The sequence below is a fragment of the Cyprinus carpio genome, chromosome A10, assembly GCF_018340385.1.
Source record: "Cyprinus carpio isolate SPL01 chromosome A10, ASM1834038v1, whole genome shotgun sequence".
Lineage (NCBI taxonomy): Eukaryota > Metazoa > Chordata > Actinopteri > Cypriniformes > Cyprinidae > Cyprinus > Cyprinus carpio.
The window spans coordinates 13,232,379-13,702,219 of NC_056581.1; the positions used below are offsets into that span (position 1 = coordinate 13,232,379).

General features: G+C 37.2%; 16 protein-coding genes, 1 long non-coding RNA gene and 10 pseudogenes across 34 annotated transcripts; 13 read left to right on the top strand and 14 right to left on the bottom strand.

The window, feature by feature from the left end:
• Positions 1 to 4,139: 4,139 nt before the first annotated feature.
• Positions 4,140 to 6,122, bottom strand: LOC122146349 (annotated as a pseudogene).
• Positions 6,123 to 33,322: 27,200 nt separating this feature from the next.
• On the top strand, positions 33,323 to 70,118 carry LOC109053303 (annotated as a pseudogene).
• Positions 70,119 to 79,737: 9,619 nt separating this feature from the next.
• LOC122134557 lies at positions 79,738 to 142,152 on the top strand (annotated as a pseudogene).
• A 38,477-nt stretch (positions 142,153 to 180,629) lies between these two features.
• On the top strand, positions 180,630 to 190,840 carry LOC122146459 (annotated as a pseudogene).
• Positions 190,841 to 195,992: 5,152 nt separating this feature from the next.
• On the bottom strand, positions 195,993 to 241,493 carry LOC109097425 (serine/threonine-protein kinase DCLK1-like). 5 transcript variants are annotated; one of them, XM_042765268.1, is made up of 17 exons: positions 240,891 to 241,142; positions 238,718 to 239,095; positions 237,943 to 238,286; positions 224,174 to 224,273; positions 220,391 to 220,498; positions 209,676 to 209,770; positions 203,264 to 203,348; positions 201,302 to 201,477; positions 201,084 to 201,203; positions 200,177 to 200,323; positions 199,075 to 199,208; positions 198,820 to 198,898; positions 198,511 to 198,606; positions 197,915 to 197,995; positions 197,653 to 197,766; positions 197,320 to 197,393; positions 195,993 to 196,519 (listed from the first exon to the last, which is right to left on the bottom strand). In XM_042765268.1, exons 2-17 carry the CDS (start codon positions 239,073 to 239,075, stop codon positions 196,462 to 196,464), a joined length of 2,169 nt encoding a protein of 722 aa, XP_042621202.1. In that variant the 5' UTR covers positions 239,076 to 239,095; positions 240,891 to 241,142; the 3' UTR covers positions 195,993 to 196,461. The 5 variants fall into 5 exon arrangements, with proteins under 5 accessions (XP_042621202.1, XP_042621203.1, XP_042621204.1 ...); XM_042765269.1 differs by lacking the exons at positions 220,391 to 220,498; positions 224,174 to 224,273; positions 237,943 to 238,286; positions 238,718 to 239,095; positions 240,891 to 241,142 and adding an exon at positions 210,993 to 211,264; XM_042765270.1 differs by lacking the exons at positions 220,391 to 220,498; positions 224,174 to 224,273; positions 237,943 to 238,286; positions 238,718 to 239,095; positions 240,891 to 241,142 and adding an exon at positions 211,032 to 211,235.
• Positions 241,494 to 244,883: 3,390 nt separating this feature from the next.
• LOC109097424 (spartin-like) lies at positions 244,884 to 252,437 on the bottom strand. Of its 3 annotated transcripts, XM_019111065.2 has the most exons (8): positions 251,273 to 252,435; positions 248,980 to 249,174; positions 248,676 to 248,826; positions 248,049 to 248,243; positions 247,788 to 247,946; positions 247,536 to 247,626; positions 245,889 to 245,944; positions 245,457 to 245,591 (listed from the first exon to the last, which is right to left on the bottom strand). In XM_019111065.2, the coding sequence occupies exons 1-7, from the start codon at positions 251,981 to 251,983 to the stop codon at positions 245,899 to 245,901; spliced, it is 1,548 nt and encodes a 515-aa protein (XP_018966610.1). In that variant the 5' UTR covers positions 251,984 to 252,435; the 3' UTR covers positions 245,457 to 245,591; positions 245,889 to 245,898. The 3 variants fall into 3 exon arrangements, with proteins under 3 accessions (XP_018966607.1, XP_018966610.1, XP_018966609.1); XM_019111062.2 differs by lacking the exon at positions 245,889 to 245,944 and having other exon boundaries at positions 244,884 to 245,591; positions 251,273 to 252,437; XM_019111064.2 differs by lacking the exon at positions 245,457 to 245,591 and having other exon boundaries at positions 245,714 to 245,944; positions 251,273 to 252,434.
• Positions 252,438 to 260,329: 7,892 nt separating this feature from the next.
• On the top strand, positions 260,330 to 264,485 carry LOC109097510 (serine-rich and transmembrane domain-containing protein 1-like). Its single transcript, XM_019111160.2, has 2 exons — positions 260,330 to 261,168; positions 264,137 to 264,485. The coding sequence occupies exon 2, from the start codon at positions 264,156 to 264,158 to the stop codon at positions 264,483 to 264,485; it is 330 nt and encodes a 109-aa protein (XP_018966705.1). The 5' UTR covers positions 260,330 to 261,168; positions 264,137 to 264,155.
• A 1,072-nt stretch (positions 264,486 to 265,557) lies between these two features.
• LOC109097408 (regulatory factor X-associated protein-like) lies at positions 265,558 to 267,647 on the top strand. Its single transcript, XM_042765276.1, has 3 exons — positions 265,558 to 266,072; positions 266,187 to 266,297; positions 267,013 to 267,647. Exons 1-3 carry the CDS (start codon positions 265,701 to 265,703, stop codon positions 267,106 to 267,108), a joined length of 579 nt encoding a protein of 192 aa, XP_042621210.1. The 5' UTR covers positions 265,558 to 265,700; the 3' UTR covers positions 267,109 to 267,647.
• On the bottom strand, positions 267,587 to 275,512 carry LOC109097416 (mothers against decapentaplegic homolog 9-like). Of its 2 annotated transcripts, XM_042765274.1 has the most exons (7): positions 275,042 to 275,511; positions 273,059 to 273,641; positions 272,693 to 272,950; positions 272,456 to 272,566; positions 271,767 to 271,989; positions 269,530 to 269,788; positions 267,587 to 268,264 (listed from the first exon to the last, which is right to left on the bottom strand). In XM_042765274.1, exons 2-7 carry the CDS (start codon positions 273,471 to 273,473, stop codon positions 268,121 to 268,123), a joined length of 1,410 nt encoding a protein of 469 aa, XP_042621208.1. In that variant the 5' UTR covers positions 273,474 to 273,641; positions 275,042 to 275,511; the 3' UTR covers positions 267,587 to 268,120. The 2 variants fall into 2 exon arrangements, with proteins under 2 accessions (XP_042621208.1, XP_042621207.1); XM_042765273.1 differs by lacking the exons at positions 267,587 to 268,264; positions 269,530 to 269,788 and having other exon boundaries at positions 271,129 to 271,989; positions 272,456 to 272,563; positions 275,042 to 275,512.
• Positions 275,513 to 277,097: 1,585 nt separating this feature from the next.
• Positions 277,098 to 280,842, bottom strand: LOC109097417 (ALG5 dolichyl-phosphate beta-glucosyltransferase). The gene is given in 11 exon segments (XM_042765287.1): positions 277,098 to 277,502; positions 277,634 to 277,719; positions 277,911 to 278,062; positions 278,150 to 278,209; positions 278,386 to 278,473; positions 278,475 to 278,494; positions 278,672 to 278,764; positions 278,849 to 278,917; positions 279,216 to 279,262; positions 280,069 to 280,237; positions 280,559 to 280,842. Coding segments are annotated over 11 exon segments (987 nt in total). The 5' UTR covers positions 280,646 to 280,842; the 3' UTR covers positions 277,098 to 277,386.
• A 77-nt stretch (positions 280,843 to 280,919) lies between these two features.
• On the top strand, positions 280,920 to 283,466 carry LOC109097405 (exosome complex component RRP43-like). Its single transcript, XM_042765286.1, has 11 exons — positions 280,920 to 281,015; positions 281,138 to 281,174; positions 281,273 to 281,336; positions 281,432 to 281,505; positions 281,585 to 281,630; positions 281,721 to 281,826; positions 282,059 to 282,104; positions 282,269 to 282,365; positions 282,440 to 282,560; positions 282,749 to 282,855; positions 283,247 to 283,466. The coding sequence occupies exons 1-11, from the start codon at positions 280,999 to 281,001 to the stop codon at positions 283,363 to 283,365; spliced, it is 834 nt and encodes a 277-aa protein (XP_042621220.1). The 5' UTR covers positions 280,920 to 280,998; the 3' UTR covers positions 283,366 to 283,466.
• Positions 283,384 to 297,430, bottom strand: LOC109097414 (transcription factor SPT20 homolog). 8 transcript variants are annotated; one of them, XM_042765279.1, is made up of 24 exons: positions 297,368 to 297,429; positions 296,759 to 296,834; positions 296,565 to 296,600; positions 296,259 to 296,384; positions 295,943 to 296,069; positions 295,734 to 295,837; positions 295,028 to 295,144; positions 294,871 to 294,924; positions 293,589 to 293,728; positions 292,849 to 293,008; positions 292,395 to 292,451; positions 292,093 to 292,164; positions 291,796 to 291,965; positions 291,608 to 291,640; positions 291,413 to 291,530; positions 290,974 to 291,079; positions 290,266 to 290,403; positions 289,902 to 290,175; positions 289,674 to 289,822; positions 289,537 to 289,595; positions 289,329 to 289,445; positions 288,782 to 288,881; positions 288,349 to 288,437; positions 283,384 to 284,194 (listed from the first exon to the last, which is right to left on the bottom strand). In XM_042765279.1, exons 2-24 carry the CDS (start codon positions 296,759 to 296,761, stop codon positions 284,045 to 284,047), a joined length of 2,499 nt encoding a protein of 832 aa, XP_042621213.1. In that variant the 5' UTR covers positions 296,762 to 296,834; positions 297,368 to 297,429; the 3' UTR covers positions 283,384 to 284,044. The 8 variants fall into 8 exon arrangements, with proteins under 8 accessions (XP_042621213.1, XP_042621212.1, XP_042621216.1 ...); XM_042765278.1 differs by having other exon boundaries at positions 297,284 to 297,376; XM_042765282.1 differs by having other exon boundaries at positions 290,974 to 291,052; positions 296,759 to 297,430.
• A 2,129-nt stretch (positions 297,431 to 299,559) lies between these two features.
• On the bottom strand, positions 299,560 to 322,026 carry LOC122133904 (protein EURL homolog). Its single transcript, XM_042764566.1, has 4 exons — positions 321,903 to 322,026; positions 303,287 to 303,784; positions 302,351 to 302,413; positions 299,560 to 301,458 (listed from the first exon to the last, which is right to left on the bottom strand). Exons 1-4 carry the CDS (start codon positions 322,024 to 322,026, stop codon positions 301,292 to 301,294), a joined length of 852 nt encoding a protein of 283 aa, XP_042620500.1. The 3' UTR covers positions 299,560 to 301,291.
• A 711-nt stretch (positions 322,027 to 322,737) lies between these two features.
• On the bottom strand, positions 322,738 to 331,842 carry LOC109097230 (annotated as a pseudogene).
• Positions 331,843 to 333,358: 1,516 nt separating this feature from the next.
• LOC109097236 lies at positions 333,359 to 343,927 on the top strand (annotated as a pseudogene).
• Positions 343,928 to 343,982: 55 nt separating this feature from the next.
• Positions 343,983 to 355,605, bottom strand: LOC109097413 (nuclear envelope pore membrane protein POM 121-like). The gene is given in 14 exon segments (XM_042765288.1): positions 343,983 to 346,418; positions 346,519 to 346,620; positions 347,933 to 349,327; positions 350,862 to 351,251; positions 351,342 to 351,441; positions 351,526 to 351,650; positions 351,817 to 351,896; positions 352,218 to 352,309; positions 352,498 to 352,650; positions 352,652 to 352,676; positions 352,777 to 352,857; positions 353,010 to 353,174; positions 353,380 to 353,589; positions 354,983 to 355,605. Coding segments are annotated over 14 exon segments (3,567 nt in total). The 5' UTR covers positions 355,537 to 355,605; the 3' UTR covers positions 343,983 to 346,323.
• A 6,348-nt stretch (positions 355,606 to 361,953) lies between these two features.
• Positions 361,954 to 375,621, bottom strand: LOC109097411 (protein yippee-like 1). Of its 3 annotated transcripts, none has more exons than XM_042765290.1 (7): positions 375,110 to 375,621; positions 370,838 to 371,077; positions 369,181 to 369,247; positions 368,259 to 368,386; positions 365,045 to 365,088; positions 364,839 to 364,947; positions 361,954 to 363,175 (listed from the first exon to the last, which is right to left on the bottom strand). In XM_042765290.1, the coding sequence occupies exons 3-7, from the start codon at positions 369,209 to 369,211 to the stop codon at positions 363,086 to 363,088; spliced, it is 402 nt and encodes a 133-aa protein (XP_042621224.1). In that variant the 5' UTR covers positions 369,212 to 369,247; positions 370,838 to 371,077; positions 375,110 to 375,621; the 3' UTR covers positions 361,954 to 363,085. The 3 variants fall into 3 exon arrangements, with proteins under 3 accessions (XP_042621224.1, XP_042621223.1, XP_018966598.1); XM_042765289.1 differs by lacking the exon at positions 375,110 to 375,621 and adding an exon at positions 368,852 to 369,060 and having other exon boundaries at positions 370,838 to 370,912; XM_019111053.2 differs by lacking the exons at positions 368,259 to 368,386; positions 369,181 to 369,247.
• Positions 375,622 to 375,762: 141 nt separating this feature from the next.
• LOC109097400 (protein SMG8-like) lies at positions 375,763 to 379,306 on the bottom strand. The gene is made up of 4 exons (XM_019111038.2): positions 377,719 to 379,306; positions 377,441 to 377,586; positions 376,480 to 377,349; positions 375,763 to 376,356 (listed from the first exon to the last, which is right to left on the bottom strand). The coding sequence occupies exons 1-4, from the start codon at positions 379,241 to 379,243 to the stop codon at positions 376,144 to 376,146; spliced, it is 2,754 nt and encodes a 917-aa protein (XP_018966583.2). The 5' UTR covers positions 379,244 to 379,306; the 3' UTR covers positions 375,763 to 376,143.
• Positions 379,307 to 380,140: 834 nt separating this feature from the next.
• LOC109097227 (proline-rich protein 11-like) lies at positions 380,141 to 383,374 on the bottom strand. The gene is made up of 10 exons (XM_042765291.1): positions 383,237 to 383,374; positions 383,056 to 383,165; positions 382,228 to 382,369; positions 382,036 to 382,158; positions 381,735 to 381,944; positions 381,543 to 381,626; positions 381,352 to 381,464; positions 381,204 to 381,263; positions 381,004 to 381,100; positions 380,141 to 380,841 (listed from the first exon to the last, which is right to left on the bottom strand). Exons 1-10 carry the CDS (start codon positions 383,249 to 383,251, stop codon positions 380,800 to 380,802), a joined length of 996 nt encoding a protein of 331 aa, XP_042621225.1. The 5' UTR covers positions 383,252 to 383,374; the 3' UTR covers positions 380,141 to 380,799.
• A 3,565-nt stretch (positions 383,375 to 386,939) lies between these two features.
• On the top strand, positions 386,940 to 388,134 carry LOC122146350 (annotated as a pseudogene).
• A 991-nt stretch (positions 388,135 to 389,125) lies between these two features.
• LOC109097225 lies at positions 389,126 to 392,843 on the top strand (annotated as a pseudogene).
• Positions 392,844 to 398,796: 5,953 nt separating this feature from the next.
• On the top strand, positions 398,797 to 406,453 carry LOC122146461 (annotated as a pseudogene).
• Positions 406,454 to 407,568: 1,115 nt separating this feature from the next.
• Positions 407,569 to 409,267, bottom strand: LOC122146352 (annotated as a pseudogene).
• Positions 409,268 to 414,337: 5,070 nt separating this feature from the next.
• LOC109055283 (cell wall protein DAN4-like) lies at positions 414,338 to 429,510 on the top strand. Of its 2 annotated transcripts, none has more exons than XM_042765292.1 (32): positions 414,338 to 414,569; positions 416,307 to 416,404; positions 417,721 to 418,340; positions 418,446 to 418,518; positions 418,727 to 418,797; positions 419,102 to 419,220; positions 420,300 to 420,330; positions 420,429 to 420,466; positions 420,572 to 420,687; positions 420,973 to 421,084; positions 421,210 to 421,277; positions 421,419 to 421,460; positions 421,579 to 421,667; positions 421,786 to 421,826; positions 422,042 to 422,084; positions 422,165 to 422,193; positions 422,288 to 422,409; positions 422,490 to 422,616; positions 423,549 to 423,667; positions 424,432 to 424,651; positions 424,852 to 425,008; positions 425,448 to 425,618; positions 425,865 to 425,987; positions 426,084 to 426,129; positions 426,216 to 426,319; positions 426,422 to 426,543; positions 426,638 to 426,909; positions 427,038 to 427,137; positions 427,328 to 427,611; positions 428,301 to 428,402; positions 428,495 to 428,635; positions 428,763 to 429,510. In XM_042765292.1, the coding sequence occupies exons 1-32, from the start codon at positions 414,502 to 414,504 to the stop codon at positions 428,867 to 428,869; spliced, it is 3,975 nt and encodes a 1,324-aa protein (XP_042621226.1). In that variant the 5' UTR covers positions 414,338 to 414,501; the 3' UTR covers positions 428,870 to 429,510. The 2 variants fall into 2 exon arrangements, with proteins under 2 accessions (XP_042621226.1, XP_042621228.1); XM_042765294.1 differs by having other exon boundaries at positions 424,459 to 424,651.
• Positions 429,511 to 429,613: 103 nt separating this feature from the next.
• Positions 429,614 to 442,198, bottom strand: LOC109055286 (gamma-aminobutyric acid receptor subunit rho-3-like). The gene is made up of 9 exons (XM_042765295.1): positions 441,702 to 442,198; positions 440,233 to 440,345; positions 436,837 to 436,904; positions 436,172 to 436,395; positions 435,284 to 435,366; positions 434,047 to 434,184; positions 432,190 to 432,342; positions 431,382 to 431,575; positions 429,614 to 430,450 (listed from the first exon to the last, which is right to left on the bottom strand). Exons 1-9 carry the CDS (start codon positions 441,842 to 441,844, stop codon positions 430,148 to 430,150), a joined length of 1,419 nt encoding a protein of 472 aa, XP_042621229.1. The 5' UTR covers positions 441,845 to 442,198; the 3' UTR covers positions 429,614 to 430,147.
• Positions 442,199 to 449,883: 7,685 nt separating this feature from the next.
• LOC122146523 lies at positions 449,884 to 450,167 on the top strand. Its single transcript, XR_006161043.1, has 2 exons — positions 449,884 to 449,965; positions 450,105 to 450,167. It is a non-coding gene; the product is annotated as an uncharacterized LOC122146523 (long non-coding RNA).
• A 6,829-nt stretch (positions 450,168 to 456,996) lies between these two features.
• Positions 456,997 to 463,258, top strand: LOC122146524 (pleckstrin homology-like domain family B member 1). Its single transcript, XM_042765736.1, has 3 exons — positions 456,997 to 457,182; positions 461,894 to 462,005; positions 462,992 to 463,258. The coding sequence occupies exons 1-3, from the start codon at positions 457,165 to 457,167 to the stop codon at positions 463,192 to 463,194; spliced, it is 333 nt and encodes a 110-aa protein (XP_042621670.1). The 5' UTR covers positions 456,997 to 457,164; the 3' UTR covers positions 463,195 to 463,258.
• Positions 463,259 to 469,841: the final 6,583 nt, after the last annotated feature.

Consider the following 469,841-nt stretch of genomic DNA (forward strand, 5'->3'; position numbering starts at 1 on the left):
AGGTCACTTTTATAGAACTTAGATTCTGTGTAGATTATACAATGCATTTAACTTTTATCTTTGACCTTTGTTCAAACTTCAAACATTTGATAAATATAATTAGCATATTTTTCTAATTTTGTATCTAAAAATCATCTGAATGTTTCTGAATCCTGCTTTGAAGGTTGATACTAGTACACTACCCAGTTTGCTGACCCTAGCGTTTAAATTCTGGAACATTTCTGGTAACTCGGAGAGTGAAAAAAGGTTACACGGGTGTGCTGGCACCCCCTATGCAACGGACACACCACTGCGCGATTAGCACCGGCAGGCATCTCAGCAGGGTCTGGACATTGCACCGTATGCAGATCTCACACTTCCACTTCTCCCTCAACTGGTCCCTCCAATCCACCCCCAACAGGCCGGATGTCTGATGCTAATGAAAACACTTCTAAAAATACTACCCATTGCTTTGTCAGTGAGCTACAAAAGGTTAGCATAACCCCTGTTGTGACCCTTTGGCACCACACAGGGAAACTGTCCAGTCTGCCGGCACCCCATTGAGCTATGGCGGCTGGCCCCGAGCGAGAAAGACAGTCCAGGCCTTTGGCGGACTATGCCAGCGTTGTGTTTCCAACGACTAGGAGCTAATGTCAAGCTGTGGATCAACGCTGAAATGACCTAATGATGAGGATCTCGAATACGCTGTGGGTCACCAGCTGCTCCGTGCACATGCGTTTATCTATGGAACATCTATGCCAGCGAGTGTCGCAAAGCCCAAGTCGGTTTACAAGGCCTCACTGGTTCTTCATATTGACCTGGGTCGAACCTGCGGTTTTTCTTTACAACAGCAGAGGGACGGGTTGGAGTCCTTCCGTCAACAGAGTCTGGATTTTCGAGTCGGCGGTGTGCAGAGCCATCTTCGTGGTGGTGGGCGAGTTACCCACTTTTGATGCGTAGATTGGCTCCAACAGCGAAACAATATTGATATCTTCCACTACCACTTACGCCACATTTAGCAATGAAGATCGGCTGTTGGTTGCAAGGAAAACCTAGGCGATTTCTTCGTCACATCAGCCATTTTACTAGTTCAATGGGGGTATGATTGGAGTGGAAGACAAATACACTTTTCAAAGACACGCTGCAGGTACAGCTGATATCTGACGTGACCTTGATGCATGTCTCCACGGACCGCAACTCTCCTGTGGTCGCCCTGGTGTCTTCGGCAAGGCACTGAACTGGGTTTAACTCTCGATACAACGGGGTTTTCCCCGTTATGTGATGGCCAATGGAGTGCAGGAGGAGAATAATTGCTAGGTATAATAGCAAGCCAAAATAGTTTGCCGCATGCACATACCCTACCTTTACAACTACCAATAAATGAGGCCTTGAAAGGTAAAGAAACCATGTAATGTTAGGTATTACACACCCCAACTCGGTTGGTTTCAGGGGTGGCTTATACCAATCACAGTTTTTTTAGCATTTGTTCAATAGCCAGTTTTTAGTGAAGCTAAAATAGGTATAATCGGTATATTAAATTATTGTAAGTGTAATTAATTATTAATTGTTTTCGTATTATTATATTTGGCTAATTTATAAATACACAACTTTAAAATCATATAAAAGTTTATCTTTGATGTTACTAGCATGTAATTGGTTACGCTGTGTTTGATTTTCCCCCAGACAGTATAACTCACTGGGATAAGTGTCTGATGACGCAAAGCAATGGCCATTTCTATTATAGGTTCTAGCAAAGCTCCGCTTGTACACACACCATCCACACACAGAAGCTTAATTATTTAAGCGGAAAAACTAGGAAACAGTTTTGCTGATCGCAGGAAAAATAGTAAGCCGCTCTTTATCTGAGCGTTTGAAAAAAAAAAAGTGTGTACTATTCCCAAAACACTGGCAAGGCCTTATTTACCTTTCATCTGACATTCGCTTTGTAGGTTACATTAACAAGTTTCATGAGTTTCAGTTTCAGTCGTTTTCTAACCTCTGTAATTGTTGTTTTTAGCCATATACGGCTGGGATGTGAGTCATTTGAAATAGGGCTATTTTTGCATAGGCGTTCAGTCGACCTGCAAGGACCCAGGCTTTGGCATGTATTGTCATGTGCAGGAGGAAGGTCATTTCAAAATCTTACACTGGGCCCATTACAAAAACATCATCCACCACAGACGGCTTTACCCTGCCCCAGGCACGCCTCAGCAACAGTGGTCCCCCCCTTGCTCCGTGCATGGCTCTGGCCATTATGTCCTCACCAAGCAGCGCCTGTCATTGGCTTTCTCCTCCGTTCTGTGGTGAGGCTCTTAGCAATCTTGATCACAGTGGGTTCACCTTGTTGTCTACCTACCTCAGCTCGAAGAGACACAAATTAAACCACCAAAAAATGCAAAGGAAATGGTTTTGCAGTGGACACTCTTTGTATCTCTAATTTTGTATGTTTTTAATTGTTAGTTGTGGACAACCTAACTACCTATTATGCTTTAACTCTTTAAATTGTATGTACTGACCTCCTATGGGAATTTTCATAATGGGTCTTTACTACATGAACCCAGGAAGATCTGGATAATTAGTTAACGTACCGATTACCAGTAAAAACACTATTGTCATTTTAAAAAAAAAAAAAGAAGGTATATTTACAATATTTCGTCAAGTCTGCACAACAGTTTTCCATTTTGCCTGAGCTTGTAAAAATAAAAGTTATGGGGCAAAAGTAGTATATGTCTGTTCTGGTGTATTACAGGTCTTACTATGGTTATGCTAAGTATGTCATGTCACACTCATACTCCAATTGTCTAATATATATTATATATAACCATATAATGTCTATAAATAAACATTTAATGTTGTAATCTAAAGTGTCCATAGTAAAGTAACTTTGAATCCTTTAATTTCCTACATACTCTTTACAATTTTCTGTACACCTATATTGCCGTGTTTAAAGTATATTTACATATAAAAATTATATTTTGCTTTTCTAATTTCATGTTCGTTTCTTAATGTTGTGAAAGTTTTGCTCATTTCAGTCTCCTGTGAAATTCTGCTACCTCCTTTGATTAGATAGGCAATAACCGCAGGCCAAGAACATTTGGAATGGCTTTATTATGAAAAACAAACAATTAATATATCTAATTATTTTAGGCTACAGTGGCTCAGAAAATGAAGTTGTCAAGTCAATCTTCTTATAACCTTCTTGTAGATGGCCATGAATTTAGCTACAAAAAGCCTCCAGGTGGTTAGACTGCTTTGTTGCCCAGATGCATTCCTGTTTTTCATATTTATGCGGCCCATCTGAGCCACCTCAGCACGTCAAGTGTCCAGCACAGTTACTTGGCAACTCTGTCACCAGGCCCGTAAATACCATGCAAAGAAACAGTGTTAAGGCAGTGGACTCTTAATCAATTTTATTTAACCCTGAAAGTTTAATTATATTTCACAGAGATAAAGATTTCCTTATGCTGGAAATAAGCGCTGCGGTACCTTCATGATGACTTCTTGCGGGATACATTGTGTCCAGAATGTTCATACAATCGGCCCGGACCACTCCAAAAGTCTGCAAAAATACAAACAGACAGTTTTAGTGTACATCTATTTTTTTGTTTTTTTAAAAAAAAAAACAACCACTTAAATAAAAATTCAGGTTATTGATAACCAAATTATTCAAATCTATCATAAACGTAATGAGGATCCAAACCAAACGGGACATATAGTTTGAATCAAAGGTACAGTATTTTGCGAGGACTCTTTGAAACCCAAAATCAATGCACGTATTGCTTTTGTCTCCTCTTGTTTTTCTTCTCTAATGATGTTCTGACCTGAGGGCTCTGCTGGCTGACTATAGCAGTAACGGTCTCTCTGAGGTAAAAACTCCCAGTCCTGTCTCAGGAATGTCCTGGTTTGGAGAGCATTGATACCTGCAGAAAAGAGTCAGTTTCGAAAAAAAACAAGATTACATGACTGTAAAGTGTGGCATACACTTCAGGTGAGTTATGTTCATTCGGGACTTCATTTGTGGTTATCATTGGGACACTGAAAAGAACATTGAGCATGTATTTAACTCTCTGAGATCTTTTGTCTTTCTGAATTACTGTTGAACTCTGCCAGGCCTCACACAATCAGCAGGGGCTTTAACGCAGGTTACGGCCAGGGACTTGTCAGCCAGCAGTTCTGGACAGTTCATGAGGAAGCAGCAGACCATCCTTCCTGCACACGTCCTGACAGAACACTGCACACTGAGCGGACGAAGTTTGGGTTGTATTTCACACGTCCAAGCTAAAACAAACGTGGAACATTTAAAAAAACTTATGATGCCATTCGCTTCTTAGATTGACACCTCTTCTTTCTCAGGTTAGATTACGCTCCCTTTTAGAAAATATGTTAAATCTGAATTGATCCAACTAAAAAACTTACAGAGAAAAGCAGTAATATTGATTGGAATATTACAATTTTTAAGCCACATTAAACTACTTTTTTATTTTAAGATCTTGTGTCGACCACTTTGACCGCTTTTCTCACTTCTCTATCTCTGATGTGCACTGGTGCCCGCCCATAGCTGAATTTCTGGCAGCCATTACTCCAGTCTTCCTTGTCACATGCAAGTTCCTTCAGGAACAGCAATATCACTATGCATGATTTTGTCTCTGCTGAAGAAACATTTTTCCATATTTTTCAAGTTTGAAAACAGTTTGTACTGCTAAATCTTGTTTGTGGAGATCGTGATAGCCCCTTTTTGTTTTTCACGGATTATTTGGAATGTTAAAAAAGTTCAAAAGAATTGCATTTTTTGAAACAGATTTTTTTGTAACATTATCAAATGTCTTTAATGCCCTTTTTAAATAACATATGCCAATGCTTGCTGAATAATAGAAGAAAATGCTTCACCTCTTCCACAACTTGGTAGGGGAACTCCTCACAGCCAGGCATCTGCTCCTGATGGGGCCCCCAATCACTTTTGAGGTGGAGTTACAGCACCAGGCTCAATCGACAAGTGGTACATGTAAGCTTACTCCCTCGTACGGCGCAAGGCATGCTGGGAAGCTTTAGTGAGACCGGTCCACCTCTGTCAGCAGCACCACTGTAAAGACATCGGTTGATGATCATTGCCACTACTCTTATATTAGATATATAAGTTTCTGGATCATTAATATAAGATCATCAAATCCAGACGCAGCTCTTAGCTATTTAACATACAGATTAATGATCTAACCCAATGAAAGAGCAAACCCCCCTTTGAAACTCCCTTTGAGCACTGGACTGAATTATCTGCTGAGACTGAGCAAACAGTTTTGATCAGTTCCTGAATGACCACCACACACGGTCACTGTTCCCAGCATCACTGAGGGAAAACAGACCAGACATGAGGTTCTGCTAGTAAAGGCTTAAAGGCTCAACATACCCAGACTCGAGTAAACCTCTTCATTACCTTGGATTCACCTCTAGATGGTAGTTACTGGCAATTGTGTTGATTTCAAGCTTCTTTTTAGATGGAGTCTAACAAGAACACGAACAGTGATAGTTAATAAGTTATATCATTAGACGACAGTTTATAGCTTAATTAGTTAATAGTTTTCTTTTTCTTTCTGTAATACCGTGATGGACTGGTGTTCAATCCTGAGTTTCTCGGACCCGGGTCCGTACAGCTCTCTGAGCAAACACATGATCCGGGTTTTCTGACCAGCACCAGTCGGTCCATAAAACCAACAAGTGTGGAAAATCACCACACTGGACCTGTCAAATTTAACAGTGGGAGATCATTATACTATCTAATGACTAATTAAAGACAGCATAGCTGAATGAGTGAAGCGTATTTCAATCTAAATCACAGCCATTGCCAAACTAACGTTACTGTTGCTGCACTGGTAAACTTTAAATAACTTTTTAAAAAATTAAGTATTTTCTTCCATAAGAGAGCGCAATGATTTAAATTAAATGTAATTCATATCTAGTTGTTTACTGAGGTTGACATAAACACCACTAACAGCAGTTGGTCTATATAACGTTAGATTTTTTACTAGAGAAGTTCTGCTTTTTACCAGATTTTTGAGCTGGTTTGCTTGCTCCTTGTGGTAGTCGAGTTTAGCCAAGGACGATGGTCTGTATTTATCCACCCATAAACTCATTTTCCTCCCTGAGTGACGAGAATAGAATAATCGCGCCTCTGTGAAAATTTGACAATATTATGTTATCGTGAGCTGCCCGCTCCCGCGAAATATAAACCCGCGCACAGCGCCGTCAGAACTGTAACTACAGGAAGCGAAGAGGGACAAGTGATTTCGCGTTTGGTAAAAACTCAATTCATCGATGCGCTCCATCCAGTTCAGTGCTAAAAAAAAATAATCAATAGGGTACTATTTGTGCCACTTATCCATAACATCACTATCTATCTCTTTCTCTCTTTTACTTTGACAGACTCCCTATATACCCCTGATGGCATGTAAACAGTATTACAGTATTGTCAGAGAACAAACCTGATGTAACAGCAGTTCATTTCATTGAGGGGACCATCCCAGAGAAAGTGCTTCACTAACTTACAGTACGTTACCTGTCTGGATTGCTGAAGACTCAGGTAACAGTTTTTCTCTATACTCTTACATCACTAAACAGACATTTTCAAAAGGTTTTTTTTTTTTTTTTTTACACTTTTCTTTGTAAAGATATTTTGCTGACAGACTTTTGTTTATATCATGATTCTCAGTTTTTTTTTCCTTCAGAGAAAAATAGCTTCGTGATTGCATACGTTTCTGGAAAAATCTCAACAAATAAAGTTGTGGTCAAAATTTTACATCCACTGCAGCTTCTGCAAAATGTTATTTATTTTTACCAAAATAAGAGGGATCATGCAAAATGCATGTTATTTTTTATTTAGTGCTGATTTGAATAAGATATTTCACATTAAAGGCGTTTAGAGAAAATGAATAGTTGAATTTATAAATACTACTCCGTTCAAAAGTTTTACATACTGTACGCTTGATTCTTAATACTGTGTTGTTACCTGGATGATCCAACTGCCTTTTTCTTATTTTTTTTTTAGTGATAGTTGTTCATGAGTCCCTTGTTTGTCCTGAACAGTTAAACTGCCTGCTGTTCTTTCAGAAAATTCCTCCAGGTCCCCACACATTTCTTTTGGCATATTTGAACCCTTTCCAAAAATTACTGTATGATTTTGAGATCCATCTTTTAACAATGAACAACTATTACAAAAGGTTCAAATGCTCAATGAAAAAAATTATGTAAGTAACGCTAACTGATGCTCCATAAGGAAGCACAATGCATTAAGAGGCTGGAGGTGAAAACTTTTGAACAGAATGAAGCTGTGTACATTTTTCTTATTTTGCCTAAATATAATTTTTTTTGGTTTTTTCATTTAGTACTGCCTTTGAAAGCTACAGAAGATACTTACATGTTTACCAGAAGATAAAATAAGTTCCTTTTACTTTGATCTTCAAATTCAAAAAGTTTTCACCTCCAGGCTCTTAATGCATTGTGTTTCGTTCTGGAGCATCTGTGAGGATTTTAACCTTTTGTAATAGTTGCGTATCCTACCCTAACATATCTCTCAAAATAACATAATTAAACTTTAAACAAATAAATAACACTAATAACAATTACAAAATTAATCAATCCATAATTGTAATCGCAATTAGAAATTTAATTAATTGTGCACCCATAGTGTGTGACTCTTACCACTCAGATGGCAAGGAGTCATCCTCAGTACATGATAAAGTTCTTCATGAACTACCTCACTACAGAGAGATATTCATTGGTATACAAAGTGATGGCCAACTAAAGAGAAGATTGTTGAGGGACACACAGAGAAGCTCCCATGAAATATGAATACCTTTGTGGTGTCCAGCAGTTACATCATTACAGAGGAAAAGAAGGAGACACCAGTCATATCTTCTTTCTTTTTTTTTTATTTTCCATTTGATTGTTTGTATTTCTTGGAAAAAAGAGGTCTTTATTATGCAGATGATATATTAAAAAGTGTACCACTAGATGGCAGTAACAAGCTATATACACAGTAGATGCAAGTAGGAGGTCTATTACCTGAAAGCTATACTTTTCAAATGTTTTGGATAACTTTTTTTTAAAGGAATTAATGCGTATATTCAGCAAAGATGTATCAAATTGATCAAAGTAACAGTAATTACAGTAATTAAGCAAGTCATTTACAAAGTTTAGAGAAGATTACTATTTCAAATGAATGCTGTTCTTTTAAAACTTTCTATTTATCAAAGAAATCCTGAAAAAAAATGTCATAGTTTTCATAAAAAATATTATGCAGAACAACTGTTTTCAACATTAATAATATAAATATGTATATATATATATATATATATATATATAATATATATATATATATATATATATATATATATATATATATATATTATAGATATATATATATATATATATATATTTCCCACTGTTTTACTGTATTTTTGAAAGAGACATCTTAAAAGACATTTGAAAAATCTTCCCAGCCCCAAACCTTTGATCAGTGGTGTAAGATTATCTGCTGTCAGATTAAAAAAGGAAGCATGTATTGTTGTCTGTGTGGATAGATAATGCTGTTCAGGAGATTATAAGGCATTAAGTTATTATCAGTTTGGTGAGTGTGATCAGATGCCAGGTAGTCCTGGTTTTTTATCCTTTTCCCAGCACGCATTGCAAGAACATATTGTTATGAATTCTGAGAATGCACTATTGCTTTTTTTGCATCACTGTCATTCTGTTTTTTGTCATTGCAGCTCAGAGACACTTTGAAGCCTCAGAAGGTTTATTTATATCTCTGGGTTGTGAGTTCATGGCCCAGGGCTTGAACATGCCATGTGGCTTCATTGTGCCGGTCTTAAATGAAAAGCATGACAACTATATTAGTAGACTTTTACATTTTGAAAGTGAAAAAAAGTGAAAGTGAAAGTCACATACAGCCAAGTATGGTGACCCCATACTCAGAATTCGTGCTCTGCATTTAACCCATTCAAAGTGCACACAACACACACTCACACACACCGTGGACACACACCCGGAGCAGTTGGCAGCCATTATGCTGTGGTGCCCGGGGAGCAGTTGGGGGCTTTGGTGCCTTGCTCAAGAGCACCTCAGTCGTGGTAATGCCGGCCCGAGACTCAAACCCCACAACCTTAGGGTTAGGAGTCAAACTCTCTAACCATTAGGCCACAACTTCCCTTTTACAAGAGAATGCAAGTAGGTTTTTGCCCATTAGGGAGTAGTGGATGGCTGCATTTGGCATTGGTTCAGTATGTGGTTGCTAGGGTGTTCTTAAGTTAATCATTCTATATGTAATTAAAGCTGCACATTAATCAGGGGTTTGTTTAAATTCAATAATCTGTTTGGAATAAGCAAGCAATTTGCACTGACAGCAGTATTAAATATATATTTTTTATTACATAAATGATGGAAGGCTAACTGTTCATCTGCATTGTGATGTGTAAATATAACCTACACTGATGTGGTTTTTTTATACACCACAGTTATGAATAATATATTGCGTTCTTGGTTTATAAAATGCTGCATGAGCTTTATCTGCTCTCAGCGATGCCAAGGTGTTGTTAAAAGTGTGTCAGTCTGTCATTCTTCTTTTTCTATTTTAACTTTCTCTAACATTGTAAACCACATGGACATGGTCAGGGCCAGTTTTTCTCTGTGGGTATGTAATGTGGGCTGTCTCGTGGTCAGAGTAAAATCAATACTCTGCCGTATTGAGAATCAGAAAGCTGTGATGACTTTTAGTTTCCATTGGAATGCAGTAAAATGTTTTAGAGTTATTAAAGCACTCATTATATCTTTGAGAATCTTAGAATGGACTCTAATACATGTGTTTTGTTCCTCAACTCTGTTTTGAGTATTGTAATTCCTGATCAAAGCAATTCCAGAGGCAGTTTGACGTGCATTTAGTCATCTTTACTCTGTTGTAAAACATATTCTGTTAAAGTTTTGTGACCCATACATTTCTCCCCGCACCCCCACGAGAGGCTTTGATGCAGTTAGATGAACAGAGACCAAAAATGAAGACCAGAATGTTTTGGGGGGGCCACGGAGACCATAATTAACACTAGGAACATGCTTTCCACAACTGGACACTTCCAGCAAATGAACAAATAGCTTTATGCTGTGGCACTCATGTCTGTCCCAGGCTGCCTAGTGGTACTCTGTGTTGGTTCTCACATAGGGGCCTCTTTGACCAACTTCTGGGTCTTTAAAAAAACCTCCAATCTTTCCCCAGTAATTGGCGACAATTAAAAAAAAAAAGAACCCTATTTAATGCCTGGTGACGAAGCCGCTTCCTGTTCGTTTACAACCCCAGGTCTCCTGATTCCCAAACACACAGCTCCAGTGTGTGTGTTTGTGGTGGAGGGGTGGGGGGCTATTTTTACCCCTGTGAGGATGGGGGAGTGTGGAAAACACATAGAGTCATGGAATGTCTTCAGCTATGAATTACAGCGTGTCACTCGGAGACATGCACCGACAGACAGCCAGACAGACACGTTCATGCAGACACATTCTGTAGCAAAAGCATACACTGCAGTGCTTTCAGCATTCATTAGATGTTCATGTTGCTGCTGCAAAGCTCACTCAATCATAGAAGAGAAATCTTCCATAATTCATTAGCTAGATTTTAATAATAGAAAGAAACTAATTCAAACAATTTGCAACTGAGTTAAGAATGACCCTTTTTTATTATGAAGAAAAAACATTTATGAGGAATAATGAGGTGAAAAGTGCTTTTAGAGGAAGCTGCTAATGATCTGTGATGTTTTATGCATCGTATAGTTGATCTTTGTCATATAGCTGTCACTAATGATTATTTTGTAATCGAGTAATTGGTTGATTATTCTGACGATTAATCGAGTAATCTGATTTTTTTTGTGGTAATAAAAATAGACCTAAGCAAACAACAGACTTACTTGAAATACAAATGCAATGAGGCAATAATAATTAGTTCAAATAAAATATCACAAATAAAATATCATATGGCTTTATTGAACAACAGTAAATGTTCATAATGTAGTAAAAAAATCAATACAATCATAACTTTATGTATAATATCAAATGCCTGCAGAGAGCTCCAACAGCCTGATGATGTTTTTACACTTTACAGTGCGATCTAATCCTTGTTTAATACTGACTAAAACAACATTTTAAATAAAATGTCCACTTATTCTTTATTATTTGGCCAATTCTTTATGATTAAAAAAATGCTACAGCCACTGTCACTTCTTGAACAAGAACACGTGGACATCAAAACAAACTTTTCTTCTGAAGTCACGATTAACAGTTAGCATATTCAGAAAGGTAGGCCTAATGATGTATTCTCCTGCGTTGGTGTAGGTTTATAAATGATATAGCCTACTTTTAAATCTGATAGAATGCATCATTCCCAGATTAATGTTATAAGCAAATCAGACTCACAGCATATGCAAAGATGGAGTTTGAGACGGTCTGTGCATGTAAATGATAACTGTTTGTGTGGAGCAGCATTTACTGTGAACAGAGCCACTTCGAGATGCGCGTAACATTAACCTTCACGCATATAAATAAAGTGCATATTAAACCTGCAGCGCATATATTTATTTAATTGAATCACATACAAAATGCAATCAAGGATTTTTTTTTAATAAAAAATACTCATATTTTTATCAAGGAATTTTGACAGCCCTAATATGAATATTGGTATGAATATCATAGTCAAAGTAACACCATGGCATTCTCTCGTTCTGTATCATATATTAGATGATTTGATGCTTGCTGGTGGCCATCAGTTCTGATACCTAGTTGTGTATGTTTTTGAATGCACGGCAAGCATTCCAAATCTTATAGCACAAAAAACTAGTGCTAATTTAAAACATTTCAAGAACTATATGTTACAAGCTCATATTATAGCTATATTCTAAGATACTGTACTCTAGGCAGTTCCACTATATTTTCATCTCTTTACTGTATTCATTGAATGACACTTTTTAAGAAGTAAAACCAATTAAACCAGGACTTCCAGGTTGCCCGGATGTCTGTCTCCATAACATCAGAAACTCCCAGAAATGGTAAATCAATGTATAATTGAAGTATAAATTGCTTAGCACTGCATGATGTGTATAGATTCTATAAGTGGAAACTCCTAGTGTGAAAAGCATTGTATAAACATAATTACTGACACCAGTTCAGCATACATCAGCAGTCATGACAGCAGTAGTGGAATGTGTTGCCATGTGCGTAGACAACATCCCCAATTAATTTAGTATTGCATTAATTAAGGATAATTGTTTTAGAGAAAACCTGCGGTTACTTTTCCATGGTAAAATCCTCTAATTACTTATTGGTTGACAGAATGTGCCATGATCTGGCCCCCAGCTGGAACCTCTAAAATTACCACGTATAGATGCCAATAGTGCACACTTAGACTGCTTTTTTTAATGATACAAGCAAAAATCTCTTTCTATAGTTCTATAGGATTTTTTTTGTGAATATACACTACTGTACAAAATGTAATAGTTTTATTTAGCAAAGTCAGTTTAAATCAAAAGTGACAATAAATACATTTATAATTTTACAAAATATTTTTGTTAAATAAATGCTTCTCGTTTGAACTTTCTATTAAAGAATCCTGAAAAAAGTTTAATATTATATAATATTCTAAAAATTATATTATTAAATAATATTAAGCAGAACAATTGTTTTCAGCATGGATAATAATAAGGAATGTTTATTAAGCACTAAATCAGCATACTGGACTTATATCTGAAGGATCATGTGACACTAAAAAATTCAGCTTTGCCATCACAGGAATAAATTAATTTTCAAATATATTAAAACAGAAAACAGTTACTTTAAACTGTGACATTATTTCACAATATTACTGTTTTTACTGGGTTTTATCAAATAAATGCAGCTTTGGTGAGTGTAAGAGAGACTGCTTTTAAAAATATAAAACCCCCCAACTTTCAAGAAGAATTGTTTATTTTGTTCTAATTATGCTATTTTATTAAAACAGACATTTAAAGAAATATATTTTAAATAATATCTAAAATATTTCATCCACAGATGTTCTTTGTGACTGCAATCGTCCTAGGACCACAAGTCTTTAAGTGAGTCACTATGTTACCGACTGTCTCCGCTGCAACATGTGAGAGAACTTCGGTCTGTGAGGAGGGGCCTGTGACAGGGTGACCGTGTCTTTGGGGTTGCTGCATTGGTGACCTCACAGTCCCAGTGCAGTGTTAAGACGTGCACACTGTGTCCGATCCAAGCCGGACATTCCTCCAGAGTCAAGCAGGGACTTAAGAGACAGACAACCATTGTGTGATGTTTGAGGGTTTTTGAGAGGGTGGACAAGGGGGACTCATGGGTGACCGAGAGGGAAGAGCATGTTTTTGACACCCCACTTCAACCCAACACACACCCACCCTACAGAAATAGCTTCTGTACATGCTTGTGTCAATTGCCTTTAGTCTGTTACGAGTTCTGAAGACAAAAGTCGCATTCTTAATGAGGTTTTAAATACAGCTCTGTTTGGGGCAACATGACGTGTTTGTCCCAGAAATCGGTTGCACAACAAGCTATATCTAAGAAAAAGACTATTTAGCCTGAAAGGAGAGGAAGTGAGGTCATATCGCTGTCCCATTGCCAAGATCATTTCCACTATACGTGAGCTGGCACAGGGGAATCTTCAGTCTGTTGATGTGCATGCTTAAGTCAAGTGACCCTTATTGTGAAGTTTTAAAGTTTTGATTCTTGTTCACTGCTGTGTTTGTGCCATCCAGGACACTGGTGCAGAATCATTTCTCAACTGAAGGTCCAAACTGGACAGAATGAACAGGGAGCAGCCTGCCGTTTGGTTTCTTCTTGAGTAAAAGGGAGCGACTCTTATCTGACAAAGGTAGATGAGTTACTGTTCTTTCCTGCATTTAGCAATTTCCAGATTGTTGTAAGAATGTATTTTTGTCCTGTTTTCTATAAAATGTATCTAAAAGCAATCTTAAAGCAAGATAATTATGCCCCCCCCCATTTTTAATGTTTAAAGAATACAACTAAATAATATTAAAGAGGTTTTTTTGTTTGTTTATTTTTGAAAGAAGTCTATTATGGTCAACAAGGCAACATGTATCATTTATCTGATCACAAATACAGTAAACCACTTAAACTAAATAATATTGCAATTTAAATTTTCTATTTTATTTTACTCTAAAATGTAATTTATTCCTGTGTTGACAAAGTTGATTTTTTTGCAGCCATTATTCCAGTCTTCAGTGTCACATGATCCTTCAGAAATCCTTCTAATATGCTGATTTGGTGCTCAAGAAAGATTTCTTACTATTACCAATGTTGAAAACAGTTGTGCTGCAGTTTGTTGGAACTGTGATGCTTTTTTTCAGGATTCTTTGATGAATAGAAAGTTTTTTTTTTACAAGAACAGCATTTATTTGAAATATATTTTTTTGTAACATTATAAATGTCTTTGCTGTCACTTTTGATCAATTTAATGCATCCTTGTTAAATAAAAATATTTCAGATTCTTTATTACTTTTAAAAAAATTATACAGACACCAACTTTTTGCACAGTATTTTGTTTTCTGACAATTATAATGTACAATGTGTGTATAATTTGATATTATTTAAATAAAATGTAAATCATTTTCTTCTCAAGTAAATTTTTGTTTTAAGGAAAAAATAGACAAAAATATAACAATTAGGATTATGTTCTTGCAGGTGTAGTTGCTCGTTTCTAAGAGTGCTTCTGTTGTCATGTTTAATTTCGTGAGATTACTTGAGTCCGTTTCAACAAAGATCTCCTTGTAGTGATACAACATTTTAAAGCCGGAGTTTCAAAGGTGTTTCTAGCCCTCTTGAAACTAAAACAGTCCTAGACGTAATGAAATCAAGTGTGTACTGAATACTGATGGAATGAGATTTACAGAGCAAACAGCTATGCTGAAGTTTAAACGCATTTGTTTTATCAATCCAGCAGTGAGAGCCCATGCTCCTTTCTGACACAGGAAAAAAAATATCTCCCAGTCTAAAACAATATGACACCGATGTTTATTTGTTGTAGTTGGATTTGTGATACGTGTAAATGCAACTGTGACACTTTGAGGTTATGTGGAGAAAAAAAAGCCCCAACTACATGATTCAATCATGTTTACATCACCTGTGTCCTTGAATGACTCTTTCCCATGTTAGTCTTTTTGTTTGACTTTCATTAGGTGGTGCTAGATAAGATTTATGTTTGTTTGTGTGTGTGAATGGAAAATGTTAGGTGGAGTAAGTGTGCACATCCTCTGTCTTTGCCTCCATTAGACAATGTAACTTTGATTCATTTACTGTAGCCTTTGCATGCTTCCTTCTAAAAAGAGCAGTTTACTTTTTCACAGAGAGGAAATTGTCAGATCTAGTTTGTGATACTTAATGCTTTCTGGCTATCTTTTTCTGGTACAGTTAGTGGGTTGTACCCACAGTGGGTGTTTCTTAAAATTACTTTTAATTTAATTTAATAATTTCATTTCATTCCAATTTCAATTATATAATCATGAATTATGGCCACATTGTCAGTATGTATGAAAGGAGAAATGGTTTCAGAATTAATGTTTAATGATGTTTTAGTAGTTTTATTGTCATGTAATCTTTGGTTGGTAATGTTTCCCACAGACTTACACTCTATGTGTGGCAGCATTTCTTTTCATCACTCTCTGATAGATTGAAGCATTTTAGCAAGAGCCAGAGATCATGCATAATGCCTGACTTCACCCTCGTGATCCCTTGTGTTGTGACATTTCTTAACTTTGTGACTCTAGTCCCGGGCTGAGTCAGACCAGTCTCCTTTCTAGAATGAGAGCTCACGTGAGGGAAATAAGGTGACCCTGCTAAATCTAATGATGACGTTTACTCTGAATAATTTTTCTCGTTTAATTTCCTCTCATGGCCTCGCCTCTGGATCAGGTAGAGCAGGTCTGTGATGAGGATTCAGATTGTGTGGTGTCAGTGTTGTCAAACACAGCTGGGGATTAAGGGCGGATGAAGTACATTTCAGGAAACGTGACCGCTGTGATTGTCCTCAGATTGTTACAGCCCTCACGGTCGATTAAAGCCCCATCTGCCGAGTGCCAACCTGTCTCCATAAAACAGGACATGCACCTCACAACCTTGATTTCTTTATCTTGTCAGACTGTACAAAGTCAGTAAGAGTGTGAAAAGCAGTTCTATTATTTTCACACTACACAAAGGGGTTTGTTATTTTATATATTGTGCAAATGAAGATAGAAATAACTCTATACACAAAGGATTAGGGTTACAAATGGTGAAACCAAACCCGTGCATGCCTCATTTACAGGCCCAGTTGAGTATTATCTGTTCATTCCAGGTTCTGTGAGGGGTTGTAGGTGAAATTTGGGCTAGCGGTAAAACTGCTGCGGGGGACATCCATTCCCTGGAACTCAACGGATTTTGACTCAGACAGAGGTTGCAGAAATGGCCCCTGCTTAACCCTTAATCCAAGTTTACCGTCACTCTCACACACGTCTGAAGTCAGAGGTCACAAAACAGTGAGACATTTTGTAATGTAGTCAGTTGTTTTGTTTTTAATCACTCTTTAATACCTCAATTGTTTTTCCTAGAAAGCAATGAGATTTAATGAAGAGCAATTTGAGACGTTGCAGTAAACCTTTATGACTTATGACAAGAACTTGACTGTATTGTTTGTGTTGACATTGCAGATATTGCAACTTATTGCAGTGTTTGTCTACATGTATATGTGCATGTGTCTTTGTATCATTTTGTTTTGTTTAATACATACGTTGGAGTTTAAGGTCGTGGGAGCCAGGCTTCTCAGACTGAGTTTATTTTTTCTCTGCTACTGCTGATAAAATGCAGCTGTCCAAATGTGGCCCTTAGTGGTGAGCGAGCTGCAGAGGGTCAGACGCATCCAGCCTTGCACGCCGTCTAGCCATCTGCAGGCAAAACAGATAATGGGTCTGTCCTCCCCCAACCCTTGGGTCGAGAAAACAGCCGTATGTGACCTGATCATGGTGCGTTTCTGGACCAGCACACCTGCACAGCCACATTGTTTCTCCTGGGTTATGTAAACATGAGGGAAATTCTGCTAGAAGGAAACCTGTACGTTATCCAGGCTTGTGATGTAGTGAACTGCTCAGTTTGCTTTTCCTGGGATAAAGCTTTCTATCACCACAGAGATGCCTATACACAACAACACCGCATGATAAGCGTGTGGTCACAGTGAACATGCTTAAAGGGATACTTCACCCAAATTGCAAACTCGTTCCAAGCCTACAGTATATGATTTTATTTCTGAAGATACTTTAAAGCATGTCTCAGTTGGACTTTATTGAATTTCTCCAGTGTTGTTTAGGATCCCGTTGACTTTCATTTCAATGGATAAAAACATTCTACAGACATATTTTGTGTTCTGCAGAAGTCATACAGGTTTGGAACAACATGGAGGCTACAGAAATGTTGACAGTGTGACTAAAGGCTGAAATACACTACATACGCTTTGCCCAGATTTTTGCCTGAGTTTCAGAACTTACTCCCCAGCTTGAAATCTGCATTATTTTCTACACTTCTGAAACACCCAGATTTGAAAACGAGAGAATCATGACGTCACGATTCTCCTCGACATGCTCCATAACATGCGTCATCGATGTATGTAATCAGAGAGGTGTGTTCTCAACAACTCATGTCTGTCTGCTGCTGTTGGATAAAGATGCTGAATGTCAAACTCAGATGTTACTTTGTCAGTGTATGTATAAACTGGACCTCCAAAAACTTAGCATAGCCTTCCTAAAGATCAAAATGGTAGAAATGCATGGCTGAAGTTCATTTTTAATGATGTGCCTGAGCAACTGAAAATTTTCGATGGTTCTTCACATTTCACATTGGATGTTTTTTTGAATTATTTGGAAAAAAGTATCGAAACACACAACGTGGTGTAAAGGAGGGTGTGGATACAGTGAGATGAAGTTCACAGCAGTGGACTTATACTTCCATTTCTGCCTCTCGAAAGTCTGGCAGAGTTTGATCCTCATTCAAGTTCACATACTTGTGTTGAGTGTTTAGGGTCTAAAGATGGTATACAATGAAGGAAGTCACTTCTGCCTTTGTCTTGGATGGTGCCAGAGGTCTGAGCATGATCGTGCACATGTTCTCTATTTTTAAGTTTGGTCTAACTCAAATGATCTTGGAGTCGGTGTGGGAGTTATTCTAGAAAAATGTGATCTATTCTTTTGAAAAGAAACATTTGTTCAGTTGAAACCATACAGTCTCAACTAACACTTTCATGTATTGTTGAAGTTATTCTTGGTCAGACATGCAGGGCCAGCATTTCCTCTGGGTCCTTTCTTTTTTGAGAATATCACATGCAAGCCCGATATGTGGGTCATATCAGAAACCTATTATTTTTTTAGCTAGTCGAATGGCCTTCCTTCTATCCCAACTAGATCAGTTCATAGACACCCCTGAGACTAGCTAAGAATGGGGATCAGAAACAAACCAAAAATAAACATCCGCCTCCCTAAAAGTGTCAGTATTTTTAGAGCTAGAGGTTAACCCCTTGATTAAAGAAAGAACTGGAGCCTAGGAACAGGATGGGATTTTATCTTATGTGGCTTGTGCTTATTTGTGTTGTGAATTTCTTCGATGTATGATTTTTTTTCTTTGATACTTAACTTTACTACTCAGTACTGATTATGAATGATTCCCATATTTATGTATCATGGTATTCACATGATTCTTCAGGGTAAGTGCAGTGCATTTTTTTTATTATTATATTTAAAAATAAAATGTTTATATAATAATAATAATAATAATATATTATAAAATAATTATACATTTTATAAAATAAAATAATATAGTATAATATATAATATAAATAAAGTATATATTATAATATGCTTTTTTAACAAAAATCTGACTCTTGATCTCTTGCTTGCTAGGTTTTACTGGACTTAGGCTGTCTCTCCACTTTGTGCAGACATATTATAACTCTGACATCAAAGACTAAAATAGTGTCCATTGATTGCTGAGTGAGATCTCTGTCTACTGGCCCTCTTGTGTAATTGGAGTCTTTAATCAATAAGAAAGTACGAGATCAGCACTTGCTGGATTTCCAAACTGAAACAACCTCATCAGCACTCAGGATGAAAATTCCACCCGACCTCCCCAGAAACTCACACTTCCAGTTTAGCATTCCTGTGATACCTTTTCTGCTTCTTTAAACACTGGCTTACAGTCCATAAAGAGCCATGTTCTATTTTATGGACTGTAAGCCAGTGTAAAGCCAGCTATCAATGCTGGAATGTCGATGTTAGTTGATGATTCTTGTTGAGTCTTTAAAGGGTTAAGTTCTCTCGTTTCTCACGAGATAAAAAAGGTATTTTATTGCTATCTGTCTTAAATTAACTGCATTGCTGATGCCCTTTTGAACTTTGATGGTACATTTGTCATGTCTTTACTTTTTGAAGCAGTTATTGTAGCCGCACTCATGTTTTCAGTTCCTCTCTGGAGGTCAGAGATCACAGGTGAAGTTTATCTGTGGTCACTTTCTGTATATTGTCAGTGACTCATTTTTTTCTTCCCTAGGAGGGGATGATGATGAATTCAGACTCAGCAGGTAGGCAGACCTTTATCCTCATTCCCACTTCCAATCCTGTTTCTGGTCTTATTCCAGTTTGCTTTCCACAGATACTATTTCTGTTCCTATTCCGGTTCCTATTGTTATTCTTATTCCTAATTTCCTGCTCCTTTTAGATTTGATTTCCTATTCCTTTTACATTTTTTTGTTTCAGTTTGTTTTTTCTGTTCCAGTTATTTTTCTTGTTTCTACTCCTATTTCAATTTCCATTCCATCTCCACCTACATGTACTTTTTTTCACCTTGCTTGTTCCACGTTTGTTTCTCTTCCAATTAATGTTCTTGCTTTCATTTCTATTGCCATTTCCATTCTTGTTTCCTGTTTCCTCAAAAACATTTTTCTTTGTCGTTTCCATTCTAATTTCTGTTCCTGTTTGGTTTCCAGTCCTATTGATGTTTCCTGTTTCCATTAAAAAAAAAAAAATCCCTTTCTGTATAAGTTCCAATTCCCATCCCTACACTCGTAGAAGTACTTACTCATGTACTTACCCTTCACAAGCATCTATTTCCATGCATGACAGTAAAATTGGATTTCTGGGAGTGACTTCTCAGGTCTTTCCAGTATGTCAAAGCTCAGCTTTCCAAAATAATGACAGGCTGTTTTCACTTGCTGCCACACATGCTGTTTAAAAAACACACATTCACATTGAATCAACCACACCACAGAAACCACACAGAGAGGCCTTAAATGATCAGATGATAATGAATAGAAATGAGAGAGAAGTTTTAGATGCCTATTTTTTCATGGCTGTATCTCTCTTATCCATGAGTTTGTGGTTGCAGAAGGTTTTGTGATGTCCTGCTTAGCATTGTGAAAAAGTTTTTTTTATGCTTCTGTGGTGTCTGGAAACCTGAGCTTGAAAGTCTGGTGAAGGAAATGATAGTTCATAATGTTAGTTTTTTAAATGTGTCTGTGTTTTTGTTTAAAATATTTGAGGTTTTGTTAAAGATTATTTTTCAAGGTGGTTTGATAACCATGTAGAAGCATGTAAAACAACAATAGAAAATAGCATGCGGTTTTCATGTCAGCAAAATTATTGTAAAACCAATTGCCAATGTTTTTGTCTATTGTACAAAGAAACAATCCTCTTTATAGGTGGGGTTTTCATTGCTGTGATTGACAGTGTCAGGCATCAGACTTCTCAGACACTAGCCTGAGTGAATAAGTGTTTGACCAGCTTCACATTGTGTGTTTATAAAGGACTCAGGTTTACCTTGGACTCCCAGCAATACAGGGACATTATCAGGAGTTGCATCATGTTACTGTTATTGAGCAGCCTTGTTGAAGTGTGTGGATGTGTGTAATGGGCCCCTGGAGGCACCCATGGGGTCAGAAGTCATGCCACTCTAGGCCTTGAAATGCCCTCTCACATAACCCTGCTGGTGACATGCAGAACATGTGTTTTAAAGTGTGTTGAATGCCTCAGTGCTGCATATATTTGACAGTCGGTGTAAGTAGCTAGACTGTGTGTTTTTTTTTTGTGTGTGTGTGTGTGTCTATAGGTCACATGTCATTGTGTTTGTTTTGCGATGGATGATGTTTTAGCCACTATAATACTCTTAATCTTAACTTTGATAGCTGAACAGCTGCTGTTTGTGATCATGTCTATGTCTAACACTCCTGAGACATTTTAGAAGCATAATAGTGTTTTCCAAACCCATAGTGAGCTGCCTACTTGTATGGTTTCATGGCACACTACAGACTACTATTTAATATTCCCTTTAACTAGTACAGCTGCTGTATGTGTGTGTGTTGCATAGAAGGTCATTCTGTCTCAGAGACCAGCAGAGGCAGAAAACATGTTCTCTACTCCCTCCTCAGAGTTAAATTTAGCTCCTGCCTGCTGTAGTGTGGAGCAGATGCACCGCCTGTGTGTTGGAGGAAGAATCTGTGGGACATGAGAGAGATATTGATGTAAACGGCTTAGAAGAAAAAGAGAAGAGTGAGAATTTGTTCTGCCCTTAATGACTTTAGGTTAATGGTTACTGGACGTCAGGTGTTCTGACTGGTCTGTACTGTTCCTGCTTTGACCAAGAAGAACCAGCTGCTAAAAGATTTAAGGCGCCATTGAATTATCCATTATGCTACAATAAAGCAGAAAGACATTCAGATTTACAGGAATTTTGCAATGTTTAAGGATTGTTGTTAGACATGACACAGAGCAGAATGCCTAACCATGGTAAAATCCTTGCAGTGAATGGCCTTGAATGCCTCACACTGCCTACAAAAGTTTGTTTGCTGGTTAAATCAAGGCAAAATACTGTACTGTACTCAATATTCTATTTATGTATGTTTACATTGTTCATGTGTATGTTTTTATTTATTTAAAATATTTAAATAAATAAAATAACAGACATGAATGTTCAATACATTTAATATATTATATTTTAAAATATATTTTAAACTTTATGTATGTAGTCAAAAGTTTGGAATAATTATGATTTTTTCTGTGTTTTTAAAAAAGGGCTTTTTAAGCTTACCAAAGCTGCATTTATTTGATGAAAAATGCAATATTATTAAAAACAGTAATATTGTGATATAATATATCTGTTTTTGAAATGAAAATAAAAATTAACAAAATCCATTAATACAGGTTTCAGGTCACATGAACCCACAACTCCATTATTCAGTAACAAATGATCCTTCAGAAATCATTTATTTGTTTATTAAAAGGCTTAAGAATCAGTCTTTTCATGCAGTGTTCATCAAAATCTATAATCTCTCTATATATATTATAAAATGTATGAGATGATCTGGGATAAACAAAATCTAAATCAGCATGTAAGCTGCATGTTGTTGTCTCTTTGACTTGTGTCTTCTCTTCTTGTTCTGAGAGAAATCTGTGTTGACATGGTCAATAGGTCAACTGCTATTACGGATGTGACACACACCGTATATGTAATGGAACTTCCCACACTCTTTTTTTTTTTTATTTAACCCCCAACACATCTCACCCCGAGAATTAATATTCTGTAATGTATTATCTTTAGAGATGCTTAAGCGCTTACAGACCACATTGATCCCAAAATTTAAATTTCATCTGCACTAATCCAATCCCTATGTCCACTAAACCCCTCCCCCCATATTGTGTCCCTTGTATATGTGTGTATCATAGTAGTGCACATTCAATTCTGTCATTTCTTTCTTATTGAATGAGCGTTTTTGTGTCCACTTATCACAAGAGAGGGGGAATGTTTTTTCCAAGTGTCCACTAGCTTGTTTTCCATTGCCTTAGGACATAATGTCTTACCAAGCAGATTTGTGTGTGTGTGTGTGTGCGTGTGAGTCTGCATGATCTTTGGTGGGTGGTTGTTTGGTGACGTGTATCTGTTCATGCATGCTTGCACATTAATATTAATTACATTCTGCCTCTTTGTCAATGATCTCTTATTAAAATCCGACCAATCAAATCTCTAATGGCATTTTACAGTTAAATACTGTTACTAGGCTGAACTGTTCTTTATTATTAGTGAAAGCTGTGCTCACTTTCACTCCACACATATCTGGCATCCTCCAGGTCATGTTCTCAGGTTAATTCTTCACTGTTTGCTCTGCATCACGTATGTGTATGTGTCTGCATATGTGGAGCTTGAAAGCGATGGTGCATGCATAGCTGTTTGGTCTGCCTGGGTCAGGAGTGTGTGTGTGTGTGTGTGTGTGTGTATGTCAGCATGCAGCGGGTACAGTACAGTACAGGAAATGCAAACCCAGCACATGAGAAGCCCTATTTTCACAGCACTGATACTCAGCAAAGACCCAACATGAACCTGTGACTTTGTCATTCTTTGCCTTTCTCTGTATTTGATCATTTATTGAAGTATATTGAAACTATATTGGCCATATTTAGATTTTTTTAGAGACTCTGTATGTTCTAATTTTAACAACTTTCTTGCATAGTCATTATGGGAACCTTGGCAGGTTCTTTCTTGTTGTGAAAAAAAAACACTGAAAAAAATGACATTGTACACTCTTAAAAATGAAGGTTCCAAAAGGGTTTTTACTTCAAAAACACACACAAACAAAAATGCCAGCAAGAACCATTTTTGGTTCCCAAAAGAACTTTACAGTGAACAGTTTTTAAAAGTGTGGTGCATTTATTCATAGTGTGGTGAGCATTTTAATAATCTAAGGAGTTTATTTCTTTTTCTTTTCTTTTTTTTCCCTATAAAAATCTTTTGTTTAATGGAAAGGCAACTTGGAGGACCTGCATTTGTAAAAGTGTACAGATTTAGATCAACATGAGGGTGATTTAAATATTTTCAAAATGTTCACTTTTCCGTTTAGACCTGTCCCACTGAAGAGATGCAGAGAAGTCATTCCCATGAAGGAAATTATGACATGTTTACAATTCTATCAATTCAACCTGCGAAGTGTTTGGCCTCCCTAAATAATCCCAGAAACCTGATCAGAAATGCAGAGTCTATGAGAGGCATAATGGCTACTGTCATGCCCCATTTTCATTTTAAGGCATTTCATTCACTGAATTTCTTATCTTGACTGAAATGACAGACCAGTGAAACTGTATACACTTTTGTATTCAAGCTAGAGTCTATCATTTTAAAATACTTTTTCAACTTAGCATCAAAGACCTTTTTTTATTAAAATAAATATCTTTATATTGTTTTGCTAAGTAAAACAGAAGTGCTCCTAAAAGCATTTCAACAAAGATTTCACATTCACATGGATTCCCTCAAATAATCTGCAGAAATTAATGCTCTTAGGAATTTTCTCTATAAATGTCTCTGTCCTTAGAGGGAAATCTCTCTGTGTTTTTAGTAAATTCATAGATTATATACAGGCCCATAAAGCAAGTGCAGCAGATTTCTGCAAACTTGGAACATCTGTCATTCATATCCATCATTCTTTGTGATTGCATTTATTAAATATTTGAGCTAGGGATGCACCAAAATGAAAATTCTTGGCTGAAGCTGAAACTGAACAAAATTAAACACTTGGGGGGGGGGGGTTCACCATTGCATAAATTAAATAGCCAAAATGTGCTTTCTACTGTTATGTCTTGATGCTCAGCCTTGCTGAGCAGAAGAGACTTCTTTTAAAACATTACAAAATATTACCGATCCCAATTTGAATACTATATCTGTATGTTATATGTATGAACAGAGCTGTTGTAATTATTATTATCATTATTATTGTCTTTTTATTTTTTCAGAACAACAGTAAAATTACAAAACTAACATGTATAAATGTTGATGGAGTTCTTGCTTTTTCTCAACTTTTATTTTGGCGGAAATGTGCAGGAAGACGTCAATGCTTCTTTTTATTGACAACAGCAGATTTATAAATGAGTGTCATTACGAATACGTCGCACGTATCACATTGTCATATGCCTTGTAAAAAATCATAAAAATATGAGCAATTGACGAGTAAGACTGTTTCAGCGCAAATTTTGTGTGTGTATTAGAAAACATGACATTCTGCAGTTTATTTACTAATTGGTTAAGGTTATTTCGTGATTTATTTCTTCATGACAGTTTAAATGCTTCCACACTGCTGACATGTGTGCTGCATTATAAAGAGTGCACACCTCTCACTCTACGCAAGTTGCTATTTGATAGCGTCATTGTTCGGTACAATTTATTCGGTCTTTTCTCTTATTCGGCCGAACACTGGAAGAACTTTTTTTGCTATTTTTGGCCAAATAATTTCGGTTGCCGAACATTCGGTGCATCCCTAATTTAAGTTTTGATCATGTATTCAGCTATGGGTTTCAGAAATGTTGTTTGTGTGTGCATTTTAATGTTAAAGCTTATTTGTAGGGCATGTGTAAGCTTTTTAAAACATAAATCTGTGTAAACACCAAGGTGTTACAATGTTTAGGAGGGATGCACACACTCACAGAAAAAGACACATTCACTAGTGTCAGGGATTATGTGTGTCTGTGTACAGGACCTGACAGAACACAGAGGGATATTTCTAAACTCTCTGGCACTTCAGGCATGTGTTCTCCTTGGAAAACTCTTTGAGGCTAATGTGAGGACAGGCAGCGGACATACAACCATGCATGATGTAGCATTTTAATATGTATAAATATGAATGTAAAAAAGTGGAAAAGTGTGTATGTTGCTGCATACACACGGTAATGCTTGCACCAATTAGACCAAGTCCAATTAGACTCATCTTGTGTGGTATTTAGATCTGATTAAAAAAATAACGCTCAATAAAAAGTTGTGTGCAACGGCATATTTTGCAGGCAATAAAAAGGGAAAGCTCTTGGCTCAGCAGTTAAAAGCGCATCACATTTAAACCCACACATTGGTGTTTCAGTAAGATGCTATAAGAGTTTTTCTAGCGTAAAACTGTTGGATGTTTGTAATAACTGGAGAGAGTTTTGAGAGTCTCAGGGATTCCACTCCAGTAGGATGTCAATTTAGTTTGTTTCTAAACAAAGGTTGCATAATTAGCCTGCTGTGCAAGTGTTGAGCACATTTAATTGCCAGTTTAACTGCCAATTCAGCACTCTGAGCTTTGGCAGACAGCCTACTCTGTTCCTACAACAAACCACACACACAACCCTCAACCCTCAACCCTCCCATGGAATTATTGGCATCAGGGTGTGTTTTCCAGTCGACTGTGGCACTCGCTCTTGCCCACTTGGGTGGCACTGAGATTCCCGGCCCCCCACTCCTGGATGGTAATTTGAGGGGTTTCAAACTCCTTAGAGTACTTCAGTAAACAGATCTGGCAGCATTTGTTCTGGATGTTTTAGTTTAATTTGTGTTATTGTGTTTATTATTATTAATAATAATAATAATAATATTATGTTTAGTGTTTTACCATCATAACTCAAATTACCCTTTTTATACTTGTAATATAAAGGTTTTTATAATAGTTTTAAATATTTAGTTTATAATAAATATAATCTATTCATATATATAGGGCTGGGTATCAAGTTTGATGCTTTTTAGGCACAGACAAAATTGCCTTGATACAATCGAGTATCAAAAAATATCTTGTCATTTGGTACCAAATTTCGATACCACAGGGGTTAATATTTTTTACTTTACTTTTTTACTTTTTTTTTTTTTAATCAAGGAAAAACACTAGGTGTGTTCGACTTGATGTGGTGTTGCACAGATCGATCAGTGTTTGACATCAAAGTAGCGCAAGAGTGTTTAGAAAGCCCAGATATGTGGCTTACACGTGAGGCTGTAGTGTGACCCCCACAGATGTAAGGCTACGTTAACACTAATGCATTTTCATTTTAAAATGAAATCATTCCTCGTTCATACTGCCATTTTCACTGCTTTTCAGAAAAGATCTCTGTCCACACTACACGACTGAAAACCACCTTTGAGTGTTTATAATAACTTTCGATTGTGATCTAATGTGGGATATAATATTGTTGAAATATGTTATTTTGTAGCCTTTTATATCAGGCCAATCACTTCACCTACACACGCTACACCGCTTTATGTCTTGCCAGATATCTACAAGAGTTTACACTTACAGAACACTCACACACTCTTTTATCTGCCTTTTGCCCCTTGCTGAGTGTTTTGTAGTTGATGCTGCATTTGTGGTTGTGGTCTGTACTAGGCTGTCTGTCTATTTATAAACATCAGTAAATCCTCCTTAGAAATGCAGCCCTAGCTTAGAGGTCCTCTTTACCTCATAGCTTAGTAAATGCTTAAATGGGAGTCTGTAATATTCTCTAATGGATTGTGTATTGTGTGTAAGTATGCGTGTGTGTGTGTGTGTGTGTGTGTGTGTGTGTGTGTGTGTGTGTGTGTGTGTGTGTGTGTGTGTGTGTGTGTTTTGGACATAAATGAGCTCTTTGTAATGCATTGTACTGGGCTACATGCATCATTTGTGTAAGAGGATGCTGTGGGATGACTTGATCATGGAATACCACAGGCAGAGAAAAAAAAATGTCTGAATACCCATATATTATAAAAATGAGATAAATGTACCATATATATAGAAATAACTCATCTCTGATCTCTCTAGTCCATTCTGCATCTGTGAAATTAACCAATGAGATTTTTCAGTGGGCCTGAGGGGCTTATTTAGAGAAGGAGAGGGGGTTGTGATCCAGCAGGATGTTTTGTCCCTCTCAGCCTCGGGGGAAAGCAGTTGCTCTGGGTGGCCAACACAAACAGTGGGTTCAGCTGGGTAGTAGAAACTCTCACATACACATAAACACACTTCCACAGCGTCCATTAGCCATTGTTTGGCCCTAGTCCATTCCCTTAGCCCCAGTAATCCTCACCTCTATGATAATAATCTCGCACCATTATTAAGTACTTTAGGAACAACTCCAGGGATGAAAACAAAGTATTGGTGTGTTTATGTTGTGGAAGAGAGATCCGAAGATGGGACGTTGTGGGCAGGGCAGGACTCGACCGAGGCTCCAGATAGCTTCTGATCCATTTTACAGAGGGATTGGCTCTCTGTAAAATGGTAACCAATGCTGAAATGCTGCTGATGAGACTGATACCATTTGTGGCTCATTGCTCATTTGTCTCTTCATAGGATAACCATAAAAGAAGCTGATCTTTCCAATTCTAGGATGTAGAATTTGTGTTTAGCATAACAAAATTGTTAATAATGTTAATAATAGTTTAACATGTTGTTTGCAGTATAAGATGTCATTATAAATACAACAGCCCTGGTTTTCCATTATTATATTTTTGGCAGAAACATAATTAAAACTGAGTTGATGGAAAAAAATATTTCATATGCAAAGAAGGTGTTTACATAGAAATCCCAAAGGCACAGCCACAAAAAATGTGTTGTTCTTTCAGGGTCACAGAAAGGGTGGCAGATCTTTTTTTTTAATTTTTAATTTTTATTTTTTTATAAACTTTAGAAGACAAAGCCTTAATGGAAGAAAACAAAATGATAAACTTGTTAAACTACAGTATGTCAGAATCTTCATGATTTTCATCACCTTTCAGAAACTTGGATGAATCAGGCCCCAGATTAAATCATTCCCCACAGAAAAAGCAGCTACAAACCCACAAATAAGGTCAATGAAAACAGCACCATCTGGCAAAAAGCTTCTTCCTAATCCTGATGTCCCTCATAAACTGTGGTGAGAGGAATGAATCCAGAGCAACAGGGGGTCTACAGAAGTTCAGAAACAGCAGGGAAGAGTCAGTTGTAGGATATTGGGCATGTTTGGGATTAGGGGAAATTCTGGGGACAAATTTTGAGCTTGTTTTGTCCAAGAGATGTCTAAAAGATGTGATACGTGGTTGCAGAAGACAAAGGAAGAAGGAAATAGAATTGTATTTACTGTAAACTTGAAGGGGATTTCCTTCTAGATCATGTTTTGACAGAGATAAGCCTTGATGTGCAGAGAAGCCCCTATACTGAAAGTTAGATCAGTGACTACGTCCATCTGACCTTCCCGCCCTGCATTCCTCCGTCGTCACTGAACGACCACAACCCTGTAATTATTTACCCAAACTGAAATCCACACATACACACGCACAGCTTTCTCGTCAGCATTGTCAAAAGATACATTTTTTTTTGTTGGCAAAATCCAGTCATTTCAATAAGAATCCACAATTTCGTGGAGGGCAAAAGATTAGATCATGCAGATTTTGTTTAAGTTGGTCACACGGATTCGCCATGCTGACCAATAGAAAGATACTTGGTTTAAAAGTATCCTCTGTGTGAACTGCTTTATTAATTACTACACTATTGTCAATGGAAAATCCTGAAATTTGTGATTCTTATAAGGGGGTTAAATCTATTTTCCTTTATTTTTAATTTTTTCATTTTAAATATGATTTGCTGTTATGTTAATCTTTCAAACAAATTGGCTTCTACATTAAAAAAAATGATATTATGTGTTAAGTATGAGTATTCTGAAAGAAAAAAGGAGGGAAAAGGCCTTAGCCTTATCCAGATAAGGGTATAAAAACTGAGAGTTGTGCCGTTCTTAAGTCCCTGTTTCCCATTGATTCTGTGAACGTCTGTCTGTCCTAATTCTATCCCATTACACGCCTGCTCTCAATGGCATGTTTGCTCACAAAAACAGGTCTGCTGTTGTGATTGGCTGCTCTCCGTAAGGCATTTGGGGGTTGATGTGTCCTGATTTTTGTGGGACAAGTCAAGGACATATTTCTAGAACATTTTGCGATACGTTCTTGCAATCAAGATGATTTTAAGAAAGTAGTACAAGATGCCAAAGGCCAGTGACTCCCTCTGATGCTCACGGGTCTCTGATATGAATATTCATTAGGGTCTCCTGAGGGGCCCCGGTGACTCAATATGAATTCATTCTTTCACACAGATGAGCAGTTAGCTGTGTGATAACCACGCTAACATGGAGTGACATTTGGGGCCACGCATAGGTTACACATTCATACAACTTTGCTGTTGAATTTTTGCAGGCCATATAGAAGTACATAATTATTTTGTTCTTTTTGTTTTATTTTTTATTTAAATTTTCTGTACATCAAAACTTTATATTGCTCAACATTTTGCTATAAATTGTGACATTGTTTTCATGTTTTTCAAATTGATGAGGTCAAATTATCCTTCTTGTTTATGATTATGATTATGTTTATGAGCTTTTATTCATTTTCTTCATGGCCCCGTCCTTCTAAAGTGTGTAAAACATAAATCACCTCACTAGGATATATATAGAAATGTTAAGTTGAAGTGCGAGACCCTTTCAGCACCAGACTGGTAACAGCGCCACTGTTTACCTGATAGAGTTACTCCAGCATTTTATTTTGAGGTTTGAGTTGCAGTAACAATCTTTTCCTCACAGTTTATGTGTTGAGGAGGTTCAGGCTCTGTTACAGCACCGTATCCAGTTTAACTGCGACCAACCTAGGATGCAAGTGTGGATCGGACTGACTGCTTTAACCCTGTGTTCATGGCTTTCTCTTTCTATCCACACCTCACACCAGTCATGTCACCCCTTTAACCTACTGACATAAATCTCCAACACAAAACTTCCCTCTGAAACACCCCCCTCTGAGAGGGAGCTGAGCCAGTGTAATGCCTGACACCCACAGACACTGGAATGTGTGTGTGTGTGTGTGTGTGTGTGTGTGAGAGAGAGGGAGAATGTATATGTACACACTAAAGAAAGACAGGATTTCAGGTGCAAGTCACTTTTGCAAGTCACTTTCTCATGTTAATTGAAAGACACTATACCATTTTTTCTTTTTTTTATTCAGCAAGGATACATTAAACTGATCAAAATTTACATTTCTATTTCAAATAAATGGTGTTCTTTTGAACTTTCTATTCATCAAAGAATCCTAAAAACAATGTATCACGGCTTTCACAAAAATATTCAGCACAACTGTTTTCAACATTTATTATAATAAGAAAAGTTTCTTGAACACCAAATCAGCATATCAGGATCATGTGACACTGAAAACTGCTTGGCTGCTGAAAATTCAGCTTTGCTGACACAGGAAAAAATTCTATTTTAAAATGTATTACAATAAAAAAATAAGATATTTTAAATGTTTATTTTTTCCACAATATTTTACTGTTATTTTGACTAAATAAATGCAGCCTTGGTGTGCAAAAGATATTCATTTTTCACACATTTTTCATAAATATTAGGTAAGGGCAAAGTTGCCACTGTCACTTGTAACTGTTTAATTTGTTTCTCAAAAAAGTCTATAATAAGCTTTTTACTGACCATGTTTCCACAGTGACAACATGCCCCACTAAAGGTCAACATATGTTTCCTGGCCATTAATAGAGGAAATGTTCAATTTTATTTTCTATCCATCTATCCATCTATCTATCTATCTATCTATCTATCTATCTATCTATCTGTTGCCAAGTTATTTAAAAAATAGTACAGAAATGACCAACTACCCCCAATCTAATATGTATGTGTATATATGTATGCGTGTGTTACAAATCATGCAAATGTTATTTGTCATGTACCCAATTTCACGAGATCCCAATGTCAGTATTTCCTCTATCAAATTGGGAGAGAGAGAGAGAGAGAGAGAGAGAGAGAGAGAGAGCGCTTGGCTGTAGTGAGGCGAGGGTACCATGCGGCTCTGCATTGCATTAGTGCTGGGATTTTCACACAGCTGTTCTCGCAGTCATATTGCGCTGATTCGAGACGCGGGAAAACCTCAGGGAGCATGAGACCCATCCGAGTGGATTCTGCGTCCGATTCAGCCTCGTGTCGGAGCGAAATCTAAACAGCTTCGCTGTTCTCCTGCTGCAAGGTGACGCAGCGCCGCGTATCAGGTGGAGTGACGACAACTGCGGCACCAGAGCGAGTCCGACCGACCGAGCGGCGGATAACGGTCCTCTCAGAGGAAACCCGGGCGCGGCGCTGATATGTGTCACCGTTCACGATGACAGCGAGCCGAAAGTCCAGCAAACTGCAGCTTCGGCGGTCAATCAGCGAGCAGCTGCGCGACTCCACCTCGAAAGCCTGGGATTTACTCTGGAGAAACATACGAGAGAAGCGACTGGCAGGTCAGTGACAGGACACGAATCAACTTTTATAAATAAACAATGCATTGTATATTTAATGATAAACCTACTACCATGCGGGCCTCGGGAAGATCAAGTTTTTAGGTCATGGTCATATTTTGTCCTTGTGACTGAGATGGATTTTAATAAACTTGCATGTGATGAATGCTTGTGCGGTCTATAAATAATTAAAATCTACTTTGACATTGCGCTCCGCCGGGTCTGTTGTGCGCGTGAAGCCGCGGTTGCGCTGTAATGTCATTAGCTGATGCCTGCTGCCTCTCAACTCGATTAAATGCGCTGCATTCCTCCACAAAAACTAATCAGGACACTCGAACCACGTCACGTTTTTCCACCTATTTTAAATATTCTTCACACTCTCAAAAGTAGTATGTTGTGGCGTATTATGTTTTTTCAGTGCATTTCAGGAATTTAAATTTTTCTGTTTGTTCTCCCATCGTGATAGTATAGTACAGATGAATATGTTGGTAGTATAATACAGTTCTCAACAATTTTAACATTTGTATAGTAGCAGTAAATTATAGTTTTCATACATGCTCAAAAACTAATTCTGTCTCGTTTTACATGTTATTGCCCTCCAGAGTCTTTCATCAGATTTATCAATGCTGGAAATTTCAGTCTTTAAGATAGTTATTTTTTACCTGAGCTTTAAGTTAAACAGTGTTAAGAGAATAATGTTATAACAGTTTGTTCAGGATGTTGGTTAACACAGGTAAAAATGCTGAAAATATAGCAAAATACAGTATTTCAGAAAAAAAAGCTGAATTAAAACTGAACTTGAGATCCAGCAACCATGCAGTTTTGTTGTATTGAAAAGAGCAGCTTTGACACTTTGTTCCACATTAAAGAAGTCATCTGAGTTTTGAGCATCCTGAGGATAGCGATATTGAGATCTGAGACTGAGACTGAGTTTAACTCTTTGCAGGTTAAAAGCAAATTATTTATGAAAGATGTAATTGTTGGATTGTGAATGACATGAATGAGTGATTTCTTTTAAACACCTTTTTCTTTGCTTATAATAGTCATGCAGCATTTATAGGTAGCCTACCTTTTTTTTGGTGGGGGGGGGGGTGCATTTAAAATCCACTTGGTTCAAAAGTTTGAGGGGGCATGTGAATAGTATATTATAGTATTTTACTGACCTATATTGAGCTTGAGAATGTTTCTATGGATGCCATGGGGTATAATGTAATTCTAGTAGAATTGAGTCCATTATAACATGAATGGCAGGGCTTTGCTTACTCCTGTGTGGCTTTAAGTGAGGAAATGACAGGAAAAGTTCATTTAAAAGCAATCTGGACTCATTGAGTGCTGTACAGACACTCCTCTCTTTCCTTCAACCCACTAACCTCATTCTTCTCTTTTTAACCCAGGGATTAATTTCTGCTCCAGCACTCAGACCTTTTATCCTTTGGGTAAACATCGCATATAAAGATGTATATATTAAAATCACAGTGTTTTGTAGCTGTGTGGATTTTAGGGGATACTGAACTTGTCGACTCTCGTTACTGACAAAACATGTGGGATTACTTTAAGCAGTGTCTCCCCAATTTAGACCATGAACAACTCACCTCTGGTTGACCTGCGCTGGATTTAGCTCATAAGTGAATGCCCGTAATGACATGGGTTTGTTGTCATGGATCAAGTTCATGTTTAGGTAATTTTGGCACAGCCCTTATGTGGGTGGATGTCTTAGCTGGACTGAATTCTGTATTGGTTTATGCAGACTGAAGGTAGTCCTCAGCTGAACTGAGTGAATTATGAATTTGACTTTTTCAAAACTAATTGCATTCCATGACCACCAGATGGCAGTCATTGTCAGGTTCTCCTCATTAAGCTTCAACAGCATCTTTCTACACTTGTTCATGCATGTTTCATACATTAAAGGTGGGGAAACCTATACATTGCTAGCATACAACAGAAATGTGGCAGTTTTTTTATTTGATTTTTCACAGTTCAGTAGAAGTGTTTGGCCAAGTCTGGAATGTTGGTTTGTTCAAGCTCCACGTGATGCTGTGTTTCGTCTTCGTGTGGAGTTCACAAGAACAAGGTCTTTTCTGAGCCCTCAGCAATTTACAGAGCTCCTTAAAGATGGCCAACACCACTAATTTTCTATTCGTTTCAATAACAAGTTCTATCATGGCCAATCACCCAAGACCAACCAAATATGAGCCGTCCCGGTGGCCAAAAATCTTGGTTTCTTGACTTCAACCTTACTTTTGAGAACAGTTATCATGCTTACGACAACAATATATAGTGTTTCTTTCTGTTTGCTGTGCATATTATTCTAGACAATTTTGATTTGAAATATTTAGCAGATGTCACTGAGATCTCTGAGGATATTGCTGTTGTTTCTGACAGCTGTAAAATCTCTCTCCTTCCCACTGCAATTCACTTTTAAGATTTTTTTTATAGCATATGGTATGTTGGATGGTGTTTTTTTTCCCCAGGTGCAACATTCTTTTCTCTTTTTTTTTTGGCTGATACTTCCACATACAAATACATACCCAGACTGTACTTGAGAAACACACTCTAAAATCACTCTGAAGCAGGTTTTTGGCTGAAGTTCAGTTGGCTGCACAGTGCTTTCTATCCTCCCAACCCTATTGGCTTCTCTCGCAGTCACACGACCATTAAGTGGGTGATGCAGATGAAAGTGTGCTCTCCGATCAGAACTGACTTCATGCTTAGGTGTGTTTGGGTCTGTGTATTTGTCAGTGTTCAGTGAGTATATGACAAAAGGACCACACTTTATAGTATATTTCAGGGCGTGTTTGACTCTGTGTGTGAACATTAAGGGAGTGATACTGTAAGTTAGACGAAGTGCTTTTTAGTGCCTCTGTACCTGTGGACAGTTGATAAGATGGACACAATGCTGACTGACCTCTCAGATGAGTCCATGGACAGCGAGTGTTTGGGAAGCATGACTCCAGTGACTCAAGATATATACCTCAGACTGGACAGCCACCACAGGCGTTCTGGACTACGCCTAGCCCGTATCATTGCTAGGCAACAGCTGCTGAAGAAGATATCCCAAGGTATGAGAAGTGCTTTGGGTAACAGTTTGGACTAATCTTTCTTAGCCTCTACATTTTTATTTCTATATATATCAGCAGTGTATTGTAAATTTGTCTCAGATGTTTCTCTCTTAAAATTCATTAGGAGCAATAAAATGAGAAGAAGAATATAAAGTCATAAATTGAGTTGAAGAACATAGCCCAGATAGTTTAAATTTGGATAAATATGATAAAAATGTGAGTTCATATTGAAATCCGTGACACTTGATTGCAAACTTTCGTGTATTACCAAAACTGAGCACAGTTTGAGATGTTGTTGAGATTTCTGATTATGTTTTTTAGGAGAAAAATCTGTTTTAGAAAGTATCCCTTTGCTCTCCATTTATTGTCATTGCTGTCTTGTAAAAGAACTGAGATATTAAAGTGATTCCATATATAACGTTTTTGAAATGTCAGTGAACTTTATGATACCTTCAAGCTAGACATGATGCAGAGACATTATTAAGTGTTACAAAAGATGGGCCTGATTTATTTTTTGGTCTTGTTTGCGTAAATATGAAGCACTGTTTTTAGCTTTGACGTGCTAACAGTCTACAAGACCAAGTTAACTTGTGTTTTCTAGATGTAAAGAGTTTTTTGTTTCTGGCACTAGAGAACAGCCTGTCCAAATCCAAAGTATTATCCACAAGTCAACAGCATTATTAATGAATAACCCTTTAATACTTCAAGTTAGGGTTGAGCTTATAGACGATGCCATCAAATTGCAGGCATCAGGGAGCTGTTATTATGCCTGGCATTAAAACTGCTTTTGAATGCACGTACATGTTTGTCAGTGGTGCTCAGGATCTGCAAATCATTCACCATCATCCTCAGTCATTTCCCCTAACTCTGTTTATGTGTTAAGTTAAATTTTATGTACTGTAATGTAACAGTCAACCGTTAGCAATCGTTATTTGTATTCCGTTTGTTTTTCCGTGCCTTTCTAAATACAGATTCATGCTTTGGGCACACCCCATAACCCCCCACCTTCTATGTCAGTGTCCATCGCAATGTTTCACTGTACACATCGTCCAGTGTGTATATTGTAGACATTGCCCAACCCTACTTAAAGCATATGATAGCGAATCACATTTGTTGTTTCAAGAGATTAACGCCAGTGTGTTGCGTTCTTGGAGGTCTAGCTAGGTGGTTTGTTTTGGTTTGTCTGAAGAAGTATTACTGAGAGGCATAGATAAAAGTACAAATATGATTTGTTAAATATGTTTGTAATAATACTACTGATGTTTAGCTTTGCTTTGACAGTGAAATGCTTTAGAAATGCAGTGTGTGGCAGCTTTGGTTGGATCTGCTCATGCACACACACACACACACACACACACACACACACACACACACACACACACTTTCTCTCTCTTTCATGGCAGCAGGAATGTTTGGACTGCCTGCCGGTTATTCTGTCATTCGGCTCGTGGAGGTCTGGACGGCTGGAGATCTCTTGTGAAATTAAAGGCTTGTCCAGTCATGACTATGGCATTTGGACGCATATCATGCTGAAGGATATATTCACCTCTATCTGCGGAGACAAAATCATTCATTTAAAATGATATCCCACACTTAGTCGTGGTTTCAGGTGTGTGATAGTTAGGTTATTGGTTGTTAATTAATTCATTAATTTGACATTTATTTTATTTCTTAAATGGTGAGACCCAAAAGTGGAAATTCAGTTCTTAAGAGGTAGATTCTCTCTGACTTTGTCTTAAATCTTAACCTGACATTCTTCTACCTGACTGCAGGCTAAGTGTTAGCAGCTGTAAGAGTCGAGTCCAAGAATACCCCATTCCATCAAAAACTGGGCCTTGTGCCTGTCATCAGCAGCACTTTAATAAAGCAGGTCTGCAACTTTGAAATGGTTTGAGCTAAATGTGGACTGAAGGCAGTGCCATAATAAGATTGAAATATGAGCAACTTAATTGTGTGTCTTGCACTGCACTTTCTTCAGTGCATCATAAATATGTTTTTGGAGGGGTCTTTTGTCAGGTAGAGGTCAATTTCAATTCTCATTCTCAAGCTCTCTATTTGATTTGAATCAGATTTACAAGCTCTTGATTTGAATTCATTTGAATTTAAATCACAAGCTCTTGATATTATTCCACTTGACAAGCTTTCAATTTAATTTGATTCCACTTCACAAGCTCTCTATTTGATTTCAGTTCACATGCTGTCTATTTGATTTGAATCTGATTTGGTTCCGGTTCTCATTGACTCTATTCTTATTCATCAGCTCTCAATTTGATTTGATTTGGGTATATTTTAGTTAGAATGTTAAATTTGTTCTCTCTAATTATGCTATGGAATATACAGAGCAGTGTTTCAGTCATTAAAAGAACCAGCTCAAAAGAGGTCTTCATTTTTAATTAATCAAAAAGGACCAGCACGTAAGCATCATCTCTCGATCAGTGCATTGTCTTTTTGTATTCATACAGAGCTGGAACAACAATAGGAGTAAACTGACAGATTTGTCATTTTTCATTGAATTGTTCATTTAATTTGTGGTTTGCTGCTGTGACAGTTATGTACAAGCCTGTACTTTCATATTATTTTTGTATCGGAAAGAAAAATACTTTTCTCCGCCCACGTACAGCATACCAGATTCCTGACTGCACATAGGAAATCTGCCAAATACATATTCAAATTCTACATCTATTTATTATACCACAATAGATATTCACCTCATTTGTTGACACAGTAAAAAATACTAGCAGATAATTTTTTAGAGTAATATAGATATGTTTGAAATGGGTAAAGATCAGTGCCCTTATCTAACTCTTGTTTCAGGGCAGATTCCTGGATGCTGAATATGTACGTTTGTCATATCATGAGCTGCTGTGGCATGTGTGCGGTTGCTCAACAGCAGTCAGAGCGGTAGGGTTGGGCTTCAGTCGGCCAGTGATTCAGTTCAGCCAACAGTCATCTCCTGTCCATATTCATCAAAACAATGGCACACTAAAGGCGGGAGCTATTGGTGTTATTTTTTGGAATAGCATACAATGGTCGAGAGAATCGTGCTAGTTTGAACTAGATTTGAATGGAATTTCCTGAAGGTATTGCAATAAGTTGCAAGCCAGCATTTGTAGTAAAATGATCCAAAGAAGGAGAAGAAAGTCAGAGGAATGGGTTCCAGAGAGAATGGACCCATGCCATTATGACATCATTGGACTGTACAACATTATCACTGATAAATAGATTTTGAATGCTGAATGTTCTATTAATGCAAGTCAAAGGCGATTTTAAAACTTGAATCATACATTTCTTAAAGTGTGTATTTTATCATAAAGCAAAGTCCCTCCCTTTAGAGAAGCTACTGTGACCAATACAGAAGATGTCATAGTCTGAGACAGCGAAGATATGTTATTGCAAATATCATTGTTACTTGTTCATCATTGTGTCAGTGTTTTATTTGCAAGAACAACATAGTGACGAAACGTGGTCTGTTTGTCCTTTAAGGGCTACTGTATAAACATGGTGGCGACTTCCATGTAAGGGGACCCGTGGTGTTTGTAGATATAAATAGCTCATTCTAAGTTAATAAAAACATAAAGGCTCGTTAGGTCTTTATACACCTCTGAAAACATAGTTATATATTATATTGCATTTCTATCAATAGATGCTCCTAAATATTACACACTGCACCTTTAAAAGAGGTATGGTCATACATGTGAATCACAGAGAAGATTGTTTATTAAGGCTAGGATCAGTATAAGTATTACCCAAACTGTTTGAACTAACCCATGAGTATTATAATCTGACACATAACTTGTTCTTACTATTGGTTAAACAGAAACAACTGATAACAACATAATATTCCCCCTCCCCAAAAAATATTAAAAATAAATATCCCCCCAAAAATCCCATAATCTTACATTTAAGGAGGGACCCTAGCCATATCTAGAGACCAGAATATCATAGAGACATGAAAGCCTTAAAATTTTGACTTGGGTCAGTTAGCAACGCCCATTTCTTTGTAATTGCCTCGTAACGAAACAACACCCTAGTAACCACATAACACATATAATAAATACAGCATGGCATCTAGTAACGTGACACACATTTTGCATCGCTCACAATTTTTTCACAAATGCATAAAATCTATCAACTGAAAATTTAGCAGTTGTCCAATAAAAAGTAGCCTGCTGTTTAATAGATTGTTATTATTTCGGTTCTGACTGCTGATTCTCTCATGCCATATGATTCCTGCATTCCTCTGTCTGCCACTGCTGTCTTTACACACACAAAAAAAAACAGCCTCACACACACACACACACACACACACACACACACACACACACACACACACACACACACACACACACACACACACACACACAGCCTCACATGTGCAGCCTTGTCGTGTTCCCAGGAGGGAATGTGTGAGGACTCTGGGGAGTGTGCCCAGAGCCCTTTATCCCACACTTAACCCTCTGATCTCTCTCTCTCTCTCTCTCTCTCTCTCTGTCAGAGTGCATGTTGGGAGTGGGAAGGGTTTGTGTTTGAGAGCGGTTTGCTGTTGTGTGCTTTTTCTATTATTTTCTTTTTTCTGTATGTGTTTTTTCTTTTTAGTTGATTTTTATAGTTTATTGTGTGTAAAGATTAATATAGGGTTCAGTTTTAAGAAAAAAAAAAAAAGAAAAACCTTACAAAAGCCAAGAAATTTAACAAATACCCTAAAACACAGCACTGAGAAGTGAACACACAACCGCACAACACACACAGCAGTGAGAAGTGAACACACCCCCGGAGCAGTGGGCAGCTATATCCAGCGCCCAGGGAGCAACTGGGGGTTCAGTGCCACTTCAGCCATGAGTATTGACAGTGGAAGAGAGCGCTGTCGAACTCTCTAACCAATAGGCCACAGCTGCCCTTTTGTTGGATTTTGTTGGATTTGTCAGATCCCTATAAAGTGATGATGATTTTTACTCTGTGGAACAGACTAAAGGGAAAAAGGTAGAGATAGGGTTTTTATTCCCTGAAAAGGAAAAGTTTGTTGCTTCTGTAATGTGGGCACGTAAAACGTACAATCATACTGTGTTATCCCAACAGAAACGGTATAGACTTAAGAAGTACATAACGACTATAAGACAAGATAGAAAGAATGTGAATGAAAGAAGAATTCGAGGTAAAGCTAAATAGACATTATGGCTTTATGTATGTGTCTGTGTATCTTTTTTCTTCTTTCCTGCTTTTCTTTCTACTCTTTCTTTTTCATGGATTATCTTAAAATAGGTTCTCTAAATGTAAATGGTTTGAGGGATAGGAAAAAGCAGGCTTTAGTTTCAGAATACTTTAATATTAGGAATATTGCAGTAGGTTTTCTTCAAGAAACCCATAGTAATATGAGTAATTATTAATAATGATTTTTGTTGAAAGAAGAAAAAGTTTTAAGTCATGGCTCTAATGTTAGCAATCTAATTACTAGCGAGACTATTTAATTCAAATTTGAAAGCAAAAATTGTAACTAGATATGATATAGAACCTGGAAGATTATAGTAAGAGCTGAAATACATAAAACTAATAATCCAATTAATAATATGTATGCTCTTAATGGGGGAACAGAAAGGGTTCTTTTATTTGAGAAATTAGGTTGTGTTTTAAAAACTCTTAATTTAGGAGATGTAATTATAATGGCAGGAGACTGGAATTGCACTTTGAATTTTAACATTGATAGAAATGCTGAAGAACCTCACCATAAATCAGCATGTGTATTATCTAATATGGTTAAAATTTTTAATCTTGAAGATATTTGGAGAATAAAAACCCCATTGCTTAATACACTTGGGTAAAAGTTACAGATGGTAGAGTACATGCTGCTAGATTGGATCGTTTTTATATTTCTTGTGATTCAAGAAACAGAGCGGGTAATGTTAATATTATTCCAAATATCATTTCAGATCACAAAATGATAACAATGGACTTTGTCATTTTGAAAGAAAGTAAAAGGAATTTGAATTGGTATTTTAATAATAAACTTTTACAAGACAATGTTTTTTGTGAGAATTTTAAATTGTTTTGGGAAATATGGCGAATGCAAATAGGGAATTATTGTGATATTAAACAATGGTGGGACATTGGAAAAGTGCAAATTAGAGTTTTCTGTCAGCAATATTCATCATATTCAAAAAGGACATTAAAGATCAGGATACAGGACTTGGAGAAGGAGATTTCTGACATAGAGGAGGAAATGATGTGGCGAGGAATGTACTTCAATTTGAAACTGCCCTTTCAGAGAAAAAGCTTCAGTTAAACAATTTATTGTATGATAAAGTTAAAGGTGCCCTTGTTAGGGCACGATTTATCCAAAATAAAGACACTGATGGACCTACAATTTTTTTTTTCAATTTAGAATGAAAGACTAATCAAGGAAAATTGATGGTTGGTTTAAAAAAAGATGGTGTTGTTACCTATGATTTTTATGAAATGAGAAGAATTGCTGTTGATTTCTATTCTGATTTATATGCAGCTAATGTCACGGATTCTAAATGTAAAGATGAATTATTTTCATGTCTTAAAAAGTTGACGCCTGAACTATTGTTGTCAAAAGACCTGGTACTTCGGTGCCAAGTCGGTACTAAAAAAACGTAAATGTTACGGTACCAGTTTTTTTTAAGTACCGGTAGTACCAAGTACCCGGTCAACCCGGTTCTTGGTGCGCTATCCGAAAGGTGCGCAGATGCGCTCTCTTCATAAAAGCACTGAGATGAGGTGACCTCAAAAGGAGAAAGCACACAAAACTAACAAAAAACTTTAAAGACAGACACCCAGATCAAATTAAAGAGTTCAAGCAGGTAAGTTTCACAGTTTTTCCCATACATTGGGAAATATCAAAACTGACCGCGACAAACAGATTTTACAAAAGGCTTTGACTTCGTTGAATAAACATGAGCTCTGCACGTGTCAGTCTAAACCTGGTGCGGGTGTTTTTATAACACTGTATTTCTGAAGAAAACCGACTGTCTTCAGAAAATTATGGATGTCATCTTGCCTGTAATGCCTGAGCAGCATTTGTGAACGCAGGCTCAGCGCTTATTTGATTACAGCCGTTACCAGGGAAACCTCTCTCTCTTGCGCGCTCTACAAGCACTTCCTACTGGCAGAGAATGAATTTGCATATGCCGCTGTGGGAAACACCGCTTCTGTTATGAATACTATGAAATATTTTAATTTGAATGTCGGATTGAAATGAGGGCTGTTATTAGAGTAGTTAATCGTTAGCATAAGCGCGGCTAACGCTAATATAATGAGCATTAGAATTAAGTTTCTTTATTAACTATTTAATGCTCCTATAACTTTTATTAGGGTAAAAAAAAAACTGGTTGACATGATGATATTTACTATTTTTACACACCAGGTGCTTTTTAATGAATTGTGAATCTAAAATATACATGTTAGAGAATGTACAAATGGTTAACATTGTTTGTGTCATATCGGTCAGAAAAGCAGTTCTGGGTTTTTTTTAGCTAACTTAGTTGTTATTCTTATCTTTAAAGCCCGGGTCACACTAAGCCGACAATTGTCCATTTGCCATCGTCGGGCCGACGGTGAGCGACGGTCGGGCTAGTTTGTTTGGTGTGTTCCACTCGTTGGCTCTCGTCAGGCTCACATCGGCAGCAGTTTGCCCGATTCAACATGTTGAACCATTAGGCCATTGGCGAGAGTGAGAGCTCTGATTGGATGTTCAGTTTAGCGAACGAGTAAGTGCCGAGAATTAAAGCAAAAGTGATTAAAACAAACATGTGAATGAAGGCGGTACAGACAGAAGGCTGTTTAAATGTTACGTGATCTTTCCCAATCATTCTAATAAGCGAAAGTTTTCAAAACAACATGAGCTGCTTAAAATAATTAACGTTATCAACTTTACTGATATTCAAAATGATAAGCAAGCGCTGCTTTGTTTACATTTTGTATATCTGCATTTATCTCGTATATCTTCAACAACAACGTCGGCATTCATCGCACACTAGTTCTTTGAAGTCGGCTTGGTGTGTCCCGGCCTTAAAATTCAAAATTCCTTTAAAATTAAATATGTACACAGTTTGGATTAAATGAAAGTATAGTCAAATTTTTAATTGCATGTTTTTGTGTTTTGCTTTGGTACCGAAATTGGTACCAAGAACCATGGATTTTCACTGGTATTGGTACCCAATTTTCAAGAAGTTACAAAAGCTGTAAAAGATTTATCATCACAGAAAGCTCCTGGTCTTGATGGTTTTCCATCTGAATTTTAGAAACATTTTTCGAATGTGATTGGAAAAGATTATTTTGAAATGCTTTTAAGTTCAGTATACACTGGGTCTTTACCTAAGAGTTGTAACAGGGCAGTATTGTTTTTGTTACCGAAGAAAGGTGATTTGTATTGTTTGAAGAATTGGAGACCTGTTGCATTAATGTGTATGGATTATAAAATCTTTTCTAAATGTATTGCTGATAGATTAAATAATTATATGAGTGCATTAATCATCAAGGAACAATCATATTGTGTAAAGGGCCGATGTATTAAGGATAATCTATTTTTAATGAGAGATATAATAGATTATGCTATGTATAAGGATAATGATCTGGGATTAATATCTCTCAATCAAGTAAAAGCGTTTGACAGAGTTGAGCATGCTTATTTGTTTGATTTACTTAAAGCTTTTGGTTTTTGGAGAGGTTTTATCTCATGGGTTAATTTATTGTATAATGAAGCTGAATGTATGGTTAAAATAGATGGAGGTTTAAGTGTTCCTATTAAAGTAAAAAGAGGAATAAGGCAAGGATGCCCTCTTTCAGGGCAACTGTATAGCCTTGTAATTGAACCATTACTGTATAAATTGAGAGAACAGTTGACTGGTTTTCATATTGAGGGGTCAAATATTTCAAATAATGTGAAATTATCCGCTTATGCTGATGACGTAACTGTAATAATAAGGAACAGTGAAGATATTAAAGTAGTTTTAGAGAATCTTAAATGTTATGGAAGAGCATCATCAGCAAAAATAAACTGGACAAAAAGTGAAGCCTTATGCTGTGGTTTAGAGAGATCTAATGTCCCACAGCTGCCTAATAATGTTACTTTTATTACTTTTGGATTTTATTTTATCACTATAATAATTATATATTGTTTTATATAGTATTATAGAGGGAGAGAGAGAGGGAGATTTGTTCTAGCACTCAACCAAATTTTGTCAGTGTGTGGGAACAGGCAGTCCGACAGGTTGCATCTCCAGCTGCGGGTGTGTGTGCGTATGATAGATGGTGCCCTGAAGGTAGCAGCACATGTTCATTTTCTCACATGCTCACGGGTGAGGAGGGGGACGGGGGGCTGAAGACTGTACATACTCCAGCTGTTTAGAGGACTGGAGGGGAGGGCGGAAGAGGGACTGGCACATACAGTAAGCGTTACAGTCAGGAGCTGAAGTGTAGAGAAAGAGAAACATACAGCTGAAGTCAGTGGCAAAGAGGAGCGGCTCTGGAACGGGCTCTTCTAAAAGACGGATAAATCACACTGAATGTTTAATGGGGAAACTCCACTATGGTTTTAAGATCTTACCCATAACCACAGCTGTCTACCGATGCCTAGAGGTACTAGAATATATATCTTCAAATTATTTTGAAGCCAAAATGGCTCATTTTTGAACTTTTGATATGAAGCATGTCCTTTTGTCATTTTAAAAAGCTTAAAATTAAAGTTAAAAATATATATATTTTTCTTCTAACAGTCAGTCATACTAAACTAAGTTAAACATTTGTTTTGTTTTGCCTAGTTGTTTTTTTTTTTTAACTCCGTTTTACTGTTCATTTCTTTTTTGAAGAAATCATACTCTTATATGTCAGTTATGTTTTATGCTTTAAGCATTGACTTTGTCTCTAATGTTTCACCTAAAATCACTTGGGTTTTATCCCAAGAGCAAAATCTGATACTTAAGCAAAAGTATCCATTTGCTCACCATCTGAACTCATTGCTGCCTTGGAGAAAAAAGTGAGATGTTTAAGGGCTTCCTTTGTGATTTTTCTTTCTTATGACTAAGTTTGAGAATGGAGGACATGGTCCATACTGAAGGAATTTCAGGGTCATGTTTAGTTAAACAAGAAACTTCCTTATGTTCCCAGTGGATGGATGTTAAATAACTTTAGCATGTGTGGGAAAATGGCACTGGTCCATAAGTATTTGTGTGTGTGTGTGTGTGTGTGTGTGTGTGTGTGTGTGTGTGTGTGTGTGTGTGTGTGTGTGTGTGTGTATTAAATCTGCATGCACTGATGAGCAATACAGGAACTGTCTGGAGAAAACCCATGGGATAGGTGTGCGTGTGTGTGTGTGTGTGTGTGTGTGTGTGTGTGTGTGTGTGTGTGTGTGTGTGTGTGTGTGTGTGTGTGTGTGTGTGTGTGTGTGTGTGTTGTGGTAGAAATAGCCTAGATGAAGAGTAGACAGAGGCTGAATGTTTGTGGGATAGTGTGTATTACAAAGCTCAAAAAGGATCATAGTTTTACTGCCTTGGTGGTCTGAGGGTCGAGTTCACACTGTTTAAGACACACACTCATAGACACCAAAGCGTACTGTAGATACGCAAACACAACTAGCTGCTCATTGACACAATTATTAGTTTCCATAGAGCAGCAGCTTTAGTTTTATTTTTTTTTTTTTTTTTTCAATATCGTGAGTGTTTTTTAATATCATGAATGTATAATTGAGGAATTGTCTACATCACATAATGGAAGTAAAATGTGTTGTAATTTATGTTGACTGTAAACTAAATGGCACTAGAGCTATTGGTTTAACTCTGTCTGGTGTGGATTATGATTGAACATTTCTACTATGAATCCATGAAATGTTTGTTAGTGTGAGAGTAATGTAAGTGTTTTTCCATATAGGCAGTCTGGACTGATGTCTGTGCTGTGGAGGTATGGTATCTCAGAGCTCTTAAGAGCACAGCATGACTGTTCTGCTAACACATGGCCTAATGGGATTGCTGTCAAACATTTATGATTCAGATACAGCTTTGAATGTGCCGTAAACTCCCATTCATGATACCATAACAAAGCTGAACAGTATCACAAAGATTGAGATTGCACACTTACATACTCTGTATGGTCTTTATATTTGTGTTTGAGCATTTAGGTTAAGGCAAGACACTACAAGCATATCTTATCATCCTTCAGACCAGTGAAAAAAACGTCCAGAATAGGCATATATGATTTCAGTTACACAACATGTCTTTAAAGGCTGTTTTCACTTCTTTCCAGTGAATTTTGACGGAGGCGTTTGTTCATATTTGACTTGATATATAAAAATGTTTATTCCTTATCACGATAAATTGCACACTTCATATATATATTAAGTATATATATATATATTTATATATGTATCCCATATAAGGGGCCCATATAAGCACATATGAAAAATATCTGACTTTTATAGTATGTGTACAGTGCAACAGCAAAGAGCTTTTTTTTTTTAAAAAATTGTAATTTACCGAAACGACCACATGGAAAGGTGAAAAAAACTCAAAAAAAAAACAATCTGCTACTGCATAAATCTACTACAGCTTTTTTCATTCAGGTAACTAAACACAGCTTTAGACATGTCTTTCAAAAAATCGTGAATGGAAACAACGTTAGGAAACTCCAAAGGCACCAGATAAAGAGAACCAAGAGCAACTGATATATTAGGGGCCCACGTGTACTGCACGATATGTAACTGCAATATCTTTACTTTGATAGTATCCATCAAAACTTGTACTAGTGAGACTGGTTATCCAGTCAGCAAAAGAGTTTTTTCTGGCCAAAAAAAAAATGACAATACATTTACCTCTTCAGAGACAGGACACATGGACAGAGCTTGTGAAAAACGAAACAACTGGAAAAAAAAAAAAAACAACGAGCTCTGCTTTCTGCAATCTCTGATGTAATCTACTTAAGTTACAGATTGAATCCATTCACTTACTGGAACTTAATGAAAACAGGAGTACTTAAAATGATCATGACAAATCAAGAAGCATAATCGTGAATGTGTGTGGAAACAATAGAAATGTGCTTCAGGCGTTAAATCTTTGTGCCATGTGCATAGTAAAATACAGTATTTTCTGATTTATTCATCAAGAGCACTCATGTATTATTATAACGGTCTCACGTGTGTTTATATATATATTTATATATATATTTCCCCTGGCTGTTGACAGTATTTTCTGATTTATTGAGTGATAAGAAGAGACCAAAATCATATAATCATAAACAACTTATTCATCTGTGGTGTCTTGCCTTAAAATAGAAAATACATTGGTAAGAGCAATGGGTTTGAATCCTGCTTGCAACATTTCACCATCATTTTATTTATTTTATTGATTTGTTTACTTGAATGATTCTAAATACTCTTTAAAGGTTCTGTATGTAATATTGACAGCAAGCATGATTAGTTGCTTCATAGTTATCATCCCTGGTATGAAAGGGCCCTAAGGTTACATGTTTTACTTGATTGATTTTGTTAGTAATAATAATAATAATAATATATTATGGATTTTTGAAAATTACCTTTGATGCAGTGTGTAATGTAGCTGTATGTGAATGTAAACAGTCTGCAAAGTTGTAAAGTGCATCATGAATAAAGTTATTGTATCTCAAAAGAAAGAGTAGATTCTGAACCACTGATACAAGTCATTTGTAATTCCAAAACCATTTCCGTGAAGTTCACACGTCACAAGCTAACATATTTGCATAATGCCCACCTACATTCTGCATGGACGTCCCCTGAAAACTTGAACCCCCTCCTCAAATGCTGTAGCTCGTTCGTGTGGATAATGTAATGTCGAGAAGACGCTGTGCTCTGCGCTGTGAAAGTATATTTGGTTTATTTTCACTTCCAAAGGATGAGGCTGTGAGGAATCAGTGGTTAAAATGAATCTTTACTCTGATACCACAGCAGTATAATCTCAACCTTTTGCTGTGTTCCCGTCATTTCACTGATGACTGCTTCTCCAATCTCTGTGAGTTCAATGTGGAATTCGTAAACTGGTTTTCTATGAAAGATGAGTCACTGCCCAGTATGTTCTGAACAGTTTGCTCCTCAGAATCATAACCTTTAAGTGTGATTAATAATTGTTGCTTAAATGTTCTGTCGATTGTGCAAAATATGTAGTTTTGTGTGTTGTTTATACACTCAGTGCAGCTGAAGGTCTCCTGCTAACTCATGTTATAGTTCTATTAATCAGCTGTGGGCCTGCTATTGTCTAGAAATGTGTCGATTAATATAGAATATCTGTCGTTCTTATTACTTGGAGTCCTGATAAAGGATGGAGCAATATGTTAATTTACAAAGTTACAAACTGCAGTGTTTTCTCAGACATATACCATTATTGTTTGGGTCCTTACTACCAAGCTGTGTGTCCAGCTTTACTACCAAGATGTGGGCCCGGTTCACTAACATAAGTGTAAAGCAACTTTTCCCCAAAAATACAGTGGATCACTATCGTTATTATAATAGGATGTATTATTGATAAGACATAATCCAGTAATGGTGATGGGCATTCGGTTTCCAACATGCACTGTATGCAGTGGTCCAATCACAACATACTGGGTCATCTGACCAATCAGAGCAGAGTAGCCTCATGCAAAGTAGAGGTTTGGAAAGATAAATCTTCGAACAAATTGTTTGAGAGTCGTTGAGAAATAAGGTCAAATTAAATGCATTTTATAAGAAAATGAAAGAGTTTTTTGACCTTGCATGTATGTAAACCTGTTGTTGGGGACTCCCAAAACCAAATTATAAACCTTTCAAACAGGGGTTCTTTAATAACTTTTTAAATACAGGATTATGATCAGTAGAATGCTACTGTAGTTTTATTAAATTGTGAAACTGATATCAACTGCAGAATTATAGTAGTTACAAATGTCACATTGGTCACCGTGTTTAACAAAACCTTCTGCTTCCAGTTTCTACCTTTTCACTTTCAGCACAAGAAAACAACAGTGTTTTGCAGCATAGTTTCTCAGTTCCTCTAAAAAGAAAATGCACAGGAAATGTTCTCATTGTTTCCTCCGAGTCTCCCTTTTTGACTTTGACTTTAAAGCAGGAATTAAACCAGAACTAAAGGAGCAAGTGGAGGAAGAAGGAAAAAACTGAAGAATGGCTTTGTGGGCTGAGGTGACTTCTAAGGACACAGGACCTGTGTTCTTGTATAATCAGAGGTCTTGCCTGCTCAATCAAAACAAGAATGCCTTTGATTGTGCCTCGCGCCCCGTGGCATCCAGGCTCTGCGTGGCATCCGTGCCTGCTGCTCTCTCTCATGGCGCACTGCCTGTTGTCACGTCGAGGTGATCAGGAATGCATGCGTCACGAGGGGCTGCGTGTCCTGACTGCTGGGATTAGATGCCATAGTAGCGTAACACTATGCAGAGGCAATGGCTTTGTTTGTTTGTGTGTGATTTTTTTTTTTTTTTTATCAGCATCTCTCTTAGGTTGTTTTTGTTTTGTAGTGTCTGACTTTGGCTGACTCATGTTCTGCATGCTGCTTTGCTTTAGGTTGTGTTGAAGTTTATTGTTTTGGTGATCTTTCGTGCTGGTTCAGTCCTTTGGTTGTTGGTGGGGGACATTAGATATTAATGGAATGTGTTAATTAAACTCATGACTTCACAGCAGTTCTTTATTCCCATGCCTTGGACTCAGGCCTACCCAGAATCCCCTCTGAGCTTTAGAAGGTCCCAGAGTCTCTTTAATGTTCTGCAAAACAAGCCCAGTGGTTGGGCTTCATTTGACCACTTCATTAGAAGTCGTTGTTACTACTGATCTGAGAACAGTGCAAGCTTCTTTTTTTTTTTTTTTTTTGGTAATATTGAAAGCGAGCAAGAAGTTGAGGCTAACCAATAGTAAGTATTTATATAAAACGGTCATGTTTTTCGGGTTGTTCATCAGCATAGCAGTGGTAGGAAAAACTATGTACCTGAATGAGGGGAAACATTTCTTATCAGTGTTGAAAACAGTTGTGCTGCTTAATATAGTTTTTTTTTTTTTTTTTGTAACAATGTAAAAGTCTTTACTGTCACTTTTGATTATTCGTACAAAATATAAGCATTCATTTTTTGATGTCAGCTGAAAAGAAAATTAATTTTTGGAGACACAAGAAATTATATTTTGATTTAAGATGACATTTTCAATAGTGTTTGTTCAATGATTAATTGTTCTAAATATTACAAGGGATATGTATTAAACATTTTGACTTCATGTTGACTTGATATAATCTACATTAATCTATGCAATATGGGATCATCACGATTCACTTTTTTTTCCTAGTAGATGTTTAAGACCATCACAAATGCATATAAAAACTCATGTAATGTCAATGATATATGCACGCTAATGCCCATGATTACACACCATTACACTTTAATTTCCTCCATTGCTTACATGGACCTGTCGTTTGATAATTGACTCCTTGTGTTATCTTAAAGCCCAAAGCTTTATTTAACTCTGTCAATAAAACAAACAAACAAACCATTAAAACACAACAAACATCCACAGTGGCGACATGAGGGGCTTTTCCTGGCTGTCACAGCATGCTTGGCTGCCCCCACTGAGTGCTGTTTCTTGATAGCAGTGTTTGCACCGTAAAAAGGCCCAATCTTGTCTTTCTCTAATTGCTTCCATGTGTGAGTATTATTCTGAATGCTACACATGCTGAACTAGTTTTGAACCCACTGGTTTTTGGTGGTAAGGTAACATACAAGGGATCGTATGTGTAACTTTAATTAGAGATGCTTTAAATGGTCAAGATGCAATTTTTCTACACCTGTATTGTAAGTTGTTGAATAGTAGTTGTTGTGTTACTTTACGTGGGCATTCATATGTTAATGTCCTCAAAGTTGTGACGTCATAACTGTACTGATTTCTGAATGAGCTGTTTTACAAATGAGCTAACGTTTACGTAGTATTACCTGTTCAAAGAGCAAGAACAGTCTTATTTTCCATAATGTGTCCCATTGGTGCATACTTTAGGGGAGCAGAGGAATTGACATTTATATGACACATAAGTGTGCTGTGAAGGGAATTTGTGTCTTTCAGACTTGGACTGGGTGTTTGTCAGTGGTATTATTGTAAATCTGTAATTCATACCCCTCAGGGGGAGAGCTAATCACTGGGGATTGTGCTGTAGACCAAAGTGTGAGGAATTTCTGTCCTGCTGCCAGGAATGGGCCAAACTGACAATGTCAGATCGGAAACAAAAAGAATAAAAAACACCAGAAAGGGATTTAGGCATCAGCGTATTTTTCTCCTACAAATGTATTTGATAGCACATCCGCATGTTTCAAAAGAGATTTTGTGCCTAGTTTTTGTTTTCTTTGAATAAATCATGTGTGACATGGAAGCTAGCGGAATAGCTTCTGTCAGTTAATGTTGGTATTATCTGCCAGCTCTACTCAATAGCACACATAGACAACGTCTTTCATCATCTCAGCGGAATGAAGGAACACATAGAGAGAGAATTATGGGCTTTCCAGGGGCCTGTTTCAATTAGGAGGTTCAACCAACTCTTGAGTTGAAACCTGAACTCTGAGTTGACTTACCCTGAGATGGACAAAACTGAGTTTTCGGGTTCAGAACAGCTGAATTGCTGAACAGCTGAAAACTGAGTTTTCGAGTTCAGTCAACTCTGAGTAGGTTGACTCTGAGTTTAGCGTGTTCACCATGACTATGAAAAGCTATGATCAATGGAGCTCCGAGTTATGATTCACCTTGGCAACAGCACCATGGTGACCCAAATTTTATTTTTCTTATTTTGTAAATTATCTGCCAATGGGCTAAGAAAAATAATCTTGTTTCTATTTGCATTAAGATTATTTTTCTTGTTTTAAGTAAAATGCACTTAATTTAGCTTCCAAAATACTCACTAAGAACAGCATTTTTTGCAGACTGAATGAATAAATGAATGAAGCAAACATTGCACTTTAAAAAGGGGAAGGAGACCGAAAGAAACTCTGAGTTTACCGAAAAAAAAACCTGCTGCTGACCAGGTTAGGTTCAAGGAGTAAGTTACCCTGGTAACTAATTCTGAGTATAAATGACCTCTCTTTCAGAAACAAGCTTGACTTACCCTGCTTTCTCAGGTTTGACATGACCCTCCCTTTCAGAATCGGAAAAACCCAGAGTTTCCCTCATTTCAGGGTTAACATACTCACTTAACCTGTTTTCACTTAACCTCCTTTCTGAAACGGGGCCTTAGAGTTTCTTATTGACCCCTTAAAATATTTAATAGAAGTTGGAGCTATGGCTCCATGTAAGTTGTTGTGTTCTTTCATTTCTCCCTCTTCCAATAATTCCCTGTCTCTCTCCACTATATCTATAAATATATATATATATATTTTTAAGAAAATGTGAGTGTTTGCTCCTTGTCTCTAATGCTAGAATCTTGTAGGTGGTTGCCAAGTTGTTTCTATATGATTTCTAAGGTGTAATATGCGTTTTTTAAAGGGTTGCAATGCAGTCGGTAGAATATTCTGGGTGGTTGTTATGGTGTTAAGGGGTTTGCTCAAAAAGGAACAAAGAGACTGAAGGCAGGCCGAGAGACTGAGAGGATGAGTGCATCAGCCAGAGGGAGGTTGTTCTAGACTAGAGCGAGCGAGAGAGGACAGAAGGAAGGGACAGGGCAGAGGAGGAGCTGCCAGCTATCTGTGGCTGCTGTGGACACAACTGGACTATATGCTGACTGAACCAGATTTTGGACTTTTAAAGACCTTGGAGGAAAAAAAAGGGATGCTCAGATCTAAGGGACACACAATTTCTTCTGCATGATGAAGTGATGAGAACGACCAGTAAGTGTAAGAACCACAGTTAGACTTTTTCTTCACATTAGTTTGAGAGTGCTGTATGTATCAAGCCTTTTTTTTTTGTTCAGTGTTGTGTTCAGAGGGAGATTTCTGCAGTCTGTGAGTGGTTTTTGTTCAGCAAATGTGTAATTTAGCACAAGTATGTGGAGAAATCCTGTAAGAAAAGGATATAATTGTTGGATTGTGGTGAGGTCATTTCCTGACCCGTCTGCTTTTATGATGGCTTATTTGGAGAGACGCTTTGTTTTTACTTCCTTATTTCATCTCTTGTGGATCTTTCTCAATGAAATGTGGTGTAAATGAATCCAGACAAAACTGAAAAAGAGATCTAAAAACCCCACACTCAAAAAGGAATCCCATTCTTAATTTTCTTCACTTGTCTCAACTTTAATGTCATTAAATACATTATATTGCATATGTGCATTAATTACTTTGCAATACATGTTATTTATAATAACAGTAATAATCAGTATTAATGTATTTGCTGTTTTAGCTTTATTGAGGCCAATAGCTAGTTATAATAATATTTATGAATAAATATGAACGTGTGTGTGATCCGGTCGAAATTGATGAATAAACTGTTAAAGAATCATGTCATTGTTTGGTTTTCAGAAATTGAGGCAAAGGAGGCATGTGACGGCTGAGGGCGGCGGGATTCCCACAGTATGCCCAAACTTTATGAGGGTAAGAAATGAGATTCATATCTATAAACATACACTCATAAAACAAACAATCGCTCATTCATTCGCATCAACAAAAAATGTCTGAAGTGTTGTTTGCAGCTGTGAGGTTAAGTGATGGTAAAAAATCAGGAATGCAGTAGGATGAAAGAAAGAGAAACAGTTTGGCTGTTGCTTTGAGTTTGAAGATCATACCTATCCCATCCCACCTCAGCTGAACAGACAGAAGCCAAACAGTGATCACGAGCTGAATTATTTTAGATTTTCCGTTTCAGACATATGGAATAAAAAATGCAATTACACAGCTGTGTGCTCCATTTGTCAGCACATTTTTTTCCTCCCTCTCTTTATCTTTTCTGGTCATTTTAGGGCCGTGGTGAGCTATTTGTAAGCTAGAGTTTCTATCCAAAGGAAGAGGTCATGGGAAAAAAAAAGTCTTCATTATCACTGCCGGGAAAATACATGCCTTTGCCTCAGTCTTCCGCCCAGGCAGCATAGGGCTCGAGCGGATACTATTCTCTCTCTCTCTCTCTCTATTCATTCCCCTGACTCCTCCTTATTATACTTACGTCAATGAGTGATAAAATGTCAACAATTCTATATTTAATTCCGTGTAAATTCTGAGCTTGGCTCTCATGAGAAAATCATAAAATGGTAGAAGCTCTATTTGGCATTGTGAAGTCATTATGACATAAATAAAGAAATCCCAGATTCCAATGGGAAAACACCTTAGTACACATCTTTATCCATCTTTCCTCCTTTGTGCTAATTATTTGCATTTGTTTGATTGAGATCGAGGGAGTTGGGCGATAACTTCTGGTTCATTTTCGGAGCCAGTCTGCTGTGTATAATGTAAGCAGTGAAGGAGCGTCTGCCAGAGATTACGTTCGATTTATATGAATTACGCCACAGCTGCAGTGGATCTTTGTGAGCCTCTGAAGAACCTCCGCAGATGTCTGGACAGACGAACCCGAAGATTTTAATTGCTTATTAATCACTTTTCATTTTAATTCATGATTTTAATTTGCTTTATATGTCTCTGTATGAAAATAACATTAAATAACATGCACTTGATCCATGAGTGAACTTTCGTGATAACTCACTCTGAATATATGGGTTACATTACACCTTTTGAACAGGACAGAGAAGTGATCTGCTTTCTGTCTCTGCCTGCAGATTTCCAGTTTCCCATTGAAATATCTGCCGTCAAGAGGGACCATGACTTTCTCGACAAAGACCTTGTGGAGCCTCTTTGCCGGTAAGATTCCAAATATCTAGATTAAGATTATCTCAATAACTTGAGATTCTTTAGATTCAGAGTCTTGCATTCTACAGGATGGAACTTGATAACACCGTCTTTACTTAAAAACGACAGCTGTGAAAATCAGAGGCTTTTACTGTCAATCACTTGTACTCTGATGGCCATGTTGTGTTTTGTCCATTTATATTGCACAATACTGAATATGAAAACTTTAAGGACAACATGAAATATTTTTTTTCCGATTTACTTTTGTATTTAATTTTGCTTGTCCTAGTTCATTCAATTTATTTATTTTCTATTATTAATACGGCTATTTTTATGCAGTATTTATCTATATTCATAAAATCCATTAAGACTGTGTACACCCTTTTCTCCAAAAATCATTTTATAAGCAAATTTTATTTTATAAAATGATTTTATTAATTTTATTAATGGTTTTTATTAATTATGTGATTTACTTGAATGTATATACTGTATCTATATATATACAAAAAAAAAAAAAAAAAAAAAAAAAAAAAGCTTTTTTTTCTTCTTCTTTCTTTCATGAGCACAATGTGTTTCAGAAACTTCAGCAGTTCTTTTTTAAGACCAGTACACAACCACACCAAACCCGCAGTTGGCGACCCCGCTTCTGTAGCTGTCTGACCCATGTCCTCCATAAAGTCTGTCCCCCTCCCCGTCGCTTTGATCCCTATTGCAGCTCCCGTGGAGTCCGCTCTGATGTCCCTCTCAAAGGCCTGAGGGAGCATGGGGGGTTTGGGGCTGAAAGTGTAGGGCTACTAACAGATGGTTGTGTGCGTTTGTGTAAAACAAGGCTCGGGGTTTGAGGTGTTGAGGGTTTCCAGCAGGTTGTCTCCCTGTCTATGCCTCTAATGACAGCGTTAGTGAGGTCTGACAGCTTTACTGTCAGAGAATACACACACTGTTCTTAAAGACAGTGTCTTCTGGCATGATAATGGCGTTTCATTATCACACCACAGACATGATATTTATGCATATTTATGTGCCATCTGGGCCCTGGATGTTTAATTAGGGATCTTGATTGAAAGATTGTGTCGACAGACAGCTGATTAACCATGCTGATGTCATGACGGAACATTTTAAACGTGTCAAAAACAACAGGTCTGGTTTTATAGGTGAAATAATAGCTTGTTTGTGTCTGGAATGGATATAAAGCCTGAGGGGGTCTGCAGTCTCTTGTAAAGTAAAGAAGATGTGTGTGTGTGTAAAACAGGGGTGGAGAAAACCTCTTCAGGGGTGAAGATCAGTCAGATGAGAATGTTAAAGGGCACTATAGGGTAAGATCAAAGGGGAGGTGGACGAGAAGGTGGATTGCCCACTCTCTCGCGCTCTCTTTATCCTGGTGTTTTTTCCTTCTGCGGTCCAGTCAGAGTCTCATTCATTCATGGCCATGTCTTGAAAGAGATTAGAACCTACGACTGCCAAGCCATCCGTCACACTTTCCATCAGCCAATCGGCACACAGATAGTGAGAGTTTCTTGAAATCTATACCTGCACGAAGAGAGGCAAACAGAGGTTAGACGAATGTAGGATCTACAGTGGATTGTGTCTCTCTCTCTGTGGCTGTATGGTTTCTTTGTGGTGGAGATGAGAGTGACGGATGCATCAGTGACCGTGTCTTCTCTCTTCCAGTCGACTCAACACTCTGAACAAGTGTGCCTCCATGAAACTGGACGTGAGCCTTCCCAAGAAGAAAGTAAGTGGCTGTTTAATTAGTTCTTTTTTTTTCTTCCCTTCAGAACATTTCAATCTTAAAAGGGATTTGGGTGAATCTTATGAGAACTGTCTATATATAATATATATATAATATATATATATATATATAGACAGTTCTCATAAGATTCACCCAAATCCCTTTTAAGATTGAAATTAACAATGTAATCAATATTCTATTTATTAAAGCCACGTATGAATCTCATCAAGATAGTGTTTTTAAGCATTTTGCATTTATTCCAAAAGAATAACTCAAGGCAGTAACAATTTAAACAATATATTTTATTTGTGAACTTATGTTCAGCTATTCTTTTTAATAGTTAAATAGAATTTTTCGAATCATCAGTCATCAAAGCTCAGTAAATATTGGTGACAGACAGAGATTTACTTTAAATTTCACCAAGCTGATTACAGGGGATTTCAGAAGTAGGGGGACAGAAATGTCAATTTTATTTTTATTTTTTGGTTAATTGACAGGTTTTATTCATTTTTATTATTTTTTACCATCCCGTTGAATTTTTTTTTTTTTTACAATTTGACAACTGTATATATAAATATATATATACACATACACATACACACACACACGTATGCAATATATTTGTTTCAGGATTTTTTGATGGACTGAAAATTCAAAAGAACAGCATTTTTTGGAATTGAAATATTTTGTAACATTAGAAAAGGCTTTACTGTCATTTGCTTAATAAAAGTTTTTTTCTTTAAGTCTTACTGACCCCAAGCTTTTTAACAGTAATGTATATATGATTTTAAAATTCTGAAGATTTTAAACAGAAAAAGGTGTCATTACCATATTGCATTGTATTTTGAAAACATTTAATTGTTTCCACATTAATGAGGATTTTGGAGAGAATGTCCTTCATTGTCATGAAAATGATGTCACAATGCAAAAATTCTAATGGTGTCTTTATGCAAAATACATTTTCAAATTATGAAAACACATTTCTTCACGAGATTCACCTATTTAAATGCAAAATAATTCTATACAATTATAATGTTTTTACTATTACTGTAATGTCTCTGGTTTATAGTGCCTGTGAAATAAAAATCTGTCTGTAGGGTAATTTTGTCTCTCTGGGTTTTAAAATTGATTATTTGGCCTATGAACTGCTTATAACAAAGCAGATTATATAAAAAGTCAGTCACTGGAATTGATGTTGGCTTTCCACATAGAAGCGTCAGTATAATCTTCAGTTGAGACTCTCTTACTGTTTACTCAGGGGTTGTATTTCAGCCTAATTATGATTGTAAGCTGTGAATCTTATTCAGTACATCATTTCTGACGCTTCTGCTGACGTCTCAGGCATGTGAAAGGGGTCTTTGGGTGTTGCTGTCTTTAACACAACCAGCCGGTGATTTGATACCTATTATGTTCGAGGCCTCTTGTTTGGATGATATTTGAGAATTCCCCCAAACCAGTTTGTATGACATTTTTTAAATACCATGAGGCTCTTTTGACATCATCACACTTAAAACGTATGAGGTCTGTTATATTTTAAATAGGAAATGGGTTGTGAAGGTACACAGGTTCAGACACATACAATATTAGGAGAGCCCTTCACAGCTCTTTCCTGTGCTGTGTGAGCACATGTGCCTGGGCTTTACTAACTACAAAACAAATTGTTAATATCTCTACAAAGAAGCCTTAATGTATGGAGACAGATTAGTCTCAAATATAATTCATGCAAAAAACACGATTCACACATGCGTAGACAATTTCACATGCATGAAACCTAATTCACGTACACACACAAAAAAAAAATCACGTGCGTGAAAAAAAAATATATATTCACAAAAAGCAATTCATATGCGCAAAATAAAATTATATATTCATAAAATACATTTCACAAATGCAAAACACAATTCGTAGATATACAACTGTGCACAAACCCTTTGAATGTTTAAAATGTACGAGTGTCTGAATGTACAAATCGTAATTTACTACGAATCCACTCGGATTTGTGTGTGTGTGTTTTTGAGACTTTCCTGGCAGAGCTCTCTTCCCACGTGGGTCTGTCGTACTCTTTAGCCAATCAGATGCGAGCTTACCATTCAACCAATCATATCATAAGCCACTGAGAGTGCATTCAAGGAGCACGATTCTGTGCACCTTTTGCGCAATATGGATTAATTAGAACGGAAATTAAGCCTTTACATCAGTAATCCCATAGACAGTAAAAGAAATGGACACAGCGACCCAATTGGAACTCAATTGAGACAAGTGAAGCCCATTTTAGCGATTTTTAGAACTTCCGTTTCTGACGCAGACTCAAACTAAACTTGATGACGTCAGCAACCTGTCTGACAGATGTAAATCTTCTAGTAGCTGTGCGTGCAAACTGCCATCGTTAATCTTGCAGAGACGGCGAGCTTGAGCGGGGAGTAGGGATGGGCGATATGGGCTTAAAAATGTATCACGATAATTTCTGATATTTACTGCGATAACGATATCAATGACGATAATTTAGGGAATCCTGTTTTTTTTAGAGAAAAGTATTATCTTTCCTAGTTTTTACCCAAAATAGGGTTGTTGTGAGCAGTACACACGACTATTTATTTCATACTGGAAGCCGGAGGGCGCCCTTGCGCAGAAACTCCACATATGCACAGTAGAAGTAATGCTCCAGGAAATCACTGATATGGACAGAGGTATCCAGTGATCGCTGTAGCTGAATAAAACACAGATAGAGAAATATTGACTGAGGAAACCTGAAGACAATAAACACGCGATTGCACAAAATACATGGTCTGTGTTCTTCAAGCAATCTTGGGTATTTTCATAAGAATAAAGTATATTTATAATGCAATGGTAATCGACATAGCCTTTATCACTGTATATAATGCTATAAAATAGTATGATTTCTGCCTTATTCTGTGATACGAAACCACATCTGATCTCAAAAATAAGTTATTTGAAACCTGTTATGAAGTTAATATGGAGAAAAAGCACGTCAATATATAATATCTTTGTTGGACAACAGGTTTGTAACCGACTCATACACATGTAAAACTGTATTGCACACGTGCTACTGTAGTACATTTACTCAAGGCTCAGACCGATTTTTGTCGCACTGTACAGTGTTATCCAAACCTGTTCCAGATTGTAGGAGGAGCTGCTCAATTTCACGTCCGCATTCCTTCACATCACTCCACACAGTCGCACACAGAAATGTGTCATCAACTAGACTTTATCGTTATTATCGTGGGAAGACTAATTTTTATCGTGGGGAGAATTTTTACCGGTATATTGCAAACGATAAGATATCGCCCATCCCTAGCGGGGAGTTCTTTGGCGTGAGTGAGCAGAAGTATTCTGATTAATTATTTTGTATAGTATTTTAAAATGTAACGCCAGGGCTTCTATGGGCTTCTCTCTTGACGTCTGCCCGATTGCCTGCGAGCTTCTGAATGCACTCTCGGTGGCTTATGATATGATTGGTTGAATGGTAAGCTCGCATCTGACTTGGCTAAAGAGTACGACAGACCCACGTGGGAAGAGAGCTCTGCCAGGAAAGTCTCAAAAACACACACACACAAATCCGAGTGGATTCGTAGTAAATGACGATTTGTACATTCAGACACTCGTACATTTTAAACATTCAAAGGTTTTTGTGCACAGTTGTATATCTACGAATTGTGTTTTGCATTTGTAAAATGTATTTTATGAATATATAATTTTATTTTGCGCATGTGAATTGCTTTTTGTGAATATATTTTTTTTTTCACGCACGTGAATTTTTGTGTTTTTGTATACGGAATTAGGTTTCATACATGTGAAATTGTTTACGCATGTGTGAATCGTGTTTTTTTTGCGTGAATTATATTTGAGACTAATCTGTCTCCATATTAATATCCCATTGTTTCCATCATCAAGTTAAAGGCACAATATGTAAGAATTATTTATTAAAATATCCAAAAACCACTAGAACAGTGTTATATATCTTGCTGACATGTGTATGTACATTATCCCAAATGTTTCGAAGAAATGTTTAAATCCCAGAGAAATAAAGCAATTTTAACTAGATACACGGTCATTATTGTCATTGTGTCGCCTGCCAATGATGTCATAATCCCTCGATTTCCGCTTTTGTTTTTTAGAAAACATGGAAACAACAAAAACTCTTTAATATGTTGTGCGTTTTAAGATGACAACTCCCATGATTCCACACTCAGTCATGGTGTCATCAAACTACGCCTTTATCTCTTTGTTTATTTTGAATACACGCCCTCCAGCGGTGAAAATTACATATTGTTCCTTTAATCAAAAAAAAAAGCTGATTTTCATATTTATATATTTAGATTTAAATATAATAGAGAAGGATAGGTTATTTGTTTAAACAGTGTTCATATATAATTGTGTATTTAAAATATATTTCTTTAAATAGTGTATACACTTTTAATGCAATCATAAGGGAAATGAGTAATGCAATCATAAGGAACAAAAATCGGATGCATATTTGTATATTAACTGAAAAAAATTGTTTGCCATGGTGTTGCTAGGTGATTGCATACTGACCCTAGTGAAAACAAGGTACCCATCCCCAAATCTTAGTGATATTTCTCTATGGAAGCATTCACCCATTTTATCGTCCACTGAGTGAGAATTTTAAGTCAGTTTTAGTTATACTACTAAATAAGGACTATATTCTATATCTTTAGTATAGGAACACTGAAATACTCAAAAAACATGTCAAACTAATTGTATTCCTGTGCTTTTTTGGTGCATGCAGAGTGAGGACTCTGATGAGGAGGACCTGTTGGCCATCAGTAATAGATGGACGTTTGAGTGGAACAGTCGGCGCTGGTCACGTCTGCAAGACATCGATTACCTCCTGGGTAGAGCAGAGGAGCGGAGCCCCTCTGAGGTGGGTGAGGGTCTGCGGACCACTGTGAGCAGTGAGAGCATTCTGACAGACCTCAGCGAGCCAGAGATCTGCTCCCTGCACAGTGAAGACTCTTTGGCTGCCATGCCCAACTCTGCCTCGCTCACCCCACTGCACTTGCCCAGAGAGCTGCCTCATTACGGTTCACTTCCTGCCAAGAGCAGACGACGTGGACGCACACGCGCCAAGACTTCCCTGAGGAGGATGGAAACGCTGGGTCGGACGTGGGGGCCATCGATGGGTCGCTCTGAGCGGCGCTCTTTGGTTATTAGCGGCCCAGTTCTGCAAAGCGAGCCAGAGGCGCTAAAGACTCTACGATGTTTCAGATTTTTCAATGGCGGGCAACTAAATGCTGAAAACATGCCATCAGCTAACAACTGCCCAAATTCGCTGGCCAGCAGTGAGGCTAGCAGCCAATCTGAGACCAGCGGTAGTGCTGAAAGCACGCCAAACATGAAGGGAAGTGTATCAAAGTTGTATCCTCCTGGTAAACGTGCAGGCATCTACCTAGAAGACATCGATGTTCTCGCCGGCGCTCCCCAGAGGAGGAGACCGGTCGAACGGAGCCACAAAAATGAGTTCCGCTCCTATGACGAGCTATTGGTGCACATCCCAAAAGATCACAAACCTGGTACCTTCCCTAAAGCGCTGTCGATTGAGAGTCTGACGCCAGCCAGTAAGGAGCACGGAAACTGGAAGGTTCTGGATTCAGAGCCACAGCCATTCAAGTGCAGGAAAGTTGGTGGGAGGGAACTCCGGCCTGCGACACGCTGCTGCCTGCGAGGCAGCAGGATCAGTGTGTACGATAACGTACCTGGCTCACACCTGTACGCGAGCACGGGGGACTTATTGGACCTTGAGAAGGAGGACATATTCCCACATTTGGATGATATTCTGCAGCATGTGAATGGCCTGCAGCAGATCGTGGACCACTGGTCCAAAAAAGTCTTGCCGGAGAATGAAGGGGAGGGGGATGGTGGCAGGGGGCGGGAGCAAGAGATTATTGACAGCCAGTCTTCCAGTCAGATCACACTGGACTTTGAGGGGACTTCTGTAATGAAAGGGTTGACCACACCAAGTGACGGCAACAAGGATGGGCTTTCCTTAAATGAAACGGACACCTCCAGCACCAGAGAGAGGAGGGACTCAGGGGTGGGGGCTTCCCTGACACGACCACGGTGAGACTTCAGGATGGCTATACTGAGAGGCACTTATTAATGATAAGACTAAAATAAGACTTTCTTCCAAGAAATCACATATACATGTCTTTCTGCTAACTTGAATTTTTATACTTTAGAGAACATTAAATGATCTTTTCATAATTAGATTTACATGAATATATCATGTTGCTGTTGTATTTCTAGCCTTAGATGGCCCAGCTTCAGGATGTCAAACCTCCTCGGCCAATCAGGAATGTCGCTACAGATATCCAGCCAATCAGTGGGCCAGCTTAGCTTGCTGCAGAAGTTTTCTTTATTGCATCTCACTGCTATTATGGAGAAATACTCCATGTCCAACAAGCATGGGTGGACTTGGTGAGTTATCTAATATGTTGATTAGTGCTCAAGAAACATTTCTTTTATCAATGTTTGAAAACAGTGTTAGAAATGGTAATACTACATTTTTAGGATTATTTGATGAATAGAAGGTTTGAATGAACAGCATTTATTTGCAATAGAAATCTTTTCTAAAATTATAAATGTCTTTGTCACTTTGATCAATTTAATGCATCCTTGCTGAATAAAAGTATTGATGTTTTAAAAAAAATCATTCTGACCCTAGACTTTTGAACGGTATATACTGTTGAAGCAATAAGATGAATCAGTCATGGAAAGTCCCTGTGGGATGTGTTTGGGGGATTGGTATCTCCCCGGTTACGTGAGTTTTGTGTTAAAACTCCAGAGCTTGTGGAACAATCTCATCCTGCCATCTACATCACAGTTCTGCCTTCATTCACACTCCTCCTTGCATTATATATAGATTCTTATAGCAGATCCTACACACAGATAGACTTTATACACACTTACAGCCATAAACTGATCTCCTCTTCTCAGTACTGTGTGTATATGTTCTTAGGTCAGTGCCAAAATTTATGAAGAGAATGAAGGGACCAGACTACAAGGATAAGATGGTATTCGGTGTTCCTCTGATTGTCCATGTTCAGCGGTACGGTCACCCTCTGCCCATGAGCTTACAGCTAGCCCTGCGCTTTTTTTAAGGAGCCAGTGTTTGGGACCAGGTACACAGTTTCATTCACATTTGCAAGACTGATTATAAGGTTCAAAAATTGATGTCCAGCCACTGCTCCATTCCTAAAGACAGATAAGCCACACAAACCCTAATAGTGTTTGTTTTTCTTCCTGTAAGTTGATGTCTTAGTAATTCAGAATAAAATGTATTCGCTTCATTTTGTTTTAATGGTGCATTATTACTATTGCTCCATGTTTAGGGTTATGTTTTTGAACAAATGTTTGTGTTGCGGTTATGAATGATACCACAAACTGTGTGGCTTGTTAAGTCGAGGAGTGATCAGACGATTTTGGTCTGGCAGACAAAAAAATGAAAAAAGTTTATAAGCGCTTATAGAAAGAGGGACCCAAGCCATAGACCAGAACATCATAGAGACTTTGAGGTGGGATGTTTTGACTTGGTTCAGTAAAGCTCCGGTCATGTTAGCAAAATGTCGATAGTGTCCCGATGCATGATGCACCATGCATACAGAGGTCACTTTCAAATCAAACATAAAAATAAGCACACATGACCAACTTGAACACAAGTGAAATCTTCATGGGAAATGTTTTTGCCCTTGTAAAACTCTTAATTATGAGGCTTCCTATTGAGATGAATGGATTTCGCCAGCTAAATTTCACTGAGAAACAATGAATGAAACCACAACTTCAGCAGCCACCCAAAAAAATCCTAACAACCACTTAACAGTAACCAGGCTACCACCCACAACACCCTAGATTCACAAGCACCACTCACATTTTATGTAAAAAAAAAAAAAAAGACACTTTTCTCATTGTTTCAGGTGGGACTTTTCCGTAAATCCGGTGTAAAGTCTCGTATCCAGGCTCTGCGGCACATGTGTGAAACCTCCCCACAAAATGTGAACTACGAGGATCAGTCATCGTATGATGTGGCAGACCTGGTCAAACAGTTCTTCAGAGACTTGCCTGAGCCTCTCCTCACGAGCAAAATGGGCGAGACCTTCCTCCACATATACCAGTGTAAGAGCATTTCCTGTCTGTTACCCATATACTGTACTTCTTACAGTGCTTTCAAATCCCTAAAACACTCTATACAATTGTCTACCCAGATGTCCCTAAAGAACAACGCTTACAGGCGGTGCAGGCAGCTATCATGTTAATGGCTGATGAAAACCGTGAGGTCTTGCAGACGCTGCTGTGCTTCCTAAACGATGTCACTTCCTCTGTTGAGGAGAACCAGATGACCCCAATGAATCTGGCGGTGTGCCTCGCTCCTTCTCTCTTCCACCTCAACATCATGAAGAATGATAACCTGTCGCCTAGGTAACAGTTCCATTTTTGCACATTCCAAACATGTGCTCAACTTACAAAAGGCTTTCATTATTATATAAGAGCTATAGCAGGATATGTGTGCTTTGTCATTAAGTCTCCAGGGCCTTGAGGTGGCGTGAGAAGGCGTGAAGTGTTTTATTAACTCAACATACAGACAACTCCCCCATCATTGTGTTCACTCCCCCATTCATTACTAGACACAGAGCAGACACCTGGCCTGAGGGCCAGAGACGGGAGGAGGTGTGGAGAAAAGAGAGGGGTAGTTTAGATTAAACTTACTTAAGGCCCCGATATTCTCAAACGAAATCGAAGAACGAACTGATTTGACGTCATTTCGAACAAAATCAGGCCGAAACAAAGTTCGTTTTGGCAGTTCGAAAAAGCTGGCCAAAGCGAACTTTCTGGGGGAGTTCGTTTTAGCTCCTAAACACCTTTGAGCTACCCTTGGTCCGTGGCGGTTACACAATCGGTGGGTGTGTTCTGAAACTCCACCTTCTTTGACGTGAGATTTTTCTCATTCCATGGAAGTCAGGCGGCAGGAGAACATCTCCAAGTCACTAGCAACATAAATATACTGTGTCGAATAGCTGAGCTGCCACAAATATATCCTCACCTGTACAATCCCTCGCGGAGAGACTTTAAAGATTCAGAGAAAGCATTTAATTCCTAGAAAGAAATTGCAATGAAGCTTATGCAAAAAGCGACGTAGAGAAACATCAGATGCAAGTTTTCCAAAGCCACGAAAAGAATGAAAGGAAAGAGTAAAGATATAAGGTAGCAAGTACCAAATACATGTGTTTCAAATAAATGTTACACCATACTGCTGCTGCTGCTGTTCTTTCAGTAAGGTAAACAATAAATGAAATGCCACAGGAACATTAACCTTTGTTTTTATCAAATCATGACCACATAAAATTTAAAAAGGTGTAATAATTTTTCCAGTTTAATAAAATAAATGAACACTAATAAATAAAGTAGCTAACAGGCTTGTGTTATTGAGAGGACTCCAATTTTTTTCCACATCGTGCTAAAGTTCTCAGACTATGATCCATTCACACTTAAAGGACTGATTATAGAAATGGGAAGGTTCTTTTGAATTGCAAACTAGACTCTGAACTGCTGCTAATCAATATTTTTTTGTCTGTAATCTGACCATCGGTACCCATCTCACACCTAGATACACCATCATTGCATCGTTGTTGTGTTTAGGGCATACGCGCGAGCGTTGCGAGTCATGTTGACATTAATCTCCACCCCGCCTCCAGCAGTGCGGGGTTGTCTGAATGTTCAAAAACAGTATACCGTCGCTCAGCCTTTTTCGAACTTCTTTTTGCCCCCAAACAAAGAACGAAAACAAACTTTGCTTAAAGTATATCGGGGACTTTAGACTGGCCTGAAGGGGGTGGGGGCATCATGAAACTTATCAGATGTTTTGGATCTTCATATAAATGTATAAAATGCGCCATGATAGATGGTTTTCATTGGTTTCATTTTCGTTTATATGTTTGTAGCTACAAAATGTTTTTAAATATTATAGATCACATGGAAGCTCATGCATATGATGTCTTCTGTTGCATTCAGGTCTATTCAGAGGAAGTATGCCACTGGACGGCCAGACCAAAAGGACCTGAATGAGAACCTTGCGGCCACTCAGGGGCTCGCGCACATGATTGCTGAGTGCAATAACCTATTCGAGGTACAAGATGCATTTTCTGACATGCTTGCCGTGAGATATGTGTGCATTGAGAAATTGTGGTTGTTTTATAATCTCGTGTGCAGAACAAGTACAAAAAATTCACCTTATTATTGTAATAACTTAAGACTTGGAAAAAAGTTTTCGATTTCAAATCATTTAAAAAAAAGATTTCTATTTCAAATAAATGCTGTTCTTTTGAAAAAAAAAATCTTCATAACAACCCCCCCACAAAACATAAAATACAATATAACTGTATAATCATTAAGAAGTAATGTTTCTTGAGCACCAAATCAGTATTTTAGAATGATTTCTGAAGGTGACACTGAAGACTGAAGTAATGATGCTGAAAATTAAACTTCACCTTCACAGTAACAAAAAAAAATTAAAAATTAAAATAAATATAAAAAAAAAAAAAAACATAAATAATAAATAACAATACACAATATTACTGTTTTACTCTATTTTTCATCAAGTAAATGCAGCCTTGGTGAGTATGAGAGACTTTCAAAAACAAACAAACAAAAAATCTTACTGACTCCAAACATTTGAATAGTAGAATAAATATTCTGTTGGATCATTACTCAGTGTTAGAGGACAAGAGGAGACTTCTGTTGAAGTGTTTTTTTTTTATTTTTTTTTTTAATGTGGTTTGTGCAGATTCCTCAGGAAATGGTCTCTCTCAGTCCAGGAACTCTTACATGGAAGCTGAGCTGCTGGCGCCCTCTTTGGACGAGCTCTGTAAAAAACAGCCGCAACAGGACGAGGAAGAGGAAGAAGAGGAGGAAAGCACATGTCGCTCTTATCTGGAGAGCTTGATACAGAATCTGATGAAAGAGACCAAAGACAAGACCAAGGGATGGGTGACCAGATCAAATGTTGACAATACAGAGATATCATTCAAAAAGGTAATAATTCATGTATTCATTCATTCATTCATGTTATATGGAATATATGGTTTAAATATTTACTTTATAATAAAACCCACTATTAGTTTCATAAAAATAGAGTATGAATTGAAACATTTATTTATTTTTCATTTATTTAGAATAATTTTTATTATTAAATCCTCTTAACATCTTGATTTTACATTAGTAAATGGCTCATGAAAGTATAAACAAAACAAGTTTGGATAAATAATAATATTAATATATAAAAAATGTAAACGGAGACATGGTAGAGCATGGTCCCATTTATTGACAACCTAAGGTCGAATCTGGCTTGTGTCATTTCCCAACTCCAATTTCCTGTCTCCTCTGACTGTCCTATCCAATAAAAGACCAAAAGCCCATAAAATAAATAGAAGTCTGAGGGAAGTCTGATGTCTCTCACAGGTGGGAGACGGGACCCCGTTGAGACGCTGGCGTGTGTCTGTAGAGGTGGAGGCTCCTCCATCTGTGGTGCTAAACCGCATACTGCGAGAGCGCCACCTGTGGGACAGTAACCTGCTACAGTGGAAGGTTCTAGAAACTCTGGACAAGCAGACAGAGGTGTACCAGTATGAGCTGAACAGCATGGCCCCTCACCCCAACAGAGACTTTGTGGTACTCAGGCGAGTACACAACATGATCTGATACTGTGTATTGTTTACTGTTCAAGCCATGTGTCCTGGGTAGCCCATGTTTGAGGCCATTAGCAAATATCTAAATGAACTGATTACACCATTATGGCTGTAGCAAAAACATGTGCTGCATCTGTAACAAGGGCTTTTTGTGCGTCATTAAGTTCTTGTGATTCTCTGAACACCGAGGTCGTAAAAAGGTCCCACATACCCCTGCTGAACAGCTGGGCATTCATGGAATATTACTGAAAGACACTCACACTTCTCTGTGTTAGTTCAAGATAAAATGCTTTCAGCTAAGCAAATTAGACCACCCAGGTCATACCCAAAATATCACTGGAAGACTACAGCTTAACATCACTTGACAAATACGCAGCTGTGAGGTACAAACAGTAATATGATCGAAGGAAAACATTCAGCTGGAATATTGCATGTTATTTGATAATTAATCAAATTTGCACTTGGCAGACTGACACTTACATCTCTTGTGTCTGTGTAGGGGATGGCAGATGCACTATCAGTCTGTTTGCTGCGATTTATATTGGTGATGTTTTTCTTTTCTGTTTAGGACGTGGAGGACAGAAATGCCAAAAGGTGTATGTGTGCTGGTGTCGGTGTCGATCGATCATGAGGAAAGCCCACAGCTGGCCGGAGTGAGAGGAATAATTCTGGAATCACAGTATCTGCTTGAACCGTGTGGCTCTGGGAAGTCCAGACTCACACATATATGCAGAGCTGATTTGAAGTAAGTGCATTGAAAGCAATTCTTCAAGTATACACTACTGTTCAAAATGTTTGGGATCAGTAAGATTCTTTTTTTTTAAAGAAATAATAGTTTTACTCGGCAAGAATGCATTAAATCGATCAAAAGTGATACTAATAACTTGTATAATTGTTACAAAACATTATTACTTAAAATACATGCTGTTCTTTTAAACTTTGTTTATCAAAGAATCCTAAAAAAAAATATATCAGTTACCAAAAAAATTTATCAACGCTGATAAGAAATGTTTCGCGAGCAGCAAATCAGCATATTAGAATGATTTCTGAAGGATCACGTGACTAAAAACTGGAGTAATGATGCTGAAAATTCAGCTATGCTATTACAGTAATAAATTCCATTTTAAAATACATTAAAATAAAATAGTTATTTACCCCATTTTTGATGAAATAAATGCAGCCTTTGTGAGCATTATATATATTTGAGATTTTTCTTTTTAAGAAATTTGCAAAATTATTACAAAGCGTGTTTTTGCATGTCATTATGGGATATGCAATATAGATTGATGTGAAAAAAAATATATATTTTACAGTATTTTATTAAAATGCTACAACATAACTTAATGTTAAAAACGAAGGGGTCTGAATACTTTCTGAATCTACAGTTTATCATTTTATGTAAAATTTATATTTTTAGTATAACAGAAATGGTTATAATTGTCTTTAAATTGTTTGTTTTATTTGAACATAATTATTCCTCGGGTTGATTAGAATGTGCGTCCTCAAAGCATGTGTAATGAACACAGTACATAAGTCTTAATGGTTCACTAAATGCTGTATATTTGCTTGCTGTTCCAGAGGAAAGTCTCCAGAGTGGTACAACAAAGCTTTCGGCCATCTCTGTGCTAGCGAGGCGGCCCGCATCCGCAACTCCTTCCTGTCTCTGGATCCCGAGGCCCAGAGACCAAAATATGAACATGGCTACATGGAGTCAGGCATGAGGGAACTGGGATGTAGTTCAACATCAGGGCAGATGGTCACAAAAAATGAACTTTGGCGAGGAAAAGAGGGATTCAAGAGAGAAGAAAAGAGCAAATGGAACATTTTTTAATGTTTGTTTCTAGCCCCTAAACAACAACAAACTGCCATGCCCTGTTGGTTTAATAGACCGTGGATCATTGGGATTCATATTAGAGTGTTTTACCCCTTATAGGGAATTTGAGTTAGTCAGTTTATTTCATATAAATTTATGCAGCTGTTCAAAACTGCTACTTTTGAAATGGCTTTTGTTGTGTGTTTTGGGGCATATGATGAGGGATGAGAAAAGAAGGACAGAGAAAGTGTCAGAGACAGACTCCACCGTAGCTATGAAGCCATGCCTGTAAAAAGTCGTAACGCTGCTTCCTGTTGTCCAGCCTTCACCGCAGCAGACAGCTTTAACTAGCACCTTTAGAGCTTCGCTTACAACTAACAGATGTGAATGACAAGCCCCCTCACGCTAATCTAAAAACAGCAGGTCTGGTTTCATTTTATCAAGCACTTCAAGCTAAAGTACTGCATTCTCAAACCAAATATAGGTACGTTATTGTCTAAACATTATTTAAAACTCTGTATTTAGGTGTTTTATCCTCATTTGAATGAAGCTAGTGTTACAGTGACTGTATTTTTAAAATAAGGGTTGTACCCTGCTGACATATTGATGTGAAGTATTTACAAGTACATATTATTTCTAAAATCTGTTTTAAGAAATGTTTTATCATTACAATATTCATTGTCCCAGGTAAGCAATAATGTAATATCATGATAAATGGAACAGTATTGTGCTCTTTTAACAATGCAAAATGAATTAGTTAAAGATTAAAAATCACACAATATTGTAAATAATTTACAAAATGCCAATGATTGTTGCAAGTATGCATTATTCTAATTAATTATTATTACTGTCATTGTTATATGTGTTTCTGTCACACTTTACAATGTCTAGGACATGAATTCATTTCACTGCTTCTGAGAAGCATTGTCTGTTCTGGTCACAAAGCTGTACATTTACGTGTGTTTGTGTGTAAATGTGTAGATACAATTCAGGTTGTATATTTTGTACATAAATGAGGCTTATCGGCAGGTTTATCTGCTTTTATGCGCAGTTATTGTTTTGTTTTGTTTTTTCCCTCATGTCAGTATTTTTGCTTGAATTATCATTGCAAGCTGGTTAAATCAGCTAGTTTTTTCAGTGCTGTTTAGATGGAACAGTATATTTGGGTTCGACTTGAGCTCAGTGGCCGGAGAAGGCAAAATGTCTGTTTTTAAAACAGTAAACAGGGTGATTCAAGTTCCAGTCATTTGGAAATGCGGAAAATAAAAACTCAATGCCGTACTGTTTTACTGTATTTGTTGTGTGTGGGATGTAAATTGGTTTGTGGTCAATCTAAAAGTCATGTCCGGTTCACATAGAAATCGTTTTGAGTCTGGACCAAACACTGTTAAATCGGTAGCAAACGGTAAAAAAAAGTATCATAAATATAATTTCACCTCTTACCACCAGATGGCAGTATGGATGCACAATAGTGGAGTGGTATGGTCGACGTCGTCTAAGTACAGGTGCGTTTAGAGTAATACTAGCAAACAACTTGGATAGCAATTTAGAGGTCATAGAACTGTTAATTTGCTTCTAAACAGCATGGCCAGTAATTAGCAGTGATCGTGTTTTGTCTGCAGGACCCCAGCAAGTCCCAAGGGAACTATTGATCCACGCATACACGAAATTTGAATAACACGTCTTTATACGCAGAAGCACGGAAGGCAGAGGACACTCACTGCGGCCCATACATCATCATTAGGGAGCAAAACAGCAATGGCATGACTTTATTTCAAAAAAGGTCAGATTTCATAAGTAATGTCGACCATCCTTTCTGCTTCTCCTTTCTGAAAGAGTGATCTCAGATGGTGCTGTGTTTTTATTTATTTTATACATAATAATTCGTTCTGCCCTTTAATTTGATTGAACAGTGTTGATGTTTCACAGCCTGGAACGCTTTTGTGTGTGTATTTGTCTACAACATATCCTAGTATACAAGCAGTATGTTAAAATTAAAGAGAGCCCGAAAATGATGTAGGTCTACTTTTTTAACAACACCCGAATAAGTTATTTTCATGGTTTGTATGTCATAGCTCAAAGAAAACACACTTTAAAAAAAAAAAAAGGATATTAATATTTTTATTCAACAAAGATGCAATACATTGAGCAAACGTGACAGTAAAGGCTACTTTGATACAAAACATTGTCATTTTCAAATAAATGATCAAATAGAATTTACTCAAATAATCCTGAAAAAAAGTGCCACGGTTTCCACGAAAATATTCAAAAGCACAACTGTGTTGAGCACTGGTGATAATAATATGAAATATTTCTTTAGCAGCAAATCAGCACAGTAGAATGATTTCTGAAAAATCACGTGACACTGAGTAATGCTAAGAATTCAGCATTGCCATCACAGGAATACATTTTAAAATACACTAAAAACAGTTGCTTTAAATTGTAAAACTGTTTAACAATATTACTGTTTTACTGTGTTTTGATAAACTAAAGGCAGCCTTGGTGAGCATAAAAATAAATGATCTTACAGATCCCAAACTTTGAATGGGAGTGTTTTTCACAGGACAGAACTTTCTACTATTGTTGAGTAAATTTTTGATTAAATACATTATAAAATGTCCATTTAATTACAGCCTGTTTGTGCAAGTCTCAATTGTCATTTTTAATAATATCATAGATATATCAGCCATGACCCACACTGCTCTCTAGATGTCTGCATTGGCATCAGTCATTGAAAAACCCATATTAATCTATGACTGCTCTGCAGGCATGACACAGTGGATTTGTGCATCTAAAAAAACACAGACATGGAAATGGTGACAATATCATCATTTTCTGACACCACCATGCTGTCTGGGCTTGTTTTTTTAGTTGACGTCTGACTGAATCTTTCACTTTATTCCAAGTTTCAGTGCGGATACACACACAGCTTCAGAGGAAGCTTAATAGATTGAATTCCTAAGGTGATCGGCCCAAAAAAAAAAACACCTTTCTATAGCTCTGACAAAGCACAGCAATAAGGTCATTAATAATAAAAGATCAAATAGATGAATTATTGATGTTTGTGTATGTGTGTGTGAGAAGGAGAGAAAGAGAGACTATGGTTGTTTTTGCACTTTGGTCAGGATAAGGTCTGGTCTGGCCTTTCAACAAAGAAAAACCTATTCAAAACATTTCATAACCGATCTATAGCTTAAATCAGATGGATTGTTTAGACATAATTCTCCTGGGAACACAGAATTTAGCAATGCCACCAATTAGCAATGTGCAGCAAACAACCTTCAGCTATTTTCATACGCCTCTGCAAAGCAATGCAGGTTTTAACAAAAATTAAGCATCACTGTGTTTGGAGTAAAGAAAACTGCCATAAACTGCCTTTCTCCTCCTGTTTATTTCCCAGCCTCTTGTGCTTTAGAGTTGACAGAGTGTCAGTTTGGTGGCTGGGTGTGACCATAATGTTTATGTACATGCAGAGAGAGAGAAAGTCAGAATCAAAGAAAAAGAAAAACAACTACATTTTCGTACAGCGCCAGAGAGACAGACAAAAAAAAAAAAAGCGAAATACAGTTGCCTTGGCTACCATTTTGTTCATGTCACTGACTTCCTCTATCTCCTGGCCCCTCTAGCACTCTCCTCTGTTGTCTTTTTCTTCTTTTTATTTTGATTCTCCTTCCATTTCCCACACAATGCACAGGATGACAGGATTGCAGGGGAGCTCAACATCCAATTTTCTTTTCCCCTCACCAGTTGGATAAATGCACTGAATAATTGATTTTCTTGATCAGTCTATTGTTGTCATATTCCCCTTCCATCCTGACCCACACAACCTCTCTTGTTGTTTAGTTGTCCTTATTTACTATGATTTATTGTTTATATAGTTTATAGGATTTGCTTTGTTTTTTCAGTTGTTAGGGATATTCCACATAAAATGAAAATGAAAATTCTGTTATCATTTACTCATGTCGTTCCAAACCTGTATGAATACTTCTTGTCCATACAGTGGAACTCAATAGGAACTAAAAAATTTTGCCTACCAAAATTCTTCAAAATTATTTTTTTTATCTTCCACCAAAGAAAGTCATACAGGTCTGGAATGACACAAGGGTGAGTAAATGATGCCAGAATTTTCATCGCCATTTTGATTGGACTGTCGCTTTAATTTAATATTAAAGCTCAATCTGTAGGCTATTGTTTTTACAGTGAAAGAGAAGCAATAGAGTGCAACAGGGCCTATTCACTGGTTCTGAAAGTATTATTTCCATTAATTTTTCTCAAAGGGATTTTTAAAAAAGTCTTCATTATAGTGTTGTAAGCCTTGAAACAAACCGGCTGGCTATGAGGTGAGTCACAACATTGCAAACTCTGTCCTCAAGTTTGTGTTAGTTACTAATTTTTGTGTCTACTCAATGTTCAGTTATATCAGGTGTAAAACTCATATTTTCCATATAGCTTGTGTTGCTGGAAATTATCTAATTGAAAATGAACCAAAGCAGGAGTGTGAACCAATGAGATTCAGTTGTGGGCAGGCTATGCCAGCACAGTGTGCGAGGCATAAAAACTAAGCAACCAGAAAAATATCCTATCACATGACTGGATACATGGTTTTGATGTGGAGATTTTATTGAATTCAGGATTCACCTCATCTGGTGCCCTATGACTCATTGTCCTATCTCCTTTTCTCCATCTGATGCCTTCTCTTCAACAGACAACACACACATTTAGCTTTTCTGCGTATGTGTGAACACACTTTTCTCTCTCGCATAAAAACAGTCACGCTGTCTCTCGCACTGTGGCTGTGCTGTCAGTGATGCAAGTTGCATATTAAATCATTTTCTAGGAAATGTAAAGCCATTTGCTGATTGTAATACAAGCTTTAGAGCAGATGCACAGTTTAAATGATTTTTTAAATAAAAATAATTTTAAAAAGCTTTGCTTAATATAAAAATCCTGTTTATTTCTGGGCTGTGACAGTATGGAGATCTCATCTCATTGTTATTCCAAATGTATGTCATGCAAAGCTGTTTTTGGAATAATAGAAAATGCCTTCTTGGAAATCACTGTGTAGTTCTAGAAATGGTCCATCCGGTTTTAAGTACATCACAAGAATTTTTCATCTTATAACTGTTTTTTTTTTTTTTTTTTTTTTTTCTTTTTTCTGATGACTGCCACACGCTTTGCACATCCTGTGAATCACATCCACTCCAGGATGTGACCAATTACTTAGACCTCTCATCAGCAGAACCTTTTACACGGCTGGTCGAGCCTCATCTTTGAGTTTCTGTGACAGCAGGTACTTCACTTCACAGGGTTCACGTCGTACATTCTGTGTGGATGTATGTCACATGCACTGGCTTTACAGTCTCTGTGTGTGAGGATATATGCAGCTGTCATGACTACTCAGAGAAGATGTGCTTGTTATATTCCTCATACAAAATGACTGTGACATACAGTGATGGGATCCAAAGGTTGCTAAATGTTCTATATACATATTTTTGTAAAACCATAGATCAAAAGAGTGATTCATTTTTGAGTCTGGCATTGTCCATTTCTTAACAGCTGATAGAAACCACAAGACATGATTGCTGAAAATATTGCCAAAGACAATGATTCTCAGGTTGTTATACTGTAATCTCCATTGACACATAAGTCATATTTTACTGGGGCACAGCAATAATTCACTGGGGCCCGTGCTTCTGTAAAAAGGATCTAGCAATACCCCTGTTACAGTTTCTCCTGGTGAATTCTGGAAGAATATTGTAGATGTTCCATATAATAAAAGTAAATGAGGACTGCAGCTGTCAAGCTCTAAAATGACTAAAAAAAGTATTCTGTAAGTCATATGATAGCATTTTGTTAGGAACATATAAACATTTAGTCATTTAGAACTAATCTCCATCTCGGTACTAAAGAGAGAAACCAATGGGAATGAAATGCAGAAAATCACACAACAGATGCACAGACCTTTGTTTAGCACTCGTGTTGAGTCTTTGTGTGTTGAAACAAAGGTCTGTGCATCTTTGTGAGTAAGTGTGACAAAGTATCTACTGTATATGAGGCTTGTGCATACCACTGAGGGCCCAGATTGACGTAAACAGTGAGGATTGAGGTGCTCACAAGAAGAAAAAAGGTTTATAAATGGGCCAAATAATGTCTTAATACATTTTATATTAATATAAATATTAATTGTAGAGAATATAATGTAATATACAGTTTTATATGTCAATTGTAAGGTTTGAAACAGGTTTATAAATATCTTAATAAAATAGTATATATATTAATATAAGTATTAATTATAAGGGAGTAGAATATATATTTTATTCTTCTAGTAAAAATGCATTTTTGTTCATTCCAGGTTTTATAATATAATTAGTACTGTCAGCATATGATATGATAAACTTTTTTTGCCCCAATATCTTAAATTTTAAAGGCATATAATGGCAATTTATAGGCTACATCACACAGTTTTCATTCTAGGTTTATAATATAATATAATATAATTCTAAAAATGTTAGGGTTAGGGTTAACCCTAACCCTAACACACACACACACACACACACTCACTATATATATATATATATATATATATATATATATATATATATATATATATATATATATATATATATATATATATATATATATATATTATAGATGTGTATCATATATAGATGATAGAGGAACAGGTTTTTATGTTGACTTAATGTGAGTCAATGTGATGTCCTCAGAAATGAAGTGGTGTGTTTGTGTGTGTGTGTGTGTTTGTGGTAGATGTCACTTTAATCTAACATGCCTGTTCATTTCTCCTGCTAGTGTTGAGCATCTCACATATAGGGACAGGGTGAAATGGCAAAGTGACAGCACTACGTCCTCTCCCTTTCTACTCTTTCTTGTGTTGTTATTTTTGTGCTCCCCCCCCCTTATTTCTCTCCCCCTGTCTGTCTGCATCTCTCTCTCTCTCTCTCTCTCTCTCTCTCTCTCTCTCTCTCTCCTCTAGGAAAAGAACATCTCCTTGGTCACTGTGCATTTTCTCATCTGTTTTCTCTCAGTTTTCAGAGCTGAATGTGATGCTGACAGTCTGTTAGCACTGAAGAAAGCTGTTTCTGTTTGAAAGTTCTTTATGAACTTCCCTCCACCAAACCGGCAGATTCCATCTGCCGTAATGCAGCATACAAAACAAATATATGATGTACATCCGTGTCTGCACAAGCCAATTCATTTCCTATTCACATACGAAATGCAAACGTACAACGGCAGATGGGACCCTGCTGTTCACATGGTATATAACACCACACACACACACACAACTATAAGTTGTATTCCCACTTGGAATTGCTGACCCATGACCCATGAACATTTGTTCATGAAACCAAAACAAACGTATGTGATAGATAGATAAACAAGTAAGCAAAACATCATTTTGTGGCCTTACTGTAAAGTTTCCGCACTCATTTCGTAACAAACAAATAAGCCCAAGCACATAAAATGATTATCCCCACAATTATGCACATTAAATGTTAAAATTACTTCATTAAAAGTTTTTGATTAAGAATCATTAAGAATTTGCTTGTGAAATGCTGTTTATATTTGCTTAGTGGTTTATTTGATTTTTATTTGTTTATATTTTCTCCTACAGATTCTTAATTTTCTAAAACAATAGAAGTATGGTCAGGTTAAAAGCCCTTGATGTCTATTTCTTGTTTTTACAGTCTCTGGGCATATGCATAATATACTAGAATTTATTGAATTCTGGACCAAATTAAAAACAAGCACCGTAAGATGCCCTGATGATTCATTCTACTAAATTGCACAACAACTATATTATCAGTGCATTTGCATTGCCAAATGCAAGGAAAACAATATCACGGAGACTGGGGATGGGATATTTGACTATGGGGCCAATAAACAATCATCTAACAATCATATAGTTAATACTGCACTTTTTAGAAACAAAAACAAAAAAAAAAAAAAAAAACATGAAAAAAAATAAACACATAAAGAACCCCAAACAAACATTTAAGGTTCTTCCTGGAACCATCAATGCCAATAAAAGTGATTTTTAAGTGTACTTTCTGGTACATTGGTGAAAGTGTTCGCTAAAAACAAGTGTAAAAATTTGAATGTGTAAGTCATGGACTTGTGTTTTCCTGTTGTGCTCTGTTGTGAGTCCAGCTGAGATCAGACCTGTCTGTCAAACCCACGCGCTCTATGGGAACAGGGAGATGTGGGCGAGTGGTGAACGGTGCAGCTATTTTAAACGTAAAAGCTCCCTCCTCCTTTCTGAAGTGTTCTTTCATGCCTGATATGGACATAAAGGGGCTTTTCCTGTCTTGTGACAGAAGATGTAGAGCAGAATAGTGCTGTGTGTTTTTCCTCCACAGCAAAAAGCAGTTCCGCCTCTCTCTGCGTGCGTAGAGAGAGGTCTCAAAATTTTCCTCCACAGCAAAAAGCAGTTCCGCCTCTCTCTTTAGTCTTATCATTTACAACCCTAAAAATAAAACTCTCCTTATCAACCACATAAATCCAAAACATAAACTCCTTAATCAAAACAAAAAAAATCCAAATAACTTTTTTATTTTAATCAAAGTAAATCGTAAGGTTGGCATACTTAACAAACAAACAAAACATGAGTAATCTTTTATTAATTTGTTCCGCCTCTGCAATGACTTTCTTTTACAGCTGACTTCACAAATCTCTCTCACTTTTTAACCCCTCCTCTTCAAACCACCTGGCTCCATTCTCAATGTAATACCAACTATTCACAATCCAATCAATTCCTGATGAATAAAGTCTAGCCGTTTGTTTCAGAAATGCTTCAGAAAGGGTTGTAAACAGTGATTCATTTTAGCTTTAAGAGACATTTCTGGTTTAAACAATCCCTCCAAATGATGGCAGATGTTCTGGAGTGTCAAGGAAACCTGTTTGGAGTCATTATATTTGCCACTGTGTTTATTAAACTATTAAGTTAAATAAATTATACCACATTGCTTCTCCAAATAAATGTTTGAATAAAAATCATATTGATTCGTTTTTTTTTTTTTGTCTTAAACTGTCCTTTAGGGTGCATATATATATATATATATATATATATAGATATATATATATATATATATATATATATATATATATATATCCTCACTGTATACGTGTGTGTGGTGTGTGTCTTCTGCACCAGTGCATGTGAGTTTAGCAGGCTTCCAGTCTGGTGACAGGACGTAAAGCTCTGAATGCAGACTCAGCCTCCTGTCAGCCATTGTATTGGCTAAAGACTCTTCCTCACTATCCAGCTGCTGGTCCCTTCTGTTCCCCTCCTCCTCTGAGCAGAACCCATCCCCCTCTCCACCCCTCATCCTCTCCCTCACTCCATATATTCATCTCCTCATCACTAAAAAAGGAATTGTGCCTCTCTCTGAGATTCCTGGTAAAGAGAGATAGAAATCGAAATTAGGAAATTACTGTAAGATCAGCAAGAGAAAGTCAAATAAAACTTCACATTATACCTCTAAAACATCTTAAAATTCTTGATATACCCATGAATGGTCTTTATACATCTGCAAATCTGGTTTTTAAGTATTATTATAGAATTCTAAATGAGAATCTGTATGGAAAGTGAGCTCTAGTGAGGAATATCTCTTAGTTTTGAGGTCTCCTATAGCATGTTCCTTATATAAGGCTTTTTAAAGATCCATTCTATTTTGAGAGAACGGGATGCAAGCAGATGAGTGAGTGAGAGAGGAAGAGACAGAGAGGGAAAAGAGAAATAAAGAAAGAAGGAAAGGATAGGGGAGGGAGAGAAGGCTTGGAAAAAGCTCACTTTCATTCAGTCTGACTTTAAAGCTCTATTTAGGCTTGTGCCAAAATGTGGCAGTACTCGTGTCCTTCTGAGTGAAGGAGAGCTCACGTCCCCATTCACAGCTTTCTGCTGCAGTGCTAAAATTAAAACATCACAATAGCAAGGTTCTCTTCAATGGCAGGCACAGTGAAGGAAAACTGTGAGCCTTTGTGATTTGGCAGTCATGTGTTTTGGTGTACATGGGTTAAGGCCAGAGCTGATTCCTAGAGCAGGGTGGCGGATATAATGGAATTTAATGAAGACAAATATGATGTTCACAAATTGCACTTATTTTACAGAGAATATGAAGATCTCAGTCAAGTGTCAAAAGTCCAGTTGCACAGATGATTGGATTTGTAAAACATCTATTAAAAAATCTATTTATATAAATATATTTATCTATTTTTATTAATATATATTAAACACACACACACACACACACACACACACACACACATAAAAGATTATATGTAAATAATATATATTCTTATTTTTTATAATATATACAGTAGGCTACATATTTTTCAACAAAAGGCTTGTTCAGTGACAAACTTTTTTTTTCATTAACAGTTAGGTCTAGTTGTTTCATGGCAGCCAGTACTTTAATGTATAGGCCTACGTCAATATAGAATTTGGATTTCAGAAATAAACGTACCCTGAGAAATATTCATTCAAGTTATGTGAAAGAGTCTGAGAGATCGTCACATTATCATTACATCATTGGACTATGGCATTATTTACAATTGTTTAACAGTCCGAACTAATCCCGCTATAATTTTTTTTTATAGTCTACATTACATTAATCTAATTTGCCAATGTTGGGACACCTACTGAATGGGACGCACACACGTGCTCCTGCTTGGTTACCACCTTTTGATTGACAGTCGGGCAGCAGCACGCAGGCGTGGTGAGCGCTCCCGCAGACAGGGGGCGTCAATATGGCGTCCTGAGAAAGACAACACAGCCTGACACCGCACCGATCTTCGGCTGACATCGGGAGGAGAGAAGGACCGTTTCGCAAAACATAAGACGTGTTTTCGTCCTGTGCATCCCTCTGAACGGCCGCGAGCATCGGGTTTGGATGTGCACATCTCGGAGGGGGAGGACAACCTTGTGACACCCTGATCGAGAATTTTCCTTTTTCATCTGAATTTGATGCTGCTGCTCAGTGCTCGGTGATACAAAAGCAGGTGAGACCGAGCCGACCGCTCCTTTTTGGGATTCGGGTCGGATATGTCGAGCGAGAAACCCGGTTTTAGCACCGGGGTTCCGCCTCGCTCACGGACCGAGAAGCACCCACACCACCGCCGGGTTCGGGGCAGCAAGTCGTAACGGGCTCCGTTACCGGGGAAATGATGGTGTCTGGATCGGGCGCCGTGGTACTACCGGCCGGGGTGATAAACCCCTCGGTTCCGATCCGGAATATCAAGATGAAATTCGCCGTGCTCATTGGTTTGATCCAGGTCGGGGAGGTTAGCAACAGAGATATCGTGGAGACAGTTTTAAATCTGGTAAGCATCTGCATACATCGGACGCATGTTTTATTTAGCGCGCATGATGTCATATGAGAATTGAATTCTGATCAAATGCACTAAAGCCAGAAATATTTCCCGGAGGAATGTCACCCTGTATTTTGTTGAGATCCCAGTCAGATTCATTACTACCAGCTTCGCTTTAGGCTGGCAAAATATCGTACTCATACCGTCATAATTCATTTTCCCAGCGTACTATTACACAGTTGATCACTGCGTTTATTTGCAGTGTATCAACACGCCCGGCCTGCAACAATGACTCGCCAAATAAGGGAATGCATCTTTTCTTTTAGCGGAACATGCCACTGGATGCATAATTCTTGCCTAGACGACATACTAAACATAGGTCTTGTGTGATTAAACCCTATTTCCGATTATGGGTTCCGTTTTTTTGATATGTAAATATAACTGGTGGGTAGATGTTACGCGACGCAGCCATACATCTCATAGATGAACAGCAGTGTGGGTGTAATTAATATTCAGAGCTGGTTAACGTATCGCCTGTGATAGGCCCCGACTCTTTATTTTTAAGCTTTAATGGAATGCTGTTTGTGTTTGGGCACCTGTTATATCCCCATCTGTGTCAGTACATGTTAGATATGGCTGCTGTTTCTGCTCATGGAGGCCACAGGCTGGTGAGCGAGGTGGATTAAAGCGGGATTCAACTGAGTTCTTGTTATGAAACAGCTTAGAAAACGTATTAACACAGATTCGGTAATGTGCGCTGCGCGAGATGCTGGGAAGACCGTTGCTTTGAAGGAAGGAATGGAGAGTTTATTTATCAATAATCGATGTCCTTATCAATAATTACAACTGGCTGAGCCAGGTTCCCAGCAAGCACCGAAACGTTTTACACGTCACAGCGTTGCAGTCAGGGAACGTCGCAGTTTTAAAAAAGTCACAGAAACCACACCTCGAATAAAAAAAAAAATCAATACTAGTTCTTTATTATGAACACAAATCCAAAATGGAATGTTTAATGCCTACGTTTCAATGAGACGTCATAATTCCGTGAAAGTCTAACGGTTTTTTTTCTTCAGTTTACGAACTGGCTTGGTTAACGTGTGAAAATGGCAAATAATTCACCTAGCCTGGATAAATTGTGATTATTGATATTATTTCACCTTTGTGTATTGAAGAGGATGTTTGAATAGTTGGGGAAAAAAACGGTAAACGTAGTTTGAAAGGAGGACACTTTTACCTCAGGACAGAATATATCACGTCTAAAAAGTTTTGAAAATGCCCCATGAGAATAATGTCTTGAAGACATTTAGGTGTAGGTTACTTACAGTTAACATTTTATGACGCTATAGTATCAGGTCTTAAGGGGACTTGCTGGCAAACGTTCTAAACAATGTTTCTGTAACGTTGTCAAAACTTATTACGTTACGCATCTCTGCGTCTGTAAAAAAGTTATCGGCAACCAGCCCACGACGTAGCAAAACGTGTTTACATCGCTTGCTGGTAATTATGTGCACTTTACAGACCGTAAGCGTTCGATTTACGGTCACAATCTGTGTATACTGCAGCGATAAGGTCGCTTACTCTTTAATAGAAGACGTCGGTCATGGAGTTTCCATTGGATTGTTAAATTTAGAGCGCTGGGTGTTTAAAACATGGCAGCGGGGAGTCCGCTGAAGGGATGCTGCAGCAGTTGCTCTATGCCCAGGGATGCAGAGTTCCTGTAGCCGTGCATGTGGAAGCAGGTGGCGGAGGAGGAGGGTGGGGGTTGCTGCAGTGGTGATGTGCTCTGAAACCTCGAGCCAACGCGATAAACTGGAGAGAGTAGCGCAGCAGCACAGCGGAGAGGCGCTTGCATCTCTCCCTGCTAGAGCTGATGGCGGGTCACGTGACTCCATAGCGCTCGATAGGAAATACTAGCGCCAATTGTAGTGCATGGCGCGCTTTAGAGAATATGCATGCGGATGATGAGCGTTAAACAGGTCACTTACCATCTACTCAGCTTTTTTGTTGTTTTTGACATTTTTTTGACTCAATTTAGGCATAGAAATGGTCTTTTTTTTCATTTGGAGCCTTCGTGACATTGTCTAAATATCTAATCAATCACAATAGAACATTTACATGTTTTATGTTGAAATAGATGTTTAAAAATATCTCATATTATTTATTAGACCAGCTTTTCTATAACAAATTCTGACCTTTCAGTGTTAGCATTTTAGCATATTATTCTATTGATCAAATTTGAACCAAATATACATATATTTTAAGAAGATTTAACCCGTATATGTATGGTTCTGTATGATAGGGTACAAAGGGGCTAAAGGCCCTTTGGATGTACCTACTTTTATCGTGAAACACTTACACAACAAAATCACTACAGTACTTTCCTAAACATGGTGTACTGCAACAAATTGATCTGTATAAGTGGGGAGGAATAGATTGACTGTGATGATGGGCTTTGTGGACCACATATTGACTGCTTCAGTCACAACGGAGATTTATTTGTGAAATGTGCATAAATAGTTTCAGAAAACCATAGTGACTTAGATTATTGTTACTTCAAGTCGCCACAATCCATCAGTCAGTAATACTCTACAAACACAGAAATTCTATATTAATTTAATGTTGCAATAGTAACACTATTTGTATCAATTATGGTATTTTGGCAAACAAGTACTTTTGCTAGGGAGCATGCTGCTTGTATAGCATGTAACATTATGCACTAAAGAAAGATAGAAGCATTGCATAGTGTTTTGGCACAATGCCGATACACAACTGTAGGTGGGGTAGACCTCATGTATTATTCAGCTTTGTCTGAAACCACAGCTTGTGCCTGAGTACAGCCAACATCGATTGATGCGGAATGCCATTTAGCAGAGCAGATGTACCGATCACCTTAATTGGCGATTCCACAAAAGGTCTTGGGATAGGTCTCATTCCTTTCTTGACTGAGACTCGGAACAAGATTCACCTTTGGTTTGATTATTCTCCTTTTGAAAGCATTTGAAAAGTTTGCATATGACGGATTGTTTTTATAGGCCTCGTTCCTGGCAGTTTCTCGAGGCTGAGGCCTAATTGAAGTGTGCTAGATTCAAAAGCTAAAATTTTTTTCAGCATCTCTCTACGTGCTATTGAAATTCAGACCAGAGAACACATGTTGTGGAGCACCTGCTGTTAGACCCTGCATGTAATTAGACTCGTCCTCAACCTCGTGGCCTTACAGTGGTATGCCAGACATCCCCACCACCCAGCTTCAGAGCAAATGACACACGCAGGAGGTGTTGGAAAAGAGAGGGCTGGTCTTGATCTGGCAGAGAGATGAAAGAGTGTCCATTATGAGTGAAAAATACAGGTTCCAAAGTGGGGTTTCACAGTGATGCCACAGAAAGACCATTCTAAGTTTCCCAGAGAACCTTTTCAATGAACAGTTCCTAGGAGAACCATAAAAAAACTTTTTTTTTGCAGTGGAAAGGTTCCATGGACATTTAAGGTTCTTTGTGGAACCATAGATACCAATAAAGAACCTTCTTCATGAGGGGAGTTATAATGTGCTAGACAACATGCAAGCACGCAGACACACTTTAAAACACACATGCTCTAGATTATTATCAGTAGCCTAGCTACTAGATTTATTTTAAGACCCAATTTCTTACTGTAATCCTACCGCTGGTCTATTTTCAAAGCACTTCTGTTTATGTATATAGGGTCAGAGCGTCTTTTATTTAGCATGGATCACATGAAGACTTCCCTGACTGTATGCAGAGCTCACAGCTCCCTGTGGAACTGACATAGTTACTATTGTAGTCACAGCTGCAATCTTGCGGAGTTCACCCTCAGATAAATCAGGAAATGAGCTTCGTCTTTTTGCTTCTTGTACTGTATTACATTAATTCCAGTTTTCTTTACATGGTTACTGGAAATATGTAGGATGCAATTATAATATTAGTGGCAATTTTGGTGCACGACGAGGGAGTTACAATGTTGTTTATGATACAGTAATTTTATTTGCCTTTCTTTGATGCGTAGTCGTCCTTCACCTCCCGCCATTCAGTTTCTCCTGTGAGAGGCACACTGAGCCAATCTGCTCACTGTCTGTCGTTTTCTCCCCCTCTCCTTTTCTCTCTCTCTCTCCCCACGTAACACACACACATGCACAGACTGCCACAGAGGGCCTGACGTTTAGAATCCCATGCCATTAGCAAAGCATCATAGTTGCCATGGAAACGGCACCATGGGATTTTGCTGATTGCTTCCCACCATACCAACTGTTGTCATCTCCACACGGCCAACTGGATCAGTTTTGTGTTCTGGACAGGAGGATTTACACAGTAGTTTATTTGACACTAAAGCTACTGGCGTGTAAAAGTAGTACATATTTTAAACCAAGCAAATTAGAGTATAAAATTTTATCTTAAAATTGTGTCTTAATCAGTGTCAAGCATTTTGTCTGTCCACAATGAAAACAAAAAAACTTTGTGTAATGCGACACATTACCTACAGTACCAACCAACTGCAACATATTTTTTGTTTAATATACAGTTACACCTCTAAGTTTTGGGTTGCTAAGATTTTTTAGGTTTTTTTTTTTTTTTTTTTTTTTTTTTTATCATGCTTACCAAGACTCCATTTATTTGATCAGAAATATATAATATATTTAAGATGTAGTTTATTCATTCTGTGGCAAAGCTGAATTTTCGGCAGCCATTACTCCAGTCTTCATGACCTTTCGGAACTTATTCTAATATTGTGATTTGATTTTCAAGAAACATTTTGCATTATTATCAGTGTTGAAAACAGTGCTGTTTAATATTGTTGTGGAAACCGTAATACATTTTTCAGGATTCTTTGATGAATAGAAAGTTTAAAAGAGCAGCATGAATCTGAAGTAGAAATCGTTTGTAACATTATAAATGTCAATTTTGATCAATCAATCTTTGCTGAATAAAAGTATTCATTTCTTTTGAAAAAAAAAAAAAAAAAAATCCTAGTAGTGTATTAGTAGTAGGATTTTCCAAAGAGATTTTTTTTCCATTATCCAAAGAGATTTTATTGTGGGTGAGGCTACATCGTGCTATGCTATAATCACATTGTCACATCACGTCTATTCGGAAATGCATTGTAATATTGAAAGTTTTATAAATATATATATATATGTATATATATATATATATATATATATATATATATATATATATATATATATATATATATATATAATGCATAGGTTTTTAACCTTACATAATGCAGAATATTACGATGGTTGTAGCACTGCTTTGAGGTGTCTGTTTGTATCTTAAATACACATTAGGAGCATCTCTCTCTCTATCTGTCTGTCTTCTTCGCTCTCTTGTGGCTGAGCTGTTGTTGTCCATCCAAAGGGATCATCTCATTATTCACATCCACTCTGCAGGATCACCAAGGTCAGGAGCTGTGCGCAGTCAGCGCAAACAGTCCTTGTTGGCCACAGAGAGAACAGCTCTATATCGCTTATTCAGTTTCATTCAGGATGTAGCCATGCATAGAGTGGTATGATACAACACAGTGTAACACAAAGAGTACGCAAACCTTCCTTCCACAGGATCTGTAATCTCTAAGGTCAGAAGAGCACAAGGGAGCGTGAGATGGCACAGCGCAGGTAGCCTATAGGATCACTTTGTTTGTCTGCAGAACTAAACAACAATATAGAAGTGGATATAAAATCAGGCCCTCACAATCAGATAAGCTGCATCATAAATTAATTAATCGTTTACTGTACATTTATATTTCAGAGATCTAGCAGATGTGACAGTAGCTAATGAATATGTGAACAAAGCCATGGTAATCTTCTTTACCTCCTACTGTAAGACTGATCTCTTGCTTTAATGAAAGTGCTTGCATTAACCTGTGACAGTGCTGCGTCATCGTTCAATGCTGAAAGCTTTCAGAGAGCGGGAGATGTGTGCTCTCTGCCTCTGCTACAGTAGAGTTAAAGGCCTTGTGAAATGTAAATTTGTTTGTGGCTTTTAGGGCATGTTAGCTTTAAAATCATGTTTATGCTAGTATTCTCTGAAACACTGACAATTAAATATTGTTAAAGAGTTTTGTCCAATCAGACCCTCTCTGCAATGAGAATGTTCCTCCCCATTACTAGCAATTGGCAAATAGTTTTTTATATCGTCTGTGACATAACTAGAAGCTAATGCTGTAACAAAAAGATTTGTCCTTCAGTATGCCCAAACTTACTGTTTAAATGTAAATTGCTTGAGCTTGAGTTGTAACATCTGTCTTTGTGAAGACCCTTGAGACAGGAATTTCATTAAACCTGGTGGTTTAATTAGAGCCAAAGGCAGGGTGCAGCTCCTGGCATTCGTCATCATTGACTTCAATCATTAGTTATGTAGATGGGAGTGATCCATACTTTCAGTCTGACACAGAGAATGCTTTGTGAGCAATGTATAATGATAGATTGCATTCATAACAAGGTGCAAGGGCCACACTTTTCTTCAATAAAAGTGCTTTATGAATCGTATTCAGGCATACAATTCTTTACTTGACAGGTCTGTGAAGAATTGTATGCATGCAGTAAGTCAGATAATCAGTACTGTGAGTTTTGATGTAAACGCAATCAGTCCAAGTACAAGCAGGATTACAGCTTTTTATGACCAGTGTGCTAGACAGAAAATAATTTGAGTTTTCCTAAATAAATATCAGGGCTCAACATGTCTTAAGTATGCCTGGTAACCTCTAGGTAATGTTGTTAAATCCTGTTTGATTAAAAATTTGATATGTTTAAAGTGTATTCACAAAAAGTCTATGTTTATGTACACACACAAAGTCATGAAGTTGTCTGTAAGAACTGTGTAACATCACACAGTATGTGTCTGATTTGTTGGGAAGGACGAGGCTGAGCTCCGGCGGGTCTCACAGCTTGCTGTGTCCATATTTTATCATCAGGCAGATGGACATAAAGCAAGGACACAGGCATTGATTAAAATCATGTTACACTACATGAATATGCCTAATGTGCAGATTTACTACAATAGTTGTTACTTTGAGCTGTAGCGCTTTTATTGATTGTAGTTGAAGAGTATGTTCTATGTACTTCCCATGTTCCCATATATAATCATGAAGTAGTTTTCCCTCCTGTGACTGAGTGGTGCGTTTTTCCCTCATAAACTCACTACCGTCATGCTTATTTTGACATGTTTCCTGTTAAAGCAGTAGCCTGTTAGCTGCCCATGGTGAGCGCGACTGGGGGCTTTTAGCACTTCTGCTCTTCCTGTCCACACCATGGCCATTGGCCACTGATATTTGCATCCAACGTTTTCTCAAAAAGCTGAACTATTAGTGGTGTCAGAGCTCTGCACTGTAATGTTTTTGCCAAATGTATGCTTTTTCCAGATTTTGCTGTGCTTTGTTTTTTTTGTCTCTGTCCCATATTAATATGGAACAGATGGGATTTTATATTTTTTTGTCACATTGTGCCTGGATATTATGTTAAGGTTGGTTCACAAGTTTAAATCATCTTTCTAATTAAAGTCCACATCATAACTATAAATAGTTATTGTTATAGTTATCATAACGTGGCTTTGGGCTAGTCTCAGATCTCAGCTTCTTTTAGCGCATTTCATCAATCCCTTAACATCATTGCAGAAAATGCTAAAAATGTCAGCAGATTCCTCCTCGGTCTGGGCTAGATGCACAAACATCATCCTCGCTCCTTTCCCACGGTTTTCATCTTGACCTTTTGTTTGGATTTAAAACGGCTGCCATGTTCCACTTGATATGGTGGTACAGTAACTTGGGCAGTACCCCCTTTCATAAGAGCTTATGTTAGGAAAGAAGAGGGTTTAAGAAAAGAACTGTAGTGTATTTCTAGATCGGCCCAGTCTGTCATCTCCCTGCCAGTTTTGGAGCCAGTGTCCATTGTGACGTAGTTCCGGCAGTGCTTTATGAAGCTTCATTAGCGCGACTCTTATCTCTGCTAATGAGAGTCTCTGTAAATGTATTTTGAATGCTATTGCAGAGCTGTTTCAAAACAGATAAGTTGGTTTTGTCTATCGTCAAGCTTCTCTACACTGGGAACGCTTCTCTCCAGAATCCCTGATCTTTCTGGATGAGAGCCCAGAATCTGACACTGAAGTTATATTTTTGAGTCGGAGACAATCATAAATTTGCTTGCGTTTGACGGCAGCAGAATTCTAACCTTAGCGCAAGTGTAACATGTACCCTGTGGAGCATATTTCAACTGAATCATTCCACACTTTGTCACTGACAGCTGTCTGTTGGAAAATAAAGTTAGTTAAATGCTACACAGTCATTACTGTTATACTAAGATATATATATATACCATTATTCAGTTAATCTACATCTAAATGGGTAGTTATTTTGCCTGCCTTTACTGGTTTGATGGAAAGCAGTAAAGTGGAAAGTTTTTCTGTCTGTGAAAGTTATGTATGGCAATCTATATATTATAATTAAACTGTAAACTATAGAGCAGGAAAGGTGTTTCTTTATGTGGTTCCCCTGAACATGTCTTCAGGTCAGAACAGATTCAGAGGCCAGGAAAGAACAAATCTGTTTGAACCATTTTGTAGTTGAAGCATTTTTTGCTAAAGGCAATATAATGGGTTGTATACACGCTCTGTGTACCACTTGGAAGTTGGCGCCCAGTTTCTTCGTGAATAATCAGAATCTCCATGCATAATGCGGGGCACAAATACTTGAAATAAGCTTAAAAAAACAATCAAAATACAAGAAAATGAAAAAATGAATGGAATGATTCTGACTTCTGAGTAGAAAGTCTTTGTCATGCCATTTCTCTGAACATCTGATAACAAAGCTCCTGCTTCTGCTGAAATGATTGAAAAATACAAATGCTTATATTGTAGTGCGATCATTGCTGTAGCTGTTCACGTTTTCATTTTTGAATGAACTGCTGTTGTGCCGTGAATGAAACGTAACAGGGTATGGTCGTTTTGCACGTTGTTATTTTCCAGGTCGAAGAAACGGCAACGTCACCATCAAATCTCCAGATAAGTTGGATAAAACACTTTCTTGTCCCAGATTGTGAACAAAGTTGTCACTATTTAGCTCAGACATCCAGTTTTGGCAGGAATGTCATGTACATCCATGCATTACAAGCCTCTTAGAAGTTGTGATCAGCAGGTATGAGTTGGATAAGCTGTTCTGAATGAGACCAAATGAGACAATCTGAACTCAATATACACTTCATATAGCTGTAAACAACTCACTGCTGCTTTTACTTTATCAAAAAGTAAAAACAGTAGTATTGTGAAATATTCATACAATTTAATTGCAATTTCTTTAAAATGTAGTTTATTCCTGTGATGACGACAGCTGAATTGTCAGCATCATTACTCCAGTCTTCAGTGTCACATAATCCTTCAGAAATCATTCTAATTTGCTGATCTGCTCACGGAACATTTTTAATTATTATCAGTAATGAAAACAGTTGATCTGGTTAGTATTTTTTGTGGAAACCATGATACTTTTTTTCAAGATTCAGTAGAAAGTTGAAAAGAACAGGATTTATTTAATGTATATGTTTTCAAGTCAGTAAGTCTTCACTGCCACTTATGATCAATTTAATGCAATCTTTTTTAATCTTTAAAAAATGTATCATTATCATTTATCATGCTGGATTTTGCTTATATATGAAAGAAATTCTCTTTCAGCTATTGCTGTAAATTCTACACTCTAATTCTAACTTAATCATTGAATTCAATGAGTAATGGAATCTTTTTGAATGATTCACCAAAAGGACTGGATCAAAAAGTCATTTGTTCATCAATTAGACTACATTAGCTTGTGAATTAAACTACACTGGTCACACTTCATGGCACTGTGAGCATCTTGTGATTTTAATTATTGATATCAAGATTTTTCAAAATGAATCACAGTTAATCAGAAAATGTATATATTGTTACCCAGCCATAATCTCAGAGCTGTACAGCATCTAACAAACCACACCCTCCTTTTCAGACACCACACACCAAAACAACAAACGCCTTTTCCCCCTTTCCTCTAGGTTACACACATCTACGGTAACTGTCTTACTACATTAACACAAAGGCATTTGATGCAGATTGGCTTGTTTTTCTTTCTCTTGTGAGTGTTTGTGTGTGTGTGTTGTTTGTGTAGCACATCAATGCAGACACGTCTAGATGTCTATCTCCTCAGAAGCATTGCTAAAAGGTCATATTTCTTTAATTCTGTGCTTTTCAAAAAAGAGGTTCATTTCTCCATCAGCATGTTCCAGACAGCAGCGGATCTATTATAGAAAAGGGCAGTAAGGAAATAATATACTTTTAAGTCCTACTGTCAAACTGTTCAAGGAGAAGTGCTCGCGTTCATATGCATGTGTCTAGATGCTTTCGCTGCTGTAGAGTGATTTTTGTGTTTCTCACCTAACCAGGGGCACATTTACACAATAAATTACAAGCGTGTGTATAGGGAGATGCTATCAGATAGAGAAGCCAGGTGCTTTGATTCATTTTGTGTTCTTCACACGTATGTAGACGCTAGTATGTGTCTCTGTTTGTGAATGCGACCAGGGTTAGGGGCGGCTACATGCCTGCTGTGATCATGCACAAGCTCTGTTTTTCTGCTTCAAAGAGTTTAGCTGATTCTTGAGCCTGGGATGGACAAATGCAGACACACACACACAAAAACACACATACACTGCATATAGTGCAGACAGCTAGTTGCATTCTCCACCACGCTGCATATTATTTGGATTGGCCGATTTTTCATTCCACCTGTCCCAACCCCCCACCACATACACACACACACACACACACAGCACATCTTTCTTGTACTTGGTGAGAGTCATATGAAATTCATGTTGGCCTAGTTTTTTTGCCTGCCCGGTGCCTGCACCCGCTAAAAGCAGCATGGTATGCTATGTGGACAGAATTAAACACATTCTGTCCGATGATGTTTCACCCCCAGTTGGTCTCTGCAATTGGTAAAGACTGTTTAGGATGGATATCATGCCACAATAGCAAATTAATCTTTTGAATATCAGATCTTAATTGAATGTTTTGAATATCAGATCTTTTCAAGATTTTTAACGGCAACAATTTGCATACAGGATTTTTTGAATGGACTGTACTAAATTCTTGTATTACAATTGTGTTACTATGATGTGATAGTTGAAAAAAATGGAACAATCTTTATATTTTCAATTTATTGCTGCAAAAAAATTAACATATTTTTTTTTTTTTTTTTTTACATTACAGTTCTCATTGCACTTCAACCTGAAGTCAGTGGATTTTTTGAATAGGTTTTTGGTTAAATGCCTGAATTAAGGTCTATGGTAAACAAAAAATGTTTCATGTTACAACCTAAAATACATCAGTAATACCCAACTTGTGATTTTGTTTTTTACACTTTTAAACATCTTGAAATAAATGGTTGCTAGCAAGTGGCTGTGTGTTTATACTCACACTCTTGCAAACTTAAACTTTCCAACTTGTAGATTTTAAAGATTGAAAGATTTGTTGGAAGCTTAGTGATGGTGACCATAGTGTAGTTTGTTTGTAGCCTAACTTTAGTTTTTACATGTAAATTCATTAATCTTCACAATTCATAGAAGTTATGTTAATTTTTGACGATGAAGAAAACCTTTAAAAATAGCGGATTTCTTTTGGTCACAGAGTTTATTTTCTGTAATAATCCAAAGATCAGTGGAAAATCCCATTGGCTTTTTGTGGAGGGAACCAGTGATGCTAACTTCTGGTTTGGCCTACAAAAATACGTCATCCCTGCAGCACTCTATTGCCATGGTTTAGCAGTTTTACAGTGTGTATTTGTGGCTTTCTCTAGTTCATGCACCCATTTTTGGCCACATGCTGTGTTTCTTGTTTGGACCAACCCTCTAAATTCCCCTTCAGAGTTCATGCAAATGCCCCCTCACCACCACAAGGTCTCGCAGTGAGCTCCAGCTCAGTCTGGCCCGGTTAAAGCTTGCGCCGGTGAAGAGTCTGTCCTCCAACATGCCCTCTGGCGTATCCGGCACTCTGACTCACTCTGTCTGGCGTTAGACTGGAAAAGGGAGGGCAGTAGAGAGAGACACAGAAAGGGGAGGGTTCAGGAGAGAGAACAAGAGTGAGGAACAGAGGCAGCGGAGGAAAGGACAAGCTTTCAGACTCTTGTCTCCAGCACCACAGAGCCATTGTGCTGCATGCTGGGGGAATAAACAGCTCAAGAGGGTTATTTAGGACCCACATTATGTTGGTTATGGTGTGGAGAGCACAGGCCTGTCGGTTGGAAGGGAAAGATAAGCCGGACAAGAGGATTTGAGTCGGCTTTGTGGGCTGGAATGCTGATCTTTGACTCATTATCACTTGGTACATTTGAAGTGTCGTTACATTTGCTGGGGATACGTGGTCATGTTTTCACTCCATTGTATGGACGACTCACAAAAAAGTGGCTTTGTTGAGTCAGTTCCTAGCACAAGCTTTCTGCTGTATATTTTAAACTTCTGTTGCTTGAATGAGCACCTTCGCTCAATGTCTCGAGCACACAGGTGCTTAGCATCCATGATAACTCCATTATTAACCATGAGAACTGTAATAAATGAGAAAGAAATAATGCGTTATCATTTTTATGCTTTTGACATTAATGCAAGACTGATTTTTGGTTTGAATTATTCGCTGTCAACAGCAGTGAATTTCCTCTAATATTGTTTTATGCAGATTTTTGTCTGTCATGTTCCTTGATTTACCTCAATTTGATCTGCCCTCCTGTCTCCACTCCCTACAAACCAGCCTAGCATTTAATTCCACATCGATAAAGGGCAGAAAGTGTTGTTGCAGTGGTCTGGATTTTAATAGCAGCCCTGAATGCCCGCGGGTATCCGATCTAAAGTCATAGGTAAACTTATTACAGAAAAATGTTATGTTCAGCTTGTTTTCTTGTTCAGAAAATGCGTAGGGCTCACATTGAGCCCATATTGCAGATCTTCAAACTCTTCAGTCAGTGTGGCTCCCAAGAAGGACAATTTCTGGCAAACTCATTTGGCAGAAGTACAATCTCTCACTTTGTGTCTTTTACTGTTTAGTCTTTTGTTCCAAGATTAGTTTGTAAAACACAAAGATATGCCCGAAAATCTGGCCTAATGTGAAAAATGCAGGTGATGGATTTTTTTTTTTTTTTTTTTTTGTGGCTTTTTATTTTTAACATGCAGATTGGATTTCAGGTTCACTTAGATGCAATATTGTTGGCTAAAATTATTACATTAAAATTAAATGATTGTTAGCTAAAACGGAAATGATTAAAAACTGAAAACCGTAGACATTAGATGAAAAAATTTAACTTAAAAAGTGAAGTGACTTTGCAACTAACTAAAAATCACAATAACTAAAAAAAGCACAATTCTTTTAGTAAAAATTTATAAAAATTAAACCTCAAATATTAACCACTAGAACTATAATGAATGAGAAAGAAATAATGCATGATAATTTTTTATGCTTTTGACAATAATGCAAGACTGGTTTTCAGTCTGAATTATTCACTAATTAGAAATAGGAAAAAATAAATAAAACTAATGCAAATTATAAAAGCTGATTTTTATTTTTTTTTTTTGTAAGAAAATTTCTATAGCTTAAACTAAAATTAAAAAGAAAACTGAAATGATAAAAATAACAGCTGATTCAAATATAAATACACTATAATAGTACATAAATAATACTAAAATAATAACACTGTTTAGATGTCATTTTGCATGTCCAAACAAGACTTATTTATATGGTTGCCAAAGATGGTTAGTTAAACAGTGACGCATCAGTTTGTATACAGCCTAAATTTAAAACCATGTTTATCCCATGCCACTGGCCAGTGAAAAGTGAGAAACATTGGTTTAGAGACACAGATTTAACACTAAAAGTCTATTAAGTTATGTAATGCTATTGTATGTAATGGTATTTTTGAGTGGCATAAAACTGTTTCTAAACTGGCGGTTTGTGACCCAAAGACATTTCCTCTATGTTGTTGATGTTGATGCGAAAGGTCTGGAGTTTTTTGATGTATTATGGATGTTTAGTGTGCCGTTAAATATGCTGTCTACCCTGGCTAAGGTCAATAGGACAGAGTTCTTGCTTGAGCACTGCAGTGTTTGTGTATGTGAGAGAGGTTGAGAGCTTTTCAGTGCCCTCAAGTGTCCTTTTAAAGTTGTGGAAGGGCTGTTGTGTGGCAGTTACTGGTGTGTTTTTAATTGATGGTTAATGCAGTGAGCACAGTGTGAACCAGCTCACCTCATTAGTGGAAGCTAATGGCCTTTCTGTCATTAATTGACATTATATTGTTCTTTAATTTGTATTCAATATGACGCAATGCCATAAATGTATTTTCAAAGGCCACTCCTATGAATCATTCTTTCTTTACATGTGTCGGTTTGAATATACACATCATGTTTAGTTTTTTTTTCTTCTTCTTTTTTTTAATGTAGGCACTAAGCTCTGGTGAGAATAAGCTAGTTTCGCAAGAATCAAGTTTTGTTTACAGCAAAAGAAAACCAGCCTCCTTTGGGCTTATATTGAAAAGCTTCAACATTCTTCTTTACAAGTGCTCATTTTGTACTTCTCATTCGTGAGCTGTGTTTTGTTTTGCTCTCTCTTCTGTGCCTCCGGGTTTGTTGCTTCTCACTGGAGCTTACGCTATGCCTACATCATCCGCTGGAACACCACTCTCTTGTGAACACACGTACAATAGTTAGCAGAAACTAGAGATTATGGTTTGTAAAGTTTTAAACATTGTCATGTACTCCTGGGATGGCTTGAGGGTGAGCAAATCATAGGGTTATTTTAATTTTTTGGGTGAACTATCCCTTTAAGTAGATACATTGACATTTATGTTGAATTGAGTGAATCTGATGGTTTGGAATTCTGAATGGATTATGCCATGTGGAGTGCAGGATCCAGGGTTAGAGGTCAAGCTCTTGCCTCATTCAGCCTTAGCAGAGAGCTCAGTTCCAGCATGGTCTTGTGACGCTGGATTACTCCAGCTTACCCGGTTGTTGTTTTTCTCGGCAACACAAGTATGTATTGTTTGTGAGGCCATGTGCTCAAGGCACTGCGCTGGGGAACGGAAGTTAGAAGAAAATAAATAAAAGGTCAGGAAGGTAGAAGAGGCTTAAGCCGACCTTGACAAAATAAAGACAACGTGTGAGTTTTCAGTGCATTGAGGTGTGTAGTACTGATGTACTAGTGAAAACACGATTTAGAATACGCAGATTGATTTTCTTTTGTGTCTTTGTCTGCTGTAAGCACCAATGACAGATACGTTCCTACTGAATCCCTCACCTACATTTCACCGTTACATCTGAATGCATGATAATTGCTGGTGTGCCAGTGTGGATTACATGACTTTGAGGTGTTGAGAGATGATTGCGTGTGCTGTCAGCTGCATCCGAGTGTGGCAATATTTCAGTTCTTATTAGTATATTTGCACCTTGTTAAGAGTAAATGAAATTCTAGCAAAGCACTAGAGAAATGTGACCTCTGTGCTGGTAGAGTATATTTTCTTATTTTCGAAAAGCTGAAGAAGAATAAAACTAATCTGCTCATTCTGACACTGTTTCTACCATCATTATATGAGGCATAATTGTTAATAAATAAAAATTGTATCAATTACCTATTGATAATAAATCAGCATATTATACAATTCTGAGAGATCATGTGACACTGAAGACTGGAGTAATGATTCTTAAAATTCAGCTTTACATCACAGGAATAAATAAAATTTTAAAGTATATAAAAATATAAACGAAAACCATAATTGTAAATTGCAAAGATATTTCACAATATCACTGTTTATTTCGGTAGTTTTGGTTAAAAAATGCAGCCTTGATAAGCATAATAATACATATACAGTATATATTAGGGGTGTAATGATATTCAAACTGAACCGACAAACCGCAATACACCTCCCACGGTACGTACCGCAATACTGCGATTGGTTAAATCACTTTGAAAAGGAAGGTACCATTAAGGGCAACATGTACAAAGCAAATCTGTCATACAGGCTACATAAAATTATAATGAGACAACGTCCTGTAAAAGAATATGCAATGTTTCAGCTCGTTGTTACATTGTTGCATTGTGCATAATTCTACACATTCCCTTAGGTTTCGCGGAAAAATCACAGCTACCATTTATGCACTATAGCATGTAGGTTGAATCCAAACAGATTGTCAGAGCAGAACAGTCATTTTAAAACTGTGAGATGGAATTTCACAAACCGTGTGATTGATGGGATTGATTGGTACCACGTCTTCTCCCACTCTCTCAAAATGCAACAAATGAGCCACTCCATAATATCCATGTGAGTTTGAGTTTGCTTGTCTGCGAGCGAAAGCTGCATGCTGCAATACAAGACTAGCCTGTGTTTCTGACGGACAGTTGACAGAATTCTCATTGCTGTCATTTTAAAGTCTTTATGGCCCAAATTTTTGAAACATTCAAAGTACTCGCACACTCTCTGAGAGACGGTCTTCAATGCGCTCTCAGACAAAGCTCACACACACACAAATCAAAAAACCCGCAAACAACAAACTATACAAAAAACAAAAACTCAACAAAAAAACAAATGCATGAATAAAATCATTAAAAATTTATTTTAACATTTAATATAAGTAAGTTATCTTTTTATTGATTTTTTTTTTTTTTCAATAAAGGCTTAGGTTGGTTTTTTTTTGTTTGTTTTTTTAAACCTTTTGTAATGTAACATTAGTGAATAAAGAAATGCATACTCAGTATTTTTCACTTGCATTTTAGTGTAAATCAATTCCAGTCCTCGCGCCCCATTCAGATAATCAGCTCGTTAGAAGTGAGCTCCGTGCATGAACTGTGTTCCCATTGACATGGTCCCTACACAGTGTTCATTGCTCCCTACTCCCTGAGCAGGGGAAATCTGTTGAAGTTTACTTCACTTTGGAACATTCATTCACGGATTTGCACTGCGCAACATCTTCACACACGGACAAGTGTGACCACTGTAAATAAACTACAATTAAATTCACGTACCACACACTCAATGCATTTTGAATGGAAACATAGATGTTCGCTTCAGACTGGAATCAGGGCGGAATATCTGTGTGATGTCCACTTTGTAGGGCACTTATGTTCGAATACAACAAACGCCTGAAGCCATAAGAGAGAAAACATACAACATGGCAGAGCAGGGGGGTCGTGGAGGACTGGAATTGAGAACCTCTGGTGTAATCACTAACTATTTTTTTATATGTATTAGAGTTTCTTGACTAAAATATTAATCTCTAGTGTTTAGAAATAAATTGCTGGTGCAGTAGCAGAGATGCTTTATGGGCATGCAATTCAGTAGCATTTCCTCTTTCTCTGTCCTCCATAGTCATTTTTCAGAGTCAAATATTTACAAATGCTGTTTGGGTGTTGTTTATGTCCTCCTAATTTCTTTTTCCATGCAGTATGAAATTGTTTTGATATGCTTTTTAGTATGCCCTAAAAAATCTCCCTTTTGAAATGACAGGAAGCAGCATTACAAAGCTCTTGACTCATTTGAGCTAATGTACCTGTGCTTCAGCTTTTAATAGCATGATAGCCCCGCTCACCTGTTTCCATAGGAACCCAGAGATGACCTCCCGCTGTGCAATAACCTTCATTTACTGTGGTTTCTGAGGCTCTGATATGGTCAGCTTATACCACTGTAAAGCTCTCATACAAATATTACTGAAGTCTCAGGGTCAGGGCAGAAATGTTAGTATATGTGTGTATTCACATATTACGTGTGTGAGCTTGTGACACAACAACAAAAGGAAAAAGGTCCTTGATTTTCATTCCTACAGCTTTCCCACAGTTCCACAGTCATGGCTGTACTGATGTCAGTGTGTTTTCATTGATCCAGAGCTGTGTGGCCGTGCCCTTGAGGTGCTTCGGTTTAGCCAGTAGGGACTCATTCTGAGTCAGAATCAGAGTGGCTTTTGTCTTTTCAGCCATTATACAGCATGCAACACAGTCAAGCCAGACAATGTTCCTGCAAGTACCACAGTGCTACATTCAACACAATACCAGACTTCTAGACACCCATGATTGAATTAGATTAAACTACTAAACCTTTAAATAGAAAGAACTAGAAACTACGAACCAAATTAGGTAAAACAAGAACTGCTCACGCATAGTCCTCCTTCCAGACCTGTTTACAGGCCTCTGCCAATCAGCGAGCCACTTGTAAAGCAGTTTGGACTTTGCTTCTCTGCAGTACTTTTTATTAAGTGTTCCTTAATACCTGCTGTTAATGCTGGAAAATACTGCTTCAACTCAATTACCATAAAATCTAATTTGGCAAAAACAAAGAGCCTTTTAAAAATTGCTTTCTTTTTGGAATTGATTGTTTGTAGGCTTGATTGATCTGAGTTTCAGTTATTTGTGGCAGTTTTCACTCAAGGTGCATAAGCTCTGATCAATGAGGCCTAAAACCAGTCAGTTTCAAAAAGAAATACTAAACCTGTAGATGTGGTCATAATATAGCATAATGGGAGATTTATAAGCAAATATAAAAACACTATATTGCTGTGTGTATATATATAATAAAATTTTATTATATATATTTTGCAGAAATTCACTGTTTTTTTTCTCAAGAGATAGATAGTAAAGTATAACAAAAGGGTCCTGCGTATAAGCTTGAAACTACATGGAGTTCTTTTAAAGTGCCCCTATTATTGGATTTTTGAAAATTACCGCCTGTCATGCAGTGTGTAACACAGCTCTAAGTGAATGAAAACAGCCTGCAAAGTTTTTAAATCTGAAAGTTATTGTCTCTCTTAAGAAAGAGCTGACTCTGAATCATTGAAACGAGTCATTTTTTAAAACGAATCCAAGCAGTTCCATGTCATGACATGTCAACATGAACACATGTAGCATATTGCTTGCCCACCCCACTTGTGGTCTTTTCTCATTGGTCTTTTTTAAAAATGCAAATTCATTCTTTTGCCACTAGGTGCTGGCTGCTTTTAGAGTGGTAAAAATAGCGGTTTCCCCCAGTAACGCATGATGAAATAAAATGAGACCAATCGGACCAATCACCGCAGATTAGCATCACGCAAAGGAAGGGTTTGGAAAAATGAATCGTTGAGCGATTCGTTTGGGAGTCATTGAGCAAGTAAGGTAAAAATAAATGCATACTATAAGACAATGCAAGTGTTTTTTGACCTTGCATGCATGTCAACCTGTTTTTGGGGACTCCCAAAACCAAAATATCTTTCATTACCCATAATAGGGGCACTTTAATACAAAAGCATCCTTATGCTGTTATTGTGGGCTGCGTAATGTCTTTTGATGGATCTTGGTTGTGTTCCTCACCGTAGCAACTGCAGATGACACCTGCAGACTCTTTATTTTCACTCATAGATAGAAAGTGCACAAGCGTTACCGTTGCAATAAGTCTGATGAACAGTTGTCGTCTTGTTCTTTGTTGTCATAGATAGAAAGTGCACAGTTGAAAATGGTCCCTCCCACTGCTACAATCACTGCATGATGCCAGATGTGTTGAGATAATGTGTACCGGCTGGTAATAAACAGGCCATACCATCTGGAGGTGGTCGAGCTGTGTTCAAGCTAACAAAAACATGCCAGATTTTACAACCCATGCCCAGTTCACAAAGATTTTCAGTATAATTTCAGATTCATAATTGCTAGACGGCACTTCGGCAACTATTTTAGAACCTAGCTGTGGCATTCTTCTTCCAACTTCAGCAATAATTGCTTATTTATGAGTCACCCGTTCCTGGTGTTAAAGAAATTTGCATTTGTAGTTTGTGTGTGTGTAATGTGAACGGTAATGGACGCTTAATTCTGCAGATGGATCGCCACAGATGGAAAATTGTCAAACTTCTGCCACTCCATTCTCGTCATTGCCAAGTTCCTGTCACGCCATCCTCAGCTTGCTTTCCATGTCTGTGTGTGTGTGTGTGTGTGTGCTTGGTCACAAAAGTGTGTATTTGCTTACACATTTCAAATGGGTCTATACTTTATGAAATCCACTGATGTTGCTGTTTTTCGCCTTTTGTGAACCGAGCTCCTTCAGTTTTGAAGGTTTGGCTATTTTTAGAAAGTAATTGTTACAGCTTTCGGTCTTAGATGTTCCAACAACAGAGAACAGTACAGTTCTGTATCCCCGGGCGCAGGATTTGTAGCGTGCTGGACCGCCGTGTTTGTTCCAGCGTGTAGGTGTTTTTATCTCACACTTTCTCATTAGCCCTTAGCCATGACTCATTAGCATCCGATAGGATTCACTATTTTCACAGGCACATCTTTCCTGAGTGGGGCTCCATATATTGACACAGGACACTGTTGCATAAAGGGTTAGACACTCTCAGCTAATTCGGGGAGCCGAATGGGATGTACTTTAGCAGCCCACACTGTTGCATCCGTAATGACAGTTCTTCATTACTTTTGTCACACATGTAGGCTTGAAACTCTTTAGAAGCAGCGAAGGAATCCTCATTATAGTAGTCACAGTGTTTTTTGCTTTGAAACAAAAGTATTTTGTGCTCATAATTTTAAGTAGTTAAATTACAATAATTTTTTTCCTACTGGCAAGAAGATTCCTGACAAAAAGTAGCTGACTCCATTTGAAGCAGTTTAAAGGACAACAATTTATTTTAATGAGGTGACTTTCAGATTATATAGGTCATTTAAAGATAAAGTGTTTTTATTTTAATGTATTTTATTTTATCATTTTTTTTTCTTTTATTGTAGTTTATTTTATAATATTTTTTCATTTTTATTTTATTGGTATTTTATTTTATTTAAAGGTAAATTGTGCTTTTTATATTATTGTATTTTTATTTTCATAATGTTTCATTTTATTTCCTATTAATATTTATAATAAATAATAAAAATAATAAATAAATTACAATAAATATTTTAGGTAATAAAAGATTTTAGTTATGTGACTTTCAGAGTAGTAATTAATTTAAAGGTAAAGATTGTTTTTATTTTATTATTTAATTTCCTAATGTTTTATTTTAATATTGTTATTTCTTTTATAACATTTTTTATTGTACTGTTTTATAATAAATATTTTTAAGTGACTTTCAGATTTTTTAAAGATTTTAAATTATTTTTATTATTTTGACTTTTCTACTAATCCAGTTGATTATTAGACGGCTCTTAAAAATATTGCACTGTCTCTTTCTACATTCAGACAAGCCTTATTAACAGTTTGGGGGCGGCTCTTTCTGACTGTCTGACCAATGGCAGACATTTGGGACATTGTTATTGCTGAAATTGTGTTTGGCAATGCAAGATGGACAGAATGCACACACTTTACTGTTAAAAAATCATAGCACTATTTATCTTCCTCAAAAACACAAGTAAGGATCACAGAAAAAATCATTAAGCTTCTTTAACTGAAAAAAAAAATGCTTAAAGAAATATGAATTACAGTTAATATTTAATAGTAAATTTCTTTTAAAAGTGTTAACTTTAAGTGATAATTAATTTAAGAAGTGTTCATTTGACTATTCAGATTAAAGAAAAATGTATCAGACTCCCCTAGCCTACTTGAGTCAGCTCACTAGAGTCTTTATCTGACTATGGTTCATGCCAACACCCCTGCTTAACTGGACTGATTAATTATGTTTTTGAATTTCTGGGATCTGCTGTCACTGTTACATGCCAGAAATAAATGCAGAAGTACATTATGAGGTCTGTTAAAAGAACCTGTGAATCATTTCCAACTAGAATCTAGCTTAACTGTTAGTCCAGCGAAACATGGCCTCTTTTCTTCTGGTTGTGGGGAGTATTTCTGTCTCTGTGGAGATCAGGCAGGAAAGGTTCCATCTTAGTTCTCTGCTCTAGGACTGTGAGTGTGTGCTATAGTTGAGAGAAATACAGAGAAAGAGAAAATGAGGGGGAGGATTACAGAGATGTGTCGTAGAAGAGTTCTGCTGACGCTGAGAGAAGTCGATTGAAGCTCCATGTGTACTCTCAGACTCACACAGGAAACCGCAGCTCTAGGATGCATTTACATACTGATGACTGTGTGCAGCACGTGTGTGTGTGTGTGTGTTTAGCTCTTGTCTGGGGGGCGTCTGACTCTGAGTCTCATTTAATGTACCATGCCTTTAGTTCCTTTGTGTCTGATTCAGAGACTGATGGAGATTTTACACCAGTGATGGTCTCTCCTCTCTCACTCTCTCTCATGTTTACTCTTGCTAAATAATGGGCACTTGAATAGGGCAGAAAATAGTGCCTGAAAAAAATTAAATTAAATAATTATAATTATAAATTATAAATATATATATATATATACACACACACACACACACACACACACCCCCTAGAAATTCCTTAGGCGTACTATGATAAATATCTCTGAGGTATATTCCCATTCCATATTCACAATTTTGAGCACTCCGAGGGTGATTATGAACATGAAATTATCCAGCCATGGCTTCCTGTTTCACAGAAATATAAATAGGAGGGAAAACAAAGCCCAAATTCCCTTATTCATCCATTACAATGAGAAAAAAACCAAAGAATATATTTCTGATGTGCAGCAAAAACGATAATTGAGCTTCACAAATTGGAAAGTGACTTTAAGAAAAGGAGCTAGAGCAGTGGAAAAATTCCCATTTCCACCATCAGGCTGCAAATAATTAAAGAATTTCCAATCAACAGAAAATGTTACGAAACTGGCTGGAAGCAGGGATGTGTGTACTCATATCGTCCTAATGCCACGGTGAGGAGGAGAGTTTTGAGTGGCCAAAGGACTCTCCAAGGGACCACTGCTGGAGAATTGCAGGAAAATAGTTGAGTCTCGGGGTCCAGAAAAACCTTAAAACAATGATCAAACAGCACACCTACATCATCACATGTTGTTTGGTAGGGGTTTCAAGAAAATTCTCCTCGCTCATCCAAAAACAAAAACTCCAGCAATATTCAGTTAATCAGACACGACTGGAACTTCAAATGGGACTGGCTTCTATGGTCAGATGTGAAACAAAAAATGAGCTTTTTTAGCAGCAAACACAATGGGTTTGGTGAACACAGGGATAAAAAGTACCCCATGTGTACAATGAAATATACTGCTGTATTTTTGATGTTGTGGGCCTATATTTCTGCTGGAGGTCCTGGACATCTTGTTTAGATTCATGGCATCTTGGATTCTATCAAATACCAACAGATAAAACAAATCAATAAGTGACTTTGTTAGTAATCTTGTAAATGAGCCATGTTTGGATCTTCCAACCATACAAATAATCCAAACACAAACCTCAAAAACAACACAAAAATGGTTCACTGAGCACAAAACCAAGCTTCTGCTATGGCCATTCCAGTCCTCTGACCTGGAACCCTATAGAAAAGAATGATTGTGGGTGAACTGAAGAGAAAGATCAGCACCAACATGGAGCTGAGAATCTGGAGGGTCTGGAGTGATTCTGGATGAAGGAAATGCTCTCTGATCTCTTGTCAGGTGTTGTCTAACCTCATCAGGGCATTATAGGGAGAAAATTTAGAGCTGTTAAACTGGCAAATGTTTATAAAAAAGTATTGAATAAAAGGGTGCCGTTAATTGTGGCCAATGGTGTTAGAGAAAAACATTTATTTCATAATGATATTTCCCCCCATTTTAAATTCTTCTTATCCAATGAGAGTTTAGATTTTTGTGAATTTTAAATAAAAAGATCAAAAGGATTAACAATGCAGATAAATTTTCACAGACGTCTTTGATCATATTATACAAAGGGTGCTAATATTTTTGGCCATGACTGTAGATGTAGTGCGTGCGTGTGTGTGTGTATATATACTGTATATACACATAGATAAATAGAATGAAATCCAGGAAATAATTAGAATATATACTATATATATATGTTTGTGTGTATGTATAGTTAGATAGATAGATAGATGGATGGATGGATGGATGGATGGATGGATGGATTAAAGGGTTAGTTCAGCCAAAAATGGAAATGGAAAGCGCTTTCACGACGCTGCAGTGACGACCGCTGACGTACGACGCTGCTGACGTTGTTTTCTGGTGTTATTGGGCGCCACCTACAGAGAACACGTCAGCAGCGTCATACGTCAACAATCACAGCAGTCGTGTTACACAACAGACCCGGAAGAGAAGATAATTGATGAATAAAGTCGTCATTTTGGTTATGTTTGGAGCAAAATGTATTTTGCGTTGCTTTAATAAATTCTAACTAACTGGACCCTCTGATGTCACATGGACTACTTTGATGATGTTTTTATTACCTTTTTGGACGTGGACAGGTATACCGTACATACATTTTTCAATGGAGGAACAGAAAGCTCCTGGACTAAATCTAAAATATCTTAAACTGTGTTCGAAGATTTGAACGGAAGGTCTTACAGGTTTGGAACGACATGAGGGGTGAGTCATTAATGACATAAATTTTAATTTTTTTGCTGAACGAAGACCCTTCAAGTTAATGTGAAAGAATCTAAAAATTTTAAATAAATTGTTTATATTAGTCTTAAGGTGATATATATTATTCGTTTTTAACCTACATAGTTTTGGTGATTTAATTATTTCCCTACTACAAAGATTGGAACATAAAATAAATACTGTCGGTTTTAATATAGAACATTTTATGTGTTTTAAAACCAGTGTGATTTGATTGATTGATAACATGAGATAAGGAGTCCTTGATCTTTAATGGATTCCACCAATTGAGTGAATTTTTAATTTTTTCAAGTGTATTTGACCCTGATCCACGTTGTTAGTGTTCTGCTGACGTTTGGGTGTGTTGTATGTGGTGTGAGACCTTTTCTCTCCTTGTAATAAAGCTTCACTTTTGCTTGCAGAATAAACCCTCATTTAAATCCGAGGTCATTGGTTACGAAGTAGAAGCGAGCGTGCAGGGCGAGCGGAGACAATGGTCTATTCATTTGAACAAGCTCGAACAGGTCGTTAATGCAGCGCCGCGCAGCTACAAAAAACCGTACCTTCAGATGATACATAGAGACAAACACACAAAAACCATTTTTTTTGTGGTTGTTTTGTTTTTTTTTTTTTGGTTTTTTTTTTAACATGAGTTGGTTTTGCGGGATCGATTATGCCCAATACAATATTGTTATTGTATTGTTTTAATAGCCACAGTCACATCTCACAGCTGTTAAAGAAATGGTTAGTCTCCTTTCTGTCCTCATTTGGTGAAGTTTTCCTTTCTTTCCTTTTTTGGTGGCGGCATAAATTGGGTTTTTCCCCTACAAGTTTCTAGATGTGTTCATGCTCTGAAGTTTGGCACCTCATTTAAAGGGCTCTTTTCCACCCAAAAAATGAAAACTCTGTCTGTCTCTGTCATTTACTAACGTAACGCCAATGTCATTTTTCCAAACCAACACCCCCGGGGTGACTTTTTCTTTTTTTTAGCATTATGTTCAGACTTGCCTCTTTCCCATAGTGGGATTTTGGATGAATTATCCTTTTAAAAACAGCCTGGTGAGTTTACCTAAAAAGGCCAGAGCTCTGGGTAAGAGGGACACATCAATTTAATAATAACCTTTGTGATATTTTGTTGAGAGTGTTGTGTATGTGTGTTCATTATTCAGATGGTCTGAGATGGTAACGTTTTTGTTTTTCACTGCAGAGTGTTACAAGAATCTCAGGAGAGGAGTTTGAGAGTCTCGCAGTGCAGCAAGCAGAAAAGCCTAGTCACTGTGTATGGAGGGGGCAGAGGAAAGAGAGACCATTTATTTCAATTTGTTTGGCTACAAAGCATGGGATTTGGGCTTATGGTCCATTCTTAACCACATTAACTCTTTGAGACCTGTCTGGTAAAATGCCATTAACGCTAGTTTTCAGTGTCAACTGGACCTTTTAGCACTCATTCTAAATCGCTGATGTTGGTGCTCCAAAGAAACATTTCTTATATTATTAATTGTTAAATTAAAAAAAAACACGGTCTGTGCTAACTTACTATTTTTTGTGGAAATGGCAATTATTGAATGAATTATGAACATTCCATCTTCATTTACAAAACAGACAGCGAATTTCTTTCCAATACGTCCGCAGACCCTGTAGGGAGGAAGTAGGAGGCAAAAATAATGCCAGGCTGAATGTTGGAAAAAAAATATACTTTGGGGCTGATAGGTCTAGTCTGAATGTTTTTGATAGTTTGTCCTTAAACTGGCTTCGGGGTTTGAGGCTGGCACTTGCCTCTCCCAGAATGTTGCTAGTTAATGTGTGGTGAGTGTTATTAAGGCTTGCTGTGTATTACCCAAAATCACTTCCTTTTCCGTTTGACTGAGACCTACAGGTAATGTGGTACCTATGGTAGGATCCTTCATCTTGATCACTACTCAAACCAGTTACAGTTAAGTACTTTCCTCGACACATATGTAACATAGTGTAAGCATGTTTGAATGACGTTTTGGTTCTTGGTGTGCTTCTTTATGGAACAAATTTCGAGAAAAATTTTTTTTTGTTTTATGTAATTTTCTCACTTATGGATCCTCTGCAGTGAAGGGTGCCACAAATGAATAGTCCGCACAGCTATACAATACATCATAAGAATCTATATGTAATCAACTATGACTGTTTTGCAATAAATTATCATTAATGATTTTTAACTTTAAAAAACTGTAGGTATCTGTCCAAAATACCAGTCCCATAGTTTCAAAAAGTCCATCTCCTGTAAGCCCCTCCAGCTTCAGAATACAAGACGCCCTTTTTCATGAGAGAAAGAAATATTATAGAGGACTCGTATTTTCGTCCGAAACAATGTTTGAGTCATCTTAAATATTTTTTTGTTTTTATTACGAAAGATTTTTCGCTTCACAAGGTTGTTCCATTGATACCTGATTTCAATTTTGAATATTTTTGTGTTATTGTGATGTTTTTCTTCAGGCTTCTCAATCTGATAGATAAATCTGTTCAGATGAAGAAACAAAAACACCAAAATTTCTCAAAATCTGTTCAGATGAAGAAACAAACTCATCTACATTTTGGATGGCCGAGGGTGAGTCAACGGTCCAGCAAACATAAATGTTTGGGTGAACTAGAAACCTGTTATTAACTGGGTTGAAAGGTTTCATATACTTTTAAGTAACTGTACAACCCATGATACCCAGTCAGCTCGCTAGATTTCCCTGACTGCCCAGAGCCATTTAAGAGGTCTACTGCTCAGAGCATAGAGTCTGTGATGTTGCTTTGAGCTTTTAGACTTAGCACTGCCTTTATTTGTAGGATGGCTTTTAGTCTTAATTAATGCCCATCTGATCTCTTCCAGAAAGAGCGCCAGTCTTATCACAGAGGATAATAACCCGTCACTGGTCCGTAATAATGCTGTTATCCGACTTAGTGTTTGAATTCTTGTAGATGATGAGACCGCAAGGTCTCTGTTCCATCCATTCACCATCTATTCGGTCTTCCGCTGCCCTCAAGAGCTTCCGTTGTGGTCCTTTTCATTCGCAGTCGGGGGAAAGGGGTCTTTTTCCTTCCGCACACCCCCCCTTTTCTGGCCAGTGCTGGTGTCTGTCCGCATGGCAGGCTTGGTGCTTGGTGGCTTTGGGGGGGGAAAGTGCATTTAGACTTTAGTTGTCATCAGTCTCCTTTGTTTCCTCTCCTTGTTCTGCTTGTAATATTTGATTGCTGAAGCCACTTTGCATACTGCCTCGTAATCACATATCCTGATAGGAAACACCACATGTGCCTATTGTTTCCACCATCGCTGTAAAAGCATGGTTAAACCCAAAGAGTAGGTGGAGTAACGGTACCACTAGGAGGGGGAACAGGGCCCCGCCCTGAGAATAATGACTAGTAGTTCTGTCCCCGTTTTCGCCCCCAAACCCTCCCCCCCCAATCCATACACAATTTTGAACAGCACAGACATTATGACACTATTACAGCCAGGCGGTGAAATGCTTTGAAAAAGGGGGAAATATGGACTGTTCGCTCTCCAAGGTCCCCTGAACCGAAACAGGCTCTAGACTGCTGTCGGCACCTTGACAGGCTCCCATCTGGGACAAGTGTTGATTTTCATAGATTTCTCCGTTCTTTGAGAAAGCATGTTTCCCTCGGGGTTCAGATCAGTCAGTGAGAGGCTTGGGGCCTCTTTGCTCTTGCTTTTTACATCTCTAATAAGGATTAGGCAACTGGCTGTAGAAGTCTTTGAAGAGGTTGTTTACATCTTTACTTTATTTTTCACAATCTGTGAGTCCTGTGTTGATGGGTTGGTGGCCATGAGCAAACGCGCTTGAGAACACGCATTTTTTTTCCAGATAACTGGGGTAGTTATACGTGAAGTAAATAATAATGACTAACCACCTTCTAGGTTCATCAAATCATCATCATCACTGCATCTTGTCCTCATCCGTGGCCTGTCCTGCTATCGCTCGCCATCGCGGCATGCTTTCGTGCGATACCTGGACACCATGTCCCTTGTATCGGTCTTTCGTAGCCTAAGCGCACAAGGGCCCTCGCTGTACACTTGTCGGGTATCCTAGTGGTTGTTGCTAAGGGCAAGCATCACTCTTAGTGGTGCTGGTATGTTTTCTTCATATTATTATTGCTCAGAATAATTTTGTGAGGCAACATTAATGATTCGGAAAAACTAAACGAAGATAATCATAAATAGAATCTTAATACTGAGTTTGTTGATTTTATGGTATTTATTTTTTGTCCTGTAGGTATCATTTGCTCTTGTCAACACGCTCGTCTGAGTAACAGTAAGCCTTGTTTTGGTAATTACGTGGTCTTTTGGGGAATGGTTGAATTTTGAAATGTCTAAGTTTTATTTTACTTTTTTAAAGACAAACAAAACTTTCTCCTATATGAGCCCTAGGTAAACACATGAAGTTATGCAGGCTTTCAGATAAAGGTGTCCTGACCTTGTAATGTTGTTCTTTCTTCCTCAGTCTGGATCCTTTTAAAGAATACTCTATTATTATGTTTCTGGTTTTTTTTTTTTTTTCCTTAAACTCGGGCACAGTTATGCTACAGTGCTTTCATCATGATTTGTTTAAAAGCCAGTTAGATCACTGCATCTATGTTATCAAACAACGTTGAATAAAGGAGGCCGCAAACAAATTAGAAATGAAAGCCACATAGAAATATGAACGTGCATGGGATTTATAGCACCCATCAGTTCACACTGGTGGTGCTGTGTTACAGTGCATCACGGACGCCAATGACAAATCCCTCAAAAAGCTTTAGTGGAAACGGTGGCCGACCCCTACAGTCAGTGTAAATATGAAATTGCAAATTTCATAACAATATAATAGGGCTTAGGGATCAAATTCCCTTCACAAGGTGATCTTCAGTCCCCTGACACTCATCAGAGCCTGATGCACGCACCTTATCACTATTTATTACACCTGCCATACTTATAGAAGTCAATTAAATATGATCTAAATTGGCATTTTGAAACTGTAAGGCTTGAACACAGCAAAAAGTCCAGTGTTTGAGTTGAATCAGAGTTGATTTGAAACACTTTTTTGTTGATCACAAGTTTTAGTATGCTCCACTATATAGGTTAAAATTAACAGTTTCAAAATGTTTTCAACAGTTTACACTATGACAGAGTTCCTTCTTTTGAACTCTAAAAAGTGTTAAAATAATACTGAAAAGGAATACAGAAGAAAAACAACGAGTTACATGTTTTAATGTGTTGGTAAGAATTAGTTTAACTCCGTACAGTCCCAAAAGATTTACAAACCACTGTTAAATGAACCGAAAACATTGCAGCACAAAATTCATTTTCTCAACAGCTTTATGTTTGAATTCTCCCTTGCCGTGCAATTTGATGTTGAATTAAAAACATTACAACCAAAGGATTACATACAAACTTTCCATCTGCAACACAGTATGAGTCTTGAGTTCAAATGGCTTATAACATTTAAATCTCCTGACATTGATTATATACACCTACCCCACTTCATAGTACAAAGTTTTTCTGGGTAAAGCAGTTTGTTTACCAATAGATAAATGTGAGTAAACATCTTTTGACAAAGATAGTCCAAAAAGCCATTAATTGTCATACTGAGAATTACAGCCCTCAAGAAGATCATGCATTATTTAAAAAGTGAGTAGTTAGTGCAAACAATGAAAATACTTCAGTGTATTAAAGTGGTAAAAATATTTGTGGGTCAAGTTACTTACAATAAATTAAGACAGCCCATTTTGTGAGATTCCATGTTTGGAGCCAAGGGGATTGGCAGTTTTCAAATCATCAATAGTACTGTATTTTATATTTGGATTTGTAATGTCTCTTTGTTGTAAACAAAAGTTTGGTTTTAAAATAACTTCCAATCGCTAAAATCTAACAAGGTGTGCAGGCTCTGATCACAGTCTTTTTCAGTACCTTTTCCTTAAGAAAAAAAAACCTGCATATATGTTTGAAACTGATGCCTTATAACCTTGTTGAAAACAAATCATTTTGAAATTATATCCAGGATAGTAAAGCTATGTTTAACCCTTTTAAATGTAAATTGTACTGTTTACCTGCTGCTGGGTTGCTGTTTCTGCCAAATAACAACATATGCGAGCATTCGCCTCATCAGCTCATAATGCTCAGACTTTTAAGATAAAAGTTACTGTCTGTTTTAAGCAGCTGGCTCTCAAGTCTCTGACCCTAGGGTGACGCTCCTTCATTTTCCTCTCAATCAAGGTTGTACAAACTGAAACACACTGTTGGTCTGCAGAATGTTTAAAAGTATCACCAAGTGTCACTATCATAAGACACAATAGAATACAAAATGTGCCTTGAAAGTTCATTAAATGCCCCAAGGGAGCATTTATGCCTTCTCGAGGTGGATGTATCTTGTACAGTAGAAGCTGTCAATCATTGCCTTTTCCTGATGTCCAACGCAAGGAGGTATGTATGCCTGAATGCAGTTGTTGCTAAGGTGCTCCTCCAACAGCGCATGAACTAGGGTTGGATGAACACTGAGCATTAGACAACACACATAATGTGCAGTCGGCGAGAAAACAACATTATAAAAGTGACTGTTCAAACGATTGACTCATTGGCTGCCTGAAAATATGGGAATGCCTATGAAGACCTGATTTCAGTCTCCTTTCGTCTTTAAGCAACCCACAGCGACATTATTCAAATGGCCACTGCTGCCGTTATAAAGAATGATCGATGTTTTTTCAACGGCATCACAAATGCACTAATGTTTGGAGACTTTCTGGTGGTGGTGCAAGAGAGTGTATCGGTAACAGAATAGAATGCCGTTTTCCTGTTTATAGGACCTGGAGATAATTGTGGTCAAGTGTTCATTTCAAGAGTTTTAAATTGGCTGAAATATAATTTTCAGTTTCTTTCTTCACAGCCTGTCCTCTGGCTCAAGGATACAGGGACCAGTCTGTTTTCTTGTCTAATTGGAGATGACAGGCGGCAAGCGGCTGATTTGTTGCCTTCCATAAATTTCATTGCTTCTCCTTCAAACATTTGCAATGCTAAATATCAAGAGAGATTTTCCCTGCGTTGCCCTTCATGTTTTTATAAATGCTACAAGATGGGAAGTGTGGGTGTCGAGACACTCTGTTCTTGTGTTTGCGTGTGTTTGTGTGTGTGTTAAATATTTTGTACAATAAATATTAACTTGAGCCATGTAACATCTCATTTGTTCAAGTACATATCTAGTTAAAAAGCAACTTTATGGAAATCTAGATTATTGATTTATTTTTATTTTATTTAATTTTATTCATACAGAACTAATCAATTTAGCTTGGCTACTTTTTCAACAAGTGTATATAAAGTAAAAAAAAAAAAAAAATAAAATTCAGACGGTACTGGGAAAAAGGGAAAGCAAGATTTGTGTTTATTATTTTTAACTTTTATGTACTTTTTTTATTATTTATTTATTTTTCTTTCATCTTATGAATAATGGCTTCAATTGTTCAGAAATACTGCTGTTTGTGGTGAGAAATCTCAAAGCAGCCAAGGCCTTGTTACGATCAGAAATGACCAAATGAGCCTAAAATCGTAAGGCACATTGTTATAGCCAGTGCCTAACTCTCTATCCCGGCATTTCTTTTCCGTAGGACATATTCTTACCATGGAATTCATTTATTATTGTGTGCTGTGTAATTATTGTAGTTCCAAGCATTCCCCACCTCAGGTGTAACAATCTGTGAGGTTTAATTATAAGTCTTAACAACCCTGCAGTGTCCGTTTTGTATTCAGAGGGCATGCCTGGGTAATCATCATTAATTGTCACGAGGTTGGTCACATTATTTGCCTGCAGCAATGGTACACATGCTCAAGGACGCATTTATCTTTGTTTTCAATAAACATAGTTTAAGCATAGAAACCGAGATGGATCTTGTATTGCACTGTGAGAAATGTGCTGACAGTACTTGAGGACATGAGAGAATTAGCATTTACTGACCTTTACACGCGTGACATCCTAAACCTCCCTTATGAGAGAGAAAAATTGCCGTTTCCCTGCCTCAGAAACGTAAAACGAGTGATACTTCCTTCCTTTTAATGTGTACTCTCTTTACGCTCCACTCGCCATTATAGAGGACTCTCTGTTTTAACTAGCTCCTCTGTCCCGGATGTGCCCGCAGGGATGGAGTGAGACAGAAACGGAGTGTGTGCTTGAATCACAGTAATCAGCTTCCTGTCCACAACCCAACAGCGGGGATTTGGAAGCCGCGCTCCACATCTGAAGCCCCATGCACTCCACCGTACTGTACTCTCCACCTTCTCTAGCGGTCTGCACCTGCATGTTTTTTTCCAGCACGTAAACATGTTGGAGTCACCCGTGTTGCGTGGAGACACCATCATCCATCTCTGACTAGTTGAAGTGGCTAGAAACTTGTTCTAGCCCTTCACTGCGCACGTCACCATGGGTTACAGCAGCAGGCCTCTGAGCTAGGAGGGGGTGAAAGGGGGACGTGGGCTCGATGGCGGGTTAAGAAACTGGCAAGAGGTTGGTCTACAGGCCGTTGCGTCATTGTGCTAATTCCACCCGCTCTTTAGACACTCGTGATTTGATTATGGGTAGAAATGCAATAAAAAAGGGTTGCAAAAAAGGGATTGCACAACAAACAGGCAGATCGCTTTGCCACTTTACTTTTGTGAGTGTGTGTGTGTGAGAGGCCATATAGCAATAGAAACACAATATTATCCATGATAAATGTTTTGTGGTGTGTGTGTGTGTGTATTGAGGTGTGTGTATATATAAATATTTATATTGTTTATAAATGTATAATTTAAAAAATATAATAAAAAACGTTTTTAAAAAATGAAACTAATTGTAACTATTTATTTTTAGAAATAAAGGATTTAAGAACTGTTATTGTTTATTTTCATTTTATCTTTTCATTTTCATTTCAAAGCAGTATTATTGCAGCATCGCATAGTCTGCAACAATAAGCACTAATGGCTGTTAACAGTGACTCTGAATTTGGTCACTTGTATGTGAAGTTACACCACAAAAAAAAATCATTTACAACAGTGAATCTACAATTAGAGATGGTTATTTTTGTCCCATATTTAAGGGGAGTAATTTCTTCTCCGTATTATAAGTTATTGGTCTGTGCCATTGGTATGGCCTGCTCCACACCATGGGTTTGTGCCACATTGCCTTGCCAGTCATGTGTGAGTTTTACAGGTCATGTCTTAGTACATTGGGCAATGTTGACATAGTTCTTTTCAACACTTCTTTAGACCCTGCGTTCTGTTTCTATGCAGTTACGCTCCATGGACTTGTTCTTGTAAGGCAGGTGACCATCCTGTCCTGAAACACAACATATGTAATCCGCCTGTGAGTGTTGTGAGGGATGCCCCTACTTGGACTGAAAAGTCACCAGATTTCAGTGTACAAATTGCTCTGCTTGATAATCTGGGACTTCACAGGTGTGTCAACTGAAAATCACCAGTTGCAACTAAGCAAAAGATAAAAATACAAGCCCCTTTTTGACATGTTTGTGGATTGTGTTACTTTATATTTGAGCTACATGAAAATGTTTGAGGTTCCAAAAAAGAGATATATATTGTGTTTTCCAAATCATTTCCGTATACCTTCAAGGGGTTTTAGTAGTTTGTTCTTTTTACTATTACTATTAGCTGTTATTTTAAAAAGTTTCACTTTTAGTAATTTTAAATAACTTAGAATTTTTTTATATTCATTTGACCAGCTTAAGTATCAGGAATATTTACATTTTATTTTATTTTATTTTTTCTTTCAATTAACAAAAAGGAATATTTTAACAACCTGACTACATTAATTACAGCCTCCAATACTTCTATTTTGTAATTGTTCACCTCTCTAAGGAACTTGCCCAAGCCATAGTTTGAATTATCAAGATGCAAGGCAGCAGCAGCTTCCCGATCCAGAATCTTCCTACATCCCTCTTATAGTCCTCACAGCCCTCAAGATGCCTTTGATGTTTTACACATCTCAGGAGCTTGGTTTATTTTTGGAGCCCCTTTGATCCAGAGCTTGAAAGAGCTCACCAGCTCTAAAAAGCCCTTCTATATTGAAGGAGCTGTACTTAAAAACCAGCTTTTTTTATACCTTGTGTGGGGTGGTTTTCAGCGAGACAGGTGCCAACCGCTGCACTGATGTGATGTGGTTCTTGCTCTGCTGTGTCACCTGTGTGTGTTCCACTCCTTGTGTTTGCCTGCTGACACACTGACTAATCACCTCCAGGTGCCAGAGAAACAGCCCTCAGGACCAAAGGAGGGAAGAGAAGAAACTGGAAATTTAGTTTTTGGGAAAGGAAGAGTAAAAGAATTGGGACAACCAGATGTGAAAAGTAGAGTTGTGTGGGTGAGAGAGAGAAACTGCTCACTGCGTCTCAGATGCTACTCCACAGTGCAGGTAATTGGCAAAAACCTTATTTGCAGTAGTCTGCGCGAATGACGGAGATGGCCTTGCAATCCAGGGACCTTCTGCGGCAGCACCGGCTCCCCCACTGGTGATATTAGCAATTTATCGGTTTATTCGGTCCCGCCAAGAATCCACTGCACACATTGCACAGTTCACTAAGCATGCGACTACAGGTTTATAGCCGGGCTTGGGTAGCAAAGCATCATAGTTACGGGAGTAAGTCCTCATTGTTTAATTTTTGAGCTCTGCATATTTCGGTTCTGATTGTTGAGGCATGTGCAAACTTTCTTGATGTCTTGAAGGTTACATCTGCTTGATTGATATGCAACTGGCTAAATTCACACAGAATGTGTCCTAGGATGACAACCGGAGTTTCACCAGTCTGTCTCCTCTCAAATGAAACAGGCAGCCAAGTTCCATCCAAACTTGCTAATAATGTAAGTCTTGTTTAAAAAATGGATACGAATAGGATACTAAAAATTGAAAATGTTGGGGATTAGGTAGTTACAAACTGTGTGACTTTTTGGAACTCTTTTTTTTCCCCCTCATTTTGTCCTTCACCTAAAACTTTAACGCAGGTGATTTGTCCTTTACTCTATGACTCACATAACACCACAATAACCATATTTGCCTGCCATTTTGTCATAACCTGAGAGCTAGTTGACCACATAGCCTGGACCATAGGACTGCTTTAGAGAAAGAGAAAAACCCACACGAGCACACATTTATGTCTATCACGGAAAAACTCCTAGTGGTCCACTGACAGATTTTTTTAATGGCTGAGCTGCTATCTTAGAGAGAAGGATTGGTATGTTTATTTATATTGTCAATGCTGCCGTCTAGTATTTATTTTGAATGTTTTTGTTCTGCATCACAATTATAATGCTTGTGCTTTATTAAAATGGGGTTTGTGGGTAGTTTTTATGATGAGGGTTACTATGGTGCAATTAAAGGAATGACTGGAGCTTGGCGGTTTGGGGCCTTAATAAATGGCAATTTTTTATACAGCGCATCAAGGTACATTCTTTCTTCCTTTCTTTCTCATAAAACCTCCCTCTCTTTCTTCATCTCTTTCCTCTTTCTCTCCTCCTTATTTTTTTTCCACTAGGCCCCCATCCTCAGATAGAACAGCTTACCATAGTATAGAAGGTTATGAAGCTCAGTATGAGAGCCTTAATCTAGAATGCCAATTGTCCTCCTGCAAAATAGGGATACACACACACACATCACCCACCCACACAGCACACCACACACACACACACCCACACAGCAACCCACACACACACACAAACACACCCAACACACACACAACACATTCCTGTGGCTTGTCTGCAGGTCCTACGTATGCGCACACATCTACAAGCATTCTCACAGTCCACCTGAGATACAGTGCTTCATAAGTTTATCATACCCCTTGGAAATCTGAGATGTTCCAGCAATTTAATTTATTTTATTTTTAACTGCCCCGAGAAAGCTGCCTAATGGATTTTTAAGTTGTATCCACGGACAAGACGTTTTAAAGAGTGTCAGTACTGCTCTATGATCTTATATTTTTTGGTTGGGCCCGCCTCTCGACTATCAGTGATTATGGATAGTCACGATTATAGCTAGTCACCCCTCTTTCACCTTGAATAAAAATAAAAAAGGGTAATTTTTAATCTGACAATTCAGACTTTTTTTTTATTCTTGCAATTTGAGAAACAGTAGTGGGAGATATAAACTCAGAATTTTGACATTCTTTGCATTCTGAGGTTTAAATCTCCCAATTCTGACTTATTTTCTTCTCTGAATTCTGAGTTTCAAACATCCTTCAATTCTGTAATTTTTTTTTCATAACAGAATAACCAATGAGTACAATTACAATTTTTTGTCGACTCCTCATACTGTTGTTCTTGCTGAGAACTGTGATGTTATAAACTTGTAATTGCAATTTATCATCTCTATCATAGTTTATATGTGGACGAACTTAGCTGTAGCACATCACAAACGGGTAATGTCAAACTTTTTGACTGGACAAACATTGTGAATGTTTCCAATTCAAATAGTTCGCGTCATCACAGCAGAACTAGAATGCATTTGTAAGCCCTCTCGTCTATATGTACAGTAAATTGTGTTATGAGCTGTGGCAGTAACACCCTTCTCCCTCTATCTCCATGTTGATTTGTGTTTCAGTTATATCATGCCTGGCACGTGTTTGGGTCTCTGGCATGATTTGACAGGTGTGTTTATCATGCCTGGATGGCATATGACCTGTGGCTCTGTGTGTAATCCGGCCCCTGATTGGGGCCAGTAGCAAGCTTTGGCTGCCTGGGTGATGAAAGAGTGTTTGGGTTAGAATCCTGTCCTCTGTGTGCTCTCCCTCTTTCTCTTCGCTTCTCGTCTTCATCTTAGTGAGTCCATCCTCATACATTTCCTCTGTTTTCTGTTCAACATTTCGACTATTCATGTTCATGTTTCCCCTCTTCAAAACGATAAATAGCTAGGTTGTGTTTGGGGTTGAGCGTCGTAGCTATTGGAGCACATTCACGTTGAGAGCGAGAATTCTCCTTTTAAGATTTTCCCCAGCACTGGACAATACATCCACAGACAAGAAGTCAGTATGGTAGCTGAATAGAGAGTTACTGTAAAGTTATTTACGCTGTTATGTGAGATCTGTAATACATACTATTACTGCTTCCTTCAGGTTGTTCGAACACTATCAACAAACAATGCTATTAGAAGAAAAACTTGAGCTTTGACCGGTCTAGCAGTATTAAAAATATTACCAACACATTGTAAAATATCTTTTCTGTTTTTTTTTAATTTAAATACTGTCAATAATTATTTTTATTGTTTACTTTATACTCCCTCATTATAAAATATTCAAACCTAATATCAAATAAATAACAAAATCAATTCTTTACCTTATTAAAAATATATATGATTAATATGTACAAGATAATATAATAGTATAAATATAACATAAACCACCAACATTCCATAGCTATTTCATATGTATAATAGTAATTTTGGCCTCCATTAATTAACAAATTTAAAACAGTATTAGTACATTATAGATTTACAAAAATCTCTGAAAACAAGTTTGGGTACTTAAATCTGCGCAATCAAAATGTATGCATCAGTCCTCCAAATCTAAAAAACAACACACATTGCAATATAATGTTTTGTAGTACATAATAGCTGACGTGTTTACTTTTTAAAATCCTTTGAACTTGGTGTGATATCTAGTCCAGGCAATGTCCTTTATCGTCAGGTTTTGACCATGTTTTAATAAATAGACCTTCGATTATAAACAGATAATTGTGTGTTAATTTAAATAACTAGAAACACTTGAACTACATTGTATTGAAGTATGTCTAGCTAGAGAAGGAATGTGATGTGAGAGTTGAACTCGTATGATGTCACTCAACTGTGATGTCACCCTTTTTTTATTCAGAGAATGTTAGACCTGACACCTTTTTTGGTTTGTTGGAAATAAGACTGGGAAGAGTATTTGTACCCGTCTTTAACACCTGACATACAGAAAAAATATGTGCACTTGTATTCATGCTCGTGGGCCTGTGGCAGTGCGAATGTTGTCAGTAATTACTGTGGCGACGTGGTTCTTATTCTGCACACTTGAACTCAGAACAGCCCCACTGCAGCATGTAATGAACAGGTGTGCGTACTATACATGACCCACCTCTGGAGACTCCGAAGACCACTTACAGAGAGTGATGAGAGAGAGAATATCTACAAACAGCGTGTGTTTTAAGCATTGTGCAGAAAATATGCATTTCCTTCACTGTTGTCGATTATACATGAATTGATAGCTTTTGAGAGGCTTTTTCGTTTTTTTAATGATAAGGGCACAAAAAAATGACAACATCACAGGTTTCCAGGTTTCCTTAAAAAAGAAAAAACTTCTCTGTAGACGTCCGTTGGTTTAATGTTGGAGTATTTCTGAAGGCATGAAATGTAAAGCTTTCCATTTTGATAAGCACTGACATTTCATACTTCTGGCAAAATCCGTCATTTCCAATAGCAATCCCTACAATCGGCGACTTTGTGTGAGGGTGAAACTTTGCCTAATGCAGATTTCAAAACTGATTCAAGTTGCTCACTCGGATTCAGCGCATTGACCAACAGAAAGCTGCTTGGTTTGAAAGTGACTTCTGTATGAGAAGTCACTACACTACACATCACTACACTATTTACAATAAACAATGGACCTTTTTTGACTGTAAAATTTTGAATGCTTAATAAATCAAGCTGGATTTTTTCATAAATATTTGCTTGCAGGCTCATTATGCAGCGTTCTCTGTTACTGAATGCTGCCGTCTCACAAACACACATTTTCTATTAGTGATGCCTCTCTCTGTCTATCCTTTCTCAGTGATTTCCTTCTGTCCCATGCTGATGCATTACTGTTACTGGCTGCATTCAGCGATCAGGAAGGACTATTCTTTATCGCTCGTAATCTGATGAACGTTGAACGCAGCACGACCCGCGGCAGAAACATTGTGTTTGTTTCCTGCTTTCTAGGGCTTCTAGTGCTTCTTTTTAACACAAAAGCAGTGCAGTGGCAGGGCAAACACTCATAAAGCCTCAAAAAGCAAGAGTGTTAGAGAGTGAGTTAATTAACCTTGGATGTTGTGGGGCAAACACTCTACTTGCGTTTTGAGAGAAAGCGTGTGATGTCGAGCATAAAGTAAAGTTTCTTAAAACAAGTAAGTACAATGAAGGTCGGCACAGACATAAGGCTGTTTCTAATGTTATGTGGACTTACTCAAACGCATTCCAATAGGCAAATATTTCTGAACCACTGAGCCAAATTAAATGAATAAATAGTAGTAGACTATGATGATTAATCAAAAAACACACAAAAAAATACATTTTCCAAGGTTTTTTGAATGATGCAAATGCTCAGAGATCCTAAGTCTATTTAGTCCTGTCCAGCAGATTTTTCATCGTACACATCGGGACTGATGAGTCAGCCATGTGGCGACATTGATTTGACGCTGCGGCTAAACTTGGCAGTTTAAGCAAACTATGGGACGTGCAGGTCGGCGGACGCAAGGACTTGTATTTCACAGGGCAACTTTGAGGATCGATTAAATGACCAGCAGATGCAGTCATCCAGGACATTCGGCTGGCTCTGTGTCTTACACATACCTGGATCACAGCATTGTCGTGGTGGGCTGCTGCTGTTCTAAGGGTCGCTCACGCCCCGCCTATGCCTGTGTCTGACATCAGGCGGCGAGCTTGAATCGTCCTCGCGCCCAGGAGACCCTCCCAATCGGTAAGTGCGTGAGCGCCACCTCCTGACGGCTCGCGGTGTTGACCAGTCTGGCGTTTGGCAGGAGGGTTGCCCAAGGGACCAAATGTGAGAGCCTGGGAACGGTTGCACACAGAAATGTGCCCATCTCTCCATGTGTGACATGCCAAGTGCAGGTTGATCAGTGGGCTGGGCAGCTGTGGAAGACGTGTAAGAATGGATTTGCATCATTGGCATAGAAAGAAACAGTCAGTCTTACCTGAAGATATTGCATGGAGGACGCACTATCAGGCATGCAACTCAGAGTTTAGTGAATACAAACACACAGAGAAAGACGGTAAAATTAGGTTATGTATCACTAACCATGAATTGTGCTGGCTATCATGGGCGCCGTAGGTGTCCGTACATGGCAGTTAGTGATCCAGACACGATATACCCGCAAATAATAGAGCGCTTATCGTGCAGTTATCTTTCAGAAATGGGGTTAGTATAATCTTTGTGGTGCTTAACAATTTTGTCATTAAAAAAGTTGTTTTTGGAGAGGATTGATGACGTCTGTCCAAAACTGTGACGTTTAATTAGTTTTGACTGTCACGACATAGAGCTACTGTAGTAACTCTTGTAATACGATGTCAGCTTGTAGTGACCCAGTAGATTTCTTTTTCTTGATTAATTGATCGTGATCTTGCATTTGAATGACAACTGATATTTATTCCTTAAAATCCCCACGGTTGATCTTTTGGTCTCCTGTGTAACTAAATGTAACTATATTTGTAGCATGGCTGCCATCCAATAATCGCACTACACCTCTTTTAGCTCTAAGCCATTTACCTTTACAGTTTAAGTCATTTAGCTGACACTTCTTATGCCCCAGCCCCTTACAAATGAGGACCTATGGAATTTAGGCCAGAACTAAATTTCACACACAAGAGCAAATGATATATATCTATCTCAGTGTTACTTTTGAATATAGAACTAAAGTTCTGCATTCAGCCTCTGTTGATTTTAATCTGCAAAATTAAACCAATGAATGCCACTTTGGCACTCTTTAATGTGGTGTGCTAGATTACTTCTGGTGGAGTGCATATCACTCGTCAATCGCTTGCCTCTTACAGCGAAACATGGAATATCATTTGAAAGTAATGTTGAAAGGTACAGTACAACTTATTGAAATGTATCATGTCCGCAAACAATGTCACGTCCTGTAACAGTACTTTTTACCCTGCAGGAAAGAAAATACCATGTCTGTAAACTACAAAACATCACTATGTCTTAACCGAATGTGCTTTGTTTTTAAATGTCATTTTTCAATAAATCTGTCATGAAAACAAGTTTTTAATCAAGTTTTAAATGTTTCAACAACGGATTAGTGGTAGAAAATAGTTAGATAATTGAAAAAGTTTGATATAAATATAGTCCCTTTATTTTAGTTTTGGCTTTTGATTTAACCTGAAAACTGTTCATTTTTGTTTCTGTGTAGTTGTAAAAAATGTATTCAGTCCGTCCTCATCCATATGGGTATGTTTGCCGTCTAGCATCATTTTAAAAACCCTTAATCCTGTCTGAAGTCTGTCTGCGCAACACCCTGTAGTTCTTTGTTCTATTTGCCAGTTGAGTCAAAAAGTGGCCCTTGAAGCCACCCCACAGCAACCCATGCCTTCATGGACTTGTTAATTGCACCTCCTCCCATCTCTGATTTTTGCTATAAAGAAAAAAACGATTTGTCCTATGTCGCAGTGCAGACCCTCAAACACCCACGAAAAAAACCTGATGTACAATATAGAGTTTGGACCAAAACCAAATAAAGTCAGTGTTATGTCATATCAGTGCGCTGTACCCCTCATACTTGTTTCTCCCCCGGCCAGCCTCGTTTCTTCCTTCCCTCCTCCTCTGCAATTATGGATCTGAAAGCTCGTCTTCTTCGGTGGCGTGAAGTGTTTAATCTGCTACGCAGTCGTGATTCAGCCGGATGCGGCACAATGGGTGCAAATTAACCCCCAGGCAACAAGAACATAATTATCCCACTCTGCCTTGACACTAGTCAGCTGCTCGGGCCTTTGAAGCGCCTAGATTATTAGGGGGGCAGGCCCTGTCAATGGCGGCTGTCCCATCCACAGCTAATGCTTGCTAATGGCTAACCTCGACCGTACACTGGTGTCCTCCAACCTCGACCTAGTGTGCACAGGGTTGTGTATGATATGAGTTTTACTACAAACAGGTATCACACAGATTTCCGCATGGCCACACGGACATGATAGTTTTAATATAGTGTTTGTGTGTGTATGTATGTAATATATATATATATATATATATATATATAAAGAAGAAATAAGAGAAGGAAAGAAAGAGAAGGAGGGCGAGGGAGGAAAAAGGGAGGAAGGGAAAGGTTATATAATACTTAATATATATAATGCTTATTTTAAAATTGTTTTGGTGTTCTTTGTTTAGTTTACAGAATGTTTGCCTCTTAAACTATGTTTTTGTTGTTGGTTATTTTTATTTCTAATATAGTACTATGCCTATAAATAAATATTTTTAAATATTTTATTTGTATTTAATGTATGAATTATAAAAATAATCCGAAATAAAAGTCACGTTTTTGTTTTTCTTAAACATTTGTTTTCGGTTGGCAGTTTTACTGCGCTCTAAGCAAAATATTTTTAGTTTTTATGTTTTATTTTGCATTTTGTTATTTTTTTTTTATTGTTTAAGTTTAAGTTTAAGTTTTTGCTTTTGTTTCCTCTTTGTTAAATGTTATTTAATATTAATATATATATATATTATAATGCTTATTTTTTAAAGTTGTTTTTTGGTGTTCTTTGTTTAGATTTTATTACTCTCTTTTACAAATGTTGACTGGAAGGCCATTGTTAAATAATGCTCTGAGCCTATGACTCCTTTCCCATATGTCTTTTTCCCTCATTGTCATTCGTGACGCGTTCCTGCAGGAAGTGTAGTCCTCAAGACAGCCGTCCAGGTTGTTTGATTATTTAAAGCTGTCCTACTTCCACTGTAAAGAGGTCCTATCAGCATAGGCAGTCCTTGTTTACACACAAACTCTTCTTGTCGCATTTGCTCCCTCTCCTCTCCGATGATTTAGCAATGTTCAAAGTTTATGCATTCGGCATGCATCATGTAAATCACCCTTCCTCTGGGCATTTTTTTTTTTATCTCTGACGTTCTCAGTCCTGCGAGACTGAAATTTTACCTATCTCTTTTCCGCAGGGAGTGCGTTTTCTAGCTGGCTCTGTCACCGCGTTCAGTCATGCCTATCGCTCTCTCTCTCATCACGCTGTCCCAGCCTTCCCAAACAATAGATATCACACATTCGTCTCTCTATAAATTCTCTTCCACATTCCCAAAAGCCGTGTGGGACAACCTATTCAGGATTCCAAAAAAAAAAAAAAAAAAGGGGCCTTTGGGAGGATGTTAAATTTAACGCCTAACCCAGAGGAATCGATTAATGACCTTTGTGGCGCCACTGTGGATCAAGAGAGGCTCTGTCCCTGGTGGGATTGGGGCCATGGCAGTGAAGCTGCAATACTCGCAAGGTGCATTATAAAAAAAATAGCAAATGCCTTCCTGCGAGTGGCCAAGAGGGCAAGAGATGTAAGAACCAAAGCAGCTGCAACGCACCAAAGATGGTAATGGCCGCAGTAATCTTTCTAATATCTCAAGTGCACGCAATTGAAAAAACACAATGAGAAAAACTAGTCCGTAAAAAGGAGTGGTCCTCACGGGTGCTGCTCTTACTTAAGGATTCTCAGCAGGGCCACAGCGCAAGTACAAACGAACTCAGATAAGCCCTTTAGACTAGCGAAGATAGAGGTCACTATGATCTGTAAGGTTTACAACATCAGTATTTGTGCTTTTCCTACTTTAGTAATACTTGTTTTAATTTACGCCTCAGGCTGGAGCCCCCACTAGGAAAACTGGAGCTCAATATAAGAATATATATGGTGAGGGATTTACCAGTAAAGTTTCTGAGATAGGCAGTCCCCTCGGTTACCATACTGACAATAAAAATCTCCACATCTTATTAATCCTGATTGTTATTTCATAAAAAACTGGTCTTCATAAAGAGATAGTGTCCCCTAAAAATGAAAATGGCTGTCATTGATGTTACTGACCCTCCATGTTTTTGAAAAACGTCCCTCTGTCTATTTTTGACCATAAACTCAAAAGTTTGAATGAATTTTTCATGGTGGAACAAAAAAACAGTTTGAAAACCTTCTGCAAAATAATTTTCATGGGGTTTCTGTAGATGAACATAAAATTCCAGGTTTGGTAACGCCACTGAGGGATGAGGAAATGATTAGATTTTTGGATAGAACCTAGTCTTTTAACTGAAAGTAAATGTTTTCATTTTGAGTGATTAAGTAATTGAGCCTTATGTAAGAACCAGGATTATTATAGTAAACACTAAAATCTGAGACATAAAAAACTTGAAAATGAAATAGGAGCTGAAATAAAAGAATATATAAAAAAACTCATTTTCATTAGTGTAACTAAGATCAAAGTAAAACTTAACTATCTAGCGATCTATCTATCTATGCTAACTATCTATCTATCTATCTATCTATCTCGCTCTCTCTTCTCTCTATCTCTCTCTCTCTCTCGCTGTATATATATTATAGTATATATATATATAATATATATATCGATATATATATAAATATATATAGTAAAGATTCCCACACACGTTTGTTTGTGTGAATTGTGGGGGACATTCCATAGGCATAAGGGTTTTTATACTTTACAAACTGTATGTGCTATTGCCCTACACCAACCCTACCCTTACAGGAAACTTTGTGCATTTTTTAATTTCTCAAAAAAAAAAAAAAAAAAAAACTCCTTCTGCTATGGTTTATAAGCGTTTTGAAAAATGGGGACATGGGGTTATGTCCCTCATAACATCACCCCTCTCCTTGTAATACCTGTTGTCAGACCACTGTCAGTATACACAAAGCTGTGTCCTTGATATGTCCAAACACACACACACACATCACACACACATATGGGCAGTATTTCTCATTTGCATGATAGTGTAACTTGAATTTTAAAAGTAAATTTAAGTAACAATGACGTTATATATATACTGTACACATGTTTTGTGTACGGTATATATGTGTGTGTGGGTGTATATATATATATATTATATATATATATATAGATATATATATCTCATTTAGAAAATTATTTAAAAAAAGCACAACATAATATGTAAAACTAAGACTAATTCAAAATATTCTAAAAAAAATATAATAGTATCTCAGTGATCTAAAAAATCACTGAGTAAATTTAGATATGTCCTAAGTGAAATGTCAGAGGTAGTGTTTTCTCAGTAATGGTCACAGAATCCCGTTCCTTGCTCAGTCTAACGGCAGGAGACTGCAGTGTTTCCAGAGACTACACGACGCAGAACTTCAAATGCCAAACCCTGGAGGAGCCTGTGCCAGTTGCCGCCTTCGCCTCTTTTGGCTCAGGCCTTTGTGAGAGGATTGCTAGGCTAGCAAGTGCATAATTAAACTTGCTCAGTGGTCTATTGGAACAGGTTTCCTCACAGGTTTTCTGAGTGTACGGTGATAAAGTAAACTCCAGGAGTCATCAGGATGCAATACACTTACGTAACTGCCCATTACATTTTTTTTTTCTTGTCAAAGATTCTTAAATACTGCATCTGAAAATGTTCAGTTGTAAGTTTGGAATATTGAAAGTTAATAATGTAAATATTGAGATTTGATTGCTAAATGGTTGCATGCTGCAGTCTCATTATATGATATTCTGGTCCCTAGAAATGGCTTGGATCCCTCCAATGTAAATTTGACTGGGTTGAGTTATATGATGAATCTGAGTGACCTAATTTTGAGTGATTGTAATAGTGAGGCTTGCCTCATGCACTCGAGGGAACCTTGGTGCTGTTAGCTCTGGTGAACATCATTCACTGTCAGAAGAAAGCAGAGTGTGCTCAACAGCCTGGCCAACTGTGAAGTGAGGCTGTCCCTGCCAGTGCTGCGGGCAGTTTATGCCTCTCTTCCACAGACCGCAGTGCTAATTGCAGCGGTTGTGTTGGTGCTGGGTGTGAGCCGGGACAGTCCTGCCTCAAGAAAGCAGATGGCAGCAATATTGTTGGTAAGAACCACAAATCTCTCAAAAGCTTTCATAAGCAAGGCGAGAGTTAGAAGCTATGCTGAAATTAAGAGCTTCATGCATACGCCATCAATATATCAGAAACGTTCAGAAGTTTTTCAAAACAGTAGTACCATGCGTGCATTTTCCTGTTTTATTTCTTTATTTAACAGAACAATGCGCTTGGTTTGTCTATTCATATGATGAAATGCTTGTAACAGTGGTAAAAGTGAAAGAATGATGCAATCATGGAAGTTACATGGCCGATGAATGTCTTCTTACTAACCCCAAAAATATTGAACGTTAGTTTATATCCAAAGACATTTTTCTTCGTTGCCCACTATTTGATAAGTGCTTCAATTGGGTGACTTTTTTCAAGGTTATAGATCCTGGTCTTCTTCACAGTAGAGCAGTGTGTCCTTTATGTGAGATTATAAGGCTTTGTGTTAAGAATTAGTGGAGGACTGGTTGTGGGGCGGCCTATGTTTCTCCCGGATCTGGCTCCCTCTCGTCAGATTGCTCTGTGTTTGCGTCATATCCAGTGTCACGGTTAAACATTCTTGCACTAGCTCAAGACCCACATATCTTCTACAGCCAATTTCTCCAGTTGTACACAGTGGGCACTCTGTTCTTCAGTCTTGATCTGTACCTGCTCTCCTTTCTTGGCTGCCATGTCATATGTTTAGCATGGCAATCACATTCTCAAAATGGACTTGGACATCATGGTGGATTGTAGAATAGATGGTTGCCAGCCAACATTGATATGTTAGGCTTTGTAGCATAAGTTTATTTTCAGTCCCTCACAGTTGCCCCTTCTATATTTGTATTCGTCAGTGTGGTAATCACAGTGTCTAATTAAAGATTGGTGTCGGTAGTTTTTAATACAGTAATTTTTAAATCTTCCGATACACCAGGAGAAATGAGTACATTGAAATAGGAGGAGAATTAATTCTACCCGTGGCAGCTCACTACTTTAAGGTTTTGGCCTAATTTTGGCTAATGGATTCTGTATGGCGGCGATCGATGCTCGTGAACTGGCCCTGCTTTTTGCATGAATGCATGGGCAAGTATGCGATTAGTTCACTTTTAAGCGTTTCGTTCTTTGAATAATTTGTTCTCTACCACATAAAATACAAATGTTCCCCAAAAAGCATCCCTTCAAACCCCCCAACATGAAGAAAAATCAATCAACTGTTTAAGCACCAACCCAGAGATGTTCATCTGTCGCTGGCGTGTGGTTTACTACATTCATTGCGTTATCTGTTGAGTAATTTAGCACTTAAGAACAGCTCGGAGAAATAAAAAAAAAACTCGGTGCAAATCACACTATCCCCCTTTAATTATTGGGCTTGTGGCGTGTTTCATTTCGAGATGAATTAGCTGGCTTCCAAACACAACTGTATGTCTGGATAGTAATTGATTATTTGGAGTGGGTGGGAGTAGAGGAAGGGGGCCCTGTGGAAAAATAATTTGTTGCTAACTGCTTTAGTGCTGCACGGAGTGTAATCTCTGACATTCAGTTAGCATGTCATAATATTAGCATACAGCTAAAGCGGTTGTTATTCTCTGGGGGCTGAACATCAGCCTTTCCCTGTTAGCACATCGTTGACTGTACATCTTGGGATAAATATGAGACATCTAAAACATATTGTAATATATATTATGTTTTGCCTTTTGGTGTTTAAAAACTAGATAAAATATGTTTGTCCTAGTATTTGGTTAAAGAAATTTGTTTTCAATAAATATTTTTTTTTCCTGCATGAAAATGTCAAATATTTCAATTTGTCCATTGTTGTACAAAGTTGCCTTAAGTTAGGGGTGTCAAAACTCAATTCCTGGAGGGCCGGAGCCCTAGAGAGTTTTGATCATTTATTTTTTAACATTTAAAAAAAAAAAAAAAAAATTCAAGAGAAACTTATGTAATGATTAATGTCTCGGAGCATCTGCTGAACGACTTTCGAACATCAGGCAGGGAATGCATTGGCGCTGTATTGCAGATGAGCAAATGTTCTAAAAATTAAATTTCTAGATAAAATCGACACATCGGTCAGAGATGTGACCTGGTGTGTAGCGCATCTGGCTCAGATTGTTTCCCGATCCCATCCGCCATATCTGCCATGATTAACTTCAACAGATAAAGTCTGTTCCCACTGTAATAAAACATGAGCGAAGTGTTGAGGAGATTGTGAGCTACTGTGCTGGAGGCTGTACCGTGCTCTGTCTGATCTCTTTGTTACAGCTCCTGCATTCTGCTGTTGTTTAAAAATAGTGTTTGACACCACTGTCAGTGTTCAAGGGTCAGAAAGAAACTCTAGTATTATCCTTCGTCTTTTTGTGTTTGTGCAAGTCTGTTTTATCCCATAAGTGTCATGTGTAGGAAGTAAACAAGTCTATTCTTGTTATACTGCATCCTTGTGTGAAGTGTACTGATTATGTACAAAAATCTTAGTGTGTGTAGTTATCAGCATTTCACAAAGACTTTATGCTGGGCTGGCTAACGTTGTAAATTTTCCACATGCAAAAAACGTGTTTATTGTGCTTATCTTTTAGAAAACCATTTGCTTGAAAGCTTAGCTACGTTTTTTGGTTGTTCATTAAAACTACCCATGATCTCTCTGGGTTTTAAAGGCAATTATTGATGAGTAAACATCTCGTAATTAATCATCTATTCGCTAAAGGGCTCTGTGAGTGAAGAACCGTGACAGATCAATAGGATTGTCATTCCTGCTGTCCTTCTGTTTGCACTATATGGATTGTTAATAGTTTAATGGAATGATACCACGGAAACACCTGCGAACAAATCCTATCTCACAGATAGAAACCTAGTTACCATCAGAAGTGTCCAGTGAACATGTGAACTAAAGTTAACTAGCAAGATTCTGCTTCTCCATAACAGTTGTTGTCCTGAAGGAGAAAAAATGACCATAGAAGTTAGTTAATGCTAATGCTGACAAACCCTGCGGCACTGAGAATACAACATAATTAATGCATTAGGACACGTCTGAGCACAGTGATGCATGAAATCAAATTTGCATTGCTTGAAGCATTCACATACTTGCATAGAAAACTTCTTTAGGCTAGTATGTAGTGCATAAAAGCAGTAGTGGATCTCACAATGTGATCCTGATGGTTTGAATGAAATTGAAGAATGCTGCTTTTACTCGATAATGGTAAAGTCATGTTTAAGGTCCTCACGTGGATATTAGAAATAATCAGGGTGAGTGGCACAGGGAGATTACATGTGCTAAGGTTATCGACGGCCCAATTACAAAAGGTTCTAAAGTGCAAGAGCGTTCCCAATCTGACTGTATTGGATGAAGTGTGAAAATCAATAGTTCTGCCAGCACATTCTTAAGGAAGTTCTGCACCTCACCTTCTCACCGAAATGTAGTTTACAGGCATTTTAGCCTTTGTTTTCCAAATCACCTGCTTGTTTACTTGGAGGTTTGGGATTTGCATGGCCATGAGCTGGCCAATTTCATGCCTGTTGAACTCCAAGACTGATGCCATTGATTATTGCTTGCTGCAGAGCATGGAACAATCTCTGATTGGTTTGTCCATTCCTTTCCTCTCCAGTGTGTTGTTTGAGAGGTAGAGGGTACGTGAGTGTGTGAGGTCATTATGTTCTTTCTACCCCAGCATTAAATGACCCTTTCAAATCGCAATCATTGTTTGTCAGGCTGAGAGTGCTGCTCTCCACGGACACAACCTCAAAAACTGCTACTTTAAGAATTCTCTCTGTAAATTGCTATTATTATTATTTTATTTTTTTTGCTTTTCTTCCCACATTCACTGCACTCACAAGACCTTTCCCCAATTGCCTTTTCTGTTCAAATTCATTTATTCTCTAATTGCAATTTTGTGTCGCTGATGCTGTTTTTCCTGTTTATTACTAAAAGGCTGTTTTTAAGATGTCTATAAAATGCTCTATAAATAAACATGAACTATTGCCATCCATCCGTCCATTCATTTTAGTTCTTGTCTTTGAGTCAATATTGTATTCATCAATTAAGGCAATTTTACTCTGACTTAAATTACATTAAACACCTCAAAACTTACCTTTTTTTCCCTTATATTTTGGCAACAATATATTTTATAGAAATTTAGTTTAACCATGATCTCACTGTGATGTTTATTTTTAATTTTTCATTGCGGTTGATTGAAAATATATCGTTCGTCAATGAACATTTTTCCTCAGTAATTTCATTTGTGACTAACACTGGCTCTGTCTTTCTTTTCTCAGCTGGTGGGTGGAGAGTTTGACCTGGAGATGAACTTTATCATCCAGACGCGGAAAGCATTGCCTGCATGGTGGAGCTGCTGGAGCACTGTGATGTCACCTGCCAGGCGGAGATCTGGAGCATGTTCACAGCTATCCTGCGGAAGAGCGTTCGCAACCTACAGACCAGCACCGAGGTGCGGGCTCATCCAGCAGGTGCTGCAAAAGATGAGCTCCGTCGATGACATGATTGCAGGTGAGCTCTAAAGTAAAGCGTAGCGAGGTTTCAAGTGCGGGTTCCCAACATGGTGTGAAAAGTCAAATAAAAATAAATTGTAAATTCAAATAAACTGTAATCTTTGTTGTATCACATTCCCGTCCATATGTTCCAATCCTCTATGATTTGGCTCCGTTACATTTCGCAAAAATAGGTTTCACTGTCTCACTAAACCCCTCATTGTGCATTCTGTGTCCAATATTTCTGTGTAATTACAATCAGTGGACCATGGCTGTCGTTTATTGCAGGGGTAATGTGTAAAATTGGCTCTGTGAGCACATTTGGGAGAAAGCTTCTCTCTTACCGTTCTTTAGACAGATCCGCATGTTAGGAAATGCCGCTGCTAATCAGACTATTAGTTCTCGTACGCTTCCAGCTTCTGTCCATTTTTGACCAAATTTTGTGGCCTTTGAGTGAAAGGCGTATAACGGGGTTATTTGGAAAATCAAATTACAATGATATTATGCCACGGCAAACATCACTGCTGAGGGGTTGTTATTTTTCGTCGAAATTAGATTATTTCATGTCTTGCACAGCACTTAAAAGAGCTTCTAAATTCATAACGCAGATGTTTCACAAATTTCACCAGCAGACGGTTTTGACACCAAGCCATTACAGCCAATATGTGAATGAATAGACTTGTGTTTCTGATGATTAAAGGAGCCTCAGGAGAACATGCGGTAGATAATGTTCCAGCAGAAAGATAACGATTGGCTTCTTGCCCCAAGTTGACATCATCCTCATGAGTCGGCAATTCTGTGCACCGATAATGCTGAGTCATTTTGTTTTCTTCTTTCTGTCTTCCTCAGATCTCTTAGTGGACATGCTGGGGGTTTTGGCCAGCTATAGTATCACAGTCAAGGAACTGAAGTTGTTGTTCAGCATGCTGAGGGGCGACGGAGGCATGTGGGTGAGTTTTTTCTTGCACCACAGACTCCTGCCCCTTTTCCACTGACTGCATGCTGTTGCCGGGAGGGAAAATTTGGCTTCAAGGAGCTGCTAACGTTAAGAGGATGGGACTACTTTGAATGTTGAATACTTTGAAATATGTTTTGAAGCTCATATCTGCAGATCTTTATCTAGAGCCTCCAACAAGCCGAGCCAATGATCTCCTGTCCATCAGCCCTCCCCACAGACACCTCAGTTTGTGGTTTGCCGTGCATCGATTTCAACTGTGCTGCCGTGGTTGAGGCTGATGGACAGGTTATTGATTGGCTCAAGTAGTGGTTGGTTGGTTTGTTAGGTTGTTGATAATGGTTGCTATTAATAATAATTTATTTTTGACATTTTTGACTCATGAAAATATATATCTTTACCTCTGTTCTCAAAGTCTTCTCTCATTATAACCCATTTCCTTTCATCCCGCTCTCTCACTAATTACAATTTCCTCTCTTAATTGTTTCCTTCCTTCATGTGTCCTGTGCCTATAGCCAAGACACGCCATTAAGCTCCTATCAGTGCTGAATCAGATCCCTCAGCGGCACGGCCCTGACACGTTCTTTAACTTCCCAGGACGCAGTGCGGCGGTGAGAACCTCCCACACTTTTTTACAATAAAGCTTTCATATAATCATTCCAGACTTTATATTGGTGTGAGCATGAGAATAGTGTTCAGAAATATAGAATACCCCACCAACAACAATAATAATAATCACTTATCATATGCCATTTATATCTTAAAGAGACTATTCTACATTTTTTCTACACTTTGCCAGGTTATTATGAATTTGTTTGTTTGTGAGATTTTTTGCGAGAAGAAATTGTTCTGCAAAGGCCTTTTCTTTTCAGTTGATTTCATTCAAAAGTGACAGTAAAGATGTTTATAATGTTACAAGAGATTTATATTTCAAAATAAGTACTGTTCCTTTGAACTTACTATTTACCAAAGAATCCTGGAAAAAAAAAAAAACTATATTAAACAGCACACCTGATTTCAAACATTTATAATGATATAAATGATTCTTGAGCACCAAATCAGCATATTAGAATGATTTCTGAAGGATCAAGGGACACTGAAGGCTGGTGTAATGATGCTGAAAATTCAGCTTTGCTATCACATGAATAAATCACATTTTTAAAAATATTAAAATAGAAAACAGTTATTTTAAATTGTCATAATATTTCACTGTTTTTCTGTATTTTGATAAAAAAACACGATCTTGATTTTCAAAACATTTAAAGATTTTAGCAGCCTAGTGTATCTAAATTATATATTTATTCATACATTTAAATAGTAACAATTTTTACTGAATAATTCATGTTACAAATACAAGCTTCACATTTCTGCCCTCTACCCCCATAGCCATCCCACTGTAAGGGCATAAATGTTTTTGTACAAGCTAAGAGAGTTATTATCTCAAATTATCTGAACATATTGTCTGTGGTAATCAACGCTATGCTGCAAATGCTGTTAATAGAATGCAAATTGTGGTATAGGGCTTGGGCGCCGCGTTGCATTCTGGGACATGGCGGCCATGTTGATGGCGTCGTGAATGTAAACATACAGCAAGTCGAACGAGATGAAACAGAGTTGGGAGAAAGAAAAAATATGTTAAAATCGCGAAAAGGTTGTGGGATTTACAGGGATACGCTAAGTAGGGATGCCAGGGATCGGTATGTGGACAAAATCGGCACTATTAACGGTTTGGATCAATATGAAAATCCCAACAAAGAGCACCGACGACGAGTTGCTGCCGCACTTTCGCATTACAGATATCTTCGTCTACCTTGTTTGTTTTGTGAGCGCCTACACTTCAGAACAGTTCCGAAGCTACAAGTCATTGGAGTCTCATGTGCAGTTCACAAATGGATGGTTAAGGAGCTGCAGATCATAAAGCCGGCAAACAGTATACAGTAATCCGGACAAAGGTAAACTGCACTCCGCCTAGTTGCAAGTTTAGTAACCGTTAGTGCTAACAACCATTCACATGTACTTTTAACTAACTTATGTGTTTCAAAAGTTTAGTTAGTAGCTGTCAACCCTCCCGGTTTTTTTCCGGGGTTCTCATGTATTTGAGCTCTTTTCCCGCTGTCTTCCCGTTGTAGTATTTTCCTGTAAAATATCCCGTTAGTCTGGCCCTGTCCATCGGACCTGTCAGCAACCTTAGCGTGATATTGGCCTTTTTAAGATAACAGCGTGGTTGTTGTGAGAGCACGATTTTCACACCAATGTAAGCAAAGTCACGTTAGACATAGCTTCACAATCTCGCTTAGTTAATGCAGCAGTTTTGTAGTACGAATTTTTGCTGTCAGCAGAGGGACAGCAACAGAAAGATGAATGTAGAAATTTTCCGGTTGTTTGGATGAGTAGCCCAGGAAATTTCCCTTATTTTCAGTGTTTACTTAAGCTATATAAATTAATATTCAGATATTATACCTCACTTGGTCTCCGTGGTCGCGCCTCCAAGCAGGAAAGCAGTGGCAAGTTAATCCATTTTTTTTTCAAAGGGCGATTATGTGTTGCGCTATTACACCCCACAATACAGCAACGGTTTTTACCATGGTTGAAATAGATTTTTAATTAATCAAATTAAGACACACGGCTGAGAGGGAGTATGTCTAAACACTGCGCAGTATTCCGAGTAGCAGTAAAGGAGGCCATCAGCATGGCGGCCATGCCAATAATGACGTCACGACGCCCAAGCCCTATTAACCACTGCACCAAGGTCAGATTTGAACAAAGTGGTTAGTTTATTATATATGAGCTTGTTCTGCAAATGTTGTATTTGTGATTCTGCAAATGTGCAACTGCTAATTTGCTTGTGTTTTGCACCCCCCCACCCCCAGGCCATTGCTTTGCCGCCCATTGCTAAGTGGCCTTACCAGAATGGATTCACTCTCAACACTTGGTTCCGAATGGACCCACTCAATAATATCAATGTAGACAAGGATAAACCATACTTATACTGGTGAGTATAATGTGTGTGACGCATTAAGGAAGTGCAGAGGTAATGCTATGGCTTTTTTTTTTTCAAATATTCAAATATAAATGCCAGGACTGATTTCAGAGCAGAAGCTCTGAGCGACCTAGACCAACACCTGTGAGCCTCAAGCTTCTCCGCGTGGTGGAAACACGGGAGATCTGTGCATATGAAATATTATATTACCATTTCTGTTTGAAGTGGTAAGTGTCTCTACAGGGCTGGCCCACAAGAAGAGACTGCTAATTTAGGAGTTATGAGCCCTGCCCTATTTTCCAGTTACCAAGAAAAGCCTGCCGTACCAGAGGGCAAACTAGATAAATTCACAAAATTCCTAAATATCATAAAAGATTTTCTGAAGAACCTCTGGTTGTTTTTGAAAATAAACCAGTGTTGTAAATAGGAGATGCCTTGCAGATTAGCCTTGAGGATCCTTGTTAGTTTTGACCTTTAATTTAATGTCAGTGCTAAACTTTATTGCCATATTCTACACTTCTGTAGCATTGGTTTTGATGTTAGTCAGGTTTTCTTGCACAAAAACACTCGTAATCCCCTTCAAGATACCCTGAAGGACCTTCAGTACTTGTGGAGTGCAGTATCCATTATGCTCTCTGTCAAGAAAACAGATAGGATGATTGGTTGATTTACTGTGTTGAAGGTTGCAGACAAGTCCAGTAGAATGAGTTATTAGTATACATAGATGTAATTTAATTTAACACGCTCGTTTCCTGTAGCTCAACATGCAGATAACTGTGTCAAGGTCATGAGTTTGATTCCCAGGAAAGAGCGTACTGTAAATGTATGACTTGAATATATTTGCCTTAAGGACACACTGAATGATTACATGTAATAAGTCATATGCTTATAATAAAATTAATAACTGCACGGCTGTAGCAGCAGTTTTTCAAAAGGAATTAATTTGCATATACACACATAATTGTGTATGTACATGTATGTCATTTTTTATTAATGACCATTTTTGTTTTCCATGAATATCACAGGATGGCGGATCTTATAAGACTTAGTGATTTTTGTACTTATTATCATTATTATTATTACATTATCTGAATATATAATCAGAAGCAGTGCACCTCAGGTGATAATGTGGATTTTGAATGGTTTTACAACATCACCGTGGCAACGGCGTTATCACCAGGAAGTCTTTATGAATATTTACAACAAAAAATAAATAACATCCTCCTTGTTTGGTAAGCAGTTTTTCCACAGTAGGGAGGGAGGAGACACTGAAGGTACATATTACCACTTGAGAAGTCTGAGGGCCACTGACCTCGCGTAAATCTGCATGTAATCCTGTTTCCCATTTTTATGTTACCGTGATGAGTTCAGCATAGCATTATGTAGTCGTGTAGGAACAGAGCGAGAGAAGCAGCACTGCTTTGAGGCCCGACTGATAGCCAGTCACCTTATCGACAGCAGCCAGCGCTCCCAGCAATCTCTGCTGCCAATGACTCAGTCAGCCATATTCGTTTTCCCGCCAAGAATAAAGCCTGACATTTTTGGAGTTTTCACATCTGACTTATAAGAGTGCTATGAATTTTTATTTTTATTTTTCTCGGAAAATGTTGAAATCAGATTGTTCCGTAGCATGGCCTGAATAACAAAGTGCTTAAATTTGAGGCAGGGGAAATGTTGTAAATAGAATTTGAAAAGTCTGTGAAGTTATGATTAAAAATGTTAAAATATTGTTTCATATTGCCTTTTCTTACAATTTATTGTTTTGTAAAGCCGTTGTTTACATTTACAATACTTTTTTTTTTTTCAATAAAATCAGTGTTTTGTCAAGTCACCTTTATTTATATAGTGCTTTATACAATACTGATTGTGTCAAAGCAGCTTTACAGTGTCAAACAGGAAAATAGTTTGTCAATAATGCAAGATTACATTAACAATAGTCAATTTTTCAGTTAAAGTCAGTTTATTGATGATTCAGTCATGTCCTCATCCAGTTCAGCTCTCTTCCAATAGTGTCTGTGCAATCAAGCTGACAATATTGCCAGAAATTAAGTGTTCCCAACTAAGCAAACCAAAGGTGACGGTGGCAAAGAGCCAAAACTCCATCTGTGACTTTCTCTTTTGCCTGTCCCCCTAGTTTTTCGAACCAGCAAGGGATGGGCTACTCAGCGCACTTTGTGGGGAACTGTTTAATTGTGACATCACTGAAGTCGAAGGGGAAAGGCTTTCAACACTGTGTGAAGTATGACTTCCAGCCCAGGAAGGTGAGTTTTGACCTGTCTACACATAAGTAGATGTAGCTAGAGTTTAGTGGAGGGTTCCATAGTGTGAATATATGGTCTTTTCCTTTATTTTTTGAACTAACTTTGATTTTGAACTTCTGATCTAAATTTTGATGAGTATACGTAGGCCAGTAAACCTAGCAGCCACATAGCTATGCATATAAACACTTAAAAAGCCTTAAAAACCATAGCAATCTAGAAATTTAGCTATCTTTTCTTGGATAATTTTGGGTAATTGTGTAGTTTACCTGTGCATACCCATACATAATATGGAAATCCGCATTATTTAAATGCATGTTATTGATCTTTATTGCTAACTTTTCATCCTTGCAGAAGTTTAAAAGTTACATTTTTTATTATTTATTTACCTATTTTTATCAAAATGCCATAACTCGTTCTTCAAGTGAAATGACAGACTTCTCTCTGATGATATGGTAATATGATAAAATTGGTACTAGGGTGAAGAAAAGCATGAAATCAAAGTGTAACTACCTCAAATTGTAGCCTATATATAAGGCATTATAAGGAACAAAAAACAATATAATGGAAAAGGACTTTTTCTCTTAAATTGGTAATTCAATATAAATCTCTGAGAAGCGAATGAACAGGCTATCTGCACAGATAAGTGGATGAGCCATTAGAGGGCAGCAGCTGTGTTAACCACACCTGTCTTTCTCTTTCAGTCTTTATCTTTGCACAAATTTGATGTATCCACTGAGTCAGCATTACTTGAAGCCCTTCTGACTTGTTAGCTTGTGCACAAAAGAAACCAAGGGAACTCCAGTGGGATTTATTCCCATAACACCTCATTCCTTTTTTAGCACTCAGGAGGATCTGTCTATTTAGCACTGTCTCTCTTTCTGTGTTTTTTATATATTTTTTTCTCACTCAGAGTGGGCTGATACAACAACATCTGGTTTTTGATAACTTGGCTCCTTTTATTGTCCCGGTGGGATGGATTCGGCTCAGTCGCACGCGTTGTTAAACAACAAATGAAAATAAATTTGGCAAGGGATGTTTAAATATGATACCTCATCCTGTCTGCTCACAGAGAAGGATGACAAGGGAGGGTTGTGTGCCAATTAGAATGCAAGCTACACTCCTTCACCCAGACACACACACACACACTAGTGTGAGAAAATGTGTACTAGGTCTAACAATGAACTGCACAACTCACCTAATTAGTCAGCACTTTTGCTATTGAAACAGTGTGTGGTGGGACAAAAGGGCTGGGTTTTAATCAACCACTTTGTTAGTGACTCTTAGATTTATATTAAACATCCTAAGATATTAAAGAGAGAAAGAAAAGAGCCAAAACAGGGGATCAGGGAGGATCGGAGATGTGAACAAAAAGAAATTGAATTGAACTGAACAGAGCTAAAAGATCCATGCAGAACTTAAATGGTGTAATTGTTATTGGTCAATGGAGACCAATAGCTCAGAAGAAAATTTTGGAAATGGAGGACACTCACTAGGGCTGCGTTTCAAATAGTTTTTTGGGGAATTCCAAAGCCCCGTCTAGACGAAGATGACCCATTCTTGCATTTATGTAAAATCTTAACTGGCATTAAAAGCTATGAAATCTCGGTTACGGGATGGATTTTCAGTTTAGGAGATTTTGGCTTATCCTTTTTTTTCCCCCTGTCACCCCGGCTAATATCGCCTTACGCTTTAATAAGATGCTTCAAAGGTGGAGAGGATATTTGGGAAATTAGGTCTTTTGAGGAAGTTTGCACTAAATCTCCCAATTTCTGACAGGCCACACTAATTTCCAGAGCTCATCCATATGGACTCCACCCTACTAGAGTTCAGTTATTTGCTTGAATTGCGGATACATGGTTGACACTTTTACGTGATCCGTGTTGTCGTATTCCTCACTGGAGTGCTTTCAAACGTCAGGGCTCTGATCTTTAATTCATATGCCAAAACAGCTTTTAGCATTGCTGCCATCAAACAGAATGAGTCTGTTTCAGTAAATTTAGCTCTTGGTTTAGAAGCATGTAATGAGATCATGTTTTATGCGCTTGATCTAAAAATTGAACCATTTTAATTTTGGGGCCGGGTCATTTCCGCAGAATTTTCTTGGTCCAAAGCTTGAAAGATTGGTTCAGTATAATTTAAACCCTATATGTAGCATGCCATCAGTTACCACAAAAAATAAATTCCCTCGTTCCATTGCGTTAACAATAATGAAGTGGACATCAATGAGACAAGGCATTACACTGAGGGTTTTTCTTTTGTTAAAGTGCTTTGTATTTAATTTGCTTGTTTTTGCAAATAATTTGATTTTGTGGTAATTGATGCTGTCAAGTCAAGACTAGTGGATAATTTATTATCAATTTAAAACTAAATGCCGAATTTAGAAAATTTAATTTTTGGAAAAAATCACTTGGTTGCTTCAGGCAGGCAATAAGAACATAAACTAATAATAAATAAATAAAAATAAGAAGGAGCAGAAGGCCAATGAGTTGCTAGTTCAATGGAATTTCTCCCAATACTCCTGATAACCAATCCGAACCTAGTCACCTGCATAATTCTGTGGACGAAATGGTCTGTCTAAATTATAAAATACATGGTTTTGTGTATTTATGTGCATACAAAATGAAATGTTCCAAAACAAGAGTTTTTCATGATGCAGACTGATCCTTTCATCCATGAAATTCTGAGAAAAAAATGTCCAAATGACGTGATGTTATCTTAAATTTGCAAGACAAACTCATAACTACAAGAAATAAAGCTAGAATTGTGTGCTATAAATTTGCAATTTTGGGAAAAAATGGTCCCAAATTATAAGATGGTAACTCTAAATTGTGAGATAAACTCATAATTGCAAAAAAAAAGTCAGAATTGTGAGATTAAAACATAGTGTCTAAAATAATCAAGTCAGAATTGTGAGATTAAAATGTCGCAATTTTTTTTTCTATGGTAGAAATGGGTTTCCATAAACAACTTTTTGCTACTGCATCTTTAAGACTTTTACATATGCTTGGCTGAGTGAGCGGCGTGAATACTGAATGCCTGTTTCTACTTCCTGTCCTCTTCTACAGTGGTACATGATCAGCATAGTCCACATCTACAACCGTTGGAGGAATAGTGAGATCCGTTGCTATGTCAACGGCCAGCTGGTTTCCTACGGTGACATGGCATGGCACGTCAACACCAATGATGTAAGTGTTTGTGCTGCTAGCAGCTTTCCCAATCTTTCCTGTGCTTTAACATTCTCATTCTTTTTCATACACAGCCCCAGGAAGCACACGATCATCTCAGCATTGCCAAAATCAACTTTTTTTCTTCAACTTTGAAAAACATTGCACCTGTTGGGTCCAAATGATATGCAATTAGATAAGCACTTGTCTCTGTAGATCAAAAGGATATAGATTAGCCACAGTACATCTTTTTCCCTTAGGCGAACCTTTATAGTAATTGCGTATAAACTAGCTAAAACAATTCAGAACAAGATGACCAGAAGATAGCAAGTAAACAGCTCCAGAGGGCTTTTTCAGAAAACTCTCAAGCCGTAGAACTGATAAAAAGCTCCACTTTTGGTATCTTTCTTCTTGTTTTTTTTTTCTTTTCTTTCTTTATCTTGATGATCTCCTCTTCCTCTCTCCCTTCCTGCAGAGTTATGATAAATGTTTCCTGGGCTCTTCAGAGACTGCGGATGCTAACCGGGTGTTCTGTGGGCAGCTCGGAGCTGTCTACGTCTTCAGTGAGGCGCTGAACCCTGCACAGATCTTTGCCATTCATCAGCTCGGGCCTGGGTATAAGGTATAAACCCTGAGATCACTTTTGAGAGAGTCTGAATGGTCATTGGTTGTACAGGTTGGGTGCTGTGCAGCTGTGGGATATTCCTCCACCTTTGCTGCTCGATTGTTGAAGTACAGAGTTAGCATTTTGTGTTTGACTGAACACTCAGTGCTGAGAACATTCAGGTGGATTAGTTTCTGAAACACATAAAAACTCTCTTCCTAAACTCTACCTCACTGTTTGCCATCTACACAGACACTTACTCTCTACGGTAGTGTGCATATTAAAATTAAACCTCTTAAAGGGATTTGAATACACCACTTGAATGTGGCGTCTCAGATGAAGACGATGATTTAGTGTTGTTATTGTTAACTGCAACTAAAACTATTCAAATTGGTTTTGTTACCTGAAGTAAAGCTGAAATGAAATAAAACATGAATATTAGATGAAAAACTTGCTAGAAATGTTTGCCTTTGGCAATTAACTGAATATAAAAATAAGTTTGAAGTTGAAGCACCAAAATTACTAAAATTAAAACTTAAAAAAAAAAAAATGTTTTAAGCTAAATAGAAATATAAAAAAGGTCATAATAAAACTGACAGAAGCACATGACAAAATTACTTAAACTAAAAAATATATAAAAAATAATAGCTAATTAAAGATATTAATAAATTACTATTATAGTAAATGTAATAATACAAAAATAAAACTGGGATGATTCAGTAGAGTTTGGCATTTGCCCATATTGCTAAACTAATGATGTAATATGCTGCAAAAATTAATAAAAAAAAATAAAAAAAAATGATGGAGCTGTTATATACTGTTAACTGTCAGTATTGAATGCAGTATGAGGGTTAATATAAATGTTGTGCTTTGAATTTGTTCCCCTTCCTGGATGTTTTGTTTGACGCAGTGCATTCTGGGAATGCTTTATCTGCAAAGGATACATGCAATGCTATTTTCAGTGTGATTTCCATGCCTAGAAAAGTACTGGAAATCTGTCAAATTTTCAAAGGCCATGGAAACTTCATGAAAGTTTTTCTAGTTATGCTCATATTTTTATTTCTTTGAATAGAAATTACTCTTTGTGATTGTAATCTGTTGCCAAACCTTTAGAAAAGCTGTCAGGAGTATGAACTAGAGAGTGAATGTGTTTTAGCTTCCAGATGGACTGATAAAAAAACCGGTACACGCTGACTGTTGTGTTGTGTTTCAGCTCTCTGTGAGTAGTTGGAGTAAATGGAGATTGGGCGGGTCCGTATCTAAGGCTGAGACAACCCTTCCTGAAACATGGGCTATGCTGAAGTACTTTCTCATTACACCGGCTCTACATTTCCCTGACAGATCTGTTAATAATGCCTGATGTTCTTCCCTCTTCTCTCTTTCTCGTTCATTAACCAGACTCTCACCTCTCAGACAGGCCCGTCTCTCGGATCTGTACGCATGTGGGGCTGATTGCTGCTTTTCTGCTTCATGGGCTAAGTGTTTATGGCAAAGCAGCACTTAAAAAATCCCTTCTCAGTCCAAAAACTGGAAGAGGAAGGATAGATGGGTGATGTTAATCGCTGTCTTGTCTTTCTGGTTGACCAATTAATGGCTGGTTCAGAGAGGAGCGTTGAGGGGAAATCCAAGCCGTCAAGTTTGATTTTTCTCCCTTAACTAAAAAAAAAAAATCAGCCGCAGAATTTTTCTCTCCAGCCAAGCGCGAGACTCCCTTATTAAAGTTAAAGCTCTCAGGAAGCATGCGGACAGGGCAGCTTTTGTGTACTTGAGTCAGATGATGTTGTGGTACATTACAGCTAAATAGACAGATGATTAACCCCAACTCTCAGTGCTGATCTCTGTATTGTCTTTGCATCAGGCAAAGCACAGCTTGTTTAGGCTGCTGCTCTATAAGACTGGATGATATATCTAACATTCACAATGTATTTATCATGATTTTGCCGTTGATTTAAAATTAGGCAACATGATATATATCATAGTGGGTTTTTATTTGGTAAAGTTTGTGTATGAAAAACTGTATTTTATTTCTGTTTTAAATTTTCTCTAGATATTTTTAAATATTTATAATTTAGACATGCAGCCTTTTAGGATAGTCAGGTTGTTAACAAGATTGTGATTATGAGCCAAACAAGCTCTCTGTTTCTCTCTCTTTTGGCACAAAGAGTTAACCTCATCTGGATTATTGAGGGATTTTTTTATTATTAATCCATGTACCCACATGACTAAAAGTTCCTCTGCGCCTGATTGCAGCTCACTCCAGCTATAAAAGAAAAATAGAAGAAAGAAAGAGTGGATTATTCATGGGCTGTGTGTGTTTTGTCTGATGAGTCAGTGATGCTCTGATGAGACCTAATGTATGCAATGAATGTTTTTACATTATTGATATAAACTTGATGTGGATTTTTAATGTAATCATCATTTACAGGTCTTGTTAAGCCACTGCTTTATTTTTTACTAGTCACTAGTACAAGCTAACCTTGCATCAGCCGTTCCTCCTGCTGTCACCATATTGAAAACATGCAAATGCACCGAAGCTGCATTTATTTGATTAAAATATAGTAAAACATTATTGTTGTGAAATATTATTAGAATTTAATATAATATTTATAATTGTTTTCTATTTTAAAAATGTAATTTTTTGTTGGGATGCAAAGCTGATTTTTTTGTAGCATCATTAAACCAGTTTTCAGAAATCGTTCTAATATGCTGGCTTTGGAGCTTATAAATGTCTTTTTACTGTCACTTTTGGATCAATTTAAATGCATCCTTGTTTTAATTAAATTATTAAACGGTCCTGAACAGTAATATTAAAAGTATGCAGAATGTAGTTTGGCAGATGGTAGGAATTATTTGCTTGGGTCACACTTGAAATAAAAGATCACGTGTAGCGCAGCACATTGCCTTCGGGGATTTAGTGTAGAGTATTCTGAGTTTATATTGCATTTATACAGTATTGCACATTTCTGCAAATGTAGCAGGGAGCATTTAGCATTCATGCATACATAAAATGTACAGGTGCAAACATAGTACACATACTGAATGCAGACATAGTACACATATTGCATAATACAAAACTAGTATAAATAGAACGATAGCATGCCATGCAGAGTCATATGGAGCCAATTTTTACATGCCATGTGTTCGTAACTCATTTGTGTCCTTATCTGTCTGTTTGTCTGTGTAAGTCTGGGTGTCAGTGTAGGTTGGCTGCTGTGGTCCCTGTACCAGAACGGAAGTCCAGATGTCTGGTCAGCATGTGACAGCCAACAGCGCTGCTCGCCGCCTGGCTGTGCGTTGCCGTGGTAATTAGGCATGTGAGGTATGGGGCACTTGGCGTTGTCAAAAAGAGAGCCGTCTGGACCGGTGACTTTGTGTGTGTGTGTGTTTTATAAGTTATATAGATCACCAGAGTGCAGTGAAAGCTCTGCTTAATTCCAGTGCTGTTTGTCTCTGTCACTGCTGCTGGTGCAGCTGTCCCTCTCATGGGATTTGCGAGGAGCAAAAGAGAGAGAGACAGCAAGGGAAAAAGTGTGCTAGCTTCACAGCATGGGCTATGAGCCCATAGGCTGTGTCGAAGCAGTGACCCGTTTTCCCAGACAGCTGCTTGAGTTTGACCGGTGCTCCTGTGCCCTCTGTACAGAGAAGATGAATGCCACATGAATGTTGGCCGGAACCACTGGGCCAGATTACATATTTGTGCTCACTGCCGACTGACTGCATGACCATTGTTTAATGGTCTCTATCTCCTTTTGCATAGTGTTTGGTGATTCTCAGTTGGTCAATAATAGAGACGAATTATGTTGGTGGATTTGATGGTCATAAAACAACTAGCTAGTCATATAGTCAGTTTGAGTTGTCTATATACTCATTTTATACTGTTTGTTGTATAATGTGTTGTGTACATAGTTTTTGTACCTTTAGATACTGATTTGTTTTTTTTTTTAAATTTATCATTTTTTTTTTTTAGTTTTGATGAGGCTTTAATTATTAGTGTGGTAACAGTATGCTGTGCTTTAGATGGGCATTTATTGGATTTTATTATAGAGATTAAGATTGATTATTGATTATATATTTTCCCCATTTACAATGCCTTGGTCTCAACTTCAGCAAAGCAAGTTGTATTTGAGAAAAAACATAAGTATATTTTCATGAAACATTTATTTAATTGTTTGTTTGTAAAGTTTTATTACAAATTTTGTTGGCTATTTGACAAATTGGCTTTTTGGTCCTCTTTTGTAAGCTACTTTGGAATAAAAAAAAAACATGCTGCGGCAAAATGCATAAATGTAAATAGATATTGTTATTATTATCGTTGTATAGTTTATTTTAGTTTTATTATAATTTGGGATTATAGTTTTATTATTTTGTAAAGTTTATTAATATTTATTTACATATTTATATTTCATTACTTAATTTAGGTATATTTTAGTTATCATTATTGTTGTTTTACATTTGTATATCTATTTTTAGTTTTGATGCTTATTTTTAGTGTGCTGATTGCAATGCTGTGCTTTAGCTGTTAGATAAACCCTCTTGTGCTGTTCTTAAGAATGTTCATAAATTATAGAAGATAGGATATGTTCCTGTTTCGTGAGCTGAGTTAAACTTAAGCTAATTGTGTTTGTTGTGGTGTTATTTTGGTCTTGGGAGTGCGGGGGTGAGGCAGGTGTGTGCGTGAACAGAGTCTGGTAGATCAAGTTTTTGATGCTGCGCGGTTCAGTGCCAGTCAGTGTGTTGCTAAGTGGACACATTGGCAGCAGGCCTGAGAAAACTGCAGTGAAATCACAGTGCCAGTGCAACGGTTTATTTGCATCTTACCATTTTTAAAAACTGCTAAGTGTGTGTGACTATGTTTATGCTGCTCTCATTTCTAATGCGTCTGTCCTTTCTGCTCAGAAGTGCTGCTGTAGACTCATGGGATGTATTATGTCTTTTTGTATTTACTTAGTGTTTTATTTTATTGTAACACTGTTGACTAGCATACATAAGACTAGATATCAGCTATAATGGGGGTAAATGGTGTCATTTTCGTCGATGTTATCTATCTTTAAATTGGGCCAGCTCATTCCCATGACCCTACATAAGTAAAAACATAGGATTGGATGGATGTTTTGTATTGCATCCTACATTTTTCCTAAAATTCACATTGATGTTTACATTCTAAAATAACCCATGTATTTTGTCTAAAACAACACAAATGCAGGGTCTACACGGGGCATGTGTTAAAATACTGAGTAGAATTCTTGTCTGATCATACTCCATATTGGTAAGGGATACAAAATCTGTATATAATAGTAGATATATCTCTATACACAAAAGCAAATCAAATGGTAAGTTTAAAGTCCTGTCCATGCATGGTCAGGAATTCTGCATGATCTTAACGCAAGTCCCTCATCACTCACTCTCCCTCAGGCTTCTGAGTAGATCAGTAGTGGCACAAAGTGCTTTACATGAGAGAGTAGTTTTTTGCAGATACATGCACATTTACACACACATACACGCTCATACTAATGTTTACCACCATTAGTGAAATGGCATATTTCTGCAGGCCAGAGCTTCATTAACATAATGTACGCCTGGTGTGTCTGGGGCTGCTCTGCTCTGCGTCCTAGTTCTATTAATTACCGGCTTTGTTATTATTATTATTATTATTATTATTATTATCATATTATTAGTATCATTCCTCTGTGATGTGGCCCAGTCCCTGGTGCTTTCCACGATCCTGCAGAGTCTGCTGCCAAGAGAGACTGAAAATGTGAGGAGAAACTTCATTTTGACAGATTTGTTCTCTTCATTTATTTGGTGTTTTGGCTATGTCTTTACAGATGCACGCTGTTAAGTTCAAGTCGGAACGCGACAATCCACCTAGCTGCAACACCATAACAGTTCTGTAGGACATATGATGTAAGTTGGCCATCAGCATTGCCTTCACCCTACACAACGCTAACGCTAAACGACGCCAATCAGCTAGTGGCCTGGAGTCCTCGGCCCGACGAAAACCGCGTGCTATATGTTGCACTCGCCACAATGCCACGTCGATGTCTAGGCAGGTCGCTTTTTACTCTCCTCGAGGGCAACACACCATATCATGTTTATCTCTGCTGTATGATGATTCTTGAGTACTGGGTGGTGGGGGCGGGGTGAACGAAGCCAACATGGCTATGGGCAACTGAACCAAAATGTTTATGTAGAGAGAAATGCGTTTTTGGATTAATTAGTTGAAACATGTTCAATCACAAAGTGTGTCAATATTAGTTTACTATAAAGGTTTTTTTGGGGGGGGCGGGTTTCGGTGCTTTTTTTTGTTAAACTGTGAACACAAGTGTGTTTTGTGAAATATTAGAAAGAATCCTATTCTTCTTATAATCCCACATTTGCAGTTTTTTTTTTTGGTTTTCATTTACCCTACTTGATCTAAAAATCTAAAAATCCCAAGTTAATATCGTTATAGTAAGAGTGAGGACGTTGATGAAGTAGCATGGTTGTAAAAGAAAAATATAAGCACGATAAGTGTAGGGACTGAAGGCAACAGCGACGGCAATGCTTATATATCATCATAGCAACACACATGATTAGCGATAATTGTATAACGGTATTATATGATGGCATTATGACCTACTATGAAAGTCTCTTCTAAAGCAAGTGTGCATTTTTTTTTGTCGTGTGTGTATGCAGGATGTGAAGGCCCTCGTCACGCACGTTCCATCACAGCAGCCATCGGCGCCAGCTAATTGGAGTGAGATCCAAGTTCGCCGTCCCGCACTCAGTTCTTCACCACACACGCTTGGACTACACCTGCACAACACCAAATGACAGGCCCTGGGAGACGACCGTGGCTGTGAGTAATTGACCATACAGACTGCAGCACGAGCACTTACCACTTGAACTGATGTAGGGTTTGGCGATGTCGAGGAGTCTTACAGAACTTTGAGCGTTATCATATTCCATTTATATCTGGTAAAGAGGATATTCCTACCTTTTTTTTTCTACACTACATGATGTCTATCCAAGGGTTAATCTACAGAGACGACTACCAGGCAGAGGTAAGTTCTTTTTTTGTTTTAAAAGAAATTTTAGATTTTCTTCAGCAGTGAATACATTAAATTTGTCCAAAGGTAAACAGTAAGCTATTTATAATGGTACAACAAAGTTTCAATTTGAATGCTGTTCTTTTGGAACTTTCCTATTCATAAAGAATCCTGCAAAAGAAAATACATCACAGGTTCCCCACAAAAATTTTTAGCAGCACACAACGGTTCATTCAACATTGATATGAAGAAATAAATGTTTCCTGACACCAAATCAGCATATTTAGAATGATTGCGAAGGATCATGGGACACTGAAACGTAAGTAATGCTGCTGAAAAAGTCAGCTTTGCGTATCACAGGAAAGAAAAGAAAGTTTAAAATATATAAAAATAGAAAATGGTTATTTTAAATTTAAATAATATTTCACAATATTACTGTATACTGTATTTTTATCTAATAAATGCAACCTCGGTGAGCATAAGAGATTTCTTTCGAAAACATAAAAAAACTGCTCATTGAGCTTGCAGGCATGGCAGGGCGAGTAGAGTAGCGATCAGCAGTGAGCTGGCCAGGCATACTCAGGAGAGCAGAAAATCTGTGGGGATATCGATCCGTGGTAATGTTCCCCGCTGGGATTTACTGTCTGTGGGGGAGATGGGTGAGGTTCACCGCCCATCCGTCAGCTTATGGCAGGTTTAGAAATTGACAGAGACCCTGAGGAGTTCAATCGGGCATCGCACTGTCTCAACTGCGAATGTCATTTAGAAACTAAGATACAATTTGTGTTTGCTAGAATGACGATATTGCTTGCTAGGAAGGTGAAACCAATCATTGTAATGTTGTGTGTGTGAGTCGTTGAAAATGTGTGTGTACATTTTTGGTACGTAGGCCTCTAATCCTGCTCAATTTGGGGATAATAATTATCTTGCCCTTGAGGTGTCCTTAAACATTTGGCTACTATAAATGTGCATTCTTAAAAATAAAGGTTCTTTATTGGCATTGATGGTTTCCGTTGAAGAACCTTTAACATCCATGTAACCTTGATAAACAATTCTTGAGATTTTTAAAATGTTCTTTACTACTCTGAGAACAAATGTTTCTTTGAAGAAATGATTACTGAAAGTTTTCAGTGGGGAAGCAAAAATGTTTATTTTATGAAACCCTCATTTGGGGACCTTTATTTTGGTTTATTAAACCCTTACACATTGTATCCTGATCCCATTCTGACTCTCACAACGACATGCTACCACAACAATTTTTTTTTTACTTTTGTTTTTTTTTTTGTGCTTGCAGTGCCACTCTCCTTGCTTTGTCTAGTGAGTTGTTGAAGAGTTCAGTAGCCATGCAAGAGCCAATGTTGGGTGAAACGGCTTCCTGGTTATTGGCTATTTACTTACCACTGGAGAAGTAAGAGAGGAGTCATCCAGTATTATTTTTTTTTTTATTAATAAAAGTGCAGTTTAATCAGAATTATAAGTTGTCTTGGTCCAACTTGTGGCAGATTCACATGATCCAAGGTTGCAGACGATGACTATTTTATCATGTTTAAGCAATAATATCTTAATTGCAATAGCGTGAGATCAGCAGGAGCCATGGTTTAGTGGGTAACACACATGCTCTACTAGACCACCACTGAGCTGCAGCAGCTATGTTGCAGAGGGGGGGTGGGTAAGATGTAGGATAAGTGAATCCAGTCTCGCATAGTGGGCCCTATATCCGAAAACCGCAACATTTTTGTCCCCTATCTGCGTTTTCCTGTTAATAGAAATGGCAAGATGGCTCGCTCTATGCTGTGTCTCTTCTCGCACTTTCCTCTGGTCTGAACCCTTGTCCTCTCTCTCTCTCTCTCGCAAGGTTTATTAGTCTTCGTCGGGTTGCACATCACTAAGGGCCGTTGTGGAGTCATTTTCTCTGTCATTTTGCCAATTATCGAGATGGGTTGACCTCACGGGGTTCGGAGCTCTCTGACTGCATGCAGCTGATGTGATCACGGTCTTGTTTAAATTGCTTGCCATCTTGATCGAGACACCAGCTAATGTGAGCCTCGGCCCACACAAAACGCAAGAGGTCAAAGAAAACCTAAAAAACAGTATTTCAAGATATTGTAATTTAGTTATTTTACACTAGCTTTTCAAGGTGCTCTATATGTGCTCCCAGGAAAGTTATACGAGAATTTGCACACTGGTATTGATCTTTTCAATCAAGTCTCATTGTATTTTTGTCCATTGATTTCAGTAAGATACACTGAATTATATGTCAGTAGATAGTTGCCCCATGGAACCACCACGCAAAGGGCAACCTTTTATAAGAGGTTAAGGTGTTAATGAATTTCTAAACCCAGCAAGTCAGCTTACATTATGCATTATGCACTTGTTGTTTCGCATGATTCACAAAGCATATGCTTGCTCAGAATATGTTTATCCGTCCACATGTATAGGTGGTGTGAACTGTGGTAGGGGAGATGCATCTATACGAAATGTAGGCGCCCGATACGATAAACTGATAATTCACTTAAATACAAAGCCTATCATCCTGACTATGTTGGCCGATAAAGCTAAATCCCACATTTTTTACAGAAGGTTTGAGAGCCTGATTACCAAAAAAGTCTCAGCATTAAACCTTTCACCCTAAATCAAACTAAAACCTTACAAATAAAATAACATAATGGCGTCAATAATGGAAACAAGTGACTGAACACATTACTTTGCATGTACAAAAATAAATAAATACCTAAAATCGGTATCCAACATGTAACCCCCACTATAGGCGTGCGAACGGATCGGGGTGCCTCGAGGAGCCAGAACGATGTATTGTGTTGCAAGAGGACCATCATGTAAGTGACGATAGGCCCCCCCCCCAGAATATTGTCCCAAGATCATTAAATACTGTCATTATCAGAGGTTATTGGCATTTTCCAATTAATGTCGGCCTGTGATTTTCTGGCTATTATTATTACTCGCATCCTGTGAGGAAAAAATAAAAAACTTAGGCTATTAGCTTAGTCTACGCCTCACATGAAATTGTGTTAAAAAAAAAAATTACTTTTAAACAGGTTCTATTAATACCCTACAATGAATTATATGCCTAATAGCCTAATCAAATTGTTACACGTTCCAGTAACAGTTTATCAATGAGCAACGGAGCAGCGTTATGTTAGGCACCATTTTCCAAACACAACCCGTTGAACAACTAAATACGTCTGCTTCATCATTCTTTTCACTATGTTTGGGCCACAAGGAAAACACGAAACAAATACAGTAAAACCAGTTAGATATCACCACATATTGGAGATTCGTTGTGGATGCCTCTTCTCTTAACAAAGTGCGAAAACACGGCTAACAAAGTTGCTGGTACCTTAATTTCACCAGTACTATAATCTCATTATAATATGACAGACTTGCCCTGCACATGTTGCAAGTTCACTGGGGGGGGATTTGCCGTTCGAAGTGTTTCCAATGATATTTCACAAGCAATAAAAAACCATCATGGTGAACATTGCGCATCTAGAAGTGTTCCACGCGATGAAATAATGTATTATTTCTCAGCTCTAAGATATTGTCAAATTCGCTTAATCGGTTTTGATAATGAGAACAGAAAAATTGATATTTAGCAGCCGATATCGATATGGTGGCCGATATAGCATGCATCCCGAGAAGTGTTGTGGCCATAAGCTTTTGCATTCAAGGCACCTGATCCACAAATCCGGAGGGTGCAAATAAGTGCCAATTCCTCTGATCCTCTGCAACAAGCAGAGAGCGCTCAGTTATTAGATAATGACCTCCGGAAACATGGACCGCAGGAAGAAATGGGCGTCGGCTTTTGTTCCCTAACCCGTCCAACGCAGAGGAGTGAATATCCTGCAGTGACTACAGCCCTTTATGATAGATAGGAGAATTAAGAAACATCCAGAGGGAATGGAAACAATAGAGAGGATACAGTTATGGCTTGAAGTGCAGGAAGGCAGATATGTGAAATATTTACAGCTAGTGGAGAAAAAAAAACGCTCACAGCGATAGATCAGCTCTCTTTTCAGTCTGTGCGGCAGCAGATTTCACACTTTTCAGTGTTCTATCTGATGTGATGTGAAAAGGGAATTGTGAAAAAATAACACCTCGATAACACCCTTAGCAGACACATAGGTAGGTGAAACTTTGCTGACAGGCACTGGCTTACAATTTTCATAAGAAATGGTAAAAAGCCTACGTGGCAGGCATCTTGATCCATTGTGAGGGTCCTGGTTTTCTTGCTTTATCTTTGAAACTGCTTGCGTATAGAAGCGTGTAAATTGAGCTTAGGGGGGAATGTCCCCATGAGACGTGACCTGAAAGCTAGCAGGCTCGGAATCAAAACAAAATGGGAAAGGGGAATTAAACACAATGATAAAAAGTTGGTTTTCCAGCAGCAAGCTGCTCATTAAGCCTGTAGCCTAAGTAGCCAGTTGTCCATGTTGAGCAGATGTAAGCAACGGCTGTGTGTACCTGTGGGATAAAACTGTTCCGTTGTGGTGTGTGTGAGGGGTCAGCTTCAGGAGCGGACGATAAAGCTCTTTTATCACATAAAACACAGGGAAAATTTTCTTCACAGGAACATAATTGTGAGAAAAAAAGCGGAAGAAATCTAATAACTGTGCTTTTCATATTTATTTACTGACTCGTGAAAGGACTGTCAGTTGCTTCAGCCAAAGGAACAGTAGTGTATATATAATCGTAATTGCTCATAAGGTCTGAGGTGAGAGGAAGTTGTTTAAGCTACAGTAATTATTTTATTTGGCAAAGGGATTTGTGTTTATTTGCTCAAAAGTGACAGAAAGAGACATTCATAGTGTTTACAGTCACAGGTTTCGATTTGAGCCTAATTAAGTGGAAGGATTTCTGAAGGATCGGTGGATATCTAAGATATCAGTAGATATATCATATGAATATATTAAGACTTCTTAATGCAAAAATTTATATTGTGATATTTTCAAGATTATATTGTAAATATTGAAGATACAAGTTTCATTAAAAATGTTTGTTTATAACCAAAGTATGTTATTCTTAAGCATTACATAAAAAAGGCCCTCATCCTTCGCTCGGAAAATAGATCCTCGATGCCAATAACTACACGTGTCTACACCTATGATCGCGGCGCGGAATTCTACCGTAATTTCGTACCGTCGATGATCTACCAAGGATTTTGATCTGCTGTATTAACCAACTCCCGCTTTACAACGGGTAAACTTGAAGTGTCTAAGCGGCCTATGAGGTGTTACCAGTGACCCTGTACCCCGCCCCGCAGAGTCAGTGTAGCTGCTATGTTTAGTTTCGAGAGTTTGCCAAAAAATCACCCTTTTATAGGGTAGGTCGCGGAAGAGGTGAACACGCCGAATTAGAAGGGCCACAGGGTTGTATCCTCGGAAGATCGTAAGGGATGACATGGCGATGACGCGCTTACGCTATTTTGCATGGCGTTGACTCGGTAGTTGATTGGCCAATCAGAATCTGGGTTAGAACCCGTTTAAGGCCCATTTTAAATCATAGAATTCCACCTGTATGGGTGTTTTCCATTTCTCAGGTTCACGCTCCCTCCGACACCAAATACTCTTCGGTAGATGGTCAGTGGCAACCGCCACCATACGGCTTTTTTATCCGCGTGGGAATTAGACTTTGTCCATGCAAATATTGCACACCCTCAAGTACGCTTCTCTACTGGGCAAATGGCCCCCTGGAAATGTAATGCTATCGACCCCTACAGGGTACAGGTGGATCCTCAATTTAGGTATCTGTTTAAGAGTGACTGCAACCTCCACAGGACTCTGTTACGCTTTACGTCATATCAATACAGGGATAGTTACACACATTTGCTACAGGCGCGGTGGAGCAGAAGTGCTGACCTCGGTAGAATCCCCTGGATGGTGGATGATCCTCATGGTCATTATGGTTTTGGGCAAGCCAAACAAAAAAGTACTGGGGAGAATAGAACATGTTCTGGGAGGCGGCTGGAGCAGTTCATAAGTCCTCCAACACCGTACCGGTATGTTGTGGCAGGGTGGAGAAGTGTTCTATCGATAAGACAGCCCAGCAATGTATTAGGCATGAATGAAGTTTGAAACACTGCCCCTTCCTTTTGCCATCTTTCTCGTTCTTATTTAGTATCCTGGGCCCTTGTGTGCGTTGTTGCTCATCTTCTGAACTCCTAAATCCGGGTTTCCTCCTCAAGTTTACTTTCTCTCTGCCCTTGCTTCTTCAGTGTGTTTCCACTTTCCCATATTACTCATTCTCTTTCCACTTCTTTTTCTCATTCTCTTGTCTGTTGTAGGTTTTTTTCTCTTTCCTTCTCACTGTTTTCCCAAATTTTACATGCAAAATCCTGGCGGATCTTTCATCAGAAATGCTTTCAAGAATAAAATGGAGTCGTTTGCTGGCGTCAGCAACTTCTCTTTCATGGCTGATGAGTATTTTTGAAGTCGGCTTGCACTCTTATAACGTTAAGCCCCTAAACAGCTGATCAACTATGATTCTTGGCATTTTCCACTCAAATCATATTTGTTTAAGTGTACAAAGTGACATTTAAGTAAACAATGAATCTATTTAAAGGAAGCAGTATAATCGATGTGGCAGTAAATATACAGTCATGATATTGTGATGATGGTACAGCACATCATTAAATGTGTGTTGTCAATATACAAGCTACTTGACATAAGGGTGTGCCACTACAAATAGCCCGGATTAATTATTCTTGTGTTCTGGCTGATAGTGAATAAACAGTAGATATTACTAGAACTTTTTTCAGTGTCACATGATCCTTCAGGGAAATCATTCTAAATATGGCTGATACTGGTGCTCAAAATATTTTCAAATTATTTGATTATGCTTCCATTTGGAAATGTAGGTGTGCAGGCTGGTACTTTTTCAAGGGATTTTCCCAAATCAGAACATTTTCAATGGAATTTCTAATTGTAACAGAGGCTGTGAAGTCTTCAGAATCCTTTTAGTTCATTGCCATCGAAATGGCCCAATAAGATTCATTAAAAACTATATATAATCAACTTAAAAATAATTTTGTAAATGCTACAAATGAATGTATGCATCATTATAAATTAAAGAAATGAACTCTTATTCATTTTGAAATTACCAAGGATTGCAATGTGTTTAAAGATTAATATTTAGAGTGAGCATAAAAGGCGAGAGCAAAGAGTAATTTGTATTTCTTTTGATCTGGGTGGGTAAAAGCTGTGCATGTACTTCAGTTTTTAGATGTTGTCCATTATATTATATTATATAGTAGATGTACTGGCCCATTTAGACAAGCCTGTAGTTGCATTAGGTTCTTCCCTTCTCTGTGTACTTCAGATAACACTGAGACTTGTGGCTGATTATCTCTGTTAGATGCAGTTCCCGTCACCATGGCAACCCTGTTGCCCTTCCCATGATGTTGCATGGGTCTGTCGCATTGTAGAGTGAGTGTGTTTGTTTCTGTGCAGCGTAGCATTAATTTAGACTTGTTTTAATTTATGTTTAGTCTTAATTGGATTTTAAAACTCAAATGATTTAAATCTTTAAATTGACAAACTTTTGGCCAACAAATACAGTGATAATCTAATTCTAATAGCATTTCACTAAGCATTCATTGCATATCTGTAAGCACATTTTCACACAGAACAGTCAATGACAAATATTTTGTTATATTCTTAAGTATGCAGCAGATCTGTTATGTTTAACAGGCTCTGATTGATTGTCCCAACTGGCCGTGCTTTGACCTTTGGGATGCTGTAAAGTGGTCATCCTATTAAATATTATGGGACACACATATACGACCCTTCTCCAGATCTCAAGCAGAGCGCACAGTCTACAGCCGATCATCAGTTCTCTCACTGCGCCAAATCATTGCAGCTGGGAAAGGTCAAGGGATGTACCTGGCTACAAATAGACCTTGACCACGTTCACAGCGTACGAATGTGTGTAACTACACACAGGAGTGCTGAACTGCAGTGCAAGGACAACAGCGCCCACCCACCGGATGCGGGATGAACATGGCTTGAAATCGGGAGGAACTCTGACTTCTTCATTACATCCCACACATCACTGATTTCTGCTACCCACTTTGGCTTCCCTACAGAAGTGATTTCATTTTTCATGCAACTTTGTAACGGTCTGGCTCTGCCGTTCCATAACGAGAAGTGCTCGTGTTCTCTTTTGAGAAAGATAGTGCGAGAATTGAAAAGAGGAGGAAATCGGTGGTTGTGGTAGTTTGGAAATGGGATTGGCGGTGTTGTGTTTAGGGCATTTTTATATTCCCTTAAGCTGCCAAGTCTTAAGTGCTACTTTTGTTTTTCTGTGTGTTTTTGTTTGGTCGCTGTACTGAATTCTGTTCGAACCCATTGCAAGGAAACTGCAGCTTTGAGCTGAGCTTTTGCACCTTGTCCCTGAAAATGTTTTAATTTGATTCATTATAGATGAGATCATATGTTAATTTTCATGCCTGTTGGTTTTGTGAAATATTCAAAAAGAGTGATATATTTTACTAAAGTCGCCCCATATAAATGTTTTTATCCAACAAGGCTTAAACCGTGAATTAGGAATCAAAATGGCATAAGGTATTGTTAATTTTTCGGTTCAGTGATGATGATACATAGCGTATATTAAGAGCGGTCAATACATATAATAAAACACCATATACGCATGGTCCGGTTTATTAAGAGTTTAGATCCTGTTGCAAACCAATGTAATCGCGTGTACGTCACTGTGTTTTCTTACAGATGGTCCACAGGCTCCTCTCAGAAGGAGATGATATCATCATGTGCGGAGCGGTTCATGCTCCTTTTCTCACAACAGCGGCATTCTCAAAGGTGAGACCGTACAAAATTCATTATATTTTGTTTTTAATAATATTTTGTCATATTTTTATATATATAATATGTAAGTGTAATGTGTCATATACAGGAAACAGAAATATCCCTGACAGAATATGTTTAGAGTTAGACTTTATAATAAAACTATCTTTCAAACATGTGGGTAACATATTCCATGTCATTTATGCTCTGCCTTGTCCTGTGCATCAGCCTCTTTGTTCTTCAAAAACTGATTTTTTTGACATGTCCCTTTGCAATGATTCAGGCCGCCTGGGTTTTAAAATGCATTAGTTTCCCAAGCAGTGACTGCGAGAAGGACACTCTGTTTTGTTAAAATAACACCAATTTATTCCTAATTTTTCCGCTCAATTTGATCCAGTTTGAAAGGCAGTCAGTGCAGAAAATTTGTGTAATTTGCCTTTGTTTCAAAACACAATACAGATGGCGTGATGAGGCCAAAACCGGAGAGAATTGCATTATTGATCATCACTTGACACAAACAAGGTGTGTCACGTGTGTTCACGCTATCTCCTGTTTTGAGACGCAGATGTGGTTTGCCACGCAGAAAGTTTGGTTTGGTTTGTTTTTTGTTTGACATTTAGACCTCAAATAAAGAAACCATTTTTGTTTTGTTACTTTATTACTTCTAGCGCCTCTCCACATTTTCCCTCGCGTGTCCCCGTCGCAGTTTATGAGCTTTGTGAAGCGGCTTTGTAAGATTGCCCCAATCCATCAAGAAAGCCCTTCACTTACCCCAACAAAGACATTTGAGACTCACGCTGACAAATGGTAATGCAGGATACCAAGCAGCATCACATCAATGTTTCTAGTTCATTAAGAACCTTGAAAAAACCCAGACTTATTACGTATCAATTAAGTGTCCAATTATATAGAGTATCAAAGGATTTCTCAAGAAGTCAAATACATAGATGATTTTTCCCAGCCGATGTCCATAGCATGTAAGAAATACATTGCAAGACCTTTGATAAGGTTCCTTAAAAAACCTTAATCAAGGTCATCATACAAAAATATATAATAACTATATACTGGAAAAAAAAAAATTAAAAAAAAAATATAGATATATATTTTTGTCTGGCGTGGTTTCATGCCATTTTAGGTTAAATGGAACTGGAAAAAAAAGAAATGACACGACTGGGACAACCATTTAAAAGAAAAGTTTATTCAAAAGTTTAAAAATAAACTTGTGTAAAATTCTTAGATCTACAAAAAAAAATTAGGACCAAGTTAATAATGTGGGCCTGCATATATGTACTTTTTGTGTGCTTTCCTTTTGTCTTTTAGGGACCGGGGGGCCGTAAAGGAAGATGAGTAGCAGAGCTATATTGAAAACTAACTTCTAACCATGCATGAGGTAAAACGAAGCAAAGGGTCGTTGTGGGTCTAATTTTCTTTAGCCTTTCTTTAAACAAACCTTGTTACGATGATCTGTAGAAGAAAACAAGCTGCCCTTTATCTTTTCTGTAAGCCTGAAAATGGTCACACTTCGGGTCCGAAGAAGAGGCAGCAGATATTGCCAGTCCATCAGGAAGGGTAATATCATCCTGAACGCTGCATTAATGCTTCGATTGCAGTCCCATGAAAATTGCAGTGAAGCACCATCGTCTGAGACCCGTTTGACATTAAAACAACCACATGGATCCTGAAAAACTGCTAGTTAGGGCACGTTTATAGAACACCCACAACATTTTAAGGGGTATGTCTTGGGGGACTCGTTACCAGGCTACTGTTTTTTTGTTAACCCTCGTCTGTTTGGTCACTTTTTCTCTCCGGCATGATGAAACATCATGATGGTGTCCAGCTCTTGGTCCTGCTCATGGTGTGCTGAGCAACACCGCCTCCATGATACCTTCCTGCGACCAGAGCAAAAGAAATGGGGAATACGGTAGATGGCTGGCGGACCAAACGGCTTCTTGCATAGTCCGGTTAAGTACCTATCATGCATTTGTGCTTTCACAGCTGCACTCATCACATTCTCCTGACCTCGGCCTCACACCCCATATGTCAAGGGGTCCCTTTAGTGCTTGATTTGAACTGCCCTCCCTATGAATTCACAAAACCCTCTGGGTATCTTTATTATGACATTTTATTACTCTAAGCTGCTGGGCAATCGATTCCCAACTATGTAATCACAGATTGTTTCTCATGAATATTTTACACTAGTTTTGTTCCATATGTTTTTAGTCCATTCAAAAAACAACCCCACTATTAACCCATTTGTTTACCTCCTTTCATTCACATCTATATTTTTCAAACTGCACAGCATTTTAAAACAGGAGGATGCAAAATCTGCCCTTAATTCAATAATGATAACCAGCCTTTCCCACAATTTATGTTATCTCCGTTATTTACTTTTCAGAGTTTCACTACAAAGTCCTGGCGCCTGTCCAAAAAGAGAGAGTAATTACGAGTCCAAGCTCTTAAGTTTCTCGTGGCTACCTGTCCTGAACACATCCTGGGACACAAGCTGAGTATTAATGATGTCCCACAAACATTTGTGTAAAGACCTGTATATGAGGCATACAAAGTCCCTGATATGTGTCACGTGTGTTAAGAAACACAAGATAACGTAACGGGAATTGGGATTATTACCTAACTGTGCGGTTAGCTTGCGGTTAATAGTCATGTTAAGTCTTGTCTTCATTTCCAGGTCTTGAGCTAGTAAGTCTTCATACATTATACATGCTTATATATAGAAATAGTCCCCTTCAATTACAAACACAGCCGGAGAGTTTTAGGAGTTCACAAGTACCACATGGACAAAAGGACCGGCCAGATAGGTGTACCTGCCCTTATCAGGACGGGAAGAGAAACAAATTTAGAGCCTAATGTTACTGTTCTGTAGCTGACAGGACTTCGTGTTAAACGCGAAATGAGCAACCAACTGTGGAATATTTGTGCCTGACAGATTCATGTGTCCAGCAAGGCAGAGACACCATATGCTCCACAAAGAAAATACAATTTGGCTCTGTGGGCACATGTCGGCCCACTCCCGGTGACCTTCACGTCCGACACGGCACAGAAATTGGCTAGTAGTACACAATTATTACTTTGAAATGCTCAAGAACAAATTCAAATTAATGTGAATCTGGAAGTAGATAGACTTAAATCCGGCATAATATATATGAGACGAAATAATCTTCATTTTATTTACAAACTGTGACAACGAACGAGTCTATCTTTTTTTTTTTTTTTTCTTACATGTAATTAAGGTTATTCCATCATAATTCAGGACATCCCATCACTTTCCTGCGTTAAATATAAAAATCAGATTATATATCTATATATAAAAAAAAAAAATAACACTTGTTAATATCCTTACAAATAGAATAGATACACAAAAAATCTTGTTTAAGGATCCCATTTTGTTTATTTATGTTTATGAAACTAATAGTTAGGAATGTCCTTTATGTTAGACAATGCCCACATGAGAGAACTGTGTGTCATGAATTTGCGTATTTCATTTATCATATGGCATCTTCAGCCTTGTCGGTGAGTGGAACTTAAATGATGCTGATCATGTACCCCTCCCCTAACTGACGTGCTCGTGGAACACGAAAGGGCTGTAAGAGGGCCCCTTGACAGCTGTGTGTTGTAGTTGTGTGTGATGTGTGTGTGTGTGTGGTGTGTGCCCTTGAGGAGTGCCGGTGTCACTTCTAATCGGCATCAGTGTGCCAGTTGCATGCACCTCCTCATTGATCTTAAGGGTGGGAAGGCTGTGTGGGGTAAAATTTGAACCAGGTGAGTGAGGGTGATACCTGCCTTTGTCACATTGTCAATTTCACTGCAAACAACATGACACATGTGCCTCTTATCTCAATTTCCCCCTGTGCTCTGTGTGTGTGTTGTGTGTGTGTGTGTGGTCTGGTGTGCAGGAGGACCGAAGGTGGGAGATCATGCACACACACAGGCCTCTTCAACTGCTGCTCCGGAGAGCGACTAATGATGCACACCAGCACTGTGACCATCGCACCACCTACAACACGCTCCTACGAGGCTAACCACTTGGTCTGCAAAACGGTTCTAGGTTAAACACTTTCTATATTAACTGTCATTATAAAAGGTATTTCTAAAGGTCCTCCTCAGTATGTTTTGCTCTCTGTGACATGGCAGCTGTCACAAATGGAGAATCCATTGTAGAAATTCTCTATATTGTTATATGATTTTAACTACCATGATAAATTTTTACTAGAAGCACAAGTGTCCAATAACAAAGAATATTAATGTCTGTGTAAAACAAGGGGAAAATACACTTCAATGCATTTTAATCAATTCTATGGGTGCAATGTTGCAATCACTTATATCTAGAATACTAATATTTATTACCACAGTTTGTTTAAAACAATGAGCCAGCATGCAGTAATTTTACCAAGAGTAGAAAAGCTTTTTTAGGCATGACAAGTGTCTGAGCAGCTTTATGATAAATTTGTTTAATTAAATGATAATATCCAAGTTCTGGGCAATTTAGGAATATAGGTGTATTAAAATAGAATAATATTAAATAAGTTGTTTTCGCAAAAATATGATTAATTATTATTATTTATGTTCGATATATTTGTATACAATATTTAAGTCTTCCTTTGACAGCGTTTCTTTCTGACACCCTTATCTTCAATATATGTATAAGAATGATGAGAATGTGTATTTGAATGAACTGTTCCTGGTCTAATCAAACTGAATTTGTCCTAACGTATATCTTAACAGATCAGGTGTGCACTCAGGTGGTGCTAACATCCTCCCCCAGAGACCCGATTCACATGTGGCCAAAGATGTACCAAAACCCCCGTAATTCTCTGTTGCATTTCTAGTTATTTTATCATATCAATTTCAATAACACACATCAGATCATGTCCTGCTCATCATTCCTTTTTTTTCCCTTTCTCTCTCTCCTTTTTCGTTTTGATTTTCTAAGTGAGTCTGAAGGTTGTGGCTACGCTGCTTAAAAGTTCCCTCCCAGCGCTGAGGATGAGGCGTACGACGCCTCGTCCCACCTGGGTCCGACATGATCAAACTCGTCTGTACATAGCAAGAGAACATGCTGTAAGCCGCTTTTATGCACACTACTAAATCTGTGTGTTTAGGTTTTTGTTGTCTTAACGTAAATTCATGTTCTAGTCATATCAGTGTACAGTTTTTTTCATGTATAGCATTGAATTTAGCATTGACTATCAATGAGCAAACAATTCTATAACTTTTTACTGTTAACGTGAAAAGACACTTCCTCTCTTAGATCCCTCTCTGAGAAAACACCAAAAGACACATATACAAACAAACCTAGTATTTTATATATGTTTTTGTTGTTTAAACATACAAAAAAGAATTTTCAAAACGATGAATCACACACCATAACAAATCCCCTCTTACATACAAACATGCCCACAGAAACCCAGAGACATATGTCAGACATCTAACAATATTTTTACACAAAAAGCAGCTTATGCAAACATCAGAAGCATTAGCGTCTCCCTCTCATTGAAGATCTCCCTACCTATTAAATCAAATTAACTGTCATATTACTATTGCGAGGAAATGAAGATTTGGTAGTGGCACTCTCTCTGCATTGTTTCGTTTCATGGCTTCCTGCGGAGGCTAAGCCTGACGTCCCTGTTGACTTCAGGTTAGCCTTATTTGCTCATTAATAATGTTTAGTACATGAAGAGAGAGAGAGTTTGTATGTGTGTATCTGCAACACCTCTATCCTAAATAAGCCCATGGCGCCACCATGCATCCAGGCCGACTCAGTCATCTGCCTGCCATGGTTACAACTGCATAACCAAAATCACCATGCATATTTAAGCGAGTGGTGAAGTGGGACTGCTTTGTTTCTGTATGTCCATAACAAGCCCTGCATTCTGAAGTGAGTGCAGACGTTGGTCACTGGAATCTGAGATGACAAGAGGGAAGGGTATTTCCAGCAAGTTCCAGCAATCATAATCGCTCTCTCCTTACTACTTTGCTTAGCCCGTTGTCTTTATGTGGTTCTAGATGCGTTTCAGCTTTTGATTCTTTAAGTTTAGAATTCTGATTTAGTTCTGATTACAGTTGAAGTTGAAGGTTTCCAGGTTTCCCATTACATGGAACTAATTATTAACATGGGGTATTATTTGGGTCCCTGCGACTATAATATAGCTTAGGACTGTTTAAACGATTTATCAGAGCATAATTTGCATTATTCCACACACTATTAAAAAAAAGGTATACATATAAAATCATAGCATTTAATTTTGATGTATAAAAAAAAAAGATATGGATATGCTTGGATTTCTAAATGTTAAAACTGTTACATTTAACAGTGTTATTCAAAGCACTAGATGTTTTGGAAGATTAACTTCAATTGAGCATTAGATGACTCAAAGGTAATTTTAAATGTAAAAAATAGAGGAATATGAGTATGCACAATGTCAGTAGCTTGCGAAACCATAGTTTTTCCATTAGTGTACTATACCCTGTTAAAAAAACACGGTGGCCGTAAACTTTAGTGCCAGCGCTTTTACATCAGTTATACATTCTGCTTGAGTAAGTATTAGTCCATTCTATCTAAAGTTGCATCATGGGTCATTTGTAAGTGTTTAGGTGTCTGCTTGCAGTGTTCAGTGTGGCAGGACTGGATAGTTCTCTCTGGGCCTACATTAATCCAAGAAACCCGGAGGAGCCGAAGAATCACCCGAAATGCGTTACAACAATTCCGTATCCTGCTTTACCATGCCATCAAGTAATGAGTGGGGACCAGGACTTGGCCGCGTGTGGGTGGACACACTTTCCATTGCCCACGCATCCAAGTTACTAGAGCAAGGCCAATCTCCATGCCCTTTTCTTGATATATTAGTTTTCATTAAAATCAATATCTAATGGTTTTAATGTATTTCTTATGTCAGTTGTTTGAAAGATGTACCAAGTATATTTTACGTCTCCACTCCTATGGCCTTGTCTTTTGGTCATAACTAACAGGTAATTGTATTTGATTTTTAGTTCAACATGATTAAGTCGTTTTTTTTCCTAATTGGGGAATAAAGTGTTGCAGTGATCCATTTGTATCCATCTAATGGTGGAAGATCGAATAAAAATCTGCTTGGAAATAGTGACTAAACACGAAGGTAGACTTTACAACTACACTACCAACCTCTTTCAGGTGGGACCTATGAGAGCGCACAAAAGAAGTACCTGGCAAAGATTACCGGAGAGAGTCACCAACGACAAGAGGAGGAGACCATCAAGAAAGCGAAAGAAAAGGTTCTGTCAGCACCAATTTCCGGGACTTTCCGCCCAACCCCCAATGGTCAACGGAAAAAAACCTGGAGATCCGCGAGATTGATGACACATCCTCAGACGGCAAACAACACAGAGGTGAGCTGAGGCCCGACTATGGAGAAAACGCAGGACCGTCTCAGAAACATGCTGGCCGAGACCCAAAGGTCCAGGAGGGGGCGGAAGCCGACACGGACGGGCCGCAAGGGGTCGTGTGGAAGTCCATGACTTCATCGTGGACATCAAAGCTGAGAGAAGGTGGAGCTCTTACAGAGGTTAAATTAGACCGGAGTATGGATCTGTACCCAGAGGTTCTTGGGCGGAGACGGTGGCATGGAGAGAATGGTCCTTGGGTGGAAGTAGACTCGCTGTTTAACAGCGACTAATGTGCCAGCAGTTCACAAGCTCAATGGGAGTCTTGTCCCCGAAAGAGGAGGAAAAGCGTCGATGGTGGGTTTGACTGAGCCAGTGGGAACCTGACGGTCCTCTAATCACACTGGCAGATGAAAAGGACAGCGTTCCCCCAGCAACAATTGGCTTCCTGTTTCCCCAAGGTGTGCAAAATGAGCGAAGCTGCTTCCCTCACTGGCGTCGACGGAGCCCACCTGTTTCTGCCCCAGGCCTGAAACAGCCCCACGTTGGTCCAACAACTCCACACACTTCAAGCGGCCAGTGAACATACCATCAGCCTGCTGGCCGCCCCATGACTTCTTGGTTGTTCAGATCTGCGGTTCAAACCCCAAGTGGCCCCTAAACAGAAGATTGATGGGTTTAATAAGTTTGCAGAGCTCCTTGGCGGGACATCAGCACAGCTGGCATGAAGCCGTAGGCCCAGGCCTGCAGCCAGGACCAGCAGTTGTGGCTTGGAGAGGCAAGAGTTTGGTGAGGCCAGGGCAGGAAATGAAGCGGAGGGAGATGCAGCCAGCACCACTTCCGACACGGAGAGATCCGAGAGGTTAAAGGAACAAAGAAATGAAGAAGATTCAGACTTACAGCCACGCACGCAAGGTGCGAATCCACTCATTAATCTTTATTAGATTTTTTTTTATTTGTTGTTTTTGCCCACCGATGGTAAACTCTTGGAAAAGGTTTACTCACCCTCATGTTGTGCCACAACCTGTTATGACTTTCTTTATTTTCGTGAATACAAAAAGACATGTTAGGAATAATGTTCATGCTGCTGCTTTTCCAATGAGTTTCTAGTGAAGTCTGGACACCTTGATTAGCTGGATCAGGTGTGTTTAATTTGGGCTGGAGCTAAACTCCGCTGGAAGTGGCCCCTCTAGGAGCAGGATTGGACATCTTGCGAATATACATTGGACAAAATGAGATTTTGTAAATTTGTGACCAAGAAGAATATTTAGAAGGATTGTAAAAAAAAAAGGTAGTAACGAAAGAAGTTGCCAGTCTTTAAAAAATATCTCTTTTTTGTATTCCACCAAGGATAATACTGTTATATGGGTAAACTAAACCCTTTAAATAAGTTGCGTCTCAATCTGGGTAAACAACCAGAAAAAATTAAGGTTAGACAAATGAACTGCCATAATGGAACTAACAAGCCATATCAATAGGCCAATGGCTTGGATTGAAAATGATTGAATGGGTGCCTTTCCGTGTAGGCTCTTCATGGTCGTATTGTACGGAGTGGTCAGATGGAGAGGGACCTCCGTGTGGATCTGGGCTTCAGGGGTATGCCTGTATGACAGAGGGAACAGAAGCGCCGCAGTTCAGCCCTGGCCCCTCGAACTACCATGTTCCGTATCCCAGAATTCAAATGGTTCCACCCATGCATCAACGCCTTCTCACTGACCTGTTGTTTGCCCTGGAAAGTGATGTACACATGTGGAGGAGGTATAGAGAGTTTTTGGGCCTTCAGAAATGACCAGCTAAGCCATTTTCCTGGATGTGAACGTCTTGTGTTGTCCCTAAAAAACTTTCCTTGAAATCCTAACCATACTCCTTGCCCTGTCTGTAACATCTGATTTAGTTGATCCACGACTAACAACAAGATGTTATTTAAAGTCTAGTTCTCTGTAACCTCTTTTTGTGTTATTTGACAGTAAACTCTGAAAAAGATTAACGTTATATGCTTTTGCATGGTCTTTGCTTCACTACTGTCTTCTTTTTGTTCTTTTTCTCTCAGTCACTCTACAAAATCGGTCATGACTTCGTTAAACAGTACCGATGACCATTATATTTTGTCCCAACCACCATCCACCTCATTTCTCCAGATGGTGATACATCATTATAGCTGCTGCGGCGGGATCCTTCCCCTGCTCTCTGGCTGCCACCTCCCCATCTGTAAGTTGGCACCTGAGCGCCCCCTAGTGGTTATTCACATCAGTACAACATCCCTGAATTATAAAAACTACTTTTTTTAGTGGCCTGAGTTTTCTTGTTTGTTTGGAAGGGCTGTAATTGATTTAGAAAGAAAAAAAAAGTTGTTTCTAGTCACCCTGAATATCAAATGAAGGTTTGTATTTGTCCGCAAAATGGTTTGCTGAAACACAATACATTGTCTCATCTGATACTGAGTTCAAGAGTAAAGAGTGCTAAACCAGTCAGCATATTTTTTACCACCATAGAAACTCCTTGAGTGCTGGCTGACGTCAATGTCATCCTTTCAGCTTTTTTTACCCTGAGATATTTGAATATGAACACAATCCCTAATTTTTGCTGCTTGTTTTGTCCTGTTTTTTCTTGGGCATTTTTTCCCTGCCGAGCTACCCTTTTTATTCGGGCAAACATTCCTTAGAGCTGGGGTTTCCTGCTGAAATGGTCTCTCTGACTACTCAGCATTTTTTTTTCCTTTTATTCTTTGTTGTCTGTATTGCCTCTTCATTCCTTTTTCACCTTCCCGCGAATTCTCTTCTCGGTCTCTTTGTCTCTTTTTTTGTATCTTTTGCATGTACAGAGTTCACCGGTTAGTTCAAACCCTGTAAGTTTCAGTTTTAATTATATTCTTCCCTCTAACAGTTGCGTCTTGTTTTGTTTTTATGTTCCATTTTAATATCACTAATACTCACACCGTTCAGAATGTTATGAATCATTTTCAGATCCATTTCCACTTTTCTGTCTTTTTCCACTCAGCCTAAGGTACTGCCTTTCATTGCGATTTTGATCATAAAAGATTTATGAAATACTGGAATGCCGCAAGGTTAGGGGTTTAGCAACTCCAGTAATCTCATTTTTATGTTAAGCTGATCAATATTCCAGTCATGCTTGGGCGGGGTATAGAGGGTATTATAACTGCATCATCACATGCATTAGTTTTTCAGGTTTCTATAAACAAATATTCTATTTGCAGTCAGCCACGCATTCATTTACAGTCATCATAAAAGGGTCCAGTAAGTCATTACTCTGACTGATCCTATGATTTCCAAAAGCAGGCCCTTCCCATGTAAATAGTGGATGAAATAAGGATTTTAAATATATGTTTCAGAAGTACTATTTTTTTCTTCCTGTGTAGAAACTCCTTTTAATTAGTAAAACAACCTGAGTGCACCTTTAAATGTAGATTATGATGTATAAAAAAATGCAAACTTATTAGCATGATTCCTTTTATTATGATCAGTTAAAGTGGTCCTATCTGATAAAGCATCTTATCAGACCTTCTTCATCAGAGCAGCTGTTATTCCACTTGAAACCTTCAAAAGCGATACAGATACGGATATTAAATTGCATTTAAATACATTAGCACACAGGGCCATGGTGCTGGGATGATCCACCACAACCCCCCCCCGCCGTGTATATGTGTGGCATTTGATAAGCTCGTTAGTAAATGTCCACTTCATTTGTTTCCCCTCGGTGTTGGTTATAAGACACAAGGAGTATTCTTGCTTACAGAAAGGTACAAAAAGCAATTGATTTAATAGCCTGCCAGGAAAGCTCTAGCACAGTGCAGAGGTTGGGGTCCTATCTAAGAAGCTCCTGTACATACCCACAGTGCACCACTTGTCCTGACCTCCTTATTCCCGCCACATATTTTGTCATCCTAGCAACAAGCATGTGTCCCAGTTTGCAACATCAATTTTTTTATTTTCCTGTACGCAGCTGTGGGGTTGTTCAGATAGCATTTCAATCTCCTACTGCACCACTGTATTTTTCACAAAGAGGCTTTTTAGAGAAGTTAAAGCATATTTGCCCTCTGCGTGAAAGGCTCCACGACTTTTTAAAAGCACAGTGGGTATGTTACTTGTCACTTTTTTGCCTGACAAAAACGTTTTTTCCTTGGTAAACAAACAATTTAATGTATGTTGAACTCTTGCTATTGGAGGTTGCAAAATTGCGATGGGGTCCTGACCACTGCAAGATTAAGCGCACACATGCACTACCTGTTCACACTCAAATGGTTGTCACACTGGTTTGAACTTCCTTCTAGTGGGTGTGAGGTTTTCCAAGCCACCTTCCTCCCCCAACTAAATGTTTTCGAGAGGCATGTTTCATGTGAAGTTGCCTGGCATATTGATTTGCTGCTACTCACACATTTGTTTGTTTGTCAGCACCTTTTGTCAGCAGTATAATACTCTGTAGGTGTGAGCATTACTCTGGTTTTAGTTCTGTGTGTGTGGTGTTTGGCTTTTCGAAATTTTTCTAAACCTTCTGGACTTCGGTTTATGTGTATGTGTGTGGTGTCCCAGACGGAGCTTGAGAATGGGGAGCGGCGACCCAGGCATGTCGTCAGAAACGGCAGTCCCACATTTCTGAGCCGGCTGATGGCCATGGTGGATGTGCTCGTGTTCGCCAGTTCTCTCAATTTTTTTTAATTGAGGCTGAAAAGAACATGTCGTCTGGGGGACTAATGCGCCAGTGTCTACGATTAGGTATGTGTGATGTATTTTACCCATGTAACTATTTCAAATATTGAATTTTTTTTATATATACTGTATGCCTTGACTGTATAAAGTAGTTTAAGTGTAAGGTTTTTGTACCTTAAGGGTGAAGTACTGAATATATATATATATTATATATATATATATAGATATTATATATATATATATTATATATATATATAGATTTTTTTTTTTTTTTTTTTTTTTTTTGCAACAAAATAGAATGAATGCTGCTACAAAAAGTAGTTTAAAAGAATTTGATATATGAGGCCATCAAACAAACAGACCTGCATTGTTTACACTGATAGAAGGGTTCACTTATTTTTTCTCTCCATTAAGATGGGATAGGAAAAAGTATTTAGACATTAATAAAGAACACACTTCACCTTTACAGTGGTTTCAAACCATAAGGCAAAAGCCGTGATGTGCATCTCAGTATGTACATTACCGTTCAAAAGTTTTTTTTTTTTTTTTTTTATGCCGGCAATGATGCATTCAATTTTAGGAAAGACCCTTTACATGGTTACAAAAAAAAAAAAAAAAAATTCAAATAATTGTTATTCTTTTTGATTTTTTTTCTATTCTTAAAAGAATCATAAAAAAAAATGTATCATGGTTTCCAGAAACATTTTAGATAGTACAACTGTTTTCACCAAATCAGAGTATTAAAATGATTTCTGAGGGATCATGTGACACTGAAAACAGGTGTAATGGCTGCTGAAAAATTCGCTTTGCCATCACAGGAATACATCTTTTAAAATCATATATATATCTATATATTATCTATATATATATATATATATATATATATATATATATATATATATATATTATATATATATATATATAGTTTAAAGGTTATTTTAAATAATTTAAAAAATTATAATAATTGTTCACATATTGCTGTTTTTACTATATTTTGATCAAATAAATGCAGCTTTGGTGAGGCAGAAGGAGACGTCTTTTCAAAAACATTTTAAAAAAAACCATACTGACCCAAAATGTTTGAACGGTAGTGTAGTTATGTGCCTGTGGTGTTGTGCTGTGAATATCAAGGCAGACGTTCTAGTAAAACTCTTTGTCTCCTTTCAGTGTGTTGTGTAGCAGTGAGGAACTGGACTTTGGAATGCAGGCAGGGCGGCAGAGAGACAGAGGCAGCAAAACCTCACTGCCAATCAGCAAGACCCAGGAGAACCTACAGACTGCAGCGTCCGCCAGCAAAGTTAGACACTCAACACACCTGCACACAAATACAAGAGAACAAACACATCTGCGCATGCAAAAATGCAATCTATACAACAAACACATACTAAGGAGTTTCTGAAAACACATCAAAGGCACATGCACAAAAAAGCAATGCATTTTTGCTATAAAACTTCTTGTAATGCATATAGTACATAATAAAACCTGTGTGTGTGGTGTGTGTGTGTGTGTGTGTGTGTGTGTGTGCATTGTCTATGGTGTGTGTGCGTGCGTGTGTAATGATTCTCTCATCCTCCCTGCCACAGACCGTCATACAGAATGTCCCGCGTAACCTTTCTCCCATCAAAGACCCAGACAGACTGCTGCAGGACGTGGACATCAATCGTCTCCGAGCTGTCGTTTTCAGAGACGTGGTGAGACACTCACTTACCTGAGCTGAAACAAAACATGTATGTTAACATGAACAGTATGATTGTTAACCATACTGCGTGTTCAATAGGATGACAGTAAACAGGCTCAGTTCCTGGCTCTGGCTGTGGTCTACTTTATCTCTGTCCTTATGGTGTCTAAATATCGGGACATTCTGGAGCCCCAACGGAGATCGGCAGGTCCAGCAGCCTATCGGGGAGAAGCATCCGACAAGAGATTAATTCACCCACCAGCACAGGTGAACATAGCATCTGCAGTGTCATTGTGAGACTTTGATTGCACTCAGTAGACGTGTATCTTTAGTCATTGAACACTTAAACACCAACAAAGGCTAATAAGTGTTTAAACACCAATCAGACATCTTCCACTCAGACATTTGTTAACTGTCTCTGATTATCTCTGCTACTGTATATAGTCATCCAATTACTCCCCAGAGGGAGGATTTCATCAGTTTAAGTGTGCAACGCATTATTGCAAAGCTTTATCCGAGTGGCAATATTAAATTAATACTCGGGTGGAAAAGAACTTCTTGGCATAGGCTGCACAGGAAACATCTCTGAAATGCTTCTGAATCTCTGCTCTTATCTCTGAAACTCATTCTCACCAAGGTTTCATCTATTTGTTAAATAAAGTTAAAATAGTAATATTGTGGAATTATTCCTTTGATGACAAAGCTGAATTTTTTAAGCATCATTACTCAAGTCTTCAGTCTCACATGATCTTTCAGAAATCATTCTAATATGCTGATCTGGTGGTCAAGAAACATTTAATATAAATGTGAAAAACAGTTTTTGCTGCTCAATATTTTGTAGAAAACGCAATATACTAACTTTTAAGAAATTAAAATAAAAAAAAATAATACTTTTATTCAGCAAGGACTTATAAATACATTTATAATGTTACAAAATATTTCTGTCACATAAATGCTGTTCTTTTGAACTTTCTATTCATCAAAGAATCCTGAAAAAAAAAACACAGTTTCCACAAAAATATTAAGCAGCAAAAACATTGATAATAATAATAATAATAAATAATAATATTAATATTGAACACCAACAATAACTGATAATAACAAATCAGCATGTAAGAAAGATTTCTAAGGGATCATGCAACACTGAAGACTGGAGTAATGGCTGCTGAAAATTTTACTTATGAAATATATCGATAAATCATAAAACAGTTATTTTAAGGTGTAATAATATTTTACAATATTACTGGTTTTACTGTATTTCTGGTAAAATAAATGCAGGCTTGGTGAGCATAAGAAACTTCTTTTAAAAACATTAAAAAGTCTTCCTTCAAACTTTTGACCCCTATTGTATGTGTGTGCAAATTGCAGAAAACCCATCCTCCTTCACAGATGGTGTACGTGGAGAACGACAGGCCGCCAACCCTCTGGACGATCTTCCCCTGGAGGGCTCACTGCCTCACACTGACTCCGGCATCGGGGAGGAGCAAGTCACCAGTGCTTTCAATGGCTCTGAACTGGGCGCAGACTCCAGCGGATTGAGTGGGAACTCTGGAGGCCCGGATGCCATGAGCGAGTTGTTGTGCACACTTTCATCAGAGGTGAGGAAGTCCCGCGAGTCCCTGCTGGAGTCGCCTCCTGGCGTGGAGGTTCTGAAACCGGCCGCATCAATCTCCAGCATCAGCCAGGCCAACAAGGGAATCAATGTGAAGGAAATCCTGAAGAGTTTAGTGGCAGCACCAATGGAGGGGGGGGAGGCAGGGCCTGAACCCCAGCCGTACCACCCTGACCCTGCCCTGAAGAGAGAAGCTGCTGCTATGCTGCCCATGCAGTTCCACTCATTTGACAGGTGGGCAGCTCTAGGGTGAAGTGTCTAGCACATCAAAATAAGCCAAGATACATTATGCTTTTCTGTCATGTATATGTGCTGTTCTGTTTCAGACCAACCTTATTAACAGACAATATTATTCAAATAATCATTCAAATAATTAAAAGTATTAAACCCCAAGATCCATATCAAGGTTAAATATATGATATAATAATTTATAATATTATATAATTAATATTTTATACTTAAAATATAGACATAATTTTACTTAGGTTAACATTTAATAATGTAAACCTTTTAGTACAGACCCACAATGCACTGAGGTTAATAAACAATGATATGCCTTTCATTGTAATTAATAAAAAAAATCTATAAAATCTAAATCGAATATAATTTAATTCTACATATAATTTTTAATTAATTATATAAAGTTAAGTTGAGCAAAATGAAATATCTAATGCTGCATGCCTTTTGGAATAGCTTTTGCTTCAGGTGTGCGCTTTTTGGTGTCTTAAAATGCTTTAAAATGCTAAAATTACATTTTGGAACAGAATGACTGAACCAATAAATCATTCATGAATCAATGCGATTACACTTACATGTGGTACGTCAAGACTTTTTGAGAACAATTGAAATTAAAGAACACCTTAATTACGCATACGCAAGCACAAGGCCTTCCTTTTGTTTTAAATGCAGTCCATTTTTCTGTGTCTAGCTCCTCATTACTGCACAGGCGTCTGCAAAAATGCCACTAGCTCTGTGCAATAGTGTGCTCAGGGCTCAAGAGACTGACTGGCTTAGCGTGTAGGATCCACTGATACTCTACAATACAAACTAAAGCCTCTCTGAACATCAATCCTCTTTGTTCTTCCCATTAAGAAAACCTGATGAATAAATTATACATAAGATTATGCTGTTAATCATTCACAGGCTTCTTGAGTGTGTTAATAATTCAGTAGGACAGGTGAATATTTTATGTGCTCAAACAGAAACTGGTCTTTTAAATTGTAATCATTTTTCACAATAATTCTACTGTATTTTTACTGTATTTATTTTAAAAAATGCAGTCTTGGTAAGCTTAAAAAACTTTTTTCAAAAAAGTGTATTTACATATAATTTATTGTTAATATTAAGATTTCAAATATATATATTTAATTTAATATTTTTTTATTAAAAGGCTTTGTTTAGTTTGAATTAATTAAAGTATTTTGATATGAAGATGTGTATAGGGATTAATTATTGAATAAATTCAATATGTTGTTTGTTTTGTGTGTGTGTGTGTGTGTGTGTGTGTGTGTGTGTGTGTGTGTGTGTGTGTGTGTGTGTGTGTGTGTACATTCACAGGAGTGTGGTGGTGCCTGTTAAGAAGCCCCCTCCAGGAAGCCTGGCTGTGAACACAGTAGGAACTCCCACCACCAGTGGTGTGCCCTCTTCAGGAAGTACCCCCAATATCTTTGCTGCTGCCACGGCAACACCTAAAAGCATGATCAACACAACAGGCGAGTCGTCCTGAATATATCCATCATCTTACCATCCCATGAGCATATGCAGTTTGTTGGTCTATACACTATGTGCATTTGATTGGTGCATATCACTTTAATTTGGATGGAAAAAGCTTGTTTTTTTTTTTTTTCTATTTGGGGTTGTCATTGGCTTTCATAAGTTTAGACTCTTTTCTAGTCATAGTAACCGTTTTAGACATTTAAGCATGCTTTGTAGCACTATAAACAGTTCCTTGTCAACATTCATTGTGCTTAATCTGTTCTAATGTGTCTCATCCATTATATCTCACAGGTGCCACTGACTCTGCCTCTTCCTCATCCTCTTCTTCATCAAGTTTTGTGAATGGTGCCACAAGTAAAAACCTCCCAGCGGTGCAGACCGTTGCACCAATGCCTGAAGACACAGTGGAAAACATGAGGTACACACACACACATCTTTTAATCCTCCACCCCGTGCTTTTCCTCACTTTATCCAGTTATTCACATGCTTAAAACCTTAAATCATCCATTCTCACTTCCTGTGCTCATCCTCTTTTTTTTTTTGTCAGTCTTCTTCATTTGATTCCCATAATCCATTAGTTTCTCCACTTTACATCTGTCTCCTTTCTACACTTCCCGATCTGTATATCTTTGTAACCACAGCACGCACCACAGCCACAGATTCCCTCAGAAACACATACTGAGGTCTCTGTGCATTTTTAAAGATGCACTTTGAGGTACTGATAGTCTGAAGTGTATTTCCTGCAAAAACATGGGTACATCTGTTCTAATTTGAATGCAACAGAATTGATTTTCTTCATTTTTGTCTCTTTGCATGTACGACACGGAAGCTTTGGGGCTCAATCATCCTTTGATTTGGCACAGATCAACACACAGGGATTACGTCACACTTTAGACTAAGAGCTGCAATGAATGCCTGTACAGTCATTACTGTCTGTTTGTGCCCATTTGTATTGCAGTGCCTTTTGTGAAGTGGACCAGTGTCCACTGCGAACCAGGCTGACGCCTCCTGAACTCAAATCCTTTAGTTCGCTGACAGGATTCCAAACAGCACCCAGAGATGCAGGACAGTTTCTTAGGCAAGGAAGCTTGAACTGGCCCCCCTTACCCACTGCTACCAGCTTAACATTCTTTTCCCTTCTTTCTCTGTGTCTTTCTATTTTCATTCTCTCTTTTTCTGCCTCTTTTTTCCCGTCTTTCCTGGTGGCTGTGAGTTTTCAAGCTGGCCAGCTACACCACCACTGCTGCTTTGATTTGTAACGGTTCTGCTACATTTGATTCTGTCTCTATGTATATAGTCCAAACCAGGCATGATGCGATAAATGTCATTTTTTTGTCATTTCTTCACTTTATTTAATTTTTTTTCTGTTTTAGTTTTAGTCATTTTGGTGCTGCAACTTAAACTTATTTCAATTAGTTGCCAAGGCAATATTTCTATTTCTATTTTTTTTTAAGATTGTAATCTAATATTTGTATTTTATTTTATTTCAGCTTTATTTTAGTTTGCAAAAACATCTTTTTAAAAGTTTTAGTCGATGTGCTAAACATTTTGCCAGTCGCTGGTTTCTATTTCCATTGCATTATTCTGGGAAGCCCTGCCCGCTTTGAAATCTCATTGGTCCACTTCTTTGTATTTTTATGCTGCCTTCACATCATATTCATTTACTGTAATTACAAGATGACAAGAAGAGATTTTACTTTTGAGCCATTCACAGCCACAGACTAAATATGACTAAGGTTGACCTATATAAACTGAACTAAGAAAGAGCGCCGCAAAATAATGTCTGTAATAAAATGGCATATCAAGCACCTTAACTGATGAAGCTGTTGTCTTTGTTTTTAAATGACATGACAATTTCAACAAAGAAAGGAAAGATTTTTTACTAGCTACCTACTTAGTATGCAAATGTGATGTGAATGCAACATAGAGATCAAATATGCTATGTTTGGCTGTGATTTCCAGTATTTCTTTGCATCAGACCTGGTTAGGATTTAGTATCAGTGACATTAGCTAGTGCTTTTAACTGAAATTCTGCAAAATGCCTAACAAACACATTGATAGTCCACAAAAAGCATGCACCTTCCTAATCAACAGTTACATTTACCAAGAACTTGACAGAATCAACCCTGCTAGCTTACCGTTTCATTAGAGACATTGTCATTCTTCAATGTCAAGTCATTTCTTGTTTGCACCACATTGGATGTCCTCAGACTTGTATCACTGATTTCTTTTCCTCATGAAACCTTTCACACTTGCCCTTGTTTGGTGTCATTTGCATCCCTGGCGCTGAAGTTGTAGTCTTAGTGCAGGTTAACTCAGCTTGTAGCTAAGCGCAGTGGCACTTAAGGGTGATGTGTGCAATATAACAGGGTGATCGTTAAGCATTTGCTCTCTCTGCCTCCCTGTGGTTGAATTACTGTAGGTTGGCTTTAACCCAGCAGTAATGCCATAGACTTTGTCACGTACTAACCAGCTGGAATTGAAAGCAAGTGTAATTTTTGAACAGGTCTCTGTACTTTGGAACTAACTGGAATATTTCTGTCTATGTCTGTCTTTCATTTTCCACCCGTAGTATCACAACTAAATTGGAGCGTGCCTTAGAGAAAGTGGCCCCCTTGCTGAGGGGATTTGTGGATTTCGCCCCCTTCCTTTCGCGGACTCTGCTGGGCAGTCATGGGCAGGAGTTGCTCATAGAAGGTACAGGTGCTGTATAGTGCTCCTTTTCCTCTCTACCTGGTGTCTCTGTGGAGTCCCTCACTGTCTGCTGTGTGTGTGTCCACTGGCTGCCTCATACACACACAACTGTGCGAGTACATGGACCCAGAGCAGGTATGAGAATAACAGAACTGCTTTAGGATGAAAGGATGTTTAAAAAATTTAGATGTACTACACCTGAAGGAACTGATGGATTAATTGCAAGCTAAACATTAAGGAAGTGATTTATGGGACGCCAAAGGATGTCAAAAAAAAAACTGCTCAACAATAAGGATTTTCCTCCCTTTTAGGCCTAGTCATATATATACCTAGCTGATATATTTTCATTGGCCTCACAACACAGACAAATTCATTTTTGTAATAAAATATGCATAAATAATTGAAATGTAATAGATATAAGTGTAGTGGTGTACATGTTCTAATTATTTTTAATAATTCTAATTATTTTCACTGTCCTCACAACAAAAACAAATGCATTTTTGAATTAAAATATGTATAAGTAATGAAATTAAATTTCTAGTTAAATTAAATTAATTTGATTAAAAATACATTATCAGACAAAATATATTTTATGAAACTTTTTCTTTACCAGAAAGAAAATAAAAACTGTATAAAACAAATAATTTGCAGCAATAGCTGGTATGGCAAGTGACAGTTCCATCAAATGACCCAAAACTTGCTCACACTGGGCCAGATCTAGAGGAATCACTTTTGCTTCTTGTTCCACCACTGTCTTTTGTCTCCTTATATTTCCCTTCCTCTTTCTCCACCCTCTTTATTGAATCCTCTCCCTCCCATCCCTGTTGTCCTGTCAGGCTTTAATGTCTGTGCTCTCACCTTGTCTTGACCTCCGCATAGTTTAATGTTTGTCTGTTTTTGTTGTTTAATTAAAGCAGAACTGTGTGTACATTAAAAATAGATCAGATCTATCACTTTAAAGTTTTGAGCCAGTTACGTTAGGTAATTTTATGTAACACGCATGTACAGTGGGGTCCAAAAGTCTTACACTGAATATATGGGATTTCAAATGCGATATAAACTTGGAAATACACTTAAGGAAAGTTCATATTTAAGATTCTGAATCTGAACATTTTCACTATTGTTGTCAGTCTTTTGGAACCCACTGAGATTTATTTTCATTTCTCAGACATGCGCATGCTAAAATCTGTTTTCTGTCAATGTACTGCTACAGGCTTGGTTTGCATGAAGTCCAGCACATCGGTTGTGGAGCTTGTGATGCTCTTGTGCTCACAGGTGAGATTTCTTCCTTTATTCTCTAATAATTTATTTTGAATAATTCATTTTGACTTCATTTTGTCATTCACCAAGTTTCAGTATTTTCTATCAACGCACAACTTACATTTCAGGTTTCATAAACCCCAAATAAACTGCAATGAAACAGCTTTTAAACAGCTTAAAATCTTGGAAAAGGTCACAGTGCTGCAATGTGGCAACATTTCTTCAATATTTTTCAGCCTCTTTGTGCTTGACCTAAACAGGATCCAATTTCAGACCCACCCTACTTTACGCCAAGGCCAGTGTGGGTATCAGAAAGTATCACTGGATACTTCGGAACTAGACACTTTAGCTTACATTTATATTCATGCATATGGCAGACGCTTTTATCCAAAGCAAAATACATTCACATTTTATCAGTTCATGCATTCCATTGGAATCAAACCCAAGACCTTTGGTAGCACCATGCTCAACTGTTTGAGCTGCAGTAATGCTGCTTTAGCTTCCAGTAACGCCTCTAAACTTCACATTCAGAAAGTATTCCTGTTGTTTTTCACAGTCTTTTTGTAGAATTGATTAATCAACATTGTCTTAAATCATTTAGTGTTTAAAGGTGAAGAATTTTTACTTACCTATAAGACGCTCATTGAAAATCCTGTGCTCCTATGCTTTGCCATCAGTCCTCATGAGGGAAATGTACTTTTCTCACCACTAATCAAACATTTCAAAGCAGAATTATCATACATTTGGATCTGGGTGTCAGTATCTTATACTGGGAACCCCACTAAACCTCTTTGAACTCTTCTGAATGATTAAGATTTCAGACTACCGCATCTCAGCAGGCTTCCTCTGCCTTCAGAGTTGGAGTGAAGATTAGGAGCTTTGGGGTGTAGCAGTGGCCCATCCAGTGTTTGATGCCCTCTCATCCTCCTCTCCCCTCCTCCCTCTATTTCCCGTCATCGCTCCATCAGCACATATAATATTACTGAAGCTCCAGGCCCTCCATTAGTGGCTCAGGGGACGAAACCGTACCCTAAATATTGATTGGCAGGAAGCAGAAGGTAATGGGAGCTGCCTGTGATGTGTCCTTCTAGAAGCATCTGCAGTGGATGCTAAGTGCATTCTCCCTCTCTTTCTCAAAAATCACTCTCGGTTATGTGGCAAAGAGCCAATCAGAAAAGATCATCAGTGCATCTCTTCAGCAACCATATCAGGCGCCTTTACCATCCACACTAAAAATAGACAGAAAAATGTATTTATTATCAGAACAATATGCATGCAACAAAAACATTTTAGCATTTTACACTTCACAAATTCATCATTTCACTAATGCATTTATCTTCGGCACATTAAAATGTTTAAATTATGGCATTTATTAAGGTCCATAACGGTTGTTTTGTGTGCTTTCAGGAGTGGCAGAATTCCATACAAAAGAATGCAGGACTTGCATTCATCGAACTTATTAATGAGGGAAGGTACGTTGCATTCTCATTAAAGTTCCTTCTCGGCTGGCATTAAGTAAAATTTTTCAAAGTGATATTTCATACCAAATACAATGTACAGTTCCTGTTTTTTTTTTTGTGAGATCTGGTGCAATATATTGAAAGGAGGTTGCTCATTATGCAAAATTAAGTAGTAATTTCAAGTTAATGCTGCTAAAATGCAGACTGTTCTCTTTTACATATTTCACTGTGTTTTTGTTTCAGGCTTCTGTGTCATGCCATGAAGGATCACATTGTCCGTGTCGCCAATGAGGCTGAGTTCATCCTCACAGGCAGAGAGCAGAAGATGTCCACAAACATGCTGAGTTTGAGGTTGGTCAGTCTGTGTGGATCATTGTCATGTGTTCACGGTTTAATTGTTTATCATACATAAGGAATGATGTCAAGATCATTTGCTCTTTCTTTTCATAGTCAAACTGTGCCCAGTACGCAGCAGACAGGAGAGAAGAGGAAAAGATGTGTGATCATCTCATCAGTGCCGCCAAACACAGAGATCACGTGACGGCAAACCAGCTGAAACAGAAGATCCTCAACATTTTGACCAATAAGCATGGAGCATGGGGAACCATGTCACAGAGGTTACAATCTCACAGTTTATACTCAACCTTTGCTACTGGAATTCTGTTGCTAGTTTCCTGGCCATTCATCGCCTCTTCATTCTCCTCTTTCCACCTCAGTCAGCTGCCTGATTATTGGCGTTTGGACTACTGGGAGGATGACTTGCGCAGGAGGCGGAGATTCGTACGCAATGCCTATGGCTCCACCCACTTGGATGTTGCTCTCAAATCTCTAGAAGAATATGGTCAGCCACAACACATCCATACCACCTCAGTCTGATTTACAGTGCACAAATATGTCTCAGAGACATATTATATTAAAGTGATGTGTGTCCATACATAATACATATGCAAATACACATTATTTTTATCAGGAAAAATAAATAATAAAAATACGGTTTAATTTTTGCATGGACTATTTAGAGTAATTATTGTAAATATCTATATTTTTTTGTATGGGCAGGCTCTGAGGAAGAAGAGGGCATGAAGTCAAAGAAATCGTTCCGTAGTCATTCGGTGGTCAATCAGAACCCTGAGACGGACCTGATGCTGGAAGGAGATGATGATGCCATCAGTCTGCTGCAGGAGAAAGAGATTGACAACCTTGCAGGTATTCATCATCTTTACTGCACTCAGTAGGCTATTATTCTCGAGCAGCCTCCTCAGATCCCATTGTACGACTGCCATGGCACTATTAAACAAATTAGTCTTAAATGCCAGCCTGCACCAAGAGTGCCACTCTAGCCGCTCGTGTAGAAATCATTAGTGTGGTGGTTCTTTGATGTCTTGTTGATGCATGTGCTAATGTATGCAACTGTACTTTATTCCCAGTGGCTTTTCGTCCGAGGGTATTTATCTCAAGAGGCAAGTTTGGTCCTTCAGTAAACGAGTATGCTAATTAGCTTATTAGCCCAGAACGAGCTCCAGCCCTTGTGCCTTTTGATACAAATCTCAACTGAATCTGCACAAGAGTGTGATTATGAGCTTAAGTGCTACCTCTGATTTTGATATTGAATCTCTAAATCACTAAATTAACTAATTAACGCTTATCAAAGTAGCCACTTAATCATTATCCTAATGAGTCACTGACTGTATTTAACACATTTTGGCTATTTAATCAGTATTTAATTAAACTAATTGGCTTGTTATTTCCTCAGAATTTCGTTTTTTTCCAAAATACTTTCTTAGTCAAAGAGGTCTATGTTTGATCATCTCAGTGTCGTTTGAAATCTGATGCTTTTGATCATTTGTTCATGCTTTGTTTTCAAAAACCTGAGCTATAAATGCTATGTGACAAATCACTGAGCCTTGGTAAAGTAACATCCTGATAATAACAGCAATCAGCTAATGTCACCACTAAAAATTATCATTTTTAAGGATTGGTAATGGTGAAAGATGCTTTTTAGGACCAGACGAGGTAGATTTTAAATGTATTAAATGTTAGATTTTCAAAAAGATTATTTAATTCTCCAGTACTGGTCTTGAAATCCCAAGTTCACACAATCACTTGATTTGTTCACTAATCCAGGATTCAGGACTTTTATATGTTACGTTTCTCATTCTGTGGCATGGTTTCTTTCAGGTCCGGTGGTTTTGAGCACACCGGCCCAGCTCGTTGCTCCTGTGATCGTTGCTAGAGGAACGTTGTCAATCACCACAACAGAGATCTATTTCGAGGTGGACGAGGATGATCCAACTTTCAAAAAGACTGATTCAAAGGTGCTGTATGTGCAACTGATGTCACTCTATGAGTTATAGCCTTGGGGGAATTACTAAATATCATCCAGTCAGAATTTAGGATCATGCGTTTGCAATGCTATTGTCCCAGAGTTCAAAATGCAGAGAACTACCATTCCTCTGATTGTATTAAATGCTTTGTTTTTGTGTTTGTCAGGTGTTGGCGTATACTGAAGGTCTGCACGGGAAATGGATGTTCAGTGAGATCAGAGCAGTCTTTTCCAGACGCTACCTGCTCCAAAACACTGGATTAGAGGTCTTCATGGCCAACAGGAGTAAGATGCCAACACTCCAAACAACAATGTCAAAATGTTGTTTAATTTAAGGTTTTTAATTGCACTATTTTTATCATCATCTCCACAGCATCCGTCATGTTTAACTTTCCGGATCAGGCCACAGTAAAGAAGGTAGTGTACAGTTTACCCCGGGTCGGTGTTGGCACCAGCTATGGCCTCCCTCAGGCAAGGTAAGGTCTTTGGTGTTGGCTTTCTAATATTGAAACTGGTTCAGTCATATGAGATCAGTTTAGGAGTGGTTGTTATATGACTAAACATTTAACTGTTAATTAATACTAAATGTGTCATTAGCCAACGCTAATTGATTGTCTGTTATTTTGCTGTTCCTCCCATAGACGGATATCTCTGGCAACACCAAGGCAGCTCTTTAAGTCGTCTAATATGACTCAGAGATGGCAGCGGAGGGAGATTTCAAATTTCGAGTACCTCATGTTCCTCAACACAATTGCAGGTAAGATTCTTTTCTGCACAAAAATAACTTTCCTACTTTGCAACTAATAGTTTTATCACTAATCGGATTGTGATATGCAGTATGTAAGTAACATGCTCACACACAACATTGTCTGTTGATATTTGTTTGCAGGTAGGACCTATAATGATCTGAACCAATATCCTGTCTTCCCTTGGGTCCTGACTAACTATGAGTCCGAGGACCTGGATCTTACCTTGCCTGGGAATTTCCGGGATCTCTCAAAGGTATGCAACTCCTGAAAGTCTTTTTCCATAAATGTAATTAATACCTGATTATTTCTGCAGCCATTACTCCAGTCTTCAGTGTCACATGATCCTTCAAAAATCTTTCTGATATGCTGATTTGTTGCTCAAGAAACATTTATCATCAATGCACGGTTGTGCTGCTTTGTGTTTTTGTGGAAACTGTGATACATTTTTTTTCAGGATTCTTTGAGGAATAGAAAATAAATTAATTCTGAGGAATTCAAAACAACAGCATTTGTTTTGAAAAGATTTTTTTTTTTTACATGTAGATGACTTTACTGTTACTTTTAATCAAATTAAAGCATACTTTCTGAATATAATTTAAATATAATAATAATAATACTTAGCTTTCAGAGCCTTGAATCAAAAGTGAGCTATAGTTAAAAAAATTAATTTGTCCTTTGGTTAGTATAATAACTCAAATTATTTTAACTCCTTCCTGTTTGTAATGTAGCCAATCGGAGCCCTGAATCCAAAGCGAGCCGTGTTCTATGCCGAACGCTATGAGACATGGGAGGATGACGGAACTCCACCCCATCATTACACATCACTGTACTCCACTGCAGCATCCACTCTCTTCTGGCTTGTCAGGATAGTGAGTCTTCACTGAAGTCCATTTATATTCTATTAGAACTTAAAAATCTCAATCTTAACTCTCTTTTTATGAAAAGCTAATGAAAGTTGTTTTAATCTGATATTGTGTGCCACTTCCTCAATCCCACACAGGAACCCTTCACCATGGTTTTTCTTGAATTGTAATGACAACAAGTTCGACCATCCCGACCGGACATTTTCTGGCATTGCGCGCTCTTGGCGAAGTTGCCAGAGGGACACATCTGATGTTAGGGTGAGCGAAGTCTTGTGAGGTAAAACAATGCTGTGACTGATTTTATTTCTGTGCTGTGACGTCAGCGTGTTTGTTTGTATGACAGGAGTTGATCCCTGAGTTCTACTACCTCCCTGAAATGTTCGTGAACAGCAGCGGATATGACCTGGGGGTGAGAGAGGACAGGACAGCTGTGTGTGACGTGGAACTACCAGTCTGGGCCAAAAAACCAGAGGACTTTGTTCGCATCAACAGGATGGTGAGGGATGGAAAGATTGATTATGTGTGCATCTAAGCACCTTTGTTCGCTCCACATTATTGCGCAATTTCAGCTGCCATTAGGATTAATACTCCAATTCAGCCAGTGTGTCAAGAATCAAAATAAGACAAGGCCAGTTCCCTGAATGGAGCAGCTCTAGTTTGTAGAGAAAAGAAATAAACTTTGAACCTCACACAGTCTTTACATGGCTAGTAATTTCTTTTAGAAGCCCTGATTGGCCCTTGTATTAACCCTGTTGTCCTCTTCCTGTCTCAGGCGCTGGAGAGTGAATTTGTGTCCTGTCAGTTGCACCAGTGGATCGATCTCATCTTTGGCTACAAGCAGAGAGGACCGGAGGCCATTAGGGCTCTCAATGTTTTCCATTACCTGTCTTACGAGGGATCTTTGAACTTGGACACCATCACCGACCCCCAGCTCAGAGAGGTAAGACCCCTCGCCAGAGAGGTCAGTGAGTATTGATTCAAAGGAGGATATTGATCTAGGAACTTGTCCTACTTTTGTGAATCAAGTTAAAGTGTTTTTTGGATGGCTTTCTATTACACATTGTCCAGTATTGTTTTTTATGATACTGATTTTTTCAGTATATTTATTTATTGACATCTTTATATGTCTCAATAAAATATGCAGAATGAAATGCAGAACTGATTTTTATTTTATTTTAGAAAAACTAAAACAAAATGATGAATTAATATTTAATACTGTAGTAATAATCATCTCAAAATGCTTAATGTCAATACTAATCTTAAACGAATTAAATAATTAATCATAAATAATCTTGATGTGAAACATTTTATTTCATAATATTAAAATGCTTAATGTCAATAATTAAGATCAATTATTATTGTTATTAAGTATTATTGATAAAATACTTAATGTCTTAAAGGGATAGTTCACCTTCAGTTGCTGGTCCCCATTGACTTCCATAGTATGAAAAACAATTAAAAACAACTTACACAAATTAAATTAAAGTATTATATTATTGTAATCATTATTAAAATATATACATTTGATATGAATACATTTTCCTGTGAACACTATTGTTTCCTGTTTAACACACAACAGTGCAGTGCTTTTGTTATTTATCAGTAGACTTGATAATAGAACCAATAATAATAAAATCTTATTTGATAGTCTCAATCATTAGTGTTTATTGTCTCCTGTCAATATCTTTCTGTCCTCTGTCCAAAATGAGTGAACTATGATGCAGTGTTCCGCTTGTCTTTCCATGCCTGTAAATGTCTGTCAGATGTGAGGCAGCTCAGGGGTCTGTCAACTAAAAATGTAACGGCTTGTTTTGTCTCTTTGTCATCTCTTTAGTCCATGGAGGCTCAGATTCAGTCATTTGGACAGGCTCCATCACAGCTGCTAATAGAGCCTCACCCTCCACGCAGCTCCGCCATGCATCTGGTGAGACTTTATTATATCTCTTTTACTGTCTTTTTCAAGACACCTCTTTTTATTGTGATCTATATTACTTTTTTTTTTATCAGTTATCTATATTAGATCTCTTTTAAATAGATCAATATTGTCCCTTGTTATTTGATTTATTACATATTTTATCACGATTTTTCTTTATTACATTCATTTTATGTAGCTCAGTATTACACTTTATCCTCACTAGTTGCGATGGACCAAATTTTGTAATTTGTCTATCCTCATAAATGCAAAATGGTGCCACAAAGTGACAAAATGACAGGCCGGTAGTACATAAAATTTAGATTTAGATGTAATAGATGTGATTTATGACATCACGCCTGGTTCGGACACTGATTTACACCTACAGTAGCAAGGCTGTATAGGGTCGGGTGTTACACATATCATCCAACCTCCCCCTCCTGACAGTCCAAACCATCCCAAAACTGACCCTAAACTATATCCTTACCCAGAATCCTGCCCTGTGATTTTCACCTTGTTTGTTCCATTGTAATTTACCTTTCTAATTCCTTGTCCCTTCCTTTCTCCTTTCACCTCCCTTTTTTTTCCTCTTCGTCCTCCTCTTTCTCTCTTCTGCTCATTAGTGTTTCCTTCCGCAGAGTCCTCTGATGTTCAAGGACCAGATGCAGCAAGATGTAATCATGGTGCTCAAATTCCCCTCCAACTCTCCGGTCACGCACGTGGCGGCCAACACACTGCCTCACCTCAGCATTCCTGCTGCGGTCACGGTCACATGCAGCCGACTGTTCGCCGTCAACCGCTGGCACAACACAGTCGGTGAGCACGACCATTTGCAACTTTCTTAGACAACAGTTAAAGAAATCAGAGGTTTTCAAACCACCTTTTTTTAATGTTTGGTGCAAGTTTATTTACAATGTTAGCATTGTTTTGTTTAGGTCTCAGAGGTGCTCCAGGATATTCATTAGAACAGGCTCATCACCTTCCTATTGAGATGGACTCTCTGATTGGTGAGTTCTTCAAATCATGTGACCATGTAACTTGTCACGTCACTGGGGGCAGGCCTGAAATTCCTTCAGTTAAGGGATAGTTCACCCAAAAATGTCAATTCTGAGAGAATTTTCACTTTTGTGTGGATTATCCTTTAAAAAATGGATGAAACTTGTGTCTTCAGACATTCTCACCTGGTCTGTTTTCTTTCCCAGCCAATAACTCTGGCATTAGTAAAAGGCAGATCACAGATTTGGTGGATCAAAGCATTCAGATCAACACGCACTGCTTTGTGGTGACAGCTGACAACCGCTACATCCTGGCATGTGGTTTCTGGGACAAGAGTTTCCGTGTTTACTCCACTGAGACAGGTGCTTGTGTCTTTTGTGATTTTATGCCATTTATATGCCAGCTTGAACATATAAAACTACAAATAAAATGTGAAGTGTATGTTTCTAAAATGCACATGCGCTCATCTGCTCACTCTTCATTCAGGGAAACTCACTCAGATTGTGTTTGGTCACTGGGATGTGGTGACCTGTCTTGCGCGATCCGAGTCCTACATTGGAGGTGATTGCTACATTGTCTCTGGCTCACGAGATGCAACCCTTCTGCTGTGGTACTGGAGCGGACGACACCACATCATTGGAGACAATCCCAACAACAGTGAGCACATGACCTCCTTGCTGAATAGAAGTATTATTTTCTTAAAAATACATATTTTACTGACCCCAAACTTTTGAAAAGTAGTGTGAAAGATATCACATACGTAGGACATTTATTTAATTTATATTGATATCACACTGAGAGAAAAATGGTCTCTGAAATTCTTTGTGAATATATTAAATTAATTCCTTTATTTATTGCCTGCTTACCTAACTTCATCTCATTCCTAACATATCTTCTTTTTCATTTTTATTTTTGTGTGGTAATGCGTATTATGTAGAAAAAAATGATTGATTGAGATTTGTAGGATTCCAGAAGTCGACCTTTTGTTGTTTTGTAGGTGATTATCCAGCACCTAGAGCGGTTCTGACAGGCCATGACCATGAGGTGGTGTGTGTGTCAGTATGTGCTGAACTGGGACTTGTCATCAGTGGGGCCAAAGGTCAGTCTGAGAGGAAGCAATCTGAAAATTAGCATATCATAAATTAACTCTTTTCATACTAGTATTGGTTTCCATGAGAGCTTATAGAACTTATAGAAATAAAACCATTACAGTTAAGGAATTAAATATGTCTTAAAGATGTTTATTTTAAAAAATAGTGATTATTATTATTTTCTTATTTCTCCATTTTAAATTCTTGCTGTGTAATGACAGAATTGAGAGGTTCTTGCTGTTGTCTTGTTTTACAGAGGGGCCATGTTTGGTGCATACCATCACAGGAGATTTACTGCGGGCCCTGGAGGGCCCTGAGAACTGTCTCCAGCCTCGTCTGATCTCTGTGTCCAGTGAGGGTCACTGCATCATCTACTATGAGAGAGGACACTTCTGTAACTTCAGCATTAATGGCAAACTCCTGGCACAGATGGAGATCAATGACTCCACACGTGTAAGAGATATAGTAGAACAGAATTACACATTAACCCAAAATAGTCTCTATGTTTTATCTTATTTTGTTTTCCCCCAGGCCATACTGTTGAGCAGCGACGGTCAGAACTTGGTTACAGGAGGTGATAACGGTGTTGTTGAAGTCTGGCAGGCCTGTGATTTTAAGCAGCTGTATATTTACCCTGGCTGTGATGCAGGCATCAGGGCTATGGACTTATCCCATGACCAGAGGTGAGCACACCTGAGCTAAAAACCTAAAAATAATAATATAGTAAAATATAATAAAGTTGTTTTATTAAATAAAAATAATAGTTTAGTACATAATATATACAAGTAGGCAAGGGAGGCAGTGTCTCCTTAAAATATTGTAGTACAAATTAAAACAATACCACTATTACAAAATATAACATTAAAAAGTCTATAAATCACTCATTTTTCCGTGTGTCTCTCACCTCCCCTGAGCTCATTGAGTTTTAACAGACCACCAAAAGCCTGCAGTGAGTTTGGTGGGGGGTAATTGAGAATTGAGAATGAATGGGGGAAAGTCACGTGAGAGGAGGCAATGCCTCCATCGCGATATGATTGGATATGACTGGTTGTGTGTGTGTGGGTGTGTGTGTGTGTGTGTGTGTGTGTGTGGGCTGTATATATATATATATATATATATATATATATATATATCAATTCAATGTGTCCTTGATGAATTAAGGTATTATATTCTTTAAAAAAAAACTTATTGAGCCCAAACTTTTTAACAGCAGTAAGATATCACATACATAGGACATATTTTAATATTTATTTCACTTATATTTATATTAAACTGAAAGAAAAGTGTCTCTAAAATTACATATATAATTATATAATTACATTGTAATATATATTATATATATCAAGTACATTACTATATGTGATTACTATAGTAAGTCAAGTAAAAACAAATCTATTATTGTGTGTGATATATATATATATATAGTTCTACGGCATGTAAAAAAAATTTTTTTTTAATACACAGTAACTATATATATATATACACACACACACACACACACACACACACACACACACACACACACAGTCATATTACATATTACTAGTCATATACAGTACAATAAGTCATGTAAAAACAAGTTCATATAGAGGTATAAGTGCATATATAAGATACTATGGACATTTTCCATATGAATGTATTATTTTTTTCTATATATTTGCAGGACTTTGATCACTGGGATGGCATCGGGCAGCATTGTGGCGTTTAACATTGATTTCAATCGTTGGCACTACGAACATCAGAACAGATACTAAGACAGAACAAAGAGAGACAGACACAGGAGTAGAGAGAGGGACCTTGTTTAGGGCCTGCAGTTGAGGCAGTGAGAAAAGTGAAGTTCCTTTCCTGCTTGACAGATGATGGTGCCCCTCAAAGTTCAGGGTGGAGTTAAACCTGGAAGAAATCACAAGACATATCGCCAACGTTACTTAGACCCTTAGGGTTGTCCTTCACTCCCCACATACTATGATGAGTTGCCTAATGTCCTTTTGTCTGCGAAGATCATCGTATAAGATCGACGGCAGGACTGGATGGACTGTACTGCAGTTCCCAGCAGAAGAGGCTTAGAGATAAACCACTAACAAAACAGTTTCTGGGAGGGTTGTGGGAGGGAAGGAAGGGGTCTGGTGTGGGATTAAGATGCAGCGGTGAACTTAGTCTTTGTAAATACAAACTCCAATGGTGCAGTTCGTCACTATAGGGGGATAAAAATCATACTTCCCGCTCGCTCTCCATTATGGAAGATCCCATACTCCTTTAATTTATTAATGACTTGCTGTAAGATATTGTGTAGTTCCAACGAAATAATGATGATTTGGACAATTATAGATGAAGGCCTGCGGATTCACAGGGAGGAAGTGAACTGCTCAGACAGGAATCAAGCTTCTCTTTCCTCTTTGTACATTTGGTAATTGTTTTGTCAAATATGTAAATATTGTGATGGTTAGGAAAGCCAGGCATGTAAGCGGGCCATAAAAAAAGAGGAGAAAAAAAGCAACAAAAAAATAAAAAGAAACCCTCCTTCACTCACACATTTTTTTTCAGCGTATAAGTATTTTTTTTATTTGATTTTTTGTCTCCTACTACATAAAAAAGCACCATTAACATCCCATATTTTTTCAGCGTATAAGTATTTTTTTTATTTGATTTTTTGTCTCCTACTACATTTTAGGCCCATTCTCCATTGTATAATTTGTGCATTGATGTTTGTTGTATTTAAAGAATTAATATTTTAATCATATGTGATGATTACATTGTACAACCACAGCCACAGTAAGCAATATCCTTGTAGCCGAGAGTGACTGCAGAAATGCGGTTTAATACGTGGATTGAGATGTTTGAAATCCACACACACGAATACTGAGATATTTTTTTCCATCCCCCTCTTTAAAAAGTGTGAGAGAAAAGAGTGAGAAGGACATTTTTCAATCAACAACACTGATACTGAAATATAGTCGTTTTACTGCAGAGGTGTAATTACTAGTCAGCTGGAAGTTAAGACTGAGTTCAGAAATGAAAACATGAATAAATTATGCAAGTAATTTGTTGCTCTGCCTTTTCATTGGCCATTGGATGTGAATTATACATGAGACAGCAGTGCGCACACAAAGTGCAGGTCTGTCTGTGTAGGTGAGTGGTCAGTACTGTATATTTGATTTGATTTGTACATTTACTAAATAACTTTTGTTCATTTATTTTGCAAGGTGTATCTGATCATGATTGCATATTGTTTTAATTTATTTTATTTTATATCTGCATCATTTGTGGAGAGGAGAGGAATAGTTGATGGCAGGAAGTAGATAATGGATGATTTATTTAGATTCAGATGTAATTTTTAAATTCAGTCCCCACCTGCTGTTTCATGCATTTGCTGCAACTTGAATAAGCCAGAATCTCACTGGTGTCTCTTAAAATGTTTAAAATTCATGCCAATATATAGATCAATAACTGTAAAATAAAATTGTTTCCTTTTTGTCGTATTTACAATAAAACAAGCCAAAACATCTTTTTGAGGTACTCGTGTGTTGTTTTTTCTTTCTTTTTTTTTAACTAACTTAATTCTGAATGTCCTGAATTGAATGAGGTCAGTTAAGTAAGGGATAATGTCTGCTTCGCGTCGGGGTTTATTCTGCGAGAACAACCGCCTGGATGTGCATTATCCCGCTTATTACACGGCTACTTGCCACATAAGTAAATAATTAGACGCGAAATATTGATTTGAGTTGAAATATTTGAATGCAAAGCTTCTGTGAAGACAGCAGTTGCGAGCAAGCGGCAAATTCAAACTAAATGGACATTTAAGGGAAACGGTGCAGGCAAACCACGTATTACACAACATTTCACCACAAAGTAATTAATGCAATAAAAGAGTTAAGACGAAAGTGTTTTAAACCCTTAACAGTTTGTTAGTTCTCTTATAATCCATTACAGCGTACAAAACAATCGTAGCAAAATGGCAGCAGCTGCATTTGTATGAAACGGAAGCGTGTCCGCGATAACAGGATGACATTATTAAAACAACAATTGTACACCATTTTGAATCAAGTTTTAATATTTTATTAGCTAAACAAACGCAAAGCTTCCACCAAAAACAAAAAAAAATAGTTCAAGCAAGAGTACAGCGCCGACTGCTGTTACCCGGATGAGCCTGTGTTATCAGCTTTTACAGGTTGTTATCCAGTGATAACACACCTCAGAATGTTGCGACTGACCAATCAGAATCAAGTATTTCACAGAGCCGTGTAATGATGGAAGCGTTTGAAATCGAGAAGCTTCGAGGCTTTTATGCAGGCTTTGTTTTGATTTGGATTCAGAACATGAATCAAACCATAGGTCAAATTGTAAACGACTTTTTTGCGGCCTTGAAGGGCACTTCGGGAAGGGAACAACTGAATCCCTTGACGAAGGTCCCTGAGAGGCAGTGGGCGAATTTCAAATGGAAGTAAGCATCCCTATGCCCAAATCCCTTCGAAGAGCATAGCCTTTGAAGTGTGTTCTTTGAAGGGTGCAGGGCATTACTGTCTCATATAAGCGTTTGGAACTCCCTTGAAGAAGGGAATGACCTGACCAAATGTTACTTTGACAACGCTGAGTGTGCAAGCAGCATTCAGCACTCCATCAGTGTTGCAAATAAATATTTCTTATTATTATTAGCCTTTTAATTTATTCAAATATTGCCTAATTGTGTCTTATTTAGCCTACTAATAAACTTTTTCAAACTAAACTACATTACATACCGTCTTAAATAATTTCTATCAATGACGAAAAATGTGAAGTAGAAATCAACCCCAGCTTTGCTTTAAAAAGCATCGCGAGATCTCCTGACCGAAGATCACATGATCACAAACGGAAATCACTTCCGTGAAGTGACCATCGCATGCCCCCTCCAACAAACTACTTCAAGCAACCTTCATTAATGAATTGATTCAGTTGTTCACTTTCATTTGGAACTTCCCTACATATGATATCCCCTTGTTCAAGGGCGCAAAAAAGTCATTTGGTATTCACCCAGTATTAACATTAAGTGACATGGCTTCAGACGTACTTCGGCACCATTTAAGCCCGCTTGTGTCAAATAAGCCCACATCATGACTGATTCACAAAAATATTAAAATGTATTGATTTTAAAGAAGTAAAACATAAATATATTTATTCAGTGAGAGTGAAGTATTTAAATAAATTTTTTTTTACTAATGTTTGCTAGCGCTAATCACCTGTACCAATAACATTTAACACGAAAAGCATACGGTATGCAAAGCAGAATATTTACTGAACAAAGAATGCAACCTTTTGCAATAATTACTGTTTTGTTACTTTGGTTACTGAGCTGATTTCAGTGTTTTAAGTTTCTGTTTGTAGAGGTTCTCTACTTCCTTTTTCAGGTAAAAAGGGCCAGGACCCTCTAGGTTTGCCCTGCAAAGGATAAACCTTCCCTCAATATCTTCAATCAAATGATATAATGGTGCTTAACACTGTGTGATTTGTAGGCTTCTCCATAATAAGTAAGTTAAGGTAAAAGATTCGTAAGGTAAAAACACACAAAAACTGTTATTAAACACTTTCACTCTGAAAATGTATCAAAGTTTGTAATTAGAGGGATTCCTAATTGAAAACATTAAGTGGGCTTAAATGGTTTCACAGTGAATATTAAAACACATAAAATGAGCTTAAACACAGGGAGTAATGGTGAACAAAAAGACAATGTTTTCATTTAAAAATGTAAGATATGTTTACAAAAACATGCATGGAACTTAAATATAATGTGGACTATGCATCCTAGTCATTTTCATTGTACCCACATTAAGAAATGTTAATTTTTTCATTCAAGGTGAGCTTGTGTTGGCTATAGTTTGCATGTGTTTTGTGGTACTATAACATTTAAGCCCATCTTTAAAAAGTTAATTCATTAAAATAATATGCTCTACATAATTCATGGTGCATTTATTTGTAACTTGATATAAAATGAATTAAAAAACACTTTGTTGGTAGTCTGTCTTTCAGTAAGGCTAATGGTTTGTTTGACCTTGAGATTAGCTTTGTGTGCAAGCTAATAAAACTAATTTTTACATTTAAAGGAAAATTATATAAAATGATAAAGTACTATTTGTTCATAAACAAAAAAACAATACATTTACCTCTTATTAGACAGAATAGTGTGCTCACCAAAGAAATCTCTGAACACTGCAGAAATGTGTGGATTTCTGAAGGGTCCTGAAACACCAAAGTTTTGGGGTGTCTTTGTGTGAAATCCCCCGAGGAAGCATGCACATGGGTGGGGCTAACTCCTTGTAAGCCTAAAACAGATATTTCCTGAAAAGTTATATCTCTTTTCTGATTGGTTGATTGGAATGTTGTTCCAGGATAAATAAGGATGTTGATCCAGGAACATGTTGTACTTGGTGAAATCACGCTCACTCGCCTTCCACTCCTACACCTCCTTTGCCACCAAAATGCATATAACTTGCTAAGGATCCTTTTGTGTAGAGTATAAAATAGAATATTTGTGTTGTTTGAGCATATTTAACTCGCTGATTTTTTACACGCAGACAACACGTATTTAACGCATCATGAGAAAAGAATTATGAAAGCCTGGCTTGTATCACTGATTACTGTATTTGCTGGAACATTTTTATTGTTTAATTTTTATCAAATTATCGTGTTTTGTCTCTTATCAAACTAGTGCTGACTATTATGCTAATAGCTTTTAAAATGTTTGCCCTCCATTTTTTATTATTCATTGCCACAAGTCAACATAAACGATTTCAGTGTTGGCCGTTTCTTGGTATTAGTGATTTTTCCCTATGCTATAGTTTTCTATTGTTAGTTTTCTATTGTATTTGTCTCTGGGAGAATATACTGATTACTAGATTTTGAATGAACCTGTCGATTATTATTGAATAGCAGCTTGCCTGCGGTGAGGTGATCAATAAAATGATAGAGTGATAAAGCCTGGGTCAGTCAGCATCAGTAAACAACAAAATGGGGTTATAATATATTTTTTAATAAGATAATGTCTCAAATTATAATGTAAGAGCCACTCTGTATTCCATGCACTAATGAGAGAATACAATGACACAGTAAGCAGGGCTATGAGTTACTAGAACACCTCTTACTGAAACACTCAACCCTAATCTGACCTCCTGATACTAATTACACAGAGGTACCACTGAATCAATGTCCTGCATTAATGAAATGGAATTAATCAGACTGAACCGTTGGCATCTGTATTTTCAAGAGCTGACCCTGTATTAAGGAATGTTGCTTATGTCTTTCCCACAATGCATTTGTGCTTATGTTCCATATACCTAAAAACTGCAAAAATGGTAAAATGTCACTTACATTTTCTAGTTAAGATAAAGAAATATATTGTCAATATCAAAATAATTGAAATTATATTATTTACACTGATTACAAAAAAAGGTCCCCATCTCACGTATGAACAAGTTCTGTGCAACCACAATAGAAAGGAAATCCGCATACGTGTTTATCTCTGAAGAGGTATCAGCAATTCAAATAGTTTTCAGTCTGCTTAGAAACGTTTTGGGGAACACTGGGTACTAATTACCAGGAAACCATTTTTTCTAAATAACCTTACAGTTTCCTTCTGGAACATCTGAACAATTCCGGACCCATAAAAACATCACATTTCTAAGGTGCTTCAACAGAAAAAGACATTTTTGAACTTGAATAAAAAACAAAATGTATTTATTATGTATAAATAAAGTTATTATAATGACCATAAATAAACAAGAAACCCCCTTCTTGACGGTCATCATGTTCCCTGCACCGTTTTTATGTGATCAGATTACAAAATGGTTCAGTTCATCGGTCCACTCGGCCGCGTTCCGAATCCTCATAAACCCTTCTTCTCTTTTAGTGCCCTTTCCACTCGTTCCCTTCCCTTTCAATGTTAGAAAGGGGAGAAGAGGGAGTGAACAGTCTCTGTGGAGCAGGCGGAAAAGTCTTCAGACTCGGGCGTGGTGGTGGTGGTGGTGGTGGTGGTAGAGGGACATGGACTGGGGATGGGGGCTAGAGCAGGAAGTCCTCTGGGTGGTTGGGACAGGGGGTCGAGGTGCAGACCGGGGCACAGACTGGGAGTAAAGGCTGGGATGTGGAGGCTACAGGTTGGCTGGGTGGTCCAGGGAGCTGCGCTCACATTCTGGTGGCATCCTCGTCAGAGAATCTGCCTCTCCTTATCAAGAGCGGTGGTCTGATGGAGGAATATAGAATTTTAGTCATGTGACAGTACATGAGAGCAAAATAAAATACTCCTAATAAAGTCACTCCCTCCAAAATACATTTTGGGTGAACTATCCCTTTAAATTAAAATTATTTTTAGAAAAGTGTTTAAAAAGTTAAATTAAAATTAAAAAAAAGAAAAAATACACTTCATTTCAAAAGTTTGATGTCACAGATCAGAAGATCCTTCGGAAATCATTCTACAGTAGTATGCTGATTTGGTGCTTTAGATTTTTTTATTATTATTATCAATGTTGAAAACAGTTGCTTTTATAATTTTTTTTTAAAACCATTATGCATTTTTCAGTATTCATTTGCATCCTTGCTGAATAAAAGTATTTATTTCCAAACAAAAAATCTTTACTGACCCCAAACTTGTGATTTGTAGTGTACTTTTACTAATAAATATATTTGTTTCTTTATTAAAAATGAGTTTGTATTAAAAAAAAAAACATTGGGGACAACATAGCATAGCATTGGGGACTGCTGAGCATTTTATTTCTGCACAAGGTTGAAGCTCACGAGAAGCTGGTTAGAAGCAGGACAGTGACACAAGCAGCACACTGAGGGAAAAGCACATAAAAATATGCCAATTGCCATGATGCTGAAGCAAATCATGCTCATTCTCTCCACCTGGACTGAAAACTTCCACACACACAGGCTGAATGACCACAGCAGTCATCTTTGATCATGACATGAGCAGGTTTCAGTGCCTACACTGGGGTTCAACAAGACAGGGGCTGGCATGCTGCAGAGGACACATGGCGTTACCTTATCCAAAACATGCTCGGGTTCTGATAGAAATCCAACGACCCTGATCTCTGGATGGAAAAGTCATGGTCGAGCTAAGCGAAGAGAAATCAGTGAAGCTCAGTGGACAGCGCTCAGAAAACATTACGGATATACTCAAATCATCAGCTGTAAATCCATTTTAACTGTTAGTACAGAAAATCATTTCAAAGTATTGTAGTGTTTGAACTCTTTTGCCTCCCATAAAAGCTGTCCATCACACATGGTGTCTGGTACTCAATTCACTGGGTCTTTAATGTTTATTTAGCGTCTTGATTGTTAACTTCAGGCTTTGACAGTCAAGTGTGGGCTTACCGTCATCACAGACATTCCCGGGGTGTTGTTGCTGGGCTTGGGCCCAGTGTTAAAGTGCTTCTTGATCTTTCCCGCCACTGACAGCTGGTGCTCGTTTTCTGACAGACCGTCATTCTGAAACAGCCATTGAAACGAAGCCCATCAGCTACAATAGTTATTAAACAAGAAGACTAAAAAGTATTACGACTGAGTCAGTCCTATAATTTAGCAAATAAAGTCCTGTACACAGTATATTGTAATGGATGCGGGCTGAATTACTCACAGTGACCCAGGGATGTTCCAGCACCTGCAGCGCTGTGTATCTCTGATCCACTTCCACCTGCAGCATAGACACTATCAGCTCCTGAGGAGACAGACAGGACAGAGAGAGTTAGTGGCAAACCCTAATGACAATCATGACCTTGAATTGGTAAACACAATGACTTACAGTAAACAAAAAGTTAAAAATAAACACTAGTAATAAAAATTATTACTATTTTATAATAATAATAATAATAATAATAATAATAATAATAATAATAATAATAATATGTAGTTAAAACCAAAACTCAATATGATTTTAAACATTCTAAATTGTCTATAGTGATGCATTATTTTCTAGTCAGGAAATAATGCATCACTATAGACAAATTATGAAATAATCATATTATTAGTATAATCGTGTTATTTTGATTTTAAAATCACACATATTAATCATATTATTTTTATTTTAAAAAGCCCAAATATTATTTATTATCATACTATTTTGCTTTAAAAAAACATATTATCATATTTCTTTAAAAAAATTATCATATTGTTTTTTTTTTTTTTTTATTATCCCACATATTTATTATTTTAATCCACACATATTTCACTTACTTTGGCTGAGTCTGATACATTGTCCCAGTATGGAAGAGGGAATTCTAACTGTCCCAGCAGAATCTGGTCAAACAGAGCTTCTTGATCATCAGTGCTCCTGCAACAAAGAGTGCAACTTCAAATATATATCAACAGGGGGAGCTCGTTTCCTTGTGTTCATTGATAGTACCACAAATAGCCATGGGGTGGCGCAGTAACAGCTTACATAACCTTACAGCTTTGATTACATTACTCAAAGCTGCACTCCATACACACCTAGAATGTTTTTAAGAATGAATTTTCTTCATGTTTGACATATACACAACTTACCCCACGAAATGGAGGAAATCCACAGAGAAGAATATATGTGATGACTCCAGCGGCCCAGATATCTACCTTAAGGCCATACCTAACAGCAAACAAAAGGTGTTTTAGTATTGTTGGTCTTATTAGATTTTATCTTTAAACTCTACATAATATGATCATAACAATCACAACACTATGCTTAACATCACACGAGTCCATGAAGAAGAAAAAAAATTGAAATTGCACATTCCATTTGTGCAAACATGTTAAAATATTCACCCGGTCTCTGCGATAATCTCTGGTGCTACATATGTGGGTGTTCCACAGACAGTGTACAGAGGTCCGTCTACGACGGTGGCCAAGCCAAAGTCGCCCAGCTTCAGGGATTTGCTTCCATCTTGATGCTCATACACCTGTGAACCGAAGCCAAGAATAACATTAGACCAAAAACAACCATGTCTCTTCAAAGCAATCTATGAAAATGACATATCTGGATCTCAATTCCCAAGGTGAACATGTGCAGATCAGTGTCAAAAATATGCACTGGCTTCAAATAAATGGATATTTGTGCATTTAATGTCTTTAACCTAAAATCCATTGATGCTAAAAAGGAACAGGATCCTAAGCTTGGCAGGCTTTGTGTTCGGCGTTATATAATATGTAAAGTGATGTGTTTTGAAAAAGCCTCATTCTGCATTGCAAGGTGCATTTTACACGCATGCTTCCAGCCACAAGCGATTATCTTTGAGACGCGGAGAGAGCGAGCAAGCGCATATGTGAGCCAGTGCATGGTTCTTTCTAGCTCACTGGAGTGTGTTTGAGAAACAGATGGTTTTATTCACTGTAAGCGGGTCTCATTTTCAATTGTAAGACCTACAGCTTTTCTAGACAAATTCCCCAGTTCATAAACAGGGTTTCATAAACAACATTTCTGTCCTGTATCAGCAGAGGAAGGGGACATGTATAAGCCATTGATTCATAAAAGCAGCCTTGGAGAACAGTACAGTCTGTGAACTGGCAATGTGTGAGTCACATCTCAGTTCTTCCGCTGCAGAAGTGATATCACACGTATACACTCACTCAGTAGGTGGCTGGTCTAGACTCAGTCAAAGAGCTTGCAGATATCATCTCTCTTTCTCCAAACACATTTATATAGTCCCAGCCCACAAGACCTATGAGTTTCATCCGTTCCTTTCCTCTGCATGTACACACAGGAACACACGGCTGTGGAGGCTGGTGAACAAACAGTGCCACTGTAGGATGTGATAACTGTTGCGCTTGTACCTGTGACATGTGTTAGACATGTCAGGATGACTTTCTCAGAAGTACGTTTTTGAAAGGAAGGAAAGATGGAAAGAAGGATGGCGTGTTGATATCTTACCAAAAGGTTCTCTGGCTTGATGTCCATGTGGACGATGTTAAGGCTGTGTAAGTACTTGATAGCATTGGCCAGGTTGTACAGCATGCCGCTGGCATCCCGCTCAGTGTATCTGTTGGCAGAGGTGATGGCATCAAAAAGATCTCCTCCCTAAAAATAAGAATGAAGATGCAAATTACAAAAAATAGGACAGATTCAATATAATAAAGATACTGTACAAATGAAATAAACAGGTCTATTTAACAGTAAGAAATATAATTATCACCTTCACTGTATGAATTAAAAACATATATGCTTCAATTACAGAAGCTCTATTTAACAGTAGCATTCAATTTAGAAATATAATTATCGACTTCACTGTATGAATTAAAATACATTGATTCTTATTAAAGCTACTAAAGTTGTTCAACCAAGAACACTAAGTGATTCTCTCTCTTTTTTGTTGTTTATTGCTGTTTAACAGCAAGTATATTAGGCTGCTGTCACTTTATGACCTAATGCATGGATCCAGTTCTGACACTTATCTGAATTCTTTCCAAAGAAGGTGGTATTTGCATGTACACAAAATTCATCACAAGTTTTCTTGAGATCAAGTTGTTTGTATAAAGCAGGCAGAAAGTTCATGGTGGCCTGGTTTGCTGTTCACATGGCAGAAATCCCCTCAAAGAGTCGAGTAAGTGGAACAGCAGCTTAAAATAACGCTCATTTCAACAGAGCCAGCACAACTGCACAGGGAAGCCATTACACGGAGCCACCAAGAGCTAAAATTCATCCAGATCTCCACAAGACGTATAAAACCAGCTGTGACTGGATTTTCATGAATCTTTCTGTCTATCGATCTGCATTTGTTTTCACCTCAGGTATGAACGGGTGCATTAAAATGACAGCTTGCGTAAGCTGTAGTACACACCTTAACAAGCTCCATGACCAGGTAGAGTTCACTGTAAGTGTCCATTTCCTCAATCAGCAACACAATGTTTGGGTGTTTCACTCTTCTGAGGATAGCCACCTCATTCTGGATCATATGCTCCTGTGCAAGAGAAAAAGATTCAGAATAAAAATGTATTGTTCAGATTGTTATAAAAAAATAAGCATTTTATTGACAACATCATAATGCATCCATCTCACCTTTCCTCTGCATTTGCCCTTGTTGATGATCTTCAGAGCATACGCCCTGCCAGTCGAGTGCTCCACGCACTCGTGGACCACCGCAAAGTTCCCATCTCCGATCATTCGGCCCAATTTGTACCGATCTGAAATGGAGCTCGGGACTGTGGGTATCGGCGTCTCCTCCAAGGGCTCGGCTGCAGACGGTAAGGAAGAAAATTAAAGCAAGACTGAGTGGGCCTCATTCAGAATCTGTTTTTATGACTGAAATCTCTGTAGGCAGTGGAAAAATTTGATTCTCAACCAACATTCAGAATCTCTTTGAATGCAGCACAAAAAAACAAGACATTTGGTTTACACTTCATGGATTCTTTCATTAGTGCTTTACAGTCAGCTACAGTGTGTGCACTGAAGTGGAAATGATTGTATAACACAAATGAAGTTATACAATTTTTAAATGAAGCATTTGTGGATGACCTCCACTGCAGACACTCTTGAGATAAACATCTTGTTCAGCACTGAACAACTATAAAGGTTCTTTGATTAATAAAGTGCCTTCTCATTCATTAATTCAAAACCTCCCATATCTGCATAAAATCAGAGAGTCACAGAGCACTCTGTAAGAAAGTCTGAATGCAATTATAAAGCATGGATTTAGAAAAGGTCAAGTTACTTCCGTGTTGTTTTTATTAACTAAAACTATATATATATATATATAAAAATTCAGTAAGTCAGAATTCAGAAGTCAGAAAGAGCTTTATTGCCAAGTATGTTTGCACATACAAGGGATTTGTTTTGGTGACAGAGGCTTCCAGTACACAGAGACAACAACAACAAAAACAAAGATAATAAAAAATAAAGATATGTGAATAAAATACACACACACACACACACACACATATATATATATATATATATATATATATATATATATATATAAATAAACAAAAACGGACAAAAATTGTATGTACTGGTGTGCTATAGATAGAATAGAATAGAATAAGATGGAATAAGATGTGGGTGGTATCAAATAAATATAAGTGGTGTTGCACATTTTATTGCACAATGGGGAGAGCATTTAACTGTTCATGAAATAGATTGTCTGGGGGTTGAAACTTTTCTTGTGCTTGAATGTCCCGGTGTTCGGTGCTCTGTAGCACTGACCAGAAGGCAAAAGTTCAAAAAAGAAAATGGCTTGGATGTGAAGAGAATGATTTTCTGAGCCCTTTTCCTCACTCTGGATGTATATAGTTCTTGAAGGGTGAGCAGGGGAGCACCAATAATCCTTTCAGCAGTCTAAACTGTCAGATGTTAAGGCAACAGCTCTGTAGTCATTCAGTCCTGTGATTTTTGGTTTCCTTGGAATGGGAATGATGGTGGAGCGTTTGAAGCAGGCAGGGACTTCACACAGCTCCAGTGATCTGTTGAAGATCTGTGAAAAGATGTGGGCCAGCACAGGTTTTTAGACAGGCTGGTGAAACACCGTCTGGGCCTGGTGCTTTCCTTCAGTTTTGTTTCCTGAAGATCTGACACATATCATCTTCACTGATCCGAAGTGCAGGAGGGGAGGGGAGTTGATGGAGGTGTTAATGTTTGTGTAGAGAGATGGTTAAGAACGGGTGTGTGGTGAGAGACCGGGAGTTTCAAATCCTCAGTAAAACTCATTCAAGTTGTTGATTCACCTCAGTGTGGCGTGTCTTGTAGTTTGTAATTGAAATTGAAAATTGTAATTGAATAAAGATGAAAACATAAATATTAGATGAAAATTTTAAACTCAAAAAAAGGAAAATATAAACGTTGCCTTTGCATAATAAATACAAATAAATAAATAAATAAAATGACAAAAGGACATAAAATAATTAAACCAAAATTTTAATGAAAACTGAAAATAAAAAAGCTGATTCAAAATATTAAATAATACCATATGAAAACACTGTCTAAACCAGCCTGAAATGGTTTTAATGGTTTTGCTTGATTTCTTACCATCACTCACAGGCCCTTCCTCCTCATCCATACTGCAGACTTTGGTAGAGGTCAGAGACAGAGAGGAACCGCTGTTCTGGGATCCCTGTGAGGAAGAAAAGATCCAATTAAACCAGAAACTAACTACATAGCAGTACACGGCCAGTGTGTATGAAAAATATAACTCCAAAAACCACCGACAACCACCTAACTTCAAAAATACCGACACTGAGAAGCAGCTCACTGGGGTATTCTGTCTTTCCTGTGCTGGATATCCTCAAGCTGCCCCGTCTACTACTCCCACCAGGACGGTCGGCACGCTCGGGACACAATCCTCATTCTCACTTTTAAACACAGCACAGTGTTAGGACAAAGACAGTTATCGGTGTTTCTTTGCTGGTTGCCATAGCAGCAGCAAGTGTGAGCGAAGTTACTGGCTGTGCTGTAAATTGGTTTTCGCTCCCGGTTGCCGCCAGTCAGGGTGCAGGGACCCTTTCAGGTCCGCGCGGAGAGTAATTGGAATAATGTCTCCAGGAGCACTGCGCTCTCCCGACTGCTGGGAGAACTCAAATGGATTTGATTGGACTGTAGCAGCATGCGACAACGGCCCTGGATGCACCTCAGAGGGGCTGCTAATGGCGAGAACGAAGCGCAAATCTGCCGAGACGAACCAGTGGCTGGGTCATGGAGGGTCAGCACTCCTACACTCACTGTCTGATAATGGCAGTTTGAGTGGATGCATACGAGACGGCCAAGGTAGGGTTGTTTAAGTGTCATCAGAAACAGTTTTGACTCAAGAGTGTGTGTGTGTGTGTGTGTGTTTCTGCATCCTTTTTCTATTTCATTCAGATCACAGTTTGTCCTGGCGCTATCAAAACTCTTGTTACCATGGAAACTGTTGAAGTGTACTAATAATATTTTCCCTCTGCGAGACAGGAAGCAGCCGGAGACAAGCCCGTATAAGGCATCTTCCTGTTTCCTGGCTGAATGCTAGGTCAAATCACACCAAACAGGCTGAATTTCTGTGCTTTTTCTCAGGACCGGAAAGAAACAGTATAAACCATGCAGTAAGTATTTATTCTTTTGATTTTTTTTCCACTGATCAGTAGTACATCATGTTAAATCCATGTGTGCACATGAAAATGTAAGTACTCAGTTGCATAACAGTCTGTTATTCAGCATCTGTGCAATTATGATTCTGATGCAATTATGATTCTGAACGCAAATTTACCTCAATGATCCCTAAAGTAGTGTCGCAGGAACACTCTATCAAATCATTCTCTAGAAATAAAACAATTAACAGGCTCAGTATCAACAACAATGCCGCATTATTACATTTTAAGATAACTTGTGATTTTGTTGCAGACTAATTGCATAATGGCTTGAATGACTGATTTAATGCCTGAGATGATTTTATTTTGTGGAGATGGGGATGCCATGGGGAAATTTAATCCAAAGGCCAGACAGGATACCGCTGTTCTCATCAGGATCACTGTTACTCAGAGGTTTTGGGGAATAGCTGTAGAGATGCTAGACCATTTAGTTGCAACTCCATTAAGACCAATGTGAGAAAATCTCATAAGAGTCACTTCAGGACATTTGGTAATTACACCTATAATCTAATTCCATGACTGACTGCATTAATCTGTTTTGGAAACGCAGGGCTGTCATTAACACTAATGTTTGTGCAGTACAAAATAAACATCCGCAAAGTCTGGGAAAAATAAAATGTGATTAAAGGAGCTCTGAGCCAAACTGTCCCAAATAAACAGAAGAGGACCCAAAAGATTTAGTAAAGAACACCCAGTTGAGCTCGTACTAGATATAGGGACTTACTGTTTAATGTATCTTTAATTATACGTACATGCTGGAATCATTTCATGACATCCTTTTGGCAAATAAACATAATTCTAAAATAATGCATTCAAAATAATGACCAGACAATGACACAATCTTTTCTTTTTATACATTAAAACAACTAAAAATGATAGATTATGATACAAAACTAATACAAAAAAACAAAAATAACTACATGATTGACAGTGGCTTGAAAGCAAAGATATACAGGACAATATAACTGAGCAGAGTCCAAAAGGAAAAGGTGAAAAAAGCAAAACAATGAAAACCAATGGAACTGAAAACTACTGTGGAGACAAAGTATCATACAGAATACAAGTTGTCTATTTTTTGAATGAATATGAAGCTCACTCAGAAATGAAACACTCCACGCAACATGTCTGTAGCACGTTTTTCAAAATAGCTCTTTTTCTGTTCCACAAAAGAATAGGTTTGGAATGACATGAGGGTGAGTAAACTACGACAGATTTTTCATTTATGGGTGAACTATCCCTTTAAGAACATTAGAGCTTAAGAACATCATTATTTAGCTCATGTACAAGAAACAGATACACAAGTACATGCAAAAATCCAGCTTCCTTTTAAACATCCACGTGTGATGATATCATACTAGGAAAATGCTAATATTAATTTTTAAATCAATGTTCATGGAATGAATGAAAACATACATGCACACAAACACAATGTCATTTAAACAGAAAATATACAGGTGGGAAAACACCAAAGGAAAATGTGAAGAGCATGCAACCCAGCAGACAGTTTGAGGGACATCATTTAATGGAGATGATGAAGAATGTGTTTTTATGAAAATTTTAATTAAACTTGAGAAGAAATAACCACAGGATGTTGAACTGCCATGACAGGAAGAGAAATTACGTTGTCCATCAAAACAACAAAATAAGAGCAGATCTGCTACTTTAAATGCAACTAAGACTCAGGAATCAATCATGTGCATTATCAATTCAATCCTAAACAGCTCAGATAGAGACAGGTGTGATGCTGAACTCGATGGCCTCACTTTTCATGTTAGGCAACACACAAAACACTCATTCTACCTAGTTAACCATCCATCAAAACAACTGGAAAAAACTGCATTTAATCTCACAATTCTGATGATACGAATAAAATCGTGACCTCATTTACCTCGATTCATCCTTGTTTAGCCAGATTGAGAAGGATTAGCAGACTTGGAAACAAGTCCCGACACTCCTATTTCATGTGTTTTGACACGGATTAAAAATGTATTTGCCGCCATAGCATCAAATGCGTTTGTGTCCCATATTTCCCCCAGAGGAACAGAAATATTGTGGAAAGAAAGAGAGATGATGGAGGGGATATGCCTGAGGACACAGAGCCCCCCCCCCACACACACACTTATATATTCCCAGTATAGATCCAGCACTCTTGCGTGGCTCGCTTCTGAAAGTGGGTCATGTGTTGAATGCATTTCACAGCCCAGGCTCGAGCGGTAAAGCTAATTAATAATAAATCACTAGTAATGATCTGTGCTTAAATTGTTCTCTTGGAAGGAGTAAGGCCATTTAAAACTGCAGTATAAACTATCAGAGATGGTTCATAATGGGTAATCTTTGGAACGGATTTCTAGCAGAGTACTGCTGTAATCACATACAGTACATTAGCAATGTATTAATGCACACTGCCAACTAATTGACTAACCAAGCCACAGAGAAGCAATAACAATATTCAGAGACATTCAGAGATATAAATTCATAAGCCAGATAAAGAAGTGCCTGCTTCTTCGGAAACATTTGGAGAGAACATTCAGTTCTTTTGCATTTGTATCATATTTATGCAAATGTTTTTTCTCCTTCCTTCATTCACAGAACTCCACTGGGGAGTTTTCAAAGCCTGACCCACTTATGCAGGAGATGGTTGTGAAGACGTTGAGATGTGTCTCTGCTTTGGGCAGATTTGACTGTCCCAAATTCTCATTCTGCAACAGCAATGAGCTGAGAGCAAAGCCATCTGACAGAATCAAACTGCAGAGAGATCATCCAACATCAAGAGCTTAGGCTGCGGTGCAAGATAAGTGAAAGTATGACGAGAATCTGAGAGTCTTTGCTAGTGGGTGGAGGGCAAACACAAAGTGCTTGGCATCTCTGTCTCTCAGCCGGCACATTGACTGAATCGCATTTAGAATCATTAAAAGTCAGACTCTTCCTCAAGAGGAAGTTTAGCCACTTCTAATGCAATTTGGAACAATTATGACCCTTGGACCACAAAACCAGTCATATGGGTCAATTTCTCGAAACTGAGATTTATACATCATCTGAATGCTGAATAAATAAGCTTTCCATTGATGTATGGAATTTGTTAGAATAGGAAAATATTTGGCCAAGACACAACTATTTGGAAATCTGGAATCTGAGGGTGCAAAAAAAAAAAAAAATCTAAATACTGATAAAATCACCTTTTAAAGTTGTCTAAATTAATTTCTTAGCAATGCATATTACTAATCAAAAATTAGGTTTTGATATATTTACAGTAGGGAATTTACAAAATATCTTCATGGAACATGATCCTTACTTAATATCCTAATGATTTTTGGCATAAAAGAAAAATCAATAATTTTGCCCCATACAATGTTTTTTTTTTATGGCTATTGCTAAAAATATACCCCAGTGACTTAAGACTGGTTTTGTGGTCCAGGGTCACAATTTATGTCAATTACGTCATATAAACGCAAAAATGTTCAGTTGCAATGCTATTGAAGAAGTGCCATATTTGCAGTCAACCATTAATTTATTCTGTGAGTGAAATTATTCAGAGGGGTTACCAAAAAAAAAAAAAAAAATAGCTGGTCATGTGATCTTTACATGGTGGCCCCCATATGGCAAACCATGTAAAATCATTTTGATTATACTAATATCTTTTATCTTGGTGTCAGATATAATTGTAGTAATTAGTTCTTCTTTTAGGGGTTAACAATAATAAGAGTGCACTTTTAGGAGAAAGGCATTAACTAATAAAAAAGCAGTGAGAACATGTTGAGAGCATTAACTAGTTGTTTCACTATGAACCGATTTAAGGTAAGTAAAACTCCAGTTTGGCAGTGGCCAACAGTTTCTGATTAATCTAGTTTGGCTCAATATCAGCACGTGTTCTTGCTGGCTGTAAAACAGCACTGCAGCTGGATCTGATGTGTCCCAAAGGCTCAACATTTTGAACATTTGGAATGGAGTGCAATATCCTCAATGACTGAATGCTCTAGTGCATTTTAGTCACGCAGAACTAGTAAAGAGGAATAGACAAACACTCTGTTCTAAACACAGAGAGACTCTTGATTCTTAAGAGAAAGAGTCACTAGGGTTAAGGCTCATATTATAACCGGAGATAAACTTTGGACTGGGATGGAGAAGTTTCTACTGCATTAAACCTCTTTGCGTTAGTCTATCAACTGCAGGATTAGACTGATTGACTGGGTCAGATGCACACAAACTCCTCACAATCATACACAAACTTTCCTTAGAAACCAAATAGTAATGCGTTTCTTGGAAAAAAAATGTGAATAAATAAATATTTCCTGGTGAGTTGCATGCTCCTTCAACAGCATGTATTATGTCATTTTCTTTCTCCATGCTGCCTCAATCAGGGTCCAAAATTAGCATTCGCCAAACGCCATATGGGAGTAAAAATTGGTTTTGGTGAGTAAAAAAAACATTATTTGCTCATTTGCAGGTAATATTATTAGAAACTGTATAATATTGTGTAACAATAAATGATTTATATGTATAGACATATATAGTCATCCTCACTGATGTAAGTGATGTGAGCGATTCAATTTAAACGTATATGAACTGTCTATAAAAAAATAAAGTCATATCTTCAGATGACTTGTACTTCAGTGAAAAACCTTGGAAAAATCTAGAAGTCTTCAGAACTCAATGTGGTATATATCAACAAAAAAAAAAAGGCAAAAAAAAAAAATCTTGTTCACAAAACATGAAAAATACAGCTTCATGGCAGGTAAAGAAAGTTTTGGTATTTATTCTCTCAAATACTCGCCACTGGCAGATTAATGGCAAATGTTAATTCTGGACCTCGGTTTCAGTGTAACTTCAAGATTGCTGCTCTACTACAAGCAGAATTCATCATTTTCCATGACTGATGCTAGTGGACTTTCATGCTTAACTCTGATGATGAAACCTGAGAGACAGAATGTTTCCAAAAGTAATGGCCCAGACTAAGGATTGATTGTGGATCTTAGCGCCACTTTGAAGAAGTGGGAAGTTAAGCTGTGCTGTCAATGTTGGCCTTGTCCATTTCCTGAGAACATAGAAGGAGCGTGTTATATAGAGCCTGAGATGGTGGAGGAGGGCAAAAGAATGTCCTAAGTAGAGAAGGATCTGGACACTCAAATCAAACAATATACTGGATAAACTCCATAGTGTAGACACATAAAGGACACATTTTGACACAGTAGAACTGGGTTTAGATGATAGATTATATCAAATGCACCAGGTGGAGAAGATTATGTTTGGGCAGGTGGGCAGAGCTAGTGTAAAAACATGGCGTGTGTGTGTGCATTAGGGTGATTGTGAAGAGAAGGTCTTACCCTGCGTTTCTTCAAGCTCCCTGGGCTGGTGGGAGATGGACTGGGTGATTTTGCAGAATGGGGTGTGGACAGCTGACTGGCTAGGGTCCCATTCACTACAAAGAAAAAGTGGAAAAATGTTCACACACACACAAAAAAAGTGTACAAAGTTTGTGAATGAAGCTCAGCAAATATTTCAAGAGTCCCTAGGAGGCTGCCAGTGCTCTTATATTCAAAGAGTGAGCTTTTCAAAAGCCTGTCTGCAAGTAGGAAGAGAAGAAATCGCCCACACAGCTGCTCCTGCTTCCCACACTCACATCCCTAAACAAATCCTCTTCGGATAGAGCGCCACACACCCAGTGGCACAAATCCCTCCATTTCTACAACCTCACATCTTCCAAGGCCCATCAGTCATGGAAAGACTGCACTAAACACCACTGAGAAGATCTGAACTCTCTGAAGTGATTCATATTCACAGGCGACTGCCTCTTTTTGCTGATACAGATTAGGAATTATCCCTTGCCAGTTTTACACACTCTCATATGTTACCATCGCCAAAATGCTGATTTAAACAGAACAACAAAATTTAAATAAGAAGCAAAAATAAGTATATTTTTAACTGCATCATTTCCATTCTAATTCACTCTTGAAATGGAATAAAAGCAGCAGCTATTAGCTTAAGAATAAATGGAAAGGTCAAAGCTTGTAGTGAAGTTATAGAACAGAAATCAACCAATGTGTTCTATGACTGCAATGAGTTTTTAAATGCATAGAATGATTAAATATTAAATATGAACTGGGCCAAACTAATTATGTCAAAAGCTAACTGACAAAAGCTACTGTAAAAAATAATATAATATTAATAAGTTGTAACACTATTAGTACATTACAGACCCCCAAAGGTGCATACACACACACAATCATGTTTCTTGCTGTTAAAATGCTTAAGATTATATGAGGAATAACAGAAAAATTATTTTGGAGAACTGAATTTAATTACCACAATAATTTAATTGCAACCCATACTAGTTCATTCATTTTACACAGACTAGTGATCATTTCTAAACTATTTTATTTTGTAGCAGACAAACATGGGAATGTTTGAGACACAAAGCGTAAAAAAAAAAAAAAAAAAAAAAAAAACCAGTTAAAGACGTTTAAACAAACTGTGTTACAACACTCCTCGGTCTTTGCTATAAAGATTAAATAAATTTGAAATTATTAACCGACTGACTGATATATAAATACACTTCAAATAAAAATCCTTCTGGCGTCAATTCCAGCTGAATATACATCACTATTTAACTCCGTTATAAAAAATAAAAGCCAGCTTCCCACCATGTATCCGCAGAAGAGCAGCGAATCCGCCTCTCCTACCTTCGTATTGCAGCATCTTGAGACACAGTGCTATTCCAGGTGGCAGAAAGCAGCAGCACTCGCTGAGCGCGGATTCCAATGAATGGAGCAGCGGAGAGCAGAGCGGAGTACAGAGCGTGAGCCGCTGCTCGCCCATTGGCTCGCTGTCTGCCTGCGTAGCTGTGACGCGCGCCCGAGCAGTGCTGTACGGTAGTGGGAAGCGCGCGGGGCTGAGGTAATGGTGGAAACGCGCAGAATCTTCTCACCGACAGACCTTTAATGGCACTCGAACCTCGGCCAGATACAAACATAAACACTACCGTATTTTAACATGAGATAGTGATTTCTAAGGTCTCGCTCCTTTTGTGTAGTTAAAATATATTTTAAAAGACCATTTTACTTAGGCTATATAAATAATTAAAATGTGATCTCTAACGTTATTTGATCTCAGGTATTTATTTATTCATTAATTCGGTTAAGTATTATTTGTTCTCAGGTATTTATTTAATTATTTAGTTATTCATTTATTTGGTTTCTGAAAGCAGGTGAACATTAACCCTATAAAAAGCGCTTCTTAATAAAAGCAATTTGTCAGCATGAACCTTTGTGATCGATGTGGTGTTTACAGGAAACAGACAAAGATCAATTATAGCTTTTTAGATGTCAATACTTTTAGCGTTCAGTCTATTATTACTGAACATGATTAAATCTAAATCTAGAAGAAGAAGAACAAGAAACAGAAAGCTGAGGGATTCAGTTTGGGTGTTTGGGGTTCGCTAAGTTCTCTTTGAAATGATTGAGTGGTTTTGCAAGTGTTTACAGGTTTTGCTATACTTGTGAGGTTAAAATCTCGAACATTTTCCTCATAGCTACATAAAGTAAGCATGCCCAAAAACGACTTCCACTCGTCCAAATCATTTGTTTTAAATATCAAGAGGTTTGCTACATTTTTAGCTCCATATAAAAACCACTTAATCTATGAGATGCCTTCACTAAAATGAAACTAGTGTGTGTGTGTGTGTGTGTGTGTGTGTGTGTGTGTTTGTGTGTGTCAGACTAGGGGGATGAAGTACACTCATTAGCACCATCTGTGGTGCTTCATTAATTTGATGCAAGTGATGCTTCACAGACAGACTCATCACTGTTTTATTTTGGGGTTAGTTCTCAAACATGTTCTCAAAGTCCCCTTTTAGAAATGGCAAAAAACTACCTACTCAGACAAACATCCAAAATTTAACCCCCCCTTTTTTTGGGGGGTGGGGGGGTAGACTACAGAACATGTAAAGCAAGGACAGAATATTCAAAACTGGACTGGGAACCAGGGTCAGAAATAAACTTTTCCATTAAGGAGCAATATTTGCCCCCTGGAATTGGTTTTGAGGGGCATTTGTATTTTTGTAAGAGCAATCTTTATCATTACTTTTTTAAAAATGTATCTGTTGTCAAATACTTTAACCGGCTACTTTTATTAGTGATAATTTAATAGACTGTTACCATTCAACTTTATTTTTCAACATCAACAAAAGCCATTTTTACTGAGCAAAGGTGGAACATAAGATGCATCTGACATGGCTTTGATGTTTATTTACACCAACTGTTTAATGCTGCTCACGTACATGTATTTACACAAAAACTGCATAATGTAAATAAGTTATAAATTAGCAAAACGGGACCTCATTAAAGGCTAAACCTGCAATCTCATGACTAAATCATTATTGTTGATTATTGCTCTTGAAATTTTAATGATTATTAATGATGATTAATATAATGTTTTTATTTATTTATTTATTTTTACATTTCTTTGTGGGGGAAAAGCACATCACGGCTACAGACAAAACTAGCCAAGCACCGTTCATGTGAAAACTTCACATTGTTTTTGTGATGAGCATAAGAAGGTTTGAAAGCTCAAACATACATCTATTTTCATGACTGCAAGTAATTGAACATCACGTTCATAACCAAAGCAGAGGTTGAATGCATTCCCCACTCCCTTCATAAATACACAAACATAAATGACTGCAGCTATAGAGCATGTTACAGCACCACAGGAGACTACTGGTAAAAGGGCCATATTTTATGTATGGGATATGTGTTCAGCATGGTTTATAATACAAATATAAATTTAGACACTAAAAAGATAGAAATGACTCTGAGTTTGCTCTTGTGTAACATGCTCAGCTGTGGGAGGATGGATCCAGTGATGTGACCTCTCTCATCTCTCCTCCTCTCTTTCTGCTGTTTACTTCTCTCTTTTTCGCACCAGGTGCAATTTGGTCCGCTGTTTGCATATGACCCTTTGTCCATAATTCAAAATGAGGATATGATACAAAATGGACTGTGAAAGAGGCACAGTGTCCTCCCCTGATATACCCCTGTCCTGATCTAACACTCCCACTACAGCTGAGCAGAAATAACTCCTGTGTGAATATGAATGACTTATGATCCATCACAAAAGAGATGATTATGTTTTTAGGGCTGTTAATCGATCCAAGTTTTTGTAAATTAAATTCATTATATCTATCAATATGTGCAGAAAAAATGCCCCCAAAGACAATTAAAAGAGGAGAAAATCAATGAATAGATATTACAAAAAAACTTGGCTTTTTTGCCATCAATTATTACATTGCAAAGCAGAAAGATGTGTGTTTGCAAAAACAAATCCATGATTAAGATGATTTTACTTCAAATGAGTCCTCTATCTATAATATTGCTTTCTCCGGTGAAAATGTAATCTCGTATGAATCAGGAGTGAAATATGTATAGAACAAACTCCGTTTACAAGCAAAAGCAGTCTAAAACAGTCCTAAACAAATGTGACCCTGTCTGTGAAATCCAGGCTAAAATCTCAAAATCTAATTATGAGATAACAAGCAACAAAGTTTGATTTCAACTAATAATTTTACTATGATTTCAATCTTTGACATGGCCTAACTCAGTCAATATTAAAGATATAAAGGTTATATTTTCACAGAATATTCTATATCTTTATGAAGGATGATTTTATGTAGAAAACAGTAAATCTCAAAAACTTTTCACAGGCAGGGTCACAAATATGTTGCTGGATTTTGATGTGAGTCTTTTTCACTGAAGGAAGTATTATTATGGATTATGGACTCATATTTTGGCCAGAAGCAACAGTTTAAAGTTGAAATGCCTTGATGGATTTGTTTCCCACAGATAAACTGTTTTTCATGTCACAACAGATTAATGGATGAACTCATTTGAATTACTTGTGGATTGTTGTGATGTTTTTATCAGCTGTTTGCACCCATTCCCTGCAGAGAATCCACTTATCTGTTCAGATGAAGAAACAAACCCATCTATATCTTGGATGGCCTGAGAGGAGTGAATTTTCAGCAAATTTTCAATTTGAGGTGAATTATTCCTTTAAGTCAAAATGTTCGAATAACAAGAAATGATAGTGAAAATGTAAAAAGTAAAGTTGTAATTACAGGAATGAATTACATAAAGTATATAGAGTGCTTGGCAAAAAATAAAAACGAACACTTTATATGTTTACACATATTATGCAATACACTATATATAAATATACTTCTGCATTATTCAAAATATGGAGCATCTAGACTGTGGTTGTGCTTGTCCTCTGGGGTGCTCAGAGCTCCATTCTGAGAGCAGAGCAGCCTGCTTAGAGTACATTCAAGCAAGCACATCTGTTTCACAGTGAATATCATTTTTAATGAAATTTCTATTTACGGTGCATCTATGTGATATGCACGACAGGGTTTCAGAGAAGAGCCAGATAGAGTGGACCAGGATACAGTAATATCAGTCTCTGTGCAATAAGGGCTATGAAAAATTTATTCCATCACTGACAAATGAACACGACGTTTCATACCATTTTTATTGCAAAGAGTGATACACACAGATAAAGTAGATAAAGATTATTTTTATGTTATGGCCAATATTATACATCTATATTGTTTAGACTTTTTCTTTTTAAATAGCATTCCTATTGTGGGCTCTAATCTACTATTTACATGCTTCTGCTGAAATCAGGGTTCACAATATTATATACTCTTAAAAGTATTGGCATTGATCCTTTAGCACCTTTAGCATCCATGAACTTCCCATTGTTCAAAAGGTTATTTATTGTAGAAAAAGTAAAAATGTGAGGTTGGACTTTTTATCCATAGGGAATTGACAGGATTGGAAAGTGGGTGTTAGGCAGCATTTAATTAGAATACTAACTAAAGTGACTAGAAACAATCATTACTGACAACAGCCTCAAATGTTCCTGTAGCTCAAACAGTAGAGAATGGTGCTCAATTCCCAGGGAATGCATAAACTGATAAAATGTGTGCAATACTGAATGCAGTACAAGTCACTTTGGATTAAAAAATGCCAAAAGTATAAATAGTAACCAGTGTGCAGCTTCCACTCCGAGAAAAAAAAATCCATAGAGAAATAGAAAAGGTACTGGTAGGATTTTTTTTCTGTTAAGTTAACGTAAATTTCCTTTAACCATAAAACACCTATGAAAAATCAATGCACTATAATTCCTTTATAAAGACATAGTACGTTGGACCCTATTTTTATAAACTTTTGTTTTAGAGTTTAGCTAATATTTATTAAAAGAGTCAGGTCACCATTATTTACATAGCGCTTTATACCATACAGATTGTTTCAAATCAGCTTCACCGTATAAACAGAAAAATAACAATCAATGATGCAAACTTCATTAAATATGAGAAATCTAAATTCTGCACTAAAAGTAGCTCTAACAAGACAGCAGTGTCATTATTCAGCTCAAGTCACATCAGTGTTGGTTCGGTTCAGTTCAATAACTGTAAAGTTCATCAATTATGAAATGAGTTTAGATTCAGCTATAAGCAGCTCTACAGAAGACAGTGTTGTTATTCAGCTTGGGACAGTTCAGTATCAGTGTTGATGTTGCAAAAATCATCATGTTCAATTCAGCTATGAATCAGCTCTACAGAAAACAGTTGATCCATTTAGCTGAATTCAATTCCAGTTTTGTTCTCGTCCGATAGTGTTTGTGCAGTCAAATTGATAATATTACTGAATATTTAAAACTCATATCTTGGAACCAGGTGAAAGAAGTTAATACAATTTTGATTAAACATATAAAAATGATTAACTAACTGTTTTTCTGTGGAATAGCGTCCACAGATGAATCACACCCAATTAAGACCAGGAACATGCATTAACAAAATCCAGTTTTCCTGCAGTAGGGCACATGCTAATGGGTTAATGAGCTGTTTGTGGGTTTGTCAGTAACGAGCTGTGCGACTGGCCAGAAATTACACAGTAAGAATAATAACAAGGTCTCTGGGTTTGAGTGACAGGAGCAGCTCTGCACTTCGTGAGGACAGTGAGCCAGCGGTGTTTGGAGCTGATTAGAGATTACTCTCTGGATAAACTGCTCAGAGAAAAATTCGGTCGACTACAAGGCCAAGCTCATCCGTGCAAATTCAAAGGAAATTCGTGAGTCAAACATCCTAAGATTATAGATCAGAAATCCATTGGAAGGATGCCTTCACTAAATAGGACAGGCAGAGAAGGATGCAGATGCAGTCTGTAATGTGAACGGCATAGATGAGCAACATCTCCTCCGCCGGCCCACACAGCTGTTAATAAATATGACAGAGAGAGGGCTGGTTATGTCTGTCTCACTGTGTCTTCTTTTTGTTAAAGCAACTCGAAATGTGTTGTCAAGCTCAACACTTGATTGCGCCGCTCAAACTGTGAATAATCCGTAGGATGACATTGGCTTCGGTTTTTCGTTGTGTTAAAAAAACAAAAGGCTTCTCGTAACTGTACACAAACAGAACATCAGTGCCATTTGTGTAGAAATTCATCAGGTAAAGTGCGTTCATGTGTGTTTAAAGGTGTGCAGGCCACTCTCAACCAGAAATCAATGTGCTATACTTAGCCTGACAGGGTGTATTATATAAACAGCACTCATATAGCGAGTGGCTTCTCTAAAGTAAGCACAGACCTTTCTGCAAATCGCTAATCTGATTCATCCCAAGAAATATCTCACATTTGACCTACGCTGTCTGACAGATTACAAGACAGATGTCTGTTTATCAACCAGTCTGTTTGATCCTTTCAATGATGGGAATTTTTGGTTATATTGACTGTCAGCTTTTTCAGTAGATGTGAATAAAATGCCATTGACTACAACCCAGAAGAAGCAACAACTAAAACGCAATGCAACAGCTACAAAATTGCAATTGCAATCATATCTGTCCACTGGTTTGTGCATTGCTGAGAAAGTACAGGACGCCTCCGCTATGTATACATCTGCCCACGCCAGTGTGGGACTCCTAGTAGGAGAGCGAGAAATAAAGATGATACAAGGCATGTGTTTGTATGCTTTAGATTCTAGTGGAGGCTAAATTAAATAACTGAAAATTTAAGTAAGGCAGGGCAATTTCAAACTGTACAGAGCCACGGACCACAAACCCAGACTCTCAACCGACCCTGGGACCCCAAGAATAAAAAAGTTAAGTTTTTCTCATCCACACTTAATGATAATTTCCATTAAAAACATTAACTGACATTACTGCATGAAATAAAAAATAATGAATAATTATAAATTAAATTATTATATAAAAAATAGATCATTGCATAGAGAGATACCTAAAATGAATATTCATAATTTTCTCACCTTCATATCATTCCAAACCTGTATGATGTAATTTCTTCTGTGGAACATAAAAGAAGGTATTTTTGAAGAATGTTTGGTTCCAACTGTTTTTGTTCAATACAGTGAACAAAACAACACTGCCCACTGACTTTGGAAAAAAAAAAAATCTTTCAAAATGCTTCAAAATTTTTTTCTTTTGTGTTCCATAGAAGAAGGAAAAGAACGTTTGGACCCGACAAATGAAAACTTTTGGGGTAATATATCCCTTGAATCCTCAAGCTTGACATATAAAATAATAGTGTGATTTTATTTATTTTTTATTGCTCAATATGATATAGAATTGCAAATAGTCAGAGAATGTGGAGCTCAAGAAGGGAAACACACCTAATTTTATAGTAAACACATGCAGTTGCTGATATTTATCTAGCCAAAAAGTAAGATGAATTTGCTTGAAATGTAAATCAATGAGATCTTTATGTAAGGGATAATGTACATCCAGCCGGTTCTTCTCACAGAATAAACCCCGACAGGGTGATCAGGACAGGCCTTGATCAGCCTGAAGGGGTTTATTCTGCGAGACCAACCAGCTGGATGTACATTATCCCGCTTATTACACGGCTACTTGCCACATAAGTAAATAATTAGATGCTATATTGATTTGAGTTGAAATATTTGAACGCAAAGCTTCTGTGAAGACAGCAGTTGCGAGCAAGCGGCAAATTCAAACTAAATGGACATTTAAGGGAAACGGTGCAGGCAAACCACATATTACACAACATTTCACCACAAAATAATTAATGCAATAAAAGAGTTAAGACGAAAATGTTTTAAAACCTTACCAGTTTGTTAGTTCGCTTATAATCCATTACAGCGTACAAAACAATCGTAGCAAAACGGCAGCAGCTGGGTTTATATGAAACGAAAGCGAGTCCACGATAACAGGATGACATAATTAAACAATTGTACACCATTTTGAATCGAGTTTTAATATTTTATTAGCTAAACAAACAGAAAGCTTCCACCAAGAACAAAAATAGTTCAAGCAAGAGTACAGCGTCAACTGCTGTCACCCGGATGAGCCTGTGTTATCAGCTTTTACAGGTTGTTATCCAGTGATAACATACCTCGGAATGTCGCGACTGACCAATCAAAATCCACAGAGCCGTGTAATAAAATAGTATAACAGGCTATTGACATAAATGCATAAATATCAGTTGTCACTCTGTATCTCACAATAATATATCTTTGTAAAATTATATTTAAATGCGTAGTTTGATGAACAAAGCTTTATAGTTTTCATTGTGGGGGGCAAAACTTATAATGCAATGCAATACATTGATGACTGAGAGAACAAATGATGCATCATAATTGATACTCACATTTTAAATTCTAAAAATGATGTTTGGATAATCAAGTAAACCTCAGTTGCTTCAATCCAGTAAATGTCTGGCTTGAAATATTACTTAAAGTACAAAATGTATTATTACATTCACTTAATTCCATTTAAATACATTTACTTGTACCACAACCTAAAGGTGGACATTTTTAGAATCATACTAAAAGTTTTTTTTCTTGCTAAAAAGTATGAACTATCAATCAGAGGGCATGTTTTAGATTGTGTTTTTTCAGCAAAGTTTTGTTATTTATATTGATAATTTAGAGGCTTTAGTAATATCCATATTGAATATGTAGAGTAGGCTTTATAGGTTTAAGAACATTAACTAACACCGGCACATTATATAAAACTTAGACAATAGTTATAAGTGGGATTCAATCCTAATTAAATTAATCCTAAAACCAGACCGCGCAATGAAATCTTTGCAAACATGAATCAACCTGGCATATTCTCCCTCACCCTAGGGTTTCTTATAGGATTAAAGGGCTGAATGGTGAAAATGAATGACTGGGCACTCGAAAGCAAACGCGATTTTCTTGCTTTTTGGTTCACGTCTGCGAGTGTCTGCTGAGAACCAGCCACCTCACTAGAAGTGATGAACCGCACTCTCTGAGCCTGCTTCCGTTAAGCTTGCCAAACAGGAAGGGACGCCCATATATGGGCAACTCTATTGTCTCCAAGGCACAGTTCCCTTAGCAGGCGTCTCCATGACGACCGGATAGAACAATTTGAACTCTGGATTTAATCCAGACACCTACCATAATGCTTATGCCATTAGTTTTGCATATGGAGTACCATGTATGGAATATGAACATGGTAATAATGGCATATATCAAAGGCATCATAGTATTACCAATAAAACTGGTACAAAAGCAGAGTGCATAGTGCCTATAATTCAGATCACACACAACAGTATTCATTGCACAACAGTTGATGTGGATCTGCAAGACTGAGTCACACTACCCCCTCCATCTCTCTCTCTCTCTCTCTTTTTCTCTCTCTCATCACCCCATCTACCTACCTCCCCCATGCCTCAATATCTCGTATCTCTCGTCTTTGACTCCTCTCCATCAGGATGTGCCCTTGTGAATCAGACAGCTATATCTGAACGCAATTGCACCTAGAAGCGAGCAAACACACTCCGCTCCAAGGGTGCACAGGCACCGAGGGGTGCTTTATTACTCGGAGAGCTGTCACATATGCATGACTTCCTATTAGTTTGTTTATTATCTGATGTGAGACATTTATTAACTTTTTTTTTAACAAGTGTTCAATCGAGAGCAAAGGAAACTAATCAGAGAAGCATTTCCTGTTGCAAAACATGCATATACAAGCACATGTGAATGTTACCTGATGCAGAAGGAGACTTGCTGTGTCTGAAAAGGACGAGACTTCTAGGAGAGCTTCTGTTTAAAGACCCCATCTTCCCATAGGATGTTGATTTCATCACTCGGCACTCTGTCACACAGCAAAATCACATTAGAAAGATAGTGAGGTCTAAAAGTCCTGATGAAATTACTTCTATTTGGCAGTGGAAAAATGAATGCATTTCAGATTGTTTTAGAATTTGGTTTCATCCAAGCAAAGATGGACACACATAGCACACAGCATGGTAAACATGGAAGCTCAAATGAGATTTGTTTACGACATGCAATGCTCTCTATGCATGTATTTTTATGTGAATAAAAGTCTAAATTAAATCTTTTCATCATATAAAGTGAACTCATCTATTCACAAGGTTTGGAATATACTGATTCATATGGATTTATTTTACGATGCCTTTATGGCCTTTTTGGATCTATTAAGTTGTGGTTACCTGAACATTCAATAGAGGGACAGAACCTCTCAGGATTCATTAGTAAATGATGACAGAGTTTTAATTTTTGGGTAAACTATCCCCAGGAAGGAAGGAAGGAAGGAAGGTCTGGAATGACATGAGAATGAGTAAATGGTCCTGCCATTAAATATGGGTGCTCCATTAATGAATTTGACCATTTTGCATCAGTAGTAAATGTTAAATCGATAGCTGACTGCTTAATTTTCATTATTTCAAAAGCTTTTTCTACTGTATATCACACTACGAAATAACTGTCTAGTTCGACTGCCGTCTCAAATCCTTTTTAAATGTCCTATAAAAACTCAGACTCTGCCTGAAGATAATCCTTAAACTGAAGCGCTAAATTAATCCTCCTTTAAAAACAGTCAGCTTGTTGAAGCACATTTATGCAAGTGTGATCAAAAAGATGGCAGCGCTACAATTCGTGAGGAAAAGGCCTTAACCCTAAACAGAGTTCAGAGACTGAAGATTAAATTAGATTCTCTGCAGATTAAGTGCTGCTCATATTCTCGCATGCTCCGTGTTTGTATATCCCATTTTTGCTTTTGCTGCAATAACCCTGTGTACATAATGCATTGAGAGCGCAATGTGACACTGTGACACCAGGTAATGACAGTAAATGCCACAGTCTATTAAGCCAGGATTTCTGAAAGGGCAGGACACCACTCCACTCTGTTTCTATGGAGTTACATATAGAAAGAAAGTTTCCAGCACTTTACTCTCCAGTACTAAAAAATCCATTTCTTTTATAAGACACAGTCTAGTTTTAAAAAATATGCTTTCTTACAATTGTTAATAACAGCCTTACATAATCTTCATCAAACAACGATTTCATAACTTGTGAGTATTATGTATCAAATAAAAATTAACACGATATATCACTGCCAGTGTGTTGTTATGTGCTACCAATCTGCTCATATTAAATATGCGTCCTCCAGGGAAATCATTGTCGTCAAAGCCTGCCATTTTGGCTCCATCCATTTCGCCATTGGCATGCTTCATATGTTCCTCTCGGCTCTGATCAGAACTCATTAGAGTGGCACGTGTTCCTCTACTAGTGCCTGTGTAATTAAACCTCTACTCATGATTGACTGCACTCGCTCTAATTCAATGTGATAAACCATTCGACATTCAATAAATTTGTTCTGTACAGTGGAGCTGTAACTTGGTTACAGCCATTTATCTGTCAGATAGACAGTCCGATAGAGATGGATGGATGGATGGACAGAGAGATAGCTAGAGACACACACAGACAATAGACACACAGATAGATAGATATATAGACAGACAGAGAGAGAGAGAGAGCCAGAGAGAGACATACAGTGGGTAAAAAAAGAGAAAAGAACCCTTTAAAATAATCACATTTTGTTGCTTTGCAGACTGAAAAAGATGACGGATGCATTTTTGTTTCATCCAGCTGCAGTGAAAGATATAACACCAACATGTCAGAAAAAAAATGTAAAAAATAAACAACAATAATCAGCGAGGTGGAAAAAAGGATCACTGCCTTGTGTCAGTATTTTGTTGAAACACCTTTTGCTTTAATGACAGCCTTTAGTCTCTTGGGATATGTTTGTTTGCACATCTAGACTGCAATATTTGCCTACTCTTTTTTTTGCAGAACTGCTCAAGTTTAGTTCAATTTGATGGTGACCGTTTGTGGACTGCAGTCTTCAAGTCATTCCACAGATTTTCACTGGCTCTGACTTGGCCATGCAAGACATTCACCTTTTTCACCCCCATAATAGTATATTACCACCTCCATGCTTTGCTGTAGGAATGGTGTTATTTGGAAGGTGAGCTGTATTGGATTTCCGCCAGACATATCGTTTGGAGGTGAGGACGAATAATTCAATTTAAGTCTGCCTCAGAATCTTCAAGGTGGGTTTTGGCAAAGCTCAGTCATGACATCATGTGGCCTTTCTTGAGGAGTGGCTTTTTCTTGCAACCCTCCCATACAAGCCACATTTGTGGACAATTTGTGGTATTGTTGTCACACATGCACCACAATGACCACTTTGTCATAAATTTGTCATTAAACCAGTGTCATCCTGGCTTTTTCATCCAGTTTGGAACGACATCCTGATCCAGCGAGGGTCTGTGTTGTACCAAATACCTTCCACTTCTTAATAATAGACTTCACTGTTCTAGGCATTGATAAATCCCGGAGATCTTTTGACAGTGCCTTGCCACCCATAACTGATTGTTTGTTTCAGTTGCACTACCAAGGGCTGAAATGCTCCAGGAAAGCTCTGTTCATTCTGAACTAATCAAAATGAGCACAGCTGATCACAGTTTAAAGTCAAATGGCTTTGTGTTTCACTGAGAAGGTGATTAGTTACACCTGACTGAGTGTACAAGTCATTTTTAGGAGGGTGGTGTTCCTTTTTCCAACTCAGTGATTCTTTTTTTCTTTTATTTTTTTTCTGACATGTTGGCGTTTTATCTTTCACTTGGATGTTATAAGTTGCACCGAGTAAATACAGAACAATGGATGGATGGATGGATGGACGGATGGAGAGACAGAAGGAGAGAAAGCTACAGTGTTATCTGCATAAGTTCACCTGGTTACGAATAAAGTTAACCGTACCTTACCTTAAGTGTGTGCAAACACACAAGGAATTTGTTGTCAATAGTCAGAGAGAGAGAGAGAGAGAGACAGACAGACAGACAGAGAGAGAGATAGAGGGGGAGAGAGAGAGAGAGAGAGAGAGAAAGAGAGAGAGATAGATGTTTTGACAATAGAGAGAAGTCTCTTTTATTAAACAGCTCTTCCGGATACACTTTAGAAAACTGGGGCGCCTGCTCTTCACTGAGCTCACATCAGCACAGAGGAGGAGCCAAACAGCGAACAGCCTTTGTCTCTCCACAACATTAATGAAAGGAAACCAGACACAGAAGCATACAGACTGTCATTTCCTGACAAACAACAACACAACAGGAACAACATGGGGAGAAAAGACAAGGAGAGGCCAGAGGAGGAGAAGAGGTCTGTCCATCTAGGACAAGTGGCCAAAGGCAGAAACCCATTAGAGAAGTGGCTGGTGTAGGCGTTAAGGGGGGAATGAGCCTTTATTTTATATTCCACATTTGTGGGATGAAACTTTAATGGACTCATTCATAAGCTTCTTGTGAATTAATTTGTAACATGATGTTATTCATGCAAGACGGGACAAAGAGAACATTTCTGGGTAGGTGGAAGTTGCCATCCACATGGACATTCTGCTGATGAAATCATGACAAGTAGTGTTTTTCACTCAAATGAATACAAAGGCAACTACTGAAAGGCTCTTTACCGCTTTCATCCAACATAAAGTCATCCTGGTAACGGAACTTCTCCGGGCCACATGCGATGAAGATGTCCTCCTCTCCAAAGAAATCTTGAAGGCATATGACCTGCGATTGGAAAGAGAGAAAGTCATTAGCAGCATTAGATCCATTAGAGCATCTGAATGTCTCTTTAATAATGGATTTAGGATAGAAAACCTAATGATCAAAGAGCCCAAATTACAGCTCCAGCCTCTCTTCTTCAAAAAACCAATGAGATGGTTTGATTGTGATCACCACCCAGAAGGCTTTGAAGGCTTTACTGAGCCCATCGCTAATGTATTTTTAAGATGAATAACCACCAGCCATGTTATTGTTGATTGCCCCTAATCAAGAAGAAGTTAGATCTTCCAGCCAAGCATCATTTCCCATCAGCCCTGTGGCCATCTTTGGGGACGCTGCAATGACAATCTTTTTACACAGTTTGATTATTTCAAACAATGAATCAAGGGGACAACAAGTAAACAAATGCATATATAATCAGACTTGAGAAACAGCACAAAACACACACAGGGCTACAGAGGACCTTTTTAGAGAAGAACCAGGAAATTATTCCTGTTTTTTTTTTTTTTTTTTTTTTTTCAAAGTATGATTTCTAGCCCCCTAAAGCTTGAATGAAGAAAATACATGATTCTTCATTAGCCAGACAGACATTTTTTTGTAATGAAGGGAGAGGGTACAGAAACTTTAGATTTTTAGTTTCTTAATTTGATTTTATTCATGGGGGTTGGAAACTGACATTGAGATTGCACTTTTGTTTGCTATGGCATTACATTTATTAGTATAAAATTATATAAATGGAAATAATAATAGTTGGTTGCTAAGATGTTTAAAAAAGTTTGAGCACATTGCTAAGCAGTTTTTAAAGGGATACTCCATCCCAAAATGAAAATTTTATCATTAATAACTTACCCCCATGTTGTTCCAAACCCGTAAAAGCTCCATTCGTCTTTGGAACACAATTTAAGATATTTTGGATGAAAACCTGGAGGCTTGAGACTGTCCCATAGACAAGAGCATACACAGCATACGGTGATAATGAGAGACACAGAGGAGATCGTTGACAAAGGAATTATTGAATAAAGTCGTTATTTTTGTTTTCTTCGCTTACAAAACGTGTTCCTGTCACTTCATATAACCCTGATTGCACGTCTGATGGCAGATGGAGTATTCTGACGACAACTTTCATACCTTTTTTTCTGGACCTTGACACTGTTTATTTACATGGCAGTCTATGGGACAGTCACAAGCCTCCAGGTTTTCATCCAAAATATCTTAAATTGTGTTCCGAGGACAAAATGAGCTTTTACGGGTTTGGAACGACATGGGGGTAAGTGATTAATGACAAAATTTTCATTTTGGGGTGGAGTATCCCTTTAAGGTGTTCTGAATGTTTTAAGCATGTATCTTGTAGTTGCTACGGTGTTCTGAATGATTGCTAGGCAGTTTCTGTGTTCGGAGTGCTTTAGCACATTGTTAGGAGATGCTAACGTGTCCTGTTTCTAGGGGTTTATGTTTCTAGGCAGTTGCTAAGGTGTTCAGGGTGTTTTAGCACATAGCTAGGCAGTTGCTAAGGTGTTCTTAATGGTTTAAGCATGTTGCTAGGCAGTTGCTGTGTTCTGAGTGCTTTAGCACATTGCTGGGCAGTTGCTGAAGTGTTCTGAATAGTGAAAGCATGTTTCTAGGCAGATGCTAAGGTGTTTCTGATTGTTTTTTACCACATCGCTAGGTTTGCTAGTTGCTAAAGGGTTCTGCATTTTTAGAACATTTCTAGGAAGTTGCTAAGGTGTTCTAAATGCTTTAGCTTGTTGCTAGGCAGTTGCTGTTCTTGTGGTTACTAGGGCATTGCTAGGTGGATGCAGGAATGTTCTGGCTGTTTGAACACCAAAAAAGCCCTCAATACAATATACGCTGATCCCTAAATACGGCTCAGATCCCACTTTCAATGTAAATTAATCTATAGTACGTTTCCACAAATTATAAGTCTGATTTCTTGGTAATAGCATCAATTTATGGTATCTTCAGGCACAAACAACATTAGCTAACTGGCATGGCACAGATTACAACATGTGATGTACTAAGCAACAAGAAAAAGAAGAAGAGGAGGATAAAAAGGGTTTGTTTTGAGAACTAATTGCACCCAAAACAGCAGGAGCACCGGCCTTAAGGATGAAAATATTTCTGATGTTTCTCACCAAGCTCCAGTTAAAAAACATCAGAAAAACAGTTCCACGTAAGGGTGCAGTGCAGAAAAGACCACTAGGATGAAGGTGATGCACAAAAAGAGGCGAGAGAGAATCAGAAATTAGGAGCGATGGAAGCAGCAAAGAGTCAGACTCAGACTGACAGAGATAGCTGTCTCCCAGAGCAAAAAAAGTAGCTTTGATGTTGTGAAGAAATATAAAAACAAGTTTGGTTATATGCAAGACTGTGATCAGAAGTTCTCTGACTCTCTAAGTGGAACAGACAAAGTGATCAAGCTGGCACAATAAACTGCAGAGCTATCCAAAGATTAAATGCATATTACATGGATTATTTCTGAACAGCAGCTTTGATGGAGATGAGACCAATGCATGGCAAAGCGCTGATTATGCCACTTACATAATTATACAAAGAAGTTAAACGTTCAGTGAATATAAGGACAACACATTAAATTAAATCTTTTTAGTTGAATTTTTTTTACCTTCTATTTTCCCTGAAAGAACAGAGTAAACAATAAAAATGAGTCATTTATAGCTTAGATGGGCACAGACACCACAGAGGTGAGTGGACAGTAAGTTCCCGTTTTGCAATGCTACAATTGCGCCATCTAGAGGAAAATCTGTGGCAGCGCATGATATATTTGTCTTTTTGACAGCTGACATGGTTCATTTGTAGAGCAATTTAAATCATTAAATGTTTTATTATTCACTACGAATATGCGAGGCTTAGATTCATATCCACATCAATTTCCTTCCACTGATAAGACCATATAAATAGAATTAATTGAATATTTCCTTAAATGATAGAGGGCGATAATTAATGAAACCACTAGGTGACGCTGTTTACATGCACTAAGCCAAAACATAAGGAAAACAAGAGTGACAGTAAACTGGCAATTATTTATTTATTTATTTATTTATTAACATGCAATTCTAATTGAAATGCTGTGCCTAAAATTGTGGCAGTAATAAACCACACATACATACACTTTTCATCACTCTTTCTGTTTCTTTCACATAAAATCTAATTCAATTATAATAGTACAACTATAGAATTATAATAAATTCACAGGAACACAGGTTTAAAACAAAGAAATTTGAAGTCATGAAATAAATATTTAAAATGTAAGCGGGGCAGTTGTGTGTGTGTTCGTTTCTTCACTATTCACTGCTGTGTATGTGCAAACCTCAATGGGATAAATGCAGAGCACTTTTTTGGAACAAAAACTCAAAATGTTGATCTAATGTAATTTGCAACAATTAGCAAAATGCTACTGCAGACTTTCATACCCCAACATGTAAATCAAACAAAATTTTGCAATACTTCATTCTGCTTCTTTCCAAATGTGAGCACACAAATAAATGCGTTTGGGCAGGCAAATATTTTGAAGTCTGGAGGACTAAAGGGTCTCTTGATACAAATGAACTGTCTCATTGTATTACATTAAAACAAATGAAATCTCTCTTCAAGGCAGCATTTTGCTGCAGTATGGATGCTCCATCTTGTTCTCGCCCACAGCTCTGGTAATTCAGCAAGAAAAGAAAAAAAAACTGTGATATGCTATTTTTATTTCCTGCTTTCAGGGAAGTTTCATAGAGAAAATGAAGAAAAGTGAAAGTGAGAAAATGAGAAAGTGAGGCCAGTGGGGTTATATATAGCTGCACAGGTACACTATGTCGTCATCAAAAAAAAGAGGACAACATGAAGGACAAAAAATAAGGCTGATGTGAAATCAGCATTTCCATTCCACCTAATATTATTTTTACTTGAGAAAATGAGAAAGCTGATCCCAGACCAGACACCTTTGCTTTCACATGCATGATATGAGCCCAGGGTGCAACATGAAGAGCATCTCATGGGCTGAGCAAATGTGTTAACATCTCTGTGACAAAAACATACTCTTATGTGTATAATAACCCAGAACAAATGCAGAGAACCTCTTAACAGAGTAAAAATTGTGCCCCTCTGTTCTCAGTGAGGACAAGTACAGCATTTGTCCTGGTTCAGGAGGAAAGTGTTGGTTTCTGATAGCTGGCGTGAACCAGAGGAATTGGTACCAAACTCTGCACCTCTGTCTCTCTCGGTATTTGATCTCAGACTCTCTAGTGTCAAAAAAAAAAAAAAAAAAAACAATCCACCCATGTCACCCAACAATATAATGTGTACATTTACAATTTATTGTACTCTTATTTACAATACTATCAACAAATCTTGGTAATCTTTCTAATCTTGAAATTAACATGAAATTACTGCATTTACTATTGTCAAAAATGTGGAAAGGCTTTATTATTTTATATAATCCCTAAATGGGCATTTCTAAAAAGTAATTTTATATGCCATGCTAGTTGCATTTGGATCAAAAATATTTTCTTTAAAATAATGTTCACTGAAAGTGAGTGTTTTTGTTAATTGAAATGAAGTTGAAGTAAAATAAAATATAGATATTAAATTAAAAAAAAAATGAAATGTTGTTCTGGCAACTAATTGAAATAAAATTTTAAACTGCAAAAAAGTTTGAAATGACATCCTAAAATTACTAAAACAAAAATAAAATAGAATAAATAGAAAACTAAAAAAAATGACAAAATTACAAAAAACTTAAATTAAAATGAGAACTGAATACTGAAATTAAAATGAGAACTGAAAATCTAAATTCAAAATACAAATAAATACTACAATAGTATAAATAATATTAAATAATAAAACAAACTCCTCTGGTCCAGAATAAGAACAGGAATTTGTATTAAGAATGTTGACCTTAAAAACGGTTTATTAATCACCTGAACAGTAAAATTTCAAACTGAAATGTGTAAATGTTTATGAGAGCAGCACCACACAGTCATTGGTTGGACAAACCAGAAGCCCCGCCCCAAACTCATGCCATTGGTTGAGCCAGTGTTTCTGTGTCAGGGTTTTTACTTATCAGGGAACCTACAAATAGATTACTATCTGGATATTAAACTGGGAAAAGCAGAAACTATTAAACATGAAAACTAAACCAGGAAAAGTAGAAAGCATTAAACATGAAAAAAACACTGCAGCATTTGACAGACAGTCAAAGTGAGTGGCGCTGTCCTTGGTGCTGAGAGTCTAGCACTGCAACAGAGATATTTTTTATTATCGCCAATGAGAACACACCCACAAGATGTTTATGCCATGTGTTTGCTGACAAGAAAGAGAAACAAGCTATGTATCTCCAACGTTGAAAGAAATAACAAGTGCCTCAAAAGTAAGTACAGCCTTCGACACAAAAAACCAAAACAAAGGCAAAGGGGCCTTCTTCCTTTCTCACCGCACTCATTCAGGGTCATACTGCAAATCTTGAGTAACCAGGCTGGTGGTTAATCCAGTTAGTATCAGGTGATGGGACCTAGAATAGCTGTCCCTGTCAAGAGGGGAAGAGAGAAATACATTGCCATGACAAAGCTGAGATCATGACCTGCATCAATACCAGTTCATGCTTTCACACTCATCCTCATCCCACACATGTGTGCATGTGTAAAACACAGCAGGGAGTCTGTAGGGGTAGAAATGTAGAACATCAAGCTTATATACAGCCATCCTACACCCATATGTGTGTGTTCATGTGGGTGTATGTGTGTGTAAATGTGCGTAGAGGGAGTGAGGGAAGAAAATAAGGCCTAACAAAATCAGGCGGTATGACAGCATTATGATCGTGGGAGGCTCATGTCTCATCAAAACAGTTTGGTCCTTAAACAGAAGAAGCCCATCAGACAACAGATTGAATTATTGCCCACCTCCATCTGAGTGTTCCTCAAGCCTCCGCACAAAGTGTTCAAAATAACTGCTGTCTTCAGCTTGTTTTGCATTCGGATGAGGTGAGACACAAGATGAAATTTGACACCCTGACATTTCATAATGTCATATTTGAATCTGATGACATAGTGGGGTACATTAATGTTTGAACAATATCTTTTAGGTTCAGGAATTTCTTTCGCCTGAGGAACACAAAAGCAGATGATATAGGCACTTTTTCCACAAATGTGCAATGAAAATATTTAGTCACCTTTAATACTCCAAAAAGGACAAACAGATTCATAACAATAACAACTTAACAATATGGCACTTTAAGATGGACTGTGTTTAAGGTTTTTTTTTTAAAAAGAAATTCATACTTGATGCATACAAGGATCCATTAAATTGATCAAAAGTGACAGTAAACACATTTATAGTATTACAAAATGTCACAATTCTATTTCAAAACAAATACTGTTCTTTTGAACTTTCTATTCTTCAAAAAATAAAAAAAGGTTAATGGTTAATGTGTGTAATTTTCAGCTATTGAATGACTTAAGAAGCTGCACAGACATCTTTTAAGGTACTCCTGTGATGATTTTTGGTCGTTTTTGAAGAAAAAGCAACTTAAACATTTTACATAATATCACCCTTACTTTTCAGAGAAGAATGAAAATCATATCTTTGGAATGAGTAAATAATGACAGAATTCTCATATTTTATTGCACTGTTCCTTTAAGAGCACCAGGAGTCAAGGGAACTGAGCCCTATTAATGTCAGTGTCTGCTATAATGTGGAGCTTCTTCAGATGAATTAGCTGCCATCTTGATCTCCTAAATCAGGCCTGCTAAATGCCGAGCAGACTACAAGAGCAGTTACATAAGGCTGATTCTATGCCAGAAGTGGGTGGAGATTAGAAATCATTTTATTATAACAGAACTGCAGTGAGCGATAAAAATCACGTCCCTCAAGAAAAGACTGCAGTAAAAGACGTAGCTTCAGATGATCAGACTGTTTTCTCCATCTCGTTCACTCTCTCTTTGATGATAAGTCTCACCAGACATGCTTTCATTAGAAAGTTCAGTGTGGACTTTATTATTACAGCACACATTAAAAGAAAAGGGTATGATGATGATGACTGATTAATTAATTAAGAGTGTTTCTCAAAGAAATCATTTCTAAGAACATTCAAAGCAGCAACACTTATGCAGTGTGCAACACTTAAAGGAAATGAAAAGTGAAACAAAGATAACAAGATGAAATACGAAAAAAAAGAAACTGAAAACAAAAAACAGAATGAAAACAAAACAAAAACACTTAGTCACTTAGAGCAGTTTAAAAGTAAATTTGTGGTGCTTTAGTTAACAAGACAGATATAAATGCTCCTAATTTCTTTGCTTTCATTGTGTGTTGTTTTGGCAGCAGACACATATTAAAATGATTTGCATGGAAAGCTCATTTGCTGTGCACACACACAGTGCTTTTATGCCCAAACACAAGCTGTCGACACAAAAGATCACATACAAACACACACTCTTTCATGCACACACACACACACCTGGTAGGAGTGACTCAGCAAAAGCAGCAGACTAACTAAAATCTGATCTCCAGATACCTGCTGTCCGACACGCTACAGCTTACTCAGAATAAATGAGGATGGATGAGCTAATATACAAAGCAAAGGAAAAACTGCACTTTTTTGAGGGACATTCACTGCTGTTTATTTGCAAATGCTGTCTGTGTTGTGGTAGTGCCCAGTTCATGAAATGAATTATGCAAATCAGGCAACACAAACATGTTCATGCAATCTGTGTTGAAAGCAATGGCACAATTCTCAATCTTGTGAGTCCCGAGTGCAAGGTTAGCAGACAATGCAGCAGACTACCACTGGCGTACTTGACGGCAGTTCACACAGAACATGTTTCTGCATTCCACTGCTCTGGATTTCTATTTCTATGTAAACATGGGCTAGATGGACATGTTTGACCATTGTGCTCATGTCTGCAGTTTCCTGTGCATGATATGGTGTTCTAATACTCAGCACACTAAGGGGCCATTCACACAGAGTGTGTTTAAAAACATAAGAAACAGGGTAGTGGAATGAAAAAAAAAGTAAGGTCTAGAGATATGTTTCTTAAAGTTTAACTTTTTTAACTTGAGAGTCACATTTTTATACATTGCGTCATGCACAAGACACTGCAAATTATTACAGCACACGATAAAAGATATGGGTATGATAATGATGATGAATTAATTATGGGCATACGTGCATTTTTTAATCTAATCAGATCATAAACAAAAGAAAAATTGTGCACTCAATATAGAATATGCACAAACTTTTCTTCTAAAAGGAATTCTGTGCACTCCTACTTTTCTTTGTTGTTAAATGAGGCTTATTCACAAAACTTAATGCTGTTGGTCTACCACGATCTATAATGAGACTAATATACATAGAAAGGAGGCTGTTTGCTGAAAAGATTGACAATGACATTATTCGATCATGTAGAGTAAAACAAAATAATAACAAAAAGTCACCTAGAATCAAATTAAAAACAAAAACAAAACAGTCATCTAAAACAATTGAAACAAAAAAAATAACATCATCTACAGTTAACTAAAACAAAACAGTCATCTAGAAAAAACAAAAACAAAAGTCATCTAAAGTAAAACTTTGTGCAGTGTGCAGTTTGCCTCCTTAATTTTCATTAAATGCAATACATAAGAACATTACTGAAACCCAGATTAAGCTTCAATCTTAATTTAAATTGTTAATCCAGATTTGGATTTTAATATGGATTTAACTCGCTAGGAAACAAAGAAATTCTGCTGACCACAATATCTGGGGAGAGCAAGACCATATGCCAAAGGCAGAATATCTGGCCATTTCATTGGACAGGAGGGGAACGAGAGGTGAGGAGAGCTCAAGAGGGGGTAAATGGCCCAACAGACAATGGAAGGCTGTTAAGAGACTGAAAGACATGGCTAATTAAGCAGGGTGTGCATATGCAACGGGGCAGAAAATCAGTTATGTCCATACGACAAACTCCAGGAAGAGCAAACACATGAGTGATTGCCGATTACACGCCTGCTATGTCTCTGTCTCGGCCCAAAGCATATGCCAGAGGTCATTAAGAATCAGTTGCAGTATGCAAGACACGTCTGTCTGGTTATTTATGTGTGTGTGTGTGTGTGTTAACTATTAGAAGGCTGTGTTTGTGTAGCTTTAAGTCTTTTGTGTAAGTGTGTGTCTGTGTGTGTAAATATGGGCTTAACGGATAAGAAAAAGAGAGCCATGTCCGCGGCCTAAACCACTTATCATATGTCTACCTCTCCCTCAGACTAAACTCCCCACACACTCCTTCACACACTACTGCCCACAGTGATGTCACAAAGGCTCAGGCCGTTACCAAGCAACTGGATCACATCGTCATAGAAACTGTTGGGGGGGGGATGATCAGTTTCTTTGGAAGGAGAGGGAGCAACAAGCATGGATAAAATTAGCTCATGTCCAAAGTCCTGTCCTTTGTGAAGAAAGACAACCACAACTGTGATAGTTCATAGTACGCTGCATATTGAAAATGTGTCAGAAAGTCAGAGACAGACAGAAAGCTCCAAGCCAGGGACATTTGGAGGGTCTGTGCATGGTTGCAGATGAAGTTAAATGGGTTTTAAGACAGTTCTGACACATGTTAATTATGAATTTCAGCTGCATGCCCTCTTTGTTCCCATCTGTCAGGAATGTCCTTCAGCAGCATTGCACCACAAGCAAAAATGTGAGCCTGCACTCAGTAGTACCGGAAATTATTGGAGATCACACGGGGACTGGATCCAGGTCACTGGCCATCTGAGGGGAACTGAATCAGATGTGGCACAGAAAACTTTTCTAACTCTGAATTATCTATATGCGGAGCACCTGAATCAATCGATAAACTAGTGGTCAAGTGGTCAAGTGGTCAAAAGTCAAGCCAAAAGATCTGACCCCCAAATCTTTGTATGGTGCTGTTACAAATCTGTCTAGAAAACTTATTGTATGTATCTCTCTCACATGATAACTCTTTAGTGCCCCATCTATACAGAGCTGTAGTACATGTATCACAATGTTTTTTACACCTTAAAACCTTACACAATCCATATTTCACACCCTACAGTAATACTCCAGATAAATGTCTCACGATATGTAGGAAGATGGAATAAGAGCTTGATCTACTGTCTCTGACCTCATTATACAGGTTATCAGAAAGGTGCCATGAGACTCACGCAAAGACCCAAAAACCCAGATCTCTCTCGTGATCATAAGCATTTCAATTCATTCACATTTCATTTCCACACAGACACTGGCAACATGCATTCTAGTATCTGACATCTATTTTTAAAATCACGACAGGTGCTACAGACATCAGAGCTAGAGGCAGATGTTGGTTCCGTTACAGTGATTCCATCACTGAAGACATCAAGGCCTGTTGTCGGTTTATGGCTTTTTCGATACTTCCAAACTCTGCAACAACCATTTGGTTTCGAGGAGGAAATACGCAGGTTTTTGCACCAAAAACAACTGGCATTTGATCTGAAATTAAATCAACCTCACATAAACAAAAGCAACATACATCTCTACCAAGCCATATGAAACACAAGTAACTGACAGGATCTGTAGCTGAAAGAAACATACATTTGCACTTGGGAAAATCACGTTCATACTCCCATGTGAGTAATCAGATTGCAATCCATCTCCATAGTGCTTTGCATTTATAATTAGCTCTTTCTCTAACAGACAGACTCTGCACTCTGCTTTTTCTGAAATATGCCATGCAATGTGCAATACGCAATAAGCAGTCTCTGTTTAAATCAGATTTTACATTAGACTCAACCAAGGCAGGAGATAAACTGTAATTTTATTCACTGACTAAAAGGAGAAATCCATATTTTTCTTTCATAAGGCACAGACAGGTTCATTTACATGCATTAACGCAGCAGAAAAATGCGAAAACTTTTGGTCTATTGAATAATATGCAGTCTCAACTCTCTTCCTAAACTCTCACTCAGCAGATAAAATTGAATTTACATGGACTTTAAGTTATTTTTTGCACTTTGCAAAAACAGAGCAAGCCTAGTCAAAAATGGCTGTAATGACATAATACAAAAAGATGATTGTGTTATGTAAAAGATAATGTTATCTCATGACTCAACAACACTGAACTTAAATAAAAATTGCTTTAGAAATCCCATTAATCACCTACACAGTCAGATTTATTTTTGTAATACCTCAAACAAGTACAGCAACAATAACATTGGCAAAAGTTGCTTCCACACCTGGATCCTGCATTCAAACTGGACAATAAACAGGAAAATGTACTTTTATTGCTTTGTTAATTGTGCACCTGAACTCCTCAACCTCATATTTCATTTCAGCAACTTGTTCATCTTTTCTTCTCTAACCCCCATAGATTCTTCTATTATCTCCTTTTATTTCCTTTCTGTGTCTCTCCTTCCTGGTTTCTGTTGCTTTTGTTCATAATTGTTTCAGGACAAAATTGTGTGCTGTAAATGTGTCTGGCCAGGCTTGTTCATTATACAGCTCCCTCAGGCCCAATCGATCCCTGTTCTAAAATTAGCGCTACCCATAATGCTCTTACTTTATCTGGATGGTGAACAGGGCTTTTATGCCTTACTGTGTAATCTCTGATATCAGACCAACACAATGGGAGGAAGGCTTTTATGAATTACATTTCATTCAAAATACGTATATGTTGCTCAATACAGCTACTCTAAAAAGGCAGTAAGTCTTAGGCATGACTGCACATGATATGAAGTGCTCCGGTTTTCAACATTCAAGGGGATTTAGAGGGATTTTCACATAGAAAAGACCAAGTCTGAAGATCTGAAATACTGGCAAGAGCCACCAGCACAGAGATCAATGGAGAAAAGTAACAGATCTTTGCGCAGATTAATTAGAGTTTAATGAATTTCAGTCAATAGGCGTCTGCTTATTTGCACATTTTACCTTGCAGAGCAAAGACATATTGAAAGACAAGTATGTACAGTGACATTCAAAAGTCCACAATATAAATTCAAAACAGGGTTATTATTATAGTTTACTAAAACTAAAACCAAAAAAAATTTTTGTTACTTGAAACAGAATAAACTTTAACAGAAATGAAATTAAATATATATATATATATATATATATATATATATATATATATATATATATATATATATATATATATATATATATTCATTTCTTTATATATATATATATATATATATATATATATATATATATATATATATATATATATATATATATATATATATATATATATATAATTTTTTATATATATTTAACCAACATTTTTTGGTTTTAGTTTTAGTTTATATATATAATCTAGTTGCTAGTTTATGTACTAAAATAACTTAAAGTAAAAAAAAGAGAAAACTTTAAAATTAAAATGGAAACACAAAACAAAAAAATATTTGAAATATTAATAAAAAGTATAATAGTATCTCAATGAAATACTAAAATAACCCTGATTCAGAATAAAACCTGCAAATAAAGCATTTTAGGATTAAAAAAAAAATTTAAACAAAAAAATAATAATTTATGACGTAAAATGAATTAGAAATATTTAAGATTCTACCTTATTTTTAAGTTTCTGTTCAAATAAGCAAATTTGCAACATTAGCCATGTGACTTTTTAACAAAAGGTCGAATTTCCTTCCACTGAAGCACATGTTCTTTGGATCATTCTCAAATCTGTAGAAGTTCATGTAGTTTGAGTGCTGTGTTTTTTACTCCAAAAGGGGGAAAAATAAATACAAACATAAAACAAATGTAAAAAAAATAATAATTTTTAATTTAAATTTTTATCCTGATAATAAAATTTGCTAAGCACATAAAATTGGAGGGAAAAAAGCTTTCAAAAGTGAACTTTTGAACTGCACTGTACAGTAAGATGTGGAGGTTATTTACAATGTGTATGATCAAATATTTAGAATTTTGTTTATACATTCACGTACATCCAAGCACGTCATGCATGAGTGTGCCCTTCTGTCATTCTGCATGTGTGGGGCAGCACAGATGTTTCAGAACAGCACGAAAAGGTGGGAGGAATTTAAATGAGAGCAGAAGCCCGAGTTATTTCTGTATGCTCTGAGCAACCTGTTCTCTCATGTTGAGTGTGTGTGGGCAAAGACACAGATTCCCATTCATAAACTACACTAGATCTGCCATAAATCTGGCTGCAGGTTAGGGGGAGATTTCTGCTGTAGCATTTGAAATAATGAGGCTTCATTATTTATAATTCAAGGCTTGTGGACTGAATTCATTTCAGAGGATAAAAAAACAAGAGCAAAATTGTTTGGATGTTGAGCTCCTTATTTCTAGGATATTTTTTGAGTTTCTACAAGAGAAGAACAATTCAAAACACTTTTAGGTCTATAAAGTATTTGAGTCAACTGATTACAATAACAAAGGAAGAGGGAACTCAGCTGTTGATTAATGAATCATTTCTAACATTTCTATTTCACTACCAGTCAATTATCTGGGACTCCCAATGTGCAATTTCAGTAAGCTTTCAAGTTTTCCATGCTAGTTCAAAGGGTGAGCTTGCATAACAACAACTATTATGAAATTCATTAGTTGTCTGAGGTAAAATCACATGAATGAATCAACTTTACATAACAATCATGATACAACACAAAACAGATTCTCCTTTCAGACTATGAAATTGACTAAATTACTGCAGCAATATCAAGATTTCCATTAATAAACAAGCAATCTTACTTGCTTTCCCTCAAGGGTGTAGATCCTCTTGACAACACCAGAATCAAGCTTTATAGCATCTGTAATGTCAGTCAGAACTTGCTCATAGGAGTGGGCTGTCTTCTTGTTGAGCAGGATGCGAACTGCCTTCCGTGGCTTCACCCCACTGCGGATGATGGTGACCAGTTTGGGTCTGATGAAGTCTTTGCCCTCTTTGGACTGCGGTTCTGATTTCGAGCTGGCTAGAGACGTGGGGCACTTGCTGGAGCCCAAGGCCTTCACATTCACAGACCAGTTAGGGTTGACGTTACTGGAGTAGTCAAGCTTTTTAAAGGCTTCGGTGGAGCCACACACATAACTCTCACCTAAAATAATTGAGAGAACATAGTCACAGGATACGTCGAGTGATATTTTACAAATTTTCTATGAACATTATGAGAGCATGAGTTTAATTTTTAGGCAAAAGACCTGAGGCATTGTCGATTGTGCTGTCATCTCTGTTAAAATGCATTGATTTATGGTAAAGCCATGCAGACTTAAATGCTTATCGAGTGCCCTAATTTTGTATCCTTGCCGTCACATCTACTGCTCTGATTTTGAGAATCCAAATGCATTCAAGGCACCAAGATATGGAAACTTTGGGAAAAAAATGGAAACACAAAAATGTAAACTTGCGCTCATATCGCCTACACATTTTAGCCGCAATTTCTAGATTTTTTAGAAGCAGGCGGAACATCATAAAACATACTACCCTACCTAAACCCACCCCGAAAGGCAGCTTAAGACAACTTCTTACCTTCCATCAGCTGATCTACACTGGTGATTTTTTTGGAGCCATCGATTGTGTAGATGATTCTGACCCCTTGGGGCAGGTTGACGTTATCAGAGAGGGTTCGGGTGAGGTCGGCCAGCAAAGCGTCAAAGGTTCTTATCCGGTCCGATGAGATGGCATACACTATGCCGTTGAAGTACTTGTCACCATTGCGGTAAAAGCGCACTTTCTTCGCCTTCTTCTCTGAGCTCAGAGCTTTCAGGGTGCGTGTCCGGTACAGGCTGCAGTGGGCGCTGTGAGTGGGACTGAGGAGCCCATTTGCCCGTCCTGCGCTTCGGCTGTTGCGTTGCACTTTATCCCTCTCATCAAAGTGTTCCTCCATGTCGTCCAGTCAAATTAGGTCTAAAGTGTAAAAATTAAATATGGAAAAAATAAGTTACCAAACTGAGTTTGTTTTAAAGGGTTACTCCATCCCAAAATGAAAATGTCATTAATCACTTACCCCCATGTCGTTCCAAACCCATAAATGCTTCGTTCAGCTTTGGAACATAATTTAAGATATTTTGGATGAGAACAGGGAGGCTTGTGACTGTCCCATTGACTGCCAAGTAAATTACAGTGTCAGGGTCCAGAAAAGTGTGAAAGACATCCACAGAATAGTCCATCTGCCATCAGTGGTTCATCGGTAACGTTATGAAGCGACGAGAATACTTTTTGAACGTGAAGAAAACCAAAATAAAGACTTTATTCAACAATTTGAATCCTCTGTGTCTCTCCGCATTAAAGTAGCGCCATTTTGGAGAATATCCACTGAACGCAAACTGCGTATGCTATTCTGTGTCAGCCAAGACACAAGGATACGTTTTCTACGTGCATAAACGATTTGATTTGAACGAAAACAGCGCATCCGTGCAGTGTGGCTGACACAGAAGAGTGTATGCTGCTTGCGTTCAGTGGATATTCTCCAAGATGGCGCTACGTTGATGCGGAGAGACACAGAGGAGACAAATTGTTGAATAAAATCGTTATTTTTGTTTTCTTCACATACAAAAAGTATTCTCGTCGCTTCATAACTTTACGGTTGAATCACTGATGGCAGATGGACCATTCTGACGATGTCTTTCATACTTTTCTGGACCTTGACAGTGTAATTTACTTGGCAATCAATGGGACAGTCACAAGCCTCCCGGTTTTCATCCAAAATATCTTCAATTGTGTTCCGAAGACGAACAAAGTTAGGGGTGTATTCCATAGGGGGGGGGGGGGGTATTCCTTTAACCTTGCATGCTCTTTTAACCCTGTGACATGGGTGTCAATTAATGTCTGGTCTGAAAATAACCTTTTAAAGGTTATATGTTTCTTAGAGCTAATTAAATCATGCGACTGTCAGTCTGTTGTTGACAGTGTCACTTTGACATGGCAAACACTAACGTGTGACATTTGAAAATGTGCTCAAAAGTCTACAGTATTATGGTGTAGCGTACATTAATACGTTGACCAATAGTTATTTCTTGATTTCAGGATCAATGACCAATAAGGATGTAAAAAATATGGATGTTAAATGCCATGAGATTTTTGTATTCATATTGCTTTACATGTTTGAAAAATAATTTTTTTACCACTATTTTAGGTTAAAAACTCATAAAGTGGTTTAACTGTAAAGTAAAAAGTACGTTTTCCAAAAAATAAAAAATAAAAACATTTCTCAAAGATTTTTTAAAAACAAATTCATTATTAGTAATACCAAGAGGGTTTTTTCGACCAGAACACAAGCCCTTTCATAAAAGCTCAAAATATGTGAATATTTAAAAACATACACAGACACACACACAAAACTGAGTGACACTGATACAAATACTTATATTTTAAAAGAAATAATAATAAAACATTATGCCCAATTACTACATATTTCCCAACAATGACAGTTTGACTACGTCGCGCAAACACTATAGGAAAATTACTTTGATCCTTACAAAGAAAACTTGTTTCAGTTGAATTTCTTAGTGTATTTTCGAATAACTTTGATCCGGACAAAAATGAACGTCACGTCGCTGACCATAATGACATAACTAATAAGCCGAACTATCAAAATGAATTAGAATGAGCAAAACAATATTCAAAGACAGGTCCAAATATTTGCGAGCTTTCGGTTTGCTTAATTTCATATACAGAAAAGAAAAAAGACCTTTCTACTTGCCTTAAGGTGAAGATTTAGTGAATATTCAAGATTTCTTCTCTATAAACACGATTCAGATGTTGAGTTGTGCTGACAGGAGTCGTGATGTGAGCCCGGCACCTCCTTTGTTGTCCCGCAGAGGAGGCTGGCTGTCGGTCGGCAGCTGCTGCTCTCTCTCTCTCTCCTCCGTGTCTTGCAGTGATTTACATTCAGCCCCGCACAGCAGACCTGCCACAGCCATCCCTCCCTCTCTCTCCACACACACACACACACACACACACACCGCCTCGGTCCTCTACGGTGAGGCTGCTCCACAAAGTCTTTCTCGAAGCTCCCTCACGACTCAGAGGAACATGTGTTTGTATACGTGTTCAAACTCTCTTTGATCATAAAATAACATTAACGACATCAATTAGTTTTTAAAAATAATTATGTAGGTGTAGGCTATTCTAAAATTTGCCTACATAATTAGCCTATATAAAACACATCGTCTTAACCTTGACTCGTCAGCATGCAATTAAAATGATTTCATAACAGAACAAACATCTGATATGACAATATAGGCTATTTAATTAAAGAAATTACCGTGAAATGAAATAAGCTGAGGAAACCCACTGAGTCAAGTTGTTGTTGTTTTTTTTAAACTTATTTAAAAATATTCAGTGAATGTCATTGAAGTTCAGTCTATGTAATCAAAAAAAAAAAAAAAATTGAAAATTGAAAATTGAAAATTGAAAATGTTGAAAAAATCCCTTAAGTGCATTAATGTTTTAATCGAGGGAGTCGACTCCTTGCTGCATGGTGCTTTTTTGACTGACGCCTTAATCATTTTTGAATGTTGCTTCATCCTCTCCTGGCCTCTGTTTTAAACAGATAAAAAGATGATTTATGACATCCAATATTTTAACAAAGTATTTAAAAGTTACAGCAACCAAAAACAGACCATCCGTCTAAATTTTAATGCTAATTGCATTTTTATATATAGGACAATTATACCTGAATAACTGAATATTAAAGGGTTAGTTCACCAAGAAACGCGCGATATATCCAAACCTGTTTGATTTTGATTTGTTCTGCAGAGCACAAAAGAAAAAAAAAGTTAAAAATCCACTGCTGTTAAGAAGGAAAAATAAATTAGCAAAGGTTTGAAAAGACACGAGGGTGAGTAAATGATGACAGATTAAATCATTTTTGGGTGAACTATCGCTAAATTATTGCTCATTCTTGGATTGGTCTTGTTACTCACGATTTTAGTATAACAGGGAAATGAATAAGTATAGGCTACATGATGAGACAATTGCATTCTGGTCGCAATGTGGATTTACTTGTAATTAATGAATGCTCAACCCTGCATGTTTTTTTCCCCCCAAGTTTTTAAAAAAAATGTTTCAAGAAAAAAATAAGACCTGGGATTGATTTCTATGAACCAAAGTGGTGTCAGTTGACTATGTTCAGTGCATTTTCACATTTACGTTTTGTCTGGACCCAGTGCTGTCCTCCGGGCTCGAACCATCTGCTGCTTTCTGCCCATATCCAGTGTTGAGGACAGCTATAGTGACACATCATCATTGTTCAAACGCAACATTTTGGATATTATCTTTGGTTAAGTAGCTCAACTGCATGGTGCTATAAACACCACAGTGATAGGTTTGATTCTCACAATTTCAGCCTCTGTCTGAGAGCATCCTGAATAAAAAGAACAAAAAATGTATCTGAACAAATGGAGAAATAGTTCACTCAAAACTGTAAATTTGCTCATAGTTTATTCACCCTCAGGCCATTCAAGATGTAGGCGAGTTTGTTTCTTTATCAGAGAAGATTTGGGGAAAGCAATACATCACTTGTTCACCAGTGGATCCTCTGCAGTGAATGGATGCCATTAGAATGAGTCAAAACAGCTGATAAAAACATCACAATAATCCACAATTAATTGTTTGATGTTAAAAACTTCTTAATGATTAATTTGTTTCATACAAACAAGCTTTTTTCACTTAAAGACATTAACTGATGGACTGAATTCTTGTGGATTATATGGATTATTGTGATGTATTTATAAACTGTTTGGACTCTTATTTTGACGGCACCCATTCACTGCATCGTAAGTGATGTAATGCTGAATTTCTTCAAATCTGTTCAGATGAAGAAACTCATCTATATCTTGGATGGGAGTAAATTTTCATTTTGGAGTGAATTATTGCTTAAAGAAAAAGTACAAAGAATGTTCTTATGTACTGTATGATTATATGATAGGGATAAATAGAAGAATATTTGCCTGGGGTCATGAGTGACCCCAAACATTTTCACTCTTTAAATATTTTAATTATCATCCCATCCCTGTGGCATGGCTCACCCAAGTCTTTCTAGCTTCCTCATTTACAGATTACTTCTCACTGATTAACTTTTCTTTTTTTTTTTTCAGGCGGTCTCAGCAGATTGATTTTAATCTTGTCTTTGGCAGAAAACCATATTCATCTTTGCCAGGCTGTAATGAGAAACAATTGCACCATGCAACAATAACCGCTGAAAAGTAAATGTGTATGCAGGAACTGATGCATAAATTAAAACGTCACTTCTATGTTGCACAGACAGAGGGCGTGAGGTATATTTTGTATATTAAAAAAAAATAAAATAAAAAAACTGTTTTCTGAATGCCACACGTCTGTGACATTTAGAATTTTAGAAAGAATAATTATTTAAAATAATTACTTTTAATTTAGGGTACTGTATGCCACTATATTTTATATAATTTGTTGATTTAATTATATTTATATAATTAAGGTTTAAATTAAAATTTATAATTACAACTTTATTAAGAAGATTTGGAAGTTGGTTGCTTTTTTTTTTTTTGGCTGAATTGCTTTCCTCTGATATTTCATCATATGAGCGAATAGAAGCCAGTCGATCTGAAGAGTAAGACAGAAGTTACAGTGGTGCAGTGTACACAATCAAAATAACAGTATGGCTCATTCCCTCACAACTCCAAAGTATAAAAACGGCTTGACTGTGCCTGCCTCATATTTCATTCTGTATCAGCAGAAGACCCTTGATCATTAATTTGATCAGAACTGAAGAACAACCATCAATGGACAGATGCAATGAAGATGATGAAGAGAGAGTCAGCAGAGGAAACCATGAATGAAGTATGTGAAACTTTGGATATGTACTATGACCATAATTTTGAGTGGATGATACTTTTTTTTCACCACAAAGCATTTCAACTGAATTGTCCTGTTATTTTTCTAGCAGGTGCCCCCAAGTGTTTCTTTGTATCATTACAGACTGATTGCAGCAACACACTATAAAGGAGGCCTAAAAACACCATAAATTACAAAATATAAAGGCTGCGGTTATATTATGATAAGATACTATACTATAGCAACAACAATTATGTGTCATCTCATTTTAAAGCGAGCTGTGAGATCACCACGGAAGGTCTCAAGTCTCTCCCGAACAAAGCTTATTTGTTTCTCCAGCTGCTTCTTCAGCTCCAGCTGTCTCTCATATCTCGTCTTCCACTTGTTCTCTGAGCAGAGATTGAGATACAGCTTGGCTTTAATTAATGTACGAATTTGTGCTTTTTCTAACCAGATTATTAGTCCAATATTGGTAGGTCGATGTTTCTTGCATTCGATCATTTAGACCTCCATCTACACTGTGAAGTCTCTTCTCCAAATCTGCCAGTGTGCTTCTCAGGTCAGACAGAGTCCTGTAACATCTCCCTTAAAACGATTCACAAATTTGCTAAATAATAAATCTAACCAACGTGCAACTGCAATGGCTGCTTTTCATGACAGGAGTCAAGCCATCGCTTTAAGATGATTGGACTTGACCTCTCTCTCTTGCTCAACTTCTGCTTGCAGTTGGGATAACTCATAATTTCTGAGATCAGTTTCTCCCATCTTCAGTCTGAGTAATTAATGATAAAGACACTGAGAAAATATATTTTGAACGGGCCTTCACATTGGTTTAGGATGATTTGACAAATCTGTATAAAATCATGTTTAGGAGAAAGTATGCAAGAAGAATTTTCTTTATTACAACCATGGCAGTTGTAATTTAACAACAACAAAAAAAGTTAAGCTACAAATGGTTTTAATATGGTTTTTTGGTTTATGCTACTGAAGATTAACATAAGCCACAAGAATGTCAAAAACAGTAGGCTAATATAGTACAGTGATATTAATTCTTAGTTTAAATCCAAGTTCTCATCTGAATCTGAAGAAAGCTGAATGCAAATACAAATAAAGTCAATGATACTTCTGCAATAATCATTCAAACAAGGTCAAATAAAATGAAATAACCAGTTGTGCTTTCCTTCTATAAAAATAACCATCTGAATATCTTTAAGAAAATAAAAAACATCTTTAGGTAAGTGTAACATGGGTAGTACATTTTCCTAAAACATTACTTGTTTAAGTGCATCTTTCTGTAAACATTGCCCAGTATAGGCCTTTTGTGCTACAAGACTATACATGATAAAAAGTTAATTCATGATGGCTAATATTTCATTGTTTTTTCTCATCCTGCCCTTTCTTAGGTGGCTTTTCCTTCTCAGTTCCTTCTCTTTCTGAACCATCATTCACCATTGCTTTTGCAGTGTGCTTGCCTGTGGTCTTCAGTATACTCTTGACTCCCAGGTTGTCCACATTAAATGCTGTGATACCTACATTGACAGCAGACTGGACTGCAGTGTCTGCAGCTTGTCCTGCCTCGTCTCCATACCTGATCACAAACATGGAGATATTCTGAGCTAAATGACCCGACAGAAGTTCATGTTATGTTGTTGACTATTCGATTTTTGAGAATGTCAAACATCTTAAAATGAACAGAACAGTAAGCAGACGAAATGTTGCATTCACCTCAGTTTTAATTCACAAAACAATCTGACAGGATTGTTAATAAGAAAATAAGCACATTCTCAGCAACCACTGAATGGACAGTAATGGTCAGTAAATAAGGCACTGTGGGTAGGTTCGAATTTGGCAGAGTCATTAGTCAGAAAATGCAGTGTGTTTTTACCCGCCACCATTTATATGCTGCTAGGGGGGTCCAAGAGGCTTCCTAGACCCCTAAATCTGAAAAAGCAACAGGAAAGAGTAAATTAATCCATTTCCCAAAGCACTGAAGTTTGGATAGGTATATAGTAAGGGTGTAACAGAAGTCCCTGTTCAGTAAGTACCTCGGTTTTGGGATCACGGTTCAATACGAGTTCGGTACATCAGGAATTTTTTTTTTTTATTTCTTTTTGAACAGACAGTAATGCTACATGTAGCATGAGCAGTTGTTTTTGATTTTAATTAGATTGTATAATTTCAAGATTTAAAGCAAAAACAGAATTTTTGATTTGTAAAATTATTCTACATAAGACAGTGCCGATGGACTGAATGAAAATGACAGCAGGTGGCGCTTATGGAACAGCAGTGATGCAGTTTTTCCTTGGGCATTATATGGAGGTAAGAGGAAAATAAAATGCCATCAAAGTTTTTCTGGAGACGGTCAGTTCCTTTCAAATATACATTCATATAAACCCCCACACATTTGTCTTCCTGGATTTCAAGCATCACGAACGGTGAGCTTGATCTGCCTGGTACAGTACAGTACATTCTTCTCTTTACAGACCTCATAAATATTCCACACAAATTACATTTTGGGAAATGATGGCAAAGCAGTTTGTGTGCAATTCTGGAATAGAGATCAGTCAGTCGACCAGTGCATCTCTAGAACCCCAAACTTTTCCACACTGCTGATTTAAAACAAGCAGGCGGTTCTTAGAGCTCTTGCATGGCGTCTCTGGCTGCGTTTACACTTGGCATTAACATGCGACCTGTATCCGGATGTTGTCCACATACACTTGAAAAGACAAGTGTAAACGCACTTCTGATCGGAATGTTATCCGATCAGCGTGTCCTGGTCCAGAGGTAGTCGGGGACACATTGTGATCGGATCTCAGTGTAATGTAAATGCAAACCAGCCATCGTGTCTGCATTCGCAGGGGGACGTCATGCAAAACGCCGCCCCCTCTCTCGCGAACTGTCAGAAAAAAAGACAGAGAACACCCGTGTGGAGACTAGTGAGACTCCTACACTTATCTTTGCTTTGTAAAATGTCCCACGATTAAAAATGCTTTTCAAAAGAAAACCCACCACTTCAGGTTGACTTTGCACCGGGCCATTCTCTGAAGACTTATTTGAATATTGCGCAGGAAAGACAGATCCAATCGGTTATCCAGATAGAAAAGTCAGTTGATGTTGACAAGTGTAAACGCGCCATATTCTGATTGACTGATGATCCGATCTGCTTGATCACGGTGATCGCATGTTAATGCCAAGTGTAAACGCAGCCTCTGAACTTGTTCTGGATTTGAATTTTGATTCGGATAGTCTCCTCATCAACAAAACCCTTTACCGAAATTACAAAATAGACCCACTCTTAAACCAATACCTACTACTAACTTTACTCCTAGGACAAGTTACGCAAACAAACCATGATATCAGTTCCGTGACATTTCAGGACAAATACATGTACCGTTACACCCCAGTATATAGCAAAAAAAAAAAAAAAACTAGCAGTATTAGACTCTTGGGTGGGAAGAAGATTAAAAGGAAAGCAGAAGAGAAACTGTGAATCAGTGAATCCTGAAAAACCAATAAAAAAAAAAACACCTACTTGTGCCTCACAGTAGTCACCGTCTCTGAAGTTATACTTTTGCCAATGGTCTTTGCTGCTGTTTCCAGACTTGACCACAGAGTTGACAATCCTATAGAACACATTTTGCATCTAAACATGAACTAAAATACCATTTGTAAAGTTATAAAGGAGTATTAATGTCTTAAAGTTTGATATATTTCACTTAATTTAGCAGGACAAAAGTAAAATGGCACAAGCCTTTCAGAACATCCAAATGATTTATTTGTTTACCTTGTAAGCTGCTTCCTGCCACTAGCTTGGCTCCATCCATGTTGGAGCAGTTATCTTTACTTTTCTTGAGGGATTCTGGAATGAGTTTGCTACCATGTTTTTTTACGTGTGGAGCAAGTTCTTTCCCAACTCTATCAGCTACAGCAGCAACACCATCCACTGGTGATTAAAACAAAATGTATTATACATGTTGCAAAACAGGATAAAGAAAAGCTATAAATATTTCAGTATTTGATAAATCTAATTACACCATTGTTTTACCTAGATACTGGCTGACTTTCACAGCACCCCCAGTGGCCTGCCTAGCTGCATTAAGGCCTTTGGTGACCTTGGGGCTGACCTCTGCTGGGGTCTCCTCTGGAGTGATGTTTCCTCGTAGCTTAGATGCTCCTTTCTGGATGGCTTTACCGGTAGCTTCAGCTCCTCGCACAAGCCCCCGACTCAGCCAGGAGGTCCCTGAACAACCACAGTGAAAATATCACAATACCTTTAGTGCTTGTTTTCCCTTAGAGTGTATTAGAGTGGCCTCTAGTGGCTAATTATAAAAATGCATCAATAAGTGTTCAGTGCACTCTTAAATAAAGGTTCCAAAGAGGGTTTTTCACAATCATGCCATAGAAGAACCATTTTTGGTTCCCTAAAGAACCTCTCAGTGATCAGTTCTTAAAAGAACAATTTCTTTCCTAGAAGAATGTTAATTATATGAAGAACTTTTTTTTCAGTGGAAAGATTCAATGGATCTTCATGGAACCATAGATGCCAATATTTATTTTTAAGAGATCATGTCTTCTTAACTTCTACTTCAGTAGAAGAAACAAATACACTAGCTATCCAATGAGATTCCTATCAAAATGTCAGGTTACATAACTTTAATCTTAAAGTTCAGACCTGCTAGAATGTTCTGTGATATTTTTTCGCTCCACAGAGGAACAGTTTTTTCCTCCCCTCCTGGTGTTTGGGTTAGAGGTGTTTCTGAAGGAGGAACCTTCCCACTCAGGTTAATGTCTGTTCCTGCAGTGCCACCTTGATCTTCATCTACCTTAAAAGAAAATCCCTCAGTTATGAGTAATACGTAGCAAAAGTGAGCTACACAAAACCAAGTGCATAGATTCAGAGTTCAATAAAACTGTTGATTTTATCATTTTTTCAAATAATCATACATTTTAGCAAAATCAAATTTGAGATTGGGTACCTGGACCCTAAGCTGTGCCAGAGCGGACAGCTGTTCCTGGAACAGATCCCTGTCTGATGCAGGCAGCTCTGAGGACAGCACCACACCAACATAGGACCCCGGCACTGCTGAGCTGGTATTGGGAAATGTGAACACACCTTTGTTGCTAAGAAAGACCGGTGAATCTGGGTACAGTGGGTAGATCCATTCACAAACCTGCAAGCACAAAATTTTAATAAAAATTTAAAGACTTTTTTCCGGTACATGATTTTTACTTGCCTTTAAACTGTAATTAATTACTTTGGCGTAAAAACAATTCACTCAGAAATTGATAATAAATAAACAGTTACAAAGAAACAGCAAGTAACACACTGAATTAAACATGAAATTTCGAAGTAGAAAAAAAACACTGAAATAGTATTTTCTTGTAAATTGTACTCTTGTAATATTTGTTTTAATTGCAACTTTATTTTATTTTATTTTTTGAATAATGAATATTTACAAAATTTGTTCATGTGATTAATCATGGTTTTATTGTATTGACAGCAATAGATTTTAACAAGAAGGTTTTAGGATTTAAAACTTCATTAGAGATTAAACAATTAATATCAATAATTACAAGCATAGTTAAGAGAAATAAAAAATGCTGCAAATGTAATTTATATTTTCAAATAATTCATAACTTTTAGGCTATAATTCAATAAGAAAAATGTTAGCTAAATAAATGTATTGCAATTATTGCAATTTATATGTGGGAGACCATCATATTTTGGGGTTCTGAGCATCAAAAAGTTTGATGACCCCTGCTTTAAACTACAATAAAGATTAATGTGTTATTTGGATGTCATTGTGCATATGAGGGACAACTGGGGTCAAATAAGACTGCAATTATATTGCATATGTTTGTGCACGGTGTGATTATTCAGAAAGCCACCCTTTGTTCTGGATTGCTAAAGTGGGACAAAAGACCACTGTGGAAAGCAGTAAACGCGTGGACTCCACGTGTCCTAAATCAAGCCCCAGAGCCAATACTGCACTGAGCCGACGCTCAGCCATTCAATGAGATTTCTATTTGCTGAAACAGCATGCAGAGCCACTCTGTACAAAGAACCCTGGCATCACAGACTGTTTCTAGCACTGCACAGCCTAAACAGACCTAAAGCCTTTGATTGTAGCCTCCACACAGTCAGGTTGGACAGGCTTTTGTGGGTTTGACAGAAGAGGTGGAACTGTGAAACCACCTGTTTGACGTCTGAAAGTGAAACGGTTCTAATCCACGTCAGATTTGAGTGACACAAACAACCAACTGAAAGAAACACTTCCTGAGTTTAAAAGTCATCTTAAATACTACCTATCAAATGAGCCATACTAAATAATCCCAAGGCTTCTCTTAATAAATAACACAAGGTTTCTACTTCTCTCTTTGCTCTATAATGCTCAAGAAAGTGTATATTTGTATAACATGAGAAGCATGACTGTAATCGCAGTTATTTTGCTGTCAGCCATGAACTGATGTTCAACAACCAAACCCTACATAGACGTAATTCTTTTTAAAAACAAAAGAAAAAACACCCAGATTCATGTGATCATCACAAGACTTCTCTGGTGTGCAGTGTGAATCTATACAATTCTTGTCAAGGTGATGAATGGTTTGTTTAGCACAAATAAGGGTGTATATAATGCAATGCTATCAAAGTTTCAAACAAAAGACTTTCATAATATTATGAACTTAATTCATGCGCACACACCCAAAAAAAAAATAATAATAATAATTTTTAATATTTGTGTCTTTGGCACACTACACATCTATAAAATATTTATTTTGAATAAGGTTTCTTAAGACCTGTTAAATTAAGTTTTTCTTATCACATTTTTCGCAAAGTTCATTTTTAGCATACATTAATTCAAATTATTTTATGATAAACAAAAAAGTTCATATCTTTCACAATTTAGTATTTATATACTATTATAGTGCTTAATTTGAATGAGCTTTTATTTTGTTTTAATTTTAGTTCTAGTAATTTCGGTGTGCTTTCTTCTTTTTTTATTATTCCAATATTTATTTTTATTTCAGTGTCAGTACTTTTAGCGCTTCATCTTTAACCATTTACTTTTCACCCAAGACAACATCTCTAATTTTTGGTTTAAGGTCTTTATTTTTTTGTCTAATAGTCTATTCATATATCACTTCAACCTTATTTCAATTACCAAAAATGATTTAGATAGATTTAGTGAACAATAACAAAACTCGGGGGAGAATAACACAAGTATAGACATTAGTAATAAATAAAAATATTATCCAAACACTATTTACCTGTAGGTAGGCTGGGGCATAGCCGGCACTACCGTTCTGGCTGTTGTATATGATTATTCGTAGGAATCCTGGATAAGAAGGGGCGCTGACTTGACCCTCAGCAGAAACGAAGAACATCTGCACCCCACTGGGCAAGAACAAAATCTCCATGCCAAGCTCTCTGAGATTGACTGGGGCAAACGCCTGGCGCTGTGTCTGGTTTGGAGCAGCTTGAATTGGCCCGTTGTCTCCATGAGAGAGTGACAGATGCCCTTCAGTCGGTTGTGGAGTGTAGGCTGGTGGAAGTTCAGCAGGTACAGTGAAGCCCACCGTAGGGGAGGCAGGTTCAGCAGAGGCCCCCCCTGAAGCTGAGAGAGGTGTTCTGGTAGCTACTGGCTGGGGGTCCTGGAGGACAGGAAGGGTCGGATAAAGGCGCTGACTCGAGTTCGCTGTGGACTCCAGCACCTCTATACGATCAGTGATTGTGCTCAGAGTCTCGTTCATCCTCAGCTGCGTCTGTCGCGCGAAGTCCCAGTAGCGCCCGACGCAGCGCTCGCCGTAGGTGTTCACCTCTAGCCCGCCGAGAAGATGCTGTCTGGCCAGTTTGTACAGAAGCAGCGCTTGGTCCTTATTCCCCATCTCATCATACTGAAGCCCTGAGTTGAGAGACTGCAGCGCTTTCTCATAGTTCTCACGAATGGTGCGGATTTCAGACGGTTCTGAGGTCTCCATTACCGTGCCAGGAAGCGCAAATGTATAAACCTTCTAACGAAAAAGTTATTTGAAACTTACAAAAGGGGTGGCATCTTTGACAGCGTGCGCTTAAAATAGTAATGAAGAGATTTTTCCAATGAAGTCACTCGACGAAATTATGCAGTATTGTCATCAAGCAGGTTAAACGAGATTACGAAAAAAATTCTTTGAGCTTCTGGTCACTGACGCTCTACTGATGTTAAAAGTTGCACAAAGTCAACCCGAATAAACGGGCTATCTGTTCGTCTCCGTTCATACCCAAAACGATATAGCGCCTAAATCGGAGTTAAAGACTAACTTGAATATAGAGAGGGTGGTGTTGTCAAGCTGCACCGCAATGACGCTTACTAAGAGCGCGCGATGGACCACCTGTGCGGTTTTGATCGCTTATGTTTGCTGCCACTTAACATGGATTAAGCGTTACGAAATAATGTTCCCCTACATAAGCCGGTCGACAATATAAACAAGTTCTCTTTCGTAAAATGAGACGCAAGTCAAAGCGAACGGCAGAGGTCGTCGTGCACCATAAAACCAAATTAGTGTACTAGGCAGAAACAGATTTGTTTCGTTTATTGAAATTCAGTTGTTTACGTGATATTGCAAGTAGCATACAAGTAAAATACATGGTATACCAGAAAAAGAGACCTTAAAGGAAACAAAGTGGTACAAAACCATTCGTTTATTTCAGCCTTCAGACCAAAAGCACGTTGGATTTACAGAGAATCAAGTCACAATATTGTTGACTACTTTATAGTCTTAAGCACCCTATGATAAAAATCACGTTGAGAAGTTTAAAAGCCACATTTAAAAAGCAATCATTCAATTTACAACAGACTTAAGTGCTGCAGTTCATTTGTTGGCCAAGTCACCAAAACATCAAGAGAGAGGCAGAGACTCCACAATATCTGAAACACCAGATCAGGCATTAGGAAGAGGGTAAAATCCAAAACACCCACATTACAAATGCCTGCTTACTTTGAGCGCTTGTGTTTCTCTTGGATTGCCTGTTGGGGGCGCCCTGCAACCCCTAGATGGAGTTTATGAAGTTTATGAAGCTATAACCATAGAAGGCATCAGGTTTTCATGCTGCCAAAACCCCACACCATACAGCTCAATTTGTCTCACAAGTATTTACGGGGTTTATACCAAAACTACACTACTTAAAACAAAAACAAGAAAAACCCTAGTGCATTATACAGAAAGTAGAGAGAGAGAGAGAGAGGGAGAGAGAGAGAGAGAAAAGATGAGATTACATAGATATAAATTAAACTTAAACTACTGTAGTCCCACACATACTGTAGTTAAAATTGTTATATAGACAATGTCTTAACCCTCTGGTGCTCCTTAATTTGGGAGTAACACTTGTAATCTTCATGGTCAAAAAAGTGACCAGTCACCTAAAATGTAATTTTCGTCCCAGTAAAATCAATGAAATATATTTGCTCAATAATATTTTTTCATTTGTATTTTGAGATAATTCCATGGCACTAAATATGATCAATATCTGCCCACTGAAAATACACAATTGTTTTTATATTACTTTTCAATGAATGCAGAATTTCATGTTAAAATAGTCAATGGCTTTAAAATCAAATTTTTGAGTTTATTTTTGAGCAATTCCATGGTTTAGGCCAAAGATTCTTATATAGCGTTATATAAAAGGCCTATAATTTTTTTTTTTTGAAGCATCAGTTTTTGAATTATTACTAGTCAAACATGAACACAAAGCATTGTTACATAAAACATTTTAAAAAAGAATCAAATGAACAGAAATGTTTTCAAAATTACTAGAAGTATTTCAGTTTTCTGACTTGTTTTGGTTATAGCCATATCAAATCATTTGAGGGTGTAAAATTGTGTTTGTGAGTGTGTGTAACTGAGTTTGTGTGTGGTTTTAGAGTGTAACCCCTTTCTTGCAGTCCACTTTTTTACTGCATTGTAGTTGAATTGCTTTTATTTTAGACATTTGATGCATTACAGTCACTCCAGTTCATGGGTGTGTGTATAAGTATGTGAGTGGATGTATTGGTTTTGCACTCTCTTGCTGTTTTAGAGTTTCACCTTGTCATTGTGGTTTACTTTTTTCTGCATTGTGTCAGATTTGTAGATTATACACAAATTCTCAGAATTTGTGTTTGTCGATTTCCCATTCACTTCCTATGGTTGGCCATTTGACCGAAGACCACAAGTGTGACTTTTACAACCACTTAGCCTGCTCAAATCATGTCCTCAATTTTTGTGTTCACATTCCAAATGTGATAAGTCACCAAGTATCGTACCATTCCGATGAAGGTGTGATTTAAAAAAATTCAAAACAGAAAATTTCGGCCAAAAGTGACCGAAGAGCACCAGAGGGTTAAAGCTGTCATTTTTACATAAAACACAAATAAGTAAAAAAAAAAAAAAAAAAAAAGATAGACAGACAGATGCTGAGAATTACAAAGTTAGTGTAGTTGTATACTAATAGTTAAGACCAGAGCCGTCATTAGTGGGGTAAAAAGTAGTGACAATTATAGGGGCCCCCCACCGGCGATCTCAACCAACTGGCTGAAGCCAGCCTAAAAAGACGCACAGGTCAGTTGACAAGCCTGTACTGCGTATAGTCACGAAAGCTTATCATTTGCACATGTTTAAGCCTTGCCAATTTAAAGATTCAAGAGTTTAAAATGCATATAAAATTGTCAAAATACCCGTCTTGGAGAGTATCCACAAAAAAATGTCAGTTATGTCTTAAGTGAAAGTAAACAGTGGAGAAAGAAATCGGATGTGTATCATTATAATGTCTTTTAAAGTGACCGCACCTACTTTAGCTACTAGATGCTGTAATGTTAATCCAAGAAAATGAAAAAAATCACTCACTGCTCTTGACTGAATTACTTTGTAGTTTTAACAAGAATTAATCCACAGTCAAACCAAAAAATAGACACCAGATATAGTTTGATATATTTTATGGGTGCAGGACACTATAGCTATAGTTCATTTATGTAAGCGAGTATAGCAAAATAAAATAAACTGTGACATATTATACCCAAAAAATTCCTCATACAGTTGACTACCAGTAAAATTGATAAAAAAAATAAAAATTGGGACCAAAATTCTGACACTTTGACCTGACCATGTTTTGCTGAAGTGTTTCTTTAATTGCTAATGCAAACTTTTTACACCACAGACTGAACAAAATTAAGAATTGCTTGGTAATTGGCCAACAAAGTATCGATAGTGGTGTAAATATTGTCATACTTTACATCCATTACATACCTTTCTATCAAAGTTATCTGACATTATCAAGATTAATTTGTTCTGACACAGCTTAAGTCAGAGTTCTTGTCATATTTTATTACCATTTTCTAAACTATAGCAAATAAACTGTAATAATGTGAGAAATGTTGAAGGTGTCTGAATACATTTTGGTTTGACTATATATAATTTTTTACAGTGAAGACTGTGCAGTGCAATTTTACATGTTATTATTTGGTTTCTGTACCTGGACACCTACAAACTAGAAAAGAAAAAAAAATTAAACATTGTGTAAATAGCACAAATAAATAAACAGAACAAACATACAAATTAAACAATTTCAAACATGGCCCACTGGTACAACCTGCACTGGGGCCCTGCAAACCTCAGCTACAGCCCTGGTGGTGATTGATTCATTCTAAAATAAAAGAATTGTAAAAACAGTTTTAGCCGTAAACAAATAGTTTACACTTTACTTTTTATATTTACACACCCTCTCTTATAGACTTCATCTTTCAGCATACCTGAACCAAGATCTTGGACAGAATCATCTAGAAGCAGAAGCTCTGAAGGCAGCAAGAATGAGGGTGATTTAGTTGACTGGACAATGACTGGTTCAACCACGTGATCAAGTGTAGCACTCGATGTGCTGACGTCACAGGCCAACCCCTCTTCCCAGACCCATGAGGTTTTCCTGATGTCGGGAAAGAGGTGCGAAGCCACGGGAAGCCATTTAATCTGCTAAAAATTAGTCAATTTAAGGTTATTTCCAACTATGAACAACTACTTGAATCAAAGGCATTAGAAAAAAAGTTCGAACAAACCTTCATTAAACTCTTAACCCATTTAATCCCAAATTTTTCCCAGACATGAAAATAACCAAATGATGTGTCATTAGTAACCCTTTGAAATAATCAATCATTTAAAAAAAAAAAAATTGTTTTAGAAAAGTGTGTGCAAAATTGTGTTTTATGATTGGTCACAATTATGAATTTTTTTTTTTTTTTTTTTAAACAGTTGTTTTTATTTCACTCTGTTAGATCATGGTCTTAAACGTGTAAGAATTCATATTTTTTTAATGATGGATTTTCAAAGTTTGGCTCTGGGACAAATGTTCAACAGAAACCTATAGTCTACATAAAAAGGTAGGGTACATCAAAAGCAGTAAAATAAATGATGAAAGCATGGAGCTTTAACAGGAAAGTTTTAATGGTGCCCTATCACAAAAAGCAGAAATCTGTTTTAATAAAAACCAACCCCTGGGACATAAAAGTGCCCAAATTTGCAGAAACATCCATTTATATCTTAGTGTATATTTTAGGTGCTATAACGTTGTTGTTGACTAGGCTATATGTAATAACCCTTTAGTTTCTGCATCTCCCTTTATGGTCTTGCAGTGCAACAAATGGATTGTTAAGAAACATTCCAGGTAGTCTCTAGTTCACACAAACAGCATGTATGATAATTTTAAGAATTAAGAAAGATAGTAAGAAGTAGGCTATAGCAGCATATCACACTGCAGTACACAGTTGCCACTGCTTGACACTTCTTATCACCAACCCAGATTTAAAGCTGAGAAAGGCTGTGGATGTGCTGCTCATACTGAGAATGTTTAAGGATGTTAACACCAGCATGGGCTCTCATTTAAGTCTGAGTCCTGCGAAGACCGCTCTCAATATGTGATGTAGGACTCAGCAATTCACTGCATGGGCCTTGACCAGGGACTTCTTGAGAATTGAGATTCTCTGCAGGTCTCACACTACAAAGCCTCTATAAATCTAATTAAAGATCCCTGTACAATAAAAAACAGCAGGGCTGAATTCAATATCTCAAGCACAAGATCACATACAGTAGAAAGAACCCTGACATGTTTGTAGCACAAACAGAGAATTTATTGTAAATTTCAACACATATCGATCAAGAAAACTCCACATTTCATATACAAAGTAGTAACGGACTGAATGTCTATACAATCATTTGTGATTTACAGAGTATAAGAAGAAATATTCCTGTCTCTACATGGTCAAAACAGGCTTTGTCTGGAATTGACAAATTCCTCCTTACCCTCCCTGCAGTTGTTTTCTCTTTGTCTGGCAGAAAGAGAAATTTCAACAATAACAAGCCAGGGTAATCTGTGCTGCACAACAAGATTGAGACTGCTGATATCGAAATCAGGTGGTATGGGTATAAACAAATATCAGGACATGTTATAGCAAACTGCAGAGCTGTAAATTAAGTTTGTGCTTATATAGTTCAGGAGGATATAAACTTGAGGATTCTTCTCCCTCACAAGTAAACCCATGACATCAACACTAGAAAATTCAGAGAATGTAGTGAACACTCACGGTACTGACGTATGTTAGCCTATTTGGAGTTCTGACGTGTATTGGCCTAAGATCAGCATTTGTATAAGGAATCCCCCTGAAACATAGAAAGTGATTTATTTGATAACGTATAATGTACAGTATATGTATGTACATTGTCTAAAGTTTGGGATAAGGAGTTCTGTATGCTGTGTAAGGCAGATTGTACTTCGTCCTTGCCATTCTATTATCTTGATGTATTTCAGCAGACAATCTGCCAGCAGCTGAGCTATAGCGACACATTTCCAGTTCTCATATATGCTGAGAACTGTCGATGCTAGTTTATAGCTATGGCAAAATGGTGCCAAAAGTCTTCAGGACAGATATGATGGAGTTTCACATATTTCTGTAGCTCAGCTAGCAAAGCATGGCATTAGTTGCTTTGGTTAAAGTTATATGCATGCCTGTAAATGTTGTGAAAAAGAAACAAATGAGTGATTAAATATGCATTTATTTTGTAGGTCTAGAACTTCTAGGAGGAAAAGAAGACCCCATATTTATTTTTAATTGTTTTTATCTACATTTTCATCAAGTTTTCTGAACATGTATGTCTGTATGACACTTACATTAATTAAAATTAAATTAAATTAAATTAAATTAGAATGTATCTTTCTATAGCTATTTTAGTCATTCTGTATCCATCTTTTCATAAATGTTGAAATTTTAGACAAACGATTAAATATACATTGTTCTATTGAATGTTTTATAAGAAAATGACCATTTCAATTCATGTTTTAAATTAAAGGTACAATATATTAAATGAAATTGGAGCATATAATTAATGAATTAATCTATATATTTGTCCATACGTGTAATTTCCTGAACATCTATGTGTCTGTATGCCATTTAAATTCACTTTTATTAAGTTAGATTAAAATAGGATCATATCATCATTGCTACTTTTAGTCTTGTTTGTGTCCATGTCTTTGTCCATAAATGTTAAGAATTTAAGACAAATGATTACATACACTTATCAATTGAATGTTTTGTAAATCTACGACTTCTCTAAGAAAGATACCTTTTAAAGTTTTTAAATTAAATTAAATCAAAACTTATATTTAATATCTATTCCATACATTTCCTGAACATGTACACACCTGTTTTAAACTTCACTTACATTAGGTTTTAAAATTAAAGATATAAAATAAAGATAACATCCATAAATGATGAAAATATGAGCCAAATTATTAAATAATCATACTATAAATGTAAATATCCATGTCTATATGTCACAGTGTGAGTTGCTAGGCCACTAGAAGGTGATACTGTCTGAGCTGTCAGAGAAATACAGAGACTTGGATTACTATGCAAAGAGCATCATCTCAGCTGGGAAAAACTGGAAGACGGAAAATCGAAAGAGTGTGCTCTCCATGGACTCTTTCTCTGACATGCTCCACTGTGTAAACCTTCCCATAGTGCCTAGAGAATTTCACAGAATAATCCTGACTGACACACTGCTGTTGTCTGCCACAAAGCTTCTTCAAACATGACATTCTTGTCAAAAGCAGTAGAGCAGACTCGGGGTGAGCGAATGATTCATTATCAATGCAACCCATTCACCCTGAAGTCAGCACACAGTCTAATGAAAATGCTTCAGGCGGCCTTGACGTGATGCCGTGAGTCAACATTCGACCTACTTGTGCAATGGGAATAAATGCACCAAAGCTGGGCTGAATCGCCTGCATCAGGGGAATAAGAAACTTTCTCTGATTTTTACAGTTTTATGGATTAGAGGAAAAATCAGCCAAGGCACTGTTCTTATCAAAATCCAACAGCATTCACTCATGTGCCTCAGCGCCAGCATTAGCTGGAGCAATTAGAAAGACCCAAAGGACAGGAGCAGACACAGCAGGACTCAGGAAGGGTACCAACAGTCCCCAGTAGGCATCTAAGCTGACAGTGGAATGCTGCCAATATATGTCTAGAGGCAGAAATTGCCCTCTAACTCTCATCCTTGCACATTTTATAAGGAGAGTGAATACTTCAATGAATGTTAAAGAGGTATTTCAGCCAAAAATAAGCATTCGGTCATTATTTACTCACCCTCATGTTGTCCCAAACCCTCGTGTAGTATGACTTACTTTATTCTGCGGAACACAAAAGAAGATGTTTTATAAAATGGAAAAATGTTTTGTCCATACACTGTAAAAATGAATAATTTTCCATTCCATATATATATTTGTATCAATATCTTTGTCGATAAATGTATAAAATTTAAAACAAAAAGTTGAATATACATTTATCTACTGATTTTTGTTAAGTTGTAGATCTACAAAGAAAAAGATCTGCTTAATTCACTTAAATTAAGTTTCAAATTTAATTGGAAACTTACAATTATTGCAAATATTAATTATTGCTTTTAGTTGTTTTTTTATATCTATATTTGTCTGAGCATTTACATGTCTGTATAACACTTAAATTAACTTATAAGTTAGTTCAATTAAAGTAAATAAAATCAAATAGAAACCATTATTGCTTTGTCTTTTTGTATCCATACCTTTGTGGTTAAAAAATAAATGCTAAAAAATTTGAGACAAATAATTAAATATACATTTATATATTTAATGTTTTGTAAATCTGTATCTGTAAAAAGCCTCTTTTTGTCCATACACATAAACAATTAAAATGCCATAATAAGTTATATCTTATGTTGTTAAATTAATGTTTATTGTATTATATTAGTGCCATTTTTATAGTGTGTTACCATGATGGTGTTTTGTATTTGTGTTTATTACACTGTCCACCCTCTACATAGTTTTCTTACTTTAAATTTAAGTTTAAACCGTAAAACCAAAAATGATGCTACCAGGACCCTATTGACCAGCATGGACAAAAGTAGTTGAATGACAAGTTTGGAACGACCCAAGGGTGACTAAATGATGACAGTACATTATATGGGCCCAGCAATAGGTCTCATTCAGTGTTCATTACATCTGAGAGTAAAGCCACAAAGACAGCTACACGAGAGGCTCTCGGCTCATGATGCTGATGAGAGCCGTGATTAGTTCTGTCAGATATGAATGACTGAGCACAGCAGCATGGGAGAAGACAAGCAGACCCTGCCTGGACGAAGCCTGCCATAAAGAGTCTGAGCTGCTGAGCTGAGTAATAATCACTATAAGATAATCAAATCCCAATTACAGCAATTAAAGCAAGAATGATGGTCTCATCTTTTGTGTGTTATGTGAGGCATCCTTTTGGTTTTAATTGAAACATAAATCAGCTGCTAAAGAAAGTGAGAAGACGTCAGTAGAGATGAGGGGAGAATGAGAAAGTGAGAGAGATGATAGGAATGAAACAGAGAGGGAGGGGGAATTCAGAGTACAACAGCTGGACAGTCGATATTCAGCCCACTGTTGAGAAGCAGCTCTCCAGACTGAGCGCATTCAGAAACGCTGCTTCCTTCTCTGCTCTCAACACAAACATAAGTGGCATCTATTTCAGTGCGCGCTATAGCTTAAGGAATCCCACGAGGAATTCACTCCAGGACCCTGAGATGAGCGCGACGGATAGCTGTGTGATTTAGTGCTGACGTTTTTTGTTTAGTTTTTTTGCTTCGAAAAGGTCAGTATTTCTACTATAGTTACTCAGAAAAAAATATAAAAGCTGATGTTATTTTCAATTTGAATGTTAAAAAACTAAACTTTTCTTAAATATTCATGCTGACTTTAATGCACTTAATTGAAATTATCATTATGCTAAGTGATTTATAAAAGATGTATCTGCTTCTAGTGATATTGGACCATCATCAGGTATTCCAGTCAGTCTCAAATCTCTTTTTCTCCTCTCTCTGTATTTCGCCATCCCCCGCTCCCCGTGTTCATTGATATCCTCTGTGGAGCTTTATGTTTGAGTCATTTTCTTAATAGCCACATTCTCTTTCCCCAAGATTCTCTAAACGAAATCCATAAACAGAGATAAGAGCCGCACATCGTAATGACCCGCTGAACTTCTCCTGGAATTGCAGGCAAACCACAAGAGGGATGGAATGATTTATACTGCCGCAGGGATTCTCATCTCACTCGTAAATTGAAAAGCTGGTAGGGGGAACATTAAAGTCGACTGAGGAAATGTCCAGGAAAATAAGTGTGATTTCCAGTTTGTTGCTGTCTCCTAGCACGTCTCTGCAGACGAATGCGTCTCAGAAAAAAGGAAGTGGTCATAAATCACGACCCTTTATGAGACTCTAACCACAGGCTCTCAGGGCCCACTGTGGCTCAGACGGCTGTAGTCCCATACAATGAAGCTTAGGGATTGAAATACGCCAGCAAACAAACAAATAAAAAGTTTTGTGTTTTGAGGTGTACCGCAGACTAAAAATACTTCACTTTTCTTGTCCAACATCTGTGTACAATTTTTAGGATTCTTGAAAACAAATTCTGAACATCGTGAGAAACGTTACACTGATCTATTGCAGCTCCTAAAAAAAAAAACTTTTACAAAACCTACACACTTCAAAAATCACACTCTACCCAAAAATCAAAAATAATAAAATCATACATTTTTGTAAAAAGAATAAGAAATTCATACAGGTTTGGAACAACTTGAAAATCTGTTAATGATGACAGATTTATCGTTTTTGGGTGAACCATCCTTTAACTGCATTAGTTAACTTCATTTATTTATTTATTTTTTTGCATTTTTCCATCTTCAACATTTACTAATGCATTTTTAAATCAAAAATTGTTTTTGAACAAACAATGAACAATGTAATTTTATTAACTAATAAATACATTGCATTCATTGTACATTAGCTAATGTTAATTATGTCAACAAATGAGATCTTACTGTAAAGTGTTGCCATTATATTTAATAATTAAACTATATTTTTGATCCTCATTTTATGATAAAGCACAATGTATGTGAAAAAACACATAATAAAAAGGCACATATTGACCTGTAACCAGATGGTGAAGATGCAGCTCGTTTACACACTAATGCACCTACAGCACAAGCACACATGCTCTCTTATAAATTGAAATGAAAAGGATTCTCGAACAGCTGAGGTGACCTCCGCTAAATTGTGCTCGTCTCAGGGGAGCTAAATGTGAATCATGTAACGCTGCCTGCTATATGAGCTTGTAAATATGAAAAACTTTTCTGCTCAAAGCTGACTGCATGTTAGTCTTGTATAAGCTCAGCTTTTGAATGGCCACAAATAAACCAGCTTTGTAAAATCCACATTTTTGATACTGACAGCCTGTCAAACAAAGGATTTGGCATGTTGTTCTCTTTAAATTGGGAAACTCTGTGACTCGGGTACCTCTCAATCTATTATTCATGAGGCATGAGTATGCATGCTGTGTAAACAACTGACTGACCTTCTGTGTGCACCCCTGGGCCGGTGTGACCACCCCAAAGTCCTAATGGACCAGAGGTGGCCTATCAACAACCCGCACCAGCTTACGAGCCCACTGATATGCAGGTTGCCTGGATACAAAAAGCATAATTAAATGTGATTATCATCCTCTTCACATTCAATCTGAAGTATTTAAGTGTTCTGGTTGTTGTTGTGTTTTTCGAAACCATACAAATCCAACATTCATCAAAGACAGAGATCAGATAAGGAAACAGTCAGCTGTGTGTCAATGAACTCTGGTGGCTTGATGTTAAATATGACTGGCCTGTTAGATGAATAAAATTATGACAATATTCTCATCAGGATGATGCATTGATCAAGAAGTGGAAGGCAACAGCAAAGAAAACTTTGGAAAATGTCTTGAAAAAAGTCTTTATGAGCTGTAAGAAAGAATATTTTAATATCATTTATTTCATGATATTATTATATTTTAATATAGTATAATAATTTGTATGCTATAATATATAGGTATAATATGTTATTTAATTATAATATTAACTTATTATTATATTAAAAAAATAACTAGCTAAAAATAATTGTAATATTAATGTATTATGAATGTAATTTAATAAATTCATAATAAACTTAATGCATTTTAGTTATTTACTATTTATAATTTATTAAATATTTCATAAATTAAATAAGCATATTACAATTTGGCCTAAAAAAATGGAAATGGAATAACATTAATGTGTCCAATAATAATTTAAAATATCTTCTGAAGGATTCCTGCATGATCTCATAAGTTCCAATGCTTCTAATCCTAATATATTAAAATAATGTTTATATTATATATCATAATATATTGTTTAATATATTGTAATATAAATTTGTTTATATTTGAATATAATATTTACTTATAATAAAATACAATATAAATGATGGTTTGTTGTTTACAATTTATTAAATACTTCACAAAGTAAACATATTATGGATAGCTATACAGTAGGTCATTAGTGGGAATGTAACAACATTAATGTTAATATCCAATAATATTTTAAAAATATGATCTGTATGATCCAAATCATATGTTCACAAGAGCATAATCCCAAAGTTTAAAGTGAACAGTAATAAAAGTAATAATTGAATTTACAAAACAGCAAACTAATTGAAAAAAAAATGTGTCTGTAAATAATAATTTATCTGTTCTTTTCTATCCTATCTTCCCAACAGATTCCCAAATCTACCAGTTATGTCTGGGATGGATGGGCTGGTGGATGAGATAAATGGTACAGAAGTGGACAGCGAGAGTTTCCTGAGGTTCAGCCCTAAATCTCTTTCTACCGGGGCGGCCGCTGCCTCATACGGACGGACTGCGAATGTTTACATCTACGTCTCCATCTTCCTCAGCTTGCTGCTTTTCCTCCTTACCCTGCTGATCATTGCTCTCCACAGGCTGAAGAACATCATATCCTCTAGTTCTTCATATCCAGAATGCGGCAGTGAGGCCGGGAGCTCCTTCACTAACATGGAGATCTGCAGCATTTCCTCACAGAGATCAAGAGTGTCATCGCTGTCCTGACAGCAGAGAAAGACAGATTGATTACACATGTCTGAACGTTCTGATATTCTAGAAGATTAGAAATATTTTAGCAAGTAATCTGGTATCTAATTAAATATGTATCATCATTATCACTGTCATTTTCATTAACATTATTTAGAGTAAATAATTCCACAAACCTTGTGTTAACTTAAAATAAATAAACTTCAGAGGATGCTGTATTGAAATAGACTGTATTATCATGAAGGCTTTGTATGATTTCGGAAAAATATTAATGACTTGTGTATGTCAGTCACATTATGTATATAATGAACTGTAAATAGAAAAACTGTCATACTCTGTCATACTGGAAATTATATTTAACAATATGAATGACTACACTTTCATGACTTTTAGAACTATATGATATATTTAGATACTTGTCTTATCTACTTGATAGATACTATTCGCAAATGGACGAGAGAATACAATATAAGCAATACACAATAAACAATACAGCAATCTGAGATCCAACACAGATAAATAATGAGAAGTCAGGGGAGTGATACTTGAGAAGAAACAACAGCTGAAAGGTTTTAGTGATCTCAGCAGTTATGTGCTGGGTGAGATGGAGCATTGCTGATGTCTTTAGCACGTAGGCTATGTTGGTTGAACAGTAACTCACCTGTACGTGAGATCTGTACCTGTGGTTTTGAGGCTTTATCAACGATGCATTCTTCACTTTGTTAGGGAATCAGTATTGCCATACCACTCAGTGTCAATACTCTGAGTAAAAGGTATTGGCTATTTTTTGTTTTATCATCTGCATTTTAGTCTGATATCTAGTCATCTAATGCAATGGATTTTTCATATAGGCTATTTATAGTGTCTTCCACACGTGCTAATGCAGTTAGGACCATTGTATTCAGGTATTTGCATCGCTGCGTGGTACCGCTAGAGGGCGCTTCATCACACAGGCGCGTCTCTCTTTACACAACACACAACACCTTTTTTTTTTGTTGTTGTTGTTGACACAAGACCCCCACACATCACATACTCCCCCTTTTATACGCATATATCTCATATTTTTTTATATATTTATTTAAAAAAAAATGCCACATTTTAATGACAGTCATATTTAATCAGCTTAATACTAATTTATTCTGTGCCGAGTTCACTACAAAGGCACGTCTGGTCAGTACGTTTATAAAGATCGGATGACAGGTGAGAACTTGGGTTTTACTCTAAAAAGACAAAATGAGCGACAGCGTTCATCTTAGTTGGGCAGACACGGGTAAAGAGGGCCAAACCCCCGCACCTGCGGACAGCAGCACCACTCCGTCCGACCAGGAGAACTTCCCGTACGACACGGAAGACCCGGGCGAGGAGAGCGACGTACCGGAGGCGAGAGACGGCGCGGCCAGTCCGGAGGAGCTCAACGACGACGACACGTCCGGAGAGAGCGAGAACGTGCCCAAGACCTGCACCTATGACGGCTGCACGGAGACCACGACGCAGGTGGCCAAAGCCAGGAAACCCCTGGATGTAAAAAAAAACCGGAATAAAATGTACAAGGACAAGTATAAGAAAAAAAAAAACGACCAGGCCATGTCATCGGGAAAACTAGAAGTAAGGACGTGCTTATTTGGGATAAATAACAGCTTCAGTTGATGTATTAACTTTAGCCTTTATCCCAACTTCATAGGCTTATTTCAAACTGTTTTCTCTGTTCGTGATGTGAAGGAGGGTTCGGAGGAGAGGCCTGTATCTGTTACTAAGCAACGGCTGGGTACCACGGGAGACAGACCCACCAGACCGTCCCTCATTGAGCAGGTGCTGAACCAGAAGAGACTGGTAAGAGCATTGAAACACTTGGGGTTTTGCAATAGAGTAGTTTTAGTCATTTAGAGCAGTGTTATTTTAATATTATCTATATACTATTATAGTTTTTGTTACTATTCTAAATTGTTTTTATCTTTATAGTTTTAGATTTCATTTTTTTTAGTAATTTTATTATGTGCTTTTGTTACTTTTGATGTATTCTTAATATTATTTCAAATATTAATTTTTTATTTAATGTTTCGGTTTTAGTTTTTATTTCCACAGTCAATAATTTATTTTTCAACTTAAACTTGTTAGTTACCAATGCAACATTTTAATAATTACTAACAAATTACTAACATCATTTTTCATTGTTTTCATCTAATATTTGTTAATTTATTTCAATTAACATTTTTATAGTATTAGTTTTAGTTAACCATAATAACTAAAACAATAAATAAATAAAATTAACAAATGAATCTAACATTTAATTAAGCTATTTTTTTGAAGGTTCATTTTCATTTTATATATATCTCAAATCTAGTTTTTTTTTTTTAAATCTCTCCTATGTATTATTTGTATGCCAAATACTCTTTGTTGCATTGGGTTAGTGAATTTTATATCATTTTAACCTCATATGTATATTTTATATGTAATATAAATCCCATTAATATTTATATTAACCAAATATTATTTTTTAGCAGAGTGACTTACCATTAGCTGATGTTGTGTTATTTTTGGGTTTCAGTCTCTGCTGAGGAGTCCAGAAGTCATCATTTTCCTTCAGCAGCAGCAGCGTTTACTGACCACACAGAATCGAGCTCAAACACAGCACAACTACTGAAGACTGAAGAGGTTTACTCACCCTGTCAAGGATTTAATGCAGTCACATTTTCACAGACATTTTTAAATGGGCAGTATTCTATATTCATGTGGGAACTGTGAGTAATATGATCTGCAGCCATCCTCAGTGGTGTGGAGACTATTAACACTGCATTCTGAGATACTTGAAAAGGATCTAATCGATCTTAAGCACTGCTGTCATCATCAAGCTCTTTGAGATCATGAAACGAATTAGCAGCTAAATCTACTGTATATAGCAACAATACATTTGAATAGCCATCCATCCTGGTTTGGACACATGTAGTGTCATTTAGGAATTTTAAATTAATGAAAGAAAATATGAAACAGCAGCTGTTATCATAAAAAAATAATTTTAGTGATCTTAATCTAATCTGTAATAATGTCACCAGTGCAAGCTACAATTTAGTTTTTTTGCCACAACTTGACCGTGTAGCTGGAAGTAACAGCGTACACACAGAATTGTTCAATCAGCTTTATTATTTTAAACATGGAGTAAACTCAGAAAGTTTCTAAGAGCGATCAGCTGAAGTTTTATTGATCTTGTGAAAATTGATAACCTGCAGTTTTCAGATTTAAAAGCAGTAATACTTATGGATTGTTCAACTTTTTAATATTTGTGTTTGGATTAGAAAATAAACAGGCAAAAATAGAAGGAGGGGGGGTGTTGGATTACAAGATCAAGAAAGCTAACGCAAATGAAAAACAACATGAAATGTTATAGAAGGCATATATTAGCCAAAATATGACACAAATGAAAAATTTCCAGAACAAGTACCTTCCTATAATATATATATATTATTAAAAACAATGCAGCATTTATCTAACCACTGCTTATTTAACAGCATGATATTGTACATATTTCCTGGCTGATCCTATAGAAGTACCATAAAATCCACTGAAAAGATACTTTCACAAGAGAAAGAGCATTATGTGTCTTGGGGAGCGCTATAAATGTCTGTTGGAGAACTATATTCCTCTTGTTCTGTAATGCATTAGGACACAGAGGAAATAGGATTGTGTGGGGAGCCCATCTGGGTCAGAACTTTGTCTAGCCACTGCAGCGGCCCGTGCAGGTGGATCTCTATCCAGCAGGGGGTGCTGGTGACGTCCTGACGGTGGTATTCCGCTCCCCAGCCCTGGGAAGAGGACAGATTTCATTCTCAATAATTGGGCGTTTATACTACAACTAAAGCAGCAAACAGGTTTTAAAAACAAATCAACAACAATAATATAAAAATTTGCCCAGCAGCAACAAAAGGAATTGCAAAAAAAAAAACCTGCAAACTTTTTTCCCCAAAACTCTTCCATTTCATATTTTAACATAGAAATAATCACAATCAATTTGTTTTTTTTTTGTTTTTTTTTTGTCTATATACATACAAATCAAGCAGGGAAAATGTTATGTGTCATATCAAGACAGTAACCGGAGAACTCTAGAGCTATGGATCCGCAGTGTGTTTTTGGCAGAGCAAGATCCATAAAACGTAGTAAGCCAGAGATTAGAATAACTACGTATTATGTTTGCATAGCAACACATAGAAGATTTTCTATTTGGAAGTGCTAAGCCCCTCAAGAGCTGTTAGCTTGTGAATGACGTTGATGACCTTTCTGTATTACGATAATGCAAAACAGCACCTTTCACCCATACTGTTGGTTAAAAAGCTTGACAACTGAGTCTTATTTAAAATACTGCATATTATTATATTCATATTTAGATAAACTATAAAAGTAGATTTTTGCATTTTTAAAGAAAAAAGAAAGTAAGTTTTTTCTAGGCTTTGGTACTGAGAATCAGTTCTTAATCAGATCCGGTTCTATTTAAAAAATAAATAAATACTGGAACCAAACGGTTCTAGCACATGCATTCTGCATATTCACACGTTACCTTACTATAACTTACAAAATACTTATTGACATTGACATTGCTACTGAATAGTCTGCTGTCTGAATTAATGACTCTCATGAACCAGATCTTTTTAGTGATTAAAAAGCATACAGCACTACTTGAGTAGTCTGATTCCAGAACGAATAAACCTTATGAGCCAGTTCTTCTTAGTGAATCAAACGCATACAGCGCAACCAATGAAGGCTGATTCCTTAGTTAATGACTCTTATGAGCCAGTTCTTCTATGTGAATAAAAAGCATCCAGCACAACCAATGTAGACTGATTCTCTAAGGAAAACTCTAATGATTCGGTTATTTCAAGTGATTTAGAAGCATACCTTAAAATCAGTGTAGTTTTATTTCCAGTGTAGATTTAACTAGTGACTCTAATGAGTTGTTTTTTTTACTGGTGGTAGGCAGGGTGTTGCTATGCTGTTCCAGTTGGCTGCTAGGGTGTTAACATGACCTTTATTAGCTGCTCATGATGCACCACATATTCTATATAAACCTCTTTACCTTGACAAAGCTCATCCTGATGGTGCACATCTTGGTAAGTTCATACACCACCCCTCGAAGCCATGATTTACCGAACTGAGACAGCAGCTGGGCAAACAGCTGGTTGTTGAAGATCTTCAGGCTGCATCCACTCGGGATCTTGCAGACAGTGGTGGGATGGAAACCGTGCTGGTAGTTACAGTTCCGACTCTGTACGAAAATACTGCTGTCACTTAGACATTCTGCGTACACCTCCCCTCCGACGTAATACAAGTGCACAACCTAAAACAAAAGAGGAAAATGTTTTAAAACTGCACATATATCATTTTAAGTCATAAACGTAATTGGAATGTACTTTTAACTTACTTAATGCACATTCCTGGTCTTGTTACTTTTAAAAATTTATACAATTGTTTCAAATGTTCTTTTTCTAAAAGAGCTTTCTGGATCCACTGGCACCACTTAATCAATAGTCAAGAAGTTATTTTTGTTATTTATTTACAAGTCATTATTTTAGTAAAATTTCTATTGTATGATGTGAACAGTAACTTTGTTACACAACAGTAATACATTTCGTTTATTCTTATACATTTAATTTCCATAATAATACAATTTTCTTGAAAACAAAATCAGATTTAGGTGTGTAAATCGCCAACCTAGTATAATGAATTCACTATAGACAGACACCATAAGCATTTAAGCCACATTATTGTTAACTAAAATGAAAACTATTATAGCATTTTTGTTAATTAAAATAAAGTTGGAATAAAATAAAATATAAATATTAGATGAAAAACAAAAAAAAACAAAAATTTAAATGCTGCCTTGGCAACTAACTGAAATACATTTAAAGGTATACCAAAATTAAGATTTTGTCATTAATCACTTACCCCCATGTCGTTCCAAACCCGTAAAAGCTTCATTCGTCTTCGGAACACAATTTAAGATATTTTTGGATGAAAACCGGGAGGCTTGTGACTATTGCATTGACTGCCAAGTAAATTACACTGTCAAGGTCCAGAAAAGTATGAAAAGCAACGTCAGAATAGTCCATCTGCCATCAGTGATTGAACCGTAATGTTTATGAAGCGATGAGAATACTTTCTGTACATGAAGAAAACAAAAATAATGACTTTATTCAACAATTCCTCTCCTCTGTGTCTCTCCAAATCAGCGTAACACCATTTTGGCAATTCTGAGCAGTACACAGATGGCGTATGCTCTTCTGTATCAACTGCGCCACAAGGATACGTTTTTTACGTGTATTACAGTTTGGTTTGAAAGAAAAAAACGCATCAGCACCGCCTACGTTGATTTGGAGAGACATATCATTACGGTTGAATGACTGATGCAGATGGGGTCTATTCTGACGATGCTTTTCATACCTTCCTGTACCTTGACACTTTTATATATTTGGCAGTCTAGTCACACCAGTCTCAAGCCTCCCGATTTTCATCCAAAATATCTTAATTTGTGTTCCGAAGACGAACGTAGCTTTTACGGGTATTAAAAAAGAAGCACAAAAACAAAAATATACTGAAAATATAAAAATAAAATCGAATTGAAAATATTTATAAAAACTATAACAGTATATAAATAATGCTAATATAACAGGGTCCTCAAAAAGAATAAAAATAACATCTAACAATTTTATACATGTGTTAACCACAAGCACAAAGTTCACACATAAAACAGTATATCCACCTTTGAACTTGGTAAATCCCAGAAATCACTATCCCCAAACCCAGCATTCATGTTTTATCACGTGCCAAGCGGAAACCTTAATAATCTCCATTCTCCTGAAGCATCCTGATCTGGATTTTGTCGTTGTCCTTGGCGCTCTTCCCACCAGGATCTCTTACACAAGTCGATGGAACTCACACTGTGCCTGGCGTGTGTATGTGTGCATATTTCTCCCTGTAACTGCTGTAACCTATGGCAACACTAAATGTCTTTCCAACACTGACACAGGGATGCTCATCTAGTGCCCTGAGAAAAGCCAATATTTGGATAATGTGGAATCTATCTCTAAGTCTCGCTGGCTTTCTGAAGTGCCGTGTTGACTGGTGCCATAAAACACTGTCTAGCAAGTGGTGATTTTTATTTTTTATTACTTTCTCTTGGAATTGAATCAACTGATGGAAGTCATTATCAGCAGCTTGCTTTTCTCAGAACAACTGGGTTTCCTGTCTTTTTCTGATACAAAAACCTCTTCAAACACAAAAACAGAAAAAAAGGAATGTAAATCTTTAAACAAACCTTTGCCTATGTGTCTGCGAGTGTGTTCAATGGTGGAGTTTCGGTTGACGTTGGATAGTAATCCGAGGCAGAAGCGGTTCTTGTTGTTGGAGGGGTCCGTAAAGCCGTCCACGAGGATGCTCCTGGAAGAGGCATGGAACGTCTCACCCACCCTGTTGTTTAGTTCATAATACGCCACTGAACACCAGTATTCTGGTTCCTCATAACACACTGGCCTCAAGTCTAGAAAAAAAATATATATAATGTATCAAGTCAGGTGGATTTTGACTGGCTAAGTGTCAATGTTATATAAAACTGTTTAACATTTTTGTCACTACGTAATTATTGTTCATATGTATTTTATTTTTTATTCTAAAATAATTATTTTAGTACTATTTAGTATTTATATACCTTTTTTCCTAATCTTTCTATTTAGCTGCATTTTTTTAGTTATTCAATGTATTTTATTTATTTCATTTATTGGCCAAGTGAATATTTGTTTTACATTTTTAATTTAAATTATAATTTAATTTAAAGTTCAAGTTTTCATCTTTATTAGCATTTTTATTTCAGTTTTATTTCAATTAAAAAATATATTTTCAACACCTTTTTTGTTACAATAACAACATTGTAAATGAGGTGTGTTCACAGCTTCTGCACATTTCAATGTACATAAAGCACAGTAAGTATATTTAGTCGAGTGTCTCACCTCTGTGTGGGGCAGACAGAATGAGTTTATTGGCGTTGGAGGACTCTCCAGGTTTCACATCCTCAGATGGAGTGGTCTCCATCATACTGTAGGGTGGTGGAGGCGTCTCTGCTGTGAATGACCAAGATGATTGTATAAATGTATGCAATCCACTGGCACTATACTTAAATTAAGATCCAAAACACATCAAAATAAAATGCTTGAGAAATCACTGCTAATAGTGTCCATTTGTTGTACCTGTAATTTGGTAGGGGCTCCCAGGTTCGGCCGCACTGCTGGGGGAGTTGGGGTAGCTGTGCGCAGTCGGGGACTGGTTTAAAGAGCTGGAGGGAGATGAAGAGAATGAGCTACAGGGCATCACAGGGAAGGAGTCTGGGTAAGTGGCATTTTGGGGCATGAGAGGCTCGTTGTGTAGGGAAGCATTCCGGAACTTTGCCAACAAGCTGTGCTGGGGATTGAACTCACTGTGACGTGGCACAAGGACCGGAGGTAGAACTGTTTAGAGAAAAAAAAAAAAAGAAAAAAGTAAGAACAGTAACTTACAGATGCATAAAGCGATAATCAATATGAAAAAAGAAAAGTGGTTTGTGTATCGATTTCTACCTGGCGTCTCCACACGGCGGTAATGATATGGATTGATGCAGATCTCCTTTTGTTTAGAGCCGAAAGGAAACTCGCAGCAGTCCAGTGCTTTGAGCTCATGGTGGGACTGAAGATCCGGCCAGCGCCACACTCTGCAGTAGATAACATGCGGCAGACCTTTACGATGGGACACCTGGAGCCTTCCATCCAGGGATCGAGGGATGGTAACGCATTTACTGGGCTGGCCAGGAGAGCTCAGAGCCTTTTCCAGTTCCTCCATGGCCCCTTTCTTCTTCTTGAGCTTCTTTACGAGGGAATCCACAGCCTTTTCCGCCCACTTTTCCTCCTCGTCTCCTTGTTTCCAGCCCAGCAGCCTTTTCACAGCTGGACTGGTGAAGGAGAAGAGGGACGTGATGGATGTAGTGGAGTGCATCATGCAATGGGGAGACACCAGCGACCGGATTTTTCTCAAAGCTTGGGGCAGATCTGTTTTAAATCACTCCAACCCAGAAGCCTCCGTTTATTTCTCTACAGACAAGATACAGGTGGGTATAGAATAAACCCACTGACAGGGATTTTTCATCAGGCAGTCAGTCGTTTTTATCTGGTGAAACAAACAAAGAAGCATGTCAGAAATTATAACTATATTTGCATTAAATTAATTGTTATTCATTTCAAATTATTTAACATTTTTGAAAGTTGTTAAATTATTTAATTAGTTAGAACTGAATTAACATAAAAAAATTAATCTAAATCAGTACAAATGAAAAGTTAAAAAATATGGACATAATTATATAACTAGTTACATTGTGGTCAAATAAATCTTTTTAACATTACACAAATGAAAATTTTATTTTTATTGTTATTTATGTATTTAGTAAAAGAAAAATGTATACTTTTTGCATCATGGTTATGTGAATTAGCGACAAATTGTGCTCTGATGTCATGAAAAATAATGACAACATCTAAAATAATATTAAGCTAAATGGTTTTATTTTCTTTAAGCAAAATATAATTTCCTGCTTCTTTCTCATGATTTTGGGGTGAAATGTGACATGGATATTTTCTTGAGATTCGCCCTATTAGAGTGTAATTTATTGACGTAAAAACAACATTTCCCTATGCAGATCTCAAAATCTTATACTGGAGCCCAACATCATGCATCTGTGCATGCTGGGATGTATGAATTATTGCTGAGTTATTGTTGCTGTCAGCAGGTCCTACTGTGTTTCTCACTGGACCTCAGCTCACCTATTCGTCCTCTCCCTTTCTTGCCGAAGCTTTCTGATGCAGAATACGATCTGCTAAAAATCAATGCCGTTTGAGCATTTGAAACCAGAGATGCATGCTTCCATCTTTGAGCAGACTGGTCAAATAATAGCTTCTGAAAATATTACTGCATGCGATACTAGAGGTGTTAACACACCGCTAACTAAATCAAATAACCATAGGAGAAAAATGAGACCATATAGGACTAATAGCGATGCATGAAATCATGCTTTGGTTTCAAATAGGCACAGGCAGGCAGATCAGTTGAGGGTGAATTCATCTGCTCTGTTCTCAAAGGCAGTGTGTCCTTATGAAACTGGCGTCTGGAAGTCTGAGTGCTGAGATAGGCTTAATCACCTAACTCCCCCGCAAACGCGCATACGCATCCTTCCCATCAACCTCACTTTGTTTTTTTGCTTTAAGAAATGTTGTAATGTTACATTTAGCACTTATCTAAAAAACTATTTCAGGTGTAATAACTGTCACGACGTCTCTCTATAAAGCAGCTCCGTAAACAGCAAGTGGCATAACAAACAACGTCTTTATTTACGCAGCCTACCTTGTTAAAACGGTTCACATGCAAGAAGTTTTAACGTGAGAAAGAAAAAGTAAAGTGTGACAAAAAAAAAAAAAGTTAAAATACAGACACTTGTCATGACATGAATTGTGAAAAGTTAAAAATAGTATAAAAATAAATAATATCAAAAGTGCTATATAACACGTTTTATTCTTTACCTTAATGTGACGAGTCGAAAAACGATCCGCGTAGTCGGGTAATTCCGCGAAACAGCCGAACGCTGAATCTCGCGCCGACTGGAGGTGTACAGCGCGTGTGTTTGGATGGAGCGAGAGCAGCGGCGTCAGTCTGACTGGAGCCTCAGCGCCTTCGTGCGGAATTCATCCGCAGCTCCTGGAACTCTCCCAGCACGTCAGACACACTGGGATCATCCCATTCAAAGAGACTCACTCACAGGCCTATTGTTGAGAGGAAACAGGCCATTGTGGGCAGCAGCGTTTGACTTTTAATTTGTTTTCAGGGTCAGATGACAAGTGCGGACAGTTGTTTTCCCTTTCACAGGAAGTGATGCACCTTTAAGGCCAAGGTTGTAAAGTCAAAGTAATTTGTTTACATTTTCCTGACTTTTTTCAGCGGAAATTTCCCGAGCGCGAATTATTCGGTCAACGTTCCAAAGGAATTTCTGTAAGAATTTTGAAAGAAAAAATCGGTTGTGGTTCACGAGCGCCACGCAAACTGTACACGTTAGTTTGATGACTGCCAGTTTATCTTAAAAACACTTATAAATATATAATATATTAATATATAAAACGTTTTTATATATTAGTGATACGTAAATATATAACGAAAGTAATAAATAGTATTTATTACTTTTGTCAACGTACGACCAGATTCCGATCCCAAAGAAAACGCTGTTGCTATGGTTACCTTAAAGAAGCGCAACGAGCGCCTTCTCACTACCTTGTAGGATAACCTCAAATTTGCGGATACTGAAAGGTTGTTTGTGAACCCTGTTGAACCATAGGTTATATATACTTATGTTTTTAAAATAAGTACGTGTAAGACATCGCGCAATCTTTTGTTTCACCATCCTTTGAGGGGTCTTAATTAGGGGGTCTATCCCATATAACTCGTAACCTGCTAATTTCAACGCTAAATATGGGACGCTGGAATTAAAAGGTAGGCTATAATTATTTAATAATTTAGACTAAGTAAAAAACAAAAACAAACAGGTGTTCATAAAAAAAAAAAAAAAAAAAACATGCTCTATTCTCTGTGAACACATACCTGATATATTTTTAACACTTGAAAAATAGAAGCTTGCTAAAATTAAAATATAAATTCTCATAGTAAAAATTAGAAGTTTCAGATTGGCGGAGTGCCAAAGCGTTTATCGATAGCCCTACTTTTCGTGCGTTCCTCGGCGCGGAAGGATACACTTCGATTGTGTGCATACAGTGACTTGTCCAGTTAATGACGCAAGCCAGGATGGCGACAGAGAGTCTAGAAGTTTGACATTTTCACAGTTTACAACAACTGCAGGGGAACGTAACAATACTCCCGATAATGACAGCTCGCATATTTAGTGCTCCATTTGATCAAATGAGTTTGACAGGGGAAATTCGCTTCCAATAAAAGTGCACCGCAAAATGCTCCTCTTCAATCAAGGTGCACAGGATCATATGTGTTACTGACAATGCTCTTTATATTTAGGGCGGGGAAAATACAATGCATCAGTAGCTGCTTAAATCACTGATGTAAAAAAATTAACAATAAAAATGTGTCAGTGTAAATTATTGAAATATGCCCTCTTAAGAGTGGCTGACAAGATACAGGGGCTAAATAAGAACAAATGCCTTCCTGGTGGAGAGAAAGGGAGGGCAAACAGGATACTCTCTCCAGGGTGCAGAGCAACCCATTGAGTAAACCACATTAAAAAGCACTGAGTACATGCCAGACCATGGACCATTTCAGTCGGTCAACTGTGTTTAAACCTTATATGCCTGGGATGAGTGTGTTAAAAATGGATTTGAGGGCACTGATTTTAAACATTCAGTTAAATGCACACTACTTTCATTTCTTGTAAAATTGCAAATCAGGCCCAGAAATGATTCTTTGATGCTCTGCATAAAAATCTTTTTTTTTTTTTTTTTTAAAAAAAAAAAAAAAAAAATTAACAAAAAAAAAAAAAAAAAAAAAAAAAAACATTTATCATCATTTGTTTCTATTAAACAATTTCAAATTAGTTGCATATGCAGAAACGCAAACTGATTATACTTTTTTTTACATATATATATTTTATTTGGCTAAAAACCATCTGACCCTTTTTCAAACCAAAACTTAATACAGTATGGAAAACAAAAGATGGAAATGGCAATATTACATAAAAATAAAAAAAAACAACAAAACAAAACAAGGAAAAATCCCCTTATGTGGTCACAGTAATAATAAAATGCTAATGCTGTTCACCGACTGCGTTCACAGTGCACTCATTTGTGGCAATGGGCTGTAATAACCATTGGCCCCTGTTAGCTCACGAACAGCACACTAGCAGTAACAGCAGCTACTGAGTTTTTCTCTCGGACTCCAGCCTCCAGGCACCAGTGAGGTAACGCAGTCTGATTAAGACTAGATCCAGGCCCATCTGTAACCAACTCCAGAACGGCACCAACTTTGACCCTAAAATGTGCCATAAAACAAGTCTTCATTACCTCACAGAGGAAATCACCTTCATTTTTCTGACATATTCTAGTTTTAATTGCCTACATGCAATTTAAATGCAATTATATTTCAAATCTGACAGCACAAACCTTCAATCTCGGTCCAGTTAACAGCTACTTCTACTACAGGGATTTCCAAACACTGAGCAATGAAGAGAAGTTCCACATCAAAAGCCCTGCAAGGGTAAGAACATTTATTTTAATTAAAAGGTTACAATTAAAATGTAAACAATAATAATAATAAAATTAAAGAAATTAAAGATTCAATTTAAAAAGGTTAAAAATTAATTTAATCTAAAAAGTGCTTTTGGGAATTTGATGCTGTGTGCAAAAGTTGCAGAGATACTTTAATATAAAGCCTCCTTACCAGCGTTCCACATGCAGGCTGGAGAAAGTTTTCAAGGCAGCTTCACGAGTGAAGAGCTTAAAACCACATTGTGTGTCTTTAATCCCTCTCACACAGAAGAACCACACCAGGAAGTGGAATCCATACATCAGGAACGTTCGGAACAGAGACCGCTGTCACAAGAAGAATGAAAATGCAAAAGTATTGACAATTTTCTCCGTTATGCTCCAGTATTTAGATATTTTGAGAAACATTGTTACATGAGCCACTGATTCTTTTTCCAGGTGAGCTCTGGATCCACAGGAGATCACCATGTTATTCTGCATGGACACATGAGAAAAAGATTTTCAGAGGTCTCTTGGCAAGGAAAGGTCTGTTGGTAATCTGATAACCGTATCTCCTGGCTAAGCTTCAAACAGATATTTAATCCACATACCAACAAGAGATTGGCAATATGCTGCCTGTCTATTTTTATTTACAAAAAGTGGAGTCTCACAGGCTTCTCATCGATGCTCTCAAGACCTTCTTCAACATTTTCAATGTCAGCAAATTTAGTCGCTCCGTCTGCATCAGCCATAAGAATTACCCCTACACCACAGCTTACCCTTACCAAAGAAAAAATAAACACAATAAGAAACAACGTTCAACTATTTAAGTATCTAAGTGGGTGCAAAATAAGCCTTTTAGCTGAGATTGAGCACATATTTAAACTTCTTCAGGCATCAAACCATAAAACTGATTAACTACTGAGTTTGTAGAACTAGGCGTTTTTATATAGTTACCATTCTCACTGCACCGCCTTTTCCACGGTTCTTCACCAGTGTCAAAACTCTCACTTTTTGTGCTCCATACTTCTTTGTGTATTTCATGGCAACCTGAGGATACAAACATTTAATTTGAAAAAATGCACAGTAACTATTTTATTATTGTTATTTATAATTTATATATATGAAAAGTACCTCTGTAGTTTTGTCTTTGCTGCCATCATCTACCACAATAACTTCATAAGTGAATGTTGGATTCTCCTTCTGTAAAATCAACAAGAGGATTGATTTTATGTAATTTATTTTATGATTTTATGTCAAGAGGGTAGCACTGCCCTCTAGTGGTGAAACACTCGAACATACTCTTGAACAACTGGTCTGCAGAAAAGGATCCAAAAGAATTCATTTCTGGATTCCCAGGTGAACTCAGATATTATATATTTTGATATTATATTTGATATTTTGTAAGTACATATGTTACAGAAAAATCATAATCACAAATATTTTACTCAGAAAAACAGAACTTAACCATTGAGTCATTCAAAACAATGAGATACTGGACCTGTCTTTTCTCCAGGTATTCCATGGCTTCATCCATCATAACAGGCACTGTGATAGGACAGAGATATGCATTAACAATATAAATCCTCTTATTGCCAAGAGCAGATTAATTTTGAGCCATATGGATCCAGTGGGGATGCTAACCCAAAATTATATACATTGGTGGTCAAAAGTTTGGTATAATTAAGATTTTCTTATGCTCACCAAGGTTTCATTTATTTGATCAAAAATACAGTATTTTTAATGTTTAAAAATTTTTAAAATCTGTTTTCTATTTCAATATATTTTAAATGTAGTTAATTCCTGTGATGGCAAAGGTGAATCTTCAGCATCATTACTCCAGTCTTCAGTATCACATGATCCTTCAGAAATCATAACAGTTGTGCATCTTAAAAAATTAAAATTACCCCATGATTTTCTCACCCTCAAGCCATCCTAGGTGCATAAGACTTTCTTCTTTCAGACAGATACAATTGGAGTTATATTAAAAACAGTCCTGGCTCTTCCAAGCTTTATAATGGCAGTGAATGCTATTCAAGATTTTAAACTCAAAAAAGTTTGTCCATCCATCATAAAGAGAGTTAATAAAGGCCTTCAGCTTCAAAATCTCAACCAGCTTTCACTGCCATTATAAAGCTTAGAAGAGCCAGGACAGTTTTAAATATAACTCTGATATACATCTGAAAGAAAAAAAATCATATACACCTAGGATGGCTTGAGGGTGAGTAAATCATGGCGTCATTTTCATTTTTGGAACTATCCCTTTAAGAGACGTCTTTTAAAAACCTTAATTATTCCAAACTTTTGACCATCAGTGTATACATATTACTGCATATACCATCAAAACAACTCACATCTGAGTTCCTCGTTGTATGACGGAACAACCACGGACAGCTCCAGTGATGGAGGGTCCATCAGACTGGGAAAAGACTCCTCCTTGCCATCTGCAGTCAAGAAGTGTTTCTCCTTCTCATGACGAGTCTGATCTACCGTGTTAGCACTGACATGTAGTATGACAACAACCTGAAGACAAGAACAGGTGTGACACAAGGGAGTAACTTGTTCAACTGGACGAATTGGTGAAGCTCAACAAAAGTGTCACTATATATATATATATATATATATATATATATATATATATATATATATATATATATATATATATATATGCACAAAGTATTTTAAAAACACTTTTCATTCATTAAAATGCATTAAAAAATTGTTTTACAAAATAACAAAGCAAGAAGAGCCAACAAACTAGCCTCAAAAAAACTTCCCCAATAAAATATAAAGATGTATTAAAAACACATGACAATGCTAATGATAAAAATGATATAAATGTACCAATAGTAAGACGATCAGCGACAGGATCATCGAATACTGCAATAAGTCATTTAAAGGGAAATCCATCATCCATGTCCCAGTGAACATTGCACTTCAGTGAAGCTGTCACCAGTGTATAGCTAAACTACCCTACTGCAGCATAGAGAGCAGCCTTAAAACGAGCCTCTCGGCGACTTCGTAAGGCGGGACAAACATGAATGGGTGTCGTACTAAATTACGGAATAAATAGTTACATCTCCATTGTTTAACTTTCCTTCCAGTCACAGGGAAACACCTACGCGGAAGTCATCCCTACGAACCACATCATCACAGCGGCCGAAGAACACGCAGCGCCGCAGAGCGCCGGATGGGAAGCAGCACGAGCGCCCCACACTGGAGCGGAGGACGCGAGACTAGCGTCTTTACGTCACTGCAGTCTTCACGTGGTGCTTCAAAACATCATGGCGGCTGGTTTCAAGTGAGTGAGTTACCGCTACACAGCATGAATCACATGTGTAGATTGTTTCTGAATTGTTTCAGGATAGTGAGATAATGACTTTGCTGTTATATTTAATGTAAATAACGAGACGTTTTTTTTAGAACCGCAGAGCCTCTAGAATATCACAGGAGCTTTCTGGTGAGTTGATCGATATTTGTTTCCCGTCAGCTTCGATAAGTGTTATAACACTAATCTAATAATTCAGTTATTCGTTGTCTAAATCTAATATTCTACAGAAAGAAAACTGTCGTCCAGATGGAAGGGAATTGGGAGAGTTCAGACCCACAACCTTAAATATTAGTAAGTATGGGATGCATATTTTAAAAATTATCAGAATTTTCAGTGCTTTACAAATACAGAGATGTTATAAGCATAATTGGATGATTGTGTCCTAGGCTCTATATCTACAGCTGATGGATCAGCATTGGTGAAAATTGGAAACACCACAGTGATCTGTGGGATCAAAGCTGTGAGGATCATTTTTATTTTCCTGAAGATTATGATATGGCTGTGGATTATGAAGTTACAGCATTTTTTCTTTCTTTCAGGAATTGACTATGCCACCATCTGATGCTCCAAATAAAGGATATATAGGTACATGTAAATAAGAATCGAATATTTGACTATTGTTATACATTGGGGTGTTGAATGAAATATAACCCGAGTTCCTCTTTGCTCTCCAAGTCCCAAATGTAGATCTGCCTCCACTGTGCTCATCTAGATTCAGACCCGGTCCACCAGGAGAACAGGCTCAGGCTGCCAGCCAGTTTATCGCAGATGTCATTCAAAGGTACAACCACATTTCTCTGTGTGTTGAAGCAGTGGGTTTTTTTTTTTCCCATCAAAAAAAAAAAAAAAAAATATAATATATAAGATATATATATATATATATATATATATATATATATATATATATATTTATATAATTTTTTTTTTTTTCTTTTCAGAAATGTTAACAAGATTGCAAATAATGTTTACATGAAATTGCATGAAATTAAATGTTTATTTTGTCTGCTTTTTAGTTCAGATTTAATTAATATGGAGGAATTGTGCATTGAAAAATCTAAGGTAAGATATAGTAAATAAATTAATTCTAAATAATGTTATATATTCATGAAATATGATTTGGTATTATTATAAATACATATTAATAATAAGACTCTAAAATACACCTTATCATCAAATAGCTGTTTTCAAATCCTTTGCATTTCTTTTATCACTTGTTTTTCTAGCTTTGCTGGGTGCTGTACTGTGATATTATGTGTTTGGATTACGACGGGAACTTACTTGACGCATGTATGATCGTTCTGCTGGCAGCTTTAAGGAACGGTGAGTGCTTCTTCTGAATATAAAATTTTCTCCAGCTGTTATGATGAATAATAAAGACATTTCATATTTCTCAGCCCGACTCCCTGAAGCCACTATAAACAAAGAGACAGATTTAGCAGAAGTTGACATCCAGAAGAAGAGGCACTTGAAGATCAACCGGCATCCAGTTGGCTCATCATTTGCAGTATTTGATGAGTAATTGACAACTTATTTCTCTATTACACAAATGCAGTCTGGGTTGGTGTTAAAACACTTTTTAGTTTAGCACAAATCAATTTCTTGACATTAGGAAAGAGAACACTTGTCTCAAGATCAATGTAACATACTTTAGAAATGACAAGAATGAGTTCAGGCACAATCTTTTCCTTTTTCTCATGGAACAGCTCTATAATCATAGTCGACCCCACAGCGGAAGAAGAAAGCCTGTCAACAGCATTACTGACTGTAGTAACAGACGAGGAGGATCGACTCTGTGCCGTCCACAAACCAGGTGAACATTAAGACAATTGTGACATTGCAGTTGGGCTTTAAAATATGGATTTACAGTCAATTTTAGCATGGGGATATAGGGAAAATCTCACCTTGGATACTTATAATTTAATTTTACATGTCAGTAAAATTACAATGCTAATATTCATGTCTTTGTTTACATAAACTAATATTCATCTTTGCATATGGCTTTGCATTAAATCATTAAACTTTATGGTTTATTTTGCTTTAAATTATTCTTTTGTTGACAAAACTGTCTTTACAAACTTTAAAAATGGTGATTTTTTTTCTTTATGCATCCCTGAGCTTTTGCAGATTGAATTTTTGAGGTCTGCAGATTTGATTGAATATTTTTTTGTAGCTCTGGAATCAACTGTTCCATTTTGTTTTAGGTGGGACGTCGTTATCTGGTGAGAAACTGCAACACTGCATAAATCGAGCCATAACGAGAAACAAAGAAATCAGCAAACTGGTGGACAAAGTCATTGAGAGCATGAAGACGGCGAAATAAACACACGCAGTCATGACATTTTTATCTAAAAGATGTATTCACTGTCAATATATACTTTTTTTTATCACAATAAAACTGCCGACAAAGACCATTTACAAAAATTCTGCCTCAGTGTTCAGAAATGTCATCCACTCACATGGTTTAGATTTTTTTTCTTCATAAGAATATACATCATCTCTCCCTCAGTATAACAAAATGCCTTTTTAAAATGTGCCGTACAAAAACCGCACATGTAATTGCATGCTGGGACAAGGCGGCCTATCACTCTGACATCCAGCAGTAGAGAGAATGTCGTCTCGTAACGGTAAAGTTGAGCAACAGGTGATTGAGGCACATCTGTACGGCCCTTATTAGTGTGCGTAGGGTCCACCCTCTCAAGCCAAACAGGCTCTTGTTTAAAGGGCCATTTGGAAGGAGAATAAAGACAGCATGCTGTAGAGAACCATACAAGAATTGTCTCATTTAATATCTTGTATTTCTTTAAAAAATACGGTAATACTCTAAGGTCCCCTGCTCTAAAATCCTCGCAGTATATATTCATCTGTCCTGAGGTCAGGAGGGCAATTCCTGCACCCCTATGAACATAAAAAAACAACAACTTTAGTCCGGTCAAGCCACACTCAGTCCGTAAAATACTCCTGATCAAGCACAGTGCCGTTTGCTGACGTCCAGCCGGAGGTCATGATTTGGGGTGGGGCTGTGGCGTGCTGCGTTTCCTCTTACTTTTTGGCTGGTTGGCGGAATGTTGCCGTGGAAGCGCCGCCTGTGCCGCCGCCCCCACTGCCATACCCATTTGCTGCTGTTGCATTTGGTGCTGCAAGAATTGCAACTGTGTAAAAGGGAGAAGAAACGGATGATGAATATGTGAAGTTAAAAATGTCCCTAGAGTCTCCTCTCACAGTAGCTCTGCCTCAGAAGCATCTCTTCCATTTAGCCATGGAGATAAATGTTATGAATGTAAACAAACTGACACCTTCAGCTCTGATTGTTGGTTTTAGTGTATCCCACCCTCCATCGGTCCTTGCCATCAATTTATACAAATGTAGTCAATTGTGGGAAAACCAGTCAAACGTTTTCCAAATTTTGGCTATATGTTTCTCATTATTTAAAAAAACACTTGAATGTTTGAAAGAAATTATCTTTTTACTTTTATTCAACAAGGACATTTTAAATTGATCAAAAGTGACAGTGACAGGATACGTACAAGGTGCTTAAAGTGCTTGAAGTACTTGAATTTGACATTTTGAAATTAAAGTCCTGGAAATAGCATATTTATTTATGAAAAGGTACTTGAATTTTTAAAAGGCAGTATATATGAAATTAGAGTTAATTTGTTTTTAATAAAAACAATCTTAAAATTAAAAATAAAAATCAACTGAAACAAATACAAATACAAGATCTCGCGGTATTAAACATGACCGTGTTACTCACTGAGGTGAAAAACGGTCTCGCGATATCAGTAGAAAGTTGAGTTTGTGGTAAAATCTTGGACAGTGCTTGCATTATATTGTTCTGTCTTTTATTGCATTTTGTTGTTTGTTTGGGTTTCCAGTCAAGCGCATTTGGGAACGCATATAAAGTCTGACACGCTTTGTGTTGCACTGTTATCATCTCCATCTCAGCAGCTCAGTCTAACTCTTCCTCTGCATATGCTGTGAGTTTGGGTTGCTTAACGTTCATCTGCGAAAACAGTGTGCGTTATCTGAATAGATTTGTAACGTAAATCTTTTATAAACTTATGCCATTTCTAAATATGTGATTTGTTGTACAACGCGATTTCAGAACAAAAGTTTAAACCCTAGAGTTTGCAAGCCTGTTTTTCCACTTGAGTCTATTTTTATTAGCCTACTAAAAATATCAGTAGATTACCTGATTACCAAAATAATTGTTAGTTACAGCCCTAGATTAGTTAAAACATTTCAAGCAAGTTTTGCATTTTGTGATTAAAAAGCTAATAATTTCTTAAAAATAGTATTAAAATATTGTTTCATTCTAGTGTACTGTCAAACCCCTAGTGTCCATGTGTGATGTAGCTCATAACTTTCCAAGTGTATGCTACAGCTTTCATTCATCAGGTCAATCATATATACATGAAAACAAAACAAACAAATCAATCTGTTTGAATAAGGAAAGCGATAACTTTGCCATAGTATCATTTTAAATGTTAAAGTTGCCACAGTCATTGCATGCTTTGCATGTGCTGCATTTTAGTTGTACCTTTGTTTTTATTAGTTTATTTATTAGAATTTGAAAGATAATAACGGTTTGATAAGTGAGATCTCGGATTTTAGTCCTTGAAAACCAAAAAAGTATGGCTTGAAAAGTCCTTGAAATTTCATTTTGCTTTATCTGTACGAACCCTGCAGTAAAGACATGATGCAAAGGATTTCTGTTGTAAATGCTGTTCTTTTGAACTTCATAAATATTCGAAAGAAATACAGAAGTAGTAATGCTGAAAATTTAGCTTTACCATCACAGGAATAAATTACATTTTAAATATGTATTAAAATAGAAAACATTATTTTAAATTTGAATAACATTTCAAATAAATGCAGCCTTGGTGAGCATAAGTTACTTTTTTCAAAAACATCAACATCTTACCAACCCCAAACTTTTGTTTAAACTGTCTACATATGAATTTTGCTTTACTACTTTACTATTATTCTAAAATTTGGGATGCACTGATATTAAAATTCTGGTCAATAACCAATAATTATTTTATTGTTCTGGCCCAACAACAGGTATTTAATGACAGATATTAAAATTCAATACTATTTGATATAAATAAGTTAAAAAATAAAACACTATAAACTTAAATCATTTTAAATACTACATGTGAATTTAGGCATCATAAATTATAAGGGTTAGTATGAAAAAAGGATATTCATTTTGTTATTTGTTAAAGATTACATTTAACCGTGATACTAAATTATTAGTGTTTTTAAAGATGAACTTTGAGTGTTAGATCAAGCCAAAGGTAATCTAAATGTAAAAGGAGGGGAAATGAGCTGATAAATTAAATATACAATATAGAACGATACTGATAAATTATAATTTATCAATATCTACAATTTTCCAGACAATTTGGAAAATATCTCTAACTGGTGTTGTACATTGTATAGATCAGTATTACATGTATGTATTACATGTTTTCATCACCTCTCCCACTGGCTCTGACAATGGAAGAGTTTTGACTAAAGCAGAGCTACTGAAAGGAAACCACCATTCATTAACACTGCAGTGAAAACGGATGCAACACGCTGGACAGACATCAACACTGTTTGCAGAAGCTTGGTGAGGCTGAAAGAGGGAGGAATGGAAGACTTGGGGATAATCGATGAGAACAACAAACAGAGGAACAGGAAAGAATGAAGCAGGTGCGATAAAATTCAAATTAAAAAAGTGCAATGCAGCTGTTTGTCAGTTATCCTCTATTACACACACACACACTGCCATGCTCTCATTTGTTGTCAGTAAGACAGCAACTTCAACTCGCATCTCAGCTGGGACTAATGCAAGAGTTCGGCTGTTACTGGGGTCAGATGCAGGGCAGAGAGTGGCCCAATCAGTGTGAGCTGTGCATGATGACAGATAAAACAACGTGTCATGCTTTTAAATGAAATCTGATGAACTTCCTTAGAAATAAGACATTCCTGAAGGTCTGACAGTTTTAGTCTCAACTGGTATAAAACATGCTTCTCAAGCATCTATTAAGAGATAAGCTGATGGCACAAGCTTTTATGAAAATGTTGGTAAAAGCTTAGAAAAATGGTAACTCAAAACATGGCATAAGAACAATACGTAAACAACACGTAAAGCTGTACACGTTGGTCAGAAGTAGTCAGAAAAGAAGCTATTGATGTGATTCTTATGCACAACAGTGTTTAGCTGTTTAGTGTGGAACATTTCATCTAAAGAGTGAATGCATAGATGTCATATAACAGACTGATCCACACTGATCTTTCATCAGACCTTTGAATTTAAAATGTAAAACTTTGTACCAAATAACAGGTACAATTTAGGGCTATGAATCTGTTTAAAATTTTGGCTTCAGTAAAATTACTTCTTTTTTTTTTTTTTACCAAGAATGCATTAAATTGATCAAAAGTGACAGTAAATACATTTATAATGTTGTTATCATTTACAAAAATGTATTTCCGCAAAAATATTAAGCAGCACAAACTTTTTCAACACTGGAAAGTTTTCTTGAGCAGCAGATCAGCATATTAGAATGATTTCTGAAGGATCATGTGACACTGAGGACTGGAGTAATGATGCTGAAAATTCAGCTTTGCCATTACAGGAATAAACTACATTTTTAAAATATACATTTAAAATATATTCAAATAGAAAACAGTTATTTGAAGTTGTAATAATACTTCACAATATTATGTTTTTACTGTATTTTTGATCAAAGAAATGCCTTTGTGAACATTAGACTTCTTTCAAAAACTTTTAACAATATATACTGACCCCAAACATTTGTTAAAAAATAAATAAATAATAATTAAAATAGATATATGTTTTAAAATAGATTATTTTAGGTGATAATTATATATTACGAATCATGTTGGAATAGTGTGAACTGAAGAATCATGCCCAATAAGTCCAGAAAAGTGTATAAAACACTTTTGTATAAGTGTATAAACCGTTCAATTTATATGGATTTCTTTTTTTGATCTTTTTAAAAATATCTTGAAGAGTTTTGAGTGAACAGACATTCAATGGAGGGACAGAAATCTTTCAGATTTGATAAAAATATATATATATTCATTTGTGTTCTGAGGAAGATTTCCTAGATGTTTGGACCGGCATGAAAGTGAATAAATGATAAAAGAAATTTCCTTTTTGGCATGAAATAACCCTTCAAGAAAGTTGTGATGGTCTTCAAAGGTCAGTCAAAGGGGAATTAGTGTCTGAGAGGTCAAAGGTCAGTCTGATATACACGTCTATGGGTGGATGAGGTCAAAGTTGCTGCATTACTTGGATCTGTGGCTGGTGCTGTTGCTGGAGCCTCGGGGACGGTAGGCTGGGCCCGGACCCCTCCAGACCACAACCCAGCTGGGACAGCACTACCACAGACAGAGGGGTGGGGTGGAGGAGGAAGAGGAAGAGAAGGGGAGGGGAGGGGAGGGAGGTAACAGGAAATAAAAGGTAGAATGTAGCAGAAGGAAAAGTGGCATCCACCATCATGTTAATCAAATGACAAACTCAGATAATCAATTAAACAGGTCTACTTAACTTTGATTGATCTCTGTTGAGATTAGTATGGCACACTACAAAATCTGAATTCATTAGTATGTCTACTCGTTGTGTTAGTGTCTGTTAGAGATATCTGGACTAGAGATGTACTCGAATAACAGTGAGAGGAGTAGCAGAGAAATGAAACGCATGTGTCCAGTGCATGAGGCCGTACCTGCTGCCTGAGGAGACATGAATCCACCCACTCCGGTGAGATTGATGACTGCCGTCTGTTGTGTGGACAGACCCTGTTCTGCCGTCAGACCCGGATCAGCCTGATTCAAGCGGGACAACTGAATTACTTAAAGGGGTCATATGATGCGATTTCATGTTTTCCTTTGCCTTTGGAGTGTTAAAATCTGTTTGTGCATACAGAAGATCCGTAAAGTCGCAAAGATTAAAGTCTCAAACCCAAAGAGACAATCAATACAAAAGTGAACGCTCATCTGCACCTTCCTAAAACGCCTTGTGATACACACATTAAAGGGACAGGTCACCCAAAAATGAAAATTCTGTCATCATTTATATTAAAATATTTAGAAGATATTTTAAAGAATGTTGGTAACCGAACAGTTGACAGTAGCCATTGATGTCCATGGAAGAGAATTTTCATTTTTGGGTGAACTATATCTTTAACACTATTAGAGTTGATCCTCAGCCTCTGTAAATGACTAGAATCATGATGACGGTGTAAACTGCTGGCTACAGTGTGTCTGACTCACCGCGTCCCCCTGCTGCTGGGGGCTGGATGTGGCAGACTGACTGCTTTGCTGTTGAGGGGAGAACTGAGACAACTGCTGCTGCTGTAGAGAGTTAAAAATCAGTGGTCCCGTAGGGAGCTGAAAGAAAGGGAAATACAAATATAAATAGGAGGGAAAGAGAGAATCATCTCCACAAAAGCCAATGCTTCAACTACAAAACCTCTTTCACCTGAAGAAGGTTGAGCGGTCGTAGTCCCGGGCTGTTGTTCAGGCCAAAAGGCCCACCTGCTGGAACAACAATAGTGACTAACAACTTATAAAAGTCACTGATCTGACAAAACAGGGAGGAATTCACAGAGAGTTTACCTGCTGGAGCAGCAGGCTGCATGGCAGGAAGAGCTCCAGACATGAGACCACCAGAGGGCAATAGTCCACTCAGGGGTATACCAGATGCCAGAGTACCAGGACTACAACCCAGCATTGGGTTGGAACCACTCATCAGAGTCTGGGGACTGCTATAAGAAACCACAAACAGAAGTGAAAGTTTTTTCCTTTCATATCCCCCCAAAAAAAGTCACAAACATGGGTTCTTACCAGACCGAGCCAACCACGTTGATGAAGTTGAGCCCTGCGGGGTTTGTCATGACCTGTGAAGATGTGGTGCTGGACGTGGGCAGGGGAATAGTCATGACAGGCAGGGTCATCTGCTGTTGGGCGAAGGAAGTCAGCAGGGTGGGCTGCTGTGGAAGGGCAGGGTCCTGAGGGGTGGGCGTTACTGAAGGCGTGGCACTCTGAATGTCGGCAGGGTGTGGCGTAGAACATGGCGTGTTAGTGGGTGTGGGTGTGGAGGGCTTGGGAGTACCTGATCCTATGGAGTAAAATCAGAGGAAAAGGACAAAATAAAGATCTGGCTAGCAAGCGGTGACAGCTTTCTATTTTTGAATGGAGTGCTACTCACTCTGCATGGGCGAGAGAGCAGCAGGGGACAGCAGGCCAAGCTCCATGGAGTGTTTCCGGGACAGCGACTGATTCTTCGTGGGTGGAGGGGTCGGGCACTTGAGATGGCCGCTTGAGGCCTGTGTACTGTACAGGTTACCTAGACAACAGAAGGGAGTGTTTGATTGTACACTTTTTAAGTGGAGAGACACAAACATTTTAGATAGAAGAGAGGAAATGAGATTGAGACATGATGGAGGTCGGACCTGAACTACATTTATCTCAAAAACTGTTTTCAATGTTGATAATAATAAGAACCATTATTAATAACTGAGCACCAATAATAAATGATATAAAATGAACATTATATCAGGATATTAGAATGATTTCTGAAGGATAATGTGACACTGAAGAATGGTGTAATGACTGTTGACAATTCAGCTTCGCTATCACAGAAATAAATTACATTTGAAAATATATTCAAATAGAAAAGTCTATTTAAATTTTAATAATATTTCACAATATTACTGTTTTTACTATATTTTTGATCAAATAAATCCCTATATAACATACATATTTATGTGTGTGTGTACTGCATACTTATATATATATATATATATATATATATATATATATATATATATATATATATATATATATATATATATACAAACATGTTTTTTTATATGTATTCTGCTCTTCTCTTGTTAATACATTACGATCGTCTCACCTGAGGAGGCGCAGGCTGAGCCGGCTGGCAGTTTGATAGGAGGAGGTCTGTGTTTAACACCCTTTCCTAAAACTGAAGACTGGACAAGTGCTGAGAAACCATCAGCCTGCATCAACAACAACATCCATAAAAATGCACCAATCTTAGACCAAATCATGCCAGAATGTCATCACATTCATGTGGACAAGCAATTGTTTTGGTGCCCATTTTCTAAATCTGTCACATAAATCTCTAATCAAACACTTAGGATTTGTTTAGAAAGGCAGAAAAAGAGCAAATCTGCCTTGTGTCTATTTTTTGTAGCCTGATCTGCAAAATAAACACATCTGAAGTTTACAAACCTGATCCAAATCAATGAAAGATTAAAATCCTTTTTTTTTTAAATGTGTCTTCAGAGTCGGAACAGTCACATGTAACATCATATATCAAAGTGTCTCACCTCGTTTTCTCTGGAGGGGGAGAGCTGGCCTTGGGACCCTGCACTGCCTGAGTTGTGCAACATCTTCACCTGACACTTAACGTCCCGTTCATACACCTCCTTATACTGCGTCAGAAACCTGCGGCACAGGAATATTTTCATGACGGCTGAGCGCTACCAAGACCCAAAACAACAAATCACGGCTCCTGTACTTACCGATCAGCGTCTGTCTTTGAACCTAAGAGGAATCTACAAACCACAGAGAAAATTAAATACCGATCAGGCAAGTGCAACAACAATAACGTAAGCGTAACTAATAAAACATTACTGTCATCTTAGAATAGAGTGTAATAATGTGAATAAACGTGAAATAAGTAATTGTAAAATGAAATAGTAAAACGTACGGTGGGTGAATGAGGTGTAGATCTGTGACATCCTCCTCTGATCTGAAGTCTTTGGCGCTGTAGATTTTCCCATACACCTGCGGGTCCCCCATAGACTGGAAGATAGTGACTTTTGTTCTTTGAGGCTGACCTCCTACCTCACACTCAAAAATATATTCATCTCTCACGTCCTGTTCCAAGACAAAGACAGCATATCACACAGATAAAACAACAAAAACCTGTTTTTTTTTCTTACTAGCATATTATAGGGTCCATGTACAGTTTAGTGCCAATGTAAGATTTCCACAATTGTGTTACCTGTGCAGGCCAAACAGTGGGCTGAGTGTCATCTAGTTTGACAGAGCTCTCTGCCACTGCATATTTCTCCACCTGGAAGCACAAAGAAAAACTTTGTTTCACAGACTTGGATACAGGAAAAAAAGTCCAAACATCCCAGTTCAGAATACTGAACGTTTATTTATCTTAACAATACTTTTAAAGTCATATTTCATTTTTTTTTTTTTTTTTTTAAAGTTATTTCTGTTATAAATGGCTTTGGACCTACAGAAAACAGAGAGAGTCTACTTGTGCATTCATTAAACTGCATTACAGCAACTCACATCAATTTCTGATGGGACAGTCAGCTGAAAACTGCTCTGTTTCCACATGTCCACACACTGCAGGAAAAACAAGAGTCATTAAAACACAGAAAACAACCACAGTAGTCATACAAAAAAAGAAATGATAAAACACGTTAAATGAGAAATTTGATTAACACAGTACTGTTCAAAAGACCCTTATACTTAAGGCTACATTAATTGATAAAAAATACAGTCAAAAAAGCTATTTTATGAAATATTACAAAAAAAATAAAAACAATTAAAACTTACAATTACATCAAATTAATGTATCATTGCTGAATAAAAGTCATTTCTTTTAAAAACATATCTTCCTGATGCCAAACGTTTGAACAATGATGTACGTTTCACATTTTGCCATGTTTAAATCCATTTACCCAAAATCAGAACAGAACTTAAAATAGCTTTGCAAATTCTGTCTGCGTCTTTGACTCACATTTCCAGCTTTGGAGATCTTAAGGTCTATGGAAGGAGCAGGTTTCCTCTCTTTCCTCCTCTGCAGGTAGTCCAGGAGTTGGAGCTGTGGCAGTGCAGGGCAGTGGCTCATCATCTCCTGCTGTCTGTTGAGTGCTGCTTGAGAATGTCTCCTAAAACACCTGCAGAGAGGAGAAACATGACATCCATCAGCGTGGACTGCTGGATAACCGATAAATGTTGAATTTGATCACCTGCTTTTGAATTTCAGGATATCTCTGTATCAACACAACGTTTTGAAGCCTTTAACTTTGATAAACCACATGAAATGATCCTCTTATTTATCTTTTCACAGAACAGATGCTTGTCAGATTCTTGCACTCAACTTATACAGGCAAAATAACAGTTTTTGTTAGCTGCATACAGCGAAGACATAATGGGTGTTGGTCAAAACCACTCGCATTCCTTTAGTCTCAACAATACAATGAGAGATCAAAACAGCAGCGGCTTTTCAGTTCACAGATGGTGACTAACCACAGACACAATAAAAGATCTACACTGTGCACATCAACACAAGCTCTGTGGGTTTCAGCAATTCCTTGGGTGCAAAATGTTTGCAGTCACAAACAATCACACGACACACTGAGCAGCAGACGACAGGAACTCATCATAGACAGTCTGATTTAGTTTAAGGGCAACTGATGATCAAGCGTATGAAGCAAAACACATAATTCTCTGAAGCTAAAGAGTTAAATGTGTCACCGTTTCATGGATCGCGTGTTCATCTTCTGTTTGTTGTAGAGCAGACGGTTGGTGGTGCAGCTGACAGAGACGGAGGGGTCCAGACACAGAGGCTCTGCTGTGGCCAGAATCAACTGACTCTCCAGCTGAAGTTTATCATCCTGTAAAACACATGAGAACCACATGAGAAACCATGTATCCTCTATACTTCACACTGTGCTGTGAGTCTTTGTCAATCTACAGTACTCGTCAAAAGTTTGGAGTCAGTAATAGAACTAATATTTTACACTGCTAAGATGCATTAAACTGACTTATATTTCAAATAAATGCTGTTGTTTTGGAATTTGCATTCTTTGTATTCATTGATAAGAAGTTAAATTCCTTCCATGTGCTTTTGTCACTTTTATTCTTTTTTCAATTTTTTTTTATTTCCATTAATCTTTTATTTATTTTATTTCAGTTTTAGTAATTATAGTATTTTAACTTCAACTTAGCTGCCAAAGCAACATTTCAATTTTTTTATTTCTAAGTTTTCAAATTTCTGTTAATATTTATATATTATTTCAGTTTTATTTCAACTAACGAAAACAATTTAATATTAGTTTTAGTAAACAATAACAACACTGTTCTGAACTTGATATAATGCAGCATTTTCAACACTGATAATAATAACAAGCTATGAGAGAAAAAAAAAAACATGCACAGAAAAATCCAAATTAAACCCTGCGGCTCGTGACGATACGTTGATATGTAAAGACACAAAACGATCGGTCTGTGCAAGAAACTGAACAGTATTTATATCGTTTTGGGTTTTTTTTTTACCTCTGATTCATGCAATGTTTCTTGCACAGACCAATCGTTTCGTGTCTTTACATATCAATGTATCGTCACGAACCCCATTATATAATTTTGATACCACTGCCAATCATTTTATTCTCATAGATTCTGTGACCACTGACAAGCATTTTAGACTGAGAGACTGCAACGGCTGAAGTTAAAAAAATCATAATTTGTGTTCTACTGAAGAAACAAAGTCACCTACATCTTGGATGCCCTGGGGATCAGCAGATAAACAATCAGATGAACTATCGCTTTAAGCGGCAAATCAGCATATTTAGATTAGAATTATTTCGGAAGGCTCATGTGACACTGAAGACTGAAGTAATGGCTGCTGAAAAGTCATTTTAAATTGTAATAACATTTCACAGTATTGCTTGATGAACATAAGAGACTTCTGTTAAAAATGTTAAAATAACCTTACTGACCTCAAAGTTTTGAATGCTAACAGATAGAGTCCCCTCACCTGTGTCCACTTGTGGTGATCGCTTGTCATAGCATGAACGTCACAGATCAGGGTCTGCTGGGGCGAAGATAGGTGACTTAATAACAATACTATAGAAAAAAGGTCTCTCTAAATACAGAACAGAGACTGCTGGTCACAGATCAGGTCTGTTATTGACCTGCATAGTGGGTCTCAGCAGGATGTGCCGGCTCTGGTAGGTGGGCATCTTTGCATTTCCAGACTGTCGGTAGTCCCTGACCTCAGCTATGACACAGCCACAGTGGAATATGTTTACCTGACAGAACAGAAGCAGAAAAAAAAAATCTAGGCTGGTGGTTTATGCATCAGTTCGACAGAGTGCTTTAAATCTATGCTGGCTGGAGTTAAAGAAAAACATAGGTTTAATTAAACTCAAATCACATCTAGAATCAATATTATTTAAGTATTATTTATTTACTGTTATAGTGTTTATTAATATTTCGATTTAGCTTTTATACTTTAAAGTTAATTTTAGATATTTGTTATGTGCTTTTTTATATTTCTAATCAGCTTTATTTTATTTCCGTTTTAGTAATTTTAGTAATTCAACTTATTTTATTTTAGTCACTTGTCAAAGCAACATTTCTATTTTTCAGTTATTTTATATCAACTATATAAATGTTTGTTTTAGTTAAAAATAACACTGTTGTTCTGAGTATTATTTAGGACAGGCTGTTTATAGATATAAATACAAATAAATAAACTAAACGTAACATTTTTAAAATGTCATGGATAGCAGAAATCAGAAAAAGTGTAAAAAAAAATAATAATAATAATAATAAAAAAAAGAAGAGAGACTACATATTAAAAAAAAAATCAAAATTTTTGTTCAGTTACTCACTCACCTGTGATTTTTCCAGAAGGTCTACAAGGATGGGCGGCAGCTCCTCGGCATCCAGGTACTCCAGTAACTCGGTTTCTTCATAGCGAAGTCGGATTGTTTCTGAATCTATCAGTTGGGAGAAAAACATCAGTTCAAGAGCGAGTTTCTTAACATGCGATTTAAAAAAGCTCAGATGATTTAACCATAAAACTAATAAAACACAGGCAGTACCAGATCCATTTTTTCCTCTAAGCATAAGTGAGTATCCTTCATTCCCAGGGTACAGGTTGACCACCAGACATGAGACTGACTCCTGCGAGACCAGCTTCTCTAGTAGATTCACATTTCTCCTCAGTTTCTACAGAGAGAGGGCAGAAAGGATAATAAATATATATAATACAATAATAATAAAGCATGATTTGATAAAGTTATAAAATCCCACCCTACAGGTTTACTCACTCAATGTCTTGTTTCGTTACAACATATATAAAATTATGACAGTAAAGAACGCTACTTCATTTGTTGTGTAACAACGGGTGAAAATTACCTTCAGCTCTGGCTCTTTTTCACACTCTTCAATGTACAGTTCATAAAGTTTCTGATATAAGGATTTCCTTCCACTGGAGGATACGCGTCTCTTCGACGGTCGCTGACGAGCACTTTCAACAATGTACTAAACAAGAAATAACTATGTTATAGAACGGTAATGGAATACACACAGGGATTCTTCTGCACAGTGATTTCTACATTTACATTTAAAAATATAAAAGTGCATTATAATGGATACAAATAAACAACTCTGTGTTCAAACAAATATTAAGTATGCAATAAAATAATACTTTCAAACAAATACCTCAGCCCGATCCAATGCATATTCTAAGACTTGTTGCTGTGGAAGAAAGATAAATGAAAATGCATGAGATAATCTGTCATGCTGTCCAATCAGGTCATCGAAAATGTCAAATATTAATCAAATCAATCCTATAATGTTAAATAAAATCCAATCCTGCTACAAATGCATCCTTAAAACAAATCTGCAGTTCTTACCATTGTGGTTGCTGTGACAGGAGGCGATGTTGTGTTACACCAGCACTGTCACCTCCACAAACACACCATTCAAGCCCTGAGATCAGACAGAGACCGTTCAGAAACACACTCCCGGGTGCATTTCCCTGTCAGCTGACAGTTTCCATTCAGAACTCAACCCCAACGACAAGCGTATGCACGCGAATACTCGAAGTATGAGACATGAACTCAGCTCATTCAGACAGTTATGCATCTGTGTGTACATGCAGTCACAACATCTGCTAAACAAATGTGGGGAACTTCAACAGGATGGTGACAAAGTATGTGTTAAAGGACGCAATAGCGATAAATAGCAAGCGTTCATGAAATGCAAGGGAATATGAGCCCAGCAGAAGAACGCAAAACTTCAGCACTGCAGCTCCAGCAGACGACAGGCTGGCTAACCACAGCTAACAGCTCACTAAAGATGCACAACTCCACAAAACACGAGCAGCTGGCAGAGCGGGCAGAGCGGGGCAGTGGCGACAAACATCAGAACCGACTTGCCAATCGAGTTGCATCGCCACAGGCAGGAAATCCAAAGCAAGAAGCGGAATAAATGTTCCAGTGCCTTCAATGAAAAAAACTCACAGCAGCCATTTTAGTTCCAGTGTAACAACAAAATCCAAACTTCCGGTGTGCGCGCGTGCTGGAGGAGGAACCAAAGATGTGCAGCGCAGAGCCGCTCAAAAACAGCATTTCTGTTCGCGAAATATCGCACAAAACAAAACTCGAAAATTGTCACTATGCTAGCAAGAGTTTCCACCAAAATACCGTAGTCACTACAGATATTGTTACTACATTTAATCTGTGGCAACTTGGTTTTAGCCACCAACGTGATTAGAAAAAAAATAACATAAACCGTCTGTGGCTGATCAGTAATAAACAGAAAAAAAAGAAAAAAAAGAAAATATATATATATATATATATATATATATATATATATATATATATATATATATATATATATATATATATAATATATATATTTTACTGTAAAAAAAATTTAAATTTAGTAAAAATATGGTTAACTGCAGTGTCTATCTTAGAAATAAATCAACATTTAAATTACCTACAATAAACAATACGTTATAGTTAATATATATATATATATATATATATATATATATATATATATATATATATATTATATTATATATATATATATATATATATATATATATATATATATATATATATATATACACAGTACAGGTCAAAAGTTTGGAAACATAACTATTTTTAATGTTTTTGAAAGAAGTCTCTTCCGCTCATCAAGCCTGCATTTATTTGATCAAAAATACAGAAAAAAACAGTGCAGTTATATTGTGAAATATTAATTACAACAAAAATAATAGTTTTCTATTTGAATATACTTTAAAAAAAAATAATTTATTCCTGTGATGCAAAGCTGAATTTTCAGCATCATTACTCCAGCCTTCAGTGTCACATGTAACATCCAGTCTATCACATGATCATTTAGAAATCATTCTAATATTCTGATTTATTATGAGTGTTGGAAACAGTTCTGCTGTCTAATATATTTGATGAATAAAAGGTTAAAAAGAACTGCATTTATTCAAAATAAAAAAAAATGTCTAATAATATATATTCTAATAATATATTTTTCTTTACTATCACTTTTTATCAATTTAACACATCCTTGCTGAATAAAAGTATTGATTTTATTTAAAAAAAAAAGAAAGAAAAAAATTACTGACCCCAAATTACTGACCAGTAGTGTATATTGATATTACAAAATATTTATATTTTAAAAACATAGCTTCTTTTTTTTTTTTTTACTTTTTATTCATCAAAGTATCCTAAAAAAGTATCACATGTTCTGAAAAAATATTAAGCAGCAGAACTGTTTCCAACTTTGATAATGAATCATCTTATTAGAATGATTTTTAAAGGATCATGTGATAATGATCCTAATAATTCAGCTTTGCATCACAGAAATAAATGATAATTTAAAGTATAATAAATTTAAAAACAATTATTTTAAATTGTAATAATATATCACAATATTACATTTTTTTTCTGTATTTTTTGATCAAAATAAATGCAGGCTTGATGAGCAGAAGAAACTTCTTTCAAAAACATTAAAAATAGTAATGTTTCCAAACTTTTGACCTGTACTGTATATATATTTTACATGTGGTTATAATATTGACAGTATTTTCTGTGCATTGCTTCTAGTGGAAGTTACCAATAGAATATAAATAAGAATACAAATAAAAAATAGGAAGCATAAAGAAAAAAAAAAGAAAGAAAAAAAAAAACACGATTATCATTAGAGACTGAGAAGCAAGAGAAGATTTTAGTGGAGAATGAATAAAAAAGGGGCCTATAAATACAAAGGCAACCTCTTATGTTTTAGCTTAAACTGAATTGTTTTTTGCAGTGTATTTGTGTATATATTTTGTCTTTCAAATAATGACTACATGGTTGTGTCAAGCAAAATATTGGTATGTGATTTAGACTTGTATTGGTAGTAACACTTACGCATTACATGTACTTACTATTATAACAGTAAATTATGCATAATTACAACCAATCCTAAACCAAACCCTAACACTAACCGTAGCCTTATAATAAGTGCATAAATGTGTAATTAGTTACAATGTCACCTTAAATAAAAGGGTAACACTTTTATCTTTTCAGTTTTCCAGCAAACAATTTGTAAAACGCCCCCCCCCCCCCCTCCTCCCCCCAGTCCAAACTGTTTTTAAAATACAATCTAATCAGTGAACCAGTAAATGAAATGAAAAGAACCAAAGTTTTTAGGAAAAATATTTTTATTTATTCCCTAAAATGAAAATGTGCACATCAATTCAAATCTTCTAAACCGATGTGAAGATCCACTAACAAACAGTATTGCATAAACCACTTGAAAGTCACATAACACAGGCCACTGGAGAGAACAAAAAACTAACTCAATCTATGATAAGGGGGGATAATAAGACAAGCATTGCATAAACATGAGAGAAAAAGAATAAAACATCCAATAACACTAACATATTCAAGTTAACATTTAAACACATGGCCTACATATGCAACACACTCGAGACAAACATGAAACTCGTCCAACTCATGTAGTTCATTCAGTATTTCCACAGCAAACAAACATTTGGGCAGTGTGCTTCATTATTTAACCAACTCCAACCTCCTGTATGCCAAATCACAGAGTGAACCTTAAAAAAGATGAAAACATGAAAACATTTTTACAAAAAGCAAACACTTCAGACACATATTGCTTCTTTTCGACAATTTATCCATCACTACTCACAGAGACAGTTTGCGGACGTGACCTCTCAGAGCATAACCAAAATGACAGAATACATTCATACAAAATAAAATATCCTTAGAAACCCCAGAGGGGTCAGTCGAATATGTAGCTCTTATAAAGAGAATTCAAAATACCTAGCTAATTTCTTAAAACAACGTTGAAGTATGCATTTATTTTTTATTTTAAGATTCTAAAGATAATAGACTTCACCATGCACACATCAGGGCAGCAAGTGGACAGGATTCTCTGAGTGACCAGCAGGTGGCAACACAGTCTGATCTGAAATCAAGGCAGCAGAGTAAAGGCTCACTTTCCCCTGACTATTCTTTCAGTTTATGCATGGACCCTAAACACTATAATAGCACAAGAAAACAACCTCTAAAAACTACAGAAATTAAAACCAAAGGTTTAAAATATTTGTAACAAGCTAATAATTGCCATAAAATAAATACTGAAATAGTTGTTACCATGTGGTAACAAAGGCTTTGGTTGAGCATTTCTATCACTCCAATATTAATCCCAGCACCGAGTTAAGCCTAAATCAAAATTAGGCCTGTGCTTAACACTTGTGAAAGACCAAACTATACCAGCTGAAACTTCAATGTCCAAACTGCTATTTTCTTAATCATAACCCGTGAAATGTCGTGATGGGGGTGGGGAAAGCACCTATGAAATGTCAGAACACAGTTTTAAGAGTGAAATAACAAAAGACATGTAAACTTCCACTAAAGCATTTGTGCTGAACTTCAGAACAACAGGAGAAATGTGCCTTAGAGTAATGGGACAACTACAGTCATTAATGCAATGAGCAGAGGGAGGGAAAACTGTTAACTAAGCAACAGACACCACACCAAAACCAAAAACAAACACTGAACGTAACATGCAGGAGGAACACTGTCAGACCCATCCAAGTCTATTAAGCACCCTAAATGATCAAGTGTAAAGAGTAAACAGTGATATGAAGATGAACATATAATGAATGCAATAAAAAAAGAAAATAAAATTGTAAAGTTTTAAAAACACCTCATTCTGCATAGAAACACTTTGGACAGGTCTGCAAAAAGTCAATTCAGATGCCACCTTTTAGAGCGAGGTGACCTTAAACTCATTAGCACAGTGTTGTGCGTTTCCGGTCCGTTTGAGCTCTGAGCTTCCGTGAGAGTCTGCTTGGAGCTGCGCTTTCCTGTTTGGTCTTTGAGGGACTCTGTTGTACCGAGAAGCACTCATTCCACTGGGTTGTTGCCAGCTTTGACCCCCGCCCGCCCGATCTGGAGCCACGGCAGCTTGGCGCAGTTTTTAAAGAGCTGCTCGATGGCTATGTGCCGTACATGCAGCTCTGAAGAAAGAGAGTCCTTCTCCTGCGCAGCTACAGACAGCTCCTCAAACACATCTGAGACACAAACACAGAGCCTGTGCGTTAGTACACAAGAATAATGATAACCTACATAAGAACCGTGAGATATGCATAAGTAGAGCTCAACATGAGGATGGCCAGCTGGCCAAAGCATAGATCTGTTGCGCATTTTTATACCTCACATTATTTATAATGTACACATGCATTTTTTATACCTCACAAACTTGACATTTGGTTGTGAAATATCTTGTCAGATAGGTAAAATAATTTAACTGGCTGATATGGATCGAAGTTTTATCAAAGTGTCAAGACTTGTTGGCATCAGTAAGAATGAGATGAGAATCACACACCAAACAGTAATATGTATGCCATCATTTTCCAGAAAAAATGTTTTGATTAATTTATGGAATATCTTGTATAATATTACTGCAAATTATCTTTGTGAAGGAAAAAAAGACATAACATTTAATCCCATTCAATTAAATAATGTAAACTGATTTTTTTTTTGGTAAAATATAATAATATAATAAAAAAAAAATTAAATAATAAAATAGTATAATCTAAAAATTATTAAATGAATAAAAGTAAATAATAAAATGTATATATATATATAGAAATAATAAAATGTAAATATAAATAAATAATGAAACGTAAATAATTAAATGTAAAAATAAATATTAAAATGAGTTAAAAACTTTTTCATTCATGTGTTGGGGGTATTCTATATCTTTACTGAGATTAAAGTTATCTACCACATAATTTTTTATTTATTTATTTAAATAAAAAACAAAAAAAAAAAATTGTCCAATAATATTAAGTCCCTCTTTCCCCCAGAATGTGTCCTTTTAAAAATGAATATTACACCCAAAACTTAAATACAGCAATACCTTCCCTATCATCTGGTGAAAAGTTTGAAGATGAGACTCACTTTGTATCTGTAGCAGTAGCTGCTCGTTCAGCTGGTGAAGCTCCTCCACACTCATCCTCACCACTGAAAGAGAGAGACAAACAAACACTGCCATAAAGTGGGTATGAAAATCATTCTCTAGCCATCCTTTTCAATAAAGTGAAAACTGACAAACACATCTCCTTTCACAGCTGAAAGATGATGCCTTCATAACAGGCCTTGAGACCCTGATGACACATCTGTTTTTAACAGAAGACATTTCATTGGGTGAGATAAGGAGACAGACACTGAAGCACTGCGAGAGAAATCAAAGTCTAGATTGTAACCTCAACCCTTTATTGGTGCTTTGTGGAATATATTGACAGGAAAGATGCAGAGATACAAAGCACCAGATAAAACCCTAATGGTGAGGATATCGATTTTCATCCTTCTCTTTGTCTAAGATATTACTGTGGGAATTACACAGAGATAATACTAACAAAATCAAAGCAAATATCACCATTTAAAAGTTAGGGGTCAGTAAGATTTATTAAATGTTTTATAAAGAAAGACTCTTATGCTCACAAAGTTCTTCATTTTATTTCAAAAATACAGTAAAAAGCGTAACATTGTGAAATATTACTACAACTTAAAATAACTGCTTTTTATTTTAATTATTAAATGTAATTTATTCCTGTGATGCAAAGCTGAATTTTCAGCAGCCGTTACTCCAGTCACATGATGCTTGTGATCAGCGAAATGGATTTTTTTCAGGATTCTTAGTGAATAGAAATTTTTAAAAGAACAGAAATTATTTGAAATAAAAATCTTTTGCAACATTATAAATGTCTTTAGTGTCATGTTCAATCATTTTAATGCCTCCTTGCTGAATAAAAACATACATTTCTGAAAAGAATTAAATAAAAAATGATATTGACCCCATACTTTTGAATGCTAATGTATATCATGAATACTCACGCTCTTCTCGCCTGTGTCCCGTGTGTCTCCTTTGCTCTCGGTTCTGCTGTTCTTGTGGGTGGTGTCTCTCTCCAGCCCACAGTCCCTGGCGTGAGCCCTGCAGCAGGCCGAGACCAAGCTTCTCTGCAGAATGGCAGTCCAGCATGGTTTTCCCATACTCTGACTCCGCCATCGACACCTCCTCTGCCCATCGTGGGGCGTAACGGGGAACTTGGGCATCGGACTGGGGCACGAGCTTCCTGCCGCCCTGCTGAGTGTGACACAGATCTGTTTGGGCCCCCCAGCGCCCAGGTGTCTCAGCAGTTACGGAGTCTCTGTTCTGGGCGTACTGAACAATGCGGTTGATTCGCTGGCTCAGAGCCCGCTTCACGCCCTCATATGTGCTGTGGGAGGCCTTGGCGCGGGAGAGCTTCTGGTTGGCGATGAGATGGTACTTTTCAAAGCAGTCTCTATGCCCACGTAGAGATTTGGAGTGCAGCAGGGTGGCACTGGATACACCTGGTATAAAACACAAAGGAGTAGACGCTTTGATATTTGCAATTTACTGTTTGTTATGAGCCAAAAGTACAATCAAATGCAAGGTCAAAGGTCAAGTAGCAAATGGTCATGTTTTTTATTCTTTGTGATGTGACATTGCATATGAATGGTTTGTATTATAAAAACTGTGATTATTTATTTGTTTTGCAGCTGTGTGTGAGACCCAAAGACATAAATAATGGCTCAGTACAACCACAAAACTATGCAGATTCAACTGAGTGGCCTAAATAAATCTATCATCTAAAAGATTACATAAAACACATTCAATTTCCAAATCTCAAATTTATTTCAAGTGAAAGCTCTTAACAGCTTCTAGAATATGAAAAATGAGGAAAGCTCAGACACTGCTCAAATATTTAAAGAATCATGAGAAACAAATGAAAGCAAAGAAATAAGAGAAAGAATATTCATACTGTCGGTTAGGTGAGAGTGAGTGTGCTACATTTTACTTCATCCTTTAGGCAAGGAGAAATGAGGCCGGTAAAATTAATACACCTAAATATATTTCAGGATGTCTGTTATTAAGTAAAATGAGAAGGACACCGCTTAGCCCTAATGTGGGGCATGCTGAGGGGTTAGGTGAATTATAGAGTAATATGTGAAAGATCTACATCTTTAATAAAAAGGAACATAAATGAGAAAAATTCTATTTAATAATGCAGATTCCAATTATTACTTTGCTGTGCATTAGTCACATTTTCATAATCTAGCATAGTAAAAGGTTTAAAATTTCAGAATATTTCAATATAGTGAAATAATTGAACCTTTTATAAAATGTAATTTTTAACAATTCATATCTTTTCATCACTCTCACTATTAGTGGAACCCACTGACACAGCTTAAGCCTGACAAATCTGTCATTATATTCCACAGCTACAATTTTGAAAAAATGGTTTTATTGCAATATTTGAAGACTGATAATCAGCCAATTAATTTACATTTACATATTTTATATACTTTGTGGTTGAGTTCTGATTTTTTAGGACAGTATATAATATTGTGAAATATTATTACAATTTAAAACAACGGTTCTTGTTGATTTCAATATATTTTTAAAATGTAATTTGTTCTTGTGATGGTAAAGCAATATTTTCCACAACCATTACTCCAGTGTTACATGACCCTTTAGAAATCATTCTAATATGCTGATTTAGCGTTGTCATTATTATTAATGTCACAGTTGTGCTGCTTAATATTTTTTTTCTCTCAGGATTCTTTGAGGAGTAGAAAATTCAAAAGAACCGCATTTATTTTGAAACAATATTCTGTAATATTATCTTACTGACCCCAAACTTCTGAACGGTAGTGTACACACTGGCACCAATATTTTTAGACTTGGATAAATTTGCTTTGACAAAATAAATTTTACCTGCAATAAGTGATTATATGTATAAAATGTACTTTTAAATGCTAAAAATGGTCAAACATTTTATTCTTCAGTGGTATATCATGGGCAGTTTCTAAATATAGTCTATATAAATACAGAGTGACCCATCCGTAACCCCCTCTCCCCTACAAATTTAATCTGATCCAAAATCAGCTTCCTATCCTTAATTGGACCTTCAGCCAACAAGCTTTAAAAAGTTGCAACTATAAATCACACCATCTCTGAGGCAAATCAGCACATGAAAGCATCGTTTCCTGTCTTAGATCCTTGTTAAGCAGAGTAAAATCACATCTCTGCCTGTAACTCAAGTAGGCAAGAACAAATAAACCACCCAGGCACAGAATGAGTGCTGCGTGGGCGCCTGTGTGTGTTGGTTTTGTTTTAGGATGTGCCTTTTTATATGCCAGAGCTCCATTTTGTTCAGACATGTTTTGAGTTATAATCTAATCATGTCACACAGCAGCAGCAGAGCAGTCACTGTTGTGGGATAGAGAGAGAGATAGAGCTAGAGAGAGACAGAGATAGAAGACAGCGAGATAGAGGATAAGAGATAGCGATAAAGACAGAGACAGAGACAGAGACAGAGAGAGAGAGCACGCAGGAAAGAGAGAAGAGAGAGAGAGAGAGGAGAGAGAGAGAGAGAGAGAGGGAGAGAGAGAGAGAGGAGAGAGAGAAGAGAGAGAGAGAGAGATAAGATAGAGTAGGAGACGAGACGTGGGAGAGAGAGAGAGAGAGAGAGAGATACTTATTTGCTCTTGAAAGGAAAAACGCTGAAAATTCTGCCATGCCATATTTACAATTGAGTTTAAATTCAGTTGTTCCAACTTTATAACTAACTTTCTTCTTCACTGTGTTTTGCTGTTTTTACATTATTTTAACTTTGTGTAATTTATTTATTTTATTGTACACATTCAGGTGTATGCTGTGCCTCCAAGGTTTCTTATTTCATTTTCCTAATAACCATTCTATGTTTCTTAATTATTTGGTTTTTAGTTTTTTTATATTTTAACTTTGTGTAAGTTATTTGTTATTTTATTTAGGATTCCGGCCTATAGCATGGTGTATTTTTGTTTTGTTAATAAAAGTTCTATGTTTAATATAGTGAGTTTGTCCCCCCCCCCCCGCCTACGTGGTACTGTTTTTGTTGTTGTGCATTCAAGCAATTGACACTGAATTACCGCTAATTTTAATTAATTAAGTGAAAGTAAAATGCCCACCGGTATTCACAAGATAATTAAAAGTGAAGGAAAGCGATGGAAAAAAATAAAGAACTACCCCTCTCCCCAACACTCTATCATAATTTATCTTTAATTTAATAGACACATTAGAGCTGCTCCATTACAGCGGCTCAGTACTAAAACCACAAGACATATTCCTCTAACAATGCAGCGAACCCCTCATTATACATAAATCTTGTAACAGCGCTGAACATCTTTCTTAAATATAAGTCACGTTTTTTTCATCTCTGAAACATCCCTGCCGACTTCCAAAGCCACTCATAAAATGTAATTAACATCAACATTCAAAACATGTGCAAATTGTGCACACATTTGTAATGGGTTGCAGAATGATTTAGTTCTTAATCTAAATGTTCAAGTGTGCTAATGGAGCGAACAGCAATCAAGATCATGCAACAGAATTGCCTGCACACCTCTCTCTCCTCCTTAAAAAAAAAAAAATTAGACATTTTCTTCAAAATGTCTTAATATTCCATACAATGAAATTCAATAACGGTCAGTGTAGTTTTGGAGCTTACTGAATTTTACTGTATGTTGATTTACTGTACTGTGTTAAAAAAGAAATTCCACACAAGTTTAGAACGCCACTGAGGGTGAGTAAATGAAACGATTTTTCTTTTAAAGAACCACATCCGATATGAAGCAGCAATTAAACAGCGCTTAGTCGCACTGGTTGGGTTTTTTTTTTTCTTTTCAGATAGCTTCAAGGTTATTGTGAAATGAGAAGCCCTCCACCCACATACATCATAGCTTGTTTCCAGTAACGTCTGCCCACAATTTACACACTAAGTTCAAGACATCCTTGGTGTATCTGCTTTTTTCGTGGTAGCTTGCGCTGACTCACTGTGCTTTTCTTAACCAAAGCAGCTGATAGAAGGCAAAAGCCAAATTCATTCACCATCTGATAATAAACCAATTTCCTGCACTTTTACAGCAAAGTCTGAATAACAGGAAAGCACACTGTGAAATGTGTTGCACTTAAGAGTTTGGAGCATTTTAACTACACTTTTCTTCTTTTCTTTTGCAATGCCTCCCAGGAATAATCATCAGCCAATATGACCTCCGAAACTCAAATAACCGCTTCTGGATACCAAGAGCCAACAAACACAAAACCTGAAAAAAGTGTGTGACTGACACATAGAGAGATTTTAAATGCAACTTTCTCCCCTCACATTTCATTTTCTCTCTGTCATCATCAGAACCTGTGTTCCAAGGCTCCATAAAAAGTTTTTGAAAAAGTTTTCGTCCAAACCGAAATCTGTTGTCAGCTTGCAAATAACTGATTACCATTTCTAGCTCATGTCTGAAAGCAGAGGAAGCACTGTTCTGAATCAAACACTGCAGTGATGAAATACTCATATGGGGCTTATTGTGTAACACTCTGGCCTCAGCAACAAGTAAGTGGCCTCGGTAAGGACACAAGAACAGAGATTGAAATGAGAAAAGAAAAGAAGCCCTGTAATCCATGTTACTACTTGTGGTGAAAAACAGCACCACAGAGATTAGCGTCGATTTGCCAGGGGTGAAAGTGGGGGGTCGCTGTCATGGAAACGTAATCTTATCAAGTGCAATCTGTGTCATTTGACTTTTCATCATTCCATTAAATCATCATTCCACTCGCTGTTATTTCCCACTTTAGATAAACAGAAAATTCAATTACGTCATAAATAACCTTCAAGCAAATTGAGAGCATCTCATTGAGATGTACACCAAGTACACCATGATTTTAACGCACAATTTGTTCTTGTTCATTATTTCCAAGGATAATAATGTGTTCTCAATCTGATGGTCATATACTGAAAAATGTTTCAATTCTATAAATGAAATGATTCAGCTACTGAATCAGCCTGTTCTTCCTGTCTCATGCAGGTTAAAGGGCACATATTATGCAAGATGTAATATTGGTCTTGGGTGTCCTCAAAATGTGTCTGCGAAGTTTCAGCCCAAAATACCCAACAAATCCTCTTATTTAACACCTGAAAAATGTCATTTTTGGGGTCTGTCTAAAAAACAGCTATTCCGCAGTGTATGGCTTTAAAATGCAAATGAGCTGCCAACATATTCCCACACCGTCGCTTCATCAACCCGTGGACATAAAAAACATCCCGCGGGCAAGCAGTGTAAAAGTAGCCCCAATTCTGCAGGAAAACCGTGCACGCTTGGCAACCCCGGACAGCGTAGCCTATGTACTACTTTCGTCTGAGGGGCAGAAACTATAGCAATGCAGGGCTTTTGTCAATCAACCCCCATGACCCAGCCTATGCAATAGTGACGTCACACTGCGTGAGAATCAAACCGTGCAGGCCCAGTGAGAACTGACTTAGTGTTTAATGAGGATTAAAAAAATTAGGTAGTGGGTGGATTTTTAATCAGTGTAGGGGGGGGTTGTGGCTCACACACTTCCACACACATTTATGTCTAAACACCATGTAAAAGTTTGTGATTTTGCGATACTAGGTGCCCTTTAAATTAAAACAACTTGTGTGCTGATTTCTGCTTTGTGTCCTTCCTAGCAGTAAGGACCCTGGATCCTTTACACACGTCAGGTTTGTGGTTGATGTGGTATACTGGAATGGGGGCGTGGGGTAATAGATTGACCCGCTATTCCCCAAACCGGCACCTCATGTTTAAAACTGGATGCATGCTTCATACTCCACCCCACATCCAAATAGAAATATAGCTGGCTATATATCAACGCCACTTTCTACAGAATCAATCAACCACTAACTGACAAAAACAAAGTAAATAATATCCCTTGCTACAAACACTGAAATTACAATGTATTCCAATAGGGCCCTAAAACAAGTAGTTTTTAGCTAAACTTATATCAAATCATAAGTTTAATTTATTTGATTTTATTAGACCTGGCCTTAATGAATGGCTTTAAATTTTAAAAAACTTAACCAATGAATGGGAATCTAAAATTAATAATACCACACAAAGATTGATGTGGTGGAAAAAATAAAACCGAATTGGGTTGGCGGGGGGTGACTTTTTTAAGCATCCCAACACCAACACAAGTCCGGGCATTACAATATACCTCATTTCGGTTTCATTTAAGACAAAGAACACAAAGGTTTGTTTTCAATAGTGACCTTAACAGTGATAAATTCATTTATGAAAGCTAGCCCCACCATCAGGCAAACAAGAGCAGTGTAAAAACCTTCCTCTCCCATCGGGGCATATCCTAGAATAAACCTGCTGTGAGGGCCAACTGATGAAGATAATACAGCAGACTGAGACGCCTAATATTAGTCTAATGAGGATGAGTTTTCCCCTAATGCCTTCATGTTCAAAAGGAACAGAAATATTGCTTTGAAGCTCCCTCATTATTCTGGAGGCCTGGAGAAGCATTGTACTGAAATGGAAAGCTCGCTGGGCAAGGTTAGCACAGTCACCAAATCTTGCTCTCGATCCAGCCATCCAAATGCAATTCACTGATTATCAGAGAAGGCCTTCAACTGCAGGGCATCAAAAGATCACCTATTGTACGACATTACATCCATCAGTTCAGATAGTCAAAATATATAAATGAGAGCACCTGAAAAAAATAGTAACTCTCGAGCACATAAGTACACAGCAGTTGTTGTGCACACTGAGGGTTCAGCATTATATTCGTGCTGCACTCCAGTGGTCTATTCAGTTATCCACCATTCACCGGCCTGATGTAGTACGCAAGCGCACACTTCCACTGCTCCTTCGTAAGCGGATTGAGGAGATAGCTGTGTCTGCTGCGGGGAAACTGTTTAGTCCTTGCGTAATTGTCCGGCAGACAAGAAACCAGCCAGCCACAAGGTCTTTCATGGCCATTGGAAAGAACGAGGGGGCATAGTCTAACACAACAGTGTGAACAAATAAAACCAATAATGGAATGGCCTTGACAACACAAAAATGATACCTTAAATCAAACAGCTTGTTGAGGAGAGGCCTGTTGATTAATTGGGCTATATTATCCAACAACAGACCCAGTGAGAAAAACAAATCTCATTAACGGTGGAACCAGAGGCTATTAGAAATTTCTACATTTCTATATATCTGTACTAAGTAATATTTTATATTATTTTATCTGTATTCTATTATTTTATGTATTGTCAGATCTGCATCTGCCTGAGCCAAATCATCCTCTGTTAAACGTATGAGCCAAAATTAACCAAAATTTGGGGGCTGCAAGTAAATGCTGTCCTTTTAAACTTTCTATTCATGGAAACACTCCTGCAATAATAAGAAGAAATATTTCTTAAGCAACAAATCAGCATATTAAGAATGATATCTGAAGTATCGTGACACTTAAGACTGGAAAAATTATGCTGAAAATTCAGCTTTGCCATCACAATAAAAAAAAAAAAAAAAAAAAAAAAATTATTTTAAATTGTAATATTTCACAATAATACTAATATATATATATATATATATATATATATATATATATATTATATATATATATATATATATATATATATATATATATATATATTAAATCAAATAAATGCAGCCTTGATGAGAATAAGAGATTTTGAAAAAAATCTTACAGACCCCAGTCATTTAAATGCTAAATATAATGTAGAAACTTAAATTTTCTGTATAGCTGCTTTGTAACAATTTGCATCGTGAAAAGCGCTTTAACGAATAAACTTGAGCTGAATTGAAAGATAGTGTATGTATCAGACCATAAAAGCGTAATAACGGGTATTGTCTACCATTCACAGTAGAGCTTTTGCTAATTGTGTAATAAAACATAATATAACTAAAAACTAAAGCAAACACAAGGAACACAGATCATCATATCATGCAAAAACCTGTCACTGTAATTCAAAGCAAGCAACTGACATACAGAAGCCCTATAAAACATTTCCAAAGCTATTCCATCAAGCTCTAGACCGCATGAATCACAGGTGTTGTTTTAAAATAAGTAACTGGCTGCAGCAAAATCATTGCTTTACATAAGGGGGAAGAAAAAAAAATCCACAAAGAGGGATACCTTTTGAAACAACACACTACCCTTTTACAAGCCAATCCCGAAGTAAAAAAAAAAAAAAATTTCCCAAAAAATGTGCATTGTGGTTCGGCATTGAAGCATTCATTTTATTTTTCACAATTTCACTTGGCTTCTGTGAGGTGCTGGAGGACAGTTTTAACACTGCAATTGACTTCCTGTGTGTTCTCAACCTGCATGCACAGACAATGACAGTCGCTGTCAGTCTCCTTACGCTCTCGCTCTCTATCTCTCTCGTCGCACTCGGGAGAGAAACTGCTTTGAGGAAAACAGAAAAGCAGAACCACCCTGCATGGGCATATCAGCCAGTTGAGCCTGTCCAAAGAAATCTAGGAGGTGGCCGCAATGGACCTATGTTTGACTAAATTAAAATAAAAATATTTGGGTGTCGAATGAACGAGTTCTATATACTTTCAGTTACTTCCAAAGACACAATGTTTTTTGGAGGGAACGCAGGCTGTGGGCAATAGGTTTTTTTTTTTGAGCATTCAGTCTAAACATGCCACAGTCAGCCTAGTTCTTGTTTACCCCACGCCGACAAGGTTGGAGTGTATTTGTTAGTGGAAGAGAGAGTGTAAACTGCAGTGGCCAACAGCCAATCAGCAGAAAAAAAGACCTGTGAGCGAGCTTGTCAATGCCCCCCTCACAGGGCCACAAGTGCTGTTGTGCAACACTCCGGTGTTCAGGCTGAGGGCTGTGGTGACTCACTCGTGACAGAGGCTACTACAGCCAAGCCGCTGGTGGCCTGAGCGACATGTGGGCTGCATGGCCAGATCTCATGCAATTCTTCTGTTAAATATTCAAGTGTGGCAACCTTCTATCTCAGGCATGAATATTTCAGTGTGTCTAAATTCGTGAGCGGACCCAGCTCTTCACTGGGATTCATGGATGCTTTCTTCTCTAGCTCAAATCGCGACGCTTCATAAACTGAGGTAGGTGTCTCACAGACAAGCAGATAAAAAAAAAAAAAAGGCTTGCAAAAAAAAGACAGACACCTGGGGTGAATTATCCCTTATTTTTGAGACAGTCTGGATTGAAAAACCATTTGAACTGTGCGCTCGTCGAAAATTAGCTTTGGCTTTTTGAAGGTCAAGGTAGTAGAAGAATGCACAAAAAAAAAATAAACAGAATCAATAGAGGAAGGGACGGTACAGAAATAAAAAAAAAAAGATGTGATGTTTGTTTTTCAAGTGCCATGTGGACATCCTCAGGAGACAATGCTAGTATGCCTTACTGTGTTACACAATTCACAAGGCTTCCAGCAGACAAACACCTGACATTACAAAATGCAGAGGTCTTCATGCATGGTTTCTCAGTATGTAACAGACTCCATAGTCACGCTTTGACAACCTGACCTAGATTGCATTGGCCTTTGACCCAACACAACCACAAATTGAACACACAGGTCTTTACCTGGCAGGAAATAACAAACAATGCTAGGAAAAATAAAGCCACAGATAAAGAATGGACTCTGATATTAAAATTCTGTCTGATACCTATAAGATTATTTCATGTTACAATTGATAAACCAATAAGTGTCACTTCGAAATAAACTTAAATTCATTTGTTTTAAATTGAAAAAAAGTGAATTTAGTAATCACGACATAACGTTACAGTATGAAAAAATGTATATCAATACTATGATTCTGCCTAATATTTACATTAGGAGCTGTTTTATTCTAAATTATTCAAAGGGCCCCTAACAATGTTCATGGTAATGGGAAAACAAATAAGAGATGAGAGATGAGGAAAACTGGTATTTCAATGCTTTTGCCTTCACTTGAGAAACTTTGGAATTTGCTAAAAAAAAAAAAATTTACAAAAGTATCGAACTATAACTTTTCCTTCCATGTTATATTTTTTTTCCATCACCATATCTCCCTTAGCAGGATATGGTGAAACCTGGAATCCTTTTCTACAATTATACTATGGCCATAATATTCTAAATAAATGATAAAAAAAAAATGCAGAGCATGAAAAATAGATATTCATTTTGCTAAAGATTACATTTACAGTATTTTTCGATTTTCAGTGTTATTCAAGTATAAGTGTTTTTAAAAATAAACCTTTAAGTGTTTAGATGATGGAAATGTAATATATAATGCAAAACAAATAAGTCCAACATATTAAAAACATCCAATACTGACCTATAAGGGGGACCATAAAATTACATTGTATACACAAAAAACACCACACTAAACAGAATTGCATTTTTACCTTCCCCTTACCTTATAATGTCCAATTCTGCTCCCCAACCTCAGACTCCTCATCTACAATTGAAAACTCTTCCTTTTTCAGCAGCAAATCCTTCAAAAACTATGAAACCTGAAAAATCACATAAAATGACACTAACCCCACAGAAAATTCCAGACAAAGGCATGCGATTTCCAGAGAAAGAAAACTCTTTACTTCTGCCATGATGAGTATAACACCATTTGAAAAATACTAAGTGCTCTCTTTGCGGGACAGTTTTAGTGCAAAAAAATGACAGCCTACAGAGAACAAAAGAGCTCTTCAGTGAGGCCCCTCAAGGAAAATCTCTAGTCTACCTTAATAAGCTGAGCATTAATTAGATGCCAAAAGTGGCACTTCAAACGCTCCATGTTCATATTTTTGTGCAGCCCATGAAGCGGAGGAACAGAGCGCTTGCTAATACATGAATGAGGGGGATAATGGATGGGAGGAGGGGGAGGGAAAGGAAAGAGAAAGGAAAGAGGTATACTCGATTATAATTAAAAAATCTGAACCCAGAACTGGCAAGCTGGAGGAACCATTTAAACCATTACTTTTTACCTGAAAAAAAAATAAAGACAAAAAAAAAAAAAAAGACATATTTCTTACCCTCTGATGACTCAGTTCAAAGCACACATGGCAAAAGGGAAAGCGTTCCTGTGTCCGTGTCTAGTTTACAGATTGCTGCAGATGTTGTCATCATTCAGGTCCTATGTTCACAATAAGTGCTCCTCTTCCTCCATGGGTGTTTCTGCAACTGAAACAGAACAAACACAGTTATTCAATAAATTCTCTCACTGTGGTTTCTATTAATATTGATCCAATTAACTATTGGAACAAAAATCAATCGCTATCAACCAGATTCCCTTAACCCATGTTTTCAATCAGACCATTTTCACTTTTGTATTCAACGTGTGATTCAACATTAAGTTCTCAGGAAAAGATTAAACATAAGCAAGAAATGCAGAGTAGGGTTTTCCGTTCCATATAAAACATAATGCAATATCAAGAATAAGAGGAAAAAAAAAAAAAAAAAAACATGCACAGACACAATCAGATTAACAAGGGACAGAACTCAATTGGTGTTGTTTAGAAAGCTGCTGTTGCTTCTGCAATTGTATTATGCCAGTTTTACAACAGTCTCTTTAAATGGGTACCCACTTGGATTCCAGTGAAGCCAAAGGGTCCAGTGTTTACAAACGAATTTACCTTTGCTCAAGCCTTATATAAACCCTATTGAGTGGCTAAAATTCAGCTACATTCTGGAGATAAATCATGACTCCTCTGTCAATCATAAGCAAACCGCTATCTGCTATTGCACAAAACTAATTTCATTAGGTAAAACATTTTTGAAAAATTCAAAAGTAATAAATAAAATTTAAAATTGTGTGTTTGTGTGTGTATATGCAAATAAATGTAAGAGTATACCATTTTATAAAAGTAAATATAGACTAATATAAAAATATATTTGGAAAAGTTTCTAAAAAAAAATAAAAGTTCATTAAAATGTTTTCCCCTCACAATTCTGAAAATCTGAATTAAAATATAAAAACTCAAAATTGCACAGACAAGCATTCCAAACATTTACATATCACAATTCTGACTTATTTTTCAGAATTGCAAGTTTATTATATTTTTTTTAATTGCAAAGTTGTTGTGTTTTTTTCATAATTGCAAGAAATGTCAGAATTGTGAGATAAATCCACAACTAGCTTTTTTTAATTAATTTATTTTATTTGGTAGGGGAAACATTTTAGTAATATTTATTAAAATAAAATGTTTCGAGCAGAACATAATAAAAAAGATCATTTTAGACATTTCCACAACTTTTATTATTTAATTATCTCACATGACTTATCCCAAGCTTTTAAAATTCCCTGGTAGTTTTCCCTTGCTTTGTGTAACACTTGTAGAAACAAATGTATCTGCTCTTCCAAAATACTTCTTTCTCTTCTTTGTTTATTCCAACAGTTGTCCGAAAACTGTGTCAAGTTTTGGCTCATGTTGACCTCCATTTGATTATTTTAAACCACTTTAACAAACAACTTTGCACAATAACCTAAAGAACAAGACAGTGTGTCCTGTGTCCTCAAAACCTGCTAGTCAGCTAAAAAGTGATTCCTGACCACCACAATGTTGTCTAGGGTATCAGCATACTAGTCTATGAGACACAGCCAGTGTGATTATTTTACTTAATGTTAGGGGTTTGTGTGTGCATGTTGTCCTAAACTTTAAAAAACATTTGTGATAATAGTTGTTTGTATTCATGTCACTTGTTCAATTGCTGCAGGTAACCGCAACACATTACACATTAACTCTAAACTGACAAACAACATATAAGTTGGGACCAATGCCTAGATTTGACATTTAAACAATCAACAAAAAAGCTATCAAAATATTTCAGGTGGATTTTCATACCAGTTTAACATATAAAAGTAACTTTATTATTTGGTGAGAAAGAGCATCATACTCAGATTAAAGATAACCAAACAACAATAACAACAACCAAAGCTTGAGGTTTTCACTACTTAAAAAACACACATTTTGATTTATACATGTTGACCGAAAGCGTTATTAACACAATATTAGATACAAAAGACTTAAAATACCAGTTTTCAAGACCTATTTTGTGTTGAGATATAACGACCGGCCACCAGCTAAAAGAACAGTTTTACCCGTTATCTACTGTGGACCTATTTCTCATAATAATAAAAAAATCCCCTGAATCCCTCACTTCCTCGATAACAGACGACACCTAACAGACGTACGTGACGTTTATATTACCTTATTCGTTACGGTTGTCAGAAAGAAATTCGAGACATCCATAGAGAAACATAGGGAAATCGCTGACTTAGACTAAGCCATGCTGCTAGAGCGGCGGGTGTTGTTATTGAAGCGAACTGCAAGCAGCTACAAGTACAGCAGCGACAAAGAGCGCGATAACAGACGCCAGTCCAGCCACTCTAGTAATCCCGCCATGTTCGATCACGTGCTGTGTATTCGCGCCTATGATTGGTTCTGTGATTTTTTGCTCTCGCTGGCCACCAAAGCAGAGTGGACAGGCTAGTCATTACGCTCACTCGTGTAGAGAGGGTGGGTGAGGGTAACATTTTAGTATAATTCATTACTTTTATGAGGGGAGTACAGAGCCCCGCACATGGCATGGCAGGAAAAAATTGTAGGCTAAATCGTGTGCACGATTATTTCGTTTCCTCGATTTATAAATTGTGCGCACGATTTAGCAAACTGAGTGAACAAATTAGCAAATAGAGGGAACGTAAATAGTAATCGTGTGCCGATTAATAAATCGAAGGAACGAGCTAGTAAATCGTGCGCACGATTTATTTTTTCTTGAATGTCATGTGCGGGGCTCCGTAGGGGAGTTACATTTTTTGTGTCACATCTTTTGATATTATGTTAATTACCTCCCTCGAATTACTCAACATAGACCTATGTACAGCTTTTACTTGAGAGTGAGGTGGCTGCTCAATCAAGACAAAAAGAAGAAAAAACGCACAGAATTTCAAATATCTGACAATAGTGCTATTTAATCAGATATGTAAGAGTAGTGCGAGAAACGCCAAGTGGGAGCCGGAGCGAGGATTAGAAAGCTCAGTTGCCAGTTTTAGATCACTTTGTGCTCAGTTTTTCTTGCCCAGCTCCGATGCTTTAAACGTCTTTTTTGAACGGATTTTGTTTATGGTGGCCACAAATATACGAGCTATCTCGGAGTTTGGCTTAAAATATAACTTTCTCACTATTTAATAATTGTTCTTAGAACTTTAAAATATTTATTTTTCCACCATCCCAACCATTGCCCAAACCGATTTTCCTCGGTAGGGTCACGTTGTTATTCTAGTCGATTCTATTCATATTCTATTCTATTCTATTCGATTCTAGTCCTATTTTTAGTAATTTATATTTACCACATTATGTAGTTTTCTCGTTAATGGAAAGAACACGATCGTGTCGTCTTGAGCAGTTTGCGCACAACGTGAATTTCCAGACAGGAATTCTCGTCTCTCTCATCCCTCTCTCCTCTCTGCCTCGCTCTCGCTCCGTCTCAGTCTCCTCTCTCGGGCGATCGATCTCGTCTGCATCTCTCATCTCGTCTCCTTCGTCCACTGCCACATCCTTCAACGCGACTCGCTTCTTTGAACCGCTTTACGATTCTCCCGTCCTGCACCTTGCCGTCGAGTCTATCAGATGTTACTCATACCTTGATTAACGTGAAAAATGTGAACTAGAAACAGCGCTAACACGGTGCCTTTATGAGAATTCCGAATCAAAACCGCTGTTCGTCTGATAGCCCAGTTATTTTCACTCGATTCTACTTTGACATTGCTTTCATGATGTGCCAGTTTCCATGGCCTCGCATTTGGCACACAGCAATCTATGTCATAGTCATATACCAGACTGTCCTGTGGGTGAAAAGCTCATGCCAATAAATCCCTGCTGCATGCAGTCTCTTTCCCATGTGACCGAAAAGGAACCTGTTAATGGTATCATTCTGTGCAAATCATTTGAACAATACAACTAGTTCTAATTAGAGCCCTTTTAAAAGATAAAGATATAGAGATACTGTATTTTCATGTATCCACTTCCCACCCACCCCTCCCCTAATCTCATTTAATTAAGTAGCCATCAATACAAAATATGCCAGATCAATCATTCTATATTTGTCTGTTAGTCCATTTATTTGTATTTGTTTTTTCATGTAGTTCATTCATTCCAGATTTCCTTTTTTTCCATGTGACTTTTGGTGTAGACATAATGCTACATAGATGTTCCGCTGTTGTACAGAATCAGTTTCGGTTTTATACCAATAAAGGTAACCACTTCCTGCAGCCATAAACAGAGCTGGGGTGTGAGCACCACCTCTGGCCAGAAAGGAATACTGCAAAACAGTTACTGCTAGACTCACATGATTCAACGATACACTATCCGTATACTGTAATCTGGCAGACTGAACAGGATGCACGTTCAGTGTATGGTCTTGCAGAGTTTACAGAGTGACTATATCTTATTTTAAAAGGTCTTCGTCCTTTCATAATTATAGGCATGCTTTTATTAAAGGGAACCCTGGTGTGGTTATAAGGGGTGTGACAGCAGGAAGCTGATTGTGCAAATATGTGTAGCGTATATTATTATCATTTTTTTAACGAACCAACAAGAGGAGGAACCGCCCTATTAAAATAGGTGCGAAATTTGAAATAAAAGAGGACTTACTAACTGGTGAAGAACGTCTGTGACAAGATTGTTGAAGCTTAATGAATGCTGGGAGAAAGACGCAACTTTCACAACTCCCAACTTTGAAATTGGGAGAGTTTGTCTCCGAAAACGTAGGCTAGCTGTACTTCTGTCGTTCAACAGCCTAGTTTTCATTCTGTCAAAAATTAAATATGTTAAGAGCAGCACCTACATATCACCGACCTTGTAAGCTACATGTTATGCAATAAATCAGTTTTAAAAGGGATTAATCGTAGTTTGCAGTCAAAGTCGTCACGTCCAGCATATGAGGCTTATATAAAGCAAAGCGACCTTGAAGTTTCAAACTTAGTACAATCCAATGATGTTCAACAGAGACAATAACATTCTTCAGTCACTATTAGTGCTGAATCCACCAGGGTACACTCTAACAATTTTCAAAATGCATAAACTGCCAAGCCTATAGGACAACCGAATGTTCTATGGAGTTGCATTGAGTACATGCTGAGCATTTTTCCCCCTGATTGGAGGTGGCGTATAAAGTGTGGAATGGAGGGAGACAGGGATAGCATCAGTTGATTCCTCTTTGATCAATGTAATAGGACGCGTGAAAGAAAACAATGTCAGCTCATCAAGTCAGAGTCTGGATGGGGGCGACACATCGACATCCTCAAAGGAAAACAACCATTAATATAAGCAAGGACGTCAACGAGGTTCCGGATGATACTACACGCCGTGACAACAGGGGGGGATAACACACCCAGTATTCAAGAAGCTTGTTTTAAGCAGTTTGCTTGTTATACTTGAATTGGAATTCATTATTGCTGTTGTAACAGAGAAATAAATGACCCGTGGAATGCACTTGTAAGAGCAATGAAGTCTTTGTTTAAACCATTTTGATCTTTTTCTACATGCTTAAATCTTTGATGACATTTCTTTGGCCTTCTCAACTGAAAATTCTCAGTTACAGTTTAATGGCTACAGTTGGATCTTGTACAACAAACGGTAGCAGATTTAGATGAGGGGGGGAACAGGACTGTAGTTGAGTTATTTCCCTGTTCGCAGAGCTAGTCAAATGTAGGGTAACGTTTCATGACAATCAACTGAGTACAACTGTGAGTGTGTGTGTCATATGTCTGACACCAGCTTATAACTCAGTGACTCCATCTGCTTTCCACAAGCCTGGTCTGCTTATCTGCTGAGTAGATGTTTGTACAGTCCCCGTGTATTGCGCATGGTCGTGGGCCTGTGGCGTTGGCAGGCTTTAAAAATCATCAATTCACAGCCTGGTCATACAAGACCTACCATTGTGTGTTTTGTGTGAAGAAAAAAGTGAAGAGCTCCATATCATAGGCTCCACCAACTGCTGTCTTCTTATATAATTCAGGCTGGTGGACAGTGTTGTCACCACTTATGAACAGTAAGCATTGTCTGTTGAGTTTTGATTGGCCATGTGTGATAGGGTGATTCAAATTGAAGTTGTTCAGGCTTCCTGACCTTAAACCAAGTCGAGTTTCTTCGGAATATCTCATTTATACAAATACATTCAGTTAATTTCAAACAAAGGCCGCAATTTTAGGAGTTTTATGAAAAACGAAGATTAATTAAAGCTGAAACTAGCAAATCTGCAATATATCACAGCGGTTACATTAACAGTATTCAACATATTTTTTAGTATCAAAAATGCAACAACAGAGGACAGATCTTCATATACATGTGTGCACTTAATTTTCCATCAAATATAAAAGTGTGCAAATATGTGCCAAACACTATGGATAAATGAGCTGTATTTTTGTGTACAAAGGCAGCTTTATCAACTAATTAAAAAGTCAAAGTACACCTAAAAAATGTGTTGGCATTTGAAATTACTGAGCTGTGAGTTAAGTGTGCTAACTCACACATAAATGCATGGTTACCAATAGCCCACAAGTACAGAGATCTATTTTGAGGAGGAACTCCACATGAAGAGCACATCTACAACAACGACACTTGAGAGAATATATCAGTTATGCAAATATTCTAGCATTGAGGCCTGTCTGTTACTTACAGATGAGGATGGAAACAGATAAAGAAATCTATCCACCCTTGGGCATACGTTCGGCTTGGCGCAGCATGGTTTTAAACAGGCGTGAGGGGGGTGAAAAGATTAAGCTGTGTCATCACGGATGAGCCAAAGGTCCTGAGGCGGACATGCCGGGTGCACGAAGAATGGGGATACACAGTACCTGCACCCGCCACACACTTCGCGATACAAAGCCACCCACGAGCTGTTATCCATCACTAATGGCATGTATCCCATGGAACGCCAATGGCTTCAAAATCTATAAATGCCATCTCTATTGAGTGAACCATTTTAATACATAACGCATCAACAGCTTAAATTTGTCCGTTTTTCATCGTGTATTAAAATTAGGAAAAGCGCTTTGGTGAAGGTGCAACATTATGGTGCTGATAAGGTGCTTATTCTAATATCTACATAGAAGGTCTAAAACAATTTGGGGGTTTGCTTTTCATTGCATTAAATCACTCGGGGAACAAGAAGGACGAAGAAGCAAACGAGATAATCAAAGACGGACATCACCAACAGCACGGGCTAAAACATGGCATATGAATCCATGACACAGAAAGTGAAAGCTAATACAAAATCCAGGGATAACTACATGCTCTCGTCTACAAAATACGCATTGCGATCTAGTATATAGTATATATACATTATACATACATTCCTTTCCAATTACAAAATTAACTCCATTATTAAGGGGGAAAGTCCAACAAGTAGCCCAACACCCTGGAATGAAAATGTCAATCTTTCATAACCGAGGAATTACCGCAGTAAACACAATATTTTTTGTACATTAAGTCCCTCTTTTCCAGCGTCTGTCCGTTTTTTTACAATGTAGTAGTAGAAATTGCAAAAAAAGGAGGGAGGAAGTGTCTATGCGCATATTGGCAAAGGGTTGTTCCTGGAGTCCTGAGTTCAAAGCCGCAGTAGGACCCTCAACAAAGTGCCGATGGGATCACCAGGTACCATTGTGGCTGTCAATGTGTTTTTGTGGCTGGTGAGTTCAGCAACGCAGATACGACCACTTTCCTCCTCTGGAGTTTTGTTGGGGTGAGAGGGATTCGTGGACTCTTCCGGCTTCATGATTCCGAGGTGTAGTGGCAATGGTACGTTCTCCAGCGGGTTTTGGACGGAGACAGCGGGTGTTGCGCTGCGGCCATGGCACCACGACGTTTTTGAGGCAGGACGCGAGGTGATGTCATCTTTGTAGCCAACCTCGTGTCAAGGGTTACAGCCGGAGGTGAAGGCGGAGTGAATAAAGTCCATTCGCCTGTCCTTTGAGCGTATGGCGGGAGTCGGGAAGCAGCTCTGTCAGAGAAGCTCTTTGAGGCACCATGCTGCAAGTGGCGCGTTTGCTCAGCGGCAAGAGGTGACATGCCGGTGTCGAAGACACAGATCAGGGTTAACTGCTCCTCATGGGTCAAGAGACCCTCCTCCCAGAAGCATGTTAACTGTAGAGTGTCGAGGTTGAACGCCTTTCTGTGCTAGCGAGCGTATGGGTGGGCGGAGAGCATATAGCAGTCCGCTATGAGCTGTTGGCTTGCAATCCAGGGGGGGGGAAGCCGCGGCACACAAGTTTTTTTTTCACAAGGAGCCTTGAAGTGCTGGTGTGGCCTGGCAGGTGTCCGCAGCCACGTGAAAGGCGGAAGAGGACTGTGGAGGGGGGGCCATCAGAGGTCAGGTGCACGTTATAGCGCCGAGCTCCACCAGGATCCGTGCCACACGGTTAGCTGGGGCTCTCGTTGAGACGCCGAGGACGGGGATGTTGCATGCGCCGTGTCCGATGTCTGACCATCAACAGTCGGCACCGGCCTGCTTCACCAGGAGCTTCACTATTCCCAAATGGCCTTTCCAGGCAGCCAGGTGTAGCGCCGGGTCCAGGTCGTCTGTTACCTTTTTACATGGACGTCAGCTCAACCGACTCCGACTTAGCAAGACCCTCACCACATCTCCTGTCCGTGGTGGCAGGCGATATGCGTCGGCGTGCGTCCCTGCGTCCCTGAGCGGTCGATTTCGTTAATAAAAGCACAGCAGGTGAAGTTCTAGGGTAGTAAGCGGGTGATCAGGGATTCCAAAGGGAGTCGCTTCTGTAGCTGCTGCAAGTGCAGGAGGTGTGTATCTTGGTCCTCAGATCCTTGGCGTTTGACAGTTTTGTGCAAGTCTTGCGGCTCAGGGAGAGAATCTCAGTACACTCCCTGTCAGCCTGCTTTTGTCAGCGGCCAGGTGGAGGGGCGTGGCTCACGTGAATATGGGGCAAATTGTAGGGTTCTTTAGCAGTTAAGTCTAAGTACAGCAGAAAACTTTACTGAAAAAAAGGAAGGAGAGAAAAAGAAGAAGGATCCTCATGTGCCAGGCCTCACTGCGAAGTGGAGCAGGTTGCTGCCGCCCTCCAAGAGCAAATCAACATCTTGAGGCTGGAGGATCTTCATCAGCTGGCGATGTCCTCCGTGCGACATGGCTTCACAAAGTTTCTTCTTCTGTAACTCACTGGAGTCTGTTGTACATAAACACAGTGAACAACAATAAAAATTAGTGAAAAGAATTTTATGGCACACTGATTAGAATTTTACGATTGTCAGATTCAGCAAGTTTCCCCTCAACATATCTCTGATGATCAATAATATTTGTAAAACCAAATCCAAAATGGGTAACATAACGAAAAACAAAAACCAACTCAAAATAAAACAGAAAACTAAATAATAAAAAAACACTCAAACAAAAATCAAAGCACAACAAAAAAGAACAAAATGAATAAACCAAACAACTAAAAAAAAAGAAAATAACAAAATAAGCAAAAAAACAAACAGAAGCTAAACAAAAAGCAACAAGACAAATAACAAAAAATAAAATACCCTTATGCATATAGTACAAAAAAATAAAAAAATAAATACTGGCAAGATGCTACTGTGGTTTTCTCTTACCATTTTACAGCATTTTCTTTCTCAAAGGACAACGTAATCGAGCCTTGGGATGAGAAAGCTGAGTCGACAGAGGAGATGCCTGACAGTCTCTTGCTGGTGTTGTCTTTGCTCTCAAGGGGACTCTTCTTTGACATTGCTAAAACAACTGCGAGACAAGCCGGAGTCAATCTGAGACAGCAGCTCAGACAGGCTGTAATCTTTTCTCAGGTAACATGGCTGACTTCGGCCTCACTGGCTTCTGGTTGTTTGTCTGTATCTGAAGTAGAATAGATTGTTTGTAAGAGAACATTTAATCAACAATCACGATTAAGCAACCATGTTTTCATATTTTAGAAACAATGGAGGGAGCCAATAAATGAATAAATTCGCTGACCGTAGATGCAAACAGTTAATTCTAATATGTAACATTTTTGACAGATGAAGGGCAGTGTATTCTTCCTAAAATAAACTGTGGTTATACGCTGTCACAGAAAATGACAAAAGGGTTCTGTGTAAAATGCAATGCAGTTTTTGGTGGCATTCTCTCTTACTGATGAAAGACTGTCATCTTGGTAAAACATTTACACTATGTACTTAGACTAAAACAAACAAATAGCAAAGAGTTGCCTAATAACTGATGGACAGGAAGTCTAAACCTCATTGGAGGTCAATCTAAATGAATCATATGCCACATAACTTGCTGGAAACAGTGCTTTACGTGATACACAGTAGTGATATCGGAACAAGATTAGTTAAGAATCATGCATAGCTATACATCTGAAATTACCTGTTCACTGGAGGCGGGGGGGCAGGGCAAGGGGAACAGTCTGGTTCTGAAGAAATGGAAGCTCTGGACTCATCATGAGGTTTGGTGCACAGCTCCTCAACCTCTGACGTGATCTCTGCCGGAGCAAGTGATCAATGTTTCAATGAACAAAATTTATTTTTTTATTTTATTTATTTATTTATTTTTACGGAAGCTCTGGTATTTATAGAAATAGTTCCTGAAGTTACAAAACCTATTCAGTATTAAAATGCATTGAAGAACAGTAAAGGCTAATTGTGTCTTTGTTGGTCTGGTTGCCTGGCATATTCTGTCATATCACTGTTGCAGTGCAACTCTGGTTCCTGTGACTCAGCACATTCATTAATGGTGTGATCGAAGTGAGAGCCACTCACCTTGAAAACTGGGGTCGGGCTTCAGGGGAATGTGCCCAGCATTTCTGCATAAGGTACAGGAACCCTGAGCAGGGCCTGGGGACGACTGCGGGGAATGAGGCTGAGATCCGGACGAATGCCCTTCACTACCTTCACCATTATGTGCAGGATGTTATTCTCTCCTATGAAACCAACAGAGCAAAATAAATAACATTAGTTTATTTGCCACGCAACAAAAAATAAAAACTGAGTTTCCAAATTAAAACAGAGTGAAACACACAAAGTCATATTTTACCACCAAAATCAACAGAAAAAAAGGAAAATTTATTTATATTACTCTTCTTTTATTATTTTTTTTAATATTATGTTTGTTTTTTTGTAGTGCATTTCCCTTAAATCCTCATTTTTAACAGATCTGAAATGTTTTTCTTCTTTTATTATTTTTTTTAATATTATGTTTGGACCATGTTTTTTTTTTTTTTTAAGTAAAATGATCATAAATTAAATGCAATACAACAAATTCTACAGTGATGTGTAAGTACTGCACTTTATATTAAATTTAAATTATATACTGATTTTTTTATAACAATATATTAAACTATACTAGTAAACATGGAGGGAGCCTTAACTGAAATAATTTTTTTTTTTTTTTTTAAATAGAGTTTTGTTTCTTTATAATTGTTTTTTGGGAGTGGTATACGACATGGAAAAAAAAATCAACAAGATCCTGAAGATATTTTTTCATAAGACCAGGAAAAAAAAACTCTAAACTGCTTATTTCATATCCTTTGATTTCAACTTTCATTGTAAATCAGTATTTTATTTATGTTCCTTTTGGAAGGTTTGTTTGGTAGCCAACTGATTCCATTCACTGATTCCAAACACAACCATTTTGTCTGTCTTGACAAAAAACTATTTTTTCCATTCTTTCACACTGAATTCTTTTGGTTACTTAAAAAAAAAAAAAAAAAAAAAAAAAAAAAAAACAGATTTACCTGGAAATCACAACATGATAAACACAGAACCACTCCTTCACGGAGCCAGTTAGATTGAAATGAATGCCAAAAAAACGTTTACGGGATCTGATGCCGCCCATAGTGAAGATAAACAATAATAAGGTTTTCCAGACACACTTGTCTTACCTTGATATGGCTTCTTCTGAGTGAGGATTCCCCAGATAACAATGGAAAAACTGAAACAACACACATGTGTTAGTCAACACTGACTTAACCATTAAAGGTGGTTTTGACAAACAGAAGCTGATCTCATGTTTCAGTTACAATTTACACAATGACAGCAATCCAAAATGCCTGACCTGTACACATCGTGTTTAGTGTCAGAGATTCTGTCTTTTTCAATGATCCTTTCTGGAGGAAGGTAGGCGATGGTGCCACAAAACCCGTCACGGCTAATATCGTCGTTCCTGGCAAAGCCATTCCACCTTGCCAGACCAAAGTCAGAAATCTAAAATAAAGAACACAAAGTATTCAGCAAAGGTTAATTCTTTATATTTTAATGGTATCACTATTTAAAACCAGGTTAGGTTTTATGCAAGTGTTATTTATTTCCAGAAAATCATGTTCGATGTCACCTACAGTTAGGTGGGGAAGCCCTGATTTTTCTGTAAATGTGTGCACGCATATGTAGGCGTGTGTGTGCCAGCCCTTCATTAACACTGCCTTGCTTTAGCTTGCTCAGACTGGTCCAGGATGCGTGTTTACATCCAGCCTTTTCAATCCGACGATTCCCACCCATCCCTCGTGACACCTGCTTACTCATCTATGGGAAGGCTGGATATAAACGGGATAAAGCATGGGAAAGCTTTTCAACCCACAGGGAATTTTCTGGATAGGTATGTGGGGACTGAAAAGAAAATGAAAGGTGTGCCCTTCCCCCCATTACTTTTGAAATCCTTACGAATTTTCATGATCTGACACGGTCGTCAACACGAGATTAAGATTAAAATCCATCACGCTGACAGGATGTTTTTCTGAACATGAAACACATAATCTAGATAAATGTAGCTGTTTATTTTTTTTTTTTACAGTGAAATTGACTTTTAATTTGATCCAAACATCATAATCTTTCCTTTATGATAATTTAGAACAGAGTTTAAAAAAAAAATGCTAGGGGTTCACTAATTAAACTCTACTAATAATTTTTTTTTTTTTAAATGTAAAATTGAAATAAAACATTTTAAAATGAAACCATTGGGGGAAAAAAACGTTAAATAATAATACATATTTTATTTGTTTACCTGCAGTGAACCATGAACGTGAATTTGTTTTAAAAAAATCTCTTTATCAAAGGGTTTCAGCTTAACTCCTAATAAATAAATTAGTAAATAAACAAATAAATAAATCCATCCAAACAAACAAATAAATAAATAAATAAAAAATCAATACATTTAATGAATGAAATGAATTAAAGAACACAAAAGAAGGTCATCTGAACTGTTTTGGGAAAAAAAATATTTAAATATGGCGTTAAGTCATTTTTCTTTTTTTATGTGTTCCACAGAAAAAAGAAAGTTTGGATCAACAGGAGGGTTTGTAAATGTGTCTACTTTTGCATTATGTAGGTGTTTTATGTAATTGCTGGATGAAAGCAGTGCCGTTTACTCAGGTAGTGATGAATCACTTGTACTGAAGTTTTAATGTAATTAATCACCTGTGATTGATTCCTTGGAAGTTCTAAACCGTGAGCAATAAAGTCACCACCTTTTAATATAACAGTAAAAGAGTCAAGGCCTCATCATGACCAGACGTGGCTCGCTCTGGCTCACCTTGATGTGGTAGTGTGCGTCCAGCAGGATGTTGGCAGGTTTAAGGTCGAGATGAAGGAGGGGTGGGTTCATGCAGTGCAGGAAGTTCATCCCCACCGACGTCTCGTGGATGATACGGAAACGCAGCTCCCAGGGCAGTGGCTCCGAGGCCAGCAGAGTTTCCAGAGAGCCCGTCTCCATGTACTCCATCACTAGTCCCTGCGGATCGCTGCAGATGCCGTATACGGGGAGGATGTAGCGGAACTTAGCCGCCTCCATCTTTTTGGCCTCCTCTAAAAGTTCGGCACGTTCCCTAAACGACAAAAAAACTAATCAGTTAAAAAGTCACACCTGTCGTGGAATGCAAATGGCATTTATTCTGTAAGGAATGTGATAACATGGGAGGGATCCAGCTGGATTTTAGCTGGATAGCTAGCAACACACCCCATTAATTAATAAGAGCAATAAATCACAGAAAGACGCTTCTACACAAACAACAAGGGAAGGTACTAAAACCCGTTGGACCTGAGCACAAGCTGACTCATTCATATTGTCCGGAAGCATTTTATGAACAATAACACAATGTTTTTTAGCTATGGGCTAAATTTCCTTTATGAAATATAGACGGGGCATCTGAAGCAGCGTTCATGCACACACAAAACAGGTTTATGAGTTTTACAGTATATTTATCTGACTTCATCTTTTTAATTACATTCCAGTTTTTAAACACTGATAGATATGGGATTGTATGAATGGTTCTCTTGTACTTTGTTCTTACACAAATCCTTTTATTAGTAACTACTCAGACAGAAGTCAGACATGGAGGTCACATTTTTCAAAGGAGTTTACGATCTGTTTGCTTAGTTAACAGCACCAAGAAAAGGCCAAAAGATCTCTCAACCATGTAACACAAGAAATCAAGCAGAAATATTAAACAAAAAAACTTGCAATATTAAAAAGTCTGCGTGTAAAAGTGATTTTTATTACTCATATGATGTCAACGCTTAAGCCAAAGTGGCCACATTGTTCCCCAAATATTTTAGCATGCTCTAAATAAATAATTAAATATTTTCAAGAATATAAATAAAATGCATTTTAATATACTTTATGTTGATATTATCTACAGAAATAAAACTAGTTTTAATAAAGCTGAGGGAAAGCATAACTCTTAATAAATAATGTACATGTTAATAAAATATATTCAAAAAAAAAAAAAATTTGTTTTAGTATATTACTGTTCATGTAGAAAATCAATTAAAAATACAAAGGGAATGCAAAACTCCTAATTAATAAATAATAAAAAAAATCTAATTCCTAAAAGAGTGTGGTAAGAAACAGTGCAGCAATTTTCACAAGGATGGACAAGTGGGAGGGGGAAGATTAACAGGGAGTTCGGAGGTAAATGTAAAAAACGACCCATTCTACTACCCTGCACTATTCTGTTCTGCCACCCTTTTCAGCTCAACAAAAGCTGTTCTTTTCTTAAAAAAAAAAAAAGGACTGATCCAGTTCGACCGGTTCGGCAACTCTGCAAAAAAAAAAAAAAAAAAACGGAGGCCTGGTGGAGCACAGGAGGACAAAGCCTGCTTTTAAGCCTGTGCCCTGTTTAGATGGGGGAGGCAAATTAGAATTCTCGTACCTTCGGATCTTAGGTGCTGATAACCTCCCGTGGTGGTGAGGGTCACATGGAACAACATTCACTGGATTTCTATCAGATTCTTTTGTTTTTCCTCCTCAAGCTTGGTGACGCAAAGTGACATCTGCATGAAGAGTTCAAAAGGAAGTTCTGCAGGAGGACGTGCTAGATTACAGCTGTTTGTCACACTTGATGTGACCCTGATAACCACGCCTGATCAAATATTTCAGCATTAACGACCTGTTGACATATCCCTTTGTCAAAATAATTCCCATTACATATCAAAGTGCTACATATCAATAGCGCCTATTCTACATTATAGGGCCAGAGGAGTCCAAAAAGACACGCATAACAATACAATTAGCCTGGGATAATAATACATGCACCTGTATTCATCCTCATCCAAGGCTACTGAAACATTTACGGTCGAAGAAAATCATATATCACCTTAGATCATATATCATGTCATACTAGAGTGCAATTCATAATGTCTAAACTAAAGCAATTATCACAATAAGTAGTCTAAATATTGTGTTTTCATGCAGACGGTTTCAGAAAGAACCAGTTTTAAACTATATCTCACATAAATGTGTGCTTATTAATGGGTTGACTAGTGACTCAAGACCTCAGCATCATCCACAACTCTGGAACATAATAAGTCATTTTAAATAAATTTAACAGACTTTCAATATAAAGTGCAATGAGGAAGAACGGAAAAGGTAATATACGGTTATGCTCATGATTAAAATATGAGGGTGAATTTATATATACATACACACTCTACTATTCAAAAGTGTGTGGTCAGTTAGATTTTTCTTTTTTTCAATGATACATTAAATCATTTAAAAAGTGGCCAGACTTGAACATAAAAAAAAAATAAATAAATAAATAAAATGCTGTTCTTTCTATTCATCAGAGAATCCTGAGACAGTTTCAACATAATTATTAAGCAGCACAACTGTTTTCAACAATGTTAATAATAATTAATATTTCTTGAGCACTAAATCAGTATATTAATGATTTTTGAACGATCATGTGACACTGAAGCCTGGGGTATTGGCTGCTGAAAATTCAGCTTTGCCATCACAGGAAAAAATTAAATTTAAAATAGATTAAAATGAAAAACAGTTAGCCTATTTTAAATTGTAATAATATTTAACGATATTACTGTTTTTACTGTATTTTCATTAAATAAATGCAGCCTTAAGGAGCATAAGAGACTAAGTTTTTTATAGACTGTTAAATTTTTAAATCACAGTATCATTAAGTGGCCCATTCATTGCAAATACATAAATAAACTTTAATCATAATAAAAAATACATGAAATATTCAACATTTCTATCACCCTATATAAATATAACCAGTAGTAAAATGTTACGCGTGTGACTGCAACATCTGTGTGCATGCCAAACTTCTGGGTTATTTCTATATATGGAAGGTTACTGGGAAACAGGCTCACATACAGTCACTCCTTATCATGCCAAGACAGAGTTAAAGTGTAAAATGCTTTAGTGTAAATGCAAGTCTTTAGACAGATGTTGAGCCATATTCAAGGTGTCTTAATGTGTTCGTGTGTATATTTGGTGAGGCGGGGGTCATAATCATAGCTTGAGGCAGTATATTATTGCAGTTTCCTGACAACAACACGTTGAGGGGCAGCGTCTTTTCGCGTGCGAGCATAACAAATGTTAACATGAACCAAACCTTAGTCCCATGAACATTAACATACATACACACACCTAAAAAACATGCACGTGGACAAAAATGGTTATACTATAAATCAGTTTTGATTTAAAATAAATAATGGATTTTAAAATAAATCATGTATAAACAAACCAATGGATATCAGTTCATATCCAAACAAACTGATGTTAAAGCATATCTCCAGTATATGACATTCTCAAATTATGGATTTCATGTCACAAAAATACAATTCTCTTGCCCTTCATGTGACTGTGGTTAAGAAACACACAAACTTAGACACTTTAAACACACTTCAAAGAAGCCTGAAAATGTAAAATACTCAAAAAATGCACTTACTTGTCATCTGAATGAAGGCTAGGAGGGCACTTGATCGCCAACCATGTTTTCCACTGCATATGTCGTACTTTGTACACCTGTCCGAAGCCGCCGGAGCCAATCTTTTCCCAACTCCCAAACTCTGAAGCTTCAAAAGTTTTCAGAAGTCCCATAATCCCTGGGGAATTTTCTGGGACGTCCATTTTTCAAGTTGTTAAATAAGATCCTGTGCAATCTGGATTCTCGTTTTCACATAAAAAGGTTTTCCGTCAAAGACAAACAGGTTGTGAACGGTTCCTTGTTTTTTTTCCCCTGTCTGTATAGACGGCTTCAGTCTGGCCCTACCCCTCTGTTCAGGTAAGGGGTGGGAGGGGCCTAATGACATCATTTCCTGAGCCTGGAACACACAAAGTGGCATAGAGTCAATTGGCCAATCTAGTCCTATGACACATGTACCCGTTTATAAGCTAAAGGGCAATTGATGACACCCATCAAGCACTGTTTGTCCACTGTTTCAACTTCTCTGCATCTAATATAGTGCCAGAAGTTACAAACTTCTCAACTTTCTGCTCATAAAGCATGGGAACTGTATTTGACACGGTAATCCAAGCTTAAGGAATGCTGGTTATCACCCAACACCTTTATAACCTGAGATCACAAGAATGTTAAAATCGTCTCTTAACCCTCTAGAGAAATACACAAGTTCTCTAGGATTACTCAACAATGTCCTAGTTATGTGATACGGCTAAAATGAGTCGTGTGGAATGGAAAAAAACTCATCTAACCTATTCATAGACAAGTTTATATTAGCCAGAGGTTCAAGCATGCGTGAACTCAGTTTACATTAATCTACACATAATAGTTTAGCCGTAGCTTCAGGGTAACATAAACTCATTTTACATTGACCTGTTTGAGTTTGCTCCCACCAGACCTTCAAAATCACCTCGCACTACAATTAAACTACACTACACATTAAAGTGAGTCACATCGCCTACTTTTCAGATCCATTATGACTCCATGGATTATAAGGTAATTCATTTTACATAAATGTAACAAATTTCTCCCTTCAGGTTTTTAAAAGCCATGTAGGCGGTATTTCTGTGATTTTTAACAAATGGGAATATATTTTTAATATTTGACGTATAAAGTCATTTGTAAGGCCTCTAAATTATCAACATGATCAAAACTTTGCTGAAAAACCTGTTGCATGCAATCTACTACATGCTTTCTGTCATCTGATTAATAGTTCATACTTTTTAGTAAGTAAAATTATTTTTAGTACATAATTCTACACATATCCACCTTCTTTTTGCTGTGAGATCATTAATGAATTTTATAAAGGAATAAATTTTATATCATTAGTAGCTAATATTTCAAGATAAACATTTAGGAGACTAAACCAACCTAGGTTTCATTGTATAGCCATAAATAATTTTTTTAGAAAAATCTTATTAAAATGTAAAGTATCAGCAGACTTCTGAGAAATGTTTATTTGTACATATCTCAATCATAATTGTATTGCATTCTAATTAAAACTACAGAGCTTTGATCATAAAACTTGGCAACATCTGATAAATGCACTTAATTGCATGTTGTTGCTTAGCTTCGGCCTCTGAATAAAGTTGAGGTGTTTTTCCTTCTCAAGTATGAGCTTCATATTCTCACTGCATCGTAATGTATTAAATATTACACAAAACACATACGCAACTTGAAATGTGTTTGGCTCACCCTAGTGGACATTTATTAGTACTACACTTATCGTAAGAGGTCGAAAAACGATGGGAAAACTAACCAGGCATAGATAAAAAAAAAAAAAAAAAACGTGGGTAGTGCATTTGTACCATAAGAGTAAGATAAGTTGACTTGTTAAGGGTATTAGAGTTAGTTCTATGTACGTGTTTGAAGTTACGTGTGTTCAGCTTAGTGATCATTTATATCATGGCACTTTACATGAAAGCAGCAGAGATTCTTGAGAAAGTGGAGCTGAAAAAGGGTGCTGTGAAAACTCTGGTTTATGAGAGTAAATTTCAAGTAAGGGCTATTATATTTGTACCTCAGGCTTCTATAATTAAATCACATAGGGTGTAACTGGGTGTTTACATAACAAATACGGGGTAATTTAACAAAATGCCAGCTGAAGGTGCGTACAGTAAAATATTCAGTTTTACAAGTGATGTGTAACGTTACCTCGTTTTCTTCCCACGTGTCTGTCTCGTATTTCACCTGAAACTGTCTTCTTGGGAACCAAGTACACTACAGTCGTGGCCAAAAGTTTTGAGAATTACATAAATATTAGTTTTCAAAAAGTTTGCTGCTAAACTGCTTTTAGATCTTTGTTTCAGTTGTTTCTGTGATGTACTGAAACATAATTACAGGCACTTCATACGTTTCAAAGGCTTTTATCGACAATTACATGACATTTATGCAAAGAGTCAGTATTTGCAGTGTTGGCCTTTCTTTTTCAGGACCTCTGCAATTCGACTGGGCATGCTCTCAATCAACTTCTGGGCCAAATCCTGACTGATAGCAACCCATTCTTTCATAATAATTTCTTGGAGTTTGTCAGAATTAGTGGGTTTTTGTTTTGTCCACCCGCCTCTTGAGGATTGACCACAAGTTCTCAATGGGATTAAGATCTGGGGAGTTTCCAGGCCATGGACCCAAAATTTCAACATTCTGGTCCCCGAGCCACTTAGTTATAACTTTCGCCTTATGGCACGGTGCTCCATCGTGCTGGAAAATGCATTGTTCTTCACCAAACTGTTGTTGGGTTGTTGGAAGAAGTTGCTGTTGGAGGGTGTTTTGGTACTATTCTTTATTCATGGCTGTGTTTTTGGGCAGAATTGTGAGTGAGCCCACTCCCTTGGATGAGAAGCAACCCCACACATGAATGGTGTCAGGATGCTTTACTGTTGGCATGACACAGGACTGATGGTAGCGCTCACCTTTTCTTCTCTGGACAAGCCTTTTTCCAGATGCCCCAAACAATCGGAAAGGGGCTTCATCGGAGAATATGACTTTGCCCCAGTCCTCAGCAGTCCATTCACTATACTTTCTGCAGAAGTTCAATCTGTCCCTGATGTTTTTTTTTGGAGAGAAGTGGCTTCTTTGCTGCCCTTCTTGACACCAGGCCATCTTCCAAAAGTCTTCGCCTCACTGTGCGTGCAGATGCGCTCACACCTGCATGCTGCCATTCCTGAGCAAGCTCTGCACTGGTGGCACTCCGATCCCACAGCTGAATCCTCTTTAGGAGACAATCCTGGTGCTTGCTGGACTTTCTTGAACGCCCTGAAGCCTTCTTTACAAGAATTGAACCTCTTTCCTTGAAGTTCTTGATGAACCTATAAATTGTTGATTTAGGTGCAGTCTTAGTAGACACAATATCCTTGCCTGTGAAGCCATTTTTATGCACCGCACTGATGGCTGCACGCGTTTCTTTGCAGGTCACCATGGTTAACAATGGAAGAACAATGATTTCAAGCATCACCCTCCTTTTAACATGTCAAGTCTGCCATTCTAACCCAATCAGCCTGACATAATGATCTCCAGCCTTGTGCTCGTCAACATTCTCACGTGAGTTAACAAGATGATTACTGAAATGATCTCAGCAGGTCCTTTAATGACAGCAATGAAATGCAGTGGAAATGTTTTTTTTGGGATTAAGTTAATTTTCATAGCAAAGAAGGACTATGCAATTCATCTGATCACTCTTCATAACATTATGGAGTATATGCAAATTGCTGTTATAAAAACTTAAGCAGCAACTTTTCCAATTTCCAATATTTATGTAATTCTCAAAACTTTTGGCCACGACTGTAAGGTTCGATAAAACTGTGGATATGACGTCACGTTTATGATAGACTTCTCGTTCATTTCACCCTTAAAGGGGTCATATGATGCTTTTTTAAAGATCATTATTTTGTGTATGTGGTGTAACAGAATATGTTGACATGCTTTAATGTTAAAAAATACTGTACATTATTGTAGGTCCTCTAGGCCCCGCCTCTCTCAAACGTGTTGTTTTCTACAAAGTCCCCCCTTCTGACAAGCGCAGTCTGCTCTGATTGGACAACTGACCCAGTGCATTGTGATTGGCCGAACACTGCAAGCACTCGTCGGAAATGTAACGCACACCTTTCCATAATCGCAAGCTTCATCTTTCAAAATAAATGTAAAGACAGTTAATAATATCGTTCGTTTTACCATCAGTTCAAGCCGAAAGGGGAGTCGCGTGACAGACACAGTGATGATGCTCCACTGTGTGACCCCCTCTCTCTCTCTCTCTCTCTCTCTCTCTCTCTCTCTCACACACACACACACACACACACACACACACACACACACACACACACACACACACACGCCCGTGCACGCGCTAAACTCCTCATTTGAACAGTCAATAGCACTTACTTTAAAAACAAAACATACTTGCAGAAGCTGATTCAGAAGCGCCAGATTGTGTAGCAAAGTCTGAATTAACTGTTCTCCTAGGTTCATGAAACGGTCATCCATAAAATGCGTTGCTGTTCTGTTGTAAGTAATCTTAAAGCTTCCAAAATGCATCTACCTTCGGAAGGCCAAATAAAGTGTTTTTGCTTTCGCCTAGATATACACAGCATCTCACTGACATGGCTGCTTCAACACTAACTGCGGTTACTGAAACCACGCCTTCTTTCTTTGTGTGAACATTTGGGCGGCATTATGCAAATATTTCCACATAGTGATGTAGATACATGGGGGCGTGTTTGGATGAGGTGTTTTAGGGGGGTGTGGCAGAGTCTTAACTTTGATAAAGAATATCTCTGGATTTGAGACTTTAGTCTTTGCACCTTTACAGATCTTCTTCATGCACCAAGACCTTGTAACACTTCAAAGAGAAAGGAAAAATTTAAAGCGCATCATATGACCCCTTTAAGAAAACATTGTTTTTGTTTTTTCATCAGAATATCAAGCAGCTCTTTGCACTTGTGTGTGAGACACAGAAATAGGATTCATTTGGCTAAGGTAGACATCTCAGATTTAATCATCAAACCAAAAACCCCTGAATAGGGAACGAGATGCTGCGGTGACCTTCGAATAGACAAACATATGCTTCACTAACGTCACCGTATGGGAACACCTTCGGTGTGACGAATGTCTGAAGCCCTATACCATCTCGCCAATCCTATTGGCCAAATAGCGCTTGGCACCGCCCTACGCATGCGTACGCATCGTATACCCGGGCGCCGCGCGCTATTTTCGCTCAGATTTCATGAACTGAAGAGAAGAACGCTATCAGGTATGGAACGGCCGGGACCGCAGCATCTCGTTCCCTATTCAGGGAACTGTGGTTACATACGTAACCGAGATGTTCCCTTTCATAGGTCACTTCGATGCTGCGGTGACGTCACCGTATGGGAACCCTATACCATAACGCCTGACGTACCTGATAGCTGGGATCCAAGGAAGCATCTGCTCAAGCGGAGAGAACCCGGGAGCCAGGAGCCGTCCTTACATCCAGACTGTAAAACTTTATAAAAAGTGCTCGGTGAGGACCATCCTGCCGCAGCACAGATATCAGCCATAGAAGATCCACTGAGGGCCGCCTGAGAGGAAGCGACTGCTCTAGTGGAATGAGCTTTGACTCCTAGAGGCGAGGCGAGACCGCGCGCCTCATAGGCTAAAGATATTGCCTCCACCAACCAATGGGACATGCGTTGCTTTGTGACAGCATGGCCTCTATTCTTATGTCCAAAACAGACAAACAGCTGGTCGGACTCACGCCATGAGGCTGATCGATCGACATAAGTCTTAAGCGCTCTGACAGGGCAAAGACTTAGATCTTCTGATCCTATCCCAGCAGGGGGTAAAGCCTCCAGGACCGTCTGCTGAAAATGAAAGGGGTTCGAAGCGACTTTAGGGACATAATTAGGCCTCGGTCGCAGCAATACCTTCACAAAGCCTGGTGCAAAATCCATGCACGACGGCGAAACAGAAAGAGCCTGTAAATCCCCAACTCTCTTGAGGGAGGATAAGGCCATAAGAAGAACTGTCTTCAAGGTCAGGATTTTATCCGGTACGGTTTCCAAGGGCTCAAACGGATGTCCTGATAGACCTTGCAGTACAATAGATAAATCCCATGAGGGAACTCGCACAGGGCGGAAAGGCCTCAGCCGTCGCGCACCTTGTAAAAAGCGAGAGACCAGCGGATGACGGCCCACTGAAGCACCATCCATATATACGTGGTTAGCTGAAATGGCTGCCACATAAACTTTCAAAGTTGCTGGCGTTACACCATCAGAGAAAACGGTCTTGAAGGAACTCCAGTACTGAAGCCACTGGGCAGTAAACTGGGTCTATACTACGAAAACCACACCAGGTCGTAAACAGCTTCCATTTGAAAGCATATAAGCGTCTCGTAGATGCTGCTCTGGAATTCATAATAGTCTCGGAGGTTTCCGCAGAAAGACCGGGACATATTAACTCACTCCGCTCAGAGGCCACGCCCACAGTTTCCACAGATCTGGCCTCGGGTGCCAAATCATCCCTCGTGCTTGCGATAGTAAGTCCTGTCTGAGGGGAATCTCCCATGGAGAGCCCACTATTAGACTGACCAGTTCCGCAAACCACGGCTGTGTGGGCCACCACGGAGCCACCAGCAGCAGCTGCTCCACTCTGTCCAGCCGTATCCTGGACAACACCGCTGGAATTAAACGAATTGGAGGAAAAGCATACAAGCTGGTCCTGGGCCAATCGTGAGCTAACGCATCCAGGCCTAGGGGCGATGGAGGGCATAGGGAGAACCACAGCGGGCAATGCGTAGTCGTGCTCGACGCGAATAAGTCCACTCTCGCCTCTCCGAATATCTGCCATAAAAGGCTCACCGTCTGAGGGTGTAATCTCCATTCCCCCTGCTCCAGAGTCTGTCTGGATAGCAGATCCGCTCCGACGTTCAAACGTCCGGGGACATGAACTGCTCGGATCGATAGAAATCTGTTCCGAGACCAAAGAAGAATACTCCTCGCCAGCCTGCACAGGGGGCGAGAGCGTAACCCTCCTTGATGATTCAGGTATGACACAACCGCCATGTTGTCTGACCTGAGTAGTACATGACGGCCGGTCAGCAGATTTGAGAAATACTGGAGAGCTAGAAAGAAAACTGCCAGTGGTTCCAACCTGTTTATGTGCCAACCGCGTTGTGTCGCTGTCCACACTCCATGAGCTGGGCGCCCTTGACAAACAGCTCCCCAACCGGTCAAAGACGCGTCCGTCGTGACAGTCTCTCGGGAAGCACAAATCCCCAGCCGAACTCCGGCTAGAAGGAACTCGGTTGACATCCACTGTTTTATTGACATAACACACACTCCGTGTCACCGAAATCGTACGATGCGGAAAACAACGGGGTGAAATGTTCTGACTTTTCGTCCACCACTGAAAAGGGCGCATGTGAAGTAAGCCCAGACGAATTACAGGGGATGCCGCTGCCATCAGACCTAACAGCCTGAGACACAAACTCACCGTCACTGTGCGGCCTACTTTGAAGTGACGCACGCATGACGTGAGAGACTGAACGCGCGGGAGAGATAGTCTGGCTGTCATCGCGCGATAGTCCAAATCTATTCCCAGAAAGGTTATCCGTTGAGAGGGGATTAAAACACTCTTCTGGAAATTCGTGCATAAGCCCAGGCTTCTTAAATGATTCAGCACTAAATCTCGGTGAGAGAGTGCTTGAGTCTGTGATTGAGCTAGCACCAGCCAATCGTCCAAGTAATTCAACACACAAACGCCCTGGAGCCGCAACGGGGCCAGAGCTGCGTCCATGCATTTTGAAAAAGTTCGGGGAGCCAGGGCTAAGCCGAACGGAAGAACACGGTATTGATACGCTTTGCCCTCTAAAGAGAATCTGAGGAACTTCCTGTGTCTCTTGATGATCTGAATATGAAAATATGCATCCTTCAGATCGATCGTGACAAACCAAGTGTTTGGTTGAATCTGAGACAAAATGGACTTTACCGTTAACATCCTGAATTTGCTCGTCCTGAGTGCAAGATTCAAACGGCGTAGATCCAATATGGGTCGCAAACCGCCCCCTTTTTTTGGTACAACAAAATAGCGGCTGTAAAAAACTGACTCCATCTGAGAGGGGTGTACTTCTTCTATAGCCCCTTTCTTCAGCAGAGCTGTCATTTCTTGCCGCAGCACCGCGACTTCCTCTGGTTTCACAACCGTGGGAAGAATTCCGCGGAAAGGAGGCGGGCCTTTTCGAAACTGAATGGTGTATCCGAGACGAAATCGTGCGTAACACCCATTGCGAAATGCCGGGCAAGCGTTCCCACGCGGCCCGAAATAGCGTCAGTGGTTTCAAGGTTTCCGCCTTTTTCAGCGTTTTCATACGCGTTAACATGCCCGAATACGGAAAGCTCGCGGCGTCCGTAAGCCGGGGAAGCGCGTGCGTCAAATCCGCTGCATCTCGTTGTGTATAATCCTGAAGCGTGTCCACGGCAGGAATTAATCCAACAAGATGAACATCGGGCTCTGCCGCTAGCGAAAAAGCGGCGGCTGTATGAGCCGTCATAAACGGGCCGTCTTTGCCAGACCCTTGTAGCGTTCCTCGGATTCTGAAGGCTGAATCGCGCAGAGTGTCTGAGGAAACGCCTGACATGGTTACTCGATCCAATGCTGCTCGAAGCGCCTTTTGCGGCGAGACAGTCAATGTTAGAGCGTGGGGACTGCAGTGAGAGGGTTGGATGCGCAAAAACGGTCCAATAGCGCTCTCTAGCGGAGGGCACAGTCCCTGGCAAGCAGCGAGAATATCAGGAGCTGCTATTAGGAGCCCGAGAGCGAGAGGTATTAGCCGCCGAACTCAGGTCTAATCTTTTCCGCTGTCGCTGGCGAGCTGGTGGAAAAGCCTTAGGACCCCAGTCCTTACGAGGGGGGCGCCATAGGCGAAGGCTCTTCCCGTGAGGCAGCCCGTTGGCGGTTTGAAGAGGTTGAACGAGACCGCGCGGGCGCCTGCCGCCGTTCAGTCTCTCTGGGTCTGCGTGGAATCAGCTGGCGGAAAGCGGCTGATTGCTGTTTCGCTGCCCTAAATTTATCCACCACCGACGTAACTGCCTCTCCAAACAAACCGTCCTTAGAAATGGGCGCGTCCATGAGAAAAGATTTATCCTTTTCTTTGATATCGGTGAGATTCAGCCAAAGGTGGCGCTCGACCGTAATCAAACCAGCCACGGAACGGCCCACTGCCCGAGCAGTATGTTTGGTAGCGCGTAGCGCCAAATCCGTTGCCCGACGCAGCTCTTTCACAGCCTCGGGTGTGATGCCCTCCCCCTCGTCGAGATCCTTTAAAAGCTCCGCTTGGTAGGCCTGGAGGACCGCCATAGAGTGGAGCGATGCGGCCGCCTGGCCAGCAGCCATGTAAGATTTCCCGACGAGGCTAGACGTGACTCGACACGCCTTCGAAGGAAGGAGGGGGCGAGACTTCCATGCCGTGGCCGAATTAGGCGCCAGATGTTCGGCGAGAGTCTCCTCAACCGGAGGCATCGCTGTATAGCCACGGTTCGCCATATCTGAAATGGTGGCGAAATCCGCAGCCGCAGCGTTCGTGATGCGCGCCGAGTAGGGCTGCTTCCAGGACCTCGAAACCTCCTGGTGGAGGTCCGGGAAAAAAGGCAGGGGCCTACGGGGCTGCGCGGGAGCACGACTAGTCAAAAAAAACGGTCGTCCAGCTTAGATGAAGGTTGGGCCTCGGCCTTCTCAACCTCCCAGTCCAGTCCCAGCTTACCCACCGCACGAGAGACCACATCCAACAGCTCGCTGTAGGAGGGAGAGACGCGCTTCTCCTGTCCGCTAGGAGGGAGAGGGCTGTCCGTATCTGCCACGAAGTCCTCAGACTCCGAAGCCGCGGTGGATAAGACGTCGTCGTCGAACTGCCCACAACCGAAGGAGATAGCATCGTATGCCTCCGGGGTGGGCTGTAAACCCCCGTCCGAGAACACAACGGGTTCGACGAAGGTGGCATCCTGCACTCGGGTAGGGGAGAGCGAGCGATGTGGAGAAAACTCCAGCGCCGCGCTGTCGTCGTAAGTGAGGTCGCACATGTCTCCCCAAGCCATCGCCTCGTGCGGTGCCTCGGCAGCCGCAGAAGCGACACGGCGGGGGTTAGACGCGGGGGGCGACCTTGGAAAACACTTCTACCCGCGAGCGCAGTACTTTAAGTCGCAGGCCATCACAGTGGGGACAAGAGGAAAGGCCACTAAGCGCAGACTGCGCGTGATGTAATCCCAAACAGACTACGCACCTTTCGTGAGTATCTCCCTTAGTGATGAACCTGGTACACGGTTCCTTGCACTTTCGAAAGCTCATCGCGTCCGCGAAGAGGAGTTAACACTGCTCGAGAAAACCGCTATGAACGCAAGATGATTCCAGGGCACAGATGATTCTCTTTCCTGAAGGAAATGAAATCTGAGCGAAATAGCGCGCGGCGCCCGGGTATACGATGCGTACGCATGCGTAGGGCGGTGCCAAGCGCTATTTGGCCAATAGGATTGGCGAGATGGTATAGGGCTTCAGACATTCGTCACACCGACATTTGGCTAAGGTAGACATCTCAGATTTCACAACCACCTTTAAAACCCTGTAAACTTAGGATTCATTTGGCTAAGGTAGACATCTCAGATGTTATCCTCACCTGTAAAACCCTGTTTCCGGTGCGTCATAGATGTGTCGCTGTGTGTAACCCAGGTGCTGGTGTATGACCTCCTCATCGGTCACGGGGTGAAATGTGGGGGCACCTGGAAGACGATGATGTTGAAGCATCGCTCCAGACTACAAGCTGCCTTGGCAAGAATCAAAGTCAAGAGAAAAGTCAGTCGAAATCAAGACCTGCTGCCCTCCAGTTTCCAGCAGACTCAGGGTAATGTAAACATCAATTATTTGTATATATAACATATTAATGTAGTGGTTTTAATATCAGTGATAATTTATATACCGGTAGATAGATAAATATATATACACTGCCGTTCAAAAGTTTGGGATCAGTAAGATTTGTAATGTTTTTTTTTTGTTTGTTTTGTTTTGTTTTTTAATAAATGCTGTACATTTAAACTTTTTATTCATCAAATAATCTTGAAAAAAGTATCACAGTTTCTAAAAAATATTAAGCAGCACAACTGTTTTCAACATTGATAATAAATCAGCATATTAGAATGATTTCTGAAGGCTTATGTGACACTGAAGACTGCAGTAATGATGATGAAAATTCAGCTTTGCATCACAGGAATAAAATAGATTTTAAAATATATTAAAATAGAAAACCGTTATTTTAAATGGTAATAATATTTAAAAATATTACTGTTTTTTTGGTCAAATAAATGCAGCCTTGATGTGCAGAAGAGACTTATTTAAAACACATTAAAAGTCTTACTGATCCCAAACCTTTGAACAGCAGTGAATATATTAAGACCATTGTATATTCTGCTATTGGTAGATTCTGGAAAGGTTCATTTTTATGTTCTATCGCTTTGTGTGGGTGAACACTCTGAAAACAGCTCTTGATGATGTCATGGACTATTTCAAAAGAGAGGGATTTTCATATCAAGGAACAGCAAGCTGGTAAGTTGTCCTCTGCATGTCACGCAACATTTCGAGTAACTTCTCCAGCGTACAGCTTTAGAATGACATGAAGGAAAGTAGATGATGACTGAATGTTGCCTGAACAATTTCTTTAAAAGTGCACTTCCAGTGATAGATTTTTATTTTTATTTTTAACCAATTATTTCCAGTTTCTTCGTTTCAGGGTTGAGAATCTCGATTTTCTGTCTGGGAAGACATCTCTGTGTGATCTACCTCTCCTAGTTTTCAGTGCAAAAACAGACTTTCACAATCACTTCCTTTATAAAGCAGGACACATTATATTGCAGGACAAGGTAGAACATTATACTAGACCTAGGCCTACCTACAGTTTGCAAAACATGAAATGAGACAAATATCATGTTATCTTGCTTCCCGTTCATGTTCAATGTTTCTGTAGGCCAGCTGTCCACACCTCAGAGTTGGCAGCAATGTCACTGATGCTTGTGCAGCTCCAGGGAACAAAACCAGCCATCTAGCTGCCATAATGAAAAATAAAGGGTATTTGACTTAATATCTTATACTGAAGAATAAGGGTTTGGACATAATTATTAAATATGTATATATATGTGTGTGTGTGTGTATATATATATATATATATATACACACACACACACATATATATAATATATACATACATACTTTTAGTATATTTTAATTTATATGTTTTATTGAATTAAAATAATTGACTTAATGTGCAAAAGGAAGTTGTTTGTATTTGATCTTGATGCCAAACGTCTGTCCACCATGAGCACTCTTCTCCTTTGTACCGGGGTCACGTCATCAGCTGGCCAATCAGGATTTTCTGAAAGTAGATCCACAGAGCTCAAGAGCACAAGGAAGTCCAGCATATCCTGGGGACCCCTCCTGCAGTGAATTCTTTATTTAGAAATGTGTGAGTTTTCTATCATGCATTGAACGCCAGATAAGCAGAATTAAGATCCACAGCAAGTCCACTTTACATTTTTATTGGAAACCAGCATATCATTATCAGACCATTTAAGCAGACACAACACAATCCATGTGCCGCTTCATTCAGAACTCCATTCACGCTTTGAGGGTTAGTGGGAATGGTCATTTACACACAAACTAAGCATTCACTAACAGCAACGTCTGAAAAACATACAACTAGGTACAACTGCTCTCAAACATTCACAGCTTGAGATATCCAGCTCTCATCTCAACATACATCTCATTTTCTCAACAGTCTACACAACTCGCTTGTATTCGGTACGGCTTTCTAATAAACAGAAAGCCTGGGCTCATGCCTCCTTGCATCAGTCTGGGCATGAGGATACTACGAAAATGTGATTAATTACAAATCAAATGATCCTGTTAAGACCTAAGTGAGAAATGCCATGCAAGGGTGGACAGAGATGGCTACATCATTGTAAAAACATTTGCTGTCCCAAATTCAGGTTTTTCAGGTCAAAGCATATGAGGGAAGTAAAAACAAAAAACAAAAAAACATAAACCTCTAAAAATCTATGTAATTTTTGTGCTTCCATATTTGTGCATTGAAGTACGAATTAAATCCAGTGTTTTGTGGATATACAACATTGTATATTGACTGAAAACACATCATACACAGCTCTTTCACTTAACAGACCTGAGAACGTTAAGACTTAAAATCATCAGGTATCGGTGGTCTACATACTGCCTTGACTGCATTTCCCAACGGATGCTGATTCAGGAACGTTCTAAAGACATGCTGTTTCAATCGCAGCTTGAGTATTTGCTATATCTTGGTATTTTAAAACACATCACAAGCATGCACAAACCATAGAATTCCTACAAAGCCAGGAATGGTTCATACTAAAATTCAGTAATGGTTCACATGCACATTAAAAAGAGAAAGAAAGAAAGAAAAATGTAAAATAGCATTTAAGCCTCTCTAGGTTAAATCAAATCTGAATAAGCAAAATAATTTTTAAACCAACAGCAAAGCAAATGCCACATCCTCTATGCTCCTGAAATTCACACATTTTGGGGGCACTGTAGAGTTATTTTTTTGCACTTCTTTCAATTGATCACTTAGTCAAATGTTTATTTCCAAAGAATATTCAAACGCAAGTATGCACTTTTACAGAGACTGAAATTGGACTTTTTAGTCAGTAATCAAAAATAATTCAAAGTTGAGATCATATTCTTTTGAAATCATCTAAATGCTCTTAAGCATTATTATGAAAGAACAGGCATCCATGTCTCAGAGTACAAATCTGACATCTTCCATAATACGTAACCAGAAGCAAAACACACTAAGGCACACAGAGCAATGAATGGGTAAAAAATGAAATGAGAGCTACATCCAGTTCCTGACAGTCAAATACACACTGATGGCAGATGCAACGGCTATAAAATTGTGGTTCTGCCTACATGTTTGCACTAATTGCTGACTTTAATTATTCAGAGTATAATTAACAGTACATTGAATGAGGCAGACTGCAGGAAAACATCTCAGCTGGGACACAGATGCACGTTTAAAAATGGAGAGGTAGTAAAACGGGCATGGTGTGACGGAGAGGTGAGTGTGTCGCACTAAAAAACATCAGCTTTGGTTTTAGACAGACGTCCAACATATGATAAACGAATGCAGGAAAACAGACACATAAACGTTGCTTACAGAAAAAGCAATGTAAAATTTGATTGTTTATTATGTAGCTCACTCAGGCAAAAAAAAAAACTACAACAAAAAAAACCTTTTTGTAAATGAAACGGGTAAAATATTCACGTTTTGAAGGCTTAACAAAATTAAGATTCTGCGAAGCATGATGGAAAAGCATGACAAATCTAGACTTATTTGCAAGGGGAAAAAAAGGTGTATTCACTGGATCTAAAATAAAGAGCATCTGATAACTCAAACAAAAAGAGTCAAAAATAAGATTGTTGCTTTCAACAGGCCTGGACTGAATTCATCCGATTCTAGATTTGAAAGTCTCTTTTTCTTTCATGTATAATTCGCTCCTGTTCGCCATCCTTCCCCAAAACCAGACATCCTCATCAGACATTTACTGACTCCATTAGCGAGGTTGCGATGAGTCTCGGTGGGCGCAACCAACCGCAGAGATGGGGCTGCCTGGTACTCTAAAATCTACACCCCATGAGCCTTGATCCTACATGCCTGACCAGCCCTGACAGTCTGGAGGGTTGTAGAGATGAGATCTGACTGAGAGCCTTGTTGTGTTTGGACCAGCAGCAGTAGCAGCAGTGTCTGGGGCAGGTGAGACAGCCGGAGGAGTAGTTGCAGAGTCCAGACGACAATAATGAAAGGGTCAGGACTCACATCAGCCACATTACTTCTTCCTTGGGTGCTGTCTGCGCGCTTGTATTCGACGAACCCCAGAGGGCTTGGAACCCGTTCCAATAGAGAAGGTGGCTGCTGTAGTACCTAAAAAAGGATTAAAATATATATTTATATAAAGGGGAAAAATGGATATAACTATTATATAATATTATTTTTAAAAACCAGTAGTGACTGTGTATTTTACCAAACGGTGAAGCGCCCATTGCTCCAAATCCTGGGGTTCCAGGGCTGCCAAATGGCATTGACATTCCTGGAGATGCCTGGCCGAAAGCAGGAGTTGATGTTCCTAAGACAACCCAGAACAAACAAGGAGAATGTAAGATGACCGCTTTACTGGGTTTAGTGCAAATCGTTAAATAACTCATCCACTTACTGCTAACCTAGTCTAAATACAAGATACTAAGCACTTGCACACTGTGCTAATATGCTTTAATACTCTGAGTGAAACTGGTTGTGGAATCTTTTTCAGTAAAGTGTCATTTTGAATTATTTATGTACTATTGTAGTATTTAAGGTTTTGAATTAGCTTTTATTTTCACACTTCATTTTATTTTTAGTTTACATTTTATTAATTGTAATTAAATAAATAGTTTTCTATTAATAATTTCTATTTCTAATAATATTTCTATTTATTTTATTTTAGTAGCAGTAATTTATTTTTATTGCCATTCAGCATCTAAGGCAAAAACTGAACTGGAATAAACAAAAACAAACCATTTAATAATTTTAGTATTTAATTTACAAAAAAAAAAAAAAAAAAAAAAAAAAAACCCTGTGAAACTTTGTCTCAGCAACTAGCTGAAAATAAGTTAAAGTTTCTCATCGTATATTTATATTTCAGCTTATTTTTATAAATATAAAATAAATAAATGTTCATTTAATTTTAGAAATATAAAATACAGCCTGTTCTTAGTATGCCATTGAGGAAAATAACTATATATTTTAAAAAATAGATAAAAAAATAAAACTAAAAATAAAAATGATTAAAAAAAAAATAAAAACCAGGAGCACAAAAGGGAAGTTACTGCTAATTCTGAACAAAACCTACTAATACAGGTAAGTGCTGGGTGGAGCATCTGTGGGAAGAAAAGGAGTAAATATGCCACCCAATAATCAGGATCAAAAAGAACTGGCACAGGAACTACACGCTGGTTTTGTCATGGTGCATTCAAACAAAATACAAGCCGAACATAAATAACCATGTTACTTGATCACAAAACATCTATTATTATGTAGTTTATTAATGTAGTTTTATCCGTTTTTACTGTGTTTTGTATGCGTTTTGCTGCATAAAACTGTGAAGTCTGAATATTCTGATACCACTACTAAACTGTAATTGTTCACAAAATAATTGCCTCGATCCATATCCATCTATCTATCTATATATACATTTATCTATATAGATAACGGATAATATATATAATATGCACACACACACACACAAGTGCTTGATATAAACCAATATTGGTTATATAGTTGTTTTGTTTTTTTTAGGGTAAATACTGATATGTGAGAGAGCATATACATATATCATCAGCCACTACAATCTCTCAATGTCAAATACAACCTCCTGACCTTTCTCAATAAAAAAGACTTACCAAAAGCAAGCTTGTTATCTGCGTTGTTGGCTCCAAAGGAAAACCCTGGCGTTTGAGCTGCAGGTGTAGGGGTTCCAAACGGTGTTGCTGAGAGTGACGCCCCAAAGTTAAACCCTCCAGAGGCAGGAGGTGCCGGAGTACTCGGAGCAGGGTTCTGAGTGGCTGTAGACGCCCCTCCGAAAGTGAATGTAGGAGCTGGGGCAGGGAGAGGGGCCACAGTCTGTGTGGAGGTCCCAAAGACGGGAGCCGCAGAAGGGGTGGTGGTGTTACCGAAAGAGAAGCCAGCTCCACCAAACGTAGGCTGACTGTTAGTCCCAAACGCAGGCGCTGCTGTGCTGGCAGCGGCTCCAAACATAAATGGTGATGTGCCGCTACTTCCACTGCCAGCCCCAAATGGGAAAGGCTTTGGAGCAGCAGGGGTCTGCTGTGTGGATGCTGGGAAGGTTGATGATGCAGTGAAGGTTGAGCTCCCGAAAGTGGTTTGCGTTGTGGGTGTCTCTGAGGATGTGGTGGCACTGCTGGTCATGCCAAACATACCAAACGGAGTGGATGTGGAGTTTTGGTTTGCTGACACCTGGCCAAAACTGAATGTGTTTTGGGCCTGTGGGGCAGGTGCAGGCTTTGCTGCTCCGAATTGAAAAGCAGAGGAGGTGCTGCTAGCATTAGTGGTGTTGGTGTTCAGCGTAGGGGCAGCCGTTGTGGTTGATGTGGCTCCAAACTGGAATGTTGTGTTTGTGGCAGGAGTGGATGTGACTGCTGCAGTCCAGCTTCCAAAGAGAGACGGGGAAGGAGTTTGTGTAATTGGGGCGGCAGATGATGCGGACACCATCACTGGTTGGGTACTGGTTAGTCCACCAAATAGCATCCCACTGTTCTGTGAAACCGGAGCAGCAGGGGTTGATGTCGTTGGTGTGGCTGTCTGGCCGAAGGTATTAATGCCACTTCCTGTGCCAAATAAAGGCTTAAAGGTTGGCTGGGTGGGTTTGACCTCTGCTGTGGAAGCAGGAGTGGTGCTTGCTGCACCAAAAATGGGCTTAAACCCAGACGACAAGGGGTTGTTAATGCTATTGACTGACACGACCGTGGTCGTAAGTGCAGTGACTTTAGATTTAGGAGGCTCAGATGCAGAAGTGGCCACAGGTTTAATCAAACTGAACAGACTGCCTCCTCCGCCCAGGGATGGCATGCTTGATGGTGGTTGAAGAGGTTGGGCCAAGAACTGAGCAAAGGCAGAGGGCACAGAGGTGGCTGGCTTGGAGGCAGGTGTTGATATGGAGGATGGGGTAGAGAATGAAGGCTGCAGAGCGGTAGGGCCTGACTCAGATTTGACAACACCGCTGCTCAGGTTTGTGGTAGAAGCAGGTATAGAAAAACCAGACACAGACACTGCTGGAGCTGTACAGAGTGACAAAGACATACAAGGACATGTTAAAAGTGCATGGTCAAGTGTACAACAGTACCAAAAATACAATATCAATTAGGGGTGTCGCGATATACTGGTATTGACGATAACCGTGATATTCAAAGCAATAATTATCAATATCATGTTAATTTAGTGCGTGACGATATACCGCAATATTTAAAATGATCAGTTCTCTTATGATAACACCACATGTAAATACTCCAGCGCCAGTTCCTGGTTGAGTTCCCAGGTGGCAGTATTGTGCCTTAACGCTGACACCTGTCACTCAAGATGACTACGAGGAGAGCAGTGTTCAGCAGAGTAAGTTGACATTATTTTACTAGTCATAGAATGGGAAACGTTATATTAACCTGTTAACAGCGGTTTTCTGTGTTCATATATTTAAATAAAGGGTGATTATTTTAATAAGCACTGCATTTTCTTTACTCTTCTTATTTATTTGCAATCAATACGGCCTGTGCGTAGTAACACTATTTCTTTGTTCAAATCTATTAACAGTTACACGATTAAAACTGATCTGGAAAAACTGAGTAACCTCATTGCTACATTAAACTCTGTAAAATGTTAAGTTGGTCGCAGTGCCATGCATCTGCGGTCATTCTTCAATAAGGTTCATCAGTTAACGTTAGTTAATTACATTAGTTAACATATATAAATAACAAATAATAATGAACAATATTTCCACAGCATTTATTAATCATAGTTCATGTTGATTTCAGCATTTACTAATGCATTATTAAAATCACAAGTTGTGTTTGTAAACATTAATGCACTGTGAATAACATGAACAATGAATTAGTATTTTTATTAACATTAACAAAGATTAATAAATTGTGTAATAATGTATTGTTCATTGATGTCACAAATGACATCTTATTGTAAAGTGTTACCATTAATATTTATTCATCATACTGTTGAACTTGACAGTATTTTCTCTCTTATCAATTTAAAGGAGCATCAAAGAAGACGGAGAAAGCCAGAGTCTTGTGCCCTGCGTTTATCAGTATTCTTATGTTCGTTGGGTAAAAAAGAAAAACTCAATAAACAAAGTTAAAAAATAATTTTACTACCCCCCCCCCCCCAAGGTTTCAAAAGATATCACGATATATCGATATCGTGAATTCTTATGGCCACAATAATTGTGATATGAAAAATCTAATATCATAACAGCCCTAATATCAGTACTAAAAAAGCCTTTCTAGTATATATATTTTTTTAAATAATATATTATATTGTAAACAAATACTGTTCAAATGTTTGGGGTCATTAAGAATATTATTATTAGTAGTAGTTTTTTTTTTAAAAAAAACACTTAAGCAAAAATACATTAAAAGGATGATGGATGTGACATCAAATATGTTAATGTCATTTTTAACGTAAATAAAAAGAAAATATTTTTTAAATAAATAGGTATTCTTTTGAACTTTCCATTCAACAAACAAATCCAGAATAACAATAATAATCACCCCAAATATGTAAAAACTGTGTAAAATCTTTTTTACAAACCTGCAGTGGTAGTGCCCATTAGAGTGGGAACACTAAGAAGTGGATTATTCTTCATGTTTTTCAGGGACTCCAGCAGAGGGTTTGAGATGCTTGAAGATGGAGCAGTTGGGGCAGCTGTGGTGGTAGTGATAGAGGGGGCTGAGGTAAGGGTCAGGGGTGCAGTACTAGCAGCACTGGGCGCAGTGATGGTGAGGTCGATAGTTGGAGCAGGAGTTGTAGTAGTGGCTGGTGTAGTCTCGGGCACAGGTATGGAGAGAGAAATCAGATTGGGAGCAGAGCTCACAGCAGGTGCAGTCCCAGATGAAGAGGTTGGTGCTGGCGACGAGAACAGGGTTAAAGAGGGAGCCAGAGCTGGGGTGGGTTCAGAAGCAGGAGGAGGGATCTCTGGCTCTGGAAAAAAATAAAAGATATTACATACAATTAGCTGAATGAATTTCATTGTATTTATAGCCAATCCAGGTGAGAGTGAAGACAACATACCAGGCTCCTCCAGGACCTTCTGTATCTGGCTGAGAGCTGCTTTCTTCTCCATATCTAGATCTTTCACTGTGATAGTATAGCCAAGTTCAGGAGGTGGTGGCTGCAGACCCAATGTTACAGTGATGAACATTCATTATGCAAATGTCTGGTAGAAATGTGCATCAATAGCAGCTTCCTTACTTACCAAAGAAATCTGATCTCCTCGGTTTGTGGTGACCAGCTGGATTTTGCGCTTGCGTTTGCAACTGCTTCCTGCAGAGTCAGATGTCGATGTTGCAACAGGTGCCTCAGATTTTGGAGTAAGTTTAGCTGGTATAAACAAAAACTTAAAATTACATTTTTTGTAGCATTCCTGGTTCATCTTTAATTTGAACTTATACCACTAATCAATGCTATATTATGTAAAGTCGCACTGAACTAATAAATAAAAAATAAAAAAAACATTATAAGAACGAGCCAATACATGTTTCCTCACTTGTAGCAGGCGCCGGGTCAGTTGCCACCTTATCCATTTTCATAAAGGATGTAGAACCTGGTGAGGTAGCATCTTCTTCCCTACATCACACAAAATAGTTTGGGAACAGAGTAACATGAGAATGTCTTAAGCAGACCCTGTATAATCAAGAGTAATAATGTGCGCATCTGACCTTGATCAGACATTTTGCAGAGGTGTTTACATAGCACAACAGAATGAAACATCTTTAAACATACTTTCACAAAATAAACTATATTTAACTCAACCTGCTTTTTTTTTTTTTTTTACAGTGACAGTAAAAAAAAAAAAAAAAAACCCACAACAACATAAAATGCAGCCTTGATGAACACATACTTCTTTCCAACACCAGTGAATGGTAGAGAACATCTAAAGAGGGTTACCTTGCTTTCTTGGCAGCTCGCTCTGGAGTCTGACACCGAGATCCTCCTGGGCTTGTGAAAGGAGAAAGACTGAGACTGGATGCTGCTCTTCTCTGGAAATACAAAATTTAAGGACCTGAGTCAAAGAATACAAAACACAACTACAAAAAAAAAAAAAAATTAACTAATAATCAATATGTTCACTAGCTACCAATTTTAATAATTTATCATTGCATTCCCTAAGTTTCTAACACTATAAATCTTTATACCCTCCCTATAAGAAAACGGTTAAATGAAATACCTTTGGATAACCCTGTGAAGAGCTGTAGGAACTGCGAATAGGATTACGGACAGATCCAGGCACCCCACTGGGAACAGGAGCACCACTTACAGAGCTGATGGAGGAAGTGCGAGAGCGCTTCATTATGGACTCTTCGGTGAGAGAGGACACAAGCTATCCCCCTCTTTATACTGCCAGGTCTAAGGAGAACAGGACACATAATCAGAGATAATGTGATGAAACTCAACGTTTAACAGATGTAGAGGCAGATACTACTGTGGAAAGTGTATGATCTCCTACTTTGGCACAAGCTGAGATGGAGCTCCATTTGCAAGAAGTGGCTCAAAAGCTGACTGAGAACTTCCACTGCTGTCATGTCGCCTGATGAGAACAAGACAATTATTTGGTGAAATTACAAAAACCAACAGTAAATCTTCTAAATGTACATAATAAGGAAGATTACAACCTAACTAACTCAAAGAGGACAAGATTGTGTGATGACTTCATATGGTCACTTTTTGTCCATCACATACCTCCTTTTGCTCTTCTGCCCAGAGGAAGCACTCTTGTCCTCCTCATCAACCTCTCTCTTCCTGCTCTCTCTGAGCACACTCAGAACAGCCTCTCTGGAGCAGGGGTCTGCCTGAGCTCCAATACCTGGGGATTTGACCGCTCCAGGGGAGTTCAGGTGATTGAAGCTAGAAACAATGTAGTGTTTACATATGAGCAAAGCAAATTGATCTTGACAATGCAATTTAAAGCATGCTGCAACTGTGGCAGCTATAGACAAGGTTTTAGGAGAGAAATAACCCCAAACAGAAATTAATTAGACTACAGGCAAAAACAAAAGCTATTTTAATGCTAGTGCATTTAATCCACTTTACAGAATTTGAAGCGACTCACATTGATGATCGTGTGGAGTCTGGTCTGGCGATCTTCACTGTGACTGGACTCTGAACGGCAGGTGAATTGCGTTGGGTGAGAACATTCTTCTTACAGAATCCATCCCATTTTGCAGGTGGCATCACTCCGATGGGAGATGTTCCCGTCTGCTGAAGGGGGTAATGTCTTTGGGGGGTGATGGTGAACCGACTTGAAGTGCCCACAGGGTCCCTGATGACATTGAAACATCAACAGGTTAGTGCTTCAAAAGATCTTTGTCAAAAATATAAACACCCTAAAAAAAAAAAAAAATTAAACTTACCTTACTAATGATTTTATGTTTTTAAAAAAGGTTTTTATACTCACCATTTATTTGATGAAAAATTAAGCTTAAGTAGTAAAATATAACGTAAATGTAAATTTATAATTATTTTACAACATACTGATTTAGTGCTCAAAAAACGCTTATCAATGTTGAAAACACTTGATATGCTCAGTTATATTTATAATATTAATATTCAAATCAACGGTGATTTGAAAATGTATTTAAAAAAAATTACAATTCAAGAAATTAATACTTTTATTAAGTAAGGATGCAATAAAAGTCATCTGTTACAAAAGATGGCTATTTCAAATAAATGCTGTTCTTTTAAACTTCCTCACATAAAAAAATCCTGAATTTTTTAATTCCCACAAAAATATTAAGCATAATTTAATAAGAAAAGTTAATTGATCACCAAATCAATACATTAGAATGATTTCTGAAGAATCATGTGAAAATTCAGCTTTGCCACCACAGGGATAAATTCCATTTTTAAATATATTCAAATGGTAAAGGGTTGTTTTAAACTGCAATATTTTACCAATATTACTGTTCTTTTTTTTTTCTTTTTTTTTTTTTCAAAAGCAGCCTTGGTGAGCATAAGACACTGCTTTCAAAAAAAGAAATACAGAAACGGACCACCTTCTAAACAACTAATTTTTGTGTTTCTCTGAAGACAGTCAGTCATATAGGTTTAGAACAATATGAAACAATCTTGCCCAATTAATAATAATAATAATAAAAAAAGCTGAAAAGTAGACTGTACAGCATGGTGGTGACAAATTCCAAAATAACTTAAAATGGGGTTAAGTGTTAAATAGGATTACAAACATATTAAAATTCAAAACTTAAATAACAGTGTATATACTAATTATGAAAAAAGCATCACTTGAATACAGAAAATAACTCCACTGTGTTTCCAATTTCAAGTATTAGCCGGCATAAGACATTTACGATGCAAGCGCGACAACAAAGCTGTCAAAATGCAGTTTTGTGGTATGTGGAAAGCTTTATGCAACCCTACACGTGTGGAGTCAGGCGTCCAAACTGGTGTAGGAGGCGCAGTGCGCCTGACCAGCTCCAGGAACTCCCACATTTTCAAATCATGGAGGGAAAGCTGGGACAACGTACGTGTTAGAACACCCGAGAAAGCCAAACGTATACAAACACGATCCTGATAGACTTTAGATGTGTTATATTAGAGCGTAAACAGTAGAATCTCTGATGCATTCCTATCAAAAGACGTGAGCTTAAATAGAGAATGCAGGCACAAAGTGACAAGACACAGCATTTAGTGTTTACCCGAATGACAGTCTTCTGTTAGGAGTGTGCACGGCATGATTAGGTCTGGCGAGTCTCTCCCGGAGCTGATCTCTGGGGTGCATGAAAGCCCCCGAGCCTCCAGCGGGCCTCACCGCTGCGGAGGGGCTTTCTTCGGTCTTGGCGAGGTAACTTCCCATGAGTATATCCCGAGGGCTGAAGACCGACTCACTAAGCGTGTGGTCTCTTCTATAATACGAGCCCGCAAAGTGTCTATCGTTGGGTGACGCGAAGGAATTTCTAGCATCACTTTTACGTATCTTGTTTCTGCCGGCGGCCGGGACTCCGCTCAAAGTCCTGCCCGGTAACCAGCGCAACAGAGCCGACGGGACGCTCAGTCCACGGCGAGGATTGAGGCCTAGTCTCTCGAAGAGCTGCAACTCCTCCGCTTTGTGAAAATAAACGACACAAGACGCGACACAGATAAAAAGTATGTACAAATAAGCTGGTATGTAGCTCAACACGAGTAAAAGGAGGAATAAAGAGAACACCACAGCGGACAAAACGATTAGCCGCCGTTTATCTTCAGGAGACATGGCGGCACCGCGCCGCTGAGGGAAGATATCCCATAATTCCCCGCGTCCGCGCGCGTTGTTTACGTCGTCATGTTCGTGACTGCCATAGGGTGACTGCACGCGTGCATATTTGATTGATTGTAGTTCTCTAATTTTCACCAACAGGCTTTAGTTTACTTGCTTGGAAATCGTGTTAAGTGCACACCTTTTCTCCCCACAGAGAAGTTATTTGGAATAATTGGAGTATTTTAATCCATGGAAAATATTAATTTATTGACAAGTGGTATGACAGAGGTATTGTTTTTGTTTTGGATTTATTTAAAAATGATAGTACTATATTGGAGTAAAGAGAATTTATGACTTTGTTTAGTCTTCCTTTGACAGCTAGATCTTTTAATTATGTCATCAAAAGTTTGTTTCCAAGTTATGTGCATTTATTTAAAACATACCTTTGCTTTAATGAGATTTTAATGCCTAAACTTTTATTGGATGGATTTTGTCTTCTTGATAAAAAAATGTAACAGCAAATATATAAAGAGAGTTACATTATTTAGTATATACATTCCTTACATGTATTTTTTTCTGGATCAGTTTATTTGATAGTAGGCTATTCATGGCAAGAAAGCATGGATACTCCCTGAAATTTTTTGTATTTCTAATAAAATGAGAGGTACATTGATTCTGCATAATGTCTATCCAACCAACTCCCAAATTGCTTCTTTTTTGATCTCTCTAATTTGTATTTTGCAAAGTTGAGGAAGAAGCCTTACTCCATTGATTCTGACATTGCAAACAGGTTAAATCTCTTTGGGAAAACCAAAGTGTTTATTTGTCTTCTTTTATTAAATATAATTTAAAATTTTATGCAATGACCATGCTATCGATCTTGTTCATTTGTCTATTTTGCATTGTACATTTTTTTTAATCACAAAAACTAATTTCTCAAGATTTTACCTAGATTTGACGTCTTTCTTGCTGAGATTTCATTTATTGTTAAATCTCATAAATCCATTGATAACAGTAAGAATAACAAGTTTCTTAAGGCTTATGATGATATTTTGCTTACTGATTGAGGTGTTACTGTATTTTTTTTAATTCCCTTTATGTTATTGTATCTTAATGCAGTGCTGTTTGTTGTTGCTCTTTTTTTCTCTTGCAATAAAAAAAATATTAGATTGATTACAGTGTTTTACTGCACACTAGTGTTTTTCAGTTTATATTACATATTTACATATACAAATACTTCAAATACTCATTGTATTATAGTTTGTTTTTACTCACCATTTTCACCCCTGATAATGAGAATTACAATAATGATGCTGAAAATTCAGCTTTGCATCACAGGAATAAACTACATTTAAAATAATAATAATAATAATAATAATAATATATATATATATATATAAACAGTTATTTTAAATACTAATTATATTTCACAGTATTGGCCTACTGTTACTTTATTTTTTATCTTCTTTTAAAAACTACACACAGAGAGAGAGAGGGAGAGAGACCTCAGATGACAGACCTCTTCCAGACACCAGTACACTTGGATTTGACTTTCTTTACATTTGATCTGACCTTCTTTTGTGTGAATCGATGAATAAAAGCCCTTTTACTATATTTTACAGTTTTATGGCATTAAAAAAGAAAGTGTGACTGCAGAGTCACATACCGTTTCTTCCTTTGGTGGCTATAATTCAATGACAACTAGATGGCGCAAACCGATCAAAATACATGTAAGCCTACAAAGTCGTATACTTGGCTACATTTTACGTATACATTTATTCGTTTAGCAGACTCTTTAATCGAAAACGACTAATAAATACTCAAGCGAGTCACCTTAAGACAGCAATAACACGAGAAGATCTAGCAATACAAAGTTTTAAACATCGACCAGAATAGTACAAGCTAGAACAGTGAAAGTATAGAAAAAGATGAATAATGATGATGATGATGATGATAAAAAGTTGACACATGTTGGAAGCTTACACACATTGTCACTGTAAACTAAACCATTCAATTCAATGGGATAATGGGTTACAATAACAAATTTAGTTAAATATATAAACCAAACATTTCCTCAGACATTCACAGTTTAATGCATTAGGCCCAATGAATGGCACTTCAGACTGTGGTCAAATTCATCCCAGATAAACTGAATGAGTTGAGCTATAATGTGTGCTAACCACCTTGTGTTTGGCATGTTCTGTTCACCCCAAAATGTTATATTTTTGGACAAGTACCATAGAAATACAATGGTATTCTTTTATCCAGGAGTGTCATGTAAATATCATTGTATATAGTTATCTTCAGTAACATCACTGCACTATTTCACCTACTTTTTGAAAGAGTAGTAACATTAACTTTTCCACTTTAGATAATGCCTAATTAATGTTTATCTTTAACATGAGCACTATATGAGATTCTTAAACAACTTATACATGTGTACATAGTAACAAACCCAACACATTTCACAATCTAAACTCCAAATGTGTACGAAAATCCTGATTAGATTCTTTCAGCCTGGAAAGGTGATGCACCTGGCAGTGTCTTCATTTACTGTGGCCTTTCTCGACGCTTGGCACCTTGTTGCCATGGTAGATTAAAAAGTGCATGGGTAATGTCTGCGCCGCAGGTGGCCTGTTGTTGATATCAGCTTAGCATTTGGATAAGCAGCACAGTGGTATCCCAGCTGCTCCAACGTTTTAAAAGGGCAGGTGTGTTACTCAAAGCCTAAAAAAGCTCATGTCCATTCAGCATGCCTCAGCCGTTTGTTTTGGACAGTGTGTGTGTGGCTGTTTGCCAGGAGGAGGGTCTGAATCTATTGCTCTTAGTGCTTTCATCATGCATATATACACACACACACACAGATTGGCCAGGGTACATTCAGGCACCCCTCAATTCTCTTCACTGGCCTTATTCTGTTATGAGCTCAGTGCAGATGGTGCAGACCTTCTGTTTGTCTAATGGTTTTAACCTGGCCGGGCTCAGATTAATGTCCCAGCTTGAACCAGGAAGTACAGTGGACAATTATATCCTGAAAAACATTCCCCTTCTGCAAATCTGCATCAGACACACGAGCCTCCCCTCTTTAATCTCATTGTGAGGTGCTAGTTAATCAAATATGCTCATCTTCTTGATTCTTCTTTGTTCATACCTGAATCAGTTTGATGGTCAAAGAGCTTTTTACTATTTTTACGGAGAATCTAGTCAGCTAAAGAGAGAGAGAGAGAGCAAAGGAAACAGTTTTTCTTTTTTCTTGTAGCTAATTTCCTGCATCAGACCAGTTTGGCTTTGTTACTAACATCAGCCTTCTTCCGGGTCCCCTCCCAAGCATCTACCGCTGTGAGGGCAGAATAATTACCCCAAACAAGCCCCTTCCCCCCGGACCACAGCCTCTGGGTTTCCTGATTAGATGTACCCCACCTCATATGACTCTTGCCTTAGACAAGGAAACTCAAATGTTATTTGAGGTATACAGCGATACAGCATTTTCAGTGCTAAGTTAGTTTTAATGAGCAGGGAGCACAAATATTTTAGCTGTCTTTCAATAGTTGACTCTCTTGACCTTATTTATTATGTGATGAATGCATGAAATGGTTTGAACTGTTTAAAAGAGGGTGTTTTGGTCATAGTACTCGCTGTTTTGACCAAATATTGAGATAAATGGAACTTCTATTCCATTAAAATTCCACACAGCTCCTTATTGTGTTACAGTTCTTTTTGTTATGTTTCCGTAAATAGTCAATGAGATTCACAGGCAAATTCACTGGTGATCTTTTCATCTAAAGCAGAGAGGCTTGATAATATTGCAGCAGGAAACACTGAGCTGTGTTTGTACACAGGTCAGATATAACACACAGAGCATCACACACATGCACACGTGTTGGTTGTGCAGAGGCTCGTCGCCACAGACTGAGATGAGGGCAGTGGGTGAATAAACATGTATAATCTGAAATCTGTGCAGAGATTACAGTATCTCTAATCCACATACTCTTATTGGGAACATTTTCTCATATGCATCAACGTTAGAAGAGTGTTGAGGATGTATTTTTACATTTAAAATGCATGACTCTATGATTTGTATATATACAAATCTTTTTTTGAGTGCAACTTCATGCAACAAATAATGTCATTTAATCTTGACCCAGAGTATTGCTCTGTTTGGTGGTTTGCTTTGAGTTTGAATGTATATTTGGCTTTAGAGAGGAGCTGTGTCTCTCCCCATCTCTTTCTTTCTCTTTCTATCAAACAGACACTCACTCACTCTAGATATCGCATTTATTTTTAGAAACAGTGGGTTTGGCCAGCAAGAGGCTTAGTTTACATCATGTGGCTGAGGCAGGCAGCTTTGAGGAGAGGTTGAGAGAGGCAGAAAGAAAGACCTCCAGCCTATCCCACAATTAGCTATTGCTTTAAATCAACCCCACACCTCATTGCTCATTAATGTAAAAATACCACATTGTCTTGTCTCTGTTGCAAAAAAAGGAGTCAAAACCGTGATAAAATTGTAAAGTTGTTCTTCATGGTAGTATTTAGAAAATGTCATTTGTTTTAAATTATATATATATATATATATATATATATATAATTTAAAACAAATGACATTTTCTAACTCATTCATTTGTATGTATAGGCCTGTATATCCTGGAGTATAATGAATTATCTAACATCAGCTGACAGTTTAATTTGTATATTCATGACAATACGATGCATTTTTTTGATATGCAATGTTCTGGGAAAATTGCTTAATGTTTGAATAAATTTTTTTTGTTTAAATCTGCTTTTTGTGTCTTTTTAATGGAAAGCAGTCTCTTTCCGTATTGTGAAGCTTTTAATTGCTGTAATCAATGTTACAGGGTGTTAATTCCCATTGGGACCCTGAATAAAACAATGGATTCATAGTATTAGTGCTGCCTGGGGGAGAAAAACACAATGTTTGTCACTCACATGGCTGCTCCTAGTATCATGGTTATGAGAGGCTGCCCACCATCTGCTGCTGTAAACAATGTTTCCTGGCTCTGCCGCCCTCTCACACACTCACTGCATCCAGAGACAGCGTGCAAGGTTCAGCATAGACAGGCCTTAGGAAACATTTGAACTCTGCTCTCAAAATTCGTATCCTAAATATTCGCAGAAACCCATGATCTACTTAAGGCATAAATGTAAAAACAGTAATGAAAGATAACAGTGTTCCTTATTTAAATGCACACTACTGTTCAAAAATTTTTTTTTCATAAATGATGCACTAAATTGATCAGAAATGAGTTAAGACTTTTACATTGATACATTTTAAACTATTTAATTTGTTCCACAAAAATGTTTTTAACATGGATAATAATATGAAATTAATTTGCATATTAGAATGATTTCTGAAGGCTCATGAAGACTGGAGAAATGGCTGCTATTTCATAAAATATTGAGATTAAAAACAAAAAACAAAACACGTTTTAAATTTGAATAATACTTTGCAACATTATTGTTTTACTATATTTTTGATCAAATAAATGCAGCCTTTGTGAGCATAAGAGACTTCCTTCTAAAACATTAAAAATCTTACCAACCCCAAATGTTTGAACAGCGAATAATACACTCTTTAAAAGATCAATGGCAAAAGAACATTCATAAAACGAGAGCTTTATTGATATCAGATTAAAATATACTGATTCTAAATTATCTCACACGCACTTTTGTCCTTGAAATAAAAAGATTTCGAAATGTAAAACAAACAAACAAACAAACAAACAAATGTTGGAATCCCACAGAATGAGAAATACACAGATGTAAGATTGAGTGCTAAAACAATACGTGGTAACTGATCATAAATACATACTCAAAATAAGACATTACACCTAAATCGAAAATCAACTTGTTCTACACAAGACAATTCATCTGAACCAAATGACACACAATGATGCAACTAAAGGTCCGTTCACACCAAGAACGATATGTATAATGAAAACTATATTAGAGTCCACAGCAGCCATTGCTAATTTCTGTTTATTACAAGTAGCAAGCACTGCAGTTATGTTGTCTGTCACTTTAAATGCTCATGCTCATCAAAGTCAAGTGCTTTCTGATTGGCTGTCAATGTTTTTATTGTTTGTCAGCTGTAAAAAAAAAAAAAAAAAATAATAATAATAATTCTGAAAGTGATTCCAACAATATCGTTCCTCTGTGTCGTTACCATTACAGTTGTGGACTCGACTATTCTCATAGAATTACAATGATTTTTACAACTTTATATTTATTGTTACTGTTATTGTCCTTAGCGTGAACAGGCCTTAAAGGGATAGTTCACCCAAAAATGAAAATTTGATGTTTATCTGCTTACCCCCAGGGCATCCAAGATGTAGGTGATTTTGTTTCTTGAGTAAAACACAAAAGAAGATTTTTAACTCAAACCATTGCTGTCTGTCAGTCATATAATGGAAGTGGATGGGAATCACTGCTTTGAGAGTCAAAAAACATACACAAACAAAACCAAATTAAACCCTGCGGCTCGTGACGATACATTGATGTGTAACGACATGAAACGATCGGTGAACTATCCCTTTAAATCAGAAATCGAACTCAGTTTGGTCAGTGTAGGTAACGAAAGAGTCTTTGGTTGCGCCTAGGCTTTTTATTTACGAGCCCCATCTGGATTATCTTGTTCAACGGCCACATTTACTAGCTTTCAATCGCTTTCTTCCAGAAAAAAAAAACATGCTGAGAAAGTCTGGTTTATCACTTGATTTGTGATTTAATGGCAGGAACTAATAAGACCGAAGGAGACATAACGGATTGTGAGAACGCCTCAGTCCTCTTTCAAAGCTGACAGCTGCTTTTCTCAGCTGTGGCTGGGGCTAAAGACTTGGCTCTAGCTAATGTACGTGACCTGTGCCCTATAAATGGCATACGAATGCCTAATTCACTCCATATTCGCATTCAAAAGGAGATCACGATCTGGAGAGGAAGTGTACATTGCTACTTCCGCTATACAAGGTCAAAGTAAAACCACTGTGGTTGCTACGGTTTACCATAAACGTAATGTCCCAAAACAAACAGATCAAATAAACAGATCAATAAATACATGTATAAATATGCAAGTGAAAATGACAAAACTGGAGGAAATAAAGACACAAAAGAAAAGGGAAACAAATGGATGACGCTTCCATTTTTTTGTACGTTTTCACCTCAGATGAGCTAAATGGGTTCGTCCTTCACCCTTCATTACCATGGATCCAGCCATTAGTTAAACCTGAGTGTGGGATAAAACTGTGACCTTGGCCAACCCAGAGGAAAGCAAATGTCGTTTTGTGCCTTGATTTGCACACGCACATACACACACACACTTCCAATTCAATAGGAAAATACTCACACATTGTCTAGTTGGCACACATTCATTCATACACACACACAGGAAATGGGTAGCGCTGCTGCTATTAACCTTACACCCTCAAGGTTTAGAGGTGTGTGTCAGCTAGATAGATTTCCAGGGAGGACGTTACAGCCAGATAATGAAACTAATTATTCATATGCTGCATGTCTCTTTCCAGCGTTATGGGCCGTGAGGAGTTCAGGGTTTTCAGTCCCACCCATTGTCCTTGATCATGTGGGCCAGCTCGATGATGAATTTGCCCTCCTTGTATTTCTGACTGCTTTCGAAGGCATGCTCCTGAGGGAAAGAGGAAGAGGGAGGGAGAGAGAAAAAGAGAAACAGTCAAGAGAACGAGCTTGTGGTCACCTCAAAGTCAAGATCCACTGATCCAAAAATAATGGACAGCTGTTGGGAAGCTTTTCTGGATATGCCAATCAAATATACAACCTTTAAATAGCAGTATTAGAGGAGATGTTTCACTATTTATGGACTGTTAAACAAGTGCCAGCTTCTAAATCTATTCTGATATGCTACTGATTCTTTAAATACAAGCATCAGTGATGTCAATTAGCTCATTTATAAGTACAGTAACAATGTCTTGAACACACCTCATATAATGAATTAACATTCACTTTCATATATTTATTTGTGTGTGTGTGGCGGGGGGAGGGGGGGGGTTTGGGGGGTCAAGACTCATTAAAAGGCTGAAAAGACATAATGAAAAGTCATAATGCATTAATATTATTGTCATTTTAAAAAGTCAAACAGTTTTATTTTAAAATATTATTAATATCTAGTAAACCTTTCAAATGTCAGGGTAGTTTGTCCAAAATGCAGGAAGCTATTTTGTTGATATGACACAAAAAGTATAATAGAAAATGATATCTTAGAGTGTACCCTGCCTGTAGTCCTTCATGATTTGTGTCATATTTCTTAAAAATATTTTTTATGATACTGAATGATGAATTAAGGTTGTCATATATCAAAATGTAATGATTCATTTATGATTCAAAAACTCAGATTCAAAAACTCAGTACTTTTACAATAAAAAATAACAACAAAAATAAATAAACTGTATACATGAAAACACTAATCTGTATTTAAAGTGTTAGGAAAATATAACAATTATTATTTATATAATATAATATAATATTAGATTATTTTATTTTAATATTGTATTTTATAATAAACATTACTGTTCAAATGTTTGTGGTCAGAAAGATTTTTTTAATGTTTTTGAAACAAGTCTCGTATGTATTTATTTGAGCACAAATACTGAATATTATTACAGTAATATTACACAAACTGTTTATATTTTAATATACTTTAAAACGCAATTCATAACTGCATTTTTTTATAACATTTCTTATTAATATCAGTGCTGAAAACAGTGTTGCTTAATATTTTTGTGGAAAAAGGCTTTTTTTGATAAACAGAAAGTTGAAAAGCTGCTAATCTTTTGTAGCATTATAAATGGGCTTTTTTTGTTTTTATCTTTAAAAAAAAGTCTTACTGAGCCCACATTTTCAAACAATAATGTAAAAACTGCATTTTACCTGATGGTTTCTCCATCTGACTTTAAGTAGAGAGATTACTTAGGTTTTTCAAAAGTGACAAGATTTCAACATTTTCTGAAGTGCTTTTCACTTTTAACCAGTCTGTTACAACAAGAACATTCATACTGTTTGTTCTTGGAAAGCATAAGGTACTCAAAGGTTGTCAGCAGTAGATTAGTGACATGGGAAGCAGGTCATGAGTGTGTGGAAAAGCCACTTAAAGTATCTCTCTTGATGAGCTGTGTCTGAGTCTCTAGCACGTGAGATATGGATGAGTTATCTTGACTGGCTGAAAAAAGCTGTCAAAATGTAAGTGTGCATGTCCGGTATGAATGTTCATGGTTGTTTTTTGAGCTAAGTGGTCTTTAAGTGAGTGTGTGTGTCCAGTGTGATCCAGAACTTACGTATTTCCAGCCCAGAGTGGTTTTACAGTTCTCACAGTAGATGTCGGCCACCGCGTGAAGACCGGTCAGCAGTACCCTCTCCTCTGCCGGGCCGCAGCCCACATTCACCCTGATTGATGAAAAGATGATGTCAGAATTTAAAAAAGAAAACCATTCTGAATGGTTTCTTTTTGTGTTGCATGGCTAAGATAAACCAGAGGACTTACACTGAGTTGAAGAGGTAGGCCCTGCCTTGACTCCCTTGAAAAGACTGCAAAGGAAATAAAACAGGAAAGATTACATTTCAAAATTGCCCCAAAAAAACCCACATCTTAATAAACACTAAATTGGCTGACGTGTTTTCCATATTAATATCAGAGTAATTCAACCTCATTTACTTGTATTGTGACTGCACAATCAGATAATCTTTAGAAAACTCAATATCCCTTCACTGCTCTATTCATGACCTTGGCAGATAGGATTTCCCAGGCGTGATGTGAAACAGGGGCAGGGTCATAATTACGATGTTTGAAAGTGGTTTGGCCATATGGGCATGGATCAAAAGATTATTAGGGTGGTTTCATTTTGGCTGTGCTATACTGGATAGTGATGAAGGTGTATCTTAAGTCTAAATAACCAACAAGACCTGATTAAAACCTGGACAACGATGGGTAAACACCTGAAACATAATACATTAAACGTATGAACATAATGATAAACTCTTAGAGTATGTTAATTAATTTTCTGTGAATCAGTTCAAAGTGCCTGTTTCAATCAATCAGTTCAAAATGGATTAAATGATTCTTTCAGATTCAGATTGAACAATTCAGATTCAGTGATTTAACAGATTCACAATGATTCATTCAATGATTTAAAAGAAAATTATTTAAAATAATTCTTGGTTGCCTCAATTATTTTACATTTGATTTTCACATTTAACATTGAATCTATTAGTTTTAAAGAAATTATTTTTGTATTTAAGAGCTGCCAAAGTAACATGAACTAAAACTATTCAGATTCATTTAAATGTTATTATCTAAAAAAAAAAGTTTTAACATTTTAAAAATCAAATAAGAAGTATACATGAAAACTTTCAAATATATTTAAAGTGTAAGGAAAATATTATATAAATATTATTATCAATTTATATTATTATATCATACACACTACCTATTCAAATGTTTGAAATTGGTAACATTTTAATGTTTTTGAAACAAGTTTCAATGATCAAAAAGGCTGCATTTATTTTATAAAAATATAGTAAAAAGAGTAGTATTGTGAAATATTATTATAAAATCTAAAAATTTCCTTTGATAGCAAAGCTGGATTTTCAATATATTTACAATGATTCATTCAAGGATTTAAATGAAAATTATTATTCATATTTGTAGTGTTTTCACTTTTATTTTTGAGTACCTTATTTTTGTATTTAGGAGCTGCCAAAGAAACACATTAATTAATAACATTTAAACATGTATTTAAATATACTGAAAATGTGGTATTTCCATTTTTAATGAAGGCAGGTTATAGAGATTTTAAATACTAAAGCTACCCAAATGCTGGATCAAGTTTTCTTTAACAAGTTTTACTACCTGATGGTTAAATCAAAATCACAAGCCTCCTATTGTGCAGAACTCCATTAACCTACTTTTAAGTGACTACAATTATTATGTTCCATTCTGACCTTTATTTAATTATCTAATTGAAATCTAATTATCATTTCAACCTCAACTCCACCCCAGAACCGCCCGTGGTGCTCTCGCTCCCCCTGAAACTCAAGTAAGCCTTGTCAGCCCGGATACCGCCAGCTTTATTTTGCAAACACAGTATGTGAACAACTAATGAATGAAGCAAAAACAATCTTTTCTAATCTCCACAATCTGTAAACAACACACAGTGCACTGAAAACCCCGCCTGAGACAATCATGATATCAGACGACCAAAACCCGTTGTGCAGACTTTAGTATAGCATTATGGGTATACGTGGGTGTCCTGAATCATCTGCATTTACTACAGAGACGTGATTACTCTTACTTCTGTGGCACACAAAATCTCAAATGATAACCTGCTTGTGGCATGAACGTCCCTTCGTGCCTTGCTGTCCCACATTCTGCTCACACACACAATCCATGCACAGATAACATACACACACATAGTTCACATTATGAATTAAAGATATTTTAAATAATCCTTAACACATATTTTTCATAAAAAGGCCACATATGGTGTTTTAAAAGTTCCATTAGAGCAGTCAGTGCACATGTTGTACAATTAAAGTGGATTTATATGGTTTCCCTAATTAAGTTTTTATCAAAGTCCCTTTAAGGCAAGTCATTTCACTCAGGGGCCATTTTTGAAACGCCTCTCAGACATGCAAGTGCAGCTCCTATCTCTTTGAATTAGGATACTGCAGGAAACAGAAGCCGCATCTGAAGTGGCATTAGATGCATTCACACTGACTGTTTGATGAAGCTGAGGTGCTCTAAATGTAGTGGTTTTAGATCTAAGTAGCACCACCAGTATAATGGTTTTGGGCTTAAATATTAATATTAAGTTTTGTCACACTATTTTACGGGGCACCAGCCAAGCAATTTCACCTTGACAATAAAGAACAATCATGAAAGACTGAATAAATGAGGATTACTGTACATAAATCATAGAAAGTTGTAGTCTGACCTAAAGGATTTAAGAGATATTGTTAACTTGTAGAGTCTCTTACTGTATTATCAACACAAGGAAGACACAAGTGTAATAAAAGAGGTTTTATTAACAAAAGGATAGACAAGAGTTACTAACAGCTACTAAATGGGTACACTGAATTGATAAAGTGCAAAAGATTGATAGATGCAAGTGACTGAGTTACTATGGACGTCATCTTATGGAAAGATAAACTGAAGTTTCCTGGAAGTAACAAGGTAAACCTTCTCATTCTAGATTCAAGAAATAAATCAAGAGATTATTTGTTGTTAACTGACATCAGTTATATAGAATCTAATGCAAATCAGATCATCATAAACTGACAATACACACTAATGCCAACGGTCTCTGGAAAGAAGTTTGGAAAGAGTGATATCTGAGCCTGAGCCTGAGCTTAAAGTCCACATTTAGAACTGTCTTTAAGGTTTTTTTCTATGTTAAATTACAGATTAACCTACAAAATCTGCTGAATATATGAAGACAGTATATACAGTATTTACCTTAATAGGTAAGGTTGCATACATTGTTGTGTCACAAACAGCACTCATTAAGTATATACAGTTCTGTAAATGGATATAAAGAAGGTTTAATCGATATTGTGTCCTTTTTGTGTGTATGTTGTGAAGATGTGTCCAGGGCCGTCCTTAGGGGTGTGCAACTGGTGCAGCTGCACCGAACGGAACTTTCCCCCTCGGTGATTGAACCAATAGCATTTATAATTAATTTGTGTTATAGCTTCATTACTTTTGTGGTGTAGTGGGATAAACCACTGGTAAGCAGAAGGTTGCTGGTTCGATCTCTGCAGCCACCTCCACCACCAGTGTGTCCTTGAGCAAGGCTCTTTAGGTTGCTCCAGGGGGAATTGGGGGTCCCTGTAAAAAGAGCACTGTAAGTCGCTTTGGATAAAAGTGTCTGCCAAATGCAGAAATCTAAATGTAAATGTGTTTTTTGTAAAAACCTTCTTTGTAAGTGTCTTGGGCACAAACGCTCAATAAAGCTGCTTATATGTAATTTCTTAAAGTTAATTTCTTCAACGTACTACTATAATATAAATGCATAAAAATATTCATACAATTTTAAAGGGTTAGTTCACCCAAACATAAATTCAGTCATTATTTACTCGCCTCCACGCTGTTCAATCCCTGTTTTTTTTTCTGAACACAAAATGTGATTTTGGTCAAGTTTGTCCTGGTGGTTGCTGGTTTCTTTTTATACAATATCAGTCAATGGAGCCTGACTTTCAGAAGCTTCATGACATTTTTTGATGATGCTTTTGAAGCTTCTAAACTTCGGCTACATTGACTGATGATGTATGAACAGAAACCAGCAGAACAAACCTGACCAAAATCTTGGTCTTTCTTTAGATGCTCTTGCTGGCTCTGCGCTCACTGAGGATGAAGAGGCCACAGCAACATCTGGTCCAGATGAGGTAACAAGGGCAGGTGGAGGGATGGAGGGTCTCATCTATGGCACTAGACCATTTCCAGGATGCGGCTGTGGACCCCCCATCCTCAGTGCACACACCAATCTGCGGACATTTCAGATCCTACAAAAATGCACAAACATAATACCAAAGCAGTCATTTTAAAAGCACAATGTCATTTGATATAGACATTAAGTAAGTGTCTTTAAGATGTATATGGTGTTTTTGGTTTCTAATACTCACATTTGAAAACACCTGCGTCGCTGTTCTCCATCCTGTTCAATTTTGACGTATCCTCTCCTGTGGCCTACTGGGATAGAAAAGTGTCCATCGGACGTGCACTTCAGAATCTGGGCTGAAGCAGTAGGACATCCATGGATTTCTTGCCTACTCTTTTATGAATACTGAGGTTTCGGACATACTACTCTTTTCATGTATACTCTTCTCTTCTACTATATTGTAGGTAAGTAGGCATATTCAAATGCAACTGAAGTATACGTATGTCCGAATCTTGTGAGAATTAGTACTCTACGCAGGTAATTCTCACCTACTCTTCTATGAATACTAAGGATTCGGACATACATATTCGTTCACCTACTACTTTTTGCCTACTATTTAGTATGGAAGTATGCGGTTTCAAACACAGCGCACGTCTTTATGAATGGGTTACTGAATCAATGGCTTACTCGATCCGTTCAAAAACGTGGATTCATTCATTAACAGAACACTACTGTGCTGCTAAGAGAAACACAACAGTTCTGCTGTGGCTTTGAGTGGAACTATTTTTGTTTGCGAAATTGAGCAGAAGCAGTCAATATTGTGTCTAAAATGTAAGTCACTTAATTTAACTTCTTGTTTATTGAACTACTATTGTATAAAATCAGTGTAACATTGCGATCATGTTGATACCCGGGGAAACATCTTAGTTGTGTAATGTTGCTTACTTATATATTATAAATAGCTTTTTTTCTACCGCAGTATGCATTTATAACTTTCTGTGAGTTACTTTGTGTGTGCTGTTGCACTCATTTGTTTTGATTTCTGCATGAGTCTCTCTCTCACTTACAAGCCTCATCTGGCACAACATAAACACAATTGTTTACAATGAATGCGATAAAAATCAGAATCATTTCCGTGCAAAAAAATTAAAAAGTGTCAGTGATGGTCCTTGCTGAATAAATATATTAATTTCTAAAAAATAAAAATTATTAACTCTTGAACAGTATACATAATACATACATAAAATGCAATATACATAAAAATACATGAAAAATTATTATACACTTAAAGGTGCTGTATGAAGGATTGACACCGAGTGGATGAACTAGGTATTGCAGTCCAAATTCAAAATATTGGAGAGGGTTTTTTTCACCCGGCCCCTCCTCAGATTTGACACACAGGCAAGTTGCCTGATTGCCTGATGATGACACAAACAGGAACGAGTGCACCTGACAATGAATGAAATGAAATACGCTGTGTTTTCTGCAAACTGGCAACCCGGGGTGCGAAAATACAACTGGGTAAACTGTCAGTGGGCGGGTTTCAGAAACCAAAACAAAGAACGCACATTTTCAAAGGACAATAACTGACTGTAGCATTGTTTTTCAGATAAACAAGTATGTTAACTTGGCATGTTTCTTAAATATCTGCAGCCATATTATGGTATTTTTATGCTTAAATGATTGTTCAGCTGACAAAACATCTTACAGAAGACTTTCAACTTACAAAAATCCATGAAACAATTTCAAAAATAACTAGGACCTTTATACATTGCATGCCATTGTATGTAGGTCTATCTCTCACAGCTTCGTTTTCGTTTACGTAAAATACAATGCAGTGTCTAACCTGGTTAAGGTTTATGATTAAGATAAAAGAGCCTAAAAGAGACACTGCTGCTTACCTTTGAGATGAGCTCATCATGGTTGGCCAGGTGCGCTCGGCAGTGAATGCAGCTGTAGGTGCGATGGCAGTTCGGCAGGTAGGCCTGAAAGGTTTTGGAGCGCGTCATGGCGACTGTGGCGGGAGAGACGGCGCGGGGGCGGAGCAGGAAGGGCCGCTCAGCCCAGGACGACTCACAGGAGAAACAGTGGAGCACGCAGGTGAGGGCCGTGGTGAAGCTTCAGTAGAGATGAGAGCACACCTGTGTGGAACACACACTTATTTAGGAAGATAACTTAAAAAAGAAAACATTGGTCACTTCTTCTGAATTGTAATAATATTTCACAACATGTATGTTTTTACCATACTTCTTCAAATAAATGCTAAAAAAAAAACTAAAAAAAACTTTTGACCAGTAGTGTAGGTAATTCATAAATCATCAAGAATATTAACATATAACCGCATGCATGTACATATCAAAACACAACATATTGAATTTACACATTATATTCTTTAAAATGCAGTTGCAAAACAGCCAGTTTAACTCATGAACAGTCATGAAATTTTTTTTTTACAAAAGTATACAGGCCTCTTTAAGACAAGCTTGACATTGTAGCTATGTAAATAAATGTATGAAGATATAAAAGGACAAATGAATATTAAATATTAAAGAATCCTACAGTGTATTCATAAATTTTTATTGTCATAAATGACGCAAATTGATGTGAAATGATGTTGAAAACCGAGTGTACGTCAGCGAGACAGACAGTGAACGCAGCAGACGTCATTCACAAGAACACGGTGCAAATGCAGGCAAGCAGGCATGAATCAGAGCGTCTGTGAGCTGTTGTCTCTCAGCTAACTGTGACTGTGTGGTCCTGCATTCATCCTGCCCTCGGGTTAGAAGGGGGCTGCGCTGAAAGAGAGGCGGCTTTTTAATGCAGAGAACTGGAGACCTGCCAATGATGTGGGCTCAAACACAGAGACAGCCAGACAACCAAACACATATGATTTCAACGCTTGTCTTTACTTGATGGATTCATCCCTAATAAAATGTGGTTAGATTAAAAAACAAATCCATATAGACAAAAATGTTGAACAGGTCATGCATTACATTTCATGGCATAATTTAATTTCTGTGAAAACGAGACCAAACTTTAGATTGTCATACACTTTTATTCAAATTTTCTCTATATTGCTATGCGACAATCTTATAGTTAAGGTCAAATGAACTACTTTTATGGTGCTTTTTTTTTTTTTTTTTTTTTAGATTAACAGCCTCTGGTCATCCTATTTGCTTTAATTTTATGGAACAGACAGCATGAACATTATTCTTAAAACCTTCTTTTCAGTCATACAGGTTTGGAATGACATGAGGACAAGTCAACGATGACTCAATTGCCATTTTTGGATGACCTAACCCTTCAGGTCACACAAATTTGTTGTGATTTTCTGAATTCAATTAATAAGTTTGCACTCTGACTTACTGTGTGCCCTCTTTTACGTCATTGTGGCATGTTGGCAGCCTTTCGCCTGTTGAGGCAGCAGCTTTGGACGAGATTTAAGGCAGAACTAATTACTAAAAGAATCCGCAGGCATCTCATTTAATTACTGAGAAGTGCGGACAGCTATTCGTGAGATCGAAAAAGGGCCTGGTGAGTGACATCATGAAATATTTGAATTCCAACCACATCTCTGCAAACCGACATAATTATCACATAAACAAAAGCATTCGTTGGCCAATGTGACTCAGCAAAGTCAGCAAAAAACCCTGCTGAGCTCATAAAGCACATATTTAGAAAAGAACAAATGTTTCAATGTTTTTTCCCCCCATTGTAGAATACAAATGGTATCCTACAATGGAATTTGTTAATACTGCATTAGCTAACATAACCTAACAATAAACAATACTTCTACAGCATTTATTAATCTTAGGTAGTTGATGTTAACTAATGGATAAACAAAAACCTTACTGTAAAGTGTTACCATACAAATAAAGCCACATGGATAGCATGACTGAGGAAAAAAAACTCAAAGAATAAATTCTTTTTCAGATATCACATGAACTCAGTGACTCAGCAAACTGAATTAGACAACTCATAAAAGGTTGCAACAAGTAAGGTTTCCTGGGAAGCTATTTGTGATTCTGTGATTATATTTGCTTTGGCACAGATGCGATCAAACAGCCCTTACAAAAATACAGCCGGAGAGTATTCTAGTCACCAGCGTGGGGCTTGAAATTGGACTATCCTTGGCATAATTAAGCACCATTGTGTTCGCTCTGCCATTAGAAATGCTGTATAATTTGGCCAAATGATACAGCAGCATTATTTTCAACATCATTTCCTCATGCAATTTCAAACAAAATTATACAGGATCGACAAAGGACAGATACGTCTCTGATATAAGGCTAATTGGAGGTAAAACAATTATAGGGGAAGTTTATGGAAGATGCAGAGGTTGGAATTCATTCGGATCTCGACAGATGAGATGAAGATAAATGGTTGTTGAGGCCATAATCACAGAAAGGGTGCCCAATTTGTCTCTGTCTGCTTTGTGTGTTTACCATTTCAAATTAGTCTGGAGCAGACCAAACACCCAAATAATGAAGAGATCTCATTCATCAAATGTCCAAACATGGCTGATCTTCCTTCTTCTGACCACACAGTTGACGACTTGACAAACAAATCTAATACAGACTGCTATAACAAAACCAAGACTGCAATTATGGCCAAATATACGGAAAAATGCATTTCCCTTAAAGACATAGTTCACCCTCAGGTCATCCAAAATGTAAACCAATTGCAAAATGTTTGTTTCTTCATCGGAACAGATTAAGAAAAATTTACATTACATCACTTGTTCACTATGGATCCTCTGCAGTGAATAGGTGCTTTCAGCTGAAAGCAGTAAGAGGGCATCTAAACAGACAAGGACCGAATCCCCCCTCCTTCCCCCCAGTCCCTCACATAATACACAGCAGCCAGCTCCCATAATAGCAACTGTCCTTTGAAATCTGTCAGCACAAATTAAAAAGCCCGAGCTGCGTACACACATATGATGTTCACAAAAAATAACATTTTAATATTTTAAATTATGATTGCATAATTGTAATTTGCAAACTGCATTTGAGCCAAGTTCAGTGAAAATACAACCCTGAAAAAAATAAAATAAAATAAAAAAAAAACACCCACTTTTTTTTTAAAGCTCATATTATCTCAAAATTAATATACCATCTTTGAAAAGCCACACTTTGTGCATTAATCCTTAAGAATAACCTCTCAAGCTCAGTCCATATTCTAACAGCATAAAGCGACAGAAATACCCATGAATGTGCAAAGCTACTTAAGGCAACAGTGTTGGAAACAGAGTGGGTTGGATGGAGAGACAGTGCGATGGATCCAGGTCAGACAAGTATGTGTGGGTGTCAGTGAACCGGCTTCTATGTAGGCCATAGTAGATGCCACCAGACTGAGAGTGCAGATGGCAGCACCAGCTCAGCACCTCTGGCAATCACATCCTTGAAAACACCAACAGCTAAACCAATTCAGAAAATCCAGCTTTAAAATGACAACAAGCCTGTGTCAATAGCTAACTTTTTGATAACAAAACAGTACACAATATAAATACCGCAAAATATTAAATAGCCTCACTTTCATTTAAGTGATCTAGCCCTCTGAGAACACTTGCTTATGCATAGCATGTTTCATAAAAATAAGCAACAATGTAAGTGTATTTATGCAAGTACTGAATAACATAAAATGCACAATAACCAATGATCTTGTGGAGCGCTTGCAATGTAAATGTTAATTAAATAGTTTATTCTGCAATATGAGTAGCATGAAAGCCTTCCCACTATTTTATAAGCCATTTTCAAGCTTTTTCATGCAAAACAGCATGTATTTGAAAATTAAAAGATTGCTTTAATTTGCAAAATATATATTCACTTTTTTTTAAGAATCATAGTTAAATTCATTAAAAAAAAAAAAAAAACATCCTGTCAACACATGTGTGTTCACAGTTTTTTTTTCTTCTCTTAATGTACTAACAGTTGCTGGTAGTGTGTTAGTGGCATGTAATTCTATAATAGTCTAGATTTAAAGCAACACTTTCGGAAGTTATAATTGTTTACATTTTAACTATGCAGTGATGCATTCTGTATATACAACGTTTTAAATCCAGATTAGCATCTATCACTGGCACTGAGACCCAATCTACAACTATGCAATGTTTTAAGAAGACAAACTTCCTATAAAAGGTTACACTAAAAGCATTATAATTGGAATGATCTTACCTTAGAATGGAAAGGTATCGCGCTGGGTCGAGTTGTCTTCCTATTTAAAACTGCAACTTCGTGCAAAAGAGCAGGCGATCATTCCTCACAACACAAAGTTTCCAGGTATCTTCAGCAGCCACGCTCCTTGAGAGCAGCGCTCTGTAAATAATACAGCCCAGTTGCGCATCTGGCCTCGCCATACAAGCTCCAAATTTGACTGACAGCCAGGCCAGCAAATAGATGAGACAAAACGGCCTAGCAACAATAAGCTGATTGGCCAACCTAAAAAGTGGACGAACCAATGAGCGAGCGCAGAGGATATGCAGGCAAAAAAAGAAACATTTGTTATCTTTGTGACGTTCCAGTTGGATAAGCAATAAAAACTAAAAGCGAAAGTAAGTCTTAAATGACTTAGTTTAGAATTTAGAAAATATTAAGTACCTATAAGATATTACAGTTGTCACTCTGTATTTTCTCACTTGAGAATGTCAAAGATGTACCAATTCATAATTACGTTAGACAGATCAGATAACTAAATAGCGCCTCTCTGTGTTGTGTTTTACGAGCTATATTATGTAAAAACCATAAAAACAAACCGTAATAGACTGATATCTAAAACCACAAAAATAATAGATTGATATTTTTACATTCTTTCTAAAAAAATACAAGTGTTTAACCATTTTATGAGATCTCTTTTATTTTACTCCGGTAAAATAATTTATAACATCAACCTCAAAAAGTCAACAGAAAATCCAGAATGGACACTATTTTGCATACAGTAAATTCATTTTAAAATATTATAGTTTTATAATGACATTATTCACTGGCAGGTTTTTTTTTTCTTAATGCAGGTATTTATTTACCATAAACACAACATTCCTTAATTTGACTGCTTTTATTTACAGCCACAATTATTTCTAGAATTTGGTTAAAAAAAGGACCGGCACAGAAAATGAAAAGAAGCACGGTGACACCAAAATGATGCTTAATATGCTTAATGTCCTTGTTCTACAGATATCTTAACAGTGCTTTTAAGTGCAGAGTGTTTTTTGTTACTGTGGAGTTGAACTAGTCGTGTTGGCACGCAGAACGCCTCTCAGCACCCTGAAGTTTGCCAGTGGCTGGTTCTCCTTCGGGGGGTAGCATGGTCCACGATCTGTCACGTAGGCATAAGGGAAGCGTAGCACCCAGAGTCCATCAGGGGGCAGGACCACCTCTGGCTGCTCTGGATGAAAGATAGGACAGGGAGGGGGACCTGGCTGGACCTAGGAGAGAAGAAAAGCACACAACAGTATACTTTAATGGAGAAAATGTGAGTAGCAATCATTGTGCATAATTCAATTTGAGATTAAAATTGACTGATGTTGCAATTTTTTGACATATTATACCTGTGGGTTTAGGACAATCTCAAGAGGAGCATCAGGGACGACAACAAAAAGACGAGCCAGCTGAGCATAGTGTGGTTTGATCCCTCGTCCTTGAGCTGGAGAGTGAATGTATAAAGGCATATCAGAATTCAAGCATCTTGTTGCAGGCTCCTTTGGTCCACCTTGCCCAAGCACTTTGACTACTTTATCAGGGCCAGAACTAAGGAAGCGGCGCCCTCTGCTGTCCTCATACTCAAAACCAACAAAAGCACGAGCTACATCATCCCGTCTGCGACCCCGTCCGATTCCTCCAGCGATGCCTCGCTTTCCAGCGGATGCTTTATTCGGTGCTGGCCAAGAGGCTGGTCCTCCGTCCAGAGGCTCAAGTGATCCTACATCTTCCTCTGATCGGCTCCGAATGACAACATCCCAGGGCAAGAGGAAAGCGGAGCCGGGGAGGAATCCAGGTTGCTCTAAACCAGTCAGGCTGTTGTAGGCCTTAGCTGGACCGAGTTTAACAAGAGACCAACTCGAGAACTTGGGCAACAGTCCCTTCGGGCATCCAGAATGAAGCATCCCGGGGAGATACTCCACTGTGGAGGGCTGTCTGTCCACCAAGCTTGGCCTCTTCTCTTGTCCTTCTGCTCCATCACCATATGTTCCAAGGCTGTCAGTTGAGTGGCCCAAGCTGAGAGCGAGACTCAAACTCGTGCTATCACCAGGTGTGTGAGTGCTAGTCTCTTTCTCCTTTAGACGATCAGCTTCCCCTGATGGAGGAACCTCTCCAGGTCTGGGCACCTCATCACTGGCAGGAGCAGGGTCGGGTGTGCTGGCTTGGAACACTGGGAAATTGATCCTGTCCAACTTTCCACAGCATTTCTCCTCAAGCACCTGAGAATGAAAGACAGAATGACGAAGAACAGATTTAAAGCTTGTGTAGTGAATATTTACGGTTGAAAAAAACCTTCTAGTAGCTACTGACTTGGTAGAAGTCATAGTTGGCAGCCTGGATGTCAAACGGATCTTCTCTTGGAGACTGCTTCCTACCACAGTTACAGGAACTTGTAGAGCGACCCCTGCTGTTGTGGTATAGAACAGGCGGGTTGTGGTCCATTTCTGGCTTCTCTCCTGCAATGTGAAGAAAAACAGAGGTAATTAATTTAGAAAGTAGTACATTTTCATCAATATACCATGGAAAAAAAGTTGCTCTTCACAAAGAAAAACAGACCTGTATAGATCTTTTAAAACATGGATCTTTACCTTGCTTTGGCAGCAGATGAAACTTATGCACGCAGTGCTGATCCGTAAGACTGCGCTCCTCGCAGAGCTGATGGCCGTTACTCCAGAACTTGTAGCAATCCTCGTGAAGCTGTAAGGCGTATCTTTGAAAGGCGACTCCCCTCGCGTGCTGGCTGTACACTCGCAGTGCCTGCGCCAGTTGATTCTTGTGCACTGTGGTGGTGTAATTATGGGGAAGGTTTGACTGGTACGCACTGTGAGCGAGCGGCAAGGCTTTCTGACACCTGTTTTCAGAGAATTTCGCATCTGCGTCAAGGAACCCCTCCAGCACTTTGAGCTGACCCTGCACCTTGAGGGAAATCTCGGCTGTGTCATCCTCACTGTTCTCTATCATGACCTGATAAAGTCTGTATGCAACATGCACCCATTTGGAATAAGTAGGCAACTCGAAGTGTGATGGCTGCGGATTGCGACCTACACTGTCATCAAAACCTTTCTTGGTCAATACGAGTTCGACGTGCTGCCAAAGGAACTCTTTTAAAGTGCAGTCCACCAGCTGCCCTCCTGAGGAAAGACTGCTTTCTACATTGAAAGAGGGCTGTCTATTTGAGTACCTCATCTGTTGGTACCGCCTTTGCCTGGGGACAGGCGTGCCGCCTTCACTTTCTCGCAGGACGCAGTTGGACCGCAGGTGCCCCAGAAGAGAGCCGATGGGGTCCTCATCTGGTCCTGGCACTACATATACAAAAGCTTGGTTGGCAGGCACTGTAAAGAGACAATTACTACTCTGGTTGGTCAATACACGACTTTTCCTGAATATCCTATATATCTGATCTTCCAGAGCATGCTGCAGTCGCCTTCTAGGGGAGTGTTTTTTGGGTTTATCCCCTCCAGAGCCATCAGTCCCATTCCCACCCGTGCCGGAGGAGCCCACTCTGAGCGCTCCGTTCATCTGGAACACGAACAGCAGACGCGGAGGGCACGGCCGACAGTTTAACTTCCATTCTTTAGATACTGGCGAATCTTTAATCGCAGCGCGCAGCAGTGGGAGCGCTTTCTGACGTAGCGCGTCCAAAGCGCGGAACATTCTATCGTACGTGACGTCGAACGAACATGTGGGATGAACCAGCAAAAGAACATGGCACAGCGAGAAGAGATACAGCAACTGCAAACAGTGATCCTTCTCTGCTGCTTTCCAAAACTCATGCGCTTCTGCATGACCTAGACCCGCCGTCAATGACTCGCACGCGCGAATAAGCTGGCGGTTGTCAAAAACAGATGTTAATACTAGATACAGCACGCGGTTCTCCTGATTATAATACGCTTGAATCGACGTTCCCCCACCAGGACTGTCAGTGTCGTCGCTTCCAAAAAGAGAGAAAACGTGTTTATCTGAAAAGGTGTTTATGAGAGAGTCTTTGGTTGATCCCGGTTGCATTGCGCTTTTCCCAAATATGCCCAATACGCAAACACCCTCATCTTTGTCCACGGTGTCTTCGATTATTTCTGATTGTAACAGTGCTCCGATATTCATGGGCACCGCCATTTCTGCTGGACAGAAACAAATGGGCGGTGGCTTTGATAAACGCGTTTCTCTGAGCGCAAAAAAAAGAGTCCGGGTGGATACATTAATCTGCAAGTTAATGTCCGGAGCATAGACTGTATAAAAACAGGTCCGGACAAAAAGCATGGAAATGTAATATGTAAATAGTAATAGTCTTATAAGTCTGCGGTGTTGTTATTGTTACCAAAACCTAAAACCTTAAAAAAATCGTTTTCAGTAATTAAAACAGAAAATATTTATATTAGATAACACTTAAAGGGAAATTTGAATTGTTGCCTTGGCAGCAAACTAAAATAAGATTAGGTCGAAATATTAAAATTACTAAAATATAAAGCTAAATAGAAATATTAAAATAAAATAAAAAATGCACATAAAAAAGTTCTGCATCTAAAATTAGGATGAAAACAAAATATAGGAATAAATACTAATTCCAAACATTGGTGAATATTATAATAGAATATAAATAATAGTAAAAAAAAAATAAAAACACAAATATTCGATAAAATATTAAACGAAAACTAGAAATTCTGCCAGTTTAAGCTGAAGTTACAATGACTAAAAATTAAAAGCTAAATAGAAATAATAAAAATGACAAAAGTACATACAAAATTACTAAAACTTAAACTAAAATATATTAATAAATACTTTAATAGTATATAAATAATATATACTAAGCCAAATATTAAATACTAAGCCAGAAAGCTAACATTTATTTTGTCTTCATCTAAATGCACTCATTTGTACTGGAAATTAACACACACACACACACACACACACACACACACACACACACACACACACACACACACACACACACACACACACACACACACACACACACACACACACACACACACACACACACACACACACACACACTTTCTGTAGATCCAATATTTATTAAAAGTTTGTTATTCATTGCAATTTTTTACATACAAATAGTGGCTTTAGACAAATATTGCAAAAGACCCTTAAAATAAAACAGTACAGTAAAACATGTTAATAAAACACATCCTGAGTATCACAATAACAGGACTAGTTATTATCTGTGCTCCACATTTTACCACACACCTAAGCTATCAATGGCTTATTAAATTTATAGATCAATAACTGACTTGTCTCACCCCTGTACAGACTTCATAACAGTATCAGGTACTAGATTTTACAGCCGAGTTAGTTTGCACATTCCACAGTCATATTCAGTAACAGTGACACAGTGACTGCACATTCAGTTATGTAGTTCTAGTAATTATACAGTTAACCATATTAACCACATGCTGATGTGCATTTAATTTTCATGCATTTCTTAAAAAGGGGGATCTGATATAAAAGGAACAAGAAGCACAATTCAAAAGAAACATGTATATAAAATAACAAAGCAGCAAGTAACATAAAACACAGTCCTTTCACTAAAATAGTTACTATAGTAACATAATAGTATGAAAGCCAAAGCTATTAGCACCATGACAATATACATATAAAAATAAGATTGGCCATGCAAAGCACAATGTGCAATAACAAACAGTAATTTTCTTTGTTTAGACAGTCTTGAGTGGTGATAGTTCTTTTGTTAAAGCACTCTGTAAAGAATGAAAAAGAATGAAATAAATAATTTTCAGCCCATAAATTCATGAGTTATTTGTAATAAAATTATTTTTCAATAAAATGAAACTAGCAGTCTCAAAGAGAACCTTAAAAGAATAAATTATGTGATTCATTTTGGGATAAAGCGGTTTACATACCAGGTACTTGTTTCCTAACCCTCTGCTCATGCTTGGATCCAGGCTTGAATCCATCACATCATTCTCTTTGTTAAACAGCGGTGTGCCACCAGGACTCCTAAGAATGCAGCAAATGAGAAGTATTTAGCTATATGTGATGTCTGTAGTTTTAGGCATGTCTTGGCTCTATTTCCAACAATACAAAGTAAAAGTGATCTTGCCTCATTAAGTTGACTTTTCGAAGCTGTACCCGAAGATTCATGGGATTTTTGGTTGGTGTCCTACAGAGAAGATCACAAATGATGTAGCATGCATGTGAATGTATTGCTTTAAAGCAAAATAATTAAAATTATTTATGCAGAAATTCACCTGCCAAGGCTCGATCTAGACTTTAAGGGGAGGTCAGAATTAGAGCGTCGCAAACAGACTTTCTGCAAGTCTGCGAGTGTGACCAGTGGTGTTCTTCTTCTCTCTGGAGATACCTGTGAAAATATGCCATCATAAATACTGACTCAATGCAGGATTCATTGGAAAAGCTGAGGACACAATCTTTCACTCACCTGAGTTTTTTGGCCTAAAGTCACTTTTCTTAGTCGTACTCCTTGAAGATCTCGAAGAGTCAAAGCAACAGGGCCATTCTGCTTCTATTAGGGGACAGGAGGAAAATTAGTGCAAAACCTTAAATATTGCAAACCTTCATAACTTGTCTTCTCAACAAGCAAAGTGAAGTGAATTGAAAAATAAACTTTTACCTTCACAGAGGTAGTTTGGGCAGTTTTTAGGGGAACTGAGGCCACTTTCGGAGCAGCAAGTGTCAACAGAATTTGAGGAGGAGGAAGAGGAGGAGGGGGAGGAGGGGGTGGTGGTGGTGGAGGTGGAAGGGAGACAGGTGGAGGTGTAGAGTGCTGAACACCATCAGGCATTTCACACTGACCGCCTGCAGTCTTGGCTTCTTGATACAGCTATCAAGTAATATTTTATACACGTTACAAGCACTGGAATTTTGAAAATAATTAAAGAACATTCTTTTCAGAACTGCTGAAATATTCTAACCTTCAAAGTGGAATGCAATAGTGCTATTTCCTTTTGCAGCACCTCTACTTTTTGGTGAAGGGACTCCACTCTTTCTGAATAGCCTCTCCAGAAAAAGAAGAAATTCAGGAGTCCTAAACAGATCTAAAAAATAAGCTGGTCAGACATTGGAAAGCTTTCTCTTTTGAACTCTAATAAAAAAGAAAAACTTACTTGAATAATTGTCTTTCCGCATTTTTGCACAACACTTCCAAATGCAGAAAACAGAGCTCCAATACTTAGTGTTGAAGACAGCTGTTTAGTGGTTTGAACACTCGTCTCCTCCGTAGTGTCCACCTTTGTTTTGTTGTCTGGACTAGGTGAAAGCATTACCAGAAAGTAAAGTTATACAGTTATAAAGTAAAGATATACAGTTAGCTCATAAGCCTTTTATTTTCAAAGTCTTAAAGGGATAGTTTACCAATATTTTGAGAAATGCCTCAGTTTTTATAATACAATGGATGTCAATGGGCATCAAAACTGTTTGGTCACCAACATTACTCTTCAAATATCTTCTTTTCTGTTTTACAGAAGAAAGTCATACAGATTTGGAGCAACATGAGGGTGAGTAAATGATGAAAGAATTGTCATTTTGGGTCAAGAATCCCTTTAAGTCTTAAAAATAAAGATAAAAAGTGTATTTATTTTGTATTGTGGATTATATGTAAATATATAGTATGAGTTATTATATATATATATATATATATATATATATATATATATATATATATATATATATATAAATAAGTGTGTGTATATATATATATATATATATATAATATATATATACCACACACACACACACACACACACACACACACACACACACATATATATATATAGATAGATATAGATCTTTATATATAGCATATATAATGATCTTTACACAAGTAAATGCATGACATGTAGTACAACAATCCTAAACTATACTGTAAGTGTTTATGAAAGCACTGTATTTACAGGCATTGTTTTTGTGGATATAAAAATGTTGCAGTTGCTCACACAGGGACCGTTGGTATGGCAGGAGTCCGAGGTGGCTTCTTGCTCTTTATGGCCCAGCGTCGACTGCTGCCATTTCTCTTCCTCCGCCGCAGAAAGGCACCGCCGAGGCCCTGGAAACGAATTACACATCGTTTAATGATTAATGATTTACCGATTTAAGTAGCTAATAGTAACAACATACCCTGAATCCAGGCATATCCGCAGCTGTTGACAGCTGTAAACCTGATTTTGAAAATAGTTCCTTGTTGTTTATCCTCCAATAGGAGCGCAGTTGAAGCACGGTGGGGCGGGTGCTAACTTTTGATTGGTTAAGGAAGACGGAAAGGGTTTGCGGAACGCGTTCAACCCATAGACATATAAATACCTAGACGCCTCATTGGCCGCTTTGAGCCGTTGCTGCGATACGTCAACGCGTCCGCCATGTTTGTGAGGGCATGACTGCCTTAAACATAAATGGAAGTAAACGGGGGAGCTGCGTTTTTTTCTGGATAAAATCACGATAACGTTCACATTTATTAACCGATTTAAGAGGTTTGTGATCTACATGCAGTTAAAAATCACTTTGCCTCCAGTTATTTAGTTTGGTTTGGAAAATTATTAATTTTCGTAAGAAACTGTGAACGCTCACACTTCTCACTTGTTGATTTTTTCGGTTTACAATTCTAATGTTAATGTAGTATAACTGTGACATGTACATGTAATCTGAATGTATATTAAATGAAATAAGTTGTTTTACTGCTTTCTCTGTGTTCAACCCCAACATTTTAGCTTTTCTTGTGCTTCAGGTCGGAATCTGTTTTTATACAGTCTGTGGTCAGAACACAGCTCATTCACTTTTAAATATTGGGGGAAAAAAATCGAAATAATATGTCTTTAAACACTTATAATTTACCATCATTGAGAAAATTGAATATAACCAGCGAATACAAATCAAAAAGTAATACACTGGTAGTTTGCTTTTTATTTTGATAAACTCCACAACAAACAATAACAAATGCAACTGATAAGCCTTTATGGATCCAGTGAAACTTAGTTACAGTGTTAAAATATTATTCACCTATACAGCGCACAGGAAAAATATAGTAAAAGTGATATGTAATATAAAAATATATATGTTGTGCAACTTGTAGTAAAGTGAATAATATAAAAAGCGAGTACAACAGTACAATAACATAAGTGATATAATAGATTTATAATAGCAACAAAGTACATGTTATAATACCATAATAAATAAATTAATAACAACAGATGAATAATAGCAAGAAGAATATGTAATATCAAGGGTGGAATAATACAGAAATAGACAAAAATTTAATAAATTAATAGTAAATTATAAAGTAAAATAAACAATCGTGAAATGTAGTTGTATAATAGTATTTGTGTAATAATTATTAAACAAATTAAGACACAACACAAAAAAAAAATGTGGACGTGAAATTCCAAATTGTGTTTAATTAATGATCTCCTTAAGTATAATATATACATGTACACACACACACACACACATATATATATATATATATATATATATATATAAAAATAAAAAAATGTGGTTTAGTTGTGAGTACAAAACCTGACTAATAAAGACTAATTCTACACTGCTTCCCTCAAGATTTTCCTATATTTTATTCAACTAATGAGTAAAATAATGTAAACAACTTGACGATGCTTTGACATTTTGTTCTACAATGCAAATTACACACACCCATGCAGAAAACACAAATTTTGAAACTGTTTTTTTTTTTTTTCCATATATGTTAATACATGTATGTAGGGGTGTGAGTGTGTGCAGTTTTTACGTTGTACAACAAAATATCAAAGTATAGTTATATTTAACACAGACCAGAAATTTATAATCATTATTACAACATCAAGGGCAATAATAAACAATGATTTTGTCATGATATTGCAGCTTGACTCACTATGAGTTCCTGTATTTTTTCATTTCTAGGATATTTACATTATGTAGTTTTTGTGTAAATACACATACTGTACATAATCAGCATTAAACAGCCTGTGTAAATAATTTTAAATGCAGTCTATAGTATTGTGATTGACTGATGAAACTGGTTATATTTAAATAATAATAATTAATAATTCCTCATTAATAATAATTAATAATTCCTCAAAAACGCTTTACATAGAAGCGGGAATCTCCTCGTCCTCCACCAGTGTGCAACATCCACCTCTAAATATTTGAAAAAAAAAGGCAGAAACATTTAATAAGGTAATTATATTGTTATAAAAATTACCCTTACAAAGATTAAAAAAAAAAAAAAATAATGCTCCCGGAAGTCTGTTCCGGGGAGAGAGAGAGAGTGGTTTGAATATGACCAGGACCAGTCTGGCCATTCATTCAGGGCTATTCTGTGGGTTTTAATTAGTAACCAATATAACATTAGGCTGTGAAAGTATAGTCTTTCTCTCTTGGAAATGCAGAGAACAGCTTTCTTCAGCTTTCCTTGTCCTGTTTGCAATTGACTAAAAAAAAAAAAATAAAAAAAAAAAAAAAAATTATATAGATATATATATATATATATATATATATATATATATATATATATATATATATATATATTATGATAGTTTTGTGATAAGCTATGAAATCATTATTTTCAAGTGATGATAAATAAGTAACGCTAGTGTAATTAAAGAGACATGCTTTAGCTCCTTCACTAATCCTGGCAGTCTGAGACTTGTCAAAGTGCTCACTGTACATCTTGTGCTTATAACACAGTTTAGTTTATGATATAAACTACAATATAAGTTAAAAACGGAATAAGAGTTCATTTATAAACTTTGATTTCTTATAAAGTCTCAGCTTTCACAGCTAACCAGCGATATCGCTGGATATTAATAGTCTGACACTGGGTGGCTAATTAAGCTGTCACTTAAAAGCTAAAAATTACCAAAAAAAACATCCAGAAACAACTGTTGAGTCTTACCTGTGAAAAGATAATACCCCCGAGAAATCTTTTTTTATTATTGTGCGATGGTTTTTGTAGATGCCCAAGCTGCCGACGAATAAGGTATGTTTTCCTCTGTCCCGATATGAGAGTAATGGAGAGTTGCCCGCTCCAATATGGCGGCGACGTTGACGTGCGGTCGAGCGGCCAATGAGGCGTCTAGCTAATTATATGTCTATGGTTCAACCAATCACTGCAGCGGTTTCTCTGTTACCATAGCAGGAGCATAAACAATCATCAGCGAGCGGTAGAGTGTGTTATTTGAGCGTAAGCAATAACAATAAATCAGTCTAGTTTGGTTTAAGAAACTTTTCGGAGCAGTAATATTTCAAAACGCCAAGTAAAATAAGTATCAAGTCAAGACGCGCCAACTTGTAATTTTTAGTCAAACTCATTTTTTTGTTAAGAAACATTACAGACAGCCAGATTTTCTGTGCTCAAGCAGTAACTAATGGCTGGAAAGGTTCTCTGTGAGGCATCAAAACTGTACAACATCCTAAATCAATACACTCATCTACCAAGGCTTGCAGAGAGCAAACTTATCTTTGTTCTGGATTGGTAGAATTAAGAAGTTATTCCTTATAACTGAAATACTGGCTGTACATTTTCTGTACTAATTTAAATACCAGCAAATGAAAGTGAAAGTATAATAGTAACCATAATCCTGTTTTTCAGATGCCCGTGCAGCAGAATCATATAACTTCAGTCACATCATTACTGCCAGAAATGCAAAATGGGTATGTTTCAATTTCATGTTTTTTTTTTCCTCCCCTAAAGTTTATGATTTTTATATCCTGTTTTGCAACATTGTTTAATATAAAAACACCACTTTTCATTGGCTTTTCAAAGGATTCTGATGGGAAGTTTATTATGCCCTTGGATGTTGATGTTGAAAGTATGAGGTATAATCATTGTTTTATGACAGTAAGCACACATTCTCTGTCAGATTCAGGTAAGACACTAAACTACCTTTTCTAATATTCTGAACTCTGAAAACACCTCTGAAAAAACCTCTTAACTGTATGTTTTTCTTATAGGTCCAGCTATAGATTGTGCAGACAGCATAGAAAAAGCAAGCCAATTTCCCCAGTTCAGATTCTTAGTGGAGAGGCTATGAGAAGTTTTCTGCACTCTAAACCTTTTCCTAAGAACGCAAAAGATTCTTTATTACAGTTTAGGGTTTATTCATAATAGATCATAAATTAAGCATTTTTTGTGCTGTTTATAAAATATATTTAATGATCATGAATACATATATTCATAGGAATTGGAGAGCTTGAAATCCCTATATCCTGTGGAAAATCTTGCCAGGCAAACTTTACATGGGTGATTACAGGCAGGGCCACAAACCTTCAAAATTCCTTAAAGATTCTGAAGATGAATGCACTTGTCAATGTCTCTGATGAATGCAAGTCTAGTGTGAGCCAAACCCAATCATCTCTCATATATTTATATATTGTATGAAATCATAGTATTTTATAAATGTTTTAAAAAATATCCATCCTTTCATGGCCTGAAAACACCAAATTAATCTATGAACTGAACTTTGCAAACTAGGTTTTAAAAAGGCAAACTGCACTGTCTTGCACATCCGAATTGCAGATTCTTCAGAGGCAGATTTGATCGCTTCATTTGAGAGAATGTGTGTTTTTATTAGTAAGTACTAGGATATTTTTTTGTCCAGTGGATGAACAATAACTAAAAGAAAAAAGAAAAAATCTGATGTTCAGTTATGATTGTGGGCCTTTTAAACATTTCAGGTTCACATCTCAATACTTCTTCTTCTGTTCTGATATTCTCTGCTCTTGGAGTAAGCCGATGCAGTGCTGTAACAATGGCATATCTTATGCACCACCTCAAATACACACTAAAGGTAATGTTTTTACTTTGGCATTTGCAGTTCGCATTGATGTTATTTGCTTTTTTTTATAATATTTGTCACCTGTCATTTCTGAATAGTTTTAGGAGGCATGGAATCATATTCAGAAATGCAAAGCCAACATGAGGCCAAATCGAGGATTTGTACAGCAACTTTCTGACTGGGAACTTCAGACTCTTGGGAAGAGAGTGACAGATATATCTGAACCCAACTACTGACAATAACAAAATTTAAACAGAAACATTGTGTGCACTTTCATATTCAGTGACTTTCTACAGAATCAGTAGATTATTTAATATTAAATATATTAATAGAAAATTCTATTTAAAAAAACAATAAATAAAACTACTTCCCCGTAAACACACTATAGACAATACTAGAATGTACAGAATAGGGTAACCCTTCACAATAAGGTTCCATTAGTTAGTGTTAGTTAATGTATTCACTAGCATGAACAAACAATGAACAATACATTACAGTGTTTATTAACCATTGTTAATGTTAAAAAAAATTATTGTTAGTTAATGTTAATTCGCAATGCCTTAACTAATGTTAACAAGCACCAACTTTTTGATTTTAATAATGCATTAGAAAGTGTTAACATTAACATTAACTAAGATTAATAAATGGTGTAGAAGTATTATTCATGCTTAGTTCATATTAATTAAAGTAGTTAACTAATGAACCTTATTGTAAAGTGTTACCCAAAATTGTTAATATATAGATGTTAATATATGCCACTAACTAAAAAGAGCAGTTAATGTCATAAGACCAATAGTAAGACTATTCAGCATTTTATTCCACTTTACTGTATATGTTGCTTTAACACATATACTGTGTATGATAAGAATGTTGTAATTTTAATAAACCTTTTTAAAATTTCCTGCCAATACATTATTCCTATGACCTAATAAGAGGTTCTGTCTACAATTTTGACATTGACCCTGAACACTGGTTATTCAAAGTTGGTATATTCTCTCTGCCTCTCTATGGGCGTCTGTGGGAACGTAGCGGTCTTGTTTTGAAAGCGCTCATTGGTCAGATTGCAGGCAGGGGCGTCTCATTATGACGCGGGGTCCTTCTCTGATTGGCTACGCTTGTTGTGAAACTGTGTTCAGATGACCGATGTGGGTCAAAAAAGATAGCGAGGCGGTCCGACAACGGTGGAAACAGAGCCGTTATTCTCTTCACTCTTATCTGGGATCACTACATACACTCTCTGGAAATGTTATTTAACCCGACTGGCTTGAAAGAATGTTTACAAAATGGGACGATCTGGAAAAACGACTATCAACAAGTTCAGGTGTGGAGTCTTTTTCTTTCTCTAGTGCTAATCAGACAGCAGGGCATCTCTGAACTATGAGACCCTACTCTTCTATCTTTAAATGTTTTTATATACATCATAATTGTTTTATTTACAAATATTTTCGAAGTATCGCTATGAATAGCTGGTTGGTTTCAGCTTTAAATCACTAGCTGCTGTAGCAATTTAATCCTAAACCGCCGCCTTTTTTTTTTACTTTAAATACACCAACAATATAAAAATTTCTCATGATATTGTTATATTCACGTCTTTGGCCAACTGCAAATTTCTAATGTCAATATTTGTTACACAGGAGACACATCGACTTTACAAACAAAAGCTGGAGGAGGTTTTCGAAACTGCAGGACAGCTGTTCTTCTTCTATTGCACGGCAAAGGAAAAAGTTAAAGGATCTCAACGAATCCCTGCAGGAGTTAGTTATGAGTTATATATATGCTTTGGTTAAAAATAAATGTTATTGATCTATATCTTGTATTCATTCATTCTTTTTTTTTTTTTTTTTGTAGATGCAGAGCGGTAGCGAATTCAGAAGATGTAAATAAAGTAGATGAGATCCAAGATTCTATAAAGGAGAGATCAAACATCTTTTTTGAGATGGAGGCCTTCCTGCCAAAGAAAAATGAGTAATGCCAAATATGAGAGATATTTAAAATACACATTAAAAGCATTTACAATTCAAAGCACTGTCATACAGCTCTGTATTTCTTAAAATATTGTAGTCTAAAGGTGTTGGTATATATTTCATAATAATTGATAGTGGTGGTGTGGATTTGTAATTTAGCTTGTTCAAACACATACAATGATTCTGCAAGCACCCGATGATTACATGAAATACGCTGATGCTAACTCTGTTCTTGTTCCCAGGTTATACCTCAGTCTTGTGCTTGGAAAATGTTAACGTAAACACTCCTTAACAAGCAGTCCAAAGTAAGTTCTCTGAACAGTCCTGTTTGAATCAAACGTTCTGAAACATTCTAACACCACAATAGCCTAAACTTGTGATCATCATCTTTAAACAATGTGGTGTCATGAAATGCAGTCATGTTAATGAGTCATGAGTCAGGTGATTTGTTCTGACTCCTTTTTCCTGTTTCTCTATTGTACAGGTTTGCCTATAAAGATGAGTATGAGAAGTTCAAACTATACTTGACTGTGCTGCTCTTGTTGTTCTCATTCACCTGTCGGTTTCTGTTCAGCAACAGGTACATGTTTATTCCAACTAAATATGAAAAATTGAGGGTTAGCCTAATAGTGCTCTTGAAAGTGTAATTTTTTAATATCATGTAGCAACAGCCGTTTTTTAATCATTGATTATATGTAATTCTACATGTTTAACTAATACATGTGAAATAATCAAATGAGTGTATGCATTTGTATTTGCCCCCTTGTGTTCTGATAGGGTTGTCGATGCACTTTTCAACTTCCTGTTGGTGTGGTATTATTGTACATTGACGATAAGAGAGAGCATCCTCATTAATAACGGCTCCAAGTAAGAATAATCATATCATTATACTCTTAAAAATAAAGGTTCTTTTAACTGTAATAAATGTAACATTGCCTTCTAATTAAGGATAAAGGTTGACTAAATAAATAAAGAAAGAAAGATTTTTTATTGGCATCTATGGTTCCATGAAGACATAAAGATTCATGGAACCTTTCCACAGTCCTCGCACAAAAGGTTCTTTAGAGTAGAAAAAGTTCTTTAGACTATTAAAATGTTCTTCTTTATAAGAATTGTTAACTGGAAGGATTTTTGGGGAACTCAAAGTGATTCTTATATGGCATCACTGTGAAAACCGTAATACTCAGTTCTTGCCATGTATTAATGCAGTAATACAGGCTCTACTGTAAAGTTTGAATACTTGCCTTGTGTTTCAGGATCAAGGGCTGGTGGGTGTTTTCAAACACTATGTTTCAACATTTCTCTCTGGAGTAATGCTGACCTGGTAAGAACAACTTAACTCTTTAACACAGTGAGATATTACGGCATTAAATCTTTGAAACTTTGGCACTTTAATAAAGAGTATTTTAATATGTATTAGTTTAATCAGATTCATTTATTCTGATTTAATGCTTAAAATGAAATGTGTTCAAGTAGGATAGCACACTTTATAGTCATTTTTGAAGATCAGTAGAACAGAATAAGCATGAAAAAGAGTGAGAGATAATGTGTGAATATCAGATGTACGTCAACTGTTCATTTGTCTCACAGGCCTGATGGTGAACTCTACCAGATGTTCAGAAATCAGTTCCTGTCCTACTCCATGTATATAAGTAAGAACGGCTGCCTTACAGTATTAGCAACACTTTCAGTGTATTAATGATTTATTCATTGTCTTATTTAATTATTTATTTTTCTTGTTTTGTTCTCCATTCAGATTTTGTTCAGTTTCTCCAGTACTATTACCAGAGTGGCTGCTTATATAGACTTAGAGCTCTTGGAGAAAGACCACAACATGGACCTCACAGTTGGTGGGTTTGTGTGTTCTTTTCTCGTCTTTATTTTCTTATTCTATTGCAGATTTATCTGCTAACACATGTTTTCACATGTGCTTTATGATCAGAGGGGTTTCAGTCCTGGATGTGGAGGGGTCTGACCTTTCTCCTGCCTTTCCTTTTCTTGGGCCATGTAAGTTTAATACAGTGTTTGTTAATCTAGGGTTATTTTGCAATAAATTCAATCATCTTGCATGGGAAAAAAACAGCTCACGTTCTGTCTTATGGTTATGTAATCATCGTGGTAAAGACTTCTTCTGGTGGCACAGAGGGCAATATGTCAGTTTAAAGGTGTAACATAGTTAGAGATATAGGCGGAGGATGAACCAACTCCAGGGTAAGGCTAAAAGCAGCCAATTCTATTAACTACAAACATCATAAACCTGTCTATTTAGGCAAGAACCAGACATGGGGTGTCATGTAGGCTAATAAAATATGTTTAATGAAACTGAATTAGCATTTAATGTGATTACAATTTAATTAAAACATTAGAAATTGATAATTTTAGAAAGTTTCTTTCCCACAGTTAATCAATCAAACGGCATGTAAATTATGTACATAAATGACATTATCACTAACTTTGATCTATCGCACTCTCAAAAAAACAAAAGTTTGTTATAATCACTGAAACTGTCTACGCTGCGAAATGAATCCCTTACTTTTACATTGCACGTACATCTGCGCTTTGTTGTTTATGATAAGAGAATTCGTGAAATTAAAATATATTAAAGTGCACATAAACACACACAAAAGTATAAATTTGGACTTAAAAATGCCTAAAATGAATACGGTGCAACATCAGCAAATCTTAATATATGAATCCCTTACTTACATTGCACGTACATCTGCAGAGATGATGTAACCATTATATTTACCTGTACCTGAATGACAGTACCAGACAAAAGAAGAGTTTCATACTGACGTGAAATGTTGACAAGTTCTGATTTAATTCTATTGTTATTATGCTGTGGTTCTAACCATCTTTTTATGTATATACAGTTTTTCCAGCTTCATAATGGAATTACACTCTTCCAAATGGCCCAGCATCCAGAATGGAAAGAGTGGCAGGTCAGTTTTTTTTTTCAAAATAGTTTGTTTACATCATGTGCTAACTAAGGCTGGGAAAATAAATTGATGAATTGCGAATCGAGAAATGATTCAGCATCGATTCTGAGATTTTCCAAAAGCACGGCGCGATTCCTCTGGAATCGATTCTAAGCTTGTACACACAAACTTGAACCTAAAATATCATTGGAAAATTTGAAAAGGTTGAAGCGAATTACAAGGGTGTTCACAGTGGGCTGTATTTACATTAATCCCACGTCATAAAATCTCATTCTGAGCTGAGGTCAAATGAAAGTTACATGACTCGACCAAATGCACTAGCACTCTTGTAGCACTCTTCTTCATAAGCATTTGAGTGTGTGGATAAAAACTAGATTAGAGCGCCATCTGCTGTTAAAGAGTTCATATGATGCTGCTAAAAAGAACATTATTTTGTGTATTTGGTGTAATAAAATGCGTTTATGTGGTTTAAGGTTAAAATAACACATTATTTTCCACATACTGTACATTATTGTTTCTCCTTTATGCCCCGCCTTCTGAAACACGTCGATTTTCACAAGGCTCATCTCTCTGAAAAGCGAGGTGTGCTGTGATTGGCCAGCTATCCAGTGCGTTGTGATTGGCCGAATACCTCAAGCGTGTGATGGAAATGTTACGTCCCTTAACATATTGTGATGCCCTGTCCGGCCGGAGGCGACGAGACATAAACATAAAACCCATTATAAAACATGATATAAACATGATTTTCTAGTCATGTCCCTCTTTTTGGAAGGCAAAACAAAGTAGTTTCGCTTTCTCAACGGAAGAGCGTCTTGAGTGAGCAGAGGCCGGAGGTCTAGAGTGAGCAGGCTTGAGTGAGCAGAGGTATGGCGGCTTGAGAACGGCGCGGCAGGCGGATTCTACGAAGGAGCGTCTGTTGGGCTTGCGGCAACCACATGTGACGACCCCGGGCTGGACTCTGCTTCGTCCACGGTGAAAGCTTTGGACCGGCGATCCACAGTGCAAAGTTTGATGTATTTCCTCAAGCGACCAGCACAGGATCAGCCCCCAGGCATGACGAAGCAGATATCGTCCTCTTTTGGAAAGGCCAAACAAAGTAGTTTCGCTTTAAAAGTGACACAGCGTCGTATACGACATGGCGGCGGCAAACAACAATACTACAACGAGGAATAAAAGGTACACCTTCTTTCTTTGCGTGAACATCTGGGTGGCGTTATGCAAATCTTCCCACATAGAGATGTAGATATGTGGGGGCGCGTTAGAACGAGCCGTTTCAGGGGGGGCGTGGACGAGTCTTAACTTTTATAAAGAATATATCTTTGGATCTGAGACTTTAGTCTTTTGCAACTTCACAGACCTTCTTTATTCACCAAGAGCTTGTAACACTCCAAAGAGAAAGGAAAATTTGAAATTTGCATCATATGACCCCTTTAAAAACTTGAGCTCAAAATCGATTCCAGAGGAATCGCGATGCATTCTAAAAATCTCAGAATCGATCCACGAATCGATTCTGCTTCGATTTATCATACCAGCCCTAGTGCTAACACATATTAGCTAAATAAAGATCCATACATTATATTTACTATAAGGTGTGTATATTGCTTTAATCCAAAAGCTTTAATTTATATACTTAATTTTATTTTTTTATAATTTTTTTTTTTGTGGTTATGTTGAAATAATTTGTATTTTTTTTACATTTTTTTTCTTCTTCTTAGGTTCTCTCATGTGCGCCTCTACTTTCCTTGTGTTTGTTCATGGGGGAATTTCTTCACCACTCTTGGTGTTGTTTACCACAAATACATGGATCAGGACAGAGCCAAAGCTTTATAAATGACTGGCACAAAGGCACAACTGCTGAACTCTTTATTTAAGCAATTTTATGTTTTATATGAATATATTTTTAAATGTCAGCGTGTTTAATATTTTTGTTGCTTAAATGTTTTCGAGAAATGTTTTTTCGGTTTGTGGTTAAACCTAGCTAAGTTACGATTTTTGTAAATGTGTCACCAAGTATAAAGGATAAAATGTCTTTTCCCCTAAACCTAAAATATTTAATTTTTTCTTTTATTTTATTAAAGGACTAAGTGTCATGATGTTTTGCACACCATATGCCAAAGAAAGTCATGACATCAGAATATGATAACAGTATGTTGATGTTTTCTTTTTCCACATTTGTAAAACACCTCTGGCCTATATTTAAAGTTGATTAGAATGGGGCAAGTTAATGATTGTTCAAGAGAACTCAAACAGAAGCTAGAAGACATTTATGGAAAATCATTTGCTATCAGTGGCATTGTTCCACAATGTCAAACACATGACTTTATCATCATAGGACCATGACACCCTTCATGTGAGTAGAGGCAAGTGCAGTCAGCCAGATGCTAGGAAAAACTGAATGACTTTTTCAATATTTTCAAGACTTGATTGAGGAAGCCCTGTCAAACAGAAATGGGAAATGGAAACATCCCTCAAGTGCTTTCAGCAGAACGTTCTGTACAAGGTTTTTAATATTGTAAAGATCCACTTGCATTTTAAACCAAAATGTCCAGTAAAGAATTCACCTAATTGAGAATAACAGTTTTTTTATTCTCTTATTATTTTATTTGAATTAAACTGTCATAGCACTGCCAAATAACTCTCACAGACAGGTCAGTTCTAAGTGGGGAAAAGTTGCTGCAGTGGACAAATCCGTCAGAATAATATATAGATAATATATATATATATATATATATATATATTATATAGTATATATCTATATATATAATATATATATATATATATATATAGATATATATTCGAAGAGCAGGTTAAACGCTTTCTAAACATTACAACAAAGTAAAAAAATGTATCATGTGATCAAAGGTAAATTATGCCTGCTCTAAGTGGGTCTTACCCACACGGGAGGGATTTTTGAACTTGTGACTGGCAACCCGGCGTTTTCAATGTGACGTAAGATCGTGCTGTGAGCTTTGCTCCAGCTAACCGGAGGTGGGTGTGCTTTTAGTGTGTGTACTGTTGTGAAACTTGAATTATAATAGTATCCTTTCCTGTTAGTGTATTGTCAGTCCCTTTGTGAAGTCATAAACAAAAAAAGTAAATAGTATGTTTTGCCCTTACAAAAATACTATGGCGATGGTAAAACATAGTACAGTGGTGGTAGTAGTATGAGATGGTACACAATGTAACTTTGCTACGCGATATTAACATATTCATGTATCATGTACGTCAAAGTATTTAAACAAAGCCATGTTACATGTCCAAAAACCACGTCAGTACAACAGTCCTTCTGCTTTTTAAGAGATAAGGGTGTTGTTATAACACGTCATAGCTCTGGCGATATTGTCTATGTAAGAAACCCGAGGTGGTGGAAAAATTACATTATTTAGAAATTGACGAAAGTCCTTCAAAAGAAACTTGTCATCATTATGTAATTACATTGAGTCTTCAAAAGAGGGCACAACAGGACAAAAAGTCACCAATTCTATTGTTTTTCGACGTCAACTCCATGGCCACAAAACTGCAAGTTAAAATGTAAAAAAAAAAGAAAAAAAAAGGGTTTTAATCTATACTATCTATCGATACTGTCTATCTATAGCATTTATCATAATAATATGTTTTTTTTACATTTTAAATACGGTTCATAAATTGTATGTAAATATAAATTGTCGTGTGTGTGTTTCAGAGTTACTTAAACAATTGTAGACTAATACTAAGTGATGAAAACAATCTGTTTTTTTCAGACATATCTGCTCACTGAATTATGTGAAAATGGAGGACCGGTGAATCTCAGCTGCTCTCCGATGAGGGTCAGACTCCGGAGCCTCTCCTTGGCTCTCTGGACATCTTCATCTTCTCTCTAATCGCAGGACTGCTTATCTACTGGTTCTTGTTCCGAAAAAAAACAGAGCCTGTTCTGGATTTCCAGACATTCCCTGCAGTGTAAGTGCCTCATTTTAACTCCCCTTCCCCCTTCATTTGTCCTCAAGAGAGAAATATTACACCCACACAAATTTTTCTGCACAACTGAAATGTTGATCAGAGCCATTAAAGAAGAGTCTTGTGAAACACAAGCACAGTATATGGTGTTTGCATTCACAAAAGTGAATGAATGAATGATTGAATGAGGCATTTATATAGCACTGTATTGTGTATTGCTGTAGACCCAAAGCACTTTACAATCATATGGGGGACCTCTCCTCAACCTCCAGTGTAAATCCAAATAATAAAGGTACAAAATGAGCTTTACAGTCCATGGCAGAAACTGTGTTATAGGGCTCAAATTTGCAATAATATTTTTATTGGACGGCCTGTTTATAATTTTTCTCCCCATAGACCTTTGGCCTTGTTCGAACAAAGCATCGTTTCTGCACCATGGCTCGTTCCTAAAGCACTTTGTGGTTCAGTTGGTCATGGGCTCCAACATTGCAAAGTGTTGACATAATGGGACTGAGAGAACGTGCGTACGTTACATTCTGTCTCAGGATTATGGTCTGCAGCAGCTGAGACACAGTTCATATACACAGTGGTTATGTGTCATTGTGAATGCCAACAGCTACATCTTTGTCCATGAATTTTCATACATGTCAAGTTGGTAAAAGTTAATTTCCTGTTCGGTTTTCACAATTCTGAACAGACGCGCCAGTGACTTAGCTGGTGATATTAAACATTAAAGTGAGCTGTGTAGTAAACAGAAGCATTGATTGAGGTTGAAAATGAGCACTGTTTGTTCAGATGGAGTCACGGGATGTTATTGTTCCTGAATGCTCCTCATAATCCTCGCTAGTCAGTTGTAGTGTTTTGTGTTAATCTTGTGACCTATTCACCCTAGAAAACAATGAAAGGCCTGATGACTTTAGCACCAAGGTACTGTTCAAAAAAATTTTTTTTAAAGAAATTAATACTTTTATTCAGCAAGGATGCATTAAATGAATAAAAAGTGACAGTAAAGACATAATTATACAAACTTTATCTATTTCAAATAAAGGCTGTTCTTTCGAACTTTTTATTCATCAAAGTATCATGCAATAAATGTATCACAATTTCCACTAAAATATAAAGCACCAAAACATTGATAATAATAATAAGTGTTTTTTGAGCACCAAATCAGCATGTTAGAATGATTTCAGAAGGATCATGTGACACTGAAAACTTGAGCTGCTGAAAATGCAGCTTTACATCACAGGAATAAATGACCATTTATTGATTAGGTTTTCTAAAAAAGGAACAACAGCAATAGTAAAGAATGTAGGAGGAAATAATGTATAAGTTGAGAATTATTGTGTCAGGAAGACCTGTTTAGCGAGCAGGAAAGGATAACCTCTTCCAGTTCTCTCCGCTTCCTGGTTCACATTACTCACATTGAAGGATCACAGCCAGTCCAAGCCATCCTGCCAAAGTCTTGAACAACTCCACTAGTCTTTCTTTTTTAGTTGTCTTAATCAAATGCATTTCTTATGTGGGGTCTGCAGTGAAACACATTGTAAAGTTTTTATAAAAACTTAATTAAATCCAGGAATTTAGATTGGCTTTTGTTTTAGTGCTATTTTGTATTTTATTAGGCTGGGAAAAGGAGGGAATGTGTTTGCGTTGGCAGGAGCATTCAAGTTTTTTGCATGTCTATGTGCGTGTAGTCTCGCGTAGCCAGACCTTCGGACTGAAGGTCTGGAATTCATGGCAGCTTTCATTGGCCAAGGCCCGCCCATGAGGCCGTTTGACCGACATGTCAAACAGCCAATCACAGTTCGTTTCGTTCAGCGTCACGTTTCAGGGGCGTGGAAATGTTGCCACAATAACAGACCGGTGTGCAAAACTCTTGGACATATTTTAAAGATTCTATGCCGTGAACTTTAAATATTTCACATACTTTTGAAAATCCAGCGTTTAGTTGATCCTGATAAGTGCTCGTCGTCAGAGTTGTAAACAAACTTTCTTTTTTCGTGAGGGGGTTTGGCGCCACGGTATCTTTGTTTCCAGGCGGAACGTTAAAGAACGAGACACACACGTCTCGTGGAAATCCTGTAGAATTCAACCAATCTGATGACGACTTTGAGACTCCTGAAGTGTTTCCACTTTTGTGTCCCATATGCATCAGACGTTTAGCCAGCAGTCCGTGGGCGTGATGTCTGAGACTATGCTGCGTTCAAGTCTTGTCGGATACATTGTATTTACGAGTTAAACGCACATGAACGCCACCACAATGTTGTAATTACTAATGGGAAACTCAGAATTTTCTTTAAGCTCCGAGTTTCCGAGTTGGGGGCGTGTCAGTGAGAAGTCTGTTGTTGACGCTAATTTTTTAGTTGAAATTTATAGACAGGATTGCAATATAACAATTAATAAGTTTTCATGCGATACAGATTAAAGTGGCTTCATAAATTATTAAACAAAATTAAAAATGCAAAACACACCTGATGCAAATTCTTTGCTCTTCATTTTCTATAAGCAGAGTTAACAAACCCTGTTGTATTTTCTTGTAATTTATAAAAAAAAGGTACACCGCCATCTTGTGCCGACTAAACTGACTTGAACACACCTGACGTCATAATTACGAATTGTCAACTCGTAAGTACGAACTTCCCAGGAGGACTTGAACGCAGCATAATGTTCGTGTGCGTTTAGGATGGGCTGGGGGTTCAGTAACAGCATTGTGCTGCAGAGATCCATGGGAAATGTTGTATATTCCTGTTGCTTTGCAACCTCTGTGCTCTGGCCAGATAAAAGGAGAGAGAGAGAGAGAGAGAGAGAGAGAGACAGAGAGAATAAGCGTGCACGGGAGCCCGTCTCAGACCCTCGCCTGCTTCACACCCCCTTTTCCTGCACTGAAGAGTGATGTGTTTTCTACAGAGCCTCCTAATGATATTTAACACAACCCAAAGAACTTTCTCAGGCTGTCTGAGGGCTTGATCTGAACCTCTTAGAGACTAAAGTGCTCTGTATGCCGAACCCTAAAGGACAGAGTCTTTTCCCCAGTTATGGGATGCATGTTCTCTTTGCCTCAGGACAGACTGGCCGCTGCAGAGAGGTTAGTCCGGGACAGACGGATGTGTCTTCTGTTGTGATAGATATTTCAGGTGGTATTATGACATTTGTGTAATTACTTTTGCTCTTAGGAATTGCTTATTTTCTTAACAGTGCAACACATTGTTGTATGAGTGGTGTGCAAAAAGTTTTTAATTTTCATTTGCACAAAGGCATGACTATTTTGTGGAATGTCTTGTGAAATTCTGCATGGATTCTTTGTGAAAAGGGGATAATTTTTTCTTTATTTTGGAGCTATAAACAATATATAGGGGTAGAATCTATTGTTTTGCCAGTGCAACGATGGTTGTGTTTAGTCATTTGATAGTTTGATTATATACCCTAACCCTGATATATGTTTTTGAAAGAAACCTCTTTTACTCACCAGGGCTGCGTTAATTTGATCAAAAATGCTGTAAAAACTGTAATATTGTGAATATCATTACAATATAAAATGACTTATTTTATTATATTTTAAATGTAGTTTATTCCTGTGATGACAATGCTGAATTTACATTCTAAGATGCTGACAGTTGTGCTGCTTTTTTTTCAGGATTTTTGATGAATAGAAAGTAAAACAAATAAAAAATAAAAAAAATTGAAAAGAGTAGAAACTGAGAGATTATTATATCAAACTTACAATGTTCAAGTAAGGTTTTTGCACTTAGCAGACTACTTTCTGTTCTTTGTTGAATTAACATGAAAATATGTTGTTTTATTAGTTGTAATGAACAATGACTGAAAGCAGACGTGTTCTAATGCTGTGGTGCTCTCAGAGGGGTATGAACTTCAGGAAGTTCTCCTGTGTGGAAAAGGCTGAGAAATTAATGGCTCAATCCTCTATTCAATACCAAAAGAATTGGTCTGGCATGCCTTTTCTCATGTGTGTTCTTTCTTTCTTTTTTCTTGTTTTCTTCTTTTTCTTTATAGATCACCGCCAATACCTGAGACCAGCTTTATTGAGAAAATGAAGAAAACGGTGAGATTTTCAGGAACATTTTATTACCATAGTACTTCAGTCAAATTCTAAAAAGTTGAAATAATTGGTGAAAATTTCACCCCATTGAACAATGAAAAAAAGTTCCATTATGTGTGATTTCTATACCTTCCCATTCTAGAACCGAAACGTTGTGGTGTTCTATGGATCCCAAACAGGGACTGCTGAGGAATTTGCTAACAGGCTGGCGAAAGATGCCCATCGCTATGGCATGAAAGGCATGGCTGTGGACCCGGAGGAATATGACATGGTACTTTCACCATTATTTCCTCCTGAATGAACACAAACAAAAAAAAATCAATCAAACAACATAACAAAATAATACTACACAATCCTTTTGATTTTTGTCATTATAATCTCCCATTCGCAGTCCGAGCTGTCTAGACTAAAAGAGATTCCTAATTCCATGGCTGTGTTCTGCATGGCAACCTATGGAGAGGGAGACCCCACAGACAATGCTCAGGAGTTCTATGATTGGATGCAAGGGACTGATGATGATCTAGAGGGGGTCAATTTTGCTGTGAGTAATAATCCAACATCAGAAAAGTGCAGAAAGATAATTTGTTTCTTTTTGTGAGTAATTTCTGTGGTGAGTAAATGGAGCTCAAGAGATTGCATGGGGCAACCTCCAAAATTCCTGGCCTTTTTATGGAGTGGTACCTATTTCCTGGGCAGTCAGTTAAGTTCTTAACGAGCCTGAGCCTGAGGCTGTTCCATAGTTAAGGGGCCCATGGAATCCTCATCAGTTCTCTCTCACCAAATGGAAACATCTGGCCTAGCCAAACAAAGCTAGAGCTCCATCCAGGTGGAACCTCTCTCTTAGTGGGACTCTCTCAGAAGGAACCCTATCACTAGATCTTCTGTATCTTTTGATTCTAGAGACATAGGTGTCCCAGACTCCTTAAGTTGGACCTGTATCCTGGAAGAAAGCCTTGTGGTTTCAGTCTGGAGTCCTCAGATTCTTTTATGTGGCTGTGGTGGGACAGCGTGATAAAACATGTGGTTGGAAACATCACTGCTATGCCTCTTCAGTGTTATATGACTAGATAGGCAGAGGAGGATAAAAGGAGCAAAGATCTTGCAGACAAATGCATAATTCATTTGCATTTTAGTCCAATGCATTGAAATCAATTTTAATCATAAATGTTTTTTGTTCTCCAAAAGTCATTATTTAATTTAATTTCCATTTCAGTTTGCCAAAGCTTTGAAGTAAATGGACCATTTTGGAATAAAAAGTTCTTTTTCTAGGCATTTTCTAGATTTTTTTCCCTCAATAAAATGTTTAGTATCTCAGTATCTCAGTTTCACAGAATTATAATTTATTAAAGAAAAAATTAAAATTAAAACCTAAAACCATATAAAACACAAAACACACATTTCAAAAATAAAATAAAATTTTAATTCTATTAGTCGATATTAAGCCTTTAAGGTATTGTATGTGTTGATTTTCTCCATTCTGTGTCTTATTAACTACTTGCAGAAACTGAATGATTAATTTTTGTGCTCATTTTCTTAGGTATTTGGTTTAGGAAATAAAACATATGAGCATTTCAATGCCACAGGCAAGTACACGGACAAGAGGCTTGCTGAACTTGGGGGAAAAAGGGTCTTTGACCTGGGCCTCGGGGATGACGACAGCAAGTGAGTAAATAAAACCTTCAGATTGGAACAGAAAAAATGGATGAATCATTGCCTGTCCGGATTATTTAATCTTAAATCATTTGTAGCTTGGAGGAGGATTTTATCTCTTGGAAGGAGCAGTTTTGGCCTGCGGTATGTGAGTTCTTTGGAGTGGAGGCCAATGGAGAAGACAGCAGGTATTATTTTTATTTTATTTTTTATTCTCCATGTGCTTGTCTTGTGATTTAATCACACTTTTTACAATTTCTTGTATTGGTAGGTAACAAATTGTCAAATTTAAAAGAGCAGAGCTGTGTCAGATTGTCTAATTCAAACGTGATGTTTATCTGACTGTTATTTTGTGGCCACACAACACATGCAGTATCTCATCTCCATATTAGAGGAACCAAATCCATTTATCATGTTCTTCCATAACAAAAACCTCTCCTGTCCTGCTTTGAAGAGGTTTTTGCATCTTATTAAACATCATAGGTGTTTTGAAGACTTTAAATGCTGGCTTGGATGAGATCTCCAAATTCTTTTTGTGTTCTTTCAGCATTCGGCAGTTTGAACTGGTAGTTCACAATGACATCAATATGAATCAAGTTTACACCGGAGAGATGGGGCGGCTCAAAAGCTTTCAGACACAGAAACCGTGAGTTCATCCCTTTCAACTAAGTGATTATATGACACTGATTGGCATTTTAAAAGATCACTCCTGAGCTGAGAGTTAATTTGAGGCTTCTATCATTAAGAAGTAAGTTAAATGACCTTCAATTTCAGTTATTTAGTTGTAAATTACTTTTTCTTTTAGGATTAGCTAGAGTCTGATGTTTTAAATGATATACTGAAATGTTATACTAAAGCGTTTGATCTAATTGCATTGTTATTCATTTGATTTGTGTAGACCGTTTGATTCAAAGAATCCTTTCCTTGCACTTGTCTCTGTTAACCGTAAGCTGAACAAAGGAGGAAACCGGCACTTGATGCACATCGAGTTAGATATCATGGATTCTAAAATCAGGTATGCGTAACAATTGACTTGTTGGGTGCATCTCATGAAAACATTTTCAGGTCACATTTTACCCTAACAACAACAGGGAAAAAAAATGTAGAAAGAAAATTAAACTTGGTTTCATTTTTTTTATTTAAAAATTATATTGTATTTCATAATATAAATAAAATTTTATTATATACAAATAAATTTATTCTACTTTATATTAAATATAATTTCTTTCCTTCTTTTGTTTTTAGGGTGTAATATAGTCCATGTTCTTGATAGTTTTAATTCAGTTTTAGTTCATGACATTTGAGTTATATTGTTACTTAAAAAAAAAAAAAAAAAAATTTAAATAAATTATAAAACTGTTTAAATAAATTAAAGTATATATTCATGCAGTGTCCAGTTTTTTTTAATATCCACATATTAATCAGTTGATTACCAAACTTGGCAGATATGATGCTGGAGACCATGTTGCTGTTTACCCCATAAATGATGCAGTGGTGGTCAGTAGAATAGGAGAGAGACTTGGAGTAGATCTTGATGCTGCAATCTCACTCAAAAATCTGGATGGTATGTTCTAATATCTGAAATTCATATTGTGTAATTAAACATATCAGAATATGTTTTTATTCATATTATAACATGCTATGGTTGCTAATGGTGTTTCAATTCTGCAGAGGAATCCAATAAAAAGCATCCGTTCCCCTGTCCAACCACACACCTACCGCACAGCACTGAGCCATTACCTAGATATCAACAAACAAACACGCAAAAAACGTGCTGTATGACCTGGCACAGTACGCTTCTGATCCTCAAGAACACAAGAGAACATGCGCAAGATGGCGTCAGCTTCACCTGAAGGAAAGGTTAGGATCACATCATAATCACTGACGTAATCCTAGTCTACAGTAAAACTTGAATATTTTTATTCACCCATCTGATTGGTCCTTTAAGGCTTTGTATCAGAGTTGGGTTTTGGATTCTGAGAGGGAACATATTGGCTATTTTAGGAGGATCTACCTTCCCTGATCCCTCCTATAGACCACCTGTGTGAGCTCCTTCCCCGACTTCAGGCTCGATACTATTCCATCGCCTCCTCCAGCAAGGTAAAACACTGCAGTTCTTGATATTATACCTTGAATTAAAAAACTTTTGAGGTTGACACAGACTTTGTTTCGCCCTCATGTCAGGTCCATCCAAACTCTATCCACATCTGTGCTGTGGTGATCGAGTACACCACCGAGACAGGAAGAGTCTACAAGGGTGTGGCCACTAACGGCTTTAAGAACAAAGAAGTGACCGAGAACGGCCACAAGCACACCGTTCCCATGTATGTTTAGGAGATCCCAATTCCGCCTGCCGTTCAAAACCCAGTAATCCTGTAATCATTGATTGGCCTGGCACTGGCATCGCCCCCTTCATGGGCTTCACCAGGAGAGAGCATGGCAGAAGGAACAAGGTGAAGCTCGAAACTTGCTTTGACACACAACTTGTGAGTAATAATATAGCGAAGGTATCTCACTCAGATTTTTGCAGGGAAGGATGTTGGTGAGACGATACTTTACTTTGGTTGTCGCCATAAGAATGAGGACTTCCTGTACCAGCAGGAACTGGAGGAGTTTTGAGAGGGTGGGTGTGCTGACACAGCTTAACATTGCCTTTTCCCAGAGACCAGGGAGCGCAAGGTGAGTGACTTAGGGATGCACTGAAATTAAAACTCTGGCCAGTAACTAAATTATTTTCATGTTATGGCTGCAAATTAATGATATTAAAATTACATATTATATATGCAAAAAAAACCTATATTTGTTTATATTGTATAATGGATATTCATTTTGAGACGTGCTTAATGTTATGTTTAACAGTGTTATTAAATTAGTAGTGTTTTAAAAAGTTAACTTGAGGACTGTGACAGAAGACAGCAAATCTAATACAAATAAAAAAAAACTAGGAATTACACTTTTTCAAAAATCCATATATGCTTTTATATAATGGCTGCTGAAAATTAGGAGTAAATTACTTTTTAAAACATATTACAATCATATTTCACAATATTACAGTTTTTGCTGTAAATTAATAATTAATTAATTGGGATCTAATTAAAAATCTTACCATATTGGAAAACTATATATATTTTTTTAATCCAAATTTAAAAATGCATATTATTATAATTATAATTATTATTATATTAAGATGCATAATATTACTATTATTTTTTCCCACTTATTCATCTTAAACAAACCAATATGACTGGTCCTCCAGCATTATCATAATAGACTAATAGTTTTTCACAATATTAAAGAGTTCCATTTTTAAGAGTAATTCTGTGGACTGTGCTGTTGTTTTTACAGATCTATGTGCAACATCTTCTGAAGAAAAACAAGGAGCAGTTGTGGAAGCTCATTCATTCAAATAATGCCCACATCTACGTTTGTGGGTAAGAACCAGAAGTTGCTTCTATCACAGATGAATAACATTCTTATGAATCCGCACTAATAGTTAACTGGCAGGATTTCAGTAGAACAATAAACAGCCTGAAATAATTATAGTGCTTCCCTATAATTATATGATTTTGCTTGCATAAAGTGGTCAATACTGCCATTCACCAGTATCATATTGTATCTTTAAAAACCACAGCATCTCTTTCCAGCAGCATTTTTGCTTGCATATGTAATGAGAATATGTGTCCTTGCAGAGATGCACGTAACATGGCTCGGGACGTGCACACGGCCTTCTATGAGATTGCAGAGGCAGGTGGGCGGCCTGACGCACACTCAAGCTGTGGACTATTTCAAGAAGCTGATGACCAAGGGCCGTTACTCACAGGATGTTTGGAGCTAAGCTAACTGATAAACCAATGTTTGCCACTTTACCTCAAACCATCATTTCTCCAAATGCTAGAGCTAAAACATTAATCAAGAATGTGTCTGGACTGATTTATAGTTTATATAATAGAATTCTGATGAAAGATACCGCACTCCCCACATTACACAAACGCACGGTTTAAACATTCTTCCTTTAGATGAGTTTTATGATATTCAACCTACTGCAACAGGAAACTGATATGACTGAATTTGTATTGGATGTTCATGTACTGTATATGCAAATGTAGGTCAAAGATGCAAAATTCTCTCTTTTTTGAGCGAGGCCTTATAAAGAATATTCATATAAATTTTGTCACTCTTTCTATTGTTTTATCTCTTTGTGAAAAAACTGCAAGTATCATTTTGTGACGTACTGTAAAACACTAGATTTTGTTTTTGTGACACTGTATCAAAACAGGAAATTAACATTTTAGGTCAGTTGTGTTTTTTTGATCATGTGATGTTTGTTCATTCCCTTATTTCTTGCTGTTTCAAGATGTTCTGCCACTCTTTTTGTACATTATTTCACACTAATGTTAAGTAGCAGCTGAATGAGTAATTATGCAATCAACATGACTCCCATCAATGAGTGAAGTGTTACATTCTGTTAGTCAGTTTTTTAAAGGTTTAGCAAACTGGTCAGGTGTTACTGGTCATAGGAATATATTAAATATACGTATTTTCCTAACATTTTAACAGGTGCATTTATTAAAAGAAAAGTAAGGTCTTTAATTTTTTTTAAGGATTTTCTTGATTGGTATGTCTTTTCCACTGATTTCTACTTATGATTATAGAATTGACTCCTCAATTCATCCCCCTAGTGAGCCAAAGCTGCAATTGCATCAAAATGCTCAGCATTGTGGTTTTAAAATGAGACAAGCTTGCATTTGTTAAATTTTAAAACTTAATGCATTAATATTGCTTGGACATCATTGTGATGTCAGATGATTTGTGCAATTATGATCTTAGTCATACAATGTTTGACAAATAAAGAATTTGCACAAACACTGTCTGGCCTCAAAATGTGATGTTTAAAAAAATACTGCAGTAATATAAACTGGCTAAAGAATTTATTAAAACAAAAATGTTTTACTCAATTCAGTTTTAATTTAAGGTACAAAATGTTATGTAGCAAAACAGCAACTGTATAAAATTAAAAACAAGTTAAACATCATCCAGGTTGCAAAATTGCACATCTGGAACAGTTTGAATTCTAGGAACAAGACTTAAGGTATCAGAAGAAAGAACAAACAAAAAAACCTGCAGATAAGGCATCAAATCTCTAGGATGACAAAGGCACAGAGGCTCCAGGAGGAGTTGTGGGAAAGACAGGCACTCCAGACTTTGGCTGTGAGATCGGAGGTGTAAATGGCACTCCTGGCTGAGGTAGTTTAGTGAAGGGCTGTCCTGTCAGGTTAACTGGAGGCCTGAACTGATGCTGAGCGTATGGGGACATGGGCATCCACGGGCTGCCGGTGTGATGGCTGTGCCCATGATGATGTCCATGGCTATGGCTATGACTATGACCGTAATTGTGACCAATGCCCACTCCAGCGTAAGGCGATGTAAATGTGTATTGCTGTTGAGGATACAGTGAAACCGGGCCAACCATCAAATGTGTTAGGAAGGCGTCCTGTAACTTGACCATTGACAGCATTCACTGGAGCGTAGGCCTGGAAAGGGTACGAACCTGGTGGAGCGTCTCTGGAATTACAGATATTTTTAAAGGCAGAAAATACACTGAGAAAAAATCAAAACATGTATTGGTTTTAGGGATAGTCCACCCAAAAATATGACAATTCTATCATCATTTACTCACCCTCATGTCTTTTTTTTTTTTTTAAACTGTGTGACTTTTCTTCTGAGAAACATAAAAGAAGATTTTCTGAAGAAGAATGTTGGGAACCAAACTGTTTGGGTTCCCATTGACTCCCATTTCAATTTTTGTCCAACTTAAGGCAACAGGAATCAAATCTGTTTGATTACCAACATTATTCAAAGTTTTTGGGTGTACTATTTTTTTTAAAGACCTGCATAAATAAAATCAATAACCTCCATATAGAACCAACTGACACAATCTCAAAATAAATGTTTCTCAAATTCTTTTAAACAGTCTCTGTTAAACAGGCTTTCATTAATTAAACAGGCTTTGCCACAAATATCAACAAATACATAATGCTAAATTGATACCAGTAATAACCAATAAAAAAAAGCCTGAAATGCATCATCCAGCTGCTCAAGATGAGGAAGATAAATTATGCATTCTTAACCTTTTTCATATTGCAATATGACACCATAAAGTGAACAATACGGCGACCACTTGTCATTGTGGCATTGATTACTCATGTGAGGTCAAGTGGCTTTTTTGCGCTCTACGGTCGATGCAGGGATAAATTGGACAACCCAGGTATGTGCTTTAGCAAGCGAAAAGGGAACTTCTTCTCCAAGACAGAAGCTCTAGATTCTGACATCTCTAACAATGAAAACCACCCCATTACATCTAAAGTACTAAGTTAACGAATAGATTAAAAATACACTATCACTGATTAAACTACATCATAGGATTGTCAACTTCAAAATCAAGGTCTGTAGTATGAAAGAAAAAAAAAACTGAAGTATTCTATACATTTAAGAATAAGGATACGTACAATTCCAGTAACAATGGCCAGGACGTTGCAAAGGAAGACAGTGTTTGGAAAGAACAGGCTTATAATTATTAGAATTATCCAGGGGAGAGATGCAGTAGGCACACTGACACCCATTATATACGCCTTCCGCATAACAGAATTGATGGTCATCATTCCCAGGACAGACAGAGCTACTGGGACGAGCCCGTTTACTGAGCTCCTATTGGATGGGGAGAAGAGCAGTGATTCCAGCAGCACATGAAGGAGTCCACTGATGGACGACAGCAGCAGTGACCGGAAGAGGAATCTGACCGTTCCGATCCCTCGCTCCAGCCCACTACAGTGAAGCACCATCAGGACGGCACTTAGGAACAAAAGCATATTCTTGTGGTAGAGGAAATAGGGGAAGAGTTTGTAGACTGTGAAGAGAGGGGACAAAATTAAAGGGGTCCTATTACGGTTTTTCACTTTTTCAACTTTAGAAAGTCTGTAATGTTGCTGTTTGAGCATAAAAAAGTTCTGCAAAGTAACAAAGCTCAAAGTCCAATTCAAAAGGAGATATTTTATTTAACAAAAATCACTTTTCAAAACCTACAACGAACGACTCGTTCACACACTCTCCCAAAACGCCGGATCCATGTGGACGAAACGCCTATCCGATACAAAATGTATGTGTATACAGCGAAGCGCGTCTCCGTGTGGACAGGCAGTTCTTTTGACAGGGTTTGCTTGACTGTTGTTTCCAAACAGGTTTCTCAAACACACCCCGATCTTCCAGCTAATCCCACCTTGATTGGCTAAAATACATGAAAACAGAGGCGGGGCTCTCTCTCGTGAAGCCAACAATGAAGTGTCTTAAATTGTAATTCGTCAGCTGGCCACTAGAGGCTGGCTGCAAAAGGGAGTCAGTCCCATAGACTCCCCATGTTAAAATGACCAACTTTACTATGGAGACAGATAAGTCTCAAATATAATTCACGCAAAAAACATGATTCACACATGCATAGACAATTTCACATGCATGAAACCTAATTCACGTACACACAAAAAAAATTCACGTGCGTGAAAAAAAAATATATATTCACAAAAAGCAATTCACATGCGCAAATAAAATTATATATTCATAAAATACATTTCACAAATGCAAAAACAAATTCGTAGATATACAACTGTGCACAAAAACCTTTGAATGTTTAAAATGTACGAGTGTCTGAATGTACAAATCGTCATTTACTATGAATCCACTCGGATTTGTGTGTGTGTTTTTGAGACTTTCCTGGCAGAGCTCTCTTCCCACGTGGGTCTGTCGTACTCTTTAGCCAATCAGATGCGAGCTTAACATTCAACCAATCATATCATAAGCCACCGAGAGTGCATTCAGAAGCTCGCAGGCAATCGGGAGACGTCAAGAGAGAAGCCCATAGAAGCCCTGGCATTACATTTTAAAATACTATACAAAATAATTAATCAGAATACTTCTGCTCACTCACGCCAAAGAACTCCCCGCTCAAGCTCGCCGTCTCTGCAAGATTAACGATGGCAGTTTGCATGCACAGCTACTAGAAGATTTACATCTGTCAGACAGGTTGCTGACCGTCATCAAGCTTAGTTTGAGTCTGCGCGTCAGAAACGGAAGTTCTAAAAATTGCTAAAAATGGGCTTCACTTGTCTCAATTGAGTTCCAATTGGGTCGCTGTGTCCATTTCTTTTTACTGTCTATGGGATTATTGATGTAAAGGCTTAATTTCCGTTCTAATTAATCCATATTGCGCAAAAGGTGCGCAGAATCGTGCTCCTTGAATGCACTCTCAGTGGCTTATGATATGATTGGTTGAATGGTAAGCTCGCATCTGATTGGCTAAAGAGTACGACAGACCCACGTGGGAAGAGCGCTCTGCCAGGAAAGTCTCAAAAACACACACCACACAAATCCGAGTGGATTCGTAGTAAATGACGATTTGTACATTCAGACACTCGAACATTTTAAACATTCAAAGGTTTTTGTGCACAGTTGTATATCTACGAATTGTGTTTTGCATTTGTGAAATGTATTTTATGAATAATATTTTTTATTTTGCGCATGTGAATTGCTTTTTGTGAATATATATTTTTTTTCACGCACGTGAATTTTTTTTGTGTGTACGTGAATTAGGTTTCATGCATGTAAAAATTGTCTACACATGTGTGAATCGTGTTTTTTGCGTGAATTATATTTGAGACTTATCTGTCTCCATACTTTACAGCAGAAAAAAATGTTTACAGCCTGGTTCAAAAAATTGTTTTGGTCTATATAGCTAATTTTGCCCTTCATGACAACTGTGAGAGGGGTGATTTTTTTTTTTTATAACTCATCCGTTTAAATTCTGCATAATTAAGGGCGTGGCCACTTGAGTGACAGGTAGGCTACATTGCCACTGATGACACTGCCGTCAAGCTAGGTTGGTGTGGTTTCAGGAACCAGCTCCCACCTCTTTGCCCATTTTCGATTAACCGGGAGTGAGGCGCGATGATGTGCTGCCAAGATGGCAATGGCCGCCTCCACCCACTTTGAGCTTCAAAAGCGCTCTTCGGAAGCCTACGGGTGACATCACGGACACTATGTCCAGACCCTGGTCTCAATGTGCCTACTTATACTACGCCCTTAAAGTATGTACTCTTTTGGTGAAGAAAAAGTACACACCTTTGAGTGTGTAGTAGAAGAGTAGGCAAGCTTTGGGACATGGACCCTGTCACTGTAAATTGGCCTGTCAGTCATCTTGTTACAGTTAACATCCTCCACATTTCTTTTTATTTAACTTCCTACCGTACTGGAGAGAAAAGAAGTAGCTCGTTGATCTGTCGGTCACGGGTCTTTCATGCGGAGAACTCTGCTCATGTTTTCTGCATAATGATGCATTTAAAAGTTAACAACCAAATGGATGTTTATAAAAGTTCAACTTGCTCTTGCAGATGAAATATAACATGGATAACAATAAATAAATATTTTTTTACTAGGTTAAATGTTGATTATTAGTAACTCAAACCCCTTTTTGTTAACCTCTCTACCTAACCGTCGATCACGTGCATCCGCCACATTTGTAGTTTTTCTAAAGCGTTTTATTCATGTTTGTAGTTCTGGACCGAATCCTTCGCCAAAGCGCAATGGATTGTGGGCAATTTTAGCCATTGTAGTGTGCATGGATCCACACTTCAAAAATCGACCTGAAAAGACCATCCGGGGACTTTTGGTATACTCTTTTCAACATACTATGCTTTGGGCAGTGCCGGCCCTACCTAATAAGTGATATAAGCGGCTGCATAGGGCCCCCGTGGCCACCAGGGGGCCCCATGTCAGGAGTTCAGACAGCAATCACGGGTGTAAGGCCAGATGATGGGGGAGCAACAGCAGAGCTAAGCTGGAGCGTTTTCTGAAGCTGTACTTCCGTAGGAATGAATTAAAAATGTTCGTGGACACGCAATGTAAAGCGAAACTAAAAATGATGTGCGTGCATATTCAAACGCAATTTCAATACCAGCAGTTTGAGAGCGGCTGCGGCTCCCTGATGCATGCAAATTAGGCTGCGTACAATATCTAGGCTGTAATTAGTATGCACACTATAATAGGATTTGTTATAAGTTATTATAAGTTATCCTTTTTAGTTTCATTATTATTATTATTTTACATTTTTGAGCTAAATCTCAAAATTTTCCTATGGTGTGACTGTCTCAAGGATGTTCAATAAATTACAACTAAAAGAAAAGTTAAAATTGAGAAAAGCATACAATTGTTAATAAATACCTCAGACATAATTTTACTTTAATTTAAAGTGTCTATTTTAGTAATTGGCAATCATTTTTTCATACATATATTTCTAACAGCATATGAACTTGATACATTATGTCACTGAAAACGTTGTCCTCCGGTGTGACACCATATCCTGATTTTAAACTCCACAGACAACTTTAATTAGTTGAAGGGCCAGAGTAGTGTTTTACAAAAAAGTGTTTTTACTGCATATGCATTTTTACAGCGTAGGATGTGTACATTGGGATGGGATGCGGGTGGTTAGGTGAAACTATAGGTATAGGAGCCCCTTTTAAAAATCTGCTTAGGGCCCCCAAAACACTAGGGCCGGCACTGGCTTTGGGACACACTTATTCTCATCTTACATACTATTTAGGATGGATAGTATGAACATTGAGACCCAGGGCATGTTTTTATACAGTCTATGGGCAGGGTGAATCGAAAGACTCTTTGTTTAAATAGCCAATAAACTTTGGTTGTGGGGTGGTACTAGAGACATTCTCATTCTAACACTTTTACTGGTCAAAAATCTTTCAACAATATGCTTTTATTACACATAATACGTCATACTTTATGTATGTATGCATTTTATAATGATATATTAAGCATTTTATAAACATCAATCTTGTGTAATTTAGTTGTAGGCCTATGCAGTTATTCGTTTTATTGTATTATGCAAGTTATTTCCTGTTTGGGCATTTTGCACAGAAAAAAAAAATGTGATATGAATCACTCATACAGTAAATCAGTTGATGGGAAACAAATTAATGTGGTGACTAATGCTTCTTGAAATCAGTTGGGACTGTAATATCCTATTGTTTCTCTGTATGGACTTCCTGCTACTTAAATTGAATATTGGAGCATTGGCTAATTGCCCATTTATTGCTGTGTAATAAGCAAAAAGGGAATGCACCCTCCTCTATGGGTCAAATGAGGATTTGGAGTTAATAGGAGGAAGAGAATAACAACAGAGGGAGATTACGAACAGATACAGTGTTATTGCTACAAAATAAACATATTTCAAATGTTAAAACCTACAGAGAATAAATCTTGCTTTTATGGATTAACAGCCAAAAACAAAATATGGGGAAGGTGTTGTCAGGTGCAAACCTCACCTGCTCTTTGTTCAGTAAAAGACAGTTATACAAAGTAACGAGTATGATGCAAGTATGGGTGGAGCAACTTAAACTGATGCCAAACCCAAAGCGGTTATTAGATTTCATTGAAATGAAAACTCCTCCTGTTAAAAGCAGCTCGACCTGTTAGTCAATAAAACTGATTTATAAGAGGTAAATGAAACAGTAGCCACAACAAAATAACTATGTAAAAAATATACCAATGTGTTTTAAACTATTGCTTATTTCTCAAAAACATTTATTTTAATTTCACTTATTTTAAAATATCTCTTAAAATAATCAAGCAATTTTCTCGGCAGTTCTCTGAGGCTCCAAATTTAACCCAATATGCTTGAAGTGTGCATAAAATATAACGGTATATAGTGAAAAATAGGATTATTATAATGATTTATTTGATTTACAGTTAACTTTTAGCTTTGACAAGAGAAGAACACCACCACCTCTTCTTAGGACTCTGTGTTTTTTGAAGATTTGGGTTAAGGAGGGTGGTGCACATAACTCAGTCTTCACTGAAACGCTTCACAAGACAGTTAAACCTGAGCATCTTATAAGTTACTAAGAAACTTCTGGAAGGACACATTTTGGTAGGTGAGTTCCTGTTATTCTGTGGGAAAGCAGGCTGCGGCTGTCAACAGAGACACATTTTTGTGTGAGAGAAGAATATATCCATGGTTTGGTGCGGCTGTACAGATCATGATGTGAAGCACATCAGGTTGTCTGTGCAAGTGTCCATAAGGTATGTGGTGTAAGATAAATTAATATTGTCAATGAATAAATAGATATTTAGTGTTCATTTTATGATTAAAATTTAGCCATGCACAAAAAAAAAAACTTTTGACTGTACAATTTTTACTTTTTTATCTATTGGTTTGGTAATGTTTTATGGACTGTTGCATGTTATTTATTTGATACTATTTATTGTTAATTACAAGGATAGGTAGTACATTTTTTTTCATTCAGTTATACATTAATTAAATAATGAATTATACTGAATATATAATTCATTATATATTTAATTATATATACTGAAACATTACTTTCAATTGTAAGTTATGTAATAATGATAAACTAGTTAAATCACTGGTATCTTTTCAAATAATCAAAATACTGTCTAATTTATAATAGCTTATATTTGGTATTCAGTATATACTACTTATTTGAAAGAAATGAACACCTTTATTCAGCAAGGACCACTCAAATTGATTAAAAGTGACAGTAAATACATTTATTATGTTACCAAATTTCTATTCTGTTTCAAATAAATGCTGCTCTTTTAAACTTTCTATTTATTTATGATTCCTAAAAATGTATCATGGTTTCCACAAAATTATTTCAACATTGATAATAATGAGAAATGCTACTTAAGCACCAAACCAGAATCTTAGAATGATTTCTGAAGGATCATGTGACACTGGAGTAATGGCTGCTAAAAATAAATATTTTTAAAAATATATCAAAATATTTTAAAATTTAATATTTTACAAAATTACTGTGTTACTGTATTTTTGATCAGCCCTGGTGAGCAGAAAAGACTTTTAAAATCATAAAAAAAATGATTTAAAAAAAAAATTTAATAATAATTATTTACATTGAAAATTATTAATTTAAAAAATATTTAGCATTATTATTCACTTTTTAGAGTGATATTTTGAACTTTGCAGCAAAAACGAAGAAAAATACTGTTACATTTACTTTACATTTATGCATTTGCTAGCACCATGCTCTACAGTTTGAGCTAAAGGGAGGTTAATATAGCTATTCTTTAATATATTATCCTTTTTCGGTAACACTTAATCACTATTAACTATGACTTTTCCCTTAATAAATTCCTAATTTGCTGCTTATTAATAGTTAGGTAGTTGTTAAGTTTAGGTATTGGGTTTAGATTAAGGATGTGGAATAAGGCATTAATATGTGCTTAATTAATACTAATAAATGGCTAATATTCTAGTAATATGCATGCTAATAAGCAACTAGTTAAGAGACCCTAAATTAAAATGTTACCTTTTTTTCTTACATTTTTTTTTTATAACTGATAACATTCACTTTTTGTTATTTTTCATCAGATCAGTTGTATTTGTTAGAAATGCACACCCACTATGGATTTTCCATTGAAATCTCTTGATAAACCAGGCTACAGGTTAAGTAAATGTTTGTGAATATTCTGTAGGTCCAGCCTTATGTATTTATGAAATGTGTTAAGTTAGGTATTAAGTTAGCCATATTAAAGTAACTAAATAAAATATGAATTTAGTTGTACCTAGGAAGCGGATGTGTTGAAACTTTATGAACTTAATTGCGTTACCTGTTCCAGTCTTTTGTTTGGGATTCACGTCATGGCCAGTGTATTGACTGGCCTAATCACTACAGGGGTGTGACAATCACTGCAGTTACATCTTGGAAAGTTTTTTTACTTATTACTTTGACACTTTTGGCACTGTTGCAAAGTGAGTTTAATTTCTGTATCTTTCAGAGGGATGGCGACCAAAGGATTGAGTAGATGGAGTTTTGGATTCTGGAGCCAACTGGATTATGTGTTTTTCCTAGTCCTGCTCCTGCTGTGCCTTCCAGGTGAGTTCTGATGTTTGTATAACTGTGATCATTATACAGCTCTATTTGATTTTAGGGATTGTCCTCCTGTTTGTTCACCTATTATGCTACATTTGAGTTTACAGAATAAAGGTAGATGATGAAAATATAACGTCTATTTGCACAATGGCTTGTGTAACTTCTGACGGAGACCCAGAGGTCTTCAATATCCGGTACTCTGCATCTGGACATATACTGCCCGAAAGACTGCTTTTGAAAATACTTCTTTGTTGCATTTATCTAACTTTCTAATGTATCTAATTTATCTAATCTTAGGTTTTTCCATTACAAATTATGCAATAAGTTATGTGATAAGCTGCAAAAATGTCACAAGTTTGTGTAAAACCTGAAGATCATGTGATTCAGAATGATCCAAAGAGTAGAATCTTATTAATAAGAATATTTCTTATTCACTGTTGCAGTTTTTTTTTAATTCTAACATTTTCACTTTATTTCCAGGTTTACTCAAGTGTATATTAACTTTAATTTCCCATATTCATTATATTTAGGCCCATATATATGAGCAGTTAATGTGTATTTGTATGCATGTCTCTCCTAGCGTAAAGAGGAACATCATCTCAGTATTCATTTAATTGGAGTGTATCTGAGTCATGTTAATCATGGGCTGTGATCACTTTGAAACACAATAGCTTAACTGAGTCAACCATACAAATACAGTTCAGTCAACCTGCTGGACATGTTTTAGTCTGGCACAAAACAAAAGCCAATTTCTACTTAAGCTTATCATCTGAAAGCTGAATAAATAAGATTTCTATTGATGTATGGTTTGTTAGGATAGGGCAATATTTGGCTGAGATACAACTATTTGGAAATCTGGAATCTGAGGGAGAAAAAAAAATGAGAAAATCTCCTTTAAATTTATCCAAATAAAGTTCTTAGCAATGCATATTACTAACCAAAAATTAAGTTTTGATATATTTACAGTAGGAAATTTACAAAATATATTCATGGAACATGATCTTTACTTAACATCCTAAGGATTTTTGGCATAAAAGAAAAATCAGTAATTTTGACCCATACAATGTATTTTTGGCTTTTGCTACTAATATACCCCAGCGACTTAAGACGGGTTTTGTGGTCCAGGGTCACATATTTGATTCTTTGATAGACAAAATAATGAAGTTTCCAATAGCTGTGTATTAATTTATTTATTTAAAATGCCACAGATATTGAATAGATAGCGATCAAATTATGTTGTGTCTCAATTATCATAACACCATGCATGTTATAATGATACATTTGTTGTAATTTAATCTTTTCTATATTTTTTCCTGTAGTAACATCAAGCATAAGTGGGATAACAGTTGGGTTTTCAGACATCACAACACCTACAGGACCCCCAAATTCAACAACCACAGATAACATTACCACAATGCAGTCATCTACAACCGAAGGTCTCAGTGGCTCATCAACAGTGCCATTAACAACAAGCCACGTTACTGTGCAAAATACAACAACAATGGTGGAAACCACAGCCACATTTTCTAGCATAAGCACAACTATCCCAGCAACAACTTTTACGATGGAATTCCATAGCACTGATAATCAAACTGTGGAAACCACACCATACACAACCACTGAAAACACGACTTCTTTTGAAACAACCGCAAGCTCCACATCCACCGAAAACATGACCTCTTTTGAAACAACCACAAGCTTCACATCCACCGAAAACATGACTTTTGAAACAACCGCAAGCTCCACATCCACCGAAAACATGACCTCTTTTGAAACAACCACAAGCTTCACATCCACCGAAAACATGACTTTTGAAACAACCACAAGCTCCACATCCACCGAAAACATGACTTCTTTTGAAACAACCGCAAGCTCCACATCCACCGAAACCATTACATCTTTTGAAACAAATGCAAACTTCACAACATTTACAGCAACAGTAAGTAATACAAATACACCATCATTAGCACCACAGTTCCTTTTACATCCTACAGTATGTTGTCAGGCACCATATCAATAGACTCATTACTGATATCATCTTCAGACCGAACCATCATCCTCCGCCAGTATAACTGATTCAACACCACTGCTGACAACCGTTAAACAAACACCATCTGGTAAGACATACAGTATAAAGATCTGTCTCTGTGTGTATTCAACCACAGTTTACACTTTTCCTATCATATAAATTTTTACCTTTCAGTTCACTTTAATTAATACTCTTTTTCATTATTATTTAATACTCAGTCATTCTTGTATTTCAAGAACATTTCTCAAAGCTTTCGGCATGGATACAATGCATAACTGACTCTTTTGTTATTTAAGTGTTTTACTGGATGACTATATCCTATGAGGCAACAGTAGGAGACCAAAGTGAACAAAATCTCAAAACAATGGTAAGTTCAGGAATGATAACTACTTGGGGCAAGTGATACTGATAATCAGTTTAATTTAATTAAAATTTTATTTCCTATATCATAAACATGTATTACTACTGTTAATGATATTGAAAGCATTTATTAATATTTAATTTAATTAGAATTGTATTATTACTGTCAGTTATATCAGAGTTAAAACCTGAAGGACATGTAAAAGAATTATAATATAAAGACGTTTGTAAATGTCAATGCAATTATCTGTCATTCTTTTAAATGCAGTAATATCACAGCTGTCTTCAATTTGTGTGTGGTTTTTTTTTAGTTTGAGTGGTTCTTCAAAGGCAACCTAGACACATGTGCAGTTTCCAGTGAGAGCTCCCCATTTGTGATGTCACAAAGCGAAAGCATATCTGTCAATGTGTTTTATTATGAGCTCCCCAGGTGAAGTACACTGTGGTACTTTCAGACCTATTAATATTTATGAGCATTATGCAATTAGTTTGCTTTCTTCAACTTAAAAAACAAACAAAAACGAATGTGTTTCATGCTTAATGGCTGTTGTTTTATTTATAAGTTACAGTAATAATAACCATATAATGAGTGATGTTTTCGGTTGCTATCAGTGTTACAATTACAAGTAACGCGAGTGATGTAATCAGATTACTTTTTTCAAGTACCTAGTAAAGTAACGCATTACTTTTTAATTTACAAGAGAATATCTGAGTTACTTTTTCAAATAAGTAACGCAAGTTACTTTTTTTCCAGTTTATTGAATGACAGCTCTCCTGTCCCCATGTTGAGAGAAATATATTACTGTAGTTCTAAAATAAATATGAATATGCATTAATTCTTCTCACTCACAAAAAAAAAAACAATACAGATTCAGTATATCTCAAAATGAATAAAAATAATGCAACTCAGAATATGACACAAACCTGCAATAATTAAATTTTTAACAACACAAATATCCTTTATGTGTTTAATCCCATTCTATAAACCAATGTCTTTGCTTCTGACCTTCGATGATCCAGTTCAACCATACTAATAAGCAAAAATTCCTCTAGAAATACATTTGTGTGTCTTTTTTTATTGCTGAAGTGTGTTGAAATCTCTTCTTCTGCATTCTACTGTACAGATGTAAATTTACTTTCCCTTCAGCCTGAGGCATATTCATTTCACTTTTGGTGTGAAAAGGCTTTTATATTTAACAAAAACGGAACTTTTTTATTTTAAAAACAAACAAGCAAGCCCTGTCCAGATTTAAAAGGTAACGCAAAAGTAACGTAACCCATTACTTTCCATAAAAAGTAACTAAGCAGCGTAATTAGTTACTTTTTTATGGAGTAACGCAATATTGTAATGCATTACTTGTAAAAGTAACTTTCCCCAACACTGGTTGCTATTATTTCCCTACCCTTGATTCACACAAGATCAGAGAAGTTGAATCCACTGTTGACAAGGTTTGCTGTGCTTTGAAAAGCTGTGTATTAAATTAACCTTGCCTTTTGTCTTTTCTGCAGTTCATATGTAGAGAAAACTGGCCTGTTTGAAGTAAGTACAGATTCAGGAGTCATGGAAAGCAGCACATAAGATTTATATAAGATTTCAAATAACAAAATAAACGTATGCTTTTTATTTTTCACTATTAGGCCATGGAGTTTACATGTGAACCAAAAAATATTACAAAGTTAGTATCAGTTGCTGCAATCCTTTTTTAAACATATTCAAGCAATACATGAAGTGCTTGTACTTCAATAAACCTCTCTTACATCATCCTGGTGCCTTCTTACAGGAATGCACAATGCAATATTCTACTGAAGCTGAGTGCACCTGTCAGTGTTTGCTGCATGATGAAACTGACAGTGACACTGGAAAGTGTTGTTGTGGTGGGACAAATAGAACGAGTGGGTTAGTAAATCCTTCATTTCTGAAATTAATTAATTAATAATAATGATTATTATATGTTGAATATTTTGGCTTAGAATGTATTAATATTTGATATTGTTTTATATAGAGTTTTAAAACAATATCTTGTTGGTTTCTTTTATTAAAATGTTGCACAAGCAGCAATGTCCACCAGATATAGAAAGTTTAACATATTTTGCAATAAAATACAAATTGTGCTATTTTAATATCATATAGTCTTTCTAAAAGATGTGAGTGTTTGACTGAGATGGATATGTTTTTGCACAGGTGTGTGTGCAGATGACATAACACATTTCTTAGCTGGACAATATAACAAATGCAATGAGACAGTCAAAGTGACTGAAGATGTATGTAGTGTAAAACCACAGAACATTTTGTGGTAAGTTTAGACTTAAACTGGAATAGGATGGTACCATGTGCCACGCTTAAATTATTTCTATTTTTGTAAGGTACAACCTAAAATCATATTGTTTTCAGTCTCATTTCTTGTCATTATTTTTGTAGTGGAAACAGTACAAATGTGATTTTTCCGTTGGATACTGGTGTTCAGGAGATCTGTCCTACTATGCCACGTAAGGCTTCTTTTATAAACCTCCTGTGTGCTTTAGATTCATTATATTTCATTGCTCAAAACATACAATGTTAATGAACAACTACACATTTACAATCACATGCACATGATGTTTTAACTTATCTTTTGTTTTTCCCTAAAGCACCGCCAACATGTACTTGTTCCTCACACTGCAATAACTCAGGTAAGATAAGTTCATCATGTAAAGAGTCTGTAAATTCACAAAAACTGCTTCAAATATAAATACATTTGAAGGGTAAATCAGATCAAATGTTATATTTACATGTCCTCCTCTATTTTAGATTTCTACTATTACCATTTTAACATTACTTGGTCCACTGAAATTTTCTATGCGGAATACGAGTATCCCTACTACACGCTACGCCAGTCCGTAAGTATCTAGGTTATTATTAAAGACAAATCGCTGGATGTCTATTCATAATTTACATAATGATTTGTAAGTTTTGTTGATCCTTAAATTGCTTTTTGTTATTTTTATTTTTATACAGGTTTATCAGTTGTTAAATCACTCAGAATGCAGCAACATTTTGTGAGTTAAGACCATTTTTACTCTTTTTGCTTTCAAATAAAAAAAAAGTATATTTATTTGCCAAAGCAATTTATGGTGCAACCATTGTGGTCATTGTCCCTGAAATCGAACCCATGATACTCTACCAGCTGAACTGCAGGATATACTATTATGATAAATACTATAATAAAACCATAGTGCATTATTAACACTCCTCTTTTACTTCTGCATTTTAGATCTGCATGTAACAGTGTACAAACTTTCAGAAATCACATTCAGGTAAGTTATCATGAAAATAAAAGATGTCCTTTGGTCATAGAATGGTACAGATCTCTTATTTGCAGTTCTGACTCCTGCAGGACATAGGTGTGAATTATTTCACAGAAAGGTATGTTGAGTCTCACTGCAGCATGATTTTATGGTAAAGTTTGTTGTACAGTTGATGGGTGGTTAATGTACTGCTCCTTCCTCTCTGGTCCAAGCACTTTTCAAGTTATAGTTAAACTAGACAGAGCAATGGACCTGTGTGATGTTCACACAGCTGTAGAGGCCATCTTTGAACCTCAGAAGAACTTCACCTTCGACGGAGTTGTGAGCAGAGTAGGTAAGTGTCTTTTGTAAACATAGCTATATATCAAATTATTTTCTGAATATATCTGATGACATACTTGTGATTATTTTCAGCTATCTGCTCTTATTCTTCGGATCCTTTAAGAGATTATTTCATATGGAAGCCGTCTTTGAGTACAAATTTCAGTTCTGAAGGCTTCTGCATGGAGTCAAACAGAGAAAACTTGTTGACAGATTACTGGTTAGTAAAGTTCAGTGTTTTCTTTGCAAACAGTGTGTCATATATGTCAGTAGATGTAAGTATGCTGTTTGTATTTATTAGCAATATTCATCTGCCACAGACACGTACAGTATACAGTGTATGTGCAGTGTATGTGCAATTGTCAAGTTATGAGTATATGAATGAAGGTGTACAGTATATATATAATCTAAAAATTTTAACACACACACATACTGTGTTCTATGGGTTGATTCCATAGACATAATGTTTTTATGCTTTACTAACTGTATGATGTTTTTTTTTATTTTGAACAAACTGTCATTTCTATCATCTTATCCTAGCCCTACACCTCAGACAAAACAAAACCCACTTCAATATAAAAAAAAAAAAAAAAACCAAAACCTAAATCAATAAGAATCATAGGTCAACATTTACTGGTATTACTATTTCTGTGGTCCCCATAACATAGGAAATATGAGGACACACACACACACACACACACACACACACACACACAAACAAACAAACAAACACACAGTTTGTTTTTGTTTTTGTTTTTTGTTTACGGGGAATCTCCATAGGTGTAATGGTTTTTATACTGTACTACAAACTATATATTTTATTGCCCTAAATCAAAACTTGGCCCTCACAGGAAACTTTGTGCATTTTTAGATTTTCAAAAAATAAAAATAAAAAATAAAAAAAGAAAACACCATTTAGTGTGTTTTTTAAGCCTTTTGAATTATGGGGACACAGGAAGTGTCCTCATAAAACACCTTCACATTGTAATACCTATGTCGTAAGAATGTCATTATACAAATTTTGTGTCCTCATAAACCTCATAAAATATTAACACACACACACACACACACACACACACACACACACACACACACATACACTTGTGTATATGCATTTTCTTAACAACACTTTTAAATTTCATATATTTACAGCTTAAGAGGACTGAAATATTTGGAAGGAAACGTGGGTATAGTCATTCCCCTGAATGGCAGCTGTAATTCATCTACACCCATGTTCCAAAACATTACCACAACTTCTCCATCTTTCACAGGTACCGGTACGCTCTCGAACACAACCACCATCAATGAGAGTCCAATTTTGCTTGAATAAACTACTAATTTACTGCTTAATAAATATTTAATAGTTAATGAATAAAAAATTATTAATATTTAGTAAAGTAGTTGTTAAGTTTAGGTATAGGGTTAAGGGGATCTAAAATACAGTCCTGCAGAATAGGCATTAATAAGTGCTTTATAAGTACTAATAAACAGCCAGTATTCTAGTAATATGCATGCTAATAAGCTAAATAAACTAGTTAACAGTAAGAATTGGTCTTTAACATGTTGCCTTGCTTAATTGTATTTTTTGTTTGAGAAATTGAAGCCTATTTTAGGACCATAAAGTTTTATTTTTAAAATTGTGACTATTTTTTATGACAGTTAAGTCAATAAAAATGCCTTAAATTAAAGGCAATGCAATAAAAAGCAACATGATAAACAAATATTGTAATATATATGTATATATATATATATATATATATATATATATTGCATTACAATACTGACAGTGATTTTTTTTTTTTTTTTGCATTACAGTAATGAAAATTTATAATAATGTCCTACAGTAGGTTTTATTTTATAATATTCTATTTCATTCTTGATTTTGGGGTAAAATGTGACATGTTCTTGACCGGTTTAATGAGATTCACCTTGTTACTGTCACAAATTCAATGTAATTATTAATGCTGTTTATAGAATAAAAAGATAAAGAAGCGTTCAAAAATTAATCAATTTTGACCTCTTCTTCTTTGTATAGTGTCCACGACCACGTCAGGGGCATTAGATGCTGAAGGACTGTTGAAGTTGAGTGCAAAAGCCCCGTCTTTAAATGCCACGCAGGTGGAGCAGATCTTATCACAGCTAGAGTCACTCCTCTTTGGGCCCAACATCAGTCTGGCCTTGGCAAACACCTCCATCAATATTGTCAGCAACCTCCTCAATGTTCCTGTAGCTGTAATGACTCCTTTCTCAAAGAGGTGAGACACACTCATCTGTGGCCAGGTTCATTATAATTTTGTCCCATTTATTATAACATATTAGTCAAAGAACTGAGTCAAGCCTTAAAAAGGGCCAATGTAGAAAGTACATTTACCTAAATTAAATGTACATAAGATTCAGTAAAAAAATATTGTCTGATATACTGTTTACAGTCAAGCTGTTTGTCTCTGGTTACTAGGGCCATTGGGATTGTGGATACAGTGGGTCTTAAATTGGTTGTATCAGGGACGAGTCAGTCAATACTTTCACAATCACTGGCAATGGCAGTGAAGAAAGTCGATGGGACCAACTTTCAGGAGACATCCTTCTCGTTAATCGAAACATCTAACGTGCAGGTAACATTTTCATTATTAATTCTGATTCAAATTCATCATTTTACAGACTATATATATAATGGAAATGCTGCTGTTTGGTAGCAAATGTAGAATAAGAGAATAGAAATAGAGGTAAATTTTTTTATTATTATTAATATGTAGGCTGGCCCTAAACTGGTTTGATTGTCATGAATTAATTAATAATAATTATTATTCAATTTAATTTATTTAATTAAACTAATATTTTTGAGTATCTCAGAGTAGACTTTGCCAGGTTAACTGCTTTCATTATAGGCATTTTTGACAATGATCAATTTTATATCACTTTGTATAATTATCATGGCTGTACACACTACACTACACAAATGAAGTGATGAAACTGTACATGTTGATGAGTACAATGATTTGGGTTTCATGGATCAAAGCACCTACTTTGGTTGTGCTGTGTTTGGCATTACAGATTCAAAGTCACCCCAGCCTGGAGACTGAAGACATCATGGTTCAGGTCCGGTCCACTCTTCTGGGTTCAATCATCCTCCCAGCATCCCTCACACAGAACCTCACGGCAGAACAGCAGCGGCTCGCATCCAGAGTCCAGTTCAGCTACTTCCAGAAGAGCACCTTCTTCCAGGTCTGAGACAGAGCAATGCTATTGATTCAAATTAATTGGCTTTGTGACTGCTGCATATTTGAAATAGCTGAACGGTGTAATGTGAACTGATTGGATATATGACTTAGTCTTGATACTATTTGGCAAGCACATCTTAAAACATATGCTTGTATTGCTGTAGTTGTGTTAAAAGCTTTAGTTTAATTCAGGTTAATTTGATCAGAGTCACAAGTTTCTCTGAACGCTTTTTATATATTTTTTTTGTAGGACAAAAATTTGGGTGAAAGTAAACTAAACAGCGGGATTGTGGGTTGCAGTGTGGCTAACCTGAGCATCTCTGGTCTACAGAAGGAAGTGGTGATAACCCTGCGAAACACAGGGCCCATTCCGGTCAATATAATTAACATTAGTATCCCAAAAAATAAAAGATTTATACTTCAATACAATGCTGCTTTCTTGTCTTACTCCCTTTTTAATCCTCCACAGGCTAATTATAAAGCTTCCTGTGTATTCTGGGACTTTGGATTAAATGGTATAAGTTTTTCTTTTAATGTTTGCTTCTAACGTTCGATTTTGGTGTTGAATTGTATGTTTTAACCATTGGTTATTGGTTCACAGGTGGCTCGGGTGGCTGGAATCGTTCTGGATGCCATGTGCTGAACTCTTCTGCTGAAGAAACTCAGTGCGCCTGCAATCACCTAACCAGCTTTGGTATTCTGCTAGTACGTTACAGCATAAAGCATATAAATGACCTGACATACCCTTGTTCAATATTATATTTAGATTCTTTGGGATGTTATTTATAATTGTGTTTTGCCTGACAGGACATTTCAAAGACTCCCATCACTGGACAGCATGCTGAAATCCTGACATACATTACATACATAGGATGTGGCATCTCAGCCATTTTCCTCTCTGTCACCCTGCTCACATATTTGGCCTTTGGGTATGGATCCCCCCAACCACTGGAGACTCACCATTTACCTTTGATTTAATTTAATCTATCTGTCTATATAAGAATTTGTTTTGTCTCATGATAGTAAACTGCGCAAAGACATCCCGTCTAAGATCCTTATTCAGCTGTGTTTGGCCTTGCTGCTGCTAAACCTGGTGTTCCTATTGGACGCCTGGCTGGCTCTGTACCCAGATGCTGTGGGTCTTTGCATCTCCACTGCTTTTTTCCTGCATTATTTCCTCCTGGCATCCTTTACCTGGATGGCACTGGAGGCCTTCCACATGTATCTGGCCATTGTCAAGGTGTTCAACACCTACATCTCCCGCTTTATGGTCAAGATAGGACTTGTTGGATGGGGTATGTGACCGATTTGTTACTTACATTGTACCGGCACAAGGTCATGTTTTGTCTTTGAAGACTGCTTTGTAGAAATAGTTTAGTCTATCTGAGAGCAGATGAGCTCAAAATATTTTGTTTCTTTAAAGGCATTCCTCTCGTCATAGTCATAATTGTCATAGCCTTTAACAAAGACAACTATGGCCTTGTGACATACGGGAGATTTGGAAATGGAGCAACTGATGATTTGTGAGTAATCCCAATCCCATTTTTTCTCAGCACTACATTTATATTAAATATATTTAAAACATGATATTCCATATAAATTATAAAAAATTATTTGTAACATTTTAATCTCAAATTAAACTCTGAATATGAACGATGAAACATTACAGCTTTCTTTTATGCTCTTTTTGTAAATTTTGTTTTCTACCTACAGTTGCTGGATAAAAAACGACATTGTCTTCTATGTTGCTGTGGTGGCGTACTTCTGTCTTGTCTTCCTGCTGAACTTCATCATGTTTATCATCGTGATGGTCCAGCTGTGTCGCATTAAGCAGCAGAACCCTCAGAACGTGCAGAATCGCAGCGGCTGGCAGGAGATACGCAGTGTAGCTGGACTCTCCATGCTTCTGGGCCTCACCTGGGGCTTCGCTTTCTTCGCCTGGGGTCCTGTTAACCTGGCCTTCATGTACCTGTTTGCTATTTTTAACACTTTACAAGGTGGGTCCCAATATGCACAGATCCTCTACCATTCTTGAAAGGCTAAATTGACCCTTTTAACTTTCTTAAAAAATGTCTCTGGTATTACTGTGCACTTGCGATTATTACTTTAATTTAATTAATTTTAATGACATTAATTTTATACATTTTTAATTAGCACATTTATTTGACTTTGTTATAGTAAAAATATAAAGGCAAGTTATTTATTTCCACATAATATTACATGATTTCTCACAAAGTATAAAGTGTCTTTATATATAAAAATATATGGCTGACTTTATATTGGAAGGGGATCCTTTGCAAGGGTATTAACATATTTGTGGGTCCTCGGTAAGCAAGTTATATATTTTTACAACCATTCAAAACCATTCACAACCATTCTCTTATTATAACAATTTAAAATAAAATACATTTTAAAATAAAATGTATTCTTGTAATGGTACAGCTGAATTTTCAGCATCATTACTCTAGTCTGCAGTGTCACATGATCCTTTAGTAATAATTTTCAACAATGTCCATTTTGCAGGATTGTTGTGTTCAGATGCTACTTTAATTAGTTTCACATTACGCAACCCACTTTGTCAGAGTTCCTTAGCTGAATCCATAACATTATCGGGTGACACATGTCAAGGTTTATTTTTAGTGTTCTAAAGGAATGTTGACGCTAGAATGTACCTGTCCCCTCGCAGGATTCTTCATCTTTGTGTTCCATTGTGCCATGAAAGAAAACGTCAGACGACAGTGGAGGACATACCTGTGTTGTGGCAGCCTGAGACTGGCAGAAAACTCAGGTAAGAGGCCTTTGGAAGTTCATGCAAATGTCTGACTTGCTTTAATGCAGAGTATTTATCTAATAACTGCCCTTCTATCTTTTACACAACAGACTGGAGTCGCACGGCAACTCAGAAGAAAAACAAAGCCTCCAAGAAAAGAATGTTTTCATTCCGCTCGTCGAATTCTAACAATTCGAGCTCATCTTTCCTGAACCATGACAGCTTGGCATCTGATATGCCAATGGATGTTGGTGAGTATTACCTGCTACTGCTATTTATTCAAATGTAGCTATTTGAATAATCAATATGTCTACATTGGCCAGATTCATTCTGTTGTGAAAGAAGTTAATCATTTGAGCTGTTTGTCTGTGGTTTCAGGCAACCCGATGGACGACAGGAAAATAACTGCAGCAGAAAAGCCCAGCTCAGGTTCTGACGTGGTATTGAACGAGATCAACAACCAGTACCGAGGTCAAAGGTCATAATGAATAAACTGATCACAGCCGGAATGAGTGCATGTGCATGTATGCATGTACTATGTTCTAATGAGTCACTGTATTTCACTGGTATTATAAATTTACAGAAAGTATTGCGTGTTGTATATTCAACAGAAATATTACTTAAAGCTTTTCAAAATAATAAAATGTACAACATAAGAGTATAACAAAAGAAATACAAGTTGTAGAGTGCCTTGTTGATAATTTCACAAAGTTTTTTTCACAAACACACTTGTGCATTCAATATGCAATATACTGTAATCAAAACAAATGATGGTGAATAGTATTACTGATGAATTATAAAGAAAGTTCTGAAGGTCCCAATGTTGCTGTACAAAAACATCTTCAATCTGATTGGCTGACTGCTACACAGTTTCCATGAATCAGACTGCACAGGTTAAAAGTCAACCAGGTTTACAAGGAGCAAGGCTTCTACTGAAACATTTTTTGAAGTTCATGGCATCAAATGAATTCCATTTTATTTGGACACATGAAAATGTCTATTCACACTTTTTCTTAAATGTAATGTTGCATAGTTTGTCTTGTGTTATGCTTTCACAGATTTCAGATCTACCCACAGTTTCCACAAAAATATTAAGCAGCACAGCTGTTTTCATCATTACTAATAAGAAATGTTTATTGTGCATTAAATGTTTCATAAATGGAAAATATATTAAAATAGAAAACAACATTTCACATTATTACAGTTTTATTGTATTTTGATCAAATAAATGCAGCCTTGGTGAACATAAGAGACTTCTTTCAAAAACATTAAAAATATTACCAACCCCAAACTTTTGAACGGTAGTGTAAATATCGTGGGTGAAACTCTGAACTGTGATTGGTCCCTTTACATGTCACTCAGACAGCTACTTCCTGTTCAGTTAGGCGGTTCTAACAGAAAAACATGGCCCAGAATGTGATGAGTCAAAAGACCTACTATGTGAGACTAGCATGAGGGTTATTTATTTATTTAATTTATTCACAAGTTTACATATAATTCGTGAGCATATGAAGCAGGTTGGCTTGGTTTCAAGTTTCCGCTCTCGGATCTAATGAATTCTAGGAGATAAAGCTGGGGTGATGGATATCTAACATCCATCTGGATCTTATTCCAGTTTCACTAAATCAAATCTGTCAACTTTGTCAGGTCACTTGTGCGTACTTTCAGAGCGTTCATTTTGACAGGCCCAGAGTTCAACTGTCTTGTGCAATAATAAATCCTGGATTTATTACAGCGACTGGTTAGAAAAACAAGTTACACGATCAAGAGTAGATACACCAGTAGATGATGTTGAAGAGAAGATATGCCAATGGAAAGATGATTCTGGAGTACGAGTCAATCATGTAGCTGTTGCTCATTATGAATCTGATGTTTTTGCCGACTGAACGTTTCCTCCAGAGTCTCGTGCCTTCGGTGGGTGGAGGCTCAGTGGAGGAGGCTCTGGGCGGGATGGTCCGCGTCGTGCTGGGTGTTGTGGGGAGCTCTGGGAAAGGCGATACATCTATGTCATCGTGAAAACAGCCGTCGTAGGCCATAGCCTGGGTTGCGTCATAGGAAGCTGGAAGCTTTGGTAGGAAGAGAAAGGCGAGAAAGTAAATAGCCATAATGGACCACAAACAACAGTGATAAAAAAATTATATTAATTTATATTAAAAATTATACATTGAAGTCAAAGTAAAATGCCGTTTACAACCCATTTGATTTGAGTTGTTAACACTGTAAAGCCAAAATAAATTAATATGGGTTTTTCTTCAACCATTGCAAGAATTTGTTTTACATTTTTAATTTGCTTTACATTTTTAAAACAAAATTAAATCTAAATTGTTCTAATTTGGTTATTGTTTTATTTTATTATTGTTATTATTTTAATATTTACCAAGGTAAAGTTTTGTTAGGCTAATTTAATTAAGTTGTTTTTTAATTGAATTAACCTATTTATAAATGAATAATAATATTTAAAAAAATATATATAATATGTTATTTATGAATTAATAATTTTATGGTTTTCAAAATCTCAGTTGTTTTAATTTTTTTATAATAAAAAAAATCTATATTATTTATTAATTAATTAATATTATTGTTTTTAAAATATTTTGACAGAAACTATGGTTAACAATGTAAATTTTTGTTAGGCCAATGAATGTATGTTGCATTTAAATTTGATAATAAAATTATCCAAATATGTATTTATAATATATTATTTATGAATTAATAATTTTATTGCTCTCAAAATCTCTGTTTATTTTATCATTAACATTAAGTTGTTTTAATTTTGTCAATAAAATTATAATTCAAATGTATGTAGTTATATTTTTATTATTGTTGTTGTATTTTGACAGAAGCTATGGTTACTATGATAAACTTTTGTTTGAATTTGTGTTGCCTTAAAATTACCATAGGGGGCGATGTGTAGCTTAAAAGTGAATATTCAGTCTTGGTCATATTACCAGAGCAAATATCACCATATACAATCTCTGATGAGTCCGTGACTCTGACCTTTCCTTTCTGAAGTTTTTTCATCTCTTCCACTGTAGTGAAGTAGTTCACGGCAGCATATTCAATGACCGACAGGAAAACAAAGAGGAAACTGGCCCAAAGGTAAATGTCCACCGCCTTCACATAAGACACCTGAGGCATTGATGCTGAGACGCCTGTTATTATGGTAGACATGGTCAACACGGTTGTGATTCCTGTAAGAAGCAGTTTCATGGAAAACAGACATGACATGTAAAGAAGGAGTTATGTTTCCATCTATTGCATCTCACACAAGAGTCCACAGCATGGACGGTCAAATTGGGCGTGGAAGGAAATTACATTAAGTAGAAATTTTTTAATTAGTCACTGTTTATTCCAAATGTTTCACACACACAGTTTGCAACACTTCTCTTTAGCCCTTCTTAAGAAAACATACAGGAAGACACACATTACGTGGACTACTTCTTCTATTCTATCGTGACTCTCTCTGGGCTTGTGCTCTGATGTCATCGACGTGTGTGAAAAGAGCAACTTCCTGGCTTGGTTTCTAAACGCCTGCTGGCCTGACTATTAAGGTATTTTTGAGCTAATTTAATTCTGTTCTCTCTATACCGGTTTGTACTTGTTCCTGGAGAGCGTAATAACCAGAGAGAACAAAGTAAATAGACACAGCTCACTGTTACCAACCCACCTGAGGTGATCTTACAGAAACTTTCTGTCACAGGTCTAAGGTTAAGATCTGACAAGTTAAATAGAACAAATAAATAGAATATCATTTCTAAACGTATTTTAAGATTCTAAAATTAGGATGTTTCTTCGGGAGGTTTACCTAGAGAGACACGGGCCGGTACGGCTCTCCTGTCGATCCAGAAGGACACCCAGGAGAGCATGACCATTAGCATTGTGGGAAAGTATGTCTGCAGCATGAAGAAGAATATGTGTCTCCTGAGGATGAAGTTTATGTACAGCCTGTTATACCAGCCTGAGAGAAACAGAGAGTATGGGACATTTACAACAGATACTAAAGATGAAAAAAGGAAAGAACAAAATGAAACCTTATCATAAATGAAAAAGAAGAAAAGGGATCATTCTCAGGATATGTGTTGCCCTTACAGTTGATATATTTAACAGCATAATGAACTTAGACATATCATGTCATACATGTTAGATGATTTATTTAAAAGAACTTAAAGGGATAGTTCACCCAAAAATGAAAATTCTTTCATTAATTGCTCACCCTCATGTCATTCCAAGACCTTTGTTCATCTTCAGAACACAAATTAAGAAATTTTTGATGAAATCCGAGAGCTTTCTGACCCTGTTTAAGGCCCAGAAAGGTAGTAAGGACATCGTTAAAACAGTCCATTTAACATCAGTTGTTCAAACTTAATTTTATGAAGCTACTTTGTGTGCCAAGAAAACAAAAATAATGACTTTATTCAATAATAAATGATGTACTACCTTTCTGGGCATTGAAGTTGTGTTGCTGTCTATGCAGAGTCTGAAAGCTCTGGGATTTCATCAAAAATATCTTAATTTGTGTTCTGAAAGTCTTACGGGTTTGGAACAACATGAGGGTGAACAATTTTAATTTTTGTTGAACTATTCCTTTAAATACAGAAATAATATGATAAAATAATATTTATTAAATATTTATTTAGCTTAAATTTAATTGTAATAGTTTAAGAATAAATAAATAAAATTTAAGTATTCAGTGAAATTTCTTAAATGTTAACTTTATTATGCATTTTTTATGAAATATGTGAATAAAGAAATACAATTTAAGTCTTCAGTGAAATTTCTTAAATGTTAACTTTATTTATTCATATTTTTTTTTGTTTTACAAAATATTTGACATTAGCCCCTTTCACACAGTAATACCAGTAAATTGGCATAAAATTACTGGAAGTACTTTACCGGTAAATACAAAAATTTACTGTTCACACAGGCAACGCCGTTCTGTCTTTTTACCGGTAAAGCACCATTCCCACATCCATTTCAAAATACTGATTCTGTGACATCATTAACAAGAAATGAACTCTTTAACGGTTGCCCTTCCCGGTGTTGTGTTTGTAAATATTGAGGGGTATATGCGGTCAGTGTTTTTGTTGATGTTTTCATTTTTGTGTCAAACGTTCACATTCATGCAGTGCTTTTTTTTCAGAGACATCATATTAGGCCCTGTCCCAAATCGCACCCTAAACCCTAGTGGACTTCCTCTGAGTTCACACTTTCGTGACGTAATGCCGCTTTGGTGGGCATCAAGGGTGCATAACTGCTGCAAAGGGGGCGCTCATAAGCACCCTTCTGAAAGCTAAAATGACGAATGGGCAACCTACGGTCTCGTGGAATTAATAGACACGTGCACGCAGCAGGCCATTGTAAATCCGCAAGACTGCAAGTGTACATGAAGTGTGCCATTTGGGACAGGGCCTTACACGACTTCAAACTGATCTCACAGCATGGGGTAAATGCGTCATCTGCGTCAGAATGTTATGATTGGCCCAGAATAGATGTCTTACGTCAGCCCAATAAATCAAGGGAAAGAAAAACACTGCATATATCCAAACATTTCAGCCAAGAATGCTGGGAAATCTCATTCTATGGACTCTCTGTTGGTTCACTGTAATGAAGCACATGGTGGTACGGTAATAAAAGCATGCAGAAGGAAGTGAAGCACACATACCGGTGCTGCTGTAGAAGGCTAGCCCGAAGGAAGGGTGGAATTCTTCAATAAAAAACTGCGAGAGTGCAATCTCGTCAGTCCTTAATGAATCGTTCCCATTCTTCCAATAGAGCATGAGGTCGTTCTCATTGTATGCGTCTTCAAGAGAGCAAAAAATAAAACGTGGGAAGGGAGTGGGGAGGTGTGAGACAGCAAACTCTCTTTGAAGATACATGGGCAGCACTCCTCAGAGGAGAGAACACAGAGCATGCAAAACCAGCTCTGTCATATCTCCTCTGAAGCTGAGGCCCATGTAATTCTGTGTGTCATGGGTGAAAGAGACAGACATATGCAACTTTGAACCAGTTCTTCTGTGCAATTATTTTATATCTGCAACAATAAAGCCTGCATGAATCAGATTAAATATGACTGTTGACTGTTGATAGTTATTGGTGAAAACTACCAAAATTAAAAAAGGTTATATGATACACCACTAGCATGCCTGAAACATATAAAACTTTACTATTAGTACTATTAGACTAGTTCACCCAAAAATTTATATTATGTCATCATAATCACGTAAAATGTTATTTTGTCAATTTCACACATTAGGTTAATTTTACACTGCTCTTTTGACATATAATGAAAGAATATATTGACTGACTAGTAAAAAAATAAAAAACAATCTGTATACTAGTATTATTGTATGTTAATATTATTTGAATTAGCGTTTGCTTTAATATATTCAGTTTTTTTAGCTTAAGTTTTAACCATTTTATGTTGTGGTGCTTTTATTAGTTTTTTTTTAAAAAATATTTATTTCTATATAGGATTAATAATTTTTATTTCAGTTTTAGTCATTTTTTGTTACTTTAACTTCAACTTTAAATTTATATAGGGAGTTAGGTGCCAGAGACAACATTTCGCATTTTTGTTTACATTTTTTATTGTACAAGTTTACAAAAAATAATAATTTTACTGACCCCAAACTTTCAAACATTTGGGTAGTTTTCATGTACAAGCTGTGAACATCCTGCTAAATTTTCTCTTTTGTGTTCCACAGAAGAAATGAAGATGAGTAAAAACGATGACAGAATTAGTTATTTTTGGGGTGAACTATCCCTTAAACACAACATGCTACATTTAGGATATGTTTACAGGTATACTTGGAGCATAGTGCTTTGACTAATTATTTCCTTGTTCTCAGTTGATAGTGCTTATGTTGAGTGTACATGCACACACAGACGGTCATACTCACAACTCTCCAGCTCTAGAGAGCAGTTCTGTGTGTCTAGAGGGAACCTGCTGAAGTCCATAGAGCAGAGCGCCGTTACTGTGATTCTGTAATTCACAATTCAGGACAGCCTCACTCACAGTTTGACATCACTTACATTTGAACATCAATTACAGTTAGACTGAAAAAGCCCCTTTAAAATTAAGATGGTGATATTGTGCTTAGCAAAACATCAAATCAAGGAAACAATACATAAAAATAAAAAAAAAAAGATCATCCTCATCAACAACCTCATCAACAACACATCATCAACAAAACAAGCCTACACTTGCCGTGCACGCTGCTAATTCTTTGAAAAAAATATTGTCTAACTATAGTTAAGAAGTATTTAAACGAAAACAAGTAAAAAAAGGGGTTTTGTTCACACATAATTAAACCTGTATGACTTTTTCCCCATGGAAAGCTGAAATAAAATATAAATATTAAATAAATAACTTAAACTAAACAAAATGTTTGAAATGCTGAAAAGTTGAAAGATTATCACTGAACAGTGACTGATATTTCAGTCTGTTCCTTACAAAAAGTTACTGTATGACTTCAGAAGACTGTTTTCTCCACTTGTGGTATGGAAAAAACCTAAGGGAAAATTCTTCAAAACATCAAATTTCTTTCTTCTGAAGAAAGTAAGTCATACAGTTTTGGAACGGCATGAGGCTAAGTAAATGATGACAGAATTTTTAGGTTTGGGTGAACTGTCCTTTCTTGACAAACTTAACTTCAAAGTAAAGAGATGAAAATATCTTGTTTCCTTTCCTGTGAAATCTTGAAACACAGCAAAATGCCTCAGGAAATTGCTAGTTTCACAGCTCTTGTAAAAACATCTGGTTCCAGGAAAGTGGCTTCATGCGGTACCTGACGCTGTAGAGAATGTTTCCATCTGGATAGACTCTGAGCATGATGTTTTCCATGGTGGTGTCATGAATGAAAGAACGCTTGGAGTGAACAAAGAAGACGTCTGGCACCCAGATCTTTTTCACCAGTCGAGCGTCAAACGTTCGGCTTTTGTTATTGCTGGAGGGGAAGGCCAGTCTGTCGTCCTGCCAGTAATGCCTAAGGTATAAGGTCATGGTAAAGTCCTATACCCACAAAACACATGAAAAAGATTTTGTCAGTTTGCTTAAGCCACTCTTTCATACTTTAAAAGTCACTGTGTATATATGATTATAACATTTGTTTTCACTACATAATTCTCATACTTCAATTTATGTAATAATAAAAATCAATAAAACTTTTTCTAGTACTCAATTAAACTTTTTTAAAAATAAATGAACAGACACTTGAGTACATAAAGATATGTATGTCGAATGAACATGTCGATGGATTTAACATGCTTTTCTGCACACATTCATAGTCTCTGGTGTTTTAACCCTTTGCCCTTTGGCTCAGTCGTGAATCCAATCTGTTTAAATGGTAGAGGATTTAAGCTTGATGTATGACTAGCACTGGGAGTTGAGGCTGTGCAGATCTCACTGACAGGTCAAAGGTTAAAAGTTATTTATAAAAGAGCAGACACTTACCATATTGACCTCCGAAATGCTGTCAATGCTCTCCACCTGCACATCGATGCCCACTGGAATAGCTGAACCTGGACTCGATGTCACAGATTTGGGGGAAGAGCACACATAAAATAAAAAAAACCCAGAAATAAATCTATTTAATATCTCAGTTGTTTCAGTTGTCAGTCTCTTAGTCATATATTATACAGTGCTACAAGTGCAGTCTGATTCACGTCACAAGCTCTTATGAGCTAGTTTTTTTAGTGAATCAAAAACATACACAACCAGTGAAGTCTGATTTCCAATCAAAATGTTCTCTGATTCCCGTCCTTCATAGTGAATAATTTATGATTCAGTTGGAATAAAAAAAAAAAAACAGTGAAGTGCCATACAGCCCATTATGGTGACCCATACTCAGAATTTGTGCTCTGCATTTAACACATCCAAAGTGCACACACACACAAAAACAAAAATAACACACAAATTATGTATTAAATGACATTTAATATGGCAGTGCTGGGGAGCAGTTGTGGGTTCGGTGCCTTGCTCAAGAGCCCATCAGTCATGGTACTGCCGGCCCGAGACTCAAACACACAACCTTAGGGTTAGGAGTCAAACTCTCTAACCACTAGGCCACGACTTCCATCATTAATTTGTCATGTCCTACTCCTGGAAAGACTTATTTAAGGCTGGAAAGACCTAAATCAGTGTAGCTATGGGCTTGTTCAAAGATACTAATTATGAGTTTTGTCAGTAGTATTTTTTTTAATTAAGCATGTTACCACATATGTGTTCTTTGTTGTTTTTTATCTATTATTGAAATTATCCCACATTTCTGTTTTCCAAATATTTCTTCCTCTAATTCAAAGAATTATCAATGTAACCTTGAAGAAACAATATAGCCCAAACCCTTAAATTGGTAGCCTGTCTATGTAATGCTAAACTATCAAACTCTCAAATCACCAACTATTTACTTCTGAGATCCATCAGTGGAAGCAGTAATCAAATCAAATGAGTAAATATTTGTGAGAGAAGGACTATGTAATTGGCATTGTCATAACAGAATGACTTGAAAAACATACGTTTAACAATCAAAGTTGTGTCTATCTGCATTAAGCACTCTGCTGTGAAATCTTCTTGTGGGAGCTGTTTTTCTTCATGGGAATTGTACATAACTTCAGTCTCTCAAGTCACAGCTGCGTCACGTCAAACAAACACACGGAGACCAGTAGTATCTCTCTAAGTAGAGCAGATGAATTTAAAGTGTCTGATTCTTACCCATTACTGAATCATCTCTGCATCTAAAAATCTGATTTTACCACAGAACCACAGAGTTCATAGCCTGAAAATGCTAATTATTTTTCAGAATACAAACTAAACTCTCTATTACTATAATATTTTAAAAATCGTGTAAAAATACATTTAATTGACTATCATTGTCTAACATGAAGAAATTACATATAAAGTGTCAGTTTAGTAAAATAGTTGTCTCATGACTGCATCATCAACCACATAAAATCTGAAAAGCGATGTTAAGCTTCCTACAAACAGAGACTTAACTCAGTGCACATGACTCGGTGTGATTATCAGCCTCTCACTGTTTTTCAGAGAACCACCAGCACAAATGATGTTCCCCCTAATCTGGACTGAAATAAAACTCAATCTCAGTGTTCACATGTAGGTATTAGCAGACAAAATAACAAAAAAACTACTATGGTACTATTTTTCAGATATATACCATGTTATTTTTTAAACGGAGTGTCTATTTACCGCTGATCTATAATATAATATATATATAATTTTAAATCACATCAGAAAAGCATTTATTTTCAAAAAGTTAAAAATAAAAAATCATGTAGGGTTAGGGATGGCTTTATTGTCCCAATAAGGTGGCATCCATTTAATAATTTGAATTAAAATTAAAATTTACACTCAATACATTATTATTGCATACTGTTTTATAATGTACTACAATACTGAGGTGCAGATAATTGCCACTATTTGCAATAAGTAGTATAAATAGCAGAAAATACTGCTATTTTAACATACTGGAGTGTAAATAGAATCTATAGCTATTTGCACTTAGTGTAAATAGCATATCACTAAATAATGCTTCTATTTGCACTTAGTAATAAATAGCATCCATGGCTATTTGCACATAGGGTAAATAGCATCTAATTGCTATTTACACAGAGTAAATAGCATCGATTGCTATTTGCACTTAGTGTAAATAGCCTCTATAGCTATTTAGGCCTACACTGCAAATAGCCATTGCCTTTTTTAAAGCACCTTGGAATATCATTTAGTACAATGCTAAACAGTAGGCATATATAGATAGTTGTCAAATAATCTGGACATGAACATATCAAATTACTGCATGATATATGAGATCATATGACCATATACCTTTCTTACAGAGTTGTTGCTTCACAAATACATTCACCTAAATGGATCTAAAATCGCAGTTAGAACAGGAAGTCTCAGACAATAAGATTATTTGATTGAAAAAAAAAAAACAAAAAAAACAGCATACCATTCTATGTTCTTATTTTAAAAACAGCAACCTTTGGCTAGCCTGTAAGATTTAGCTACGTTCTCAGGCTTTCTGAGAGAGCCACTGGGATTATAATGCAGATTACTGTGCAGAAAACACAGCTGTCCTCTGTGTATTGTCTGCTTGGCACTACTACCAATCTGGGTCAGAGTGTTTTATTTTTTTCAGATTTGGACACATCGCATATGACTTTCTAACCTACATTTTTGACAATCTCAGCAGCAGAGTCACATTCTGGTCATTTGGCCCATGGTGACTTTTAAAGCTCTTGATCTTGAGTTCAGCCAGTGTAACAGAACACAGTGCTTAACTCCGTTCTGTGAGTTATCTCAATGGACATATACTAGGAAATAACAGCAGCAAGTATGGGTGATATCTCTATCAGCACAGCATGTTTCATACAAAGTAATCAGTTTAAAAAGCATGTGGAAACGTATATGTATATAACATAATTTAAAAGGAAAGATCTATATATTTACATAGATTTTCATCTAACGTTTATGGTAATTTCCTGCTGCTTACGTAATAGTGTGTGATTTCCATCAGAAAATGCATCACGATTCCCATCAGCAGATTTTTGGGTAATCACCTCATTGTTTCTCTTTTTTCCCCTCTCTCTATCTCCTGAAATGATCCCGGCTGTCCTCGTAGTGCCTCTCTGGGCTGTATCAGTGCTGTTGTTGTATGTCACATCATGTATTCGTGCATTCCCAGGCAATTTCATTCAAATCAACCATCAAGAAACCAAATGATGCTTAGTATGAATGCAACAAGCATGTATTTTGAGAATACACATATTTTTACTGACTTTGCAAGACTGAAAGTAATTCGTAACTGGCTTTTGAATGGAAAGATTCCCTCACCTCCAAAACCAGGCCTCATGGCGAAATCATGATCTTCAATTCGCAACAGCTGCTCTGATTTAATCAGCAGAGATTTGGTGCTGTCAGACTTCTTAGTTTTAAAGTCTATTCGTCTGTTTGAAAAGAGACAAAATGGAGATTTTTTCAAACAATGTAACAGGCATAAGCAATAACATACACAAAGTTAAGTTTGGCTTAAAAACCGAAGCTTTTTAGAAATTTGGAAGAAAGGGTTGTTAAGAGAAATTAAATTAATTTAAGTATGCAGCAGTTTTTAGTAATACTTTACTTAAAGCCTTTATATATTTTTATATGCATTTAAACATGCATTATAAATATCTTTAGAACGCATTACACATGAAGTATTAAACAGTTTACTATGACAACTCATTTAATGCACAACAACAGATATATCTCTCCTGAGACACTTTTGCATGTTTTTATTATTCTAATCAAAAGCCAGCAATACAATCAAACTCTAACTAAATTTGCCTCTTATTAAATTTTTTTTGACAAAAACAATCATTTCCAGGTGCCATTTCTGTACTAAATGAGTCCCACTGACTTGCTTATACAATTAATAGGATAAACATTCACATTATTTGGTAGATTTAACTCTGTTTAGTGTCTTTAACCTTTTAAGCATCATATTTCATGGACTGTAAGTTTCTCTTAGACTGTAAGTCAGTATTTTAATGTTTTGTTTTGTTGTATTATGTTAACACTTATATTGGCCACGTCAAACTCAATAGTTCAACCCCAATATACTATTGAAATAATGTAGCACTTTAAGACTAAGTTTAGTCTTTAAGACTAAGACTAAGTTTTTTTAATTTCTTAAATTAAATTAAAGGTTATATTTATTAAAAAAACATAAATATAAAAATATATATATATAGTAATAAAATATAGTAATAAAAAATCTGTAAAAATAGGGCACAATGTACTGTCTTAATATGAAGAAATTTTTCTGTACTGAAATTTTCTGTATTCATTAAATTAATAAAAACAAATATTTTTTTATTTTTTTTTATTTATCCAATTAAAAAAAAAAAAAATTCTGAAACCCTGTGCCTAAAATGGCAGTGTTACCGGAAAATGACCTCCCTCGTGATCAGAACTAAAAGACCGATTGCTACCCAGTGCTGTTTTTGTTGTTCACCTCACTTACCCAGCTCAAACATGAGCTCTAATCACAGACTTCCTTTGTCCACAATTAATTATACCTTCAAACACAAACAATCCAACAACCCCAAAGTGCAGGTCAAAACACAGTGCAGAGCTTCAAATAAACCCTAACACATCAATCCACAGGGCCGAGACCACAATAAATAAGACCAAGAATGTAAACAGGCTGACACAGGTATTTCAATTAAACAGAACGGAGCTGATTGATTATATACAAAGCCAAGTTCCAACTACCAGAGCATTGTGCAAATGGATTTAGGAGCAAGCAAAAGCATCCTCACCCTCCATGTTTGTGCTGTGTGTTTTCGCCCAGGTAGACGTCCTTGTGCCGGCGCTGGTTTTGCGTGTTGCTTCCTTTGAACAGGGCGACGGGCCACAGCCAGGCCAGGCACATGAGCCTCAGTACAGAGAGAGCAAAGTTCATGGCCGAGTCCTGAGCTCCAGGATCTGATGCAGGGAGAAATAGAGAGATGGTGTGGGATCAGTCTAACTCTCTGGAGTTCCTTACCCAGCATCCTTTCCTTCTCGTAGTGCCGCCCATTCCTACACAAGGGCCCTTATATCCACACCGGGCAGCAGAAGTTACATAGTCCCATTTGAAATCCTTTGAGCTCCGCTTTTGTACATGTGTGTTAGTGTGTATATGGCTGGCGGTCTGCGATTCCCACCCTGCCTAAAAGCCTGTCTGCTCTTCTGACCACGTTGCTCTCCTGCAATCCCCCTCCCTCCGATTAAAACCAAATATCAATTTATTTCTATAATGACAAAGGAATGACGTTAATTCCTCTCTAATCTTCTTCTTACATGCAGCTGCTGAAATCTTTCAGTAACCTATAAACTCCACGGGGAAGGGGAAGGGGAGGTGCATCACAACCAAAACTAACTCTAGCATCAGGTTAGCTAAAAAAGGCAACTAGCTCTCTGTTTTTAGGATCATACCCAATAATTTTTTACTTCAAAATCAAACACATTGCTGAGACAGACAGCTTGACCAACTGACTGTTTCTCTGACAGAAGAAATCAGGCTCAGAAATCACCATCCGGCTAATCTGTCAGATCTTAACTCGCTTCATAGAGGTTACAGTCATGGAGAACATCAAGAGATGATGGAGAGATGAAAAGGGAAACAAAACCGGGATAGCTGGAAAGATGGCTTTTGATGATGCTGATAAACAGTCTGGTGTTTTTTCACTTAAAATTATTAAATATAATATTATTAAATATAAATATACTATTTCTTATTGTATAATATATAATATAAATTATAAGTAAATATAAAATTATATGCACAATAAATGTCAGAATTTCTCTCTGTTTAAATTATCATCATTTAAAAAAATTTAGCAATTCATATTTCTGATGGATTTTGATATTTTTAAATTGAAAGTCTTGGTTTGGGACAAAAACAAAATAAACACATGATAAAAAAAAGTATCCAATAGTTTAAATGACAAAAGCGGGGGACGTTTTTTAAATCTATTAGTTCTAATAAAAGTCATTCCCTGGGATATAGAAGCATGAGAAAGAGGAATAGACGAGAGACAGTCACAATCAATAATAAAACTGCAGCCAGTAGAAGAGTAATCCTAGAGCAGTAACATGCTCCTGTAATCCAGGATTAGAGTCTGATTGAGGGCACAGAAGAGCGCTGGCGTCTAAGAGAGACATGCACGTGCCTCAATGCATCTAGACTAGAGGAAGCTGCTCTTTTACACTGAACCTGGATCATCCTTCCCTATTCAGATCATTAATTATTATAAGAAGGATAAAAAAGCTGTTCCACAATCACAGCAAAAGTGTAATTTCCACAATCACACTTCATCTTTGTTTATCAACTCAAATTTCATTAACATCCTCTTGTGGCCAAATACTGTATGACAGGAGAGCTAATACTGTTGTGATCACAAAATTTGGAAGTACTGTAGATGATATGGCTATCAATATTCTGGTATTTGAAAAAGTGGAAATATACTTTTAGAACTGTTTATTAACTACTTGATCTACAAACTGTGAACATGAATGTAATTTCAAGGACTTTATTTTTCTGTCTCTACTAGTCTAAAACATAAAAAAACAACAACTGTATATCAAACTGTATATCTAAAATACATCTACTTATATTTTTACAGCGTGATGTGGTGTGATTACTTAAGTCTCAAAACCATACAAAAAATGAATGAGAGAAAAAAGAAGAAAGAAATATACACATAGGATGGCTTGAAGGTGAGTAAATCATGTTTGTTTGTTTTTTTTTTTTTTTTTGGGCGAACTGTCCCTTTAAAGATTAAAAAGAGCTGCTTTATCTAAACCCACCAGAAAAATAAATACAGGCGCATCTCAATAAATTAGAATGTCGTGGAAAAGTTCATTTATTTCAGTAATTCAACTCAAACTGTGAAACTCGTGTATTAAATAAATTCAGTGCACACAGACTGAAGTAGTTTAAGTCTTTGGTTCTTTAAATTGTGATGACTTTGGGTTTTTTGTTAAATGTGAGCCAAAATCATCACAGTTAAAAGAACCAAAGACTTAAACTACTTCAGTCTGTGTGCATTGAATTTATTTAATACACGGAGTTTCACAATTTCAGTTGAATTACTGAAATAAATGAACTTTTCCAAGACATTCTAATTTATTGAGATGCACCTGTATTTGAATCTGCTCAAAGGCAAAATATATAAGACCACTGTTGTCAGATTTGACAAATGTGCGTTACATTTGTTGAAACGTAATGGTGGAGATTTTGGTCTTTCCCATTGAAGTAGCCTACTGTAACAAAGTTTAAAGCTCAGTGACCCCCAGCACCCCCCAGTTAAAATATGTTCCCGCAGCTATGCCTCCGTGGGACTCGAGGTGTTACTCCACTCCCACGGCTCTCAGCCCCTCCCCACTCGTCACAAGTACATAAAAACTTTATTTGCATATCTGGAAAACCCTGTGGAAAACAGCTGCTCTGGGACGTGGTCAAGTGAATGGAATTTCTCCAAGTAAAAGCTTGACTTGAGAAAGTCTAATCAGAAAGTTTAAAGTAGTTTTTAAAAGCTAGAAGTTTGGTGAATGTTTTAAAGCCATACAGTTTATCAGAAAATAGATAGATTTGTCATTAGTTGCGAAATGACATTGCAAACAGTCATTCCTAAAGATTGGATATGAAAACCAAATCACATTTGTGTTCAGTGTGATTAAAGCCAATTGGAATGTATTTACTGAACTGCCACTGCTGGCAGAATTGAAGCATCACTACCATGTCATCAGACACACTGACCACACTTCTGCTGCACTGCAGGCACTTGATCAGCTCAGACAAGTAAAAGCACTTCCTCACATCTCAAATCTATGCATTTGGCAAACCTGTAAGGTTGGTATGACAACTTGCACCTGTCAAAGTCTGTAAATACCCACAAGTTTAAAGTCTGTAAAATACCACAAGTTTTAAACTTCTAAGCATTTTACATCTGACAAATGGAGATGAGTCTGGAATGTCAAACAGGAAATTGGTATTGGGCCATCTGTAGGGCTTCGTTCAGGAAGGAAACAACTGTTTCTGATGTCATAAGAACCTTTACTAACCATCAGGGTTTACTGCAATCCACTACTAGTTAAGTACACATGCTACCACAATCTTAGAGTTTGGTAAAATTGAGAAAGAAGGTTGCAAGGACATTTGCAGCATGTCTATATTTAACAAAACCTCAACAAAGAGCAAAGTTGTGATAAAAGACCAGGAGCCTTAAAAAGGTTGGCCTGGGGCACTGTGGGAAGGTTATCGTTATTTGCGGGAGTACTTGGTAGGAGGTCAAGGGTTTTTCAGCTGCCATTTTAGTGACTTGTGATCTATGAAAGAGGCATTGAAACCTGTCTACCCTCTCTCTCTCTCTCTCTCTCCCCCCCCCCCCCCCCCTCTCGTTCCTTCTCTGTCATTCATACCCACAGCAAGTTCACAGCACAGCAGAGCCAATATTCAAAAGTTACACCTCAGGAACATTCTCTATTACTATCTCTTGTTTTTATATTCACAAAGACTACTCTCATTGAGGTGGATGCAGGACCTACTTCTTCTTCATCTTTTTTTTTTTTTTTGCCTGTCTCTGAAACAGTAAAGAGAGAAAACAAGGTCTGATTACATTCACGAAAGAGACTCTTTGAAGAGTTTCATCTTCTCAGCAGTTTTCCTTTCTGCCTATTCTTTTCTTTTAGGTCCTCACACCTCTTACTTTGCTTCAAAAACATTGTTGTGAGGGAGAATGTCAAGGACCCCACTATGGCGCTTATATTATTTTTTATGGATTTTTTCCTTAGTGGCATGTAAGGTTCCAGGTAAGATTAACTTTTATGTGATTTTTGACATTTTTTCTGAAAGTGACGTAACTTTTTTTGCTCATTTTTTTTCCAAGTATGCCATTGGTTTTTATTTGTAAGAATACCACTTTTCCTTGATCAAAGCAAGCAATTTCAAGTTCTGTTCATGAATCAGTCATATGAAGTAAAAAATTTTAATTTTTTTTGCTCTTTATCTGATTTAATTTTAGTACCCTGCCCACTTTCAGATAGTCACTTTTTATTAATTCATGTTTGTACGTCACAGTTCCCAGGCTGAAAAGATGCCAGGAAAGACTTACATTATGTTATGAATATACCTTAATATGTAATTCAAGTGGATTGGAATAAGGCATCGATTATTGGCCAGATCATCCACAGACATCTATTTTCTAGTTATTAAGTAGTTCCTCCTTAGGAATTCTTTCAAGTGCTCAAATTAAAAAAAGATGTTTTTGTTAGTTTTTTAGTTATTTTAGTTTGCCCATCATGATTGCTTCAGATGTCATAAATTATTATGTAGGTTCAGTATGTATTAGGTAGTGTAATTTTAGTATTATGTATATACTACCATAATATTTATTGATATTTTGAATTAGCCTTTTTTATATTTTCAGTTTTCAATTTAATTTTAGTTTAACTTTTTATGAATTTTTGTTCTTTTTTTATTTTTTATTGTTTTTATTTTCAAATTATTTTATTTATTTTTACATCAGTTTTTATTTTATTTTATTACTTCAACTTAAACTTATGCATTTCAGTTAGTTGCCAAGGCAAGACTTTAAGTTTAAAATCTAACATTTATATATTTTATTTTTTATGTTTATTTTAACTTTATTTAATTTACCAAAATTTTAAGCTTTATTTATTTATTTATTTTTAGTTACCAATATTAAAAAAAAAAAAAAAAAAGATTTCTAAACCTGTCAGTTTCAAATGCGCACTGTTCCAGGAACAGATCATAAGCCAGACTTAAAAGATGCCAGGAAAGATTAATGCTTGTTATAAATATACCTTATTATGTAATTAAAGTGGATGCTACTCTTAGATCTCAAGTGGAGGCAGAATTTCAGCTAATGGGTTTTTGAGCCCTCCTTGTTATAGTCTGCAAGCGAAGGAGATGAGTGAGTCTGCTAGAATTCACTCTGGCCCATCATTTGTGATTTACACAGTCACTGTGAATTTTTCGACTAGCCAAGACCTCTCTAAGGACTCTCTATATTAGATCTACACTAGACACTTAGCACAAAGGAAAGTGTTGTAGTGTAAAACATCAAGATAAGTTAAGAAACAGAAGCTATAAACAATAGCTGTTGCATCAAGGATTTTGACACACTTAAAGATGTGATCAATGCTGATTAATCTGTAGATAAAGAGATAGTCTGGTGCAATCTCAGACTTGCGATGCATGCAAAGCCACGGCCTGTGTCCCAACATAAAGGCCAACGACGTCATGCACTCTGCCGCTGCTCTATTTATTTTTTATTTATAGCCAAACAATCTTCTAGCAGATTCTGAAAAGGTGAGCATGTTGAACGCTAAACAATCGCAGTCATAAGTGTTCATTACTGATAAACGTCCTCTTAGAGTGATGTTATGGGTGAAACCACAAATTTGTAATCATTCACAGAAAAGGCCTGACAGCAAATAGGAGCAGCAGAACTCACTTTTTTTCTAAAAAAAAAAAAAAGGTTGCATACATGATATGGGTGCATATAGCCCTATGCATGTTATGTACTGTACACATCCACACCCACGCAGCATGTGGTGAGGACCTACTGGGGTATAGAGATATGCATATGACAAAACAATGTTGCCAAAATAGATTTAGCAATTTTTTATTATTATTATTATTCAAAAAGCACCTAGCAACAAAAATATCTATTTAAAAAATTTATCTGGCAAATTTTCACAACTTTTGAAAAGTGACTCAAATGATAAAAAGACATTTCCCTCTAACCACACAAAAAGAGGAAACCATTGAACAGCTGACCAAACAACACATCAACTTGAAGAGTGCTGTGGCAACATAACGGCATAATCACGCAATCATATCCCAGCAACTTTTAGTAACTTTTATCAACAAATCTACCTAACTAAATGGCAGAATTTGCTGCTATCACATATGATCATTGCATTAGATCACAAACATTGACTGGAAATTATATAATTACTAAATTAATTTGTTTGCAAATGTTGTTTTATTTTGGTGTTTTTGTTATAAAGTGCTAATGCAACAGCATTCATGTATTTGTAAATGTCCAAATACGTGAAATCACTACATAAATGTTATAAATTCATTGCAAGTATTATTCCTTTTAAATGATAGGCTACTTAGAGACCTAATTAGTCAGGGGTAAAGCCATATATTTGACAACGAGGTTGTGAGGATAGAACTAGGCCTACAGTGTGTTAAGTGGACTGTACTGCTTGTTTAACAACATACCAATCGTTCATTCACTACAATCAAATACGGTTTCTAGCCAGACTAAGGTCTATAAATCATTCTCGTACATGCAGGAATATCTGAAAGCTTTTCTGTTTGTTGATGATGATTTGCAGAGGTTCGTGGGACCTGCATCTTCTCTGAGACTGTATTCTTCCCTGTTCTTCTTCACGCCCCACTAATGGTGAGGTGAAGATCCAGTGGTACCAGCAGGAGGCGCTCATACTCAGTTTACAGCAGGCGGAACAGAGTCTCAACCTCGGCAACGTGAAGCTGATCAGCGACAGCAGCGTCTCTGACGGCAACGCCTCGCCTGCTTGTGAAACAAGTAGATGCGAGGAGTAGAGGACGATACAAATGTGTGGTCAACAATGTAACTCTGACATTTGCTGTTGCGACAGTGGAAGGTTTGTTTCTCTTGCCTGCAGGAATACTTTCATTTATTTCAAATATATTGTTTTTTGATTAGTAGTTGTAGTAGTGAGAGGTTTGCATAGTTAACCTACCTATGCATTTGCAGTGATGAAGATTTTGATTCATCGCACTCATTTTTATATTGAGAATCAGTTCACTAAAAAGATTCTTTCATATTTGTTCTATTATTTGATAAGAGTAGGTGACGTGAATGGACAAGTGAGTCTTTTTGTGCAATATGATTGAGTCATCGATCCATTAATTCAACCGACTTTTTAAATAACTCCAAGTTGACCGAAACGGCTCAATTGTCGGAGATTTCTTACCTTATCTATCTATCTATCTATCTATCTATCTATCTATCTATCTATCTATCTATCTATCTATCTATCTATCTATCTATCTATCCGTTCGTTCATTCATTTGATGTCTTCCAGCTCCCATCAGGTCGATTTCAATTGACATAAATCCCTCTGGGCTGATTCAGTGCTCTACTAAAGATGTCTACCCAGCACCGGTGGTGCAGTGGAGCTCAGAACCCTGGTTAAGTCCTGCTGCTCTGCAACCCACCACCCCGCATGGCTCCTGGCGGAAAGGGCCTCTTTACAGTGGACAGCATCCTAAACAGCAGAACTACAGCCTCGATCATATTTATATGTGTAACATCACCTCCAATATGGCACACAGACATTGACATCTTCATTACAGCAGCAAGGTAAAGCTTGCTCATACTATAATGTGCATAATGTGTTATAAAGAGTGAATAATACCAATGTTGTCTCATATATGTCACAGAAATTACCCGGCTTTGAAGGGAAAGACCCTGGTTATTCCCAAGTAAAGCTCCCAAGAACCTTCAGTCCTTCTCTCTCGTCTGGACTTTTTCCTACGGCAGCAAACAAAACCACAGATATCCTCACGTATGACAGCCGGACACGTAAATCCAGAAGCTACTGGAATCACGCAGAACTAAAAGAGGACAACGCATTGAAGGGGAATGTTTCACTAAGCCTGAAGAACCCTGGGTTTCAGAACATTCTGGAATTTACACATGTGCCTTCTTAGGAGCAGAGACACGGCATGTGATACAGACCCGTGTTGTTATTTCATCCTCCAGACAGGGAGAAAGGTATCCCACTGATCCATGAACGCATCCATCCATTATTTATCTGTTGAGACCAAAGCTAAAAATCATTTCCTTGCTAAAAAACATTGTGGCAGTTTTAACAGCAAACATCTGTCTTGATTTAACAATTTTTCTTCTCCTTTTCTCTGTAGATTTCTTAAAATTTAATCCGTGGATGTTGGGTATCGTCGCAGGATTAATCGTTCTTCTTGCGCTCACTTTAATTATAAAAAGATACAGAGGTAATACAGTGAACAGAACTTACTGTATTAAAATAAGTCATCTGCATAATAGTGTTTATTTGCTAAAAATACACAGAGATTAGGTAGATAGAATATTCAGTCTATATAAATGGTTCTCATGACATGTTTATGTGTGCAGTAAAATCAAAAAGAAATCAAGACAGCCCTCGAGAGGATGTGGAAATCCAGAGCATAAACCCAGGCACTGTCCAGTCATCTTTTTATTTTTTAGAATTAATACTTTAACAGAATACATAAGTTCCCTGCTATTTGTTAAGCCATGTACATTTAGTATTTGAATTCTTGCAACTGAATGTTCTCCTTTTGTCTTTCATAGAAAAAACATCAAAGAGCCACAAGCAGGAAATAACCATATGACACAGCCTTCAGGTTCTCACAGTTAGCCATGGAAAGAAGAAAGAAGAATATCATGAGAGAGAAACTAGTTTGAAATACAAGTTGGAAGACCAGTTGATGGACTTTATTAGTTTCTATACAGTCTTCTTTATTGTTTATTTGTGAGAAACAATTTTGGAAAATGACATAGAATAATATGTATTTTGTTTAATGGTACTCAGATTAAATATTTTTCCATAATTTATTTTGAAATATAAAATAAAGTCTGTAATAGTGTATTATTTGTCAAAATATTTTTATTATTAATTTTCTATAAACCTCACACGGGGACTGTTTTTTTGCAATTACTCTCTTAACCAGACCAAAACTTCACTAAGATACTTTACTGTATATATATATATGTGTGTGTGTGGTGTGGTGTGTCTCTGTGTGTAAATTAATACTTTAATTCATCGGTGGATGCATACATTAATCAAAAGTGACAGTACAGATATTTTCCTGTCACAAAAGATTTCTATTTCAAAAGTTCTTCTTTTGAACTTTCTATTAATCAAAGTATCCTGAAAAAAAGTTCTCATGGTTTCGACAGAATTTTAAAAATATTTTAACACTGATACATAATAAAGCTGCAAATCAGCATATCAGAATGATATCTGAAGGATCATGTGACACTGACACCGGAGCAATGATGCTGAAAATTCAGCTTTGTCCATCATCGGTTTAAATTATAGTATAAAATATATTAAAGTAGAAAATATTTTAATAATACTTCACCATATTGCTGTTTTTTAGATTAAATAAATGCAACCTTTGGTGAGAATAAGAGACTAAATATTAAACTGTTGAAAAAACCTCTATATTTAGGACTAAAATAACCACAACATGACACTGCACAGACCACACCCGGTGTCCACGTTTGAGGTTTAAATTCACATGGTTTTGTTCTTTTGTTGGCATGGTTATTTTTTCCCTTCACCCTCTGCTTAACTGTACCTGTTACATGGCCAAACCCAGTTCTGGTCACTATAATGTTCCACTCATGCACCAGCTGGTTAAGGTCATTCACTGATTTAATTAGATATGTCCCGAGCAGGGTCTTTCTCTCCCCCCTCTCTCAACCACAAAAGCGCACCACACGCTTTCAGGACAAACATGCACTTGATACACCTGACAGAGAAAAAAGATTGTGGCATCTTCAGTAAATTGAGCTGAAACAGGTGGCCATAGTCTGACTGTCCATGGACCTGCTGGCGTCTGTTGTGCTTCATTTGTGCTTTTTTCTTAGGACTTGTGTATCTTGGAAATCATCATTACTAAAGGTGAAGGCCACACACACATTCTTTGCAATGTTTTTAGGTTGTTTTGTTTGTCTGAAAGATAAAATTGAACACCAAGGTTTTTTCAAGAAGGATTTTTTTTTTAGTCTATAGATTCTATGATAGATTTTGTTTAATTTAATAATATATATATAAATATAAATCTTAAATTATTGTGTACATGTAGTAAGACGGAGATAAGGAATCAAAAAAATTTTGTAATATTAAAAATTTTCTTTTTTATTGATTATTATTATTTTGTGTGTGTGTTGTGTTAGAAAATGTTTTAAGAATCTCTGTCATGGTTAAGAAGTTGTTTACACAATAGCTGTTGGCTCAGTAACTGCGATGTCAAAGCAGCACTTGTATGAAACTATCCCATTATTCTCAGATTAATGACCCTGTTGTTGAAAGAGAACAGTCCCTGTGATTCATTTTTGAGGACTAGCGCAGCCTCCAAGTAAATAGCATTTAAATGGTAGGAAAAACAGATTGTTGGAAAAACAGGCTATTTGAACAAAACAATAAACTCTGATGTGAGACTGATATCTGTGAGAGTACTAATTATAGGCCCCCCGTATATTTTTGCAAAACAAAAGAAACTACATGAGAAGAATCATTTGACAACACAGTTGTGTTACCTTTAAACTGATTTTTTACTCGAATTAGAGATTTTAACATGTGCTGCTGGTCGTAACTCTAGATGCACAGGTAACGTGTCTGTTCATGAAGACTTTTGTGCGTGCTGCCCTGCAGTTTCAAAGCCCACAGGGGCCGTGGTCATCCACTGTGTACAAAGCAGCAGATCCCGTGTCCACAGCTACTACTACATAAGACCCAGTACGGCCTCCCGAACAAGCATTTCAGCCAGCCGACCAACCTGTTTGTGTAATTCCCAGATCGCACACAGGGAAATGCCTCTCTCTGGTGCTGAGGAAACAAAACGTTAAAGTTCAGGATCAAGGGAGTGTACAAAGTGCTACAAACCACCAGCACCAAGAAGGGAACATCAATCAGGAAAACCTTTGTTAACCTGGGGGTCAAAGGTCAGTACCAGGGGCACAGGTTTGAATCATTTGGGGGCTGGGGTTATTTGGGTTGCCCTGTACCTACTGTTTGATCATCTACTGTAAAATTTTATTTAGATCATTTTTTATTCAAGGAATTTCAGGGGGCCACAAGAGGGTTCCTAGAGGTCTTGTGAATAGTTTCTATAGAAAGATGGTCAAATGTAAAATGAGGTAATCTAAAAATACTGATTTAAAAATAAAAGTTTAATATTTACTGAATCTATAGATAACTGTTTTCCTAGTCTGTTTATAAATGGTAATATTAAACAAATGAGATTATCCATGAGTATTGGTTAGTATTTTATACTGATGACGACGGACAAAAAAACAGCTATTAATGATTTAATAAAAGGTTATAGACTTAGTATAAACTAATAAGTAATAGATTTGTTTTTCAGATATACTTTTTATTTTGAAAATAGTGTGTTTTTTTTATTCAACATTTTTATTTTTTACAACATTTTTACTTCAATCCGCTTTGTCTATTGGTTTTAAAGCAAAAAAGTGTTAACGAACCACCAACCCATAGATACGCCGGGGAGATATTTAATTCAAATTTAAAAATAGAAGTATTATACGGTAAAAAGTTAGACCTTCATATAGTACAACTGAAAATATATAGATCACGTTACAGATTTTGTCTAGGTTTGTTATATTGTTTTTATATAAAAATTGAATTACTCCAACACAAGCATATATAAGATATTTGTATACATATTTTTTTGTTACATAAAAATATAAAATTTTTTTGTAATATGTATAAACATATTAATATTAAAAGATGCTCTTTTACCATGTAAAAAAGATATTAATCAAATTATTGAATGCTATTTAGAGGTAATGCACAAACACAGTATTCATTTAGTATGAATTTATGTTTAGATATAATTTAGATAATCTTTACCATTTTGCGAATCAGTTTTATGTGGTGCAATTCTTCTGTCACACGCTCAGCTCTGATCCAGTTTTGTGAAGCTTGAGATGGTTGTGCGAACGGGGTCATCTGTCAGTCCCAGAACATCTAGTCCCAAGCTCCTGAGGGTCACGTTGGGTGGGGGCCACTCTGATTCCCCTACGGCCACTGACACACACCAGAAGCCGGTCCATGAACTTCAACTCGTAAAGCGTCAGACTCGAAAGGTCTGTTCACCTCATCGAGAGCAAGATCAGTGTGATAGGCAACATCTCTGATCATACTTACTTCTGCTCTGTTGCGTCAGCGGATGGAATGCAGTGTGGGACTGCATTCCACTACTGCATCACCAAGGTTAACTACGTACTGAAACACAGACTGTCAAGAAAGGTATTTGTTACAATTTTTTTTAGAAAAGTCTCTTTGGAATGATTTGAATCTTTCAGATAAGTTTATTTGGTGAGGAGGGCTCGGGACCTCCTGTTCCCTGCATGGTGACACCAAACCTTCCTTGCCACAATTTTACTGGACCTCACTTGGACCTTCATCCAGATCAAAAAACACCACAGAAGCAATCGTTATCTTCACTTATGACAGCGCGACCCCGGCGGATCGCGAACGCTGTGTGAGAGTAAAGCTGAACTACGACATAGATCAGGCTCCACTTAGGCAATGGTTCCCCTGCATCTGTTGAACCCCAGACACTTAGGACACAGCGGGGCCTATATTTGACATTCAATCTATTCAACATCTACGTGCTTCCAGAATGATATTGCATCAAGGTCCAAACTCAACGATTAATATTACAGAGAATTTCGGCGTGACTGGTGAGATTAACTTCATGTTAACCTTAAAAAAAAAACTTAATACTTTATGTCTTTGAAAGATGGGAACCAGTTCATTTAACTTAATGACTGTTATATTTGTGGTTAATTCATAATACAGTGTGATTTTTTTTTTTTCTTCCAGATGATGATGAGCCACACTCACTGCAGGAGGTCACATGGTGTGGAACTGCTGCAATCTTCCTCGTCTTCATATTTCCTGATCACTGTATCTGTAGCCCTGTCGCGATGTTTTAGAGATTGAGAGTAAATATTTTTTTTTTTAATAATATACCAAAATATTATTTAAAATAATATATATGTTATTATGCATGCATCCTTCTACACAAAATATCTGCATTAATTATTATATATAGATATCATAATAATATATCATAAAATGGTCTCTAATTATATTATTTTATGTAATATTACAAGAAATAATATAATATGAAAAGTAATTTCGGCCATTTTAGCTTTTACTTTTATTATACTAACTTTTTTAAATATACTGTATATGTTGATGGCAGTATAATATGAAATATTAATAGCAATATACTATTGGTGATAAAAATGTTTGTACATAAAAACAAATTTATTTCTTTTTTTTTTTAGTATTAATCATAATAATTAATAAACAAAAAAAATTATAATATAATATTTCTAAAAAAATTTTATAAAATAACAAAAAAATTACACCAAAGGCGTAGTATAATTCGGACAGGGGGTAGTTTGGTCTAAAAAATGTTTGGTATATAATAGCAAATTTATGTTCAAACTAGGACAAAACAGATCAATCGTTGTCACAAACACAATAGTCCAAGGAAGATAATTAATTGAATTAATACTATATATAGTGTGGCTGAGGAAGGCTACGCCGCCGCGACGGTAATACAGACATAGTATAATATGATAAACTTGTTACATAAAATAGGGAAACATTTTGTGTAACTAGCGCAGCACGAAAGACCAATATAGGCTATAAGAAGGAGTTTTACAATAGATTTGTGTACATAATCAAATCAGTTAACTTAAGGCACATTGTCTCTTTCCAGGTGAACAACCAGTTTACAACGACCATTCACCACATTAATAACGAATCAGAATGTTAGCAAACAAAACCGGTACGTTAAATGATTTTTCCGGTCATTCATGCATTCCATACCGTCGAATGCAACACTCTTCTAATCTCCTTTATATTAGATCTATTCTTTTGGCAGAAAAAATCCCACTATTTGAGAGACAAGGACAAGACGAACCCAGGCGCAACAGTTTGGAATCAGTACAGACAGACATTCACAGAGCGCCGTCCAACACAACATCTTTTGAAGCATCCAAACCGCTCAAAGAACATACAACAACGCCCTAAGAACGACGTCCTACCACATACACCAACAGAGAACAGTATGATATATGCATGCATGATTATTAGTGATTCCTCTACGCCTGACACACCAGCGGAAAGACATGATTCCCGGCCACAAACACCAACCGGCGCTATCATAACTCTGTTCACATCTGAGATTAATACACAGGTGTCTGATGATAAAGAAAATGAGAGGAATGAACTTGATTCTGAATCACACGCAGCAGATGGAGTAGAGACTGGAATGTACATGATTCAGAGATTTCACAACAAAATGTGTGAAACTGCCACATACAACATGTCACTGAGCTCTCACAATACATTAATGGCTTCAGGTGATTGATATTAATTCAAATAATTGAAATGGTGCTGACGTGTTATAATAACTAGATTTCAGAGCTCACTCTTGAAATACATGGCATATGGTAGATTAAATAATAATGTTAAACTCATTTAAGGAATATGCAACTATACACCTTAACCCTCATGATTTCAAACTCAGTAAATAAAATCATTTTAATGCAAAAAAAAATGTTCTATGATTATATGTCTTGTGCATTATATAGTATATAGTTATATGTCTTGAATTTACACAATTCTCACAGACCTCCTAGGTTAAGTTAGATAAAGCCTATTTTTAATTATTTTTAATTTGTGGTTTATTTATCTCAATTTAGAAAATGGGAGTGTGAACAGATTATATGATTTATGTGAAATATATAAATAAACATTTGAATGTGAAATGTGCCGCGCTCCATAGGCTTACAGGTGGCGATATTTCTGTTTACGTAAATATTTCTCTGTTACAAATCTGCTTAGCTTATCTTTTTGCATATCTCTTTGTTAAAAGGGTATTCTTTTTACTGCAGAAAATAATAGGTCAAGTGCTTGCATAATATTTAAAAAAAGAAGACTATACTTTGTTTTTAAAATGTATTAACAATGCTATATTAACTCCACGCGCCTTAAACTAGGCTTCTGTCACGTAGGTTGATTTTATTGGAGCCTACAAATTGTGCAATGACGTTTTAGTAATAACCTTCAGACTGTTTAAAAAAAAAAAAATCTCTTAGGCTTTTTTTTTTTTTTTTTTTTTTGGAATGGGGTCTGATATCCTTTTTTCCTGTTTACCATAAGCATATGGTCCCCCTCATGGACATTTAAAAAAAATAAAGCACAAGAAATGTATCTTTTTCAGTTTCTTCAGCTGTGTGTGAAATGTAATGTAAGGCAAGCTATGTAACTGCATCATAAATGAATAAGGAACCAGAGATGATTAAAGCCTGATTGGACTTTAAATATACAGGACTTTATACTGAATGTGATCTGATCTACTGATCCCTCCGGTCTGAAATGAGCATCTCCACTGAGGTAAGATTATAATCAGGTTATTATTATAAACAGACTCCTCCTTTCTGGATTTTTTAAATAGCTCCGTGAAATAGCTCATTGGCATAGGATCAAATCAATCTCTGAGTGTTTTTGCATTGTCTGTGTCAGTGTCTGCTACAGGTCTCTCCTTCCAATATGATGGGTGAATTACAACAGAGTTCTGGTGAGCCATGACAACACGGGTCAAGTGTAATACTTCTCTAAGCTTGGCTGCATTAAAATAATCTAGTAACATCATTGGTCTAGAGATTTCCCAGCTAACAGCTACCAGATACATACAGGCTCCTCAAGACTTTAAACACAAACCAGGAGGGACCCATACTCCTCTCAAGCTCTGTTATCTGTATCTGTTGTTGATCTGGTGCTCTCTTTTTTTATATTGCCTTTTTTTCCCCCATCGACATATTTTAGTAATCATTCCATAAATTTTTAGATATCAACATTCGAAAGCTTAAACTCACACTCAGATTGCATAAATATAGCCACTATGACTGTGTCTTAAGAACTAATTTGACCAACTAGTTTATCCAAGTGGTAATCAGTCTTACTTTTCACATTAAAATTAGACAAATCTAAAATGTTCTGTAACTGACTTTACAGGTCCTTCTCAAAAAATTAGCATATTGTGATAAAAGTTCATTATTTTCCATAATGTAATGATAAAAATTAAAATTAAACCTTATATCAATATTTTAGGAATTCATTGCACACCAACTGACAATATTTTCAGGTCTTTTATTGTTTTAATACTGATGATTTTGGCATACAGCTCATAAAAAAACCCAAAATTCCTATCTCAAAAAATTTGCATATTTCAACCGACACAATAAAAGTGTTTTTAATTAAATACAAAAAAAAAAAAGTCAACCTTCAAATAATTATGTTCAGTTTATGCACTCAATACTCGGGTCGGAGAATCCTTTTTAGCAGAAATGACTGCTTCAATGCGCATGGCCCTTGGCTTTGGGAGCCTGCAATCAGCCTGTGGCACTTTTATAAAAAAAATTGTAAACATGTACAGTACATTTTTATAGTAAGCTTAAACTTCTGTAACTTTTTTACTCTGTTATTTTTTTTAAATGCTTTCACGCTTCGAGCAACAAATCTGTTGTTGAGTGTCTTCTTCAAAAAGAACCACCTGAGGTTTGTATTCCAATATACAAGGAGCTTCCATCAGTTTAAGAGGTTAATAAATGTTCTGGAAAACCATTACCTTAAAAAATGTTATTTTTGTACATTTTTTTTTTTTTTTTTTTTTTTTTTTTTTATAATTTTGCGCCAAACACCTTAAGAAACATTCTAACATTTTTGTTAGTTTTGGTTGGAACTTTATATATGATAGATATATTAAACTGGACTTATGACTTATGCTGCATACAAGGTATGTCATAAAGTTAACCCACAGAGCTCTCGAGATAGCACAACATGTGACTTTTTAAATTTGGGGAGCTTGTTCACTCACGAGCATTCAGGGTCCTCCAGAGACTGGGAATTAATGACGTTTTCTATAGAACCACTATGAACACCTAAATGAATCCGCAGTGGTCAGGTGGTATGGCGGTCACGTAGTAGGAGCTCTCAGAAAATTTACAAACTGTAATCACGAGTTCTTCAAGGACATGAACATGTATACACTGCTTTTTTAAAAGATGGGCGACCCGCCTGTAGAACCTCTAAATTACTGTAATTTCAACATGGCATGACTGACCTTGTGTTGTGTTATGTTCTTTATTGTATTTATTTCAAAACTCCTTGGTACCGGGGGAGAAACTGACCTAAATTACCAAATGATTTAATTGTTTTTCCAACCAAAGCAGAAGTTGAAACTATGATGTCTTCCTGATGGGTTGCAAAAACAACTAAATGCACAACTTAACTGTGGTCTCTTACACTCTACTACACTGAGGAAACAGAACCCTGTGTAAAAAAGAGTTTAGAGATTATTTTAATAGGGGGAATGCAGCAAGTCATGCCAAAAGTTTCTTCTTTTTCTCTTCTTTTTCTTATTTCTTTGTTGTTTCGCAACTTTGTTGTTTCAAACCTTTGTTGTTTCACGTCCACACATGTCTCATTTTTTCAACTGTTCATCACACACTGTGACGAGTAAGGGCGTGACTTCAGAGGGGGTTTATATTCACGGTCACATCATGGATATGCCTGATGGATCTGCTATGCTTTTTGCTACAAGATATCACCCTCACCATATCAGGCGCCACCCTAATTACCCCTAATAGTTTAGCTTATTAAGGGAGATCAGCTTTGGGCTTCTTCTGTAAATAGGTGTTCCAAAACACCATCCCAGTGATCTCACTTACAGAAACTGAGAGACAAGAGGGAGACATGTGCTCTCAGCTGTTTCTGATCCTCACGAAGGAGCAAATGGAAACACCCAAAAAAACAGTTCTTCAGCCAGCTGGAGAACAAGGGGAACAGCCTTGTTTCATGAAATATCCCAGAGGAGAACTACTTTGCTGCTTTCTGTAATACAATTACCAGCTGGAGAACAAGGGGAACAGCCTTGTTTCATGAAATATCCCAGAGGAGAACTACTTTGCTGCTTTCTGTAATACAATTATAGGAAGACCTAGATAAATATTATACTTTTGGGGGATTCTAGATTATTTCTCATCAGCTTTAGAGGTCTGTTAGTAGCTAGGCCCCCATAAATGATAGTCAATGTTAGTCTATGGCCCATATAAATCATCACTGTTGTAAAAGATTTATATCTATTATTTCATATAAAATGAGAAAGTGTCTCGTGAGAATATTGGCGTGACACAGCCCGCTCTCATGGAACTAGTCTCTACCTACTCATAAACTCATAATCATTTTTAATTTAAATCTTAAAGCTGTTGCTGTTGACAAAAATCGTTAAAAATCATTTTGATTAATTTAAGTTAAACTAAAGATAAAATATAAATCTCTAGATCAGATATGAAAAACTTAAACTTAAAAAACTTAATTCGAAAAATTAAAATTGAAAAAATAAAGCTAAAATAAACTGAAGTACTAACTAAAATGACTAAATCTGAAACTGAAAGATATAAATGAACACAATAAAATATAAAAACAAAGACTAATAAAAATTTTAAAAAAACTACTAAAAAATAAATCAAAAATAAATTAAAATGAAAACAAAAAAAAAGAAAATTCAAAATATGATTAGAATAGTAAATCAAATGTAAATTAAAAAAAAAAAAAAAAAAAAAAAAATATATATATATATATATATCTATATATATATTAAATATATATATATAATATATATATATATATATATATATATATATATATAGATATACAATAAAAAAAAAAACATTAATTAACAAAGTTTAAAAGGATAAGTTCCCCCAAAATGAAAATGACAGCATTATTTACAACATTATTTATATTTTTAATTTTGTTCATATATAAAAAAAAAAAAAAAAATCTTTTGTTGTTGTGCCAATTATATAGCTATTGTGCTACACTTCAATTGTATATTGTCAGGTGATACAGACAGTTCTTAAATATTTGTATTATACATATTTAGCATTTTATATTATATTATTAGTGGTGCTTTTGCTGGACAGCCCCAGTCCTTCATTACTGTTCCATTATATTAAAGTGTCCCGGACCCTCTTATAAAACACACCTTGTTGTGTGTTTCACAGAAAAGAAAGTCATACAGGGTTAAAACATTATGAGGGTAAATAATAATGACAGATGTTTCATTTTTTTTTGGCTGAAATATCCCTTTAAGTAATCAGACTGGTGGGACTGGTTGGCTTGATTTTTGGGGTTTCTTTCTTTCTTGTGTTTGTTACAAATTTAGGGCTGCCAGTACTGTGCCTCTTACAACATTTTAATAACCATTGCTATGTTCCTCCGTTATTTATTTTGGTTTTTTTTACAGGGTCACAATGAGAAATTTATAGTAGTAACCCTCTCACAGCCAATGGCCTCTCGTTTCGGTCTTCTCTCTCTTCTCTGTGGATGTCCCTTTCTTGGTCCCAGAAAGATCTTATGAAAACATTCCACGACAGACCAATCTTTTCATGTCCCCCCTTCTCTCATAAACCGAGACAACCTCCCCTTCTCTAAAACTGCTACTTACTCTACCTTTGGTCTCGCGATGTATGTTATATGTATGCGATCTGTGAATTCATCTTATTCTGAGATCAATGGGAGATCAGCTAAATAACCCATTTTCCAAAACGGTGAGAAGTGGGTAAAAATGGTATTTGTTTCTTTTATTTCTGCATTTCCTCAGAGATGCAAGTAAATGGCCTATAAAAACCTACTCCAGCATCTTGATCTGCGAAACGTTAATCACTTCTCATGACTCAGAAGGGTTATGATATATTTTACTGCAGCAGTACCTGAGGTAGATAAGTAAATCCATAATTTGAATTGTAAATTTTTTAAGCTTGTCTTAAGTTTTAAAGCTTAGAGCTTTGTACAGTATTAGGAGTTGTATAATACCTGGAGAAAGCTATCAGTTAGCATTACTATAAACATCTCAAAAGTAGTATATAATAATCACTATATGCTTACAAAGATTCTTCAAAACGTTTAAAATGGTTTGTTCATTCAAAAAGAAAGACATGAGAGTCAGTAAATGACATTTAATTTAATTCATTTTAGGATGAACTGTTCCTTTAAAGTTTAAACAGTGCTTGAAAGTTGAATCTCCTGCTTTTATCCTAAGGAAACCCTGTTGGATTTATTTGACAGTGGGCGTGGCCTGAAGGTGTGGTCGGCCACACCCTACTTGATCAGTCTTGGTAGTGGCTTTATTACTTTAATACCTCTAACTGAAGGTGAGTGTGTCTTGAATATATATTTAAAATATCTGAATATTAAAGGTAATAAGTCTTGTTTTATTTGTTTATGCAAAGAGCATGAAAATATTTTACTGTGCCATATGTATGTAGTGTTATATTTTAGCCTCATGGCAACTTTGCTGCTCTGAGACTGCACAGGAAATACTCTTTCAGCTAGATTGGAATAATGTAGCCCATAAACTGAGGCCACGATGGCTGAACTAAACTTGAGTTTGAATACCTCGGACCCTCTCATCACCCGCTGAGTTTAATACCAGTTATTTACTATGAGGGTTTACAGGTACATTCAGTAGTGTAAAAGCGTACAGTAATGTGATGACAACATAACAGCATTTTTTTTTTCAGTGCTTCTGTGAAAAGTCCAATCAAAAGAGCAATTCTAGGAGCAGCTTTGTTTCTATGATAAAAGTGACTATAACATCATGATAACACAATATGATGTAAATTGTATAATAGATTTCAGATAAATCAGTAATCAAGGACTCCATTAACTATTTATATGTTTGTTTATCATTTACTATACTTATCTGTATATTTATATTATATTATTATATTTTTGAAATTATTGTTATTATTTGATTACTTTTATATGTATTTACTTATTTTTATTAATTTAGTCAATAATTTGTATTTTATTTGTATTTTGTATATATTTATTATTTAGTCATTCAGTTATTATTTATTTAGGTGTTTGTTAATTTGCTCTTTTTTATTATTTACTTATCTGTGTATTTAAATTATTATATTTTGTATTTATTTATTTTATTACTTATTTTATTTTAATATGTATTTAATAATTTTTTATTTATTTTATTTATTTATTATTTATTGAATTATTTTTTCAGTCATTTGTGTATTTTATTTTTATTATTTATTTATTCATTCATTCATTCATTCGACTAAGATAATTAAGAAGAAACTTGAAGAAACTTGGCTTTAAGGTTTTTTACTTTATATCACAGAAAAATCACAAATTGGTTTTGAGGATCCAGAGTCGCCACAGGATGTCACCGCTGATGGTCCAGGGATCCAAACGCACCACTGTGTCATCACCAACAGTGCTGGAGTTATTACTTTACACCCCAATGGAAATATGTGCCATCTTGATGGAGTTCAAGTTACCAAGCCAGCAAAGCTCACTCATGGTAATACACAGTATTTTTAGCCTCCCCTCCAAAATTGCATTTATAAATACCTAACTGTACTGTTACAGTAACTAACCACTAATGAACACTTGCTATTATTGGCCTCAATAATGCTTTTCATATCTGAAACACCCCAGAGGTTACGGTTATAAAAGGGAGGTAGGTCAACTATTTGATGTGCACATGTCTTATACTCCCACTCAGCAGGTTCTGTGGATCTAACCTTGCTTGCTTACGGCCTCAGAGAGAAATCAAAACAAACAACGGCAATGAATAACTTCTTGTACAGCAATATCACTCAGACCTGACACACCGCAGGAATAACATCTCTTGCCCACTCTCTCTCTCTCTCTCTCTCTCTCTCTCATCGTCCTTTCTCGTTTTCTACCCTCTCTCTCTCTCGCACTTTGATTTTCTCACATATATTTAGCAGACACATATTAAAAACACCCTATTAAAAACTCCCTTTTTCATTCTCTCTATCACTGTTTCTCGTTTTCTACCCTTGTTGCTGATCACAGTGATATGAGATCACACATTTCTGTGTGACTCCAAACTTCCAGAGAATGTCTCAGTGTTTAATAGTTAATTGGTCACACACCCCTCCTCCTCCTCGTATGATACTTCTCCGCAAGATTCTTTCCTCTCTTATCTATTAACTAACTATGAAACTATGTATTCTGAAGTACTCAGGTAAACATTTACAGTGCTTGGAGACGTCAGAAGATGTTGACAGGCATAAACAGATGGTGAGACTCAGAAGTTTTGCAATTCCCATGCATATTATACACATTAGAGACAGCTAGATAAGGGCATTTCCAAGAGTACTTGCTGTTTCAAGCCTCCCAATCAGGCCAGTGTTATTTCAGTATTATTTTTATACTATAACATTATTTATATATATTTTAAATTGGGTTTTATTTTTAGACTTTCAGTTTTAAATTTAATTAAAGTTTTAGTCAATTTGTTTACGCTGTCATTTTTACTAGTTGTTTTATATATATATATATATATATATATATATATATAGTATATATATATATGTTTATATTTAAAGTTTTAATTAACAATAACAAACAGCTTGCATCAGGCTTGCATCTAGGAATTGAACCCGGTACTGCATTTTTTTGGTTCTCCCTCGGGGGAAGGGGGGGGGACTTGGCTTGCTGTTGTCAATATCTGTTTGTGATTTTGACCACCACCTGGCTAACAAGTGAGAAAAAGATACAACTAAGCTGCATCTGGTATGGATCAGTTTAAAAGTGGTATATGAGTATTCGGAATGACAAAAAGTTTTTTAATTGCGTATATCCGCATGGGTTCATCATCTATGCTGCTGTAAGTGAGTGAGGTGCATGGATATGGGAATGGCCTGTGTTTAAGTGGTGTGAAATGTGTAGCCGAGGTCTTAAGTAATCAGAGTTGTTGGGCAACACTCCAGCGCCCCCTCCCCATGATGCAACTGCAATTCTGAGAGTGATGGAGAACAGAGTGCCCACTGGGCGGCAGGGGGAGGGATTGTTTCCTTTCCTTCTCTTCCTCCCACCCTACTCCTAGCTGAACACTGTTACAGTGAGGGAAATTTACCAATGGAAAATATGCCAGTGCACTCTCTATGTCAATGATTTAAGTGCAAGGTCAAGCAGAAACGATTTGCAACCAGTAAAACATGCTTGTTTCAGATTGGATAGAGAACTCCCGTCTACAGTAAATTTATAGAAAGTGGCTCATTTAATGGCTCATTACGATTAATTATGACAAAAGAGGACAGAAGTGATGCTGAGCGCGGCAAGACCTTGGCCGTGTGTGCCAAGTGTGTGTGTGTGTGTATATATATATATATATATATATATATATATACATATATATTTGAGCCATCTGCAGGACCTAAATGAAAGGGCACGTTCAGATGAAAGAAGATCATAGTGAACCTAAAAAAAATCAAGTGATTTTGTTTTTGTTGGCTAGCAAATATGTATAGCTCGCAGTGAAAGGGTTGGTATGGTAATTGTTACCAGACCTTTAAGATATGTGTCATACATTACAGTAAGGAAAACAGAAAATTTAGTTCAAATAGAGGATGTGTGTTAAATCAGCCTTTCCTAGCTTGTAGGATGCAGGTCAAACAATCTCTGTGAGTCAGAAACATCAAATGCAAGTGATGTATCCCATGACAATACCTCAGCTAATATTTGTTGTGAAGTATGTGAGTCGCTCTCTGATCAGCCAGGAGTCAGAGTTCCATTAGAGCGCGTTCTCGATCAACCAAAAAGCCAGAGTTCCATTGAAGCGCGTCCCCGCTGAGAGGAGGCGTGTCCGCACACACGGCCAAGGTCTTGCCGCACTCAGCATCACTTCTGTCCTCTTTTGTCATGCTAAACTGGCACGAGAGAGAAAGAGGACCGACCACGCATCCTCCTCCTTCTGAGACTTTATTAATGGGACACTAAATAAAGGTTAGTTATATTTCTTCAGCTGTAAACAGAGCTCAAGAGAAGTTACTTGGAGCTTTGTGAAAAGCGGCGTTGATACGATTAGTTTGCATAGTTTCATTTAGAGTTTTATTGTTGAGAAATAAATTTTTTGTGGTCCATTTAGTCAGGCAGGGATTGTCGTAGAGATGTTTTGTTCACTGTTTTTGTTTTTGTACTGTAGTAAAGTAGGCCTAGTTTGAAGGCATGTTTATAGAACTTTAGACTGACAAACACGACGTGACGCCATTCATTCAGAGCTGTTTAAACAGAGACGCGCGTGCGGTTGTTTGCTTTGCGGCACACGCGAACAGATCGCTGATGTTTAACCCACTTAATCCCGGTATATTAAAGCGATTAGCGGTGAGTGCAGTAACTGTTATCATTGTGCTGTGTTATCATTCAGATGTGATTTTCTGTTTCACGTAAATCCAAGTTTTATTTTGATGAGTTTGAAATAAAAATGTATTTAATTATCACAAAAGTCTTATTCACGTGCCAGAATATTTTTTTTCTTAAAGGAATAAAACATCCAAAAATGAAAAATTGTGTCATTAATAACTTACCACCATGTCGTTCCAAACCCGTAAAAGCTCCGTTTGTCCTCGGAACACAATTTAAGAAATTTTGGATGAAAACCTGGAGGCTTGAGACTGTCCCATAGACTGGCAAGTAAATAGCAGTGTCAAGGTCCATAAAAGGTATGAAAATTGTTGTCAGAATATTCCATCTGCCATCAGACGTGCAATCTGGGTTATATGAAGTGACGGGAACACGTTTTGTAAGCGAAGAAAACAAAAATAACGACTTTATTCAATAATTCCTTTGTCAACGGTCTCCTCAGTGTCTCTCCATATCACTGTATGCTGTATATGCTCTTTTGTGTTATCCGCGCCACAAGGATGCACTGTTTCTACGTGTATTTAGCTTTGATTTGAAATAAAACATATAGTATGTAATTGTACACTCCTCCAGTCCAAGACTCTGCTGATCAAATGATGTGCGTTAGGCCAGGAGGGTTTCCATATGTTTCAGAGTTGGTGTCAGCCGGTGATGGAGAGAGTGTGAGAGAGACATCGCAACAGACTCGAGAATTTGGCACATTTGAAAGAGCCTAATAATCACACATCATAACATTTCAGCTGACGTACCTCATCACCTCGTTCCATAGCATTGTTTCGACAATGAAACAACGCGGATCCATCCATGCGGATTCACAGTTCACACAGTTGTCAGCAAATGGGGCAAGATGGAGAAAATTCCCAGTCAGTGCTCTGCTTCTGTCTGGGTGAGACATTCAACTCGGGCCTTTGTTGGTTTAGAGGAGAGCCAAAGCTTTCTCAGGTGGCTGCCTGTGGTGAACTCATGGTGAAGGATTGTATTGCCGACAGCATAAAACGATCCCCCACTTCCTGCGCAGACTCTTCATAGGCAGCCGCAGACTGCAGGAGTGAGCTGCTTAGGAGAGTCTGATGGGAGTTTGAGTGTTCACACAGTGTGTTTCAGGAAAAGCCTGTGTGCTTACAGCATGGCTTTTGCAAATAGATTATTATACATTTGGTGTATTGGGAGAGAGAGAGAGAGAGAGAGAGAGCATTTGTTTGGGAGAGTTTTGTTATAGAGTGCTTTAGATATTTCTTAAAACCATCCCAACTATCTGATGTTTTATATTTTCCTTGCCTGTCACATATCATAGGCTTTTGTTTATATATAGGGTTAAAAGAGACAAACCTTATAACTAATTTGCATTTTACCACTTAAACAAAACAAAAACATTTTTGCTTTATTTATGAATCAGTTTTCCAGTTGACATTACCATAAGGAGGTTTTGTCAGAGTAAAAGAATAGTTCACCCAAAAATGAAAATTTTGAAAAGTTTGTTTCTTCATGAGAAAAGATTTGGAGAAATTTACCATTAAATCACTTTCTCACAATTGGATCCTCTGCAGTGAATGGGTGCCGTCAGAATGAGAATCCAAACAATAATACACAAGTAGTGTACTCCAGTCCACAAATTAACCACTTGTGATGCAAATAGTGTTTGTATCAAACAAATCCATCATTAAGGAGTAGCTTTAAACCATTGCACCTGGCCAAAATCCCATGATCAATAATAACTCTTCCTCCAGTGAGTTCTATCCCCTGTTTTTATCTCACATCAAAATCCACTGAACTGTTTGTTTAGAACTGTTTTGGACTGTTTTTGCTTTGCTTTGCATTTTTCTCTCTTGATTCAGACAAGACAAATTTTTCATTGGAGTAAGCAAAATTATGGATAGAGGACTCATATTTTAGCTGGAAGTAATGGTTCAAAGTTAGAAATGCCTCAATGGTGGATTTGTTTCTTACAAACACAATACGATAGTTGATGGACTGGAGTTTTGTGGATTACTTGTGGATTATTTTGATTACTTTAAAGCTTATATCACCCCAAAGGATCCATTTGTGACAAAAAAATATCCACCAAATACAAATCAATGTTACGTTAAAATTTTTCCAAATCTGTTCCAAATGAAAACAACAACTCTCCTCTACATCTTGGATGGCCTGAGTGAATTTTCAGCAAATTTTCAATTTTGGGTAAACTATTCCTTTAAGCTAATTTCTAGAGATAAAATCAGTTGTAAAAAAAAATGAAGCGAGAGGGAAAGAAAAGAAACATAAAGGGAGAGAGAGGATGTGCCCCAGACCTAGGGAGAAAATCAGTCTTGTGGATTTAAGTCCTCTGAAAGACTCGGTGGACTCTGCTTCAGAAGAAACTTCAAACTGTATCTGAAATCTGAACTCCTTCTGGATCTGTTTTTTCACTTAGTCAAGAGGCCATCGTTCTCTTTCTGTCTTTATTGAGCTGAAATCATTTCAAGACGTGAAGAGGAAAAATGGTTTTTATCTTCAAAATATCAAATCTCTTTGTCATTTTATGTAACATTATTTGGTCATAACTTTAATGCAGCTAGTGAGTGTGTATCATACTTGTGGGCTTGTATTTCTGAGGTAATGATTTATTACAGCTTCATTGCCTTACCAGTGCCTTGGACTTGAGCACAATGTTTCTATGTTAAAATGACTATATGTGTGTGATGTGGTTCTCCTCAGGGTGGCACTCTTTGTCTGGGTAAATCTTTTTTCCGTTTCAACCACCCAGAAGAGGCTTATCAAATGAAGAACATGCTGCCAGAAAAGACTGCAGGACCCACAATGTCCCTCAGTACAGGTGAGGTGACCCTCTTTTCTCTTCTCTTTCCTCTTTCCACCCATCAGCTCTCGGTTTTGGAGCCATGCTTGCTGTCTTTTGCTTCACTTTGCTTTCTTTGCATCCGTAATGGGTCCCCCTCCCCTTAATTCAATTCCGCAGTCTTTGTTTATATACAGGAATAGTGCAATTCAGTACCCCATCTGTTATGTTTCCGTGTGTGTTTGGTTGTTTGTTAAACATGTAGATATGCTCATCCAGTCCAGCATCAGTGTTTTTTTTTTTTGCTTTCAATTAACTTTTTTTGTTAAAACTTAACCTGCAATGGTTTCCATGAATAAGGGTACACAAAGGGGCCTAAAGCTATTAACATTAAGTATTTTTTACACAAATGTCAGTTGAAATGAGGTGCTTAAACGTCTGAGCAGTGTTGAGTTGCCTAAACTTCAAAGGACAAACTAAACATGTATAAGGGACCTTTTTATTTTGCCTATTAATGTTAAAAAATTGAGTTTGGGACCTGTCTTAATACAGTTTTAAATCATAATCCCAAATTTATTGTAAATGTGTAGTTTGTGACAATACAAAGTAATAATATTGAAGAAATATACATTAAAGATTGTGTTGTTTTCTATTTGATTTATCATTGTTAAAGGCGTGCATATGAAACAGAGTACGTTTCTCACAATAAATTGTCTAGTCAACATTTTGACAGTGTCCTGGATTTTTATTGGTATATACAGTCAACGACTTGTCTAGACTTTTAGATGTGGGACCACGCCCCAAAAAAACCCTAATTTAGGAGGGACTGCAGACATTTCCATTGTTTAAAAACTGGCTATACAATCTTATGCTAGCTTAATTTTTGTTACATCTAAAGTTTTTTTTTAATGACTCGCACACCAAAAGCATAGGATTTGTGCCTCTAATTTAAAAAGATAAAAAAGAAATCAATGGGAGCCAAAGTGTTAATGTATCCATTGAAAGTGACATCTCTGCTCTT

Excerpts from the sequence above, each read along its gene's own strand:
- LOC109097425 (XM_042765268.1), bottom strand. The coding sequence starts at position 239,075 with ATGGAGGAACACTTTGATGAGAGGGATAAAGTGCAACGCAACAGCCGA. Across the intron at positions 198,607-198,819 it reads GATTTCCTCCATTTCGTGGG|AGCACTGATGATCAAGAAGC; the intron begins GTAAGTTGTGTA and ends CTTTGTTGCAGG. Across the intron at positions 197,996-198,510 it reads ATGTATCAGACTCAGCCAAA|GAGCTGATAGTGTCTATGCT; the intron begins GTAAGTGAAATA and ends CTGTCTCCTCAG.
- LOC109097424 (XM_019111062.2), bottom strand. The coding sequence starts at position 251,983 with ATGGAGACCTCAGAACCGTCTGAAATCCGCACCATTCGTGAGAACTAT. Across the intron at positions 248,827-248,979 it reads TGGCACAGCTTAGGGTCCAG|GTAGATGAAGATCAAGGTGG; the intron begins GTACCCAATCTC and ends TTTTCTTTTAAG. Across the intron at positions 247,627-247,787 it reads GGCAGGAAGCAGCTTACAAG|GATTGTCAACTCTGTGGTCA; the intron begins GTAAACAAATAA and ends TGTGTTCTATAG.
- LOC109097510 (XM_019111160.2), top strand. The coding sequence starts at position 264,156 with ATGTCTGGGATGGATGGGCTGGTGGATGAGATAAATGGTACAGAAGTG.
- LOC109097408 (XM_042765276.1), top strand. The coding sequence starts at position 265,701 with ATGAGCGACAGCGTTCATCTTAGTTGGGCAGACACGGGTAAAGAGGGC. Across the intron at positions 266,073-266,186 it reads TGTCATCGGGAAAACTAGAA|GAGGGTTCGGAGGAGAGGCC; the intron begins GTAAGGACGTGC and ends CGTGATGTGAAG. Across the intron at positions 266,298-267,012 it reads TGCTGAACCAGAAGAGACTG|TCTCTGCTGAGGAGTCCAGA; the intron begins GTAAGAGCATTG and ends TTTGGGTTTCAG.
- LOC109097416 (XM_042765274.1), bottom strand. The coding sequence starts at position 273,473 with ATGATGCACTCCACTACATCCATCACGTCCCTCTTCTCCTTCACCAGT. Across the intron at positions 271,990-272,455 it reads TCTGTCTGCCCCACACAGAG|ACTTGAGGCCAGTGTGTTAT; the intron begins GTGAGACACTCG and ends TTTTTTTTCTAG. Across the intron at positions 268,265-269,529 it reads TCAGGATGAGCTTTGTCAAG|GGCTGGGGAGCGGAATACCA; the intron begins GTAAAGAGGTTT and ends TCCTCTTCCCAG.
- LOC109097405 (XM_042765286.1), top strand. Across the intron at positions 281,631-281,720 it reads TCCAAATAAAGGATATATAG|TCCCAAATGTAGATCTGCCT; the intron begins GTACATGTAAAT and ends TTGCTCTCCAAG. Across the intron at positions 282,856-283,246 it reads CTGTGCCGTCCACAAACCAG|GTGGGACGTCGTTATCTGGT; the intron begins GTGAACATTAAG and ends ATTTTGTTTTAG.
- LOC109097414 (XM_042765277.1), bottom strand. Across the intron at positions 293,009-293,588 it reads AACACGCGATCCATGAAACG|GTGTTTTAGGAGACATTCTC; the intron begins GTGACACATTTA and ends TCCTCTCTGCAG. Across the intron at positions 289,596-289,673 it reads GCAGCCTGCTGCTCCAGCAG|CAGGTGGGCCTTTTGGCCTG; the intron begins GTAAACTCTCTG and ends TTGTTGTTCCAG.
- LOC122133904 (XM_042764566.1), bottom strand. The coding sequence starts at position 322,026 with ATGAAGCCGGAAGAGTCCACGAATCCCTCTCACCCCAACAAAACTCCA. Across the intron at positions 303,785-321,902 it reads GACAGCCACAATGGTACCTG|GTGTATCCAGTGCCACCCTG; the intron begins GTGATCCCATCG and ends GTTTTATACCAG. Across the intron at positions 301,459-302,350 it reads GCTACTGCTACAGATACAAA|ATGTGTTTGAGGAGCTGTCT; the intron begins GTGAGTCTCATC and ends TTTGTGTCTCAG.
- LOC109097411 (XM_042765289.1), bottom strand. The coding sequence starts at position 368,978 with ATGAGACCCTCCATCCCTCCACCTGCCCTTGTTACCTCATCTGGACCA. Across the intron at positions 368,387-368,851 it reads AAGACCAAGATTTTGGTCAG|GGACCCCCAATTCCCCCTGG; the intron begins GTTTGTTCTGCT and ends CTCTTTTTACAG. Across the intron at positions 363,176-364,838 it reads CCACTCTGGGCTGGAAATAC|GAGCATGCCTTCGAAAGCAG; the intron begins GTAAGTTCTGGA and ends TCTTTCCCTCAG.
- LOC109097400 (XM_019111038.2), bottom strand. The coding sequence starts at position 379,243 with ATGGCGGTGCCCATGAATATCGGAGCACTGTTACAATCAGAAATAATC. Across the intron at positions 377,350-377,440 it reads CCAACTATGACTTCTACCAA|GTGCTTGAGGAGAAATGCTG; the intron begins GTCAGTAGCTAC and ends TTTCATTCTCAG. Across the intron at positions 376,357-376,479 it reads AGATTGTCCTAAACCCACAG|GTCCAGCCAGGTCCCCCTCC; the intron begins GTATAATATGTC and ends CTTCTCTCCTAG.
- LOC109097227 (XM_042765291.1), bottom strand. Across the intron at positions 381,945-382,035 it reads TATTGCATTCCACTTTGAAG|CTGTATCAAGAAGCCAAGAC; the intron begins GTTAGAATATTT and ends ATTACTTGATAG. Across the intron at positions 381,264-381,351 it reads TCTAGATCGAGCCTTGGCAG|GACACCAACCAAAAATCCCA; the intron begins GTGAATTTCTGC and ends TCTTCTCTGTAG.
- LOC109055283 (XM_042765292.1), top strand. The coding sequence starts at position 414,502 with ATGGTTTGGTGCGGCTGTACAGATCATGATGTGAAGCACATCAGGTTG. Across the intron at positions 422,410-422,489 it reads CGGAGTTGTGAGCAGAGTAG|CTATCTGCTCTTATTCTTCG; the intron begins GTAAGTGTCTTT and ends GATTATTTTCAG. Across the intron at positions 423,668-424,431 it reads AACTTCTCCATCTTTCACAG|TGTCCACGACCACGTCAGGG; the intron begins GTACCGGTACGC and ends TTCTTTGTATAG.
- LOC109055286 (XM_042765295.1), bottom strand. The coding sequence starts at position 441,844 with ATGAACTTTGCTCTCTCTGTACTGAGGCTCATGTGCCTGGCCTGGCTG. Across the intron at positions 435,367-436,171 it reads AACATTCTCTACAGCGTCAG|AATCACAGTAACGGCGCTCT; the intron begins GTACCGCATGAA and ends TGTGAATTACAG. Across the intron at positions 432,343-434,046 it reads AGCCTTCTACAGCAGCACCG|GCTGGTATAACAGGCTGTAC; the intron begins GTATGTGTGCTT and ends TGTTTCTCTCAG.
- LOC122146524 (XM_042765736.1), top strand. Across the intron at positions 462,006-462,991 it reads TTTAATACCTCTAACTGAAG|AAAAATCACAAATTGGTTTT; the intron begins GTGAGTGTGTCT and ends TTTATATCACAG.